This window comes from Chlorocebus sabaeus, chromosome X (assembly GCF_047675955.1).
Source record: "Chlorocebus sabaeus isolate Y175 chromosome X, mChlSab1.0.hap1, whole genome shotgun sequence".
Taxonomy (NCBI): Eukaryota; Metazoa; Chordata; class Mammalia; order Primates; family Cercopithecidae; genus Chlorocebus; species Chlorocebus sabaeus.
In genome coordinates, this window is record NC_132933.1 from 77,074,675 (window position 1) to 77,643,491 (window position 568,817).

The 568,817-nt window shown below is 38.8% G+C and overlaps 4 protein-coding genes, 1 long non-coding RNA gene and 4 pseudogenes across 13 annotated transcripts; 5 read left to right on the forward strand and 4 right to left on the reverse strand.

Moving 5' to 3' along the window:
• Positions 1-2,895: 2,895 nt before the first annotated feature.
• Positions 2,896-5,666, forward strand: MAGEE2 (MAGE family member E2). Its single transcript, XM_007992116.3, has one exon. The coding sequence runs from the start codon at positions 3,627-3,629 to the stop codon at positions 5,196-5,198; it is 1,572 nt and encodes a 523-aa protein (XP_007990307.2). The 5' UTR covers positions 2,896-3,626; the 3' UTR covers positions 5,199-5,666.
• A 40,445-nt stretch (positions 5,667-46,111) lies between these two features.
• LOC103232219 (E3 ubiquitin-protein ligase TTC3 pseudogene) lies at positions 46,112-56,928 on the forward strand (annotated as a pseudogene). The gene has a single exon (XR_012091945.1). The product of XR_012091945.1 is annotated as an E3 ubiquitin-protein ligase TTC3 pseudogene (transcript).
• A 93,352-nt stretch (positions 56,929-150,280) lies between these two features.
• On the reverse strand, positions 150,281-152,780 carry LOC103247449 (serine/threonine-protein kinase B-raf-like; annotated as a pseudogene).
• A 34,338-nt stretch (positions 152,781-187,118) lies between these two features.
• On the forward strand, positions 187,119-187,979 carry LOC103232217 (PEST proteolytic signal-containing nuclear protein pseudogene; annotated as a pseudogene).
• Positions 187,980-199,740: 11,761 nt separating this feature from the next.
• ZDHHC15 (zDHHC palmitoyltransferase 15) lies at positions 199,741-404,598 on the forward strand. 3 transcript variants are annotated; one of them, XM_037989509.2, is made up of 12 exons: positions 199,741-200,140; positions 228,209-228,235; positions 257,764-257,858; positions 276,490-276,610; positions 291,627-291,696; positions 293,163-293,195; positions 293,943-294,063; positions 298,341-298,473; positions 300,943-301,069; positions 304,760-304,863; positions 353,121-353,199; positions 403,438-404,598. In XM_037989509.2, exons 1-11 carry the CDS (start codon positions 200,005-200,007, stop codon positions 353,165-353,167), a joined length of 1,014 nt encoding a protein of 337 aa, XP_037845437.1. In that variant the 5' UTR covers positions 199,741-200,004; the 3' UTR covers positions 353,168-353,199; positions 403,438-404,598. The 3 variants fall into 3 exon arrangements, with proteins under 3 accessions (XP_037845437.1, XP_007990304.1, XP_072869660.1); XM_007992113.3 differs by lacking the exon at positions 403,438-404,598 and adding an exon at positions 366,243-370,733; XM_073013559.1 differs by lacking the exons at positions 228,209-228,235; positions 403,438-404,598 and adding an exon at positions 366,243-370,733.
• Positions 404,599-407,434: 2,836 nt separating this feature from the next.
• Positions 407,435-413,305, reverse strand: MOSPD1 (motile sperm domain containing 1). The gene has a single exon (XM_073013560.1). The coding sequence runs from the start codon at positions 408,123-408,125 to the stop codon at positions 407,484-407,486; it is 642 nt and encodes a 213-aa protein (XP_072869661.1). The 5' UTR covers positions 408,126-413,305; the 3' UTR covers positions 407,435-407,483.
• Positions 413,306-423,149: 9,844 nt separating this feature from the next.
• On the reverse strand, positions 423,150-454,131 carry UPRT (uracil phosphoribosyltransferase homolog). 6 transcript variants are annotated; one of them, XM_007992109.3, is made up of 7 exons: positions 453,550-454,131; positions 434,238-434,280; positions 431,341-431,410; positions 430,211-430,273; positions 427,846-428,007; positions 426,725-426,873; positions 423,150-424,345 (listed from the first exon to the last, which is right to left on the reverse strand). In XM_007992109.3, exons 1-6 carry the CDS (start codon positions 453,933-453,935, stop codon positions 426,752-426,754), a joined length of 846 nt encoding a protein of 281 aa, XP_007990300.1. In that variant the 5' UTR covers positions 453,936-454,131; the 3' UTR covers positions 423,150-424,345; positions 426,725-426,751. The 6 variants fall into 6 exon arrangements, with proteins under 6 accessions (XP_007990300.1, XP_007990299.1, XP_072869662.1 ...); XM_007992108.3 differs by having other exon boundaries at positions 426,775-426,873; positions 453,550-454,127; XM_073013561.1 differs by having other exon boundaries at positions 426,775-426,873; positions 453,792-453,930.
• Positions 454,132-498,596: 44,465 nt separating this feature from the next.
• On the forward strand, positions 498,597-508,463 carry LOC140710852 (uncharacterized). Its single transcript, XR_012091947.1, has 3 exons — positions 498,597-499,178; positions 505,920-506,021; positions 508,051-508,463. It is a non-coding gene; the product is annotated as an uncharacterized lncRNA (long non-coding RNA).
• A 4,014-nt stretch (positions 508,464-512,477) lies between these two features.
• Positions 512,478-515,122, reverse strand: LOC103232848 (selenide, water dikinase 1 pseudogene; annotated as a pseudogene).
• Positions 515,123-568,817: the final 53,695 nt, after the last annotated feature.

Genomic DNA, 568,817 nt, shown 5'->3' on the forward strand with positions numbered 1-568,817 from the left:
GTGCAAAAATCACAAGCATTCCTTTACACCAACCATAGACAAGCAAAGAGCCAAATCATAAATAAACACCCAATCACAATCGCTGTAAAGAGAATAAAATACCTAGAAATACCACTAACAAGGAATGTGAAGGACCTCTTTAGGGAGAACTACAAACCATTGCTCAAGGAAATAAGACAGGACATAAACAAATGGAAAAACATCCTATCGTCATGGATAGAAAGAATCAATATCATGAAAATGGCCATACTGCGTAAAGCAATTTATAGATTCAGTGCTATTCCCATCAAACTACCATTGATATACTTCACAGAATTAGAAAAAAACTACTTTAAATTTTATATGAAATCAAAGAAGACCCCATACAGCCAAGACAACACTAAGCAAAACCAACAAAGCTGGAGGCATCACGCTGTCGAACTTCAAACTGTACTACAAGGCTATGGTAACAAAAATAGCATGGTACAGGTACCAAGACAGACATATAGACCAATGGAACAGAACAGAGACCACGTATGTAACACCATACATCTACAACCATCTAATCTTTGACAAAGATGAAAAAAAAACAAGCAATGGGGAAATTATCTCCTATTCAATAAATGGGGCTGGGATAACTAGCTAGACATATGCAGAAAACTGAAACTGAACCCCTTCCTTACACCTTATACAAAAATTAACTGAAGATGGATTAAAGACTTAAATGTAAAACCCAAAACCACAAAAACCCTAGAAAAAACCTAGACAATACCATTCAGGACACAGGCATGGGCAAAGACTTCATGACAAAATTGCCAAAAGCAATTGCAACACAAGCCAAAATTGACAAATGGGATCTAATTGAACTGCACAGGGCTCTGCACAGGAAAAGCAACTATCATCAGAGTAAACAGGCAACCTACAGAATGGGAGAAAATTTTTGCAATCTACCCATCTGACAAACGTCTAATATCCAGAATTTACAAGGAACTTAAACAAATTTACAAGAAAAAAACAAGCAATCCCATCAAAAAGTGGGCAAAGGATATGAACAGACACTTCTCAAAAGAAGACATTTATGCGGCCAAAATGAATATGAACAGACACTTCTCAAAAGAAGACATTTATGCGGCCAAAATGAATACAAACAGCCACTTCTCAAAAGAAGACATTTATGTGACCAAAACATATATAAAAAAAAGCTCAACATCACTGATCATTAAAAAAATGCAAGTCAGTAAGACAATACCACAAGGAGATACCATATCTCACCACTCAAAATGATGATTATTAAAAACTCAAGAAACAATAGATGCTGGCGAGGCTGTGGAGAAATAGGAACACTTTTACACTGTTGGTGGGAATGTAAGTTAGTTCAACCATTATGGAAGACAGTTTGGTGATTTCTTAAGGATCTACAAACAGAAATACCATTTGATCCAGCAATCCCATTACTGGGTATATACCGAAAGGAATATAAATCTTTCCACTATAAATACACATGCACATGTATGTTTATTGCAGCACTATTTAGAATAACAAAGTCATGGAACCAACCCAAATGCCCACCAATGATAGACTGGATAAAGATAATGTGGTATGTATATACCATAAAATACTACACAGCCATAAAAAGGAACGAGATCATGTCTTTTGCAGGGACATGGATGAAGCTGAAAGCCATCATCTTCAGCAAACTAACACAGGGGCAGAAAACCAAACGCTGCATGATCTCATTCATAAGTGGGAATTAAACAATGAGAACATGTACATTCATTTGTGAAAACATTGATCTCTTTAGCCTAGTTTGACTAAATTCGTGGCCCTAAGCTACCTACTTCAGTACTGAAGAAAGCATCTGGGATGTAGACAATTTCAGAGGTGAGTAACCCCCACATGTGAAGACAGTGGCCTCTGAAAGAATTCCAGGGCATAAGATTACTGAATGTAATATTCCGTGGAATGTAACAGTATTCATTACCATCAAGAATTTAAGGAAGAATTTCAGTTGTAACTGCAGATGGCAACCCTATATAAATCTTTTCTCTTTCCAATGCCCCACTGAAAAATGCAACCATCATAGTCTTCAACTTGGTGACTGAAGTCTAGGATTACAGCTATGTTTTAGCCCAATTATTTTAGTAGAGCTCTCAGAAAATAAAGCAGCTGACTCACCTCTTCCTGGCTAAAGTGTTTGGATTATGCCTCCCCAAATACACATGTGTGCTGGCATGCATACACATACATAAATCCTCTGAATAAATAGCTTCTATTCTGATGCCGCCATTTCTGCCCTGTGGGGCCACAACAAACTTTGACATACTAAGTGAAGAATAGAAAATCCAGTCCTTACTGTCTAGCAACCTTCATCCTCATCTCCCACCCATTCTAGTGCACTCTGGCTCTAGTCACCCTGGAGAGTGGCTGTTACACAAACTTGTAACTACACTCCTCTAGGCCTTTCCTGTTGCTGTTACTTCAGGTTAGAATACTACTAAAACCCTTCCCATGTATTTATCACTTAGAGTTCAACTTCTTCTTGAGGCTTTATTGGAAACTGTCCACAATTTAACATACCCCAGACTAAGCTGTAATTCATTACTTACTTCTGCGTTTGTATCACATGTTAATTGACCCTCCATCAGAGCATCTATTTTATGAGTCATGTTTAATAAATAAGGTTAAAGATCAGATGATGTGAGAGAAAGTAATATGCTTGAGACTGACAGACCTGAGTGGTCTCTTTCTTTTATTGCTGCTTGACTTTGAACAGGTACATTTACCTCCATGAACCAGTTTTCTCATCTGTAAAATAAGGATCATTAAGAGTAGCTACCTAATAGCTAGCATTATATGAATTAGTACGAGGAAAGTGAAAGCACCAGAAACGGTGCCTGCACATAGTCAGTGCTCCATAAGTGCTATCTCTCATTATTATTACCATTGTTTGAACCTACCTCAGAATGTAAGCACCACACAAAAAGGGAAAAATCACTATGTTTGTACTCTGATATACAGCACTGTGCCTGGCATGTGGCATGTGGTCAGTAAATATCTGTTGAGTGAATGGATGCTTTAACGAGTCTGTAAAATAATTCTCATCGTTAGCGTCCTCCTCCCCCTCCTCCCTTCCTCCACCTTCTGCTCCTCCTCTTCCTCTCTGAATCCTCTACCACCTGATAGCATGGTGCTTTATGCCCCACAGAAAAACTTCAAGTGGAGGGAGCATCACTGAATGCTCCTCATCCCTTGACCCTTTTGCTGTATCTGTTGCTCCCTTTCTTGAATTCTCTTCTCTAACAAGTTCAAGTTCAGCAGCAACCACTTCAACCAGCCTAGCCTGCCCTTCAGAGGTGAGGGGGAGGGAATGAGAGGCAAGGCAAGGAAGACAGGGAATGGGGCGTGGCCACTACGATGCAAAGCCTGACTGCGCCTGCGTAGGCTGCGGCAAAATAACGCTCTGAGGCTTGCAGTCGTTGCTGGCCAGCGCTTGTGTAGAAAGATCGCTCTTCACACCAGATATCACTTTTGATCCTTCCAGTTCCAGGGTCTCGGGCTTCAGCTTTGTGCCGAGGCACCAACACTGCTATGGTTCTCTCCCCGAATGATCGCTGCTCTCACCCTTCCCGCTCCTGTCTCCTGGAACCATGTCTCTGGTAAGCCAGAATGCACGCCGCTGTAACGCAGAGATCACTGCAGATTACAGCGACGGCAGAGGTGAAATACAAGCTACTAACGCCTCCGGGCCCCCCACCCCCATGGTAGTCGTTGATGCCCCCCAGTGCCCTCAGGCACCAATCAACCCTCAGTGTGTCAACACTTCCCAGGCCGTTCAGGACACGAATGATCTGGAAGTCCTGATCGACGAGCAGTCCAGACGTTTGGGGGCGCTCAGGTTCCACGACCCTCTAGAAGACAGGTCGATTGCTTTGGTGAATTTCATGAGAATGAAAAGCCAGAAGGAGGGGTCTATTCAGCAGTCCGAGATGCTGGAGTTTCTCAGAGAGTACTCAGATCAGTTCCCTGAGATCCTCAGACGAGCCTCAGCTCACCTGGACCGGGTCTTTGGGTTGAACCTGAGAGTTATTGATCCACAGGCTGACACATACAATTTAGTCAGCAAACGGGGTTCCCAGATCACCGATAGGATAGTGGAGTCCCTGGACATGCCAAAAGCAAGTCTCCTGGCCCTAGTCCTAGGCCACATCCTCTTGAATGGGAACCGAGCAAGAGAGGCATCCATTTGGGACCTGCTGCTAAAAGTTGATATGTGGGATAAGCCTCAGAGGATCAATAACCTCTTTGGGAACACAAGGAACCTCCTCACCACTGACTTTGTGCGCATGCGATTCTTGGAGTACTGGCCGGTGTATGGCACTAATCCCCTTGGATTTGAGTTCCTGTGGGGCTCTAGAGCCCATAGGGAAATCACAAAGATGGAAGCCCTGAAGTTTGTGTCAGATGCCCATGATGAAGAACCCCAGAGCTGGCCAGAAGAATATAACAAGGCCCTGGAAGCTGACAAAACCAAAGAAAGAAGCCTGACTGCTGGCTTAGAGTTCTGGTCGGAGGACACTATGAATGATAAGGCAAATGATTTGGTCCAGTTGGCTATTAGTGTCTCTGAGGAGTTGCTGCCTATACATCAGGATGAGCTATTGGCTCACACTGGCAAAGAATTTGAGGATGTGTTCCCAAATATCCTCAATAGAGCTACTCTAATTCTTGATATGTTCTATGGGTTGTCTCTGATTGAGGTTGATACCAGTGAGCACATCTACCTCCTTGTCCAGCAACCAGAATCAGAGGAAGAGCAAGTGATGCTAGAGAGCCTGGGGAGACCCACTCAAGAATATGTAATGCCAATCCTAGGTTTGATATTCTTGATGGGCAACCGTGTCAAAGAGGCCAATGTCTGGAACTTGCTTCGAAGATTTAGTGTGGATGTAGGGAGAAAGCATGCCATCACCTGTAAGCTTATGAGACAGCGCTATCTGGAATGCAGGCCACTGTCCTACTCTAACCCAGTTGAATATGAGCTTCTATGGGGTCCTCGAGCTCACCATGAAACCACCAAAATGAAAGTCTTGGAGTACATGGCCAGGCTCTACAGAAAGCGACCACAGGACTGGCCAGAACAATATAGACAGGCTGTGGAAGATGAGGAGGCCAGAGCCAAATCTGAGGCAACTACCATGTTCTTCCTTGGTCCCATGTGAAGTCTAGGGAATATGTATCACTTCAGCTGAGTGGCATCCGTTAAAGATGCCTTGGTAAAATTGGCATTGGGGCTCTAAATTAGAATCCGGGGAGGGATTGGGTGGGAAGTACACATTGTGCTTACTGTCTGTGTTCCAATTCTAGTAGTATTTCCTTCCTTTTAATATACCCTTGAATTAGGTTAATGATCAATATTTACAAATGGAATTTTTCATTTGCCATCCCTGTCTTCTTTCAGTATTAAAGTTCAGATATCTCTGTAAAATGTATTGATAATATTTACATCTTTGAAATAATCAGTAAAATGGTCTGGTACAGGAGTTAAATAACAATAACACACACACACACACAAACACAAAACCACTGATCTGTGATTGCTTTCCCTTTGTGTCTACTGTCATATACATATATACAACTATATATATAATATATATAACTATATATAATATATATATAACTATATATAGTTATATACATATATACAACTCTCTCCATATATATATACATATAACTGTCATTTACCTGTATTTGCAATAAAAGCATAATGAATTAGACACCATGCTTATGCATTTATTTATTCTATAAGCATTTATTAAGCACCTGCCATGCTCTGAGAACAGTGCTGTGTGCTGAGAATATAAGAGTGAAGAAGACCCAGCTGGGCTCCAGGGCTTAAGGGGGAGGGCTCATGGAAGTAAACCAGCAATTATATTATGCTATGGAAAGTTGCATAATAGGCATAAGCTCAGAGTTCTATGAGAGTCCACAGGAATAACTCCTGATTTTAAGTGCTGGGAAGGATAGTGGGAAGGTGATGACATCTAAGAAAGTCTGGGGAAGGTGCAGAGGTGTCAAGCCTGGATGAGTGGGAAATTAGTCAGGAATAGTGGTGGGGAGGATGAAGTGGTATGGAGGGCTGGGGACAAGATGTGCTTAAGTGACATCTATTGTAAGATCTGAGGTTGGGGAGAGGAAGTGAAGGACTGCTAGTGAAGACAGAGGCAGTGTGTAAAGCACGTATGAAGAATTTGAAATAGCTCAGAAAGACAATGACTTTAAGGGAGGAGTAGGAGAAATAAGTCTGTGGCAGAGGTAACAAGGGCCCATATCCTCAGAGTGACTCTTGAGAGCCAACAATGGCCTTGCACCTTCAGTCAGACTGAACAATATACCTGGAGGAACTCTGCAGGGGATCCTCTGCCAATGCAGTTTATTTCAGCACCCAAGCTATTGAGTGTTTGCATTTAGGCTCTCTTCATTCTGATCCCCCTTACCGCTTCTAACCTGGCTCATAGCTCCCCATAAGCGTTCCCTAGAGTCAGCAGGTAACAATTTCTGAGAGGGAGCCCTGGTATAAGGATGAGTGTCATATGGAAAAACACTTATTACAGAGGGGGGGCTGCTGCCTACCGGTAGCGTAGGATCCATGTCTTCATTTCCTTGCACACGCAAGCTTTCTGCCTTTTTCATCCATCTAATCACCGGGGGCTACTCCCATCTGCTACCTCCTATCAGATGGGAGGGAGTTGGAAGACATTCCTCACATTTTCATCAGCCTCAGGAAGAGAACGACACAATCGTCTCGCTGGAGGAGTGGCAGGGAGAAGGAAGATATGCCCTTTTGTATCCAAAGTCTGGCCGGCTGAGATGCAGAAGCCTAATTAGAGCTGTCGGCTCGGGGATGCCACTGCGCAGGCGCACTCCACGGTTGCTAGGGCAATACAGCCCAGTCTCAGTGATCTTCCCATCAGTAGCATTCCAAAGTCTGAATGCTAAGGGCAGGGCTTCTAGTGACGAGAAAATGAGTAATTGGAGAGTCCGATCTGAAAGGGTTCTTGAAAATGGGGTGGGGTGGGGTTGTCAGGCGGGAGAGTATCCAACTCAAAATCTGGGACCTTGGAGCAGAGTCTTGCTTGTGTGCTAAACAGCAATTCTCTCATTCTTAACCTGTACATGCTTGTGAGACGGGAGAGGGGATGGAAGCAAGCACGTTAAGTTGCCAAGATTTTTTTACTCTGACTTTTTGGATTGGTGCAATTTCTGGGTTCACAAACATGTCAGCTCTTCTGGGGGGCTCCAGTAAAGAGAGACAGAAATCTGCCACGGGGAACGTGTAGCATCTGGACAACAATGATCAATGTAATGCTGCAAACTGTTTTAATACTAAATATGCGCCAGGCACTGTGCTGGGTTCTTCATGTTCTTAGATCTAATCTTTCCACCATTTCTCTAAGAAGCATTTTAATAGTCCCACTTAGCACTAAGGGAAACTGTGGCTTAAGTAATATGTCCAAGGTCACACAGCCAGTCAATGAGAGCTGGGCTTGGAGTCCAAGGAGTCCCACTCCAGGCCTGCCCAATGTTCCCCCTCAAATTTTCTGACTTTCGGGATATACAAAGAAAGGCTGCATGGTCAGAGTGGAGAGGCAAGATGATAGCACTCAGGAGAATGAAAGTGAAGCTGAAATTTCTCTAGGCTCTTCCTTGTTCCACCACTGGGGCTCCATGAGAGCTGTCTTGGTATAGAATATGCATTTCTGTCCAATCTCCTTACTCTGCCCTATGAGTCTTCTTCAGCTGAACCTCTTCAAGCCTCCAGCCTTATCTGCTTATCTCATTCAGAGAGTGTCAAATATCATCTTTTCTGGAGCTCCAGAAGTGTTAAGTAATTTTTTTTGGAATCCTGAACGAACAATGACCTGAAAGAACTTCTGACCTGCCCAGGGTTGCTCAGAGTGCAAGAACAGAAGTGGGAAATAGTCCTGTGTCACAGAGACCACATGCAGTTTCCCAGAAGTGACAAGAGTGAGACTTGCAGGGCACATGCCTATGGTGTAGGAAAAGGTATAGTCTCTCTGTGGCCACAGCCATTCCTTTGAAGACCAAGAGAGATTTGAGTACTCCCATCCTTCAGGCACCAATTTAGAATTAACACCCACTAAGAAATACTTAGGGGTAGAAATGAGTGTCTGGTAAACAAGACTTACAGAGGATGCTGTACAAATTACTACAATATAAGTCAGTCGCTATTAAGCCTTTAGAACACCAGACAAAATATCTTTTTTATCTTTGTGAACTCATTTGGAAGATGGAAAGGCCTGAGTTCATTTGCAGACTGTGGGCCATCAACATCCAACAAGTATTGAAGTTTTGGCCACATTGGGGCTTGCAGAATAGGTATTGGTTAGATATGGATTCATCATCCTGTATATATCCCATCCAGAGTCCTCTTTAACCTATGATTTGGATCATAGTATTGATCCTTCTTAGAGAGATAAGATGGAGAATATAATCACTTTCAGTTCCTGAGTCCCAGGAGTGCCCTCTTTCAGGGATGAGTGATTAGAAAAGCCTTGCCTGTACTTTCTCTCCATCCGCTTCTGTATACACACACAAGCCATCCAGAAATAAACATACAATCCAAGGAAAAGCTGAGCTAGATTTCAAGGAAATTCCCCCTGCTCCAAGGATTGCTGCCCCTAAATCCTCTAATACTGACAATATAGACAAACTCATAAGTGTCTTTCATGTTCAGACAAGACCACCACAGTCTCCTTCTTTCTTCCTAGAGGGGATCTCCAGACAGTAAGATTTCTCACTGAAGAACGTTTGTTTTCCATCTCAGTGAGTGCTCAACAATATCTTTAGGAATTCTCTGCAGGCAGGATTTGAAGCTAGTTGCCAAAAAAAAAAAAAATAGTTGCAAAAAAGTGTACCCTGAAATATTAATACCCTTGCTCTCTAGACACCATAGTAATAAACAAGCACCTGATAAGGATGGGACAATATATTTGGAATGGTTAAGAACTCTAGATCTGGACGGTACTTTTTCTGTCACTTACTAGCTGTGTGAACTTGGTAAAGTTACTCACATCTTTCTAGGCCACTTAATGCTGTTTTCAATAAATTGATAGAAAATCCCAGTCACACATCTACCATTTGATGATGTCGGAACTGTGACCCAAACCAGTTGTACCTTAGTCTAGTGATATTTCCATGCCATACAACTGCTTTTAAAAGTACTACTTGTCAACACCTGGGTAGCTGAAGTCAAACAACTCCTGGGTTGTTAGAATCACTAGTCTTTGTTTTCTTTAGAAAATACTTCAGGCAAATGTTAATCCCAGGTGGTTATGAATTAGTGAGGTTTAGGTGCATCAAGAATATATTATTTGTACACTCCAATATACAAGATATTTTTATGGAAGCTTATGGGTGGTCTATTTAAGCAGACCTCAGTGTCCTACAGGAAACCACCTGCTTAGTTGCCACTTAGGGCATCACTCAGTGAGGACGATTTCCTTTCTAAAGGGGAAGAGTTAGGGAGGGAGTTGGGAACTGAGGCCTAAGGTCCAAGCAGCCTCTCTCAAACTGCTCTTCTCTTGAGAGCATCTTCTTTGGCATGGGCTAGACAGGATAAAGTTTCTGTCCTCTAAGTGTTCACTTCTTTTGTAATATAGAAGGGAAGGAGGATAGAGAAAGGGAAGACACAAGAATAGCCACTGTTTCTAAAATTGACCTCTCTACTGAAGACTTGACCTGCTTAGGCCACAGTTCAGACAAATTTATTTTCCTGTAGAGTCTGCAGAAAAATGGTGCCCTGGCGAAGGACCCAGCCTGGATTGCCTCCTTCTGCAAGATAAAGAGGGCTGCTGTCCTGGAAGAAGGTATTTATCATTCCAGCTGGTAAAGGAGATCACCCTGAGATCCAACTGTGGGGGCCAGGTGTGGAGAGCTGGTTGCACACAAGATTGCTCCCCTTTCTCTGGAATGTGGGGGGTGGGGGTTGCAAAAGGCCTAGGAGGGAGGGACTAAGAAAAATAATCTTTGGCAGGTTGTTAACATCAACCATTTATATAATATTTCCTCACATAAATAGAGCCATGGACATCCTTATAGTTTCTAACAGGGGAGAACTGCAGAACTCCTAGAACTAACACTTTTGTCCAAACCCCTGTAGTAGTAAGAGATCTAACTAAACTCTTGCATGTTTCTCACAGCCTAAGGCTGGGTTCCTATAATTGACCCCAAACCCCACTAAAATGACTGCCTGAGAAAGTTCAGTGCTGCCAGGAAAATATACTGTTTGTTCTTGCCCAAATCTGATGATAAGACCCTGAACTCCCTTTTTTAAGAGCACATAGTAAAAAGGGCTTATTACGGTGAATATGTATCTCTTACAATTCAGAAGTGTCTCTCCCAAGGACCTGAGAGCCATTCCTTTGAAATGTAATCAAGAAAGATAGGAACTCTGTCTTCCAGTCTCTGTGGAAGGACAAATCCTAACTTTGATAACTGCTGACTAACAAACACAGCTGGCCTAAACACAGTGCATTTACACTGACCAATCTTTTGTAATTTTCACTTCTCTGACTCTACTCAGCCCCCAACATCACTCTCCCTTTAAAACGCCCAAACCACCTTTGCAAAAATTGGAATGGAGCTCAGCTTTTTTCAGCATTGTTAGTAGTTACTGAGTAAGATCTGTTTTCACTACTTTAAGTATCTTTGACACAGGGAGGATGAATAGCAGCCAGACATGTGCTGAATGAAGAGAATTCACTCTCCAGCTCTGAGAGGGAACAAACTAGCTAGTCCCTGAGGTGAGTGATAAAGCCAATTCCTCTTTTCTAGATAGCCTTTGTTGCCTACTCTACCCACAAGGAACCATACCCCGCTCAGCTCAGCCCTCAGGGAGTTCCACTTGAGGCTGTCCTGCTCCCTGGAACCCCTAAACACTGGAGAAGCCCAGAGATGTCTGGCCTATCTGAAGACCACTTACCCAGTTCAATTTAATAAGCAATTTTGAAACACTTGTTATATGCTGGCCTTATTGTATTAGACACTGGGGTACAGGGATGAATTAGATGTGACCCCTGTCTAATCTGTGTTCTAACTCAATACTCAGCCTTGAGTCTGTCAAAATATATGAGCAATCTATTAATGGTTTTATTTCAATGCATACCTGTTTCATTTTTAAATTTTCCAGTTGTTTCTTTTTTAAAATATACCTTTTTGTTATAGAAGATTCCTGTTCCTGTCTTACAAATTATAGTCCATTTTTCATCTCTTTCAATATTTAAATCAGATTTATCTTAAAGTTATTTTTACATTGATCTACTATTGCGCGTTTCATTAATTGTGAATTCTGCCATTTGTTGAGTCTGATTATTATGTAACACTTCAGACTATAAAACTACTACAAGAAAATATCACAGAAATTCTCCAAGACACTGGACTAGGCAAAGATTCGAGTAGTACCTCACAAGCACAGACAACCAAAGCAAAAATGAGATAATATCTAGTTAAAAGGCTTCCAAAAGTTAGAGGCAAGGTGGCTCACTCAATGCAGCCAAGAGAAATATCTGCCACCAAGAGACTAGGACATTGGGAAGACTGGCACACTCCAAGCAGAACTTTGGAGGGAAGACAATGATAACTGATGGAGGGAAGATGCAGATGCTGGGCTATAGAGAAAGGAAGCTGGGAACCCTGCAAGGGACTTCCATGCACTGGGAGTTTTTCCTGGCCACCAACCACTCCCAGGGAAAAGGTAAGTTGAGCAGGTGAAGAGCAACCCACCCACGCCATGGATCTCTGGAATTCTGGCAGCAGGAGACCCCATAATCTGCATGGACACTTGTACTGGCAGGCAGAGCTGCTTAGAGAAGTGGTAGAGGCAGAAGACCAGCCAGTGTGGAACCCAAAGGATTTGGTGTGAGTATCTTCAGTGGAGTACAGCCAGGGATGTCCATCCCCCAAGGTTCACCTTTACTCTCCTAGGAGACTTTAGCCTTAGGGAAACTGTTGGATCTGAACAGAGCAAGATGATCTTGCCTGTGAGTCAGGACTGGTCCAACCTGAGGAAACTCCTGTTTGCTGGTGCCTCAGGCTGGCTGCACATGCTTGCAGTGCAGCCTTGGATGCCCAGCTGGAGTGCCTCCTGGAGACACACATCACAGCTCCTGCACTGACAGACCATGCCTGACCTTTGCAGAGCTTCGGCAGAGCAGCTCCTACTGGTGCACACAAATCCACCCACACATTCCCCCCACTACGGCCTCCTCTGTGCCCCTCTGATAGCACAAATTTGCCCACGGCTACCCCTGACATTGCTTTGTCAGTGCATGTGCATGCTGGTCGACCTCAACTCCCTTCCCTGCCAGCATGCATTTATGTGTGCACCCCACAATGCCACTACTCTGGATGTGAGCACACCCTGCCCACTCCTGCTGCACTGCCATTGCTTGCATGAATGTGTGCATAGAGACCAGCAGCTCTGGCCTCCACCCTGTGTTGCCACTGCTGCTTGTGTGAATGCATGCATGGAGGGCACTAGCTTCATGTCTGCCAGTGTCATGCTTCCACACCAACACTGCCACGAACATGAATGCATGAATGGACATCAGCAGCCCCATCCCTGCTACATACTGTGCCACTACCACTGCTACTATAAATGCCCACATGGAAGCTGGCAACCCTGTGCCTTCCAGACCCCTTATCCAGCCAATGCTGTGATTCCACCACTGCTGGCATGTGGGAATTAGCATAGATTCCACTGCCACCACCAAATGAAGTGTTTGATTGGCACCACCCATTGGAGTGTTGTAACCAGCAGCCTTGGAATACATCAACCCCTCTAGTACAGCAGGTTCCTAATATCAAGAAGCCAAAGAACAAAGGTGGGGACCTAATACAAGCCCCCCAGGGTTAGTACATGAGGCCCAGGAGTCCTGAGGTGAGCCTTGGCCTCCTAAAATCTTTTTATTTTATTTTATTTTATTTTATTTTATTTATTTATTTATTTATTTTTTTATTACTATACTTTGAGTTCTAGGGTACATGTACATAACGTGCAGGTTTGTTACATATGTATACTTGTGCCATGTTGGTGTGCTGCACCCATCAACTCGTCAGCACCCATCAACTCGTCATTTACATCAGATATAACTCCCAGTGCAATCCCTCCCCACTCCCCCCTCCCTCCTCCCCATGATAGGCCCCAGTGTGTGATGTTCCCCTTCCCGAGTCCAAGTGATCTCATTGTTCAGTTCCCACCTATGAGTGAGAACATGCGGTGTTTGGTTTTCTGTTCTTGTGATAGTTTGCTAAGAATGATGGTTTCCAGCTGCATCCATGTCCCTACAAAGGACACAAACTCATCCTTTTTTATGGCTGCATAGTATTCCATGGTGTATATGTGCCACATTTTCTTAATCCAGTCTGTCACTGATGGACATTTGGGTTGATTCCAAGTCTTTGCTATTGTGAATAGTGCCGCAATAAACATACGTGTGCATGTGTCTTTATAGCAGCATGATTTATAATCCTTTGGGTATATACCCAGTAATGGGATGGCTGGGTCATATGGTACATCTAGTTCTAGATCCTTGAGGAATCGCCATACTGTTTTCCATAATGGTTGAACTAGTTTACAATCCCACCAACAGTGTAAAAGTGTTCCTATTTCTCCACATCCTCTCCAGCACCTGTTATTTCCTGACTTTTTAATGATTGCCATTCTAACTGGTGTGAGATGGTATCTCATTGTGGTTTTGATTTGCATTTCTCTGATGGCCAGTGATGATGAGCATTTTTTCATGTGTCTGTTGGCTGTATGAATGTCTTCTTTTGAGAAATGTCTGTTCATATCCTTTGCCCACTTTTTGATGGGGTTGTTTGTTTTTTTCTTGTCAATTTGTTTGAGTTCTTTGTAGGTTCTGGATATTAGCCCTTTGTCAGATGAGTAGATTGCAAAAATTTTCTCCCATTCTGTAGGTTGCCTGTTCACTCTGATGGTAGTTTCTTTTGCTGTGCAGAAGCTCTTTAGTTTAATGAGATCCCATTTGTCAATTTTGGCTTTTGCTGCCATTGCTTTTGGTGTTTTAGACATGAAGTCTTTGCCCATGCCTATGTCCTGAATGGTACTACCTAGGTTTTCCTCTAGGATTTTTATGGTATTAGGTCTAACATTTAAGTCTCTAATTCATCTTGAATTAATTTTTGTATAAGGAGTAAGGAAAGGATCCAGTTTCAGCTTTCTGCTTATGGCTAGCCAATTATCCCAGCACCATTTATTAAATAGGGAATCCTTTCCCCATTTCTTGTTTCTCTCAGGTTTGTCAAAGATCAGATGGCTGTAGATGTGTGGTATTATTTCTGAGGACTTTGTTCTGTTCCATTGGTCTATATCTCTGTTTTGGTACCAGTACCATGCTGTTTTGGTTACTGTAGCGTTGTAGTATAGTTTGAAGTCAGGTAGCGTGATGCCTCCAGCTTTGTTCTTTTGACTTAGGATTGTCTTGGAGATGCGGGCTCTTTTTTGGTTCCATATGAACTTTAAAGCAGTTTTTTCCAATTCTGTGAAGAAACTCATTGGTAGCTTGATGGGGATGGCATTGAATCTATAAATAGCCTTGGGCAGTATGGCCATTTTCACGATATTGATTCTTCCTATCCATGAGCATGGTATGTTCTTCCATTTGTTTGTGTCCTCTTTTATTTCACTGAGCAGTGGTTTGTAGTTCTCCTTGAAGAGGTCCTTTACATCCCTTGTAAGTTGGATTCCTAGGTATTTTATTCTCTTTGAAGCAATTGTGAATGGAAGTTCATTCATGATTTGGCTCTCTGTTTGTCTGTTACTGGTGTATAAGAATACTTGTGATTTTTGCACATTAATTTTGTATCCTGAGACTTTGCTGAAGTTGCTTATCAGCTTAAGGAGATTTTGGGCTGAGACAATGGGGTTTTCTAAATATACAACCATGTCGTCTGCAAACAGGGACAATTTGACTTCTTCTTTTCCTAACTGAATCCCCTTGATTTCTTTCTCTTGCCTGATTGCCCTAGCCAGAACTTCCAACACTATGTTGAATAGGAGTGGTGAGAGAGGGCATCCCTGTCTTGTGCCAGTTTTCAAAGGGAATTTTTTCAGCTTTTGCCCATTCAGTATGATATTGGCTGTGGGTTTGTCATAAATAGCTCTTATTGTTTTGAGGTACGTTCCACCAATACTGAATTAATTGAGAGTTTTTAGCATGAAGGGCTGTTGAATTTTGTCAAACGCCGTTTCTGCATCTATTGAGATAATGATGTGGTTCTTGTCTTTGGTTCTGTTTATATGCTGGATTATGTTTATTGATTTGCGAATGTTGAACCAGTCTTGCATCTCAGGGATGAAGCCCACTTGATCATGGTGGATAAGCTTTTTGATGTGCTGCTGAATCCGGTTTGCCAGTATTTTGTTGAGGACTTTTGCATCGATGTTCATCAGGGATATTGGTCTAAAATTCTCTTTTTTTGTTGTGTCTCTGCCAGGCTTTGGTATCAGGATGATGTTGGCCTCATAAAATGAGTTAGGGAGGATTCCCTCTTTTCCTATTGATTGGAATAGTTTCAGAAGGAATGGTACCAGCTTCTCCTTGTACCTCTGGTAGAATTCGGCTGTGAATCCATCTGGTCCTGGACTTTTTTTGGTTGGTAGGCTATTAATTATTGCCTCAATTTCAGAGCCTGCTATTGGTCTATTCAGGGATTCAACTTCTTCCTGGTTTAGTCTTGGAAGAGTATAAGTGTCCAGGAAGTTATCCGTTTCTTCTAGATTTTCCAGTTTATTTGCATAGAGGTGTTTATAGTATTCTCTGATGGTAGTTTTTATTTCTGTGGGGTCGGTGGTGATATCCCCTTTATCATTTTTTATTACATCTATTTGATTCTTCTCTCTTTTCTTCTTTATTAGTCTTGCTAGTGGTCTGTCAATTTTGTTGATCTTTTCAAAAAACCAACTCCTGGATTCATTGATTTTTTGGAGGGTTTTTTGTGTTTCTATCTCCTTCAGTTCTGCACTGATTTTAGTTATTTCTTGCCTTCTGCTAGCTTTCGAATGTGTTTGCTCTTGCTTCTCTAGTTCTTTTAACTGCGATGTTAGAGTGTCAATTTTAGATCTTTCCTGCTTTCTCTTGTGGGCATTTAGTGCTCTAAATTTCCCTCTACACACTGCTTTAAATGTGTCCCAGAGATTCTTTTATGTTGTATCTTTGTTCTCATTGGTTTCAAAGAACATCTTTATTTCTGCCTTCATTTCGTTATGTACCCAGTAGTCATTCAGGAGCAGGTTGTTCAGTTTCCATGGAGTTGAGAGGTTTTGATTGAGTTTCTCAGTCCTGAGTTCTAGTTTGATTGCACTGTGGTCTGAGAGACAGTTTGTTATAATTTCTGTTCTTGTACATTTGCTGAGGAGTGCTTTACTTCCAATTATGTGGTCAATTTTGGAGTAAGTGCGATGTGGTGCTGACAAGAATGTATATTCTGTTGATTTGGGGTGGAGAGTTCTATAGATGTCTATTAGGTCTGCTTGCTGCAGAGATGAGTTCAATTCCTGGATATCCTTGTTAACTTTCTGTCTTGTTGATCTGTCTAATGTTGACAGTGGAGTGTTGAAGTCTCCCATTATTATTGTATGGGAGTCTAAGTCTCTTTGTAAGTCTCTAAGGACTTGCTTTATGAATCTGGGTGCTTCTGTATTGGGTGCATATATATTTAGGATAGTTAGCTCTTCCTGTTGAATTGATCCCTTTACCATTATGTAATGGCCTTCTTTGTCTCTTTTGATCTTTGATGGTTTAAAGTCTGTTTTATCAGAGACTAGGATTGCAACCCCTGCTTTTTTTTTGTTCACCATTTGCTTGGTAAATCTTCCTCCATCCCTTTATTTTGAGCCTATGTATGTCTCTGCATGTGAGATGGGTCTCCTGAATACAGCAGACTGATGGGTCTTGACTCTTTATCCAGTTTGCCAGTCTGTGTCTTTTAATTGGAGCATTTAGTCCATTTACATTTAAGGTTAATATTGTTATGTGTGAACTTGATCCTGCCATTACGATATTAACTGGTTATTTTGCTCATTAGTTGATGCAGTTTCTTCCTAGCCTCGATGGTCTTTACATTTTGGCATGTTTTTGCAATGGCTGGTACCGGTTGTTCCTTTCTATGTTTAGTGCTTCCTTCAGGGTCTCTTGTAAGGCAGGCCTAGTGGTGACAAAATCTCTAAGCATTTGCTTATCTGTAAAGGATTTTATTTCTCCTTCACTTATGAAACTTGCTTTCGCTGGATATGAAATTCTGGGTTGAAAATTCTTTTCTTTAAGAATGTTGAATATTGGCCCCCACTCTCTTCTGGCTTGTAGAGTTTCTGCCAAGAGATCTGCTGTTATTCTGATGGGCTTCCCTTTGGGGGTAACCCGACCTTTCTCTCTGGCTGCCCTTAGGATTTTTTCCTTCATTTCAACTTTGGTGAATCTGGCAATTATGTGTCTTGGAGTTGCTCTTCTGGAGGAGTATCTTTGTGGTGTTCTCTATATTTCCTGGATTTGAATGTTGGCCTGCCCTACTAGGTTGGGGAAATTCTCCTGGATGATATCCTGAAGAGTGTTTTCCAACTTGGTTCCATTTTCCCCCTCACTTTCAGGCACCCCAATCAGACGTAGATTTGGTGTTTTTACATAATCCCATACTTCTTGCAGGCTTTGCTCATTTCTTTTTCTTCTTTTTTCTTTTGGTTTCTCTTCTCGCTTCATTTCATTAATTTGATCCTCAATCGCTGATACTCTTTCTTCCAGTTGATCGAGTCGGTTACTGAAGCTTGTGCATTTGTCATGTATTTCTCGTGTCATGGTTTTCATCTCTTTCATTTCGTTTATGACCTTCTCTGCATTAATTACTCTAGCCATCAATTCTTCCACTTTTTTTTCAAGATTTTTAGTTTCTTTGCGCTGGGTACGTAATTCCTCCTTTAGCTCTGAGAAGTTTGATGGACTGAAGCCTTCTTCTCTCATCTCGTCAAAGTCATTCTCCGTCCAGCTTTGATCCGTTGCTGGCGATGAGCTGCGCTCCTTTGCCAGGGGAGATGTGCTCTTATTTTTTGAATTTCCAGCTTTTCTGCCCTGCTTTTTCCCCATCTTTGTGGGTTTTATCTGCCTCTGGTCTTTGATGATGGTGATGTACCGATGGGGTTTTGGTGTAGGTGTCTGCTGTTTGATAGTTTTCCTTCTAACAGTCAGGACCCTCAGTTGTAGGTCTGTTGGAGATTGCTTGAGGTCCACTCCAGACCCTGTTTGCCTGGATATCAGCAGCAGAGGCTGCAGAAGATAGAATATTGCTGAACAGCGAGTGTACCTGTCTGATTCTTGCTTTGGAAGCTTCCTCTCAGGGGTGTACTCCACCCTGTGAGGTGTGGGGTGTCAGACTGCCCCTAGTGGGAGATGTCTCCCAGTTAGGCTACTCAGGGGTCAGGGACCCACTTGAGCAGGCAGTCTGTCCCTTCTCAGATCTCAACCTCCGTGTTGGGAGATCCACTGCTCTCTTCAAAGCTGTCAGACAGAGTCCTTTGCGTCTGCAGAGGTTTCTGCTGCATTTGGTATTGTTTACTGTGCCCTGTCCCCAGAGGTGGAGTCTACAGAGACAGGCAGGTTTCCTTGAGCTGCTGTGAGCTCCACCCAGTTCGAGCTTCCCAGCAGCTTTGTTTACCTACTTAAGCCTCAGCAATGGCGGGCGCCCCTCCCCGAGCCTCACTGCTGCCTTGCTGGTAGATCACAGACTGCTGTGCTAGCAATGAGGGATGCTCCGTGGGTATGGGACCCTCCCGGCGAGGTGTGGGATATAATCTCCTGGTGTGCCCGTTTCCTTAAAGCGCAGTATTGGGGTGGGAGTTACCCGATTTTTCAGGTGTTGTGTGCCTCAGTTCCCCTGGCTAGGAAAAGGGATTCCCTTCCCCCTTGCGCTTCCCAGGTGAGGTGATGCCTCGCCCTGCTTCAGCTCTTGCTGGTTGGGCAGCAGAAGCTGACCAGCACCGATTGTCCGGCACTCCCTAGTGAGATGAATCCAGTACCTCAGTTGAAAATGCAGAAATCACCGGTCTTCTGTGTCGCTGGCGCTGGAAGTTGGAGACTGGAGCTGTTCCTATTCGGCCATCTTGCTCCGCCCCTCCAGCCTCCTAAAATCTTCCAGAAACAAAGTCTGTTGACTGAATCTACCACAGCCAAACCCCTAAGGACATCAAAGAAGACAAAAAAATCTACCCAATGCTTTCCAAAGAAACAGGAACATCAATTACTGAAGAAACATCAGCCCACAAAAATGAGAAAAAAAGCAGATCAAGAAGTCTGGCAACTAAGAAAGCCATAGTGTCTTCTTCCCTTCAAAACACTGCACTAGTTCCCCAGGAATGGTTCTTAACCAGGATGAAATGGCAGAAATGACAGAAATAGAATTCAGAATAGGGATAGGAATGGAGATCCTTTAAATTCAGGATAAAGTCAAAACCCAATCCAAGGCTTCTAAAGAATACAATAAAATGGTAAAAGAGATGAAAGGCAATATGGCCACTTTTAGAAATAATCAAAGTGATATGATAAAACTTAAAAACCAACTTCAAAAATTTCACAATGCAATCATAGTATTAACAGCAGAATTGACCAAGATGAGGAAAGAACCTCAGGGCTCAAAGGCTGGCTCTCTGAAAAGAAAATAAAGAAAAAACAATAAAGAAGTATAAACAAGCCTCCATGAAATATGGGATTACCTAAAGAGACCGAAACTATGACCTATTGGTATCCCTGAAAGAAAGAAAAAGCTTGCACTTCCCCTTTGCCCATTGGATTCTGCTCAACAATATTCACATTTGGTCCAAATTAGTACAAAGTTCAGCCAGAAGCTTCTTTCACCCTGTGGCCCTTCCTTAATTTCAGTGGCTGTACCCCCAAGGAATCCTGTGAGATAAAGACAAGGATGAATTCCACAAGCTCAAGCTGGAAACCAGGAGTGCCTACAGGGCTCTTTCCACTACTTCTTCTACTTTTATATTTTGCTAAGCTTCCTAAATCCGTTTCAGCTCTAGGTAAGGTAAAATCTTTCTCCCAAGATTTATCACTTCTTTGGTTAAGTTAATTTCTAGGTATTTTAATTGTGGCTATTTTAAATAAGATTGCCTTTTCGATTTCTTTTTCAGATTGTTCACTGCTGGCATATAGAAATGCTACTGATTTTTGTATGTTGATTTTGTATCCTGCAATTTTGTTTACTAGTTCTAATAGATTTGGTGGAATCTTTACACTTTTCCAAATATAAGATTATATCAACTGCAAACAAACATACTTTGTCTTCTTCCTTTCCAATATAAATGCCCTTTACTTCTTTTTCTTGCCTGCTCTAGCTAGGACTTCCAGTACCATGTTGAATAGCAATGATGAAAGTGAGCATCATTGTCATGTCGTAGATCTTAGAAAAAAATAGCTGGCAGGTTTTCCCTACTCAGTATGATACTAGCTGTGTGTCTGTGACTTATGTCTTTTATTGTGTTGAGGTATGTTCTCTCTGTACCCAGTTTTTCAGGTTTTTTTTTTTTTTTTATCATAAAGGGATGTTCCATTTTATCAAATTTTTTCAGCATCAATTGAAATTTCATTCTGTTGACATGATATATCACAGTGATTGATTTGCATATGGTAAGCCATCCTTATATCCCTTGGATAAATCCAACAGGGTTATGATGAATAATTAATATGTCATTAAATTTGGTTTGCTAGTATGTAATTGAGAATCTTTGTGTCAATGTTCATCAAGAATACTAGCCTGTGGTTTTCTTTTTTTGATGTGTCTTTGTCTGGTTTTGGTATCAGGGTAATACCGTCCTTGTACTGTGAATTTGGAAGTATTCATCCTCCTATTTTTCAGAATAGTTTGAATAGGATTGGTATTAGTTCTTCTTTAAATGTCAAATTTCAGCAGCGAAGCTATTAGGCCCGGGACTTTCCTTTGCTGAGAGACACTGATTATGGCTTTGATCTCATTACTTGTTGTTGCTCTGATCATGTTTTGGATTTCTTCTAGGTTCAATCTTGGTAGGTTGTATTATCTAAAAATTTATCCACTTCTAGGTTTTCCAATTTATTGGCATACAGTTGCTCATAGTAGCCTCTAATGATCCTTTGAATTTCTGCAGTATCAGTTGTGATGTCCCCTTTTTCATTTCTCATATTATTCATTTGGGTTTTCTCTCCTTTTTTTAGGGTAAAGGTTTGAGAATTTTTTTATGTTTTCAAAAGACAAACTTTTCATTTTTGTTGATCTTTTGTATTGTTTTATTTGTTTCCATTTTATTTATTTCTGTTCTGATCTTTATTATTTCCTTTCTTCTACCAATTTTGAATTTGCTCTGCTCTTGCTTTTCTAGTTCTTTAAGATGGATCGTTTGGTTGCTTATTTGAAGTTTTTCTAATTTTCTGATGTAGGCACTTATAGCTACAATCTTCCCTCTTAATACTGCATATGTGGTATCCCATAGGTTTTGTTATGTTGTATTTGCATTATCATTTGTTTCAGTAATTTTTGATTTCCTTTTTAATTTCTTTATTGATCCACTGGACATTCAGAAACACATTTTTTAAATTTCCATGTATTTGCATAGTTTCCAAATTTCTCTAGTTATTGATTTCTAGTTTTGTTTCATCTCTGAAGTCAGAGATGATACTTGATATAAAATTTAATTTTATTTTTTTAAGACTTGTTTTTTAGCCTAACATACGATTTATCCTTGAAAATAATCCATGTGCTGAGGAGAAGAATGTGCATCTGCAGCCATTTGATAAAATGTTCTGTAAACATCTATTTGGTCCATTTGAGCTATAGTGCAGATTAAGCCTGATGTTTCCTTGTGGATTTTCTGTCTAGATCATTTGTCCAATGATGAAAGAGAAAGTTAAAGTCTCCTGTTCTTATTATATTGTAGTCAATCTCTGTATTTAGCTCTAATAATGTTTGCTTTATATATCTTGATTCTCCAGGGTTGAGTGCATATATATTTACAATATCCTTTTGCTGGCTCAACCCCTTTAACATTATGTAATGACACTCTTTATCTCTTTTTACAGTTTTTGTCTTGAAATCTATTTTGTGTGATATATGTATAGCTACTCCTGTTCTTTTTTGGTTTCCAATGATATGGAATATCTTTTTTTTCATCCTTTATATTCACTCTATGGGTGTCTTTATAGGTGAAGTTTGTTTCCTGTAGGCAACAGATTCTTAGGTCTCTCTTTTTTTTTTAATCCATGCACCTACTCTTTGCCTTTTGATTGAAGGGCTCAGTCCATTTACATTGAATGTTATTATTGATAAGGGAGGTCTTACTCCTGCAATTTTGATTTTTTTTCTGGTTGTTTTGTGATCCTCTCTTTTCTTTCCTTCCTTCTTGTCTTCTTTTAGAGGATAATTTTCCCCGGTGGTGTATTTCAATTTCTTGCTTTTGTGTGTGTGTGCATTGCTGTTAGCATAAGGCTTGCAAATACTGTCTTATAACTCAGTATTTTAAACTAATTACAACTTAAAACTGAGTGCATAAAGAAACTAACAAGCAAAAAGATAACTAATATCAACTACACTTTTTAATTTCATTCTTGGACTTCTTAAGTTTTTGTTCCTATTTATATCTTATTGAACTGTTTATGTCTTGAAAAGTTGTGGTGATTATTTTTTATTGCTTTAGTTTTAGTCTTTCTACTCAAGATATCAGTAATTTATACACCAATGATAGTGTTATAATATTCTTGCTTTTGTGTTTACTTGCTATTATCAGTGAGTTCTGTACCTTCACATGATTTGTTCTTGCTCATTAACATCCTTTTGTTTCAGACTGAAAAACTCCTTTTAGCCGTAGAATTGTAGGACAGTTCTGCTGTTGGTGAAATCCTTTAGCTATTTTTTTTTTTTTTTTGGTCTGGGAAACTCTTTAAATATTTTTACTAGATATATTATTCAATGATGCATGATTCTTTTTCCTTTAGCACTTGAAATATGTTATGTCATGTCATTCTCTCATGGCCTATAAAATTTCTGCTAAAAAATATGCTGCTTGATGTATTGGAGCTCCATTATATGTTATTTGTTTCTTTTCTCTTGTTTCTATGAAGATCCTTTGACCTTTGGGAGTTTGAGTATTAATTGCCTTGAGGTAGTCTTCTTTGGGTTAAATCTGCTTGTACTTCTATTTAAATATTGATATCTTTCTGTGGTTTGGGGAAGTCTTCTGTTATCATCATTTTGAATGAACTTTCTATCCCCATCTATTTCTCTACCTCCTGTTTAAGATCAATACCACGGGTTTACCCTTTTAAGGTTATTCTCTAGATCCTGTAGGTGTGCTTCATTCTTTTTTATTCTCTTTTCTTTTGTCTCCTCTGACTGTGTATTTTCAAATAACCTGTCTCCAGGCTCACCATTTCTTTCCTCTGATTGATCAGTTTTGCTGGTAAGAGAGAGTGATGCATTCTTCAGTACTGCAATGGTATTTTTCAGCTCCAGATTTTCTGCTTGATTCTTTTTACTTATTTCAATCTTTTTGTTAAGTTTATCTGATAGTATTTTGAATTCTTTCTCCGTGATATCTTGAATTTTGTTCATTTTCCTCAAAACAATTATTTTTCATTCTCTTTCAAAGAGGTCACATGTCTATCACTCTCTCTCTAAGATTGCTCCCTGGTGTCTTACTTAGTCTGTTTGGTAAGGCTATGTTTCCAGGATAGTCTTGATGTTTATGTATGTGGATATTCCATGATGTCTGGACATTGAAGAGTTGACTATTCATTTTAGTCTTTACAGTCTGGAATTGTTTGTACCCATTCTTCTTGGAAAGTCTTTCCAGGTATTTGAAAGGACTTGGGTTTTGTAATCTAAGTTTCTGGCCACTGCAGCCATATCTGCATTAGGAGGTACACCAAGCTCAGTAATGCCATGACTCTTGAAGAGTAGTAGATGTATCGCCTTGGTGGTCTTGGGTACAATCCAAAGGAATTCTCTGTATTACAAGGCAAAGGCTCTTGTTCTCTTTTCTTACTTTCTTCCAAATAAATGGAGTCTCAGTCTTGCAGAGCTGCTTGGAGCTTGGGGAGGAGGGACATTAGAAACCCTGTGGCCACCACCACTTGAACTGTGCTTGCTCAAACCTGAAGCCAGCAAGGTGCTGGTTCTCTCCTAAGGCTCATAGTAACTATGATCTACCTACCACTTATGTCTGCTCAAATCTCTAGAGCTGTATAATCAGCAGGTAGCAAAGCCAGCCAGGCATCTGTCCATCCCTACAAGTTGGCAAGTTCTCATTCTCAGGCAGGTCCAGAATTGTCATCCAGGAGCCAGATCCTGAAATCCCCAATCTTAGGAATCTACCTGGTACCCTGGTTTACTGTGGCTGAGGTGGCACCCAAGCCACAAGAGAAAGCCATTCCTACCCTTCCATCCCCTTTTCACGAGAAGTGGAGTTTCTCTCTCTGGCCATCACCATCCCAGGACAATGGTGAGTACTGCCTGGACTGGAACCCTCCCTTCCAGGAAGTGAGATACCCTCTGTACAAGGGAAGTTTCATAAATGCCTTCCACAAACCAGTGCCTGGTATGTGAAACCCCAATTGCCCTCTTGGTGCTCTACCTCATTGTGTCCAAGCTGGTATCCAAGCTGCAATACAAAGTCCCCTTTACTTTTTTCTCATATTTCCTCAAGCAGAAAGAGTCTTTTCTGCATAGCCACCAGAGCTGGGAATGTGCTGGGTCAAATCTGAAGCTATTACATCTCTGTGTTTAACCCAAGGCCCATGGAAAGTACTGTACTGCCTGGATATTGTTGCTGATTACTCAGGGCCCAGGGGATCTTTACTTGGAAGGTGATTAATCCTGTCTCCACATTGTTTTCTAAGCTACTGCTATCTTCTCATGGAGACATGTATTTACATTTTAAAGCTCTTCTATCATTTCTGCTTGTAACAGAAATGATATGTTTTAATGTTTTCATAATTTTGCAGTGTATCACTGTGATAAACATTATGAGAGTAAAAACTTTGTTCTCATAAACGACTATTGCCTTACAATAATTTCCACTAGACAATATCTTCAGGGTCAGAAGATATACAAAGTTTTAAGGTCATAGCAAATATTTCCTAGGGCAAACCCAGAGTGATGCATATAAATTTGCATTTGAATCAACAGGATTTGAAAAGACCAGTCAGCAAGCCAATAGCCAGTGTAAAGGAAGATGATAATCTTTTATTCTTTTTTTTTTTTTTTTTTTTTTTTGTATTTTAACTGCTTTATTGAGATATAATTCACATACTACATTACCGGCCTATTTAAAGTATATAATTCAATGGTTATCAGTGTACTTACAGACTGGTACAACCATCATCACAATCTTATTTAGAACATTTTAGTCATTACAGAAATAAAACCCATATCCATTAACAGTCACTCCCCATTCACTTCTTTCTTGAGATCTAGGCAACCATAAGTATACTTTCTGTAGCCATAAATTATTCTATTCTAGACATTTCATATAAAAGGAGACATGCATTATATTGTCTTTTGTGACTGACTTCTTTTTTTCTATATATTTATTTTTAATTTTTAAGTTGAGGAATACATATGCAGGCTTATTACCTAGATAAATTTGGGTCACGGGGGTTTGGTGTACAGATTATTTCATCATTCAGGTATTAAGCCTAGGATCCATTAGTTAGTTTTCCTGATCATCTCCCTCCTACCAACCTTCACCTTCTGATAGACCCTAGTGTGTATTGTTCCCCTCTATGTGTCCATGTGTTCTCATCATTTAGCTCTCACTTATAAGTGAGAACATATGGTACTTGGTTTTCTACTCCAGCATTAGTATACTGAGGATAATGACCTCCAACTCCATTCATGTCCTTGCAAAGGAAGTAATTTTGGGGTTTTTTTATGGCTGCATAGTATTCCATGGTATATATGTACCACATTTTCTTTATCCAGTCTATCACTGATGGTCATTTAGATTGATTCCATATCTTTACTATTGTGAATAGTGACTGCAATAATATATATGCATGCATGTGTCTTTATAATAGAATGATGTATGTCTCTTTGGGTATACACCCTGTAATGGGATTGCTGGATCAAGTAGTATTTCTGTCTTTAGGTCTTTGAGGAATAACCAAACTGTCATCCACAATGGTTGAATGAATGTACACTCTTAGCAAAAGTGTATCAGCATTCCCTTTTTTTGCACAACCTCACCAGCATTGATTATTTTTGACTTTTTAATAATAGACATTCTAACTGGTGTGACATGGTATCTCATTGTGGTTATGACTTGCATTAGTCTAATGATTAGTGATGTTGAGCTTTCCTTCATACAGTTTTTGTCCACATGTATGTCTTGTCTTGAAAACTGCCTGTTCATGTTCTTTGCCCACTTTTTAATGAGTTTGTTTTTTACTTGTAAATTTATTTAAGTTCCTTATAGATGCTGAATAGCAGACCTTTATCAGATGCATAGTTTGCAAACATTTTCTCCCATTCTTTAGGTTGTCTGTTTATTCTGCTGATAGTTTATTTTGCTGTGCAGAAGCTCATTCGTTTAATTAGTTCCCATTTGTCAATTTTTGCTTTGGTTGTAATTGATTTTGTCATTTTTGTCATGAATTATTTGCCCGTGCCTATGCCAGAAATGACATTGCCTATGTTGACTTTCAAGATTTTTCTTGTTTTCAGTTTTACATTTAAGTATTTTTAATACATCTTGAGTTAATTTTGTATATAATGTAAAGGAGTCCAGTTTCAATCATCTGCATCCACCTAGCCAGTTATCCCAGCATTATTTATTGAATAGGGAATCCTTTCCCCATTGCTTGTTTTTGTCAAGTTTGTCAAAGATCAGGTAGTTGTAGGGGTGTGGTCTTATTTTTGGATTCTCTATTCTGTTCCATTGGCCTATGTGTCTATTTTTGTGCCAGTACCATGCTGTTTTGGTTACTGTAACCCTGTAGACTAGTTTAAATTCAAGTGGTGTAATGCCTCAGGCTTTGTTCTGTCTGCTTAAAATTTCCTTAACCAGTTGTGCTCTTTTTCTTTCCATGTGATTTTTAAAATAGTTTTTTTTCTAGCTCTGTTCATGTGATTTTTTAAATAGTTTTTCTAGCTCTGTGAAGAATCTCAATGGCTTTAAAAAATAGGAATAGCAGTGAATCTATAAATTGCTTTGGTCAATATGGCCATTTTAGAGACAATGATTCTTCCTATCCATGAATGAATGAAATATTTTTCATTCATTTGTGTCATCTCTGATTTCTTTGAGCAGTGGTTTGTAGTTCTCCTTGCAGAGATCTTTCACCTCCCTAGTAAGCTGTATTGCTAGGTATTTTATTCTTTTTTGTGACAATAGTGACTGAAAGTTCATTCTTGATTTGGCTCTCAGCTTGACTCTTGTTGGTGTATAGGAATGTTAGTGATTTTTACACATTGATTTTGTATCCTGAGACTTTGCTGAAGTCATTTTTCAACTTAAGAAGCTTTTGGGCTGAGATGATAGAATTTTCTAGATATAGGATCATGTCATCTGCAAAAAGGGATAGTTTGACTTCCTCTCTTCCTATTTTGAATGTCCCTTATTTCTTTCTCTTGCCAGATTGCGCTGGCCAGGACTTCCAATATTATGTTGAATAGGAGTGGTGAGAAACAGCATCCTTGTCTTGTGCTGGCTTTCAAGGGGAATATTTCCAGCTTTTGCCCATTCAGTATGATATTGCCTGTGGGTTTGCAATAAATGGCTCTTATTATTTTGAGGTATGTTTTTTCAATACATAGTTTATTGAGAGTTTTTAACATGAAGAGACATTAAATTTTATTGAAAGCTTTTTCTGCATCTATTGAGCTAATCATGCGGTTTTTGTCTTTAGCTCTGTTTATGTGATGAATTGTATTTACTGATTTGCATATTTTGAACAAACCTAGAATCCCAGGGATAAAACCTACTTGATCATAGTGGATAAGCTTTTTGATGTGCTTCTGGATTCAGTGTACCAGTGTTTTGTTGGGAATTTTTGCACTGATGTTCATAAAAAATACTGTTCTGAAGTTTTCTTTTTTTGTTGTATCCCTTACAGGTTTTGGCATCAGGATGATGCTGAATATGAAGTTTTCAGACCAATAACATCAGTTAGGGAGGCCCCATAGCATGAGTTAGGGAGGAGTCCTTCCTTTTCCATTTTTTTGAATAGTTTCAGCAGGAATGGTACTAGCTCTTCTTTGTACACCTGGTAGAATTCAGCTGTGAATCTGTCTAGTCCTGAGCTTTTTTTGGTTTGTAGACTATTTATTACTGCCTCAATTTCAGGACTCATTATGGATTTGTTTAAGGACCCAATTTCTTCCTGGCTCAGTCTTGGGAGGGTGTATGTGCCCAGGAATTTATCCATTTCTTATAGATTTTCTGGTTTATGTGCATAGAGGAATTCATAATATTTTCTCATGGTTGTTTGCATTTCTGTGGTGCCAGTGGTAATATTCCCCTTATCATTTCTATTTATTTATTTATTTATTTATTTATTTATTTATTTATTGAGACGGAGTCTCGCTCTGTTGCCCAGGCTAGAGCACAGTGGTGCAATCTTGGCTGTCAGCTCCACCTCCCGGGTTCATGCCATTCTTATGTGAGTCTTCTCTCTTCTTTATTCATCTAGCTAGCAGTCTATCCATTTAATTAATTTTTTCAAAAAAAAAAAAAAAAAAAACAGCTCCTGGATTCTTTGATCTTCTGAAGGTTTTTTTTTTTTTTTTTTTAATGCCTATCTCCTTCAGTTCAGCTTTGATTTTGGTTATTTCTTATCTTCTGCTAGCTTTAAAATATGTTTTCTCTTGGTTCTTTAATTCTTTTAGTTGTGATGTTAGGTTGTTAACTAGAGATTCTTCTAACTTTTAACGTGGGCATTTAGTGCTGTAAATTTTCCTCTTAACCCTGCCTTAGCTGTGTCCCAGAGATTCTAGTATGTTTTCTTTTTGTTCCATTAGTGTCAAAAAACATATTGGTTTCTGCCTTAATTTCATTATTTACTCAAAAGTCATCTAGGAGCAGGTTATTCAATTTCCATGTCATTGTACAGTTCTGAGTAAATTTCTTAATCTTGATTTTGAATTTGATTGCATTGTGTTCTGAGAGACTGTTATGATTTGAATTCTTTTATGTTTGCTGAGGAGTGTTTTACTCCTGATTATGTGATTGATTTTAGAGTAGGTGCAATGTGGTGATGAGAATAATGTATACTCTTTTGGTTTGAGGTCAAAAGTTCTGGAGATAACTATCAGGTCCATTTGATCCAGTGCTGAGTTCAAGTCCTGAATATCATTGTTAATTTTCTGTCTCAAAGATCAAAGTAATATTGTCTGTGGGGTGCTAAAGTCTCCCACTGTTGTTGAATGGGAGCCTAAGACTCTTTGAAAGTCTCTACGTACTTGCTTTATGAAACTGGGTACTCCTGTGCTGAGTGCATATATATTTAGAATGGCTAGATCATCTTTGTCAAATAAACCCTTTACCATTATGTGATGCCCTTCTTTGTCTTCTTGGATCTTTGTTGTTTTAAATTCTGTTTTGTCAGAAACTAGGATTGCTTTTTTTGTTTTCCATTTGCTTGGTAGGTATTTCTCCATCCCTTTATTTTGAGCTGGGTGTGTCATTACACATGAGATGTCATTACACATGAGATGTCATTGAAGGTGACTTACCAATGGGCCTTGGCCCTTTATCCAGCTTGACACTCTGTGTCCTTTAGTTGGGGCATGTATCCCATTTGCATTTAACTTTAGTATTGATATGTCTTTTATCTTGTCATCATAATGCTGGCTGGTTATTGTGCAGACTTGTTTATGTGGTTGCTCTATACTGTCACTAGACTGTGTACTTCAGTGTGTTTTTGTAGTGGCTGGTAACAGTCTTTCCTTTGCATATTGGGTGCTTCCTTCAGGAGTTCTTGTAAGACAGATATGGTGGTAACAATTTCCCTCAGCATTTGCTTGTCTCAAAAAGATCTTATTTCTCCTTTGCTTATGAAGTTTAGATTGGCCAGATAGGAAATTCTCCATTGGAATTTCTTTTCTTTAAGAATGTTGAATATTGGCCCCAAATCTCTTCTGGCTTGTAGGGTTTTAACTGAGAAGTCCGCTTTTAGTCCAATGGGCTTCCCTTTGCAGGTGACCTGAGCTTTGTCTCTAGCTGCCTTTAACATTTTTCTCATTCATTTATTTTCTCATCTCATTCATTTTCTCATTTTTCTCATTCATTTTAACCTTGGAGAATCTGATGATTGTGTCTTGGGGATGAACTTCTTGTGGAATATCTTACTGGGGTTCTCAGTGTTTCCTAAATTTGTATGTTGGCCTTTCTAGCTACATTGGGGGCGTTCTCATGGATAATATCCTAAAATAAGTCTTCCAAGTTGGTTCCATTCTCCCCATCTCTTTCAGGTACACCAGTCTGTCGTAGATTCAGTCTCTTTACATAATTCCATATTTCTTGGAGGCTCTGTTCATTCTGCCAGTAATACATGTGACTGAATTATAAAATTCTCGTAGTGTGTTTTTATCTCTGTCAGGTCAGTTGTGTTCTTCTGTATACTGGCTATTTTATCTGTCTGCTCCTGCAATGTTTTATCATAATTTTTAGCTTTCTTGTAATGGGTTACAATGTACTCTTATAGCTCAATGAACTTCATTCCTATTCATAATCTGAAATCTGCTTCTGTCATTTCAGCCATCTCAGCCTCGCCTGTTGTGAACCCTTGCTGGACAGGTGACATGGTCATTTGTAGGAAAGAAGGCATTCTGGCTTTTTGAGTTTTTAGCATTCTTGCACTGATTCTTTCTCATAGTTGTGGGTTTATGTACCTACAATCTTTGAGGTTGCTGACCTTTGACTGGGTTTCTTTTCTTTTATTGATGAGCTTGAGGGTTTGATTGTGGTACAAGTTCGATTCAGCCAAATGGCTTAATTTCTGAAAGCTTTTAGGGGGCCAGTGCTCAGCTCCCAACCCCTGGCCTGCATATGCTAACTCTGGGGCCCTGACTTTGTTCTCTGGCTCCATGAGGTTTGTAGTCCAATGTGCTGTGGGGCCCAAGGTGCAGCAGCTGCAGCAAGAGTGCTAGCAAATACAGGGGTACCTGCCTTCCTGTAGGCATTTACCACAGTGGCAGAGGCTAGGCAGTTGTGGAGGTGGGGAGCAGAAAGCCCCTGCTGAAGATTGTGTGCACTGTTGCAGTGGAGGTGGTACTGGCTAGGGGAAGGTTGCTGGCCAGCACAGGTCTGGGTGCCTTCTTTGTTCCCTGCAAGCAGGAGTGATCACTCGGGCTGTGGGAGGATACCTTGTTCTCTGTGCGGCATTAGCACAGGGGCTAGGTGCTGCTGGGGGTGGGGCTTGCTGGCTCTGTGCCCACTAAGGCTTCATCTTCAATGGTGTTCGGTGGAGGTGGTGGGGGTATACTGTAATCTCGTGTGTTGGCAGAGCATGTGAAGCAAAACCTACTCGTGCAGACAGGTGCCATCAAAGGGATGTGGAGAGTTGCCATAGACTTGAGGAAACCTGCAGTATGAGGAGGGAATATGCAGGCTGCGCAGTGCCATAGGGGCCACATTTTTGTCACTCTCCACTCATCAGGCACAGTCTACTAGTGCAAAAAGTATGGTGTGTGTCCCCAGGGCATCCAAGATTGCCCTGTAAGCTGGAGCGACCAGGCTGAAACCCTGAAAGAGTCCAGCAGACCAAGGAGTGCTCAGGTTGGATCAGCCCCATCTGGTGTGCAAGACTACATGGCAGAGATCAGATCTGACCATTCCACTAGGTCTAAAGTCTCTTATGGGAGCAAGTTGAGGCAGGAGGGACGGCCGTCCCTGGCCATGCTCCACTACAGATGCTCCCACACTAAACCCTCTGGACTCCATGTCAGCTGGCTTTGCTTGTCTCCTGGGGGCTCCACCCTAGAGAAATGTGGGTCAGCAATTCTGCAGTGCAGTCATCCCAGGATGGAGAGTTTGTGCTGTGGGCCCAAGCCAGGGGTTCCTTGTCTGGTGATGAGCAGCAGGGGGTGTGTAGGACCCATTGGAGACAAACTGGCCTCCTCTTCTTGGGTCAACTGCAGCTTGTTGGAGGTGTGGATAAGGCACTTAGGTAGGGTCTTTGCTCCTTTGTTAGCCCAAGGGCAGCAAGGACAGGTCCACTGCAGAGGCAGTGGCAGAAAGACTTTCAGTTGCCCCTGGAAACTCTGTCCAGGGAGTTGTAAAGTTGCTACTGGCTCAGTATCTCTGGCAGGCGGATGCCCAGGCCTGGAAGACTTGCCTGGTGATGAGATATGGAAACAGACACCAATGTAACAGTCTAGGCATTTTTTTTTTTGTAGGATTGCTGTGGTATGCTGGATGCCCACTCCAGTTGCTAGTCACCTTGGAGTTTTTGGTACCTGGAGGTATTGCCACTGAAGGCTGCAAAACAGTAAAAATGGCAACTTGCCTCTCCCTCTGGGATCTCCATCCCAGGGAGGTATGGACCTGTTGCCAGCCTGAATGCATCTGAAGGAGCTGGCTGGAGACCCCAGTTGGTAGGTCTCTTCCAGTGCAGAGGAATAGGATCAGAGACCTGCTTTAAAAATCAGTCTTGCCATGTTGTCATACAGCAGCTGTGCTGTGCTGGGGGTCTGCTTTAGCCTCTGGTCACCTCAGAATCTCCAAGTCCAAAGGCTGAAACAGCTAAGTTGCCCAAAGAGCAAAGATGGAGGCCTGCCCCTCCCCTTGGGAGCTCCAACTGAGGAAGCCTTCAAATCTCTGTTGGCCAAAGAACACCCTCAAGGGTGGCTGGAGGTTCTGGTTGGGAGGTCCTGCCTAGTGAGGAGGAACAGGATTGGGAACTTGTTTTAAGAGCAGTCTAGCCATGTTTTTGTATAGCAGCTGTGCTGTGTTGGGTAATCCCTTTCTCCCCTGGTCAGCTTGGACTCTCCAAAACCTGAAGGCTGGAATGGTTGTCACACAAACAGCAAAGATGGCAGTTCACTTTCTCTCGGGAGCTCCATCCTAGGGAGGTTTCAAAACTATTTAGCCAGATAACAGTGGTGGGGGTGGCAGGAGACCCTAGTTGGGAGGTCCCACTCAGTGAGAAGGAATGGGATCAAGGACCCACTTAAAGAAGCAGACTAGTCACATTTTCGTAGAGCAGTTGTGCTGTACTTGGGAGTCCCTTCCACCCCGGGTTGGGTTGGACTCTCCAAAGCTCGAAAGTTGAAACAGCTAAGTTGCCCAAATAGCAAAGATGGAGGTTGGCCCCTGGCCCCTCTCCACAGGAGCTCTATCTCAGAGAGGTGTAACACTACTACCGGTGTCTGGCTGGAATTCCAAGCTACTGGGTCTTATCCTATGAGATGCCATGGAAGTGGGGCCTGTAGACTGTTGCTGCTTGGCCCTCTGGATTCAGCCTCTTTCCTAGGGCATGTACTGGGGTCTGTTCCTGCTTTGCTTAACTTGCAATTGCTTTTTTAGGGGAGCCCAGAAAGCCCAAATATCTAAGGCTCCTCGGTCTCTGCACATGCCTGTGCAGCTGCTCTGCATAAACTTCACCCCCTCTGTGTGTCAGACTGAAGACCCTGGTGGAGTGGGTTCACAAGGGGATCTCCTGACCCAAGGGCTGCAAAGATTTGTGAGAGAAGCATGGTTTCCCAGGGCCACACATTCACTCACTGCTTCCCTAGGTTGGGGACGTTCCTTGGTTCTGTGCTTCTCCCTGGTGGGTCATCATCTTACCTTGCTTTTCTCTGTTCTCTGTGGGTCAAGTTGTTTCCTTGATTAGTCCCAATGTGACTACCTTGATATTTCAGCTGAAGTTGTTGTATTTACTCACCCCTTCCATTCCATCCTGTGAGAGCCACACATACTAGCTACTTCTTGTCTGATACCTTTATCCTCTATTATTTGTTTGTTTGTGTATTTTTTCTTGGAACTCTTAGTTTATCCAAATCTTAAATATTATTTTAAATAAAATTTCTTATAAATAGTAATGAGAATAAATTTATTCTAAATTAGAATAAATATATTCTAATTTAGAATAAATATATTCTAATTTAGAATAAATATCAGAAAATGTGACCCTGTGTGATGGCTCACACCTGTAGGCTCAGCACTTTGGGAGGCTGAGGTGGTTATATCACCTGAGGTGAGAAGTTCAAGACAAGCCTGGCAAACATCGTGGCACCCTATCTCTACTAAAAAAAAAAACAAACAAATAATTAGACGGACGTGGTGGTGCATGCCTGTAATCCCAGCTACTGGGAGGCTGAGGCAGGAGAATTGCTTGAACATGGAGGGAGAGGTTGCAGTGAGCTGAGATCATGCCACTGCACTCCAGTCTGGGCAACAAGAGCAAAAAGTCAGTCTCAAGAAAAAAGAAAGAAAGAAAGAAAAAGAAAATGCAAGTAAACATGAGATGATAAATAGCAATGGTATATCCAACTGCTATTAATCATATTTTAAATATATATAATTACTCTTTTTTTCTCTAAACTTGAGGTGGAGCAGAGAATGAATATTGTAGAAACACACACATGCACACACACACACACACACACAAATTATAATATGAATGAATAATTCTGCAACATATACTGCAAATATTATTTGAGAAGACACTACAAATATATGGATGTAAGAACAAGGAGAATTTTAACTGATAATTTAGTTATTTGATACAGACCAAAGAAAAGTGGAATGGACATATCTGGAAACCAGAATAGTGATAAAATAAAAGATCTATTTCACAACGCACAGTAAATATGCAAAAAAAATTACACATGGGTTAGAAATAAATTTGGCTCTCAGCCAAAGGCTTCAGGACAGTTGTCTAAAGAGAAGTTGAGGCAAACTGAGTGCCAGGTAGATAAACTCAAGATAGGGTAGAAAATGGACTTTGAGAGTACACTTATGATTTGGCTCTCTGTCTGTTATTGGTGTATAGGAATGCTTGTGATTTTTGCACATTGATTTTGTATCCTGAGACTTTGTTGAAGTTGCTTATCAGCTTAAGGAGATTTTGGGCTGAGATGATGGGGTTTTCTAAATATACAATCATATCATCTGCAAATAGGGACAATTTGATTTCCTCTTTTTGTAATTGAATACCCTTTATTTCTTTCTCTTGCCTGATTGCCCTGGCCAGAACTTCCAACACTATGTTGAATAGGAGTGGTGAGAGAGGGCATCCCTGTCTTGTGCCAGTTTTCAAAGGGAATGTTTCCAGTTTTTGCCCATTCAGTATGATATTGGCTATGGGTTTGTCATAAATAGCTCTTATTATTTTGAGATATGTCTCATCAATACCTAGTTTATTGAGAGTTTTTAGTATGAAGGGCTGTTGAATTTTGTCAAAGGCCTTTTCTGCATCTATTGAGATAATCATGTGATTTTTGTCTTTGTTTCAGTTTATATGATGGATTACGTTTATTGATTTGCATATGTTGAACCAGCTTTGCATCCCAGGGATGAGGCCCACTTGATCATGGTGGATAAGCTTTTTGATGTGCTGCTGCATTCAGTTTGCCAGTATTTTATTGAGGATTTTTGCATCGATGTTCATCAGGGATATTGGTCTAAAATTCTCTCTCTCTCTCTCTCTCTCTCTTTTTTTTTTTTTTTTTTTTTTTTTTTTTTTTTTTTTTTTTTTGCTGTGTCTCTGCCAGGCTTTGGTATCAGGATGATGCTGGTCCCATAAAATGAGTTAGGGAGGATTCCCTCTTTTGATATTGATTAGAATAGTTTCAGAAGGAATGGTATCAGCTCCTCTTTGGACGTCTGGTAGAATTCGGCTGTGAATCTGTGTGGTCCTGGACTTTTTTTGGTTGGTAGGCTATTAATTATTGCCTCAATTTCAGAGCCTGTTATTGGTCTATTCAGGGATTCAACTGCTTCCTGGTTTAGTCTTGGGAGGGTGTATGTGTCCAGGAATTTATCCATTTCTTCTAGATTTTCTAGTTTATTTGCTTAGAGGTATTTATAGTATTCTCTGATGGTAGTTTGTATTTCTGTGGGATCGGCAGCCAACAGACACATGAAAAAATGCTCATCATCACTGGCCATCAGAGAAATGCAAATCAAAACCACAATAAGATACCATCTCACACCAGTTAGAATGGCGATCATTAAAAAGTCAGGAAACAACAGGTGCTGGAGAGGATGTGGAGAAATAGGAACACTTTTACACTGTTGGTGGGACTGTAAACTAGTTCAACCATTGTGGAAGGCAGTGTGGCGATTCCTCAAGGATCTAGAACTAGAAATACCATTTGACCCAGCCATCCCATTACTGGGTATATACCCAAAGGATTATCAATCATGCTGCTATAAAGACACATGCACACGTATGTTTATTGCGGCACTATTTACAATAGCAAAGACTTGGAACCGACCCACATGCCCATCAATGATAGACTGGATTAAGAAAATGTGGCACATATACACCATGGAATACTATGCAGCCATAAAAAAAGGATGAGTTCATGTCGTTTGTAGGGACATGGATGAAGCTGGAAACCATCATTCTGAGCAAACTACTGAAAGGACAGAAAACCAAACACAGCATGTTCTCACTCATATGTGGGAATTTAACAATGAGAACACTTGGACACCAAGTGGGGAACATCACACACCAAGACCTGTCATGGGGTGGGGAGAGGGGGGAGGGATAGCATTAGGAGATATACTTAATGTAAATGATGAGTTAATGGGTGCAGTACACCAACACGGCACGTGTATACATATGTAACAAACCTGCACATTGTGCATATGTACCCTAGAACTTAAAGTATAATAATAATTAAAAAAAAGAAAATGGATTTTGAATCTTGACACAGTTTATAAAACAGGAGTTCTGGGTCTGCACTGTCCTTAGCTTGTGAAATTCTCATAGCACTGTGCTGATCAGCAAAGGGCCCATAATTCTTCTTGGTTTCTGATTCTTAAGAAAGTGAAAAAATCAGGGATGGAAGCAAGACTTGGCACTGGACTATAAATTTGAAAGCATTCTATATATCAGGGAATTGAGGCAGCCTATGTTCTAGGATTGGAAATGTAGGGTACTTGACTGATTGAAGAGTAAGGGTTGATAGAATTATGTGTTAGGGATTTTAAAACTATCACTGTAAAGTGGTTGCAACTGGACTCAGTTCAAGGCTTCAGATGTCAAAAGAAAAACTGGAGGTAAGCTTGGATCATTAGACTGCAAAGCACTTTGCTGCTCAGGGATTGAGAATCAAAATTGCCCTTTGCTAAGGATATTGTCCTGAATATCAGAGTCCATTTTTCCAAAGCGTGGCTCTGATAATGCTGTGCACATGACTATCTCGTTCTATTTTATGAAATGCCCATATTTCCATTGTAAGGTACTGAAAGAAAAATGTGAAAAAGCAGTAAGAATACTTGAAAGATAGAAAGAGATTATGAACCTCCTGATGTGATCTCTTTTGAGGCGGCTATTCTCAATAGGCCCTGACCCAAATTCTCAGCCCCAAGATGAAGCTCAAAATTACCTAAAGAATTGATGAAAAGCAAACATTTTCTGTGGTCCCACCTTGACAACTGTGTTTTTTTTTTGTTTTGTTTTGTTTTGTTTTTGTTTGTTTGTTTTTACAAAGGGAAGGGAATAACTTTTATTGAGCTTCAGATGAATGTCAGTTCATTCCATACACATACATTATTGCTTCTTGCCCTAGAAGCAAATTATTGCTTTTGCATATTTGGGAAACAGAGACTTACTAAGCTTCTTAGGAGATGCAGTAATGAAATAAAACTTCCTTGCCCTTCCAGCTGGATTTTAGTCACTGGAAAGCTATTTTTTAACATATTAATCTTATAACTGGTCATTTACTGAACCTGTTTGTTGCAACTGTTTAGGGGAAGCTATAATGTGATGGGAGTCTGGACGTTTCTTTGTTTGGTATAGATATCAAAACTCAATTACTTGAAATGAAAGGCCACAAATAAATGTCTTCATGCAGACAGGGGTCTTCCAGGATCATTTGGGCTTGAGGATCCACAAATTAAAATTTGATGGGGAAGGAAGGAATGGAATATTTTTGTCCCCTCCTGAGTGTACTGCTACTTTTATTTTACTTTCAGAGCTCAGTATGACCATTATTATTATATCTCAACAGGTCACCAAAGGGGCAAAGTGCTAATCAGTTCATCCCTCAGTCTATTGTGCAGTGCCTGTTATGTAGAAAGTGCCTCATCAATTATGTGTTGAGTACACAAACAAACAAACAAACAAAAAATACATGTCAAGGAACAATGCAGTGTTGGATGGCATAGAGCCTGTGCTGGTGTTTGATGTGGGAAACAGTTTATGCACCAGAGATTGAGGACAGGATGGGCCATTGGTTAAAGTTCATAAGGCACTTCAAGATCATAGTGAGTCTGGGCTGTGTCTGGGAGTCAAGATCTGAGAGCATCTTCTTAAGTTATGACTGAGAGGTGCTCCATCTGGGATTTTGGTAAGACTTGTATACTGTATCCTGGAAATTCCAAAGCCCTCAATGAGGTGGTGAGAGTGCGTGAGAGGGTTGGGACTATGGGAGAAGCACCAGGCTTTATTGATTGTTGGTTGTAACTGGAACAGGCCCTGGCTAGGGGTAGAGAAGCATTCCATGCTCATTTCTTGCGATTTGAAGCAATTCTATGATAAGCCTTAAGGTTCAACAGGACCAGAGGCCAGAGGAATTTTACCTATTGGGAATAATGATTACTTTGGAACTTGACTTGGAGACACAAACATCATTAGAGCTTAGAGAGTTGAGGCAAACGGATTCTTGCCATTCAGATGTCAATTAATATTTTTAATTTGTAACTCTTTGAAACTGTGCTTCATCTCCTCACCAATAATATTTTTTAAATGAGTCACTAAGTATTTTTTGTTTGTTTTTAAAACAGCAATAGAAAATAAATTAAGAGAATAAAAGGAGCCTGAAGTAAATGCCTTTGAAAACCTGAATTAAACAAATGATTATCTAGGAAAATCTTAACACTGGAGAGTTAAAAATTCTCAGTAAACAAATTGCCTGGAATAATTTGTGGGATTTATTAAAGATCTAACTTCTCCTATCCACCAACATACCCCACTCCCTTCAAGGTTTTAGCATTTTTCAAACTGGAATCTGTTTATCTGTCATCACCTCTGCTGGAAACTGAACTCCTTCCAGAGAGAAGAAAGGAGTTTATGTAGTGAGAGAGGGGCAAGCTACAAGTTCAACTCGTTACCTTTAACCAGCACACTACTGCAGGTGAGTTATACAATTGTCTCACTGAATCAAGGCAGGTGTTGGGGGTCTTTCCCAACCAGAAAGTTGTTAGTGCAGGACCTGATGCTATATTTTGCTTGGATAAATTTCTTCAGCCACCTATGTGAAGGCCCAAGTGGTTTCCATTTTGACAACCACAATCCCATGTTACACACCTTCAACTGGCTAAATAAAAACTTATGTTGTGACTAATAGCTTCTAGCAGGGTGAATGTCCAAGGCTTTGCAAGACTGCTAGGGGGTTTCCTATCAAACAATGCTTTACTAGTTCCAAGAATGTTAGACCTGCATGAAACCTTTGGAGATCATATAGTATAATACTGTCTCCCCACAACCCTAGTTCTCTCATATTACAAGTGAGAAAACCAAGACTTCGGGGAGTGAAGTGAAATGCCTGAGGTCAAAGGGTATGAGAGTCGAAGCCTTAGGACTCAAACCAAGACTCCTCATTCCCATTCTATTGCTTTTTCCAGCCACAGCTTCTGACGCTAATAGTCTAGGTCCGCTGGTCAGTTACAACAGCATAGTGAGAAGAGGAGTGGGGATTGGGACCTTTGCCTTGAAAGCAATAAAAAAGTGGAGCTTAGAATATACAAGACAAGTTGTCTGGGCTGGTTTCAGCCTTTGTTGTAAAAAGACCTTCATACCACTGCCATCTCTGGTCTGACCCCACGTTTCTTTAACTGTATAGGTGGTAGAAAAACTCACATCATAGCATGATTTATCTTGAAGACAAGTTTCATTTGTTCTATAGTTTTAAAGATTTTGAAAATGAATGCCTGGGCAGTCAACCACAGTGCTCACCACTCCCTAATGTCTCATACCAGGCCAACCTGAAGAGTAAAGAGTGTGACTGTGTTGGCAGGCATCAGCTATATGTGTTCTTGTGCTTCCATGTATGTATATATCCTGATATTTGTGCATAAAACCTGCATCTAACACCATATTAGGCTCCCAAAATAGGCTCCCACAAACTTGCATATGGTTTTAGGAGAATGTTTCCCTCTACACATGTAATCATACAATTACCTGTGTGCAAGGTTATGAATAAAAAATGTCTGTATGTATCTGTAAGTGTGAAAGTTAGCTGCTGGTTGGTTTTTGGCAGACAATTGTCATGATTTCACTAAGGTTGTTCATGTAGGTAAGTGTTAAAGGTGGAACCCTCCAATGCATGGCTGTCTCTGCCTCTGGAGACCAGGCTCTTGAGCAGAGTGTCTCAACCAGTCAGATCTTTCCTCACCACACCACTCCCTTTGGACAATGTGTGCAATAAGACTTGCCCTGCCTCTGGATTTCAGGGGAGCACAACTGTCAGCACCGGGTCCATGGTAGTCCCTTTTCCTTCTCTGCTTGTTGTGTTCAGGAAACTGCAAGATTGCTAGTGTAGTTGGAGACTTGTGCAGGAAAGATACCATAACAGGAGATGAGATTAAAGAGTGAATGTGATATAATGTTTGGCAGGTCATAGGGTGTGTGCAACAGGAAACCACTGTAGGGTTCTAAGCAGAGAAGTGACATAATTTTGCATAAAAGTCCCATTCTGGTGCATCAAAGAGAGACTATAAGGGGGCAAGGCAGTAACAGAGGGTCCAGTTAAAAGCTATGATGATAACAGAGGTGAAAGAGGGTGGTACATTGTTACCAGTGTGATACATATGAAGGGGAATGAGAAGTGTGAGGGGTCCCAGTCCCTTTTGAAAGTAGAAATGACAGTATCCATGAATGTGGTATGAGAGTGAGAGGAATCCAAAGATGTTTCCAAAGGTTTTGGACTGAGCAAGGGAAAGGATAGAGTTGACATTTCCTGGGATGGAAAGAATTATGGGAGGAATGGATTTGAGGGAAAGGGAATTAGGGACTTAGTTCTGTATCATGAATTTGAATTTAAGATGACTTTCAGAGATCCAGGTGGTGATGTTGAGTAGGCATGAAACATGAGCCTGGAGTCCAGAGAGAGGACTGACCTTGAAACATTAATGTGTGATTCCTTTATTTGCAGGTAAAATCAAAACATAGGTAGAACTGTGTATGATTCTTAGAAAGTGAGCACAGGTTAAGATAACATTTCTGAGAAGCCAACTCTAGAGCACTGCAATGCAAAGAGTTCAAAGCAGTGAGGAGTAACTAGCCATGACTCTGAAAATAGCAGACACTGAAGCAGAAGCACAGTCAAGAGACAGAAATGTCCTGTAAATTAAGTGAGGAAAGTATTACAAGGAGGAGGAAGTGATCAATTGTGTCAAATTTTACTTTTCAGTCAAGTAAGACCAGAACTGAGAAATAATCACTAGGTTTAACAATATGCAGGTTAGTTGGGGACCTTGAGAAGAGCTATTTCCATGGAGTGGTGGGGATAAAAGTTTGACTAGGGTGGGTTAAAGAAAAAAATGGGATTAGCATAAGTGAACAAATCAAGACCACATAATGATTTTTGAGGAACTTTGGTGTACAGAGATGATGCAGTAGATGGAGTGGGTTGTATAGTTAAGGTAGGGTGTTTTGTTTCTTTCTCGTTGGTTTTGTTGTTGTTTTTGCAGGGGAGACTTTGTGGAATGTTTGTGTACTGATGGGAATCATCCAGTAGATAAAGGTAAATTGATGATGTGGCAAAGAGCACAGACAGCATTGCTGGGACCATGCACTGAACAGCCAAGAAGGGGTGTAACCTAGTGGCCAATGGTAGGGATGGGTTTTCATAGGAATGTAGAGAGTTTATGCATAGTGATGAAAGGGAAAGCAGAATATCGAGTTGCGATGCATGGAGGTGAGAAGTTTTTTAAGGCCATTGCTTTACTTTCATGTTCTCAGTGTCATCAGTTGAGACTGGGTGATATGGTTTGGCTGTGTCCTTACCCAAATCTCATCTTGAATTCCCACATGTTGTGGGAGTGACCTGATAGGAGGTAACTGAATCATGGGGGCAGGTCTTTCCTGTGCTGTTCTTCATGACAATGAATAAGTCTCACAAGATCTGATGGTTTTAAAAAGAGAAGTTTTCCTGCACAAGCTCTCTTCTCTTGTCTGCCACCACGTGAGATGTGCTTTTCATCTTCTGCTGTGATTGTGAGGCCTCCCCAGTCACATGAAACTGTAAGTTCATTAAATCTCTTTCTGTTGTAAATTGCCCAGTCTCAGGTATGTCTTTATCAGCAGCATGAGGACAGACTAATACAGTAAGTATTCCAGTAGTAAATGGAATTCTTCAAAGGATAAGGTGTGAACTGCAATGCCTAACATGGAGTGAGTAGACAGGGGAAGTGTATGAAGTTGTACTACCATATTCTTGACACTATTCTAGGCACAGGAGATGCAGTCATGGGAACACACATTTGGAGCATATATTCACTCATGGGTGTTAGTTTGATAACAAGGTGGGGTTGGAGGAAGTATCTGGTACCTGGTTCCCCTGACCGGCTTCAGGACAAAGGATACATATTCTGGTGAAACACAGGCCTTGGCCTCCAGATAAAACAAAACTCATTCTAACTACCCCTCACCTGGAGGCACAGGGATAGAGGATGGGGAGGGGATGGTGTTGGAACACTGAGGGGCCTAATGGTCTATTTCTCTGCAGCTGAGAGTTAAGGTATTTTGCTCCTAAGAGTCAGCCCCTCTCCAACAGATACTCCACTAACCTTTGCTGTCAAATGTCTGGCTCACCCTCCTACTCTGTCTGGCTTCTGGTTGCTATGGCAATGTGTCCAGGAACACTGCTCTCCCAGCGTAAATGAGTGTGAGCTTGCTAATATAGACAGGGGTGCATTATGGGACCAGGGGAAAATCTTTGAAGGCAAGAATAGCCTAATACACTTAGGTACTTCAGTGACTAACAGCTTCCAAAGCCCCTCCACCAGGTATTTACACCACCACTCCCAGAAGGCAGGCGAGGTAAATTGCAAACAGGGAGCCTTAGAGCACATAGCAGAGGCTTTCATTGGTGTCATTTCCCAGAAAAATCCAGTGTGTTAGGAAATCTTCACTTGCTCATGTTCCAAGGTAGTCTCAGTGTGCTCTCACTAGTAGTGCACTGTCTTACAGAACTGCTGAGCACCAAGCACTATGAGAACCTTAAGTATATGCCAGGTAATTTAATAGGAACTAGGGATACTCAGTGAAAATGACATGCTCACAGGTGTGGGTTTGTGGCCATGGCAGGGTTTAGCCTAAGGGAACAAGTTCTGATGTCAACCCAGACATTCATCTTTAATAGGTGACAGCCTTCCTCATTCTCACTCTAACTTTTTTCTTCCATGAAGCACACAGGGGCAAAGATAAAGGTAGGGCTGAGGTTTGTGTGAAGTTTGTTCTGAGGTGCTCATTTTCCCCTTCTCTCTAGCTGAGACCCTCTTTGTCTTAACTCCATCAGTCTTGCTTAGCCATGCAAGCTTCCAGACCCATAATCAGCTTTGAGTATCAGTGTCCAGATGTACAATAGCCTAGTCTGCCTGGTGGCTGGTTTCTATGGCAATCCTGCCAAGAGCTTTTCTCCCTAAATGAAATAAAAAGAGAGAATAAAAGAAGGGCAGGTGGCTGCCCATGTGGAGAATGGAAAAGAATTAAAATTTGAATATCCTAATTAGACTAACTGATAGACTTTTGAATTTAACAGGCCACAAATACAGGCCAAGGCAGCAGGGGAACTGACTGAGAAAAGAGAGTTTCAAACAAGAAAAAAAATTAAAAGGCCTGTTTTCATTCAAGAAACTTCTATGGAGAGTTGAAAGATAAGGAAATTAGGAGTAGGACTCAGGATGAACTCAGTAATTGGTACTACCTATTGAAAAATCCAGATTCAAATCCATCTACTTGGAGCATGTTGGCAGGGAGGTGTCCAGAATTACTTCCCTGGGAAGAGAATGGGCCTGGTGCCCCTCCCTCTGGTCTGGTGGCTGAGGGCACAAGCCAAGGTGTTGACACCCAGGTCCACAGCGCCCATGGCATCCAGGTCGGGGATAGTTTGAAGCACTCAGCTACTCTGTTGCCCACTTGTTTGCAGGTTAAGATCTGCCTCATTTTCCTTCTTTCAGCCTCTCTTCTCCAATTAACATTCTGGACTCTATAATCAGCTTAGGTGTCTAATGACTCCATCATAGCTTAAAAGGTCCTAGCTGCTGGTTGCTATGGTGATGCCGCCAGGAGCTCTGCTCACTAAGTTAAAATAAGAAAGAACCTGAGGTGGGTAGGGGACAGTGCATGGAGAGGGTCAAGATTGAAGTTGACAATAAGCTAATCACACTAATTGATAGCTTTTGCTAACTAAAATATCCATAAATACATGCCCCAGGACAAAGGTAGAGGGAGCTTACCTGGGAAAATAAAGTATCAAGCACAAAAGAAGAGGCTTTCACTATAGCCATTTCCAAGAAGCAATCCAGAGGCTAAGAAAAGGCTCTATCTGCTCAAGATCAGAGGATATGGGTCTTATGAACACACAAGCATGTTAGGGGATCAAGGTCCTCATTTGTGGCAGTCTAAGACTCCTCCATTGTCAGTCGTGGCTGCTTAGATGGGGAACTGAGGCTCAGAAGTGGAAAGGGACTAAAACTAAATCACATGCTAGGTTAGCAGCAGAGCTCTGAGTGGAGTTAAAGGCCCTGCATCACCATGTCAGAGCTCTCTCTATGACTCCAATCGGCCTCCAGATAGAGCCCAGGATGGTCAACCCCCTTTCCCCCATTTTATAGATGAAGAACTGAATTCCAGAAAAGGGAAGAAAACTGGCCAGGGTAACACAGTTTCTTCTGAAATGAGAACACAGCTCTCCTGGCTTTTAAAGTGGATCAGGTAAATGGCCAGTCAGTCAAGAATTAGGTCAGAGACAATGGAAATAGAAAAAGGAGCACCATACTTTACAGGAATTCTACACAATTTATAAGCCAGGGTAAAAAAAGATTCTCAGTGATTCTAAGTGATGGGAAGAAATGGGTGCCATTAAAAGAGAGAGAGGGGAAAAGGAACAAAGGAGAAAAAGGGACAGAAAAACTCCCCTGTATATGACTGTTATTTTCTTTGGAAAGAGTCCCTTCCTTGAGCAACAGGTGGAAATAAGATTCACAGGTTTTCCTCCCAGAATATCTTGCTACAGAACCTAGGGGAATGTGATGCTAATTTGCAGGTTTCTGAGCGGCCTCTCATCAGTGTATAGATTTAAAAAAAAAATAGTGCATCAGAGTGAAGAAATGACATCCCTAATATCAGACCCTGCGTTAGTGGTCAAAGCTGTTAGTGGATCCCAGCCCTTATGATGACCTTGACAGGGCTCTTCTAGCAGGAGTGTAGGCAGCAGGAAGAGCACTCTCTATGTGCCTGGCACTTCCATGCGGAGATTATGATTACACCTGGGAGTCAGGGGACATGATGAGAGAGAGGCATCCCCCATGCACTTTCCTGAAAGGACCTGGTTCCCCTTCCTCTGGCCTGTGGGCAAAGGATACATGGCTTCCACCAGTAAGACTTTAAAGTGACGCGGGAGAAAATAGTAACTGTGGTCAGTATTGACATAGAAAGAGTTAAAAGGAACCGCTCCCTCCCGCCGTTGGCTGACGTGGAGGGCCGGAGGTGGTTGCCGCGGCGACGGCGGCAAGGGCGGCGCGGCGGCAGCGCGGCGGCAACGGCGGCGGCAGGGGCGGCGGCGACGGCGGCAACGGCGGCTGCAGGGGCGGCGGCGGCGGCAACAGGGGCCCGCGGCGGCGGCAACAGGGGCGGCGGCGGCGGCGGCGGCGGCGGCCGCGGCGGCAGGGGCGGCGGACAACCGCATCCCAGGCTCGCGGGCGGCGGGCCCGGGTGAGTGCACACCCGGCGCGCGGCCGGGCTCCCGGATGTGTCACTTTGTCCCGCTGCAGCCAGATGCCTGGGGAGCGGGGCCTTCCACATCCCTCCGTGTGTGTGTGACTTGTGCATCATGGACAATTTTGCTGAGGGAGATTTCACTGTGGCAGATTATGCCTTGTTGGAAGATTGCCCTTATATGGACGATTGTGTCTTTGCTGCTGAATTTATGACCGATGATTATGTTCGTGTGACTCAGCTTTACTGTGATGGGGTGGGTATGCAATATAAAGATTATGCCCAAAGTGAGAGGAATTTAGAATTTGACATCTGCAGTATATGGTGTAGTAAACCAATTTCTGTCCTGCAAGAGTATTGTGATGCCATTAAAATAAACATTTTCTGGCCACTTCTGTTTCAACATCAAAACAGTTCTGTAATATCACGATTGCATCCCTGTGTGGACGCCAACAATTCACGTGCTTCCGAGATAAATTTGAAGAAATTACAACATCTTGAGTTGATGGAAGATATTGTGGATTTGGCAAAGAAAGTTGCTAATGATTCATTCCTTATTGGAGGCTTATTGAGAATTGGTTATAAAATAGAAAATAAAATATTGGTAATGGAAGAAGCTCTGAATTGGATAAAATATGCAGGTGATATAACAATTCTAACTAAATTAGGATCAATTGACAATTGTTGGCCTATGTTAAGTATTTTCTTTACTGAATACAAGTACCACATAACTAAAATTGTAGTGGAAGACTGCAATTTGCTTGAAGAACTTAAAACCCAAAGTTGTATGGATTGTGTAGAGCAAGGAGAACTAATGAAAATGAAAGGAAACGAAGAGTTTTCCAAAGAAAGATTTGATATAGCTATTATCTATTACACCAGAGCCATTGAATATAGACCTGAAAACCACCTTCTTTATGGTAACCGAGCTCTTTGTTTTCTTCGTACTGGACAGTTTAGAAATGCACTTGGTGATGGAAAGAGAGCCACTATTCTGAAGAATACTTGGCCAAAGGGTCATTATCGTTATTGTGATGCTCTTTCTATGCTGGGGGAATATAACTGGGCTCTGCAAGCAAACATAAAAGCTCAAAAACTCTGTAAAAATGACCCTGAGGGAATCAAGGATCTAATTCAGCAACATGTAAAGTTACAAAAACAAATAGAAGACCTACAAGGTCGAACAGCAAATAAGAATCCAAATAAAGCCTTTTATGAAAACAGGGCCTATACACCTAGGAGTCTGTCAGCACCTGTATTTAGTACTTCACTTAACTTTGTGGAGAAGGAAAGAGATTTCAGAAAATTTAATCACGAAATGGCCAATGGTGGTAATCAGAATCTAAAGGTGGTGGATGAGGCATTGAAGGTAGATGATTGTGACTGTCATCCTGAATTTTCACCACCATCAAGTCAGCCTCCAAAACATAAAGGAAAACAAAAATCTGGAAACAATGAATCAGAGAAGTACAGTTCTAGTTCACAATTGATTTTACCAGCAAATTTGAAGAACATCTTGGAGAAACAGTTTTCTAAATCTTCCAGAGCTGCACACCAGGATTTTGCTAATATAATGACAATGCTGAGAAGCTTAATTCAAGATGGCTATACAGCCTTATTGGAGCAGCGTTGCCGCAGTGCCGCACAGGCCTTTACAGAGTTGCTGAATGGTTTAGATCCTCAAAAAATAAAGCAATTGAACCTGGCCATGATTAACTATGTCTTGGTTGTCTATGGACTTGCCATTTCTCTCCTTGGAATAGGACAGCCTGAAGAACTATCTGAAGCTGAAAACCAGTTTAAGAGGATTATTGAACACTACCACAATGAGGGACTTGATTGCTTGGCCTACTGTGGAATTGGAAAAGTATATTTGAAAAAAAACAGATTTCTAGAAGCTCTCAATCACTTTGAGAAAGCAAGAACCTTGATTTATCGTCTTCCTGGAGTGTTAACTTGGCCCACAAGTAATGTGATTATTGAAGAGTCCCAGCCAGAAAAAATAAAGATGCTGTTAGAGAAATTTGTTGAAGAATGCAAGTTCCCTCCAGTGCCAGATGCCATTTGTTGCTATCAGAAGTGCTGTGGATATTCTAAGATCCAGATATATATAACTGATCCAGACTTTAAAGGTTTTATACGTATCAGCTGTTGCCAGTACTGTAAAATAGAATTTCACATGAATTGCTGGAAGAAGTTAAAAACTACAACCTTTAATGATAAAATTGACAAGGATTTTCTACAAGGAATATGTCTTACCCCTGACTGTGAAGGTGTTATTTCTAAGATTATCATCTTCAGCAGTGGTGGTCAAGTTAAATGTGAATTTGAACACAAGGTCATAAAAGAAAAGGTTCCTCCAAGACCTATTCTGAAACAGAAATGTTCTAGTCTAGAGAAACTAAGACTGAAAGAAGACAAAAAATTGAAGAGAAAGATCCAAAAAAAAGAAGCAAAAAAATTAGCACAAGAAAGAATGGAGGAGGACTTAAGAGAAAGTAATCTACCCAAAAACGAAGAGCAGAAAGAAACTGTAGACAATGTTCACTGCTGTCAGTTCCTTGATGACAGAATTCTACAGTGTATAAAGCAGTATGCTGACAAGATTAAATCCGGCATATGGAATACAGCCACACTTCTCAAAGAATTGCTTTCTTGGAAAGTTTTGAGCACAGAAGACTATACAACCTGTTTTTCAAGCAGAAATTTTCTAAATGAAGCAGTGGACTATGTTATTCATCATTTGATTCAAGAAAAGAGCAGAGTAAAGACAAGAATATTTCTGCATGTTTTGAGTGAGCTTAAAGAAGTGGAGCCCAAATTAGCCGCCTGGATCCAAAAACTTAATAGCTTTGGCTTAGATGCCACAGGACCTTTCTTTTCTCGGTATGGAGCATCTCTTAAACAGCTTGATTTTAGCATCATGACTTTCCTCTGGAATGAGAAATATGGTCACAAACTAGACTCTATAGAAGGAAAGCAACTTGATTATTTCTATGAGCCAACATCATTGAAGGAAGCCCGTTGTTTAATATGGCTGCTAGAAGAACACAGAGACAAGTTCCCAGCATTGCATAGTGCTTTAGATGAATTTTTTGATATAATGGACAGCCGCTGTACTGTGTTAAGGAAACAAGACAGTGGCGAAGCACAGTTTAGTTCTACCAAGGTGAAAAACAAAGGCAAGAAAAAGAAGCTAAAGGATTCAAAACCTATGTTAGTTGGGTCTGGAACAACTTCAGTAACTCCAAATAATGAGATCATCACTTCAAGTGAAGACCATAGCAATCAAAATTCAGACACTGCAGGCCCATTTGCAGTGCCTGACCATCTTCGGCAAGACGTAGAAGAATTTGAAGCTCTCTATGACCAACACAGTAATGAATATGTTGTCCACAATAAGAAGCTATGGGACTTTAACCCAAAACAAAAATATTCAACTCTATATGATTACTTCTCTCAGTTGTTGGAGGAACATGGTCCCTTGGACATGAGTAGCAAGATGTTCTCTGAAGAATATGAGTTTTTCCCAGAAGAAACTCGACCAATACTAGAAAAAGCAGGAGGTTTAAAATCTTTTCTCTTGGGATGTCCTCGTTTTGTTGTGATTGACAACTGCATTGCATTGAAGAAAGCTGCATTACGGCTCAAGAAAAAAAGAAAGAAGAAAAACATTAAAACAAAAGTAGAAGACATTTCAAAAGCAGGAGAGTATTTACAAGTTAAACTACCACTGAATTCAGCTGCTAGGGAATTTAAACCAGATGTAAAGCCTAAACCAGTGTCAGATTCATCTTCAGCACTACCTTCTGAAGATGTGAAGCCCAAACCTGCGTCTGCTAATTCTCCCAAGCCAGCTTGTGAAGATGTGAAGGCTAAACCACTATCTGGTAATTCTTCTAGGCAAGTTTCTGAGGATGGGGAAATCAAAGGGGTTTCTTCTAATTCTCCGAAACCAGGCTCTGAGGATGCAAATTACAAACAAGTCTCCTCTAATTCCCCTAAACCAGTTCTTGAGGATGTGAAACCAACTTATTGGGCTCAATCCCATTTGGTCACAGGATACTGTATGTATCTTCCTTTCCAGAGATTTGATATCACCCGGACACCACCAGCATACATAAATGTGTTACCAGGTTTGCCCCAGTACACCAGCATATATACACCCTTGGCCAGCCTTTCTCCTGAATATCAGCTACCAACATCAGTACCAGTGGTGCCGTCTTTTGTAGCCAATGACAGAGCAGATAAAAATGCTACTGCCTATTTTGAGGGTCATCATTTGAATGCTGAGAATGCTGCTGGTCACCGGATTGCCTCCGAAACACAGATCCTTGAGGACTCTTTGGTAACATCTGTAAAGTCACAGTGCAGCACAGGTGATGCTTATATGGTCCTAAGTGAGTCTGACAGAAATGATGGGCATTGTGGAAATTCTAACAACAAATGTGAAGTAATTCCAGAAAGCACCAGTGCAGTAACAAACATTCCACACGTGCAGATGGTTGCCGTACAGGTATCTTGGAACATAACACACCAAGAAGTCAATACTGAGCCATATAATCCTTTTAATGAACAACAAGGGGAAGTTTCACGGATTGAAAAGGAGTACCAAGTATTACAAGACCAACTTAAAGAAGCGTGTGAAAATTATGAGCAGATAAAACTTAAGGGCTTAGAAGAAACCAGGGACCTGGAAGAAAAGTTGAAAAGGCACTTAGAAGAAAACAAGATGTCAAAGATGGAATTAGATTGGTTCCTTCAAGATCTGGAAAGAGAAATTAAAAAATGGCAACAGGAAAAAAAAGAAATCCAAGGAAGACTAAAATCACTGAAGAAGAAAATTAAAAAGGTTTCAAATGCCAGTGCAATATGTACCCAGAAAAATGATGGAAAGGATAAGGAACATGAATTACATCTGGATCAGTCCCTTGAAATCAGAAACACACTTACAAACAAGAAAACGAAAATAGAAGAGTGTATAAAGAAAGGGAAAGAGGATTATGAAGAGAGTCATCAGAGAGCTGTGGCTGCAGAGCTATCCGTACTTGAAAACTGGAAGGAGAGTGAAGTGTATAAGCTACAGATCATGGAGTCACAAGCAGAATCCTATCTGAAGCAGCTGGAGCTGATTAGCCATGATCCTGCAGCATATCCTGACATGCAGTCTGATATATGTTCATGGGAATTGTTTCTTTCTCATGTTACAAAAGAAATTAAGAAAGCAAAGTCTCAGTTTGAAGAACAAATTAAGGCAATTAAAAATGGTTCCCGGCTCAGTGAACTTTCTAAAGTGCAGATTCCCAAGCTTTCATTTCCTGCCTGTAACATGGTTCATCCTGAGTTACTCTCTGAGTCTTCAGGCCACGATGACCAAGGGCTTATGACTTCTGCAAGCTATGTGACTGGAAACCTCGCAGCATTTCACAGGGATCCCAGTGTGTTCTCTGCCAGCGATTCCCCAGAGGAGGCTCCTTCTGCGCTGTTGCCAGGGCCACCCCCAAGTCAGCCTGAAGCCACTCAGCTGCCAGGGCCAAAAAGGGATGGCCAGGCAGCTCTGTCAGAGCAAAGCCCTGTGGCTGATCGGAAGCAGCCTGTTCCTCCAGGACATGCTGCACATTCAAGCCAGTCTCCAAAAAAGCCGTTCAATAGTATTATTGAGCACCTGTCAGTGGTATTCCCATGTTACGATAGCACTGAGCTTGCTGGTTTTATTAAAAACGTGCGAAGCAAAAACAAGAGCTCACTTTCAGGATTGAGTATTGATGAAATTGTCCAAAGAGTGACAGAACACATTCTAGATGAACAGAAAAAGAAAAAGCCAAACCCAGGAAAGGACAAGAGGACTTATGAGCCCAGTTCTGCTGCCCCCGTGACCAGGTCCTCCCAGGACCCACCCTCGGCGGTTATTGCACCATCACCCAAAACCAAGGGGCAGAAAGCAGAAGATGTCCCTGTGAGGGTTGCACCGGGTGCAAGTTCCTGTGAAATATGCCACGAGATGTTCAAATCAAAAAACGTGTGTGTGCTCAAATGTGGGCACAAGTATCACAAAGGGTGCTTTAAGCAGTGGCTTAAAGGGCAGAGCACTTGCCCAGCCTGCCAGAGTCATGATCTCCTGTCAGAAGAGTAGCCTGCACCTTCTGGAAGAGGCTGGCCCAGTGAGAAAGGGGAGCTGCCTTCCTGCTCCCCTAGGTAGTCACACTTCACTAAAGCGTCATCCACCAGCATGCTGAATTGGAAGAATGACAATTTCCTATCACTGGTGTAAAAAGCAAACATTTGAAGACCCTTTTTCATTGTGTGTCACAAAGCTAAATTCATGGAAATCGTTAATATCATTGATATTAAGTAATTTCCCCACTCCGAGTGAATACTTTGATGATGGCCAAGCAGTGGCTAATAAAATGCCAGCTACCACACTCGTGGGTCGCTGGGGCTGTGCAGGTCTCTTTGAGGTGGGTGGCTTCTTTTGGAAAGTACTGTGAGTGCCTCGAAGCAGTATTCTAGTGATAAGAATTCTTAACATGTTCAAGCGCCCCACGTTTGTTCCCCTTTTGTGTTTGAAAAACCTGTTCTAGTAGCTCCGCAAAAGAGATGATACTGACTTTTAAAATTTTTCACAAGAGTCTGTATTCCTGAAAATATGTCTGTATTTTTCCTCAAAGATTCTGCATTTTAAGAATGGGCATAAGCAAACTACATTTTAATAATTTATAATGTTAAAATATTGGCTGATTTAGACCAAAAGATTCAAATCTCCTCTTTGTGAAATCCCATCTGCATTTGATTTTTTATTATTTTGTGTTCCCCCCAATAGATTGTTTTAAGTGTTTACTTTTCGTCTTTTATAGATGTAATCTGATTTTCAAAAATCACTAATAGTTTTTAATTAGTATCAACTAAGACTTTTCCCCCTGGAATCGAGGCTGTATGTCCATCATCCCAGCCCCCAGTTGGAGCCTGCTCTTCGAACTCCGCTGCCCTCCTCAGCAGCTTCTGTCCTCTTTTGTGAGTCAGTCAGCAAGTGCTTGGGATCCACATCCAGCCGTGCTGAGCACACAACAGGCTGTGTGTGGAAACGGCCACCATCATTATCCTTCCCCACCCTCGCCCCACAAAAAGAGAAGCTGTGTCTTTAGACAGCCCTAAGGTGTCTGTGTAACAATCGTTCTGTGTTTGACATTTGTGTAAAGTAATGCATGCAATCTTGTATTGTGGCCTAAGAACAAAACTGTAACTGCATTTGAAACCATGAAAAAATTAGATATTGTTTTGTGACTTTTAGACAGTGGTAAATATAGAACCATGAATTCTGGACACATTCCATTTCTCTCCAACATGAAGGATCAAAAAATGCTTTTTGATGTGTTGTTTGTTGCACTGGAAACTTAGAGTCATGAGTTTATGAGCTGATTTGGTCACCTTCCTCTGCCTTTGTTCACCGTGAGTTCTGATGTCTTAGTGACTTAGTTCATAGAAACTCACGCCTTAGTTTGAAACAGATTCTCCACGGTGGTCCCCAAAACACTGTCTGCATATCCACAAGAACTGAGCGCTATGGGTGTTAACGTGCATAAAGATCAGTTTGCAGCAGCAAGTACAAAAGGAGAAGAGGAACATCTGTTGAATGAGTATGTTTTATATACAACTTCAGATACTTATGAACATGCCTTATATTTGTCCAACAACTGTCAGAATAAAGAACATTCTAAAACGAGAAAAAAAAAAAGAAAAAAGAAAGAAAGAAAAAGAAACAGTTAAAAGCAAAACGTAGTAAGTTACCAGAGGTGCCTTGTAAAGAACTTGACTGATGTGTGCAAAGGACCAGAAGGTTTACAATGATTACTTTAATAAAAATATTGGGAACATTTGAGGTTGGGAAAATCATGGAAACTGGTTCATACTGAGGAGACTTAGAGTCAGTCAGAAAAATGATGACCACAGAAAATAAGAGACATAATGCAGGAAGGACTCTGCAAGGATTAGCTGAATATAGATATCTGGAGGGGTGGGGATAGCTGGAAGAAGGCCCTATGTGGATAACTCCAAGAGGGTTGGGGATGTTAACAGAGAATGAAAAGAGTAAAAGAGAGAGGAGGAAGAAAAAGAGAGGAAGAAGGTAAAAGAGAGAGAGAGAAAAAAAGATTAAGACAAAGACACAAAGATGACAAAGAAGAAGAAATAAAGGATGAGGAGAAAGGAGGAGGAGATAGAGGTGAAGGAAGAAAGAGGAGAAATGAAGGGCAGGAAAGTAGACAGAACCTTGTCCATCACTGTGATACTTGTTTGAAAAATACCAGACACACAGTATGGTCTACTTCCACAGCAGCTAGAGCTAATCTACAGCTGTATATGTGTATGCACACACATGTGCACACTGCCATAGAAACGTGGTTGACAACCTGGATGTTACTTCTGTAGTTGAAAAAAGACACCTTCCCTCCATCCCTTGATCCCCACTCCTGCCACAGTTATAGCCTCTTTCTAGAAATCTTTCTAGGTTTCTGGCCTATCCTCCTCCTGGTGGGCAGTACTATTCCTTTTGTACACAAAGCAGAGCCATCCTGGAAAGGCAGTTCTGGAGAGTCCCATGAACAGGTGTGCAAACCAGGACCAGACAGATCTGGAAAAAGCAGACAGATAGAGGTTGGTGCAAGGGGTACAGGCAGGTAAGCAGGGATGGTCCACCAGACCAAAGGCAGGAGCTGCCTTCCCCTTTTTTACTTCAGCACAGCTCAATAGCCTCACTCTTGAAAACCAGCAACAAACTGTCCATTTCAGTCCTTTCTTTTGGGAAGTATGATATGAAAACAGTCAAGACCATGGCGACAGGAGATCCTCTTTCTCTCTAACTTGCAAATAGGGAAGAGATAGACATGGTCAGTATGAGGCAGGACAATATGTTTAAGTGAGAACTTATGAGGAACAGTCCCACGTTGCCTTTAAAATTCTGACACAAAGTTGTCCCATAGGCCTCTGTGTTTCAACATTATTGTCATCTGTGATAGTCTACTTTTCTCCCAAGGGCCTTCAGTTGTCTGTAAATCAGAGCTTAGGAGAACACTGGCTACCCTTAGAATTGTCAGTGAGGTTTTGGTGCACTGAGTGTGCATTCATAAAGGACGGTTTGCTCCCACAATCTGGACCTTAATCTCTTGATTCTGGTTCCTACGAAGGCATGGAGGAAACTCTCCTGCAGGCATTCCCAGTGGGGTATCTGCTCTATCTATTCCAAGAGTGAGGCCCATGGAAGGTTTTCTCTCATGCAGGGTGTAGAGTTGGAGGACCACACAGGGGCAGGAGTGAAGAGATCATCTTGTAAGAAAACAAGCTTCTCCCTTGTGACCTGGAGAAACTTTTGCAAATCAGTTTGCCATCTATTAATTTGCCATCACACTTCACATACAAAAGCATCTTCTGTGGGTTAATACAGCATCAGTGGGCATCGTTAGAGAGAAGCTGAGTGTGTGAGTAGCACTCATGAACCCAGGACTATCTCTGTATAGAACACAAGAAGCAATTTGTTAGCAAAACCTCTTGCAACATCTTGTAACAGAGAGCAATGATAGTGCAAGATGGAAAATCCAGGAAAAGCAGTTTCATGTGGTTCAGAGACAGAGATAAGCACAAAGAAAATTAACACAGAAGTAGCATTCAGCACATTTAAAGAAAAAAGATGAACTATGTGGCTCTAAGGTAATCAAACCTATATCATCTGAGAAGCTACTTGCCACTTAGTCACTTAGCAGCCTTCTTGGTTATCAAATCAACAGATCAAAAAAGATGAACTTCCAGTTACAAAATGGCAGCATAGAAGCTACCTGGCTTCATTCACGCTCCCTCCCTGAGAAAGCCTAAATCAAACATACAGTATTGAGATTGTCACCAGCAATATCTGAGAACTCAAATATGAAGATTAGGCAGTTCCAGGGGCACAGAGAAGTAAAAAAAAAATCCAAGTAGACAGTAAGAAAATTGGATTTCTATATCTGCAACACATCTACTACAATCTGCCCTGCACCAATGATGCAGAAAAATTTCCCCAGACTTATGTGTTCTACACTGGAATACCTGAGATCTAGGTGGACAACCAGCTTCTCCGCCATCTTGAGTTCTTGGCAGGAGACCCATCCCTGCCTTAACCCACAGGATGCATCACGAGTGCCCATAAAAAGAAATCTCCCTGAGGACAGCCAGGCACAAAGGGTGGAAGTGGGACATAATCACCCACAGCCCTGAGAACTCTGCTCTGTTATTCAGACAAAAAGGAAATCATTCAGAGTGGCTATTCAGCAGCACTATGCTGTAAGTGGTTCATTCCACAGGCCCGCTGGGCACAACCCCCAGCCAGCCTTCCCATACTATCAGGTTATCCCATTTAGAACCTCCACCACTGGGAATGAGCAGTGCTGGGCTCTGTTACTAAAGCTTAGACAAACCTGGGCTTAAGGCATCATCTAATGCCAAAAAGGAGGTAGCAACACAGTGGCGGGGTGGGGGAGGGGCAGGTGTACAGAGAAATAAATTGAAAAACTAAAACAAATCTCTAGCAAACAAATGCAATAAAAACCAAAACAAGCCAGACAGAGAAGGGCATAAATAACTAATCTATCAATGCAAAGAAATAAATGTACATTCACAGGAAACAAAAGAAAACAAGGAACCGTGACCTCCACAGTCAAAGCAAGGATCTGGTGACTGACCTTAATGTGAGCTCTCTGACCAAAAATTCAAAATAGCAGTTTGAAGGAAACTCGATGATCTTCAAGATAACACAGAAAAGCAATTCAGAAACTTATGAGAAAAATTTGACAAACAGATTGAAATCATTTTTTAAAAATCAAATAAATTGTGGAATTAAGGAATGCATTTTTGCTGACCTGAAAAATTCATTAGAGGTTCTTAACTGCAGAATGGATCATGCAGAGAAAGAAATCAGTGAGCTAAAACCTCCTATTTGAAAATACAGTCTGAGGGCAAAAAATGTAATTTAAAAAATGAAGGTGTGCTGCTGTCATAGAACGGAACAGAAAAAGTGAGTAAATACAGCACCTTTAACTGAAACATCCAGGTACATGCATTGGGACCAATCAAGGAAACAACTCTACTCAAGAAGAACAGAGAAACTTAAGGCAGGCCAATTGCCCACCTGGGAGTGACACACAGCCAGGAGAGCCTCCCCTGCACAGGGAAGCAGTAAGTGAGTGAGAAATCCTGGGAACCCACACTTCTTCCATGAATCTTTGCAATTTCTAGTTCAGGAGATTCCCTAATGAACCCACTCTGCCAGGGCCTACAGTCTGACATTCACAGCTATGTGGAATCTTGGCAGAGCAGCCACTCAGGCACATGCAGAGCCCCAGAAACCTCAGATACCCATGCTTCCCAGCAAAAGCAACTTAACTGTGGCATAGACCCCCATACATATATACCCTTAGAAAAGGGGTTGAATCCAGGGGACTGAGCAAAGATTGTCTGCAGGTCCTGTTTTCATGGCACCTCACTGGATAAAACCCATTGGCTCGGAACCCCAGTCAGCCACCACCCTGAGCTCACAAAGGGCACTATCATGGCTGGGCCAAAATGATTGCTGATGATAAGCCAGACGTAATGGTATGCAGGACCTACCATCACTGTTAGGTGGGACTACGCGCTGTAACTCTGCAGGGCCATCACCAGGAATCTTTCAGTCCACTATGTGCATTCGTCTGAGCCAGACAGACCTGCACCGGTGTTACACCTCCCTGAGACACATCTCCCAGGGTGAGGAGTGGGCAACCATCTTTGCTGCTTCACAGCCTTAGCTAGTACCTTAGGGTTCTAGGGAGTCTGAGTCAAATAGGGACTGGAGTGGTCCTCTGGCACAGCCACGCGGCTAAATAGAGAAGCAGTCAGACTGCTTATTCACATGGGTCTCAAATCCTGTTTCTCTTCACTGGGAAGAATCCCTGATTGAGGTCTCCAGTCATCCCTGCTGGTGTTTTGTGGCCATCAGCCGTTTTAAACCTCCCTGGAATGGAGCTCCCAGAAGGAGGAAGAGGCTGCCATCTTTTCTGTTTGACTACCTTAGCCATTCTTGCCTTCAGGATTTGGAGCATCTGAGACAACTGGGGGCTAGAGCAGATCCCCAGCACAGCACAGCTGCCCTATGAAAATGTGGCCAGTCTTCTTCTTGAAAGCAGGTCCCCAGTCCCATTCCTCCTCACTGGGTGGGACCTCCCAACCAGGATTCTAGCTACCCTGGAGATGTCTTCCAGCCAGCAGCAGTTCAAACTTCCTTGGGATAGAACTCCCAGAGGGAGGGGAATGCCGCCATCTTTGCTGTTTGGCAGCCTTAGCTGTTCTCCTCTCTCAGCTTTGAAAAGTCCAAGGTCACTGGGAGCTAATGCAAATCCCTAGCACAGCACAGCTGTTGTATGAAAATGTGGCCAGATTGCTTTTTAAAGTGGGTCCCCATCCTATTCCTCTTCACTGGGTGGGACCTCCCAACCACAGTCTCCAGCTACTCTCACCAGTGTTTTCCAGTCAGCAGCAGTTCCAAACCTTCCTAGGAAGAAGCTCCCAGGGAAAAGTTTGGGCCACCAACTTTGCTGTCTGGCAGTCTTAGCTGTTCTTGCCTGTGGGCCTTGGAGAGTCTGAAGTGACTAAGGGATTGAGTGGATCCCCAGCACAGCAGCTTTATGACAAAATGGCCAGAGTGCTTTTTGAAGTGGTTCCCTGATCCTGTTCCTCTTCCCTGGGTGGTTTCCTGAACAAGGTCTCCAGCTACCTCCTGCATGTGCATTCAGGCTGGCAACAGGGTCGTGCCTTACTGTGATGGAGCTCCCAGAGGAAGGAACAGGCTGCCATCTTTGCTGTTTGGCAGCCTTCATTGTTGCCACCTTCAGGTACTGGAAAATCCAAGGTGACTGGGGACTGGAGTGGACCCCCATTATACTGCAGCATTCCTGTGGAGAAGTGGACAGACACTCTGTTACAGGGTCCTGTATCTGCTCCTGTATCTTCACTCAACTGGTCCTCCTGGCCTGGGCTCCCAGCCAACTGCCACCAGAGCTATTGAGCCAGCAACCATTCTGCAACTTCCCAAGACAGAACTCCCAGGGGCTGTTTGCCATCTTTGTGATCTCACAACCCTCAACGTTGCTGCCTCCAGGCTCTGAAAATTCTTCAGGGACCAGAGGCTGGTCAAGACCCCCAGCATAGAGCATACAGCTCATGCTAAAAAGGCCAGACTCTTCTTTATGCAGGTCCTGATTCACACTTCTCCTTACTGGGAAGGGATGCTCAATCTGGGACTCCAGCATAACCACCTGGCCCCCACCTGATCATTTCAATCAGAGGCAGCCCAGAAGTAAAAGGAACAACCACATTCAGAGAGGAGAAAGAACAAAGGAAAGAACTCTGGCAACTCAAATGGTCAGAGTGTCTTATGTCCTCCAAACAACTACACTAGTTCACCAACAAAGGTTCTTAATCAGGCTGAGTTGACTGAAATGACAGAAATAAAATTCAAAATATGGATAGAAATGAAGATCATTGACATTCATGAGAATGGCAAAACCTAATCCAAGGAAACTAAGAATCACAATAAGAAGATACAGGAGCTGACAGATTAAATAGCGAGTATAAAAAAGAAACTGATCTGATAGAGCTCAAAAACACACTACAAAAATTGCACAATGTATTCATAATTATTAACAGCAGAATATACCAAGCTGAGGAAAGAATTTCAGAACCTGAAGACTGGCTTTTGGAAATACGACTGTCAGACAAAAATAAAGAAAAGGAATGAAAAGCAATGAATGAACCTCTGAAAAATATGTGATTACATAAAGATTCCAAATATTAAAATTATGGCATCGCAGAAAGGAATGGGTAAAAAGGAAACAACTTAGAAAACATTTCAAGATATCATCCATGAGAATTTCCCCAACTTTACTAGAGAGACCAATAGTAAAATCCAGGGAATACAGAGAACCCCTGCAAGATTTTATGCAAAAAGATCATCTCCAAGACACAGAGTCATCAAATTTTCCAAGCCTGAAATGAAAGAAGTAATGTTAAAGGCAGGTAGAAGTAAAAGCCAAGTCACTTACAAAGGGAACCTCATTAAGCTAATAGTGGACCTCTCAGCAGAAATTCTACAAGCCAGAAGAGATGGGGTGCCTATACTAATTCTTAAAGAAAAATGTTTCAACAAAGAATTTTATAACCAGTGAAACTAAGCTTCCTCAGCAAAGCAGAAATAATATTCTTTTAGATAAGCAAATGCTCAGAGAGTGTGTTACCACCAGCCCTGCCAGATGAGAGATCATGAAAGGAGCACTAAATATGAAAAGGAGACTATTACCAGTCAATACTAAAACACACTTAAGTACACCAACCAGTGACACTCTACAGGAACCACACAAATAAGTCAGCATAATAACCAGCTAAAAACACAATGACAGTATGTAAATGGGTTAAATGCCCCATTTAAGAGGCACAGAGTAGAAAGCTGTATAATAAAAGCAAGACTTAATGGTATGCTGTCTTCAAAACACCCATCTCACATGCAGTGACACTTATAGGCTCAAAATACAGGGATGGAGGAAAATCTACCAAGCAAATGGATAACAGAAAAAATCAGGGGTTGTAATCCAAATTTCCAAGCAGACTTTAAACCAACAAAGATCAAAAAAGACAAAAAAGGGCATTACATAATGATAAAATCTTCAATTTAACATGAAGACCTAACAATCCTGAATATATATACACCAAACACAGGAGCACCCAGATTGATAAGGCTAGTTCTCAGAGACCTAAAAAGAGACTTAGATTCCCACATAATAATAGAGGGAGACTTCAAAACTCCAGTGACAGTATTAGATCATCGAGGCAGAAAATTAACAAAGGTATTTAGGACCTCAGCTCAACATTGGACCACATGGATTTGATGAACCTCTATAGAACTCTCCACTCCCAAAACAAGAAAATATACATCTTCTTATTGCCACATAGCATATACTCTAAAATTGACCGCATTATTGGACATAAAACACCCCGCAGCAAAAGCAGAAGAACCAAAATCATACCAACCACTCTCTCTGACCACAGTGCAATAAAAATAGAAAAGAAAACAAAAAATCGCTCAGAACTATACAATTATATCAAAATTAACCTGCTCCTGAATGATTTGGGGGTAAATAATGAAATTAAGGCATAAACCAAGAAGTTGTTTAAAACTAATGAGAACAAAGATAGAACACACCAGAATCTCTGGGACACAAGTAATGAAGTGTAAGAGAAAAAAATATATAGCTCTAAATGCTCACTTCAAAAAGTTAGAAAGATCTCAAATTAATGACCAAACATCAGAACAACAACAACAACCAAAACCAAAACTAGAGAAGCAAGGGCAAACCAATCCTAAAGCTATCTGATGATAAGAAATAACCAAAATCAGAGCTAAATGAAAGAAAATCAAGACCCTCCAAATTTTCAAAAATCAATGAATGCAGGAGTTGATTTCTTGAAAAAAATAATGCGATAGACAGGCTTCCAGCTAGATTAATAAAACAGAAAAGAGAGAATTTCCAAATAAACACAACTAGAAATAACAAAGGGGATGTGACCACTGATCCTGTAGAAATAGAATTAATTATCAGAGACTACTAAGAACATCTCTGTGCACACAAAGTAGAAAACCTAGAAGATACGGATAAATTCCTGGATACATCCATGCTCCAAGCATGAGCCACGAAGAAATTGAATTCCTGATCAGACCAATAGTGGGATCTGAAATTGAATCAGTAAGAAATAGCCTACAAACCACAAAAAAGCCCAGGACCACATGGATTCACAGCCAAATTCTAAGATAACAAAAAAGAGCTGGTACATTTTCTACTGAATATATTCCCTCAAAAAATGAGGAGGAGGGACTACCCCCCAACTCATTGTATAAAGCCATCATCATCCTGATACCAAAACCGGGCAGAGAGACACATACGCAAAAACCTCAGGCCAATAGTATTGATGAACATTTATGTAAAAACCTTCAACAAAATACTTGCAAACAAAATCCAGCAACACATCAAAAAGCTAATCCACTATGAACAACCTGGGATTTAATCCTGGGATGCAAAGTTGGTTCCACATACACAAACCAATACATGTGATTCATCATATAAACAGAATGAAAGACAAAAACCATGTGATTATCTCAACAGATGCAGAAAAATATTTGGATAAAATTCAACATCCATTCGTGTTAAAAACTCTCAATAGCTAAGGTATTGAAGGAACATACCTCAAAATAATAAGAGCCATTTATGACAGATCCACCATGATTGTAAGTTTCCTGAGGCCTCTCCAGAAGTTGAGCAGATAATCAGCATAATGCTTCCCACACAGCCTGCAGAACCATTAGCCCATTAAATCTATATTCTTTATAAATTATCCAATCTCAGGCATTTCATTATAGCAATCCGAGAATGGACTAATACAGAAAATTGGTAATGAGGGGTGGGGCATTTCTATAAAGATACCTGGAAATGTTGAAGCAGCTTTGGAATTGGATAACAGGCAGAGTTTAAAAGAGTGTGGAATGCTCAGAAGAAGACAGGAAGATGAGGGAAAATTTGGAACTTTCTAGAGACTTGTTGAATGGCTGTGACCAAATGCTGATAGTGATATGGACAGTAAAAGCCAGGTAAGGGGCGGGGGGTCTCAGATGGAGATAAAAAACTTATTGGGAACTGTAGGAAAGGTAACTTTTGTTATGCATTACCAAAAAGGTTGGAGACATTGTGCTCCTGCCCTAGGAATCTGTGGAAATTTGAACTTGAGAGTGATGATTTAAGCTATCTGGTGAAAAAAAAAAATTCTTAGCAGCAAAGCATTCAAGGTGTGGCCTGGCTGCTTCTAATAACCTACGCTCATATATATGAGCAAATAAATGAACTGAACAAAAGTCCATTTTCAAGGGAAGAATTCAGGCTGGCTACAAAAACTTGCATAACTAAAAAGAAGGCAAATGCTAATAGCCAAGAAAAAGGAGAATGGGCCTTGAAGGAATTTCAGAGATGTTCATGGAAACCTCTCCTATTACAGGACAAAAGGCATAGGAAGGCAGAATGCTTTCATGGCCTGGCTCAGGGCCCCACCATCCTGCACAGCCTTGGGACACTGCTCCCTTTGTCCCAGCCATTCCAGCTCCAGCTATGGCTAAAAGGGCCCAAGATACAGCTCAAGAAACTGCTTCTGAGGGTGAAAGCAATAAGCCTTGGTGGTTTCCACATGGTCTTAAGCCTGCAGGTGCACAGAGTGTAAGAGTTGAGGCTTGGGAGCCTCCACCTAGATTTGAGAGGATGTATGAAAATGCCTGAATGTGCAGGCAGAAGCTTGCTGCAGGGGTAGAGCCCTCATGGAAAATCTCTACTAAGGCAGTGTGGGGAAGAAATGTGGGGTTGGTGCCCCCACACAGATTTTAACTGAGGTACTGCCTAATGTAGCTATGAGAATAGGGACACTATCCTCCAGAGCCCAGAATGGTGGACCCACCGAAAGTTTGTGTTGTGCACCTGGAAAAGCTGCAGGAACTCAATACCAGTTCATTAAAGCAGCCATAGAAGCTGTACCCTGCAAAGCCTCATGGGTGGAGTGCTCAAGACCTTGGGAGCCCACCTCTTCAACCACTCTACCCTGAATGTGGGACATGCAGTCAAAGGAGATTATCGTGGAGCTTTAAGATTTAATGACGGCCCTGCTGGGTTCTGTGGCTATAAATGTTATACCTTAAAATCCCCCTTACTTTTGGCCAATTTCTCCCTTTTGGAATGGGAGTGTTTACCCAAAGCCTGCACTCCCATTTTGTTTTGGGAGTAACTATCTTATTTTTTATCTTAGAGGCTCATAGGTAGAAGGTACTTGCCTTGTCTCGGATGTGACTTTGGACTGTGAACTTTTGAATTAATGCTGGAATGAGTTAAGACTGTGGGGGGACTATTGAAAAGGCATGACTGTATTTTAAAATTGAGAAGGACATAAGATTTGGGAGGGGCTAGGGGCAGAATAATATGGTTCGAATCTCTGTCCCTGTCCAAATCTTATGTCAAATTGTAAACCACACTGTTAGAGTTGTGGCCTTGGAGAAGGTGATTAGATCATGATGGTGGTTTCTAATGGTTTAGTACCATCTCTCTAGGGCTGTTCTCATTATAGAGTTCTCATGAGATGTGTTTGTTAAAAAATATGTAGCACCTTCCCCTTCTTCCTCCTGCTCCAGTTATGTAAGATGAGCTTGCTTCTACTTTGCCTTCCACCATAATTGTAAGTTTTAGGAGACTTTCCCAGAAGCTGAGGAAATAGCCAGCATCATTCCTTTTGAATAGCCTACAGAACTGTGAGCCAATTAAAACTCTTTTCTTTATACATTACACAATCTCAAGCATTTCTGTATAGCAATGTGACAATGAACTAATACAACAGCTAACCAGCAAGGTGAAAGATCTCTATAATGAGAAACACAAAACCCTGCTCAATTAAATCAAAGATAACATAAACAAATGAAAAAAATATCCTATGCTTATGGATAGGAAGAATAAATATCATTAAAATGGCCATACCACCTAAAGAAATTTACAGATTCAATACTACTCTTATAAAACTACAAATAGATTCTTTTTAGAACTAGAAAAAAACTATTTAAAAGTTAATATGAAAATGAAAAAAAGAGCCTCAACAGCCAAGGCAACCCTACGCAAAGAGAACAAACCTGGAGGCATCACATTACTCAATTTCAAACTATACTACAAGGCTACAATAATCAAAACAGCATAGTAGTGGTACAATAACAGACACATAGACCAATGGAACAAAATAGAAAGCCCAGAGGTAAGGCCACACATCTATGACTATCCTATGTTTGACATAGTTAATGAAAACAAGTAATTAGGAAGGGACTCCCTGGTCAATAAATGGTGCTGAAATAACTGGCTAGCCATATGCAGAAGATTCAGATTGGACCCCTTCCCTAAGCCATAAACAAAAATCCACTTAAGGTAGATTAAAAGCTTAAATGCAAAACACCCTGAAAGACAACCAAGGCATATGAACTGGCAAAAATTTGAACATATGAACTGGCATAAATTTTATAACCAAGGTGCTGAAAACAATTGAAACAAAAGCAAAAATTTACAAATGGGCTCTAATTAAACTTAAGAGCTTCTGAACAGCAAAATAAACTATCAACAGAGTAAACAGAAAAACTACAAAACAGGAGAAAAGTTTTGCAACTATGCATCTGACAAAGGCTTAATATTCAACATCTATAAGAAACTTAAAGTTACCAAAACAACCAAAAAATCACATTAAAAAGGGAGCAAGGGAAATAAAAAGACACTTTTCAAAAGAAGACATGCATTTGGTCAAAGAGCATATGAAAAAAGTTCAATATCATTGATTAGAGAAATGCAAATTAAAGCCACAATAAGATACCATCTCACACTGGTCAGAATGGCTATTGTTAGTGAGTCAAAAAAATTAACAGATGCTGGTTATGTTTCAGAGAAGACAGAACACTTAACCACTATTGGTCAGAGTGTAAAATAGCTCAACTGTTGTGGAAAACAGTGTGGTGATTCCTCAAACAGCTAAGAACAGAACTACCATTTGACTCAGCAATCCCATTACTGTTATATACTCAAAGAAATATAAACCGTTCTACCATAAAGACACATGCATGCAAATATTCACTGCACATTATTCACAATAGCAAAGACATTCAATCAACCTAAATGCCCATAAATGATAGATTAGATAAAGAGAATGTGGTAAATACAGACCATAAAATACTATGCAGCCATAAAAATGAATGAGATTATGTCTTTTATAGGAACATGAATGGAGCTGGAGGTCATTATCCTTAGCAAACCAATGCTAAGGAACAGAAAACCAAATACTATATGTTCTCATTTATAAGTGGGAGCTACATGATGAGAACACATGGACACAAAGAGGGGAACAAAAAACATTTGGGCCTTCGTGAGGGTGGAGGGTGAAGGATAAAGCAAGTGAGAAGAAATAACAGTTGGGTACCAGACATAGTATCTGTGTGTCAAAATAACTTGTACAGTAAGTCCCCATGATACAAGTTTACCTATATAACAAACCTGTACATGTACCCTGAACTTAAAATTAAAGTTAAATAAATCTAGAGAAGGCAGAAAAAGAACAATGCAAATGCACCAGAAAAGAGTACAAATATAGTAGATATTTATCACAATATATCAATAAAACTTTAAATGTGAGTGACCAAAATATACCAATTAAAAATGGAGATTGTCAAAGTGTCCCCACAAAAAGGCAACTACAGTCAGGTGCTATATAATAACTTTTTGGTTAATGATGTACCTCATATATGATGGTGATCTCATAAGATTATAATGGAGCTGAAATATTCCTATTGCCCAATGACATCACAGTCAGTTTAATGTTCTAGTGCAATTACTTTATTTTTATATAAATTTAATATAGCCTAAGTTAAAAATGTTTACAAAGTCTATAGTAGTGGACAGTAGTATACTAGGCATTCACTTTCTCTAACCTTTCACTTACTGACTTACCCAGAGAAACTTCCAGTACTACAAGTTTCATTCATGATATGTGCCTATATAGGTGTATCTTTTTCATCTTTTATACCATATTTTGCTGTACTTTTCTGTTTAGATACACAAATACTTATCATTGTGTTATAATTTTCTACAGTATTCAGTACATAGAAAACGTACATGTTTGTAGCTGAGAGGCAATAGGCTATGCCATACCTATAGTCTAGGTGTGTAATGGGCTATATCATCTAGGATTATATAGGTATGCTCTGATGTTCACACATCAATGAAATCACCTGACAATGCATTTTTCAAAAATGTATCCCCATCATTAAATGCCTCATGTTTATATATGTAGTCTCCAAGAAATTTAATTTAAAGATTCAGACAACTTAAAAGCAAAGATATAAAGAGACACACCATATAATACTAATCAAAAGAGAGCTGGAATAGCAATATTATTTTTATAGTAAGCAAATTTCAGAAATTATCAGGGATAAAGAAAAACATAACAGAATGACAAAGGGGACAATTCTCCAATAAGACATAACAATCATTAAAGTGTATGCAGCTAACAAGACAGTGTCAAACTACTTGAAGCTGAAACTAATAAAATTATATATTTCTATTCCAGTTGGAGATTTCAGTGACCCTCTGTCACTCACAGATAGATCACGTAGACAGAAAATCAGTAAGAGTACAGTTGACCTGAACTAAACCATCAATGATCTAACTTATCATCAATGTCAGTGATCTCATTGACATTTATAGAGTGTTTCATCCCTAACCACGGAAACAATACAAATTATTCTCAAGTTTACATGAAACATTTACCAACATAGACCACATAGGACATAAAAAATACCTTAATGAACATTTAAAAATAAATTAAACACCACGCACCTAAATTGCACATGCGTCAATTAAGAAGTCTCAAAGAAAGAGACGAGCCTAGCCTCCCAACCTACATCTTTCTCTCGTGCTGGATGCTTCCTGCCTTTGAACATTAGACACCAAGTTCTTCAGTCTTGGGCCTCAGACGGGTTTTCCTTGTCCCACAGCTTGCAGACAGCATACTGTGGGACCTTGTGATCATAAACATTTAAAAACTCAGATTCTGGGTGGCTGGCAATATGGCTGAATAGGAACAGCTCCAGTCTGTAGCTCCCAGTGATATCAACACAGAAGGCGGGTGATTTCTGCATTTACAACTGAGGTATCTGGCTCATCTCATTGGAAATGGTTAGACAGTGGGTGCAGCCCACGGAGGGTGAGTGGAAGCAGGCTGGGGGGTCACCTTACCTGGAAAGCACAAGGAGTCACGAAACTCCCTCCCCTAGCCAAGGAAAGCGGTGAGAGACTGTGCCTTGAGGAATGGTGCACTCTGGCCCAGATACTATGCTTTTCCCATTGTCTTTGCAACCCACAAGACCAAAAGATTCCCTCGGATGTCAACTCCACAAGGACTCTGAATTTCAGGCACAAAACTGGACGGCCATTTGGGCAGACACCAAGCTAGCTGCAGGAGATTTCTTTTCATACCTCAGTGGCGCCTGGAACACCAGCAAGACAGAACCATCCACCACAGAGCCAAGTAAGCTAAGACCCACTGGCTTAAAATTCTCACTGCCAGGACAGCAGTCTGAAGTCCACCTGGGATGATCGAGCTTGATAGGGAAAGAAGCATCCGACATTACTGAGGCTCCAGTAGGCAGTTTTACCCTCACAGTGTAAGCAAAGCAGGGGAACTTTGAACTGGGTGTAGCCCACTGCAGCTCAGCAAAGCTGCTGTAGCCCCCCTGCCGCTCTGGATTCCTCCCCTCTGGGCAAGGGATCACTGAAAAAAAGGCAGCAGTCCCAGTCAGGGGCTTATAGATAAGCCCCTGGTACAAAGCACTTGGGGAAAAAGGTGGCTGTGGGTGCAGATTCAGCAGACTTAAACATCCCTGCCTGCCAGCTCTGAAGAGAGCAGCAGACCTCCCAGAAGTGTTCGAGCTCTGCAAAAGGACATACTGTCTCCTCAAGTGTGTCCCTGAACCCCCTGCCTCCTGACTGAGAGACACCTCCAAGCAGGGGTTGAAAAACACCTCATACAGGACAGCTCCAGCTGGGATCTGGCGGGTACCCCTTTGGGACAAAGTTTCCAAAGGAAGGAAACAGGCAGCAATCTTTGCTGTTCTGCAGCCTCTGCTAGTGATACCCAGGCAAACATGGTCTGGAGTAGACCTCCAGCAAACTCCAGTAAACCTGAAGTAAAGGGGCCTGACTGTTAGAAGAAAAATTAACAAACAGAAAGGAATAGCATCAACATCAACAAAAAGGACTTCCACTCAGAAACCCCATCAGAAGGTCACCAGAATCAAAGACCAAAGATAGATAAATCCACAAAGATGAGGAAAAAACAGCACAAAAAGGTTGAAGATTCCAAAAACCAGAACACTTTTTCTCCTCCAAAGGATCACAACTCCTCGCCAGCCAGGGAACAAAACTGGGGGGGGGGGGGGGGAAATGAGTCTGACAAATTGACAGAAGTAGGCTTCAGAAGGTGGGTAATAACAAACTCCTCCAAGGTAAAGGAGCTTGTTCTAACCGAATGCAAGGAAGCTAAGAACCTTGGGAAAAGGTTAGAGGAATTGCTATCTAGAATAACCACTTTGAGATAAAAATAAATGACCTGATGGAGTTGAAAAACACAGCATGATAACTTTGTAAAGCATACACAAGTATCCATAGCTAAATTGATGAGGAGAAAGAAAGGATATCAGAGATTGAAGATCAACTTAATGAAATAAAGCGTGAAGACAAGATTAGAGAAAAAGGAATGAAAAGGAACACACAAAGCCTCCTTGAAATATAGGACTATGCGAAAAGACCAAACCTATGTTTGACTGGTGTACCTGAAAGTGACAAGGAGAATGGAACCAAGTTGGAAAACATTCTTCAGGATATTATCCAGGAAAATATCCCCAACCTAGCAAGACAGGACAACATTCAAATTCAAAAAATACAGAAAACTACACAAAGACACTCCTCGAGAAGAGCAACAAGAAGACACAAATAACCAGATTCACCAAGGTTGAAATGAAGAAAAAAATGTTAAGGGCAGCCAGAGAGAAAGGTCGGGTTACCCACAAAGGGAAGTCCATCAGACTAACAGTAGATTTCTCTGCAGAAACACTACAAGCCAGAAGAGAGTGAGGCCAATACTCAACATTTTGTTTTTTAAAAAAGAATTTTCAACCCAGAATTTCATATCCAGCTAAACTAAGCTTCATAAGTAAAAGAGAAATAAAATCCTTTACAGATGAGCAAATGCTGAGAGATTTTGTCAAAACCAGGCCTGCCTTACAAGAGCTCCTGAATGCAGCACTACACATGGAAAGGAACAACCGGTACCAGCCACTGTAAAAACATGCCAAATTGTAAAGACCATCGATGCCAGGAAGAAACAGCATCAACTAATGAGCAAAATAACCAGCTAACATCATAATGACAGGATCAAATTCACACACAACAATATTAACCTTAAATGTAAATGGGCTAAATGCTTCAATTAAAAGACAGACTGGCAAATTGGATAAAGAGTCAAAACCCAACACAGTGATGTATTCAGGAGACCCATGTCACGTGTAGAGACACACATAGGCTCATCCCTGGGATGCAAGGCTGGTTCAACATAGGCAAATCAATAAACATTACCCATCATATAAACAGAACCAAAGACATAAACCTCGTGATTATCCCAATAGATGCAGAAAAGGCCTTTGAAAAAGTTCAACAACCCTTCTTGCTAAAAACTCTCAATAAACTAGGTATTGATAGGACGTATGTCAAAATAATAAGAGCTATTTATGACAAACCTACAGCCAATATCATATTGAATGGGCAAAAATTGAAAGCATTCCCTTTGAAAACTGGCACAAGACAAGGATGCCCTCTCTCACCACTCCTATTCAACATAGTGTTGGAAGTTCTGGCCAGGGAAATCAGGCAGGAGAAAGAAATAAAGGGTATTCAATAAGGAAAAGAGAAACTCAAATTGTCCCTGTTTGCAGATGACATGATTGTATATTTAGAAAACCCCATCATCTCAGCCCCAAATCTCCTTAAGCTGATAAGAAACTTCAGCAAAGTTTAAGGATATAAAATCAATGTGCAAAAATCACAAGCATTCCTATACACCAATAACAGACAAACAGAGAGCCAAATCATGAGTGTACTCCCATTCATAATTGCTTCAAAGAGAATAAAATACTTAGGAATACAACTTACAAAGGGATGTGAAGGACCTCTACAAGGAGAACCTCAAACCACAGCTCAATGAAATAAAAGAGAACACAAACCAATGGAAGAACATTCCATGCTCATGGATAGGAAGAATCAATATCGTGAAAATGGTCATATTCCCCAAGGTAATTTATAGATTCAATGCCATTCCCATCAAGCTACCAATGACTTTCTTCACAGAACTGGAAAAAACTACTTTAAAGTTCACATGGAACCAAAAAATAGCCCTCATTGCCAAGACAATCCTAAAGAAAAAGAACAAAGCTGGAAGCATCATGCTACCTGACTTCAAACTATACCACAAGGCTACAGTAACCAAAACAGCATGGTACTGCTACCAAAACAGAGATATAGACCAATGGAACAGAACGGAGCCCACAGAAATAATACCACACATCTACAACCATCTGATCTTTGACAAACCTGAGAGAAACAAAAAATGGGGAAAGGATTCCCTATTTAATAAATGGTACTGGGAGAACAGGCTAGCCATATGTAGAAAGATGAACCTGGATCCCTTCCTTACACCTTCTACAAAAATTAATTCAAGATGGATGAAAGACTTAAATGCTAGACCTAAAACCATAAAAAAAACCTAGAAGAAAACCTAGGCAATACCATTCAGGACATAGGCATGGGCAAGGACTTCATGACTGAAACACCAAAAGCAATGGCAACAAAAGCCAAAATTGACAAATGGGATCTCATTAAACTAAAGAGCTTCTGCATGGCAAAAGAAACTACCATCAGAGTGAACAGGCAACCTACAGAATGGGAAAAAATTATTACAATCTACACATCTGACAAAGGGCTAATATCCAGAATTTACAAAGAACTTAAACAAATTTACAAGAAAAAATCAAACAACCCCATCCAAAAGTGGGCAAAGGATATGAACAGACACTTCTCAAAGGAAGACATGTATGCAGCCAACAGACACATGAAAAAAAGGTGATCATCACTGGCAATCAGAGAAATGCAAATCAAAACCATAATGAGATACCATCTCACACCAGTTAGAATGGCGATCATTAAAAAGTCAGGAAAAAACAGGTGCTGGAGAGAATGTGGAGAAATAGGAACGCTTTTACACTGTTGGTGGAACTAGTTCAACCATTGTGGAAGACAGTGTGGCGATTCCTCAAGGATCTAGAACTAGAAATACCATTTGACCCAGCCATCCCATTACTGGGTATATACCCAAAGGATTATAAATCATGCTACTATAAAAAATCAGGCACATACCATGTATGTTTATTGTGGTGCTATTCACAACAGCAAAGACTTGGAACCAACCCAAATGTCCATCAATGACAGATTGGATTAAGCAAATGTGGCACATATACATCATGGAATACTATGCAGTCATAAAAAAGGATGAGATCATGTCCTTTGTAGGGACATGGATGAAGCTGGAAACCATCATTCTCAGCAAACTATTGCAAGGACAGAAAACCAAACACTGCATGTTCTCACTTATAGGTGGGAACTGAATAATGAGAACACTTGGACACAGGGTGGGGAACATCACACACTGGGGCTTGTCGTGGGGTGGAGGGAGTGAGGAGGGATAGCATTAGGAGATATACCTAATGTAAATGACAAGTTAATGGGTGCAGCACACCAACATGGCACATGTATACATATGTAACAAACTGCACTTTGTGCACATGTACCCTAGAACTTAAAGTATAATAATGAAAAAATTATACTACAAGGCTACAGCAACCAAAAGAGCATGGTACTGCTACCAAAACAGATACATACACCAATGGAACACAACAGAGCCCTCAGAAATAGCACCACACATCTATACCCATTTGATCTTTGACAAACCTGACAAAAACAAGCAATGGGGAAAGGATTCCCTATTAAATAAATGGTGTTGGAAAAACTGGCTAGCCATATGCAGAAAACTGAAAATGAACCCCTTCGTTTCACCTTACACAAAAATTAACTCAATACAGATTATGGCATAAAACCATAAAAACCCTAGAAGGAAACCAAGGCAATTCCATTCAGGACATAGGTATGAGCAAAGACTTCTTGATTAAAACACCAAAAGCAATGGCAATAAAAGCCAAAATTGACAAATGGCATCTGATTAAACTAAAGAGCTTCTGCACAGCAAAAGAAACTATCATCAGAGTGAACAGACAAGCTACAGAATGGGCAAAAATTTTTGCAATCTATCAATCTGACAGAGGGCTAATACCCAGAATCTACAAAGAACTTAAACAAATTTATAAGAAAAAATAAACAACTCCATTAAAAAGTGGGCAAAGGATATGAACACACACTTCTCAAAAGAAGACATTTATGTATCCAACAAGTATATGAAAAAAAGCTCATCATCACTGGTCATTAGAGAAATGCAATCAAAACCACAATGAGATACCACCTCATGCCAGTTAAAATGGTGATCATTAAAAAGGCAGAAGCAGCAGAAACTGGAGTGGATGTGGAAAAATAGGAATGCTTTTACACTGCTGGTGGGAGTGTAAATTAGTTCAACCATTGTGGAAGACTGAGGCAATTCGTTAAGAATCTAAAACCAGATATACCATTTGACCCAGGAATCCCATTACTGGGCATATACCCAAAGGATTATAAATCATTCTACTATAAAGACACATGCACACATATGTTTAGTGTGGCACTGTTCACAATAGCAAAGACTTGGAAACAACCCAAATGCCCATCAATCATAGAACTGAGAAAGAAAATGTGGCACATATACACCATGGATCTCTATGCAGTCATAAAAAGGATGAGTTCATGCCTTTTGCAGGGATGTGGATGAAGCTGGAAACCATCATTCTGAGCACACTAACATAAGAACTGAAAACCAAACACCACATGTTCTCACTCACACATGGGAGTTAAACGATGAGAACACATGGACATGGGGAGGGGAACATAACACACTAGGGCCTGTTGGTGGGTGGAGGGTTAGGGGAGGGATAACATTAGGAGAAATACCTAATGTGGATGACGGGCTGACGGGTGCAGCAAACCAACATGGCACGTGTATTTCTATGTAACAAACCTGCACGTTCTGCACATGTATCCCAGAACTTAAAGTATAATACATAAATAAACAAACAAACAAATGAATAAATAAATAAATAAATAAATAACAAAGCAAACGAAAAATATTTTGGAACTGAATAAAAATACAACGTATTAAAATATGTGCGATTCAGCAATGAGTTTTTTAAAAAAATTGTAGCATTAGTGCATGTATTAGAAAAGAAAGTGGGATCTAAAATAAGTAATCTAAAAACAGTAGAGAAAAGAAGGTACTCTAAGCATGAAGCAAGCAGAAGAAAATTAGCCATCTCCATTAAGCTACCAATGAGCTTCTTCACAGAATTGGAAAAAACTGCTTTAAAGTTCATATGGAACCAAAAAAGAGCCCGCATCTCCAAGACAATCCTAAGTCAAAAGAACAAAGCTGGAGGCATCACGCTACCTGACTTCAAACTATACTACAACGCTACAGTAACCAAAACAGCATGGTACTGGTACCAAAACAGAGATATAGACCAATGGAACAGAACAGAGTCCTCAGAAATAATACCACACATCTACAGCCATCTGATCTTTGACAAACCTGAGAGAAACAAGAAATGGGGAAAGGATTCCCTACTTAATAAATGGTGCTGGGAAAATTGGCTAGCCATAAGTAGAAAGCTGAAACTGGATCCTTTCCTTACTCCTTATACGAAAATTAATTCAAGATGGATTAGAGACTTAAATGTTAGACCTAATACCATAAAAATCCTAGAGGAAAACCTAGGTAGTACCATTCAGGACATAGGCATGGGCAAAGACTTCATGTCTAAAACACCAAAAGCAACGGCAGCAAAAGCCAAAATTGACAAATGGGATCTCATTAAACTAAAGAGCTTCTGCACAGGAAAAGAAACTACCATCAGAGTGAACAGGCAACCTACAGAATGGGAGAACATTTTTGCAATCTACTCATCTGACAAAGGGCTAATATCCAGAACCTACAAAGAACTCAAACAAATTGACAAGAAAAAAACAAACAACCCCATCAGAAAGTGGGCAAAGGATATGAACAGACATTTCTCAAAAGAAGACATTCATACAGCCAACAGACACATGAAAAAATGCTCATCATCACTGGCCATCAGAGAAATGCAAATCAAAACCACAATGAGATACCATCTCACACCAGTTAGAATGGCGATCATTCAAAAGTCAGGAAACAACAGGTGCTGGAGAGGATGTGGAGAAATAGGAACACTTTTACACTGTTGGTGGGATTGTAAACTAGTTCAACCATTATGGAAAACAGTATGGCGATTCCTCAAGGATCTAGAACTAGATGTACCATATGACCCAGCCATCCCATTACTAGGTATATACCCAAAGGATTATAAATTATGCTGCTATAAAGACACATGCACGTATGTTTATTGCGGCACTATTCACAATAGCAAAGACTTGGAATCAACCCAAATGTCCATCAGTGACAGATTGGATTAAGAAAATGTGGCACATATACACCATGGAATACTATGCAGCCATAAAAAAGGATGAGTTTGTGTCCTTTGTAGGGACATGGATGCAGCTGGAAACCATCATTCTCAGCAAACTCTCACAAGAACAGAAAACCAAACACCGCATGTTCTCACTCATAGGCGGGAACTGAACAATGAGATCACTTGGACTCGGGAAGGGGAACATAACACACCGGGGCCTATCATGGGGAGGGGGGAGGGGGGAGGGATTGCATTGGGAGTTATACCTGATGTAAATGACGAGTTGATGGGTGCAGCACACCAACATGGCACAAGTATACATATGTAGCAAACCTGCACGTTGTGCACATGTACCCTACAACTTGAAGTTTAATAATAATAAATAAATTTAAAAAAATAAAAAAATAAAAAAAATAAAAAAAAAAAAAAAGAAAATTAACCATAAAAAGTAGGTGATAGGAGGGAAGATGGCAGGCAGGAGGCAAGACTAGCTTGCAGTTCCAGCTCAGACAGACAGAGCAGCTTGTGGAGAATCACATTGTATATTTTTGTTCCAGAACTATTGCAGGAATATATCAGGAAAGCTGAGAGACTCCACAGACCCTCTGAAGGAAACGGATTCCTCCTGTAGCACCCAGGAGACAGCCCAGATACTCACAGGCAGTGAGTGCCTGAGATGTGACAGTGGAAAAGGGGGATTATCTGCCCCTGAACACACACTCTCACTGGGAAACCTGAAGGTCTAGATAATGGGAGAAGGATTTGACCTTAACTGAACATGAGTCAATTTAGAGAGCCAAACAAAATACAAGGGTAGAGGAACCAGTGGGAAAACGCTAAGGGTTCTCTGGGTCCCTAGAAAAGCCATTTCTGACTTCTCTCACAGGGGTCCTTGGGGAGGGCTGCCAGATGAACTGGGAAAAGATCAACGGAAGAAGGAAACCTCCAGCTAAACTTTGTAACAATTCCAACTGAATGTGAAGTCTCCTGGCCAGAACATTGGGGAGGGCATGAATCCAGTGTTTATACTGGACAAGCAGGGAGGCATAAAAGCCCTACTTGCTTTTTCAGCTGAAAGGCTGGTAGCCTGGGAAAGCTCTCAGCTCTGCTCACCCACTGTTGGGAAACAAACTCAGTAATGTTGGGGGGATCACAGTAGAAATGAGACTGGCCTTTTGAGTTGTATGAGAGCTGTGTTAGGCCTGAAACTGCCAGCTTTTCCCTTCCCGGACAACCTGCATGACACGACAGAGGCAGGCATCATCCTCCTGGAAACATAACTCCACTGACCTTGGAACCACACCCTCATCCCCCAGAGCAGCTGCAACAAGCCCCATCCAAGGAGAATTTGAGCTCAGATATAGGTAAATCTGTGCCTACCTGTGGGTGGTCCTTCCCTACCCACCCTGGTAGCCGTAGGCAAAAGTCATATTCTCTTGGGAGTTCTAGGGCACCACCCACCATCTAATTCTCCTTACACTATCGCAAGTGATGCTCTTTTGAAAGTGGCATGTCCTAGCAGGAGGCCAACAGTATGCATTAAGCAACCAAAACTAAGGACCCTCACAGAGTCCATTTCACTCTCCTGCCACCTCCACCAGAGCAGGTGCTGTTATCCAAGGCTGAGAGGCCTGAAGATGGTTCACGTTACAAGATTCTGTGCAGACAACCACCAGTACCAATCTGGAGCCTGGTAGTGCTGCTGGGTGGCTAGATTCAGAAGAGAAATAACAATCACTACAGTTCAACTCTCACAAAGTCACATCCCTAGGAAAAAGGGGAAAGTACTTAATCAAGAAAACACCCCATGGGACAAAGAAATTGGATGAGATGAAGGGGTTTTCTAAATATACAATCATGTCATCTGCAAACAGGGAGAATTTGACTTCTTCTTTTCCTAACTGAATACCCTTGATTCCTTTATCTTGCCTGATTGCCCTAGCCAGAACTTCCAACACTATGTTGAATAGGAGTGGTGAGAGAGGGCATCCCTGTCTTGTGCCAGTTTTCAAAGGGAATACTTCCAGTATTTGCCCATTCAGTATGATATTGGCTGTGGGTTTGTCATAAACAACTCTTATTATTTTGAGATACGTTGCATAAATACCGAATTTATTGAGAGTTTTTAGCATGAAGGGCTGTTGAATTTTTTCAAAGGCCTTTTCTGCATCTATTGAGATAATCACGTGGTTTTTGTCTTTGGTTCTGTTTATATGCTGGATTACATTTATTGATTTACGTCTGTTGAACCAGCCTTGCATCCCAGGGATGAAGCCCACTTGATCATGGTGGATAAGCTTTTTGATGTGCTGCTGGATTCGGTTTGCCAGTATTTTATTGAGGACTTTTGCATCGATACTCATCAGGGATATTGGTCTAAAATTCTCCTTTTTTGTTGTGTCTCTGCCAGGCTTTGGTATCAGGATGATGTTGGCCTCATAAAATGAGTTAGGGAGGATTCCCTCTTTTTCTATTGATTGGAATAGTTTCAGAAGGAATGGTACCAGCTCCTCCTTGTACCTCTGGTAGAATTCAGCTGTGCATCCATCTGGTCCTGGACTGACCAATGGAACAGAATAGAGCCCTCAGAAATAATACCACACATCCACAGCCATCTGATCTTTGACAAATCTGACAAAAACAAGAAATGGGCAAAGCATTCCATATTTAATAAATGGTGCTGGGAAAATTGGCTAGCCATAAGTAGAAAGCTGAAACTGGATCCTTTCCCTGCTCCTTATATGAAAATTAATTCAAGATGGATTAGAGACTTAAACGTTAGATCTAATACCATAAAAAACCTAGAAGAAAACCTAGGGAATACCATTCAAGACATAGGCATGGGTAAGGACTTCATGTCTAAAACACCAAAAGCAATGGCAACAAAAGCCAAAATTGACAAATGGGATCTCATTAAACTAAAGAGCTTCTGCACAGCAAAAGAAACTACCATCAGAGTGAACAGGCAACCTACAGAATGGGAGAAAAGTTTTGCAATCTACTCATCTGACAAAGGGCTAATATCAAGAACCTACAAAGAACTCAAACAAATTGACAAGAAAAAAACAAACGACCCCATCAAAAAGTGGGCAAAGATATGAACAGACATTTCTCAAAAGAAGACATTCATACAGCCTACAGATACATGAAAAAATGCTCGTCATCACTGGCCATCAGAGAAATGCAAATCAAAACCACAATGAGATACCATCTCACACCAGTTAGAATGGCAATCATTAAAAAGTCAGGAAACAACAGGTGCTGGGGAGGATGTGGAGAAATAGGAACACTTTTACACTGTTGGTGGGATTGTAAACTAGTTCAACCATTATGGAAAACAGTATGGCGGATCCTCAAGGATCTAGAACTAGAAGTACCATATGACCCAGTCATCCCATTACTGGGTATATACCCAAAGGATTATAAGTCATGCTGCTATAAAGACACATGCACACGCATGTTCATTGTGGCACTATTCACAATAGCAAAGAGTTGGAATCAACCCAAAATTCCATCAGTGACAGACTAGATTAAGAAAATGTGGCACATATACACCATGGAATACTATGCAGCCATAAAAAAGGATGAGTTCGTGTCCTTTGTGGGGACATGGATGCAGATGGAAACCATCATTCTCAGCAAACTATCACAAGAATAGAAAATCAAACACCACATGTTCTCACTCATAGATGGGAACTGAACAATGAGATCACTTGGACTCAGGAAGGGGAACATCACACACCGGGGCCTATTATGGGGAGGGGGGAAGGAGGAGGGATGGCATTGGGAGTTATACCTGATGTAAATGACGAGTTGATGGGTGCTGACGAGTTGATGGGTGCAGCACAGCAACATGGCACAAGTATACATATGTAACAAACCTGCACGTTATGCATATGTACCCTAGAACTTAAAGTATAAAAAAAAAAAAAAAAGAAATGAAAAAAGCTTCTTGCAGGTGGCATGACTTCAATGGGGTTTCCGTTCTTCCCTATCATAGGATTTTTCTTTAAGGGCAATTTACTTAAGATTTGCTTATTGAGCCTCTTCAGCTTCTTCTGAATAACTGATTCATCCACCTAAGTCATTTGGAACACTGAATCTTTTCCCCAAAGTGTGGCTACCTCTCTTCCCCCAAGATCAGAGCTACCATTGACTGTTCTGTGACTGCTATTTATCCATTACGTAACTAACCCCTGAAAATCCTAAACACTAAGCTGTTATCATTTTGTTATATAATTGTTCCACTGAAAATATTAGACACTAAGCTGTTAAAAAAAAAAAAAAAAAAAAAAAAGAGCCAAGACCCATCAGTTTGCTGTATTCAGGAGACCCATCTCACATGCAGAGACATACATAGGCTCAAAATAAAGGGATGGAGGAAGATCTACCAAGCAAATGGAGAACAAAGAAAAGTAGGGGTTGCAGTCCTAGTCTCTGATAAAACAAACTTTAAACCATCAAAGATCAAAAGAGACAAAGAAGGCCATTACATAATGGTAAAGGGATCAATTCAACAGAAAGAGCTAACTATCCTAAATATATATGCGCCCAATACAGGAGCACCCAGATTCATAAAGCTAGTCCTTAGAGACTTACAAAGAGACTTAGACTCCTATACAATAATAATGGGAGACTTCAACATCCCACTGTCAACATTAGACAGATCAATGAGACTGAAAGTTAACAAGGATATCCAGGAATTGAACTCAACTCTGCACCAAGCAGACCTAATAGACATCTGCAGAACTCTCCACCCCAAATCAACAGAATATACATTCATCTCAGCACCACACCGCACTTATTCCAAAATTGACCACATAGTCGGAAGTAAAGCAATCCTCCGCAAACGTACAAGAACAGAAATTATAACAAACTGTGTCTCAGACCACAGTGCAATCAAACTAGAACTCAGGATTAAGAAACTCAATCAAAACCGTTCAACTACATGGAAACTGAACAACCTGCTCCTGAATGACTACTGGGTACATAATGAAATGAAGGCAGAAATAAAGATGTTCTTTGAAACCAATGAGAACAAAGATACAATATACCAGAATCTCTGGGACACATTTAAAGCAGTGTGTAGAGGGAAATTAATAGCACTAAATGCCCACAAGAGAAATCTTTTTTCAAATTCTATTTTAGGATTGAGGGTAGACATGCAGGTTTGTTACAAAGGTAAGTTGTGTGATGCTGAGGTTTGGGGTATGACTGAACCTATCACCCAAATAGTGAGCATAGTGCCCAATAGGTAGTTTTTCAGCCCTTGACTTCTTCCGTCTCTTCCTCCTCTAGTAGTCTCCATTGTCTGTTGCTCCCATGTTAATGCCCATGAGTACCCTATTGTTTAGCTCCCATTTGTAAGTAAGAACACGCAGTATTTGGTTTTCAAGGAAAAAACAAATATTTATAAATTATTATTTATACAATAAGTATAATTACTTATACTTTGGAATTAGTTTGCTTAGGATAATGGCCCCTGGCTGAATTCACGTTGTTGGAAACAACATGATTTCATGCTTTTTTCTTTGTTGCATAGTATTCCACGGTGTATTTGTACCACTTTGTTTTTATTCACTCCACCATTGATGGGCACCTTGGTTTATTGCATGTTTATGCTATTATGATTAGCACTGCAATGAACGTACAGGTGCATGTGTCCTTGTGGTAGAATGATCTATTTTCCTTTGGGTATATACCTAGCAATGAAATTGCTGGGTTAAACAGTAGTTCAACTCAGTTCTTTGAGAAATCTCCAAACTGCTCTCCACAGTGGCTGAACTAATTTACATTCACACCATCATTGCATATGTCCTCTTTTCTTCACAGCCTCCCCAACAGCTGTTATTTTTTGAAATTTTAATAAAAGCCATTCTGACTGGTGTGGTATCTCATTGTGGTTTTGATGTGCATTTCTCTGATGATTAGTGATGTGAGGCATTTTTTTCATGTTTCTTGACTGCTAGTATGCCTTGCTGACTCTTTCTGAGCAAACTTTGCCAATGTCTATTTCTGAAGAGTCTGGATGGTCAACTATACCAGATAGGGTTAAAAAGAAAAATATTTGAGAAATTAATATGATCATTATATGAAATGCTTTGCTGAACTTTATGTTTCATAAACTCCATCTGAGGACATCCTGGCTATCTGTCAACTGTAAGGAGCAGCTCCCATATGGCATTGATCACAGACCCCCATGCACTTGGTCTCAGCTCTGAGAAATCACCTGAGCATGTAGACAACTTTTCCCTGACAGTCTCCATTTGGAAGGATACAACTCCCATTAAGCACCTTAAATCACACACTTAAGAGCCTTGATCATGTAATCTTCAGCACACACCAGCAGAGGGTAGGTTTCATGATGCAGGCAATAGGTGCAGGGTTGCCCAAATAAAGATCCTGGTTTGAAAAATCCCAGAAACATTTTGTGGAAATCCCCTCTCAGTAGTAATTCATTTCAAACAGCAATTATAGCACATAGAAAGAGTGTTTTTTACCTTCTTCTCCTCCCCTTCCCCTCTCTTTGTTAATGGAATTACTATCCCCTTATTCAGTCAGAAAGTACCCTTACATACTCTCAAATACATGCCCTCAAATATATCCAAATTCCTGCCAAATCCTGTAGGTTCATACTACTACTGTGCTTCTATCTTAAAATCTGGTCCTTCTCATCGTTTCCTGCTAGCATGGCCTAGTTCATGTCAAATTTCTTCCCACCTATATTTGGATGTTTCTGCCTATATAGGTTAGGTGCTGGGATATTAACCTCCTCTGGTTTTACTGCATCCTTTCAGATTAAGTCCCATTAAACAAGCCACTAAAATTATCTCTTTAAAACCTTTGTGTGTTTGCCATCCGAATGTAACTCTGTGATGGCAAAATCATGTCTCTTTGATTATTGTGGTGCTCTAGAAACTTAGAAGAGCTCTTGGGGGCACAATAGACATTATGTATAGATGTAGAGGAAAGGGAGATAATAAGAAAGACTCCCTTTTGGTTCTTATTTTGCACAAGGGGTGAATGCAAATAACATTCATTGGAAGTGGATAAAATTAAAGACATCTCAGAGATGTTTGTCCTCACCACAGCCAAAGCCTAGGCTTTTGTAAACATGCATATTCTCTTTCCCTTCCTTCTTTTCTATTACTATCCAATTACAAAGATTTAGATTATTTGACCAACTGCTACTCACGCTGGTCATGACTGTATCAGTAATTCCTCATTAAGACATCTTGTATATCCTGTCCTTTGGCACTTTCTGCTTTTCCTGCTTTCTGGCTCCTTGTGGTGAGCAGACCTGTGTAGGGTTCATCTTATCACCATATTGCCACATCTGTCTGCTTTTCCACCTCTGGTACCCTTGTGGATAGATGAGAGAATGACATGAAGACAGGGTCTGCCAAACAATCCAATCTCTCTTTCTTATTTGCACTCCCACATCTTCACCCCATGATCAGAGTATTCTAATAATCTTCTCTCTAGTCCTCGGTTCCAGCTTCTCTCACCTCAATCCACCTTCAATAAGACTTATAAAGACTCCACTTAAAATACAAATCTGGTCATCTTACATTTCTCTATCACATAAACCATAGTTCACTCATGATAGCCAATCTCTTATGCTGGTGAGGTACACAATCTTCCTTCAGCAAACCTTGTTCTTTCATTTGGATCATTCATTTAGAAAGTATCAATGCCATGACTAATGCATTGGCCTGTCAAGGAGTCAGTTCTGGTTTTTCTCCCAGAACACATTTTCCGTCTAAGGTATGTTGCCAGTAATAATTATATAGAAGTTCTTAAAGTGGTAGTTTCCAAAATTTTATGGATATTTTAACGTGAAAACTTTAAAATCTTCTGACACTTGTATCACACTCCATGTATATTAAATCAGAATGTCTGTGGGTAAGAGCCAGGCATTAGTATATTCTGAAGATCAAGAGGTAATTCCAACAGGCAGCAAAATTTAAGAAGCACTGCCTTAAAAAGTAAATCACTGCTATGTCTCATAACAAAAACAGAAATATAGAAAAGTAGGGTATAGGTATTTAGACACTCTTAAGGAAGAATTGGCTCTGAAAATCAGAGTTACTGCCCTGGTAAAGCCGGAACGGATATCTCCATGCTCACTATCTCTGAAGCCAATCAGGGATAGATGACAGATTTCCAGATTTCACTGATTGGGTTTACAGCTAGTCCATATGCCCTGTTCATGCTCCCAGCAAGCCTGAAATTGCAGACAGTAAGTGGGAGGGAATTGGGGTTACTGATGAGTGCATATACAAATAGTATAACTTCAACAGTTTCTTTCCCTGAAGTATCTGCCGAGGCCAGCCCTTCTTTAATATTCACACCATCACTGCAATAGTTAAGGTCTTAAGCCCACTCTCTGGGTTGATTGCAACAGTTTCAGAGTTGATTTACTTATTTCCAAGCTCAGTCACACTCATCATTTCCCTACACTGATCTTGTCCTGATCTTATTCAGGAGAAGAGTCAAGGAGTCCAGAAAGAATTGTTTTTCTAGCAGAGAGAACACAATAGACCTGGACGTGACAGAGAGAATGTGGCTCATTTGGGGAAATATAAGGTGTTGAGTGTGTCTTAAAAAATGAGAAGAAAAAGTGGTGGGAAGCTGGAAATTGAACAGATTAGGAAGAGTCATCTCATCTTATTAAAGAGACTGGCAGGCAATGTGGTGATAACCTAAGCAGGGGAACTAACAATCTTATTTGAATCTCAGAAAGATCATAGTGGCATGCAGTAATTGCATTTAACATGTAGGCCCTCAGTGAAGGTGAAGCTTTGTGGAAAGAATGAAGGGACAGATGGATGATGGACAGATACTCCAATCTAAGCCCCAGTCATAGCTGTTGGAATTACATATTCAAGAAGTAGAGAGTCACGGTTCTATCCCCAGCTCTACGGCTTCCTATTGATGTGATGTTAGTCAAGTTGCCTAGCCTCACTGTGCCTGTTTCCTCATATTTAAAATGGAGATTATGTTACTATCTACCTCACAGTTTTATCAAGATAGTTAAATGATATAACACCTGGCAATATTATCACCTGGTACCTAGCAATACCTTAATAAATATTAGCTTTTGTTACTGTTTTCATTCAGCTTACTGAATTTTACAATAAAATGGTAATGAGGGCACCTATAAATAAATTACCCATGTTCTTTTAGATTTACACTAACGGAAATTATCTTCAGGACAGTGCTGGGTATGAATAGTACAGGAAAGGCCTACCTATAAACTGAAGGATAGAGCAGAGAAAAATGAGGAAAGACAAACCAAGCAGGATCCTTAAAGCCTCAAAAGCCTCCTGCCCAGTCTCCCTCACATTCCTGGGGAAATTTGAAAGCAGGGCCAGAAACTTCAGGTCTACAAGTCAGTAGTTCTTAATGTATGAGAGTGAACCTCCTCAGGCAGAACAAAGCAGACTGACATTCTTCTGATTACTCAGTCTTTACTCAAAATGCTTGTGGTATATAGCAGGGCCAAAAGTCAAAGGCCTCTTGAGTAATATTTTCTTTCCTTTGCTAAGAAATCCATTAAGTCCTCCAATTATTTTCAGCCTTCAAAATTTTTATTTAAAAAATTAACAATCTTTTTTCATATATAATTCTATGAATTTTAACATATGTATAGATTCACATAGCTACTGCCTCATTAGGATACAGTACTTTTCTACCACCTCCAAAATTCCTTTGTGTTATCCTTTTGTAGTCATATCTTTCCCCACACTTAATTTTTGGCTACCAGTAATCTGCCATCAGTCACTATAATTTTATCTTTGCAAGACTGTCATACAAAACCAAACATAGAGTATGTGACATTTTGAGACTGGAATTTTTTTAACTCAGCATAATGCCTTTTAGAATCATCCAACTTGTATCAATAGCTTATTCCAATTTGTTCCTGAATAGTATTTCATATTATGGGTGTAACAAAGTTTATCCATTCACCTATGGAAGGACATTTGAGTTGCTTGTACTCTTTGTTTATTATTAAAAGTGCTGCTATAAACAATGTACAGTTTATTGTATAAACTTAAGTTTTCATTTCTCTAAATAAAACACCTAGGAGTGGGACTGCTGAGTCATATGAAAAGGATATGTTCAATTTTTTAAAATCCAAATTATTTGCCTGAGTTGAAGCACCACTTTGCGTTCCCATCAGTAATTTATGAGAGTTCTAGTTTCTCTGCATCCTTGCATTGGTATTATCAATATTTTTTATTTTAGCCATTCTAATATCTGTGCAATCTTGTCTCATCATTGTTAGCACTCCCTCATATCTTTTGTTTATGTTCTAATTTGTTTCTTTTTCAATGTTGTGTTTTGAAAGTTCATTACATGTTTTAGATAGAAGCTCTTTGTTGGATACATGATTGACAAATATTTTCTTCAGGTCTGTCACTTGACTTTTTATTCTCTTTAACAAAGATTTTGCAAAGTAAGAGTTTTCATTTTAATAAAGTCAATTTTATTCTTATTTCTTTTATAGATCAGGCTTTTGGTGTCATATCTAAGACATTTTTGTCAGACCCCAGGTCCTGAAGATTTCCTCCTTTCTATTATTTTAAAAGTTTTATAGTATTATGTGTTACATTTAGATCTGTGATCCACTTTGACTTATTTTTATAAGGTATGAGGTGCATTATTATTATTATTTGTTTGCTTATGGATGTCCAGTTTTTCCAATACCATTTACTGAAGAGGCTATCTTTTCTCCATTCAATTGCCTTTCCACCTTTGTTAAAAATCAACTCATCAGGGGAGGGGCCAAGATGGCCAAATAGAAACATCTCCAGTCTGTAGCTCCCAACAAGACCAATGCAGAAGAGTGAGTGATTTCTGCATTTCCAACTGAAGTACCCAGTTCATCTCACTGGGACTGGTTAGGCAGTGGGAGCGACCCACAGAGAGTGAGTAGAAGCAGGGAGGGGCGTTACTTCACCTGGGAAGTGCAAAGAGCCAGGGGACCTTCCTCCCCCAGCCAAGGGAAGCAGTGAGGGACTGTGCTAACTGCCTGGGGTACTATGCTTTTCCCACGGATTTCCGCAGTCTGTGGATCAGTAGATTCCCTCATGTGCCTACAGCATCAGGGCCCTGGGTTTCAAGAACAAAACCGGGCAGCTATTTGGGCAGGCACCGAGCTGCAGGAATTTTATCATACTCCAGTAGCACCTGGAACTCCAGTGAGAAAGGAGAACCATCCACTCCCCTGGAAAGAAGGCTGAAGCCAGGGAGCCAAGCAGTCTCACTCAACGGGTTCCACTCCCACGGAGCCCAGCAAGCCAAGAAACACTGGCTTGAAATTCTCACTACCAGCATAGCACTCTGGAGTTGGCCTAGGATGATCGAGTTTGGTAAGGGGAGGGGTGACCACCATTCCCATAACTTTAGTAGACAGTTTTCCCTGAGAGCGCTAAGGAGACTGGGAGGTTTGGACTGGGCGAAATTCACCACAGCGCAGCAAAGCAGCTGTAGCCAGACTACTTCTCTAGATTCCTCCTCACTGGGGAGGGCATCTCTGCAGGAAATCCAGCAGCTCCCATCAGGGGCTAAAAGACAAAACTCTGTTCTCCCTGAGACAGAGCACATGGTGGGAGGGGCAGCTGCGGTAGCAGGTTCAGTGGACTTAATCTTTCCTGCCTGCCAGCTCTAAAGAGAGTGGCTGATCCTGACAAGCAGGATACTCCCAGCACAGGACACCGCTCTGCTAAGGGACAGACTGCCTCCTCAAGCAGGTCCCTGACCCCTGTGCCTCCTGACTGAGAGAGACCTCCCAACAGGGGTTAACAGACACTTCATACAGGAGAGCTCCAAGTGGCATCGGGCTGGTGCCCCTCTGGGACGAACCTTCCAGAGGAAGGAGCAGGCAGCAATCTGCTGTTCTGCAGCCTCCACTGCAGACCCAGGAAAACAGTGTCTGAAGGGGACCTCTAGCAAACTGCAGCACACCTGCAGAAGATAAGCCTGACTATTAGGGGGAAAAAAACCAAAACAACAATAACAACAACAACAACAAACCCAGAAAGCAACAACAACATCAACAGAAAAGAACCCCCCTCATACACACACACATAAACCCCATCCAAAGGTCACCAGCCTCAAAGATCAAAGACAGATAAACCACAAAGATAAGGAAAAGCCAGCATAAAAACACTGAAAACTCAGAATGCCTCTTCTCCTAATGGGTGCAACACCTCTCCAGCAATGGTGCAAAACTGGATAGAGAATGAAACAGATGAACTGAAAGAAGTAGGCTTCAGAAGGTGGGTAACAACAAACTGCTGAGCTAAAGGAGCATGTCCTAAGCCAATGCAAAGAAGCTAAGAACCTTGATAAAAGGTTACAGGAGCTGCTAATGAGAATAACCAATTTAGAGAGGAACATAAATGACCTGATAAAGTTGAAAAGCACAGCATGAGAACTTCATGAAGCATACACAAGTATCAATAGCCTAACTGATCAAGAGGGAGGAATGATATCGGAGTTTGAAGACTATCTAGCTAAATAAGGCATGCAGACAAGATTAGAGAAAAAAGAATGAAAAGAAATGAACATAAAAAGTCCAATAAATATTTGACTATGTAAAAAGACTGAACCTATGATTGACTAGAGTACCTGAAAGAGATAGGTAGAATGCAACCAAGCTGGAAAACACACTTAAGGACATTATCCAGAACTTCCCCAACATAGTGAGACAGGCCAACATTCAAATTTAGGAAATACAGAGAACACCACTAAGATACTCCAGAAGAAAATCAACCCCAAGACACATAATGATCAGATTCTCCAAGGTCAAAAAAAAAAAAAAAAAAAAAGGAAAAAATGTTAAGGCCAGCAAGAGAGAAAGGTCAGGTTACCTACAAAGGGAAACCCATCAGACTAACAGTGGATGTCTCAACAGAAACCCTACAAGCCAGAGGAGAGTAGGGACCAATATTCAATATTCTTAAATAAAAGAATTTTTAACCCAGAATTTTATATCCAGCCAAACTAAGCTTCATAAGCGAAAAATAAATAAAATCCTTTCCAGACAAGCAAATGCTAAAGAATTTTGTCACTACCAGGTCTGCCTTGCACGGGCTCCTGAAATAAGCACTAAATATAGAAAGGAAAAACCAGTACCAGTCACAACAAAAACACACCAAAATAGATAAAGACCAATGACACTATGAAAAAACAGCATCAACTAGTGTGCTAAATCACCAGCTAGCATCACGACAACAGGATCAAATTTACACATAACAATATTAACCTTAAACATAAAGAGGTTAAATGCCCCAATTAAAAAACACAGATTGGCAAATTAGATAAAGAGTAAACACCCATATGTGTGCTGTATTCAGGAGACACATTTCACTGCAAAGACACATATAGGCTCAAAATAAAGGGATGGAGAAAAATTTACCAAGCAAATGGAAAGTAAAAAAAAAAGCAGGGATTGCAAGCCCAGTCTCTGATAAAGCAGACTTTAAACAAAGAAAGATCAAAAATGATGAAGAAGGGCATTACATAATGGTAAAGGGATCAATGCAACAAGAAGAGCTAACTATCCCAAATATACATGCACCCAATACAGGAGAACCCACATTCATATAACAAGTTTTTAGAGACCCACAAAGAGGCATAGACTCCCATGCAATAATAATGGGAGACTTCAACACCCCACTGTTAAAGATCAATGAGACAGAAAATTAACAAGAATATTCAGGACTTGAACTCAGCTCTGGGTCAAGTGAACCTAATAGATAGCTAAGGAACTCTCCCTCAAAAATCAACAAAATATACACTCTTCTCAGTGCCACATGACACTTATTCTAAAATTGACCACATAATTGGAAGTAAAACATTCCAAAAATGCAAAATAACTGAAATTATAACAAACAGTCTCTCTGACAACAGTGCACTCAAATTAGAACTTAGGATTAAGAAACTCACACAAAACCATACAACTACATGGAAATCGAGCAACCTGCTCCTGAATAACTCCTGGTAAATATCAAAATTAAAGCAGAAATAAAGCAGTTATTTGAAACCAATGGGAACAAAGAAACAATGTACTAGAATCTCTGAAACACAGCTAAAGCAGTATTAAGAAGAAAATTTATAGCACTAAATGCCCCCATCAGAGAGCTGGAAAGATCTCAAATCAACACCCTAACATCACAATTAAAAGAACTCGAGAAGCAAGAGCAAACGAATCTAAAAGGTAGCGGAAGACCAGAAATAACTGAAATCGGAGCAGAACTGAAGGAGACAAATACATGAAAAAAACACTTAAAAAATGAATCCAGGAGGTTTTTGGAAAAAATTAACAAAATACACAGAATACTAGCTAGACTAATAAGGAAGGAAAGAGAGCACAATCAAACAGACCCAATAAAAAATGATAAAGGGGATATTACCACTGACCCCACATAAATACAAAATACCATCATTGAATACTATAAACACCTCTACACAAATAAACTAGAAAATCCAGAAGAAATAAATTCCTGGACACATACACCTCCCAAGACTAAATCAGAAAAAAAGTCAAATCCCTTGATAGTCCAATAACAAGTTCTAAAATTGAGGCAGTAATTAATAACCTACCAACCAAAAAAAGCCCAGAAGCAGATCGATTTACAGCCTAATTCTACCAGAGGTACAAAGAGGAGTTCCATTCCTTCTGAAATTATTCCAAACAATTGAAAGGAGAAATTCTTCAGTAACTCATTTTATGAGGCCAGCATTATCCTGATATGAAAACATGGCAGAGACAAAACAAAATGAAAACTTCAGGCCAATATCTCTAATAAACATCTATTTGAAAATCCTCAGTAAAATGCAGGCAAACCGAATCTAGCAGCAATCAAAAAGCTTATCCACCATGGTCAATTTGGCTTCATCCCTGGGATGCAAGGCTGGTTCAACATATGAAAATCAATAAACATAATTCATCACATAAACAGAACCAATGACAAAAACCACATGATTATCTCAATTGATGCAGAAAAGGCCTTCAATAAAATTCAACACCACTTCATGTTAAAAACTGTCAATAAACTAGGGATTGATGAAACATATCTCAAAATAATAAGAGCTATTTATGACAAACCCATAGCCAATATCATACTGAATGAGCAAAAGCTGGAAACACTCCCTTTGAAAACCAGCACAAGACAAGGATGCCCTCTCTCACCACTCCTATTCAACAAAGTATTGGAAGTTCGGGTCAGGGCCATCAGGCAAGAGAAATAAATAAGGTGTATTCAAATAGGAAAAGAGGAAGTCAAATTGTCTCTGTTTGCAGTTGACATGATTCTATACTTAGAAAACCCCATCATCTCAGCGCCAAAACTCCTTAAGCTGATGAGCAACTTCAGCAAAGTCTCAGCATACAAAACCAATGAGCAAAAAACACAAGCCTTCCTTTACACCAACAACAGACAAGCAGAGAGCCAAATCATTTATTAACTCCTGTTCCCAATAGCTACAAAAAGAATAAAATACCTAGGAATACAGCTTAAAAGAGACGTGAATGAACTCTTCAAGGAGAACTACAAATCACTGCTGAAGGAAATGAGAGGACACAAACAAAAATTCTATTCTCATGGATACGAAATCAATATCATGAAAATGGCCATACTACTCAAAGTAATTTATAGATACAATGCTATTTCCATCAAACTATCACTGATATTCTTCACAGAATTATAAAAACCTACTTTCAATTTCATACAGAAACAAAAAACAGCCTGGATAGCCAAGCCAATCCTAAGCAAAAAGAACAAAGCTGGACGCATTACACTACCTGACTTAAAACTATACTACAAGGCTACAGTAATCAAAACAGAATTGTGCTGGTACCAAAACAGACATGTAGACCAAAGGAACAGAACAGAGACCTCAGAAATAACACCAAACATCTACAACCATCTGATTTTTGACAAACCTTGAGAGAAGAGAAAAACCCTCTCATATTGTTTTATATTGCTTTATATTCAATGTCTGTCTTAAAAAAAAAAAGGAGCGAAACAAAAGGCAGGTAGCCTGGTGGCAAGAACCAGACTTGAACCAGGCCTGGGCCTGCCTGGCCTAACCCTAGTAGTTAAAATTCAACCCCTGACCTAGCCACTGATGATATCTATAGATTCCAGACATTGTGTGGAAGGACATTGTAAAACTTCCCGCTCTGTTCTGTTTCACTCTGACTACCAGTGCATGCAGCCTCTGTCACATAGCCCCTAGCTTGCCCAGTCACAACCCTCTCATGTGAAACCTTTAGCGTTGTGAGCCCTTAAAAGGGACAGAAATTGTGCACTCGGGAACTCGGATTTTAAGACGCTAGTCTGCTGATACTTCCAGCTGAATAAAGCCCCTCCTTCTACAACTTGGTGTCTGAGGGGTTTTGTCTGGGCTTGTCCTGCTACATTTCTTGGTTCCCTGACTGGGAAATGAGGTGATTAACCGATGGATGATCGAGGCAGTCCCTCAGGCGGCTTACACCTGCCCTGTGGAGCATCCCTGTGGGGGACTCTGGCCAGCTTGAGTGATGAGGATCCTGAGAGGGTTCCTGGGTAGGCCTCTGCCCCAGTGGAATGCCTCATCAGAGCGGTGCATGGCAGGCCCCTATGGAGGATCAATGCAGTGGCTGAACACCGGGAAGGAACTGGCACTTGGAGTCTGGACATCTAAAACTTGGTAAGACTGTTCTTTGGAACTTGCCCAATCCATGACTGCTTGATACTATGGTTTTGATTTTGACATGGCTTGGTTTTCTTGATACTCTGATTTTGGTTTTGATTTTGGTTTGGTGTAAACCGTAAAAGTGTGTGTGTGCCCTTTTTACCCCTTGTTTTGTGGTGTGCATGTGGTGTGAGCATGGTGTTTTTTTCTTGAGGAAGTATGGGGCTATTCTGTTAAAAAAAAAAAAAAAAAAAGATGATTTAACATTAACCACTGAAAATTCCCTTAACCCAACAGGTTTCCTAACGGGAAATCTAAATCTTAATTACCATACAAAGGCCTGACCAGACCTAGGAGGAATTCCCTTCAGGACAGGAGGATAGATGGTTCCTCCCAGGTAATTGAAGGAAAATAAAAAAGCCATCTATACCAATTCTAAGTTAACTTGGACTAAACAAGATCTTATTAATAGCAAAGGATAACTGAAATCTCAAACTTACAAGGTTTTCAACAAAAGTAATGTTTGCTAAAAGTTAACAGTGTAACATGTATTATAGTAACTTCCAATCTTGTGGCCTTAGTCTGGTCCACAGACATAAAGGAAGTTCTCTTTGGAAAACAATGGTTATCTTCGAAAAAAGGGAAAAAAAGGGAGGGCAAGATTTATGTAAAAAATAATGTTATATGGTAAATTCTTATCCTGAAATAAGTTAACTGGTTGTTTAAAGAAAAAAATGTTTGTAATAAGTCAGAAAGTTAAGGCATGTCAAAGAATTGCCTGTAAAAGACATGAAAAGTTATAAAAAATGTGTGTTAGAAAAAGAATTTATGCAAGAAATGTTGTATAATTTAAAAATAATTAGGCTTCCTGAATGTAAAACTATTGAAGAGACAGTTTATGTGCAAGGTGTATAAGAAAAGTAAAGTATACCTTTGGTAAAGAGATTATAAGAAGGCATAAGAATGTGGATTTTTACCTACATTAAAAGGTTAAAAAATTGTTTTAAAGGTTTAAGCAAGTTTTAAAACATTAATTGTGTGTAAATTGTGTGTGTAAGCATATTAGCTAAAGTTAAAGGGGTATCATCCAGTTTTTCTGTGAACTGGACATTAAAGTAAAAACACAATGGGTTTTTCTTAAAGCACTAACCTGCTCTTCAACAAAGATTATAAAAGTTTTAAAAAAGATCTATAAAAATCTTACCTTATGGTCCAACATTAAAAATTGAATAAATATGTCTACAATGTTAAAACTAAGTTTAACATTAATAACACATTAATATAAAGGTGAAATTTAGCTTATCTGGTACAAAAATCATACAAAAAGCATTATTAAATATAAAATGGTGTTTGGCTTTCTTTGGTTTAAAAACTAATAAAAACAGGTGCTAAAGGAAATTTCTCAGTAAGAAGGCACCAAAGATTATAAAGTCCACTGTTGATGTCCCCACATTTAAAACAAAATGTCAGTTTCTTAGAAATTACACACTTGGTTTATCTTCCACTTTCCTTTCCCTCAAAACTAAAAGTCCTGTAGCACAGGTACCACCCCTAGAATTTCCAGTAAACCAGTGCCAGCCTGAAGATCACCTTTTCATCAAAGGGAGGAAAGAAGAAAAACTCGAGCCAGACTAGGAAGAACCCTACCTTGTGCTGCTAACCACTGAGACTGTTGTTCGTACAGCCAAAAAGGGATGGACTCATCATGCCCGAGTCAAAGCGCCACCCCTTCCAGAGTCGTGGGCCATAGTCCCAGGGGAAAAGCCTACCAAACTAAAGCTAAGAAAAATTTAACTCTTTCATCTGTTCTATTACTTTCTTCTTTCATCACTCTATTGCTGACCATCTAGTTATTAACATAACCAAGTCAATTTTGCCTCAAAGTATGGCATTTAATGCTTGCCTTGTTATACCCTGTGGTGACTTGCCAAGTCAAAGACAGCTCTCTACATCAGAAAAGTACCCCTGTCCCTCCTGACTCTCCTCAGACTGGGCATTAGTAAATTAGGACCATTTAATCTGGGAAAATTTTGATAAAGACTCTAGGGTCAACTAGGAGTCTTGCCCCCCAATGTAGAGTTTTTATGCCGTAGTTGGTGCAACATTCTGTGGACCACTAAAGAGCAAGGATGGACTGCCCCAACCACTTTTTGTAATTTCCTAAAATCATACATTCATTTTACTAGAGGATCATAGAAGTTAAAAACTTAAAATAAACTTTGGCAATTAAGACAAGATACCAAGATGCAAATGCCTGGTTAGAGTGGATCAAATATTCCATCCGCACATTAAACAAAAGCAATTGTTATGCTTGTGCATATGGCAGGCCAGAGGCCCAGACTGTCCCCTTTACACTAAGGTGGTCCTCCAGTCAACCAGGTGTGGGCTGCATGGTAGCCCTTTTCCAGGATTCTACAGCCTGGAGTAATAAGTCGTGCCAAGCTATCTCTGCTATATCCCGAAGTCTGGCACCCTGCAGGTCAGCCCCCGAGGTCTATCCAGCTTCCGTCTCCCAACACTAAGTTCACTTCATGTCTCTCACAACAGTGAGGAAACTTAGCATTCCTTGGAGACTTGAAGGGATGCAGTGAGCTTAAGAATTTTCAAGAGCTTATGAATCAGTCAGCCCTTGTTCATCCCCGAATGGATGTGTGGTGGTATTGTAGTGGACCTTTACTGGGCACTCTGATGAATAACTGTAGTGGCACTTGTACTTTAGTCCAATTGGCTATCCCTTTCACCCTGGCATTTCAACAACCAGAGGGAAGAAAAATAAGACATCATAAAGCGAGAGAAGTCCCTTATGGGTCTTTCCACTCTCGCGTCTATTTAGATGCAATTGGAGTCCCACAGGGAATACCAGATCAATTTAAAGCTTGAAATCAAACAGCTGCAAGACTTGAGTCAATATTTTGGTGGGTGACAGTTAATAGAAATGTAGATTGGATAAACTACATCTATTACAACCAATGGCAATAAGCTTTTCATGAGTTAAAAGAAAAACTCATGTCAGCCCCAGTCCTGGGGCTACCTGACCTGACAAAACCCTTTCCACTCTATGTGTCAGAAAGATAAAAAATGGCCGTTGGAGTTTTAACCCAGCCTGTGGGGCCCTGGCCAGGGTCAGTGGCCTATTTCTCAAAACAACTAGATGGGGTTTCCAAAGGCTGGCCCCCATGTCTAAGGGCCCTGGCAGCAATGGTCCTGTTAGCACAAGAAGCAGATAAACTAACCCGTGGGCAAATCCTAAATATAAAGGACCCCCGTGCTGTGGTAACTTTGATAAATACCAAACGACATCACTGGTTAACAAATGCTAGATTAACCAAGTGCCAAAGCTTGCTATGTGAAAATTCCTGCATAACCATTGAAGGTTGCAACACCCTAAAGCCCACCACCTTGCTCCTGGTATCAGAGAGCCCAGTTGAACATAACTGTGTAGAGGTATTAGACTCAGTTTATTCTAGTGGGCCCAACCTCCGAGACCATCCTTGAATATCAGTAGACTGCGAGCTGTACATGGATGGGAGCAGCTTCGCCAACCCCTGCAAAGTGACTGAAGAAGACAACAAGCCCTGCTCCAGTCACAACCAGAAGCTGACTGGTCCATGCATGGCCGAAGCATGAGAAAACTCATCACAGGACTCATTTTCCTTAAAATTTGAACTTGTACAGTAAGGACTTCAACTGATCTTCCTCAGACTGAGAACTGTTCCCAATGTATACATGAAGTCACTGACATAGGATAAAAGGTTGCTACAGTCCTATTATTTTATGGTTATTATAAGTGTACTGGAACTCTAAAAAGAACTTGTTTGTATAATGTTATTCTATACAAGGTATGTAGCCCAGGAAATGATCAACCTGATGTGTGTTATGACCCATCTGAGCCTCCCATGACCACAGTTTTAAAAATAAGATTAATGACTGAGGACTGATGGGGGCTCATAAACTATATGAGTAAAGTGTTAGCCAAAACAGAAGAAAAAGTGGTGCCCAAACAAGTCACCTTAAAATTTGATGCTTGTGCTGTCATTAATAGTAATAAGTTAGGAATAAGATGTGGTTCTCTTAATTAAAAAAGAAGCTATATGGCAGAAAATAAGTACATTTTTGATGAATTAGGACTGTGTAAAAATGAACGTGGATACTGGTCTTGTATCATTCAGGCTACTTGGATAAAAAATGAAAAAAATCCTGTCCGCCTTCAGAAAAGGAAAGGTGGCCCGTCCTGTACCAGTGGTCAGTGTAACCCCTTAGAACTAGTAATAACCAACCTCCTTAATCCTCGCTAGGAAAAAAGAGAGCGTGTAACCCTAGGAATCAATGGGGCTGGAATGGATCCTCAAGTAAATATCGTGGTTTGAGGAGAAGTTTATCAACGCTCTCCTGAGCCAATATTTCAAACCTTCTATGATGAACTGAATGTGCCAGTACCAGAAATTCCAGGAAAAACAAGAAATTTGTTTTTGCAATTAGCCGAGAATGTAGCCCAGTATCTCAATGTCACTTCATTTTATATATGTGGAGAAACTGTAATAGAAGATCAATGGCCATGGGAAGCCCAATAATTAGTACCTACAGACCCAGTTCCTGATGAATTCCTGGCCCAAAAGAATCACCCTGATAATTTCTAGGTTTCAAAAGGCTCAATTATTGGACAATATTGCATAGCTAGGGAAGGAAAAGAATTCAGTCATCCTGTAGGACGACTTAGTTATCTGGGACACAAACTGTATAATAGTATAAGAAGAAAAAAAAAAAAAAAAACAGCCACCTAGTGGAGTTCAAACCACACTAAGAAAAATCCATTTAGTAAATTTCCAAAGTTGCAAACCGTGTGGACCCACCTGGAGTCCCACCGCAACTGGGCAGTCCCCACTGGATTATACTGGATATGTGGGCACAGAGCTTATGCCAAATTACCCAACCAGTGAGCAGGTAATTGTGTTATTGGCACTATTAAACCATCTTTCATCCCACTACCCATAAAGACAGGCAGGGCTTCCCTGCCTATGCTTCACACACACACACACACACACACACACACACACAAGCATAGCTATAAAAAAATTAGAAAAATAATGAATGGCCCCCCTGAGAGAATCATACAATATTATGGGCCTGCTACTAAGGCTCAAGATGGCTCATGGAGATACCGGACCCCCATTTACATGCTCAACCAAATCATATGGTTACAAGCTGTCATAGAAATAATCACTAATAAGACTGGCAGAGCCTTGACTATTCTGGCCTGGCAAGAAACTCAGATGAAAAATGCTATCTATCAAAATAGATTGGCTCGTGACTACTTGCTAGCAGCTAAAGGAGGGGTCTGTAGGAAATTTAACCTTACTAATTGCTGTCTACACATATATGATCAAGGACAGGTAGTTGAAGATATAGTAAAAGACATAACAAAACTGGCACATGTGCCTGTATAAGTGTGGCATGGATTTGACCCTGGGGCCATGTTTGAAATGTAGTTCCCAGCACTAGGAAGATTTAAAATTCTAATAATAAGAGTTATAATAATAATAGGAACCTGTTTACTGATCCCTTGTCTACTACCTATACTAATTCATGTAATAAAAAGCTTTATTGCTACCCTAGTTCACCAAAATGCTTCAGCACAAGTGTACTATATGAATCACTATCAACTATCTTACAGGAAGACATAAGTAGTGAAAATGAAAGTGAGAACTCCCACTAATAAAGTGAGTGAGAGTCTCAAAGGGGGGAAATGAGAGAAGAGAAAAACCCTTTCATATTGTTTTATATTGTTTTATACTCAATATCTGTCTTTTCTTAAAAAAAAAAAAAAAAAAAAAAAAGGAAGTAAAACAAAAGGCAGGCAGCCCGGTGCCAAGAACCGGACCCGAACCAGGCCTGGTCCTGCCTGAACTAAGCCTAGTAGTGAAAATTCAACCCCTGGCCTAGCCACTGATGTTATCTATAGATTCCAGACATTGTATGGAAGGACATTGTGAAACTTCCCACTCTGTTCTGTTTCACTCTGACTACAGGTGCATGCAGCCCCTGTCAAGTACCCCCTAGCTTGCTCAATCAATCATGACCCTCTCATGCGAAACCTTTAGCATTGTGAGCCCTTAAAAAGGACAGAAATTGTGCACTCAGGGAGCTCGGATTTTTAAGACGCGAGTCTGCCGATGCTTCCAGCTGAATAAAGCCCCTTCCTTCTACAACTTGGCGTCTGAAGGGTTTTGTCTGTAGCATGCTCTGCTACAACCTAACAAAAACTAGCATTCGGGAAATAATTCTCTCTTAAATAAATGGTGCTGAAAAAACTGGCTAGCCATATGCAGAAAACAGAAACTAGACCCCTTCCCTACAAAAATTAACTCAAGATGGATTAAAGACTTAAATGTAAAACAAAAAACCATAAAAATCTTACAAGAAACCTAGGTAATACCATTCAGGACATAGACATGGGCAAAGACGTCATGAGGAAAACACTAAAAGCAATTGCAACAAAATCCAAAATTAACAAATGGAATCTAACTGAACTAAATTGCTTCTTCACAGCAAAAGAAACTATCATCAGAGTGAACAGGTAACCTACAGAATGGGAGAAAAATTTTGCAATGTATCCATCTGACAGTGTGGTGATTCCTCAGGGATCTGGAACCAGAAATCCTATTTGACCCAGCAATCCCATTACTGGGTATATACCAAAAGGATTATAAATCATTCTACTATAAAGACACATGCACATGTATGTTTATTGCAGCACTATTTACAATAGCAAAGACATGCAACCAACCCAAATGGCCATCAATGACAGACTGAATAAAGAAAATATGGTACATATACAGCAGGGAATCCTATGCAGCCATAAAATAAAGAATGAGATCATGTGCTTTGCAGGGACATGGATGAAGCTGGAAGCCATCATCCTCGAGAAACTAACACAGGAACAGAAAACCAAACACCACATGTTCTCACTCATAAGTGGGAATTGAAGAATGAGAACACATGGAAATGGGGAGGGGAACATCACATTGCAGGGCCTGTTGAGTGGTGGGGGGCAAGGGGAGGGAGAGCATTAGGACAAATGCCTAATGCATGTAGGACTTAAAACCTAGATGACAGGTTGATTGGTGTAGCAAACCACCATGGAACATGTATACCTGTGTAACAAACCTGCACTTTCTGCACATGTATCCTGGAACTTAAAGTAAAAAACAAAACAAAACAAAATCAATTGATCATATGTGTTATGTCTATTTCCAGACTCTCTATTTTGTTCCATTAATCTATATGTCTATCCATTCACCGATATCATGAAGTCTTGAATAAGTAAGTCTTTAATTCAAGTGTTGTGATTCATCCAACTTTATTCTATTTTCCCCCAATTTTCCTGACTATTCTAGTTCCTTTGCCTCCCCATAAAAAAATTACAAACAGCTTTCTATATTTAAAAGGAATCCTAATGACATTTTAATGGCAATAATGTGAAATCTGTATATAAATCTACAAAAAATTGACATTTTTACTATGTTGGGTCTTCCAATCCATGAACATGGGTATGTTTCTCCATTTATTTAGGTCTTCTTTGATTTTTTTAATCAACATTTAATACTTCTAAGCATAAAAATTCTTTACATGTTTTATTAGATTTATACATATTTTGGTCTCTTTGAGCATATTTGAATGGTATTGTAATTTTAATTTCAGTTTCCAATTGTTTACTGCTCATATATAGAAATAAAGTTGATTGAGACCTTGTATCCCAAGTTACTAGGCCTACCCCTTATGCAACCTTATCTCAGCTGTTTTTATGACCTCCAACAACCCCTGGTTATCACTTGTGGTCCTCTACAAGGAATCTTCAGGATCAAAATAAATAGTTTGGGGGACTATCACCACCAAGCTGTCCTCTCAGCAGGCATACCTCCCACTATGTCTAAAAAAACTGGCATCCTATTTATAACTTAGTTTCCCATAAAACTTCCCCAACCTGCCCAAAGGAAAAAAAAATGTCCTGATAAGGCCATTTCTTACCTGACACAGCAGCTACCACGAGAGCCTAAGATTTGATCATTTATAGTTATTACGCCCCAGAGGCCTAAAGATTGAGCCATAGGCCTATCACTCAGTTCCCGAATCATCAATGAATACATTAGAGTACAGTCTGGCCATATAGACAGACACATAGGCAGCTAGGACTATCTAATAAATAGAGAAAATTAATAAGATCTAATATTTGATAGCACAACAGAGTATAAATAATAATTTAATTTTACACTTAAAATAACTAAAAGTATAACTGGATTGTTTATAACACAAAGAATAAATACTTGAGGTAATGGGAAGAAAATAAAATAGATAATTTCTCAGGGAAATGGTGAGAGGCATCATCAGGAAAATATAGAATAATCAGGCTATTTTAAAGTCCTTTAATTCCCCCCATAAACTAAGGAAAAATATACAGGAAATATCTTTAGCTCCCATACTCTATGTTGGTGAAGGCAGGAGTATATTGAATGTATCATGTCTCAGAAGTTCTGATTTTCCTCTTCTTACACTGCTTCTACATAAGGAAAAATGTCCTTAGAGACTCTGAGTCCGTGTATATATTAGTGAGGGAAAGGTTATGTAAAGGAAGGGCCTAGTCTTAAAACTACAAAAGAACCACTAAGGCAAACTGATACAAGGCAGGAACCTTTGGGGTCTAATAATCTCTCATTCAGTCTCCCCTAAAATTGGTGTGGTAATTTGTAGGAAGACAAGGTACACAGGTGACAATTGCTGTTTTGTGGCCTACTACATTTATTACCCTAGAAGATTGAACTTGTACAGGCTCCGCCCAACAATCTCAGCACCTAGGCAGCTAGAGGACAACAGACTTTGGGCCCAAATATAAAGTAGCTATCTTTACCCTCAAGGGTCAGTGTGTGCCTGCTCATGACTGGGCCCTCCAAACGTCACTCAGTATTCACAAAATGTCCAGTCTCCATCTTTTGCACCCTGACTCCCACATTATCATGGCAGAGCCAACCATGGACAGTGCCATAATATAGTTTGGATATTTGTCCCTGCCCAAATCTCAGGTTGAATTGCAATACCCCATCCTGGAGGTTAGGGCCTGGTGGGGGGTGTTTGGATCATAGGGATGGATCTCTCGTGACTTGGTGCTGTCTTGGTAATGATGAGTTCTCACAAGCTCTGGTCATTTAAAAGTGTCTGGCACCTTCCCCTCACTCACTATCTGTTGCTCCTGCATTCACTACATAATATGCAAGCTCCTGCTTAACCTAATGCCATGAGTAAAAACTCCGTGAGGCCTCCCCAGAAACCACGCGATGTCAATTCTATACTTCCTGTATAGCCTGCATAACTGTGAGCCAATTAAACCTCTTTTCTTTATAAATTACCCAGTCTTAGGTATTTCTTTATAGGAACACAAAAACAGAGAATTTTGTCGGGATCAAGGGACTAGATTGCAACTCTGGACACAGCATCATGGTGGAGGCTTGTATTGTGCATTTTAGCTCCAGGTCAACAAACGGGCAATCCTGAGAGGACCCACAGACCCTCTCAAGGAAGCGGACTGCTCCTGTAGGACCCAGGAGACACCCCAAATACGGTGAGTGCCCCCAATGTGGAAGTAGGAAAGGAGACCCTCCTCTCCCAAACACACATCACCACTGGAGAAGCTGAAGGTCTGTTTGCAAGAGAAGTTTCTGACTTTACCTGGAGCTGAGTCAAGTTAGAGTGCCAAACTGAGTGAAATACAGGGGTAGAGGAAGCAGCAGAAAGGCCCCAGGAGCTTGCGAGATCCCCAAGCAGTCCATTCCTGCCTGGCACCACAGGGATCCATTAGGAGGGTAGCCAGAGAAGCAGGGAGTAAAACTCTACAGGAAGAAGGAATTCTCTAGCTGAACTCTGTAACAATTTGAAAGGGTGAGAAGCCTCCTGGCCAGAACTCCGAGGCAGGGGGCAGAGGCACAGATCTGGCTTGCAGACTTCACAGGCAGTGGAAGAACTAAAGCCTTTTTCTTTTGCAATTGGGAGGCAGAAAGTATCCAGCAAGTTTTCAAGCCTGTCTTACCCTCTGCCTGGAAACAGATCAGGGCTGTTGTGGGCTGCACAGTGGGACTGAGAATGGCCCTCTGGTTTGCGTGGCAGCTGGGTGAGGCCTGTGACTGCTGATTTTCCTCCACTTCCCTGACAACCTGCATGACTCAGCAGAGGCAGCCACAATCCTCCTAGGTACACAATTCCTGTGACCTGGGAATCTCAACCCCATCCCCCACAGCAGCTTCAGCAAGGCCAGCCCAAGGAGACTCTGAGCTCAGACATGCCTAGCCCCACTCCTACCTAATGGTCTTTCCCTACGCACCCTGGTAGCAGAAGACAAAGGGTATATAAACTTGGGAGTTCTAGGGCCCCACCCACTTCTGGTTGCTCTCCACACTACTACAGCTGATGCCACCTGGAAAGCACTACCTCCTGGCAGGAGGCCAATCAGCACAATAATAGAGGATTAAACCACCAAAGCAAAGGACCCTCATGAAGTCCACTGCACCCACTGCCACCTTCACCAGAACAGGCACTGGTATCTACAGGTGAGAGACCCACAGACAGTTCACATCACAGGACTCTGTGCAGACCCCAGTACCAGTCTGGAGCTGGGTAGACTCACTGGGTGGCTAGATCCAGAAGAGAAACAACAATCACTGCAGTTCAGCTCACAGGAAGCCACATCCACAGAAATAGGGGGAGAGTACAACATCAAGGGAACACCCCGTGGGACAAAAAATCCTGAACAACAGCCTTCAGCCCTAGACTGTCAGGCCTCTGAGCTGAAGCTCAGCCATTGTAACCCCTGTGACCTGCACATATATGTCCAGATGGCCTGCAGGAGCCAAGAAGTCTGGGGCAACACAAAACTACAAAAGCAGCAAAACAGTCAGCTCCTGTACTAACTGATTGACCAACCTTACAACATTCCATTATGACTTGTTCCTGCCCTGCCCCAACTGATCGATTGACCTCATGACATTCTTCCTCTGGGCAATGAGTCTTACAATCTCTCCACCATGCACCTTGTGACTCCCTCCTCTGCTGACAATAGACAACCACCTTTAACTGTAACTTTCCACTGCTTATCCCAGTCCTATAAAACTGCCCCATCCCTATCTCCCTTTTCGGACTCCTTTTTCAGACTCAGCCCGCCTGCACCCAGGTGAAATAAACAGCTTTATTGCTCACACAAAGCCCGTTTGGTGGACTCTCTTCACATGGACGCACATGACATTTGGTGCCGAAGACCTGGGATGGGAGGACTCCTTCGGGAGACTGTTCCTGTCCTCGCCCTCACTCCGTCAGGAGATCCATCTAGGACCTCAGGTCCTCAGACCAACCAGCCCAAGGAACATCTCACCAATTTCAAATCGGGTAAATAGTCTTTTCACTCTCTTCTCCAGCCTCTCTTGCTACCCTTCAATCTCCCTCTCCTTCCAATTCCAGTTCTTTTTCCTCTCTAGTAGAGACAAAGGAGACACATCCTATCCGTGAACCCAAAACTCCAGTGCTGGTCACAGACTTGGGAAGACAGTCTTCCCTTGGTGCCTAATCACTGTGGGAACCCCTGCCTGATTGTTCACCCACATTTCAGAGGTGTCTGATCACCACGGGGGCACCTGCCTTGATTCTTCACCTTAGTGGCAAGTACCACCTCCCCTGGGTGGCAAGTACCAGCACCACCCCCACTCCATGTCTCTACTCTCTCTTTTCTCTGGGCTTGCCTCCTTCACTATGGGCAACCTTCCACCCTCAATTCCTCCTTCTTCTCCCTTAGCCTGTGTTCTTAAAAACCTAAAACCCCTTCAACTAACACCTGACCTAAAACCTAAATGTCTTAATTTTCTTCTGCAATACTGCTAGGCCCCAATACAAAATCAACAATGGTTCCAAATGTTCAGAAAATGGCACTTTTGATTTCTCCACCTTACAAGACCTGGATGATTTTTGTCAAAAAAATGGGCAAATGGTCTGAGGTGCCTAACATCCAGGCATTCTTTTACACGTTTGTCCCTCCCTAGTCTCTACTCCCAATGCAACTCATCCCAAATCTCTTCTTTCTCTCCTGTCTGTTCCTTCAAGCTCTGAGTCCTTTGAATCCTCCTTTTCTATGGACTCATCTGACCTCTCCCCTCCTCCCCAGGCTGCTCCTTGCCAGGCTGAGCCAGGTCCCAATTCTTCCTCAGCAGCCGCTCTCCCACTGTATAATCCTTCTATCACCTCCCCTCCTCACACCCAGTCCAGCTTACAGTTTCATTCTGCGACTAGCCCTCCCCCTATCTGCCCAACAATTTCCTCTTACAGAGGTGGCTGGAGCTGAAGGCACAGTCAAAGTTAATGCTCCTTTTTCTTTATCTGACTTCTCCCAAATCAGTTAGTGTTCAGGCTCTTTTTCATGAAATATAAAAATCCAGCCCAGTTCATGCCTGTTTGGCAACAACCCTTAAATGCTTTACTGCCCTAGACCCAGAGGGGCCACAGGGCCGCCTTATTCTCAATATGCATTTTATTACCCAATCTGTTCCTGAAATAAAGCTCCGAAAATCAGATTCTGGCCCTCAAACCCCACAACAGGACTTAATTAACCTCGTCTTCAAGGTGTACAATAATAGACAAGAGGCAGCCAAGTGGCAACATATTTCTGAGTTGTAATTACTTGCCTCCCTTGTATAAGAAACCCCAGCCACATCTCCAGCATGCAAGAACTTCAAAACACCTGAACTGCAGTGGCCAGGCATTCCTCCAGGACCTCCACCCCCAGGATCTTGCTTCAAGTGCTGGAAATTTGGCCACTGGGCCAAGGAATGCCCACATCCCAGGATTCCTCCTAAGCTGTGTCCCATTTGTGTGGGACCCCACTGGAAATTGGACTGTCCAACTCACCCAGGAGCCACTTCCAGAGCCCCTGGAACTCTGGCTCAAGGCTCTCTGACTGACTCCTTCCCAGATTTTCTTGGCTTAGAGGCTGAAGACTGACACTGCCTGATCGCCTTGGAAGCCTCCTGATCCATCACAGACAGTTTGGGTAACTCTTACAGTGGAGGGTAAGTTCATCCCCTTCTTAATAAGAAGGCTACCCATTTCACATTACCTTCTTTTCAAGGGCCTGTTTCCCTTGCCTCCATAACTGTTGTGGGTACTGAGAGCCAGGCTTCTAAACCTCTTAAAACTCCCCAACGTTGGTGTCAACTTGGACAATATTTTTTTATGCACTTCTTTTTAGTTATCCCCACCTGCCCAGCTCCCTTGTTAGGTCGAGACATCTTAAATTATCTGCTTCTCTGACTATTCTTAGGCTACAGCCACACCTCATTGCCACCCTTTTCCCCAGTTCAAAGCCTCCTTTGCATCTTCCTCTTGTATCCCCCCACTTAAACCCACAAATATGGGACACTTCTACTCTCTCCCTGGCAATCTATCACACACTTATTAAATCCTAATCACCCTTACCCTGCTCAATGCTAATACTCCATCCCACAGCAGGCTTTAAAAAGGTTAAAGCCTGTTATTATCCACCTGTTACAACATGGCTTCTCTTAAAGCCTACAAAATCTCCTTACAACGCTCCTATCCTAACTGTCCAAAAACCAGCCATTCATACAGGCTGGTACAGGATCTTTGCCTTATCAACCAAATTGTCTTGCCTATCCACCCTGTGGTACCAAGCCCATATGCTCTCCTATCCTCAATAGCTCCCCGCACAATCCATTATTATGTTCTGGATCTCAATTATGCTTCCTTTACTATTCCTTTGGACCCTTCATCCTAGCCTCTCTTTGCTTTTACCTGGACTGACCCTGACCCATCAGTCCCAGCAGCTTACCTGGGTTGTACTGCCACAAGACTTCCAGGACAGCCCTCATTACTTTAGCCAAGCTCTTTCTCATGATGTACTTTCTTTCCACCTCTCTGCTTCTCATCTTATTAAATATATTGATGACCTTCTGCTTTGTAGTCCCTCCTTTGAGTCTTCTCAACAAGATACCCTTCAGCATTTATTTTCCAAAGGATATCGGGTATCCCCTCCAAAGCTCAAATTTCTTCCACATCCGTTACCTACCTCGGCATAATTCTTCTTGAAAACATGCGTGCCCACCCTGCCAATCATGTCTGGCTGATCTCTCAAACCCCAACCCCTTCTACAAAGCAACAACTCCTTTCTTTCCTGGACATGGTTGGATACTTTCGCCTTTGGATACCTGGTTTTGCCATCCTAACAAAACCATTTATAAACTCACAAAGGAAAACCTAGCTGACCCCATAGATCCTAAATCCTTTCCCCACTCCTCTTTCCATTCCTTAAAAACAGCCCTAGAAGCTGCTCCCACACTAGCTCTCCCTAATTCATCCCAAACCTTTTTCATTACACACAGCCAAAGTGCAGGGCTGTGCAGTCTGAATTCTTACACAAGAGCCGGGACCGCGCCCTGTAGCCTTTCTGTCAAAACAACTTGACCTTATTCTTTTAGGCTGGCCTCCACATTTTTCCTGATACCACACCTGATCCCCATGCCTGTTATCTCTCTGATCCAACTGGCATTCACTCCATTTCCTCATATTTCCTTCTTTCCTGCTCCTCACCCTGATCACATTTTGTTTATTGATGGCAGCTCCACCAGCTCTAATCGCCATTCACCAGCAAAGGCAGGCTATGATATAGTAACTTATACACTTATCATTGAGGCTACCACTCTGCTCCACTCCACTACCTCTCAGCAAGCTGAACTCATGGCCTTAACTCGAGCCCTCACTCTTGTAAAAGGACTGCATGTCAATATTTATACTGGCTTTAAATATGCCTTCTGTGTCCTGCACCACCATGCTGTTATATGGGCTGAAAGAAGTTTCCTAGTGAGCAAGGGTCCTCCATCATTAATGCCTCTTTAATAAAAACTCTTTTCAAGGCTGCTTTACTTCCAAGGGAAGCTGGAGTCATTCACTGCAAAGGCTATCAAAGGGCCTCAGACTCCACTGCTCAAGGCAACAATTACGCTGATAAGACAGCTAAAGAAGAAGCAGTATTCCTACTTCTGTCCCTCACGGCCAGTTTCTCTCCTTCTCATCAGTCACTCCTACTTACTCTCCCACTGAAGTTTCTACCTATCAGTCCCTCCCCACTCAAGGCCAAAGGTTCTTAGAGGAATCATTCTTAGAGGAACCAAGGAAAATACCTCCTTCCAGCCTCACAGGCTCATTCCATTCTATCGTCCTTTCAAAACCTCTTCCATGTGGGTTACAAGCCACTAGCCCATCTCCTAGAACCTCTCATTTCCTTTAAGACATTTGCCCTGCATTTCACTGTATCCTTGGCTACCTTCCCCCTGTTGTTTGGACTCTCCTCCTAGCCCCTCCACTTGCTTGCTTATAACCAGCCCCATGAATAGCAGTGAAAGGTTACTCATAGACACTATGAGCTTTCTCATACACTATAAAAATTGAACCTCCCCCTCTACCCAGTTGCCCCATCAATCTCCATTACAACCTCTAACAGCTTCTGCTCTCGCTAAATCCCTAAGAGTCTAGGTGCAAAACACCTCTTTTGGTGCTTCCTCTCATCTTTTCACTTTATATTTCCAGTTTTGCCTTACAAAGGTCTTTCCTTACTCTGCAGCTCCTCTACCTACATGTGTCAACCTGCTAATTGGATAGGTACATGTACACTGGTTTTTCTTGTTCCAAAAATTCAATTTGCAAGTGGGACTGAACAATTTCCTGTCCCCCGCATGACACCAACCAGACAAAAAAGAGTTATTCCTCTAATCCCTCTACTTGTAGGGTTAGGATTTTCTGCTACCACTATTGCCCTTGGAGCTGGAATAGCAGGCATTTCAACTTCTATCACAGTCTTCCATAGCCTTTCTAATGACTTTTCTACCAGCATTACAGAAATATCACACACTTTATCAGTCCTTCAGGTCCAGGTTGACTCCTGAGCCGCAGTTGTCCTCCAAAGTCACTGAGGCCTTGAACTACTCACTGCTGAAAAGGAGGACTCTGTATATTTTTAAATGAAGAATGTTGGTTTTATCTAAAACAATCCAGCCTGGTATATGACAACATAAAAAAGCTTAAAGATAAGGCCCCAAAACTCAGCAGCCAGGCAAATAATTACACTGGACCCACCTGGACACTTTCTAACTGGGTGTCTTCGCTCCTCCCTATTCTTAGTCCCCTGGTACCTGTTTTTCTCCTTTTCTTATTTGGGCCTTTGTCTTCTGTTTAGTTTCTCAATTCATACAAAACCGCATTCAGATCATTACCAATCATCCTATATGACAAATGCTACTTTTAACAACCCAATGGTACCATCCTCTGCCCCAAGATCTCCCCACAGCCTAAATTCCTATTCCTTGTAACTCACTATAAGATTTTTTTAAGGTGTCCATGCAGTCCCTGGTCACACTTGAAGCAGACCTGAGCAACATCGCCCCTACGCCAATAATCCCCAGTAAAACGTATATTTTCTTCATCTTTTATTATAACTTTATATTATACAAATAAAAAGACAGAAATGTCAGGCCTCTGAGCTGAAGCTCAGCCATTGTAACCCCTGTGACCTGCACATATACATCCAGATGGCCTGCAGGAGCCAAGAAGTCTAGGGCAACACAAAACTACAAAAGAAGTAAAACAGCCAGCTCCTGTACTAACTGATTGACCAACCTTACAACATTCCATTATGACTCATTCCCATCCTGCCCCAACTGATCGATCGACCTCGTGACATTCTTCTGGGCAGTAAGTCTTATGATCTCCCCACCATGCACCTTGTGACTCTCTCCTCTGCTGACAATAGATAACCACCTTTAACTGTAACTTTCCACTGCTTACCCCAGTCCTATAAAACTGCCCCACCCCTATCTCTCTTTACTGACTCCTTTTTCGGACTCAGCTCTCCTGCACCCAGGTGAAATAAACAGTTTTATTGCTCACATAAAGCCTGTTTGGTGGACTCTTCTTCACATGGACGCGCATGACATAGACCTTCCCTCTGACAGGGCCTACCCAAATGAAAAGGAACAAAAAAACCAACTCTGGTAATATGACAAAACAAGGCTTGTTAACACCGCCCCCCCCCCCACACCAAATCACACTAGTTCACCAACAATGGATCCAAACTAAGAAGAAATCCTTGATTTACCTAAAAAACAACGCAGGAGGTTAGTTATTAAGCTAATCACAGAGGGATCAGAGAAAGGCAAAGCCCCATGCAAGGAAATTCAAAACATAATACAAGAAGTGAAGGGAGAAATATTCAAGGAAATAGATAGCTTAAAGAAAAAGCAATAAAAAATTCAGGAAATGTAGAATACACTTTTAGATATGTGAAATTCTCTGGAAAGTCTCAGCAATAGAATTGAACAAGTAGAAGAAAGAAATTCAGAGATCAACGACACTGTCTTTGAATTAACCCAATGCAACAAAGACAAGGATAAAAGAATAAGAAAATATGAACAAAGTCTCCAAGAAGTCTGGGATTATGTTAAATGACTAAACCTAAGAATAACTGGTGTACCTGAGAAAGAAGACAATTCTAAAACCTTGAAAAGCCTTTTTGGTGGAATAATCAAGGAAAACTTCTGTGGCCTTGTTAGAGACCTAGACATGCAAATACAAGAAGCCCAAAGAACACCTGGGAAATTCATTGCGAAAAGATCATCACCTAGGCATATTGTCATCGAGTTATCCACAGTTAAGACAAAGGAAAGAATCTTAAGGTCTGTGAGACAGAAGCACCAGGTAAACTATACAGGAAAGCCTATCAGATTAGCAGCAGATTTCTGAGCAAAAACCCCACAAGCCAGAAGGGATTGGGGCCCTATCTTCAGCCTCCTCAAACAAAACAATTATCAGTCAAGAATTTTGTACCCAGTGAAACTAAGCAGCATATATGAAGGACAGATACAGTCATTTTCAGATAAACAAATGCTGAGAGAATTTGCTATTACCAAACAATCACTACAGGAACTGCTAGAAGGAGCTCTAAATCTTGAAACAAATCCTGGAAACACATCAAAACAGAACGACTTTAAAGCGTAAATCACACAGGACCTATGAAATAAAAATACAAGTTAAAAAGCAAAAACAAACAAACAAAACAAAGTACACAGGGAACAAAGAGCATGACGAATGCAACAGTACCTCACATTTCATACTAACATTGAATGTAAATGGCCCAAATGCTCCACTTAGAAGATACAGTACCAGAGAATGGGTAAGAACTCACCGAACAACTATCTGCTGCCTTCAGGAGACTCACATAACACATAAGGACTCACAAAAATGCAAAGTAAAGGGGTGGAAAAAGGCATTTCATGCAAATGGACACCAAAAGTGAGCAGAGGAGCTATTCTTATATCAGACAAAACAAACTTTAAAGCAACAGCAGTTGAAAGAGACAAAGAGGGTAATTATATAATGGTAAAAGGCCTTGTCCAACAGAAAAAAATCACAAACCTGAATATATATGCACCTAACACTGGACCTCCCAAGTTTATAAAACAATTACTAATAGACCTAAGAAATGAGATAGACAGCAATACAATTACAGTGAGGGACTTCAATACTTCACTGACAGCACTAGACAGGTCATCAAGACAGAAAGTCAACAAAGAAACAATGGATTTAAACTATACCTTGTAACAAATGGACTTAACAGATATATACAGAACACTTTATCCAACAACTGCAGAATACACATTCAATTCAACAGTGCATGGAACTTTCTCCAATACAAACCATATAATAGGCCATAAAAGGAGCCTTGATAAATTTAAGCAAATTGAAATTATATCCAGCACTGTCTCACACTATAGTGGGATAAAACTGGAAATAAACTCCAACAGGAACCTTCAAAACCACACAAATACATACATATTAAATAACTTGCTCCTGAATGAGCACAAGTTCAAATAAAATCAAGATGGAAATTTAAAAAATTCTTCAAACTGAATGACAATAAGAACACAACCTATCAAAACCTCTGGGATACAGCTAAGGCTGTGTTAAGAGGAAAGTTCAGAGCCCTAAATGCCTGCAACAAAAAGTCTGAAAGAGCACAAAGAGACAATCTAAGGTCATACCTCAAGGAACTGGAAAAACAAGAATAAACGAAACCCAAACCCAGCAGAAGAAAGGACATAACCAAGATCAGAGCAGAACTAAATGATACTGAAACAAACGAACAAAAAAACCCCACAAAATATAAATGAAACAAAAAGCTGGTCTTTGAAAAGATAAATAAAATGGATAGACCATTAGCAAGACTAGCTAAGAAAAGAAGAGGGAAAAATGCAAATAACCTCACTAAGAAATGAAATAGAAGATATTAAAACTGACACCACTGAAATAGAAAACATCATTCAAGGCTACTAGGAACACCTTTATGCACATAAACTATAAAACCTAGAAGAGATGGATAAATTCCTGAAAAATACAATCCTCCTAGGGTAAATCAGGAAGAAATTGATACCCTGAACAGACCAATAACAAACAGCGAGATTGAAACGGTAGTTTAAAAATTACCAACAAAAAAACGTCCAGGACCAGACAGATTCACAGCAGAATTCTACAAGACACTCAAAGAAGAATTGGTGCCAATCCTTTTGACACTATTCCACAAGTCAGTAAAAGAGGGAACCCCCCCTAAGTAATTCTATGAAGCCAGCATCACCCTAATACCAAAATTAGGAAAGGACACAACTAATAAAGAAAAGTACAGACAGATGTCCTTAATGAACATAGATGCTAAAATTCTTAACAAAACACTAGCTAACCAAATCCAACAACATATCAAAAAGATAATCCACCATGATAAAGTGGGTTTCATAACAGGGATGATTTAACATATGCAAGTCAATAAATGTGATATACCACATAAACAAAATTAAAAACAAAAATCACATGATAATCTCAATAGATGCACAGAAAGCATTCAACAAAATCCAGCTTCCCTTTATGATTAAACCCTCAGAAAAATCAGCACGCAGGGGATATAACTTAATGTAATAAAAGCCATCTATGACAAACCCACAGCCAACATAATACTGAATGGGCAAAAGTTAAAAGCATTCCCTCTGAGAATGGGAACAACACAAGCATGCTCACTCTCACCACTCCTCTTCAACATAGTACTGGAAGTCCTAGCCAGAGTAATCAGACAAGAGCAATAAATAAAGGGCATCCAAATTGGTAAAGAGGAAGACAAACTGTCCGTCTGCTGATGATATGATTGTTTACCTGAAAACCCTAAGGACTCCTCCAGAAAGCTCCTAGAACTGACAAAATAATTCAGAAAAGTTTCCAGATACAAGATTAATGTACACAAATCAGTAGTTCTTCTATACACCAACAGTGACCAAGTAGAGAAGCAAATCAAGAACTCAACCCCTTTTACAATAGCTGCAAAAAAAAAAAAAAAAAAAAAAAAAAAAAAAAAAAAAAAAAAAAAAAAAAAAAACCACAACTCAGGAATACACCTAACCAAGGAGTTGAAAGACCTCTATAAGGAAAACTACAAAACACTGCTGAAAGAAATCATAGACAACGCAAACAAATGGAAACACATCCCATGCCCATGGATGGGTAGAATCAATGTTGTGAAAATGACCATACTGCCAAAAGCAATATACAAATTCAATGCAATCCCCATCAAAATAAAACCATTGTTCTTCACAGAGCTAGAAAAAACAATTCTGAAATTCATATGGAACCAGAAAATAGCCTGCATAGCCAAAGCAAGATTATGCAAAAAGAGCAAATCTGGAGGCGTCACACTACCTGGTTTCAAAGTATAATATAAGGCCATAGTTACCAAAACAGTGTGGCACTGGTATAAAAATAGGCACATAGACCAATGGAACAGAATAGAGAACAAAGAAATAAACCCAAATACTTACAGCCAACTGATGTTTGACAAAGGAAACAAAAATATAAAGTGGGAAAAAGACATCCTTTTCAACTAATGGTGCTGGGATAATTGGCTAGCCACATGTAGGAGAATGAAACTGAATCCTCATCTCTCACCTTATAAAAAAATCAACTCAAGATGGATTAAGAACTTAAACCTAAGACCTTAAGCTATAAATATTTTAGAAGATAACATTGGAAAAACCTTTCTAGGCATTGGCTTAGGGAAGGATTTCATGACCAGGAATCAAAAGCAAATGCAATAAAAACAAAGATAAATAGTTGGGACCTAATTAAACTAAAGAGCCTTTGCACAGCAAAAGAAACAGCAGAATAAACAAACAGCCCACAAAGTGGGAGGAAATCTTCACAATCTATACCTCTGACAAAGGCCCAATATCCAGAATCTACAATGAAGTCAAACAAATCAGCAAGAAAAAAAAAATCTCATCAAAAAGTGGGCTAAGGACATGAATAGATAATTCTCAAAAGAAGTTATACTAATGGCCAAAAAACATAAAAAATGCTCAACATCACTAAAGATCAGGGAAAAGGAAATCAAAACCACAATGTGATACCACTTTACTCCTGCAAGAATGGCCATAATCAAAAAATAAAAAAACAGTAGATGTTGGCATTGATGTAGTGGTCAAGGTACACTTCTATACTGCTGGTTGGAATGTCAACTAGTACAGCCACTATGGAAAACAGTGTGGAGATTCCTTATAGAACAAAAAGTAGAACTACCATTTGATCCAGCAATCACACTACTGGGTATCTACCCAGAGGAAAATAAGTCATTATTTGAAAAAGATACTTGCACATCCATATTTACAGCAGCACAATTCTCAATTGCAAAATCGTGGAAACAACCCAAATGCCCATCAATCAGCGAGTGGATAAATAAATTGTGGCATATATATATATATCTCTCTATATAGAGAGGGATATATATCTACTACTCAGCCATAAATAGGAATGAATTAGCAGCATTTGCAGTGACCTGGATGAGATTAGAGACTATAGTTCTAAGTGAAGTAAATCAGGAATAAAAAACCAAACATTGTATGTTCTCACTGATACATGGGAGCTAAGCTATGAGGATGCAAAGGCATAAGAATGATACCATGGATTTTGGGGACCTGGGGGAAGGGTGGGAAAGGTATGAGGGATAAAAGACTACAAATATGGTACAGTGTATACTGCTCCGGTGACTGGTGCACCAAAATCTCACAAATCACCACTAGAGAACTTACTCATGTAACCAAACACCACCTGTACCCCAATAACTTATAAAAAGAATTTAAAAATAAAAATAAAATAAAATAAAACAAAAAAACAAAAACAAAAAAAGACAAAAGAAAAAGAAACAGAACAAAAAAAACAGCCTAACACAGTCATGTAACAAAAAGAACACCTGTTTGGAAAAAATGTAGAAATTTTATGAAATAGGCTTCAAGTTCTACCAAGGAAAAAAGGAATATAGTAATACACAGTGTTGTTTCTCCCACAATTATCCCCCATCATTCCCTTTCTTGTTAATGGCACCACTACCTTTTAGCATTGACTGTGAAACCACTCTCCCCACCTCCATCCAGTAAGCCAATCATATAGATCATAAGTCTGTAATGTCTCACTGGCTAATACTTCCACATTATTATGTCTTACCTAGAATTTTAAAAAGCATTTCATCTACTTAGCACTTCTTACTCCCTCCAAGGCATCCTTTAAAATATATCATTCTCAAACTGACATTTTTAAACCACAGATCTAAGGTATAATGTATCTTTCACTCTCTTACCCACAATCCTTTGACCAAGAGATAAACCGGAAAATATCTCTGCTGAGCATACATTGGCCACAGGTTCTGATTCCCACCTATTCTTTCAAGCACAAAACACAGCTCCACACCATTCATGCTCCTTCCAGAATGACTATGACTTCCTCCCCTAAAAAGGGCCCCCAAGTCACAATGAACCCTCTGATTGGAAATTCTTATACTCCACTCAATTATCATGTGATTAATATGGCCTATCTTCTTTCCTACTATGACATCAGAGGTCATTTTCCTGAGCTTTAGTGCTTTTTGTGGCCTTTGCATAGATTCTTCCCTTGTGCCCCAGGTTCTGGCACTTAGAAGCTGGACATTTATCCCCGCAGTCTCTGAGTGATAAGAATGTAGGAGGCAGCAAATCCTGGGTGACAGGGGAAGCCGGATTAAGTATCACTAGGAATAAATGCAGAGGAAAAAGCAGATCACTGACTGGGAGGAGCTTTTGGTCTTCCTAGATATGTGAACACTCTTTTACAGACATAAGAATGAATATGATCTCTTTTCCTGGTACCTTACCCTCACTAAACTTTGTGGGGGGAAGTCTTCCTGTAGCAACATACACAGTTTTGGTCTTTTTACAGATATGTAAACAATCATTCTTTTACAAACATAAGAATGAATATGATCTCTTTTCCTGGCGCCTTACCCTCACTAAACTTGGTGGGGAGAAGTCCTCCCATTGCAACACACACAGAAGATGTAGTCTCCGTCCTACTCTCTTAGTATGACATTGAGGGTCTGGCTATAGAAAGAATGACAGTTTTGCCCCCAAGACCTTGCATATGGAAGAGCTGTATATGGTAATTTAACTTTTTTCTCCACTCCCTCCAGCATCTGTGACAACAAACAAGAGGACAGGTATATTAGACCACAAAGCTTCACAAATGAAAATGTTCGTACATGTCTGCACATCTGATATCCAACACCCCTCATAATGCACCTGTCTTTGGGTCCTGCCACACAACCAGGCCTGATTATAAACCACAGCCTGACCAGCAACACCAACGGCAGAGGCATGAACCCCAATTACGCTGCCAGGGCTATGCCACTCTATACACCAGCTCCACCACTGGGGTTTGTATGGTATGGAAGCATGGAAGCTCCAACACCCAACTTAAAGATTCCTCAATTTCCTTCAATGCCCAGACTGAAAATAAGCATTGTAGCCCCATCCAATCTTTATTTGAAATGGTTTCTGCACCTTGTCTTTTATACACAACCTTGAGCAGACCCAGCTGTTTCCTGAATACCACAATAGCCAGGATAAAGTCCTGAAACCTGACTCTGCATCTGTCTCAATTCAAAACAGGAAGATGTAACCAGGCCTGTACGTAATTGGCTTCTGCCCCTGAGATATGGTTTGGATAGATTTACCACCTAAATCTCATGTTCAGTTGTAATCTCCAATGTTGGAGGTGGGAAGGTGATTAGATCACGGGGGTAGATTTCTCATAATGGTTTAGCACCATCACCTTGGTGCTGTTCTCATGATAGTGAGTCAGTTCTCATGAGATCTAGTTGTTTAAAAGTGTGTAGCACCTCCTTTGCCCTCTCACTTTTGCTCCTGCTCCTACCATGTAAGACCTGCCTGCTTCTCCTTCCCCTTCCACCATGATCCTAAGTTTCCTGAGGTTTCCTCAGAAGCCAAGCAGATGCCAGCACCAAGCTTCCTGTACAGCCTGCAGAACTATAAGCCAAGTAAACCTCTATTCTTTATAAATTACCCAGTCTTAGGTATTTCTTTATAGTAATGTGAGAACGGCCTAAGACATCCTGTCAATCTGCACCTGGGCAGTGGCTTCATAATTCAAGGTACAGTATAGCAATTCTGACACTGGAGGCTGTGTTGCCTAACAAATAATCATAAGAGCCAGAATTATTCAGGAAATATCTGAGACTGGCATTTATCTCTAAGAGAGAATGGAAAGAAGATTTCCAATAAATATTACAGTTAGTGGCAAGGAGTGTTTCCCTCTTTCTCCTCTACATCCTGGTTTATTCCCTCTGTTGATGCCTCCAGATCTACTCCCAATCACTGGACACAGTCACACACAAACACATAATGCACAGCAATCCACTTCTACACAGTCTGACTGACGATATTTTCAACATATGCTGTATTTTTCTGAACATAAACCCATCATACACAGAAAAGCTACTGAAAGTTGAGAAATTGTAAGTTGAGTCATCATAAGTCAGGGACATCTGTCTATTTTACCTTTACGATGCTTCTTATGGCAAATCAAGAAGTCTCCTCATTTCTCTTCCCAGTTCCACTTTCTGGTTTTCTCAAAAATCCATTCTCAACATTGTAAAGAAATGGCTCATCAATCCATCAACACCTGACTAGAAACTTGTAATGAATTCGCAAAGAGGTGCATGGAGGAATGAAATGCATATACATATTTTAAATTAATCTTTACTGTTTAAACTATAGTTGTAACATGCAGTTGTAAGAAATAATTCAAAGATTACATAGAGATCCTGTGTACCCTTTATTCAGTTTCCCCCAATGGTAAAATTTTGCAAAACTACAGTACAATATCACAACCAGGATATTCACATTAATAGTGAGATGCAGAATATCCCATCGCCAGAAAGATACTGCCTATTGCTCTTTTATAGCAATACTTACTTTCTTCCTCCTCCCACCCCTTCCTTAACCCCTGGCAAGAACTAGTCTTTTCTCCATTGCCATAATTTTGTCATTTCAGGAATGTTATATAAATGGAATCACACATCGTGTAATCTTTGGAATTGTCTCATTTCGCTCAGCATAATTCTCTGAAGATTCCTCCAGGTTGCTGGTTGTTGTGTGTTCATTCCTTTTTAATCCATTGTATGGAATGGTTCAACAGTTTGAAGCCGACGTGATCGTGGTGGATAAGCCACGCTGGATGCTGCTGGATTCAGTTGGCCAGCATTTTATTGAGGATTTTCACATCAGTGTTCATCAGGGATATTGGCCTGAGATTTTCTGCTTGTTGTTGTTGTTGTGTCTCTGCCAGGTTTTGGTATCAGAATGATGCTGGCTTTATGAAATGAGCTAGGGAGGAGTCCCTCTTTTTCTATTGTTTGGAATAGTTTCAGAAGAAATGGTACCAGCTCCTCTTTGTATCTCTGGTAGAATTCGGCTGTGAATCCATCTGGTACTGTGCTTTTTTGGGCGGGTAGGCTATTAATTACTGCCTCAATTTCAGAATTTGTCATGGGTCTATTCAGGGATTCAACTTCTTCCTGGTTTAGTCTTGGCACAGTGTATGTGTCCAGGAATTTATCCATTTCTTCTAGATTTTCTAGTTTATTCACATAGAGGTGTTTATAATATTCTCTGATGGTAGTCTGTATTTCTGTGGGATCAGTGGTGATGTCCCCTTTATCATTTTTTTATTGTGGCTATTTGATGCTTCCCTCTTTTCTTCTTTATTAGTCTGGCTAGTGGTCTATCTATTTTGTCGATCTTTTAGAAAAAATCAGGTCCTGGATTCATTGATTTTGGAAGGGTTTTTCGTGTCTCTATATTCTTCAGTTCTGCTCTGATTTTAGTTATTCCTTGTCTTCTGCTAACTTTTGAATTTGTTTGCTCTTGCTTCTCTAGTTATTTTAACTGTGATGTCACGGTGTCAATTTTAGATCTTTCCCACTTTCACCTGTAGGGGGTTTAGTGTTGTAAATTGCCCCCTAAACACTGCTTTAGCTGTGTCCCAGAGACTCTGGTACGTTGTGTCTTTGTTCTCACTGATTTCAAAGAACTTATTTATTTCTGCCTTAATTTCGCTATTTAGCCAGTAGTCATTCAGGAGCAGGTTGTTCAGTTTCCATGTAGTTATGCAGTTTTGAATGAGTTTCTTAATCCTGAATTCTAATTTGATTGCACTATGGTCTGGGAGACTGTTGGTCATGATTCTCTTCTTTTTCATTTGTTGAGGAGTGTTTTACTTCCAATTATGTGGTCAATTTTAGAAAAAGTGCAATGGGTGCTGAGAAGAATGTACGTTCTGTTGATTGGGGTGGAGAGTTCTGTAGATGTCTATTAGGTCGGCTTGGTCCAGAGCTGACATCTCCATATGCACAATCAATATGCAAAAATCACAAGCATTCTTGTATACCAATAAAAGACAGAGAGCCAAATCATGAGTGAACTCCCATTCACAACTGCTACAAAGAGAATAAAATACCTAGAAGTACAACTTACAAGGGATGTAAAGGACCTCTTCAAGGAGAACTATAAACCACTGCCCAAGGAAGTGAGAGAGGACACAAACAAATGAAAAAACACTCAATGCTAACGGGTAGGAAGAAACAATATCGTGAAAATGGCCATACTGCCCAAAGTAATTTATAGATCCAATGCTATCCCCATCAAGATATCATTTGCTTTCTTCACAGAGTCAGAACAGAAACTACCTTAACTTTCATATGGAACCAAAAAACAGCCCGGATATTCAAGACAATCCTAAGCAAAAAGAACAAAGCTGGAGTCATCACACTACCTGACTTGAAACTATACTACAAAGCTACAGTAACCAAAAGAGCATGGTACTGCTACCAAAACAGATATACAGACCAATTAAACAGAACAGAGGCCTCAGAAATAATACCACACATGTACAACCATCTGATATTTGACAAACTTGACAAAAACAAGTAATGGGGAAAGGATTCCCTATTTAATAAATGGTGTTGGGAAAACTTGCTAGCCACATGCAGAAAACTGAAACTGGACCCCTTCCTTAAACTTTATACAAAAATTAACTCAAGTTGTATTAAAGACTTAAACATAAGACCTAAAACCATAAGAACCCTAGAAGAAAACTTAGGCAATACCATTCAGGATATAGGCATGGGCAAAGACTTCATGACTAAAACACCAAAAGCAATGGCAACAAAAGCCAAAATTGACAAATGGGATCTAATTAAAGAGCTTCTGCACAGCAAAAGAAACTATCATCAGAGTGAACAGGCAACCTACAGAATGGGAGAAAACTTTCACAATCTATCCATCTGACAAAGGGCTAACATTCAGAATGTACAAATAACTTAAACAAGTTTAAAAGAGAAAAACAACCTCATCAAAAAGTGGGCGAAGGATAGAAATAGACACTTCTCAAAACAAGACATTTATGTGGCCAAGAAACATATGAAAAAAAGCTCATCATCACTGATCATTAGAGAAATGCAAATCAAAACCACAATGAGATACCGTCTCATACCAGTTAGAATGGTGATCATTAAAAAATCAGGAAACAACAGATGCTGGAGAGGATGTGAAGAAATAGGAATGCTATTACACTGTTGGTGGGAGTGTAAATTACTTCAACCATTGTGGAATACAGTGTGGCGATTCCCCAAGGATCTAGAACTGGAAATACCATTTGACCCAGTAATCTCATTACTGGGTATATACCCAAAGGATTATAAATCATTCTACAGTAAAGACTCATGGACACGTATGTTTATTGCAGCACTATTCAGTATAGCAAATATTTGGAACCAACTCAAATGCCCATCAAGATAGACTGGATACAGAAAATGTGGCACATATACACCATGGAATACTATGCAGCCACAAAAAAGGATGAGTTCATGTCCTTTGCAGGGACATGGATGAAGCTGGAAACCATCATTCTCAGCAAACTAACACAGGAACAGAAAACCAAACACCACATGTTCTCAGCCATAAGTGGGAGTTGAACAATGAGAACACATTGATATAGGGAGGGAAACATCACACCCTGGGGCCTGTCAGGGTTAAGGGGCTAGGTGAGGGTAGCATTAGGAGAAATACCTAATGTAGATGACGGGCAGCAAACCACCATGGCACGTGTGTACCTGTGTAACAAACCTGTACCTTCTGCCCATGTATCCTAGAACTTAAAGTATAATAATAATTAAAAAACAACCTTTATGAGGTCTAATTGTTCATTTTTTTCCATTTACAAATTGTGCTATTGATGTCAATGCTTTCAAGATTTTTTCTCTGTCTTTCATTTTCAGAAGTTTGACTATGATGTATCTTGGTTTGTATTTTTTTGTTGTTTTGTCCTGTCTGGGGTTCACTCAGCTTCTTGAATCTCTAGGTTTATGTCTCTTGCCAAATTTGGAAAATTTCTCACTATTTATTTGAATACGTTTTCAGTCCTACCTTCTTTCTTCTTTCCTAGAAAAGACAGGAATATTACATAATATTCCTGATGACAAAAGTATTAGATCTCTTGCCACATCTCTACTGGTCTCTGAGGCTCTGGTCATTTTCTTTAGTCCATTTTCTCAGCCTTTTTCAAATTGGTTAACTTATATTTTTCTATCTTCTAGTTCGCCAAGTCTTTCCTTTGTCTGTTCTATTCTGTTATGGAGTCCATCCACTGAGCTTTTAATTAGGGTTATTATACCTTTCAATTCTAAAATTTGCATTTGTTTCTTCTTTATATTTTGTATGTATTTGCTGAGACTGTCTATTTTTATGTGTCTCGAGAGTATAATTGCTTATTTAAACATTTTTATCAAGTCAAAAACAACAGACGCTGGTGAGGTTTCAAGGAAAAAGGAATGTTGTTAAATTGTTAGTGGGAGTGAAAACTAGTTCATCCATTGTGGAAAAAAGTGTGGCAATTCCTCAAAGACATAAAGGCAGAGATGTCATTTGACCCAGCAATCCCATTACTGGGTATATGGCCAAAGAAATATAAATCATTCTATTATAAAGATGCATGCACACATACGTTCATTGTAGCACTATTCACAATAGCAAAGACATGGAATCAACCTAAATGCTTATCAATGATAGACTGGATAAAGAAAATGTGGCATGTATACACCATGGAATACTACACAGCCATAAAAGGGAATTAGATCATGTCTTTTGCAGGGACATGAATGAAGCTGGAAGTCATTATCCCCAGCAAATCAATGCAGGAACAGAAAACCAAATACTGCATGTTCTCACCTATAAAAGTGCAAGCTAAATTATAAGAACACGTGGACAAATTACGGGTGGGAGGACAACACACAATGGGGTCTGTTGGAGGGCAGAGTGTGGGAGGAAGGAGAGGATCAGGAAGACTAGCTAGTAGATGCTGGGCTTAATACCTGAGTGGCGGGATGATCTGTGCAGCAAACCACAATGGCACATGTTTACCTATGTAACAAACTTGCACATCCTGCACCTGTAGCCTTGAACTTAAAATAAAAGTTGGAAATTTTAAAAAATAATAATAAAAAAAAAACATTTTTATCATGTCTGTTTTAAAATTTTTGTCAGATAATTCTAAAAGCTCTCATTTCAGTGTTGGCAAGTATTGATTGCCTTTTCTTCATTCAGTTTGAGATCTTCCTGGTTCTTGGTATGATGAGTGATTACCAGTTAAAACCTGCACATTCTGGATATTATGTTATGAGGCTCTGAATCTTATTCAAATATTCAACTTTAGCTGGGTTCCTCTGATACCACACCAGTATAACAAAGGGGAGGGGCAGCACCTTGTTATTTTCTGGTGTGGGTAAAAGCCCAGGTTCTCCACTTGGCCTCTATTGATATCCGATGAGAGTGAATGGAAGTTACAGCTCCTCACTCGCCTCCCCTGATACTTCCCAGGTTGGGAGGCATACTTGTGCCTTGTTACTGTTACTAAACTTAATATCTATTAACACCTAGTAGGAGAATGGCTCATTAGCAATGGGCTATGGTGAAAAGCCCTGAACCTCCATTTGTCCTCTGACACCACCCTAGAAAGGAGAAGGAAGGGAAGGGGTGCCTCATTACTGCCTGCCAGCTGGAAGTGCCAGTCCAGGCTCCCCACGTGGTCTACATTAACACTGTGGAGTGGAGACTTTGTTACCTCATAACAGGGACTAAAGTCTCAGCTCCCCACTTGGTCTTCTCTAACACTATTTTGGCAGGGAGGAAGAGGGATGCCTCATTATGACAGGGTGCAGGTGTAAGTCCAGGCTCTACACACAGTGTCCACTGACACTGTGGTGGTGTGGAAGCAGATGTTACTCAATATTGCCTGGCCAGAATGAAAGTCCAATCTTCCTACTTGACCTTATCAGATACCACCCTGGCAGAGAAATGTATATGCCTTTTCACAGCATTCTGAGGTTGGAAGTACAGGCTCCCCACTTGGTCTTTTGTGACATTGATGGGTGGGGCCACAGTTTTGTCTGTGGGGTTTGTCTGGAGTAAAATGGTTATTGTCCAAAAGTTTCTGTCTTGCCAGCCTGTCCCTTCCCTGGTGACTTTGGCCAACTAGAGCAGAATTTTTGTAGGGTTTTATTTGGTCTGCATGCATTGGCATATCCACATTGCCAGTTTCTTCAGCTCCAAGTGCTGGATATTTGAGGCAAAACAGAAACTCAGCAAACTACCTACCATTTTTTCTTTGGATCCCAAGATCCCTAGCTGCTATGCCTTCTTCTTGCTACCTTTCAGAATCTTATATTTGTTTTATATATCATATCTAGGGTTTTAGTTGTTGCTGTTGTTGTGGGTTTTAGTTGTCGTTGTTACTGTTGTTGTTGCTGCTGCTGCTGTTGCTCTACTTAACAAGAAGAATAAAGTATGTCTGCTCCATCTTCCCAGAAGCAAAAGTCTTTTACATACATATCTAACCCTGTGAACACTTCTCACATGTGTGACTATCTGCCTTTTCCCCTCAAAAAAAAGTCCTAAAAATCTCAGGATATCACCTCCAACTTGAAATTATATTCACTTACATTTTTGTTATTCAAATCTGTGCTGAAATGTGAGCATTTCTATTACCTCCAGGTTGCAAATTAGTTTACTAATCCCTATGTTCTCACTGAAGCCTCTATTTTGATGAGTAAAACTGTCACCCTCTTCCTTTAGTTATGGTCACCTGGATATGTTGGCACCTGCTTCACACTGAACTTTAGAGCCCTGGAAGTTGAGTATATTCCCTCTTTCTCCCACTCCTCCTTCTCTAGATGTGGGCCTCCCTCTGTTAATGGCCCAAGATCATAATCAAAAACTAAATCTTATCTCTTCCTGAAGCACCTCACAAACAACGAACAGTCAGGTCCCAGAAATGACACCATAGTTAATACCCTCCAACAACTCCAACACAGTCTCACCTAGGTTCCCTGCCTCATTTTATTTCACCCTCCAATCTATCTAGGTAGAACGTTTAGCCAATGAGCTCATCATCCTTCCACTGTCCTGACCAGGGTAAGAGTCAGTTAGACATCAATGTCAGTCAGTTAAATCAGTTAGTCAAGATGTTAGACAGACATAAATAAGTTACGATTAAAAAATGCAAGCTCATCCACCTAAAGGAACATTCTATATGTATATGAGTGAACTATAGCACAACTTCCAGCATACCTGGTGCTTCAGTCTCCTGGCTGAAGCTATGCCTGGCTACTTCATTAATATAGGCCCTACACTTGTAAGGACCACACCTTTCTTCATGCTGTCAATTCCATCTGTAAGCAGTTTCCTCAACACAGCCCATAGAGCTCTGCAAAGACATAACACACAGCCTTAGAATATTCACTTTATGATAATTTGTGTTAAGTGCCATTATACCCTCTAGTGGAATAATTGAGTATAAAAATAAGATTATTTCAGACATTGGTAAAGTCATGAGAAGAAAATAACACAGGGAAGAATGATACAGAGTTATAGAGGGTGCGGGAGGGACCAGTTGAGGGGAATTTACTTCAAGAAAAAAGGTCAGAGAGGACCTCTCTGACAAATAAAAATCAGGAGGTAGAAGCAATAGCAAAGAGAAGATCTTTGGGAGGAACTTTCAGGGAAGAGTGAAGAGCAAATGAAAGACTTGGGGAGAGAGGCTTTCTTATGAATAAGTGGGTATGCTCACAGGGGAGTGTAACAAGTGGCCCTAGTGCTGTGACCTGAAGCGGCACTATGGTTGAGAAGGTTCGTTCACATAGACATTACTGTACCAGGCAAGGCTACTGAATTATTTGTCTCTAATTCAGGCAGGGGACAGTCTATATTAACTCTATCTCTAAAATAAGAGTCTAGTTTCCCTGATGACTGATTCACAGTCTTCATTCAACCCCCTACACTGCTGTCCCAGTTATTTTTTTCAATGACAAATCAACATCATTCAGCATTGTACCACAAACATACTTAAAAATTTTTAATCCCATTAACCACAGAATATACTGAAATCTCTGATGAACATTTGACTTTTTCCAGAAAATAGAACAGCATTATCCTACATGCTAGTTTCCAACATATCCCTCACACATTCTACTACTTGGCTATTGGCTCTTCTCAGAAAGATCCTGTACCTGGAAAAAACTTCTTCCCATATTTCACATGAATTCTTCAGTCCATGTTGAAATCCTTTACCCTGCATGAGGCATTCAGAAACACCATGAAGTCGAAATTTACATTATTCCAGACTTATTATTATTTTTCCTTTTTTATGAGCAGATAAAACTTTTAGTTTTTATCAGTAAGAGTAAATGAATAATATTACCCAGGAATACTCCCTTGGCAGGAGTTCAAAAACATAACATCTTACAATTTTAATTTAGAGCTTATCTTATAAACATTATCAGACCCTAGCTAGGCCTATAAAAATATTTGAATGAATGGTTTTACAAGGTAAATGTTTTAAAAAAATTATAAGCGTCACCATAATAAAAGTAAGAAACTTCACTTACCTTTTTTCATCTTAAATACTTACCATTTTTTCTTTCTGTCTAACTGTAACTTGGTACCCTTTGACCAATATCTTCCCATTTACCCTATCCCCACCCTCTGAGAACCACCATTCAACTTTCTGCTTCTATGAGTTCAATTATTTTAGATTGAACATATAAATGAGAACATGCAGTATTTGTCTTTCTGTGCCCAGCTTATTTCACTTAGCATAATGTCTTCCAGGTTCATCTATGTTGTGGCAAATGGTAGAATTTCCTTCTTTTTTAACGCTAAATATCAATAATCATTTTTTTCTGAAGCACTGATCTGACTTTTACTTCATTCCTGGGCCCAAACCTATTTGCTTCCTCTAAAGTACCTACAAAATCAGCCTGGAACCTGACCTGAGCATATTAGGACCAACAGGTTCTAGCTCCCGTCCACTTTTCAAAGCAAAACCTTTCCTAAAACACCTCATGATCCATCCGTTGTGGACTATTTGTTGTGTCCCTAAGAAAAGCCCTATAAGTTCTCAGATTAGCTCCTTCAACCTGATCTATTTGTCCCCCATTATTATATCATTCAAAGCTCTGCTCACATCTTACCACTGACATAAGAAATTTGTGACTTCCCTAAGCTGAAATTTTTATCACTCCCACTTCTGTCACTGAAGGCAGTAACTCTCATAAGGTTCTCATCATTAGCATTATTATATGACAGTCAGTTATATGCATATGGATTTTGAGACAACACACAGCAGGGACTGCATTATTTTCTCAACTGGGCACCCTACAGATACATACAAAAACTGCAACATACAAACTTTAAATTCAAAGCACATCTACTTAAGTGAGAAAACCGGAGATGAGAGATGTTAAAGAATTTGTTCGAAATCTCTTTGTGCTGGGTGGAACCAGATGGCCGAATAGGAACAGCTCCAGTCTCCAACTCCCAGTGCCAGTGACACAGAAGACCAGTGATTTCTGCATTTTCAACTGAGGTACTGGGTTCATCTCACTAGGGAGTGCCGGACACTCAGTGCTGGTCACCTGCTGCAGAGGGACCAGCGAGAGCTAAAGCAGGGCGAGGCATCGCCTCACCTGGGAAGCACAAGGGGAAAGGGAATCCCTTTTCCTAGCCAAGGGAACTGAGACACACAACACCTGGAAAATCAGGTAACTCCTACCCCAATACTGCGCTTTAGGCAAACAGGCACACCAGGAGATTATATCCCACACCTGGCCGGGAGGGTCCCACACCCACAGAGCCTCCCTCATTGCTAGCACAGCAGTCTGTGATCTAACCGCAAGGCAGCAGCGAGGCTGGGGGAGGGGCGCCCACCATTGCTGAGGCTTAAGTAGGTAAACAAAGCCACTGGGAAGCTTGAAGTGGGTGGAACTCACAGCAGCTCAAGGAAACCTGCCTGTCTCTGTAGACTCCACCTCTGGGGACAGGGCACAGATAAACAACAAAAGCAGCAGAAACCTCTGTATACGCAAATGACTCTGTCTGACAGCTTTGAAGAGAGCAGTGGATCTCCCAACACGGAGGTTGAGATCTGAGAAGGGACAGACTGCCTGCTCAAGTGGGTCCCTGACCCCTGAGTAGCCTAACTGGCAGACATCCCCCACTAGGGGCAGTCTGACACCCCACACCTCACAGGGTGGAGTACACCCCTGAGAGGAAGCTTCCAAAGCAAGAATCAGACAGGTACACTCGCTGTTCAGAAATATTCTATCTTCTGCAGCCTCTGCTGCTGATACCCAGGCAACAGGGTCTGGAGTGAACCTCAAGCAATCTCCAACAGACCTACAGCTGAGGGTCCTGACTGTTAGAAGGAAAACTATCAAACAGGAAGGACACCTACACCAAAACCCCATCAGTACGTCACCATCATCATCAAAGACCAGAGGCAGATAAAACCACAAAGATGGGGAAAAAGCAGGGCAGAAAAGCTGGAAATTCAAAAAATAAGAGCACATCTCCCCCGGCAAAGGAGCACAGCTCATCGCCAGCAACGGATCAAAGCTGGACGGAGAATGACTTCGACGAGATGAGAGAAGAAGGCTTCAGTCCATCAAACTTCTCAGAGCTAAAGGAGGAATTACGTACCCAGCGCAAAGAAACTAAAAATCTTGAAAAAAAAAAGTGGAAGAATTGATGGCTAGAGTAATTAATGCAGAGAAGGTCATAAACGAAATCAAAGAGATGAAAACCATGACACGAGAAATACGTGACAAATGCACACGCTTCAGTAACCGACTCGATCAACTGGAAGAAAGAGTATCAGCGATTAAGGATCAAATGAAGGAAATGAAGCGAGAAGAGAAACCAAAAGAAAAAAGAAGAAAAAGAAATGAACAAAGCCTGCAAGAAGTATGGGATTATGTAAAAAGACCACATCTACATCTGACTGGGGTGCCTGAAAGTGAGGGGGAAAATGGAACCAAGTTGGAAAACACTCTTCAGGATATCATCCATGAGAACTTCCCCAACCTAGTAGGGCAGGCCAACATTCAAATCCAGGAAATACAGAGAATGCCACAAAGATACTCCTCGAGAAGAGCAACTCCAAGACACATAATTGCCAGATTCACCAAAGTTGAAATGAAGGAAAAAATCTTAAGGGCAGCCAGAGAGAAAGGTCGGGTTACCCACAAAGGGAAGCCCATCAGACTAACAGCAGATCTCTCGGCAGAAACTCTACAAGCCAGAAGAGAGTGGGGGCCAATATTCAACATTCTTAAAGAAAAGAATTTTCAACCCAGAATTTCATATCCAGCAAAACTAAGTTTCATAAGTGAAGGAGAAAGAAAATCCTTTACAGATAAGCAAATGCTTAGAGATTTTGTCACCACCAGGCCTGCCCATCAAGAGACCCTGAAGGAAGCATTAAACATGGAAAGGAACAACCGGTACCAGCCATTGCAAAAACATGCCAAAATGTAAAGACCATCGAGGCTAGGAAGAAACTGCATCAACTAACGAGTAAAACAACCAGTTAATAACAAAATGGCAGGATCAAGTTCACACATAACAATATTAACCTTAAATGTAAATGGACTAAATGCTCCAGTTAAAAGACACAGACTGGAAAACTGGATAAAGAGTCAAGACCCATCAGTCTGCTGTATTCAGGAGACCCATCTCACACGCAGAGACATACATAGGCTCAAAATAAAGGGATGGAGGAAGATTTACCAAGCAAATGGAGAACAAAAAAAAGCAGGGGTTGCAATACTAGTCTCTGATAAAACAGATTTTAAACCATCAAAGATCAAAACAGAAAAAGAAGGCCATTACATAATGGTAAAGGGATCAATTCAACAGGAAGAGCTAACTATCCTAAATATATATGCACCCAATACAGGAGCACCCAGATTCATAAAGCAAGTTCTTAGAGACTTACAAAGAGTCTTAGACTCCCATACAATAATAATGGGAGACTTCACTGCACTGTCAAAATTAGACAGATCAACGAGACAGAAAGTTAACAAGGATATCCAGGAATTGAACTCATCTCTGCAGCAAGCAGACCTAATAGACATCTACAGAACTCTCCACCCCAAATCAACAGAATATACATTCTTCTCCGCACCGCATCGCACTTACTCCAAAATTGACCACATAATTGGAAGTAAAGCACTCCTCAGCAAATGTACAAGAACAGAAATTATAACAAACTGTCTCTCAGACCACAGTGCAATCAAACTAGATATCAGGACTAAGAAACTCAATCAAAACCGTTCAACTACATGGAAACTGAACAACCTGCTCCTGAATGACTACTGGGTACATAATGTAATGAAGGCAGAAATAAAGATGTTCTTTGAAACCAATGAGAACAAAGATACAACATACCAGAATCTCTGGGACACATTTAAAGCAGTGTGTAGACAGAAATTTATAGCACTAAATGCCCACAAGAGAAAGCTGGAAATCTCAAAAATTGACACTCTAACATCACAATTAAAAGAACTAGAGAAGCAAGAGCAAACACATTCGAAAGCTAGCAGAAGGCAAGAAATAACTAAGATCAGAGCAGAACTGAAGGAGATAGAGACACAAAAAACCCTCCAAAAAACCAATGAATCCAGGAGTTGGTTTTTTGAAAAGATCAACAAAATTGACAGACCACTAGCAAGACTAATAAAGAAGAAAAGAGAGAAGAATCAAATACACACAATAAAAAATGATAAAGGGGATATCACCACCAACCCCACAGAAATACAAACTACCATCAGAGAATACTATAAACACCTCTACGCAAATAAACTAGAAAACCTAGAAGAAATGGATAATATCCTGGACACTTACACTCTTCCAAGACTAAACCAGGAAGAACTTGAATCCCTGAATAGACCAATAGCAGGCTCTGAAATTGAGGCAATAATTAATAGCCTACCAACTAAAAAAACTCCAGGACCAGATGGATTCACAGCTGAATTCTACCAGAGGTATAAGGAGGAGCTGGTACCATTCCTTCTGAAACTATTCCAATCAATAGAAAAAGAGGGAATCCTCCCTAACTCATTTTATGAGGCCAACATCATCCTGATACCAAAGCCTGGCAGAGACACAACAAAAAAAGAGAATTTTAGACCAATATCCCTGATGAACATCGATGCAAAAATCCTCAATAAAATACTGGCAAACCGGATTCAGCAACACATCAAAAAGCTTATCCACCATGATCAAGTGGGCTTCATCCCTGGGATGCAAGGCTGGTTCAACATTTGCAAATCAATAAACGTATTCCAGCATATAAACAGAACCAAAGACAAGAACCACATGATTATCTCAATAGATGCAGAAAAGGCTTTTGAAAAAATTCAACAGCCCTTCATGCTAAAAACGCTCAATTAATTCCGTATTGATGGAAAGTACCTCAAAATAATAAGAGCTATTTATGACAAACCCACAGCCAATATCATACTGAATGGGCAAAAGCTGGAAAAATTCCCTTTGAAAACTGACACAAGACAGGGATGCCCTCTCTCACCACTCCTATTCAACATAGTGTTGGAAGTTCTGGCTAGGGCAATCAGGTAAGAGAAAGAAATCAAGGGGATTCAGTTAGGAAAAGAAGAAGTCAAATTGTCCCTCTTTGCAGATGACATGATTGTATATTTAGAAAACCCCATTGTCTCAGCCCAAAATCTCCTTAAGCTGATAAGCAACTTCAGCAAAGTCTCAGGATACAAAATTAATGTGCAAAAATCACAAGCATTCTTATACACCAGTAACAGACAAACAGAGAGCCAAATCATGAATGAACTTCCATTCACAATTGCTTCAAAGAGAATAAAATACCTAGGAATCCAACTTACAAGGGATGTAAGGACCTCTTCAAGGAGAACTACAAACCACTGCTCAGTGAAATAAAAGAGGACACAAACAAATGGAAGAACATACCATGCTCATGGATAGGAAGAATCAATATCGTGAAAATGGCCATACTGCCCAAGGTTATTTATAGATTCAATCCCATCCCCATCAAGCTACCAATGAGTTTCTTCACAGAATTGGAAAAAACTGCTTTAAAGTTCATATGGAACCAAAAAAGAGCCCGCATCTCCAAGACAATCCTAAGTCAAAAGAACAAAGCTGGAGGCATCACGCTACCTGACTTCAAACTATACTACAAGGCCACAGTAACCAAAACAGCATAGCACTGGTACCAAAACAGAGATATAGACCAATGGAACAGAACCGAGTCTTCAGAAATAATACCACACATCTACAGCCATCTGATCTTTGACAAACCTGACAAAAACAAGAAATGGGGAAAGGATTCCCTATTTAATAAATGGTGCTGGGAAAATCGGCTAGCCATAAGTAGAAAGCTGAAACTGGATCCTTTCCTTACTCCTTATTCGAAAATTAATTCAAGATGGATTAGGGACTTAAATGTTAGACCTAATACCATAAAAACCCTAGAGGGAAACCTAGGTAGTACCATTCAGGACATAGGCATGGGCAAAGACTTCATGTCTAAAATACCAAAAGCAATGGCAGCAAAAGCCAAAATTGACAAATGGGATCTCATTAAACTAAAGAGCTTCTGCACAGCAGAAGAAACTACCATCAGAGTGAACAGGCAACCTACAGAATGGGAGAACATTTTTGCAATCTACTCATCTGACAAAGGGCTAATATCCAGAACCTACAAAGAACTCAAACAAATTTACAAGAAAAAAACAAACAACCCCATCAGAAAGTGGGCAATGGTATGAACAGACATTTCTCAAAAGAAGACATTCATACAGCCAACAGACACATGAAAAAATGCTCATCATCACTGGCCATCAGAGAAATGCAAATCAAAACCACAATGAGATACCATCTCACACCAGTTAGAATGGCGATCATTAAAAAGTCAGGAAACAACAGGTGCTGGAGAGGATGTGGAGAAATAGGAACACTTTTACACTGTTGGTGGGATTGTAAACTAGTTCCACCATTATGGAAAACAGTATGGCGATTCCTCAAGGATCTAGAACTAGATGTACCATATGACCCAGCCATCCCATTACTGGGTATACACCCAAAGGATTATAAATCATGCTTCTATGAAGACACATGCACACGTATGTTTATTGCGGCACTATTCACAATAGCAAGGACTTGGAATCAACCCAAATGTCCATCAGTGACAGACTGGATTAAGAAAATGTGGCACATATACACCATGGAATACTATGCAGCCATAAAAAAGGATGAGTTTGTGTCCTTTGTAGGGACATGGATGCAGCTGGAAACCATCATTCTTAGCAAACTATCACAAGAACAGAAAACCAAACACCGCATGTTCTCGCTCATAGGTGGGAACTGAACAAAGAGCTCACTTGGACTCAGGAAGGGGAACATCACACACTGGGGCCTATCATGGGGAGGGGGGAGGGGGGAGTGGGGAGGGATTGCATTGGGAGTTATACCTGATGTAAATGATGAGTTGACTGGTGCTGACGAGTTGATGGGTGCAGCACAGCAACATGGCACAAGTATACATATGTAACAAACCTGCACGTTATGCACATGTACCCTAGAACTTAAAGTATAATAACAATAAAAAATAAATTAAAAAAAAAAACAATTTGTTCAAGGACACACAATTGTTTAGTGGTAGAAAGCAGACCAGGATCCAGGTCATCAGGCTCCAAGTACAGCAGTCTTTCCTTTTTATGTGTACACTGTTCATGATACCAGAGATATGGGATTCAAATAATATGAGTGCAAAGACGGCGAGAAAGGAGAAAACGACCTTTAGACTCATCTGTTTCCTTGGGACCTTGGTCTCACATGCAAATAAGGGGAGACAAGGAGAAGGCACACCCCTCCTACTACCTCTGGCAGCCAATTCAGGGCCTTTCTTTTAATCCATTATTATAGCCTTTGTGAATCAATTTCCAGGCCACCAGTTCCCCCTTCCCCCAACTCATCCAGTCTTTCCCTGGTTTTCTCAATGATTTTTCCATACAGGAAACAAACATAAGGAAAAATTTCAAAGGAACTTCCCATGTACTAAAGAATATACTAAACTTATCTTTGATAAATGTTCAAAACTTTTCAGGAAATAGAACATCACCACTGGTACTTCCCTAACACATCCAGCATCCTAACATTTCTCACATCTAGCTAATGGCTCTTCTCTAACCAGAGTCTGTGCTAGAAAGACCTTACCCCAGTCTTTCAGTATAAGCTCAAATCTTATACATTTCACACAATTAATATCTCTTATATCAATTAAACTTCCTACTAACTTGGTTCCCCACTATCTATCTGACTTAAATCTGTAGAAAATAATTCCCAGGCTTTACATACCATTTCCTTCACTCTTGACAAGCATTACAAAATCCGTATATTTTGTTTAACTTGCAGGATTTTTGTGTTTCTATGACCTTTGTATCAGCCAAATCACACAGCCAAGAACACAATCTCTCACCTCTGCTTGCCTGTGCAATGACTCTTCATGCTTTAGGTTTCAGATTGGATGTTATTTCCTTCCAGAAGCTGATACGGAAACACAAGTCCAGATCAGGTGGCCCTCTCATGAGTTTCCAGTGAACCCAGTGCAAATATTCCATTTTTATTGTATATCAGACCACACCGTGTTGTACTTTCCAACTTCCTGTGGTGCCAGCATTTTTAGTGTCTAGCATAGTGGTTGGATGGAGTAGGTTGGCTCTTACAGAGTAAATGAATAAATGAAAAAACTAATAAATGCGAGGGATATAGGTATGTCTGTAGACCACAATATACCTCCACACACCCTTCACTCCTATCTCTTCCAATTATTTGCAGATTCCCCCAGATCAAACCCTTCCATACCTATGACCTCACATTTCATCTGCATTAGGTCCATAATACATGAGACTATCTTCTCCAACTTATTTTTAAAATGTGTTGTCTGGGACTTCTCTGTCAGTAGCATGGCATCCCTTTATTGTACATATTCCACATAACTTACAGCATACAATACTCAAGGACCTGGGAGCATGACATAAGGATGGGTGTGGGGGTGAGAGTGCTGATCTAGGAAACAGTGGTGGACCACTGAGGCTTGAACACTAATAAGGCAGCAAGCCTCAGCAGAACTTCTAGATCATGTATTATCCTTGGGACCTTGTTTTATGAACTCTAGCTTACCTCAACAGTGTGTTGTGCTTTCAGTATAGAAGCTTGAAGAAGTTGGAGAAATTTGGAAACCGTTCTTATGGGAAATGGATAAGAGAACTCATCAGAAAAATGGAGGATGAATAGGCTAGGCTGGAGGCCTTACCTTTCCCACAGTGGGGAAAATGACAAAAGCTAAAAAGAGATGTAAAGGGAGTTTTCCCAGGTCACACACACCTTAGTGGTCTGATCAGGAGTAGAATCAGGAATAGAGCCATGATGCTGTAACTGGAGTCTTGGTTCATTTCACGTTGCTTCTTCACAGGAAAAAGTACCCAGCTGACTGTGGGCCAATGTGTGGGTTATGAAGGTGAAAGGACTACATAATTAAAGTCTTATTAGAGAATATGGATAACTTGTTGAAAAAGACCAGTAAGACAAGAATGTTTTGAGCTTAAAAGATCCCCAACTTGTCTTTACTTACTTTCTTATATACATTTGGAAAATCAAAAGCCACCAATCCTAACTTAATATATGTGGACTAGGATATTTAGAGTGAAAAAATCATAATAAGGCATCTTGACTATTTCCACCTCACTCAACTAGCTAGGCCTTAATGTATACACCAATCATACTCATGGTGCAAACCAGGAGAAGAAAAGTACCTCCTGGGATCATGAATTGCAGCACAGCAATTTGACCAAGTCTGCATGTTTATAAGTAAAGGAAAATGCACAAAGGTCTCTTTTGTTCAATGGTGTTTCTGATTATCATAAAGAAAGATCAGTGAAACAATCAGAAAAACGTCAGCTTTTGGACGCATTACAGAGCTCTCATGCTTCATAGTCCCTGGATTCTAGCTCTTGAATTCTAATCAATGGTGGTATGAGGAGGCCAAATTCGAACAGTAACATATCAGTGAAAGATGCCTGAAATGCCAGGCAAAGTACTGTGTTGGAGAAATGTACAAGGAAAAGCAGGTACCTGTCTTGGAAGAGCAATCATCCTAGTCTGAGAAACCAATCATTTATGGATAAAGACAAAAAACAACAATAGGGAGGAAAATCCAGCTTGACTTTGGTTCAGTGGACTCAACCCTGAGAAAGTCCTCCTTTCTTTAGTCTTATTTTACAAGAATTTGTAGATGTTTTAAATATTTGCATATGAAGGAAATTTGACTGTGAAAAATAAGGAAATTTGAAAAATACCCAATTCCAGAATGAAACACATGATGAAGTGACCTTTGTTTTAAATATTCAATGGTGTCTTGATGCCAACATACTCCTCTAATGAATCTGAAGTCCACTTCTGATTGAGTATGGTAAGCACCTTCTTTGCTCACATGGTCTTTGGCTTTCTCTATTTGAAGACCTACCCCACCTTATTGTGAACTGCAGAGACAGTATGGCCTAACTATAGAGATCCTGGCCAGAAGTCCTAGAGGAGGTTTTTGGAATATGCCTTAAGGTGTAGCAGGAGAGAGAGTGGCCCTTGAAAACAAATCTTGGGGCAAAAGCAAGGTGGGTTTCTTCCCACTTTCACCTCTTCTGCTCACCTTCATCCTCTCCACTCCAGTTTCTACTACTCTAGGAAACACATTCCACCTGTCAGTCTCTGAGGCTGAATACTAGCCATTACACCCACCCCACTTTTATCCAGTTCTACACTTTTGACCTCTAGAAGGCCACTCCACTCAGTCAACTCTTTACTTACATGTCCCATATCCTGGTGTGAGCCCTGATTGTATCTCACCTGAACTGCTAGGAGAGCTTCCCAAATGACATTCACATCAGCAATCTCTCTTCCCTGAATTCATCAGCAAGGTTTTATCATTCCCAGAGTAATCTGTCTAGTGTGCAATATAAACTCTATTTCATTCCATTGTCCCAACTATCATTCATTCACTTGTAACATACATATAATGTATATACATATATATACATACACACATACATACATGTATGTATATATACATATATGCACATATATAGTATATATACATATATATGAACATATATACATATATATGGGTGTGTGTGTGTATATATATATTTAGTGTCTACTATGAGCCAGGCCTCTTCTGAGCATTTGAGAAAACCAATACTTGTTTAACTTCTCCAACAGGAACCTGCAGGTTCAGCCCTAGGGAAAATTTCTACAGAGAAAACCCCTCAATTAAACAGACAGGGACATCAAGAGAGGGAGAGGGTCTGAACCCTGCTTGCTTTCTAGCCCAGAAGACACCTCAAGAGCATATGTTTCACCTACAACTGACTCTTGAAGCTCTAGCATCCATCTTCAATAGTATCTACAAAAAGTGTATCAAAACTTTACCTAGTCACCTACCATTTCTCTGTATAGAAACATAACTAACTACCATACACTGTTCTAAGATATTTATATATGTTAACTCATTTAATCATAACAAATTACCATTTTATCCCCATTTTATGGATGATTCTAAATCATATAAATATCACAGCTGGTAAGTAGTGACACTTGGATTCAAACCCAGGAAGTCTAGCTCCAAGGCTTGCTTGCCCAGTGATCCAAGAATCAAACTCAAGCCTCTAACATGAAGTTATCTTCCCTTATATTCAAATTATGGTCACTTCTCACCTCATCCTAAAGTCTCCACAGATGTCATGGGTTAGAATTAAATCCTCTCTCACTGAATAAGCTCTTTTCTTCATCCTCTCCCTCTTCTTTACTCTCCCATTATTGTGAACTCATGATTTCTCTGTATTCTCCCACAGGAACACTGGGAACTAGAAAAGATGTGTTCATGGATTTGAAGGTATTTCCAATGGATTTCAGGTATCTCAGAGCTCATCTGGCTCTACCCCCTTGATAAAGGTGAGAAAACCAGACATCGGACATATTAAGCAATATTCCCCAAGACATTAAGATACTTAATGGTAAGCTTCAACTCCTGTCTAGAAGAAGCTTTTCACAACTCCTGTTCTAGAATTCTTTCTAGTTTACATGTTGGTTCTAGATTACCCCAATGAATACAAGAACGTACCTACAGTCAACAATACTATATCGTAGACTTAAAAATGTATTACAACTATAGATCACATGTAAAAATAACATAAAATTAATAAAGTAAAAAAATGTCCATTAGTGATGGGGTTACCAGATTGAGAGGACTTAGATTCAGGAAAGAGGGAGAAGAAAGAAGGAAATAGTGAAAACAGGAAAAAAAAAAAAAAAAAGAAGTGGGGAGGGCAATCCCACTTGCTACTCACGTGTGTCCTAGAACTGTTACCTCTTTAGGAAATTTCCATGCAGGGACGAGAGCCATCAGCCTTTTGAGTAACAAGATGATAAAATCTGTGCATGAACACATTCAATCTGCAAGAAACATATTGACACAATTGTAACTAGTCATTATTTATTTAATTGTTCCATGACAAAATAATTAGAGACTGAAAGCAGAACAAAAGTAGACCTACCTCATTATACTCTTTTCATTTACACTTTGAATTTAATCCCCATGATGTGTAGCTCGTGGCTGCCTGCCATTCCTGGCTCCTTGAGGCTAGTGACAAAAGATAGGCCAGTCTATAACTTGAAAGGGCATAATGGAGGACTGTGCACTGAATTGACACACTCAGTGTGTGTTCAAGGTTGGGATTAAAGACTTTTGGTTGAGAATTACGGCTATCCCCTGGAAAAGTAAGGGCAGCCCTGGGGACTAAGACATCTAGGCTTCTACATGATAGGGGTGGTGCTTTGCACAACTGGGACTGGATCTTGACTTGGCATATTCTTGTGTTTTCACATCCTAACAAGGCTTCAACCAGAAGGCAGCTACCCAGCCTTGGAGGATAGGCAAAGGATGACAAAGACGGGCAGTTCATAAATTCAGTAGTTCCTGCCCCAGACCACCCATGAAAAGTAACCCTCAAAACTCATTAAGGTGTTATTCTTAGTCCATGGCATTGTAGATATGGCAAAGCTGGAGGCAGTTTCTTGAAAGAAGATACTATTTTTATATCTGACATTTATATGAATTAGCCTCATAAGGAAAAAAAAAAAAAAAAAAAAAAAAAGACACCAGGTCCACCCTCCACAGCCTCTCCTAATAAGCAGACTTTACCAGTGTATTTCTGGTGAAAGTGTACCTGGTCATCTATATCAATTTTGGCAAAGAAGGAAAAACTGTCTCAGCAATGTGATCTTTGCAATTGTGTTTCTTTAGCCCTCCTCAAGAAATCTTGTCTATCAGATTGTGATGCTGCCATATAGACACTAGGGGCACTGTTGCCTAAGAAATACAGGTCCTGGAAGACCAGCCCTAGGGAAAATTTCTGCAGAGAAAACTCTTTCTGCAGAAAGAAACGTAGCGGTCATTTCAAACAGAAATAACAGAAATGGGAGGGTATTTCTTCTGTTTTTTGGTACTATGTTCCTCCCTCTGCCTTCTCATTTTCTCAGAATTGGAAATCCTCCCTTCTCAACATACACATGTATACACACACACACACACATACACACACTTCAGTCAAATCCTGGAAACCCTATCTTCACTGGCACCTCTAGATGCTAATCCCTTTTATCTACTTGCTCTCAGTGCTCGCTAATTCTTTTTTACCCTGTTTTGATTTCTCTGGTCCCTGATCTAGATTTCTTCTTCTCAGTGCTTCCAAATGTCTCTATCTAAAATGCAAATTTAATCTCTTAGCATTTCCCTGCGCAGAACCCTCCAATAATACAGGATGCTCCATCTCATACACCAAGGGCTAGCAAAATACTTCTGCAAAGGGCCAAATAGTAGGTATCTTAGCCTCTGTGGGCCATATGGTCTCTATTGCAACTACTCAGTTCTGCTGTCATCACACAAAAACAGCCACAGACAATACATAAGTGAATGGACATGGCTGTGTTCCAATAAAATTTTATTTATAAAAACTGGTAATGGGCTAGATTTGACCAGCTGTCTGTAGTTTTCTTGACTTACTTTAACATGCATAGCCTCCCTTCAGTGAAACTTGCTCCCTCTTCCTGGTTTTTGACATTTGTCTAGCACGAAGACAAGACATCCTCATTCAACATACCCATGAACTAACTCATATAGAAAGCCTGTTCTGTTTATCCTAGCAGTCCATCAGCCCCACTCACTTTCTGACTCTGAAATATGCAAGCATAGAGTTTCATATCAGGATAAACTAGTAGGAAGACTCGCCAAGCACCACCTAAAATACTTACAATAGAGGCAGGGATGTGAGGACTACTAAGAAAAGATTTCCTACCAAGTGACTGTGAGGGGAGTGTTAATGAGACAGTAGTATTTAATCATAGGCAAAATAACAATAATAGTAGGTAACACAGAAAGAAGAAATGATTGAAGGGAAGTAGTCAAGGCAGAGAAAGCTACTAGTAGTTTTTCTCTTTCTACTCACCTTCTTTCAAGGATCTTTGGCTTCTTATGAGGTGTCACAGCATAATATTCAAGAGCCTTGGACACGAAGTCAGGCTACCTAAGTTTTCAATATTGGTTCAATCACCTACTTTCTATATGAATCTTGGGCAAGTCTGTGTCTTAGTTACTACATCTCCAAACAGAATAATGGTATAATCTCTGAGAGTTTTTAACATGATTAAACAAACAGTGCACAGAAAGCACTTAAAACAGGGCCTAGCACATGGTAAGCAGTCAGTAAGTGTCGGCTATTATTACTGTGAGAATCTGGGGACAGAGCCAGCACTCACAGAACAGTTAGGTGGTGATGAGTCTGCAGACTTTGGCATGGCTAGTTGTGTCCCAGGGTCTGCATTCCAGAACTTCCATTCTGACACAAGACAGTGTTGCCTACCAAATGTATAGTCAAAGTCCCGCTGTTCTAGAATTTTATAAAGTTGGGCTCTTAGCCACAACACAGGAAGGAAGGAGCCTTTTAAATAAAGAACTTACTAACAAAGCATTTTTTTCCTGCCAATCAAATCAGTGATGATTTATCATAACGTGTAACAAATCTAGATCTCACCAAACCTTTTCTCTTCTTGCTCTCCTTTTCCTATTTTTAGATGTTTATTATCTCTCATACAGAATATCTCCAGTTTTCTGTTTCACTTCTTTCCATCTATTGTCCACTTTTCTCAAAGTGATATTTGTATAAATCAGATCCCAATAGACTTTTCACTGCTCAACTTAAATGTTCATTTCCTCACCACTACTTGATGAATAAATCCCCAACTCCTCTGCTGAATACTTAAGGTTCACTATATTAGCTCAATTCCACTATTTTGAGTGGTTTGCATCCATACTTAATTAACTACATGGTCAGTATTTTTATATTAAATTTATTTTAAATTCAGTTTTTATAATAAAGCAAAATGATATTTTTGGTCTACAGTTCCATGAATTTTTACACAGGCATAGTTTCGTATAACACTATCATAATCATGATAAAGAACAGCTACAGTATGCAGAATACTCCCTGATGCTATTACTTTGTAGTCACATACTATCACTACCCTTAACTCCTGAGACCCACTAATATGTTTTTTGACACTTTAATTTTGTCTTTTTGAGAATGATTTATAAATGGAATAGTATTCTATGCAACACTTTGAGACTGGCTTTTTTTCATTTAGTATAATGCCTTTGAGAATTGTCCAACTTGTATCTATGTATAGCTTATTCCTATCTGATTCTGAATAAGATTCCATGGTATAAATTTACTGTAATTTGTTTATTCATTTACTGGTTAAAGGCATCTGGATTTTTCCTACTTTTTAGCTGTTATGAATAAAGCCACTATAACATTTGTGTACAAAGTTTTGTGTGGATATATGTTTTCTTTTTTTTTTCTTGGTTAGAAAAAATAATGTTTTTATTTGGAGAATATATAAAAGAAAACCCAAGAACAAATACAATTAAACCTAAAAGGGAAACATTTAATTCTACTGCTTCCTATTTCTCCAGATCCATGTTAGCTACACATATCACCTGTTACATTTTTTAATGTCCTTTCACTAACATTTCTGGTAGGCTTAAATTGGAAGGGAGAGTAGAATTACTCTGTGATAATCTGGAGGCATGCATTACGGCTACAGGATGGGACAATGAGTTTCCGAGCAGCTCTACAGAGCTTAGCCATGTCCCACTGCAAAGGAGACTGACAAAGAAAGGAAAGGCATCAGATGCAGATGATGGGAGCCAAGGCAGGATGGCACTGAGAAGAAAAAGAGTGAAAAATGAAAGGAAGGGAACAGTGAGGTAGGTATGCTGGGAAATTATAGAAAGAGCTCTATCAATAAAGCCTGCGCCTCAAAATGGCCAAACTTTTGGAGTATTCCACAGATACAATTTTTTTTTCTTTTTCTTTTATTATTATACTTTAAGTTCTAGGGTACATGTGCACAACGTGCAGGTTTGTTACATATGTATACGTGTGCCATGTTGGTGTGCTGCACAAATTAACTCGTCATTTACATTAGGTATATCTCCTAATGCTATCGCTCCCCCTCCCCCTCCCCCTCCCCACAATAGGACCGGGTGTGTGATGTTCCCCTTCCTGTGTCCAAGTGATCTCATTGTTCATTTCCCACCTATAAGTGAGAACATGCAGTATTTGGTTTTCTGTTTTTGCTATAGTTTGCTGAGAATGATGGTTTCCAGTTTCATCCATGTTCCTACAAAGGACACGAACTCATCCTGTTTTATGGCTGCACAGTATTACATGGTGTATATGTGCCACATTTTCTTAATCCAGTCTGTCACTGATGGACATCTGGGTTGATTCCAAGTCTTTGCAATTGTGAATAGTGCCGCAATAAACATACATGTGCATGTGTCTTTATAGCAGCATGACTTATAATCCTTTGGGTATATCCCCAGTAATGGGATGACTGGGTCAAATGGTATTTCTAGTTCTAGATCCTTGAGGAATCACCACACTGTTTTCCACAACAGTTGAACTAGTTTACAGTCCCACCAACAGCGCAAAAGCTTTCCTATTTCCCCACATCCTCTCCAGCACCTGTTGCTTCCTGATTTTTTAATGATTGCCATTCTAACTGGTGTGAGATGGTATCTCATTGCGGTTTTGATTTGCATTTCTCTGATGGCCAGTGATGATGAGCATTTTTTCATGTGTCTGTTGGCTGCATAAATGTCTTCTTTTGAGAAGTGTCTGTTCATATCCTTTGCCCACTTTTTGATGGGGTTGTTTTTTTCTTGTCAATTTGTTTGAGTTCTTTGTAGGTTCTGGATATTAGCCCTTTGTCAGATGAGTAGATTGCAAAACTTTTCTCCCATTCTGTAGGTTGCCTGTTCACTCTGATGGTAGTTTCTTTTGCTGTGCAGAAGCTTTTTAGTTTAATTAGATCACATCTGTCAATTTTGGCTTTTGTTGCTGTTGCTTTTGGTGTTTTAGACATGAAGTCCTTGCCCATGCCTATGACCTGAATGCTATTACCTAGGTTTTCTTCTAGGGTTTTTATGGTTTTAGGTCTAACATTTAAGTCTCTAATCCATCTTGAATTAATTTTCATATAAGGAATAAGGAAAGGATCCACTTTCAGCTTTCTACTTATGGTTAGCCAATTTTCCCAGCACCATTTATTAAATAGGGAATCCTTTCCCCATTTCTTGTTTTTGTTAAGTTTATCAAAGATCAGATGGCTGTGATGTGTGGTATTATTTCTGAGGGCTCTGTTCTGTTCCATTGGTCTATATCTCTGTTTTGGTACCAGTACCATGCTATTTTGGTTACTGTAGCCTTGTAGTATAGTTTGAAGTCAGGTAGTGTGATGCCTCCAGTTTTGTTCTTTTGGCTTAGGATTGTCTTGGAGACGCGGGCTCTTTTTTGGTTCCATATGAACTTTAAAGAAGTTTTTTTCCAATTCTGTGAAGAAAGTCATTGGTAGCTTAATGGGCATGGCAATGAATCTATAAATTACCTTGGACACTATGGCCATTTTCACAATATTGATTCTTCCTATCCATGAGCATGGTATGTTCTTCCATTTGTTTGTGTCCTTTATTTCACTGAGCAGTGGTTTGTAAGTTCTCCTTGAAGAGGTCCTTTACATCCCTTGTAAACTGGATTCCTAGGTATTTTATTCTCTTTGAAGCTATTGTGAATGTGAGTTCGCTCATGATTTGGCTCTCTGTTTGTTTCCTACTGTTGTATAAGAATGCTTGTGAATTTTGCACATTGATTTTGTATCCTGAGACTTTGCTGAAGTTGCTTATCAGCTTAAGAAGATTTGGGGCTGAGACAATTGGGTTTTCTAAATATACAATCATGTCATCTGCAAACAGGGAGAATTTGACTTCTTCTTTTCCTAACTGAATACCCTTGATTTCTTTCTCTTACCTGATTGCCCTAGCCAGAACTTCCAACACTATGTTGAATAGGAGTGGTGAGAGAGGGCATCCCTGTCTTGTGCCAGTTTTCAAAGGGAATGTTTCCAGTTTTTGCCCATTCAGTATGATATTGGCTGTGGGTTTGTCATAAATAGCTCTTATTATTATGAGATACGTTCCATCAATACCGAATTTATTGAGAGTTTTTAGCATGAAGGGCTGTTGAATTTTGTCAAAGGCCTTTTCTGCATCCATTGAGATAATGATGTGGTTTTTGTCGTTGGTTCTGTTTATATGCTGGATTATGTTTATTGATTTGCGAATGTTGAACCAGCCTTGCATCCCAGGGATGAAGCCCACTTGATCATGGTGGATAAGCTTTTTGATGTGCTGCTAGATTCGGTTTGCCAGTATTTTATTGAGGATTTTTGCATCGATGTTCATCAGGTATATTGGTCTAAAATTATCTTTTTTTTGTTGTATCTCTGCCAGGCTTTGGTATCAGGATGATGTTGGCCTCATAAAATGAGTTAGGGAGGAGTCCCTCTTTTTCTATTGATTGGAATAGTTTCAGAAAGAATGGTACCAACTTCTCCTTGTACCTCTGGTAGAATTCAGCTGAGAAACCATCTGGTCCTGGACTTTTTTTGGTTGGTAGGATATTAATTATTGCCTCAATTTCAGAGCCTACTATTGGTCTACTCAGGGATTCAACTTCTTCCTGGTTTAGTCTTGGGAGAGTGTAAGTTATCCCTTAAGGATAATTTCCTTATTAAGGATTCTCTTAATAAGGAAATTTTCCCTTTCTTCTAGGTTTTCTAGTTTATTTGCGTAGAGGTGTTTATAATATTCTCTGATGGTAGTTTGTATTTCTATGTGGTCGGTGGTGATATCCCCTTTATCATTTTTTATTGCATCTGTTTGATTATTCTCTCTTTTCTTCTTTATTAGTCTTGATAGTGGTCTGTCAATTTTGTTGATCTTTTCAAAAATCCAGCTCCTGGATTCATTGATTTTTTGAAGGGTTGTTTTGTGTCTCTATCTCCTTCAGTTCTGCTCTGATCTTAGTTATTTCTTGCCTTCTGCTACCTTTTGAATGTGTTTGCACTTGCTTCTCTAGTTCTTTTAATTGTGATGTTAGCATATCCATTTTAGATCTTTCCTGCTTTCTCTTGTGGGCATTTAGTGCTCTAAATTTCCCTCTACACACTGCTTTAAGTGTGTCCCAGAGATTCTGGTATGTTGTATCTTTGTTCTCATTGGTTTCAAAGAACATCTTTATTTCTGCCTTCATTTCGTTATGTACCCAGTAGTCATTCGGGAGCAGGTTGTTCAGTTTCCATGTAGTTGAGCGGTTTTGATTGAGTTTCTTAGTGCTGAGTACCAGTTTGATTGCACTGTGATCTGAGAGACAGTTTGTTATAATTTCTGTTCTTTTCCATTTGCTGAGGAGTGCTTTACTTCCAACTATGTGGTCAATTTTGGAATAACTGCTATGTGGTGCTGAGAAGAATGTATATTCTCTTGCTTTGTGGTGGAGAGTTCTGTAGATGTCTATTAGGTCCGCTTGGTCCAGAGTTGAGTTCAATTCCTGGATATCTTTGTTAACTTTCTGTCTCCTTCATCTGTCTAATGTTGACAGTGGGGTGTTAAAGTCTCCCATTAGTATTGTATGGGAGTCTTAGTCTCTTTGTAAGTCTCTAAGGACTTGCTTTATGAATCTGGGTGCTCCTGTACTGGGTGCATATATATTAAGGATAGTTAGCTCTTCCTGATGAATCAATCCCTCTACCATTATGTAATGGCCTTCTTTGTGTCTTTTGATCTTTGATGGTTTAAAGTCTGTTTTATCAGAGACTAGGATTGCAACCCCTGCTTTTTTTTTGTTCTCCATTTGCTTGGTAGATCTTCCTCCCTCCCTTTATTTTGAGCCTATGTGTGTCTCTGCGTGTGAGATGGGTCTCCTGAATATAGCAAACTGATGGGTCTTGACTCTTTATCCATTTTGCCAGTCTGTGTCTTTTAATTGGAGCATTTAGTCCATTTACATTTAATGTTAATATTATTATGTGTGAACTTGACCCTGTCATTATTATATTAGCTGGTCATTTTGCTCATTAGTTGATGCAGTTTCTTCCTAGCATCGATGGACTTTACTTTTTGCATGTTTTTGTAATGGCTGGTATCTATTGTTCCTTTGCAAGTTTAGTGCTTCCTTCACAATCTCTTGATGGGCAGGCCTGGTGGTGACAAAATCTCTAAACATTTGCTTGTCTGTAAAGGATTTTATTTCTCCTTCACTGATGAAACTTAGTTTGGCTGGATATGAAATTCTGGGTTTAAAATTCTTTTCTTTAAGAATGTTGATTATTGGCCCCCACTCTCTTCTGGCTTGTAGAGTTTCTGCCGAGAGATCTGCTGTTAGTCTGACGGGCTTCCCTTTGTGGGTAACCCGACCTTTCTCTCTGGCTGCCCTTAAGATTTTTTCCTTCATTTCAACTTTGGTGAATGTGACAATTATGTGTCTTGGAGTTCCTCTTCTAGAGGAGTATCTTTGTGTTGTTCTCTGTATTTCTGAATTTGAATGTTGGCCTGCCTTACTAGGTTGGGGAATTTCTCCTGGATCACGTCCTGCAGAGTGTTTTTCAACTTGGTTCCATTTTCCCCATCACTTTCAGGCACACCAATCAGACGTAGATCTGGTCTTTTCACATAATCCCATATTTCTTGAAGGCTTTGTTCATTTCTTTTTACTCTTTTTGCTCTATACTTCTCTTCTCATTTCATTTCATTCATTTGATCTTCAATCTCTGATACTCTTTCTTCCAGTTGATTGAGTTGGTTACTGAAGCTTGTGCATTTGTCACGTAGTTCTCGTGTTATGGTTTTCATCTCTATCAGTTCTTTTAAGGTCTTCTCTGCATTGATTATTGTAGTTATCCACTCATCCATTCTTTTTTCAAGTTTTTTCGTTTCTTTGCACTGGTTACATAGTTCCTCCTTTAGCTCTGAGAAGTTTGATCTACTGAAGCCTTCTTCTCTCAACTTGTCAAAGTCATCCTCCGTCCAGCTTTGTTCCGTTGCTGGCAATGAGCTGCATTCCTTTGGAGGGGGAGATGCGCTCTGATTTTTTGAATTTCCAGCTTTTCTGCCTTGCTTTTTCCCCATCTTTGTGGTTTTATCTGCCTCTGGTCTTTGATGATGGTGACGTACTGATGGGGTTTTGGTGTGGGTGTCCTTTCTGTTTGTTAGTTTTCCTTCTAACAGTCAGGACGCTCAGCTGTAGGTCTGTTGGAGATTGCTTGAGGTCCACTCCAGACCCTGTTTGCCTGGGTGTCAGCAGCAGAGGCTGCAGAAGATAGAATATTGATGAACAGCGAGTGCTGCTGTCTGATTCTTGCTCTGGAAGCTTCGTCTCAGGGGTGTACCCCGCCGTGTGAGGTGTGAGTTGTCTGTCTGCTACTAATGGGGGATGTCTCGCAGTTAGGCTACTCAGGGGTCAGCGACCCACTTGAGCAGGCAGTCTGTCCGTTCTCAGATCTCAACCTCCATGCTGGGAGATCCACTGCTCTCTTCAAAGCTGTCAGACAGCTGTCTGACTCCTTGATCTGTGGTGGGCTCCACCCAGTTCGAGCTTCCCAGTGGCTTTGTTTACCTACTTAAGCCTCAGCAATGGCGGGCGCCCCTCCCCCAGCCTCGCTGCTTCCTTGCAGTTACATCTCAGACTGCTGTGCTAGCAATGAGGGAGGCTCCATGGGTGTGGGACCCTCCAGGCCAGGTGTGGGATATAATCTCCTGGTATGCCATTTGCTAAGACCCTTGGTAAAGCACAGTATTAGGATGGGAGTTACCGATTTTCCAGGTGTTGTGTGTCTCACTTTCCTTTGGCTAGGAAAAGGAATTCCCTTCCCCCTTGCACTTCGCAGGTGAGGCGATGCCTTGCCCTGCTTCAGCTCTCGCTGGTCGGGCTGCACCCATGGACCAGCACCAACTGTCTGACATGCCCCAGTGAGATGAACCCAGTACCTCAGTTGAAAATGCAGAAATCACCCATCCTCGGTGTCGCTCACACTGGGAGCTGGAGACTGGAGCTGTTCCTGTTCGGCCATCCTGGGCGCGCCCCCCACCCCCCGCCCAGTCAATTTTTTTTTTTTTTTTTTTTTTTTGAGACGGAGTCTCGCTCTGTCGCCCAGGCTGGAGTGCAGTGGCGCAATCTCGGCTCACTGCAAGCTCCGCCTCCCGGGTTCACGCCATTCTCCTGCCTCAGCCTCCCGAGTAGCTGGGACTACAGGCGCCTGCCACTGCGCCTGGCTAATTTTTTCTATTTTTTTTTTAGTAGAGACGGGGTTTCACCATGATCTCGATCTCCTGACCTTGTGATCCGCCCGCCTCGGCCTCCCAAAGTGCTGGGATTACAGGCGTGAGCCACCGCGCCCGGCCGTCAATTTTTTTCAAACTCTGGTACTTACATGCTTGCTAGTCTTCTATTTTGAATGAGTAAAGCCCTATGTAACAATTACTAATAACCATATATTTAATGCCACTTAAGGCTTTAAAAATCATATGCTTTGATATTTTCCAATAGTTTCATTTCTTTATTCCTTTCTTAGTCTCATTTTTTAAAATATGAGAAATGCTCCTTTTCATTTTCTTAACTAAACTGAAAGTCATGAAACAATTCTGAAGTAATAATGGCATTACTTATCTTAAGTTACCCAAATGAGGGGCTAACGGTTTGCTGTAATTATTATTGAGTGATTTTCTTGGATGACATCTAACTATTCAAATAAAGAAAATGTTTCAAAGATTTATTTGTGGGTACTTAAAAACTAAATTATCATTAAAGTCTTCTCAATTTTCTTCTTTATTGACTGCAAAGAAGCATTTATACAGATGTCTGTTCACTGGAAGAATCTCGAACTATTGGCTACATTTAAAAATCATGACAAAACCAAATTGAGTAAGTGAAGATATAGTTAAGAGGCTGACAATGAAGTAGAGATGGCCAAATCTTTGATAGGACCACATGCTGTTGCTTTCTACTTTTTATTCCCTGAATCACAGTTAAGAATGCACTGACCATCACATTACAGTCATTTTCTACACAACAAAGTGTAAGTATTAGAGAACACTAACAAATACTTCATACTATGGAATGCAAAAAGGAGAATAGCATTCATTCATCGTAAGTAGAATCTTGCTGGGCAAAGAATATAAGGAGAACAGAAATTTCATGAGACACAATGATAAGGTGATTGCTAAAATATGCATAATAAGAGGTAAGAATAATTCAATAACAACTTTAAAATATCTGTTAACTGGTGTTTGGAAACCAGAGTAATCTCAAAGAAAAACACACCTAAAAGTTCTCACAGAATTCTGTGAAGATTTTTTGCAGGGGAGGAATTGGGTGTGAAGCGGGCAATGCATTTGCAATGAAATTTGACTTCTACATGAGCAAGACATCCTTAATGTATTTTTTTTTTTTCCGAGACCGAGTCTTGCTCTGTCGTCCAGGCTGGAGTGCAGTGGCACAGTCTCGGCTCACTGTAAGCTCCACCTCCTGGGTTCACGCCATTCTCCTGCCTCAGCTTCCCAAGTAGCTGGGACTACAGGCACCCACCACCACGCCCAGCTAATTTTTTGTATTTTTAGTAGAGACGGGGTTTCACTGTGTTAGCCAGGATGGTCTTGATCTCCTGACCTCGTGATCCGCCTGCCTCAGCCTCCCAAAGTGCTGGGATTACAGGCATGAGCCACCGCGCCCGGCCCTTAATGTATTTTTTAAAAAGTTATTTAAAAGGAACTCCAATTTATAACATTTTCCCACTAAAAATCCAAAGTTAAGTCATTTTACTCATGTCAAGCATGCCACTCCTCAGCAATATTTTTGGTCACCTACACTCACAATTTATAAAAAGAAATTTAGTTTATTGCCTCAAGGAAATAAAGGATATCCACATTTTCCAAATTGTAAAAAGAAATCATTATAGAAAAAGTGTTAAGGGCTAGACGTAGTGGCTCACGCCTGTAATCTCAGCACTTTGGGAGGCCAAGGCAGGCAGATCATGAGGTCAGGAGATCGAGACCATCCTGGCTAACACAGTGAAAACCCATCTCTACTAAAAATATAGAAACAAAATTAGCTGGGTGTGGTGGCAGGCGCCTGTAGTCCCAGCTACTCTGGAGGCTGAGGTGGGAGAATCCATGAACCTGGGAGGCAGAGCTTGCAGTGAGCTGAGATTGCACCACTGCACTCTAGCCTGGGCAACAGAGCGAGACTCTGTTTCAAAAAAAAAAAAAAAAATTATTAAATTCTAGTGACTTCCTAAATCAGATCTATTCAGTTTGCTTTATATAACCCAGGTTAACTTACTGCCAACTTCCCACCTGCAAACACAGGCACAGGTATGGTCTTCTGGAGTCCCTAGTGGACAAGTGATAGCTAGTGACAAAAGCTGCATGAGAAAACGGAAGTTTAATACTTAAAATAACCAAGTGAATGAAACAAACCCAGAACAGAAAGTAAAGGAGGCACTGCCAAATTTTAGCAATGTCTATGTATTTTAACCCTTGGATGTTCAAAATCCAATGTTAAGTATAAATACTAGTTTGGGGAAAAATTATATCTAGTCTTTAACCACACAAGTTTTCTTTGGTTCACCTTAAAAAAAGAACATTTTATTCAATTTAACATATAAGCAAACATATGTTCATTTATTTTCCTTTTGTTTCTACTCTCCTGCACTCTCTCACTTACTTGTTTCAATAGACAAGAAATGCACTATATCCCCCCACCTGGATGGGTGTTTTTGCCGAAGAACAAGCATATAGACTAAAATCCTCTGTTTGGAAATCAGCCCAATTCAAGGAGAGTTCTGATGCACTGCGGTGAATTTTTGGCAATGAACGGGTCAGCAGCTCAATAGAGGCGAGAATTTGGGGAAAGAGTGGTTTCTCATCTCTTTTTTTTTTAAGGCACTCTGCCATTAATCTGTTCATGGCTTTTGGACAGTTACTCTGTACCTTACTGAGATCTGGAGATAGGTATCCTCATCCCACCATAATTATTATCTGGTCCCTGTTGTTGATGTTTGAATAAGGTAACTGTCCAGTCATCAGTTCATATAGAACAATCCCAAATGCATATACATGTGTATCTTGCATTCTGATGACTTCTGGTGCCATCCACAAAAAGGATCCAGACAACTGTTCAAACTGATGGGACCCACTCCATCGAGATTTCACTGTGGCTAGACCAAAATCACCCATTTTCACTGTGAGGTCTTCATGAAGAAACATATTATTACTCTTGAGGTCTCTATGGATGATTGACTTGGCGTGTCGGTAATCCACGCCATGTGCAGTCTGTCGTGCAATATCTGTAAGTTTGATCATCTCAAATTTGGTCTCAATGATACGGAGATGGTAATACAAGCTGGAGCCTTCACACCACTGGGTAACAACAGCCAGTTGTGGTTTTGTTGAATAGCCCATGAAGAGTAGGATACTCACGTTATGTTTTCCTGAGCACTCCTCCTTCATTTTTGAAGGCTTGTAACTGCTGAAGTGTAGGTGCTGTCACATTCAACATTTTCACTGCCACATCACCATGCCACTTTCCCTTGTAGCCTGTTCCAACTGATCTAGATCCAATTCTTTGTCCCACTGTAATCTGCCCATCAGGAATCTCCCAATCATCGTTCCAGTCCTGTCTACCAAGCATTTTCATTTGATTCCTGTCTTCTGAGGATGAAGATGACTTCCTTTCTCACTGAGGTCCTGGAGATTTCTATAAGGCTTTCATGTTAGTGAGTGACCCAGGCAGGGGGTGTGGCAGACAAACCTGTGGTTGATCCTCCATCACCACGAAATGCTTGGTCTCTAATCAAGTCATCAATATCGACAGGTTCTACTGTGCTTATATACATATTGGGAGCTGATGAGGACCGGTTTCGCCCAAATTGATTTCGATGATCTTCATCTGCTGGTCGGAAGGGCTGTGGAAATGGAATGGATTTTAAAGGAGACAGATTGGCGAGAATTTGGGGCCCAGTAGAGTCTCAGCAGGGTGCGAAAGGGGATGATCCAGATGTAAGGGCAGTCTCTGCTAAGGAGGCCTCTTCCTCTTCCTGTGGTATTGAATGGCGTTCAAAGAACTTGGAGAAAAACAACAAATCAAGTTGGTCATAATTAACACATATCAGGGGAACCTCTGTACTACAATGCTGGTGAAATTTATAACCACATGTTTGACAGTAGAAACCCTGGAAAAGCAGCTTTTGACAAAAGTCACAAAATGCTAAGGTGAAAAATGTTTTTCGTATAAAGTTGGGTGTTGTAAGTGGAACATTCTCCAACACTTCCACATTCAATTCTTCTCCAGTAAGCCAGGAAATACCAGTGTCCTAGCCAACTGGTTTCTTCTCTCCATCCTGAATTATGTAAACAGCACAGCACTCTGGGATTAGACCTCTCATCATCAGTGCTTTCTTTAGACTGTCTCCGACTGTAACTCCACACCTTCTAGACACCACTGTCCTCTTTGTTGGGCAGGAAGACTCTAACAATAGGTTTTTGTGGTGACTTGGGGTTGCTCCAGGCCACATCTGTGGAATTTTGAAAAACTGAAAGAGATAAAGGTAGCACTGAAAGGCTAGAAGAGGAAGAAGATTTAACACTGTCCATTGATGCAGAGCTAGAAACAGAAAAATCAGTTCCGTTCCCCAGAGATTCCAATAACTGTTGTTCTCTTTGTTGGAGTGTATCTAGCTTGCTGGTGTATTCCTCATAGGCCTGCAGATATATTGATGGTGGATTATGCTCCCCACCAAATTTGTCTAATAGGGCCTCTATATGTTCCTGTGTCAACTTAATCGATTATTTGTTTGATATTCCACACTTTGTGCTATTTGTCTTACTGGTTCTTTCTTTTCTTCACTTCTTCGGGATTAATTTTTATTAATTATTTGTTCTCTTCTGTTGGTTTATAAGTTAAAAGTGTGGTTTCTACATTTTTGGAGGATAACTTCCTCGGGAATGTCAGAGTCTGCAGCCAAAGAGGCCGCGGCGCCGGCGCCGGCCTCAGGCTCCATGTCCCCATTGAACAGAGCCTCCCCGGGCCCCGCACCACTGCCATCGCCACCGCCATCGCCACCGCTCAGCGCCGCCATCTTATCATGTTTTCATTTATCTGGGATAAATGCCCCCAAATTCAGTTACTGTGTCATGTGGTAATTGCATGGTTAGTTTTTAAAGAAACTTTCAAGCTGTCAAGGACAAGGCAGGTGAAGGTAGTCAAGGGCAAACCAATAATACCAATAATAATAATAATAATGATAAGGTAGACTCACTCCAAAAGGGTGAATACTAAGGATGCTAGACAAGGTCTTAAGAGTGGCAAAGTTACAAGACAAAACAAAAGTTTTATAGCTTTTTTCTTAAGCTAATCAGCAGTGCAGCTTAAGAAGAGTGAAGTTAAACAGAATGGTGAAACTCCTTTACTACTCCTCCCCATGCGCTGACTACCAAAGCAAGATGACTTGCTATCTCAGTAACTATGATTCCACCTTTACTTATTAGCATTAAGGATGGCCTAATAGATTGCAACAGAGATATTAGGTTCTTCATTTTGTAGGGCTGGCGCTATAGAGAAAAATAAATAGCAAAGAGTCTTAGAAACAAATACTTCCCCAAATATCCCAGAATAGGCTATCCAGCTATACTACCTACCTCAATTTTCCCAGAACTGGTAGAGCTCCAGGAGAACATGGCTTGAAACATGCCCCTAAATAGTAGGTTTTAAGGGCCTATACTACATTTAAATCATTCTATGATAAGTATTTGAGCCATTTACAATTACAAAAGTTAGAAAAAGTGAGTTTAAGTGGATAAAGTGCCAAAGCAGGAAGTCAATGGAGTGTAATGGTTAAGGATGTGGATACTGACAGACTATGGCTGATATTCCTAATATACAAAGAACTCTTAAAAATTGAGTGAATAAAACCAAAAACCCAATAGAAGAATGGGGAAAATATATAAACAGACAATTCATACAAAAGGTATAAAAACTATCCTCAAACATATGAAAAGATGTTCAAACTCAGAATTAGAGAAATGCAAAGTAAAAATACACTGAGATACAATTTCTCACCTATCAGACTGGCAAAAAAAAATGACAACATATTCTGTTGGTGAAGCTGCGAGGAAACAGGCACTCTCATACGTTCATGGTGAGAAAGCAAACTGCTGCAACACTTCTGGTGGCAAATCTGCAATACTTAATAAATCTACACATGTTCTTACTTTTTTTTTTTAAAAGTAACACCTTTATTGAAATAAAATTTACCTACTATACAATTCACCCATTTAAAGTATACAATTTAATGATTTTTCATAAATTCACAGAGTTGTATAACCATCACCACAATCAGTTTTACATAATTTTCATCACCTCTAAAATAAATTGCATTCACAGTAGCAGTCGCTCCTCATTTCCCCTCACAACTCTCCCCACCCCTATCACTGGGGTGCAGAGAGCAACCACTAATACCTACCTTCTGTCTCTAAATAGCAGAGAGGCATATGGGAAGATATAAGACTGAACATTCGCCGCAATCATAGGGAGAATACTAGACTTGCACAGGTTATAAAATTGAGGATTCAAGCTATATTTACCTAAATTCCCAGGGAAAGGGAAGTTCTAAGTGACATCTCTGTTAAAAGTGAATGACACTCTTGATTTCAGACCAGGTACACCACTCTCCCTTCTAGGTCAACCTCGAGAAATTTGCTTTCAAGAATAAAAGAAAAGCTCTTGAACTATGCCTGTTGAGCCGTGGCATCCACATGATTCCAGAAAGAATATCAGAAGTTCTATACCAAGAAGCGCTCCAGATAATCAAGGAAGTTTAGCAGCTCTGGAGTTGCTAGATTAATGACTACTCCATTAAATTACTTTTCCAACAAAAGGAAAGAGTTATACAGAAAACAGTTATGCACTTCAGGAGCTAAAAACTATTTCTCTCATAATATTGGCCTATGAATATCCAACCATTTACCCTGGCAAATTATTTCTCTACTACTAATTTTCAAAAAAGGTTGGTCATGGCTAAAGGCAGCTACCCAATGTGAGAAAAGAAAGTTGATGATCAAGGCCATTATTGAGACATGGATATACCACATTGAAAAATACCAAAATTTCATGGAGGTCTAATGTAGCTATCACAACTTACAGCATCAGAGGCCAGAAAAACTCAGTCTACACCAAGTAATGTAGACTTTCTTTTATAGATAACTTTCCTTTTTCCTATTTTCCTGAAGTTAAAACAGGCCCCAAATCTTAGGAAGTAGCAGAGGAATACGATTCTGAAAGATTATCTGGCCTGAGAACATTCTGATTATCAATTTCAGCTATAGCACAGTAGATAAATGGTGTGCAATAAAGATTTAATTTAGCAGGCCTGAGACTGCTATTCTTAGAAGGGCCTAGTTATAAGGTTGGCCCTTGGTTGACATCTTCAGCCTTGGTTCTGGAGTATTCTCAGTCAACAGATAACTTATTAGGGAGGCACACTGTAGATTATATGTGCAAGCTATATTGATTTATGCTGAACACCTACTTTCCTGCTGGGAATCCGGCATTTTGGCATGTGCCAGGCAGGGAGTGCTTGTGTGATTAGTCCCCAGTAAAAATCTTGGGTGCTGAGTCTCTAGTGGGCTTCCATGGTAGAAATCATTTCACACATGTTGCTGCATTTTCATTGCTGGGCCAAGCATGTGCTCTGTGTCACCCCTCATTAGAGAAGGAGAGCATGCAAGGCTTGCACAGAGATTTCTGCAGACTTCAACTGTGTCTTTTTCCTTTATAATCTAATTGTGTATCCTTATTGCATCACTAGAATAACTCTTAACCGTCCACAAAATTATGTGCAGGCAAGATGATGGAATAGAAAGCTCCACCAATCATCCCCACCACAAGGACACCAAGTTAACAACTATCTATACAGAAGAAAAAAATACCTTCGTAAGAACCAAAAATCAGATGAGCACTCATAGTACCTGGATTTAACTTCATATTGTTGAAAAAGAAGCACTGAAGAGATAAAAGTCCTGAACTGCTGATGCCACCCCTCTTCCACTCTGGCAGCCACAGAGCGGTGCAGAGAGCTTCTCTAGGCACTGAGGGAGAAGGAACACAGCAGTTATGACACAATGAACTCAGTGCTACCCAGTTAGAGCAGAAAGGAAAACCAGACCAAACTCAGCTGATGCCCACTTATGAAGGGAGCATTTAAACCAGATCTTGCCAGAGGAAAATTATGAATCCTAGAAGTCCAAAATTGAGTGCCTGCAAACCTCACCACTAAAGATTAGAGTATCCTGTGTCTCCAAGTAAACTTGAAAAGCAGTCTAGGACATAAGAACTGCAACTCTTAGGTGAGTTCTAGTGCTAAATTAGGCCTGGAGACAGTGAACTGAGTGAGCGCATGACATACTAAGACATCAGCTGGGGCAGCCAAGGGAATATTGCCATCACCCCTCCATAACCTCAGGCTGCACAGCTCATGGCTTCAAAAGAGACCCCTTTCTTCCACTTGAGGAGAAGAGAGAGAAGAGTAGGGAGAACTTTATCTTACATCTAAGTTACCAGCTAAGCCACAGCAGGATAGGGCACTGGTCAGAGTCCTAAGGCCCCCATTCCAGGCCCTAGATCCCAGACAACATTTCTAGACACACCCTGGGCCAGAAGACAACCTGCTGCCTTGAAGGAAAGGACCCAGTCCTGACAGCATTTATCATATGCCAACTGAAGAGCCCTTTGACCCTAAATAATGAGCAGTGACACCCGCCTTGGGTGAGTGGTTGAGACTTGTTCACTTCAGGTGAGACTCATAGCACGTGACCAGCTGTAGTGGCTACAGGGCAAAACTCCATCTGCTTGAGAAAAGCAGAGAAAAAAGGAAAGGGGACTTTGTCTTTCACATTAGGTACCAGCATGGCCACAGAGGGGTAGAACAATTCCAGGACTTGAATCTTGGATGGCATTTCTGGACCTGCCCTGGGCCAAAGGAGAGAATACTGTCCTGAAGGGTGAGTCCCAGGCCAGGGAGCATTCACAACAAGCTGACTTAAGAGGCTTTGGGCATTAAGGGAATATAAGCAATAGTCTGGTAGTACTCTTTGTGGCCTGGCGTGGCAGTAGCTAGGAAATGAGGTTCCTTTGCCTTTGAAAAGGGGAGGGAAGAGTTTTTAAAAATGTGTTTTGTGGTTTGACTGCCAGCGCAGTCACAAAGCAATAGAACACTTGGTAGACTTCAAAGGAATTTGACTCTAGTCCGTAAATTCCAAACAGCACTTCTGGACCCACCAGGGAATTGGGGGACCTTGCCTCCCTGAAAGGAAGGACACAGTCTAGACTGGCTTTGCCACTTGATGACTGTAGAGTCCCAGGACCTTGAGTGAGCACAGGAAGTAGCCAGAGAGTGGTCACAGCAGGCCTTAGGTTAGACCCAGCACTGGGCTGGCTTCAGGTCTGATCCAGCACAGCCATAGTGGTCGTGGCCACAGGGTTGCTTGTGTCACCCATTCCCAGCTTTAGGTGGCTTATAATAGAAAGAGAGATTCTTTGTTTGGAAGAAAGTAAGGGAAGAGAACAAGTCTCTACCTGGTAATTCAGAGAATTCTTCCCCATCTTGTCCAAGACCATGAAGAGGATACCTCTATAAGTCTGTGAAAACCACAATATTACTATATTTGTGGTGTTCCCTAGAGCAGAAGCAGCTTAGATCATGATACCCAAGTCCTTTCAAATACCTGGAAAACCTTCCCAAGAAGGGCGGCTACAAATAAGCCCAGAGTGAAGGCTACGATAAATACCTAACCTTTCAATGCCCAGACAAAAAAGAACACCTACTAGCATCAATATCAACCAGCAAAATATGACTTTATCAAATGAAGCAAGTAAGAGATCAGGATGAATCCTGGAGAAACAGAGATATATGACTTTTCAGACAAAAAATTCAAAATAGCTGTGTTGAGAAAAATCAAATAAAAAAGCATTTTGAGGTTAGATAATAACCTCAAAAGGACAAACTAAGAGTTATTGGCCTGAAAGAGGAAGTAGAGAAAAAGATAGAAATAGAAAGTTTATTCAAAGGCATAACAACAGAGGATTTTCCAAAACCAGAGAAAGATATCAATATCCAAGTACAAGAAGGTTGAAGAACACCAAGCAGATTTAACCCAAAGAAAACTACCTCAAGACATTTAATAATCAAGCTCCCAAAGGTCAAGGAAAAAGAAAGGATCCTAAAAGCAGAAAGAGAAAAGAAACAAATAACATACAATGGCGCTCCAATACATCGGGCAGCAGACTTTTCAGTGGAAACCTTATGGGCCAGGACAGAGTAGCATGACATATTTAAAGTGCTGAAGGAAAAAAAACTTTTACCCTAGAAAGGTATAGCCAGCAAAAATATACTTCAAATATAAAGGAGAAATAAAGACTTTCCCAGACAAACAAAAGCTGAGGAATTTCATCAATACCAGACCTGTCCTATAAGAAATGTTAAGAGGAGTATTTCAACCAGAAATAAAAAGACAATAATGAGCAATAATCATCTGAAAGTACAAAACTCACTGGTAGTAGTAAGTACACAGAAGAACACAGAATATTATAACACTGTAACTGTGGTGTGTAAACTACTCTTATTCTAAGTAGACAGACTAAATAATGAACCAATCAAAAATAATGACTACAACAAATTTTCAAGACATAGCCAATACAATAAGATATAAATAGAAACAACAAAATATTAAAAAGTGAGGGGATGAAGTTCAACCATAAGGTTTCTACTTTTTTTCTTTTGCTCATTTGTTTGTTTATGCTAACAGTGTTAAGTTATCAGGTTAAAATAATCGGTTACAAAATAGTATTTGCAAGACTCATGGTAATCTCAAACCTAAAAACATACAATGGAGACATAAAACATAAAAAGCAAGAAGCAAAATCATATCACCAGAGAAGATTCCCTTCACTAAAGGAAGACACAAAGGAAAGAAGGAAGAAAGAGAAGACCACAAAACTACTGGAAAACAAATAACAATATGGTGAGAATAAGTTTTACTTACCAATAATAACATTGAATGAAAATGGACTAAATTCTCCAATCAAAAGACACAGACCAGCTAAATAAATAAAAAGACCCACTGATGTGTTGCCTTCAAGAAACACACTTCACCTATAAAGACACATATAGCCTGAAAATAAAGGCAGAGGAAAAATGTATTCCATGTCAATGGAAACAAACAAAACAAACAAAAAGCAGGAGTAGCTATACTTATGTCAGCCAAAATAGATTTCAAGACAAAAGCTTTAAGAAGAGACAAAGAAGGTCACTACATAATGATAAAGGGGTCAATTAAGCAAGAGGACATAATGAATATAAATATATGTGCACCCAACACTGGAACACTCAGATATATAAAGCAATTATTACTAGAGCTATAGAGAAAGATAAGACTTGGTACAATAATAGCTGAAGACTTCACCATCCCATTTTCAGCATCGGACAAAGCTTCTAGACAGAAAAATCAACAAAGAAATATCAGACTTCATCTGCATTATAGACCAAATGGTTCTGATAGATAATTACAGAACATTTCATCTAATAACTACAGACTAAACATTCTTTTCCTCAGCACATGGATCATTCTCAAGGATAGACCATATGTTAAGTCACAACTCATAATATATTCAAAAACATTGAAATAATATCAAGCAGCTTCTCTGAAGAGAGTGGAATAAAACTAGAAATAAATAACAAGAGGAATTTTGGAAATGATACAAATATATGGAAATTAAACAACATGCTCCTAAATGACAAGTGGGTCAATGGAGAAATTAAGAAAAAAAATGAATAATTTCTTGAAACAAATAATAATGGAAACACAACATATCAAAACTTATGGGACACAACAAAAGCAGTACCCAGAAGGAAATTTATAGCTATAAGTGCCTACATCAAAACAGAGAAAAAACTTCAAACAAAAAATTTAATGATGTGTCTTAAAGAACTAGAAAAGAAAGAGCAAACCAAACTCAAAACTAATAAAAAAGGGAAATAACAAAGATTAGAGCAGAAATAAATGAAATTGAAATAAAACAATACAAAAGGTCAATGAAACAAAAAGTGGCTGTTTTTGAAAAGTTGAACAAAATTGACAAAGTTTTACCTAGACTAAGAAAAAAAGAGAGGAATTCAAGTAAATTAAATCACAAATGAAAAAGGAGACATTACAACTGATACTGCAGAAATTCAAAAGATTGTTAGAAATTCAAAAGATTGTTAGTGGTTACTAGGAGTAACTATATGCCAATAAATTGGAAAATCTAGAAGAAATAGACAAATTCCTAGATACATACAAGCTACCAAATATTTAAAGAAGAACTAATACCAATTCTACTCAAACTATTCCAAAAAACAGAGGAGGAAATACATCCAAACTCATTCTATAAGGCCAGTAGTATGCTGATACCCAAACCAGACAAAGACATTAAAAAAAGAAAAAAACTACTGGACAATATCTCTGATAAATATTGATGCAAAAATTCTCAAAAAATACCATCAAACTGAATTCAACAATACAGTAGAAAGATCATTCCTCATGACCAAGTGAGATTTATCCCTAGGATGCAAAGATGGTTCAATACACACAAATGAATAAATATGGTATATCATATCAACATAATAAAGGATAAAAATTATATGAGCACTTCAATTTATGCTGAAAAGTTGATAAAATTAAACATCAACTCAGGAAAAAAACCCTTAAAAAACTGTACAGAAGGAGCACACCTCAACACAATAAAAGCCACGTATGACAGACACACAGCTAGTATCATACTTATCCTAGCTAGAACAATCAGACAAAAGAAAGATATAAAGAGCATCCACATTAGAAAGAAAGAAGTCAAATTATCCTTGTTTGCTGATGGCATAATCTTATATTTGGAAAATCCTAACACTCCGCAAGAAAACTATTATAACTGAAAAACAAATTCAGTAAAGTTTCAGGATATAAAATCAACATACTAAAATCGGTAGCATTTCTATATGCCAACAGTGAATGATCTGAAAAAAGAAATTTAAAAAGGAAGCCCATTAACAATAGCTACACATGAAATTAAATACTCAGAAATTAACCAAAGAAGTGTAAGATTACTATAATGAAAACTATAAAACACTGATGAAGGAAATTAAAGAGGACACAAAAATATTGAGATATTCAATGTTCATGTATTGGAAAAATCCATATTTTTAAAATGTCCATACTACCCAAAGCAATCTACAGATTCAATGCAATCCTTATCAAACTACCAATTACATTCTTCACAGCAATATAAAAAAATTCTAAAACTTATATGGAATAACAAAAGATCCAGAATAGCCAAAGCTATCCAAAGAAAAATGAAGAAAATCGAAGAAATCATATTATCTGACTCAAATTATACTACACAACTATAGTAACCCAAATAGCATGGTACTGGCATAAAAACAGACATGTAGACAAATGGAACAGAATAGAGAACCCAGGCACAAATCTACCAACCCACCGTTGAGGTCATTTTTGACAAAGTTACCAAGAACATACACTGGGGGAAAGACAATCTTTTTGATAAATGGTGCTAAGAAAACTAGATACCCATATGACAAAAAATAAATTTAGACCCCTATCTCCTGCCATATACAAAAATCAAATCAAAATAGATTAAATACTTAAATCTAAGATCTCAAACTATGAAGCTACTACAAGGACACATTGAAGAAGATCTCCAGGACATTGGTCTGGGCAAAGTCTTCTTAAGCAATACCCCACAAGCACAGGCAACCAAGGCAAACATGGACAAAAGTTTCTTCACAGTAAAGCATATGATCAACAGAGTGAATAGACAACCCACAGAATGGGAGAAAATATTTGCAAACTTCCCCTCTGACAAGGGATTTATAACCAGAATATGTAAGGAGCTCAAACAAATCTACAGGAAAAAATCTAATAATCCCATCAAAAAATGGACAAAATATTTGGATAGACCTTTCTCAAAAGAAGACATACAAATGGCAAGTACGCATATGAAAAGGTACTCAACATCATTGATCATTAGAGCAATGCAAATCAAAACTAAATGTGATACCATCACATCCCACTTAAAATGAATTGTATCTAAAGACAGGCAATAACAAATGCTGGTGAGGATGTGGAGAAACAGAAAGTCTCATATAGTGTTGGTGAGACTGTGTATCAGCACAACCGCTATGGAGAACAATTTGGAGGTTCCTCAGAAAATTAAAAATTGAGCTACCATAAAATCCAGCAATCCCACTGCTGGGTATATACCCAAAGAAAGGAAATCAGTATATCAAAGAGATATCTGCACTTTTTGTTGCAGCACTTTTTACATTAGCTAAGACTTAGAAGCAACCCATGTGTCCACCACCAGATGAATGGATAGATAATATACACAATGGAGTACTATTCAGCCATAAAAAAGAATGAGATCCAATCATTTGCAACATAGATAGAACTGGAGATTACTATGTAAAGTGAAATAAGCTAGGCACAGAAAGACAAATGTCACATGTTTTCACTTATTTGTGAGATCTAAAAATCAAATCAATTGAACTCATAGATATAAAGAAGAGAAGGATGGTTACTAGAGGCTGGGAAGGGAATGGGGGCTGAGGAGGAGATGGGGATGGTTAAAGGGTACAAAAAATATACAATAAATAAGATCTACTATATATAGCACAATATAAGTCTTGTATATTTTTAAATAACTTAAAGGATGTAATTGGATTGTTTGTAATTCAAAGGGCAAATGCTTGAGCAAATGGATAGCCCATTCTCCATGATGTGTTTATTTCACATTGCATGCTGACTCATAAATCTAAGCTACATATACTAACAGGTATTTTAGTAATCACCTCAGACCTCTCACACCACCTCTAAAAGCATATCCTCATTCTCACATTCTTTTCCAGTACACCAACTACCCACCCCAGTTGCTGCTGCCATTGATTCCAAGTTGTCTGCATTTATTCTTGCTCTCATCTTTTAATCTCCCTGGTTCTGGATGTCCGGCTTTGTCTCAGCTTCAAATTCCTGTGTCTAGCCTTCTTAAACTTGGAGTAACATTCAGTCAGTCTCCCCTCCTCCTTAACCATCATTTTTCCTACCATTGTTTCTTTCTTTCTTTCTTTTTTTGTTTTTTTAAGACAGAGTCTCGCTCTGTCGCCCAGGCTGGAGTGCAGCGGCATGATCTCGGCTAACTGCAAGCTGCACCTCCAGGGTTCACACCATTCTCCTGCCTCAGCCTCCCGAGTAGCTGGGACTACAGGCACCCACCACCACACCTGGCTAATTTTTTTGTATTTTTAGTAGAGACGGGGTTTCACCGTGTTAGCCAGGATGGTCTCTATCTTCTGACCTCGTGATTCGCCCGCCTCAGCCTCCCAAAGTGCTGGGATTACAGGTGTAAGCCACCGCGCCTGGCTTTCCTATATTGTTTCAACTCATTTTGTTCTCTGGTTTGGTTACCCCAAGGTGACTTGGATGAAAACTCTCTGCTTCTACCTTGGGCCCAGTGAGACTTCCACCTCCAGCCTCACCAATATCCATCCATTTTCCTACAGAGAATGGAAGAGGCTTTGACCCTCTAGTCCTGATGTTTATAGTTGTGCTCTTTGGCATTTGAATCTTGTCTTTCTCCTAGACCAGGGTTGGCAAACTAACCATCAAAAATCTGATAGTAAAAAAAAAAAAAAAAATAGACTTTGGAAATCCAGCCCCTAGTTCCACAGGTAAAAATGTTAGAATCATCACTCTGTCCTAAGAACAAGTAAAAAGCAAAACAAATTGAGGTTAAAAAGAGTATAACTAATATTCTAAGAAAGCAGATAAAGCGGAATCATGTAAAATGCTCAATCAAAACCACAAAAGTGAAAGGAAAAATAGAAACATAAAACAGGGGCAACAAACACAAAACAGTAACAAATATGGTATATATTAATCTGAATATATCAATAATAACTTTGAATGCCAATAGTCTAAATATTCCAATTAAAAGATTAAAAAATTGTCAGATTAGATCAAAAAGCAAAACCCAACCTGTTTATTCTCTAAATAAATGCACTTTAAATATAAACACACAAATAGATTAAAAGTAAATGAATAGAGAATAATACACTACTACTCTCATACTAATCAAAGTAAAATGAAAGTAGCTATATTTTTTCCCCACAGAGCAGACTTCAAAGTACGACAAATTATCAGGGATAATAAAAGGCATTAAATAATAATAAAACTGTCAATTCTCCAAGAAGATAAAGCAGTCCTTAATGTGCATGTACCTAACAAAAATGTGTCCAAATATGTGAAGCAAAAACTGATAGAACTACAAAGAGAAATAGATGAATCTACTATTACAGTTGGAGATTTCGACATTGCTCTATCAATAATAGACAGAACCAGGAGTGATGTCAGCAAGAAGGCAGAGTAGGAGGTGCTGGCCCTCAACCTCTAATAAAAACAATAATGTAAATATCCATAGACAAAAATGGCTCCGGGAGTGCTCCTGAGTACAATAACAAATCTGTAGCACAGCAGTGGAACACAAAAACTAAGGATGGCCACATAGAAAAGGGTAGGTAGGTTTGTCAAAGATCAGATGGTTGTAGATGTATGGTATTATTTCTGAGGGCTCTGTTCTGTTCCATTGGTCTATATCTCTGTTTTGGTACGAGTACCATGCTGTTTTGGTTACTGTAGCCTTTGTAGTATAGTTTGAAGTCAGGTAGCGTGATGCCTCCAGCTTTGTTCTTTTGGCTTAGGACTGTCTTGGCAATGTGGGCTCTTTTGTGGTTCCATATGAACTTTAAAATAGTTTTTTCCAATTCTGTGAAGAAAGTCATTGGTAGCTTAATGGGGATGGCATTGAATCTATAAATTACCTTGGACAGTATGACCATTTTCATGATATTGATTCTTCCTATCCATGAACCAACCCAAATGTCCATCAATGACAGAATGGATTAAGAAAATGTGGCACATCAGGGGAACTGAGACACACAACACCTGGAAAATCGGGTAACTCCCACCCCAATACTGTGCTTTAAGCAAACAGGCACACCAGGAGATCATATCCCACACCTGGCCCGGAGGGTACCACACCCACGGAGCCTCCCTCATTGCTAGCACAGCAGTCTGTGATCTACTGGCAACGCAGCAGCGAGGCTGGGGGAGGGGCACCCGCCATTGCTGAGGCTTAAGTAGGTAAACAAAGCTGCTGGGAAGCTCGAACTGGGTGGAGCTCACAGCAGCTCAAGGAAACCTGCCTGTCTCTGTAGACTCCACCTCTGGGGACAGGGCACAGTAAACAATAACAAACGCAGCAGAAAGCTCTGCAGATGCAAACGACTCTGTCTGACAGCTTTGAAGAGAGCAGTGGATCTCCCAACACGGAGGTTGAGATCTGAGAAGGGACAGACTCCCTGCTCAAGTGGGTCCCTGACCCCGGAGTAGCCTAACTGGGAGACATCCCCCACTAGGGGCAGTCTGACACCCCACACCTCACAGGGTGGAGTACACCCCTGAGAGGAAGCTTCCAAAGCAAGAATCAGACAGGTACACTCGCTGTTCAGAAATATTCTATCTTCTGCAGCCTCTGCTGCTGATACCCAGGCAAACAGGGTCTGGAGTGGACCTCAAGCAATCTCCAACAGACCTACAGCTGAGGGTCCTGACTGTTAGAAGGAAAACTATCAAACAGGAAGGACACCTACAGCAAAACCCCATCAGTACATCACCATCATCAAAGACCAGAGGCAGATAAAACCACAAAGATGGGGAAAAAGCAGGGCAGAAAAGCTGGAAATTCAAAAAATAAGAGCGCATCTCCCCCGGCAAAGGAGCGAAGCTCATCGCCAGCAATGGATCAAAGCTGGACGGAGAATGACTTCGACGAGATGAGAGAAGAAGGCTTCAGTCCATCAAATTTCTCAGAGCTAAAGGAGGAATTACGTACCCAGCACAAAGAAACTAAAAATCTTGAAAAAAAAGTGGAAGAATTGATGGCTAGAGTAATTAATGTAGAGAAGCTCATAAACGAAATGAAAGAGACGAAAACCATGACACGAGAAATACGTGACAAATGCACAAGCTTCAGTAACCGACTCGATCAACTGGAAGAAAGAATGTCAGCGATTCAGGATCAAATGAATGAAATGAAGCGAGAAGAGAAACCAAAAGAAAAAAAGAAGAAAAAGAAATGAACAAAGCCTGCAAGAAGTATGGGATTATGTAAAAAGACCAAATCTACGTCTGATTGGGGTGCCTGAAAGTGAGGGGGAAAATGGAACCAAGTTGGAAAACACTCTTCAGGATATCATCCAGGAGAACTTCCCCAACCTAGTAGGGCAGGCCAACATTCAAATCCAGGAAATACAGAGAACGCCACAAAGATACTCCTCCAGAAGAGCAACTCCAAGACACATAATTGCCAGATTCACCAAAGTTGAAATGAAGGAAAAAATCTTAAGGGCAGCCAGAGAGAAAGGTCGGGTTACCCACAAAGGGAAGCCCATCAGACTAACAGCAGATCTCTCGGCAGAAACTCTTCAAGCCAGAAGAGAGTGGGGGCCAATATTCAACATTCTTAAAGAAAAGAATTTTAAACCCAGAATTTTATATCCAGCCAATGTAAGTTTCAGAAGTGAAGGAGAAATAAAATCCTTTACAGATAAGCAAATGCTTAGAGATTTTGTCACCACTAGGCCTGCCTTACAAGAGACCCTGAAGGAAGCACTAAACATGGAAAGGAACAACCGGTACCAGCCATTGCAAAAACATGCCAAAATGTAAAGACTATCAAGGCTAGGAAGAAACTGCATCAACTAACGAGCAAAATAACCAGTTAATATCATAATGGCAGGATCAAGTTCACACATAACAATCTTAACCTTAAATGTAAATGGACTAAATGCTCCAATTAAAAGACACAGACTGGCAAGCTGGATAAAGAGTCAAGACCCATCAGTCTGCTGTATTCAGGAGACCCATCTCACACGTAGAGACATACATAGGCTCAAAATAAAGGGATGGAGGAAGATTTACCAAGCAAATGGAGAACAAAAAAAAGCAGGGGTTGCAATCCTAGTCTCTGATAAAACAGACTTTAAACCATCAAACATCAAAACAGACAAAGAAGGCCATTACATAATGGTAAAGGGATCAATTCAACAGGAAGAGCTAACTATCCTAAATATATATGCACCCAATACAGGAGCACCCAGATTCATAAAGCAAGTCCTTAGAGACTTACAAAGAGACTTAGACTCCCATACAATAATGATGGGAGACTTCAACACTCCACTGTCAACATTAGACAGATCAACGAGACAGAAAGTTAACAAGGATATCCAGGAATTGAACTCATCTCTGCAGCAAGCAGACCTAATAGACATCTATAGAACTCTCCACCCCAAATCAACAGAATATACATTCTTCTCAGCACCACATTGTACTTACTCCAAAATTGACCACGTAATTGGAAGTAAAGCACTCTTGAGCAAATGGAAAAGAACAGAAATTATAACAAACTGTCTCTCAGACCACAGTGCAAACAAACTAGAACTCAGGACTAAGAAACTCAATCAAAACCGCTCAACTACATGGAAACTGAACAACCTGCTCCTGAATGACTACTGGGTACACAACGAAATGAAGGCAGAAATAAAGATGTTCTTTGAAACCAATGAGAACAAAGATACAACATAGAAGAATCTCTGGGACACATTTAAAGCAGTGTGTAGAGGGAAATTTATAGCACTAAATGCCCACAAGAGGAAGCAGGAAAAATCTAAAATTGACACTCTAACATCGCAATTAAAAGAACTAGAAAAGCAAGAGCAAACACATTCGAAAGCTAGCAGAAGGCAAGAAATAACTAAGATCAGAGCAGAACTGAAGGAGATAGAGACACAAAAAACCCTCCAAAAAATCAATGAATCCAGGAGTTGGTTTTTTGAAAAGATCAACAAAATTGACAGACCACTAGCAAGACTAATAAAGAAGAAAAGAGAGAAGAATCAAATTGATGCAATTAAAAATGATAAAGGGGATATCACCACCGACCCCACAGAAATACAAACTACCATCAGAGAATACTATAAACACCTCTACGCAAATAAACTGGAAAATCTAGAAGAAATGGATAATTTCCTGGACACTTACACTCTTCCAAGACTAAACCAGGAAGAACTTGAATCACTGAATAGACCAATAGCAGGCTCTGAAATTGAGGCAATAATTAATAGCCTACCAACTAAAAAAACTCCAGGACCAGATGGATTCACAGCTGAATTCTACCAGAGGTACAAGGAGGAGTTGGTACCATTCCTTGTGAAACTATTCCAATCAATAGAAAAAGAGGGAATCCTCCCTAACTCATTTTATGAGGCCAACATCATCCTGATACCAAAGCCTGGCAGAGACACAACAAAAAAAGAGAATTTTAGACCAATATCCCTGATGAACATCGATGCAAAAATCCTCAATAAAATACTGGCAAACCGGATTCAGCAACACATCAAAAAGCTTATCCACCATGATCAAGTGGGCTTCATCCCTGGGATGCAAGGTTGGTTCAACATTCGCAAATCAATAAACATAATCCAGCATATAAACAGAACCAAAGACAAGAACCACATGATTATCTCAATAGATGCAGAAAAGGCTTTTGACAAAATTCAACAGCCCTTCATGCTAAAAACACTCAATAAATTTGGTATTGATGGAACGCACCTCAAAATAATAAGAGCTATTTATGACAAACCCACAGCCAATATCATACTGAATGGGCAAAAACTGGAAAAATTCCCTTTGAAAACTGGCACAAGACAGGGATGCCCTCTCTCACCACTCCTATTCAACATAGTGTTGGAAGTTCTGGCTAGGGCAATCAGGTAAGAGAAAGAAATCAAGGGGATTCAGTTAGGAAAAGAAGAAGTCAAATTGCCCCTGTTTGCAGATGACATGATTGTTTATTTAGAAAACCCCATTGTCTCAGCCCAAAATCTCCTTAAGCTGATAAGCAACTTCAGCAAAGTCTCAGGATACAAAATTAATGTGCAAAAATCACAAGCATTCTTATACACCAGTAACAGGCAAACAGAGAGCCAAATCAGGAATGAACTTCCATTCACAATTGCTTCAAAGAGAATAAAATACCTAGGAATCCAACTTACAAGGGATGTAAAGGACCTCTTCAAGGAGAACTACAAACCACTGCTCAGTGAAATAAAAGAGGACACAAACAAATGGAAGAACATACCATGCTCATGGATAAGAAGAATCAATATCGTGAAAATGGCCATACTGCCCAAGGTAATTTATAGATTCAATGCCATTCGCATCAAGCTACCAATGAGCTTCTTCACAGAATTGGAAAAAACTGCTTTAAAGTTCATATGGAACCAAAAAAGAGCCCGCATCTCCAAGGCAATCCTAAGTCAAAAGAACAAAGCTGGAGGCATCACGCTACCTGACTTCAAACTACACTACAAGGCCACAGTAACCAAAACAGCATGGTACTGGTACCAAAACAGAGATATAGACCAATGGAACAGAACAGAGTCCTCAGAAATAATATCACACATCTACAGCCATCTGATCTTTGACAAACCTGAGAGAAACAAGAAATGGGGAAAGGATTCCCTATTTAATAAATGGTGCTGGGATAATTGGCTAGCCATAAGCAGAAAGCTGAAACTGGATCCTTTCCTTACTCCTTATACGAAAATTAATTCAAGATGGATTAGAGACTTAAATGTTAGACCTAATACCATAAAAATCCTAGAGGAAAACCTAGGTAGTACCATTCAGGACATAGGCATGGGCAAAGACTTCATGTCTAAAACACCAAAAGCAACGGCAGCAAAAGCCAAAATTGACAAATGGGATCTCATTAAACTAAAGAGCTTCTGCACAGCAAAAGAAACTACCATCAGAGTGAACACGCAACCTACAGAATGGGAGAAAATTTTTGCAATCTACTCATCTGACAAAGGGCTAATATCCAGAACCTACAAAGAACTCAAACAAATTGACAAGAAAAAAACAAACAACCCCATCAAAAAGTGGGCAAAGGATATGAACAGACATTTCTCAAAAGAAGACATTCATACAGGCAACAGACATATGAAAAAATGCTCATCATCACTGGCCATCAGAGAAATGCAAATCAAAACCACAATGAGATACCATCTCACACCAGTTAGAATGGCGATCATTAAAAATTCAGGAAACAACAGGTGCTGGAGAGGATGTGGAGAAATAGGAACACTTTTACACTGTTGGTGGGATTGTAAACTAGTTCAACCATTATGGAAAACAGTATGGCGATTCCTCAAGGACCTAGAACTAGATGTACCATATGACCCAGCCATCCCATTACTGGGTATATACCCAAAGGATTATAAATTATGCTGCTATAAAGACACATGCACACGTATGTTTATCGCAGCACTATTCACAATAGCAAAGACTTGGAATCAACCCAAATGTCCATCAGTGACAGATTGGATTAAGAAAATGTGGCACATATACACCATGGAATACTATGCAGCCATAAAAAAGGATGAGTTTGTGTCCTTTGTAGGGACATGGATGCAGCTGGAAACCATCATTCTTAGCAAACTATCACAAGAACAGAAAACCAAACACCGCATGTTCTCACTCAGAGGTGGGAACTGAACAATGAGATCACTTGGACTCGGGAAGGGGAACATCACACACTGGGGCCTATCATGGGGAGGGGGGAGGGGGGAGGGATTGCATTGGGAGTTATACCTGATGTAAATGACGAGTTGATGGGTGCAGCACACCAACATGGCACAAGTATACATATGTAACAAACCTGCACGTTATGCACATGTACCCTACAACTTAAAGTATAATAATAATAAATAAATTTAAAAAAAAAAAGAAAATGTGGCACATATACACCATGGAATACTATGCAGCCATAAAAAAGGATGAGTTCATGTCCTTTGTAGGGACATGGATGCAGCTGGAAACCATCATTCTCAGCAAACTATCGCAAGAACAGAAAACCAAACACCACATGTTCTCACTCATATGTAGGAACTGAACATTGAGAACAACTGGACACAGGATGGGGAACATCACACACCGGGGTCTGTTGTGGGGTGGGGGGAGGGGGGAGGGGTAGCATTAGGAGATATACCTAATGTAAATGATGAGTTAATGGGTGCAGCACACCAACATGGCACACGTATACATATGGAACAAACCTGAACATTGCGCACACGTACCCTAGAACTTAAAGTATAATAAAAAAAAAAAAAAAAAGAAAAGGGAAAAAAAGAATTTTATCCTTGTTCTCCCATACCCCAGGCTAGCATAGCTCAGTACAAAGAGTAATCACCTCAACCATAAGGTCTCCCAGAGGGGAAATGAGAGCAGGAGAACCTCAGCAGCCCTTGCCACTACCAAGGACCTCTGCAGCATTCACTGCCAAGGACTCCTACAGTCTTTGCCAATGCAGACCCCACCATCCAGAGTTGCTTGGACTCCACACCCTGCACACTCCTAGAGCTGGAGCTGATGTGCACTCTTCTAGAGCCAGCAACACGACACCTGTCCCCAAGCCTGGGTTCCACTACATGCACCCACACCCATACCTCCGACCTGTTGCCTGTGTACACTCCTGCACCTGGTACCCCTGCACACCCCCATAATTGATGTCCCCATGCAAACCCAGACCTGGTTCTGAAACTGGCACTGATATGCACCCTACCCAGCCCGTACCCTCATACCCACTTGCAGGAGAAAATCTTTCCCTATAGAATCTAGTCTGTAAAGTGATGAAGAAGTGACTTCTTCAAATGTACAGATCACAATGCAAGGCTACAAGGAATATGAAAAATCAGAAAAACATGATCCTCCGCCACCAAAGGAACATAATAAATTTCCAGTAAACAACTCAAAAGAAATGGAGATCTATGAAATGGCCAAAAATAATTCATAAAATACGCACTACAAATTCACAAAAGTCATAGAGTGGCTGAATGAATTTTAAAAGTTAAGACCCAGTGACATGCTATATATGAGATTCACTTTAGTCTTAAGGACACATATAATGAAAGTAAAGGGATAGGAAAATATATTCCATGTAAATACTAACTAAAAGAAAGTAGGGGTAGCTACACTTAATCAGACAAAATAGGCTTCAGTTCAAAACACTTTCTGTCTAGAGTCAAAAAGGTCACTATAAAATGATGAGGATCAACTTGACATGAAGATACAGCAATTATAACTACAGCTGGACCTCTCTATCTATTAATCAAAAATATTCTTAAAAATAAAAGAATAACAGCAACAAAAATGATAGAAATTAAAAATACATTATAACTATTTACATTGTATTCGATATTGTAAGTACACTTACATTGTATTAGATATTATAAGTAATGTAGAGATGATTTAAAGTGTACAGGACATGTGCATAGATTATATACAAATCCTATGCCATTTTATTTAAGGGATTTGAGCATCTGTGGATTTTGGTATCTGCAGGGGTCCTGGAACCAATGCCTTATAGATAATGAGAGATGACTGTATATACACACCCAACATCAGGACAACTAAATATATAAAGCAAATATTGACAGATTTGAAGGGAGAAATAGCAATATAATAATAGTAGGATATTTTTATACCTCACTTTCTTTTTTATTAATGTTATTTTTAGTTGAAAAATCATAATTATATACATTTATAAGGCAAAATGTGTTTGATATAGGTATAAAATATGGAATGAGTATATTAAGCTAAGTAACATATCCATAACCTTGCTTACTTATCCTTTTTGTGGTGAGACATTTCAAATTTACTCTCCTTACTTTAGTAATATTAAAATATACAATATTATTGACTATAGGCACCCTCCTATGCAATAGATCTCAAAACATATTCCTTCTATCTGAAACTTTGTACCCTTTGACCAACAACTCCTCATTCTCCCCCCTTACTCCATTCTCCATCCCTGGAAGACTCTGGTAACCATCATTCTACTCTTTACTTCAATAATTCCAACTTTTTTAGATTACACATGTAAGTGAGGTCCTGTGGTATATGTCTTTCTGTGCCTGGCTTATTTCACTTAGCTTAATGTCCTTCAGGTTTATCCACATTGTCACAAATGACAGAATTTCCTTCTTTTTAAAGGCTGAATAGTATTCCATTACGTATATATACCACATTTTCTTTAGCCATTCATTCACTGATGGACATCTAGGTTTATTCCTTATCATAGTTATTGTGCAAAATGCTGCAATAAACATGGAAGTTCAAATATCCTCTCAAAATACTGATTAAAATTCCTTTAGATATATACTCAGAAGTGAAATGCTCAACTTTCAATAATGGCTAGAATATCCAGACAGAAAATTGATAAAGACACAGCTGAGTTGAACAAAACGGTAGACCAGATGGACCTAACAGACATGTACAGAACTTTTCACCTAATAGCAAATAAACATTCTTCTCAAGTACACACAAAACCTTCTCCAGGATAGATCATGTTAGGCCAAAATACAAATCTTAACAAATTTAAGAAAAATAAAATCATTCCAAGTATCTTTTCTGACCACAATGAAACAAAACTAGAAATCAGTAACAGCAAGAAAATAGATAAATTCACAAATACGTGAAAACCAAACAACACACTCTTGAACAACCACTGGGTCGAGGAAGAAATTCAAAGAAAATTATTAAAATATCTCAAGGCAAAAGTGAAAACACAACATATCAAAACATGAGATGAAGCAAAAAATGTACTAAGAAGTAACAGCAACAGGTGGCCATATTAAAAAGTAAAATCTCAAACAATCTAACTTTACTTATCAAAGAACCAAAAAAAGAACAGACTAAGCCCAAAGTTAGCAGAAGGAAGGAAACAATAAAGACTAGAGCAAAAATAAGTCAAATCGAAAATAGCTCCTCTTTCATTTATAATTTTATTTATTTTCATTTTCTCTTTTCACAAAAAAAAGGACCATAAGAAAAAATTATATTCCAACAACTGGAAAACCTTCAAGAAATTAATAAATTTCAAGAAACACACAACCTACCACACCAAATTACAAAGAAATTTAAAAATCTCAACAGGCCAATAACAAGTAAGTAGATAAAATCAGTAATCAAAAATATCCCAACAAAAAATAACCCAGAACCACATGGCATCAATGGTGAATTCGACGAAACATTCAAAGAGAATTAGTGTCAATCCTTATCAAATTCTTCCATAAATTGAAGAGAAAGGAACATTTATAAACTCATTTCACAAAGCCAGTATTACCCTGATACCAAAACCAGATAAAGACATTATGAGAAAAGAAAATTACAGGCTAATATCCCTGAAGAACACATATGAAATGATGCTCAACAATTCAACACCACATTAAAAAATTATACAACATGATTACGTGAGATTTATCCCTGGAATGCAAGAATGGTTCATCATACATAAATCAATATGTGTGATACACCACATGAATAGTTTAAGAATAAACACCATATAATCATCTCAATAGATGTAGGAAAACATTAGAAAAATAATGACATCCACTCATGATAAAAAATACATAACAAATTAGGTATAGAAGGAATGTACTTCAACATAATAAAGGCTATACATAAAAAACCTACAGCTAACATCATACTCAAGGGTGAAAAGCTGAAAGCTCTTTCTTTAATAGCAGGAACAAGACAAATATCCCACTCCTGCCACTTCTATTCAACACAGTATTAAAAGTTCTAATCAGAACAACTAGGGAAAAAAAATAAATTACATCCAACTCAGAAAGGAAGAAGTAAAATTGTCTATTTGCAGACTACATGATCTTATATGTAGAAACCCCTGAAGACTGCAGTAAAACACTATTGAAAGTAACAAATGAATTCAGTAATGTTGCGGGACACAAAATCAACATCCAAAAATCAGTCACATGCCTATGCACTAAAAATGAACTATGATAAAAGAAATTAATAAAGGAATCCCATTTACAATAGCATCAAAAAAATAAATACTTAGGAAAAACCTAACCAAGGAGGGAAAAAATCATAAAATGAAAACTACAAAACAATCAAGAAATTAAAGCAGACACAAATAAATCACAAGATATTCCATATCCATGAAATGGAAGAATTAATACTGTTAAACTGTCCATACCACCTTAAGATATTTACAGATTCAATGTGATCCCTATCAAAATTTCAATGGCATTTTTCACAGAAAGAGAAAAACCAATCTTAGACTTCATATGAAACTACAAAAGACTCTGAATAGCCAAAATGATCTTGAAAAAGAATATCAAATCTGGCTTCACACTTGTTGAGTTCGAATTTCAAATTATATTACAAATCTATAGTAATAAAAACAGTATGATATTGCCATAAAAACAGACACAAAGAACAATGGGAAAACATAGGGAGCACAGAAATAAACCCATAAATACACAACCAACTGGTCTTCCACAAGATTGCCAAGAATACAAAATGTTCAAAGGATAGTCTCAATACACTGTGTTAGAAAAACTGAATATATTGCTTCTCAGCCTTTTGGCTAAGATCAAGTACAGGAAAACTAGATTATCTACATGCAAAATAATTAGATTGAACACTTATCTTACACCATTCACCAAAACCAATTCAAGATGGATTAAAGACTTAAACACAACAAATGAAACCATAAAATTCTGGGGAAAGCTCCATGACATTGGTCTTCACAATAATTTCTTGGATAGGACTCCAAAAGCAGTGAGAATAAAAAATAAAATAAACAAGTGGGATTACATCAACCTAAAAAGCTTCTGCACTACAAAGGAAATAACACAATGAAAAGGCAACTTACAGAATGGGAGAAATTATTTGGAAACTATACATCCGGTAAAGGGTTAATATCCAAAATACATAAGGAATTCACACAACTCAAAAACAAATAAGGAAAACCAGATTAAAAATGGGCAAAGAACTTGAATAGACATTTTTCCAAAGAAGACACACAAATGGGCAACAGGTATATGAAAAGGTGGTCAACATCATCAGTCATAACATAAACGCAAATCAAATATTCATGAGACATCACCTCATACCTGTTACAATAAATATTACCAAAAAGTCAAAATATAATAAGTGTTGGTGAGGATATGGAAAAAATGAAACATTTATACATTGTTGATAAAAATGTAAATTGGTATAGCCATTACGGAAAACAGCATAGAGGCTCCTCAAATAAATAAAAATAGAACTATCATTTGACCCAGCAATCCCTCTTCTGGGTACATACTCGAAGTTAAATCAGCACCTCGAAGAGATATCTGCATTCCTATGCTCACTGCAACATTATTCACAACAGTTAAGATATGAAAACAATATACATGCCCATAACAGATGAATGGATTTAAAAAATGTAGGGTGTGTATGTGTGTTTGTGTGTGTGTGTATACATATATATGTATTGTGTGTGTGAGTGTATGTGTGTATAGTAGAAATATGCTCAGCCTTATAAAGAAGAAAATTCTGCCATTTCCAACAACATGGATGAACCCGTACAGCATGCTAAGTGAAATAAGCCAGGGTCAAAACAACAAATATTGCATAATCACTTATATGTTGAATCTAAAAATAGTCAAACTCATAGAAGCAAAAAGTAGAATGGTGATTTCCAGGGGGCTTGGTGGGGTCGGGGTGGGGGTGGGGGGTAGCAGGCGTGGAGTGGGAAATGGGGAAATGGTCAAAGTGTACACAGTTTTATTTATCTGAAATGAATAAGTTTTGGAGATCTAACGTACAGCATTGTTAACAATACTATACTGTATACTATTTTTTCATTCAAATTGAACTTTATTAAAATACGTGCCAGTTTTCCTCTCTCCTAGTTCCACTGATGAGCTAGACTAGAACTATATAACTTTGAACCAAGTTTCCAAAGATAGTAAAGCTAAGAACAGCAAACTAATAAGGACAAATAGGTCATTTTTGGTAATGACTCACAAATTAAACTTTCAAAACATGTGCATAGCTTTATCTACTTAGATCTAACCTTTTCATGGAGCTTCGGCAAAATTAGAGTGTGCAAAATGCATTTCTAAAACATAATGCAAGCAAAGCTTTCACATTTACACTAGCAGGAAATACACAGAGAAACTAACAAGTCACATTAGGGAGAATTCAGATCTTTTTTTAATGACAAGAATTGCACAGTTTATTATTTTGAGAAAATTGTTGTAGACATAAATATTTAAAATATTCTAAGCAAGGTGCTTTTAATAACAAAAATTTTAAAGTTAGACAGAGCTGATAACTTGGATCATAGCTCACAAAGAATTCCAAATTAAAGTGGACTCCATTTTCTCCCTACATTCTGCAAACAATGCTTTGTATAACACTTCTTTAAAACACTAAAGGAAAAAAAAATAAATAAATAAAACACTAAAGGAGGCAACAAGCTGAAACTTTTTTCAAAGCACACAAGAAATGGTGTCATCACATTACTTGAAGAAGGTGCTGGGGGAAAAAGAAAAGGGAGTGAAGAATTCTTTTACTATTTCCCACTACAGAACAGCCACTAACAGACTAAGAACAAAAAATATACAACAAAAACAGTAAATCACTTCCCCAGCTTATAAAATAGTTCCAGTGTGACAAGATCTATAAATAGAGAACATCAGTTGGACAATGGAATGAGCATTTCATACTGCATAAAAATTAGTGAGGTGGTAAGAACCATCAACTATCTCAGGCATTACTACATGGCCTTTCAAATTTTTTTTTAATGTACGTGCAAGGCACATTGATACAAAAATAGCTCTCTGGCCAACAAATACATTAAATAAGAAAATTAAAATTTTGACTTTGCAATATTGGCAACATCAAAATATAACCAGATAGCTTGGACCCACACATCTTTCTCATATTCCTTCACCTCATTTGGTGTTTCCCACCCATTATTTTGGGTTCAATCACCTTCAAGTTTCGGTATGTGCTTGAGAAATGATTTTTCTTTTTATCATGTAGCATTCTTACTAAAGTTTTCCTTTGCTAAGTAAAAATATATAAGAGAAACAGAATAGTTGGAGTTATTTTTTCAATAATTTAATTTTTAAAATATTTTTATTATACTCTTAAGTTTTGGGATACATGTGCAGAATGTGCAGGTTTTTTACATAGGTATACATGTGCCATGGCAGTTTGTTGCACCCATCAACACATCATCTACATTAGATATTTCTCCTAATGCTATCCCTCCCCTAGCCCCCCACACCCTTGACAGGCACTGGTGTGTGATGTTCCCCTCCCTGTGTCCATGTGTTCTCATTGTTCAACTCCCACTTATGAGTGAGAACATGCAGTGTTTGGTTTTCTGTTCTTGTGTTAGTTTGCTGAGAATGATGGTTTCCAGCTGCATCCATGTCCCTGCAAAAGAGATGAACTCATCTTTTTTATGGCTGCATAGTATTCCATGGTGTGTATGTGCCACATTTTCTTTATCCAGTCTATCATTGATGGACATTTGGGTTTGTTCCAAGTCTTTGCTACTGTGAATAGTGCCACAATAAACATATGTGTGCATGTGTCTTTATAGTAGCATGATTTATAAACCTTTGGGTATATACCCAGTAATGGGATTGCTGGGTCAAATGGTATTTCTGGTTCTAGATCCTTGAGGAATTGCCACACTGTCTTCCACAATGATTGAACTAATTTACACTCCCACCAACGGTGTAAAAGTGTTCCTATTTCTCCACATTCTCTCAAGCATCTGATGTTTCCTGGCTTTTTAATAATCACCATTCTAACTGGCGTGAGATAGTATCTCATTGTGGTTTTGATCTGCATTTCTCTAATGACCAGTGATGATGAGCTTTTTTTCATATGTTTCTTGGCTGCATAAATGTCTTCTTTTGAGAAGTGTCTGTTCATATCCTTTGCCCATTTTTTGATGGGGTTGTTTGTGGTTTTCTCATAAATTTGTTTAAGTTCTTTGTAGATCCTGAATATCAGCCTTTTGTCACATGGACAGATTACAAAATTTTCTTCCATTCTATAGGTTGCCTGTGCGCTCTGATGACAGTTTCTTTCACTGTGCAGAAGCTCTTTAATCAGATCCCATTTGTCAGCTTTGGCTTTAGTCATTGCTTTTGGTGTTTTAGTCATGAAGTCTTCGCCCATGCCTATGTCCTGAATGGTATTGCCTAGGTTTTCTTCTAGGGTTCTTATGGTTGTAGGTCATACATTTTAGTCTTTAATCCATCTTGAGTTAATTTTTGAAAAAGGTGTAAGGAAGAGGTCCAGTTTCAGTTTTCTGCACATGGCTAGCCAGTTTTCCCAAGACCATAGGGAATCATTTCCCCATTGCTTGTTTTTGTCAAGTCTGTCAAAGATCAGATGGCTGTAGATGTGTGGCATTATTTCTGAGGCCTCTCTTCTGTTCCATTGGTCTATATATCTGCTTTTGGTAGCAGTACCATGATGTTTTGGTTACTGTAGCCTTGTAGTATAGTTTGAAGTCAGGTAGTGTGATGCCTCCAGCTTTGTTCTTCTTGCTTAGAATTGTCTTAGCTATACGGGCTCTTTTTTAGTTCCATATGAAATTTAAAGTAGTTGTGGTTTTTTGGGTTTTTCTTGTTGTTGTAATTCTGTGAAGACAGTCAATGGTAGCTTGATGGGGATAGCACTGAACCTATAAATTACTTTGGACAGTATGGCCATTTTCATGATATTGATTCTTCCTATTCATGAGCATGGAATGTTTTTCCATTTGTTTGTGTCCTTTCTTGTTTATTTCCTTGATCAGTGGTTTGTATTTCTCCTTGAGGAGGTCTTTCACATCCCTTGTAAGTTGTATTCCTAGGTATTTTATTGTCTTTGTAGCAATTGTGAATGGGAGCTCACTCATGATTTGGCTCTCCATTTGTCTGTTATTGGTGTATAGGAATGCTTGTGATTTTTGCACATTGATTTTGTATCCTGAGACTTTGCTGAAGTTGCTTATCAGTTGAAGGAGATTTGCGGTGAGACGATGGGGTTTTATAAATATACAGTCATGTCATCTTCAAACAGAGACTATCTGACTTCCTCTCTTCCTATTTGAATACCCTTCATTTCTTTGTCTTGCCTAACTGCCCTGGCCAGAACTTCTAATACTACGTTGAATAGGAGTGGTGAGAGAGGGTATTCTTGTCTTGTGCTGGTTTTCAAAGGGAATGCTTCCAGCTTTTGCCCATTCATTATGATATTGGCTGTGTGTTTGTCATAATTAGCTCTTTTTATTTTGAGATACACTCCATCAATATCGAATTTATTGAGAGTTTTTAGCATGAAGGGGTATTGAATGTTATGGAAGGCCTTTTCTGCATCTACTGAGATAATCTTGTGGTTTTTGTCTTTGGTTCTGTTTATGTGATGGATTACATTTATGGATTTGCATATGTTGAACCAGCCTTGCATCCCAGACATGAAGCTGACTTCATTGTGGTGGATAAGCTTTTTGATGTGCTGCTGGATTCGGTTTGCCAGTATTTTATTGAAGAGTTTCACATTGATGTTCATCAAGGATACTGGCCTGAAATTTTCTTTTTTGTTGTGTCTCTGCCAGGTTTTGATTGATGTGATTTATACTAAATGTGATTGGTTCAGGGCAGCATTATTTCTCCTCTATATACAAACAAAATATAAGTCCCCAGCATACATAGATTAATGTTTTCTAAAAGTTCAGCAACAAATCAATGACACTATGTCATTTACGCCATTCTTCCCAACTCCCCTTGCTGAGGCAGAGAGAGGGAGTAATAGAAACAAAGCTAAGATTTAAACTATTTTCAGTAGTAGAAGACATTTAAGGCCAAAAAGTGTACTATTAACAGAATTCTCGTGTTTCTAAGTTATTGTCCTTCATAGGCCAATACCAGCTAATAATTAGTTAGTTGTACTGATTCCTTCCCAAAGAGAATTTTATAATTCACTCACTCTTGTTAGTGGCTGTGCTACAGTAAAGGCATCAAAGCAAGCTATGGTATATGTATGGTATATAGTAATGTAAAAAGTGCATCACATTCTTAATTCTCAGTTTCTCATAGCAGCAGCAGGATTAATCTAAGACAGAAAACAGCTGTATTTTCATTCTTAAAATGCAACAATATCTAGTGAAATGTATTCAAGATCATGAAAGGATCCACCTCTATGAAGCATAAATGAAAACAGACTAAAGATAATAGACAAACAGGGGTAAACTAAAGGCATTCATTCATATTTACATATTAAAACCCTTTTGTTAACATCAAATCTTTACATCTAGTAATAGAAGCACTTTAAGAATAAAGCAGACATTACTACAGCAGTATCCATTTTCAGAGCCTTTGATTAGCACCTGAGGAAAAAAGGGTATATGGAAAGCTATGTAATTTGCCTCAAGTTAGCTTGTTGGTCTGAAGAGTACAACTTTGATATGCACAGAAAGGAAAACTAAATCGGAAAATAAATGTTTGTACCTGTTTTTTTTTTTTTTTTTTTTTTTTGGTCTTTTATTTATTTATTTTTTTAACACCTATTATGCCATGAATTCATAGGGAATTTGTACCTGTTTTAATACGGCTGTAGAAAAGGGATACTGGCCAGGCGCAGTGGCTTACATCTGTAATCCCAGCACTTTGGGAGGCTGAGGTATGTAGATTGCCGGAAGTCAGGAGTTCAGTAACAGTCTGGCCAACATGGTGAAACCCCATTTCTACTAAAAATACAAAAACATTAGCCGAGCGTGATGGTGTGTGCCTGTAATCCCAGCTACTCAGGAGGCTGAGGCAGGAGAACTGCTTGAACCAGGGAGGTGGAGGTTGCAGTGAGCTGAGATTGTGCCACTGCACTCCAGCCTAGGTGACAGAGCAAGACTCCACCTCAAAAGAAAAAAAAGAAAAGAAAAACATGTTCACACAAAATGTACATAGCCAAAAAGTAGAAACAACCCACATGTCTACCAACTACAACAAAATGTAGTATATCCATACAATTAAATATTATTTAGCCATGAAAAAGAATGAACTACATGGATAACCCTCAAAAAACCCTGTCAGCCCCCACTTGGCTTTGCCCTTCCACCTGCCCTGGTAGTTTAACACAAAACACAGAACTTTTGGGAGCTCTATGGCCCTGCTCATTGCCTGAGACACCAGATTACCTTCCCTGAGTAATATAAGGCAGGCACAATTCCCACCGCTACCACTGCAGCTGGTGCTCTCTTACAAGCACCACATCCTGGCTGGAGGCCAACCAACATGGTTATGTAGCAACAAGCTGTGAACTTTTTTTTCCAAGAAGCAACACAGGAACTTAACAGGAAAACAGAAAGAAACCACAGATCCTTTGAAAGAAGCAGCGGGCTGCATCCTACACCATGAGCCAGGCAAAAAGCTGTTAAGTCCTCAGAGTGCAATAAGGGGAGAGACTGTCTCCAGGATATACTCTCCACTAGGGAACCTGGCAAGCAGCCCACAGTGGAAGGCCTTAACCCTATCCAGTGCTGGAGCTGTGAGCGGTGAGAGTACATGAAGAGGAGCAGCATCAACATGTACTTTGCATGCACTGCCAGACTCCAGCAAGAATGGAGGGAAGCCATTCCTGATCCTACCTCATAGGGGACCTTGTAGAAGTCAGCTGGATAACTCAGGTGGCAGTCCCAGGTTGATAGAAGCTCCCAATTGAGATTCATAATATAATCTCAAGTGGGGACAATCCCACTTCGCCAGAACTGAGGGGTAAGGAGGAAGAGTGCTATAGCCACATGTGCAAGTGTGGAGTGGGTGGGCCCTGGCCTGAAAGCCATGGTTTCTGTCTTGAGGGAGAAGACTTATGGCCTGGGAGCAGTTTTGAGTTCTGAGTGTAGACTGCCTAGAATCTATCTCGCCGCTTCTAGTGGAACAGTGTGGTGTGTGAGACATGCCTTGCCAATTGTGTCGGAGCTGGGTGGGGCTTACTGCTGCCTGCTACTCCCTTCCCTAAATGCAGATTCTTCCATGCAGTGGAGGCAGCTGTACTCCTCCATGGAACATTACATCAGTGACCAGATAACTGCCATCTGATCCCCACTGGGGCTGCTGCTTACACCTGCACATGGGGAGTCAGAGTGCAGACTTGCCTGACTCAGCCCGCATGTGGCTTTGCCCTTCCATCTGCCCTGGTAGCTTAACACAAAACACAGAAACTTTTGGGAGCTCTATGACCCTGCTCACTGCCTGAGACACCAGATTACCTTCCCTGGGTAATATAAGGCAGGCACAATTCCCAACGCCACCACTGCAGCTGGTGCTCTCTTACAAGCACCACCTCCTGGCCGGAGGCCAATCAATATGGTCCAATACAGAATACGTAAGCAAAGTAACACGGTGCCCAGGAACAAGAAAACTTGTGCAAGACCTCAGCTATCACCATTGCCTGCAGCACCCTGGTTAACCAGGATGTCTTGAGTCTGTCCACATGACTAGTTCATTACTGCTACAACTGACACTTGAGAAAGCCAACACACTAAGGCTATTTATAACCAAGGAAATCTAACTGATGGCGGTGGCAGGAGAGTGAGAGTTGGTGCTGATACCTGCTGCTAGGAGACTTGAGGAAATGTCACATCACTGGATCCCTTACAGACATGCCCCAGCACCATCCTGGAGTGCGGCAGTTCCACGAGGTGGCTGGGCCCAGAAGAGCAGCATGATTCACAGTAGGTTGTCCCTCAGGGACTCTTACTCCTAGGGGAGGGGAGAGTGTACCACATCAAGAAAGTACCCTGTGGGACAAAAGAATCCAGACAGCAGGCTTTGAGTTCCAGAACTTTCTGCTTGTGAAAAGTTTCTTTTGTAGACATTCCTCAGCATCAGCCAAAAGTCAGGCAGCCCCGCTGGGTGTTTAGACCCAGGAGGGCAATCACAATTACTGCAGTCTGGCTCTCAGGAAGTCCTTTCCCAGGTGAAGGGGAAGAGTACCACATCAAAGATCACCCCATGGGACAAAAAAATCTGAACAGCATCCCTTGAGTTCCAGATTTTTCAACCAAAACAGTCTACACAAATGAGAAGAGACCAGAAAAGTAATTCTGGTAATATGACAAAACCAGTTTCTATAACAACACCAAGAGATCACACTAGCTCTCCAGCAATGGATCCCAACCAAGGGAAAATAAAATCTGAATTGCCAAAGAATTCAGAAGGATGATTATTAAGCTACTCAAGAAGGCACCAGAGAAAAGTGAAAAACAACTTAAAGAATTTTTTAAAAATACAGGATATGGATAAAAAAGCCTCCAGAGAAACGGCTATCATAAAGACAAGATAATCACAACTTCTGGAAATGAAAGACACACTTAGAGAAATGCAAAATACACTGAAAATGTTAAAAAATAGAATTAAACAAATAGAAGAAAGAACTTCATAGCTCAAATAAAAGGTGTCTGAATTAACCCAACCTATCAAAGACAAAGAAAAAAATTAAAAATGAATAAAACCTCCAAGAAATTTGGAATTATGTTAAATGATCAAACATAAGAACCACTGTTCTTCCTGAGAAAGAAAAGAAATCTAAAAGTTTGGAAAACTTATTTTAGGGAATAATCAAGGAAAACTTCCCTCGTCGTGCTAGAGATCTAGACATCCAAATATAAGAAGCCCAAAGAACACCTGGAAAATTCATTGCAAAAATATTATCACCTAGGAACATAGTCATCAGGTTATCTAAAGTCAAGATGAAGGAAAGCATATTAAGAGCGGTGAGACAAACGCATCAGGTAACCTATAAAAGAAAATCTGTCAGATTAACTACAGATTTGTCAGCAGAAACCCTAGAAGCCAGAAAGGATTGGGTCCTATCTCTAGCTTTCTTAAACAAAGTAATTATCAGCCAAGAATTTTGTATCCAGCAAAACTAAGTTTCATAAGTGAAGGTGGTATGGTTGGGCTCTGTGTCTCCACTCAAATCTCATGTTGAATTTTAATCCCCATATGTCAGGGGAAGGACCAGGTGGGAGGTTATTAAATCATGAAGGTAGATTTCCCCCATGATGTTCTTGTGATAGTGGGTGAGTTCTCACAAGATCTGATGGTTTAAAAGTGTGGCACATCCCCGCCTCGTCTCTCTCTCTCATTCTGTCATGTAATATACACATTGTTTACCCTTTACCTTATGCCATGATTGTTAAGATTTCTGAGGCCTCCCCAGGCATGCAGAACTGTGAATCAATTAAAAGTATTTTCTTTACAAATTACCCAGTCTCAGGTAGTTCATTATAGCAGTGTGAAAATTGACTGATGCAGGAATTCTGTACCAGAAGAGTGGAGCACTGCTATAAAGATACATGAAAATGCGGAGGTGACTTGGTAACTGGGTAATAGGCAGAGGTTGAAACAGTTTGAAAAGCTCAGATGAATACAGGAAGATGTGGGAAAGTTTGGAACTTCCTAGAGACGTGTTGAATGGTTGTGACCAAAATACTGATAGTGATATGAACAATGAAATCCAGGCTGAGGTGGTCTCAGATAAAGATAAAAACTCACTGGAAATTTAAGCAAAGGTCACTCTTGTTATGAAAAGAGACTGGTGGCATTGTGCCCCTTCCCCAAATATCTGTGGAACTTTGAACTTGAAAGAGGTTATTTAGAGTATCTGGAGTAAAAAATTTCTAAGCAACAAAGCATTCAAAATATTGCCCTGCTGCTCCTAACAGTGTACAGTCATATGCATTTACAAAGAGATGGTCTGAAATAGGAACTTACGTTTAAAAGGAAAGTAGAATGTAAAAGTTTAAAAATTTTCCAGCCTGACCTTGTGGTAGAAAAGAAAAACCCATTTTCTAGAAAGAAACTCTAGCCAGCTGCAGAAATTTGCATAAGTAAAGGGAAGCTGAATGTTAATAGCCAAGACAATGGGGAAAATGTCTCCAGGGTCAGTCGCTCAAGGCAGACCCTCCCATCACAGGCCACAGACCTGGAGATCTAGGAGGCAGAAATGGGTTAGTGGGCCAGGCCTAGTGTCCAGCTTCTATGGGCAGCCTTGGGACATGGTACTCTGCATCCTAGCAGCTCCAGCTCCAACTGTGACTAAAAGAGGCCAAAATACAGCTAGGGCCATCACTTCAGGGGGTGCATGATCATGGGAATGAATTTCCCCCATGCTGTTCTTTTGATAGTGAGTTATCACACCGTCTGATGGTTTTAAAGTGTGGCACTTTCCCCATTTCCTTCTCTCTCCTGCCACCATGTAAGACATGCCTTGCTTCTGCTTCATCTTCTGCTGTAGTTGTAAGTTTCATAAGGATCCCATAGCCATGTGAAATTGTGAGTCAATTAAACCACTTTTCTTTATAAATTACCCCGTCTCCGGTAGTCCTTTATAGCAGTGTGTAAACATACTAATACAGAAGAGAAAAAGTCTTTCTCAGACAAACAAATGTTTAGAGAATTTGCCACTACCAAGCCAGCACTACAAGAAATGCTAAACAGAGTTCTAAATCTTGAAACAAAACCTTGAAATACACCAAAACAGAACCTCCTTAAAGCATAAATCTCACAGGGCCTATAAACCATAACACGAGGAAAAAAAGATATTCAGGCAACAAGTAGCACGATAAATAGAATGGTACCTCACATCTCAATACTAATGTTAAATGTAAGTTGCCTGAATGCTTCACTTAGAAGATAAAGAATGGCATAATGCATAAAATTTCACCAACCAAGTATCTGCTATCTTCAAGAATCTCACCTAACACATATGGCCTCACATAAACATAAGGTAAAGGGGTGGAAAGAGATATTCAATGCAAATGAAAACCAAAAGCAAGCAGGAGTAGCTATTCTTATATCAGACAAAACAGACTTTAAAGTCTCAACAATTTAAAAAGACAAAGAGAGACATTATATAATGACGAAAGAATTAGCCAACAGGAAAATATCACAATATATATGCATCTAACACTGGAGCTCCCAAATTTATAAAATAATTTTAAAAAACAATAAAACAATTACTACTAGGCCTAAGAAATGAGACAGATGGCAACACAGTAATAGTGGGAAACATACTCCACTGACAGCACTAGACAGGTCATCAAGACAGAAAGTCAAATAAGAAACAATTAACTTAAACTATACCCTTAGAACAAATCAACTTAACAGATGTTTACAGAACATTCTACCCAACAACTGCAGAATATATAATCTTTTTATCAGAACATGGAACATTTTCCAAGATAGACCATAGGATAGGCAACAAAAAAGTTTCAATAAATTTAAGAGTATCAAAATTATATCAGTACTCTTGCTGACCACAGTGGAAAAAAATTGGAAGCCAATACAAAAAGGAATACTCAAAACTATACAAATATGTGGAAATTAAATAATCTACTCCTGAATAATCTTTGGGTCAACAATAAAATCAAGATAGAAATTTAAAAATCCTTTGAATGGAATAATAGTGACACAACCTATCAAAATATCTGAGATACAGCAAAAGTGGTGCTAAGGGGAAACTTCATAGCATTAAACGCCTACATCAAAAACTCTGAAAGAGCCTGGCTTGGCTGCAGGGTAGGCCATAGCAGGGAAAATGGCAGATAGGAAGGTGGGAGAGGAGAAGGCTGAAAAGTTGCAGTGAGCTGGAGCCATTGGAAGACCTGAGGAAGTGAAAAAACCTGTGAAAACTAAGGCTGTTTATTCCAGTAATGGAGGGAAAAGTTCTGGTCACAGCACTGAGAATCCATCAGCTGAAAAAGAAGCTGCAGTCCTCCCAACAAAGCCTACAAAGATCAAGTTTAGATCTGCCACAGGTAGTCAGATGACAAAGAAAGCATCAGCCATATCCATCAAACTTGGACTAAGTAAGCCTAAAGAACCTGTTCCAACTCTTGCTTCAAAAATTCTTTTGGTAGCAGCAGGTTTTAATGAAAATGAAGGTAGTCAACCTGAGGCAATGCCTCCAGAAGCAAAGATGAGGATAAAAAAAATTGGAAGAAATACATTAACATCAGCTGGACCAAACTCCTTCAATAAAAGCAGCATGTGTTTTCTGTTAACCAGAAGCTATGAGAGCAAAATAGAAAACCTCATCTTGGTGTAATGCTCATGACCATGACTATTAAATATTCTGTTTTGAAACTGCAGTGTGGGGTGGGTATAAAGTTAAATGAAACAGTTTCCTTCTTAAAGAATGGTATAAGACTATCTTTGGAGCTGCTTTTCTTTTTCTTTTTCATTTTTTAAAAGATTCAGTGACACACTAATAAATCAGAGTTTGAAATTAGTGATAATTTATGTTTTCTATACGGATTTCAATAAATTTGCTAATATTGTAGTTTCATGTGATTAGTTTCCACAGGTTACAGATGACAACAAAATCAGAAATGATACCTTTTTAAGAATTGCATTTTTTAGACACAACTATTAGCACATTAAGAGAAAAGCAGAAAATTACTGTCGATTTGTAACTACAAGCAGTTACCCTCTTGACTACCTTATTACCTAAACTGTCTGGCTCCCAAGAACAGCCTTATAGAGACAGGGAGTATAGTACTGGCAGGAATAATGCTACTTAACTATTGACTGAAAGTAAATTTAGATAAAATAAAGCTTTTTTTCCTTATGGGTATTTGTTTTAAGTCATCATAAACTAGGTATTGCATTGCTGTCAGTGGATACAGATGCTTAGCTCTTAAAAACCTTTTTAAATATTTATGTAAACTAGGGTTGGGCGTGGTGCGTCACACCTGTAATCCCAACACTTTGGGAAGCCAAGGTGGGCAGATCACTTGAGGTCAGGAGTTCGAGACCAGCCTGGCCAACGTGGAAACCTAGTCTACTAAAAATATAAAAATTATCTGCGCATAGTGGTGCACACCTGTGGTCCAGCTACTCAGGAGGCTGAGCTGGAGAATCACTAGAACCCGGGAGGCAAAGGTTGCAGTAAGCTGAGATTGGGCCACTGCACTCCAGTGTGTGTGTGTGTGTATGTATATGTGTGTGTGTGTGTGTGTGTGTGTGTGTGTGTGTGTGTGTGTGTGTGTATATATATATAAAATAAATATTTATATAAACTGTTGAATATTTGAAATAGCCCACTTCACCTTAATGGGTCTTGTCTATCTTCATTAGTATTCAAAGAACAACCATTTGCTATCAAAGTAAATCAGTATTTTGAATGTGCTTTTCTTAGTTTTAATTAGCTAGTTCCTGTATGCATTTCTACCAGAAACTGAGGCAAATCCTAAGAAAACTATTTCTTTTAAAATACAAACCACCACCAAAACTTTAAATGTACATATTGCTTAAGTATTAGGCTGTTTTTATTTTTTAAATGGTATAAACACCAAAAAAATTTAACATTGTATGAAGATAGAAAACAAGAAGATGCACTTTCTGTAACTTTGTCTAAGGATTTAAATTATTAACTTGTGAAATTCAGTTTCAATTAAACTTAACTACAGGCTTTCTTACTAGTAAAATTGTATGGTTTATTTTAAATGCACACATTTTGATCACTTCTAGAAGATAACTTTGGAAAAATTCTTCTAGACATTGGCCTATGCAGAGTTCATAACCAAGAACACAAAAGCAAGTGCAACAAAAACAAAAATAAATAGGTTGGACTTAAACTAAAAAGCTTCTTCACAGAAGAAATAATCAGTAGAGTAAACAGAAAACCCACAAAGTGGGAAAAAATACTTGTAAACTATGTATCTGACAAGGAACTAATATCCAGAATCTACAAGGAACTCAAACAAATAAGCAAGAAAAAATAAATAATCCCATCAAAAAGTGGGCTAAGGACATGAATAGATAATTCTCAAAAGAAGATATACAAATGGCCAACAAACATAAGAAAAAAAATGTTCAAAATCACTAATTATCAGAGAAATGCAAATCAAAAACACAATGAGATACCACCTCACTCCTGCAAGAATGGCCATAATTTTAAAATAAAAAAAAAAAGATGCTGGCATGAATATGGTGAAAAGGGAAAACTTTTACGCTGCTGGTGGTAATGTAAACTAGTACAACCACTATGGAAAACAATATGGAGATTTCTTAAAGAACAGAAAGTAGATCTACCATTTGATCCAGCAATCCCACTACTGGAGTATCTACCCAGAGAACAAGGAGTCATATGAAAAAAACACTTGCACACACATATTTATAGTAGCACAACTCACAGTTGCAAAATTATGAATCCAGTCTAAATGCCCATCAACCCACGAGTGGATAAAGAAAATGTGATAATATGTATATATATACACATATATACACCGTGGAATACTTCTCAGCCCTAAGAAAATGAAATAATTGCATTCACAGCAACCTGGATGGAGTTAGAGACCATTATTCTGCATGAAGTAACTCAAGAATGGAAACCCAAATATTTTATATTCTCACTTATAAGTGGGAGCTAAGCTATGAGGATGCAAAAAGATAAGAATAATATATTGGACTCTGGGTACTCAAGGGGAAGGCTGGGAGGTGGGTGAAGAATAAAAGACTACACAATGGGTGCAGTGTACACTGCTTGGTGATGGGTACACCAAAATCTCAGAAATCACGACTAAAGAACATATGCATGTAAACAAACACCACCTGTTCCCCAAAAACTATTGAAATAAAAAATACTCTAAATAATCTTTAAAAAGTACAATATATAATTAAATGTTTCATTATATGCATTATCAAAACTAGGCTGGTCTATTTATAGAGAAATTGAGTATCTCACTAACTTACTATTTTGACTTGAAGATAGATGTTGCCAAACAACGAATTATTATTGTTATTGCCATTATTGTATAAATAATATAACGGCTCTATCATATGCTGAATTATCACTAAAATGGAAATAAAGAGCCAAATAAAGAAAAAAGAAAGAAAAAGAAATACTGGCCAGGTGTGGTGGGTCACACCTATAATCCCAGCACTTTGGGAGGCCAAGGCAGGTGGGTCACCTGAGGACAGAAGTTCAAGACCAGCCTGGCCAATATGACAAAACCCCATCTCTATTAAAAATACAAAAATTAGCTGGGCATGGTGGTGGGCACCTGTAATTCCAGCTACTCAGGAGGCTGAGGCAGGAGAACCGCTTGAACCCAGGAGGTGGAGGTTGCAGTGAGCCGAGATTACACCACTGCACTCCAGTCTGGGTGACAGAGTGAGATTTGGTCCCCCTGCTCCAAAAAAAAAAAAAAAAAAGGAAATGCTAAAAGTTCTAACGAGTAAGAGAAAAGGTCAATATGCACCAGAAGAGAACCTCCTGAATGCATAAAATTCACAGGGCTTATGAAAGAATAACACAATGAAGAAAACAATGTAACTAAGTAACAATCAACAAGATGACTCGAATAGTACCTCACATCTCAATATTAATGTTGAATATACATGATCTAAATGCTCCTCTTAAAAGATACAGATTGGTAGAATGGATTTTAAAAATCACAAATTGATCTCTACTAAAAATACAAAAGTTAGCTGGGCATGGGAGGCTGAGGTTGGAGAATCGCTTGAACCCGGGAGGCGGAGGTTGCAGTGATCCGACATCGCACCACTGCACTCCAGCCTGGCGACAGAGTGAGACTCCATCTTAAAAGAAAAAAAAAAAAAAAAGAAATCATAAACTGATGCTGTCTTCAAGACACACACCTAACATGTAAGGATATTTATAGACTCAAGGTAAAGGGGTGGAAAATGATATTTCATGCAAAAGACAACCAAAAGTGAGCAGTAATTCCTATTATTATATCAGATAAAGCACATTTTAAAGCAGCAACAGTAATAATAATAATAAAAGAATCAATCCAACAAGAAAATATTACAATCCTAAATATGTATGCACCTACCTCTGGAGCTCCCAGATTCACAAAACTATTACTACTAGACTTGGGGAAATCAGTAGACAGCAACACAATAACAGTGAGTGACTTTAAGACTCCACTGACAGCACTAGAGAGATGATCATGGCAGAAATTCAACAAAGAAACACTGAATTTAAACTGTACACTAGAACAAACGAACTACACAGATATCTACAGAACATTCTATCAATAACTGCAGAATATACCTTCTTCTCATCAGCTGCTCACGGAACATTCTCCAAGACTGAGCATACAACAGGACACAAAATAAGTCTCAACAAATTCTTAAAAATCAAAATCACTTGGAGTATCTTCTCAAACCACAGTGGAATAAAACTAGAAATCAATTACCAAGGGAACCCTGAAAACTATACAAATACATGAAAATTGAACAATCTGCTCCTGAATAATTTTGGGGGTAATAAAATCAAGATGTAAATTTTAAAATTATTTGAAATTAATGATAACAGTGATGCAACTTATCACAACTCCTGAAATAAAGCAGAAGCCATGCTAAGAAAAAAGTTTACAGCACTAAATGCCTACATTGAAATGTCTGAAATCTCACAAATAGACAAACTAACAACACATCTCAAGGAACTAGAGAAAGAAGAACAAACCAAACCCAAAGCTAGCAGAAGAAAAAAAAATGACAAAGATCAGAGCAGAACTAAATGAAATTAAAACTAAAAAATAAAAAACACAATACCAAAGATCAATGAAACAGAAAACTGTTTTTTCAAAAGACAACATCAATAGACTATTAGGTACATTAACCCAGAAACAAAGAGAAAAGATTCAAATAAGCTTAATTGAAAATGAAAGTGAAGACTTACAACCAATAGCACAGAAGTATAAAAATCCATTTGAGATTACTATGAACTCTATGTACTCAAACTAGAATATCTACAGAAAATCAATAGATTCCTGGAAACATACAACCCTCCTAGCTTGAATCAGAAATAGAAATCCTGAACACACCAATAGCAAGCAGTGGTGATATTGAATCAGTAATACAAAATTTGCCAAAAATAAGCCCAAAGCCAGATGGATTCACATACAAATTCTACCCAACATTTGAAGAACTGGGTGTTACTGAAACTGTTTCAAAAGACTGAGAAAGAGCAAATATTCCCTAATTCATTCTATGAAGCCTGTATATCCCAAATACCAAAGCCAAGAAGGGACACGATAAGAAGAAAACAACAGACCCATATCCCTGACAAACACAGATGCAAAAATACTCAACAAAATACTAGCTAACCAAATTCCACATTAAAAAGTTAATTAACCGTGATCAAGTGAGTTTTGTCCCACGGATGCAGGGATGGTTCAACACATGCAAGTCAATAGATTCAGAAAAAGCATTTGATAAATTCTATCATCCCTTTATGATAAAAACCCTCAACAAACTAGGCATAGAAGGGATGTACCTCAAGATAATAAAAGCCATATATAAAAACCCCACAGCCAGCACTATACTGAATGAGGAAAAATTGAAATAATTCCCTGACAACAGGAATGCGACAAGGATGCCCACATTCAACACTTTTATTCAACATAGTACTGGAAATACTAGCCAGAACAATCAGATAAGAGAAAGAAATAAAGGGCACCCAAATTGGAAAACAGGAAGTCAAACTATCTCTGTTTGCTGATATGATTGTGTACCAAGAAAATGATTGTATACCAAGAAAACCCCAAAGACTCCTCCAAAAAATCTCCTAGGTTTGATAAATGAATTCAGTAAAGTCTCAGGTTATAAAGTCAATATACATAAATCAGTAGCACTGCTATACACCAACGACGACTAAGCACAGAATCAAATCAATAACTCACTTCATTTTGCAACAGATGGAAAAAAATAAAATGAAATACCTAGGAGTATTAACCAAGGAGGCGAAAAAAATAATAGATGACACAAACAAATGGAAATATATCCCATGCTCATGTGGTGAAGAAGAAACAGTTACACACTGCTGGTAAGAATGTAAATTAGTAAAACTTTTCATGGAAAGGAGTATGTAGATTTTTCAAATAACTAAAAGTAGATCTACCATTTCATCCAGCAATTCCACTACTAGATATGTACCCAAAGGAAAAGAAGCCATTATATCAAAAAGAAATCTGTACATGTATGTTTATTGCAGCACAATTCATAATTGTGAAGACATGAAACCAACCTAAGTGCCCATCAACTGATGAGTGAATAATTAAAATGTTATATATATATATATATATATATATACACACACACATATATATACACACACACACACACACACCAAGGAATACTACTCAACCATAAAAAAGAATGAAATAATGTAATCTTCAGCAACTTGGATGAAACTGGAGGTCAATATTCTAAGTGAAGTAACTCAGGAATGAAAAACCAAACACTGTATGTTCTCACTTATAAGTGGGAACTAAGCTATGGGTATGCAAGGACATACAGAATGGTTTAATGGACACTGGAAACCCAGAAGAGGGGAGAGTTGGAGGATGATTAAGGACAAAAAACTACATATTGGGTACAATGCACAGTATTTGGGTGACAGGTGCACTAAAATCTCAGACTTCCTCACTATATAATTCGTCCATGTAACCCAAAATCACTTGTACCCCTATTGCTATTGAAAATTTTAAAAAGAACCAAAAAATAAAATTAAAAATTAAGAAAAAGAAATAAACAATTTGAATAGGCCTATATCTATTAATGATATTGAATCAATAACTAATAACCTTCCAAAACAGACATCACCAGGCCCTGATGGGTTCGCTGGTGAATTCCACAAAACATTTAAGGAAGGAATTTTATCAATCCTGTATAATTTCTTTCAAATTATAGAAGCAGAGGAAATACTTCCTACCAAATTCTATCAGGCCAGCATCACCCTAATACCAAAAACCAGGCAAAGACACTAGAAGAGGAGAAAACTACAGATCAATATCTCTAATGAACATAGATGCAAAAATTCTCAACAAAATACTAGCAAATCAAACCCAATGTATAAAAATAAGTATACACCTCAATCAAGTGAGATTTATTCCAAGTATGCAAGGCCAGTACAACATTAGAATATCAATTAATGTAATCCATACCATCAACAGGTTGCAGAAGAAAAATCACATGATCATATCATTAGATGCAAATAAAACATCTGACAAAATCCAACATCTATTCATAATTTTTTTAAAATCTTAGAAAACTGGGAAATGAGGGAAACTTCCTTAACTTAATAAGAATATCTGTTTTAAAATCCCTGTAACTAACATCATGTTTAATGGTAAGAAAATAGAATCTTTCCCATTAAAATCAGGAACAGGGCAAGGATGTCCGTGAGCAAGGATGACCCTCTTGGCATCCTTTTCAATATCATACTGGACGTCCTAGCTAATGCAATGAGACAAGAAAATGAAACAAAAGGAATACTAATTGGGAAGGATGAAACAACATTGTTTTTGTTCATCGATTACATGATTGTTTATGCAGAAAATCTGAAAGAATCAATGAAAAAGCTGGAACTAATAAGCAATTATAGCAAAGTTGAAGGACACAAGGTTAATATACAAAAGTCAATCACTTTTCTATAAAGCAGCAATGAACAAGAGGAATTTGAAATTATTAACACAATTCCATTTACATTGGCATGAAATACTTAAGTAGAAATCCCATTTACATTAGCATGAAATACTTAAGTGGAAATCTAACAAAATATGTACAAGATTTATATGACGAAAACTACAAAATTCTGATGAAATCAACGAAGAACTACATAAATGGAAAGGTGTTCCATATTTATGGATAGGAAGACCCAATATTATCATGATGTCAGTTCTTCCCAATCTATAGATTCAATGCAATCCCAATCAAAATCCCAGCAAATTACTTTGTGGATATCAACAAACTCATTCTACAGTTTTTATGGAGAGGCAAAATATCCAGAACACCACAATATTAAAAAAGAACAATGTTAGAGGACTGACACTACCCAATTTCAAGACTTACTATAAAGCAACAATAATCAAGACACTGTGATATTGATGAAATAACAGACAAACAGATCAGTGGAAAAAATAGAAAACCCGGAAATAGAAACAGACCTACATAAATAAAATCTCCTGATCTTTAACAAAGGGGTAAATGCAATACAATGGAGAAAATATCTTGTTTTATTCCTTTTTTTTTTTTTAAAGACAGAGTCTTGCTCTATGGCCCAGGCTGGAATGCAGTGATGCAATATTGGCTCACTGCAACCTCCACCTCCTGGGTTCAAGTGATTCTCCTGCCTCAGCCTCCTGAGTAGCTGGCATTACAGGCGCATGCCATCATGCCCATCTAATTTTTGTATTTTTAGTAGAGAGAGGGTTTCACCATGTTGGCCAGGCTTGTCTCAAACTCCTGACCTCAGGTGATCCAACGGCCTTGGCCTCCTAAAGTGCTAGGAAAGATCATCATTTTTACAAATGGTTCTGGAACAACTGGACATCCACACGCAAAAAAATAAATCTAGACACAGACGTTAAACTCTTCATAAAAATTAACTCAAAATGGATCACAGACTTAAATACAAAACACAAAACCCTATAACTCCCAGAATGTAACATATGTGAAAATTCAGATAACCTTGGGTTTGGTGATGGCTGATGGAACAGCAAAGACACAATCCATGAAAGAAAGAATTAATAAGCTGGTCTTCATTAAAATAAAAAATTGCTCTGCTAAAGACACTATCAAGAGAATAAACAGGCCACACACTGAAAGAAAATATTTGCAAAAGACACATGATAAAGAGCTGTAATCTAAAATACACAAAAATTCTTTAAAATTAAACAATAAGAAAGCAAGCATCTCAAAAAAAGGGCTAAAGACCTGAATAGACACCTCACCAAAGAGGATATATAGATGGCAAATAAACATATGAAAAGATGCTCCACACTATATGTCATCAGGGATGTGCAAATTAAAACAATGAAATACCACTACAGACTTTTCCAATGGCCAAAATCCAGAACACTAACCTCACCAAATTCTAGCAAGGATATAGAGCAACAGGAACTCTCAGTCATTTCTGCTGGAAACACAAAATGGTACAGCTACTATTGAAGACACTTTGGCAGTTTCTTACAAAACTAAATATACTTTTACCACATGATCCAACAATTTCAGTCCTTGGTATTTACCCAAATTAGGTGAAAACCCATGTCCACACAAAAACTTGCACATGGATGTTTATAGCAGCTTTATTCATAACGACCAAAACTTGGAAGCAACCAAGATGTCTTTCAGTAGGTAAGTGTATAAATAAACTGTGGTACATCTAGAAAATGGAATATTATTCAATACTAATAAGAAATGAGTTATCAAGCCATGAAAAGACATGGAGGAATCTTAAATGCGTATTACTAAGTGACAGAAGCCAATCTGCAAAGGTTACATACTGTATCATTCCAACTATATGACATTCTGGAAGAAGCAAACTATGGAAACAGTAAAAAAAAAATCAACAGTTTCCAAGAGTTGTGGAGAGGGAGAGATGAACAGGTAGAACACAGAGGAGTTTTAGGGCAGCAAAAATATTCTATATGATACTGTAATGGTGGATACAAGATATTATATATTTGTCCAAACCCACAGACTATACAACACCAAGGGTGAATGCTAATAGAATCTATGGACTTTGGATGAAAAATATGTGTTGATGCTGATTCATAGATTGTAACAAATGTACCACTCTGGCGGGGGATGTTGATAATGGGGGCTATGCATGTGGTGGTAGGGGTTATATGGGAAATCTTTGAACCTTCCTTTCAATTTTGCTGTTAATCTAACATTGGTCTAACAAATAAAGTCTTTAAAAATAAATTTAAATAAATGTACGCTTTGCATGCTATATGATCTATGTCACAACTACTCCAACTCAGAATTGTACAAAACAGCCATAGACTCTGGGTAAACAAATTGACATGAATGTGTTCCAATAAAACTTTATTCTGACTTTTAAAAAGCCAGTGGGCCATATTTGCCCCATAAGCATAATTTGCCAATCCTTGATATATACACTTGAACATGGTTTGTCTCTCTGGTTCTTGACCCTCCATGCTCCTTTGGGTATGAGCTATCCCTGTCATAAGCCCCCCACCCCAGACCATTTGATTAGTGATCAGGCTTAGAAGAGGAAGATTTAGGCAAAACTAATCATGTCAAAACATGAAAGTTATCAACTTCCCCCACCAAATCTGCTCTTTTCATAATAGACCCTATCATGGTGATTGGCAACACTGTTCATTCAGGCATTGAAGTTAGAAATCTGGTTGTTAGCTTTAACTTATCTCACTCTTCACCTCACTCTTCACCAAGTTGATAAATTCTGTTGATTTCCCCCAACACTATTACATCTTTCCCCTCCTTTCCTCCCCTCATAGCCTGGCTTAGGCCTAGGCTCTTACCATCTCTTGGTTAGACTACTGTAATATCTTCCAGCAAAAGCGCAGTCCCCCAAGTACGTTGTGCTGTTTCGCATACGTTTGCCCTACATATTTCCTTTTGCCTGGAATCCCCTCCTCCTTTAAATCCTACTCCCATCTCTTATCTTCTTGGTGAACTCCTAGTCATTATTCAAAACCCAACTGGGACTTTCCCTTTCACACTTAATGATTGCCTCCTCAAGGCTACTTGGTTTAAACAGTATACCCTCGACAATCCCAAGATATATGTTCCGCGAGCCCCAAATTAATGAACATTAGAAAATTTAAGTATACATGTCAGAACCTTAGGGCTCAAATAATTAACTGGGCTACTAAATATTGTAACTAAAATGAATTCTGCATTCCATTGCATCATGAATTTAGTAACATCAACCATAAAATCAGCTTAATCTGAAAAGAAACAATAAAGCTTTTATCACTTCAGGTAATTTACTGCATATATAACCATAAATAAAGAACAGAGAGCAACCTTGTAGAGACACTTGCTCCCACACAGTACTCACACAGAATGTGAATCACACATGCATCTCACCAAAATCACAAATGTCTTCATGTAAAAGACCTTTGGAAAAAACAGTGAGGGTCAAATCCATAAATGCCAAGAGCCTGCTGTACTTCTATTATTGTACTTGTGTCAATGAACAACTACGGCCCCAAAGAGAACATGAGCTTCTTGGGGTCAGGCCACTATTTTGTCATTCTTTTTGTACCAAAGTTGATCTAACAGGAAGCAACCACTCCAAAAACATTTGATGAATTAAATTATCTTCTAGTTGAGCTTCCTACTTCCAGGCCATCTTCCTTTCCAAAATCCTGCCAGTTATTTCACAAAAACATATTCCTGATGTCACTCCATTTTCCCCAAAACTTGGATGGCTCTTCATAATCTGCGTTACATGATTATGTCCCCAAGCCATGCTAGGACATATAAGAGCCTTCACACCACGGCCTCATATTCCCAGTCTCATTCGTAGCCTCTCTTCTTCACACACACTCTTCAAGCCACACTAGCTGCTCCTGGAACATTTTTGGACTTTCATTACTCTATGACTTTTAAATGCTGTTTTCTCTGTCTAAAAGGTCCTCCTCCTCTCATCTGCCTGGAAAACCTGAATTTATTAATATAGCTCAGCTTAAATATCACTACCTATGTAGCTTTCCATGACCCCTCTCAGAATCACTGTCTCCCTCATTTGTTTTTTTATACCAATGTGTTTGTTCTAAAAACATACTAAGCTGATTCTGTGGGTAGGGCAAAGGGAAGGAGGGAGGGCCCTGTCAAAGGACTTACCCAAGCAGCGACTGCGGCACTACGTGTTAAGCATATTGTTCAAGCAGCAGTGGGAGGATGGAGCTGGATGGCCTTCATGTTATGAGATGCTATGGCTCGCATCTTTCACACTGCGTGTGTGTGTGTGTGTGTGTGTGTGTGTGTGTAACTGTGTGGGGGGCAGCAGGAGGAGAGAAAGAGAACGAAGGGGGAGAGAGAGACAGAGACAGAAACAAAGAGGGCGGACGCAGTGCAGTAAGAGCAGATGGGCGGACCCAAATTTCTTCTGCTTCACGATTTTGCGGAGGTCCAGCCCTGCATCCAGCCTTGAAACACGGGGTGGGGAGGAGGCGGAAAGGGGAGGGACTGCACTACCTCTGAGCGTGCTAGCCGCGACTGCCTGACGGATCACCCTTCCGCTCCAACATCGCTAGTTCCTCAACGCCGTGACTCAAGCCTATTGTGCCAGGCGGGGCGCACTCAGCAGCGCAGCCCCACAGGTGGCGACGGCTCGGCGAGAGGGTTCCCGCCAGGCTAGGCAGTGGAGTGCCGCACAGCGCGCCTTCCCGCCTCGCAACCGCCACCCTAGCGGTTCCGACCCGGCGCCAGCAGGCCTGCTTGGTCGATCTTCGAGCCAAAGATGCGGCGAGGCTGGAAGATGGCTCTGTCTGGGGGGCTGCGGTGCTGCCGCCGGGTACTGTCCTGGGTGCCAGTGCTCGTTATTGTCCTCGTCGTGCTCTGGTCCTACTATGCCTACGTCTTTGAACTCTGCCTGGGTAAGTGGGGCTGGGCACCTAAGGTGGGGAAATTATGCTCCAGTATAATCGTTTGCCCTACGTTCACTCTGGTGTCCCTTGTGTTCTCAAGCCCTCTCTCTGCGGTTTTCCTTTCTCTCCCTGGAGAGCTCCTTGTCCCCAGCCTCTGGCTTCCCACAATATTTCCTGCGCGCTCCCACCAGGGTCACACCGTGTCTCCATCGTCTCCCACCTAGGGTTTTTTTATTTCTTTGCCCTACCCACAATAATGTCCTGGCTCTTCCCACGAGGGCCCCCTTTTCTCATACAGGGCAACCACCTGCACCTATACTCTCCTTCTGGGAGCCCCTACTCTACCAAGTTGAGGAAATAACATACCCCGTGTCTTCAAACTGTTTACTCACACTAGGAATCCCACCAGTGCATCCAACTAGGAGCCCCACCATTTTCCCTCCTACTAGAATCCTACTAGGATTTCCTACTAGGGATTTCCTACTGAGAATCCCAGAATATTTCCTCTCTTACTAGCTCTCCTTTTTCACACACTGGAATCTATCGTTTTCCCGTGATCCTCTCACACTGGCTGAAGTGCTTCATATCTTTGTCCACTTGTGACCCCACAGTGCACCCTATTCTACTCCATTAAGATCTTCCCTTTTCACGCAGTGGTATGCCCTCCATTCTCTTTCCCTGTGGGTTCCCCCCATTTAATGATTTTCTTTAATGGGGTTGGTATTCTATAATACATCCTCTCCTCTCACACTAGAGTCCCTGATTATATTATACTGGAGTTCCCTGCAGTCTCCTACCTTCTTGCTTTGAGGAGCATTCAACTCCTTCCCATTAGGAGCCCCACATTATTTTCTGACAGCTTATATTGGTGACCCTGCTATTGTCACATGATGATAGTGCCTTCTTCCGTGTCTTTTCCCACTAGAGTCACCTCTTTTACCCTCCCACAAGGGTTTCCATAATTTATCTCCTATTCCATCAAAGGGCTGCTACTTTTCTAACCATTATTCCTCGTTATCTTTTTTGGGAAACCCACTCCCCACCTCCCACAGTGTTCTTTCACTTTTAGCCCCACATTCTGCCATCCTCTTCCTTTGAGGTTTCTTATTATTATTTCTTCTTACTTCTCATTGGATTGCATTTGTCCTATCTTCTCAAACTGGGGAAACCCCATTCTTTCTTACTGGGTTTCTAATATTTTCTACTTCTCCCAATGGGCATATCATTTCTCATTCCCTCTCATTAGACTACCCCTTTTTAAATTCTATGATCTTTTTTTTTACCCTGTCCTGTCACACTAAGGAGCACTCTATACCCTCCTTATTTGCAGAATGGTTCTCACACTATAGCTTGTGCATTCAAACTCAGAATTCTACAATATTTCCCGACACAAACCCCAAGTCTCTCCCCTGTATTATTCCCACTTTCCACTTTAATTCCCCACGTTCCCCATTCTTATTATTATTGGCCTTGCAATGCTCTCATCAACTCACACTGGCATTTTCATATTATATCCTGTCTTGTTACAATAGGGTCCCTGCTTTTCTCACAGTAAAATCTCCCCTTGTCCCTGTCTTCTCATGTTGAAGAATCCCTGTCTCCTCTCAAAAGAGATTCCACTAATACTTGTCACTCTTACCACTTTGACACTATAATTCCATCGCCAGCACCCTTAAACTTGTGGCCTACAATGTTCCCTATTCATCTAGTTTGGGGCTCCAATATGTTTATACTCCTCTCACAGTAGGACTCCTGCCCCATTGGACATCCCCTCACTCCCAAGTCCTTCTGAGACTTCTATATTTTTTCATACCAAACTCTTCTCTCACCTTAAAAATGATGGTAAGGATGCTGCTTTTTTGAACTCTGGGACCTGACTCCATTTGTAATTTTCTTCTATTACATATTTACAAAGCAATAGTCTACCCCAGGTAGACTGGGACAAACTAGGGAGGCAGGAGATGATCCTCTTTTCCAATATAGAACTTTCTATATTCTAATTCTATAACTTTCTATATTCTAATTCTAATTGCCTCTCTGAATCACAATTTGAATTTTTCTTACCTCTTTCTTAGAGATATTATGGAAAATGCAGAGAGAGCTCTTAAAAATAAATTTCATTAGTTGCCTTCATAGATACAAGTTAGCCTAGTTTTCTTTTGTATCTCAATCCAGTATTGGGATGCATTAAGTAGACTATGCAATGACTGGGAAGCTTTTCTATTCTCAGACCTTACTACTTTGGCTTTTTGTATGATTGATTGAAGGGTCAAGAGTTCAGCACCCTTTGATGAGTTGATGGGTGCAGCACACCAACATGGCACAAGTATACATATGTAACAAACCTACATATTATGCACATGTACCCTAGAACTTAAAGTATAATAATAATTTTTTAAAAAAAAGAGTTCAGCACCCTTATTATGGTACGGACAATGCTCCTAGGATCAATGCCATATTGTAAGCAACTTATTTTGGAGATTTTCAGTATTGACTCATATGAGCTTCATCAAGATATATTTTAAAAATTCATGATGATAATGACTAAGACTTATATAGTGCATACTCTGTGCCAGAAAATGTTCTAAGTTCTGTAGATAAACTATATATTAATTCATTTAATCATCACAATAACTATATGAGGCAGGTACCATTACTGTTTCCATTGTATAGATGTGTAAACTGAGGCACAGATGAGCAAACCAAGGTAAAGACCAAGTTACTGCAAATAATTGGCCTTCTATAAATTCTTCTTTAGTCATGTAATATTAACAGCTGAAAGGCAGTGTAGGACTTATTTGGTTTGTTTTAGTTAACATACTTGCACCACACTGCTACATACCAAGTACTATTTCTAGGTGACTACACACACAGATATATAATCTTTGTAACAACTTTCCAATGTATATACTATCATTGCTTGTTTGTAAACTGGGGAACAGACAGAATAAATAGCTTACCTAAGGTCACAGAGCTAGTAAATGGCCAAACTTAAAACCCAGGCAATATGTTGCCACAGTCTCCTCTACTAATACAGAGGTAAAAACTTGTGACATACAAGCCAGATGTAGCCTTCAGATATATTTTGCCTGACCTGCACAGTGTTTTCTTAACATTTTGCATCAGTTCCCATTATTTAAAAGTCAGGAGAATAAGGCAGCTTTGAGTTTGAACTCTGGTGAACCAGTCCACCCTGCCATCATCAATTTAACAATCTTGTAACAAATTAGCAACCTGGGTTTCAGAAAGGTTAAATCAAATTTTCCTAAGGCCACACATTTAGTAATAGTGGAGAGTTGGAAATCCAGGCTGCCTGATACCTAGGCCATACCTTTTCCAATACAAGCAAATTAACAAGTATGCATTTCAGTAAGACTCAAAAAGTAACATTAAAGACCTAACTTCTTTCCAGGGATAAAACCTGATGTCTTTCTCCCTAACATTACATTAGAGCTGAAACCAAAAGTGATGTTTTCGTCCTATAATTCTTAGAGTTTGAATTCTGCCATTACTAGCCAGGAGACCTCGGGCAAGTACCTTCACTCTCTCAACCTCAGTTGTCTCACGTGTACCTTGCTTCTACAGTTGTTCATCCATATGACAAATGGTTGCTTAGCACTCAATATATGCCAGGTATTACTGCTGTGAGGCTTAAATAACATGGTGCCTGAAAAGCATGCATCACAGTTCACAACACGTTATAAGAGCTCATTAGATAGTAACTTGTGATTACTAAAGATATAAAGGATTCTTCCTAACCCAGGAAAATAAGAAGCTTAGCTTTTTAGAGAGGAAGGAAAGTAACAGTATCCATTTTATTGGGGTGAAATGTATATAACATAGAATTAACCATTTTTAAGTGTTCACCTCAGTGCCACTTAGCACTCACAATGTTGTGCAGCCATCACCTCTATGTAGTTCCAAATGTTTCTGTTATCCCATAAAGAAACCTCCTAGGCATTAAGCAGTCACTCCCTGTTCCCTCTTCCCCCAAGTCCTAGCCAATTATTAATCTGCATTCTGTCTCTATGGATTTACCTATTATGGATATTCCATATAAATAGAATCATAAAATATGTGTTCTTTTGTGTCTGACTTCTTCCAATTAACAAAATGTTTTTGAAATTGATCCACATTGTATTATGTGACAGTAATTTATCCCTTTTAATGGCTGAATAATAGTCTATTGTGTGTATATATGTATATATATATACCAGTTTGTTATCCATTCATTCATTAATGGACATTTGGGCTATTTCCACCTTTTTGTCTCTTCTGAATAGTGCTGTTACAAACATTCATGTACAAGTATTTGTTTGAATATCTGTCTTCAGTTCTTTTGAATGTATATACCAGGGAGATGGATGGGGATAATTGGACTGTATGGTAATTCTATGTTTAACTTTCTGAGGAACCTCCAAACTGTCTTCCACAGTGGCTGCACCATTTTACATTCCCATCACAGAATGATATCACAGAAGGGTTCCAATTTGTCCACATTCTCACCAAGACTTGTTATTTTCAGTTTTATTTTTATTATAGCCATCTTACTGGGTATGAAGGGGTATCTCATTGTGGATTTGATTTGTATTTCCGTAATGACTAAAAGTATTGAGAATCTTTTCATGTACTTGTTTGCCATCCATATATCTTCTTTGGGAAAATGTCTATTCAAGCCATTGTCCATTTTTTAATTGGGATTTTTAAATTGAGTTGTCTTTTTGTTGTTGAATTTTAATATTTTTTGCATGTTCTGAATACTTGATCCTTATTGGATAAATTATTTGCAAACATTTTCTCCCATACCTGATAGTATCATTTTATACACAAAGATTTTAATTCTAATAAAATTCAATTTATCTATTTTTTCTTTCGTTACCTATGCTTTTGATGTCATATTTAAGAATCCATTACCAAATGCAAGACCATAAAGATTTACCCCTGTGGGTTATTTTTTGTTTGTTTGTTTTCGGTTTTTTGGGTTTTTTTTTCTTTTTATACAGGACCTCACTATGTTGCCTGGGCTGATCTCAAACTCCTGGGCTCAAGCGATCCTCCCACTTTAGCCTTTCAAATAGCTGGGACTATAAGCATGTGCCCTGTGTTTTCTTATAAGAATTTTATGGAACTAGAAGTACCATATGACCCAGCCATCCCATTACTGGGTATATACCCAAAGGATTATAAATCATACATGCACATGTATGTTCATTGTGGCACTGTTCACAGTAGCAAAGATTTGGAATCAACCCAAATGTCCATCAGTGACAGACTGGATTAAGAAAATGTGGCACATATACACCATGGAATACTATGCAGCCATAAAAAGGATGAGTTTGTGTCCTTTGTAGGGACGTGGATGCAGCTGGAAACCATCATTCTCAGCAAACTCTCACAAGAACAGAAAACCAAACACCGCATGTTCTCACTCATAGGTGGGAACTGAACAATGAGATCACCTGGACTCGGGAAAGGGAACATCACACACCGGGGCCTATCACGGGGAGGGGGGAGGGGGGAGGGATTGCATTGGGAGTTATACCTGATGTAAATGATGAGTTGATGGGTGCTGACAAGTTGATGGGTGCAGCACACCAACATGGCACAAGTATATATATGTAACAAACCTGCACGTTATGCACATGTACCCTAGAACTTAAAGTATAATAATAAAAAATTTTAAAAAAGAAAAACTTAGATGTCATTAGGTAAAATACACTTACAGTTTTAAATAGCATGATGTGTCACATACTAATACCCTATAGAACTTGAACCTTCATTATGAATAATATTTATAATAAATATAGAAATGATATCACAAGATTTCTCTCTCCAAAATAGGTGAATGTGGTGTGTGTGCATGTGTGTGTGTATGCCTACTATAAGTTATAACAAGTTCATTCAGGTTTTATAAATAAAGCAATAATGTGCATTAAAAACAAAAAGAATTGCATGCTTTTAGCTCTCACTTTTAGGTATTTTAGCCATTCTGAGTTAATTTTTTGTATCTGGTGTAAGATAGGAGTCCAGCTTTTTGTTGTTGTTGTTGAATATGGATAACTAGTTATCCTAGCACTGCTTGTAGAAGAGGCTATTCTTTCCTCTACTGGGTATGATCATAAAAACTCAATTGACTGTAGATTTATGCATCTAATTCTGTACTCTCAATTCTGTTTCATTGATTTATTTGTCTGTCCTTCTGCCAGCACCATATACTGTACCTTTGTAATAAATTTTGAAATCAAGAAGTGAGTTCTCCAGTTTTTTTTTTTTTTTTTTTAATTATTTGTTAGCTGGGTGTGGTAGCTCAAGGCTGTAATCCCATAATTTTGGGAGGCCAAGGCAGGAGGATTACTTGAGCCCAGAAGTTTGAGACCAGCCTGGCCAACACAGTGACACTCCATCTCTACAAAAAATAAAAAATGTAGCTGAGCATGGTGCCATGTGCCTGTGGTCCCAGCTCCTCAAGAGGCTGAGGTGGGACGATTGCTTGAGCCCAGGAAGTCAAGGCTACAGTGAGCTGCAGTTGTGCCACTGCACTCCAGCCTCAGTGACCAAGCAAGACTCTATCTCAACAAATAAAATTGTTTTTTCTTTTGAGGCTCCCTTGCAATTTTGTATGAATTTTCGGTTCAGCTTTTCCACTTAGGCAAGAATAGAAGTTGTTTTTTATTTTTATATAGGAATTGCACTGAATCTGTATATTGTTTTGGAGAGAATTGCCACCTTAACAATATCAAGTCTTCCGATCTATAAACATGGGATGCTTTTCCATTTATTTCAGTCTTTAATTACTTTTCAGTAGTGTTTTATGGTTTTAAGTGTATTCGTCTTGAGACTCCTTTCTAAAATTTATTCTTAAATTTTTATTTCTTTTTTATATTATTATAAATGGAATCGTTTTCTTAATTTCATCTTCTGATTGTTCATTGCTAGTGTTTAGAAATAAAACTGATTTGATGTGTTGATCTTGTATTTTGCAACTTTGCTGAATTTGTTCATTAGCACTAAGATTTTTTTCTGAATTCTTTAGAAGTATCTATACATAAGATTATGTAAACTACCAATAAAGATAATTTCATTTCTTCTTTCCATCTTGAATGCCTTGTATTTATTTTTCTTGCCTAACTGCACTGGTTTGAACTTCCAGTTCAATGTTGAATGGAAGTGGTAAAATAGGAATCCTGGTCTTCTTCCTGATCTTAGGAGGGAAATTTTCAGTCTTTCACCATTGAGTATACTGTTAGCTATGGGTATTCCATAAATGCCTTTTATCAAGTTGAGGAAGTTCCCTTCTATTACTAATTTCTTGAGCATTTTTTTAATTCCAGTATGCAGAATATTGTCAAATGCTTTTCCAGCATCGATTGAGATAATCATATGGGTTTTTCCCCTCATTCTGTTAATATAACATGTCACATGATTGATTTTTGTATGGTGAACTGCCCTTACATTTCTTGGATAAATCCCACTTGATAGTGATGTGTAATCCTGTAACATGTTGCCAAATTCCATTTCCTAGTATTTGCTTAGGACTTTTGCATTTATATTTATAAGCCATATTTGTATTTTCTTTTCTTTACTTTTGATGTCTTTATCCAGCTTGGCTATCAAAATAATGCTGACCTCATAAAATGAGTTAGAAAGTGTTACCTTCTCTTATATGTTTTGCAAGAGTTTGAGAAGGAGTAATGGTAATTTTTTTTTAATGTTTTATAGAGCTTACCAGTGAAGCTACCCGGTTTTGGCTTTTCTTTGTTGGGAGGTTGTTTTGTTTTGTTTTGTTTTGTTTTTTTAACTGATTCAATCTTTTTACTTGTTAAAGGTCTGTTCCAATTTATGTTTCAATTTATGTTCCTTTCTTGAATACTATTATGATAAGAACACAATATAATATCTACCTTTTTTTTTTTTCTTTTCTGAGATGGAGTCTCCCTCTGATGCCCAGACTGGAGTGCAGTGGCGTGATCTTGGCTCACTGCAACCTCTGCCTCTGAGGTTCAAGCGATTCTCCTGCCTCAGCCTCCTGAATAGCTGGGACTACAGACACATGCCACCATGCCCTGCTAATTTTTTTTTTTTTTTTTTTTTTGTATTTTTAGTAAAGATGGGGTTTCACCGTGTCAGCCAGGATAGTCTCCACCTCCTGACATTGTGATCTGCCCACTTCGGCCTCCCAAAGTGCTGGGATTACAGGCATAAGCCATCGTGCCTGGCCTAATGTTTGTTAGAATTTACCAGTGAAACTACCCGATTTTGGCTTTTCTTTGCTGGGAGGTTTTTTATTACTGATTCAATCTTTTTACTTGTTAAAGGTCTGTTCCAATTTATGTTTCGTTTTATTTTACTTTCTTGAATATTATTATGATAAGAACACAATATAATATCTACCTTAATGAAATTTTAAGTGCACGTTATTGTTAACTATAGATATAATGTTATACAGCAGACTGTTAGAGTTTGACCATCTTGCTTAACTGAAACTTTATGCCCATTGATTAGTAATGCCTCATTGCCCTCTCCCCCAAGCCTTTGGCAGCTTCTTGAGTCAGTTTGGATACTTTGTATATTTTTAGAAATTTGTCCATATCATCCAGGTTATCTAATTTTTGGCAGACAATTGTTCCTAGTATTCTATTATATTCCTTTCTATTTTAACAATTGTGCCTAGTATTCTATTATATTTCTTTCTATTTCAGCAAGTTCTGCCGTAATGTCTCTACTTTAATTTCTGGTTTTGGTAATTTGAGTCCTCTCTCTCTCTCTCTCTCTCTCTCTCTTTTTGTTTAGTCTAGTTAAAGATGTGTCAATTTTGTCGAAATTTTAAAACTTCTCCAACTCTTGGTTTCATTGATTCTATTGTTTTTGTGTTTACCATGTTCAGTTTTCTCCATTATAATCGTTATCATATCCTTTATTTTACTAGTTTTGAATTTAGTTCTTCTGTTTTAGTTCGTTAAGGTACAAAGTTAGGTCATTAATTTGCGATTATTGTTCTTTTTAAATGTAGGCATTTACAGCCATAAATATCACTCTTTCACTACATTCTATAAGACTTGGTGTGTTGTGTTTTTGTTTTCATTTATCTCAAAGTATTTTCTAATTAATTTCACTTGTAGTTTATTCTTTGACCCATTGATTATTTAAGAGTGTATTGCTTTGTTCTCACTAAAGTAGGGGAAGGGGAATGAAGAGAGGTTAAATAATCAGTACAAAAATACAGTTGGATAGAAGAAATAAGACCTAGTGTTTGACAGATCAGTAAAATGATTCCACTATAGCATAATCTATCATATATTTCAAAATAGCCAATAAAGAATAATTTCAATGTTTCCCGCATGAAGCAAGATAGATGTTAAAATGATGAATATCCTCATTACCTTAATTTGAGTATTACATATTTTATGAATGTATCAAAATATTACAGGTACACTGAGAATATGTACATCTATAATATGCCAGTTAAAAAGTATATATTGCTTAATTTTCCTATACATTTGAATTTTATAGTTTTCATTGTGCTACTGATTTCTAGTTTCATTCCACTGTGGTCAGAAAAATACTTTGTATGATTCCATTATTTTATGTTTATCAAAACTAGTTTTGTGGCCTAGCATATGATCTATACTGGATAATGTTCCGTGTGTACTTGAGAAGAATGTGTATTCTACTGTTGTTGGGTTAAGTGTTCCACATATGTCTGTTAGGTCTAGTTGGTTTATAGTATTGCTTGAGTCCTCTCTTCACATTGATCTGTGTCTAGTTTTCCTAGTTGAGAGTGGGTATTGAAGTCTCCAACTATTAATGTAATACTGTCTACATCTCCCTTCAATTCTGTCAATGTTTACTTCCTATACATATACATTCTGTTGTTAAGTGTATATATGTTTATAATTGTTACATCTTCCTGATAGATTAACCCCTTTATCAATACATAATATTCTTTTTTTTTTTTTGCTTTTAAAAATATTTATTATTTAAATTAAACCCTTAATACTAAAGATATATTGTAAATGTTTTTTCTGAGGCATTTTTCCACATGGGCTGGATTGAAAAAGACTTCATGCCAGTCTATTGATGTTTATTTAGAGGAAAACTTTTTTCTTTTTAGTTAACATTTCTGGATAGGCATAGATATTCTTTGTTTCTGAAAGGACGTTTGAAATATGTTCAAAATCAGGAGGTTTTTTTTTAAAAAAAAAAACACTCATTCCTGATTTAATATGCAAGAATATATCAAAGTCAATGCCTAATTTTACAGAAGGAGCGGTTTCCATGGAGGTTTGGTTGTCGATGTTTAACTATTGTTTACTGTCTTTAGGTAGTCATAAACATGATTTATGGTCATTAGCATTGGAAGGATGGCTTATTTATAATCAGACAGAAGTTAAAGTGACTGGGTAAAGTTGGTTTGGCGATGGTGACTATCTATACATTGGTTGTATAAACCTCTATTCTAGCTTCTTCAGCTGCTTGAATTTGAGAGGCTTTGGTAATTGGAAGCAATGAACATTTTTATTCTGCTTTCAAACATCACACTACTCCATGAAGGGATTGCTTCTCAAGCACACTATTAACAGTAGATGTTGCAGATTCTTTAATTACTTACGTGGTTTAAGTGAAATCAGAGGTCTAGAGGGATCACATCCTCTAGGGATAGGTTCTCTTTTTTTTTTAATTAATTAATTTATTATTATTATTATACTTTAAGTTCTAGGGTACATGTGCATAACGTGCAGGTTTGTTACATATGTATAATTGTCCCATGTTGGTGTGCTGCACCCATCAACTTGTCAGCACCCATCAACTCGTCATTTACATCGGGTATAACTCCCAATGCAATCCCTCCCCACTCCCCCCTCCCCATGATAGGCCCCGGTGTGTGATGTCCCCCTTCCCGAGTCCAAGTGATCACATTGTTCAGTTCCCACCTATGAGTGAGAACATGCGGTGTTTAGTTTTCTGTTCTTGTGATAGTTTTGCTAAGAGTGATGGTTTCCAGCTGCATCCATGTCCCTACAAAGGACACAAACTCATCCTTTTTTATGGCTGCATAGTATTCCATGGTGTATATGTGCCACATTTTCTTAATCCAGTCTGTCACTGATGGACATTTGGGTTGATTCCAAGTCTTTGCTATTGTGAATAGTGCCACAATAAACATACGTGTGCATGTGTCTTTATAGCAGCATGATTTATAATCCTTTGGGTATATCCCCAGTAATGGGATGGCTGGGTCACATGGTACATCTAGTTCTAGACCCTTGAGGAATCGCCATACTGTTTTCCATAATGGTTGAACTAGTTTACAATCCCACCAACAGTGTAAAAGTGTTCCTATTTCTCCACATCCTCTCCAGCACCTGTTGTTTCCTGACTTTTTAATGATTGCCATTCTAACTGGTGTGAGATGGTATCTCATTGTGGTTTTGATTTGCATTTCTCTGATGGCCAGTGATGATGAGCATTTTTTCATGTGTCTGTTGGCTGTATGAATGCCTTCTTTTGAGAAATGTCTGTTCATATCCTTTGCCCACTTTTAGATGGGGTTGTTTGTTTTTTTCTTGTCAATTTGTTTGAGTTCTTTGTAGGTTCTGGATATTAGCCCTTTGTCAGATGAGTAGATTGCAAAAATTTTCTCCCATTCTGTAGGTTTCCCGTTCACTCTGATGGTAGTTTCTTTTGCTGTGCAGAAGCTCTTTAGTTTAATGAGATCCCATTTGTCAATTTTGGCTTTTGCTGCCGTTGCTTATGGTGTTTTAGACATGAAGTCTTTGCCCATGCCTATGTCCTGAATGGTATTACCTAGGTTTTCCTCTAGGGTTTTTATGGTATTAGGTCTAACATTTAAGTCTCTAGTCCATTTTGAATTAATTTTCGTATAAGGAGTAAGGAAAGGATCCAGTTTCAGCTTTCTACTTATGGCTAGCCAATTTTCCCAGCACCATTTATTAAATAGGGAATCCTTTCCCCATTTCTGGTTTCTCTCAGGTTTGTCAAAGATCAGATGGCTGTAGATGTGTGGTATTATTTCTGAGGACTCTGTTCTGTTCCATTGGTCTATATCTCTGTTTTGGTACCAGTACCATGCTGTTTTGGTTACTGTGGCCTGTAGTATACTTTGAAGTCAGGTAGCGTGATGCTTCCAGCTTTGTTCTTTTGACTTAGGATTGTCTTGGAGATGCGGGCTCTTTTTTGGTTCCATATGAACTTTAAAGCAGTTTTTTCCAATTCTGTGAAGAAACTCATTGGTAGCTTGATGGGGATGGCATTGAATCTATAAATAACCTTGGGCAGTATGGCCATTTTCACGATACTGATTCTTCCTATCCATGAGCATGGTATGTTCTTCCATTTGTTTGTGTCCTCTTTTATTTCACTGAGCAGTGGTTTGTAGTTCTCCTTGAAGAGGTCGTTTACATCCCTTGTAAGTTGGTTTCCTAGGTATTTTATTCTCTTTGAAGCAATTGTGAATGGAAGTTCATTCATGATTTGGCTCTCTGTTTGTCTGTTACTGGTGTATAAGAATGCTTGTGATTTTTGCACATTAATTTTGTATCCTGAGACTTTGCTGAAGTTGCTTATCAGCTTAGGGAGATTTTGGGCTGAGACAATGGGGTTTTCTAAATATACAATCATGTCATCTGCAAAGAGGGACAATTTGACTTCTTCTTTTCCTAACTGAATCCCCTTGATTTCTTTCTCTTGCCTGATTGCCCTAGCCAGAACTTCCAACACTATGTTGAATAGGAGTGGTGAGAGAGGGCATCCCTGTCTTGTGCCAGTTTTCAAAGGGAATTTTTCCAGTTTTTGCCCATTCAGTATGATATTGGCTGTGGGTTTGTCATAAATAGCTCTTATTATTTTGAGGTATGTTCCATCAATACCGAATTTATTGAGCGTTTTTAGCATGAAGGGCTGTTGAATTTTGTCAAAAGCCTTTTCTGCATCTATTCAGATAATCATTTGGTTCTTGTCTTTGGTTGTTTATATGCTGGATTACGTTTATTGATTTGTGAATGTTGAACCAGCCTTGCATCCCAGGGATGAAGCCCACTTGATCATGGTGGATAAGCTTTTGGATGTGCTGCTGAATCCGGTTTGCCAGTATTTTATTGAGGATTTTTGCATCGCTGTTCATCAGGGATATTGGCCTAAAATTCTCTTTTTTTGTTGTGTCTCTGCCAGGCTTTGGTATCAGGATTATGTTGGCCTCATAAAATGAGTTAGGGAGGATTCCCTCTTTTTCTATTGATTGGAATAGTTTCACAAGGAATGGTACCAGCTCCTCCTTGTACCTCTGGTAGAATTCAGCTGTGAGTCCATCTGGTCCTGGATATTTTTTGGTAGGTAGGCTATTAATTATTGCCTCAATTTCAGAGCCTGCTATTGGTCTATTCAGGGATTCAAGTTCTTCCTGGTTTAGTCTTGGAAGAGTGTAAGTGTCCAGGAAATTATCCATTTCTTCTAGATTTTCTAGTTTATTTGCATAGAGGTGTTTATAGTATTCTCTGATGGTAGTTTGTATTTCTGTGGGGTCGGTGGTGATATCCCCTTTATCATTTTTTATTGTGTGTATTTGATTCTTCTCTCTTTTCTTCTTTATTAGTCTTGCTAGTGGTCTGTCAATTTTGTTGATCTTTTCAAAAAACCAGCTCCTGGATTGATTGATTTTTTGGAGGGTTTTTTGTGTCTCTATCTCCTTCAGTTCTGCTCTGATCTTAGTTATTTCTTGCCTTCTGCTAGCTTTCGAATGTGTTTGCTCTTGCTTCTCTAGTTCTTTTAATTGTGATGTTAGAGTGTCAATTTTAGATCTTTCCTGCTTTCTCTTGTGGGCATTTAGTGCTGTAAATTTCCCTCTACACACTGCTATAAATGTGTCCCAGAGATTCTGGTATGTTGTATCTTTGTTCTCATTGGTTTCAAAGAACATCTTTATTTCTGCCTTCATTTCGTTATGTACCCAGTAGTCATTCAGGAGCAGGTTGTTTGGTTTCCATGTAGTTGAGCGGTTTTGATTGAGTTTCTTAGTCCTGAGTTCTAGTTTGATTGCACTGTGGTCTGAGAGACAGTTTGTTATAATTTCTGTTCTTGTACATTTGCTGAGGAGTGCTTTACTTCCAATTATGTGGTCAATTTTGGAATAAGTGCGATGTGGTGCTGAGAAGAATGTATATTCTTTTGATTTGGGGTGTAGAGTTCTATAGATGTCTATTAGGTCTGCTTGCTGCAGAGATGAGTTCAATTCCTGGATATCCTTGTTAACTTTCTGTCTCGTTGATCTGTCTAATGTTGACAGTGGAGTGTTGAAGTCTCCCACTATTATTGTATGGGAGTCTAAGTCTCTTTGTAAGTCTCTAAGGACTTGCTTTATGAATCTGGGTTCTCCTGTATTGGGTGCATATATATTTAGGATAGTTAGCTCTTCCTGTTGAATTGATCCCTTTACCATTATGTAATGGCCTTCTTTGTCTCTTTTGATCTTTGATGGCTTAAAGTGTGTTTTATCAGAGACTAGTATTGCAACCCCTGCTTTTTTTTGTTCTCCATTTGCTTGGTAAATCTTCCTCCATCCCTTTATTTTGAGCCTATGTATGTCTCTGCATGTGAGATGGGTCTCCTGAATACAGCAGACTGATGGGTCTTGACTCTTTATCCAGTTTTCCAGTCTGTGTCTTTTAATTGGAGCATTTAGTCCATTTACATTTAAGGTTAATATTGTTATGTGTGAACTTTGATCCTGCCATTATGATATTCACTGGTTATTTTGCTCGTTAGTTGATGCAGTTTCTTCCTAGCCTCGATGGTCTTTACATTTTGGCATGTTTTTGCAATGGCTGGTACCGGTTGTTCCTTTCCATGTTTAATGCTTCCTTCAGGGTCTCTTGTAAGGCAGGCCTAGTGGTGACAAAATCTCTAAGCATTTGCTTATCTGTAAAGGATTTTATTTTTCCTTCACTTATGAAACTTCGTTTGGCTGGATATGAAATTCTGGGTTGAAAATTCTTTTTTTTAAGAATGTTGAATAGTGGCCCCTACTCTCTTCTGGCTTGTAGAGTTTCTGGTGAGAGATCTGCTGTTAGTCTGATGGGCTCCCTTTGTGGGTAACCCGACCTTTCTCTCTGGCTGCCCTTAAATTTTTTTCCTTCATTTCAACTTTGGTGAATCTGGCAATTATGTGTCTTGAAGTTGCTCTTCTCGAGGAGTATCTTTGTGGTGTTCTCTGTATTTCCTGGATTTGAATGTTGGCCTGCCCTACTAGGTTGGGGAAGTTCTCCTGGATGATATCCTGAAGAGTGTTTTCCAACTTGGTTCCTTTTTCCCCCTCACTTTCAGGCACCCCAATCAGGCGTAGATTTGGTCTTTTTACATAATCCCATACTTCTTGCAGGCTTTGTTCATTTCTTTTTCTTCTTTTTTCTTTTGGTTTCTCTTCTCGCTTCATTTCGTTCGTTTGATCCTCAATCGCTGATACTCTTTCTTCCCGTTGATCGAGTCGGTTACTGAAGCTTGTGCATTTGTCACGTATTTCTCGTGTCATGGTTTTCATCTCTTTCATTTCGTTTATGACCTTCTCTGCATTAATTACTCTAGCCATCAATTCTTCCACTTTTTTTTCAAGATTTTTAGTTTCTTTGTGCTGGGTACGTAATTCCTCCTTTAGCTCTGAGAGGTTTGATGGACTGCCGCCTTCTTCTCTCATCTCGTCAAAGTCATTCTCCGTCCAGCTTTTATCCGTTGCTGGCGATGAGCTGCGCTCCTTTGCCGGGGGAGATGCGCTCTTATTTTTTGAATTTACAGCTTTTCTGCCCTGCTTTTTCCCCATCTTTGTGGTTTTATCTGCCTCTGGTCTTTGATGATGGTGATGTACTGATGGGGTTTTGGTGTAGGTGTCCTTCCTGTTAGATAGTTTTCCTTCTAACAGTCAGGGCCCTCAGCTGTAGGTCTGTTGGAGATTGCTTGAGGTCCACTCCAGACCCTGTTTGCCTGGGTATCAGCAGCAGAGGCTGCAGAAGATAGAATATTTCTGAACAGCGAGTGTACCTGTCTGATTCTTGCTTCAGAAGCTTCCTCTCAGGGGTGTACTCCACCCTGTGAGGTGTGGGGTGTCAGACTGCCCCTAGTGGGGTATGTCTCCCAGTTAGGCTACTCAGGGGTCAGGGACCCACTTGAGCAGGCAGTCTGTCCCTTCTCAGATCTCAACCTCCGTGTTGGGAGATCCACTGCTCTCTTCAGAGCTGTCAGAGAGAGTCGTTTGGGTCTGCAGAAGTTTCTGCTGCTTTTGTTGTTGTTTAGCTATGCCCTGTCCCCAGAGGTGGAGTCTCCAGAGACAGGCAGGTTTCCTTGAGCTGCTGTGAGCTCCACCCAGTTCCAGCTTCCCAGCTGCGTTGTTTACCTACTTAAGCCTCAGCAATGGCGGGCGCCCCTCCCCCAGCCTCGCTGCTGCCTTGCGGTTAGATCACAGACTGCTCTGCTCCAATGAGGGAGGCTCCATGGGCGTGGGACCCTCCCGGCCAGGTGTGGGATATAATCTCCTGGAGTGCCCATTTGTTTTAAGTGCAGTATTGGGGTGGGAGTTACCCGATTTTCCAGGTGTTGTGTGTCTCAGTTCCCCTGGCTAGGAAAAGGGATTCCCTTCCCCCTTGCGCTTCCCAGGTGAGGCGATGCCTCGCCCTGCTTCATCTATCGCTGGTCGGGCTGCAGCAGCTGACCAGCAGCAGTTGTCCGTCACTCCCTAGTGAGATGAACCCAGTACCTCAGTTGAAAATGCAGAAATCACCAGTCTTCTGTGTCGCTCGCGCTGGGAGTTGGAGACTGGAGCTGTTCCTATTCAGCCATCTTGCTCTGCCCAATACATAATATTCTTTATTTCCTCTTTATTATCAATTTTTGTCTTAAAGTCTATTTTGTGTAAAAGTGGAGTAGCAACCCTAGCTCTCTTTTAGTTATTATTTGCATGGATGTATTTTTCTATCCATTCACTTTCAATCTATATATGTGTTTGGATCTAAGGTGATTCCGTCGTAAATAGCATATAGTTTGGTCATTTTTTAAATCCATTCTGACAATTTCTCCCTTTTCCTGGAGAATTTAGGCCATTTACATTTAAAGTAATTAATGATAAAGGACTTCTGCCATGTTGGCAATTTTTTTTCTGTATGTCTTATACCTTATTTTATGTTTCTGTTCCTTCCTTACTGCCTTAAAATTTTTAATAGATTTTATATATAGATCAATTTTAAGTTCACATCAACATTGAGCCGAAAGTAGAGTTTCCATAGAAATTTCCCCACCTCCTCTAACACCCCCCCACAGCCTCCCTGACTATCTATATTCTACATCAGAATGGTACACTTGTTATAATCTAGGAATCTCCATTGACACATCATTTTCACCCCAAATCCATAGTTTACATTAACATTCACTTTCGGTGTTCTACATTCTACAGGTTTTGACAAACATATAATTATATATATCTACCATTATGGTATCATATAAAGTATTTTCATTACCTAAAAATCCTCCATGCTCTACCCATTCATTTCTTCCTTTCACCTAACTCCTGGAAACCATTGACATTTTTACTATCTCCATAGTTTTACCTTGTCTAGAATGTCATATATTTGGAAGCATATAGTATGTAGCCTTTGCAAATTGACTTCTTTTACTTCATAATATGCATTTAAGATTCTTCCATTTCTTTTCATGGCTTGATAGCTCATTTCTTTTTAGTGCTAAATAATATTCCATTATGTGGATATATCATAGGTTATTTCTCCATTCACCTACTGAAGGACATCTTGGTTGTTTCCAAGTTTTGGAAATTATGAATAAAGCTGCTTTAAACATCTCTGTGTAAGTTTCTGTGTGAACATAAGTTTTCAGCTCCTTTGACTAAATACCAAGGAGTGTGATTGCTGAATTGTAGGGTAAGGGTATGTTTAATTTTATAAGAAACCACTAAAGTATCTTCCAAAGTAGCTGAACCATTTTACATTTCTGCCAGCAATGAATGAGAGTTCCTGTTGCTCTACATCCACGCCAGCATTTGGTGTGATTAGCATTCTGGAGTTTCACCATTCTAATAGGTGTGTGGTGGTATCTGATTGTTGTTTTACTGCCTTATATTTTAATTAATTTTTTATAGTGTACCCATTTTGATTTTCTCTCGTTTCTTTTTCAGTATATTTTTTAGTTTTTTCCTAGTGGTTACCTTAGGTATTACAATTAACACATTAACTTTTCAATAATGAAGTCTGAATTAATACCAACTTGGGTTTCTTTTAACTTTTATTTTAGGTTTTATGAAACATATGTAGGTTTATTATATAGGTAGACTCGTGTCATGGGGGTTGTTATATGGATTATTTTGTCACCCAGGTATTATGCCTAGTACCCAATTATTTTCTCTGCTCCTCTCCCTTTTCCTACCCTTCACCTTCAAATAGACCCCAGTGTCTGTTGTTTCCTTCTTTGTGTTGAAGAGTTCTCGTCATTTATAAGTGAGAACATGTAATATTTGGTTTTCTGTTCCTACATTAGTTTGCTAGGATAATGGCCTCCAGCTCCATCTATGTTCCCACAAAAGACAGAATCCCATTCTTTTCTATGGCTGCATAATATTCCATGGTGTATATGTACCACATTTTCTTTAATGCATCAGCCTCTGATGGGCATTTAGATTGATTCCATGTCTTTGCTATTCTGAATACTGCTGCAGTGAACATTTGCCTGCATGTGTCTTTATGGTAAAATGATTTATATGCCTTTGGGTATATGCCCAATAATGGGATTGCTGGGTCAAATGGTATTTCCGTTTTTATGTCTTTGTGGAATCACCACACTGTATTCCACAATTGTTGAGCTAATTTACCCTCCTACCAGCAGTGTACAAGTGTACCCTTTTCTCCACAACCTCACAAGCATCTGTTATTTTTTAACTTTCTAATAGCCATTCTGAGATAGTATCTTATTATGGTTTTGATTTGCATTTCTATAATGATCAGGGATATAGAGCTTTTATTCATATGTATGTTGGCCACATGTATGGCTTCTTTTGAAAAGTGTTCATGTCCTTTGCCCACATTTTAATGGGGTTGTTTGATGTTGTCTTATAAGTTTGTTTAAGTTCCTTATAGCTGCTGGATATTAGACTTTTTTCAGGTGCATAGTTTGCAAAAATTTTCTTCCATTCTGTAGGTTGTCTCCCATTGTGTAGGTTGATAGTTTCTTTTGCTGTACAGAAGCTCTTAAGTTTAATTAGATCTCATTCATCAATTTTTGCTTTTGTTGTGATTGCTTCTGGCATGTTTGTCATGAACTCTTTCGCCTGTTCCTTTGTGCAGCATGGTATTGCCTATGTTGTGTTCCATGGTTTTTATAGTTTTGGGTTTTACATTTAAGTCTTTAATCAATCTCGAGTTGATTTTTGTATATGGTGTAATGAAGGGGTCCAGTTTCAATCTTCTGCATATGGCTAGTCAATTATCCCAGCAACATTTATTGACTAGAGAGTCCTTTCCCCATGGCTTGCTTTTGTCAGCTTTGTCAAAGATCAGATGGGCATAGGTGTGCAGCCTTATTTCTGGGTTCTCTATTCTGTTCCTTTGGTTTTTATGTCTGTCTTTGTACCAGTACCATGCTTTTTTGGTTACTGTAGCCCTATAGTATAATTTGAAGTCAGGTAACGTGATGCATCCAGCTTTGCCCTTTTTGCTTAGGATTGCCCTGGCTATTCAGGCTCTTTTTTGCTTCCATATGAATTTTAAAATAGTTTTGTTTTGTAGTTCTATAAAGAATGTCATTGATAGTTTGACAGAAATAGCATTGAATTTCTAAGTTGCTTTGGGAAATGTGGCCATTTTAATGATATTGATTCTTCCTGTCCATGAGTATGGGATGTTTTTCCATTTGTTTGTGTGATCTCTGATTTCTCTGAGCAGTGTATTGTAATTCTCTTTGTAGAGATCTTTCACTTCTTTGTTTAGCTGTATTCGAACGTATTTTATTCTTTATGTGGCAATTGTGAAGGGAATTACTTTCCTGATTTGGCTTTTGGCTTGTCTATTATTGAATACCAACTTTTTTTAAATTATACTTTAACTTTTAGGGTACATGTGCACAACGTGCAGGTTTGTTATGTATGTATACATGTGCCATGTTGGTGTGCTGCACCCATTAACTCTTCACTTACCTTAGGTATTTCTCCTAATGCTATCCCTCCCCCTCCCTCCACCCCATGACAGGCCCCAGTGTGTGATGTTCCCCACCCTGTGTCCAAGTGTTCTCATTGTTCAATTCCTACCAATGAGTGAGAACATGCACTGTTAGGTTTTCTGTCCTTGTGATAGTTTGCTCAGAATGATGGTTTCCAGCTTCATCCATGTCCCTACAAAGGACGTGAACGCATCCCTTTTTTTTTATGACTGCATAGTATTCCATGGTGTATATGTGCCACATTTTCTTAATCCAGTCTGTCGTTGATGGACATTTGGGTTGGTTCCAAGTTTTTGCTATTGTGAATAGTGCCACGATAAACATACATGTGCATGTGTCTTTATATTAACATGATTTATAATCCTTTGGGTATATACTCAGTAATGGGATTGCTGGGTCAAATGGTATTTCTGGTTCTAGATCCTTGAGGAATCACCACACTATCTTCCACAATGGTTGAGCTAGTTTACACTCCCACCAACAGTTCCTATTTCTCCACATCCTTTCAGCATGTTTTTTCCTGACTTTTTAATGATCGCCATTCTAACTGGTGTGAGATGGTATCTCATTGTGGTTTTGATTTGCATTTCTCTGATGGCCAGTGATGATGAGAATTTTTTCATGTGTCTGTTGGTTGCATAAACGTCTTCTTTGAGAAGTATCTGTTCATATCCTTTGCTCACTTTTTGATGGGGTTGTTTGATTTTTTTCCTGTAAATTTGTTTAAGTTATTTGTAGATTCTGGATATCAGCCCTTTGTCAGATTGGTAGATTGCAAACATTTTCTCCCATTCTGTAGGTTGCCTGTTCACTCTGATGGTAGTTTCTTTTGCTGTGCAGAAACTCTTTGGTTTAATTAGATCCTATTTGTCTGTTTTGGCTTTTGTTGCCATTGCTTTTGGTGTTTTAGTCATGAACTCCTTGTCCATGACTATGTCCTGAATGGTATTGCCTAGGTTTTCTTCTAGGGTTTTTATGGTTTTAGGTCTAACATTTAAGTCTTTAATCCATCTTGAATTAATTTTTGTACAAGGTGTAAGGAAAGGATCCAGTTTCAGCTTTCTACATATGGCTAGCCAGTTTTCCCAGCACCATTTATTAAATAGGGAATCCTTTCCCCATTTCTTGTTTTTATCAGGTTTGCCAAAGATCAGATGGTTACAGATGTGTGACCTCTGAGGCCTCTGTTCTGTTCCATTGTTCTATATCTCTGTTTTTGTAACAGTACCATGCTGTTTTGGCTACTGTAGCCTTGCAGTATAGTTTGAAGTCAGGTAGCATGATGCCTCCAGCTTTGTTCTTTTGGCTTAGGATTGTCTTGGCAATGTGGACTTTTTTTTTGGTTTCATTTGAACATTAAAGAAGTTTTTTTCCAATTATGTGAAGAAAGTCATTGGTAACTTGATGGGGATGGCATTGAATCTATAAATTACCGTGGTCAGTATAGCCGTTTTCACAATATTGATTCTTCCTATCCATGAGCATGGGATGTTCTTCCATTGTTTTGTGTCCTCTTTTATTTTGTTGAGCAGTGGTTTGTAATTGTCCTTGAAGAGGTCCTTCATGTCCCTTGTAAGTTGGATTCCTAGGTATTTTATTCTCTTTGAAGCAATTGTGAATGGGAGTTCACTCATGATTTGGCTCTCTGTTTGTCTATTATTAGTGTATAGAAATGCTAGTGATTTTTGCACATTAATTTTGTATCCTGAGACTTTGCTGAAGTTGCTTATCAGCTTAAGGAGATTTTGGGCTGAGACAATGGGGTTTTCTAAATATACAATCATGTCATCTGCAAAGAGGGACAATTTGACTTCTTCTTTTCCTAACTGAATCCCCTTGATTTCTTTCTCTTGCCTGATTGCCCTAGCCAGAACTTCCAACACTATGTTGAATAGGAGTGGTGAGAGAGGGCATCCCTGTCTTGTGCCAGTTTTCAAAGGGAATTTTTCCAGTTTTTGCCCATTCAGTATGATATTGGCTGTGGGTTTGTCATAAATAGCTCTTATTATTTTGAGATACTTTCCATCAATACCTAGTTTATTGAGAGTTTTTAGCATGAAGGACTGCTGAATTTTGTCAAAGGCCTTTTCTGCATCTATTGAGATAATCATGTGGTTTTTGTCTTTGGATCTGTTTATATGCTGGATTACATTTATTGTTTTGCATTTGTTGAACCATCCTTGCATCCCAGGGATGAAGCTAAGTCGATCTTGGTGGATAAGCTTTTTGATGTGCTGCTGGATTCGGTTTGCCAGTATTTTATTGAGGATTTTTGCATCGATGTTCATCAGGGATATTGCTCTAAAATTCTCTTTTTTTGTTGTGTCTCTGCCAGGCTTTGGTATCAGGATGATGCTAGCCTCATGAAATGAGTTAGGGAGGATTCCCTCTTTTTCTATTGATTGGAATAGTTTCAGAAGGAATGGTACCAGCTCCTCTTTGTACCTTTGGTAGAATTCAGCTGTGAATCCATCTGGTCCTGGAGTTTTTTTAGTTGGTAGGCTATTAATTATTGCCTCAATTTCAGAGCCTGTTATTGGTCTATTCACGGATTCAACTTCTTCCTGGTTTAGTCTTGGGAGGGTGTATGTGTCCAGGAATTTATCCATTTCTTCTAGATTTTCTAGTTTATTTGTGTAGAAGTGTTTATAGTATTCTCTGATGGTAGTTTGTATTTCTGTGGGATCAGTGGTGATATTCCCTTTATCATTTTTTCATTGTGTCTATTTGATTCTTCTCTCTTTTCTTATTTGTTAGTGTTGCTGCCGCCTTGCAGTTAGATCTCGGACTGCTGTGCTAGTAGTGAGCAAGGCTCCACGGGTGTGGGACCCACTGAGCCAGGCACGGGATATAATCTCCTGGTGTTCCATTTGTTAAGACCATTGGAAAAGCGCAGTATTACGGTGGGAGTGTCCCGATTTTCCAGATACCATCTGTCATGACTTCCTTTGGCTAGGAAAGGGAATTCCCGGACCCCTTGTGCTTCCTGGGTGAGGCAATGCCCTGCCCTGCTTTGGCTCACATTCCTTGGGCCGCACCCACTGTCCAACCAGTCCCAATGAGATGAACCCAGTACCTCAGTTGGAAATGCAGAAGTCACCCATCTGCGTTGCTCACGCTGGGGTCTGTAGACTAGAGCTGTTCCTATTTGGCCATCTTGGAACAATCCTGTTGAATACCAACTTAATTTAATAGTATACAAAAGCCATCCCTTTACAGTTCTAGGGTACATGTGCATAACGTGCAGGTTTGTTACATATGTATCCTTGTGCCATGTTGCTGTGCTGCACCAATCAACTCGTCAGCACCTCAAATTACATCTTTATACGTTGTATACTCCTTAACATAGATTGATCATTGTTGTTTTATGCATTTTTGCATATTTTGGATAGTAAAAAGAGTTTTTAAAAAAACCTAAAACACAGTTTTACTTGCTTTTGTAGCTACCTATGTAGTTACCTTTGCCAGTGTTCCCATTTTTTTGTATAGCTTGGGTTATAATGAGTGCCCTTTCAGTTTTTCTAGAGAATGCCCTTTGGTATTTCTTGAAGGGCAGTTCTACTAGTGATCAGCTCCCTCAGTTTTTGTTTATCTGGCAACATCTTGTTTTTGCTTTCATTCTTTGGAGTATAGTGTTGCTGGACATAGAATTCTGGATATATGTTGACAGATGTTTTTCTTTTTCTTTCAGCAATTTAAATATGACATTTCACTGCCTTCTAGCCTCTGTGGGTTCTTAAGAGAAATCAGCTGTTCGTCTTACTGTTTTTTTTGTATATAAAAAGTCACTTTCCCTGCTTTCAAAGTTTTCTCTCTGTTTTTTGGCAATTTGACTATAATATGTCTGATTGTGGATATCTTTTAGTTTATTCTATGTGGAGTTCATTGCACTTCTTGGATGTTTAGATTCATATTTTTTACCAAATGTATGAAGTTTTTTAGCCATCATTTTTTCAAATACTCTTTCTGTTTTTCCTCTCTTTACTCTCACTTTGGAAGCCCCGTTATGTGTATATTAGTATGTTAGGATATAGGCTGATATTAGAGTGTAGGCTCTATCATTGTGTATAGTAGAGTGTAGGCAGCTGTCCTCACTGTCTCTGCTGATCTGGGATGTGGAGGATGGTAGGCAGCCAATTTAAAATGTCACAGTATCTCTTATGACAAAGCATTGGTTCTTTTCTTCACCAAGTCTTCCTCTCTGGTTATTGTAACAATTTTACTAGATTCCAGAGTTCTGCAAAAGTTTATTCTGACAGTTTTTGCCAGCTCATTAGTTGCTTTTGAGGAGGGATATAAGTCTGGAGTACTCTCAGTTTTGGTGCCCAATAGTATCCATTCTGAGACTGAAAAATGAAATATCTATAATAAAATTCTACTCAAAAGGTAGAAATTCTTCAAAGAGAGAAGAAATAGAAACTGATTAGGCAGAAAAAAAACCAGAAGAAACCATTTTCTAGAAACCAAGTTTCTGTAGAAGTAAAAGTATCCATTCAAGCCTATAGGAATCATGGGTTTAGCACATCTAAAATAGTTTTATGTCATTCATATTGACAAACAGTTAAATGTATCACACCTGACTAGTAACTTGTTGTAACAAACTCCTAATGTAACTCCAATGGTTTTAAAACCTAACTCAGGTTTTAAACCGGCTGAGGTTTTCAAATACAAATTTCTGCACCTCCACCCAAAGACTTGCTATGCTATGTGAAGAGAGCCCATCTATATTTTTATTATGCTTCCTAAGTAAGTATTACGATCATCCAGGTTTGAGAAGAACTGCCTTAAAAGTGAATGAGTGGCTGGTGTGAGTAACTTTTTCAAAGTAGTAAATAAAGACTAACTGATTAGCTTACTTTCAACAGAAAACACTCAGAAATGTGTCTCAGTTCCCTGTTTCAAATTCTTCCCTCTCCTAACGTAGAATCTAAGAAACATCTAAGAGAAAAAGTGGGGGGAATCAAAGTTATTCATTTTGACACTGAATAAATTATTTTAAAACCATCATATATAACTCTGGGAACCATAACATTTTTAAAAAGTCAGACTTGTTTTGTCCTAAACTTATTGTAAAATGTAACCTGACTAAACAATTTATTTTTGTAGAAAAATGATAATACATTGCTAACAATAATTAAGTACTTATGTGCAAAGCACCCAAGTGCTTTACACGTATTTTATTACTTAATCCTTGTAACAATCTGATAACATAAACAATTTTATCTTCGTTTTACAGATGAGGAAACTGAGGCACACGTGATTAATTAACTTGACCAAGGTCACAGAATAAGTGTCAAGAGCCAAAATATGAATACATGCCAAAGTATATGCTGTACATCATTATAATAAACTCCCTTCCCAAACATGTCATTGATTAAAAAAGAACTTCATGTTGTAAGTGAGCACTCATCTCACTGGATATTTCCAAACTTCATACTCTCCTTTCACAAGTCCCTTTTGAACTCCACTAATTCTGTAGCCACTAGCCACATGCAGCTATTAAACACTTGAAATGTGTCATCTGGATTCAGATGTTCTGGAAGCATAGAATATACACCAGCATTCCCAAACTTAGTGAAAAAAAGAATATAAACTATCACAAAAATTTTTATGTAGATAACATGTTGAAATGAAAATATTTTGATATATCAGTAAAATACATTTTTTTTTAAATTAAGTTCACTTGGCATTCTTTAACTTTTTAAAAAATGTTCCTACTAGAAAATTTAAACTACCTGGCTCACATCATTTCTATTGGATGGCACTGCTATAGAGTTTCTTCAGTGTCCTTTCTACAATTGTTGACCATTTCCATCTAGCCCCAAATTAGGCTTTTTCTATTTGTGTACTTCTGTGAACCCTACAATATGCATCTATTTAAAGGAAATTATAAACTATGCTTTGGTTTTAACACCAGTTGTCTGTGATGAAAAACTATTCCATATACACCCCTCTTCCTTAACTTTTCTCCATACCTACTTGCAAAGAATCAGTAAATAATGAAAGAAAAAAGGAGAGACAGTGCAAAAAGCTATTTGATGATAACTCCAATCATTTAACCCCTAGTAGTGAATGAAACTTAAAGAAACAGAGCAGGTGTGTAATTACAGTATCACCACATCACTCTAAAATCTGCATGCCTAGTTGCCCATAGAATGACTAAATGTACACTTACCCATGAGATTTGTGATAAAAGATTCATTTTGTAAAAGTTTGTTGTGACTCTTGTAACATTTTCATTTTAAATATGACTGAAATATTCTAGCCTTTTTCTTTAATAGTGCAAAAGGCATTATTAGAAAAAATACAGGAAAGGCAGAAGTACCAAGATAAGTGCCACATCTTTTAGAATAGATGCCCTTTTGTCCTCAAAAGTATGTAATTTCCAAAAGGGAAGTTTGCAAAACAATATATTTTTCCCTTAGACTTACTTCCTACACAATTTCAGAGGTAATAAAGACTTTACAAGTCAATTGCACTGCCAAACTAGTGTCTGAATGTCCTCTACAACATTTCTGAGTGTATGTAATGGGAAACACTTTTTCCCAAGGCTGCTAGCCATTGTCATTGTCATTATCGTTGTCATTATTTTTTCTAATACTGAGCTAAAATGTGTTAACCTGCAGCTTTAAGCTATTGGTTCTATTTCTGCCCTCTGCTCTTGGATCATATAAACCAATCCCTTTTGTACTTAAAAGTTCTGCAGTTATTTACAGAGAGCTGTTCCCCATCTGGAAAATTCACCAGTTGCCACTCCTTTTGTATACACATGTCTCATCTCACTATCTACAAGTACTAAGTAATCTTCCCTCACCCACAGTACTTTAGTAAGTAGCCAACAAATGGGAGTTAGGACCTCCACTTCTTGTTTAGTGTTCAGCCAGGGATAGGAAACATACCAAACAGCAATTTATCAGCTACTCCTTATTAATATTGGTCTCCAAGCAACTCTGCTTTCTCTCTCACTTCATTTTAAAGTTTTTTAAAAAGAAATGTTACTAGCTTGATTCAGGGCCTAGTGGAACCAATGCAGTCATGCAGCATGTATGTACAAAATCATGAAGTCCCAGGTTGACTGATCAATGCTTCTTTTCCACTTCAGTTTGTATTGGGAAAGTAGAGTATGTGCCTCTTTTAAGCACTCTTAACCAGTATTGATTGTTTAACTGGAAAACAACAACAACGAGGAGTTGATATCAATCTTCAGGCGGACTCATTAGAAAAAAGAAAAACATTGTCTGGTCAGATTTTTAACACAGATGAAATGTAACTGTAGTAACAAATCCATTCAAGTAATCATTAAAAGGAGATTTTTAAAGACTCAATAAAATAGACCTATATGTGAAGAAAAAAAGAAAGTATGACTAATGAAAGGCCTGAAGAAATAGCTCCTAGAATCTAGTCTCATTCTCTGTTTGGACTTTTTCCCTATTTTTCTGATCCTTAACTGTTGATCATTTTGTATGAAAACCATCTTTTGTTTGTTCAAAGAAATCACGTTTACATAGGCCTTTTATTGCTGGATCTCTACTTGGCTTATTAGAGCCCAATGGAGAAAGAAACATTGAAAATCATCTTGGTTAAACAGCTTCTCATGATTGAAAGCCTTGCTGAAGGTTTAAGACAAAGGAAGATAGCAAAGGATGGAATGTAATCACCCTTGCCTTCCCTCATCTTTGGCTAGTGGTTTCCTAAAGTACTATTATATAAATTACTCAAATGATGCTGTGGAAAATGAATTAGACAAGACTTTTTAAATATAACTAATTTCTCTCTCTCTCTCTCTCTCTCTCTCATCCATCTCTCTCTCTCTCTGTCTCTCTCTCTCTCTCTTTCTCTCTCTCTCCTCTCTCTTCACAGTGACTGTTTTGAGCCCAGCAGAAAAAGGTAAGAGGATGTTGTAAATTGTATTGATCAGGACTGTGTCCTTATTTTCATCTGAAAGTAAATAACATAAAAGCCTATACACAGCAATTTTCCCAGGAATACACTTAGGTGAGGAGAAAGTTTAGAATGATGATTTTCAGGAAGCTTACCCAGAGATAGAGAAGAACATTTTCGGTGTCCCCTTTGGCTGTAGGACAAAAATTGGAAATTATCAGGATTTATGACAGAGAAGGACACAGGTAAGCACTCTGACATAGTGACCCTAGGCTGTCTGTGTTCAACACTGTTGTCCTAGGTATGTTGCCTTTCTGCCCAATCCATCTCCTCTTTAAGGCATGGAGTAAAGGCCCCAGAAGAGACTTTAAAGGGTAACTCCTTCACTATCACAGTTCCAGTATATTTATTGTGCTCTTCTCTGCTCCTCACCACCATCTTGGCTTGACCTGCAAAATATACTACCTTTCTAAAGAGATTGTGGCATTTTCCATTTTAAAAGGTGTAAGCTAATCATTAATCTTAATAAACCTTTAGCTTTACATGATTTTATCAGTAATAACTGTGAGTGTTTATGTAGCCACTTTATATAGCCAGTTTTAATTCTCACTTCAGGGAAATTAATTGTTATAATTCGTTAACCTACCTAGCATTCATATTATGCTGTTTTTTTTTTAAATTTATTTATTATTATTATACTTTAAGTTGCAGGGTACATGTGCACAACGTGCAGGTTTGTTACATATGTATACTTGTGCCATGTTGGTGTGCTGCACCCATCAACTCGTCATTTACATCAGGTATAACTCCCAGTGCAATCCCTCCCCCCTCCCCCCTCCCCATGATAGGCCCCGGTGTGTGATGTTCCCCTTCCCGAGTCCAAGTGATCTCATTGTTCAGTTCCCACCTATGAGTGAGAACATGCGGTGTTTGGTTTTCTGTTCTTGTGATAGTTTGCTAAGAATGCTGGTTTCCAGCTGCATCCATGTCCCTACAAAGGACACAAACTCATCCTTTTTTATGGCTGCATAGTATTCCATGGTGTATATGTGCCACATTTTCTTAATCCATATGCTGTTTTAAAGCTCCAATTTGCTGTTATTCATCCAACAATGGCATTGGCTACAGAGGCAAGAGAGCAGAGTGGTTGGAAGACAGTAGACCATAGTATACAAAAGTGTGAGTTCTGTAGCTAGACTGTCTGAATTCAAATCCTGGCTCTGCTATTTCCTAGTAAATTATTTTACCGCTTTGTGCTCATTTTATTCATGTATAGAATAAAAATAATACTACCTATTACACAGAATTGTGAAAATATAATGAGTAAATGTATGTAGAGCACTTAGAACAGTGGTAAACAGAACATACTGGTGATTCAGTACATGTTTCCTACTATTATTACAACATTAGAGCAAGTCTTGAGTTGCCTCTTATTCTTATGCATGGCCCTTAAGGTCAGAGATCATCTTCTGAATAAAATATTTAATAATTATATACAAATATTTTCCACAATACATTTTCAAGACAAATTGAGTGGAGGCTTAGATGATACTGTACCATAATAGGAATAATGGCATAAGCCAGTGAGACTTGACCAGAAACAGATTCATAGTCTAATGACTATCTGGGGTCCCTTCTAACCCTGTGGATCTGTGACAGATCTGGGATGATCTGGAGCTTAGAGTCTAGGGATGGGGTGATGATTAAGAGATGAATTTAGGAATGAGATGAACATTAGACATGATCCATCAGACGATTCACATATAATCAAGAATAATGCATTGCCCACAGTTGCTCATCTTGAAATTATATTTTCACAATTCTGTGTAATAGGTTTCAAATTATACTGCACTATTAAAGTAAAATACAATGCAGTATATGACTGCTGGTAGGAACATTATTTGGCATTGGCAAAGAAAACAAAAAGCAGTGAAATTAAAGCCTCAAATAACATAATCTTTCAGTCTCCAAAGCTTGAGAAAACCATAGTCAAACATACTGCAAAAGTTTTCCCATTTCTTATCTACTTAATAATTCCTGTACTGGGTTGTAGAGTGTCTCCCTAAAATTCACATCCACCTGGAACTCGTAAATGTGACCTTATTTGGAAAGAGGGTCTTTTCAGATGTAATCAAGTTAAGATAAGGCCATACTGGATTCAAGTGAGCCCTAATACAGTAATTGGTATCGTTATATGAAGAGGGAAATTTGCATACACAGACACATACAGAGAGAGGACAGCCATATGAAAATGGAGACAGAGGCTGGAGTTATGCTGCCACAAGCCAAATAATACTATGGATTGCCAGCAACCTCCAGAAACTAGGAAGAGGCAAAGAAGGATACTCCCCTGGGCATTTCAGCAAACGTATGGCCCTGCCTACACCTTGATTTCAGACTTCTAGCTTCCAGAACTCTGAGAGAATAAATTTCTGTTATTTTAAGCCACCCAGCTTGTGGTCATTTATTACCACAGCCCTAGGAAACTAATACAATTCCTGATAAATTTCACTCTCTAATGCACTGTTAAAAAGCATCGTATCAGTAGCAAATAACCAGACTTTGGTGTTAGATCTACCTTGGCTCAAGTATTGACTTTGCCACTTACTGTATATGTGATCTTGGGGAACTTCCCTAAATTTCACTTTCTTCCTCTGTGACCTTTCATGGTTATTTTGAGGACTAATGAGATTATGTGTGTAAATCTCTTGGTATAGTGCCTGACACATGATAAATACAAAATAATAGTTAATAGTATTATGATGATTATTATTATTGTTATTAACATTGGAGAGGATCTGGAAGATCTTTCTTCTAAGAAGCATAACATATTTCAGGATTATAATTCCTTATGACTACTTTTGTGAATAGATTGTCAAAATCCATACATTTGTATTTTATAGGGAGAACAATTGAGAACCAAAGAAGTAAAATATATTGACCTAGTTATGCTGATTCTCCTGCACAGAAAGGACTAAACTTCAGGTCATCTGAATCACAGTCCTGAATATTATTTTTATGTGTGTGTGTGTGTATATATATACACACACATCTATATATATAATCTGCCTTGGTTTCGCAGGATTCAGATATTCTTTTTTTGCTTTTTTAATTTTTGTGGATAGATAGTAGGTGTATATATTTAGGGGGTACATGAGATATTTTGATATGGGCATACAATGTGTAATAATCACATCAGGGTAAATGGGATATCCATCACTTTCAAAGATTTATTATTTCTTTGTATTATAAATATTCCAGTTATACCATTTATTTTTAAATATATAATAAAATATTGTTGACTGTTGTCACCCTGTTGTGCCATCAAATACTAGATCTTTTTAAAATATGTGAGTTCATATGTTTTCCCATAGATCATACTTTTAAAAACATGATAATAATGTATTTATTTTGCTTTCATAAGTATATTGCATAGATGATTTCATTCAGCATCGTACTATCCATATTTTGAAGATCATGACTGGGAAATCTTCCCTCCTCTACCCTTGAAGTAAAAATCTGGGATGATCTGGAGCTTAGGGATTTAGTAGAGTCCAGGGATGAGGTGATGATTAAGAGATAAATTTAGGAATGAGATGAACTTTAGGCATGATCCATCAGACGATGCACATACAATCAAGAGTAATGCATTGCCCACAGTTGCTGTTCTGTAAAAAGGTCCATTAATCATTTTAAACAAAAGTTCAACTCATCTAATAATTAATTTGCATTTTAAATGTTTTGCATACTAAATTTTCTGATTTCATTCATAAAATGGTTGTCATTATTTACCTTTTCAGAAATAGATGTAATTTCTAAATAACAGAACTGTTATGGGTCAACTTGTGTCCCCTCAAAATTCATCTGTTTAAGCCCTTACTTTTAGAACTTCAGAATGTGACTATTTGTATAAGGCCTTTAAAGAGGTAGTTAAGTTAAAATGAGGTCAACTAGGGTGGGCCATAATCCAGTCTGATGTCCTTATAGGGAAAGGAAATCTGGATACACATAGGTACAGAAGGAAGACCATGTGAAGACACAGGGAGAAGATGACTATCTATATGCCAAGAAGAGAGGCCTTCAAAGTGGCCAGTCCTGCTGACACTTTTATCTTGAACTTCTAGCCTCCAGAATTGTGAGACAATAAATTTCTGCCGTTTAGAGACCCAGTCTGTGTCACTTTATTATGGCAGCCCTAGCAAACTGATATAAGAATATTAGGTTTCCATTTGAAAATCCAAAGTGTAGAAATATCGCTTCTAACAAAAGTAAAAATTGACAAATGGGATCTAATTAAACTGAAGAGCTTCTGCACAGCAAAAGAAACTATCGACAGAGTAAACAACCTACAGAATGGGAGACAACCTACAGAATGGAAGAAAATTTTTGCAAACTATTCACTTGAAAAAAGTCTAATATCCACCAGCTATAAAGAACTTAAATTTACAGGAGAACATCAAATAAACCCATTAAAAAGTGGGCAAAGGGCATGAACAGACAATTTCAAAAGAAGACATACATGTGGCCAACAAATGTGAATAAAAGCTCAATATCACTGATCATTACAGAAATACAAATCAAAACCACCATGAGATACCATCTCAGAATGGCTACTATTAAAAAGTCAAAAAATAATAGATGCTGGTGAGATTGTGGAGAAAAGGGAACACTTACACACTGTTGGTGGGAGTGTAAATTAGTTCAACAACTGTGGAAGACAGCGTGGTGATTCCTCAAAGACCTAAAAACAGAAATACCATTCGACCCAGCAATCCCATTACTGGGTGTATATTCCCCGAGTAATATAAATCATTTTACCATAAAGACACATGCAGGCAAGTGATCATTGCAGCATTATTCACAATAGCAAAGATGTGGAATCAACCTAAATGCCCATCAGTGACAGATTGGATAAATAAAATCTGGTACATACACACCATGAAGTACTGTGCAGCCATAGAAAAGAATGAGATCATGTCTTTCGTGGCAGCATGGATGGGGCTGGAGGCTATTATCTTTACCAAACTAACACAGGAACAGAAAACCAAATACTGCATGTTCTCACTTATAAGTGGGAGCTAAACGATGAGAGCTCATGAACCATGAAGAAGAGAACAACAGACACTGGGGTCTACTTGAGGATGGAGGGTGGCAGGAGGCAGAGGAACAGAAAAAAATAACTATTGGGTACTAAGATTAATAATACCTGGGTGACAAAATAATCTATACAACAAACCCCAGTGGCACAAGTTTACCTATATAAGAAACCTTCACATGTGCCCCTGAGCCTAAAATAAAAGTTTAAAAATAAAAGAAAGATCTGCTTTGTGTCAGATTCTCAATTATGCTAACCTTAATTTATTGGTAATATATTAAACATCAGGAAGGTGTGAGGGCACTGAGAGTAAAATGTCTGGGCTACAGTATGATCTTTTAGACTCACCTTCAGAATGTATAGGAAATCTTCAGGTTGGTTTTTATTACGTATCTCAGCGCTCTCAATAATATTTTATATTTATTATTGTAAAATTACTTTATAATTAAAGTTTAGAGATCAGATAAAAGCCTCCCTTAGATGCTAACCCACTTCTAAAAGGCGTTTAAATATTGATATTTTTGTTACAAAAATATTTATTGAAAAGTCAAACAATATAGAAATCTAGAAAATGAAAATTTCCAATTATCTTTACACTGCCTCCTCTATCACTATTCATAGACAACTGCTATATTTAATTTTATTTGTATTTGAGATCTTTTTCTTTGCATTCACATAGAAACATATAAGTATAAATGTGTATATTTATATAGACTTGGTTGTTTATTTTAATTGAGTGATGTTGTGCCTATTTTTTCAAAACTATATTTTTTACTTAAGAATATATCATAAATGTATTTCCATGTTACTATATACAAATATATTTCATTTTTAAATGATCTCAGAGTATTTCATAGTATGGGTATACTAGATTTATTTAATCATATATTGTTATTATTATTCCAGTAGTTTTGGGGGAACAGGTGGTGTTTGGTTACATAGATAAGTACTTTAGCTGTGATTTTTGAGATTTTGGTGCACTCATCACCCAAACTGTACACTGAACCCAGTGCGTAGCCTTTTATCCCTCACCCCACTCCCATCCTTCCCCTAAATCCCCGGAGTCCATTCTTAATGCATTTGCATCTTCATAACTTAGCTCCCACTTATAACTGAAAACATATGATGTTTGGTTTTCTATTTCTGAGACACTTCACTTAGAATAATGGTCTCCAACTCCATCCAGATTGCTCAAAATGCCATTCTTTTATTTTAATGTCTAAGTATTATTCCATGGTATGTATACACCACATTTTCTTTATCCACTCATTGGCTGATGAGCATTTAGGCTGGTTTCATATTTTTGCAATTGTGAATTGTGCTGCTATAAACATACATGTGCAAGTGTCTTTTTCATATAATGACTTATTTTATTCTTTTATTTTAAACCAAAGATACATAGTAGTGGGATTGCTGAGTCAAATGGTAGATCTTTCAGTTCTTTAGGGAATCTCCGTAATGTTTTCCATAGTGGTTGTAATAGTTTACCTTCCCATTAGCAGTGTAAAAGTGTTCCCTTTTTACCACATTCATGCCATTTATTGTTTTTTGATTTTTAAATTATGGCCATTTTTGCAGGAATAAGGTGATATCTTATTGTGTTTTGACTTCCATTTCCCTGATCATTAGTAATGTTGAGCATTTTTTCATGTTTGTTGGTCATTTGTATATCTTCTTTTTAAAATTGTCTATTCATGTCTTTAGCTCACTTTTTTTTTTTTTTTTTTTTTTTTTTTTTTTTTTTTTTTTTTTTTTTGAGATGGAGTCTCGCTCTGTTGCCCACGCTGGAGTGCAGTGGCACGATCTCGGCTCACTGCAAGCTCCGCCTCCCGGGTTCACGCCATTCTCCTGCCTCAGCCTCCCGAGTAGCTGGGACTACAGGCGCCCGCCGCCTCGCCCACTAGTTTTTTTGTATTTTTTAGTAGAGATGGGGTTTCACCGTGTTAGCCAGGATGGTCTTGATCTCCTGACCTCGTGATCCGCCCGTCTCCGCCTCCCAAAGTGCTGGGATTACAGGCTTGAGCCACCGCGCCCGGCCTTTAGCTCACTTTTTAATGGGATTATTTGTTTTTTCTTGCTGATTTGTTTGAGTTCCTTGTAGATTCTGGATATTAGTCCCTTATCAGATGCATAGTTTAAGAACATTTTTCCCATTCTTTGGATTTTCTGTTTACTTCGCTGAATATTTATTTTGCTGTGCAGAAGAATTTTAGTTTCAGTCCAATCTATTTATCTCTGTTTTTGTTGTGTTTGCTTTTGGGTTCTGGGTCATGAGCTCTTTGCCTAAATCAAAGTCTAGAAGAGTTTTTCCCATGTTGTTTTCTGGAATTTTTATGATTTCAGGTCTTAGTTTAAGTCTTTGATCCATCTTGAATTGATTTTTGTATACAGTGAGAGATGAGGCTTCACTTTCATTCTTCTACATGTGGCTTGCCAACTATCCCAGCACCATTTGTTTAATCGGGTGTCCTTTCCCCATTTTGTGTTTTGTTTTCTTCGTCAAAGATCAGTTGACTGTCAGTATTTGGCTTTATTTCTGGGTTCTCTATTCTGTTCCATTGGTCTGTGTGCCTGTTTTTATACAAGTGCCATGCTGTTTTGTTGACTGTAGCCTGGTAGTATACTTTGAAGTTGGGTAATGTGATACCTCCAGATTTCTTCTCTTTGCTTAGTCTTTCTTTGGCTATGCGGGCTCTTTTTTGGTTTCATACGAATTTCAGGATTTTTTTTTTCTAGCTCTGTGAAGAATAATGATGATATTTTGATGGGAATTGCATTGAATCTGTAGATTGCTTTTGTCAGTATGGTCATTTTCACAATATTGATTCTACCCATCCGTCAGCATGGGATGTGTTTCTACTTGTTTGTGTCATCTATGACTTCTTTTTTATATGACTTCTTTCAGCAGTGTTATGTAGTTTTCCTTGTAGAGGTCTTTCACCTCCTTGGTTAGGTATATTCCTAACTTCTTGGTTTTTTCAGCTGTTGTAAAAGGAGTTGAGTTCTTGACTTGATTCTCACCCTGGGCTTTGTTGGTGTATAGCAGTGCTACTGATTTATATAAATTGATTTTGTATGCAGACACTACTGCATTCATTGATCAGATCTGGAGCTTTTAGGATGAGTCTTTAGGGTTTTCTAGGTATACGATCATATCGTCGGTGAACAGCAACAGTTTGAATTTCTCTATCGATTTGGATTTTTTATTTTCTCTTTACCGATTTCTTTCTCTTGTCTGATCGCTCTAGCTAGGACTTCCTATTCTATGTTGATTATAAGTGGTAAAAGTGGGCGGCCGGGCACGGTGGCTCACGCCTGTAATCCCAACACTTTGGCAGGCCGAGGCTGCCAGATTACCTGAGGTCAGGAGTTTGAGACCAGCCTGACCAACATGGAGAAACCCTGTCTCTACAAAAAACACAAAATTATCCTGGCGTGGTGGTGCATGCCTGTGTTCACAGTTACCTGGGAGGCTGAGGCAGAAGAATCGCTTGAACCTGGGAGGCAGAGGTTGCAGTGAGCTGAGACCATGCCATTGTACTCCAGCCTGGGCAACAAGAGCAAAACACTGTCTCAAAAAAAAAAAAAAAAAAAAAAAAAAAGAAGGTGGGCATCCTTGTCTTGTTCTAGTTCTCAGGAGGAATGCTTTCAGTTTTTCCCCATTCAGTATAATATTGGCTGTGGGTTTGTCATAGATGGCTTTCATTGCCATAATGTATGTCCCTTCTATACTGATTTTGCTGAGGGTTTTAATCATAAAGGGATGCTGGATTTCATCAGATGCTTTTTCTGTGTCTATTGAGATAATCATATGATTCTTGTTTTTAATTCTATTTATATGGTGTATCACATTTATTGATTTGTGTAACCTGCACGTTGTGCACATGTACCCTACAACTTGAAGTTTAATAATAATAAATAAATTTAAAAAAAAAAAAAAAAAAAAACCAACCCTTCATCCCTGGTAGGAAACCACTTGATCATGGTGAATTATCTTTTTGATATGCTGTTGGATTCTGTTAGTATTTTGTTGAGGATTTTTGCATCTCTATTCATCAGGGATATTGGTTTGTAGTTTTCTTTTTTTGTTATGTCCTTTCCTGGTTTTGGTATTAGGACAATACTGGCTTTATAGAATGATTTAGGGAGGATTCCCTCTGTCTCTGTCTTTTTGAATAGTTTCAGTAGGAGTGGTACCAATTCTTCTTTGAATCTCTGATAGAATTCAGCTGTGAATTTATCTGGTCCTGGATTTCTTTTTGTTAGCATTTTTTGTATTACTCTTTCTATCTTGCTACTTGTTATTGGTATGTTCAGAGATTCTATTTCTTCCTGGTTTAATCTAGGAAGCTTGAATATTTCTAGGAATTTATCCATCTTCTCTAGGTTTTCTAGTTTGTGGTTATGAAGGTATTCATAGTAGCCTTCAATGATCTTTTGTATTTTTGTGCTATCATTTGTAATATTTCCTATTTTGTTTCTAATTGAGCTTATTTGTACTTCTCTCTTTTTATATTGGTTAATCTCGCTAATGGTCTATTGATTTTGTTTATCTTTCAGATATCCAGCTTTTTGTTTCATTTCTCTTTTGTATTTTTTGTTTCAATTTTATTTAGTTCTGCTCTGATCTTTGTTACTTTTTTTTCTTCCACTTGGTTTGGTTTGATTTGGTTTGTTCTTGTTTTTCTAGTTTCTTGAGGTGTGAGCTTAGATTGTTTGTTTGCACTCTTCAAACTTTTTGGTGTAGGTGCTTAATGTTACAAACTTTCCTCTTAGCACTGCTTTTGCTGTATCCCAGAAATTTCGATATGTTGTGTCACTATTATTATTCAGTCCAAAGAATTTTTTCCTTTCCATCTTGATTTTATTGTTGATCCAAAGATCACTCAGGAGCAGATTATTTAATTTCCATGTATTTGTATAGTTTTGAAGGTTCCTTTTGGAGTTAAGTTCCAATTTGATTCCACTATTGTCTGTGAGAGTACTTGATATAATTTCAATTTTCTTGAATTTATTGAGACTTTTTTGTGTCCTATCATATGATCTATCTTGCAAAATGTTCCATGTGCTGATGAAAAGAATGTATATTCTGCAGTAGTTCAGTAGAATATTCTGTAAATATCTGTTAATTCCATTTGTTGTAGGGTATATAGTTTAAATCCATTGTTTCTTTGTTGACTTTCTGTCTTGGTGACCAGTCTAGTGCTGTCAGTTGAGTATTGAAGTCCCTCACTATTGCTGTGTTGCCATCTATCTTGTTTCTTAGGTCTAATAGTTATTGTTTCATAAATTTGGGAGCACAAGTGTTAGGTGCATATATATTTAGGATTGCTATATTTTCCTGTTGCCCTAAATTTTTCACCATTATACAATGTCTCTCTTTGTCTTTTTTAAACTGTTGCTCCTTTAAAGTCTGTTTTGTCTGATACAAGAATAGCTACTCTGGTTCACTTTTAGTTTCCATTTGCATTGAATATCTTTTTCCACACCTTTACCTTAAGTTTATGTGAGTCCCTATGTCTTAGGTGAGTCTCTTGAAAACAGGAGATACTTGGTTGGTAGATTTTTATCCATTCTGCCATTCTGTGTCTTCTAAATAGATTATTTAGGCCATTTACATTCAACTTTAGTATTGAGATGTGAAGTAATGTTCTATTCATTATACTAGTTGTTACCTGAATACCTTGTTTTTCTTTTTCATTACTTTTTTTTTTTTTTTAAATATGTCCTGTGGGATTTATACTTTAAGGAAATTTTATTTTGGTGTATTTTGAGGTTTTGTTTCAAGATATAGAGCTCCTTTTAACATTTCTTGTAGAGCTGTCTTGGTAATGGCAAATTCTCTCAGCATTTGTTTTTGTGAAAAAGCCTTTATTTCTCCTTCATTTATGAAGCTTAGTTTTGCCAGATACAAAATTCTTGACAGACAATTATTTTGTTTAAGGTGGCCAAGGATAGGACCCCAATCCCTTCTGGCTTGCAGGGTTTCTGCTGAGAAATCTGCTGTTAATCTGCTAGGTTTTTCTTTATAGGTTACCTGGTGCTCCTGCCTCACAGCTCTTAAGATTCTTTCCTTCATCTTGATTTTAGGTAACCTAATGACTATATGCCTAGGTGATGATCTTTTTGCAATGAATTGCCCATGTGTTCTTGGCTTCTTGTATTCGGATGTCTAGATCAGTAGAAAGACCAGATCAGGGAAGTTTTTCTCGATAATTCTCTCAAATAAGTTGTCCAAACTTTTAGATTTTCTTTTCTCAGGAACAACAGTTATTCTTATGTTTGGACATTTGACGTAACTCAAACTTTTTGAAGGCTTTGTTCATTTTTTAATTTTTTTTCTATGTCTTTGTCAGATTGGTTTAATTTGAAAGCCTTCTCTTCGAGCTCTGAAGTTTTTTCTTCTCTTTGTTCAATTCTATTGTTGAAACTTTCCAGTGTATTTTGTAATTCTTTAAGTGTATCTTTCATTTCGAGAAGTTGTGTTTGTCTTTTATGATCTCTATTTCACTCTGGACTTTTTCATCTATATTTTGTATTGTTTTTTAATTTCTTTAAGCTGGTTTTCACCTTTCTCTGGTGCCTCCTTGAGTAGCTTAATAATCAACCTTCTGAATTCTTTATGTGCAGTTCAGAGAGTTCTTCTTGGTTTGGATCAATTGCTGGAGAGCTAGTGTGATCTTTTGGTGATATTATAGAACCTAGTTTTGTCATATTACCAGAATCGTTTTTCTGGTTCCTTCTTATTTGGGTAGACTGTTTCAGTGGAAAGATTTGGAACTCAAGTGCTGATCTTCAGATTCTTTGGTCCCACAGAGTGTTCCCTTGATGTGGTGCTCTCCTTCTTTCTCTGGGGATACAGCTTCCTGAGAATCAGACTGCAGTGATTCTTATTGTTCTTCCGAGTCTAGCCTCCCATTGGAGCTACCAGGCTCCAGGCTGTTTCTGGGTAATGTCTGCAAAGAGTCCTGTGACTTGATCCATCTTCAGGTCTCCCAGTCATGGATTCCAGCACCTGTTCCACTGGAGGTGGCAGGGGAGTGAAGTGGACTCTGTAGAAGTCCTTGCTCATAGTTTTGTTTAGTGTGCTGTTTTTTTCAAATGCTGGTTATGCTAGCAGTGAAGTTGTCACGTGGACAGACTCAGGACCTCTAGTTAGCCACGGTGTTGTAGGACATGGAATTAGCTCTTGTTTTTTCCTCTTTGGAGCAGGGTTGTTCTGTTATGAGTTGCTGTAATGGTTTGAGTTGGCTGGCCACCAGCAGGTGGTGCTTTGAAGAGAGTGCCTTCTGCTGTCGTAGAAGGGTATATAATCTTGCCCTACATTGACTAGGATGGGTACTCATGTTTTTCAGGTGATGGGTGGTGCCATTGGTTTCCCAGGAGTTTGTCTTTTGTCTTTGGCAACCAGGACAGTTAAAGAAAAACCATCATGTGAGGGCAAGGTTAAGTGAGTCTGAGCTCAAACTCTCCTTGGGTGGGGCTTGCTGCAGCCACTGTGGGAGATGGTGGAGGGACGGTGATTCTCAGGCAATGGAGTTACGTTCCCAGGGGAATTATGGCTGTCTGCTGCATCAAATAAGTTGCCAGAGAAGTGGGGGAAAGCCAGCAGGGACAGGCCTCACCCAGCTTCCATGCAGCCAGCAAGGCCAATCTCATTCCTGCTTTGCCCCACCTCCCAACTGCACATCTATATCCAGGCAGCTGGTGAGCAGGGCTGAGATCTTGCCCCAGGCTACAAGCCTCCCCAGTGAGAAAATATGCAGGGCTCAGGTCTTACCCCTCCTTGCCTGCCTGCCCACCTGGCCAGCTATGGCTTCTGTGCTCATATCTGAGCTTCCTGATCACTCCCCCATGCCAGGTTTCTGCTCAAGAAAATTCATGCTCAGTTGAAATTATTACAGAGTTCAGCTAGAAGTTTTTTCATTCTGTGGCCTCTCCACAATTCTTGCTGGTTGCCTTCCCTTCCCCAGGGACCTCTGTGAGATAAAGCCAGGAATGGCTTCCCTGGGCTGGAGCTGCGGACCATGAGTGCCTATAGGGCCCTTCCCACTGCTTCTTCTACTTTTATATTTTGCTTGGCTCCCTAAATCCATTTCAGCTCTAGGTAAGGTTAAATCCTTCTCTGGTGGTCTGGATTTTCAGGTTTCCCAGTGGGGATGTATGTTTGGAGGTTGACTTTTCTCTCTGTCATACTTTGGGAACTCAGTTTTTCAGCTGTCTCATGGCATTTGCAGCAGCAAACTGCTTCTTTCAAAGGGTCTGTGATTTTTTTTGGTTTTCCTGGTATGTTCTTGCAGTGGTTCTTGGAGCAAAAGTTTACAATGTGAGTCTCCAGATGCTGTTTTGTCTGTCCAAGTAGGAGCTGCACATTAGTTTTGTCTCCTATCTGCCAATTTTCTATTTAACCATTAATGATCAACTTAAAACTGAAGCTTATTTTTTTTTCTTGATTATGAAAGTACTTGAACTTCTTAAAATGCAAATAATACAGAAATTGATAACTTAGGGTAAGTTCTTAGTAGTCACTACGGAGTTACAGATGGAGTGAGGTTTGGTAATGTCTATTGTATGCATCATATTTTAATTTTTTAAGTGAATTTTTCTCTTTACTTTTTGACAAGTCACTTTTGATATAGCTACATCTAAATGTACCATTTCAAAGCTCTGCCTGTCCTATGCTTCAACAAGTCTCTCTCCAGTGGGCTGGGCTGGACCTCCCATCCTCCTTTGCCTTTCCCAACATACCTTGCAGTCTCCACTTGTATCAGGTTGCTGATGGGTGGAGCATATATTGAGCCAAAATGATTATATATATGTGTGTGTGTGTGTGTGTGTGTAAACATCAGCCACAGTGCAGCCAATGGTAGGTTTTAGAGTTATGATTTTGCTTCCCACCATAGCTGTATACCTATCAACACGGTTTTCAATCCTATAGCCTGTAAGTCCTAACACATTTGAGTATGATTATTGAGGAAAATAAAAATATTAGACTGGGAAGTCAACTTAGATAAATATGTATCATCTTTTTTGCCAAATGTCAAAAAATCTAAGATGAAAAGACACCAAAGGTAAAGACCTATTTTTAGATCTTTGTTTTTGTCAGATTTATTGAGATACAATTTATATGCAGTATCACCCTTTTTGAGTATACAGGTTGATAAGTTTTGACAGTAGTAAACAGGAGTGTAAAAACCACCACTATGGCCAGGCACGGTGGCTCACGCCTGTAATCCCAGGACTTTGGGAGGTCGAGACAGGCGGATCACCAGGTCAGGAGATCGAGACCATCCTGGTTAACACGGTGAAACCCCGTCTCTACTAAAAGACAAAAAAAAATTAGCCAGGCGTGGTGGCAGGCGCCTATAGTCCCAGCTACTCAGGAGGCTGAGGCAGGAGAATGGCGTGAACCCGGGAGGCGGAGCTTGCATTGAGCTGATACTGCGCCACTGCACTCCAGCGTGGGCAACAGAGCGAGACTCTGTCTCAAAAAAAAAAAAAAAAAAAAAAACCCACTATACAGTTATAGATTATTTATATTACCCCAAATGATTCCCTTTACCCCATTCGCAAGAAATCCTCTCACTCTCCACCCCTGGCAACTGCTGGTGTTTTCTGTCCCTTTAGTTTTACCTTTTCCATAGTTATATAAATTGAATCATACAGTATGGAGCCTTTTGTATTAGGCTTTCTTCACTTAGCATCCTATATTTTTAAGATTCATCTGTCAGTGTATGTATGAAGTACCTTATTTTTATTGCTGAGTAGTATTTCATATTCATATAAGAATATATATGTACAAGCCTTTGTGGAGATACATATTTTTGTTTCTCTTGAGTAAATACCTAGCTGTGAGATTCTTGGGTCATATGGTAAGTGGATGATTAACCTTATAAGAAACTGCCAAAGTATTTTCCAAAGCAGTTCTACCATTTTGCTTTCCTATAATTGATATATGAGAGTTCTTGTTATTCTACATCCTCGTTATCATTTAGTGTTGTAAGTTTGTTTTTGTTGTTGGTGGTGATAGTTTCTTATATTCTATTCCATAAGGTATGAAATGGAGTCTCCTTGTCGTTTTTAATTTGCACTTCTGTAATGACTAATCTTTTCATGTGTTTGTTTGCCATCTGTATATCTTCCAATGTGAAGTGTCTGTTTAGTCTTTTGCCCTCTTTTATTGAGCTGTTTGTCTTATTATTGAGCTATAACAGATCTTTAAATGCCTGGGTATAAGTCTCTTTGTTTTTAAGCAAATCTGATTCCTCCCCGTGGAGCAAAATTACAATCAATAGGAGGGAGTTGTGAGGAGATATATTAATACTTGATATGAGGAAAATGTGTCTAACAATTGGAGTTTTCCAACAATAGAATAGGCCGTTCCAGGAGCTAAGTTCCTCCATTAATGCAGGTGTTCACAAAAGCTGAGTAAACAATTATTAGGGATAATGTACAGCAGATTGATGCATCTTCTTAATACATTAGATCAAATAGTATCTAAGTTTTCTTCCAACTCTGAAAATGTATGAAATTAACATAAATTAAGTCAACATAATATTAATGAGATAGAGGAATTATTGGTTACATCAACAAAAGGTAATACATTCTGAGGGAACCACGTTGTGATTGGTAGAATCCCTTCCACTTCCTTAGCCAGCAGAGAACTAGTTTACAATCCCTACCCACCATATAGGCAATAGAGAGTCTGCTTTGTGTGTGTGTGTGTGTGTGTGTGTGTGTGTGTGTGTGGTCTTCTATGAATATCCCTGACAATTTGAATGCATTGGGCAGTACTTAATCCAAATTATACAGGCAGAATAATGATATTTCAACTACCCATTTTAAACCAGGAAAGAAGCCAAAGATTATTCCCCAAGGCATATTGGCCTGTATACTTTCTTATCCCCAAGATCAGTGAATCAATGGAACTTGTGGGTAGGCATTTTCAACAAGAGGACTAGAAATAAACTATTCTATTTTTTTAATTTAGTTTTTATTTTTTTAGAGACAGGGTCTCACTATATCACCCAGACTGGAGTGCAGTGGTGCCATCATAGCTCACTGCAGCCTCAAATTTCTGGGCTCAAGTGATCTTCCCACCTCTCCCTCCCAAGTAACTGGAACTGCAAGCATGTGCCACCATGCCCAGGTAATTTTTTTGTAGTGATAGGGTCTTACATTTCTGCCTGGGCCAATCCTCCCACGTCAGCCTCCCAAAGGGCTGGGATTACATGCATGAACCACCATGCCTGGCCCATTTTTTCTCTTGTTTAACAAAACCATGGTTCATCTGCCCCCAAAATCTGTGTAATTTTTATCACCATGTCTCAGAAAACAAATCACTAAGATTGAAGAGAAAGTGAGAGGAAGAAAACAGGTTTATTAAGTCCTTAGAGTATGTCAGATACTTTCACACATTTAAGCCAATTAATTACCACAACTTTGACAAGCAGGTATTTTATTCATATACACACACACACACACACACGTATACATACATGTGATCATATAGATACACATATGATTATCAGCAAGGTTAACCAGCTTCTCAAGGACATATAGTTACTAAGGGAAAATCCAGAGTTCAAAACCTAGTCATCTGATTCCAAACCTACTGGATTTTGCACAACACCTCAATGCCCAAAACAGACCCAAAAGGAGAGACCTCGTCAGCATAGAACAAACAAAATCTGAAAGGGACTATCATTAAAGTTTATAAACGTAAGTTTGTGTATGTTGTTAGCTTGATGTCATTCACCAAATTCCAATACATGAGTGCTAGAAAGCTCTTTGAAACTTAACAATGCTGTTTAAGACAACTAACATGAAGCCCTGCTTTGCATATTGGCTGGCAAACTTCTGAGACTCATTACTCCCAAAGAATTGGTATAGACTGATAATCTAACCAGCTTCATAGAAGGTTTATGTAAATTGATGAGTGGTAGATGCCTAATGGATAATTAGAAGAAATTAGGATGCCTGGAAGACAACCCTAACTTTTGAAGTGGATATCAATGAGGAAAACTAAGACCTTTCAAAACATAATATCATGTATTAACACCAGAATTTGATCCCAGCATTAGAGATATTCCCAGTGGGTAGCCAACTAAACATTGGACACAACTCTTGAGAAAATCTTGAAATCTAGAGGGTAGCTAAATCATGGAAACAACTCTTTTTAAGAAATAATTTCACCTTTTTTTGTAGATTCAGGGGGTACATGTGCAGGTTTGTTAGCTGGGTATTTTGCATGATGGTGAGGTTTGGAGTACAATTGATCCCATCACCCAAATAGTAAGCATAGTATACAATAGGTAGTTTTTCAACCCTTGCTCCCCACCCCCCAACACAGTAGTCTCCGTCGTCTGTTGGGAACCAACTCTTGAGCAATTCTTGTACTGTCATGAAGAATGAGATCCTTGGGCACACCTTATAGGCCTCTTACACCATTATCTTCATTCCTTCAAATACCTGAAAAACAAGGTCTAGCTTTTTGTTAGAGTTTGTAAAGCAGAGAATGTAAAGTAAAGCAATGAACTCAAATATTAGAATTAACATTTTATTGCTAAGTGTTATGCTCAGAAAGAGATGTCACCGTCTGGCTGACAAACTTCCCCCTGATCTGCAGCATCTTAATAACCTTTATGGGTGGCTTTGATGCAAACTGAAATTTGAGAATCACTGCTCTAGGGAAAAGCACTCTGGACTAGGACTGAAGAAACTTGGATTCTGGTTCCATTGCTTCCATAACTTTGCTGGGTAATTCTGATTAAATCACTTGCACCTCTGGGCCTCAGTTACTTCTCTGCAAAATCAGTGTTGAACCAAATGATCTCTCTCTTACTCTAAAATATTGATATAGTTCCTATTTTACCAGTTTATACAATAACCTCGACTTAGTCATTTAACCTCAAAATCCTTCATTTTCTACCCATTTATTTAAAAGTACCCATAATTTCTGTGAAACCTTGTAATGTAGGAATGGGAGCGAGCTGTTTCCAAGTCCATGATTGAACCAGTTGGTGTGTAGTAGTACCTGGAACAAGTTAAAGTCCCACGCTTTCCATCTCAATCATTGGAATTAAAAATATAGTTAATGTGTTAAGATACTGCCAAGTGTAAGAATTTAGTTCTCAATCACTCAGGTGATCCAAATTCGTTAACTACATTACCCTTGAAGTGTATCATGAGAGGGTAAACGTCAAATTGTTTTCTCCTGATCTCTTTAAAAATCGAATATTTCACACTCCCATACTGAAGGAACATGGGTTGACATAACTTAGTCATGTAATCTTCCCCATACAAACCTCATAAAATCCAAGAAACAAAACAATTGCAAAAGATAACACATTTAAAAAAAAAAGAAAAAAACATTTAAAGGCATTGCCTAAGAGAAAAACGTATGATAGCACTTTACAAAGGCTCGATTAGAGACACTCTCAGCGGGTAGCCAGCTAAACACTGGACACAGCTCTTGAAAAAAATCTTGAAATCTAGAGAGCAATGGAAGAGGCACTCTCACTTATTGATGATGAGAAAAAAAATTAAATACAAATATTCTTAATGGCAATTAGGCAGTATCTACCAAAAGACATCCCTTTTGACCTTGCAGTTCCACTTCATATAATTGATCCTATAGATATTTTTTGTGCCTGTGCTGATGACATATATAAAAATTATTCATTGAAGCATTATTTGTATTAGCAAGAGAAGGGGAAAAAATAAATTTTCCTCAGAGACAGCCTGGTTAAATAAATTACGGTAATTTATAGTAAGTGAAAAATAAGTAAAGTACAAAACAGTGTGTATAGAATACTGCTACTTGTGGAAAAACACACTATTTGGGTGATTTTTTATGTATAAAATCATAAAGGATACACAACAAAGTCATGGCTTTGTGATGTTGGTTGCTTCCAGTGAGGAGAACTGGGTGGCTGGGGGACAGGTATAGGAAGACTTTTCACTGTATACTCTTCTATACTTTCAGATTTTAAACCTTGTAAATATATTACCTTTAAAAAGAGATACAATTAACAATGTTAAAATATTACAAATCTTTCATGTTTCTGGTGTACATATATTTGTATAAACATATACAAATAAGAGGATCTGGAATGATACATACCAAACACCAAAGAGGTGTTGTGCCTTGGAATGGGGAGGTGAGAAGTTAGATGTATATGTGGGGTGGACATTTACCTTTTACTTTATATTGCTTGAATTTTAAAATGAGATTTCATAACTACAAAAATCAAGCACATATAAAAGGTCTTGCCCTGTATGGCTGGGAGCACTGGGCCAGGAGAATAGGGTCTCTCTTTTTTTTTTTTTTTTTTTCAATTCGGTTATAAATGTATGAGAGGCTCAGTCCTATTAAGTTAGTCTTGAGTCACATTATTCCCTTGAGTTTTTCTGATGGGTTGAAGTACATACACATCTCCTAAGACCATACCATTTAAGGACTCAGAGTCTTGTAGTCTTTTTTTTTTTTTTTTTTTTTTTTTATGTCACTAAAGAATGTCTTCTTTTTATTTTTTATTTTTTCATTATATTTTAAGTTCTAGGGTACATGTGCACAACGTGCAGGTTTGTTACATATGTATACTTGTGCCATGTTGGTGTGCTGCACCCATCAACTCGTCAGCACCCATCAACTCATCATTTGCACCAGGCATAACTGTCAATGCCATCCCTCCCCTCTCCCCACTCCCCATAATAGGCCCCGGTGTGTGATGTTCCCCTTCCCATGTCCAAGTGATCTCATTGTTCAATTCCCACCTATGAGTGAGAACATGCGGTGTTTGGTTTTCTTTCTTTTTTTGTTTTTTAGTATCTTTGTTTTTTTGATTTTTTTTTCTTTCTTTTTTTAATTATTATACTTTAAGTTCTAGGATACATGTGCACAATGTGCAGGTTTGTTACATATGTATACTTGTGCCATGCTGGTGTACTGCACCCATAAACTCGTCACCATCCATCAACTCGTCATTTACATCAGGTATAACTCCCAATGCCATACCACCCCCCACCCCCCTCCCCATATGGGCCCTGGTATGTGATGTTCACCTTCCCGAGTCCAGCTGATCTCATTGTTCAATTCCCACCAATGAGTGAGAACATGCGGTGTTTGGTTTTCTGTTCTTGTGATAGTTTGCTGAGAATGCTGGTTTCCAGCTGCATCCATGTCCCTACAAAGGACACGAACTCACCCTTTTTCATGGCTGCATAGTATTCCATGGTGTATATGTGCCTCATTTTCTTAATCCAGTCTGTCACTGATGGACATTTGGGTTGATTCCAAGTCTTTGCTATTGTGAATAGTGCCGCAATAAACATACGTGTGCATGTGTCTTTATAGCAGCATGATTTATAATCCTTTGGCTATATACCCAGTAAACGGATGGCTGGGTCATATGGTATTTCTAGTTCTAGATCCTTGAGGAATCGTCATACTGTTTTCCACAATAGTTCAACTAGTTTACAATCCCACCAACAGTGTAAAAGTGTTCCTATTTCTCCACATCCTCTCCAGCACCTGTTGTTTCCTGAATTTTTAATGATCGCCATTCTAACTGGTGTGAGATGGTATGTCATTGTGGTTTTGATTTGCATTTCTCTGATGGCCAGTGATGATGAGCATTTTTTCATGTGTCTGTTGGCTGTATGTATGGCTTCTTTAGAGAAATATCTGTTCATACTCTTTGCTCACTTTTTGATGGGGTTGTTTGCTTTTTTCTTGTAAATTTGTTTGAGTTCTTTCTAGGTTCTGGATATTAGCCCTTTGTCAGATGAGCAGACTGCAAAAATTTTCTCCCATTCTCTGATGGTAGTTTCTTTTGCTGTGCAGAAGCTCCTTAGTTTAATTAGATCCCATTTGTCAATTTTGGCCTTTGTTGCCATTGCTTTTGGTGTTTTAGATATGAAGTCCTTGCTCATGCCTATGTCCTGAATGGTATTACCTAGGTTTTCTTCTGGGATTTTTATGGTATTAGGTCTAACGTTTAAGTCTCTAATCCATCTTGAATTAATTTTTGTATAAGGAGTAAGGAAAGGATCCAGTTTCAGCTTTCTATTTATGGCTAGCCAATTTTCCCAGTACCATTTATTAAATAAGAAATCCTTTCCCCATTTCTTGTTTTTGTCAGGTTTGTCAAAGATCAGATGGCTGTAGATGTGTGGTATTATTTATGAGGGCTCTGTTCTGTTCCTTTGGTCTATATCTCTGTTTTGGTAAGTGGGCTTCATCGCTGGGATGCAAGGCTGGTTCAACATACACAAATCAATAAACGTAATCCAGCATATAAACAGAACCAAAGACAAAAACCACAGGATTATCTCAATAGATGCAGAAAAGGCCTTTGACAAAATGCAACAGCCCTTCCTGCTAAAAACTCTCAATAAATTGAGTATTGATGGAACGTATCTCAAAATAATAAGAGCTATTTATGACAAACCCACAGCCAGTATCATACTGAATAGGCAAAAACAGGAAGCATTCCCCTTGAAAACTGGCACAAGACAGGGATGCCCTCTCTCACCACTCCTATTCAACATAGTGTTGGAAGTTCTGGCTAGGGCAATTAGGCAAGAGAAAGAAATAAAGGATATTCATTAGGAAAAGAAGAAGTCAAATCGTCCCTGTTTGCAGATGACATGATTGTATACTTAGAAAACCCCATCGTCTCAGCTCAAAATCTCCTTAAGCTGTTAAAAAACCTCAGCAAAGTCTCAGGATACAAAATTATTGTGCAAAATCACAAGCATTCTTATACACCAGTGACAGACAAACAGAGAGCCAATTCATGAATGAACTTCCATTCACAATTGCTTCAGAGAGAATAAAATACCTAGGAATCCAACTTACAAGGGATGTAAAGGACCTCCTCAAGGAGAACTACAAACCGCTGCTCAGTGAAATAAAAGGGGACGCAAACAAATGGAAGAACATCCCATGCTCATGGATAGGAAGAATCAATATCGTGAAAATGGCCATATTGCCCAAGGTAATTTATAGATTCAATGCCATCCCCATCAAGCTACCAATGAGTTTCTTCACAGAATTGGAAAAAACTGCTTTAAAGTTCATATGGAACCAAAAAGAGACCACGTTGCCAATAAAATCCTAAGTCAAAATAACAAAGCTGGAGTCATCACGCGACCTGACTTCAAACTATACTACAAGGCTACAGTAACCAAAACAGCATGGTGCCGGTGTTTAATTTTCTGTTCTTGCGAGAGTTTGCTGAGAATGATGGTTTCCAGCTGCATCCATGTACCTACAAAGGACACAAACTCATCCTTTTTTCTGGCTGCATAGTATTCCATGGTGTATATGTGCCACATTTTCTTTTTTTTTTGAGACGGAGTCTCGCTCTGTCGCCCAGGCTGGAGTGCAGTGGCCGGATCTCAGCTCACTGCAAGCTCCGCCTCCCGGGTTTACGCCATTCTCCTGCCTCAGCCTCCCGAGTAGCTGGGACTACAGGCGCCCACCACCTCGCCCAGCTAGTTTTTTGTATTTCTTTTAGTAGAGATGGGGTTTCACCATGTTAGCCAGGATGGTCTCGATCTCCTGACCTCGTGATCCACCCATCTCGGCCTCCCAAAGTGCTGGGATTACAGGCTTGAGCCACTGCGCCCGGCCGTGCCACATTTTCTTAATCCAGTCTGTCACTGATAGATATTTGGGTTGATTCCAAGTCTTTGCTATTGTGAATAGTGCCGCAATATACATACGTGTGCATGTGTCTTTATAGCAGCATGACTTATAATCCTTTGGGTATATACCCAGTAATGGGATGGCTGGGTCATATGTTATTTCTAATTTTAGATCCTTCAGGAATCGTCATACTGTTTTCCACAATGGATGAACCAGTTTACAATGCCACCAACAGTATAAAAGTGTTCCTATTTCTCCACATCCTCTCCAGCACCTGTTGTTTCCTGACTTTTTAATGATCGCCGTTCTAACTGGTGTGAGATGGTATCTCATTGTGGTTTTGATTTGCATTTCTCTGATGGCCGGTGATGATGAGCATTTTTTCATGTGTCTGTTGGCTGTATGAATGTCTTCTTTTGAGAAATGTCTGTTCATATCCTTTGACCACTTTTTGATGGGGTTGTTTGCTTTTTTCTCATAAATTTCTTTGAGTTATTTGTCGGTTCTGGATATTAGCCCTTTGTCAGATGAGTAGATTGCAAAAATTTTCTCCCATTCTGTAGGTTGCCTGTTCACTCTGATGGTAGTTTCTTTTGCTGTGCAGAAGTTCTTTAGTTTAATAAGATCCCATTTGTCAGTTTTGGCTTTTGTTGCCATTGCTTTTGGTGTTTTAGACATGAAGTCCTTGCCCATGCCTATGTCCTGAATGGTATTACCTAGGTTTTCTTCTAGGGTTGTTATGGTTTTAGGTCTAACATTTGAGTCTCTAGTCCATCTTGAATTAATTTTCGTATAAGGAGTAAGGAAAGGATCCAGTTTCAGCTTTCTACTTATGGCTAGCCAATTTTCCCGGCACCATTCATTAAATAGGGAATCCTTTCCCCATTTCTTGTTTTTGTCAGGTTTGTCAAAGATCAGATGGCTGTAGATGTGTGGTATTATTTCTGAGGGCTCTGTTCTGTTCCATTGGTCTATATCTCTGTTTTGGTACCAGTACCATGCTGTTTTGGTTACTGTAGCCTTGTAGTATAGTTTGAAGTCAGGTAGCGTGATGCCTCCAGCTTTGTTCTTTTGACTTAGGATTTTATTGCCAATGCGGTCTCTTTTTTGGTTCCATATGAACTTTAAAGCAGTTTTTTCCAATTCTGTGAAGAAAGTCATTGGTAACTTGATGAGGATGGCATTGAATCTATAAATTTCCTTGGGCAGTATGGCCATTTTTTCAATATTGATTCTTCCTATCCATGAGCATGGTATGTTCTTCCATTTGTTTGTGTCCTCTTTTATTTCACTGAGCAGTGGTTTGTAGTTCTCCTTGAAGAGGTCCTTTACATCCCTTGTAAGTTAGATTCCTAGGTATTTTATTCTCTTTGAAGCAATTGTGAATGGAAGTTCATTCATGAATTGGCTCTCTGTTTATCTGTCATTGGTGCATACGAATGCTTGTGATTTTTGCGCATTGATTTTCTATCCTGAGACTTTGCTGAAGTTGCTTATCAGCTTAAGGAGATTTTGGGCTGAGACGATGGGGTTTTCTAAATATACAATCATGTCATCTGCAAACAGGGATGATTTGACTTCTTCTTTTCCTTATTGAATATCCTTTATTTCTTTCCCCTGCCTGATTGCCCTGGCCAGAACTTCCAACACTATGTTGAATAGGAGTGGTGAGAGAGGGCATCCCTGTCTTGTGCCAGTTTTCAAAGGGAATGCTTCCGGTTTTTGCCCGTTCAGTATGATATTGGCTGTCAGTTTGTCATAAATAGCTCTTATTATTTTGAGATATTTTCCATCAATACCTAGTTCATTGAGAGTTTTTAGCATGAAGGACTGCTGAATTTTGTCAACGACCTTTTCTGCATCTATTGAGATAATCATGTGGTTTTTGTCTTTGGATCTGTTTATATGCCGGATTACATTTATTGTTTTTCATTTGTTGAACCATCCTTGCATCCCAGGGATGAAGCTAAGTCGATCTTGGTGGATAAGCTTCTTGATGTGCTGCTGGATTCGGTTTGCCAGTATTTTATTGAGGATTTTGGCATCGATGTTCATCAGGGATATTGGTCTAAAATTCTCTTTTTTTGTTGTGTCTCTGCCAGGCTTTGGTATCAGGATGATGTTGGCCTCATGAAATGAGTTAGGGAGGATTCCCTCTTTTTCTATTGATTGGAATAGTTTCAGAAGGAATGGTACCAGCTCCTCCTTGTACCTCTGATAGAACTCGGCTGTGAATCCATCTGGTCCTGGACTTTTTTTGTTTGATAGGCTATTAATTGTTGCCTCAATTTCAGAGCCTGCTATTGGTCTATTCAGGGATTCAGTTTCTTCCTGCTTTAGTCTTGGGAGAGTTTAAGTGTCCAAGAAATCATCCATTTCTTCTAGGTTTTCTAGTTTATTTGTGTAGAAGTATTTATGGTATTCTCTGATGGTAGTATGTATTTCTGTGGGGTTGGTGGTGATATCCCCTTTGTCATTTTTTATTGCGTCTATTTGATTATTCTCTCTTTTCTTCTTTATTAGTCTTGCTAGCGGTCTATCGATTTTGTTGATCTTTTCAAAAAACCAGCTCCTGGATTGATTGATTTTTTGGAGGGTTTTTTGTGTCTCTATCTCCTTCAGTTCTGCTCTGATCTTAGTTATTTCTTGCCTTCTGCTAGCTTTTGAATGTGTTTGCTCTTGCTTCTCTAGTTCTTTTAATTGTGATGTTAGGGTGTTAATTTTAGATCTTTCCAGCTTTCTCTTATGGACATTTAGTGCTATAAATTTCCCTCTATACACTGCTTTAAATATGCCCCAGAGATTCTGTCATGTTGTATCTTTGTTCTCATTGGTTTCAAAGAACATCATTATTTCTGCCTTCATTACGTTATGTACCCAGTAGTCTTTCAAGAGTAGGTTGTTCAGTTTCCATGTAGTTGAGTGGTTTTGATTGATTTTCTTTGTCCTGAGTTCTAGTTTGATTGCACTGTGGTCTGAGAGAGAGTTTGTTATAATTTCTGTTCTTGTACATTTACTGAGGAGTGCTTTACTTCCACCTATTTGGTCAATTTTGGAATAAGTGTGATGTGGTGCTGAGAAGAATGTATATTCTCTTGCTTTGGGGTAGAGAGTCCTGTAGATATCTATTAGTTCTGCTTGGTGCAGAGTTCAGTTCAATTCCTGGATATCCTTGTTAACTTTCTCTCTCATTGATCTGTCTAATGTTGACAGTGGGGTGTTGAAGTCTCTCATTATTATTGTATGGGAGTGTAAGTCTCTTTGTAAGTCTCTAAGGACTTGCTTTATGAATCTGGGTGCTCCTGTATTGAGTGCATATATATTTAGGATAGTTAGCTCTTCCTGTTGAATTGATCCCTTTACCATTATGTAATACCTTCTTTGTCTCTTTTGATCTTTGATGGTTTAAAGTGTGTTTTATCAGAGACTAGGATTGCAACCCCTGCTTTTTTTTGTTCTCCATTTGCTTGGTAGATCTTCCTCCTTCCCTTTATTTTGAGCCTATGTGTGTCTCTGCAGGTTAGATGGGTCTCCTGAATACAGCAAACTGATATTTGTTGACTCTTTATCCAATTTGTCAGTCTGTGTCTTTTAATTGCATCATTTAATCCATTTACATTTAAGGTTAATATTGATATGTGTGAACTTGATCCTGTCATTGTGATATTAGCTGGTTATTTTGCTCGTTAGTTGATGCAATTTCTTCCTAGCATGGATGGTCTTTACATTTTGGCATGTTTTTGCAATGGCTGGTACCGGTTGTTCCTTTCCATGTTTAGTGCTTCCTTCAGGATCTCTTGTAGGGCAGGCGGTGGTGACAAAATCTCTAAGCATTTGTTTGTCTGTAAAGGATTTTATTTCTCCTTCACTGATGAAACTTAGTTTTGCTTGATACGAAATTCTGGCTTGAAAATTCTTTTCTTTAAGAATGTTTAATATAGGCCCTCACTCTCTTCTGGCTTGTAGAGTTTCTGCCGAGAGATCTGCTGTTAGTCTGATGGGCTTCCCTTTGTGGGTAACCCGACCTTTCTCTCTGGCTACCCTTAACATTTTTTCCTTCATTTCAACTTTGGTGAATCTGATAATAATGTATCTTGAGTTGCTCTTCTCGAGGAGTATCTTTGTGGCATTCTTTGTATATCCTGAGTTTGAATGTTGGCCTGCCTTACTAGGTCAGGGAAGTTCTCCTGGATGATATCCTGAAGAGTGTTTTCCAACTTAGTTCCATTTTCCCCCTCACTTCTAGGCATACCAATCAGATGTAGATTTGGTCTTTTCACATAATCCCATATTTCTTGGAGGCTTTGTTCCTTTCTTTTTCCTTTTTTTTTCTCTAGACTTCTCTTCTCACTTCATTTCATTCATTTGATCTTCAATCATTGATACTCTTTCTTCCAGTTGATCAAATCGGTTATTGAAGCTTGTGTGTTTGTCATATATCTCTTGTGTCATGGTTTTTATCTCTGTCAGTTCGTTTATGGCCTTCTCTGCGTTGATTATTCTAATTATCCATTCTTCCATTCTTTTTTCAAGATTTTTAGTTTTTTGCTCTGGGTACGTAGTTCCTCCTTTAGCTCTGAGAATTTTGATGGACTGAAGCCTTCTCCTCTCAAGTCGTCAAAGTCATTCTCCGTCCAGCTTTGATCCATTGCTGGTGATGAGCTGTGTTCCTTTGGAGGGGGAGATGTGCTCTTATTTTTTGAATTTCCAGCTTTTATGCCCTGCTTTTTCCCCATCTTTGTGGTTTTATCTGCCTTTGGTCTTTGATGATGGTGACGTACTGATGGGATTTTGGTGTGGATGTCCTTTCTGTTTGTTAGTTTTCCTTCTAACAGTCAGGATGCTCAGCTGTAGGTCTGTTGGAGATTGCTTGAGGTCCACTCCAGACCCTGTTTGCCTGGGTATCAGCAGCAGAGGCTGCAGAAGATAGAATATTGCTGAACAGCGAGTGTTGCTGTCTGATTCTTGCTCTGGAAGCTTCGTCTTAGGGGTGTACCCCGACGTGTGAGGTGTGAGTTGTCGGTGTGCACCTAGTAGGGGATGTCTCACAGTTAGGCTACTCAAGGGTCAGCGACCCACTTGAGCAGGCAGTTTGTCCATTCTCAGATCTCAACCTCAGTGCCGGGAGATCCACTGTTCTCTTCAAAGCTGTCAGACTGCTGTCAGACTCCACCCAGAGGTGGAGTCTACAGAGACAGGCCGGCCTCTTTGTGCTGTGGTGAGCTCCACCCAGTTCGAGCTTCCTGGAGGCTTTGTTTACCTCCTTAAGCCTCAGCAATGGCGGGCACCCCTCCCCCAGCCACGCTGCTGCCTTGCCCTTAGATCTCAGACTGCTGTGCTAGTAATGAAGGAGGCTCCATGGGTGTGGGACCCTCCAGGCCAGGTGTGGGATATAATCTCCTGGTGTGCCATTTGCTAAGACCCTTGGTAAAGCGCAATATTAGGGTGGGAGTTTCCCGATTTTCCAGGTGTTGTGTGTCTCAGTTTCCCTTGACTAGGAAAAGGGATTCCCTTCCCCCTTGTACTTCCCAGGTGTGGCGATGCCTCGCCCTGCTTCAGCTCTTGCTGGTCAGGCTGCACCAGCTGACCAGCACCGATTGTCTGGCACTCCCCAGTGAGATGAACCCAGTACCTCAGTTGAAAATGCAGAAATCACCCGTCTTCTGTGTCGCTCACGCTGAGAGCTGGAGGCTGGAGCTGTTCCTATTTGGCCATCTTGCTCTCACCCGTCTGTCTTGTAGTCTTATAACCACCTCTGTGGAGAATACCAGAATATCCCATATGAGAAGAGCTATCTAAAAGGCAAAGAGTATGAAAAGAAAGGTAATAGAAAGCCACTTTTATAACTGTCTCAAAAGTACAACCCACACTTCAAAAGTATATAATCTTCAATGGAATACTATTCAGCCATAAGAAAGAATGAAATCCTGTCTTTTGCAGCAAGATGGATGGAACTGGAGGCCATTATCTTAAGTGAAACAACTCAGAAACAGAAAGACAAATACCTCATGTTCTCACTCATAAGTGGAAGCTAAATAATGTGTACATATGGAAATAGACTGTGGAATGATAGAAAATAGAGACTGGTATGGGTGAGGGGGTGGGAGATGGGTGGATGATGAGAATCTACTTAGTAGGTACTATGTACATTATTCAGGTGATAGATACTCTTGAAAGCCCTAACTACACCACTGTGCAACCTATATTCATGTAACGAAATTTTACTTGTACTCTGAATTTATACAAAAATTTTTACAAGAAAAAAAGTGTTTAGTCTTTAACACCTGGGTACATTATAGACTACCTGTGTGACTTTGGTTAATCAACTGCCTCTCGTAATTAATCGACTATCCCGATCTTATTACCTATCTTACAAATTTATTGAGAAAATAAAATGAAATAATATACGTGAAAGCATATTGTAAAGTCTAAAATGCTGTGTAAATTGTGTCATTATCACCTTTCAGTACTCAAAGTAGCAAAGATAATGACAATTGGCTGAAGTAGTTTTCCCTACATTGTCATAAAGGACATTCCCCCTTTACTTCAAGAATCACATGGCAACTTTTAAGGTATTCAACTTGCAGAAAGTCTTTGTGTCAAGTTTTTCATTATGGCTTGTTCCTGTCACTGTATGGGAAAATAGAATTAACCCATCATAATAATACCAGAGAATACATGTTAATAGGAAAACAAAATAAAAATTTGTGATGGAGCTTTGTGTTTTTGAACCCTTAGAAATGGATAAAAAGATAGTATAAACACTGATTTTTTTTATTTCAGTTATTTACCTCATATTCTACCATGCCATCTTTGTGTTCTTTACCTGGACCTACTGGAAGTCTATCTTTACACTCCCACAGCAGCCAAACCAGAAGGTAAGAATATTGGTTACTTCTTAAAGGATAAAAACAGAGAAAAGTAGAAATGACAATAAAGCAAGAAGAGACAAAAATCTTAAAGAACTCCTAGTGATAAAGGTGAATTGAGGGTAGGATAGGCTATTGAAGGAGTTTGTAAAATCACCAGCTCTGGATATCTTTAATACTAGGAAGCCAACTGGGTGCTGTGGCTCACACCTGTATTCCCAACATTTTGGGAGACTGAGGCAGGAGAATCACTTGAAGCCAGGAGTTTGAGACCTCAGCAAAAAAGTGAGACCTTGTCAATACACAGAATTTTTTAATTAGCTGGGCATGGTGGAGCACACCTGTGTTCCCAGCTACTCAGGAGGCTGAGGCAGAGGATTACTTAAACCCAGGAGTTTGAGGCTGCAGTGACCTGTGATGGTGCCACTAGACTCCAGTCTGAGTGAGAGTAAGACCCTGTCTCAAATTTTAAAAAGAGTAGGAAACCACTACCTGCACTGGTGAGATAATTAGAAAACAAAGACCCACTTGGACTCTGAGGCCTCATCTAATTCAATTCTATGAAACTATTATTTTAGTGATTATTTTATTTATATAGTGCTGCTGTTTCATTCCAGTGAGACTCTGAAATACAAATGAGAAAAAAGCACAATAGTTAAATCAATCATTTTCAGACTGTGTTACCTTAAATACAAGTGTTTCATGCAATATTTGTAAGTGTTCATGAAATAATTTGTGATTATGTTAGGTATTTGTAATGTGTAACTACTCTAAATTAAGGTAGGTTCCAAAGTAGAAAAAGAACAATAGGGGAAACTTTCCAGCCTCTGAACATTAGGAAAAATATTGTCTCCTTAGTGAAACCAAAATGGTGCACAAGAAAAATAAAGTTAACTACAGAGAAAGGCAATAATGTAGGAATTGAGGAATGTAAGAGATATGAGATATGAAGAAAATAAAGAGGAAAATGATAGAAGTTATTCATAATAAGTAACTGCTTGAAACATAAATGGATTAAACTATTCAATTAAACGGTTGAGATTGACAGAATGGATAAAAAATTGTGATTTACCTTTATACTGTTTACAAAATCTAACTTTAGAACCAGAGACATAAATAGGTTGAAAATGTAAAGCTAGAAAAAGATATTCCTAGTAAATAGTAATCAAAACAGAGCAAGGGTGGTTATATTAATATCATACAACCAAGACTTTTTTAGTAAAAAAAAGGTTTCAAGAGACAAAGAAGGACATTATATATTTACAAAGGAGTCAATTTATCAAGAATATGTGACAGTTATAAAATATATGCATGTAATAAGAGAGCCCCAAATTATAAGACGAAAAAACCAACAGAAGTAAAGAAAAAAAATATACAATAACAGTTACATAGTAATAGTTGGAGACTTCAGTACTCCACTTTCATTAATGGACAGAATAACTAAACAGAAGGTCAATAAGGAAATGGAGAATTTGAACAACACCACACGAGCTACGTATAACACACCTGTATAAATCACTCCACCCAAAAAGAGCAAAATGTACTTTCTTCCTAAGTGTACATGGAACATTTTCCAGTATAGACTATGTTAGGCCATAATACAAGACTCAATAAATATAAAAGACTGAAATCATACAAAATATCTTTCTCTGACTGTGATGGAATGAAACCAGAAATCAATAACACAAAGAAAGCTACAATTTCATAAATATGTGGAAATTAAACACATGCTTAACAAATGAATCAAATAAGAAAGCATAAGGGAAATTAGAAAATATTTTGAGATGAATGAAAACAAGAAAAAAACTTACTAGAAATTAGGGGATGCAATAAAGCAGTGCTCAGAGAAAAATTTATAGCTGTAAAGACCTACATTTAAAAAGGATAAAACTTTCAAAATGGTCTGACTTTACAACTTAAAAAAAAATAGCAATCTAAAACCAAAGTAATCAGAAGGAAATAATGAAGATTAGAACAGAAGTAAACAAAATAAGGAATAGAAAATAATATAGAGACCCCAAAAAACCAGAAGTGAGACTCTAAAAAGGTTAACAAAATTGTCAAACCTTTATTTAGCTAGACTGAAAAGGAAAGGAGGGAAGAGAAGGGAAAAGAGGAGAGAAGGGAAGGAAGGGGAGGAAGAGGAGGAGAGGAGAAGGGAGGGAAGGGAGGAGAAAGGAAGATAAAAAGAGTACAGGCACAAATTACTTATATTAGAAAGGAAGGGAGGGAGGGAAGAAAGGAAAGAAGGAACAATGGAAGGGAAGGAGGGAGGAAACAAAGAAGACATAAGTTACTAATATCAAAAGTGAAAGTGGAGGTGTTACTACCAACTTTAAATAAATTGAATTATAAGAAAATAATATGAAGAATTATGTGCCCCAAAATTTGATAACCTAGATGAAATGGAAAAACTTTTAGAAAGACACAAACTGCCAAAACTGACTCAAGAAGAAATAAAAAATCTGAATAGATTTTTAACAAGTAAAGATATAGAATTAATAATCAAAAACCTGCCACCAAGGAAAACCCAAGGACCAGAAGGCTTCACAGATGAATTCTATCAAATATTTAAGGAATAGTTAACATCAATCCTTCCCAAATTTCTTTAAAAAAAATAAGAAATGCTTCCTCTGGCCAGTGCAAATAGGCAAGAAAATCAAATAAAAGGCATTGAAATTGAACAGGAAGAAGTAAAGTTATCTCTATTTGTAGGTGTGATCTTACATATAGAAAACTGTAAATATTCTACATGTAAAAAACTATTATAAATAATAAATGAATTCAGCAAAGTTGCAGGATACAAAATCACCACATCACACAAAACCAATTATGTTTTGATATGCTAACAATGAACAATCTGAAAGGAAACTAAAAAATCAATTTTATTTATAACAGCCCCAAAAATAATAAAATACTTAGGAATAAACTTAATCAAAAAGGTGAAAGACTTCTAAAGTGAAAACTAAAAAATGTCACTGAAGGAAATTAGACATGAATAAAGGGAAAGGCATCCTGTATTCATGAATTGGAAGAGTTAATATTGTTAAAATGTAAACACTACCCAAATCATTCTATAGATTTAATGCAATTTATATCAAAATCCCAATGATTTTTTTGCAGAAATAAAATAATCATTTTCTAAAATTTATATGGAATATCAAGAGATCCCACATACCCAAAACTGTCTTGAAAAAGAACAGAGTTGTAGCTTCACATTTACTTATTTCAGAATTTACTACAAAGCTACAGTAATAAAAACTGTGGTACGGGCATAAGGCCAGATATGTAGACCAGTGAAATAGGATAAAGAGCCCAACAACAAACACTCGCATATTTGGTCAGAAATCTTCAACAACCATGCTGAAAGCATTCTAATGGAGAATGCACAGTCTTCAACAAGTGGTGTTGGGATAACTGGATGTCCATATCCAAAAGAATTATGTAGAACCCTTACCTCACACCATATACAAAAATTAACTCAAAATAGATCCAAGATCTAAACTTAAGAGCTAAGATTATAAAACTTAGGAAAAAAACACAGAGGAATATTTTTATAACATTGGTTTGGCAATTTCTTGGATATGACACCAACACTGTAAAAAAGTAAACATACATAAATTGGACTACATCATAATTAAACATTTTCATATGTCAAAGGATACATTTAAAAGAGTGAAAGGCAGCCTACAGAATAGCAGAAAATATGTCATATTTTAGATTAAGAGTTAATATACAGAATATTTAAAAACTACAACTAAACAAAAAACTCATTTTTTTAAATAAATTCAACTTTTATTTTAGTTTCAAGGGTTATATGTGCAGATCAGTTTTTAAATGGGTAAAGAACTTGACAGTTCTCCAAAGAAGATATCTCAATGATCAGGAATAGTTTAGTCAGGGTTCTCTAGATGGACCAAACTAATAGTATATAATATATATATAATACATATATAATATACATATATAAAGGGGATTATATATACACACACATATATGGGAGTATATAAAAGTATAAGTATAATAGAAGTACATATATAAAGGGGAGTTTATTAAGTATTAATTCACACAATCACAAGATCCCACAATAAGCCATCAGCAAGCTGAGGAGCAAGGAAAGCCAGTCTGAGTCCCAAAACTGAAGAACTTGGAGTCCAATATTCGAGGGTATGAAATTCCAGCACAGGAGAAAGATGTAGGCTTGGAGTGTAGGCCAGTCTAGTCTTCACATTTTTCTGCCTGCTTTATGTTTACTGGCAGCTGATTTGATGGTGCCCACCCAGATTAAGGGTGGGTCTGCCTTCCCAAGCCTGCTGACTCTAATGTTAATCTCCTATGGCAGCACCCTTACAGACACACCCAGGATCAATACTTTGCATCCTTCAATCCAATCAAGTTGACACTCAGTATTAACCATCACAAGTCCACCCCTTGTCAAGTTGAAACCATACACATCTCCTGAGATCATACATAATCTTCAAATAAAGACAACAATAAGGTCACAATTATGCCTGACATGATACAACTATCCTTCATGCAACCCGAAATGCACCAATACCCAAACCAAATGCTATTACATAAAGCTAACAGTACTTAAATGCTGATATGAAGTCAATAAATCTTATGTCACATGATAAAGGAAAAAGGAAATAGAAGGAAGATATTTTCTTAGTACAAGTGTATACATGCACAAATATGTTATTAAGAAAAGGAGGAGGAAATATGACAATTATAGTTCTTGTTTCTGCAACTGGTCATGTGGTTGTAGCTGGAATTGATGACCACCTTCTTCTACTCCTGTATTACATGCACACTCTTTCTTACCTCTGTTGTGGAGTAGTAAACTGATTTCATCTTGATAGTCTGGGTCAGTCACCACAGGGAACAGTATAGCTCCATTCTTAGCTTGTTGATTTAAAGGTAAGAGGAGCCCAAAGTGTCCAGGCAATCTTAACTTCCAGTTTAATGGAGTCATTGTTGTGTCTCCTGGTGGCAGTGTTCCTCCATCTGGAACAAAGACCTCTTGGCAAGCAGAACGTAATATTGTGGGAACAGGAAGCAAAAATTTTGCTAGTGGATCACTAGGGGTGATAGTGAGTGGTGCCACTTCCACTTCCACCACTTGATTTCTGGACACATGAATCCTGCCTATGCAAGAAAGAGTACCATATATTGAACACTGATTCAAAGCATACATGGCCTTCTGGAGAACTGTGCCCCAGCTCTGCAAAGTATTGTCACCTAGTCGACATTGTAATTGTGATTTCAAAAGGCCATTCCACCGTTCTATCAATCCGACTGCTTCAGAATGATAGGGAACATGGGAATTCCATGAGCATGAGCCCACTGCCTCTTTAGCCGTAAAGTGAGTGTGTTGGTCAGAGGCAGTGCTGTGTGGATTACCATGATGGTGGATAAGGAATTCCATGAGTCCATGGATTATAGTATTGACAGAAGCATTGTGTGCAGGATAGGCAAACCTATATTCAGAGTAAATATTTATTCCAGTGAGGAAAAACCTCTGCCTGTTCCTGATAAATGAAGTCCAATATAATCAACCTGCCACCAGGTAGCTGACTGATCACCCCGAGGAATGGTGCCAGTTTGAATGCTGAGTATTGGTCTCTGCTGCTGGCAAAATTGGGCACTCAGCAGTGGCCATAGCCAAGTCGACCTTGGTGAGTGGAGGTCCATGTCACTGAGCCCATGCATAACCTCCATCATTGCCACCACAGCCACTTTTTTCATGGGCCCATTGGGCGATGACAGGGGTGGCTGGCGAAAGAGTCTGAGTGATGTCCACAGAATAGGTCACCCTATCCACTTGATTATTAAAATCCTCCTCTGCTGAAGTCACCCGTTGGTGACCACTCACATGGAATACAAATAGCTTCACAGTTTATGACCACTCAGAGAGGTCCATCCACATACCTCTTCCTCAAATTTCTTTGTCACCAATTTTCCAATCATGCTTCTTCCAAATCCCTGACCATCCAGCCAAACCATTGGCTAGAGCCCATGAATCAGTATATAATTGCACATCTGGCCATTTTTTCCTCCATGCAAAGTACACAACCAGCTGTGCTGCTCAAAGTTCTGCCCCTTGGGAAGATTTCTTTACACTGCTGTCCTTCCGGGATGTCCTAGGAAGGGGCTGTAGTGCTGCAGCTGTCCACTTTTGGGAGGTGCCTGCATTTCATATAGAACCATCTGTGAACCAGGCCCTAGTAATCTCTTCCTCTGTCAACTGATCATAGTGAACCCCCCATGAGGCCATCAGTGCAGGCTGGGGGAGAGAAGGCAAGATGGCAGGAATGAAGACCATGGGCATTTGAGCTACCTTCTCATGTAACTTGTGCCTTCAGGACCTGCTCAAGCATGATCATGTATATACCACTTCATTTGATGATAGAATACTGATGTGCACAACCCACTTTATGGCTAGATGGGTCACAGAGTGCCCAGTTCATGATAGACAGTTCGGGTCACATGGTGACTTTATCACCCATAGTCAGTCGTTCAGTTTCCACCAAGGCCCAGTAACAGGCCAAGAGCTGTCTCTCAAAAGGAGAGTAGTTATTTGCAGAAGATGGCAGAGCCTTGCTCCAAAATCCTAGAGGCCTCTGCTGTGACTCACCTGTAGGAGCCTGCTAAAGGTTCCAAACAGCATCCCTGTCTGCCACTGACACTTCAAGCACCATTGGATCTGCTGGGTCATATAACCCAAGTGGCAGACCAGCTTGCACAGCAGCCTGGACCTGTTGCAGAGTCTTTTCCTGTTCTGGACCCAACTCAAAACTGGCAGCCTTTTGGGTCACTTGATAAATGGGCCAAAGAAACACGCTCAAATGAGGAATGTGTTGCATCCAAAATCCAAATAGGCCCACTAGGCATTGTGCTGATTTCTTGGTTGTAGGAGGGGCCAAATGCAGCAACTTATCCTTCACCTCAGAAGGAATATTTTGACGGCCTCACACCACTGGACCTGTAGAAATTTTACTGAGGTAGAAGGTCCCTGAATTTTAGTCGGATTTATTTCCCATCCTCTGGCATGCAAATGTCTCAGCAATGAGTCCAGTGTATTTGCTACTTCTTGCACACTGGATCCAATCAGCATAATGTCATCAATGTAATGGACCAGTGTGATATCTTGCAGAAGCGAAAAACGATCAAGGTCTCTCTGAATAAGATAATGACACAAAGACAGAGTTGATATACTCCTAAGGTAGGACAATAAAGGTATGTTACTGACCTTGCCAGCTGAAGGCAAATTGCGTCTGGTGGGCCTTATGGACAGGAATGGAGAAAAAGGCATTTACCAAGTCAATGGCTACATACCAGGTACCAGGAGATGTGTTAATTTGCTCAAGCAATGAAACCACATCTGTTACAGCAGCTGCAGTTGGAGTCACCACTTGGTGAAGCTTACGATAATCCACTGTAATTCTCCAAAATCTATCTGTCTTCTATGCAGGCCAAATTGGAGAGTTGAACGAGGATGTAGTGGGAATCGCCACCACTGCATCTTTCAAGTCCTTGATGGTGACACTAATCACAGTCCCTCCAGGGATGCAATCTTGTTTTTGACTTACTATTTTCCTAGGTAGAGGCAACTCTAGTGGCTTCCATTTGGCCTTCCCCACCATAATAACCCTCACCCTACCAATCAGGGAGCCATTGTGGGGGTTCTGCCAGCTGCTAAGTATGTCTATGTCAATTATGCATTCTGGCACTGGGGAAATGACCACAAGATGAGTCCAGGGACCCACTGACACTGGACACTGTAAATCGGACCTGAGCTAAAACTCCATTAATTACCTGACCTCTATAAGCCCCTACTTTAACTGGAGGACCATAATGACATTTTTGCTTGCCTGGAATCATCAGCTCAGAGCCAGTGTCCAGTAGTCCCCAAAATGTCTGATCATTTCCCTTTCCCTAATGCAGCTACCCTGGTAAAAGGCCACATGTTTCTTTGGGGAAGGACGGGAGAAAGATTATGTGTTCCTTGGTTCTCCACATATGGTCAAAGGTATTATGTATAGAGTCACTAAACTCCTCCCCTCTCACAAGCCGTGAAACTTCAGGAGTTTGTTAAGTATTAACTCACACATTCACAAGGACCCACAATAGGCCATCTGCAAGCTGAGGAGCAAGGAAAGCCAGTCCGAGTCCCAAAACTGAAGAACTTGGAGTCCGATGTTCGAGGACAGGAAGGGTCCAGCATGGTAGAAAGATGTAGCCTTGGAGGCTAGGCAGTCTAGTCTTTTCACGTTTTTCTGCCTGCTTTATATTCGCTGGTAGCTGATTAGATGGTGCGCACTCAGATTAAGGGTGGGTCTGCCTTCCCCATCCCACTGAGTGAAATGTTAATCTCCTTTGGAAGCACCTTTGCAGACACACCCAGGATCCTTTGCATCCTTCAATCCAATCAAGTTGATACTCAGTATTAACCATCAGGGAAGCACATGAAAAGATGCTGAATATCATTAATCATTAGATTAATGCAAATCAAAACAATGAGATACCACCTCACACCCTTTATTAAAACCTTTATTAAAAGGCTTACTATAAAAAAAAAAAAAAACCACTGGAAAACAGCAAGTGTTGGTGAAGATGTAAAGAAATTGGAACATTTGAGGGCTGTTGGTGGGAATGGTAAAATGGTGTAACTGCTATGGAAAACAGTATGATGGTTCCTCAAATAGTTAAAAATAGCACCACCACAGGGTCTAGCAATTCCACTTTTGGGTTTATACCCAAAAGAGTTGACAGCAAGGTCTCAAATAGATGGCTGTATACCTATGTTTATAGCACTATTCACAATAGCCAAAAGGTGGAAGCAACCCAAATGAATTGGTAAGTAAAGTCATGTATATACATACAATGGAATATTATTCAGCTTTTGAAAGAGAAGGGAATTCTGACACATGCTATTACATGGATGAAACTTCAGGACATCATACTAAGTGAAATAAACCAGTAACAAAAGGCAAATATGTATGATTCTACTTGTATGAGGTACCTAAAGTAGTTGAATTCACAGAGAAAAAGTAGAATGGTCTTTGCTAGGACTGGGAGGAGAGGGAAATGTGGAGTTGTTTAATGAGTATAGAATTTCAGTTTGGGAAGATGAATAAAGTTCTGGAGATGGATGGTAGTGACGGTTGAACAATAATGTGAATGTACTTAATGCTACTGAACTATATACTTTAAAATGGTTAAATTTCTTGTTACGCATATGTATCACGTTATTTTTTAAAGGACCAAATAATTAAATGTAAGACCTAAACTTACAAAACTCTTTGAATAAAACTTAGGGGAAACTCTTTATTATCTTGGATTTGGCAATGAATTATTTGATATGACACCAAAAGCACAAGCAATAAAAGAAAAAATGGATAAATTTGACTTCATCAAAGTTAGAAAAATCCTTTTGTACATCAAACAACACTATCAAGAAAGTGAGATGATCATCCAAAGAATGGGAGAAAATATTTGCAAGTCATGTATCTGATGTGTCAAGTGTTTAGAATATATCAAGAATTTCTACAAATAAACAACAAGAAAACAAACAACCCAATTTAAAACTGGTGAAAGGATTTGAATAGACATATCTCCAAAGAATATATACAAATAGCCAAAAAGCACACGAAAAGATGCTTGACATCATTAGTTATTAGAGAAATGCAAACAAGACCGTGATAGATACCCACTAGGATAGCCAAATTAAATAAATGAATGAATGAAAAATAATAACTCTTGGTGAGGATGTGAAGAAATCAGAATCTTCATACATTGCTTCTAGGAATGTAAAATGGTATGACTGATGTGAAAACAGCTGTGCAAATTTTCATGAAGTTAAATATATAATTACCATGTGACCTAGAAATCCCACTCCTAGATATATACCCGAAATAATTGAAAACAAGTGTTCAAATAAGTACTTATACATGACTGTTCATAGCAGCACTATTCACTATTGCCAAAAGGTAGAAACAGTCCAAATTTTCATCAGTGAATAAATGGATAATGAAGGTGTCGTGTGTCCATACACTGGCTGGAATTTTATTCAGCCATGAAAAGGAATGTAGTACTGATACATGGTACAACACGGATGAACCTTGAAAACATTATGCCAGGGCTGGGCGTGTGGCTCATCCTGTAATCCCAGCACTTTGGGAGGCCAAGGCAGGCGGATCACCTGAGGTAGGGAGTTCAAGACTAGCCTGACCAACATGGAGAAACCCCATCTCTACTAAAAGTACAAAATTAGCTGGGCATGGTGGTGCATGCCTGTCATCCCAGTTACTTGGGAGTCTGAGGCAGGAGAGTTGCTTGAACCCAGGAGGCAGAGGTTGCTCTGGCTGCCCTGAATATTTTCTTTATTTCAACCTTAGAGAGTCTGATGATTATGTGCCTTGGAATTGATCTTCTCATGGAGTATCTTACTGGAGTTCTCTGCATTTCCTGAATTTGAATGTTGGCCTGTCTTGCTAGACTGGGGAAGTTTTCCTGGATGATATCCTGAAATATATTTTCCAACTTGGTTCCATTCACGCCATCTCTTTCAGGTACCCCAATCAGTTGTAGGTTTGCTCTCTTTACATGATTCCATATTTCTCAGATTTTATTCATTAATTTTACTCTTTATTCTCTATTCTTGTCTGTCTTGTTTCAGAAAGATAGTCTTCAAGCTCTGAGATTCCTTCCTCTGCTTTATTTATTCTGCTATTCATACTTATGATTGCATTGTAAAGTTGTCATATTGTGTTTTCTAGCTCCATCAGGTCCGTTATATTCCTCCCTAAACTGGCTATTCTGGCTATCAGCTCCTGTATTATTTTCTCATGATTCTTAGCCTCTTTGCATTGGGTTACAACATACTCCTTCTAGTTCAGTGAAGTTTGCTATTACCTACCTTCTGAAGCCTACTTCTGTCAATTCAGCCATCTTAACCACAACCCAGTTCTGTGCCCTTGCTCTAGAGGTGTTGCCTTCATTTGAGAGGGGTAGAGACACTCTGGCGTTTTGTTTTCAGCATTTTTGTGTTGATTATTTCTCATATTTGTGAGCTTATCTACCTTTGATCTTTGAGGTTGATGACCTTTGAATGAGTTTTTTGTGGGGTCTTTTCTGTTGATGTTGTTGTTTTCTGTTTGTTTTTCTTTTAACAGTCGGGCCACTCTCCTATAGGGCTGCTGTGGTTTGCTGCAGGTCTGCTCCAGACCCTACTTGCCTCATTTTTTTTTTTTTTTTTTTCATACCTGGATGTATCACCAGTGAAGACTGTGAAACAGCAAAGATGGCAGCCTTCTCCTTTCTCTGGAAGCTCCATCCCAGGCGGGTACTGACCTGTTTCTGGCCCAAATGCACCTATAGGAGGTATCTCGAGACCCCTGTTGGGAAGTTTCACCCAATCAGGAAGAATGAAATCAGGAACCCACTTAAAGAAGCAGTCTGGCTGCTTTTTGGTAGAGCAGGTTTGCTCTACTGGAGGGAATCCACTCTTGTCCAGAAAATTTGAAGTCTGCAAAGCCAGCAGACTGGAATGGCTGAATCAACTGCACCACAGAGATGACAGCCACCCCTCCCCATGGGAGCTCTATCCCAGAGAAAGTTCAGAACCCTGTCCCTATAACCCTAGGTGGAGTGGCTGAAGACCCCACAGGGAGGTCCTACCCAGTGAGGAGAAATGGGTCCGGGTCCCACTTAAAGAAGCAGTGTGGCCAGGCATGGTGGCTCATGCCTGTAATCCCATCACTTTGGGAGGTCGAGGCGGGTGGATCACCTTAGGTCGGGAGTTCGAGACCAGCCTGACCAACATGGAGAAACCCCGTCTCTACTAAAAATACAAAATTAGCCAGGCATCATGGCCCATGCCTGTAATCCCAGCTACTTGGAAGGCTGAGGCAGGAAAATCACTTGAACCTGGGAGGCAGAGGTTGCAGTGAGCCGAGATTGTGTCATTGCACTCCAGCCTAGGCAACAAGAGTGAAACTTCATCTCAAAAAAAAAAAAAAAAAGAAAGAAAGAAAGAAAAACAAAACAAAACAAAACAAAAAAAGAAGCAGTCTGGCCACAATCTGCCAAAGCAGCTGTCCTGCATTGTGTTGTATATATTTAGCGTAAATAGATAAGTCCAACATTTTCCAAACTGACCGTTCCTCATCAGGACAATTTTCACTCTCTAAAACCAGCAGGCTGAAATGGCTGAGTTCACTGAACTGCAGAGATGGTGGCTCCTCCACCTCCCAGGAGCTCTGTCCCAGGGAGAAATCAGAGCTCTCTCTGTATAACCTTGGCTGGAGTGGCTGAAGTCCCCACAGAGAGGCTTCACCCAGTGAGGAGGAATGGATTGGGGTCCTGCTTAAAGAAGCAGCCTGGCCACAACCTGGCAAAGTAGGTATGCTTCATTGTGGGGGGTCCTTACTCCTCCGGACCATTTGCACTCTCCAAAGCTGGCAGGCTGGAATGGCTGAGCCGACTGAACCACAGAGATGGCAGCCACCCCTCCCCACAGGAACTTTATCCCATCTCAGGCAGACTTCAGCCTGTTGCAGTTGGCTGGCTAGAATTACAAGCCAGTGTGTCTTAGATTGTATAGTGCCATGGAAGTGTGGCCTGCAGAATGACACTGCTTGGCTGCCTGGATTTAGCCCTCTTCTTAGGTATATGTACAAATGGATCTCCCACCTTGCTGGGGATACTGGGGCTGGAGTATGTAAAACTCCCGGGTCTCTGTGTGTGGCTGAGCAGCTGCTCTGCCATGACTCCACACAGCTTTGAGTATCGGACCCAAGGCCCTGGTGGCATGGGATCACCAGAGGATCTCCTTATCGGTGGGTTGCAGTGATCTGTGGGAGAAGCATGATTTCCTGAGCAGCGTGGCACAATCATTCACCAATTCCCTTGTCTTGGGGTGGGGCTTTTTTTGTTTTGTTTTGTTTTTTGGCTCTGTACCACTCCTGGGAGGGCTGTTTCCCCACCCTGCTTTTCTTCATTCTCTATGAGTCTAGTTGTTTGCCTAATCAGTCCCAATGCACAAACCTGTATATTTTAATTGAAGGTGCTGAACTCACTCACTACTTTCATTCCTCTCCGCGAGTGCCACGGACTGCTGCTTCTAATCAGCCATCTAGGTCCCTCCCATACTACCTACTGACCTTTGAATGGGAAAAATAGTTGTGTGAATTTGTTCAGTTCATTGGAGAATCTTTAGCACCCTAGGCTAAGGATTAATTGCCTATAATGCACCACATTCATTGTAATTGCCAAAAATGCCCCTACATATTTCCACATACCCCACGCAGGGTACTTAATTCTCACTCTACCTGAGAATGACAGTACCATAAAAATGCACCACTAGGTGTGGTTCTGAAAACAGAGTGTTTGATTTTATATGTTTCCAATTTTTTAAGTTAGATATATTTAAGTTATCTCAAATATTTTATTATTTGTTCTGCTATTTTATAGAAGTATAACATACAGACTCTACTCCCAGAATTAAGTTTTAAAGAGAATAATTTGATGAATGTGTCCCCATATATTATACCTATGTAATCACTATCCAGATTAAAATTTTAAACATTTCTAGTACCTCATAAATCTTCATGCCTCTTTTCAAATCAGCCTCCTCTGGGAGGTAACTACTACTCTAACTTCTATCACCGTAGATTGGTTTTGCCTGTTTTTGAAGTCCATAAAAAAGGAATCATAGTTGGTGCTATTCTATGTATACCTTTCACTCAACACAGTGTTTTTCAAATTTATCCATGTTGATGCAGTTTTTAGTAGATTCCTTTGATTGCTGTTAGTTATTCCCTTTTATCACACTTGATTTAACCATTCAGCCATTGAAGTATGCTTGTTTCCATTTTTGTGTGTTATGAATAAAGCTCCAGTGATCATTCTTCTATATGTCTTTTGGCCTATAAATATAGTTGTTCCTCAGTATCCACAGGGGATTGGTTTCAGGACCTCCCATAGATACAAAAATTGCAGATGCTCAGATTCCTTATATAAAATGGCATAGTATTTGCATATAACCCATTCACAGCCTCTTACATACTTTAAATCATCTCTAGATTACTTATACCTGAATGGTATTACCTAGGTTTTCTTCAAGTGTTTTTATAGTTTTCAGTCTAACATTTAAGTCTCTAATCCATCTTGAATTAATTTTTGTATAAGGTGTAAGGAAGGGATCCAGTTTCAGCTTTCTACATATGGCTAGCCAGTTTTCCCAACACCGTTTATTAAATAGGAAATACTTTTCCCATTTCTTGTTTTTGTCAGGTTTGTCAAAGATCAGATGGTTATAGATGTGTGGTGTTATTTCGGAGGCCCCTGTTCTGTTCCATTGGTCTATATCTCTGTTTTGGTACCAGTACCATGCTGTTTTGGTTACTGTAGCCTTATAGTATAATTTGAAGTCAGGTAGCGTGATGCCTCCAGCTTTGTTCTTCTGGCTTAGGATTGTCTTGGCAATGTGGGCTCTTTCTTGGTTCCATATGAACTTTAAAGTAGTTTTTTCCAATTCTGTGAAAGTCATTGGTAGCTTGTTGGGGGTGGCATTGAATCTATAAATTACTTGGGCAATATGGCCGTTTTCATGATATTGATTCTTCCTATCCCTGAACATGGAATGTTCTTCCATTGGTTTGTGTCCTATTTTATTTTGTTGAGCAGTGATTTGCAGTTCTCCTTGAAGAGGTCCTTCATGTCCCATGTAAGTTATATTCCTAGGTATTTTTTGATTTTTATTTTTGTATTATTATACTTTAAGTTCTATGGTACATCTGCACAACGTGTAGGTTTGTTATATTTATATATACGTGTACCTTGTTGGTGTGCTGCATCCATTAACTCATCCCAAATTAAAACCACAAAGAGATACCATCTCACACCAGTTAGAATGACAATCATAAAAAGTCAGGAAACAACAGGTACTGGAGAGGATGTGGAGAAATAGGAATACTTTTACACTGTTGGTGGGACTGTAAACTAGTTCAACCATTGTGGAAGACAGTGTGGCGATTCCTCAAGGATCTAGAACTAGAAATACCATTTGACCCAGCCATCCCATTACTGGGCATATACCTAAAGGATTATAAATCATGCTACTGTAAAGACATATGCACATGTATGTTTATTGCAGCACCATTCACAATAGCAAAGACTTGGAACCAACCCAAATGTCCATCAATGGTAGACTGGATTAAGATTCCTAGGTATTTTATTCTCTTTGTAGCGATTGTGAATGGGAGTTCACTCATGATTTGGCTCTCTGTCTGTTATTGGTGTATAAGAATGCTTGTGATTTGCACATTGATTTTGTATCCTAAGACTTTGTTGAAGTTGCTTATCAACTTAAATGGAGATTTTTGGGCTGAGACGATGGGGTTTTCTAAATATACAATCATGTCATCTGAAAACAGGGACAATTTGACTTCCTCTTTTCCTAATTGAATACCATTTATTTCTTTCTCTTGCCTGATTGCCTTAGCCTGAACTTCCAATACGATGTTGAATAGGATTGGTGAGAGAGGGCATCCCTGTCTTGTGCCAGTTTTCAAAGGGATTGCTTCTAGTTTTTGCCCATTGACTGTGATACTGGCTGTGGGTTTGTCATAAATAGCTCTTATTATTTTGAGATATGTTCCATCAATACCTAGTTTATTGAGTGTTTTTAGCATGAAGGACTGTTGAATTTTGTTGAAGGCCTTTTGTGCATCTATTGAGATAATCATGTGGTTTTTGTCTTTGGTTCTGTTTATATGATGGATTATGTTTATTCATTTGCATTTGCCAGCCCTACATCCCAGGAATGTAGCCAACTTGATCTTGGTGGATAAGCTTTTTGATGTGCTGCTGGATTTGGTTTGCCAGTATTTTATTGAGGATTTTCACATCGATGTTCATCAGGGATATTGGTCTAAAATTCTCTTTTTTTGTTGTGTCACTGCCAGCCTTTGGTATCACGATGATGCTGGCCTCATAGAATGAGTTAGGGAGGATTCCCTCTTTTTCTATTGATTGGAATAGTTTCAGAAGGAATGGTATCAGCTCCCCTTTGTACCTCTGGTAGAATTTGGCTGTGAATCTGTCTGGTCCTGGACTGTTTTTGGTTGGTAGGCTATTAATTATTGCCTCAATTTCAGAGCCTGTTATTGGTCTATTCAGAGATTCAGCTTCTTCTTGGTTTGGTCTTGGGAGGATGTATATGTCCAGGAATTTATCCATTTCTTCTAGATTTTCTAGTTTATTTTTGTAGAGGTGTTTATAGTATATTCTGATGGTAGTTTGTATTTCTGTGGGATCGGTGGTGATATCCCCTTTATCATTTTTTATTGTGTCTCTTTTCTTCTTTATTAGTCTTGCTAGCATTCTAGCAGTCTATCACTTTTGTTAATCTTTTCAAAAAAACCGGATCCTGGATTCATTGATTTTTTGGAAGGGTTTTTTGTGTCTCTGTCTCCTTCAGTTCTGCTCTTATCTTAGTTATTTCTTGACTTCTGCTAGCTTTTGAATTTGTTTGCTCTTGTTTCTCTAGTTCTTTCAATTGTGATGTCAGGGTGTCGATTTTAGATCTTTCCTTCTTTCTCTTGTGGGCATTTTAGTGCTCTAAATTTCCCTGTACACACTGCTTTATATGTGTCCCAGAGATTCTGGTACGTTGTGTCTTTGTTCTCATTGGCTTCAAATAACATCTTTATTTCTGCCTTCATTTCGTTATTTACCCAGTAGTCATTCAAGAGTAGGTTGTTTAGTTTCCATGCAGTTGTGCGGTTTTGAGTGAGTTTCTTAATCCTTAGTTCTAATATGATTGCACTGTGGTCGGAGAGACAGTTTGTTATGATTTCTGTTCTTTTACGTTTGAGGAGTGCTTTACTTCCAACTATGTGGTCAATTTTGGAATAAGTGCAATGTGCTGCTGAGAAGAGTATATATTCTGTTGATTTGGGGTGGAGAGTTCTGTAGATGTCTATTAGGTCTGCTAGGTGCAGAGCTCAGTTCAAGTCCTGGATATCCTTGTTAACCTTCTGTCTCATTGATCTGTCTAATGTTGACAGTGGGGTATTAAAGTCTCCCATTATTATTGTGTGGAGTCTTAGTCTCTTTTTAGGTCTCTCAGGACTTGCTTTATGAATCTGGGTGTTCCTGTATTGGGTGTATATATATATTTAGGATAGTTGGCTCTTTTTGTTGAATTGATCCCTTTACCATTTTGTAATGGGCTTCATTGTCTCTTTTGATCTTTGTTGGTTAAAAAAAAAACAGATAAAGTCTGCTTTATCAGAGACTAGGATTGCAACCCCTCCTTTTTTGTTGTTTTTGTTTTTGTTTTTTTGTTTTTTTGTTTTTTTGTTTTTTTGCTTTCCATGTGCTTGGTAGATCTTCCTCCATCCCTTTATTTTGAGCCTATATGTGTCTTTGCACGTGAGATGGGTCTCCTGAATACAGCACACTGATGGGTCTTGACTTTTTATCCAGTTTGCCAGTCTTTGTCTTTTAATTGGGACATTTAGCCCTTTTATATTTAAGGTTAATATTGTTATGTGTGAATTTGATCCTGTCATTATGATGTTACTTGGTTATTTTGCCTATTAGTTGATGGAGTTTATAATTTGGCATGTTTTTGCAGTGGCTGGTACCAGTTGTTCCTTTCCATGTTTAGTGCTTCCTTCAGGAGCTCTTGTAAGGCAGGCCTAGTGGTGACAAAATCTCCAGCAGCAACGTCAAATATTTTTAAACAATTCAAGAATTAGACTTCTAAAGGAGATTTTTATTTACCTATTATTATCCGGCACTTCTGCACCAATATTATGAAGTAGATATTATTTCTTCTATTTTACAGACAAACAAACAGATTGAGAATGTCTGATTTTGCAAAGTGATTTTCGATTAAGTGATAGACATGAGACTTAAACCCAGAAATTCTGACCCCATATCCTTTTTTTCGACTCAGTCTACCCTTTGGCACAGATAGAATAAATGCTTTCAGGTTCATATTACTTTTGAAGATCATTGGTATATATTTTGCAAGATTAGCAAAATATGGCACTATTGCAGCAACAAGCTCCATACCAGACTAAAAAAGTATTCAATAGTGAGAATATCTAAATTTCCACCTATTTACGTGATTAGAATATGCAGACAATGTTACAAGCAATCTCATCCAGCTTCTCCAAGGGTGTTATCAGTGTCATCTATGAAAACTCTTGCAACTTGATAAGCATGGTTAATTATCAACAGGGCCCTGGCAAAAATATGTTACACATCTGTATGCAACATCATATTATGAATCAATGGAAAGGAACAAGTATTGAAATCAGATGAATTGAGTTTGAAGTCCAACATTGCCACTTGTTAGTTGATTGAGTGCAACTTTAGGCAAGTTACTTAATCTCTCTGTATTATTTTCTTTATAAAACAATACACATATCTCATGCTTTTGATGATTGAGATAAAAGCCAGATTATTGAAATAATTATACAGAGAACATTTTAAGACAAAGTGGTACCTGAGCTTCAAGGGTAGGTAACAAATAATTTCATTAAAGTAGTTATTGTTGTTGGTTTTAATCTTTTCTATTAACCTTAGATAATAAAGTCTTACCTTTCACTCCTGCTTCCAGTTCCACTTGTCCTACACAGACAAGGAGCGCTATGAAAATGAAGAGAGACCTGAGGTCCAGAAGCAGATGCTTGTTGATATGGCCAAAAAGCTACCGGTTTACACAAGAACTGGAAGTGGAGGTCAGTTCATTCAAAGGCAGCTAGAGAGGCAGCTCAGCAAGTATCTCAGAAAGGCTAAGTCATATATGTTCTCAAACTAGCCCCTTTTTTATCCTCCCATCTTCTGAAAACCACTATGGAGATTTTTCTCTACATTTTATTTTTTAAAAATTTTAAACACATATCAAAGCTGGAATAATTGTATAGCAAACACCTGTATACCCCAAACTGGATTCTACTGCTAACATTTTTCTGTGTTGCTTTGTCACGTATCTGTCCACATATGCATATTTCTATCTTTCGTCAAGCCATCTTATTTTTCTGATGCATTTCAAAGTAAATAGCTGACATCAGTAAGATATCTACCTAAATATTTTATTCTGTTTTGGTAAAATGTACATACAAACACATGTATAATCTCAAGTGTACAATTCCATGTGTTTTGAAAACTGTACACATCGGTGTAACTAAACCCCCAATAAAACTGCCATCACCTCAGAAAGTTCTGTCATGCCTTATTTCCAGTCAATCCCACCCCACCCTACTCCCCACGGACAACCACTATTCTGATAGCTTTTCACTATAAATTAGTTTTGTCTGCTCTCAAATTTTATTTAATTGGAATCACAGAGTATATACTCTTGCATCTGGCTTCTTGTTATTCAACATAATGTTTGTAAGATTCATCCATCTTTTTTGTGTATTTTTTTATTGCTGAGTAGCATTACATTGTATGAATGTATCAAAGTTTATCCATTCACTAGTTGATGCATATTTGGGTTGTTTCTAGTGTTTAGTTATTATGAGTCAATCTGCTATGAATTTTACTGTATAAGGATCTGTGCAAAGACATATCTTCTTTTTTCTTTAGTAAATATCCATAACAGAATTTTACTCTTAGGTTTCATCTGCATGACTAAAACAGTACTTGCTGAACTAATTCTCCACCTTTTAAATTTTGAAAACCTACTGAGTTATGGGGAATATGTTAAAAAGTTTGAAAACCATAGTTCTTCTGATATGTTATCCTAATGTTTCTAATAAGGATAATTTTATTTCACATTTCAAGGCTTTAGAAAGTTTACTCTCAGACACATATTCATTTGTTCATCATTTATTCAGCAAATATTTATTCAGATATATGGCAATTGGGGAAATTTTACTATGTTCTTGGTATTATATGATATTAAGGACTTGCTGTTAATTTTGTTAGAGCAATAATATAGTGGTTATGATTTTTAAAAATCTTCATGCATATGGAAATATTTATGGTTTGAAGTGACACAGTGTTTGGGATTTGTTTAAAATGATCAAGTAAAAAGCCAGTTGAAGAGATAGGTGAAACAAAAATGACACAGTGTTGATAATTGTTGAATCTGGGTAATGGTACTTACCATGGTACCTTTGCTACTGACTATTCACTGGAACCTTGAGGTATTTGCAGCTCCCGGGATAGGCAATAATAGGAAAGGCTTCTCTGAGGAAATACCATTTGAAGACTTAAATGATAAGGATTTAGCCATGTGTATTAGTCAGCGTTCTCCAGATAAATAGAGCCAATAGAATTATGTGTGTGTGTGTGTGTGTGTGTGTGTGTGTGTGTGTGTGTGTGTGGTGTGTGTGTATACATATATACAGAGAGAGAGAGAGAGAGATTATGAGGAATCAGCAAATGATTATGGAACCTGAGAAGTCCCATGGTTTGCCATCTGCAAGCTAGAGAATCAGGGAAGCTGGTAATGTAATTATAGTCTGAATTAAATGGTTTGAGAACCAGTAGTGCTGATGGTGTAAGCCCCAATCTCATGGCAGAAAACTGATGTCCCAGCTCATGCAGTCAGGCAAGAAGAGTAAATTCTCTCATCCTCTACATTTTTGTTCTGTTCAGGTCCTCAAAGGATTGGATGAGGCCCACCTGCATTGGAGAAGACAGTCTGCTTTGCACAGTCTAGATTTGAATGCTAATCTCACCCAGAAACACCTTCACAGAGACACCTAGAAATCATATTTAACCAAATATCTAGGTACCCCATGACCCAGTAAAGTTGACACACAAAATTAACTATCACAAGTCCAGCCCTTGTCAACTTGGCACCCATACACATCTCCTTAAACCATACTCTCCACTTAAAGAAAATAACAAGGTTACAGTTTTACCTAACATGATACGAGTATCATGCATTCAACTGAAAACACACTAACCCCTTCCACAGAAGAACAGGTATTCTTAAGTGAGTTTACTTTTCTCCTTGCTATTTTGTTAAAAACGATTTAAATACTATGATATAAAATTAACAATACTTAAATACTATGATGTAAAGTCTATACACCTTATATTACATGATAAGGGAATAAGAGAAGGAAGGAAACAAAGATATTTGAGATACACACATACAATTGTATTCATAACAAAATAAGAAGGAAACACCCATAACATTAACAGACCTTGTTTCCGTAACTGGTCACATGGTCATAGCTGGTATTTATAGCTACTTTCTCCCACCATCCATTCTGTACTCCCTTTGCCTTTAGCAAACACCTCAGCTGGTACTGGTTTTTTAACTGATGTGGTGACCCAAATCTTCAGTTCTGAAGAGTCTGGGTCATTAATAGTCCTGCCTGAATTGGATTGTTGTGGTTTTCCATTGACCTAATCACTAGGCATGGTAACACTAAGAGACGCCCTAAGGCACTTCCTGTATTCTTAACATACTCTTTATTTCCTCCATTGCAGAGTAGTAATAGTCCAATTTACACTTAATAGTCTAAAAGTCTATTATACCAGTTTACACTCCCATTTCCACCCCTTGATTTCCACCCAGGACTCAAGGGGTGGAAATGGAAGTGGCAGCACTCACCATTACCCTTAGTTACCCACTAACAAAATTGCACTATGAAATCTAATATACACTTCGTAATCTGGATCAGTTATCCCAGCCAACATTGCACCTGCCTCTTGTCCTACTGATTCAGAGATATGAGGATTCCAAAGTGACTGGATGGCAGTCTTAACTTCCAGTTCAGTGGAATCATTGTTGTGTCTCCTAGTGGAAGCATTCCTCTCTCTGGGACTAACACCTCTAGGCTAGCAAAGCACAAGGTTGCAGGAACAGGAAGAAAACATTTTGTTAGTGGGTCACTTAGGGTAATAGTGAGTGGTACCACTCCCATTTCCACCCCTTCATTTCTGGACCTGTGAATCCTAACAGAGAATCAGCATCATCTATTGGACACTGATTCAGAGCATATACAGCTTTGGGGAAAACCTTGCCCCAGTCCTGAAAGGTATTGACACCTAACTGGCACTGTAACTGACACTTCAAAAGACCATGTCACCACTCTGTCACGCCAGCTGCTTCAGGATGATGGGGAACATGGTAACACCAGTAAATTCCACAAGCATGGGCCTATTGCAGCACTTCTCTTGCTGTGAAACGAGTTCCTTGATCAGGCATAATGCTGTGTGGAATATCATGATGGTGGATAAGGCATTTTGTAAGTCCATGGATGGTACTTTTGGTGGAAGCGTAGCATGCAGGGAAGACAAATCTATATCCAAAGTGTCTATTCCAGTAAGGACAAAACGCTGCCTCTTCCATCATAGAAGCACTCCAATGTAATCAACCTGATACCAGGTTGATGGCTCATCACCCCACAGAAGGTGCTATATCAGGTGCTGAGTGTTGGTCTCTGCTGTTAGCAGATTGGGTAGTCAGGAATGGCAGTAGGCAGGTCAGCCTTGGTGAGTGAGAGTCCATATTGCTGAGCCATGTAACCTCCATCCCTGCCACCATGGCCACTTTGTTCATGAGCCCATTGGGCAGTAACTGGAGTGGGTGGGAAAAGAGGCTGACTGGTAATCAAAAACAGGTCATTCTGTCTGTTTGATTATTAAAATCCTTCTCTGCTATAGTGCTATTTTCTGAATGTTTGTGTGCCCTTGTCCCCAAGGGGATATTAGGAGGTGAAATCTTTGGGGAGGTGGTTAAGCGGTAGAACCCTCATGAATGGGATTAGTGTCCTTACAATAAGGCACCAGAGAGCTGCTTTGCCCCTTTCACCGTGAGAGGGCACAGCAAGAAAGCACTGTCTATAAAAGAGGCCCGCACCAGCACTAAAGCTCTTGGTACCTTGATCTTGGAACTCCAAGCCTCGAGAACCATGAGAATAAATTTGTTGTTTAGAAGCTACCCAGTCCATGGTATTTTGTTAGAGCAGCCCCAAATGGAGTTAAGACATGTGATCAAACATGAGTGAGCATTCACACAAGACACAAATATCTTCACACTTTTTTTTCCATTCAGAGAGGTCTTTCCACACACTTCTTTTCCAAATTTCCTTGTCACGGGGGCTCTCTTTACAAATGTATTTCTCACAGTGTTAGTGAAAGGTACATTTTCTATTCCTTCCCAGTGTGAGTGAGCAGAACTATTCTAACCTTCCATTCTCCTTAAGCCTTTAAATCCTCCCCTCAACATTAAACCAAGGCAGGTCCAGCATTTCCAATTTACTCACTGTGGGCCACCTTTTCATCATGTTTTAGCAAACCAACCAACCAAATTGTTAGAATGTTTTCCAACTCCCTGAGCTGCAACATTAAAATCAGAATCTCTGCTTAGTAGGCCCCTATCAATAAATTTGACCAGATTCAACTTTATGTTTTTTCCAACATTAGTATTTGTTTCCACATGTGTTCCCTAGATTTCTAGCTGTATAAATTGGAAAATTTGGGCAGTTCTTTTGGAGTGTAGTACATGTCTTTGTGGGTCACACTTTGTACCTTACCTTTAGGGATCTGTTAGGGCTTGATTCCTATTATAGGTCTTAGAAGCAAAGACGGTGGGTCCAGAGGAGAATCAACATTGTCCTGTATAGTGGCCTGAGTTTCCTCAAGCAATGCAGTGTTGATCCCTTTAGACAGGATTGGAGAGGCCAATACCACGGGCAGTTGTAAGCTGCTTCCACTGGTTGCAGGGAGGCCCCCTCTCCTGGCAAAGAAGATGCATTGGAATTTAGGCACTCAGTATCCCTGGCTTCATAAGGGTCTTCCCACACATCCCCATCCTAACTTACAGGATCCAATTCTTTCCAAATCAGTGCCCTCATTTTAACAGTAGATACCCTGCAAGACTGGGAGTTCAACTATCATTGTAATTCAGCTATTTACAGATGAAATTTTGTGGTTTTCAGCAATCTCAGTCCTGTGGCTACATGCAAGAAGCATCTCCTTTAGGAGATACATAGAAGCTTTCAGGTCATTTATCCAGCACTTTGGCTGGGAATTCCTGAACTGATCTTTTTCTTTTCGCACTTTTTTCAATCATGTTAGAAGCTACAAGCCAACCTCATTTTATTCATTAGTTTTTCAAAAATGTTAAAAATTATCATATATAGTCACCCAGCTACTTGCTTCTCATAAATAGTTGATTAAGAGCATCTATTGAAGATACTTTGCATATTTCCATTGCCAGATCATGCCACAGATTACCAGTGCTCTCTTTATTACTTGATACAGTGTCACTCTTTATTACTTGATATAGTGTCATTAGCATCATCAAAACTAATAAGATTGAAGAGCCAATTCCAGAAACTTCAGAACCAATTCAGAAAACTCATTCCTAAAATTCTGTTTCTTTGGAATCACTATCAGTAGGGTTCTCTATAGAAAAATAACAATAATTTATATTTATGTATATAAATTATTATTATTTACATTGAGGAATTAGCTCACATAATTATGGAGGCTGAGAAGTCCCACTGTCTGCCATCAGCAAGCTGGAGACCCAGGAAAGGTGGTGGTGTAGTTCTACTTTGAGCCCAAAGTGTAAGCACTAGGAGAAACAATGGTATAAGTTCTACTCCAAGTCCAAAGGCCTCCTGAGAACCTGAGAGCCAAAAGTGTAAGTTTCAGTTTGAGTCCGAAGTTCTGAGAACCAGGAAACCTGATCACATAAGTCCCAGTCTAAGGACAGACTGATGTCTTATCTCATGCAGTCAGGCAGAGAGAACAAATTCTCCCTTCCTCTGAATTTTTATCCTATTCAGGTCCTCAAAGGATTGGATGAAGCCTACCCACATTGGGGAAGACAATCTGCTTTACTCAGTCTACTGATTCAAATGCTAATCTCACCCAGAAACACTCTCACAAAGACACTTAGAAATAATGTTTAACCAAATATCTGGGCACCCTATGACTCAGTCAAGTTGACACATAAAATTAACCATCAGAATTAAAACCAGACAAAAAAAATCACAGATAGGAGACAGGACCAACTTGCAGCTCTCACTTGGATGGACAAAACAACATGTGGAGACTCACACCATGAACTTTTGCTCTAAGAACTACCACAGGAACATACCAGGAAAGCAGAAAGAATTCACAGATTCTTTGAAAGAAGCATCTTGCCACTGCAAACTCCATGAGACAGCCAAAACCTGTGAGTGCCCAAAGTGTGAGAGGGGGAAAGTCCACCTCTGAACATGCATCCTCACTGGGGAATCTGAAAATTCTGATCATGGGAAAAGGATTTAACCTTAGAGCTGAAACAAATTTAGAGAGCCAAGAGAAATATAAAAGTAGAGGAAGCAGTGGGAAGAACCCTGTAGGCACTCAGTCTTCAGGGAAGCCCAGGCTAGCCTTTTCCTTGTCACTAGGGCTCTCTTTATTTCAAGGGTACCTTGGGGAAGGGCCACAGGGAGAAGGAAACTGCTGAACTTTGTTATAATTTCAACTGAGCATGAATTTTCTTGGACATAATCCAGGGAGGTGAACGGGAAGTACAGATATGAGCACAGAAGTTGTGGCAGGCAAGGAGGGGCAAGGCCTGAAAGCCCTGCTTGCTTTCTCCCTGGGGACGCTTGTAGCAAGGCAAGATGTCAGCCCTGCAAACCGGCTTCCTGGATATAGACTAGGTGCTGTTGGTGGGGCTCAGTGAGAGTGAGACTGGCCTTGCTGGCTGCATGGGAGTTGGGGGAGGTCTGTCACTGCTGGCTTTTCTCCACTTCCCTGGTGACCTATATGATGTAGCAGAGGCAGCCGTAATCCTCCTGGGAACATAACTCCATTAGCCTGAGAACCACAGCCCCATTTCCACAGCAACCACAGCAAGCCCCACACAAGGAGAGTCTGAGCTCAGACATGCCTAACCTGCCCTGATGGCCTTTCTCTACATGCCATGGTAGCTGAAGATAAAATCTCCTGGGAGCTCTATGTCCCTGCCCATTACCTGAGAAACCAGAATACTTATCCAGGTGACCCTAGGGAAAGATTGAATCCCCACTATACTACCACAGCTGATGCTCCCTTGAAAGCCCCACCTCCTGGCTGGAGGCCAACCAACTCAAGCTGTTACAACAACACATAAAAGAACAACCCTGCTCCAAGAAAGGAGAAAACAACAGTTAATTCCACTGCCTGGGACATCCTGGCTAACCAGAGGTCCTGAGTTTGTCCACGTAATAGCTTCACTGTTAGCACAAATGGCATTTGAGAAAACCAGGGCCATAAAAAAACTACAATCAAGGATCCTCACAGAATCCACTTCAACTCCCCTCCTGCCTCCACTGGAGCAGGTGCTGGTATCCATGAGTGAGAGAACTGAAGACGGATCATATCACCGGACTCTTTGCAGACACTCTCCAGTACCAGCACAGAGTCTGGTAGCTCTGCTGGGTGGCTAGACCCAGAAGAGCAAATAACAATCACTGCAGTCTGGTGCTCAGGAAACCCCATCCTTAGAAAAATGGGGAGAACACCACATCAAGGGATCACCCAGTGGAAGAAAAGAATCTGAACAGCAGCCCTTGAGCCACAGAATGTTCCTCTGACATAGTCTACCCAAATGAGAAGGAACGAGAAAAACAATTCTGATAATATGATAAAGCAGGGTTCTTTAACATCCCCCAAAGACCACACTAGGTCACAAGCAATGGATCTAAACCAAGAAGAACCCTGTGAATTGCCCAGAAAAGAATTTAGAAGGTCAATTATTAAGCTGTTCAAGGAGGGACCAGAGAAAGATGAAAAATAACTTAAAGACATTTGTAAAATATTACAGAATATGGATGAAAATATCTCCAGAGAAATAGACAGCATAAATAAAAAACATCCACAGTTTCTGGAAATAAAACACACTTAGAGAAATACAAAAGAAACTGGAAAGTTACAACAATATAATTGAAGAAGTAGAAGAAAGAACATCAGAGCTCAAAGAAAAGGCTTTTGAATTAACCCAATCTGACAAAGACAAAGAAAAAAGATTCAAAAACAATGAACAAAGCATCCAAGAAGTTGTGTGATTATGTTAAATAATTATGTTATTCTGAAACCTAAGAGTAATTCGTGTTCCTGAGGAAGAAGAGAGATCTAAGTGTTTGGAAAACTTATTTGGGGGAAAAACCGAGGAAAATGTCCCTGGTCTTGCTAGAGATATAGACATCCAAATACAAGAAGCTCAAAGAACACCCAGGAAATTCATAGCAAAAAGATCATCATATAGGCACACAGTCATTAGGTTGTCTAAAGTCAAGACAAAGGAGAGAATCTTAAGAGCTGTGAGGCAAAAGCATCAGGTAACCTATGAAGGAAAAACTATCAGACTAACATCAGATTTGTCAGCAGAAACCCTGCAAGCTAGAAGGGATTGGGTCCTGTCTTTTGCCTCTTTGAAGAAAATAATTACCAGCCAAGAATTTTGTATCCAGCAAAAGAAAGCTTCATAAATGAGGGAAAGATAAAGTCTTTTTTAGACAAACAAATGCTGAGAGAATTTGCCACCACCAAGGCAGAGCTACAAGAAATGTTAAAAGGAGTTCAATATCATGAAACAAAGCCTTAAACTACAGCAAAATAGAACTTTCTTAAAGCATAAATCTCACAGGGCTTATAAAACAAAAACACAATGAAAAAAAGGCATTCATGCAACAGCTAGCATGAAGAATAGAATGATACCTCACATCTCAATATTAATGTTGAATGTAAATGGCCTAAATCCTCCACTTAAAATATACAGAATGGCAGAATGAATAAAAATCTACCAACCAAGTATCTGCTGTCTCAACTCACCTAACACATAAGGACTGACATAAACTTAAGGTAAAGGGGTGAAAAAAGATATCCAATGCAAATGGACACCAAAAATATTCAGGGTTAGCTATTCTTATAACAGAAACAAACAAACTTTAAAACAACAACAGTTTAAAAAGACAAAGAGGGAAATTATATAATGATAAAAGGACAGTTAAACAGGAAAATATCACAATCCTAAATATATATGCCATATATATATATATATATATATATGCCTAAATATATATGCCTAATACTGGAGCCCACAAATGTATAAAACAATTACTATTAGACTTGATAAATGAAATAGAGGGCAACACAATAATAGTGGGGGACATCACTGCTCCACTGACAACACTAGACAGGCCATCAAGACAGAAAGTCAACAAAGAAATAGCAAAGAATCAATAGACTTAAACTATACAATAGAACAAATAGACTTAACAGATATTTACAGAACATTCTACCCAACTTAACAGATATTTACAGAACATTCTACCCAACTACTGCAGAATATACATTCTATTCATAAGCACATGAAACATTATTCAAGATAGACCATATGATAGGCCACAAAACAAGTCTCAGAAAATTTAAGAAAATCAAAATTATATCAAGTACTTTCTCAGACCACAGTGGAATACAATTGGAAATCAACTTTAATAGGAACCTTCAAAACCATGCAAATACATAGAATTTAAATAATCTACTCATGAATTATTGTTGAGTCAACAGTGAAATCAAGATGGAAATTTTAAAAATTCTTTGAACTGAATGATAATAGTAACACACCTTATCAAAGCCTCTGGGATACAGCAAAAGTGGTGCTGAGAGGAAAGTTCATAGCATTAAGTGCCTACATCAAAAAGTCTGAAAGAGCACAAATGGACAATCTAAGCTTACACCTCAAGGAACTAGAGGAACAAGAACAGACCAAACCCAAACCCAGCAGAAGAAAAGAAATAACAAAAATCAGAGCAGAACTAAATGAAACTGAAACAAAAAATAAGAATACAAAAGATAAATGAAACGAAAAGCTTGTTCTTTGAAAGATACAGTTGATAGACAATTAGTGAGATAAACCAAGAAAAGAAGAGAAGATCCAAATAAGCTCAATTTGAAACAAAAAGGGAGATATTACAACCCATAACAGAAATACAAAAGATCATTCAAGGCTACTAAGGATACCTTCATGGGCACAAACTTGAAAACTTAGAGGAGATTGATAAATTCCTGGAAATATACAACTCTCCTAGATTAAACCAGAAATAAATGGGAACTCTGAAGAGACCAGTAACAAGCAGCAAGATTAAAATGGTAATTAAAAAATTGCCAACAAAAAACTCCAGGGCCAGATGGATTCACAGCTGAATTCTGTCAGACATTCAAAGAAGAAATGGTACCACTCCTACTGAAACTATTCCAAAAGGCAGAGAAAGAGGGAATCCTCCCTAAATTATTCTATGAAGCCAATATTACCCTAATACCAAAAACGAGGAAAGAACATAGCTAAAAAAGAAAACTACAGACCAATATCCCTGATGAATATAGATGCAAAAATCCTCAACAAAATATTAGCTAACCGAATTCAACAGCATATCAAAAACATAATCCATCATGATCAAGTGGGTTTCATACCATGGATTCAGGGTTGATTTAACATAGGCAAGTCAATAAATGTGATACACCACATAAACATAAGTAAAAACAAAAATCACATGATCATCTCAATAGACGCAGAAAAAGCATTTGACAAAATCCTGCATCGCTTTATGATTAAAATCCTCAGCGAAATCAGCATAGAAGGGAAATAAGGTAATAAAAGCCATCTATGACAAACCCACAGCCAAATTATACTGAATGGGGAAAAGTTGAAAGCATTGCTCCTAAGAATTGGAACAAGACGAAGATGCCCATTTTCACCACTTCTATTCAACATAGTACTGGAAGTCCTAGTCAGAGTGATCAGACAAGAGAAAGAAATAAAGGACATCCAAATGAATAAAGAGGAAGTCAAACTGTTGCTGTTTGCTGATAATGTGATCATATACTTAGAAAACCCTAAAGACTCTTCCAAAAAGCTCCTGGATCTGATCAATGAATTCAGTAAAGTTTCAGGTTAGAACATTAATGTATACAAATCAGTAGCAGTGCTATACACCAACAGCAACCAAGCTGAGAATTAAATCAAGAACTCCACTACTTTTACTATAGTGGAAAACAAACAAACAAACAAACAAACAAACAAAACTTAGAAATATACCTAACCAAGGACGTGAAAGACCTCTACAAGGAAAACTACAAAACACTGCTGAAAGAAATCATAGACAACAGAAATAAATGGAAACATATCCCATGCCCATGAATGGGTATAATCAATATTGTGAAAATGACCATGCTGCCAAAAGCAATAGACAAATTCAATGCAATTCCCATCAAAATACCATCATCATTCTTCACAGCACTGGAAAAAAACAATTCTAAAATTCATGTAAAACCATAAAAGCCCGCATTAGCCAAAGCAAGAGTAAGCAAAATGAACAAATCTGGAGGCATCACATTACCTGACTTCAAACTATACTACAAGGCTATAGTCACCAAAGCAGCATGGTACAGGTATAAAAATAGGCACACAGACCAATGGAACAGAATAGAGAACCCAGAAATAAGCCCAAATACTTACAGCTAACTGATTTTTGATAAACAAAAACATAAAGTGTGGAAAGACACCCTATTCAACAAATGGTGCTGGGATAATTGGCAAGCCACATGTAGAAGAATGAAACTGGATCCTCATTTATCACTGTATACAAAAATCAACTGAACTCAAGTTGGATCAAAGACTTAAATCTAAGACCTGAAACCATAAACATTCTAGAAGATAACATTGGAAAACTTTGCTAGATATTGGCCTATGCAAATAGTTCATGACCAAGAACCCAAAGGCAAATGCAACACAAACAAAGATAAATTGATGGGACTTAATTAAACTAAAAAGCTTCTGCACAGGAAAAGAAATAATCAGCAGAGTAAACAGACAACCCAAGGGCTGGGAAAAAATATCCACAAACTATGCATGTGACAAGGGACGAATATCCAGAATCTACAAGGAACTCAAATCAGCAAGAAAAAAACAATCCCATCAAAAAGTGGGCTAAGGACCTGAATAAACAATTCTCAAAAGAAGATATACAAATGGCCAACAAACATGTGAAAAAATTCTCAACATCACTAATTTTCAGGGAAATGCAAGTCAAAACCACCATGCAATACCACCTTATTCCTTCAAGAATGGCCATAATTTAAAAATCAAAGCATAATAAACATTGGCTTTGGTGTGGTGAAAAGGGAACACTTTTACACTCCTGGTGGGAATATAAACTACTACAACCACTATGGAAAACAGTATGGAGATTCCTTAAAGAACTAAAAGTAGATCTATCATTTGGTCCTGCAATCCCACTCTTGGATATTTACCCAGAGCAAAAGAAGTCATTATATGAAAAAGACACTTGCATAGGCATGTTCATTGCAACACAGTTTGCAATCACAAATTATACAAATATGGAACCAGCCCAAATGGCCACCAATCAGTGAGTGAAGAAAGAAAATGTTATATATATATATATATATAGCCATAAAAATATACTGTGTATATATATAAAATATATAATATACAGTATATTATATATTATATATTATAATTATATATTTTATATATATACACTACTCGGCCATAAAAAGGGAACAAAATAATGGCATTCTCAGCAACCTGGATGGAGTTGGAGACCATTATTCTACGTAAAGTAACTCAGGAGTGGAAAACATAATATATGTTTTCACTTATGAGTGAGAGTTAAGCTATGAGGATGCAGAAGCCTAAGAATGATATAATTGACTCTGGGGACTCAGGGGAAAAGGTAGCGGGTGGCAAAGGATAACAGACTACACATTGGGTACAGTGTATACTGCTCAGATGATGGGTGCACCAAAATCTCAGAAATCACCACTAAACAACTTATCCATGTAACCAAACACCACCTGTTCCCCAAAAACCTATTGAAGTTTTAAAAAATAAAATTGAATTAACCATCACACCAGCAGAGGGATGATTATCCCAGGCAAAAGGAACTGCAAGCACAAAAAGCCCTGAAGCAGGAGCAAGCTTGATTACAAGAGCAGATAGGCAGCCAGTTTCACTGGAACATAGTGTGGGGAGAGTTTTGCAAGATACATTTGAAGAGATAGGAAGAGGTTAGATGATACAGGACATGGTAAGGAGTTTGGATTTTATTCTGAAGGTGTTGGAAATCCATTGAGAGTTTTAAGTGGAGAGCGATAAGATCTGATTTACATTTTGTTTTCTTTTTTTTTTAGAAACAGTATCTTGCTCTATCACCCAGGCTGGAGTACAGTGATTCACTGTACTCCATGGATTACTGCAGCCTCGAACTCCTGGGCTCTAGTAATCCTACTGCCTCGGCCTCTCAAGTAGCTGAGGCCGCAAGTGCGTACCACCATGCCTGGCTAATTTATTTTATTTTATTTTTTGTAGAGACAGGATCTTACTATGTTGCCCAGGCTGTTCTGGAACTCCTGATCTCAAGCAATAGTTGTGCCTTAGTCTCTCAAAGTGCTGGGATTATAGACATGAGCCACTACACCAGATCTGATGTAGATTTTGACAGATCACCCAGCTACTCTGTATAGTAGGTCTTGTGAGGGGCGAGTATGAAAGCAGAGTGATAAATTACACAGCTACTGCAGTCAACTAGCTAAGAGACAATGTGGCTTAAATGAGGATGGGGCATTGACAGTATATTTTAAAATATGCAAAAAGACCCAGATATGCATGTTCTTCTCCCTCCCTCTTTGACTCAATTACGCCCACAACTTCAGTCACTCACATACTTTCATTAGTAGAAGTGAACATAAATCTCTGCTGAATTAACTGTCTATTGTGTTGAATCAGTAATATGTGTATAATGTACACTTTAGATGAAATTATTATATTAGTTCAAATTATTCATCATTTTAGTTTTTATACTTAATAATCACATTAAACACAGTCATATCCTGTCAATGAACATCTAGAAAATGAGAGGGAAAGTAAAATACCTTTCATCTAAAGGGAAGGGAAGGGAAGGGAGGGGAAGGGAGGGGAGGGGAGGGGAGGGGAAGGGAGGGGAACAGAAGGGAAGGGAAGGGAGGAAGGGAGGGGAGGGGAGGGGAAGGGAAGGGAAGGGAAGGGAGAAGGGAAGAAGGAAAGGAAGGAAGGAAGGGAGGGAGGGAGGGAGGGAGGGAGGAAGGGAGGGAGGGAAGGAATGATTTTTAATATCAGACTTACAGAGTTAAAAGAATCCTAAAATAAGAAGTCATCAAAACTGTACAGGTCACAGCCCTGCCAGCAACTTGCTGTGTGATCCTGGGCAAATCAGTTGATATGGCCCAGATCTTTACTTCCTTTATCTGTGAAATGATCAATTAAACTAATTGTTCTAGAATGTCTCTTCTGTTCCCCAAATTATTATTCTAGAAACCACTCTCTTTACCATGCTTTAGGAGTGTTATCCACCACATACAATCCAATCTCTGGAGACAGGAGATAAATTATGAATCCTTATTTTCAGATCAGAAAGTTGGGGGTAAATAGAAGCTAAATGATTTTTCAAGATCCCTCAAGCATTTGGTAGTATAGTTTGTTTTATAATGAAAGATCTTATGACAGATATCCAGATAAGAAACTTTTCCCCTTCCTTTCAGCTCCCAAAAGTGCTTTCAAAATTGGATCCAACAAGGAAAAGAATATATACCCCAATTCTCTTATGCAATCTGCCTTTTGCTTGGTAACTTGAGATGAGTTTGACTATCTATAATCAGTGCATAACAAGTCATTCAGATAAGCTAGTAAGATATAAGGTCTTGTATTGAACCCTAACAAGTGCTTACCACCTTTTTTTTTTTATATAGCTGTACGATTCTGTGACCGGTGTAATCTGATCAAGCCAGACCGCTGCCACCACTGCTCTGTCTGTGCTATGTAAGTGACGGCCATATTTCTCCTGAGCTGGGCTTGGCCACTGATGGTTGCCTAGACAACAAAATGACTGATCCTAACATGTAACCCTACCTAGATAAGAGCATTTCCTTTCAATCATAATGAGCATATGCCAAAACCCCTCACAGGGATGATTATGATTCAAGCTACTCTAAAGATAAGTAAGAGAAGTAAGACCACATTTTAAAAATAAACATTTTATTTGTGGACAATTTTAGACTTACAGATTTTTTGTGAAGATAGTTCTTATATGTCTCACACCCAGTTTCCCTTGTTGTTAACATCTTATATTTGTATGGTACATTTGTTACAATTAATGAACTAACACTGATACATTATTTTTAACTGAAGTCTACATTTAGATTTCCTCAGTTTTTCCATAATGTCCTTTATCTCTTTCAGGATCCCATCCAAGATACCACATTACATTTAATAGTAATGTCTCATCTCCTTAACTTCTCTTGGCTGTGACAGTTTCCCAGACTTGTTTTTGATAACCTTAACAGTTTTTAGGATTAATGGTCAAGTAGTTGTAGAGTGTCCCTTGATTCAGATTTATTTGATGCTTTCCTCATCATTGTTAGACTCGGGTAATATGATTTGGGGAGGAAGATCATAGAGTAAGGTGCCATTCTCATTACATCATATTAAGGGTACCTATAAACATGACTTATCACTGAAATGTTAATTTTGATCATCTGGCTGAGGTAGTTTGTCAGGTTTCACCACTGTAAAGTTGTTCTTCCTTTCTGTGCTTTACTCTTTGAAAGGAAGTCACTATGCACAGCCAACACTAAAGGAATGGGAAGCTATGCCCTCCATCCTTGAAGGTGGAGTATCTACACAAATTATTTCAAGTTATTTTGCTTGGGACATTTATCTCTTCTCTTCATTTATTTATCTATTCAATCACTTATTTATATCAGTATGAAAGCATAAATATTCATTTTATATTTTGCGTTATAACCCAGTACTACTTTTTTGTTGCCCAAATTGTTCCAGCTTCATAAACCCCATTTTTATGTTGATACATGTAATCTTCGTGCCTTTTCTCTTAAGTACTTATTCCACCCATATTTTTCTTACCCTTGATTCAGATAGAGGCTATAGCCATACATTTTCTTCTGTATTTTTATTAAACTAAGTATTAAATAAAATGATAGGAGATATAGTGAACCTGTATTAATAATCTGGAGCTTCCAATCCCTTTGAAAGGTTGGACTTACAAGCATGTAACTTGCTGCTGGCATGATCCCATAAAGTGTTGTTGTGATTACCTCATCCTAGGAATAACTGAGGGCCACAGTTTTGGAGTCACTATAGTGGAAATCTGAGAATGGGTGTATTGGAACCATGTAAAAATACTGGTGAAACCTTGAGTTTAATTATGAGGTGTTGCTTCATTTCTATAGCCTCACTTATCACACTGTATTTTGTCCCCTTCGTAGGTGTGTGTTAAAAATGGATCATCACTGCCCTTGGTATGTCTGTTTGGTTCATTTCTTTTCTCTAAAAGGGTCAAAGTTGCTCAATTATATGCACTTTTCTAAGCACAGTTGTCACATGCCTGTTTCTGCTGCCATAATTCACTGGGTTTTATATTTCTGTAGGGGACAGGGGATGGGTAACATTTAAAATGAAGAAAAAATATAACACCAAAGGTATGGTGGTGAATTCCTGGAGTTACAAAGCTAATGGTCTCCTATTCATTACTTTAGCAATTGAGCATAGTAATGAAATACAGCACAAACATTTCTCCTTTTAACACTACATAATTCAGTTCTGTTTCTAGCTGGCTTGATGTTTGAAATATTCTAGAATGTTAAATTCAGCAATTTCCCAAGTTTTGTATATCAGACCCAGCAGGCCAGCCTGAAATCACCTAACTACAAAAAGAACATGCCACAACTGTACCAAATGTAGCTGCTAAAACCGTAATACATTTTTAGCAACCAGGATCCAGGTTTGCTTGGATGTGCCAGGAACTAGTCCAGAGGTATTAGGTAGGCCAGGTGTTGCTGTGCCTGTAAATGAAAGAAGAAACAAGTGAGACATGAACTTGTTTTTTCCAGTCTGTTCTTATTAAGGGACTTCTATCTCTATTGAGTTTTTACACGACACATAATGAAGCAGCAGAACTAGCATTATTCCATTGCCTAGTTCACTTATGTATCACTGTGCTCTCAATCAAGAGGTCCTGATTTCAAATTAGTTTTTCTTTTTTTTAGGGTTAATAACTGCATTGGATTTTCCAACTACAAATTCTTCCTTCAATTCTTAGCTTACTCTGTTCTCTACTGCCTGTACATTGCTACAACAGTCTTCAGCTATTTCATCAAATACTGGAGAGTAAGTTAAAAAGTATCCTGAAGGGTCCCCCTAGAACAAATGCACACCCACTCCAACTTGTGACATTGCTCACCCTCTATCTTTTTACATTTTAAAATAGCTAATACTGTTGAAGTAAATGGAAGAGAAGGCACTAAAAACAGGTTTTCCATATTGAATACTCTGAGATTTAGGAAGCTGTTATTTAAAGATTCTAGCAAAGCAAGTTTCCGTCATACATGAGAATCTTGCTAAGGCCTTCAGGAACCTAATCTCTTGACTCCTACTGATTCTTTACAATGTATTTCTCCAGCTGAGTTTTAAAAATCCACTTCTTACCAGTTATAGATTTGAAAAATGTTGAAACTAATTTTAAATCCCTAGTTTCCTAAGAAAAAGGCTAACAAATCACTCCCCTGTTGTTAGAAAATACTTCCTAATTCCCTATTCAAAGAAGAGTTGCAGAATTCCTACTGTACAGAAAGATATACTGACTAATCTTCACATAACGGGGAGGGGTTTTTTTGTTTTGTTTTTTAACTTTGTTTGACAAACACTAGGTTAGCAATTAGGAGAATGGAGATCGAATACTGGATCTCTTACCTGCTTCACTGGCTCATTGCCAAGATCAAATGAAACAGATGTTGAAAGTGCTTTACCTTTCAAAATGTGATTCAAATAATTATACTGAAATATCAAAAAAGTTATTTCATCCACTTGAAGATATAAATTATATCCAACTACTTCCAAAACAGAAAAACAGACTTAAGGCAGATTTTTTTATTTACAAATGTGTACAAGGTCTAGCAGAAGTATAGTGAAATATGTTCTTTTTAAATGTCATACTAGTGGACCCCAGGAGATATCCCTTCCCCACAACTCCAGTACAATTACTAAGACATCCATGATGAAGACTGTCCAAACTGAACCTGAATATCAAAAGGCAGATGTGGAGAGAGCTACTAGTTATTAGGGATTGCACAAGAGACTATATAACATGAATATCTCACCTCAAATGGAGACATAAAGCCATAGAGAAAGAACATGAATTCAGTGACCAGAATATAGATTATAATAAACTGAAGAAAAAAAGGAGAAGGATAAGGCAATAGGAACCTAAATAGCCAAGAATATTTAAATTATTAATCAGTGCATTGATCCCTAGTAATATAGAAAAGATAGTGTAGAAAGTTATAGTGACGTGTGTTTTCCATTTCCCTTTCAACTTGCTGAATCAGTTCAGATACTTAATAACTTTAGGAATAAGGAATTATATAATAGATGTCATAATCATCAACTCAGGGATACAAACAAAACTTTATGCAGAAGTAAAACTTTTTCATAAATTTTCTATAAATATAAAATGCTTCGTCATCTCTTCCTTTGTCCATTTCCACAGCACAGGATTGTAGTAAAGTTACAATAATTTTAAAATATATTATGAAATCCACATACTGAGCTACTACCCTGAATGTAAAGAAAATCTGGTTTGTCCTATCAGCAGGGAAAGTGTTGGCCTTGGTCTTCACTACAGACCTTTCTTGGTGCTTAACACAGTAGGCTACTGTTTAGGAACCACTTTTTACCCTCGTAACAAAATAAACAATATTGCATTTCACACATTTTGCCTTTAGCCCACCTAGTCAACCAATAATCAAATATCACAATGCCAGCCAGGTGTCATGTGCTTTTTTCATTCTTGAATTAATCATCAGAAATGTGCCAGTATTCACAAGTAATACCAAAAGTGAACATAACCTTGTTCTCTTTATATTCCCTCATGTTTTTTTCTCCACAGTAGGCTAGCTCATGCCTCACAGATCAGAGGCAAGGAAATGTGTCCTGGCTTGCCCTAAAATGAAAAGGGCATTGACAGTTCAGAGAAATGCTTCTTTGCAGTCTCTTTAGCCAGATAACACTTTAATGTAGTTTAGGGATGGCTTTCTCAGTTTAAATTGAATATCCCCTTAAAATAAAAAGTAAACACTGCCATGTATTTTGAAAGCCATGTATCAAGGAGACAAGCTGTGCTCCTATCAATAGCAACCTTCATTTGTATGGTACTTTACAGTTTTCGAAGCACTTTTATACCCCTTATCTCATCTGATCCTTACCACAACCCTGTGAAGTAGGCAGAGCATGAATTATCAGTCTTATTCAAAGATGATAAAAACTGAGGCTCATAGTAGTTTAGTGACTTGTCTATCATCACCCAGCTTGTAAATTTCAAAGTTAGGACTTTCACCTAAGTCTGACCCTAAGCCCCGTGAACTTACACACTGTACCATGTCCTACTGCCCATTATGGCTCTGCTGTGGAGAGCTCTAGCTCCATGGGAATAAGAATTCAGAAGACCAATAGATTATTTATCTCCTCTCTATATTGAACAATAGCTACTTTGATAAGAGATTGATCTTTTCCTTATGCAAAAAATAGTAATACATTCCTCACATATTGGGCCATGGATCTCCTCACAGAACTATGAATTATTTTAGAATCAGGAAAATAGCATTATTCTGCCAGTATTCATCTGATCTCTCTCTGATGGCTATTACTTTGAGTGATTTAGCTTGGTTATCTCCTGAGAAGGTATTTTTGAACATAGGGCTATCACCCTCTTCTAACAAAAAAAAAATTTTAAGAACTCTATCAAGGGACAACACAGTAGATATGCTTTGGCAGACAGAAAAATGTTCTTTAAGAGTAATTGGGCGGGGTGAGGGAATAGACTTCAGCTCAGCCAGACAGACTGTGGACTGACTTTGTATCAGTCCCTCTTGTCTAGCCATTTTCTACTATCCATTTATATGTGAAAAAATAAGAAGTAAAATAAATGTGAGCTTTAAAATATTTTTAAAACATTCTTTAAAAACTAAAGATTGTGAAAGCAAAAACACAGTCAAGGCAAAACCCACTGCAAAGCAATATATGGAGTTTTTTCTGTAAAGTTCAAAATAAAACAAAAACCAATCTAATTCAGTTTAGGTGCTTAGGCCAAGAATTTGTAGAGGGATCATTTCAAAAAAGAGAGTTTCAGGTAAATATTCTTGAAGGTTGAAGTTCTTGAGGTAGCTCTTTGCTGGGCTGCTCTGTCCCTATGCAATTTTCACTTGGACCCCCACTCAGCTGGCAGCATCTGACTGGCTGAAGATAACGGGAAGCATCCTTATCTTCATCCTTCAGTATACAACCTGGAAGATTCCCAATATTTCCATACATAAAAATGAATAAAAATATTATCTCAGAGAAGAAAAAAATCTGTACTATCTGAACTTGCCAAGTGTTGCCAAGCCTTAACTTTCTCCTTCCAAATTGGAGTAGAACTAGATCACTCAGAAGTTAAGGTACACTTAAGAATCACATTTAACTTTATTACTAGAGAGAAATCGGAAATATTTCAAAGTGATTCATCACACTGAAACAATAATTATCACAGGGAAGGAGGAAATAAATAATAGTCATTCCCCCAACTCTTCACACCAAAATTGAAAATGTTTTCTAAGATTCTCTTCAGATAATAAATGTTACATGCTGCGCATGTTACAGAACTTTATAACATTCATTCTGGTCTAGGCTGCATGTCGGAAAAAAAGGCTGGTGCCACATGGAAAATAAGATGTCCTAGATAACTATAAAAATCTTTAGCCACCTACTTTTACAGTTGCCTGTAAAAATTCTGCTTGATTTTTACTGTCTAAACAGCTGTTTCACAGGAGGTAATATATCAGCACATTCTACCTCAGCTATAAAAAAACAACCATACAAAATCTATAACAACTTTAAAATCAGGTTATGACTTATGGGTAGGACATTTTAAAATTCTACCTATATGTTTTAACTTCTTACATACGTCACCATGACATTTTCAACATACACATGCCCAAGGAAACATGATATATAAAGAATTCCAGAATAACTTACCCTGAGACAAGAGGATAAGGCATATGAGTTCAAGATCTGAAAGTAAATTGACTACAAGCTCTGAGAGGTTGCATACTAATTATGGCCCGAGAATAACCTTTTCACATTACCCTTTTATAATTGGTATCTAATATACTCTATTTTACACTGAACCGCACTTAAGCAAGGATCCATTTTAGGCTTTGTAGGCTGAGAGCACACTCACAGGTATCATCATTAACAGAAAGAACCATATTATAAAAATTTTACAGAATCTATTTTTTAAATTATAGCTAGACACTTTATACATGTGAAAAACTACTAACCTATATATTTTTAAAAACTAGCAATCCCCTTTTCCACTTTAATCTTTTGCTTGTTTATTATTTCTTTTCTAGGGGGAATTACCCAGTGTTCGCTCTAAGTTCCATGTCCTTTTTCTTCTCTTTGTGGCCTGCATGTTTTTTGTCAGCCTTGTGATTCTCTTTGGTTACCATTGTTGGCTTGTCAGCAGAAACAAAACCACCTTAGGTAAGACTTAATATTAAGATTAGGAAAAAACATATTAATGTGTATCAGAGGGACCTGTGGATTGTACCCCAAGTAAAACTTCCAGTGAAGCATTTTAGCTGCATGATATCCCTCTACCCCCAAACTGAGACAGATGAAAATACATTTTACCGAAATAGAAAGGCATAGTGAATGAAGCTTATAGGCTAATTATGAGAATATTTTTTAATGAAACCCCACACAGAAACAAAAATGGCCATTGTTCTTTATAGTGCATACTGGGTAATAGCTCCCAAGGTTAATAGCTCAGAAGATTTCTAAAAGGTGTTCACATGAGGAAATTAAAGAAAGAATCAGTACAGAAGGGGATGTCAGAAGGGAGAAGTAAAGGTTGATAAAGACAGTAGGATCTAATTTATTATGCACATCTAAAACCAGAGCCCTGAGAAGAAATCCAAACCAACCACAACAAGATTCCAAAAGTCTTGAGAAACAAACAAAAAAAAATCAGTAAATATCTGTAATCATCAAGGGGCTGTTTAGGTACTGTGGGAATGAGATAAACACATTGAACAAATGATTCTCTAGAAAATAAGTAAAATAAATGAACATATTTTCTGTCAGTTAGTCTATAGGCTGTTATTTGGAAAACTATATTTCTGATGGATTCCAGTACATTTTATTTCATCTATGATGAAATAAGTATTTACATTGTGTACAAATCAGTACATGAGGAGTGAGGGCAAAGTGTTCAAGTTTTGAATGTTGAATGTTTAGCTAGGATAGATTTGAGAAAAGTTTAGTGCAAAAGCTACTACACATTGGGAATTTATTTGCTAATAATGCTAACAGCTAAGAAAGTATTTGCAATCTATTGGCCGTGCATGATGGCTCACTCCTGTAATCCCAGTACTTTGGGAGGCCAAGGCAGGAGAATCACTTGAGCTGAGGAGTTTGAGACCAGCCTGGGCAACAAAACGAAACCCCATCTCTACAAATAAAAATAAAAATAATTAGCTGGGCGACTATTCACAATAGCAAAGCCATGGAATCAGCCTAAAGGTCCATCAATGGCAAACTAGATGAAGAAAATGTGGTACATATACACCATGGAATGCTACACAGCCATAACAAAGAATGAGATCCTGTCCTTTGCAGCAACACAAATGAAGCTTGAAGCCATTATCCTAAGTGAACTAACTCAGGAACAGAAAATCAAATACTTCATGTTCTCACTTACAAGTGGGAGCTAAAGACTGAGTATACATAAACACATAGAATGGAACAACAGACACTGGGGCCTATTTGAGGGAGGAGTATGGGAGGAGGGAAGGGTTCAGAAAAATAAAAATTCACTCGGGTACTATGCTTAGTACCTGGGTGACAAACACCAAACCCTCAAGTCACAAATTTACCTATATAACAAACTTGTACATTTACCCTGAACCTAAAATAATAGTTACAATATTTTTAAAATAATCATCATTAGCTGGGTGTGGTGGCTTGTGCCTGTGGCTGCAGCTTCTCCGTAAGCTGAGATGAGAAGATTGATTGACCCTGGCCAGGAGTTTAAAGCTGCAGTGAGCTAAGATTGTGCCACTGCACTCTAGCCTGGGTGACAGAGCAAGATCCTGTATCTATTAAAAAAAATAAAGTATTTGCACCCATTTTCTTAACCAAATATATATGTAGCCCCTAGTTGCTAGGATGGTAGATTAGCACATTTGGCTTAGAGACCAGCTACAAAGTGGAAAACCACTAAAAGCTTCATGATAACAGAGTCTGAAAACAAAGAACAAATGAGAAACAGTCAGATGCAGCCGGAGTCCAACAGTGAAATCATTTACTTAATGGGATAAATGTGTGTCTAAAAATAATGTTCTCTAACATGGTCCCATCCCTTACAGTCTTTGAAGTGATTATGGCTCACCAATTGACATTTTATCTGAAGTAAAACTCAGTTTCTTACATTGCAGGCTTCAGCATGAACACTTTCATTTTTGAAATGTTTCAAAACCAAATAAATGTTATTACCATCTCTTTATGTCATTATTTTCTTCCCAGCTCTAAAGACGGTAGCCATTTGGTTGTTGTTGCCACTTAGATTCAAATAAAGTGTTGTTAAATCTGTTCCTATACTCTAAATTCAGCAATACAAAATACATACTACCCCCATGGCTGCTTAATTATTTTTACCACCATGTGTTTCCCCTGTCTTTTAAAAAGAGAGTTCTAATTCTTTATATGCAGTAACAAGCTTAGTTTCTGTTAAGTGATTAAACTGGTTTTTACTAAGTAATTTAGCAATATCTAAAAATTGCTAATCAATATTAGCAATTAAAAATTGCTAAGCAATATCTGTGCTACCATAGCAAAAAGATATGATAGAACCAAGTCACATACATGGAGAAATGTAAATCATGACTATGCTGAAATATGTTTCTTTATTGTTTTCTTCCTCTTTTCTTCAACTCTTCTGCCCTGCCTTAGAGGCCTTCTGCACTCCAGTGTTTACAAGTGGCCCAGAGAAAAATGGGTTCAACCTTGGCTTCATCAAGAATATCCAGCAGGTGTTTGGAGATAAGAAGAAGTTCTGGTTAATACCTATTGGTTCCAGGTGAGTAAATATTACCACTAGAAGAAGTTAGTACTGGACCATCCCTTAAACCAGCAAATTCAATTTTGATTGTAGTATGCAGCAGGTATCAGTCCAATGTGAAACTCTATTCCCCAAGTTCTTCATTTCTAGGTTAGTAAAGACAAATAAAGAGGTGAGGGTCTGATAAAATAGATATTCTCATGCTTTCTTTGTGGCAGTATGCAGTGGCACTACCAATCTTTTATAACCGAATTTGGTAATATCTATCAAAAAACATAAGAATCTACATGTCCAACATCCCAGTAATTCCATTTCTGGGAATTGAATCTACCCTAAAGACAGAGACAAACTATGCACAAAAATGTCCATCACAGCATTATTTGTAGTCAATAATTAGGAAACAACCTAAATATTCAAAAATATGGGAATGGATAAATAAATGTGTGTGTATATGTGTGTATGTATGTGTGTGTGTGTGTGTGTGTATATATATATATATATATATATATATACTGGATGGAATACTACACAATCAAAAGTAATGGTTATAAAGACTATGTCACAAAAGGGAAAGTGCTTACTATATTTTAAGTGGAAAATGAAAAATCCAGTACACTGTGATTAAAAACATAAGTATATATGGAAGAAAAACAGCAGAAGAGAAATATACCAAAAAATGTTTTAAAAGGTACTATATTTTAAGTGAAAAATGAAAAATTCGATACACTGTGATTAAAAACCTAAATATATATAGAAGAAAAACAGCAGAAGAGAAATATACCAAAAAATGTTAAAAATGGTAAGGGCAATAGTCTTAGAAATTATTTATCTCTTCTCCATTTTACATATTTTGTGGTTAATACTAATTTTATGAATAAAACATATAAAAAGCAAGAACAAAGATTAATTTGAGGTTATAGGTAATTCTTTTTTTATTATACTTTAAGTTCTAGGGTACATGTGCAGAACATGCAGGTTTGTTACATAGGTATGCACGTGCCATGGTGGTATGCTGCACCCATTAACCCATCATCTACGTTAAGTATTTCTCCTAATGCTATCCCTCCCCTAGCCCCCCAACCCCCGACAGGCCCCGGTGTGTGATGTTCCCCTATCTATGTCCAAGTGTTCTCATTGATCAACTCCCACTTATGAGTGACAACATGCTGTGTTTGGTTTTCTGTCCTTGTGTTAGTCTGCTGAGAATGATGGTTTCCAGCTTCATCCATGTCCCTGCAAAGGACATGAACTCATTTTTTTGTGGTTACATAGTATTCCATAGTGTATATGTGCCACATTTTCTTTATCCAGTCTATCATTGGTGGGCATTTGGGTTGCTTCCAAGTCTTTGCTATTGTGAACAGTGCCGTAATAAACATATGTGTGCATGTGTCTTTATGGTAGAATGATTTCTAATCCTTTGGGTATATACCCAGTAATGGGATTGCTGGGTCAAATGGTATTCTCATTCTAGATCCTTGAGGAATTGCCACACTGTCTTCCACAATGGTTGAACTAATTTACACTCCCACCAACAGTGTAAAAGTGTTCCCATTTCTCCACATCCTCACCAGCATCGGTTGTTTCCTGACTTTTTAATGATCGCCATTCTAACTGGCATGAGATTGTATCTCATTGTGGTTTTGATTTGCATTTCTCTAATGACCAGTGATAATGAGCTTTTTATAATATGTTTGTTGGCCACATAAATGTCTTCTCTTGAGAAGTGTCTGTTCATATCCTTTGCCCACTTTTTGATGGAGTTGTTTGGTTTTTTCTTGTAAATATGTTTAAGTTATTTATAGATTCTGGATATTAGCCCTTTGTCAGATGGATAGATTGCAAAAATTTTCTCCCATTCTATGGGTTGCCTGTTCACTCTGATGATAGTTTCCTTTGCTGTGCAGAAACTCTTTAGTATAATCAGATCCCATTTGCCAATTTTGGCTTTTGTTGCCATTGCTTTTGATGTTTTGTTCATGAAGTCTCTGCCCATGTCTATGTCCTGAATGGTATTGCCTAGGTTTTCTTCTAAGATTTTTATGGTTTTATGTCTTATATTTAAGTCTTTAATCCATCTTGAGTTAATTTTTGTATAAGGTGTAATGAAGGGATCCAGTTTCAGCTTTCCACATATGGCTAGCCAGTTTTCCCAACACCATTTGTTAAATAGGAAATCCTTTCCCCATTGCTTGTTTTTGTCAGGTTTGTCAAAGATAAGGTGGTTGTAGATGTGTGACATTATTTCTGAGGGCTCTGTTCTGTTCCATTGGTCTATATATCTGTCTTGGTATCAGTATCATGCTATTTTTGTTACTGTCGCCTTGTAGTACAGTTTAATTTGAGGTTATAGGTAATTCTTAGAACTGCAACCATTATGCAGGGAAAGTAGTGGGTGAGAAATAAACAGTCAAGCTTGTGTTCTGTGAATGACTTTGTGAACCAGATTGAAGCACCATCAACTAAACTAATTCTGGAGCAGAGCTTGCTTTTAGCCTTCTTGTAGCCCCCTTTCGGTCCCCTCCTTAGACAGGGATACATTCATGTTCACTTAGTTGAGGAAACTTTATTGGGGGTAGGGTGGTAATTATGGAAAAATTTCTGCTTGATTGATTGCCTTGATACTTCCTGTGTAGCAGTTAGTATTTTACAGACTCATTTATTTCAGAGATGTGGTGTATCCAACTAACCTGTCTATAAATCACAAGGCAAAACTATGTCAGTGGGTAATATTGATTAATAACTGTTACCAGGTATTACCTACACCCTATTCACATACTCACATACACAAATATACACACATCATCACCACATCAAACGGAGGTGTAAAATGAGTCTTCTCTGGAATAAAGAACAAAACCAAAAATCAAGGCCCATTCATTTATAATCAGTATACTTACATTCTCTTTAGAGTGCTATCGATAAAATCTGTCAACTTTCAATTTACCATATACGTGAACAGGAGAAAAGGCATAGATAACATCAAAAGTCATTCAGACTCAAAGGTGGAATGCATTCAGATACCTAAACTGAAATGTTCAAACTGTAACCTCTTCTAGCTGGGGCCAGCTCAGTTCCCTCCAATGCATCCCATCTGTTAGTGGACAGAAATTAACCAGGGAGTTGACCCTAGCTTACCACAGGTAGCCACAAAGCGAGACCCCACATGTGGATAATTGCCCCCAAAATCTGCAGTCTAGAGATGGCTCACTCTGGCTCTTTCCCCTAGTTCCTAATAACCTTTCTGCCATGCAAACCAAATAAATAACAGTGCATTCAGGCATTATCTTTCACCAGTTCACACAAGCTTATCTCCACTGTATTCAATGTTTCAGAGACTGGTCATCTTTCTTGAAAACTTAGAATCAAAGCAGTAAGATAATGGGATATAAATTTGTGTCATCATCATTAAGTGATATGTATGAAGCTTGCTGTGTGTGCATATTGCCATACTGGGCATTTTGGGAACCAAACTACAGAGTTGCTTACAAACAAGAAGTTAACACTGATGCAGACACACAAATAAGATATGGAAATCGAGAGCAATATAGCAACTAAATGATGCTATTGTAAGAGTCCATTCCGCCACGGCTTTAGACAATAAGACTAAATATGCCTAACAACCTCCCTCTTGTTTTTAAGAGGATTATAACCTTCACAAAAGTCTATGTCAGCTGCAATAACTCACTGCCTTTCTTTTCCCACCAGCCCTGGTGATGGACACTCCTTCCCTATGAGGTCTATGAATGAGTCACAGAACCCACTGCTAGCAAATGAAGAACCCTGGGAAGACAATGAGGATGACAACCAAGGTAAGTTGGGTCAAAGACTATGAAGTCCACGTTAATACAACCAATGTAATGTGGTGAGTAAATAGTGTCCAGAAAGATTTTATAAGCATGTCAACCTCATAAGTGTCCTCTGGATGGAGGAGAGCAAGTATGGCCAGATTTGTTTAGTAACCATGGGAAATTTAGATCAGATTAGATTGCAGCTTGGGAGATTCCTTACCAGCTTTGTGATTCCGTGATTTATATCACCAGTCAGATATACATCTGGATATATATGGATTTCTAAGCAATCCTGCTGGGTAGTCACTTGTAGTGCTTTGCTTGAATGTGGAGTTCAATTTAATCAATGGGCAACAATTGACCTTTCTCCATCCTCCTTCATTCACATTGGTTAAATTTTCTTTAAAATCGTATGCTCAGTCTCTTTTTAGAATGGTTTAAATACACTAAAAACTAAAAGATAGTAATGGGAGAAGCCTACACATGCATGTAGTCTACTTTTCTAAAAGGAAGAGGGGCAAAGGAAAATAAGTTCCAACTTTCTACTACCAGGTCACTGGGTCATCCTAAGGCATTTTGTAAAGAATTAAAAGTTGAGTTCTCATGTAATGTATCCCCATTGCCAGCCCTATTCCTTGTCTCCACCTGTTGCTGTGCCTACTTTTGTGCCTCCAACATTTACTTATGTTGCTAATACCAACCATTAGAGAGTCGTTTTGGCTACTGTTCCCAATAATGCAGTAGCTGGCAGCAATTTTGAGTAGGAACTTATAGTAGCTATCACAAACTGTATCTGGGGTGAAGGAGGCTAAATGAGGACATGGAAAAGCATTGAAGTGGGAGCAGCAGTGGAGAGCAAGTCTTTCAAATTTTTTACCCAGTTGGATTATCCAGGCCCTGATTACCAGGAAATCTAGTTTTAGAGAAAAGCATGTTACTAGGTCCAAGGAATACAAAATAGCCACAAATCCATAGATTTAAAAAAAAAAAAAAAAAAAAAAAAAAAACACACACACACAGTTATTGCCCATCCCAAAGAACTTACAACAAGGGCAACTCCCTTACTTCCTCCTGCTGACTGTTGGAAAATTGACTATATTTTGACCTATCTTCCTTCAGTCTTCAGTCTTTCTGAACTGACTTTTACTTACAGCAGTCACAAGTTATAACAACTCTTATTTTGGTATTAAACCCAAACTCTAATAGAAGCCAAATACTTATCAGGTCTTTACCTGGTTTGAAATAATTCACAATGGAAAAAGCTATTCATATCTGACCTTTGTGTTGGCAAGTGGAATACTTTAAATGTAGATATAGCACCACATCATAAAGAGGTTATGTTTTGAAGCAGTCTCCAATTCCAGACCTTTTCAAAAATATTCAGCCATTAAAAAATTAGTATGTTATTTTATAGTTTACAAAGTGCTTTCCTATACTTTTTCTTCATATCCTTTGACCTGCACAACTTTCAGGTTAGATAAGCAGTGTTATTAATAGCATCCCCATTTTATAATTAAGAAACTAAAATTGAGAGATGTTAATCTCACATGTCAAGGTATCTTGATTCCAAATCCTAGGTTTTTTCCACTACAATGCTATATCTCTCTTTTGGACAAGTACCTATGAGACACAGTGCTGTAATTGCATGCCATTTAGTTATCTGAAGCGTTCAGCTGCTTCTTACATAATCATAAAATCATAAACTGTAAGGTGCCTTTAGCTTTAGCAAGACCACTATGCCATCTTAGATAGCTGAGGGGTTTTTTAAAGTTCATTGAAAGAGACACCACAATCCTCCTTTGTAACCCATTCTAGTATCTAATGCAAGTTCTCATGCTGTATTCTTTGTTAAGTTGGTTCTATGTTATCTTCAGTTGTTCCCATTTTCTGTGCATAACTGTCAGATACAAACAGTTCTTACACTTTTAACAACTTAGATTCCTAGGAAAGATGCTGTAAGTTGAAATTACATGTGTGTATTGAACTTAATTTCTTTTAGGAATCAAGTGGAATTTTTATTCCTAGCCCAAAATACAACATTTCATTTAGCATAAATGTACTCGTACAGCCGGGTGCTGTAGCTCATGCTTGTAATCCCAGCACTTTGGGAGGCTGAGGCGGGCGGATCACCTGAGGTCAGAAGTTCAAGACCAGCCTGGCCAACATGGCAAAGCCCCATCTCTACTAAAAAAGTACAAAAACAATTAGCCAGGTGTGGTGACACACACCTGTAATCCTAGCTACTTGGGAGGCTGACACAGGAGAATCACTTGAACCCGGGAGACGGAGGTTATAGTGAGCTGAGATCGTGCCACTGCACTCCAGCGTGGGCAACAGAGTGAGACTCCGTCTCAAAAGAAAAAAAAACATGTACTTGTACATTGCATAATGTAAAACAAACATTTGGCCAGGCACAGTGGCTCACGCCTGTAATCCCAGCACTTTGGGAGGCCGAGGCAGGCGGATCACGAGGTCAGGAGATCAAGACCATCCTGGCTAACATGGTGAAACCCCATCTCTACTAAAAATACAAAAAAAAAAAAAAAAAAAAAAATAGCTAGATGTGGTGGCGGACACCTGTAGTCCCAGCTACTCGGGAGGCTGAGGCAGGAGAATGGCATGAACCCAGGAGGCAGAACTTGGCATTGAGCCGAGATCGCACCACTGCACTACAGCCTGTGTGACAGAGCAAGACTGTGTGACAGAGCGAGACTGTGTCTCAAAAAAAAAAAAAAGATAAAATATGCTAACAATAACCTGTTAGGTACAAATGTAATATCACAGTCAGGAACTACATAAAGCCTTTGTGATCTTTGAAATCCCGGCCTTATATTAGCACAGCAAATTATAAGGTAAAGAAACACCTTTATGAAATCAAGGGATTTAAATAGGCTTCTCTGATGTCATTTTTGAAAATAAAAGGTTTAATGAATGCACAAATATATAGAAAGTGCTTAAATACCCAGTGTATAGATCCATGTAGTCTTCTGAGGAGATTTAACAGGCATCATTTTAAAGACTTTTGAGTCTTGGGGCTATATTTTAGCTTCCTGAGGAAATGATCCAAAGATATCTGTTATATTACTGCTTTTGCTCATTATAAATTTTCCTGTAGCTTACATAATAAAAATTAAAGATTACAGTATAATTCTTTCTGCTGTATTCAAATTGGGATCCATTTTCTTAAAATTGGATAGGTGGCATCTATGGCTCTACCTAAGTATCATGAAAAATAAGTTGGGTATGATGGTCAGGGTGATTCTTAAATGAAAACTGCTGTGGGTCAGAGCTTGCCTATATGTGAAACCCATAAAGAACTTCTTCAGCTTTCTTGGGGTCAGGGGCTGGGAGTAATCCTAGTTCCTTAATATTTCTTGTACAACTGATTTCTCAACTTTTTACATCTTTATGGCTCTGGTGCCTTTTTGAATGTTCTGTGTTTCTTTTTTTTTCCCCCTTGAGATAGAGTCTCACTCTGTCATCCAGGCTGAAGTGCAGTGGTGCGATCTCGGCTCACTGCAACCTCCGCCTCCCGAGTTCAAGTGATTCTCCTGCCTCAGCCTCCCAAGCATCTGAGACAACAGGTGCGCGCCACCATGCCTGGCTAATTTTTGTATTTTTAGTAGAGTTGGGGTTTTGCCATGCTGGCCAGGCTGGTCTTGAACTCGTATGTTTCTTTATTGTTTCAGTAGTAACAAAGGCTCTGCCATTTTCTAAGTGTCACTCCTTTCAAATTAGTTGCTGAACTCTTTGATTGTGGTCATTTATTTGAGATGCAGTATCCCTGGAAATCTGCAGGAGATAGCCACAGTTAATATTCTCTATGCAGTGAAGTTAACAGAGATGTCGACAAAGACTCCAGCAGCAGAGCAATGTTTTTTTCTATTTGCAAAGGAATAACTCTAGTTTTTAAATATGTATACTTTTATTTGTTTTCTTTCATTGTAAAAATTTAAGATGTACGACATGATGTTTTGAAATACAAATACATAGTGAAATGATTACAAGTAAGCAATTTAACAAGTACATCATCTAACATAGTTACCTTTTTTATGTGATAAGAGTACTTATAATCTATGCTCTTAGAAAATTTCCAGTATACAATACAATATTATTAACTATAGCCCCCATGCTATACTTTAAATTTCTAGATTTGTTCATCCTGTGTAACTACTTAATTTGTACACTTTGGCCTACATTTCCCCCAACCCTGCCTGCTTCTGATAACCACTGTTGTATTCTCTGGCTCTCTCTTTGTCTGAGAATCCACATATAAGAGAGATCATGCAGGATTTTTCTTTCTGTGTCTGGCTTATACCACTTAACATTATCCTCCAGGTTCATCCATGTTGTTGTAAATGGAAGGATGGCCTTCTTTTTAAAAACCGAATAATAGCCGGGCATGGTGGCTTACGCCTATAATCCCAGCACTTGGGAAGCCAAGGTAGGTGGATCACGAGGTCAGGAGATCGAGACCATCCTGGCTAACATGGTGAAACCCCGTCTCTACTAAAAATACAAAAAATTAGCCAGGCGTGATGGCATGCGCCTGTAATCCCAGCTACTCGAAAGGTTGAGGCAGGAGAATTGCTTGAACCTGAGAAGTGGAGGTTGCAGTAAGCCAGGATCTCACCACTGCACTCCAGGCAGGGCAACAGAGTGATACTGTGTCTCAAAAAAAAAAAAAAAAAAAAAAAAAAAAAAAAAAAAATCAAGTGTATATCTATCCCGCAATTTTCTTTATACATTCATCCATCCACAGAGACATCCGTTGTTTCCATAGCTTAGTCACAGTGAATAATGCTGCAGTAAACATGGGAGTGCAGATATCTCTATGAGGTACTGATTTTATTTTATTAGATATATACACAGAAGGGGGATTGCCAGATCATATAGTAGTATTTTTCAATTTTTGAAGAACCTCCATACTGTTTTCTGTAATGGCAATACCAATTCATATCCCCTCAACAATGGATAAGGATTCCCTTTTCTCCACATCCTCACTAACATTAGTTATCTTCTGACTTTTTGAGAATGACCATCCTAACTGGTGGAAGGTAATATCTCATGGTGGTTTTGATCTGCATTTCCATGAAGATTAGTGATGTTGAGCATCCTTTCACACACCTGTTGGCCATTTGAATGTCTTCTTTTGAGAAATGTCTATTCAGGTCCTTCACCTGTTGTTTAATCTGTGTATTTGGGGGGTTTTTTATTTTATTTTTTATTTATTTATTTATTTTTGCTATTGAGTTGGATGAGTTCTTCATATATTTTGGATATGAACCCCTTATCAGATATATAATTTGCAAATATTTTGTCTCATTCTGTAAATTGCATTTTCATTTTTTTAAGATTTCAAAATTCCAGTTTCTTGTTTCTTTTTTTAAAATTTTGGATGTATCACTATGAGGAAACCATACTTATTTTACTTAAAATTATTATCACAAATAATCTAGGAACTCAAAATTACACTGTGGTTTTAAAAATATTTTTATAATAGATGTACTTATTTGAGGGGTACATGTGATATTTTTATACATTCATAATGTGTAAAGATTAAATCAGGGTAATTGGAATATCTATCACTTCAAATATTTATCTTTTATTTAGACTAGGAACATTCAAATTATTCTCTTCTAGCTATATTGAAATGTACAGGCTGGGCGCAGTGGCTCGCACCTGTAATCCCAGCACTTTGGGAGGCCGAGGCAGGCAGATCACGAGGTCAGGAGATCAAGACCATCCTGGTTAACACGGAGAAAACCCGTCTCTACTAAAAATACAAAAAATTAGCCGGGCATGGCGGTAGGCACCTGTAGTCCCAGCTACTCGGGAGGTTGAGGCAGGAGAATGGCATGAACCCAGGAGGCGGAGCTTGCAGTGAGCCTAGATCGTGCCACTGCACTCCAGCCCGGGCAGCAGAGCCAGACTCCGTCTCAATAAAAAAGAAAAGAAAGAAAAGAAATGTACAATAGATTATTGTTAACTATAGGCAACCTACTGATCTATCAAACACAAGGTCTTATTTCTCCTATCGAATTGTATACTTACACCCGTTAATCAACTTCTCTTTATTCTCCTCTCCTCCCTAATCTTCCTGGCCTCTGGTAACAACCAATCTACTCTCTGTCTTTGTGAGATCCACTTTTGTAGCTCCTACATGTGAGTAAGAATATGCAATATTTGTCTTTGTGTGCTTGGCTTATTTCCTTAATGTAATGACCTCCGGTTCCATCCATGTTGCTGCAAATGACAGGATTTTAACATTTTTATGGATGAATAATATTCCATCGTGTACATATACCACATTTTCTTTATTCATTTGTCCACTGAAGAACATTTAAGTTGATTCTAGTATTTTGGCTCTTATAAATAATGCTGCAGTAAACATAGGAGTGCACATACGTCTTTGACACACTGATTTCCTTTCTTTTGGATATATACTCAGTACTGGAATTGATGGATCCTGCGGTAGTTCTATTTTTAGTTTCTATTGGAACCTCCGCACTGTTTTCCATAGTGACTGTACTAATTTACATTTACACCAACAGTGTGCAAGGGTTCCCCTTTCATGTGCTTGGTAGCATCCATTATTCACTGTCTTATTTTAACAAGGATTACACGGTATCTCACAATGGTTTGATTTTCATTTCCCTGAAGATTGGTGATGTCGAGCATTTTTCATATACCTGTTGGCCATTTGTATGTCTTCTTGTGAGAAACATCTATTCAGATATTTTGCCCATTCTAGAATCAGATTACTTGGCTTTTTTTTTTTTTTTTTTTTTTTTTTTTTTTTTTTTTTTTTTTTGCTATTAAGTTATTTGAGCTCCTTATATATTCTGGTTATAAATCCTTTGTCAGATGGATAGTTTGCAAATACTTTCTCCATTCTATGTGTTGTCTCTTCACTTTGTTGGTGTTTTCTTTGCTGTGCAGAAGCTTTTTACTTTTATGTAATCCCATTTGTCTATTTTTGCTTTGGTTGCCTGTGCTTTTAACATCTTGTCCTAGAGCATTTCCCCCAAGTTTTCTTCTAGTCCTTTCATAATTTCAGGCTTTAGATTTAAGTCTTCAATCCATTTTGATTTGACTTTTGTATATGGAGAGAGATATGGATCTAGTTTCATTCTTCTGTATATGGTTGTCCAGTTTTCACAGCACCATTAGCTGAAGAGACTGTTCTTTCTACATTGTATGTTCTTGGCACCTTTGTCAAAAATGAGTTGGCTGTAAATGTGTAAACTTAGACCTGGTTTCTCTGTTCTCTTCATTGGTCTATGTCTGTTTTTATCCCAATACCATGCACCATGCTGATTTACTTAACATTGCTTTGTAGTTTTTTTAATTTTTATTTTATTTATTTTTTTTTTTTTTTTTTGAGGCAAGGGCTTCCTTGGTTGCCTGGGCTGGAGTGCAGTGGCACAATCTCAGCTCACTGCAATCTCCACCTCACAGATTCAAGCAATTCTCCTGCCTCAGCCTCCTGAGTAGCTGGGATTACAGTCATACACAACGCCTGTCTAATTTTTGTTTTTTAGTGGAGACAGGGTCTTGCCATGTTGGCCAGGCTGGTCTCAAACTCCTGGCCTCAACTGATCTGCCCACCTCAGCCTCCCAAAATGCTGGGATTACAGGCCACAGTGCCTGACCACTTTGTAGTATATTTTGAAACCAGGTAGTGTGGTGCCTCCAGTTTTGTTCTTTTTGTTCAGGATTGCTTTGGCTATTTGGGGTCTTTTTTGTTGTTGTTCCACATACATTTTAGGATTATCTTTTCCATTTCAGTGAAGAATGCCATTGGTATTTTGATAGGGATTGCATTGAATCTGTAGATTGCTTTGGGTAGAATGGACATTTTAACTATATTGATTCTTCTAGTCAATGCACATGAAATATTTTTCCATTTTTCCCTTATATCCTCTTTAATTTTTTTCATCAATGTTTTATAGTTTTCCTTCTATAGATCTTTCACTTCTTAAATTAATTCCTAGGTATTTTATATACTTTGTAGCTATTTGAAATAGAATTGCTTTCTTGATTTCTTTCTTAAGATTTTTGCTGTTGGTGTGCATAAATTCTACTGATTTTCGTAGTTTGATTTTGTATCTTGCAACTTTACTAAATTCATGTATTAGTTCTAACAGTTTTTTGGTAGAGTTGTTAGGGTTTCCTAAATATAATATCAGGTCATCTGCAACCAAAGATGACTTGGCTTCTTCCTTTCCAATTTGGATCCCCTTTATTTATTTTTCTTATCTGATTGCTTTGGCAAGGATTTCTAGTATTATGTTGCATAAAAGTGGTGAAAGTGGGCCTCCTCATCTTGTTCCGGATCTTAGAGGATCAGCTTTCAATTTTTCCCATTCAGTATTATGTTAGCTGTGGGTTTGTCATATATAGCCTGTGTTAATTTGAGATATATTCCTTTTATACCCAGTTTGTTAAGGGTTTTTATCATAAAGAGAAGTTGTATTCTATCAAACGCTTCTTCAGCAGCTATTGAAATAATCTTGTGCTTTTTTTTCTTGGTTCTGTTAATGTGATGCATCAGATTTATTGATTTGTGTTTGTTGAACCATCCTTGCATCCCTAGGATGAATCTCATTTGACTGTAGTGATTAATCTTTTAAATTTGTGATTGAGTTCAGTTTGCTTGTATTTTGTTGAGGATCTTAACATTTTGTGTTCATCAGTGATATTGGCCTGAGTTTTCTTTTATCATTGTGTCCTTGTCTGGTTTGGGTATCAGGGTAATGCTGGCCTTGTAGAGTTTAGGAGTATTCCCACCTCTTCAATTTTTGTGAAAGGTTAAGTAGAATTGTTATTAGTTCTTCCTTAAACGTTTGGTAGAATTCAGCAGTGACGCCATCAGGTCCCAGACTTTTTTGTTTGTTTGTTTGTTTTCTGATGGGAGACTTTTTTTTTAGACTCTCAATCTCATTACTCCTTATTGGTTTATTCAGCATTCTGTTTCTTCATGGTTCAACCTTGGTAGGTTGTATGTGTCAAGGAATTTATCCATTTCTTCAAGGTTTTCCTATTTTTTGGTATATAGTTTTTCATTATAATCTCTAATGATTCTTTATATTTCTGTGGCATCAGTTGTAATATCCCATTTTTCACTTCTGATTCTATTTATTTGGGTCTTCTCTCTTTTTTCATTGGTTAATCTTGCTAACATTTTGTCAATTTTATCTTCAAAAATCCAACTTTTTGTTTCATTGATCTTCTATATTGCTTTGGAAAATATTGATTTTATTTTGTTTCTGATCTGGTATTTATTATTTCTTTCATTCTACTAATTTGGTGTTTGGTTCATTCTTGCTTTTCTAGTTCCTTAAGGTGCATGGTTAGGTTCTTTTTTCAAGTCTTTCTCCTTTTTTGGTGTAGGCATTTATATAAACTTCCCTTTTAGTACTGCTTTGGTGTATCCTATAGATTTTAGTATGTTGTACTACCATTTTCATTTGTTTCAAGAATTTTTAAAATTTCTTTCTTAATTTTCTTCATTGACTCATTGGCCCAGGGGCATGTTTTTTAATTTCTATGTGTTTGTGCAGGTTCTAGGGTTCATCTTATTTATTTCTAGTTTTATCCATTGTGGTCAGAAAAAATACTTTTTAAAAATCAGGACAGAAAATGAATCTCAAGAAAACATAGTTGACATGATTTCTACTTTTTAGAATTTGGTGATGCTAGTTTTGTGGCCTAAGATCTGGCCTATTCTAGAGAATGCTCTATGTGCTGAAGAAAAGAATGTATATTCTGTAGCAATTTTATGAAATGTTCTATAAATGTTACTTGGGCCTATTAGGTCTAGTGTGTAGTTTAACTCTGATATCTTTGTTGATTTTCTGTCTGGATGATATTCCCTTTACTGAAAATGGGGTGTTAAACTGCCTTACTGTTATTTTATTGCAGTCTATCTCTTCCTTTAGATTTATTGATGTTTGTTCTATATACTTCAGTACTCCTGTGTTGAGTGCATTGATATTTACAATTGTTATATCATCTTGCTGAATTGACCCTTTATCATTATATAGTGACCTTCTGTGTCTCTTTTTATATCTTGTATTTGTAATTCATTTTATCAGATATAAATAAGTTACTCCTGATCTTTTTTGGTTTCCAGTTGCATGGAATATCATTTTCCATTTATGTACTTATGTGTGCCTTTATAGGTGAAATAGGTTTCTTGTAGGCAACATAGTTAGGTCTTGTTTCTTATTTTTATTTTTTATTTTAGGTTTGGTGGTACACGTGGAGGTTTCTTATATAGGTAAACTCATGTCATGGGGATTTATTGTACGTATTATTACATCGCCCAGGTATTAGGCTTAGTACCTAATAGTTATCTTTTCTGCTCCTCTCACCCTCTGCCCTCAAGTAGACACCAGTGTCTGCTTTTTCCTTCTTTTTGTTCATAAATTCTCATCATTTAGCTCCCACTTATAAGTGAGAACATGCAATATTTGGTTTTCTGTTCCTCAGTTAGTTTGCTAAGCATGATAACCTCCAGCTCAATCCATGTTCCCACAAAAGACATGATCTTATTCTTTTCTATGACTTAATAATATTCCATGGTATATGGGTGCCACATTTTCTTTATCCAATCTGTCATTTATGGGCATTTAGGTTAATTCCATATCTTTGCTATTGTGAACAGTCCTGTAGTGAACATTTGTGTACATGTAGCTTTATAGTAGAATGTTTTATATTCCTCTGGGTATATACCCAGTAACGGGATTGCTGTGTCAAATGGCAGTTCTGCTTTTAGATCTTTGAGGAATTGCTATAGTGCTTTCCACAATGGTTGAACTAATTTACACCCCCACCAGCAGTGTATAAGGGTTCCCTTTTCTCTGTAACCTCACCAGCATCTGTTATTTTTTGACTTTATTATAATACCCATTCTGACTGGTATGAGATGGTATCTCATTGTGGTTTTCATTTGCATTTCTCTAATGATGAGTGATATTGAGCTTTTTTTTTATTTTTTTTTTTTTTTTTGAGACGGAGTCTCGCTCTGTCACCCAGGCTGGAGTGCAGTGGCCGGATCTCGGCTCACTGCAAGCTCCGCCTCCTGGGTTTACGCCATTCTCCTGCCTCAGCCTCCCGAGTAGATGGGACTACAGGTGCCCGCCACCTCGCCCGGCTAGTTTTTTTGTATTTTTTAGTAGAGACGGGGTTTCACCGTGTTAACCAGGATGGTCTCGATCTCCTGACCTCGTGATCCGCCCGTCTCGGCCTCCCAAAGTGCTGGGATTACAGGCTTGAGCCACCGCGCCCGGCCGATATTGAGCTTTTTTATATGTTTGTTTGCTGCATGTATGTCTTCTTTTGAGAAGTGTCTGCTCATATCCTTTGCCTACTTTTTAATGGGGTTGTTTGTTTCTGTCTTGTAAATTTACTTAAGTTCCTTATAGATGATGGATATTAGACCTTTGTCAGATGCACGGTTTGCAAGTATTTTCCTCCATTTTGTAGGTTGTCTGTTTACTCTGTTGATATTCTCCTTTGCTGGGCAGAAGGTCTTAGATTTAATTAGATCCCATTTGTCAATTTTTGCTATTGTGATTGCTTTCAGTGTCTTTGTCATGAACTCTTTACCCATTCCTGTGTCCAGGATAACATTGCTTAGGTTGTCTTCCTGGGTTTTAATAGTTTTGGGTTTTACACTTAAGTCTTTAATCCATCTTGAATTGATTTTCGTATATGGTATAAGGAAGGGGTCCAGCTTTTATCATCTGAATATGGTGAGCCAGTTATCCCAGCACCATGTATTGAATAGGGAGTCTTTTCCCCATTGTTTATTTTTGTCAGCTTTGTCAAAGATCACATGGTCATAGATGTGTAGCCTTATTTCTGGGCTCTCTATTGTGTTCCATTGGTCAATGTACCTATTTTTGATTATGCTGTTTTGGTCACTGTATCCTTGTAGTATAGTTTCAAGTCGGCTAACATGATTCCTCCAGCTTTATTCTTTTGGCTTTGGATTGCCTTGGCTATTCAGGCTCTTTTTTGCTTCCATACGAATTTTCAAATATTTTTCTAGTTATATGAAAAATGACATTGGTAATTTGATGGGAATAGCATGGAATCTGTATATTGCTTCAGGCAGTGTAGCCATTTTAATGATATTGATTCTACTTGTCCATCGGCATGGTATATTTTTCCATTTGTTTGTGTCTTCTCTAATTTCTTTGAGCAGTAGTTTATAATTCTCATTGTAGAGATCTTTCACCTCCCTGTTTAGGTGTATTTCTAAATATTTTACTTTTTTTTAATTTTTTTTTTGACAAGCATGTTATGCACATGTACCCTAGAACTTAAAGTATAATAATAATAAAAAGAAAGTAATATTTTACTTTTTTGTGGCAATTGTGAATGGGAATTCATTCCTGATTTGGCTCTTAGTTTGACTGTTATTGGCATATAGGAATCCTAGTGATTTTTGTACATTGATTTTATGTCCTACAACTTTGCTAAAGTTGTTTATCACCTGAAGGAGCTTTTGGGCCAAGACTGTGGGGTTTTCTAGATAGAGAATCATATCGTCTGCAAACAGATATAGTTTGACTTCCTCTTTTCCTATTTGGAGGCCACTTGTTTATCTCTCTTTCCTGGTTGCTCTGGCTAGGACTTCCCATACTATGTTGAATACAAGGGGTGAGAGAGGACAAACTTGTCTTGTGCCGGTTTTCAAGGAGAATACTTCCTGCTTTTGTCCATTCAGTATAATATTGGCTGTGGGTTTGTCATAGATGGCTCTTATTCTTTTGAGGTATGTTACTTCAATACCTAGTTTATTGAGAGGTTTTAACATGAAGGGATGTTGAATTTTATCAAAAGCTTTTCTTCAATCTATTGAGATAATCCCATGATTTTTGTCTTTAGTTCTATTTATGTGATGAATCACATTTATTCATTTTCATATGTTGAAACAACTTTGCATTCCGGGAATGAAATCTACCTGATCATGGTGGATTGGCTTGGTGATATGCTGCTGGATTCAGTTTGCAAATATTTTACTGAGGATTTCTGCAACGATGTTCATCAAGGATATAGACCTGAACGTGATTTGTTGTTGTGGCTGTTGTTGTGTCTCTGCCATGTTGTCGTATCAAGATAATGCTGGTCTCTGAGTTGCAGAGGAGTCCTTCCTCCTCAATTTTCTGGAATAGTCTCAGTAGGAATGGTACCAGCTCTTCTTTGTAATCTCGTAGAATTTGGCTTTGAATCTATCAGGTCATAGGCATTTTCAGTTAGTAGACTGTTTATTACTGATTCAATTTCGGAGCTCATTCTTGGTCTTTTCAAGGAGTCCATTTCTTCTTTGTTCTGCCTCAGGAGGGTGTATGTGTCCAGGAATTTATCTCTTTTAGGTTCTCTAGTTTGTGTGCATACAGGTGTTCATAGTAGTTTCTGATGGTTTTTACTTCTGTGGGGACAGTAGTAACATTCTCTTTGTCATTTCTAATTGTGTTTATTGGATCTTCTCCCTTTTCTTCTTAATTAGTCTAGCTAGTGGCCTATCCATTTTTTTAATTTTTCAAAAAAAAAAAAACAAAAAAAACAACTCCTGGATTTGTTGATCTTTTGAATGGTTTTTCTTTTTTTTTTTTTTTATTTATTTATTATTATTAAACTTCAAGTTGTAGGGTACATGTGCACAACGTGCAGGTATGCTACATATGTATACTTGTGCCATGTTGGTGTGCTGCACCCATCAACTCGTCATTTACATCAGGTATAACTCCCAATGCAATCCCTCCCCCCTCCCCCCTCCCCATGATAGGCCCCGGTGTGTGATGTTCCCCTTCCCGAGTCCAAGTGATCTCATTGTTCAGTTCCCACCTACGAGTGAGAACATGCGGTGTTTGGTTTTCTGTTCTTGTGATAGTTTGCTAAGAATGATGGTTTCCAGCTGCATCCATGTCCCTACAAAGGACACAAACTCATCCTTTTTTATGGCTGCATAGTATTCCATGGTGTATATGTGCCACATTTTCTTAATCCAATCTGTCACTGATGGACATTTGGGTTGATTCCAAGTCTTTGCTATTGTGAATAGTGCTGCAATAAACATACGTGTGCATGTGTCCTTATAGCAGCATAATTTGTAATCCTTTGGGTATATACCCAGTAATGGGATGGCTGGGTCATATGGTACATCTAGTTCTAGATCCTTGAGGAATCGCCATACTGTTTTCCATAATGGTTGAACTAGTTTACAATCCCACCAACAGTGTAAAAGTGTTCCTATTTCTCCACATCCTCTCCAACACCTGTTGTTTCCTGACTTTTGAATGATCGCCATTCTAACTGGTGTGAGATGGTATCTCATTGTGGTTTTGATTTGCATTTCTCTGATGGCCAGTGATGATGAGCATTTTTTCATGTGTCTGTTGGCTGTATGAATGTCTTCTTTTGAGAAATGTCTGTTCATATCCTTTGCCCACTTTTTGATGGGGTTGTTTGTATTTTTCTTGTCAATTTGTTTGAGTTCTTTGTAGGTTCTGGATATTAGCCCTTTGTCAGATGAGTAGATTGCAAAAATTTTCTCCCATTCTGTAGGTTGCCTGCTCACTCTGATGGTAGTTTCTTTTGCTGTGCAGAAGCTCTTTAGTTTGATGAGATCCCATTTGTCAATTTTGGCTTTTGTTGCCGTTGCTTTTGGTGTTTTAGACATGAAGTCTTTGCCCATGCCTATGTCCTGAATGGTACTACCTAGGTTTTCCTCTAGGATTTTTATGGTATTAGGTCTAACATTTAAGTCTCTAATCCATCTTCAATTAATTTTCGTATAAGGAGTAAGGAAAGGATCCAGTTTCAGCTTTCTACTTATGGCTAGTCAGTTTTCCCAGCACCATTGATTAAATAGGGAATCCTTTCCCCATTTCTTGTTTCTCTCAGGTTTGTCAAAGATCAGATGGCTGTAGATGTGTGGTATTATTTCTGAGGACTCTGTTGTGTTCCATTGGTCTATATCTCTGTTTTGGTACCAGTACCATGCTGTTTTGGTTACTGTAGCCTTGTAGTATAGTTTGAAGTCAGGTAGCGTGATGCCTCCAGCTTTGTTCTTTTGACTTAGGATTGTCTTGGAGATGCGGGCTCTTTTTTGGTTCCATATGAACTTTAAAGCAGTTTTTTCCAATTCTGTGAAGAAGCTCATTGGTAGCTTGATGGGGATGGCATTGAATCTATAAATTACCTTGGGCAGTATGGCCATTTTCACGATATTGATTCTTCCTATCCATGAGCATGGTATGTTCTTCCATTTGTTTGTGTCCTCTTTGATTTCACTGAGCAGTGGTTTGTAGTTCTCCTTGAAGAGGTCCTTTACATCCCTTGTAAGTTGGATTCCTACGTATTTTATTCTCTTTGAAGCAATTGTAAATGGAAGTTCATTCCTGATTTGGCTCTCTGTTTGACTGTCACTGGTGTATAAGAATGCCTGTCATTTTTGCACATTAATTTTGTATCCTGAGACTTTGCTGAAGTTGCTGATCAGCTTAAGGAGATTTTGGGCTGAGACAATGGGGTTTTCTAAATATACAATCATGTCGTCTGAAAACAGGGACAGTTTGACTTCTTCTTTTCCTAACTGAATCCCCTTGATTTCTTTCTCTTGCCTGATTGCCCTAGCCAGAACTTCCAACACTATGTTGAATAGGAGTGGTGAGAGAGGGCATCCCTGTCTTGTGCCAGTTTTCAAAGGGAATTTTTCCAGTTTTTGCCCATTCAGTATGATATTGGCTGTGGGTTTGTCATAAATAGCTCTTATGATTTTGAGGTACGTTCCATCAATACCGAATTTATTGAGCGTTTTTAGCATGAAGGGCTGTTGAATTTTGTCAAAAGCCTTTTCTGCATCTATTGAGATAATGATGTGGTTCCTTGTCTTTGGTTCTGTTTATATGCTGGATTATGTTTATTGATTTGCGAATGTTGAACCAGCCTTGCATCCCAGGGATGAAGCCCACTTGATCATGGTGGATAAGCTTTTTGATGTGCTGCTGAATCCGGTTTGCCAGTATTTTATTGAGGATTTTTGCATCGATGTTCATCAGGGATATTGGTCTAAAATTCTTTTTTTGTTGTGTCTCTGCCAGGCTTTGGTATCAGGATGATGTTGGCCTCATAAAATGAGTTAGGGAGGATTCCCTCTTTTTCTATTGATTGGAATAGTTTCAGAAGGAATGGTACCAGCTCCTCCTTGTACCTCTGGTAGAATTCAGCTGTGAATCCATCTGGTCCTGGACTTTTTTTGGTTGGTAGGCTATTAATTATTGCCTCAATTTCAGAGCCTACTATTGGTCTATTCAGGGATTCAACTTCTTCCTGGTTTAGTCTTGGAAGAGTGTAAGTGTCCAGGAAATTATCCATTTCTTCTAGATTTTCCAGTTTATTTGCGTAGAGGTGTTTATAGTATTCTCTGATGGTAGTTTGTATTTCTGTGGGGTCGGTGGTGATATCCCCTTTATCATTTTTAATTGCGTCGATTTGATTCTTCTCTCTTTTCTTCTTTATTAGTCTTGCTAGTGGTCTGTCAATTTTGTTGATCTTTTCAAAAAACCAACTCCTGGATTCATTGATTTTTTGGAGGGTTTTTTGTGTCTCTATCTCCTTCAGTTCTACTCTGATCTTAGTTATTTCTTGCCTTCTGCTAGCTTTCGAATGTGTTTGCTCTTGCTTCTCTAGTTCTTTTAATTGCGATGTTAGAGTGTCAATTTTAGATCTTTCCTGCTTTCTCTTGTGGGCATTTAGTGCTCTAAATTTCCCTCTACACACTGCTTTAAATGTGTCCCAGAGATTCTTGTATGTTGTATCTTTGTTCTCATTGGTTTCAAAGAACATCTTTATTTCTGCCTTCATTTCGTTGTGTACCCAGTAGTCATTCAGGAGCAGGTTGTTCAGTTTCCATGTAGTTGAGCGGTTTTGATTGAGTTTCTTAGTCCTGAGTTCTAATTTGATTGCACTGTGGTCTGAGAGACAGTTTGTTATAATTTCTATTCTTGTACATTTGCTGAGGAGTGCTTTACTTCCGATTACGTGGTCAATTTTGGAGTAAGTACGATGTGGTGCTGAGAAGAATGTATATTCTGTTGATTTGGGGTGGAGAGTTCTATAGATGTCTATTAGGTCTGCTTGCTGCAGAGATGAGTTCAATTCCTGGATATCCTTGTTAACTTTCTGTCTCGTTGATCTGTCTAATGTTGACAGTGGAGTGTTGAAGTCTCCCATTATTATTGTATGGGAGCCTAAGTCTCTTTGTAAGTCTCTAAGGACTTGTTTTATGAATCTGGGTGCTCCTGTATTGGGTGCATATATATTTAGGATAGTTAGCTCTTCCTGTTGAATTGATCCCTTTACCATTATGTAATGGCCTTCTTTGTCTCTTTTGATCTTTGATGGTTTAAAGTCTGTTTTATCAGAGACTAGTATTGCAACCCCCGCTTTTTTGTGTTCTCCATTTGCTTGGTAAATCTTCCTCCATCCCTTTATTTTGAGCCTATGTATGTCTCTGCATGTGAGATGGGTCTCCTGAATACAGCAGACTGATGGGTCTTGACTCTTTATCCAGTTTTCCAGTCTGTGTCTTTTAATTGGAGCATTTAGTCCATTTACATTTAAGGTTAAGATTGTTATGTGTGAACTTGATCCTGCCATTATGATATTAACTGGTTATTTTGCTCGTTAGTTGATGCAGTTTCTTCCTAGCCTTGATGGTCTTTACATTTTGGCATGTTTTTGCAATGGCTGGTACCGGTTGTTCCTTTCCATGTTTAGTGCTTCCTTCAGGGTCTCTTGTAAGGCAGGCCTAGTGGTGACAAAATCTCTAAGCATTTGCTTATCTGTAAAGGATTTTATTTCTCCTTCACTTATGAAACTTAGTTTGGCTGGATATGAAATTCTGGGTTTAAAATTCTTTTCTTTAAGAATGTTGAATATTGGCCCCCACTCTCTTCTGGCTTGAAGAGTTTCTGCCGAGAGATCTGCTGTTAGTCTGATGGGCTTCCCTTTGTGGGTAACCCGACGTTTCTCTCTGGCTGCCCTTAAGATTTTTTCCTTCATTTCTACTTTGGTGAATCTGGCAATTATGTGTCTTGGAGTTGCTCTTCTCGAGGAGTATCTTTGTGGCGTTCTCTGTATTTCCTGGATTTGAATGTTGGCCTGCCCTACTAGGTTGGGGAAGTTCTCCTGGATGATATCCTGAAGAGTGTTTTCCAACTTGGTTCCATTTTCCCCCTCACTTTCAGGCACCCCAATCAGACGTAGATTTGGTCTTTTTACATAATCCCATACTTCTTGCAGGCTTTGTTCATTTCTTTTTCTTCTTTTTTCTTTTGGTTTCTCTTCTCGCTTCATTTCATTCATTTGATCCTCCATCGCTGACATTCTTTCTTCCAGTTGATCGAGACGGTTACTGAAGCTTGTGCATTTCTCACGTATTTCTCGTGCCATGGTTTTCATCTCTTTCATTTCGTTTGTGAGCTTCTCTGCATTAATTACTCTAGCCATCAATTCTTCCACTTTTTTTTCAAGATTTTTGGTTTCTTTGCACTGGGTACGTAATTACTCCTTTAGCTCTGAGAAATTTGATGGACTGAAGCCTTCTTCTCTCATCTCGTCGAAGTCATTCTCCGTCCAGCTTTGATCCGTTGCTGGCGATGAGCTGCGCTCCTTTGCCGGGGGAGATGCGCTCTTATTTTTTGAATTTCCAGCTTTTCTGCCCTGCTTTTTCCCCATCTTTGTGGTTTTATCTGCCTCTGGTCTTTGATGATGGTGATGTACTGATGGGGTTTTGGTGTAGGTGTCCTTCCTGTTTGATAGCTTTCCTTCTAACAGTCAGGATCCTCAGCTGTAGGTTGTAGCTGTAGGAGATTGCTTGAGGTCCACTCCAGACCCTGTTTGCCTGGGTATCAGCAGCAGAGGCTGCAGAAGATAGAATATTTCTGAACAGCGAGTGTACCTGTCTGATTCTTGCTTTGGAATCTTCCTCTCAGGGGTGTACTCCACCCTGTGAGGTGTGGGGTGTCAGACTGCCCCTAGTAGGGGATGTCTCCCAGTTAGGCTACTCAGGGGTCAGGGACCCACTTGAGCAGGCAGTCTGTCCCTTCTCAGATCTCAACCTCCGTGTTGGGAGATCCACTGCTCTCTTCAAAGCTGTCAGACAGAGTCGTTTGCGTCTGCAGAGCTGCTGCGTTTGTTATTATTTACTGTGCCCTGTCCCCAGAGGTGGAGTCTACAGAGACAGGCAGGTTTCCTTGAGCTGCTGTGAGCTCCACCCAGTTCGAGCTTCCCAGCAGCTTTGTTTACCTACTTAAGCCTCAGCAATGGCGGGCGCCCCTCCCCCAGCCTCGCTGCTGCCTTGCCGGTAGATCACAGACTGCTGTGCTAGCAATGAGCGAGGCTCCGTGGGTGTGGGACACTCCCGGCCAGGTGTGGGATATGATCTCCTGGTGTGCCTGTCTGCTTAAAGCACAGTATTGGGGTGGGAGTTACCCGATTTTCCCGGTGTTGTGTGTCTCAGTTCCCCTGGCTTGGAAAAGGGATTCCCTTCCCCCTTGTGCTTTCCAGGTGAGGCAATGCCTCGCCCTGCTTCAGCTCTCGCTGGTCGGGCTGCAGCAGCTGACCAGCACCGATCGTCTGGCACTCCCCAGTGAGATGAACCCAGTACCTCAGTTGAAAATGCAGAAATCGCCGGTCTTCTGTGTCGCCCGCGCTGGGAGTTGGAGACTGGAGCTGTTCCTATTCGGCCATCTTGCTCCGCCCCCCTTTTGAATGGTTTTTCATGTCTCGATTTCCTTCAGTTCAGCTCTGATTTTTGTTATCTAGTATTTGGGGTTTATTTTTTCCTGCTTCTCTAATTCTTTCAGTTGTTATGTTAGGTTGTTAATTTGAGATCTTTCTAACTTTTTGATGTGGGCATTAAGTGCTATGAATTTCCCTCTTAATATCACCCTAGCTGTGTCCCAGAGATTCTGGTATGTTGTATCTTTGATCTCATTATTTTCATTATTTTACTTAATTTCTGCCTTAATTTCATTATTTTCCTAAAAGTCATTCAGGAGTATGTTGTTTAATTTCTATGTAATTTTATAGTTTTGAGCAATTTTTATTGTGTTTACTTCTATTTTTATGGCACTGTGGTTCCAGAGTGTGTTTTGTAAGATTTTCATTCTTTTACTTTTGTTGAGGATTCCTTTGTGTCCAACTATGTGCCTGATTTTAGAGTACGTGTCATGTGGCAATGAGAAGTATTTATATTCTGTTGTTTTGGGGTGGAGACTTCTGTACAGCTCTCTCAGATCCATTTGGTGCAATGCTGAGTTTAGGTCTTAAATATTTTTGTTAATTTTCTGCCTCAGTTATCTGTCTAATACTGTCCGTGGCATGTGGAAGTCTCCCACTATTATTGTGCAGGACTCTGTGTCTCATTGTACATCTCTAAGAACTTGCTTTATGAATCTGGGTACTCCTGTGTTGGGTGCATATATATTTAGGATACTTAGGTGTTCTTGTTGAATCGAAACCTTTACCATTATGTAATGCCCTTCCTTGTCTTTTTTTTATATATATATATTTGTTGGTTTGCAGTCTGTTGTCTGAAATTAGGATTGCAACCCCTGCTTTTTTCTGTTTTCCATTAGCTTGTTAGATTTTTCTCCATCCCTTTATTTTGAGCCTATAAGTGTAATTACATGTGTGATGGGTCTCTTGAAGACAGCATACCATTGGATCTTGCTTTTTCATTCAGCTTGCCACTCTGTGCCTTTTAAGTGGGGCATTTAGCTCATTTACATTCAAAGTTAGTATTGATATGTGTGAATTTGATCCTATCATTGTACTATTAGCTGGTTATTATGTTGGTTTATTTGTGTGCTTGCTTTACAGTGACACTGGTCAGTGTGTTTAAATGTGTTTTTCTATTAGCTGGTAGCAGTCATTCCTTTCTATATTTAGTGCTCCTTTCAAGATCTCTTCTGAGACAGGTCTGGTGGTAGTGAAGTTCTTCAACATTTGTTTATCTGAAAAGGATCCTATTTCTCTTTCACTTAGGAAGCTTAGTTTGGCTGGATATGAAATTCTTGGTTGAAATTTTTTTCTTTAAAAATGTTTAATATAGGCCCCCAGTCTTTTCTGGCTCATAGGGTTTCAGCTGAGAGTTCCATTGTTAGCCTGATGGGGATCCCTTTGAAGGTGACCTGCCCTTTCTCTCTAGCTACCTTTAACATTCTTTCTTTCATTTCTACCTTGGAAAATCTGATGATTATGTGCCTTAGAAAGCATCTTCTTGTGTAGAATCTTGCAGGGGTCCTCTGTATTTCTTGCTTTTGACTATTGACCTCTCTAGCAAGTTTGGGGAAGTTTTCATGGACAATATCCTGAAATATATTTTTCAAGTTATTTGCTTTCTCCCCCTTCCTTTCAGGGATGCCAATGATTTGTAGCTTTGGCCACTTTACATAATCTCATACTTCTTAGAGGTTTTGTCCATTCCCCTTTATTCTTTTTTCTTTATTTTTCTCTGATTGTCTTATTTCAGAGAACCAGTCTTCAAGTTCTGAGATTATTTCCTCAGCTTGGTTTATTCTGCTGTTAGTACTTATGATTGCATTGTGAAATTCTTATATTGTGTTATTCCATTCTGTCAGACACGTTAGGTTCTTTTTTATACTGGCTATTTTATCCTTCAGCTCCTGTATCACTTTATTGTGATTCTTATCTTCCTTGGATTGGGTTTTACCATCCTCCTGGATCTTGATGATTTTTGTTCCTATCCGTATTCCGAATTCTACGTCTGTCATTGCAGCCAGTTCAGCCTGGTTAAACACTCTTTTGGGAGAAGTTGTACAGTCATTTGGAGAACATATGACACCTGGACCATTTGAGTTACCAGAGTTCTTGCATTGGTTCTTTCTCATCTCTGTGTGTGGGTGTTTCTTTAACTGCAGCGTAGCTTGAGTACAGTCAATATATTTCTTTTCTGGATGTTTTCACTGAGCTGAGGCTTTGTGTAGTGTCTTTATTTGAAGCTGATTTACTGTCTCTAGTTTCAGAGGGGGGTTGTTTAGTGATGAATTTTTGGTGTTTAAGTTTTGGGGTATGAACCAACAGGTGACACTCAGGCTTACTGGTCATTTGGTAGAGTCTTGCTCAGTTGTGTGGCTCTCCTATTTTTTCTCACAGTTGCAGCCATATTTCCTCTCAGTGCTCTGAAAGTGAAGGTTCCTCTTCCCCTTGAGTGCTGGCTGTAGTTCATGACTTGACATAGTTGGGCTGCCCACTGGAACTCGGATGATCTTAGTGCTTATGTTCCTTCCCCATTGTAGAGGCAGCAGAGGAAGAGATCTTAGGAGTGGTTGTGGCCAAGGGTCGTTTACTTGACTCCTGGGGCCTTTACCCCAGAGAGATATAGGTCAGCAATTGCTCAGTGCAGTCAGCCCAAGGTGGAGGGTTTATGCCCGAACCAGGGGTTCCCTGTCTGGTAATGAGTCATGGGTGGTGTTTAGGACCTGTGGGAGATGGACTGGCCTCCTCTCCTTGGGTCAACTACAGCTTGTTGGAGGTATGGATAAGACACTTAGGGTCTTTGCTCCTTTGTTACTCCAAAGGTAGCAAGAGTAGTTCCACTGCAGAGGCAGTGGCCAAGAGGCTTTGCTTTCAGTTGCCCTTAAGAGGCTTTGTCCAGGGAGTTGCTGAGTTGGTACTAGCTTAGTAGTTCTGGTGGGGCGTGGCTGGAGGACCAGGCCTGGAGGACCTACCCATTGAGGAGATATGAAAATGAGCATCCACATAACAGGCTGGCCACTTTTTCATAGGGCTCCTGTGGTATGCTTGGGGCCTACTCCAGACCCTAGTCACCTCAGATTTTCCAGAACCTGGAGGTGTCACTGGTGAAGGCTATGAAACATCAAACATGGCAACTTGTCCCTATTTCAGGGAACTTTGTCCCAGGGAGCTACAGACCTGTTGCTGGCCCAAAGGCACCTGTAGGAAGTGGTCGGAGACCACAGTTGGGAGGTCCCACCCAGTCAAGACAAACAGGATTGGGAACTGCTTTAAAAAGCAGTCTGATCCTGTTTTGGTAGAGCAGCTGTGTTGTGCTGGGGGTCCACTTCAGCCCTTGGTCACCTCACACTCTGAAGCCCAAAGGCTGAAATGGGTAAGATGCCCAAAGAGCAATTATGGCAGCCCACCCCTTCCTGTGGGAGTGCTGTCCCAGGGGGAGTTCAGATCTCTGTTGACTGGAGAGCGTGGGTGGGGATAGCTGGAGGCCCCAGTTGGGAGGTCTCGCCCAGTTAGGAGGAATAAGATCAGGACCCACTTATAAAAGCAGTTTGGTCACATTTTGGTAAAGCAGCTGTGCTTTGCTGGTGGGTCCACTTCAGACCCTGGTCACCTCAGACACCCCAAAGCCCAAAGGCTGGAATGGCTAAGTCATCCAAAGAGCAAAAATGGTGGTCCACCCCCCGCTGGGAATACCTTTCGTGGGGGAATTCAGATCTCTGTCAGTTGGAGTTATTGGGTGGTGGTGGCTGGAGGCCCTGGTTGGAAGGACCTGACCAGCAAGGAAGAACAGGATCAGGCACCGACTTAAAGCAGCAGTCTGGATTTGTTTTGGTAGAGGAGCTAGGCTGTGCTGGGGTATCCCTTTTGCCCCGGGTCATCTAGACTCTCAAAGCCTGAAGACTGGAACGGCTAAGGCACCTGAAAAGCAAAGATGGTGGCTCGCCCCTCCCCCCAGGAACTCCTTTTTAGGGAGGTTCAATGCTGCTACTGCTAGCTGACTGGAATTCCAAGCCAGTGGGTCTTATCTTGTGAGGTGCCATGGAAGTGAGGCCTGTGGGCTGTTACTGCTCAGCCCCCTGGATTCAGCTTCTTTCCTAGGGGTATGTACAGGAGTCTAACCTCCCACTTTGTGGGAGTTGCAGCTACTTTTGCCAAAAAGTCCAAGTTTCTAAGGCTCTAGTGTCTCCACACATGCCTGAGCGGCTGCTCTGCCAAGACTCCATGTTACTCTTTTTGTCAGACTGAAGACTGAAGGCCCTGGTGTGGTGGGTTCACAACCTTACCTGATGGTTGCAAAGATCTGTGGGAGAAGCATGGCTTCCCTGGGTGGAGGAGGATTCACCTGCCTCCGTGTTGCTCCCAGATGGGCCGTTGTCCTCTTGCTTTTCTTTGTTCTCTGTGGGTCAAGTTGTTTCCTAGATTAATCCCAATGTGAGTACCTGAATATTTCGGTTGAAGGTCTTGTATTTATTTGCCCCTTCTGTTCCTCTTTGTGAAAGCCACACAGCCTAGCTGCTTCTAGCTGAGCATCTTGGCCACTACGCCCCAGGTTGTGTCTTTATTCATTCAGCCTCTATATGCCTTTTAAAACAAGTTTTTTATTTTTAATTTTTCTGGGTACATAGTAGGTATACATATTTATGGGGTATGTGAGATATCTTAATACAGGTATACAATGTGTAATAATCAAATGAGGATAAATTGAATATCCATAACTTCAAGCATTTATCCTTTATTTCTGTTGTAAACAATCCAGTTATACTTTTAGTTATTTTAAAATACTAAATCTTGTTTATTCTAACAATTTTTTTTTTGAGATGGAGTCTTGCTCTGTTGCCCAGGCTATAGTGCAGTGGTGTGATCTCAGCTCACTGCAACCTCCCCCTCCTGGATTCAAGTGATTCTCATGCCTCAGCCTTCTGAGTAGCTGGGATTACATGCACCACCATGCCTGACTAATTTTTGTATTTTTAGTAGTGATGGGGTTTCACCATGTTGGCCAGGCTGGTCTCGAGCTCCTGACCTCAGGTGATCCACCCGCCTTGGCCTCCCAAAAGCTGGGATTGCAGGTGTGAGCCACTGCACCCGGACAATATTTTTATAAGCGTTAACCATCCCAACTCTCCCCCACCCCCAAACACCATTCCCAGCCTCTGGTAACTATCATTATACCCTCTATCTCCATCAATTCAATTGTTTTAATTTTTAGCTCCCCAAAATAATTGGGAACATGTGACTTTTATCTTTCTGTGCCTGGCTTATTTCACTTAACATAATGACCTCCAGTTCCATCCATGTTGTTGCAAATAAAAGGATTTCATTCTTTTTTATGGCTCAGTAGTACTCCATTGTATATATGTACTACTTTTTTATCTATTGGTCTGCTGATGGACACTTAGGTTGCTTTTAAATCTTGGCTATTGTGAGTTGTGCTCCATTAAACATAGGAATGCAGATATCTCTTAAATATACTGATTTTCTTTCTCTTGGGTATATAACTAGGAGTAGAATTGCTGGATCATATGTTAGTTCTATTTTTACTTTTCTGAGGAACCTCCAAACTGTACTCCATAGTGGTTTTACTAAAACATACATTTGCACCAATACTGTTCAAGGGTTTCCTTTTCTCTACATCCTCACCAGCATTTGTTATTGCCTGACTTTTGGATAAAAGCCACTTTAACTGGGGTGAGATTTTGTCTCATTATAGTTTCAATTTTCATTCATCTGATGATCAATGATGTTGAGCACCTTTCCATGTACCCGTTTCCCATTTGCATGTCTTCATTTCAGAAATGTCTATTCACATCTTTTGCCCGTTTTTAATCAGATTATTAGATTTTTTCCTATAGAGTTGTTTGAACTCTTTATATATTCTGGTTATTAATCCCTTCTCAGATGGGTAGTTTGCAAATATTTTCTCCTATTCTGTGGTTTATCTTTTCACTTTGTTTTTTCCCAGTGAATATTCTTGGCATTTTTGTTGACAATAAGTTCACTCTTTGTTCTCTATTCTGTTCCATTGGTCTATATGTCTCTTTTTATGCTAGTCTCATTCTGCTTTGCAGTCAGGTAATGTGATTCCTACAGTTTTGTTTATTTTGCTCAGAATAGCTTTGGCTATTCTGGGTCTTTTGTGGTTCCATAGAAATTTTAGGATTATTTTTCCTATTTCTATGAAGGATGTCATGGGTATATTAAGAGGGATTGCATTTAATGTGTAGATTGCTTTGGGTAGTATGGACATTTTAACAATATTAATTCTTCCAAATCATGAACATGGAATATCTTTCTTTTTTTTTTTTTTTTTTTTTTCTGCTTCCTATCCAATTTCTTTCAATGTTTCACAGCTTTTCTTGTAGATATTTTTCACTTCTTTGGTTAAGCTAATTTATGGGTATTTATGTTATTTTAACTTATTGTGAAGGGGATTGCTTTCTTGATTTCATTTTATGTTGTTCACTGTTAGCATACAGAAATGCTACTAATTTTTGCATGTTGATTTTGTATTCTGCAACTTGACCGAATTTGTTTATCAGATCTAATGGTTTTTTGTGGAATCTTTATGTTTTTTCAAATATAAGATTTTATCATCTGAAAACAAGGATAACTTCACTTTTTCCATTCCAATAAGGATGTGTTTATTTCCTTCTCTTCTCTGACTGTTACAGCTAGGACTTCTAGTACTATGTTGAATCACAGTGGTGAACGTGGGCAGAAATTTTTCACTTCCCTTCCTAATTTTTTTATTGATCTGCTGGTAATTCAGGAGCATATTATTTAATTTCCATGGGTCTGTATACTTTCCAAACTTCCTCGTTATTGATTTCTAATTTTATTCCACTGTGGTCATAGAAGGGATTTGATATTATTTCACTTGTTAAATTTTTTTAACGTCATCTAACATATGGTCTGTTCTTCAGAATGATCCATGTGCCAAAGAGAAGAATATGTATTCTGCAGCTGTTGGATGAAATGTTCTGTAAATATTTTTAGGTTTATTTCTTCTGTGGTGCATATTGTCTGATGTTACTTTGTTGATTTTCTGTCTGGGTGATCTGTTCAATGTTGAAGGTGGGGTACTGAAGTCTCCAGCTATTATTGTATTGGAGTCTGTCTCTGTTAAGCTCTAATAATATTTGCTTTATACCTCTGGGTGTTCCAGTGTTGAGTGAATGTATATTTAGAATTGTTATATTCTCCTGCTGAATTGACCCCTTTATCATGATATAATCACCTTCCTTGTGTCTTCTTATAGTTTTTGTCTTGAAATGTATTTTCTATGATATTTTTGTAGCTACATATGCTCTGTTTTTGTTTTCACTTGCATGGAATATCTTTTTCCATCCCTTTATTTTCAGTCTATTTTTGTCTTTATAGATGAAAGGTGTTTCTTGTAGGTAACAGATCACTGGGTCTTGTTTTTTTGGTTGTTGTTGTTGTTGTTGTTTTCATCCATTCAGCCACTTTTTCTCTTTTGATTGGAGTTTACTCCATTTACATTCAATTTTATTATTGAAAAGAGCTTGCTCCTACCATTCTTTTACTTGTTTTCTGGTTGTTTCATGGTTTTTTGTTTTGTTTTTGTTTTTGTTTTTTGTCCTTCCTGTCTTCTTTTAAGTAAAGGTGATTTTCTCTTGTGGTATGTTTTAATTTCTCGCTTTTTACTTTTTGTGTATCTGTAATATGTTTTTTGATTTGCAGCAACCGTATGATGGTTAATACAGAGTGTCAACTTGATTGCTTGAGTGGGTTGAAGGATACAAAGTATTGATCCTTGGTGTGTCTGTGATGGTGTTGCCAAAGGAAGTTGACATTTGAGAATCAGTGGGATGGGAACAGCAGACCCATTCTTACTTTGGGTGGGCACAATCTAATCAGCTGCCAGCATGGCTAGAATATAGGCAGGCAAAAAAATGTGAAAAGATAGACTGTCCTAGCCTCCCAGCCTACATCTTTCTCCCAGGCTGGATGCTTTGTGCCCTCAAACATCAGACTCCAAGTTGTTCAGTTTTGGAACTCGGACTGGCTCTCCTTGCCCCTCAGCCTGCAGACAGCCTATTATGGGACCTTGTGGTGATATGAGTTAATACTTAATAAACTTATATATATATATATATACACACACTTAATAAACTAATTAAGAGTTAATACTCTTACACTTACTCTAAACTAATTAAGAGTTAATACTTAATAAACTAATATATATATATTTTATATATATATATATGTGTATATATATATATATATATATATATATATATATATATATATCCCATTAGTTCTACAGATTTTGGTACCAGGAGTGGTTCTAGAAGAACAGAATATTAAGGATGGAGTTCTTTTGTTGGTTTGGGGGTTTCTGGAATTGGCTGCTTAGTATGATTAGACACAAAAATGTTAAGGACTCTACTTCTAATAGTATGGAGAACACTGATGGTCCTTGGCATGAACTGTTTAGAGAGTTAGCAAAATAAATACGCTTGACACTCCTGATTTATTCCTTGTGAGAGGCAAGGAGTTTAGTGACTCTATACGTAATACCTTTGACCTTATGTGGAGAACCAAGGAATATAATGAAGTTGGTTGGCTGCTCCTAAATTCAGTGGAAAAACTGGTGAAAGAAAATGATGAACTCAAGGATTCTGTCTCCTGGCATCAGAAGCAGATAGAGTCTCAAATCTGCTAAGATTGCCCTGAGTGAGAGTCTTATTTCAGAGGGAGGAATGCTGCCACCAGGAGACACAACAAGGATTCCATTAAATACGAAGTTATGATTACCACCTGGACATTTTGGGCTCCTCCTGCCTTTAAGTCAACAGGCCAAGAACGGAGTTACAGTATTGGCTGGGGTGATTGACCTAGACTACCAAGATGAAATCAGTCTACTACTGCACAATGGATGTAAGGAGGAGTATGCATGGAATACAGGAGATCCATTAGGGCGTCTGTTAGTATTACCATGCCCTGTGATTATGGTCAATGGGAAACTACAACACAATTCAGGCAGGACTACAAATGACCCAGACCCTTCAGGAATGAAGGTTTGGGTCACTCTATCAGGAAAAAAAAAAAAAAAAAAAAAAAAAAACACAACCTGTTGAAGTGCTTGCTGAAGGCAAAGGGAATACAGAATGGGTAGTAAAAGAAGGTAGTCATCAATACCAGCTACAACCATGTTACCAGCTGCAGAAACAAAGACTATAATTGTCATCAGTATTTCCTACTTCTTTTGTTTAAAAAAAATATATGTTTGTGCATATATACACTTGTACTAAGAAAATATCTTCATTTTATTTCCTTTCTCCTTTATCATGTAACATAAGATTTATTGACTTCACATCAACATTTAAGTATTGTTAACTTTATGTAATAGTATTTGGGTTGAAAACTGGTACAGTTCCAGTTGTACAAAGGATAGTTGTATTATGTTAGGTGTAACTATGACCTTATTATCATCTGTATTTTAATATTATGTATGATCTCAGGAGATGTATATGGGTTCAAGATGACAAAAGTTGGACTTGTGATGGTTAATACTGGTCAACTTGATTGGATTGAAGAATACAAAGTATTGATCCTGGGTGTGTCTGTGAGGGTGTTGTCAAAGGAGATTAACATTTGAGAAGGGGGCGGAGCAAGATGGCCGAATAGGAACAGCTCCAGTCTCCAACTCCCAGCGCGAGCGACACAGAAGACCAGTGATTTCTGCATTTTCAACTGAGGTACTGGGTTCATCTCACTAGGGAGTGCCGGACACTCAGTGCTGGTCAGCTACTGCAGCCCGACCAGCGAGAGCTGAAGCAGGGCGAGGCATCGCCTCACCTGGAAAGCGCAAGGGGGAAGGGAATCCCTTTTCCTAGCCAGGGGAACTGAGACACACAACACCTAGAAAATCGGGTAACTCCCACCCCAATACTGCGCTTTAAGCAAACAGGCATACCAGGAGATTATATCCCACACCTGGCCGGGAGTGTCCCATGCCCACGGAGCCTCCCTCATTGCTAGCACAGCAGTCTGTGATCTAACCACAAGGCAGCAGCGAGGCTGGGGGAGGGGTGCCCGCCATTGCTGAGGCTTAAGTAGGTAAACAAAGCTGCTGGGAAGCTCGAACTGGGTGGAGCTCACAGCAGCTCAAGGAAACCTGCCTGTCTCTGTAGACTCCACCTCTGGGGACAGGGCACAGATAAACAAAAGCAGCAGAAACCTCTGCAGACGCAAAGGACTCTGTCTGACAGCTTTGAAGAGAGCAGTGGATCTCCCAACACGGAGGTTGAGATCTGAGAAGGGACAGACTGCCTGCTCAAGTGGGTCCCTGACCCCTGAGTAGCCTAACTGGGAGACATCCCCTACTAGGGGCAGTCTGACACCCCACACCTCACAGGGTGGAGTACACCCCTGAGAGGAAGCTTGCAAAGCAAGAATCAGACAGGTACACTCGCTGTTCAGAAATATTCTATCTTCTGCAGCCTCTGCTGCTGACACCCAGGCAAACAGGGTCTGGAGTGGACCTCAAGCAATCTCCAACAGACCTACAGCTGAGGGTCCTGACTGTTAGAAGGAAAACTATCAAACAGGAAGGACACCTACACCAAAACCCCATCAGTACGTCACCATCATCAAAGACCAGAGGCAGACAAAACCACAAAGATGGGGAAAAACCAGGGCAGAAAAGCTGGAAACTCAAAAAATAAGAGCGCATCTCCCCCAGCAAAGGAGCGCAGCTCATCGCCAGCAACGGATCAAAGCTGGACGGAGAATGACTTTGACAAGATGAGAGAAGAAGGCTTCAGTCGATCAAACTTCTCAGAGCTAAAGGAGAAATTACGTACCCAGCACAAAGAAACTAAAAATCTTGAAAAAAAAGTGGAGGAATTGATGGCTAGAGTAATTAATGCAGAGAAGGTCATAAACGAAATGAAAGAGATGAAAACCATGACACGAGAAATACGTGACAAATGCACAAGCTTCAGTAACCAACTCAATCAACTGGAAGAAAGAGTATCAGCGATTGAGGATCAAATGAATGAAATGAAGCGAGAAGAGAAACTAAAAGAAAAAAGAAGAAAAAGAAATGAACAAAGCCTGCAAGAAGTATGGGATTATGTAAAAAGACCAAATCTACGTCTGATTGGGGTGCATGAAAGTGAGGGGGAAAATGGAACCAAGTTGGAAAACACTCTTCAGGATATCATCCAGGAGAACTTCCCCAACCTAGTAGGGCAGGCCAACATTCAAATCCAGGAAATACAGAGAATGCCACAAAGATACTCCTCGAGAAGAGCAACTCCAAGACACATAATTGCCAGATTCACCAAAGTAGAAATGAAGGAAAAAATCTTAAGGGCAGCCAGAGAGAAAGGTCGGGTTACCCACAAAGGGAAGCCCATCACACTAACAGCAGATCTCTCGGCAGAAACTCTACAAACCAGAAGAGAGTGGGGGCCAATATTCAACATTCTTAAAGAAAAGAATTTTAAACCCAGAATTTCATATCCAGCCAAACTAAGTTTCATAAGTGAAGGAGAAATAAAATCCTTTACAGAGAAGCAAATGCTTAGAGATTTTGTCACCACTAGGCCTGCCTTACAAGAGACCCTGAAGGAAGCACTAAACATGGAAAGGAACAACCGGTACCAGCCATTGCAAAAACATGCCAAAATGTGAAGACCGTCGAGGCTAGGAAGAAACTTCATCAACTAACAAGCAAAATAACCAGTTAATATCATAATGGCAGGATCAAGTTGACACATAACAATCTTAACCTTAAATGTAAATGGACTAAATGGTACAATTAAAAGACACAGACTGGCAAACTGGATAAAGAGTCAAGACCCATCAGTCTGCTGTATTCAGGAGACGCATCTCACATGCAGAGACATACATAAGCTCAAAATAAAGGGATGGAGGAAGATTTACCAATCAAATGGAGAACAAAAAAAAGCAGGGGTTGCAATACTACTAGTCTCTGATAAAACAGACTTTAAACCATCAAAGATCAAAAGAGACAAAGAAGGCCATTACATAATAGTAAAGGGATCAATTCAACAAGAAGAGCTAACTATCCTAAATATATATGCACCCAATACAGGAGCACCCAGATTCATAAAGCAAGTCCTTAGAGACTTACAAAGAGACTTAGACTCCCATACAATAATAATGGGAGACTTCAACACTCCACTGTCAACATTAGACAGATCAACGAGACAGAAAGTTAACAAGGATATCCAGGAATTGAACTCATCTCTGCAGCAAGTAGACCTAATCGACATCTATAGAACTCTCCACCCCAAATCAACAGAATATACATTCTTCTCAGCACCACATCGCACTTATTCCAAAATTGACCACATAATTGGAAGTAAAGCACTCCTCAGCAAATGTACAAGAACAGAAATTATAACAAACTGTCTCTCAGATCACAGTGCAATCAAACTAGAACTCAGGACTAAGAAACTCAATCACAACCGCTCAACTACATGGAAACTGAACAACCTGCTCCTGAATGACTACTGGGTACATAACGAAATGAAGGCAGAAATAAAGATGTTCTTTGAAACCAATGAGAACAAAGATACAACATACAAGAATGTCTGGGACACATTTAAAGCAGTGTGTAGAGGGAAATTTATAGCACTAAATGCCCACAAGAGAAAGCAGGAAAGATCTAAAATTGACACTCTAACATCACAATTAAAAGAACTAGAGAAGCAAGAGCAAACACATTCGAAAGCTAGCAGAAGGCAAGAAATAACGAAGATCAGAGCAGAACTGAAGGAGATAGAGACACAAAAAACCCTCCAAAAAATCAATGAATCCAGGAGTTGGTTTTTTGAAAAGATCAACAAAATTGACAGACCGCTAGCAAGACTAATAAAGAAGAAAAGAGAGAAGAATCAAATAGACGCAATAAAAAATGATAAAGGGGATATCATCACCGACCCCACGAAAATACAAGCTACCATCAGAGAATACTATAAACACCTCTACGCAAATAAACTAGAAAATCGAAAAGAAATGGATAATTTCCTGGACACTTACACTCTTCCAAGACTAAACCAGGAAGAAGTTGAATCCCTGAATAGACCAATAGCAGGCTCTGAAATTGAGGCAATAATTAATAGCCTACCAACCAAAAAAAGTCCAGGACCAGATGGATTCACAGCTGAATTCTACCAGAGGTACAAAGAGGAGCTGGTACCATTCCTTCTGAAACTATTCCAATCAATAGAAAAAGAGGGAATCCTCCCTAACTCATTTTATGAGGCCAACATCATCCTGATACCAAAGCCTGGCAGAGACACAACCAAAAAAGAGAATTTTAGACCATTATCCCTGATGAACATCGATGCAAAAATCCTCAATAAAATAATGGCAAACCGGATTCAGCAGCACATCAAAAAGCTTATCCACCATGATCAAGTGGGCTTCATCCCTGGGATGCAAGGCTGGTTCAACATTCGCAAATCAATAAACATAATCCAGCATATAAACAGAACCAAAGACAAGAACCACATCATTATCTCAATAGATGCAGAAAAGGCTTTTGACAACATTCAACAGCCCTTCATTCTAAAAACACTCAATAAATTCGGTATTGATGGAACGTACCTCAAAATCATAAGAGCTATTTATGACAAACCCACAGCCAATATCATACTGAATGGGCAAAAACTGGAAAAATTCCCTTTGAAAACTGGCACAAGACAGGGATGCCCTCTCTCACCACTCCTATTCAACATAGTGTTGGAAGTTCTGGCTAGGGCAATCAGGCAAGAGAAAGAAATCAAGGGTATTCAGTTAGGAAAAGAAGAAGTCAAATTGTCCCTGTTTGCAGATGACATGATTGTATTTTTAGAAAACCCCATTGTCTCAGCCCAAAATCTCCTTAAGCTGGTAAGCAACTTCAGCAGAGTCTCAGGATACAAAATTAATGAGCAAAAATAACAAGCATTCTTATACACCAGTAACGGACAAACAGAGAGCCAAATCATGAATGAACTTCCATTCACAATGGCTTCAAAGAGAATAAAATACCTAGGAATCCAACTTACAAGGGATGTAAAGGACCTCTTCAAGGAGAACTACAAACCACTGCTCAGTGAAATAAAAGAGGACACAAACAAATGGAAGACCATACCATGCTCATGGATAGGAAGAATCAATATTGTGAAAATGGCCATACTGCCCAAGGTAATTTATAGATTCAATGCCATCCCCATTAAGCTACCAATGACTTTCTTCTCAGAATTGGAAAAAAACTTCTTTAAAGTTCATATGGAACCAAAAAAGAGCCCGCGTCTCCAAGACAATCCTAAGCCAAAAGAACAAAGCTGGAAGCATCACACTACCTGACTTCAAACTATACTACAAGGCTACAGTAACCAAAACAGCATGGTACTGGTACCAGAACAGAGATATAGACCAATGGAACAGAACAGAGTCCTCAGAAATAATACCACACACCTACAGTCATCTGATCTTTGACTAACCTGAGAGAAACCAGAAATGGGGAAAGGATTCCCTATTTAATAAATGGTGCTGGGAAAATTGGCTAGCCATAAGTAGAAAGCTGAAACTGGATCCTTTCCTTACTCCTTATACGAAAATTAATTCAAGATGGACTAGAGACTGAAATGTTAGACCTAATACCATAAAAACCCTAGAGGAAAACTTAGGTAGTACCATTCAGGACATAGGCGTGGGCAAAGACTTCATGTCTAAAACACCAAAAGCAACAGCAGCAAAAGCCCAAATTGACAAATGGGATCTAATTAAACTAAAGAGCTTCTGCACAGCAAAAGAAACTACCATCAGAGTGAACAGGCAACCTACAGAATGGGAGAAAATTTTTGCAATCTACTCATCTGACAAAGGGCTAATATCCAGAACCTACAAAGAACTCAAACAAATTGACAAGAAAAAAACAAACAACCTCATCAAAAAGTGGGCAAAGGATATGAACAGACATTTCTCAAAAGAAGACATTTATACAGCCAACAGACACATGAAAAAATGCTCATCATCACTGGCCATCAGAGAAATGCAAATCAAAACCACAATGAGATACCATCTCACACCAGTTAGAATGGCGATCATTCAAAAGTCAGGAAACAACAGGTGCTGGAGAGGATGTGGAGAAATAGGAACACTTTTACACTGTTGGTGGGATAGTAAACTAGTTCAACCATTATGGAAAACAGTATGGCAATTCCTCAAGGGTCTAGAACTATATGTACCATATGACCCAGCCATCCCATTACTGGGTATATACCCAAAGGATTATGAATCATGCTGCTATAAAGACACATGCACACGTATGTTTATTGCGGCACTATTCTCAATAGCAAAGACTTGGAATCAACCCAAATGTCCATCAGTGACAGACTGGATTAAGAAAATGTGGCACATATACACCATGGAATACTATGCAGCCATAAAAAAGGATGAGTTTGTGTCCTTTGTAGGGACATGGATGCAGCTGGAAACCATCATTCTTAGCAAACTATCACAAGAACAGAAAACCAAGCACCGCATGTTCTCACTCATAGGTGGGAACTGAACAATGAGATCACTTGGACTCGGGAAGGGGAACATCACACACAGGGGCCTATCATGGGGAGTGGGGAGGGGGGAGGGATTGCATTGGGAGTTATACCTGATGTAAATGACGAATTGATGGGTGCTGACGAGTTGATGGGTGCAGCACAGCAACATGGCACAAGTATACATATGTAACAAACCTGCACGATATGCACATGTATCCTAGAACTTAAAGTATAATAATAATAATAATAATAATAAAAATTTGAGTCAGTGGGCTGGGAAAGAAAGACCCACCCTTAACTTGGGTGGGCACAATCTAATCAGCTGCTAGTGTGGCTAGAATTTAAGCAGACAGAAAAATGTGAAAAGAGAGACTGGCCTAGCCTCCCAGCCTACATCTTTCTCGCATGCTGGATGCTTTCTGTCCTTGAATGTCGGACTGCAAATTCTTCAGTTTTGGAACTCGGACTGGCTCTCCTTGCTCCTCAGCCTGCAGACAGCCTATTTTGAGACCTTGCGATCATGCGAGTTAATTCTTAATAAATTCCCCTATAGCTATATTCCGTTATTTCTGTCCCTCTAGAGAAGCCTGACTAATACAAACTGTTAGGCTTGCAATAATATAACCCATTATTTTAAACTGATGACAACACTAATTGCATAAACAAACAAAGATAAAACTAATAAAAACTACAACTGAACTTCATCCTCATGCTTTTAATTTTTGTTACATCTATTTGTATCTTATTGTACTGTCTACGCCTTCCAAAGTTGTTATACTTATTTTTGATCAGTTCATCTTTTAGTCTTTCTACTCAAGATATGAGTAGTTTACATGTTACACCTACAGTGTTACAATATTCTGTGTTTTCTGTGTGCTATTACCAGTGAGTTTTGTACCTTCAAATTATTTATTTTTGCTCATTAACATTCTTTCACATCAAAGAACTCCTTTTAGCATTTCTTATAGGACACTTCTGCTGTTGATGTAATTCTTCAGTTTTTGTTTTTCTGGGAAAGTGTTTATTTCTCCTACATGTTTGAAGAATATTTTTTGCTATATATACTATTCTAGGGTAAAAAGGGATTTTATTCCTTCAACACTTTAAATATGTCATGCCAGTCTCTCCTGACCTGTGAGGTTTCCACTGAAAACTCTGCTGCCAGATATATTGGAGTGCCATTGTATGTTATTTGTTTCTTGCTGCTTTTAGGATCCTTTCTTTATTTTTCACCTTTGGAATTTTTATTATCAAATGTCTCAATGTAGTCTTATTTGGCTTAAATCTGTTTGGTCTTCTATCACCTTCTCATAATTGAATATTAATGTCATTCTCTAGGTTTGGGAAGTTCTGTCATTATTCATTTGAATAAACTTTCTACCCCTATCTTTCTCTCTACCTCCTCTTTAAGGCCAATAACTCTTAGATTTGCCAGTTTTAGGCTATTTTCTAGATCTTGTGAGTGTGTTTCTTTTTTCTTTATTCTTTTCTTTTGTCTCTTCTCTGTGTGTATTTTCAAGTAGCCTGTCCTCAAGCTCACTAATTCTTTCTTCTGTTTAGTCAGTTCTGCTGTTAAGAAACCCTTTTTCATTCATCAGTATTCAATTTAATTTTTCACCTCAAGAATTTCTGCTTGATTCTTTTTAATTATTTCCATCCCATTTTAAAATTTATCTGGTAAGATTCTGAATTCCTTCTCTGTGTTATCTTGATTTTCATTGAGCTTCCTCAAAACAGCTATTTTGAGTTCTCCTGTCTGAAAGGTCTACTATCTCGGTCTCTCTGAGATTAGTCATTATGCTTAATTTACTTTGTTTGGTGAGGGCATCTTTTCCTGGATGGTCTTGATACTGTGGCTGTTCATCAGTGTCTAGGCATTGAAGAGTTAGATATTTATTGTCATCTTCACAGTCTGTGCCTGTTTATGCTTGTCCTCCCTGGGAAGGCTTTCCAAATATTCACAGAGACTTGGGTGTTGTGATCTAAGTCTTTGATCATTGCATTATATGTACATTTGGTGGCTCCTCAAGCCCAATAATGCTGTGGCTCTTGCATACTCATATAAATACCATCTTGGTGGTCTTGGATAAGATCCTGAAGAATTCCATGGACAGAGGCTCTCGTTCTCTTCCCTTACTTTCCCCCAAACAAATAATGTCTCTCTCTGTGCTGAGCTGCCTGGAGCTAGGAGAGGGTAACACAAGTGCCCCTGTGGCCACCACCACTAGGGCTGTGCTGGGTAAGTCCTGAAGCCTGTACAGCACTGATTCTCACCCAAGGCCCATCGTAACTACTGCCTATATTCTCTCAAGGCCCTAGGGCTCTACAATCAGCCGGTTGCAAAGCCAGCCAGATTTCTGTTCTTCCTTCCTGGGTGGTGAATTCCCCCAGGTTCCAGCCAGTTCCAGGGATGCCATCTGGGAGTCAGCACTTGGATTCAGAAATCTTAGGTATCAACCTGGTGCTCTGTTCCAATGTGGCTGAGCAGGCACCAAAGCCAGAAGACAAAGTCCTTTTCACTATTCCCTCCCCTTTCCACAAATACACAGTTATCTCCCTGTGGCCACTACTGCCCCAGGCCCACAGCACCTACTGCCTGGCTACTGGAAATGTTCACTCAAGGCCCAAGGGCTCTTCAGTAAGGGTATGGTGAATCCTGCCCGATCTGGTACTCACCCTTCAGGACAGTGGGCTCCACTCTGGCCCTGGGTAGGTACAGAAATGCCATCCAAGAGTCAAGGCCTAGAATTGGGGAACCCCCACTTGGTGCTCTTCCTCACTGTGGCCAAGCCAGTACCTAACCTGCAAGGCAAAGTCTCCTTTATCTTCCCTTTGCTTTTATCAAGCAAAATGAGTCGCTGCTCATAGTCACCATAGCTGTGCATATGTTGGGTGACACCTGAAGGTAGCATATCTCTGAATCTCACCCAAAGCCCATGGTAAGTACTGCCTGATTACCACTAGTGACTATTTGAGGCCCAAGGGCTCTTTAGTTAGCAGGTGATAAATCCTGCAGGACTGGCTCTTTCACTTCAAGAGAGCATGTTCCCTTCTGGCACAGGGTGTGTCTAGTAATGTCACCCATGAGCTAGGACCTAAAATTGAGGCCTCAGGACTCTTCCTGGTAACCTAACCTACTGTGGCTAAGTTGGTATCCAAGTTACAAGACAAAGTCCTCTATTCTCCCTTCTCCCCTCCCCAAGCAAAAGGAAGGAGTCTCACTTAGAGCTGCAAGCTGCACTGCTTGACGTTGTGGGAGGGGTTACACACGCACTCCCTTGACCACCCTGGCTGGTATCTCACTAGGTCATGTGTACCCCACATTCACTGGCTCTGAGCCCAACAAAGCTCCAGGATTTGCTCAGGAATTGCAGTCCTTTTGCCCTAGACTGCCTTTCAAGTTTATTTAAGACCCCAGAGACTTAGCTTGCAGTAGCAGTGCTTTCTACAACTCAGGTTCTGACCACTGGGATTGGCATTTCTTACCTGATTAGGGCTTGTCTAAATGCTTCCTCTGTGGGCACCAGCTGAGTTCTGCCCAGTGTTGCTTTCTGCTGTGATAGGGCAGCACTGAGTTCCAACACAAACTGCCACAATCACTGCACTCTCCCTCTCCCAAGTTCACAGTCTCTCTCCATACCATGCAACCACTGCTAGGAGATGGGAGAGGGGTAGTGTAGGCAATTCAAGACTGTCTTCCCTACCCTCTTCAGTGCCTCTTTGCTTAAAATGATGTTGAAACCAGGTACTGTGATCTCTCACATGATTTTTGGTTCTTATGACGGTGCTTTTTGTGTAAGTAGTTGCTCAATTTGGTGTTGCTGTGGGGAGGATGATTGGTGGAGGCATCTATTCAGCCATCTCGCTCCACCCAGTCTCTTCTATGCCTTTTAATTGGAGAATTGAACCCATTTACATTCAATGTTGTTATTGGCAAGTAAGGACTTTCTACTGCCCTTTTTTGCTTGTTTTCTGGTTGTTTTGTAGCTCCTCTCTTCCCTTCTTTCTTTCTTCCTTGGTAGCTATGTTATTTTCTCTGGCATTAAGTTTTAATTGCTTTTTATTTTTAGTGAATCTGTTATAGGTTTTTGCATTCTGGCTGCCATGAGGCTTACCAAAAAATATGTCATAGATGTAACAAGTTATTTTAAAGAGAGGACAGCTTATCTTAAATCACAAAGAAAATAATAGAAACAAAGAAAAAAATTCTACAATTTAACTTCATCTCCTCTACGTTTTGATTTTAATCATCTCTACTTATGTATTTTTATACTATCTATCTTTTAACGGGTTTCTTCAGTGATTATTGTTTTTGATAGATTTGTATTCTGGGTTGGATACTAGAGTTTTGAGTTGATTACACAATTATAGTAGTAGAGTACTCTGGGTTTGTCTATGTACTTAATTTTACAAGTGGATTGTATACCTTCAAATGTTTTCTTTTCACATGCTTTCAAATTGAAGAGCTCCTTTACCATTTCTTGTAAGATTGGTCTGGTGATGGTTAATTCTCTCAACTTTTGTTTGTCTGGTAAAGACTTTTATCTCTGCTTTATTTTTGAAGGCTAACTTTGCTGGATACAGTATTCTTGGATGACAGCTTCCTGCTCCCTGCCCCCCAGTAGTTTGAAAATGTCATCCTACTCCCTCCTAACCTGTATGGTTTCCATTGAGAAGACTGTTGCCAAATAAATTGAAGCTCCTTTATATGTCATTCACATCTTTTCTCTTGCTATATTTAGGATCTTCTCTTTGACCTTGACCTTTGAGAGTTTGACTATTATATGCCTTGGGGTAGTTTGAGTATTATGTGCCTTTGGGGTAGACGATTTTGGTTGAATCTGTTTGGTGTGCTCTGACCTTCCTATACCTGGATATTTATCTTTCTCAAGTTTTGGAAAGTTTTTGTTATTATTTCTTGAATTATGCTTTTGATTCCCTTGCTCTTGCTCAACTCCCTCTTGTACACAAATAATTCTTACATTTGATGTTTTGAGGCAGTTTTCTGTAGCTTGTAGGTGATCTCTTTTCCTTTTCATTCTTTTTCTCTCCTTTATTTTCAAAAAACTTTTCTTTGTGCTCACTGATTCTTTCTTCTGCTCCATTTTGTTAATGAGAGCCTCTAATGATTTTTTTCAGATTAGCAAATGTATTTCTCAGTTTCATGATTTCTATCTGATTTTCTTCTATTTAAATTTTTATTAACTTTTTCTGATAAATTTCTGAATTGCTTCTCTGTGTTATCTTGGAAATCACTGAGTTTCCATAACGTTGCCATTTTGAATTGCTGATCAGAGGGCTCAAATATTGCCGCTCATTAGGGTCAGTCACTGGTTCCTTGCTTTGTGCATTTGGGAAGGTTATGGTTCCCTGTTCAGTATTACTTCTTGTGGATGCACGTCTGTGTTTTTGCATTGAAGAATTATTTATTCCAGTCTTCTCTGTCTGACTTGTTTTGGTTTTTATTCATTATGTTTGCTTAGAGATTCTTTGTAATTTACCTGTTGGATTTCAGGTTTTTTTCCCCATTAGGTCACTGTCTTCTTTTCAGTAGTAGATGGTGCCTTAAGCTCTGTTTTTCCTAGGCTTTAGTAAACAGTGGGAGCTCTGCCCATCCCAAATGTGGAAACTTCCAAAGCGGAACTGTCAAATTTAATTATATGATCTCTATCCATTAGGCGTAGTTCCTTTATTTCCTAGTAAGGAAGGTAAAGTCAGTTTCTCTCCTCACTGAGCTCTTCTGTCAGCCTGGTTGAAAATCCAGTAGAGAGCTCCAGGTCATAGTCAAGCCCCGGGTACATGATAATTATGCATAGCTTATTCCAGTTACTCTCTATCAGTATACTAACCATGACAAGAAAAAATAATTTTAAAAGAATCCAGCTGGCCAGGTGCAGTGGCTTATGCCTGTAATCCCAGCACTGTGGGAAACTGAGGCTGGCAGACTGCTTGAGCCCAGGAGTTTGAGACCAGCCTGAGCAACATGGTGAAACCTCTTCTCTATGAAAAAAATACAAAATTAACTGGGTGTCGTGGTGTGCATCTGTAGTCCCAACTACTCAGGAGGCTGAGAGGTGGGAGGATCGTTTGAGCCCAGGAGGTCAAGGCTGGAGTAAACTGACCACATAACTGCACTCCAGCCTGGGCTACAGAGTGAGACCCTGTCTCAAAAAAAAAATCGAGCAATAAAAGAACTGAACTTTTCTTAACTAAACAGCGGCTTTTACCTTGAGATAATGTGACTATAAATTGCCTCTTTATTTTGATAATTTTTATAGAATATATCCTAGAAGGGATATTTTTATCAAGTAAAGGTATAATACAAAAACAAACATTTTCTTGAGTGTGCTAATACAACCTTCCAGGGTTAATGATAATCAGGACTCGGGGGAATTAATCCCCTTCCTGTGAAATGCTGGACACTTGTCCTGAAAAAATACTGACATCAGACTCAAGTGTATTAAATGTTTTATATATTATAGCCTATTTCCTCTTTCTTTCTTTCTTTATTTGGATAAAAATTTCTTTGTATGACACCCATTAATGCTGCTCACAGTAGAAGAAATTTCTGATTTATTTTCAATCTGGTACTTTCTGCTGCCATGACAAATAACCTGTTAGAAAGAATAACAGAAGAAATAAACTAATATTTATTGAGAGAATATTAAGGTTATGAGATTGGACCCAGAAGGGGTGTTCAGGCAATACAATATATTGTCTCAGCTCAAGGGTCTTTTATTTATTTGGGGAGATAAGATACATACATAAAAAGTTCCCTAACAGAACACAATACAGGATACATTATTTGCCAAATGATTAAAACCATAAAATTTGTGCTATAAGAATTCAAAGGAAAGGTGATTTGCTATGGGCCAGGGTGGTCAGAAAAGGCTTTACATAGGTAGAATTTGGACCTTGAAGATTAGATAAGATCTAGATTGGTGGCAAGGAATGAAGAGGTCAAAGGTAAAAGGAAAGTCACAGGTTGTAATGCACAACACCCCAAGCTAAGTGAGGGGGACATGAAGAAAGTAGCCTGACTCCAGTAGAAATTTTGGGCAGTAAGGGAATAGATGAGAACTCATTAAAATAAGAGAACTCATCATCTTTATTTCAGTATTCTCTGCACCTCTTTCAAAACAGGGTTACATATAGAAAATGATTATTAGATTAATTCAGCAGGTAAATTGACATCACGTTGGGTGGGACTTTAGACACAAGACTAATAAATTTATTCTGTGAGTGATGGGGAACTACTGAAGGTTTTTGAGCTGGGGCATGATGTGAAGAAAATGTTTCAGGAAGATGAGGAAGTGATTCTCCTATCAAAACACACTTTCATCCTATGCCAGAGATTGCTGTAATCCCCGGGCCTTCTGAGAGGATTGGTGAGAGCCCTTCTCCTCATCAGAATTCAGACTCTCCAAGTACATCCTGTATACAAGAGCTCTGGTTCAGAGACGAGAGGCCTTTCACATCAAGAATTTTGTTGTTTAGAAGCATCTGTGGGTGCTGTGCAATCACCTCCCAGTCAGAGACAATGATTAAATCTTGCTTGAAGAAAAAAAGTTACTTTATCACTTATTTCTTCAGACCTAAACAGATCTGTACGATTATTCCTAGGAATTTCAAAACTGCCACAGGACTTTGAGACAGAGTCATAAGTTAAATTAATGCCTTCTGTCTCAAAGAATGTACTTCTTCAAGGGTACCAAATTGCCCTTATGTATTTCCATGCATATTGACGATAGGTAGTGCCAATGATGGAAGAGTCTTTAGTCTTAGTCAATTATTTACCAGCTTTCTATATAGGAATTCAAGATACCTTGGTCTATACTAACATCTTAACAATATAGTCTTCACATGAGTTGTATACTTTTGATTACATATTTGGGATGATTAGATAAGTGGATGTTTTCCAAAAGTTTTTTTCTCTTTTATTCCCTCATATGAGGAATGAAGAGGCATTACCATTCTGGGGTAGGATGGCTGTCTGGTTGACCAAGAATATCATAGGAAAAAGGAGAGAGAATAGGGAAAAACCAACATTTCTAGCTGGACACGGTGGCTTATGCCTGTAATCCCAACACGTTGGGAGGCCGAGGCAGGCAGATCACGAGGTCAGGAGATCAAGACCATCCTGGCTAACACGATGAAACCCCATCTCTACTAAAAATACAAAAAAAAAAAAATTAGCTGGGTATGGTGGCAGATGCCTGTAGTCCCAGCTACTCGGGAGGCTGAGTCAGGAGAATGGTGTGAACTTGGGAGGTGGAGCTTGCAGTGATCTGTGATCGCAACACTGTACTCCAGCCTGGGTGACAGAGCGAGACTTCGTCAAAAATAAATAAATAAATAAACTAACATTTCTGAAATTTAGGGTAGTGGGGGTGATAAAATACATACATGAAAAGCTGCCTAACAAAAAACAATACAGGATATGTTGTTGGTCAAATGAATAGAACTATAAAGTTTGTGCTATCAAAATTCAAAGGATACGATGATTTCCCGTGGGTTGGTTTGGTCAGAAAAGGCTTCACAGAGAAGGTAGAATTTGGGCCTTGAAGACTAGCTAAGATCTGGATTGTCAGTGAGGAGTGCAGAAGCAGAAGGTATAAGGAGAGTCACAGGTTGTAGTGGACAAGACCCCAAGATAAGTGAAGAGGACATGAAGAAAGTAGCCTGGCTCCAGTAAAGAGTTTGGGGACTATATGGGAACTCACTGGAGTCAGAGACATCATCATCTTTATTTCAGTACTCTCTGCAACTCTTGGAAAATAAGATTGCATATAGAAAATGATTGTTAGATTATTTCAAAGTGTGCAACTAACATTTGTTGAATACCAATTATGTGCCAGGTGATTTACAGGGTTTGTAACATTTAATAGGTATAACCACTTTGTGAGTTATAAACATTAAATAACCCCATTTTATAGATGACAAAACTTAAGCTCAAAGAAACCCAAAGTCACACAGCTAGCAAGCAACAGATCCTGGCTCAAAAGTCTAAACTCTTAACAACTATACCACCCAGTATCTCTCCTTTGTTCCTATTTACCTTTCAGTTTATAGATCTTTTATGGACCACTTGAAAGACAATTATTTTAGTTCCTGTACCTCTCACCAGAAAGAGAAGGTGGAAAAATATGGATAGAGCTCTAGCATGGGAAGCATCTCCCACCTCTGCCACTAAGTTCAATGCATGACTTTTGGAATGCCTCTTCTCTTTGGACCTGTTTAAATTCCATGATCTTTAAGCTATCTTCAGCTATAATATCACATTTTGATACCACCTTACACTGATGGGACAGATGTCAAGCTGACTAACCTCAACTTGATATCTTTCACCAAATGGCTCCAACCTCAACCTGATATCTTTCACCAAATGGCTCCTTTCGTTTTTCAGAAGGAATGCTATTATAAACTAGAGGCCACTGTAAACATGCATAATTTATATATCTTCCACATTCTGGAACCAAATTTCTTTCTTCATGTATTCTCTCCATATACACTTACTTGTTCCCTCTTAACACATCTACCCTAGCATTTTGGCCACATGCCCATAAACAACCTGTTCATATACTTGTCATTTGCCTTTGCATGAGAGTAGGAAGCCTAGGCCTCATTTCTGAAAACATCAAATGCAATACACTGGGTTATAGAAGGGTACTCCTTTGGGTAGCGAGGCATTTTCCAAATGACTTTTTCCCCATGTTTCTAGATAAGAATGTATCCATACTCTCAGCTCTTGGAAAATTTACTTCATGCAGTAATATCATGGATGTTCATTTTACTCCTTTACCTTTGTTGTCAAACCCTAAGCTCTAAATTGGTATGTGTTCCTGAAATAAGGCAAGTCTCTAATCAATTAGTTCAATTCATAAAGCATTTCCTGAGGGTACACATCAAACAAGGTCCTGTGGAGGGACATAAAGATAAATAAAGGGTGGCCTCTGTCCTCAAGGAGTTTGCAATTGCAGGGAAAGATAATCTAACACAAGACTTGGTGTGCTCATTGCCATAAAAATGATGCTACTAATTACATACCTAATATAGGCTTAGCTCTGCATTAAGCAATGTGTGATATGTGTGGAAATTGTGTAATTGTTAGTGATGCTTAAACCTGAGTATATCAGTAAAGGAGGGAAGTGGGCTATTCTGGTGAGAGTTTCAAGGATGAGTCAGGACTTAAGCTAGATGTTATTGGAATGAGAAACATCAGGATAGATGCTGGGAAGAAGGAATTAACATTCCAGGAAAGTGGGCTGTTCTGGTGAGAGTTCTGAGGATGAGGCAGGACTTAAGCTAGGTGTTATTGGGATGGGAAACATCAGGATAGATGCTAGGAAGAAGGAATTAGCATTCCAGGTAAGAGTTACAACATGAATGTGGTAAGAACACTGAAGCATAGAGTGGACATTGTGGTTGTGGGCTATAGTCTTAGAGAGGTAAGATACGGCCAGATGATAGAGAGTTTTGTAGACTTGATACATTAGAAAATAGCTTTTAAGTTTATGATCTTGAGTGGCATATTGATATAAGGAAGGATTAATTTTAGAAAGATTACTTGGGTGCTAGTATGCAGGACGGATTGGAATTTGGAGAGACAAGAACTGGAAAGAACAGCAAAAAACTGTGCATGTGTTGCAATGGATTCATGAGTGGTAGTAACACTACAAATTGAGAGGAATGATCAAAGCCAAGAGACATTTTAAGTATCTGGAAATAGTCCCACTGACTAGAGAGATCTGGGAGTCATTTTTATAGAAATGGCAGTTAAATCCATGGAGGTAAAGAGGAGTCAGCAAAGAGAGAATAAAACTAAGGAAAGAAGATAAAATGTAAAACTAGTAATCACCTAAGCAGTGTTGACATGCATCCACATGGACGAGGAAATAAATGGGGATGAGAAAGCCAGAGGGTCAAGAATAGAACATTAGACAATGCTCATGGTTTGGGGTAGAGTATCCCAAAAATACTATGAATGAAAGAGTATTGCCCCTATTTTATAGATGAAAAAGCTGAGGCTGGGGAGGTAATGTGACTTATATAAAGTCATAAAGCAGTGGTGACTCAACCTAAGTTTTCCCAGACTCCATTCTGTCATTATCTCTGCTTTTCCCAATCTCTGAGAACCAATGGCTAGAAAGAAGTGTACATATACTGCCAAAGTCACTTCACACAGTATCAAGGGTTTATTTGACAACCTAGAGTTTTAAATTAAAGGAGGTCTAGGAAAAGATAGGAAGAGAGCCAGAGCTTAACCAGCATACACTAAGACTAAAATAACATCATTCTTGGTTCAAGTAGACATATATTGAGTAAGTGAAATCACTACTACATAGGCAGCAAGGGCAGGTGTAGTTGGGGGAAGCAGTATAGGTGCAGATGGTAGGAGGTGAATGTGAATTGACTCCCTAAATTCTGTGTTTGTCTTCTATTACCCAGAGCCTGATTATTTTAGGTATCTTCCTTTTTTAATTTAGTCCTCACCCGGTGAGCTACCTTTGCAGCCTTAGCTTTATGTTACCCTAGGAGTAAAACCACAAAGTTGATAATTGGGTTTTCAGCTCAAGCCTCAGTGTCTACAAGAGCAGGATTTTAATTCAAATAATTGCTTGGAGGAAAAATTTTCTATGCCAAATAAGAGTGTAAGTTGCAGTAGGAAAAGGTAAAATCATCCTAAAAGCAGAATCCAAACAGCCAACTTTTGGAAAAGTTCATCACCAAACCACACCTAAAAATTCTGAAATAGCCAACCATCAGCAAGGAGTGAACATGAAAGAATTAGCATCACTTCTTTGGAACAGCAAGGCAAGGAAATTTATTGCACTTTCGGAATTGTCTTTCACCATTTTTCAGTTGCCTTCTTAGTAGAAATGTTGGGTAGGCGAGATGAGATATATTCTTAAGCACTTGCAACTTATTTTTGTCTTTATTTAATAAACATAAAGTTATTTTCTGTATATCTTTCACTGACGACCTAGGCCAATACATTTGCTTTCTGCCCAGACTTAAGGTGAAGAATACCTTAAGGCTAGGATTCCAGACAAGACAGAATGTTGGGCCTACCATGAGGTCATGATTCCAAAGAGACATTCTCAGAGCCACTTTCATTTTTCCAGTTTTCCTGGAAGAAAGCAACCTGGTATCTGGAATCCGCCTGTTTAACTCAGTGGCATGAGAGCTTGCAGCCTTCTGTGGCAAGGCCACACTGACTGGCTGGCCTCTATCTTTGGGAATCTAGATTTCACACTTAAGAAAGCACTCTGAATGGCACATAAAAGACACTGTACTGTGCAGAAACTGTAGGGGATGGCTACTGTCAACTTTTTTATTCTCAAAACGCCAAGTATATTATTATGCTGTGAGTATGAGAAAAGTGATTACCTATACATTCAGCAAGCTGATTCAGAGTGTGCTCTCCCAAAAGGTTGGAGGTCAGAAACAAAAACATTTGTACCATAAATGATGTTGCTTGTTAATCCCAAAGCCTCTTATTTTCTAGATACTCATTCCTTTTTTAGAAACACACCATCACCTGAAGTACTGTAATAGCTATCTCAATTTTGTCCAGTGGAATAACAGCAAAACAGGGTAATTTTGTGGGTAGCAAGATGCAAAACATTCCATTAAAGTCAGATTATGTTGAGCTGTCATCATGGCTATTTAAGTCAAATACCAGCCAGTATTATAGATCAGATAATGCTGATAAATAATCTTAGTTAATAGTATAGCAGGCTGACTATTCTTAGAATGTGAATGTCTGGTTACAAATGCTTCTTTGTTACACATCAGTCTTTAGAGGTTTGCAGATATCTGTTGCCTGCAGAGACTGGACAAGAAGGAAAACTGCCAGTGAATAAATACCCGCCCATATAAGGCATGGGGACATTTGATCATCTTCACGTTTCACCCTTGCAGATTATCCAGAAGGCTCATCATCTCTTGCTGTGGAAACGGAAACATAGCAGTTTTCACATTTCCTGCATCTCTCAGACAGGTCAGTATTCTGAGGGAGACACATACAGTGGCACCTGGACTGCTAAGAAGAAGGCTTGGGAGAAAAACTAGAAAAGAAATAAGTTCTTATCCTGGGTGAAAAAGATTTTAAATTCTTCACTCTTGTAATGCATGCATAAGCAGAAGTTCTGTACATAATTTCCCTTGGCAGTGTACTGAAAAAAAAAAGATGCCCTTATTCCCTGCAAACTCACACTTATGTCACTTGTGCTAAAAAAAACCTCCAGGGATCCAGACACCCAAACATTCCATTAAGGTTATTTACTCTCATACTGTGAATTATAAGCCTCCTCCTGTTTCATTCCAGGTCTCTGAAATGGTGCAGATTACAAATAGCTTTCTTTTGCCTGACTGCATTATGTCAGTTAATAACCTACTCATACCCACTAAGGACAAAAAAGCATCCTTCCTACACTCTAACCCTCCTAAAATGCTATGAGTTTGTTAAGCAGTGGCAGACAGCTTTACACATGGGATTCTCTTTGGCCTGCTGAAAAGCTCAACGACCTTCTTTTTGCAACACTCGCAGGTATAAACCCAGTGTAATTAAATATTAAAAGAATGTTAGTAATAGAAATAACATGGAGCTTATAGCTCTGATCTGATGAAACTTGTAATCCTATTCTCATGAAAAAAGCTAGCAATTATTCAGAAGCTTATCAATCTGTTCATGGGTTCTTAGGTCTTCAGTTCTTTCCCTTACAGAAATTCTACTGTATACAAGTGTAGATATTGTATAAAACTTTGTATATGCCAGACACTTTGGTGTGTACTTGATATACATGATCTTATTTAATCCTCACATCAACTGTAAGATGAATGTTACTATTCTCATTTTACTTATGAGAAAACTGATGTGCAGAGAGGTTAAATCACTTATCCAACCTAAGTGGCCAACCTAGGGTTGTAACTCAGGTCTATCTGACATCAAAGCATGCTGTTTCCACCATGGCACTACATTTCAAAATCTGAGTTATTTGTGATGTGTCTTTATTTATTATCAAAGATTAAAAGAGGAGAGAACTAAGTCTGTTTCCTTTTCCAAAGCCCTGATGAAATGTTTGATGTTTAGGTAAGACAACTTGTATGATAGTAATATAAATAATAAATAAAATAATAAATACTAAAATAAAATAGACAGATTAGCACCACAGATAATCCAACTTGAATGTCTATCAGTAGAAGAATGCATTAATTATTTAGACATATATAATGTATTAATGCATTCTTCTACTGATAGACATTCAGGTTGTTTTCAGTTTGGATCTTAATGTTCTTTTGAAGTTTTTTAAATAAAAAAGGATTAAAGATAAAATGAATCCCATGTGTTTAAAACTTAGAATAAATGCTGTTTTTTTCATTTTGCCTCAAAATTTTATGTATAAAAAATTGCCATAATTTTACCCCAAAAATGCACTTGTTCTAGATTATATTTTCTTCAAAATGAAAAGACAAACTTGAAAAATATTTGCAACCTATACAACACACAAAATTTAGTATGCTTAATTTACAAAGCTCTTGCAAATCAGTAAACAAAAGAAAAACACAACAGTTAGAAAATGGACAAAACAACAAAAGCAATCAATGAGGATAGAACTCTCTATTCAATTAATGATGCTGGGATAACTGGCTAGCCATATGCAGAAGACTGAAACTGGACTCTTACTTTTCTCCATATGCAAACATTAACTCAAGATGGATTAAAGACTTAAATGTAAGACTTCAAACTATAAAAATCCTAGAAGCAACCCTAGGAAATACCCTTCTCAACATTGGCCTTGGCAAAGAATTTTTGGCTAAGTCTCCAAAGGCAATTGCAACAGAAACAAAAAATTAACAAATGGGACCTAATTAAACTAAAGAGCTTCTGCATAGCAAAAGAAATTATCAGTAGCAAAAACAATCTACAGAATGGGAGAAAATATTTGCAAAGATGTATCTGATAAAAGTTTAATATCCAGAATCTATAGGGAATTTAACAAGCAAACAAGCAAAAAAAAAAAAAAAAAAAAACCATTAAAAATGAGCAAAGGACATGATGAACAGATGTTTCTCAAATGAAGACATACAAGCAGCCAACAAACATATGAAAAAAAATGCTCATCATCACTAATCGTCAGAGAACTGCAAATCCAAACCACAATGAGGTACTACCTCACATCAGTCAGAATGGCCATTATTAAAAAGTCAAAAAATAACAGATGCTGGTGAAGCTCCAGAGAAAAGGGTATGCTTATAAACTGTTGATGGGGATGTAAATTCGTCCAGCCACTGTAGAAAGCAGTTTCAAGATTTCTCAAAAACACTTAAAACAGAACTGCCATGCCACCCAGCAATCCCACTACTGGGTATATACTGAAGGAAAACAAATCCTTCTAACAAAAAGACTTATGTACATATATGTTCATCACAGTGCTATTCACAGCAGCGAAGATATGCAATCAACCTAAGTGTCCATCAACAGAGGAATGGACAAAAAAATGTAGTACATATACACTATGGCTATTACACAGCCATAAAAAATAATGAAATCTTACCCTTTTCAGCAACATGGATGCAGCTGGAGGCCATAATCCTAAGAAAATTAACAGAGAAACAGGAAACCAAATAATGCCTGTTCTCACTCATAAGTGGGAGCTAAACATTGAGTACACATGGAAACAAAGATGGCAACAATAGACACTGAGGACTACTAGTTGGGGGAGGACAGAAGGGGGTGGGTTGGAAAACTACCTATTGGGTACTATGCTCACTACCTAGGTGATGGGATCTATACCCCAAACCTCAGCATCACACAATATACCCATCTAATGAACCTGCACATGTACCCCCTGAATCTAAAATAAAAGATGAAATTATTTTAAAATTTTGGAAAAAGAAAATGGGCAAAGGATGCAATTAACAAAATAGAAATTAAAATGAAAAATAAACATTAAACTTGTTCAACTTCACTGTAAAGAAATGCAAATTAAAATAACCTAAAATACTATTTTTTGTCTATTAAGTCAGCCAATTTTTACAAATTACACTACCTATTGTAGGCAAGGACATGCTGAAACAGATGTTCTTATACATTGCTGATGTAAGTTAAAATTCATAGATCATTTTTTGAGTGCAACTTGGAAAAATCTATAAAAACATTAAAATCTCATACTTTTTTAATTCAAAGAAACATACTTTAATTTTATTGTTCTGCATTTTTTGTGCCTTTATACTACAAAAAAACTATATACTTTTATAATATACAATCTGGTGTGTTTTGAAATACGTTTACATCTGTGAAACCATCGCTACAATCAAAATAATGAACATATCCATCTCTCCCAAAAGTTTTCTTCTGAGCTTTTATAAATAACCCCTGCCCCATCACCAGGCAACCACTGATTTATTTCGTTACTATCAGTTTTCATTTTCTAGAATTTTAAACAAGTAGAATTGTACAAATGTATTTTTTTTGTTTTGTCTGGCTTCTTCCAGTCAGCATAATTGAGATTCACCTTTGTTGCTGTGTGTAAGAATAATTCATTTCTTTTTATTGATGAGTAGTATTCCACTGGAGATACACACACACACACACACACACACACACACACACACTAAAATTTACTTTTCCATCTATTAATGGATATCAGAGGTGTTTCTAGTTTTTTGCTCATACACATCAAGCTGCTATAAACATTTGTGACCAAGACTTTGTGTAAACCTGTGCTTGGGTAAATACCAAGGAGTGGGATGGCCAAGTCATATGGTAAGCATAGAATTTTTTTTTTTTTTTAATGAACCATTTTTCGGTCCTGTACCTGTGTGTGGTAGATGCTCACTCTCTCATACTTTCTAGATGGCTTTATCAGATTAAGGAAGTTCCATGTTTTTTAAACTATACTTTAAGTTCTGGGATACATGTGCAGAACGTGCAGGTTTGATACATAAGTATACATGTGCCATGGTGGTTTGCTGAACCCATCAACCTGTGATCTATCTACATTAGGTATTTCTCCTAAGACTATCCCTCCCCCAGCCCCCCAACCCCTGACAGGCCCCAGTGTGTGATGTTCCCCTCCCTGTGTCCATGTGTTCTCATTGTTCAGCTCCCACTTATGAGTGAGAGCATGTGGTGGTTGGTTTTCTGTTCCTGTGTTAGTTTGCTGAGAATGATGGTTTCCAGCTTCATCCATGTCCCTGCAAAGGACATGAACACATCCTTTTTATGGCTGCATAGTATTCTATGGTGTATATGTGCCACATTTTCTTTATCCAGTCTATCATTGATGGGCATTTGGGTTGGTTCCAAGTCTTTGTTATTGTGAACAGTGCTACAATAAACATATGTGTGCATGTGTCTTTATAGTAGAATGATTTATAATCCTTTGGGTATATATCCAGTAATGGGATTGCTGGGTCAAATGGTATTTCTGGTTCTAGATCCTTTAGGAATCACCACTCTGTCAAAATAGTTTCCAAAGTGGTTGTGTATTTTACATTTCCACTAGCATGGAATGAGAGTTCTAGTTGGCCCACATCCTTGAAAACACTTGATATTATCAAACTTTTAAATTTTAGCCCTTCTATTGGGCTTATAATTATATCTCATTGAGATTTTGATTTGTATTTTCCTAAAAATTAATGATGTTTGGCACCTTTTTCTGTCATAGTTTGCCATCTGTATATCTTATTTAATAAAGCACCTGTTCAAATAGTTTGCCCATTAAAAAAATTGGGTTGTTTTTATATTATTAAATTGTAAGAGTTCTCTTATTTATTTTTTATTTTTTTCATGAAAGTAAGATTTTTATTTCATAAGATTTTTCACTGGGTGCAGTGGCTCACGTCTGTAATCCCAACACTTTGGGAGGCCGAGGCGGCCGGATCACCTGAGGTTGGGAGTTCAAGACCAGCCTGACCAACATGGAGAAACCTCATCTCTACTAAAAATTCAAAATTAGCCAGGTGTGGTGGCATATACCTGTAATCCCAGCTACCCAGGAGGCTGAGGCAGGAGAATTGCTTGAACCCAGGAGGCAGGGGTTGTGGTGAGCCGAGATCGCGCCATTGCACTACAGCCTGGGCAACAAGAGCGAAACTCCATCTCTAAATAAATAAATAAATAAATAATTTTTAAAAGATACTTCTCAGGATTCTTTTTCAAATATAACCTTTTTTATTATTATTATTTCGGTAGGTTTTTGGGGAACAGGTGGTGTTTGGTTACATGAATAAGTTCTTTAGTGGTGATTTCTGAGATTTTGGTGCACCCATCACCTGAGTAGTGTACACCATACCCAATGTGTAGTCTTTTGTCTCTTGCTGCCCCATCCTTTCCCCCAAGTCCCAAAACTTCAACGTATCAGTCTTATGCCTTTGCATCCTCATAGCTTAGGTCCCACATATGAGAACACACAATGCTTGGGTTTCCGTTCCTGAGTTACTTCACTTAGAATAATAGTCTCCAATTCCATCCAGGTTGTTGTGAATACCATTATTTCATTCCTTTTTATGGCTGAGTGGTATTCCACATATTTCATATATATATATACACACACACACAGCACATTTCTTTATCCATTCGTTCATTAATGGGCATTTGGGCTGGTTCCATATTTTTGCAATTGCGAATTCTGCTGCTATAAACATGTGTGCAAGTATCTTTTTTGTATAATGACTTCTTTTTGTCTGGGTAGATACCTAATGGGATTGCTGGATCAAACAGTAGATCTACTTTTAGTTCTTTAAGGAATTTCCACACTGTTTTCCATAGTGGTTGTACTAGTGTACATTCCCGTCAACAACATAAAAAGTGTTCCCATTTCACCGCATCCATGTCAACATCTTTTTTTTTTTTTTTAATTTCGTGATTATGACAATTCTTCCAGGAGTGAGGTGGTATCACTTTGTGGTTTGATTTGCATTTCCCTGATAATTAGTGATGTTGAGAATTTTTCCATATGCTTGTTGGCCATTTGTATATCTTCTTTTGAGAATTGTCTATTAATGTTCTTAGCCCATTTTTTGATGGGATTGTTTGTTTTATTCTCGATGATTTGTTTGAGTTCTTTGTAGATTCTGGACATTAGTCCTTTGTTGGATGTATAGATTGTGAAGATTTTCTACCACTCTGTGGATTGTCTGTTAACTCTGCTGCTGTTTTTTTTAATTATTATTATTATTATTATTATTGTTATTATTATTGCTGTGCAAGAGCTTTTTAGTTTAATTAAATCCCATCTACTTATCTGTGGTTTTGTTGCATTTCCTTTTGGGTTATTGGTCATGAAGTCTTTGCTTAAGCCGCTATCTATAAGGGGTTTTCTGATGTTGTCTTCTATAATCTTTATGATCTAAGGTCTTACATTTAAGTCTTTAATTCATCTTCAGTTGATTTTTGTATAAAGTAAGAGATGAGGATCAAGTTTCATTCTTCTACATGTGGCTTGCCAAGTGTCCCAGGACCATTTGTTAAATAGGGTGTCCTTTTCCCACTTTATGTTTTTGTTAGCTTTATTGAAGATCAGTTGGCTGTTAAGTGTTTGGCTTTATTTCTGGGTTCTCTATTCTGTTCCATTGGCCTATGTACCTGTTTTTATACCAGTACCATGCTGTTTGGTGACTATGGCCTTATAGTATAGTTTGAAGTTGGGTAATGTGATGCCTCCAGATTTGTTCTTTTTGCTTAGTCTTGCCTTGACTGTGCAGGCTCTTTTTCTGGTTCCATATTAATTTTAGGATTGTTTTTGTAGTGCTGTGAAGAATGATAGTGGTATTTTTATGGGAATTACATAAAATTTGTAGATTGCTTTTGGCAGTATGGTCATTTTCACAAGATTGATTCTATCCATCCATGAGAATGGGATGTGTTTCCATTAGGTTTTGTCATCTATGATATCTTTCAGCAGTGTTTTGTAGTTTTCCTTGTAGAGGTCATTCACCTCCTTGGTTAGATATATTCCTAAGTTTGTTTGTTTGTTTGTTTGTTTGTTTGTTTGTTTGTTTCATTTGGGTTTTTTCTGCAGCTATTGTGAAAGGGCTTGAGTTTTTTATTTGATTCTCAGCTTAGTTGCTATTGGTGTATAGCAGAGATAGTGATCATGTACATTAATTTTGTATCCTGAAACTTTACTGAATTTATTTTTTGTTGTTATTGTTGTTTTGTTTTTGTTTTTGTTTTGTTGTTGTTGTTGCAGTGGCAAGATTTATTAAAGCAAAAGTAAAGTGAAAGCAAAGGTAAAACTTCCACGCGGTGGAAGGGAACCTGGAAGGGATGCTGTTTCTGGCTTGGGTGTCTTATGCTTATATCCCCTTATGACTCCTCCCCTTTTCTTTTTTCAACTTTATAGGATTAGCTTATTTTCTATCCATTTGTGGGTTGGTGAGCCTGACTGGTTGAAAACATCAAGTTGCAGCTAGAGTTTAAACTCCCTATATGATTGGTTGATGCTTCAATCCCTAACTTGCAGCTGTGACTCATTTTAGCTTAGGGGTAAATCCCCTTTGATTGGTTGAAGTTTTAATCCCTTACTTTGCTGAATTTATTTACCAGTTCTAGGAGCTTTTTGGATGAGTATTTAAGGTTGTCTAGGTATATGGTCATATCGACAGCAAACAGTGACAGTTTGACTTCCTCTTTACCAATTTGGATGCCCCTTCTTTCTTTCTCTTGTCTGATTGCTCTAGCTAGGACTTCCAGCACTATGTTGAATAAAAGCTCATACATTTTTATCTGGTAACTACTCCATTTTAGGAATGCATTTTAATGAAGTCTGCACATCTGTTTATCATCAATATATTATAAGAATAGAAAATATTAAAAGTACATATCGAGTAATAGAGAAATGGTGAAATAAATTGCTACTTCATCATGATAAAATATTATGCGACTGTTATAAATAATTATTTTGGCTGGGTACAGTAGCTCATATCTGTAATCCCAGCACTTTGCAAGGCCATGACAGGAGGATCATTTGAGCCTAAAAGTTTGAGACCAGCCTAGGCAACATAGTAAGACCCTGTCTCTACAAAAATTAGAAAAAAATAGCTGCACATGTTGGCACAGACGTGTGGTCCCTGCAACTCAAGAGGCTGAGGCAAGAAGATTACTTCAACCTGGGAGGTAGAGGCTGCAGTGAGCTGTGATTGCACCAATGCACTCCAGCCTAGGCAACAGAGTGAGACCCTGTCTCAAAAAAATAATAATAATAATGGCTATGATGATGATGATGATGATGATGATGATGATGATGATGATGAAAAATTACTAGGGTTATTTGAAAAACCTGTATGAGTGCAGTTTAAATTTAAAAGTGTATTTATTATGTTTATTGAGATACAATTCACATACCATATAATTCGACCACTTAAACTGTACAATTCAGTGGTTTTTAGTATATTCACAGAGTTTTACAACCATCACCACACCACAATCAATTTTAGAACATTTTCATTACCCCAAAAAGAAACCCCATATACATTAGCAGTCACTCCCCATTTCTTTCACTCCCATTCCTAGGCAATTGCTAATCTACTTTCTGTCTCTATAGATTTGTCTATTCTGGAATTTCATATAAATTGAATCATACAATATATGGTCTGACGAGAAAATATTTGCAAATTAAATATCTGATAAGATATTTGTGTGGAGAATATAAAAAGAATTCTTACAATTCGATAATAAAAAGAAAAACAATGCATGTTTATATATTGGCAAAGGATCTGAATAGACATTTTTCCAAAGAAGATACACAAATGATTAATAAACACATGAAAAGATGCTCAACATCATTAGCCATTAGGAAAATGCAAATCAAAGCCACAATGTGATACCATTAACATCCACTAGGATGGCTATAATCCAAAAGACAGATAACATGTGTTGGCAAGGATGTGGAGAAATAAGAACCCTGATACATTGCTGTTGGGAATGTGAAAGGTGCAATCACTTTGGAAAACAGTTTGGCAATCCCTCAAAATGTTAACATAATTACCATATGACACAGCAATTCTACTCCTATGTATGTAACCAAGGAAAATGAAAACATATATCCACCCAAAAACTTGTACTTAAATGTTCATACCATTATTCATAATAGCCAAAAGTGGAAGCAACCCAAATGTCCATGTATTGATGAATAGATAAAGAAAATGTAGTATATCGATATAATGCAATACTATTTGGCAACAAAAAAGATGCATGTTACAACATGGATGAACCTTGAAAACATTAAAATTGAACTCATGGAGATAGAAAGTAGAAAGATGGTTACCAGAGGCTGGGAAAGGTAGTAGGGGGCTGGGAGGGAGGTGGCGATGGTTAATGGGTACAAACAAAAGTTAGAAAGAATGAATAAGGCCTACTATCTGATAGCACAACAGAGTGACTAAAGTCAATAATAACTTCATTATGCATTTTTAAATAACTGAAAGGAGTTATAATTGGATTATTTGTAACTCAAAGGATAAATGTTTGAGGAGATGGCTACTCCATTTTCTATGATGCATTTATTTCACATTGTATGCCTGTATCAAAACATTCTCATGTACCCCATATATACACCTACTATGTACCCAAAAAACTAAAAATTAAAAAAAAACTAAAAATAAAATCAGAAAACTAAAAATAAATAAATAAATCATTCTGTAAAGCTATAGTAGTCAAGACAGTGTGGCGTTCACTGTTATTCACCACAGTACTAGAAGGCCTAGCTGGAAGAGTCAGACAAGAAAAAGAAATAAAGGGCATCCAAACTAGAAAGGAAGAAGTCAAATTATCACTGCTTGCAGATGATACAATCTTACATGTGGAAAAACCTAAAGACTCCACCGAAAAACAATTACATAAACACATTCAGTAAAGTTGCAGGATACAAAATCAACATATAAAAACCAGTAGCATTTTTATATGGCAACAATGAACAATCTGAAAAAGAAAATAAGAAAGTAATTCTACTTACAATAGCTACAAATAAAATTAATACCTAGGAATTAACCAAAGAAGTGATAGATCTCTACAATGAAAACTATAAAACACTGATGCAAGAAAATGAAAAGTAAACACAAACTATGGAAAGATACTCCATGTTCATGGATTGGAAGAATCAATATGTTAAAACGTCCATATTACCCAAAGCAACCTGCATATTTAATGCAATCTCTATCAAAATACAAATGACCTTCTTCACAGAAATAGAAAAAGAATCTTAAAATATATATATAACCACAAAAAGAAACAGAATAGCCAAAGCTATTTTGAGCAAAGAGAACAAAACTGGAGGAATCACATTACCTGACTTCAGATTACACTACAGAGCTGTAGTAACCAAAATAGTATGGTACTGTAATGGAACAGAATAGAGAACCTAGAAAAAAATCCATACATCTACAGTGAACTGATTTTTGACAAATATTTCACAAACATGCATTGAGAAAACTGGGTATCCATGTGCAGAAGAATGAAACTAGACCCCTATCTTCACCATATGCAAATATCAGATAAAAATCGATTAAAGACAAGTCTAAGACCTCAAACTATGACACTACTACAAGAAAACACTGGGGAAACCCCAGGACATTGGACTGGGCAAAAATTTGTTAAGTAATGTCCTACAAGCACAGGCAGCCAAAGCAAAAATAGACAAATGGGATTATATCAAGCTACAAAACTTCTGCACAGCAAAGAAAACAATCAAGAAAGTGAAGAGACATCCCACAGAATGGGAGAAAATATTTGCAAACTACCCATCCAACAACATATTAATAAGCAGAATATATAAGGAGCTCAAACAATTAAATAGGAAAAAATCTCATAATCCAATTAAAAATGAGCAAAAGATCTGAATAGGCATTTCTAAAAAGAGGACATATGAATGGCAAACAGATATAGGAAAAGGTGCTCAACATCATTGATAATCAGAGAAATACAAATCAAAACTATGAGGAGATATCTCACCCCAGTTAACGTGGCTTTTATCTAAAAGTCAGGCAATGACAAATGCTGGCGAGGATAAAAAAGAAAAGAAGTAGGAAAGGACATAAACAGACACTTGTCCAAAGAAGACATACAAACGGCTAACAAACATATGAAAAAATGCTTAACATTTTTAATCATAAGAGAAATGCAAATCAAAACCACAGTGAGATGCCATCACACACCAGTCAGAATAGCTACTATTAAAAAGTCAAAAAATAACAGATATTGGCGAGGTTGCAGAGAAAAGCAAACCTTCCTACACTGTTGATGGGAATGTAAATAATACAACCACTATGGAGTACAGTTTGGAGGTTCCTCAGAAAACTAAAAATAGAGCTACCATATGATCCAGCAATTCTACTCCTAGGTATATACCCAAAGGAAAGGAAGTCAATATATTGAAGAGATACCTGCATTCCCATGTTTATTGCAGCATGATTCACAATAGCCAAGATTTGAAAGCAACCTAAGTGTCCATCAACAGATGAGTGGATAAAGAAAATGTGGTAGATATATACAAAGGAGTACTACTGAGCCATAAAACAGAATGAGATCCTGTCATTTGCAACATGGGTAGAACTGAAGGTCATGTTAAGTGAAATAAGCCAGGCATAGAAAGACAAACGTCACATGTTCCCACTTATTTGTGGGAGCTAAAAATTAAAACAATTGAACTCATGGAGTTAGAGAGTAGAATGATGATTACCAGAGGCTGGGAAGGGTAGTGGAGGGGTGAGTGCTGGAAGGGAATTGGGGATTGTTAATGGGTACAAAAAAAAAAAAACAGAAAGAATGAATAAGACCTAATATTTGCTAGGGCAATAGGGTAACTATAGTCAAAAATAATTTAATTGTACATTTTAAAATAACTATAAAAGTATAACTGGATTGTTGGTAACACAAAGGATAAATGCTTGAGATGATGGATACCTCATATACCAAAATGTGATGATTATGCATTGCATGCATGTATCAAATCATCTCATGTAATACATAATACCTACTATGTACCCATAAAATTAAAAATAAATTTAATAAGACACATTATCCAATTTTCCATAATTATAAGGTTGTGAATAATATCACTAAACATAAATCTTTCTCCTCATTTATAATCATTTCCATAGGATAGAATCCTGGAAGCAAAATTACTGGTATGAATTTTTTAAAGGGTCAATGGATAAGGCCAAATCATTTTCCAGAAAGCTTAAAGAAATAGCTACTTGAGGGCCTACTATATGCCAGATATTGTTTCAGGCAGATTATACCATTTTACAGATGAGCAAACTAAGATCCATTGACATTATTTTTCTAGAGTTATAGAGATAAGAGGCAAAGCTAGAATTCAGATTCATACTTGCCCAATTTCAATGCTCTTGTTATTTCCATGTGGATTTCAAAAATAGTATTTTTGAAGTATCAAATTATATATTTACTAAAGAAAATGTGGAAAATGCAAGTAGAAAGTAGAGAAATGAAAATAAATTACCCATGAATCCACCACTTTCAATAGGTCAGTGTAGTTCCTCAGTCTCTTATTACAAATATAATTTTGGGGGTTAAAAATATAGCATTGTAGGCCAGGCTTGGTGGCTCACGCCTGTAATCCCAACACTTTGGGAGGCTGAGGTGGGTGGATCACGAGGTCAGGAGATCCAGACCATCCTGGCTCAGACGGTGAAACCCCGTCTCTACTAAAAATACAAAAAATTAGCCGGGCATGGTGGCGGGCGCCTGTCATCCTAGCTACTCAGGAGGCTGAGGCAGGAGAATGGTGCGAACCTGGGAGGCGGAGCTTGCAGTGAGCCGAGATCGCACCACTGCACTCCAGCCTGGGCGACAGAGCAAGACTCCATCTCAAAATAAATAAATAAATAAATAAATAAATATATAGCATTGTATATATAATTTTATATACTGCCTTTTTCACTTAACATTTTTCAGTGCTGATCTATACTCTTCATAAATGTAATTTTAATGGTTGCATATTATTGTCAAGTGGGTGTTACCACATGAATATTTACAGTTGTTCAGCTCATCTGTGAATTTCTTCTCTTCATTCCCAGGACTCACCATCTCTGCCTCCCATGAGGCTTACAGAGTTCAATGTTGGAAATCATTGTAATCTTCAAAATAAGTCACCGTGTTGGATTCAAAGCTTCAAAATTTGAAAGAATTCCATCAAATACTTGCTGTGTAAATGTTTCTGGACTTCATATTATTTAATTTACTGACTGAAATCCAATTTAGAATTTGGCAGCAGTTAATTCAAGCCAATTTTTTTGTTTCTTCATTTCCCCTCCCCCAATCCATGAAAGCCTAAATGTAAAATATATCTTTTCATTCATCTTATCAGGTAAAAGGAAATTCAGAAAATTTCCTTGGGGTCTTTAATTCCCCCACAAAGATTATTAATCACATATATAGGGCCTTTTTGGTGTTGAAGGGAATCGGACTACATTTGCTGTTTGTGTGCATGTGCATTTGTGAACATGTACAGCATATCTATACAAAATTCTGCTATGGTGTGAAAATCAAGGCTAAAAACCTGAAGCCTTTGTTTAATTATGCTTTTCCTCTAAATAGCAACTTAAATATTTGCTGGACTTTGAACCATCGCTATATCAAGTATCTAAAATTTGGAAGGGTGATTCAGTACACTGTGACCAAGGTCCTCAAATTGGAACTTGAACAACACTGTAAAACCTGTTCTGTCACAAATGTTCCTGAAAGCACCACAGCTACTCAAGAAGATCAAAATCAGGACATAAACTTTATTAAACATAATAATCAGTGTTTTAAAGACTTTTTTGTCAGGGTGCGGTAAAATTCTCCAATTACTTTTATTCATTTATCTGCTACCTAGTTTTATTTTAGCCTTTATGAATTATTTTTATGATGAAAGAAAATCTATAAGCCTAAGTTATGGCCCATAGGTTTTGTTAAGGATTTTCAGAGTGACTTTTCAGGTTTAATTTCACTGCCTTTCATAAGGGTAAAGTTTCACAGCTGACATTAGCCTGAGGATTAGCACTAAAGAGCTGTGTTTTCATATCAGGGGCTATTGTACAGACAGTGATAACCAAATAGTAATATGCCAATTCTTTCTTCTTTTTTTAGCTTCAGTAGTAGCTAAACCATTAATACAGTTTGCATCAATTTACCCATTTATTTATAATCAGCCTTTCTTTTAGTCCTAGTGCCTGAATCAATGAGTGAGAATACTAGTACTGCTTCTTTGCAATAATAATATCTTAAGAGTATTGATGTCTTTCATTTTTTTCATTCAGCAGTCTAGTGCCCAGCTGCTGACAATAAAAGCTCCAACTCTTATAGAGATCAGTGGAAGTTAGAAGCATCTTACAGGTATCAAGGAATTGAGCTTCTAGAGGGATGGTTTGGCTTACTAATTTATCATCCCTGAAATCTTTTCGAGTAAAAAAGAGTTGCCTGCCACAATTTAGTGTTGGGGTTGCAGTGGAGCTGAGAAAGTGAACAATCCAGCTACTTAAAGCAACAACAAAACCTGTTCATCTGGACCCCTAGGTAATTTTGAACAAGGTGAGACTTTTGTCATAAATTAAATAGATTGTGGTCAGCATTACATTTGAGAGAATACTAGACACGATTACACTTATTAGGACTGTTTCTTAAACTCAGAAGCTAAAAAGCAGCCTAGATAACTGTGCACACACTGGGTTTCATGATGAAGTCTTCTTATATATTCAGATGGAAAAATAATTTCCCCTTACACTCTTTCTCAAAATACTCTCTTGTTTGAGTTTTTCTTGAAAGCTTATTTGGCCATCCCCATGGTTTTATGACAGACAAGCCTTGTCTTCTATTCATATAGATATGCACCTTTTCTACATGTATGGCCTTTACTTACTACACAGTGAGTAGGCCTCAAAGTAATCTTCCTCTTTCCCATCAATCATCTGCCAAGCATTCAGGCAGAGCAGCTGTTAACTATGATTCAAAGTCAGAAAAACATCAAGAACTTCTTTGATGCATAGGGTGTATCAGCACTCAGCTCCCACAGAAGTCAACTCACAAAATATAGTATCAGTTAACTATAAGGAAGTTCTGGAGAGGTAAAGCTCAGGAAAGCTATAATGCAAAGCTGATTGTTTAATGTCTTACAGATTTACACTGTCTTTAAAAGGCCAAATAAGGCTGGTCGCGGTGGCTTACGCCTGTAATCCCAACACTTTGGGAGGCCGAGGTGGCCAGATCACCTGAGGTCGGGAGTTCAAGACCAGCCTGACCAACATGGAGAAACCCCGTCTCTACTAAAAATACAATAATTAGCCAGGAATGGTGGTGCATGATTGTAATCCCAGCTACTCGGGAGGCTGAGGTAGGAGAATTGCTTGAACCTGGGAGGCGGAGGTTGTGGTGAGCTGAGATTGTGCCATTGCACTCCAGCCTGGGCAATAAGAGTGAAATTCTGTCTAAAAAAAAAAAAGCGAAATAAATCAGCGTTTTATCAGGGGGCTCAGAGATAAAAAGAAACCCTATTCCTATTGTAGCATTTTGGTCTCATTGGTTTATAGACTCTGATAATATCTCCATCCATGGATCATTTGAGTGATGACTAATGTACCTAGGTACCCAACTGGTTGATTATTAATCAAGAATACAGAGTTCTGTTTAATAATTAGCACACCCTGATTGGCTTCTTTGCTTGGTTTTCCTTGGATCCCTGTCCAGTAACCTCTGTGGAATCTCATTCCCTAATCATTGATACTCATTTTCTCCATTTGCAAAATGAAGATACTCATTGTTAGGATCATTGAAGAGTGCTATGTAACTTTCTAGTGCTCTTACATGTCTTTAATTATAGGACTGGAATGAAAAGTTTAACCATACAGTATTTCTAAGCAAAATAGTGTACTCCATTCTTTTATCCGTGCTCTCATTGCTGATTTGTTCTTGCAGAACTTAGAACACTTTGTTAATGTTCTTCCATTCACTCCAATAGGGTCCTCAGAAAGAGACAGAATTAAAAAAAAAATGTTCCCCATGGTATAGCTGGAAATATTAAGGGGAAAAGAGTTTAAGTGGTCCCCAATGGAACACAGCTGTCTTATGCAGGGCTCACAGTTACCATGTACAGTACACTGTTAAAGTAACTTGGCTTCCCAGGACTGCTATTATCATGGAGCAGTTAGAATTTTGAGAGTATTTACAACAGGATCGCATTCTGAAAGAGTCACATTTTGTCAAAAATCTGAAAAGTATGCAATTTGTACAACTCTTACTTTCTGTGTGATAAGAATGTAATATGTGCCTCTTTCCCCTATTGGCCCCATGTGACACATATTTTTCACACTATGTGGCATCAACCAGTGCCATTACCTCCTGTGGCAACATAGAGCCCAATCTCAAGGCAGACATTGCCAAGGTAAAGAATGCGCTCCATGTTTATGCCAAATTGCACAAAGTATAGACATTGAGGTTAATAGAGATTTAAGCACAATCCTAGCAAGTACGTTTTAAGAATATTGAATATTATACATTATTGTTAACATGAACCTAAAATTTAGCAGGGCCCAAATTCATAGGAATGTAACAGTCATTGAAAGCCTATTCTTTTCACCTCTCATCACACATATCTACATACATGTATGCACATGTACACACACACACACACACACACACACACATTTTCTCCAAAGCAGACTGCCTGGTCATCAGGAGCAAATACTTTAATTTAAAGGAATGATTCTCTGTTTTCTCCTTTTAGAAAAAGAGTCTAAGAATCACAGCATATGAAGAACATTCAATTTATACATTCCAGAACCTCTGCTCTCAGAGTAGCTAAGAGAATCGGTACAAAAGATGTTCTATGCAGAAGCACAGAGGGCATCTAACAAGATAGTCAGGCCCTTGGAAAAGATCCATATTCTTAGAAAATTAATGAATTCCATCTCGTTAGGAATTGGTTGATGAGGTATCGTACATCTGCATTTCTTTAACCATAGCTGTAATGTACCATATTAAATTGTAGCCTTTTGCATGTGGGATTGTATAATATAATAATGAATGGGTGGCTCCTAGTAGCATGCAACCCATGACTGTTTACGTCCCCAGAAGGGCTAGGTCTGTGTCCTGCACAGTATTCAAAACCATTACATGTGTTATTTGTAGGAGGATGGTACACAGCCATCAGCAGAATGAGTTAAAACCAACAATGAATTCAATATATCAGGAAATAGATTCTTAGTAGGGAATGGCATTAAAGAGAAAAAAATACAATTAGATAAGATGCATTCAATGAATAATTAGTTTCACTCTGCTGGCTTAATCAGTGAAAGAACAGAGAAGGAAAGCTGGCAGTGGGTCTTGGTAATATATGAACTATATTGGAGTGCCAGAAAAGACCTCAGTAGTTAAGCCCAAGTTGCCAATTTGCTACAATTATTTTTCCCACCAATCTGCTCAAAATGACTGTATATAGTATTCTTAAAACCATGTGTCTTGGTGCAGAAATATTGACAAACGCTGGCCAGCTTTATCTCCCTATATCCTTTATTAAAAGTATATGCATATAATTGTTGGGTTTTTTCCTAAATTGTGGCTTTGTTAAACAATGTTGGCAAACCCTAAAGTTTCAGACTACTCTAAGGAAGTTTCTATACATCTAATTTCATAGGGGTATAGTGCCATTTATTCACTCAGGTTGATTGGTATGTGTGGGATGTTGACTCCTCTGTAACATCTCACCTTCTGAGCAGCCCCTTCCATGCGTTCAATTTTTCTGTCTTTTTTTTTTTTTTTTTTTTTTAGACAGTCTCCCTCTGTCACCCAGGCTGGAGTGCAGTGGTGCAATCTCGGCTCACTGCAAGCTCCGCCTCCCAGGTTCACGCCATTCTCCTGCCTCAGCCCCCCAAGTAGCTGGTACTACAAGCACTCGCCACCACACCTGGCTAATTTTTGTATTTTTAGTAGAGACAGGGTTTCACCATGTTAGCCAGGATAGTCTCGATCTCCTGACTTCGTGATCCGCCCACCTCAACCTCCCAAAGTGCTGGGATTACAGACGTGAGCCACCATGCCTAGCCAGTATTTCTGTCTTATGTTCCTACATGAATATGAATTGGGAAATTAGCTGCAATGGCTTTTAGATAGAAAGTTGACCAGTCTAGTGACAATCACATTCAGTCGTCTCTATTCAGCCTCTCACATCTTTTGCCTTTCACTCTACCATTGCCTTGAAAGGAAAAAGAAAGAACTTTTCTTATGTGCCTAAGGGTGAAGTGAACTCTGGATTGCTTTTTCTTACACTGAAGTCTATGTGTACTATTCTCCAGATGCATGTCACCTGAAAAAAGACACATAGAGGGTAGCAACAGACACTGGGACCTATCAGAGGGTGAAGGGTGGGAGGAGGGAGAGGACCAGAAAAAGTAACTAATGGGTACTAGGCTTAATACCTGGGTGATGAAATAATCTGTACAACGAACTCCCATGACACAAGTTTACCTATATAACAAACCTGCATATGTACCTCTGAACTTAAAATAAAAGTTAAAATAAGCATAAACAAAACACACTAAAAAAGAAACACAGTAGCCCACTTACTCCTAAATCATACATTACCCTCAGAGAAATATTTGAGGAGACCCTCATTAAGGTAAACCCCAAATAAGGTTTCCCTCAATTGATGCACCATTTGCAGGAAAAGTCCTTTTTCAGACAGAATGGAGAACGCCCCCAATTAGCCAACCATGAAGGCAGAAGTCATTGAAAATGCAGGGCATTGGAAGCTGAAGTTTGGAACAGTCATTGCTGACTTTCTGATTAATTAATAATGGAGAACTTGAATCACTGAAAAGAGGCCCAACCCATAGAGGTCAGGCTTAACACAAAACCAGAAAAAAAATCTTTTATTCCAGCTAAACTTATTTTTTTTTAAAGTAATTACTTTGTCCTAGGTAAAGACCTCAAATATCTGTGTAGAAAATCCCATGTCATCTATTCCAGTGAATCAGTTACAAACAGCTCATATTACATACAGTGTTACTGGAAAGGGGTCCGGAACCAGACCCCAAAAGAGGGTTCTTGGATCTCATGCAAGAAAGAATTTGAGGTGAATCCATAAAGTGAAAGCAAGTTTATTAGAGAAGTAAAGAAACAAAAGAATGACTACTCCATATCCAGAGCAGCCCTGAGGGCTGCTGGCTGGCCACTTTTATGGTCATTTCCTGATTATATGCTACAGGAGGGGTGGATTATCCATGAGTTTTCCAGAAAAGGGGTGGGCAATTCCAGGAACTGAGGATTCCTCCCATTTTTAGGCCATATACTGTAACTTCCTCACATTGCCATGGTATTTGTAAACTGTAATGATGCTGGTGGGAGTGTCTTTTATAGTGCTAAGGCATTATAATTAGCATATAGTGAGCAGTGAGGATAACCAGGTCATTTTCATTACCATCTTGGTTTTGGTGGGATTTGCCTGGCTTCCTTACCACATGCTATTTTATCAGCCAGGTCTTTGTGACCTATATCTTGTGCTGACCTCCTACTCATCCTGTGACTTAGAATTTCTAACCACCTGGGAATGCAGCCCAGTAGGTTTCAGACTCATTTTACCCAGCCCCTATTCAAGATGGAGTCACTCTGATTCAAATGCCTCTGACATATTTTTCCCCTCCTTTTTATAAGAGAACATTTAATCCTAAGGTTTGTAGAGGGACGAAGATCCATCTTCTGTAACTTTTTCTGGCTGAATAGGGGTGATGATATTCCTGCCTATTAGGGTCTCCTGTAGTTGGGGTAGAGAGGAGCTCAGTCAGAAAGTGTCAGCATGGTGAGGGCCATTTATAACTCTGACAAAAGGTGATATCTGGAATATTAAAAAGTGTTCCATTTAAATGAAACATTTAGTAAGCTTATCCTGTATTCCTACAAAAGGGTACAACAGCAATATATTCCATAACAGTAAAGCAAAATAAGTAATACTATCTCAAGTAAATTAAATAAGAAGGTTTTCCATGAACTGGGCAACTGTTGGAACCAAGCTGATATGGGGTTGCCAACTGATTCCAGTGTGCCCAGAATTAGAATATAGATCCTGATTTTTGACTACCCATCCCTCTTGTTTCTTCTGTGCAGCAGTCAGAGATTATGGATTAGTTCACAGGAATAAGCAGGGTTAGTCTAAATTGCAGGAAAAAAAAAACCTCAAAAACAACCAATGAGACTAGAATCTAATAACAGGTCTACCATAGTTCTTGAAACATAATTGTTCTCTCTCCAGTTTCCCATTTTTACTAAAGACAAATTATAATAGGACCAATTCATTTACAAAAATAAGCCTTAGTCTTATAATTGGCCTGAATATTTGTATAAAGTGCAGCAAGAATAATTTTTTTTCCATATAGGCATTTTAAATTGGCTTTGTTGAAACTCTGTTTCATAAGGAATCTCACATACGAATTTTTTTAAGCTGAACCCAGCCATGGGTTTGTACCCTCAAAGACCAATGAGTTGAGTAAATTCCTCTCCTCTTGAGGTCCCAAGATAACTTGAACCTGCTAAGCCTATCAGAAAGTGACATTCTTTACTTACCACAGGTTAGAAACCCTCAACAGGGACTTTGCAGAAAAGGCATGAGACCAATTTTCCCAAGGGGCTTTTATTGGATCTACAAGTTAAGTTTGATTCCTTAAAAAGAAGCATGCCATTCCAGTCAAAGCCTTGGTAAAACCAGATTCTCCAATTGTGTCCTGCTGCAAAAGAAAACATTCCTATTGCACTTATGCAAATAACTATATTTCTATAAATTAAGAATACTCACAAATAGTTTCCAAATTCTAGAGAAATTAAGTAGAGAGAAACAAATATGCTCCAAATTTTGTTCACCAGAGTATATTTCATTCAATTGTTAAAAGGTGTAAAGAGCTCAGAAAAACTTTCCTTGACTCTGAAAAACAAAACAAACGATCAGCAACATTTTAAGCGAAAAGTTTAAAAATATTGCTTCAGACTTTTAGTTTAGTCCATGCAGTTAACTCCTGTTCTACTTGATATTCATGAACATTTCAGCTGTCCATGAGAGTCTTGAAAGTTTTTTCAGGATTACCATAACTTATGATAACCTGGGATTCCATTTTGTTATTTAGCCAAATTGATAACTTAAAAATTTTTTAAAAGCAAAAACCTTTACTTGTGAAGATGGAAGACTTAGCTTTCCAAACAACCTCTCTCTTTTTTATTCCCTTCTTTTTCCTGCAGTTTATTCAAAAGGCAAACAAAAATTTTTATTATCCTTTAATATTATATAAAAATGTTGTTCAAGAGAGAAATCCAGATTTCACCTTTTGCATTAGTGTACTATTAAGGTAAACCCCAATTTTCAATAATACCTGATAGACAAATCTACACAATTTTAATGTTTGACCATAAGGTTAAGATTTTCATTAACCTTTTATAATGCTTTACAAATTTTTGTTAAAAAAAAGATCAGTCCTCTAAGCAAAACGTGTTATGCTTTTATTCCAATGTTCAATTTATGGAAGACCTAAACAATTCCCTTTTAATTTTAGCCAGTATGTTCACACACAATTTCTTTCACAAAATTAATTTTTCACAAACCTTCCACAACTTGCTCAAACCTTCAGCTTTATCCTATCTAACTTAAAATAATCCTTTAACCCTTTAGGCAGAAAAATCCACATTCCCATGCCTTTTTATAATCTTTTACCAAAAACGTATTTCACTATCCTTACACACCATGCATGTAAAATGTTTTATTTCCCAACAATTACTAAAGTCATGTAAACTGAAGGCATAACGATTTTTATTTTTCTGATAAAATATTTAAGCTCTTTTTTAAGAAACCAACTAGTCAATGCTCTTTCATATTACACACACATCACATATAAATATACAGACACACAGAAGGTTCAATAGTTGTAAGGGTTTTCATTCTCCCATTTCTTAATTAGATTACTAGCTTCTGGGTGGAGCCCTTGGAGGAGCAGGGCCAGGAAAGCATTACAGTTTCTACAACCTAATAAGCAGGCACAGCTGGAAGGCAAAAACAAATTCCAAAAATTAAGGGTCCCATTTTTATACTGGATACTGGATCCCCAAAAGAGAAGTGCTACAGAAAAAGACAGTGCAATGATTTTACCATGTATTTTTTTGCAAAGCAATCCAAAGCCAATTAGCCTATTCTTTGATTAGCCCGTCCCCTATGGGAGGCTTATCTCTCAGTGGGCAGGAGAACATCTCCATACCTTCTGGGTGGCCAAGAGCATACTACTTTGATCCAAAAGTGCAAGGAGCTGAGTATCCCCCTATAACTTTCATTAGTTATCTCCAAAACTATATTTCCTACCTAGTTATTACACATCAAAGTTCTGTCATAATGTAAAGTAACTTCTGATACCCCCAAAAGTAAAAAATGTCAGATAATGCAATGCAAAATAGAACAGAGCCTTAGATTTTGAGAGGGATCTATTTGCTTTTAATTCCTGGGGTTGCATGATGAAAACAGAGGGTTTTCCCAAAATGGGGACTGTGGCACCTCCTCTGTTTTTCCCAAGGAGTCCCAGGCTATTAGAACTTGAATAAGGAGACTTTTAGATATAGCACTTTTAAAAAAAAGTTTTAAAAATTTCTTATTACCCAACTTTTGCCATGCCAAACAGCCAATATTTCCGGCTTTTGAACTGTACCAAAGGTAACCTCCCAGGTGCTCAGAGAAAGGAACATTCAAAATGGTCCGTGGAGGGGAAGAGAATCAACAAATGGTAAAGGTTACAGAGATAGCAAATGAGAAAGGACTCATTCCCTAAGCCAGGATTGAACCCTGAACCCAGGCCACCATTGTGAAAAGACAAAGCCTTAGCTACTAAGCTACAAAGCTACAGGATTGGGCAGTTTCCATTGCCCTTCCCAGAAGGAGCCTAGAGCAGCCAATTTTGAGCTTGCAATGGTTGTTAACTGCTCAAGATAATTTTTAGAGCTAGCTATGACATGCATCCCAAAATTTCTGTCTGCTGGATGGCAGAGACCAAGAGAAAGTACCACCATGTGGCTACAAGGTCAAGCTCCCAAAGACATAAAACAAGACTAAAGGGAAACTTCATCCAGTTTTTCCCCAACAGGGACCTGCGGCAAAGTTGGTAACTGACCAGTTTGCTGGGCTGTCTTGAACAGTAGGCTTATGGAGGCCTAAACCCGTGTTCTATCCTAAGGTATTCCTCTTTATGACAGAGTGATACAGAAAGACAAATTTATAGCACAAAGTACACAAGATTCGCTACAGCAGCCACTCCACTTAGTATCCAATGTCAAACTGGCAAAGCTCAAATTTGCCTCCGGATTGGCCCTGTCATCTTTAATCCAACAAACAACCGGGAGTTAACATACGGTCTTTGGGCAAGATGGTCACCCTGATTAACAGAAAATATAGGAAAGGGAAAGGCGAGAAAGACAGAGAAAAAAGCATTGCCTGTGGCAGAGTGGGAAAGGTGAAGAGCTCAGGGAGGCCAGAGAAAGACCCACCCACTGCAGTGACATGCAATCAAAAGTTCAGGTGGCCACTTGTCAGTGGCAAAGGGATCTTTTCCAGCAGTCCCATCAGCTCTCAAGTTTCCCCTTTTGGGATGATAAAAGCTTCCCATGTCCCAAGATCCTGTACATGCCTAACCCTGTCACCTATAGCCATTAGCAAAGAGTGCAAGAGAGATTAATCCAAAGAGAATAGTGGTTAACATTCCATAATGCCAAATCCATTTTTAGTTGAGAGGGACTTTCCTGAGCAGGATCTCTAACCCCCTAAATCTTAGGAAGGACTCTAAACTTTATAAGTTTGGCCTTGAACATAAGTTAGTTTAAGCATGCTTGCCTTTTTCATAAGAGGATCCTTTAACCCATTCCATCTTAGGAGAGAGTATAACTCCCCTAAGTTGGGCCTCTAACCCAATCACACCCTTTACCCAGGTAAAATGCACCCCACTTACCCAAAGTCACCAATTGGTGTTGCAGTTTATTTCCTTTGGGTCGGGGGTCTCCTCAGTATCATCCTTTCATGGTTACGAGGAAGATGTTACTGTAAAGGGGCCCCAATCCAGACCCCAAGAGAGGGGTCTTGGATCTCACACAAATAAAAATTCAAGGTGAATCCATAAAGTTAAAGCAAGTTTATTAGAGAAGTAAAGAAACAAAAGAATGGCTACTCCATAGGCAGAAAAGACCCAAGAGCTGCTGACTGGCCACTTTTGTGGTCATTTCCTGATTACGTGCTAAACAAGGGGTGAATTATTCATCAGCTTTCCAGGAAAGGAGTAGGCAATTCCCAGGACTGAGGGTTCCTCCCCTTTTTAAACCATATAAGGTAACTTCCTTGTGTTGCCATGGCATTTGTAACCTGTCAAGGCACTGGTGGGAGTGTCTTTTAGCATGCTAATCATTATAATTAGCATATAATGAGAATGACCAGGTCCCTTTCATTGCCATCTTAGTTTTGGTGGAATTTGGCCAGCTTCTTTACCACATTTTGTTTTGTCAGTAAGGTCTCTGTGACCTGTATCTTGTGCTGACGTCCTCCTCATCCTGTGACATGCCTGACCACCTGGGAATGCAACCCAGTAGGTCTCAGTCTCATTTTACCCAGCCCCTATTCAAGATGGAGTCGCTCTGGTTCAAATGCCTCTGACAAAAGGACAACTGATATCTTTCTAGATTTAAAAAAGGCATAAAAGAGGAAACTTCTGTACAAGAATCTTATTTAAGTAAAGGTTACTGAGGATATTTAAGGCATAAATATCTAAAAGGAAACTTTATAGATATAAATAAAACTATATGTATAATGTTTTATACAGGAATGTGCAAATATATTCACATGCATTTTCTTTATGTTATAAGCAACATTTTTCAAATCTAATGTTCTCACTATGTCCAGTGATATTGAACAATTTGTCAGTTTGTCTTTTAATATTACAATATTCATTTTTGCACAGTAGCAAAATATGTCAGTGTTTAGACTTCCAAATCTAGAGGGGTAAAACAATTGTGACATCAAAAAGTACATTTTAAGCAAACATTTTTAAAAGAAAGAATCTGAATGTTTATGGTTTTGAAAAAAATATTCTCATAAACTTTAACTGAAGTACTCATATCAATTTTGCACATTAGCACAGTCTCAGACCCACATCCTGACAGTGTTGGCAAACTCTAAAATAAATCTGGATATAGCATATAAGAAGTTCAATGAAAATAAAACACAAATCACTACAAAGGCAAAGCAAAAGTTTTGTTATTGGAACATTAAAGAATGTAGTAATAATTAGTCAAAAATTATGATTAGGTTATACTTACCAATCCACTGTCATGCTATACATAAATTACCCTGGACAATTAGAAAGCACTTATTAGAATAATGTGGTTCAGACAGACCCAATAAAAATGCAAATCTGAAGTTAACTCTGAATCACAAAAAGTCTGTGTGTGTGTGGCCGGCTACCACATTCTGCATATTGAAGGTCCTGTAAAATATAAAAGATCAAAGGGGAATACTGGGGAAATGAGGCAAGATGAGATAGGAAACACTGACATTTTTAACCCACTTTCCACTTGATTGTGATTTCCCCTAAACTTTGAGGACTTCTATTTTCTACTTACGTATTTTCAATCTATAAAAATTATAGTTTTGTTGAGAGCGAAATTAATTTACCTCTTCTATGTCTCCCTTATCAGCTGAATAATAACCAAGAGACAACTTCAGACATGCATTTCTACCATTGCCTCACTGATTATCTTAACAGAACCACCTGGAGCACCTATTACTGAACATTATTTTTAAATACTTTCATTTGTCATGAACTTATAAGGTTTCTACTCTTTATTCACTTGTAAGTTTTGGACAACCTCAGTTCAGCCAAAGTAATCAGAAACAAGTTTGCATCTATGTGGCTATTTATAAGGGGTGTAGACACTACAGTCCCAGTTTCTAAATTGAAAACTATATAATATGGAGTCTCTCTCATGTTGCACAATCTAGATTTTAAGTCTACTTCTTCATAGTAATTGTCACTGCCATAAGCTATCATCTTTGTTAACACTGTTAACAAGAAAGAAAGGGAAGACAGTAGAAAGGGAGAGAAGGGAGAGTGCCTGAACTCATTTGAGGTTGCCTAAAACATTATTTTGGTCATGCACCCCTTTCAGAATCTGAAAAAAGCTATGGACACTCTCCACATAAAAATACAAGCATACGCAGGCACACATACACACACGCACATGTGCACACACAATTTTACAGTTTCAGAGTGTTTTAAATGACTCTGAAATTACATAAGTTAGTTGAGAATTCCTACCTTAAATTGTGTCCCATCTTTATAGAATCATCAAATCAAATAAGTACACTCGAATGTTACCCTGGGCTACACGGTGAAACTGGGCTACAAGTTACCAATTAATACAAAGTCTATTACTGAGTTTATTTTATTTTCATAATTTGTTATTTCCACAATCTTCCACTCCATTACTTGAGGCTTTGGAGCAGTTAGATGTGAGCAGCAGTATTGTCGTTGCTAAGGATATCAGAGAGATGGGCTATGTACACAACAGGTACTATATAAAATCCTCTCTTCAGACAACAAGGGGCCAAATGTTTTTCATCACATTAAAGGAGCCTTAAGATGATAGATGTTAGCATATTTAGCTCATGTCAGTGTTATTTTTAGTAACACTGACATTGTTTTTTTTTAAATGTCAGAAATGGGTTTTCAAAGAAAATTTTATATTATAAGCATTATATTCAGTTTTACTCTGAAACCCTCTGTTATTTATTGGATCTTGGAAGGTGCATGATGAAAGTTTTAATAGCTCTTTTAATTGTGTGTTAATTAATACTACATGGCAGTGGCTCTCCAAAGTGGGGAACCTAAAGAACCACCCAAAAGCAGTATGGGAAACAACCTCTGGACCTCATACAGTGCCAGAAACAGTTCATTTTACCCTCCACCAGAGGGTGAAAACCTGGTAATACATGGACAATGGGCTAGAAAATTCACAAGGGTTTTATGTAGTGAGTAGTAGGGAAATTTTATGCCTAAGCTAAAGAGTGTTCTGGACCTGCCCAGAAAAGCTTAGAAGCAAACCTTATAAGGATCAAATTGTTCACAAGTAACTTCACTACATCTCAGAATGAAACTCAATATTAATGATAACAAACATATCTAGCACCCAACATGACAAATTTCACACTATCTGGCATACAATAAAAAATTGCCAGGCATTCGAAGGAGCAGTAAAATACAACCGATGAAGAAGAGAAAAGTAAATCAGTAAAACCAGACCCAGAAGTAATAGGGACAATGGAATTTGTAGAAAAAGTATTAAAACAGTTATTATATCAATTTTCAATACGTTCAAAAAGGTAGAAGAAAATATAAATATGTTAAGGAGAAAGATGAAGGATTTAAAAAAATGACAGAGGTGAAAAAGCATGCCAGATGGTATTAACAGATGATTAGACACTGCAGGAAAATAATTTAGTGCTTCATCACATAGCAAGTTTAGATAGTTTAGAAACTACCTAAAATGAAACAGAAAAAAAGACCAATAGAACCGATAATCAGTGAACTCTGGCACATCCTCAAGCTATTTAATATAAGTGTAATTGTAGTCCTCAAGAAAAGGGGGCAGAAAAATATTTTGAAGAAATAATGGCCAAAGGAGATTAGTTCTAGAATGGTGGTGTAAGGAATTCCACAGATACTCCCCCCCAGCAAAAGCATCATAACTGGTAAAACAATATTTTTAAATAAATATTTTAAGTCTCTGAAAATTGTCTTAAGAGCACATAGCAAATGAAACAATGATTCAAGAAAATCTATCAAATCTCACTATGAACAGTAAGACTCTAGCACTTGAAACACAGCCTGCTCCCTCCATTTTCCCTCCACTCCACCAGCTCAGCCTGATCCAAGCTCTACTCCAAGTGGGTGCAGCCAAAAACACAGACTACTCCCTACTTCTTACCAGTGAAGACTTCAGTATCTGCCCTGGAGTGGCAGGCCACCAACATTTTTAACCCCTCTCTAGTTCCACATGACAGAAGCTCTATCCTAGGCAGGAGCGACTTAGAACTTTGAGATTTTTCATTCACCAGCCCACAACCATAGGGGAGAGTTCTACCCAAGGCAAGACAGGCTAAGAATACCAGTGCCCCAAAAACTTTCATGACAACACTCAAAATATTTGGAGTAGAAGGAGACTTCCTAAACATAAAGTACATTTATAAAAAACTCACAACTAACCTCATACTTAATGAAAGACTGACAGTTTTTCCCGCAAGATTAGGCACAGGATTCCCGATTTTGCCACTGCTTTTCAACACTATACTGGAAATTCTAGCCATAGAAATTAGACAAAAAAGAAATAAAAGTCATCCAAATTACGAAGGAAGAAGTGATAGTATCACAGATAGTGCAGTGAAACTATTCACAGATGATGTGTTCCTGTATAAAGAAAATCCAAAGGAATCCACAAGAAAGCACCTAGAGCCATAAGTGTGGGCTAAGGCCTGTAATCCCAGCACTTTGGGAGGCCAATGCAGAAAGATCACTTGAGGCTAGTTCAAGACCAGCTTGGGAAACATAGCAAGACCTCATCTCCACAAAAAAAAAAAAAAAAAAAAAAAAAAAAAAAAAAAAAAAAAAAAAAAAAAAAATTTAATTAGCTGGGCATGCTGGTGTGTGGCTAAAGTCCCAGCTACTTGGGAGGCTTAGACAGGAGCATCACATAAACACCCAGGAGTTCAAGGCTATGATCATACCACTGCACTCCAGCCTGGGTGACAGAGTAAGACTGTATCTCAAAAAATAAAAATAAAAAAGAAAGAAATAATAGCTAATAAATAAATTTAGCAAAGCTATAGAGTATAAGATAAATACACAGGAAATTAAGAAAGTATTTTATTTACAATAAAGAATACCTAGAAATAAATTTAACTAATGAAGTAAAAGACTTACACACTGAAAACTACAAAACCTTCTTGAAAGAAATTAAAGAAAACCTAAATAAACAGAGATATCTGGTGCTCATGGATGGAAATATTTAATAGTGTTAGGATGTCAATATTACCCAAAGTGATTTACAGATTCAACATGATTTCAATATTCCAATAGCATTTTTGCATTTATGAAAAAAGCTGATCTTCAAATTCATATGAAACTGCAAGGGGCCCTAAATAGCCAAAGTAATCTTGAAGAAGCAGAACAAATTAAGATTCACATTTCTCAATATCAAACCCTACTACTAAACTACAGTGATTAAAACAGTGTGCTACTAGCATAAGGACAGACACATAGACAATGCAACAGAAATAAGAAGCCTGAAATAAACACATATATCTATGGCCAAATAATTTTTTACTAGGGTGCCATGTTCAATCAATGGGAAAAAAGTATCTTCAATAGATAGTGCTGGTACAACTGGCTTTAATGACAGACGTAGATTTCAGACGATGGATAGGAATGAAGTTCATTGGCAAAAGGAGCATGTTGTAACCCAATGAAACAAAACTAAAAATCATGATAAACATTGCAGGAGCTGACAGACAAAATAGGCAGTATAGAAAACAAAAAGCCATCCTGGTATAGTTGAAAAACACTACAAGAATTTCATAATGTGCTCACAGTGTTAATTGCATAATAGACCAATAGAAGGAAAGAATCTCAGAGCTTGAAGACTGCCTTTCTGAAGTAAATACTCCTCAGCAAATACAAAAGAACAGAACTCATAACAGTCTGTCAGACCACAGTGCAATCAAATTAAAACTCAGGATTAAGAAACTCACTCAAAGCAGCACAACTACAAGGAAACTGACCAAACTGCTCCTGAATGACTACTGGGTACATAACAAAATTAAGGCAGAAATAAATAAGTTATTTGAAACCAATGAGAACAAAGACACAATGTACCAGAATCTCTGGGACACAGCTAAAGCAGTGTTTAGAGGGAAACATATAGCACTAAATGCCCACAGCAGAAAGCAAAAAAGATCTAAAATCGACACCCTAACATCACAATTAAAAGAACTAGAGAGGGAAGAGAAAACAAATTCAAAAGCTAGCAGAAGACAAGAAATAACTAAGATCAGAGCAGAACTGAAGGAGATAGAGACATGAAAAACCCTTCAAAATCAATTAATTCAGGAGCTGGATTTTTGAAAAGGTTAACAAAATAGATAGACCGCTAGGCAGACTAATACAGAAGAAAAGAGAGAAGAATAAAATAGACCAAAAAAGGATAAACAGGATATAAGCACTGATCCCACAGAAATACAAACTACCAACACAGAATACTATAAGCCCCTCTACACAAATAAACTAGAAAATCTAGAAGAAATGGAAAAATTCCTGGACACATACACCCTCCCAAGACTAAACCAGGAAGAAGTCGAATCCCTGAATAGACCAATAACAGGTTCTGAAATTGAGGCAGTAATTAAGAACCTACCAACCAAAAAAAGCCCAGGACCAGATGAATTAACAGCCAAATTCTACCAAAGGTATAAAGAGGAGCTGGTACTATTCCTTCTGAAACTATTCCAAACAATAGAAAAAGACGGACTCCTCCCTAACTCATTTTATGAGGCTAGCATCATCCTGATACCAAAGCCTGGCAGAGACATAAAAAAAAAAAAAAAAGAAAAGAAAATTTCAGGCCAATATCTGTGAAGGACATCAGTGCCTGGCAGAGACATAAAAAAAAAAAAAGAAAGAAAGAAAATTTCAGGCCAATATCTGTGAAGGACATCAGTGCAACAATCCTCACTCAATAAAATACTGGCAAACCGAATCCAGCAGCACATCAAAAAGCTTATCCACCATGATCAAGTTGGCATCATCCCTGGGATGCAAGGCTGGTTCAACATATGCAAATCAATAAATGTATTCCATCACATAAACAGAACCAATGACAAAAACCACATGATTATCTCAATAGATGGAGAAAAAGCTTTCAGTAAAATTCAACACCTTTTCATGCTAAAAACTCTCAATAAAGTAGCTACTGATGGAACGTATCTCAAAATAATAAGAGCTATTTATGACAAAGCTACGGCCAGTATCATAGTGAATGGGCAAAAGCTGGAAGCATTCATTCTGAAAAGTGGTACCAGCCAAGGATGCCCTCTCTCACCACTCCTATACAACATAGTATTGGAAGTTCTGGCCAGGGCAGTCAGGCAAGAGAAAGAAATAAAGGTATTCAAACAGGAAAAGAGAAAGTCAAATTTTCTCTGTTTGCAGATGACATGATTGTATATTTAGAAAGCCCCATCATCTCAACCCAAAATCTCCTTAAGCAGATAAGCAACTTCAGGAAAGTCTCAGAACACAAAATCAGTGTGCAAAAATCACAAGCATTTCTATACACCAATAACAGACAGCCAAATCAGAGTGAACACCCATTCACAATTGCTACAAACAGAATACCTAGAAATACAACTTACAAGGGATGTGAAGGATCTCTTCAAGGAGAACTACAAACCACTGCTTAAGGAAATAAGAGAGGACACAAACGAATGGAAAAACATTCCATGCTCATGGAAAGGAAGAATCAATATTGTGAAAATGGTCATATAGCCCAAAGTAATTTATAGATTCAATGTTATCCCCATCAAGCTACCATTGACTTTCTTCACAGAATTAGAAATAACTACTTTAAATTTCATATGGAACCAAAAAAGAGCCCATATAGCCAAGACAATCCTATGAAAAAGAACAAAGCTGGAGGCAACATGCTACCTGACTTCAAACTATACTACAAGGCTACAGTAACCAAAACAGCATGGTACTGGTACCAAAATAGATATATACATCAATGGAACAGAACAGGGACTTCAGAAATGACACCACACATCTACAACCATCGGATCTTTAACAAACCTGACAAAAACAAGCAAAGGGGAAAGGATTCCCTATTTAACAAATGGTGTTGGGGATAGTGGCTAGCCATATGCAGAAAACTGAAACTGAACCCCTTCTTTACACCTTATACAAAAGTTAAGATGGATTAAAGACTTAAATATAAGACATAAAACCATAAAAACCCTAGAAGAAACCTAGGCAATACCATTCAGGACATAGGCATGGGCAAGGACTTCATTTCTAAAACACCAAAAGCAATGGCAACAAAAGCCAAAATTGACAAATGGGATCTAATTAAACTAAAGCACTTCTGCACACCTAAAGAAACTATCATCAGAGTGAACAGGCAACCTACAGAATGGGAGAAAATTTTTGCAATCTATCCATCTGACAAAGGGCTAATATCCAGAATCTACAAAGAACTAAACCAAACTTACAAGAAAAAACAACCCCATCAAAAAGTGGGCAAAGGATATGAACAGACACTTCTCAAAAGAAGACATTTATGGCACCACCAAACACATGAAAAGAAGCTCATCATCACTGGTCATTACAGAAATGCAAATCAAAACCACAATGAGATACCATCTCACACCAGTTAGAATGGCAATCATTAAAAAGTCAGGAAACAACAGATGCTGGAGAGGATGTGGAGAAATAGGAATGCTTTTACACTGTTGATGGGAGTGTGAATTAGTTCAACCATTGTGGAACACAGTGTGGTGATTCCTCAAGGATCTAGAACCCGAAATACCATTTGACCCAGCAATCCCATTACTGGGTATACATCTAAAGGATTATAAATCATTCTACTATAAAGACACATACACACATATGTTTATTGCAGCACTGTTCACAATAGCAAAGACTTGGAACCAACCCAAATACCCCTTAATCATACACTGGATGAAGAAAATGTGGCATATATACACCATGGAATACTATGTAGCCATCAAAAAGGATGAGTTCATATCCTTTGCAGGGACACAGATGAAATTGGAAACCATCATTCTCAGCAAACTAACACAGGAACCAAAAATCAAACACCACATGTTCTCACTCATAATTGGGAGTTGAACAATGAGAACACATTGACACAGGGAGGGGAACATCACACACCAGGGCCTGTCGGGGGGTGGGAGGCTAGGGGAGGGATAGCATTGGGAGAAATACTTAATGTAGATGATGGGTTGATGGGTGCAGCAAACCACCATGGCACGTATATGCCTATGTAACAAACCTGCACGTTCTGTACATGTATCCCAGAACTTAAAGTATAATAAAAAATAAAATAAAAAAAAGAGAGAGAGAATTATGGGAGTTACAAGATGAGATTTGGGTGGGGACACAGAGCCAAACCATATCATTCTGCCCATGGCCCCTCCCAAATCTCATGTCTTCACATTCCAAAACCAATCTTGCCTTCCTGACAGTCCCCCAAAGTCTTCAGTCATTTCAACATTAACACATATGTCCACAAAGTCTCATCTGAGAGAAGGTATGTCCCTTCTGGCCATGAGCCTGTAATGTCAAAAGCAAGTTAGTTACCCCATAGATACAATAGGGGTACAGCCATTGGGTAAATACAGCCACTCCAAATTGGAGAAATTAGCCAAAACAAAGGGGCTACAAGCCCCATGCAAAGTCCAAAATCCAGCAGGGCAGTCAAATCTTAAAGCTCCAAAATGATATCCTTTGACTCAGTGTCTTGCATCTGGGTCACACTGATGCAAGAGGTGGGTTGCCATGGTCTTGGGCAGTTCTGCCCCTGTGGCTTTCAGAGTATAGCTGCCCTCCTGGCTGCTTTCACGGGCCAGCGTTGAGTGTCTGTGGCTTTTCCAGGTTCAAGGATGCAAGCTGTTGGTGAATCTGCCATTCTGGGGTCTGGAGGACGGTGCCCTCTTCTCACAGCTCCACTATGTGGTGCCCCAGCTGGGACTCTGCATGGGGGCTCCAACCCCACGTTTCCCTTCTGAACTGCCCTAGCAGAGATTCTCCATGAGGGCCCCACCCCTGCAGCAAACTTTTGTCTGGGCATCCAGGCATTTTCATACATCCTCTGAAATATAGGCAAAGGTTTCCAAACCTCAATTCTTGACTTCTGTGTACCTGCAGGCTCAACACCACGTGGAAGCTTCCAAGGCTTGGGGCTTCCACCCTCTGAAGCAACAGCCCAAACTGTACCTTGGCCCCTTTTAGTCACAGCTGGAGTGGCTGGGATTCAGGGTACCAAGTCCCTATACTGCACACAGCAGAGGGACCCTCGGCCTGGCCCATGAAACCATTTTTTCCTCCTAAACCTCCAGGCCTGTGATGGGAGGGGCTACTGCAAAGATCTCTGACATGCCCTGGATACATTTTCCCCATTGTCTTGGAGATTAACATTTGGCTCCTTGTTACTTACGCAAATTTCTGAAGCCAGCTTGAATTTCTTCTCAGAAATTGGGGATTTTCTTTTCTATCACATTGTTAGGCTGCAAATTTTCTGAACTGTTATGCTCTGTTTCCTATTTAAAAGTGAATGCCTATAACAGCACCCAGGTTACCTCTTGAATGCTTTGCTGCTTAGAAATTTCTTCCACCAGATACCCTAAATCATCTCTTTCAAGTTCAAAACTCCATAAATCTCTAGGGCAGGGGCAAAATGCTGCCAGTCTCTTTGCTAAAACATAACAAGGGTCACCTTTGCTCCAGTTCCCAACAAGTTCTTCATCTCCATCTGAGACCATCTCAGCCTGGATTTCATTGTCCATATCATTATCAGCATTTTGTCAAAGCCATTCAACTAGTCTCTAGTGACTTCAAAACTTTCCCACATTTTCCTGTCTTCTTCTGAGCCCTCCAAACTGTTACAACCTCTGTGTCCTACCCCCTCTAAAGTCACTTCCACATTTTCGGGTATCTTCAGCAATGCCCCACTCTACTAGTACCAATTTACTGTATCAGTCTGTTTTCATGCTGCTGATAAAGGCATACCTGAGACTGGGAAGAAAAAGAGGTTTAATAGACTTACAGTTCCACATGGCTGGAGAGGCCTCACAATCATAGTGGAAGGCAAGGAGGAGCAAGTCATGTCTTACACAAATGAGGGCAGGTAAAAAAAAGAACTTGTGCAGGGAAACTTCTGTTTATAAAACCATCACATCTCATGAGACTTATTCACTACCACGAGAACAGCATGAGAAAGACCCATGTGGTTCAATTATCTCCCACTGGGTCCCTCCCACAACATGTGGGAATTATGGGAACTACAAGATAAGATTTGTGTGGGGACACAGCGCCAAACCATACCAAACTCCCACACAGTAATAATGAGAGAATTTAACCCACTGAAAATATTAGACATATCATTAAGAGAAAATTAACAAAGATATTCAGGACCTGAACTCAGCACTGCATCACTGCATCAAATGGACCTGGTGTGTGTGTGTGTGTGTGTGTGTGTGTGTGTATACACACATACAGAATGCTCCAGCCAAAAGCAACAGAATATACATTTGAGTCAATGCCACATGTCACTTACTGTAAAACTGGTCACATTATCAGAAGCAAAACACTCCCCAGCAAATGCAAAAGATGTGAAATGTATGTGGTATCTCAAACCACAGAGCAATCAAATTTTATATTGAGACTAAGAAATTCACCCAAAACCATACAATTACATGGAAATTAAATAGCCTGCTCCTGAGTGACTTTTAGGTAAATAATGAAATTAAGGCACAAATCAAGAAGTTCTCTGAAACTAATAAGAACAAAGATACTACATACCCGAAACTTTGGGACACAGATAAGGGAGTGTTAAGAGGGAAATTTACAGCACTAAATGTCTATATCAAAAATCTAGAAAGATGTCAAATTAACAACCTAACTTCACAGCTGAACTAGAGAAGCAAGAACAAATTGACCCTGAAGCTAGCAGAAGACAAAAATTAACCAAAATCAGAGCCGAACTGAAGGAGATAGCGACATGAAAAAAACCTTCAAAAGATCAGCAACGCCAGGAATTGGTTTTCTGAAAAAAATAATAAAATAGATAGACACTGAGCTAGACTAATAAAAAAGAAAAGAGAAGATTCAAATAAACACAATCAGAAATGAAAAGGGGAATATTACCACTGACCCCACAGAAATACAAACAACCATCAGAAAATATTATTAATACCTCTATGCACACAAACTAGCAAACCTAGAAGAGACAAATAAATTTCTGGACACATACACCCTCTCAAGATTGAACCAACAAAAAATTAAATCCCTGATCAAACCAATATCAAATTCTAAAACTGAGGCAGTAATAGCATACCAACAGGAAAAAACAAAATAAAGTCCAGAACCAGATACATTCACAGCTGAATTATACCAGATGTACAAAGAAGAGCTGGTACTATTCCTACCGAAACTATACCAAAGAATTGAGGAGGACGGACTCCTCCCTAACTCATTCTATAAGGTCAGCATCATTCTGAAAACAAAATCTGGCAGACAAAAAAAAAAAAAAAAATTCAGGCCAACATACTAGAACATCAAAGCAAAAATCCTCAATAAAATATTGGCAAACCAAATCCAGCAGCACATCAAAAAGTTTATCCACCACAATCAAGTAGGCTTCATCCCTGGGATGCAAGTTTCGTTCAACATACACAAATCAATAAATGTAATTTATCTCATAAACAGCACTAATGACAAAAACCACATTATTATCTTAATAGATGTATAAAAGGCCTTCAATAAAATTCAACATCCCTTCATGTTAAAAACTCAATAAACTAGGTATTGATGGAACATACCTCAAAATAATAAGAGCCATATATGACAAACCCAGAGGCAATATCATACTAAACGAGTAAAAGCTGGAAGCATTCGCCTTGAAAACAGGCAAAAGACAACAATGCCCTTTCTCTGCTTTTACACCGTTGGTGGGAGTGTAAATTAATTCAACCATTGTGGAAGACAGTGTGGTGATTCCTCAAAAATCTAGAACCAGAAATACCATTTGACCCAGCAATCCCATTACTGGGTATATACCCAAAGGATTATAAATCATTCTACTACAAAGACACATGCACATGTATGTTTACTGCAGCACAATTTACAATAGCAAAGACTTGGAACCAAAACAAATGCCCATCAATGATAGACTGGAAAAAGAAAACGTGGAACATATACACCATGGAATACTATGCAGCCATTGAAAAGGAATGAGCTTATGTCCTTTGCAGGGACATGGATGAAGCTGGAAGCCATCATTCTCATCTAACTAACACAGGAACAAAAAACCAAACACCACATGTTCTCACTCATAGGTGGAAGTTGAACAATGAGAACACACAGACACAGGGAGTGACACATCACACACCGGGGCCTGTCAGGGGTTGGGGGACAAGTGGAGGGAGAGCATTAGCACAAATACCTAATGCATGTGGGGCTTAAAACCTAGATGATGGGTTGATAGGTACAGCAAACCACCATGGCACATGTATACCTATGTATCAAACCTGCATGTTCTGCACATGTATCCTAGAACTTAAAGTAGAATTTTTACAAAATACCCTTTCTCATCAATCCCATTTAACATACTATTAGAACACAGAAGCAGAGCATAGAAAGTTCTGGCCAGGACAGTCAAGCAACAGAAAGAAATAAAAGGCATGCAAATACAAATAGAGGAAGTCAAACTATCTCTGTTTGGAGATGACGTGATCCTATATCTAGAAAACCCCAAAGCCTCAGCCCAAAAGCTTCTCGAGCTGATAAACAACTTCAGCAAAGTCTCAGGATACAAAATCAATGTACAAGAATCACTAGCATACCAACAACAGTAAAGCCAAGAGCCAAATCAGGAACAAACTGTCATTCACAATTGCCACAAAAAGAATAAAATACCTAGGAATACAGCTTATGAGAGAGGTAAAATATCTCTACAAGGAGAACTACAGACCACTGCTCCAAGAAATCAGAGATAACACAAACAAATGGAAAATCATTTCATGTTCATGGACAGGAAGAATCAATACCATTAAAATGGCCATGCTGCCCAAAGCAATTTACAGACTCAATGTTATTAAACTACCTATTAAACTACCATTGGCATTCTAAACAGAACTAGAGGAAACTATTTTAAAATTCATATCAAACCAACAAGGAGCCAGAATAGCAAAGGCAATCCAAAGCAAAAAAGAACAAAGCTGGAGGCATCATGCTACTCAAACCTAAACTCTACTACAGGGCTACAATAACCAAAATAGCATGGTATTGGTACAAAAACAGACACATAGACCAAAGAAACAGAATACAGAAGCTGGAAATAAGACTGTACACCCAAAACTATCTGACCTTCGAGAAACTTGACAAAAGCAAGCAATAGGGAAAGAATTCCTTATTCAATAAATGGTGCTGAGATAACAGACTAGACATAGGCAGAAGATTGAAACTAGACCCCTTCCTTACACCGTATACAAAATTAGCTTAAGACGGATTAAAGACTTAAATGTAAAACCCAAAACTATAAAAACCGGGAAGACAACCTAGGCAATACAATTCAGGACATACACCCAGGCAAAGATTTCATGATGAAAATGTCAAAAGCAATTGCAACAAAAGCAAAGATAGAAAAATGAAATCTAATCAAACTAAAGAGCTTCTGCACAGCAAAAGAAACTATCAGCAGAGTAAACAGAAAACCTACAGAATGGGAGAAAATTTTTTGAAACTATGCATTTAACAAAAGCCTAATATCCAGTGTCTATAAGAACTTAAACAAATTTACAAGGAAAAAAACAACTCCATTAAAAAGTGGGCAAAGGACATGAACAGACACTTTTCAAAAGAAGACATACATCCAACCAACAATTATATGAAAAAAAGCTCAACATCACTGATCATTAGAGAAATGCAAAGCAAAACCACAATGAGATACCATCTCACACCAGTCAGAATGGCTGTTATTAAAATATCAGAATATAACAAATGCTGGGGAGGTTATGGAATAAAAGGAATGCTTACACACCATTGGTGGGAATGTAAATTATTTCAGCAATTGTGGAAGACCATGTGGTGATTCCTCAAAGACCTAAAGACAAAAATACCATTCAACCTAGCAATCCCATTACTGGGTATATACCCAAAGGAATATAAATCATTCTATTATAAAGACACATGCACATGTATGTTCATTGCAGCACTATTCACAATAGCAAAGAAATGGAATCAACCTAACTGCCCATCAATAACAGAATAAATAAAGAAAATGTGGTACATATGCACCATGGAATACTATGTAGCCATAAGAAATAATGAGATCATATCCTTTGCAGAGATGTGGATGGAACTAAAGGCCATTATCCTTAGCAAACTAACACAGGAGTAGAAAACCAAATAACTCATGTTCTCACTTTTAAGTGGGAGCTAAATGATGAGAATACATGGACACGTAGAGGGGAACAACAAACACTGGGGCCTTTCAGAAGGTGGAGGGTGGGAAGAAGGAGAGGATTAGGATAAATAACTAATGGGTACTAGGCTTAATACGTGGGTGATGAAATAATCTGTACAACAAACTTCTATGACATAAGTTTACCTAAGTAACAAACCTACACTTGTACCCTGAACTTAAAATAAAAGTTAAAAAAAGTACATATATACAATGCACTACTATTAAGCCATGAAAATCAATGAGATCTAGTCATTTGCAACAACATGTATGGAACTGGAGGTCATTATGTCAAATTAAATGAGCCAGGCACAGAAAGACAAACTTTGTATGTTCTCACTTATTTCTGGGATCTAAAATCAATAGAGTTGTACCATGGAGATAGGGAGTAAAAGGTCAGTTACTAGAGGCTGGGAAAGGGAGTGGGGCTGGTGAGGGGATTTGATGATGTTTAATGGGTGTAAAATTGTAGTCAGAAAGAATGAATAAGACCTACTATTTGATAGCACGACAAGGTGACTACAGTCAATAATTACTTTAGTGTACATTCTTAAATATCTAAAAGAGTATAACTGGATTGTTTGTAACACAAAAGATAAATGGTTAAGGGGGTGGATACCCCATTCTCCATGATGTGATTATTATGCATCACACACCTATATCAAAACACCTCATGTACCCCATAAACGTATATACCTACTATGTACTCACAAAAATTACAAATTAAAATTTTGTATAAAAAATATGATATAGCTGGTCGGTCATAAACACAGGTAAAACCACTTGGGTATGCCACTGGCATGTGAAGTAAGGCAGTCTTGTGAGACTGAGCACTTAACCTGTGAGATCTGACATTATCTCCAGGTTGATAGTGTTAGAATTGAATTGAACTGATGTGTGTGCTGGTATATGCTGGATAACTGATTGCTTGGTGTGTGGAGAGAAATTCCTACACATCTGGTATCATAAATGTTGTGTTAAGTGTGTGAGAGTAGAAAAAATACTGGCTTTTCCTATCTCTAATAGAATATTTAGCAGATTCTGGTAAGTTGAGATGTACAGGGAGAGTCTAAAGTAACCCATAAGAAACTAATAAAAATGTAGTAAAAATAGAATAATTAAATTGTAACATTATAAAATATTCACTTAATGCAAAAGAAAGTAGAAAAAAGGGAACAGAGGAACAAGAAAGGCGCAACATATGCAGAAAAGAAAAAGCAAAATTGCAGACACAAATCCAACTATATTAACAATATTAAATGTAAATAGATTAAGCAATCCAATCAAAAGTCAGAGATTGCACGAATGGATGAAATAATATCCAACTGTATCTTATCTAAGGAGAGATACTTTAGGTTCAAAGATAAAAGTGGATAGAAAGTATAACGATGGAAAAAGGTATATCATACAAAGATAAACCATAAGAAAACTGGAGAGACTATACTATTATAAGCCAAAGTAGTTTAAACAAAATGTGTTAATAGAGATAAAGAGGTATATTTTATAATGATACTCAATGGTGAGAGTCTGAATTGTTTTTCCTAAGACCTGTAACAGTACAAGACTGTTTGCTTTCACCAATTTTATTAAACATTGTAATGGATGTTCTAGCTACAGCAATTAGAAAAGAAATAGAAAGCATCCAAATTGGAAAGGAAGAAGTAAAACTATCTCTATATGCTAATGACATGATATTATATGTGGAAAATCCTAAAGAATACACACATCTAAAAAAAATAGTTAAAGCTAATAAATGAATTCAGCAAAGTTGCAGGATACACAATTAACACACAAAACCTCTGTACATCTATATTAGCAATAAGCAATACAAAATGAAGAAAACAATTCCATTTACAATAGCATCAAAAAGAAGAAAATATTTAGGAATAAATTTAACAAAGGAGGTGCAAGGCTTGTACACTGAAAACTACAAAACATTATTGAAATAAGTTAAAGAAGACCTAAATAAAAAGGCATTCCATGTTTATAGACTGAAAGACTTACTATTAAGATGTCAATACTACCCAAAATGACTTACAGATTCAATGCAATCCCTATCAAATTCCAAATGACCCATTTCGTAGAAATTGAAACGTTAATCCTAAAATTAATAACAAATTTCAAGGCCCAAATAGCCAAAACAATCCTGATAAAGAAAAACAAAGTAGGAGGACTCGTAGCCCCTGATTTAAAAACTTACTACAAAACTACAGCAATCAAAACTGGCATAACAATAGAGACATAGAGCAATAAAATAGAATTGAGAATCCAGCAATAAACCCTTACATTTGTGGACAACTGATTCTTGTCAAGGATGCCAAGACAATTTAATGGAGAATGAATGGTCTTTTCAACAACTGGTGCTGGAACAACCAAATAACCACAGGCAAAAGAGTAAAGTCACTGTCTTTCCTCATATCATACATGAAAATTAAATGAAATTGATGAAATATTACATGATTCCATTTATACCAAATGTTCAGAATAGCCAAATCCATAAAGATAGCAGATTAGTAGGTTAAGAGTAATTTACATTGGTATACTCTGCCTGCCCTCACTCCAAGAATGGTTCAAAATAAGTTGTACCCTGTAGTGCAGTTCACAGAAATAGGAATCATTGTGAATTACACTCATACCTGCCATGAGAAAGAGATGGTACATAACAGTAAACAATGGAACATTTCAGTAAAATCATGACAATATGAATAGTTTTGTCCTCATATGTTATGGGCTGAATTGTGTCCCTGCCCAAAATTCCTGTGTTGAAGCCCTAACTCCCAGTACCTCAGGATGTTACTATATTTGGAGATAGGGCCTTTAAAGAGTCAATTTAGTAAAAATGAGGCCTTTAGGATGGGCCCTAACCCAATCTGACTGGTGTCCTTATATGAAGAGAACATTTGGATACACAAAGAGAAACCAGAGTCACATACACAGAGGAAAGATCCTGTAAGGACAAGCAAGAAGGTGGGTACCTGAAGCCAAAGAGAGATGTCAGAAGACACTAAGCCTGTCAACACCTTAATATTGGACTTCTAGCCTCCAGAACTGTGAGAAAATAAATTTCTGCTGTTAAAGCCACCCAGTCTGTGTTAAAGCCATCAGTTACCATCTTACTTGGAACCTGGAAATAAAGGAATCCTGGTCCCTTGTGATGACACCTGTCCCTAAGAACATGTGCTAAGTGGCCAAGAGCCAATTATGTTGGGTAAGGTATAATAACTCTTACTGACTTGTGGAATGAAACAGAACTGTATTACTACCATTGCATGATACGGTATAACATTAGCATTGCTGGTAAGATTACATTACCTTATGTTAATAGGTCATATAATACAAATAATGGTAATTTTATATATTGTGAAATTTAATTAAAGCCTCCTCAGGATGTAATATCAGTGAAAAATTATTGGCTTGAGGAGGAACTAGATCTAGTTAACCACCAGCTAATTAATATGCTAAATAACTCTAGGTAAGTTTATCATAAAGCATAAATATCATTAGACCAAGGGAAGAAGCAATCAAATTACTACAAAAATATGAAGAAAATATGAAGATGTATACAATGGCTTTATGGGTGGATTAATTGCTTCTTCAGGTCTGTATCTTGCACCAGCTCCTCCAAATGTTGGACATTCTCATGCTAACATTATTAATATATCTATTATAAAATACAATAGTTTTCCTTTAAGAGAGTCTGAGCCTAGGGCCAGGAAGGTAGACTGTACAGGAAACAGTTGACTCAGCAGGTCTGAGTTGCTCAAACTTGTATATTTTCAGAAGGGTCTATTGTCATGAATGGTCCTTGTCCAGCTACTGGGCATTGAGATCTTGGAATGTTCTAACTAATAAGGTTATTTTGCATACTTGGAACTTTTACCCACAGTGTACAAATTTGTCTATATATCTGTGAGGGCCACTGCTTGTGCAGCATGTGGAAGACAGAGTATAGACCAGCCTGACATAGCCCACACCTGCCTTTACCCCTCCACCCTCACTGGTAGCTTGACACAAAACACAGAAACTTTTAGGAGCTCTATGGTCCCACCATTGCCTGAGACACCAAAGTACCTCCCCTGGGTAATATAAAGCAAGCACAAATCCCACCTCTACCACCACAGCTGGTGCTCTCTTGCAAGCGCCATCTCTTGGCTGGAGGCCAACCAATACAGTCCACTACAACATCTCCACATAGAATAACCATGTCTAGAAAGGAAAAAACTTGTGTGTGACCTCAGTTATCACCACTGCCTGCAGCACCCCGGCTAACCAGGAGGTCCTGAGTCTGTCTACATGATCAGATCATTACTACTGCAACTGGCATTACAGAAAGCCGTCATACTAAGGCTATTTATAACCGAGGAATCTCAAAGAGTCGACATCACTCCCCTGCTGCCCCCATCAGTGCTGGTGTTGATACCCACTGCTGGGAGACTTGAAGACAGGCCATATCACTGGATCCCTTGCAGACATTCCCCAGCACCAGCCTGGAATGTGCCAGCTCCAATGGGCAGCTAAACCTAGAGAAGCAGCAGCATTCAGAGTAGTCTGGCTCTCAGGGACTCCTACTCCTAGGGGAAGTGGCAGTGTACCACATCAAGGGAGCTCGCTTGTAGAACAACAACAACAAAAAAAAATCCAGATGGAAGGCCTTGCATTCCAGAAATTTCTACTTTTGGGAAGTTTCCTTCAGCAGAGGCACAGGTATGGTGCCGGGCTCAGCAGGGAAAGTCTGTGGCTCTACCTTAACAGGCAGGCAGCCCTGGTGCTTGTGAAGGGTCTTGGAGAAGGGGACTTCTTTTCCCACTCATCCACCATTGAAGACAAAGCCTGGGCTTCCATCATGGGAGCTCAGCATGGGTGCATCTGTAGACAGCTTTTCTGGAACACTTCAAGGTGACTGTATCCCCACAGAAATAGTGCCCTCCAGGTTCGGGCTTACATGAGAAGTAGAGTCACAATACTTCTCTACTTGGAATATCAATATTCTTGTAGATAAAAACAGGTACCTTTCTGATCTGAATAGCTGAAACACTGAGTCAGGAGTGTGACTGGCAATGGGATTGCTTTGTGGCTGGCCTGGCAGGGGAGCTGACATGGCTCCCACCCTTCCCCCGATAAGACCTTAGTGCATTACACTGAGAGCTCCTCCAGCCACTGTTTTCAAGGCTGGGACCTCTTCCTACCATGAGGTATTCTATTTATCCACCTGTTTTAGCCACAGCCAGTTTCTATCTGAGGACGCCCCCTCTACTGACCTAAAGCATAAACTATTCAACCCCATAAATAAAATACAGAAGAAAAATAAATACATAAAAAAGTACAGGCTACAGGGGAAAGAGACAAGTTTCAAAAGATACCTCTGCCACTCCAACCCCACAGGAAACAGTGAACTTACTCATATAACAAGCACATTGCTACTAAAACAAGCATCTGGGAAAGTTAACATACAAAGACTCTATATAACCAAGGAACTCATACAGTCTTCAGCCTTGAAAGCACCAAGAACTGAATAGGCTACAATAAACTGTAATCATTAAACTCAAATCCTTAAGGGAGGAAAGAAATTTTTAAAACACAGCTGAATAAAAAATCAATTCAAGAATAATCAGAAGAAATAGTCTAGCCAAATGAGAAGAAACCAAAAAAGTAATTTTAGCAATGTGACAAAATAGAGTTCTATAACATCCTAAAAAATTCACACTAACTCTCCAAGAATGGATACAAACCAAGAAGAAATCATTGAAAAAACAGATAAAAAATCCAAAAGGTTGATTGTTAAGCTACTCAAGGAGATACAAAAGAAATGTAAAAAACAATATGAAGAAATGTTAAAAAAAATTCAGAATATGAATGAAAAATTTTCTAAAAGACGGATATTTTAAAGAAAAAACAATCAGAACTTTTGCAAATGAATGACACATTTAGGGAATTACAAAATGTAGTGGAAAGTTTTAAGAATACATCAGACCTGGTAGAAGAATGAATTTCAGAGTTCAAAGACAAGGCTTTTGAATTAACTCAATCAGACAGTTTTTTTAAATATCAAAATAAATGAACAAAGTCTCCAAAAAACATGGGATTGTGTAAAAGGGCCAAACCTAAAAAGGAATGGTGTTCCTGAGGGAGAAGAGAAAGCAAAAAGTTTGGAAAACTTATTTTAGGGAATAACTGAGGAAAAGCTCTTTGATAGAGATTTAGATATCCAAACACAAGAAACCTGAGAGAAATCCTGAGAGATTCATTGCAAAAAGGATATCACCAAAGCCAATAGTCATTAGGCTTTCTAAACTCAAAGAGAAGTGAGATAAAAGCATCAGGTAACCTAAGAAGGAAAACCATCAGACTAACAGCAGGCTTCTAAGCAGAAACTTTATAAGCCAGAAGGGATTGGGGTCCTATCTTTAGCCTCCTTAAACAGAATGACTATCAGCCAAGAATTTTGTATCCAGCAAAACTAAGTCTCATAAATGGAAGATAAACAGTCTTTTTCTGACAAACAAATGCTGAGAGAATTTATGACTAGCAGACCAGCTCTACAAGAAATGCTAAAATTAGCTCTAAATCTTGAAACAGAAGGTCAATATGCAACAAAATAGAACCTCTTGAAAGCATAAAACTCACAGGGCCTATGAAACAATAACACAATGAAGAAAACGAAATATAGGTATCAACTAATATGATGAATAGAACAGCACCTCACACTCCAACATTAACCTTGAATATAAATGGCCTAAATGCTCCACTTAAAAGATACAGATTGGCAGAATAGAGTTTAAAAATCACAAACCAAATGTATGCTATCTTCAAGAGACTTGCCTAATATGTAAGGACTCATGTAGACTCAAGGTACAAGGGATAGAATATATACTCAATGCAAATGGAAACCAAAAGAAAGCAGGAGTACCTATTTTTATATCAGAAAAACCAAATTTTAAAGCAACAACAATAAAAAAAATACAAAGAAAGTCATCATAAAATGATAAAGGGATTGATCCCACAAAAAAAAAATTACAATCCTAAATATACATGCACCTAACTCTGGAGCTCCCAGATTCATAAAACAATTACTACTAGTCCTAAGAAAAGACATAGACAGCAACACAATAATAGTGGGGAACTTCAGCACTCCACTGACAGCACTGGACAGATCATCAAGGCAGAAAGTCAACAAAGAAACACTGAATTTAAGCTGTACTCCAGAACAAACAGACCTAACAGATATTTACAGAACTTCTACCCAAGAACAAAAGAATATACTTTCTCTTCATCAGCACATAAAACATTGTCCAAATAGAGCATATAATAGGCCACAAGTCTCAAAAAATTTTTAATAAATTGAAATCATACCCAGTAACTTTTCAGGCCACAGTGGAATAAAACATAATAATGACAAAACTTATTAAAATCCCTGAGTTACAGCAAAAGCAGTGCTAAGAGGAAAGTCTATAGCACTAAATGCCTACATTAAAAAGTCTGAAACATCACAAATTGACAACCTAAGGTCACACCTCAAGGAACTAGAAAAACAAGAACAAACCAAACTAAAAGCCAGCAGAAGAAAAGAAATAACAAAGATCAGAACACAACTAAATGACACTGAAACAAAAATAAAATGATCTCAAAAAGATCAATGAAACAAAGACATGATTCTTTGGAAAGATTAAAAAAAATTGATAGAGCATTAGGTAAATTAACCAAGAAAAGAAGAGAGAAGATACAAATAAGCTCAATTAGAAATGAAAATGGAGACATCAAAACTGACACCACAGAAATACAAAAGATCATCTGAAACTACTGTGAACACCTGTACGCATACAACTAGAAAATCTAGAGGAAATGAATAAATTCCTTGAAACATATGGCCTTCCTAAATTAAATCAGGAAGAAATATATACCCTGAACAGACCAATAACAAGCAGCAAGACTGAATCAGTAAGTTAAAAATTGCCAAAAATAAAGCCCAGTTCCAGATGATTCACAGCTGAATTATACCAGACATTGAAAGAATAATTGGTACCAATCCTACTGAAACTATTACAAAAGATTAACAGGGAAATTTCCCTAACTCATTTGATGAAACCAGTATCACCCTGATATGAAAAACATTAAAGGACATAAAAACAAACAAAAAAAAAATGACAGACCAATATCCCTGATGAACACAGATGCAAACAACCTCACAAAAATACTAGCAAACCAAATCTAACAGCACCCCAAAAAAGATAATAAACCATGATAAAGTGGGTTTCATCCTAGGGATGCAGGAATGGTTTAACACAAGTCAGTCAATAAATGTGATACATCACATAAACAGAATTAAAACAAAAACCATATGATCATCTCAACAGGTTCAGAGAAAGCATTCAATAAAATCCAGCATACCTTTATGATAAAAATCCTTAACAAACTAAGCATAGAAGGGACATACCTCAAAATAATAAAAGCCATATATGACAAACCTACAGACCTTATCATAGTGAATCAGGAAAAGTTGAAAGCATTCCCGCTGAGACTGGAAGAAGTCAAGGATGGCCACTTTTACTACCTCTATTTAACATAATACTGGAATTCATTGCCAGAGCAATCAGGCAAGAGAAAGAAATAAAGGGTATTCAAATTGGAAAAGAAGGAGTCAAAATATTGCTGTTTGCCAAAGATAGGATTTTGTACCTAGAAATCCCTAAAGACTCCTCCAAAATACAACTATATTTGATAAACAAACTCAGTAAAGTCTCAAGTTACAAAATCAGTGTACACAAATCAGTAGCCCTGCTATAACCAATGACCAAGTTGAGAAGGAAATCAGGAACTCAATCCCTGTTACAATAGCTAAATAAATAAATTAATAAATAATAAATAAATAAACTAGGAATATACTTAACCAATGAGGTAAAATATCTCTACAATGACATCTACAAAAGTACTAAAAGAAATCGTAGATGTCACAAATGAAAACACATCCCATGCTCATCGATTGAAAGAATTAATATTGTGAAAATGAGAATACAGCCCAAAGCAATCTACAGATTCAATGTAATTCCTATCAAAATCCCAACATTATTTTTTAAAGATTTAAAAAGTTAATCCTAAAATTCATAGGGAACCACAAAAGAGTACAAATAGCCAAAGCAATTCTAAGCAAAAATAGCCAATCTGCAGTCATCACATTACCTAACTTCAAATTATACTACAAGACTATAGTTACTAAAACATCATAGTACTGGCATAAAAGTAGATACAGAAATGAAACAGAATAGAGAACCCAGAAATAAAGCCAAACACCTACAACCTACAGATCTCCAACAAAGCATACAAAAACATAAATTGAGAAAAAGACACTATTTAATAAATTGTGCTGGGTTAACTGGATATCCACATGTAGAAGAATGACACTGGATCCCTATATCTCACCTTATATAAAAATCAACTCAAGATGGATCAAATACTTAAATCTAAGATGTGAAAACATTAAAATTCCAGGAGAAAACCTATGAAAAACTCTTCTGGACATTGGCCCAGGCAAAGAATTTATGAATATGTGCCGAGACTAGCTTGGTCGGGGAGACCCTAACCCAGTGGCACTAGAGGAATTAAAGACACACACAGAGAAATATAGAGTGTGGAGTGGGAAATCAGGGGTCCTTATGGGAAATAAAGAATGGGCCGAGGTAAAGGGATGGGCTCTGGCTAATTATCTGCAGCATGAACATGTCCTTAAGGCACAAATTACTCATGCTTTTGTTTGTGGTTTAAGAATGCCTTAAGTAGTTTTCTGCCATGGGTGGGCCAGGTGTTCCTTGCCCTCATTCCGGTAAACCCACAACCTTCCAGCGTGGGTGTCAAGGCCATCAAGAGCATGTCACAGTGCTGCAGAGATTTTGTTTATGGCTAGTTTTGGGACCAGTTTATGGGCAGATTTTGGGGCCTGTTCCCAACGTGTCCCCTTTCTTTGTTTTGCAAAGTGATAAAAGCAAAGGCAGCTTTCTCATGGTGAGCTACTTCTCCCAGGAATCAGGATCTGCATCTGCAGACTATATAAAAACAAACAACACAAATTAAAAGCACAATTATCATTGAAATCACAGAGCTTCTAAGTGTTGTTATCCATTTTAATGGGTTAGTAGCTGCCAATCTGTCTGCAGCTACTTCAAGCACTCCAGTTCCTGGCATTAAGGTCAGGTGTGCCTGGGATGCTTTAAATATTTGTTGTTTGTTGTTGGGTTTTTTTTTTTTTTTTTTTTTTTGGCAATATCCAAAGACAAGTTTGCAGAGTGTCCTTCTAGATGCTTTTTTATTCTTTCCCAAATTTTGATTTTATTAAAAGCTATTAATAGTTTCCACAGATTCTTATGTTTAGCTCTTACAATGGGCTATATCATTTGAGGTTGAGGTGCCACTATACCGCCATGGTTCTAGATAATAGGAACTCTTGCTGTACTTTGTACCATTTGTACCATCTGACCATTTTGTTCAGACCAGCTGAACACAGTGTGGCTGTGACACACAGACTGAGAAATGCAATTCAAGCTAAACACCCCCTTAGGGGACCGATCAATAATGATTCCATAGGAATCATTGCGCAGCATCTCTGCCTGTTCTGCAATGCAATCTTCCTAAACAAGTATGTTCATTTTTTCTGGCCAAGTTCAAATTTGTTTACAAATAGGCTTTTGAGGGCGGTATGCCTCAATTATAGGAGCAGATTTATTACGGTAAATATTGAGACCAGAAAGCATGTGTAACTGTGTCATAGAGTAATCACATCCAGGCATTATTGCCAGCCAAGATTGATAAATATGCCCAATATGTATAATTGATCTCTGTGTCAGCCCTTGTTGAAGGAATACTCATGGCAGTGGTGATATGATATGCTATCATAGCTACCATTAAATTACTCATTGTGACTGGTTGTCCCACTTTCCTCAGGTTTTCTTCCACCATCTCTGACAGCTTCTTGATCTGTCCCAAGGTGGATGGCTGTGTTCGACGGGTGTTGTTCATGACAGTTGGGGTCCTCATCAGCGTCAGTCTCGACATGACTGCAACCGGGAGGTTCTCAGGATCCTCTTGGAATCTCTTCCTTGGCATCTGGCTCATGATAAGCTTTCAGGTTTCTTGATGGTATCCAAATCGGCTGTTGATTTTGGCCTGGAGAAACACAAGCATAACCTCTACCCCAAGTTATTATTTTACCTATTTCCCAACTTTTTGTTATTGGATCTCTCTACTAAACCAGTTGTTCTGCTTTTGTCTTTGCAGCTGGTTTCTGTAGATGCTGTTCAGCTGCTGATAACATCTGGCCTTTAGGGAGGCTCAAAAAATTTAAAGCTAACAATGTTAGATTCAATTATATATGGGCTGTCCTGTAATCCCTGTTTCTCCCCCTTGTTTGTTTTTGTCATCAGTTGTTCATCTGTATGAAATCATAACTGAGCATTGTAATAAATCTCTTCCCCATAAATCTATAGGTACAGAAGTTATAATTAGCTGAATAGTCCCAGGTTGTTCATCGGGCCCTTCACAAGGCAAAATATAACTACTTGGATATACTTCAGGGGCTTTACCAACTCCAACTATGTTAAATTGAGTGGGTTGATGAACTGGCCATGTGGACGGCCAGTGCTGTAGAGAAATAATTGAAATGTCTGCTCCTGTATTTACCAAACCTTTAAATTTCTTTCCCTGAATAGTTATTTCACAGGTAGGACATTTATCAGTAATTTGATTCACCCAATAAGCTGCTCTGCCTTGTTTATTTGTGCTTCCAAATCCTCCTGTTCATTTAATTTCACTTCTCCCCATTTCCACATACGGCACAATCAGGAGCTGTGCTATATGCTCCCCTGGCTCTGCTTTCCAGGGAACAGAAGTAGATATACAATCTGAATTTCCCCATTGTAATCTGAATCAATGACTCCTGTTTGTATTTGTACCCCTTTTAAATTTAAACTAGACCTTCCTAGAAGTAATCCCATCGTCCCTGCTAGCAAAGGTCCACAGACCCCTGTTGGAACTTTTTGTGGGAGTCCCAGGAAGAACGCTCACAGCTTTTTTTGCAGCATAAATCTACTGCGGCACTACTGGCTGTGGCAGGGGACAGACATTGTACAGGGGTGAGGGAATGGCCTGAGCCAGAAATGTCCCAGTTTGGAATGGGGTCTGGGATGGGCCCCTCATGGCGTTTCCCAGTTTTAAAAGGAAAAGGCTCAAATGTAAGTATATTTCCCTGTTGATCTGGGTGGTATATTCTAACAGGGAACTGCCAAGCCTCTAAATCACCCCTCATCTAGTTTGCTGAATTCCTGCCTGAATAGAACTGAGAGTGGTTGCTCAAGGCGCTGCTTGAACAGTCACTGGGGAAACTATTTTCACCCAGTATCCTCCAGAAAAGAAAGGTCTGCAGGGCCAGACCACTCTTTTTCTTCAAAATAAGGAGGGGTTGGAGAAGGGTAAGGATGAACCTCTCCCTCCTTTGCCGCTTTAGCTGGCAAACAAACCTGCTCTGTCACCTCTTCTGCTACTCGTTATACTTTCCTTCCTCCTCATCATTAGTGTGAAAAGGTTCCAAGGTGGAACGAACCAGAGTCCACACTTGTCCCATTGTTACCCTGGTGCTTCCAAGCTCCCCTATTTCTATAGATTATAGATTAACTAAAAGTATTCCTTATGGGAAATAAAGGGATGGGCCGAGGTAAAGGGATGGGCTCTGGCTAGTTATCTGCAGCATGAACATGTCCTTAATTAAGGTACAGATTGCTCATGCTATTGTTTGTGGTTTAAGAATGCCTTAAGTGGTTTTCTGCCCTAGGTGGGCCAGGTGTTCCTTGCCCTCATTCCAGTAAACTGACAACCTTCCAGCGTGGGTGTCAAGGCCATCACGAGCATGTCACAGTGCTGCAGAGATTTTGCTTATGGCCAGTTTGGGGGCCAGTTTATGGCCAGATTTTGCAGCCTGTTCCCAACAAATATGGCCTCAAAAGAAAATGCAACAAAAACAAAAATAAATAAATGGGACCTAATTAAACTAAAGTTTCTGCACAGCAAAAGAAATAGAGTACACAGACAATGAACAGAATGAAAGAAAATATTTGCAAACTATGCATCCAACAAAGGTCCAATATCCAGAATATACAAGGAACTCAAACAAATCAACAAAAAAAAAGTCCCATCAAAAAGTGGGCATATGACATGAATAGACATTTTTCAAAAGAAGATATACAAATGGCGAACAAACAAGAAAAAATACTCAACATCACTAATCATCAGGAAAAAGCAAATTAAAACCACAATCTGATACCACCTTACCCCTACAGGAAAGGCCATTATTAAAACGTCAAAAAAATAACAGATGTGGATGTGGATGTGGTGAAGAGGGAATGCTTAAACACTGCCGGTCACAATGTAAATTAGTACAACCTCTATGGAAAATAGTATGGAGATTTCTTTTTTTTTTTTCTTTTCAGGTCTCCATTTCTGTTTATTTTTTAAAGTAATTTCTGTTCTTTACAATGTGTTATTATACACACATACATACACGTATGTGCACTTGCGCACACGTGCACACACAGGACTTGAGATGGATAAATAAGAATAGCCTCCACACATAATTTTTACAAAGTTCAAAGTAGATTACATTTATGTGCTTTTCATTCATTACACAATGTACAGACATGATCCGTTTAATGACTTAGGCTCCTCACATGGTTAAGCAGTGAGGATTTCCTATGGAAGACTAGACATAGAAGTTTTTAGAAGCGGAGACTATTTTCTGCAAAAACCAACCTCAGGCATACATTTGTGTTTGTAGCAGTGCATAAATTCATTCTGTAAAAAGATCTGAAAGATGATTTTCAAGAGACTCTTAATGCATTGTGCTTTCAGGTAAAAATCCTTAGACAAAAGATCAGTTACTAAGACAGTAACAGTTAAAACTGCATATATGTGTTAGAGATCAGAAAAGGCTATAAAGAAATGTAAATAGTTGTGCTTAGGGGATTTTTTTTGGCAACGTTGTCTTAATAATAAATAAAAACTTAAAAAAGAGTCTCAGTGACTGATATAAAATCGACACAGCTATGAAGAGTTTCCTACACTTGGCTTAGAGTTTAAAGGTGAAAAATCATCTCCACATAAATCACCTGGTATCTGGTAATCCCAGTCTGGGCAAGTCAGGCGGGGAAGGGGCTTGGAAGAAAAGATAAAGTGATTTTTCCTTCCTGTTAACACAAAGCATTAACCAGAGGTAAAGCCAGGGTGAACCAACTAATTAAACAGATGCCTACCTTCCTTTAGAACTCTTAGACCAAAGAGAGAGGTCACCCTACTTCCATTAGGTTTTTTAAAAAAACCCCTATGATTCTTGGTGTCTGGACCACAACCCATTCTGTAATTCACAAGATTAATATGTCCTGTCTTCTGTGAGACCCTAGGATAAGCATGATCCCTTAGTACTTTATGCTTTGTTCCCCTCTACACATTAATGGTAAAACACTTACTTTTAGAAACACCATGGCAACCGCTTATAATGATAGAGGGTAAGGTATGATTAACATAATAACGCTGATGTTTGTAGCTAGGGAATAAATGTCATTTTAGTTTTAGGCCGGTCAGTTTGTTCTTTTAGTCCTGTAACTTCAAAGCATACATGACCCCTAGCAATCAAAGTGAACTGGAAAAAAAAGGTGAGCAAATAACAAATGTTTTAAAGTCTCTTGCACAACAGGTATAGGTATAAAAAGAATTTCTTCAAATAATTTCCTAGGTGTCACTCAGAAGCATCCTTGCTGTCTATAAAATAATGTTCTGCAGTCCTTCAAATTAAATTATAATTTAAAATATATATTATACATTTGCAATTACTTGAAATCATTCAATAGTTTGTAGCATGTTAATGGAGTGAAATAGAGATAAAAGGCAGTCCACATTCATATTTTCAAGATAGATTTACTTCAGAAGTCAACTGAAATTCTTGCTCATGTTCTAAGTATGGCCATTGTGATAAGACCTAAGATATAAGCAGCCACTAATTTTTGATTCACACTTAAGTGGAGGTAGAGAGGCACCAGCGATTCCACATCCCCCATTGTAGGCAGCATCAGGGCTGCAATGCACACCACTCCCAGGAAGACAGTTAGTAAACTAGGTCCTGAGGAGACAGCTCTGTTTTCTGGTTGAAACGACTGCTCAAAAAATAAACTTCCAGTTAAATGTTCCTTTATTCTTTTTTCCTCTTCTTCCTTTTGTTGTTCTTTTGCTGATGGGAGAAGAGTAGCAACAACCTCTTTTCTTCCCAAAGCCTTCCTCTGGCTTTGCTTAGAAACTTGAAGCCGGAATTTGTCTATTACACCATAGTGACAGGATTGAACATCTCTATGACGAATCACAATATCCACACAACACTGAGGCTTTACTGCACCTGCAGCATCAACGACAACATACTTATTTGGAGTAGTACACAAAACTTTGAACTTTGAGGCAAACTCATAGGGATTGTACAGTGTCAACACTTGCTTATGTGTTGACTGATCATATGCATAAAATATGAGCTCCGTGGGGAACACGAAAACAGGAAGATTTCCTTCCACTAACTCTGGCTGTCTTTTTTGTTGATGCATTGGCACTGAATCCCCCTTGCTGCAGTTTCTGTTTTTACAGTCTCAAATCTATTTTGGACTTTTCTTAGATTCAGTTAAAAACTCCAAAGCATTTTGGCAATCTCGGCAACACCGGCTTCCTCGGAAAAAAGCCGAGATTTCTTAAAGAACTAAAAGTAGTAGATCTACCATTCAGTGAAGTGATCCCACTACTGCGTATCTACCCAAAGAAAAAGAATTAATTATATCAAAAATACACTTGTATGCATATGTTTATTGTAGCAAAATTCACAACTGCAAAACTATGGAACCAACCTGAATGTCCATCCACCAATGAGTGGATCAAGAAAATGTAGTAGGCTAGGTGCAGTGGCTCATATCTGTAATCCCAGAACTTTTGAAGGGCAAGGTGGGAGGATCACTTGAGTCCAGGAGTTCAAGACTACCCTAGGCAACATAGTGAGACCTCATTTCTACTAAAATTCCAAAAAAAAAAAAAAAAAAAAAAAAAAATTGGCCAGGTGTGAGGCGCATGCTACTCTGGGGGCTGAGGCAGGATGATCATTTTACGGGGGATAGTGGCTGCAGTGAGGCCTGATCATGCCACAGCACTCCAGCCTGGGCAAGAGTGAGACCCTGTCTCAAAAAAAAAAAAATGTGTTACATATACAACACCATGGAATACTACTCAGCCATAAAAAAGAATGAAATAATGTCTGTTGCAGCAACTTGAATGGAGCCAGAGGCCATTATTCTAAGTGAAATAACTCAGGAATAGAAAACCCAAAACTGTATGTTCTCAGTTATAAGTGGGAGCTAAACTATGTGTATGCAAAGGCATACACAGTGGAATAATGGACTTTGGAGACTGAGAAGGGGAAAGGTGGAAGGGGAGTAAGGGATTTTAAAAAACTACATATTCAGTACAATGTACACTACTCGAATGATGGGTTACTAAAATCTCAGACTTCAACACTATACAATTTATCCATGTAACCAGCAATGACTTGTACACCAAAATATATTCAAACTAAAAAAAAATTTTTTTTTTAAATAGTCTGTAAAATAATGTGACTTATGGGGAACACCTGTTTTCTTTCTGGTGGTCTGTTTTGGTAACTGGAGTCAACCATGCAGGCACTGCGTGCCTATGTGACCAAACCCCACTAAAAAAACTTGAATATTAGGCTAAAATGAGCTCTCAGGTAGACCACACTTCACACGTGTTCCTACAAATTGTAGATAGAGGAATTAAATGAATCCTATACAATTCCACTGCAAACTACTCTTGGAAGTTTGCACCTGCCTGGTTTCCTCCAGACTGTGCCACATGTGCCTATTCCCTGTGCTGATATTGCCTTGCATCTTTTTGCTGTAATAAGCTATAGCCATGAATATAATGACTTCTGGGTACTATGAGTCCTAGAGTTGGTCTTGAGGATCTCCAAAACAGGTACAACAGAAAATAATCTAAATAACATAAAACAAGGCAGTAATGGAAATAAAAGACATATAGAAAACAAATAGCAAAATGGCAGATGTAAATCCTACATAGTCAGTAATTATATTAAGTACAAATGGAAGAATAACAGCAGATTTCTCATCAAAGAAATCCAATAAAGACAGTGAAGAAACATTTTTAAAGTACTGAAAGAAAAAATGCTGCCAACCTAGGATTCTATAACAGTGAAATGTCTTTCAAAAGTATAGGTGAACTTTTGCAACTTTTCAGACACACAAAAGCTGAAATAATTCATTACTGAGAGATGTGCACTACAAGAAATAGGAAGTCCTTCAGGTATAAGAAAAATAATACCTAATGGAAATCTAAATCTACACAAACAGAAAACACCAAAAGTGGTAAATATGTAGGTAAATAAAAAAGAGCTTTTGCGATCTAGCAAAATGACTCAATAGGAACAGCTCTGGTCTGCAGCTCCCAGTGAGTACAACACAGAAGGTGGGTGATTTCTGCATTTCCAACTGAGGTATCTGGTTCATTGCATTGGGACTGGTTAGACAGTGGGTACAGCCCACGGAGGGCAAGCAGAGGCAGGGTGGAGCGTTGCCTCACCTGGGAAGTGCAAGGGGCCACGAACCTTCCCTTAAGGGAAGCCATGAGGAATTGTGCTATCTGGTCCAGATACTACACTTTTCTCACGGTTTTTGCAACCCGCAAACAAGGAGATTCCCTCGTGTGCCCACACCACCGGGGCCCTGGGTTGTAACCACAAAACTGGACAGCTGTTTGGGAAGACACCAAGCTAGCTGCAGGAGTTTTATTTCATACCCCAGTGGCACCTGGAAGCCCAGGGAGACAGAACCATTCACTCCCCTGGAAAGAGGGCTGAAGTCAGGGAGCCACGTGGTCTTGCTTAGCAGGTCCCACCCCCATGAAGCCCAGTAAGCTAAGACCCACAGACTTAAAATTCTCACTGCCAGCAGGGCAGTCTGAACTCAACCTGGAGCACTCGAGCTTGGTGAGGAGAAGGGTGTTAATCATTACTGAGGCTTGAATAGGCTGCTTTCCCTCATAGTGTAAACGAAGCTGCCAGGAAGTTCGGAATGGGTGGAAGCCACCACAGCGCGGCAAACTCACTGTGGCCAAACTGCCTCTCTAGATTCCTCCTCACTGGGCAAAGCATGTGTAAAAGAAAAGCAGCAGCCCCAGTCAGGGGCTTATAGATAAAATTCCCATCTCCCTGGCACAGAGCACCTAGGGGAAGGGGCGGCTGTTGGCACAGCTTCGACAGACTAAATGCTCCTGCCTGCCAGCTCTGAACAGAATAGCAGATCTCCCAGCACAGTGCTCGAGCTCTGCAAAGGGATAGACTGCCCCTCAAGTGGGCCCCTGACCTTCATGTCTCCTGACTGGGAGATACCTCCCAGCAGGGGTCTACAGACACCTCACACAGGAACGCTCTGACTGGCATCTGGCAGGTGCCCCACTGGGATGAAGCTTCCAGAAAAAAAAAAGCAGGCAACAATCTTTGCTGTTCTGCAGCCTCTGCTGGTGATACCCAGGCAAACAGGGTCTGGAATTGACCTCCAGTAAACTCCAGCAGACCTGCAGAAGAGAGGTGTGATGGTTAGAAGGAAAAATAACAAAGTAAGCAATAACATAAACATCAAAAAAAGGACACCCACGCAAAAACCTCATCCAAAGGTCATCAGTATCAAAGATCAAAGGTACATACATCCAACAAGATGAGAAAAAACAGCACAAAACTGCTGAAAATTCCAAAAACTGGAATGCCTCTTCTCCTCCAAAGGATCACAACTCCATGCGCAAGGGCACAAAACTGGATGGAGAATGAGTTTGATGAATTGACAGAAGTAGACTTGAGAAGGTTGATAATAACAAACTATTGCAGCTAAAGGAGGATGTTCTAACCCAATGCAAGGAAGCTAAGAACCTTGATAAAAAGTTACAGGAACTGCTACTAGAGTAACTAGTTTAGAGAAAAACATAAATGATCTGATGGAGCTGAAAAACACAGTACGAAAACTTCGTGAAGCATACACAAGTATCAATAGCCAAATCGATCAAGCGAAAGAAAGGATATCAAAGATTGAAGATCAACTTAATGAAATAAAGCGTGAAGACAAGATTAGAGAAAAAAAAAAATAATGAAAAGGAACAAACAAAGCCTCAAAGAAATATGGGACTATGTGAAAAGACCAAACCTATGATTGACTGGTGTACCTGAAAATGAGGGGGAGAATGGAACCAAGTTGGAAAACACACTTCATGATAATATCCAGGAGAATGATCCAAACCTAGCAAGACAGGCCAACATTCAAATTCAGGAAATACAGATAACACAACTAAGACACTCTTCGAGAAAGTGCAACCCCAAAACATAATCGTCAGATGCACCAAGGTAGAAATGAAGGAAAAAATGTTAAGGGCAACCAGTTAGAAAGGTCAGATTACCCACAAAGGGAAGGCCATCAGACTTATAATGGATGTCTCTGCAGAAACCCTACAAGCCAGAAGAGGGTGGGGGCCAATATTCAACATTCTTAAAGAAAAGAATTTCAACCCAGAATTTCATATCCAGCCAAACTAAGCTTCACAAGCAAAAGAGAAATAATATCCTTTCCAGACAAGCAAATGCTGAGGGATTTTGTCACCACCAGGCCTGCTTTACAAGAGATCCCAAAGGAAATACTAAATATAGAAAGGAAAAACTGGTACCAGCCACTGCAAAAACATACCAAAATACAAAAAAAAAAATGACACTATGAAGAAACTGCATCAAGTAATGTGCAAAATAACCAGCTAGCATCATGATGACAGGATCAAATTCACATATAACAATATTGACCTTAAATGTAAATGGGTTAAATGCCCCAAATGAAAGACACAGACAGGCAAATTGGATAAACAGTCAAGACTCATTGGTGTGCTGTATTCAGGACACCCATCTCACATGCAGAGACACACACAGATTCAAAATAAAGGGATACAGGAATATTTATGAAGCAAATGGAAAGCAAAAAAAAATTAAAAAGCAGGGGGGGGTTACAAACCTAGTCTCTGATAAAACAGACTTTAAACCAACACAGATCAAAAAAGACAAAGAAGGACATAACCTAATGGTAAAGAGATCAATGCAACAAGAAGAGTTAACTATTCTAAATGTATATGCTCCCAATACAGGAGCACCCAGATTCATAAAGCAAGTTCTTTGAGACCTACAAAGAGACCTAGACTCCCACACAATAATAGTGGGAGACTTTAACACACCACTGTCAATATTAGACAGATCACGAGACAGAAAATTAACAAGGATATTCAGGACTTGAACTCAGCTGGGCACCAAGCAGACCTAATAGACATCTACAGAACTCTCCACCCCCAAATCAACAGAATAAACATTCTTCTCAGCACCACATAGCACTTATTCTAAAATTGACCACATAATTGGAAGTAAAACACTCCTCAGCAAATGCAAAAGAACAAAAATCATAAAAACCAGCCTCTCCAGACCACAGTGCAATCAAATAAGAATTCAGGATTAAGAAGATCACTCAACAGCACTTTGGGAGGCCGAGGCGGGCGGATCATGAAGTCAGGAGATCGTGTCCATCCTGGCTAACAAGGTGAAACCCCGTCCCTACCAAACATACAAAAAAATTAACCAGTCATGGTGGCAGGCACCTGTAGTCCCAACTACTCTACTCGGGAGGCTGAGGCACGAGAATGGCATGAACTGGGAGGCGGAGCTTGCAGTGAGCCAAGATCACACCACTGTACTCCAGTCTGGGCAACAGAGCGAGACTCCATCTCAAAAAAAAAAAAAAAAAAAAAAAAACACTCAAAACCACACAAGTACATAGAAACGGAACAACCTGATCCTAAATGGCTACTGGGAAAATAACGAAATTAAGGCAGAAATAAATAAGTTCTTTGAAACCAATGAGAACAAAGACACAACGTACCAGAATCTCTGGGATACAGTTAAAGCAGTGTTTAGAGGGAAATATATAGCAGGGAATGCCCACAGGAGAAAGCAGAAAAGACCTACAATCGACACCCTAACATCACAATAAAAAGACCTAGAGAAGCAGTAGCAAACTAATTCAAAACCTAGCAAAAGACAAGAAATAACTAAGATCAGAGCAGAACTGAAGAAGATGGACACACAAAAAACTGTTCAAAAAAATCAATGTATCCAGGAGCTGGTTTTTAAAAGAACTAGAGGAGCAAGAGCAAACACATTCAAAAGCTAGCAGAAGGCAAGAAATAACCAAGATCAGAGAAGAACTGAAGGAGATAGAGACACAAAAAACTCTTCAAAAACTCAATGCATCCAGGAACTGGGTTTTGAAAAGATCAACAAAATTGATAGACTGCTAGTAAGACTAATAAAGGAGAAAAGAGAGAAGAATCAAATAGACACAATAAAAAATGATAAAGGGGATATCACCACCAATCCCATAGAAATACAAACTACCATCAGAGAATACTATAAACACCTCTACGCAAATAAACTAGAAAATCTACAAGAAATGGATAAATTCCCAGACATATACAGACTCCCAAGACTAAACCAGGAAGAAGTGGAATCCCTGAATAGACCAATAATAGGCTCTGAAATTGACGCAACAATTAATAGCCTACCAACCAAAAAAAGTCCAGGACTAGACAGATTAATAGCCGAATTCTAACAGAGGTACAAGGAAAAGCTGGTACCATTCCTTCTGAAACTATTCCAATCAATAGAAAAAGAGGGAATCCTCCCTAACTCATTTTATGAGGCCAACATCATCCTGATACCAAAGCCTGGCAGAGACACAACAAAAAAAGAGAATTTTAGACCAATATCCCTGATGAACATCGATGCAAAAATCCTCAATAAAATACTGGCAAACTGAATCCAGCAGCACATCAAAAAGTTTATCCACCATGATCAAGTGGGCTTCATCCCTGGGATGCAAGGCTGGTTCAACATTCGCAAATCAATAAACGTAATCCAGCATATAAACAGAACCAAAGACAAAAACCATATGATTATCTCAATAGATGCAGAAAAGGCCTTTGACAAAATTCAACAGCCCTTCATGCTAAAAACTCTCAATAAATTCGGTATTGATGGAACGTATCTCAAAATAATAAGAGCCATTTATGACAAACCCACAGCCAATATCATACTGAATGGGAAAAAACTAGAAGCATTCCCTTTGAAAACTGGCACAAGACAGGGATGCCCTCTCTCACCACTCCTATTCAACATAGTGTTAGAAGTTCTGGCCAGGGCAATCAGGCAGGAGAAAGAAATAAAGGGTATTCAATTAGGAAAAGAGGAAGTCAAATTGTCCCCCTTTGCAGATGACATGATTGTATATTTAGAAAACCCCATCATCTCAGCCCCAAATCTCCTTAAGCCGATAAGCAACTTCAGCAAATTTTAAGGATACAAAATCAATGTGCAAAAATCACAAGCATTCCTATACACCAATAACAAACAGAGAGCCAAATCATGAATGAACTCCCATTCACTATTGCTTCAAATAGAATAAAATACCTAGGAATCCAACTTGCAAGGGATGTGAAGGACCTCTTCAAGGAGAACCTCAAACCACTGCTCAGTGAAATAAAAGAGGACACAAACAAATGGAAGAAAATTCCATGCTCATGGATAGGAAGAATCAATATCGTGAAAATGGCCATACTGCCCAAGGTAATTTATAGATTCAATGCCATCCCCATCAAGCTACCAATGACTTTCTTCACAGAATTGGAAAAAACTACTTCAAAGTTCATATGGAACCAAAAAAGAGCCCACATTGTCAAGACAATACTTAGCCAAAAGAACAAAGCTGGAGGCATGACGCTTCCTGACTTCAAACTATACTGCAAGGCTACAGTAACCAAAACAGCATGGCACTGGTACCAAAACAGAGATATAGACCAATGGAACAGAACAGAGTCCTCAGAAATAATACCACACATCTACAACCATCAAATCTTTGACAAACCTGACAAAAACAAGAAATAGGGAAAAGATTCCCTATTTAATAAATGGTGCTGGGAAAATTGGCTAGCCATATGTAGAAAGTTGAAACTGGATCCCTTCCTTACACATTATATAAAAATTACTTCAAGATGGATTAGAGACTTAAATGTTAGACCTAAAACAATAAAAACCCTAGAATAAAACCTAGGCAATACCATTCAGGACATAGGCATGGGCAAGGACTTTATGTCTAAAACACCAAAAGCAATGGCAACAACAGCCAAAATTGACAAATGGAATCTAATTAAACTAAAGAGCTTCTGTACAGCAAAAGAAACTACCATCAGAGTGAACAGGCAACCTACAGAATGGGAGAAAATTTTTGCAATCTACTCATCTGACAAAGGGCTAACATCCAGAATCTACAAAGATCTCAAACAAACTTACAAGAAAAAAACAATCCCATCAAAAAGTGGGCAAAGTATATGAACAGACGATTCTCAAAAGAAGACATTTATGCAGCCAACAGACACATGAAAAAATGCTCATCATCACTCGCCATCAGAGAAATGCAAATCAAAACCACAATGAGATACCATCTCACACCAGTTAGAATGGTGATCATTAAAAAGTCAGGAAACAACAGGTACTGGAGAGAATATGGAGAAACAGGAACACTTTTACACATTAGTGGGACTGTAAACTAGTTCAAGCATTGTGGAAGATAGTGTGGCGACTCCTCAAGGATCTAGAACTAGAAATACCATTTGACCCAGCCATCCCATTACTGGGTATATACCCAAAGGATTATAAATCATGCTGCTATAAAGACACATGCACATGTATGTTTATTGCGGCACTATTCACAATAGCAAAGACTTGGAACCAACCCAAATATCCATCAATGATAGACTGGATTAAGAAAATGTGGCACATATACACCATGGAATACTCTGCAGCCATAAAAAAGGATGAGTTCATGTCCTTTGTAGGGACATGGATGAAGCTGGAAACCATCATTTTCAGCAAACTATCGTAAGGACAAAAAACCAACCACCACATGTTCTCATTCATAGGTGGGAATTGAACAATGAGAACACTTACACACAGGAAGGGGAACATCACACACTGGGGCCTGTCGTGGGGTAGTGGGGAGTGTGGAGAGATAGCATTAGGAGATATACCTAATGTAAATAACGAGGTAATGTGTGCAGCACACCAACACGGCACATGTATACATATGTAACAAACCTGCACATTGTGCATATGTACCCTAGAACTTAAAGTATAATAATTAAAAAAAAAAAAACTGCTAGCCAGACTAATAAAGAAGAAAAGAGAGAAGAATCAAATAGACGCAATAAAAAAATGACAAAGGGGATATCACCAGTGACACCACAGAAACACACACTACCATCAGAGAACACTATAAACATCTCTACACAAATAAACTAGAAAAATCTAGAAAAAATGGAAAAATTCCTGGACATATACACACTCCAAAGACTAAACCAGGAAGAAGTCTAATCCCTGAATATACCAATAACAAGTTCTGAAATTGAGTCAGTAATTAATAGCCTACCAACGAAAAAAAAAGCCTAGAACCAGATGGATTCACAGCCGAATTCTACTAGAAGTACAAAGAAGAGCTGCTACTATTCCTTCTCAAACTATTCCAAACAATAGAAAAAGAGGGACTCCTCCCTAACTCATTTTATGAGGCCAGCATCATCCTGATAGCAAAGCCTGGCAGAGACACAACAAAAAAAGAAAATTTCAGGTGAATTATCCCTGAAAAACATCGATGCAAAACTCCTCAATAAAATACTGGCAAACCAAACCCAGTAGCACATCGAGAAGCTTATATACACCACGATCAAGTTGGCATAATCCCTGGGATGCAAGGCTGGTTCAACATATGCAAATCAATAAACGTAATACATCACACAAAACCAAGGACAAAAACCACATGATTATTTCAATAGATGCAGAAAAGGACTTCGATAAAATTCAACACCCTTTCATGTTAAAAACACTCAATAAACTAGGTATTGATAGAACATATCTCAAAATAATAAAAGCTATTTATGACAAACCCACAGCCAGTATCATACTAAATGGGCAAAAGCTGGAAGGATTCTCTTTGAAAACTGGCGCAGGACAAGGATGCCCTATCTCACCACTCCTATTCAACATCGTATTGGAAGTTCTGGCCAGGGCAATCAGGCAAGAAAAAGAAATAAAGGGTATTCAAATAGGAACACAGGAAGTCAAATTGTTTCTGTTTGCAGATGACATGATTGTGTATTTAGAAAATCCCATCGTCTCAGCCCAAAAACTCCTTAACCTGATAAGCAACTTCAGCAAAGTCTCAGGATACAAAATCAATGTATAAAAATCACAAGCATTCTTGTACACCAATAACAGACAAACAGAGAGCCAAATCATGAGTGAACTCCCATTCACTATTGCTACAAAGAGAATAAAATACCTAGGAATATAACTTAATGGGACGTAGAGGACTTCCTCAAGGAGAACTACAAACCACTGCTCATGGAAATAAGAGAGGACACAAACAAATGGAAGAACATTCCATGCTCATGGATAGGAAGAATCAATATCATGAAAATGGCCATACTACCCAAAGTAATTTATAGATTCAATGCTCTCCCCATCGAGCTACCATTGACTTTCTTCACAGAATTAGAAAAAACTAAATTTCATGTGAACCAAAAAAGAGCCTGTATAGCCAAGACAATCCTAACCAAAAAGAACAAAGCTGGAAGCATCACCTTACCTGACTTCAAACTATTCTACAAGGCTACAGTAACCAAAACAGCATGGTACTGGTAGCAAAACAGACATATAGACCAATGGAACAGAACAGAGACTTCAGAAATAATACCACACATCTACAACCATCAGATCTTTGACAAACCTGACAAAAATAAGCAATGGGGAATGGATTCCCTATTTAATAAATGGTGTTAGGAAAACTGGCTAGCCATATGCAGAAAACTGAAACTGGACCCGTTCCTTACACCTTATATAAAAATTAACTCAAGATGGATCAAAGACTAAAATGTAAGACCTAAAACTATAAAAACCCTAGAAGAAAACCTAGGTAATACCATTCAGGACATAGGCATGGGCAAGGACTTCATGACTAAAACACCAAAAGCAATGGCAACAAAAGCCAAAATTGGCAAATGGGATCTAATTCAACTAAAGAGCTTCTGCACAGCAAAAAAAAAAAAAAAAAAAAAAAAAACTATCATTAGAGTGAACAGGCTATCTTTCGAATGGGCAAAAATTTTTGCAATCTATCTATCTGTCAAATGTCTAATATCCAGAATCTACAAGGAACTTAAACAAATTTACAAGAAAAAAAATGGCCCCATGAAAAAGTGGGCAAAGGATATTAACAGACACTTCTCAAAACAAGACATTTATGCAGCCAGCAAACATTGGAAAAAAGGCTCATCATCACTGGTCATTACAGAAATGCAAATCAAAACCACAATGTGATACCATCTCACACCAATTAGAATGGCAATCATTAAAAAGTCAGGAAACAACAAATGCTGGAGAGGATGTGGAGAAACAGGAACGCTTTTACACTGTTGGTGGGAGTATAAATTAGTTCAACCATTGTGAAAGACAGTGTGGTGATTCCTCAAGGATCTAGAACCAGAAATACCATTTGACCCAGCAATCCCATTACTGGGTATATACCCAAAGGATTATAAATCATTCTACTATAAAGACACATGCACACGTATGTTTATTACAGCACTATTTACAATAGCAAAGACTTGGAACCAACCCAAATGCCCATCAATGATAGACTGGATAAAGAAAATGTGGCACATATATACCATGGAATACTATGCGGCCATAAAAAAGAATGAGTTCGTGTCCTTTGCAGGGACATGGATGAAGCTAGAAGCCATCATTCTCAGTAAACTGACACAGGAATAGAAAAACAGACACCACATGTTATCACTCATAAGTGGGAGTTAAACGATGAGAACACATGGACATAGGGAGGGTAACATCACACACTGGGCCTGTTGGGGCATGGGGAGCAAGGGGAAGGATAGTTTTAGGACAAATGCCTAATACATGTGGGGCTTAAAACCTAGATGACAGGTTGATGGGTGCAGCAATCCACCATGGCACATGTATACCTATGTAATAAATCTGCACGTTCTGCACATGTATCCTAGAACTTAAAGTATATTTTGAAAAATATAAAATGAAAAGACCTTTTTTCTTATTTCTTTTTATTATATCAGTTTAAAAGTATTGAAAACAAACAAAATCCCACAATGTATTATAAGGTTTAACACGTGTAGAAGTAAAACATATGACAATAATAGGAAAAAGACTTAAGTGGAGGAATAGAAGTACATTAAGTTCTTATCTTACACTTGAAGTGGGCTATGATAAATTAAAGTTATATACTATAAACCCTAAAGGAACCACTAAAAGAACAAAGCATTGTATCTAATATAATCCAAAGAGATAAAATGGAATAATAAATAATAATGCAAAAGAAGGTAGAAAAAGAGGAAAAAGTGAATAAAGAACAAATAGAATGCAAATAGCAAGATGGTAGATTTTAAACCAATCATATCAATAATCAAATTAAATAAAAATGGTCTAAACATCCTGATTAGAAGGCAGAGACCATCAAATTGGAAAAAACAAAAACAAAAACAAGACCCAACTCTAGGTTACCTATAAGAAACCCAGATTAAATATAAAAACAATTCAGGTGTGGTGGCACATGCTTGTCATCCCAAGCTACTCAGGAAATAGGAGTTGAAGTCCAACATGGGCAATATTGCAAGACTCTGTCTCTAGAAATAAAATTTTGAAATGTTTAATTTGAAAAATCTATAAAAACACAAATAGGGCTGGGTGTGATGGCTCAAACATGTAATCTCATGGCTTTGGGAGGCTAAGGTGGGAGGATCCCTTGATGCCAGGAGTTCAAGAACAGCCTGGGCAACATAGAAAGACCCCATCTCCACAAAAAATTAAAAATTAGCCAGGTGTAGTGATGCATGCCTGTAGTCCTGGCAACTTGGGAGGCTGGGGCAGGAGGATCACTTTAGCCTAGGAGTTCAAGGTTACAGTGAGCTATGATCATGACATTGCATTCTGGCCAGGGTGATGGAATGAGACCATGTCTGAAAAAAGCCCCACACATAAGTTAAAAGTAAAAGGATGAGGCCAGGCATGGTGGCTCACACCTGTAATGCCAGCACTTCGAAAAGTTGAGGTGGACAGATCACTTGAGGTCAGGAGTTCGAGTCCAGCCTGGCCAACATGGTGAAACCTCATCTCTACTAAGAATACACAAAGTAGCCAGGCATGGTGGTACATGTCTGTAGTCCCAACTACTTGGGAGGCTGAGGCAGGAGCATCACTTGAACCCAGGAGGCAGAGGTTGCAGTGAGCCAAGATCACACCATTGCACTCCAGCGTGGGTGACAGAGTGAATGAGACTCCATTTCAAAAAAAGAAAAAGAAAAGTAAAAGGATGAAAAAAGATATGCCATGTTAATATTATTCAAAAGAAAGCCAGAATATTTATATTAACATCAGCCAAAGCAGATTTCGGAAGAATAATAACAGGGATAAAAGGGAATATTTCATGATAAAGAGTCAACTTATCAAGAGAACATAACAATCCTAAAAGTTTACACTCGTAACAACAAAGCTTCAAAATACATAAAGCAAAAACTGATAGAACTGAAAGGAGAAACAAACAAATATAAATTTTAGTCAGAGATTTCATCAATGCACTCCCAACAATTGATAGAATAAGTAGACAGAAAATAGTAAAGTTGCCTCAGAAGGAACAGACAAAAAAAACAGAAAATCAGTAAAGTAGAAGACTTGAACAACACTATCAACCAACTTAACCTAATTGACATAGAACACTCTATCCAAAAACGGCAGGATAAAACATAGTTTTCAAGCACGCATGGAAGATTTACCAAAAGAGACTATATTCTGGGCCATAAAACAAGTCTCCATAAATTTAAAAGGATTCAAATAATAAGAAGTATATTCTGTCACCACAATGGGATTAAATTAGGAAGCAGTAACAGAAAGAAATCTGGAAAATCCCATATTTGGAAATTAAATGACATGTTTCTAAATAACCCTGGGTCAAAGAAGAAATGAAAAGAAAAATGAGCAATTATTTTTATATAAATGAAAATGAAACATACTATATCAAAATTTGTGAGGTACAGCTAAATCAATATTTATGGGAAAACTTGTAACATTAAATGCTTCTATTATAAAAGAAATATCTTAAATCAAAATGTGGTCTCCAAAACAATATTAGCATCTCATGGGAACTTGTTAGAAATGCAAATCCTTGGACCCAAACTGAGACCTACAGAATCAGAAACTCTAAGGGTGGAGCCCAGCAATCTGTGGCCCTCTAGGTGATTCTGATGCACATTCAGGTTTTGAGAACCACTGCATATACTATTGGAGTGTTGTTTTTATTGTGCTAGGGTGTGTTCTTCAGTAAGGAATATACACAGTTTATACTGCTCTGAAGTTCATATCACTTAAAAACAATCTTGTTTTGAATAGTCTGTTAATCTTGTGTTAAATTTAGAATACTTAAAAATGTCCCATGCTCAAAGAGTCCTGCAAGTGATTAACCCTACAAATAATGCCTCATTTGCTAAAAAGACACAAACTTCAAAAGCCATAGGTATAATTTTCTTGAAATCTAGAAAGGGATAGAAGACAAACATCAGGGGGGACTATGACCTCATTGAATACTTCCTACTATTCATTCTAGGCTCTTCATGTGGGAACCAAATGTAGTCAACTAAATATCAATCAAGGAACAAAGACATGTTAAATCTAAATGGCTGGTAATACAAAAATAATTTGCTTAAAATATGGTTTTATATCTACACTTGAATGTAAATTTGCCTGCTGTTTTGGAAAGTCACCTCAAATGAAATACTGAAGCCCTAAAATAAGCACTAATTTAGAAGCATTAACTCCTATAGTGGTAGGTGTCATCTTTTCAACTAGTTTGATGCACCAATCTCAAGCATATCTGTTCTCCATCTAAATTTGCTGGTTCACATCTGTGCTGGGAGAGGGAGATATAAATTCTGGCTTTAACGGGCTTTAGTTATAACTTCTGTTAGTCAGGAGTAAACAAAATCCACACTGTATCAAGACAGTTAACTGACGAGTATAGATGAGAATTTCAATAACAACTTGAAAGCAACATTTGCCATGGAAGAACTGTAATATGAGTAATCTATTAATCTCAATTTATTACATGACAGTCTTCAAAAATAAAGGGAAAAACATACTGAAGTTCTTCTAGTATTCTAGTCTCCAAAGGAAAAATATAATCCAGTCTACACTAGGCTTCCTTCCTCTCCCCAATCTTTGCTGATTTCATCAGCTTTGGTTTTCTAAGACATTTCCTTCTGCTCTTTTCTGTGCTCTTGAACAGAGGCCCACAACAGCTGCCTATGGGGCCATGGGAGTATAATTAATCAAGTAATCAGCTAGCCAACACTGTTAAAATGTTTTAATATCAATATAAAATGAGATCAGAGTTTTACAAGCAGATTTCAGAACACCAACATTGATTTCCAAAATGGTTTCTCTCCTTTCAGAAGCCTAAAGATGAACATATACAAAACTTAGGCGTTTTTATAAAAAGCATGGTTTTTTTTTTCTATTTTAATACATCTACAGTTGACAAACATGCAAAATAACTAATTTCCAAATCAAAGGTCTCTAGCAGAAACATCCAAATTAAAAATGAAGCATTTAAATTTACTTACTGGCCATGAAATCCAGCAAGAAACCACCCTTTCTCCCACACTTCAGAAAAACCACCAATTCCTTCCTAGAGGACTGATGGCATTAATAGTACTTGGCTCTCCCATGTCAGCTTCCAGACATCCCCGATTCAATCTTGTAAATTAATATTACAGTTCCAATTACTGAAAATGCCCCACCATCTTCTTCACTGCATTACAGCTTAGCAAGGCACCTACCAACAATGCAGTTTGGGAAATGAGCCATGAAGAACATAATGGCCTGATAGTTAACCATACATCCTAGGTCTGCCAACTGAATGAGGACATTAATGGGAATGTAAAATTCCAGGAGACATTCTTTTATTCTCCTCTCCAAGTTACTAGCATGTCCAGTATCAGAAAGAAAACAGTACAGGAATGTGGCAATAGCCACATATATGAAGCCTTACTAGAGCTAAAACCAAACTAAACAAAATGCAAACTACAGTGGGACAAAGAACTGACTCTCATTTGAGTTTTATTTGTGGCTTCAAGCAACCTCCAAACTAAGAGGCTCATAAATTACGAAATAATTTTAATGCACTGAGGATTCAGTAATTTGCATTAGAATATTATTAAAATTTATGTTTTGTAAGAGTTGCATGTACTTCATTATTGAATTTGGTACCAACAGTAAACAAATAACTAAATGAGATATAACCTCAAATATACGCACTTCCAAAACTAAAAAGCATTTTAACACATTCTTCTCTGCCTCTCAATTGAATCAGTAAAACAAATAGAAAATCAAAACATGATTGTAGTATTACACAAGATGATTATTTTACTTAAATAACTTAGTCTGTTCCAAAGTATTTCTGTCCAAAATGTGTAGGTGCAACAGGATGAACTTCAGTAGTTAAAATTGTGATCTCTGGAAACTCCTGAATGATTGATTTGGCACCTTCAAAAAAAAAAAAAAGTTATTATGGTAGGATGTTTTGGTAACACCAATTGTAATTCAGGAATTTTGTAGTTATTGCCACTAGGTCTAAAATTGACAGAAGACAGAAAGCAATGATCTTTGAATACCTAATCAGACTTGGTTAATCTCTTCCTTTTTATAAAGTCTGAAAAGCTTTGACAGTAGTCAAGACTATGCCTCCTCCATCTCACTAATACATTCTTAGAATTATTATTTTATACTCAAGTTGAAAAATATAGTTATTCAGTTACAGAAATTTCCCCCTGAAGAGTATTTTTTATTTTGTTTTATTTTAAAGGTGACTGTAATAGAGTGAATACGGTCCTTTTTAAAACGAAGATCACAGGCCAGGCACAGTGGCTCAAACCTGTAATCCCAGAGCTTTAGGAGGCTGAGGCAGAAGTATCACTCAAGGCCAGGAGTTTGAGACCAGCCTGGGCCACACGGCAACACCCCATCTCTATTAAAAAAAAAAAAAAAATTAAAAAGGATCACACATAAGATAATGGTTTCCCAACTGAAACACTATGAAATATGTGCAGTGTTTCATAGCGTGCTTGTTTTTCACAGAAAAAGCTGATGTGTCAGAGCACACCAGCTTTTTAGAAGTTAGGACTCTAGCTTATCGAGAGAGGAACAGGTAGGGAAAGAAAACAAGGACTAGGATGTTCAGTGTAGAGTGATTTGGCATAAGAAAAAATGTGAAAGTATGTAAATAACTTACAATAAGGAAATGGTTAAATAAATAACATATTCAAAGGATATAATATATAACTGTTAAATCATGTTTTTGGAAAATATTGAATGGCATCAAAAAATGCACATGGTAAATGTAAAAATGTAAAAAATGTATAAATAACAGCATTAGAATCACATAAAATGTTATCAGCAAGCTTAGAGATGACCAATACAAATTATGACTATTTTAATTACCCTGTCAAACTAAAAATCCATAGCAAATCCTGCCACAGAATACAATTTTTCAGCTATAAATGTCAAAGAATAGTACATCATTCTCATGTATACTATTAGAACTAAAAAGAGTGCTTTTCCATTCCCAAAGGCAAAAATTTTAATAATTATTGGATTCTCTCAATTTTTTCAATGCCACCTATGTTATATATATAAATGATAATTAAGCAAATCACCTTTTGTTACCACCACCATTTGAACTACAAGTAATACTTGGTTATGAAACAGCAAAGTAATCAAACAGGCCATAATCCCTATCAATAACCTACTGAAACCAGCTTTCCCAACTAGATATACTGTAGCCTCTTCAGAAATGGCTAAGACTTAGAAATTTTGGAAATGAGAAAACACCTGACTAGAGAAACCATACATTGCCCTTTTTAAAAATTATGAAGCAAATACAAATTCATTGTAGAATACTTGAAAAATACCAATTTAAAGCTTAAAAATGAAATGAAAAGCACTTAGAATCCCACCAACCTAAGATAACCACTATTAACATTGTGTATGCATTTTGAAACCAAAATTGAAACAACATTGTCTGTCTAGCCTCTCATGCTAAGGAAAGATTTATTAGGTTCCATATTAAATCCAACTCTGATTTTTGTAATTAAAATAGTCATAATTTGTACTAGTCATCTCCAAGCTTGGTGATAATACTTTACCCTATTCTAATGTTGTTATTTTTATACTGCTTTTTTACATTTACCATGTACATTTTTGGATGCCATTCAATATTTTCCAAAAACATGATCTAACAGTTACATAATAGTATATCCTTTGAATATATATTATTTATTTAACCATTTCCTTATTGTGAGTCATTTGTATACTTTCACATTTTTTCTTATACCAAATAACTCTACAATAAACATCCTAGAAGCTAAATTTCTACATGCACCTATAATTATTTTCTTAAAATATATTCTCAATTGTTCTATAATGTATGGCAAAAAACACTAGGATCTTAAGTTAGGTATACCTCCTTCAGGAAATGGAGAACACACAGTTCTCTCTGCTCTTTGAGCAGAAGTCTAACTTTAAAAACTTCCGCTCTTCACTTCACACTGCAAAGATTACTTCAGTAAGACTACAGGGCTAGCTAGAACCTTATATTTCTTGCTGTTTGTGAGCAGTTCTCAGGCCTCAGGGAAACAGGAACCTTTCAGTCATTTGCAGGCCAAACCAGGAAAACAACTGCAATTCTTTTAAATGGCGTTAGTTCATACTTCTCCATTTGCATTTGAACATTAGAATGGTATAAAATGTTATCAGTAAGCTTAGAAATGACAAACACAAGTTATAATTACCAAAATTAGATTCAGATTTAATGTGAAAGCAGATAAACTTTTCCTCCAGATTAGAAGCTAGAAAACGCATACTTACCCACCTCAGGTCTATCTGGAGCCCTAGTTACTGCCTCATGCTGAACTCACCATGAGGAGTGGAGAACAGACTGAGTAGGATGATAACACTGGGTTGAACTCCATGTTCTATAAGAACCTTTACAGCTTCAATTACAGTATTTCCAGTGCCTGAAATCAAAAGATAACCAAATGCATTAGCAACCTGAACATTAATTTTAAAAAGTCTTTTTTTTTTTTTTTTTTTTTTTTTTGAGACTGGGATTCACTCTGTCACTCAGGCTGGAATGCAGTGGCATGATCTTGGCCCACTGCAGCCTTGACCTCCCAGGTTCAAGCCATCCTCCCACCTCAGCCTCCCAAGTAGCTGGGACTATAGGCACATGCCACCACACCCAGCTACTTTTCTATTTATTGCAGAAATGGGGTCTGCATATGTTGCCCCGGCTGGTCATAAACTCCCGGGCTCAAGCGATCCTTCCACCTCGACCTCCCAAAGTGCTGGGATTATAGGTGTGAGCCACAGCACCCGGCCACAAAATGTCTTTGAAGCAAGGGCAATATAGCAATCTAACATAAGAAACCACTTCATTTGAAGGTACTTGTTCTTTATCCGTACTATTTTCAATAATGAACATGACATATACACTTTTGAGTTATCAAATACCAAGCCCTAAATTCATTTAGCATATGAGCTATCAAATTTAACATATTCCCTCTCACCTCCCTTAAAGACCATGCCAAGTGTGGTCTGAGTAAGCTTAAGAAAGAGAACAGAAGAGCAGGAAAAAATATTACCTCCAGAGAGAATAAATTATTGAGGAAAATCACTGCTGTACTCATTAGGCTAAAGAGGAGATATGTTTCAATATATTTTCTGAATTCCATATATTTTGCCTCATTAAATCATTTGTTTCAATGTGTTCAAGACAGAAGCTTGTTGGGGCTAATAAGGTCTGACTACTGTATATTCTCTTATTATGCAATAAAACCTCTCCAGTGAACTGCCCGGGGCAGTTTTCCCAACTGAGAAAAACACATTTAGAAACTATTTTTGCCTTTTATATAAGGGTACCTAGGAGGCAGGCACTAAGTTGAATTTAAACCCTAACCAAAGGTTACAAATAAACGGAAGCCACTCACTGAGAATTGGATACATCAGAAGGACTTTTCTCCGGTAAATGTCTGGGGGGAATTTGGCATAGTATACTTTAGCTCTTTGTGTCTCCTCATCACTCTGTATCAGGATCTTTCCAATTCGTATGGATCGACAGCAGTCTCGTAAACCTTGTTCCATTGCCTCACCTTGAAGAAGAAAAAAGAAAGAAAAAATATTAGGGGAAACAGAGAGAAAGTCCAAGAAAAGTTCAAAGTATAGTTTGTCACTGTTATTAACACAAAAAGGAAGGAAGAGGAAAATAATTATTCTGAAGCTGACAGCTTTTATTTCTGATATGCTCATATTTCATACTTAGTGGAGGTTAATGAAACCAGATTAAGGGCTGGTTAATGAAACTAGAATAAGCTAATTTTATTGCTGGTTTACAAGTTTTAGAGCTGTCGTGCTTCCGTGATTACAGGAAGTAAAGCATTTTGTTGAGCAGCTCCCTGAGCTTTTTAAATATCAGGAATATTTTTATCTCTATTATTTTAAAGAGGCCTTTAAACCACCTAAATTTGTGACTTTTGCCTGAGAAAATGCAAAAGATTTCTGGAAGAATAAAGGCTGTAGATCAAAAAGTCTCCTTTTAGGTCAAGGTAGCATCAGGGGACATCACTTAGCTCAACAATGACTTCTCAACAGCAAAGATATTGCTGCAAGCAGTGAAAAAGTTGTATATCGTTCCCCCTCTCCCAGGTAACAATAACTAGCACTACCACCGTTGGTTTCTGAACACAGAGCTATTTTTGACTCTGAATTCCTTTAAGGGGGTGTTTGCCAAAGGCAGTCATTCTCGTGCCATCTTCAAGATTTTAGGCCATATCAGAATTCTACCAATACTAGCATTTACTTAACATTTTTCTTAAATTTATTGTTTTCATTTAAATTTATTTTAAGAGGAAACTATATCACTAGGGTAAATATAAAACAAGTATCTCTCTAATATATATGAAAATCAACAAATGGCTATTAAGGTTATAAACAATGCTGTACATCACCACAAGTCATCTGGTATATACTAAGGGTGCAAGGACCATGCTTGTGTCTTTAGGGAAGAAGCTGAACTGAAACAGAAGAAACTGCACCTTAAAAGTCCATTGTCTTTACCAGTTTTTAAAAGTTGAACATCATTGTCCTGAAATGTCCTGAAATGCTATCAATGCTTAAGAGCTACCTCCTAGAAAAAAGGAGTTCCTAGTTTACTTGAGGCATTTAATTGTTCACAAACAGAACTTCATAACCAAAAGAGAAAAGTGAATGCTTATATGTTAAAAATTAAACTATATGTATTCAGTGCAAACAAGTGGAGCTTCTACCACTTATGCAAAAAAATATAAATCTTATGCAAAACAATTAAGTTTGCTGAATGGAAAAAACCCCACATAACAGGTATAGGTTCTAATCACAGGCAAGTGATTTTGCTATACAAAGGTTGGTTTAGAAGGGTAATCAGTTGAACTCAAATACAAATACAACATTCATAAGACCAGCAAACGGAAATACCTAGAATTAATGACAGTCAAGCACTTTTGCCTATGCGGTCACATAGTCATCACATATAAAGTTTAAAAGGATTAGGCCGGGTGTGGTGGCTCATGCCCATAATCCCAGCACTTTGGGAGGCTGAGGCAGGAGCATCACTGGAGGCCAGGAATTTTAGACCAGCCTGGGCAACATAGCAAGACCTCATCTCTACAAAAAAAAAAAAAAAAAAAATTGCTTTTCAATTTGCTAGGTATAGTGGCACGTGCCTGTAGTCCTAACTGCTCAGGAGGCTGAGGTGGGAGGATTACTTGAACTCAGGAATTTGAGGTTACAGTGAACTATGATCACGCCACCATACTCCAGCCTGGACAACAGAATGAGACCCTGTCTCTAAAAAAAAAAAAAAAAAAAAAAAAAAAAAAAAAAAAAAAAAAAATTAAAAATATCAAACAAATTATTTAGCCCAACAACAGAAATAAAAACAAAAGAAATATTTTCTCGTCAGGTACTCAAAGTTCTCCAGGCCCGAATTTATACCATATTCCCTCAGTCTTCAAACTGCCCTATTCTCCCCAAGATAGCATCATCCATCCTCCTATCCTCCCATCCTCCCCTGAATCTCTTTGAAAGGTGACTTGCCCATGGGAGCACTCTGTTAGGGAATACGCTCTAGTTAAAATTAGCCAAACCTAGCCTCACACAGGCCATGACTCCACAGCACCATAAGGATAGGTAACACAGGGGGTGAGATTTAACTAAAGGTAGGCTGCAATTATGACAGACAAGCCTGCCTCTCTTCTGAAAAACAGCAACCATTTCTATGCATACAAAGAGACAAAAATCACACACATGTGAACCTACCGCTTCTCATTATGCTGACCCCACAATTTCCCTTCTCAAATTTCACTCCTTCATACTTGTACCCTGTTAGGAAATAAAACCAAATAATTTATCTTTCATCACTGGAGTAACCTACTTATTCTATAAAGCGTCTGTGGTTTAAAGTAGATGGGCACAAAGCAACCCTTGTTCAGACACACTGTATAATGCCTGAGATTCCCTGTGGAAGTAATGAGATGAGTCGTGACTTTTCAGTTACTTCTTAATTCTTCATAAGAAACCTGTGGGGATAATTGGGAGAGGCAGACTTCATTGAATGGGAATAGGACTTATTATAATATGATATTCACATACACATTCCTCAAACTGAATTCAAAGGAGAATCACTGCACTCCGAGAATGCTATATACCCCATCAATTCAAACTGGGACCCCACTGTGAGCCACAGCAGAAAGCCTCCTCATTCCATTCTTCTTTATGAGCCTCCATTCTTCCTTAAAAGCAGAAGAAAGTGGCTGAAGTAGTTATTAAGACATGCTCAACTCTTGGTCTCATCCTGAATTTGTGTCAATTATGATGCAACAAGCTCAGTCCCCAATTTTCATAAAGTCAACCCTTTGAATAGAACAGTTTTACATTATTTACTAAAGAACCAAATCATAATTTCAAATCCCTGAAACAGGGATCTTTGGCTACTTTCTATTAAAGGATAGAACAAAGCATCTTCTCCAATTCTTATCATTTTTAGTTTTCTTTTTTTACTTTCTATCCTTTTTAACCATGTAATTTCAGTGCCAAAACAGACTTGCCCATTTGTGCTCACCAGCAGCTTTCCCATAGAGATGAAGATAAGCTGCCAGCAATTCTTAACTATGGTCCCACTGGGCTGTCATCAGAGGCAACACCTGCATGCTGAAGAGTATTTGTTAACCTTTAACTTGAATTGACAAGCAAACCATTAACAAAAAGTCATCTACACAGATTTCTTTCCTAAATGCCTGAGAATTTTTTTTTTAAGATTTTAAAAGAATAGCTCCACCTAGGCTCCTCATTTTGCATATTTATTTTACTTAGACTGCTTTACTTCCATCTTTCCCTATTCTAGCTCGGAATTTTTATGAGGAAAATTTGAGAATAACAGCCCTAGTTACCTGTTGGAGTGGTCACCATGCATTCCTTATATGGCAGCTGATTCAATCCCTCTTCCACAACAAGTCTGATCTAGAGAGTCAAAGGAAAAAGAAGTTGAGAACCTGCTGGGAATCTCCTGTTAGCTGTTAGCTTCAGGAGCTGAACAGTAGGCAGAGTCATGAACACACTAGGCAAAGGTTTCACTTATGGAGGCAGGAAGGGGCCCCCTATCATGTGTTAGATACGGGGATAGATCCAAATGCCATGCTACTCGCTGCTAGGTATCCAGCCTCAGATAGGCACATGATTGCCACCAAAAGGCTCCAATATGCCTTCTGATTCTCACTCTGTCAGTCCAGACTGTGAAGGACACAAAACTCCAGCAAGTGACAACAGTCATGGCAGGCACTCTTGGAAGTAATATACTTCTTATTATTCTGGAAATAGTGCCCACTGGGAATTTCTCTGCTTTATTCAGTACCTTGGAAACCGTTAAGTCAGATGATTTTTAACAAAGGCCCACCATAATGTAAATAAAGCCTGAAACTTCTTTAGAGGAAATAAATGAGTGCATTAGCTGAACCAATTTACTGAGCTTGAAGGAGGATCTAGTAAAATGCACTGGGGCTTCTCAGCTAAAGAAAAGGCTCATGTCAATCGTAATGTGTGGTACAAAGGAAAGCATCACTCAAAACTACTAGAAGAGCCTCCAAAAACAAGATATGGTAATCCCATGAACAACCAGAGCCAACTACAATAAAGGTAATGCTGAGTCTGCAATGCACATTTTATTCAATCAATATTACATTACTGATTGAGAATCTGCAACAGCAGGGAGAAGCACCAGGCCCCCATGCTCTGTTATCACAACATATAATAACACCCTGCTGCCATTAAAACAATCAATTCTAAATAAGCCAGGATTTTGTCAGCCTGTAGCATGAGACAGAGGGCCCAGGCACCTCATGAATACTGCATATGTGTGCATACTCACCTCCAGTCACCATCTTCTGTGGATATTTTTTTTTATGAGCAAATTACAAGGGTAAAAGAGGATTCTTTTCTTTGAAGAGCCTAGATCTTTTCCTCCTAGTAACAGTCCTCGCATGAGTCTTACCTCCTATCCCCATCCCCTCCAACACTGGGACAGAAATTAGTGTGCCCAACTCTTACAGGAGAGCATAAAATCAGAAGAGCAACTAAAATATAAAGAACCCAAGGATCTGAGGGCCAAGGAAGCGAACCCTGACAAATTCAGGATAAAATTAATATATATAAAATAATATATATTAATGACATGTGCTGCAGGAGATAGTGTACTAGAAATCCTCAAGAAGATAAACTTAAATAGCTCCAGTCTCTACCACAACCACAACAGAGCCTTTCTCACCCCATATCAGGACCTTCAAAGCCACCTGTAGAGAACAGAGAGGGGTCCAACTCATCATCCCCTCAGGCGAATTATGCCATAGGTCCTTACTATCTCATTGGGCTAAGATTATGCTTGTCCTTTCAGGGAAGCATCTTACAATAACCATGAACTTAACTCCTACTTTCTATAGAAAAAGAACATAAGAACAGCAAAAGAAAGAGGAACCATTTTCTACCAGTAAACACCAAAACAGCAGCCATTAAGATACAAGTTATTCGAGCCAGTTCTTTTGGTTTGATAAAAGCATAAAAAACAGAATGACCTAACTATTGCTCCAGGAATGTCATCCACATTTATCTTGTTACTATCCAAGGGTTTTTACTGCCACTGAAAACTCAAGTAACTTTAAATAAAATTGGTCTCTGAACCAAGAATATTTATGACCAAAAGCAGAACAGGAGTTGTCTATGCTCTTTTGGAATAAATTCCTCAGGCAAAACCTAAATGAAAAGTTTCATGCCTTTTTTTCACATTCCTTTTAATCATCTACCTTAATCTGATTATAACTTTGGGGCTAAGAAGCCATGTTCATTCCTTTCTTTCCCAAACTAAATTTGTACTTAGTTTGTAAATCTAGTATTTAGATCATAAACACCATGAGATTAGGGACCATGCCTACCTTCTTCACTATTGTATCTCATCTATCTGGACACAGTCTAGCACAATGCCTGATTCACACAAGTTTAGTGAAATACATTCATGAAATATACACTAAACTTCATTAATATACACTAAATATAAATATACATTAGACTATATATAAATATAAATATACACTAAACTTTCCTGAATGTAATGTATTTTCTACTGTGGATTAAAACTAATATCCACAGCAGAAAACATGTCAACCTCACTCCAAGCACTGAGCATGCTTAGATATTAACACAAGAAGAAAACACAGTGCTTACCCTGAAGACAAACCACTTTGGACTAAGATCCTCTCAGATCACACTAGATAAACAGAATTGGGCTTGGTCAATCCTTAATAGGAAGTGCCTGAGGAAAGCATAGACAGTCAAATGTACTATTCACATGTGAAGGCTAGTACAGGAAAGAAGAGGCAAAATAAGCCTCCTCCCGCTGCTGCCGTAAACTACAAGAAATATATTTTTGTACATTCGCTGGATACCACAAGTGTAACTATTAGGTCTCCTTACATTTTTGGTTTTCTTTTAATGTACTTCACTGCCCTAAGAGGAGGCACTTAAGAATTGCTGAGACTCAAGTTACCAAGATCCATTTGAGAGGTAGTGATATCTCAGAAATACAGGGAATTAGTTCATGGGCAATGCTTTGTGGTGAAGAGTATTGAAGTAGACCTTTAATGCAACAGTGAAACAATACTTCATTAGCCTAGCAAGATGATGGTTACTTAGTACAATCTCTTTCAGCCCCAGAATGCTCTAGAGCAAAAATACCCCTTGGTCTACCATGATTATATCACTAGGCAAAATAATGAAATGAAAATGAAAAGCCCGCACCTACCAAACGATCCGCAGAAAACATGAAGTCCCCTCTACTGGCTGTCCTAAAAAAAAGATAATACAAGTTTTAGTCTAAATTAGAGCTTTAAGGCAAAATGTTATTTAATACGTACAGTAACACTGATATTAAGACCTATAACATACTAAAAGCTTAAATGTTTACATGTACAGACTATTATCGAGGCTAGATACTTTTTACTAGGATACAGGCATCTAAATGAGATGATTTGATCAATAATGAAAATGCTTATTTGATATCAACATTAGAGACTGGAACTGAAAAGATCATGCAGTCCCCCGCTGAGCTGCCCAAGTACATATTAGTCAACCAGGAGATGAACAAGTTACCCCTGGAGGGTGAGAACAAGCCCAGAGCTAAAGTTGAGAGGAAACTTTGCAGTAAGAAAAGCACTTTCTCCCCATTTTCCCCCTCAATTCACCTTGATCTAAAACCCATATTACCAAGATAAGTAACCCATCTACTTTGTAATCTTTTCTGGAACTAGAATGGTACGAATAAATAAATCCTCTACTTTTGCCACTGCTTTCAAAAACATATAACCTAATTTCTGAGAACTCATTCTCAAATAATTGATAATTTGTTCCTTTTGACTGTTTTTTCAAATGAGTACTTCATTCCCTAGATCTTTCTGCCATTTTCCTGTCCATTTCCTCTGGTCAATATCCTAAGGTAACCAAGTAATAATAATCCAGGGCTACCTCTACCCACAAGCTGTTAACGAGCCAAAAAGGGAATGTTAAACAACTTATGTTATTTCTGTACATAAAAATGTAGTATTGTTCCTCATCCTTCTTCCATATAAGTTAAATGATCTGACTGAATGGATTGATTTACAGCTTATGTACTTAAAAATCCCCATCTGCCTATCTATGGACTACCTAAAGTATTCTCCAAAACAGCATCAAAATGATATATGCAAACACATATTATCTCAGTATATCATTAATTTCCACTCTTTTTCCTCAAGCTGCATTTGATTTCTCTGAGATGGAAAAAGCAATGAAATAGCCCTGACACAAATGGCATTAGGTTTCTTAGAGTAACCATAGTTCTATCATACTACAGATACTAGCTCTCTAAAATATAAACCACAATTGAGCAACAGCAAGAATATAGGTCTGTGTTGTTTATGTACAAAAATTCCTTCAACTCAGAAAACTCTATCCACACATACCTACACACACACAGAGCCCCTTTAAAACAGGCTCAATTTCATGAACTGTGGTTTTCAAATAAGACTATCCAATTACACCAGCACCTTTCATTTATATAATTAAACTTCGCTACAGTGAACTACAAAAAATACTGAAACCTACTGCTCTGTTTGCTAGGTCTATACAAACTTACCTAGGCAGCCAGAACATAGTTTTTCAATAAGAAGTCTGGATTTGACTTTAAGACATATGCAGTGTTATATATTATGGGAGACACCGGAAATGTCGGTTTTAATTTCTGAACAGTTAGATATCACTTTAATACAGAGAAACAGTATATTAGGTTAAGTGATCAGAGTTGCCCAAATCTGTTATTTTACTTTGGAAACAAACATTTTACTACCTTTCACACCCTCCCCCACAAAAAAATCAGCCTCAGCTAACTTTTGCATAAAAAGCACCTACTTTCTCTACATTCCAAAAAAGGTACACACTATGAGAACTTAATATGAGCTGTTATCTCTTGACAGCTATTTGACCTCCAGTAAAATCATTTACCACTCCAAGTAACTCTACAAGCTGTAATTACTTACCTATTTCCTGCTGTATAGACAGACTTCAGATCCATACTATTCATTTTAAATCCATTTAGAAATTAAAGTATATCTAGAATACAATAAGTTGACCTCCTTTTTTAAAAAAAATCCACAATGGCCTTCAATATCATATTTAAATCTTTAACATTGTTAAGACTAGAGTTTCATAAAGCAGGTATTTACTTGTTGTATCAATGAAGCTGCATGTATTCTCTGAGGCTCTATTTTAGACACAACGCTAGGCTGAAATATTTGTTAATAGGGATGTTTTAATATGAACCAGACTCCAGACCTTCTTCATTCCACACACTTCATTTTAAATCATAAATGTAATCTCTCCTACTGGAAATAAAGCTTTGAAAGACACATTAATCATCTTCTATCTGATAATAGTCCCAAATAAAGTCTAATGTAAAATTACCACAATGTAAAAAACACACAGACACATATCCCTGGAATATTTTTAAATATATCTAAATAACCAAATATCAAATATTTAAACAGATAATGATATTCAGGCACTTGTAATCCAAAGTATAGATATCTAATTAATGTTAAGCTGAGCATATTTTAAATTGTACAAACCCCAACCAGGTTTAACAATGCAGATTTAATCATATCTGAGAACCCACTTTTCTTGACACCGCCTCACACAAACAAATGTGTCACACACCTGTAGCAACAAGACAAATGCCAAAGGCAGTCATTTTAAAAAGTGATCTTCACACTGAAACAACAAAAGAATGAGATTCATACTGGAAGCTAAATCCTTATTTTTTAATTTACTTTTTTTCAACTTTTATTTTACATTCAGGGGGTACATGTGTAGGTTTTTTACCTGGGTGTATTGCATGATGCTGAGGTTTGGGTACAAATGATCCTATCACCCAGGTACTTAGCATAGTACACAACAGTTAGTTTCCCAATTCTTGTTCCCCTCCATCCTTCCCCCTAAAATTTAGTAGTCCCCAGTGTCTACTGTTGCCATCTTCATGAGTACCCAGTGTTTCGCTCCCATTTATAAGTAAGAACATGCAGTATTTGATTATCTGTTCCTGCATTCATCTGCTTAGGATAATGGCCTCCAGCTGCATCCATGTCACTGCAAAGGACATGATTTCATTCTTTTCTATGGCTGCATAGGATTCCATCATATATATTTACCACACTTTTTCTATCCAATCCACTGTTGATGGGCACCTACATTGATTCCATGTCTTTGCTATTGTAAATACTGTTGTGATGAACATACAAGTGCATGTGTTTTTTTGGTAGAACAATTTGTTTTCATTTGAATATATACCCAGTAATGGGATTCTTGGGTCGAATGGTTTCTAATAATTTCAGAAATCTTGAAACAGCTTTCCACACTGGCTGAACTAATTTACATTCTCACCAACAATGTATAAGCATCTCCTTTTCTCCACATCCTTGCAAAGATCTGTTGTTTTTTGACTTTTTAATAATTACCATTCTAATGGGTGTGAGATGGTATTTCATTGTGGTTTTGATTTGCATTTATCTGATTAGTGATGATGAGCATTTTTTCATATGTTTGTTGCTGCTTGTATGTCTTCTTTAGAAAAGTGTTTGTTTATGTCTTTTGCACCTTTTTAAGGGGGTTCTTTGTTTTTTGCTTGTTCAATGTGTTTAAGTTCCTTATAGATTTCTGGATATTACACCTTTGTCAGATGCACAGTTTGTGAATATTTTCTTCCATTGTGTAGGCTGTCTGTTTACTCTGTTGATAGTTTCTTTTGCTGTGCAGAAGCTCTTTAGTTTAATTAGGTCTCACTTGTCAATTTTTGTTTTTGCTGCAATTGCTTTTGAGGACTTTGTCATAAATTCCCAAGGCCAATGGTAAGAAGGGTAATTCCTAGGTTTTCTTCTATGATTCTTGTAGTTTGAGGTCTTACATGTAAATATTTAATCCATCTTAAGTTTTCTACACAGTGAAAAGTGGGGGTCCAGTTTCATTCTTCCGCATATAGATAGCCAGCCATCCCCAAACCATTTATTGAATAGGTAGTCCTTTCCCTATTCCTTATTTTTGTTGGTTTTGTCGAAGATTAAATAGCTGTAAGTCTGTGGCTTTATTTCTGGGTTCTCTATTCTGTTCCATCAGTCTGTGTGTCTGTTTTTTCACCAGTACCATGCTGTTTTGGTTACTGTGGCCTTGTAGTATAGTTTGAAGTCAGATAATGAAGTCAGATAGTGTGATGTTCTCTTTGCTTAGGATTGCTTTGGCTATTCTGGCTCTTTTAGGGCTCCATATGATTTTTAGAATAGTTTTTTTTCCAATTCTGAGAAAAATAATGTTGGTAGTTTGAGAGGAATAGTATTGAATCTATAGATTGCTTTGGGCAGTGTGTCCATTTTACCAAAACTGATTCTTCCAATCCATGCTCATGAAATGTTTTTCCACCTGTTTGTGTCATCTATGATTTATTTTAGCTGTATTTTATAGATCTCCTTGTAGAGATCTTCACCCCCTTGGTTAGATGTATTCCTAGGTATTTTTTTGCAGCTATTGTAAATGGAACTTTTTTTCATTTATTTACTTTATAGATATGGGGTCTCACTATATTGCCCAGGCTGGTCTTGAACTCCTCAGCTCAAGTGATCCTCCCGCTTTGGCCTCCCAGTGTGCTTGAATTGCTGGCATGAGCCATCATGCCCAGCCCTGTAAATATGATGTGTTCTTGATTTGGCTCTCAGCTTGAATATCATTGGTGTATATAAATGCTACTGATTTTGGTACATTGATTTTGTATTCTATTACTGAAGTCATTTATCAGTTCCAGGAGCCTTTTAGTGGAATCTACATGGTTTTCTATGTATAGAATCATATTTTCCATGAAGAGATAGTTTGATGACTTCTTTTCCTATTTGGTTGCCTTTTATTTATTTCTCTTGCCTGATTGCTCTTGGTAGCACTTCCAGTACCATGTTGAATAGGAGTGGTGAGAGTGAGTATCCTTGTCTTGTTCCAGTTTTCAAGGGAAATGCTTCCAGTTTTTGCCCATTCAGTACAGTGTTGGCTATGGGTTTGTCATAGATATATGGCTCTTATTACTTTCAGATATTTTCCTTTGATAACTAAGAAATGATTTTTTTGAGGGGTTTTATGATAAATGGAGGGTACACTTTATCAAAAGCTTTTTCTGCAGCTGTTGAGATGATCATATATTTTAAAATTCTTTTTATGTGTTGAATCACATTTAGTGATTTGTATATGTTGAATTATCCTTGCATCCCAGTAATGGCACCTACTTGATCATGGCAAATTAACTTTTTGATATGCTGTTGAATTTGTTTTGCTAGTATTTTGTTGAGGACTTTTGCATCTATGTTCATCGTAAGTGGCTTGTAGTTTTCTTTTTTCATTGAGTCTTTGCCAGGTTTTGTTATCAGGGTGATGCTGGATTCGTCAGATTCACAGAATGAGTTAGGGAGGAGTCCTTCCTCCTTGATTTTTTGGAATCGTTTCAGTAGAACTGGTATAAGCTCTTCTTGCATGTCTGGTAGAATTCAATTGTGAATCTATCTGGTCCAGGTCTTCTTTAGGTTGGTAGGTTTTTTATTACTTATTCAATTTTGGAACGTTGGTCTGTTCAGGGTTTCAATTTCTTCTTAATTCAATTTTGGGAGAATGTTTGTTTCCAGGAACATATCCATTTCCTCTAGATCTTCTAGTTTTTGCATCTAGAGTTGTTCATCATAGTCTCTGAGGATCTTTTGTATTTACATGGGATTATTTGTAATGTCACCTTTGCCTTTTCAGATTGTGATTATTTGGATCTTCTCTCTTTTTATCCTTTATCAATCTAGCTAGTGGTCTATTGATTTTGTTTATCCTTTCAAAGAAGTAACTTTTGATTTTGTTGATCCTCTTTATGTTTTTGGGTATCAATTTCATTCACTTCCACTCTGACTTTAATTATTTTCTTCTGATAGCTTTAGGGTTAGTTTTTTCTTGTTTTTCTAGTTGCTCTAGGTGTGACATTACATTGTTAATGAGATCTTTTTAACTTTTTGAGGTGTTTAGCACTATAAACTCCTCTTAATCCTGCTTTTGCTACATCCCAGAGATTTTAGTATGTTGTGTCTCTGTTTTATTTCAAAGAATTTTGTGCAAATCCTCAATTTAATGTGGACTTGTTAAACCTGACTCTTTCCTAAATGTTAAGTGAGACTGTCTATAAAGCACTTTAAAATTTCTTGGGACTCTAGAAATTGTGTATATTTAAAAATATGTACATCTCATAGTAGACCCAAACCAACATGAAACCTTTTCCCCTCTTCTTACTAGGCTTCACTACTACTAGTACTATTACTATTACTACAACTTCTAAATGGAGGGATTCTCTAGCATGTTGGAGGACATTCTCCCCTGGGACAACTTCAATTCTCACAGCAGATATTGACATTTTATCACTCATTCTGTTTCTTCTCTCTATTCAGAATACACTTAACAACCCTCATCTTTTTTTACAAAATCAATTTAACAACTACATATACATACGTGTGTGTGTGTGTGTGTGTATATATATATATATATATATATCCTAAAATCACAATGACTTAAGTATATAACTCTTCTAAAAAAAGGTCCATAAACTACAGGAGGTACCTAATGTTATACACATGTTACTACTTTATTTTCCAGAGGTCACCATTTATTAAAAGCTTCCTTGGTGCCCAGTAGTAACCACTTTTGGTGTATTATCTCATCTAATCCTCATGCAATTTAAGAAGTAGATTTTATTATCACCACCACTTTAGCAATGAGAACAGTGAGGCTTCCAAAAGTAAAGTCAGGTTCTTTACAGCCTGGAGCTCTCCAATTCCAAGTCTCTGAGAAAAGCAATGACTTATATTTTGCCCTAATAAGGAAATGCTTACTACCAAAAGGTTGCCAATTTTTTAGATATCCTTTTAGGATACTTCTCTCCCTGTGAATCAGATTGACATGTATATACAATGCAAACAACAAAACAATGAGTCTGGGAGGCAAATAAAATATCATTAAAATATTCCTTCTGAAGAGGGAAAAGTTCTTATAACATGGCTTGTAAAATATGTACTAAGGTTACCACATACAAGAATACATCCTTTCCAAAAATGACTAAAGCAAAATCTTGTGACTTATCACCTAAAAACAACTTAATTTAAATAAAATGCTAGTAGCACTGAATTAGTTGTCATTTCAAAGGTTTAAATGTATCACTCTCTCTGGGAGGATTATATACAAAGTTTGTTTGTAGTGTATGGGGCAAGGGGCAGGTTGGGTGTTGTAGCTGGGCATAGGTTTGCCAGATTAAGCAAATCAAAATCAGGACCCACCCCTACAAGTAAATTTGTATTTCAGAAATCTCATGAAATATTTAGGACATACTTAACATTAAAAAATCATGCATTATTTATTGGAATTCAGATTTAACTAAGCATCCTGTACTTTGACAGGCAATCTAAGTTGAGGAGGAAGAATTAAATGGACTCAAACTCAGCTCTAATGTGCTTTTTTTGGTTTTGAGCAACAAGTCAAAGGAAAGTACAACAAAAAAGCTTTTCTGGCAGGTTTTAACCAAAGGAATGTTTCATTTAAAGTTAATGTTTAGTGAAAACATGACCTTTACATCCATAACTACTTTATTATTATGAGATCACTAAAATATAGTCCCAAAGTCTGTCATAGTATACAGATGATTTATGAATGTTTTTCCTTCTCCTTCCTTTACCTTCACAAAAACAAACCCCCAATGAAGAATTTGGAGCAAACTTAACCAAAAGCAAAATGTTTTTTAAAAAAACAGTATGATGTTACTTTTTTTTTTTTTTTTGCCAGGTGCAAGTCACCAAGGCCACAGCACTTTAGCACCTTCCTAATAAACTCATAAAATAGAGTGTCAATAACTATTTACCTGCACCTCAAAGCTGTGTTCAATGTGAACATTCAAAATAGGACAGAGGAGAGGACCCACAGGCCCTCTTAAGGAAGCAGACTGCTCCTGCAGGACCTGGGAGACACCCCAAATACTGTGAGTGCCCCAACTATGGAAGAGAGAAAGGGAGACCCTCCTCTCCCAAACACACAGCCCTACTGAAGAATCTGAAGGTCTGTTTGCGGGAGAAATTTATGACCTTACCTGGAGCTGAGTCAATTTAGATTGCCAAGTGAAATACAGGGGTAGAGGAAGCAGCAGAAAGGCCCTGGAAGCTTGCTGGGTCCCCAAGCAGCCCATTCCTGCCTGACAAAATAGGAATCCATCAGGAGTGAGGTCAGAGGAGCAGGGGGTAAATCTCCACAGGGAGAAGGAAATCTCTAGCTGAACTTTGTAACAATTTCAATGGGGTGAGAAGCCTCCTGGCCAGAACTCGGGGAGGGCACAAATCCAGTGAGCTGACTCCACAGGCAGGGGAAGAAGTTTTTCTTTCTCAACTTAGAGGCAGGTAGCCTGGGCAATTTTTCAAGCCAGTCATGCCCGCCGCCTGAAAACAGACTTGGGGCTGTTGGAGGGGGCACGGTGGGAGTGAGACCGGCACTTTAGTTTACATGGGAGCTGGGTGAGGCCTGTGACTCCTGGCTTTCCCCCGCTTCCCTGACAACCTGCAGGACTCAGCAGAGGTAGCCATAATCCTCCTAGGCACACAACTCCAGTGACCTGGGCATCTCAACCCCATCCCCAACAGCAGCCACAGCAAGACCAGCCCGAGGAGAGTCTGAGCTCAGACACACCTAGCCCTGCCCCCACCTGATGTTCCTTCCCTACCCACCTGGTAGAAGAAGACAAAGGGCATATAATCTTAGGATTTCTAGGGCCCCACCCACCACCAGTCCCTCTCCACACTACTATAGGTGATGCTCCCTGGAAAGTGCCACCTCCTGGTAAGAGGCCAACCAGCAAAAAAATAGAACATGAAACCACCAAAGCTAAAAACCATAATGGAGTCCACTGCACCCCCCTGCCACCTCCACTGGAACAGGCACTGGTATCCATGGCTGACAGACCCATAGATGGTTCACATCACAGAACTCCCATGCAGACAACACCCAGTACCAGTCCAGAGCTGGGTAGACTCTCTGGGTGGCTGGGCCCAGAAGAGAGACAACAATCACAGCAGTTTGGCTCACAGGAAGCCACATTCATAGGAAAAGGAGGAGAGTACTAATCAAGGGAACACCTCATGGGACAAAAGAATCTGAACAACAGCCTTTGGCCCTAAACCTTCCCTCTGACAGAGCATACCCAAATGAGAAGGAATCAGAAAACAAACCCTGGCAATATGACATAAGAAGACTCTTTAACAGCCCCCAAAAATCACACTAGTTCACCAGCAATGGATGCAAACCAAGAAGAAATCCCTGATTTGCCTGAAGAAGAATCCAGGAGGTTAGTTATTAAGCTAATCAGGGAGGCACCAGAGAAAGGCAAAGCCCAATGCAAGGAAATCCAAAAACAATACAACAAGTGAATGGAGAAATATTCAAGGGAACAGCGCAAAGAAAAAACAATCAAAACTTCAGGAAACTTTAAACACACTTTTAGATATGGGAAATGCTCTGGAAAGTCTCAGCAACTGAATTGAACAAGTAGAAGACAGAAATTGACAGCTTGAAGACAAGGTCTTTGAATTAACTCAATCCAACAAAGACGAAGAAAAAAGAGTAAGAAAATATGAACAAAGCCTCCAAGAATTCTAGGATCATGTTAAACAACTAAACCTAAGAATCATCAGTGTTCCTGAGGGAGAAGAGAATTCTAAAAGCTTGGAAAACACATTTGGGGGAATAATTGACAAAAATTTCCCCAGCCTTGCTAGAGACATAGACATCCAAATACAAGAAGCACAAAGAACGCCTGGAAAATTCATCACAAAAAGGTCATTGCCTAGGCACATTGTCATCAGGCTATCCAAAGTTAAGATGAAGGAAAAAATCTTAAGAGCTGTGAGACAAAAACACCAAGTAACCTATGAAAACCTATCAAATTAACAGCAAATTTGTCAGCAGAAACCCTACAAGCTGGAAGCTTTCTATCTTCAGCCTCCTCAAACAAACAAACAAACAAACAAACAAATCAGCCAAGAATTTTTTGTGCAGCAAAACTAAGCATCAAACATGAAGGAAAGATACAGACTTTTTCAGGCAAACGCTGAGAGAATTCACCATTATCAAGCCACCACTACAAAAACTGCTAAAAGGAGCTCTAAATCTTGAAACAAATCCTGGAGACACATCAAAACAGAACCTCTTTAAAGCATAAATCACTCAGGACCTATACAACAAAAATACAAGTAAAAGGCAAAAACTAAAAACAAAACAAAACAAACAAACAAACAAAACAAAGTACAAAGACAGCAAAGAGCATGATCAATGCAACAGAACCTCATATTTCAATACTAACATTGAATGTAAATGACCTACACGCTCCACTTAAAAGATACAAAATTGAAGAATGGATAGGAACTAACCAACCAATTATCTGCTGCCTTCAGGAGACTCACCTAACACATGAGGATTCACACACACATAAGGTAAAGAAGTGGAAAGAGACATTTCATGCAAATGGACACCAAAAGCGAGCTGGAGTAGCTGTTCTTATATCAGACAAAACAAACTTGAAAGCAACAGCACTTAACAAAGACAAAGAGGGACATTATATAACGGTAAAAAGTCTTGTCCAGTGGAAAACTATCACAATCCTAAACATATGTACACCTAACACTGGACCTCCCAAATTTATAAAATAATTACTAACAGACCTAAGAAATGAGTTAGACAGCAACATAATAATAGTGGGGGACTTCAATACTCCACTGACAGCACTAGACAGGTCATCAAGACAGAAGGTCAACAGAGAAACAATGGATTTAAACTATACTTTGGAACAAATTGACTTAACAAATATATACAGAACATTTCATCCAACAACTGCAGAATACATATTCTATTCAACAGTGCATGGAACTTTCTCCAAGATAGACCATATGAAAGGCCATAAAACAAGCCTGAATACATTTAAGAAAACTGAAACTATATCAAGTACTCTGTCAGACCACAGTGGAATAAAACTGGAAATTAACTCCAAAAGCAACCTTCAAAATCATGCAAATACATAAAATTGAATAACCTGTTCCTGAATGATCATTGGGTCAAAAACAAAATCAAGATGGAAATTTAAAAGTTCTTCAAACTGAATGACAATAACGACACAACCTCCCAAAACCTCTGGGATACAGCAAAGGCAGTGCTAAGAGGGAATTTCACAGCCCTAAACACCTACATCAAAAAGACTGAAAGAACACAAACTGACATTCTAAGATCACACCTCAAGGAACTAGAGAAACAAGAACAAACCAAACCCAAATCCAGCAGAAGAAAGGAAGTAATCAAGATCAGAGCAGAACTAAGTGAAACTGAAGCAATAGATATATATATATGATAAATGAAACAAAAAGCTGGTTCTTTGAAAAAGATAAATTAAATTAATAGACCATTAGCAAGATTAACAAAGAAGAGAGAAAATCCAAATGACCTCACTAAGAAATGAAACATGATATAATACAGTTGACACCAGAGAAATACAAATGATCATTCAAGGCTACTATGAACACCCTTACACACATAAATTAGAAAACCCAGAAGAGATGGATAAATTCCTGAAAAAAATACAACCCTCCTAGCTTAAATCAGGAAGAATTTGATACCCTGAACAGACCAATAACAACCAGCAAGACTGAAATGGTAATTTAAAAATTACCAACAAAAAAAAGGTCCAGGATCAGACAGATTAACAGCAGACTTCTACAAGACATTCAAAGAAGAATCGATAACATTCCTTTTGACACTATTCCACAAGACAAAGAAAGAGAGAACACTCCCTAATTCATTCTATGAAGCCAGCATCACCCTAATACCAAAACCAGGGAAGGATATGACCAAAAAAGAAAACTACAGACCAACATCCTTGATGAACATAGATGCTAAAATCCTTAACAAAATACTAGCTAACCAATACCAACACCACATCAAAAAGATAATCCACCATGATCAAGTGGGTTTCATACCAGGAATGCAGGGATGGTTTAACGTACACAAGTCAATAAATTTAACACACGACATAAACAGAATTAAAAGCAAACATCACACAATCATCTCAATAGATGCAGAAAAAGCATTCAACAAAATGCAGCATCCCTCCACGATTAAAACTCTCAGCAAAATCAGCATACAAAGGACACAACTTAATGTAATAAAAGCCATCTATGACAAACCCACAGACAACATAATACTGGATGGGGAAAAGTTCAAAGCATTCCCTCTAAGAACTAGAACAAGACAAGGATGCTCACCCTCACCATTCCTCTTCAACATAGTACTGGAGGTCCTAGCCAGAGAAGTAAGAAAAGAGAAAGAAATAAGGGGCATCCAAATCAATAAAGTGGAAGTCAAACTGTCACTGTTTGCTGATGTGATCTTTTACCTTGAAAACCCTAAAGACTCCTCCAGAAAGCTCCTAGAACTGATAAAAGAATTCAGCAGTTTCTTGATATAAGATTAATGTACATAAAACAGTAGCTCTTCCATACACAAACAGTACCCAAGTTGAGAATCAAATCAAGAACTCAACCCTCTACAAGAGCTGCCAAAAAAAATAAATAAAAATAAAATCTTTAGGAATTGACCTAACTAAGGAGTTGAAAGACCTCTACAAGTAAAACTTCAAAACACTGCTGAAAGAAATAATAGATGACACAAATGAATGGAAATACATCCCATGCTCATGGATGGGTAGAATCAATATTGTGAAAATGATCATATTGCCAAAAGCAATCGACAAATTCAATGCAATCCCCATCAAAATACCACCATCATTCTTCACAGAACTAGAAAAAAAAATTCCAAAATTCATATGGAACCAAAATAGACCCCACATAGCCAAAGCAAGACTAAGCAGAAAGAACAAACCTGGAAGTGTCACACTACCTGATTTCAAACTATACTATAAGGCAACAGTCATGAATACAGCATGGTACTACTATTAAAATAGGTATAAAGACCAATGGAACAGAATAGAGAACCCAGAAATAAACCCAAATACTTATAGCCAACTGATCTTCAACAAAGCAAGCAAAAATACAAAGTGGGGAAAGGACACCCTTTTAAACTAATGGTGCTGAGATAATTGGCTAACCACATTTAGGAGAATGAAACTGGATCCTCATCTCTCACCTTATACAAAAATCAACTCAGGATGGATTAGGGACTGAAATCTAAGACCTGAAACTATAAAAATTCTAGAAGATAACATTGGAAAAACCCTTATAGAAATTGGCTTAGCCAAAGATTTCATGACCAGGAACACAAAAGCAAATGCAATAAAAACAAAGATAAATAGCTGGGACTTAATTAAAGAGCTTTTGCATAGCAAAAGGAACAGTCAGCAGAGTAAACAGAAAACCCATACAGTGGGAGAAAATCTTCACACTATACATCTGACAAAGGACTAATATCCAGAATCTACAAGGAACTCAAACAAATCAGCAAGAAAAAAAAAAAAATCCCATCAAAAAGTGGGCTGAAGACATGAATAGACAATTCTTAAAAGAAGATATACAAATGGCCAACAAACATATTAAAAAATGCTCAACATTACTAATTATCAGAGAGATGCAAATTAAAACCACAATGCAATACCACCATACTCCTGCAAGAATGGCCATAATCTAATGTAAATGATGAGTTAATGGGTGCAGCACACCAACATGGCACATGTATACATGTGTAACAAACCTGCACGTTGTGCACATGTACCCTAGAACTTAAAGTATAAAAAATAATAATAATTTTTAAAAAAGAATGGCCATAATCAAAAAATAGTAGATGTTGGCATGGATGTGGTGAGCAGGGAACACTTCTACACAGATGATGGGAATGTCAACTAATGGAAACAGTGTGGAGATTCCTTAAAGAAATAAAAGTAAAACTACCATTTGATCAGCAGTCCCACTACTGGGTATCTACCCAGAGGAAAAGAAGTCATTATACGAAAAAGATAGTTGCACACATGTTTATATCAGCACAATTTGCAATTGCAAAAACGTGGAACCAACCCAAATGCCCATCAGTCAATGAGTGGATAAAGAAACTGTAGTATATATATACGATGGAATACTAGTCAGCCATTAAAAAAATGAATTAACATCATTTGCAGTGACCTGGATGAGATTAGAGACAATTATTCTAAGTGATGTAACTCATGAATGGAAAACGAAACATCATATGTTCTCACTAGTATGTGGCAGCTAAGCTATGAGGATGCAAAGGCATAAGAATAATACAGTGGACTTTAGGAACTTGGGAGGAAAGGGTGGGAGGGGGTCAAGGGATAAAATATTACAAATATGATGCAGTGTATACTGCTTGGGTGATGAGTGCACCAAAATCTCACAAATCACCACTAAAGAACTTACTCATGTAACCAAATACCACCTGTACCCCAATAACTTATGGAAAAAAATAAATAAGTGAAACCTGAAAGCTTTAAAAAAAAAGTTGAAATTATTGCAAAAAAAGGAGACAGAAAAATGAGAGAAACTATTTGATCTGATTACAATTGCTACATTAATTATCCTTTGTGTCACGGACTGTGCCAGGTCAGACCCCCTTTCTGCCTCCTTGGAGTCCAGTCTAGTTAGGTATACCAGGATATTCCCAGTAAATATTATAACAGAGATCTGTATAGCTTAGTAGTGACTTCCTCCCTCCTGCTCCAAAAGTCAGAGGAGTCATATGGGAAACACATAAAAACCGAAAATATGTCCATGTTTTAAACAATTTGCACGTCACAGTATTTTTCTGTGGTGGGCATTTTGGTTTTGTGCAAGTTGGAAGGAAATGTTGGGAGATTCCTCCAGTGTTGATGTAATGCTCGGCCAGCCTCTCTAGGCTAGCTCTGTTTAGTGTGTGGAATTCCTGGATCACCCTATCTATAGCCCAAATCAGCAAGCTAGCAAATCAGCACACAAGGGAGACTGGCCATTCTCCCAAGGACAATGCCCCCGTCTAAACACAGCACAATTACCTGTGGTCAGGTTTCACTCAAGACTATACAAACAACTGCTAAGGATGGGAGTCAGGAACTTGTATTTAAAAAGAGAGAGAGAGAGAGAGAGAGAGAGAGAGAGAGACTCCACAGGCAATTCTGATGCACACAGCTTTGGTTAAGGACAACACATTACTTAGTCACATAACTCAAATCACATCAGATTGCACTCATATTAGGGTTACACAGGATGTTCATTCACCCTAAGGATAATTTTCTCCTCTCCAGGTGACTAAAGAGAGTTACAAAGCTGAATGTGCTCCTTTCTTTGTCCTATGTCACATACTGACACACTCTAACATTGCTAAACTTTTATCCAAGCAGCTTGCTGAGGCCATGCCAAAGCCCCACCTAGGACAAATATACAGGAAGCATTCAAGAGCTCACACAACATCTTTAATGTTTCAGGAAACAAAAATAAAAAATAAAAAACTGGACAGGGAGGCTGATCTTTTAAATACACTGCATTGCCTTAAATATGAGGTCATGAACTATATTCACAGGAAAAGTGCATTACTCAGATTTTGCTGGGTTTAGTATATAAAGGAGGCAAAAGACAAGGATGTGTGGTTTAATCCATTGCAACAACAACAAAACGACATAAATGAAGGAATATTTTCTTATCCCAAGTTCACCAGCAACCCACATATGTATGGCTGAGCAAATAATCTACTCACTCAGTGTTTACTGCACTTTGAAAGAGAGAAATTTATTTCCTTGAAATTCAATAATACAACCAACATGTTATGTTTCAAATATTGCACATTTCAAAACTTAAAAAGACATTTTAAATCAATACAGACAATGTTCTCAATCTTGCCTGTTTCACATATATATACAACAACATGCAGTCCTGCTGGGTCAATCCCGATTTCCCCATCCAAAGTCAATTCACAAAGCAATCCCTTCACTAGATAGATGCTAAGGACCAGAAACAATAAAAGAAAAAATATGTACTCCAGTGGCTTCTATTATCAGACAGCTCCACAGTACACATTTATGCTGTCACATCAAAATAGAGAAGAGAATAAGCCCGAAAGAGAACAGGTTATAATGACTGAAGGCACCTTCCATAACTAGACCTATGTAAATATAGCTCCTCTTACCATAGGCACCTTAAACCAGCATCCTAGAGGGGCTAAAACAGGTCTTGTGTGAGAGGATGACAATTTTTTAAAGATAAAGAAAGGGAATATAAAGCCTCTAATTTGGTTAACAAAAACAAAACTAAAAACAATGTCCCCAGCCTAAATAAGCATCAATACATTACCAAAAATTGTCATGGGTCTTTCCATACTATATCAAAACAAGATAAAAATTATCTATGATATCCCAATATTGATTTTCAAAATAAAAACATGAATTCCACAGAGTTAAATTCCTTTTACTGTCTTCTGACAAATCAAGAAGACAGCACTTATGAATGCAATTAGAAGCATACACAAATCCAAACATGAGGCTTGAAATTCCTTAAATGTGAACAGCTCTTCACAGTTTATAATGAATGTTCATGAACAGTATATTGCCTTAACCTCCCAGGGACTCCATGTGATATTTACCAACATCTTCATTTTACAGATGATAAAGGTGAAGCACAGAGATGCTAAACATATTACTTAAATCACTCCTCTGGATCCTGCCATCTCCTTCCAAACTCAGAGGAAAAAAAAAAAAAAGGATTCCACTTACACCCAGGTTTACTACATAACCCAGGTTTTTCTGACTAATGAAGTATAATCGGGTATTTATTTTGTCATATGTGAATGCTAAATGCCATTCCCTCTCCAAGCTCTATACAATGGAACTTAACCTTTACATTATCGTGACACTTTATGAAATCTAATAAAAGCTAAGGAATCCTCACCCTCTAAAAAAAGGCACACATGTGAATGTTCGTAGCAGCATTATTCGTAATAGCCAAAGAGTGGTAAACCACCCAAATGTTCATCAACTGATGGATAAACAAATTGTGGTATATTCACACAATGGAGTATCATTTAACCATAAAAAGGAATGATCCCACACGGATGAACTTTGAAAACATGCTAAATGAAATGAGTCACAAAATGACCACATATTGTATGATATGAAATGTCCAGAATAGACATTCTTTTATATATAATGTGCAGAATGGGCAAACCATTAGAAATAGAAAGCAGATTAATGATTGTCTAGGGCTTTGGGTGGGTTGGGTGAAAATGGGGAGTGATTGTTTAATGGGCATGGGCTTTCTTGCTGGGGTGATGACAAATGTTCTAAAACTGTGGTGATGAATGCACAGCTGTGAACATACTTAAAACCACTGAATTACACACTTTAAATTCTTGAACTGTATGGTCTGTGAATTATGTCTCAATAAAGATGTTATTTAAAAACAACTATTACAAATCCTCATATGAGTAAAATTTTCCAGATAATTTATGAGGGTTTGTTAAAGCCCTGAACCCCATCTACAGGTATGAGGGAGTCCAAGACCCAAGCTTAGTAACTCCTGCTCTACACAGACAAGAATCATCATCTATTTTTCTTTGTTGTACATGTAAGATTTATTTTGGCTGCCCCTACCCTACCACAACTACACCAAACCTATGCCTCCTATTTTTTAAGATCACTATTTTGTCTATTAGATAACATAACCACAGTAATTTTCCGTATTGATTCATTAAAAAGAGTAAAATCATATAGTTTCATAAATATAATTTTAAAAGCTACAAAAAAAACCCTCTAGCCATTGAGCATCTATTATTTGCAAGGCATGGCTGGCATTCAAAAATTTAAAAGATTTCTGCCCTCAAGTCTCAGATGTCATAGGCAGGATAAGATCTATACAAAAATAACGATATATGAAATAGAAGGTGAATCTTGCATTAAAAAGACAAGGGAAGATAAGACAGGAATAATGATTAAAGGGAAGCTTCTTGGCAGAGGTGGACATTTATTTAATGCTGTGTTTCACCTGGAAGAATAAGTATCCTGAACGTGCATAAAGGAGACACAGGGAATTCCAGATGAGAGCAGAAACAGATATGCTTCAGAATTGTTCCTGGGAATTATGAAGAAGGGCCTTAATCCCAAGGTAAGGGGACCAGGCATGGTGGCTCACACCTGTAATCCCAGCACTTTAGGAGGCCCAGGCAAGAGCATCACTTGAGGCCAGGAGTTCAAGACCATCGTGAACAATATAGCAAGACCTACATCTCTACAAAAAAATAAAAAATTAGCTGGGGGCAGTGACATGGCCTATAGTCCCAGCTACTCAGGAGGCTGAGGCAGGAGGATCACTTGAGCCCAGAAGTATGAGGGTACAGTGACCTCTGATCTCACCACTGCACTCCAGCCTGGGTGAACGGAGAGAGATCCTGTCTCAAAAATATCAATCAAGCTAAGGATCCTGGACTTTATTTGGTAGGCTCTGAGAAACCAAAGAAGGTTGCTGAGTAGGGCAATTACTGAATCAAAGATGTATGCTATGAAGATTGATTGTATAGTAATGTATGGGTGCATGTGGAAGAAAGGAAAAACTGCAAGCAGAGAAACAGTATTATTACAATAATGTAAGAAAACGTTTCTAGAGTCTGGTTTTGGGAGTGGCATCTGTCATTCAGTAGCCATTTTTAAAAGATCAAGGCATGCCCTCCCCACCCCTGCCACTGAAAAAGGCGTGTTTTGACATGCTGCTGATTTACAGTGCTGCCAATAAAGAAAATAGCTATAGTTCATCATGGTACATATTTCCCTAGTGAAAACCCATTTACAACGTAGGTTTAGCAATTTCAAAATAACATTTTAACATAAAGTTCTGGTTACATTGGTTTGTGGGATTAGGAGGGGCCAAAGGCTCCTTTAGGCTCCCTTTGATCCATTAACTATGTTCTGTGAGTTTACAGTGAAAAATCTTGATAACAGTTGGACGATAAGCTTTCATGTGACCAAGTAAACCTGAACTCCAAGACTAAAAGACCTTGTTTGCAGTAGCAAATACTAAAGGGTCAGGGCCTGAATAGAATTTCTTCGAAATTGCTTTAAATTTCTATTTATGAGCCTGAGGTGATTGGTGGTAGTGCATAACCTATAGTAACCCTTTCTGGGTTAGAGGTTTACCATGTGGACAAGCACTGGGCACATAGTATAGGGGAGTTTACCTGCCTGGAATGGCCAAGGAGTTGTCTTCCCTGGGAGAGGAAGAGCCCAGAGGCTACCTAAAGTCTTCCTCCCCACCCAAAGTGATGTTAAACACCGGAACTTGGAAAGAGAAGGTTGGCGTTCGAGTCACACCACACACACACACACACACACCCCAAATAAAAGGTCTTACCCAATCTCCAAAGTTTGCCAAGGCCAAGAACACTATCTCTTAGCCCTTTTACTTCCAATCCCCGCCCACAGCCTGCAAGACCCTCCACTTCCCTTTCCCCTTCCGCTCTCAGCTTACTTGTCCCGGATGATGGTCTGCAGCTCCCGGATCTGATCATTCATAGGCAGCAGCTTAAGCTGCGCCCCGATCTGCCGGGAGAGTTCGCAGTCCCCTAGGAAGGAGTTGCCAGCTGGTGCGTCATAGCTGCTACTGTCACCACTACCACTGTTGCTCTCTGAGTTGAGGCTGGAGCCGACGCAGGCCCCAGCGTCCAGCTCGGCAGGCAGGCTACAATGGGTGTGCCCCGTGAGGAGAGTCACCTTGGCCCTGGAGGCTCTGTTTCCCCCTGCATGGTCCAGGATCGGATCGCCAGGTCGCAGCTGCTCGGGACTTGGGGTTGAGGCAGAGTTTACTTGCTGGTTGTGACAGGGCATTGAGTCCGGACACTGTAACTCCGTGGCCATACACCGGGCCCCGGGCTATCCCCGCTGCTACGGAACACTAAAGATAAAGAGGAACAGGTAGAAAGGACAGATGCTCACGAGCTCTCTCGGTTGCTCCCGCCTCTTCAGAACATCTAACCCTGGCTGTCCTTTCACCCCTAGGCCGCTGTTGGTTTCCTTTAGCACACTTTGGCTCACTCCCGCCCACATCAGACGTACTGCCTGCCTAAACACCCTATTGGCTTCACTCCCCGCCACTCTGAGGCGCCACCGCTTGTTAACCCTTTGAGTCACCCTTGCTACGTGGGTTTCCGCAGGTAGCTAAGCCCCCGCAGCGAGGCCAGGGATGCCAGCTTGAAGTGTCTTCCAGGAGCCCCTGAGGCCTCTGCATTCAGAACTTTGGGTGATTGGTAGAGCCAGGAAAAACTGGGGGTGGCAAGTGATGCTACACAGTTACACACATAAAGCCCATGTTTTCAGACTTTGTGACCCAGCAGAGAAATTAAACCTCAGTAACCGCATCTTCAGTTAGCTTGTCTGCGTAACTGAAGGAAGAAGTAAAAAATGCCTAGCAGACTGCTGAAGAGCCTGTCCTCTACTAGACAGTTCTAGAAACTGCAGCTTCCCAAGTATGCTTGACCGCCAAAGCTTTTCTTATCTTTATTGGTTGGGCCCTACAGTGTACACGTTGCCATGGGGATTCAGGCTGCATTTCAGATCCACTATCACTTTGAATCTTTTAAGTACTTGGAAAGACGCTTATTTTTAAGTGTGTGGACTCACTATAACGGCCTGAGGTCAGAGTGTCTAGGGCAGTACTTTTTAAACATCGGTATGTACCACTGTAATTGTAGAGCTTGTTAAAATGCAGGTTATGGCTCATTTTTGAGATTCTGATTCTGTAGATCCGAGATGGGACACAAGAATCTTTTTTTTTTTTTAACTTTTATTTTAAGTTCAGGGACATATGTGCAGGTTTGTTACATAGGTAAACTCATGTCATGGGGGTCTCTTGTAAAGATTATTTCATCGCCCAGGTATTAAGCCTAGTACCCACTACTTATCTTTCCCAATCCTCTCCCTCCTCACACCATGCACTCTGCAGTAGGCTCCAGTGTGTGTTGTTCCCCACTATGTGTCCATGTGTTCTCATCATTTAGCTCCCACTTATAAGTAAAAACATGCAGCATTTGGTTTTCTCTTCCTGTGTTAGTTTGCTAAGGATAATAGGCTCCAGCTCCATCCGTGTCCCTGCAAAGGACATGATCTCATCCTTTTTTATGGTTGGATAGTATTCCATGGTGTATATGTACCACATTTTCTTTATCCATTCTATCATTGATGGGTAGTTAGGTTGATTCCATGTCTTTGTTATTGTAAATAGTGCTGGAGTTAACATATGCCTACATTTGTCTTTAATAATACAATAATTTATGTTCCTTTGGGTATATACCCAGTAATGGGATTGCTGAGATGAATGGTATTTCTGTCTTTCCTTTTCTTAACATGCCTATACAGATTTTTTATAATTTTTTTTATTTCCATAGGTTATTGGGGAACAGGTGCTGTTTGGTTAGATAAGTAAGTTCTGTAATGGTGATTTGAGAGATTTTGTTGCATCCATCACTTAAGCAGTATACACTGCACCCTATTTGTAGTCTTTTGTCTCTCAAACCCTTCCCACCCTTTTCCTCCAAGACCCCAAAGTTCATTGTATCATTCATATGCCTTTGTATCCATCATAACTAAGCTCCCACTTAGGAGAACATACAATGCTTGGTTTTCCATTCCTGAGTTACTTAACTTAGAATAACAGTCTCCAATCTCATCCAGATTGCTGCAAAAGTCATTAATTCATTCCTTTTTATGGCTGAGTAGTATTCCATCTGATATATATATATATATAAAAATCACAGATATTATATATCACAGATATATTTATATATCATAGATAGATAGATAGATAGATAGATAGATAGATAGATAGATATCACAGATATTTATATATCACAGCTGCTTTATCCACTTGTTGATTGATGGGCATTTGGGTTGGTTCCATGTTTTTGCAATTGTAAATTGCGCTACTATAAACATGCACGTGCAACTATCTTTTTCATATAATGACCTCTTTTCCTCTGGGTAGATACCCAATAGTGGGATTGCTGATCAAATGGTAGTTTTACTTTTAGTTCTTTAAGGAATCTCCACAATGTTTCCATTAGTTGACATTCCCACCAGCAGAGTAGCAGTGTTCCCTGTTCAACACATCCATGCCAACATCTACTATTTTTTTTATTTTTTGATTATGGCCATTCTTGCAAGAGTAAGGTGGTATTATGGTTTTAATTTGCATCTCTCTGATAATTAGTGATGTTGAGCATTTTTTAAATATGTTTGTTGACCGTTTGTATATCTTCTTTTAAGAACTGTCTATTCATGTCCTTAGCCCACTTTTTGATGGGATTGTTTGTTTTTGTCTTTCTGATTTGAGTTCCTTGTACATTCTGTATATTCATCCTTTGTCAGATGTATAGATTGTGAAGATTTTCTCCCACCGTATGGGTTATCTGTTTACTCTGCTGACAGTTCCTTTTGCTGTGCAAAAGTTCTTTAGTTTAATTAAGTCCCAGCTATTTATCTTCGTTTTTATTGCATTTGCTTTTGTGTTCCTGGTCATGAAATCTTTGGCTAAGCCAATTTCTATAAGGGTTTTTCCAATGTTATCTTCTAGAATTTTTATAGTTTTAGGTCTTAGATTTCAGTCCTTAATCCATCCATACTGAGTTGATTTTTGTATAAGGTGAGAGATGAAGATCCAGTTTCATTCTCCTACATGTGGTTAGCCAATTATTTCAGCACCATTAGTTTAAAAGGGTGTCCTTTCCCCACTTTATATTTTTGCTTACTTTGTTGAAGATCAGTTGGCTGTATTTGGATTTCTGATTTTGTGTTTTGTTCCATTGGTCTATGGGTGTATTTTAATAGCAGTACCATGCTGTATTCGTGACTATTGCCTTATGGTATAGTTTGAAACCAGGTAATGTGATGCCTCCAGATTTATTCTTTTTGGCTATATTGGCTGTTTTGCTTCAATATGACTTTTAGAATTGTTTTTTCTAATTCTGTGAAGAATGATATTAGTATTTTCATGGGAATTGCATTGAATGTGTAGATTGCTTTCCTTGTAGAGGTCTTTCACCTTCTGGGTTAGGTATATTCCTAAGGATTTTTTTTTTTTCACATAAAGTGTTTATTTTTACCTTATTATACTTTAAGTTCTGGGGTATTTATGAAAAACGTCCAGATTTGTTACATTGGTATACACGTGCCATGGAGGTTTGCTGCACCCATCAACCTGTCACCTACATTAGGTATTTTGGGGGCCTCTCCAGCCCCCCAACCCCGACCGGCCACATTGTGTGATGTTATCCTCCGTGTATCCATGTGTTCTCATTGTTCAACTCCCACTTATGAGTGAGAATATGCAGTGTTTGGTTTTCAGTTCTTGTGTTAGTTTGCTGAAAATGATGGTTCCCAGCTTCATCCATGTCCCTGCAAAGGACATACACTCATCCTTTTTTTACAGCTGCATGGTATTCCATGGTATCTATGTGCCACATTTTCTTTATCCAGTCTAAAATTGATGGGCACTTGGGTTGGTTCCAAGTCTTTGCTATTGTGAATAGTGATGCAATAAACATATGTGTGCATGTGGCTTTATAGTAGAATAATTTATAATCATTAGGGTATATACCCAGTAATGGGATTGCGGGGTCAAATGGTATTTCTGGTTCTAGATCCTTGAATCACCACACTGTCTTCCACAATGATTGAACTAATTTACACTCCCACCAACAGCATAAAAGTGTTGCTATTTCTCCACATCCTCTCCCGCATCTGTTGTTTCCTGACTTTTTAATGATCACCATTCTAATTGGCGTGGGATGGTTATCTTATTGTGGTTTCGATTTGAATTTCTCTAATGACCAGTGATGATGCCTTTTCTTCATATGTTTGTTGGCTTCATAAATGTTTTCTTTTGAGAAGTGTCTGTTCATATCCTTCACCCACTTTTTGATGGGGCTGTTTGTTTCTTTCTTGTAAATTTATTTAAGTTTTTATAGATTCTGGATATTAGCCCTTTGTCAGATGGATAGATTGCAAAAATTTTCTACCATTCTGTAGGTTGCCTGTTCACCCTTATGATAGTTTCTTTTGCTGTGCAGAAGCTCTGTTTTATAATTAGATCCCATTTGTCAATTTTGGCTTTTGCTGCCATTGCTTTTGGTGTTTTAGTCATGAAGCACTTGCCCATGCCTATGTCCTGAATGGTATTGCCTAGGTTTTCTTTTAGGGTTTTTATGGTTTTAGGTCTTATGTTTAAGTCTTTAATCCATCTTGAGTTGCTTTTTGTATAAAGTGTTAGGAAGAGGTCCAGTTTCAGTTTTCTGCATATGGCTAGCCTGTTTTCCCAACACCATTTAATAAATAGGAAATCACTTTCCCATTGCTTGTTTTTGTCAGATTTGTCAAAGATCAGATGGTTGTAGATGTGTGGTGTTATTTCTGAGGCCTCTGTTCTGTTACATTGGACTGTATATCTGTTTTGGTACCAATACCATGCTGGTTTAGCTACTGTAACCTTCTAGTAGACTTTGAAGTCAGGTAGCGTGATGTCTCCAGCATTGTTCTTTTTGCTTAGGATTGTCTTGACTATGTGTACTATTTTTGGTTCCATATGAAATGTAAAGTAGATTTTCCAATTCTGTGAAGAAAGTCAATGGTAGCTTGATGGGGATAGCATTGAATCTATAAATTCATTTGGGCAGTATGGCCATTTTCACAATATTGATTCTTCCTATCCATAAGCATGGAATGTTTTTCCATTTGTTTGTGTTCTCTCTTATTTCCTTGAGCAGGGGTTTGTAGTTCTCCTTGAAGAGGTCCTTCACACTGCTTGTAAGTTTCATTCCTAGGTATTTTGTTCTCTTTCTAGCAATTGTGAATAGGAGTTCACTCATGATTTGGTTCTCTGTTTGTTATTGGTGTATAGGAATTCTAGTGATTGTTGCACACTGATTTTGTAACCTGAGACTTTGCTGAAGTTGCTTCTCAGCTTAAGGAGATTTTGGGCTGAGATGATGGGGTTTTCTAAGTGTACAATCATGTCATCTTTAAAAAGAGACAATTTGACTTCCCCTGTTCCTATTTGAATACCCTATATTTCTGTCTCTTGCCTGATTGCCCTGGCCAGAACTTCCAATATTATGTTGAATAGGAGTGGTGAGTGAGGGCATGCTTGCCTTATGCTGCTTTTCAAAGTGAATGATTCCAGCATTTGCCCATTCAGTATGATATTGGTTGTGGGTTTGTCATAACTAGCTCTTATTATATTGAGATACGTTCCATCAATACCTAGTTTATTGAGAGTTTTTAGCATGAAGGGCTGTTGAATTTTGTCAAAGGCCTTCCCTGCATCTGTTGAGATAATCATGTGGTTTTTGTCATTGGTTCTGTTTATCTGATGGATTACATTTATTGATTTGCATATGTTGAACCAGCCTTGCATCCTAGGGATGAAGCCAACTTGATTGTGCTGGATAAGCTTTTTGATGTGCTGCAGGATTTGGATTGCTAGTATTTTCTTGAGGATTTTCACATTGATGTTCATCAGGGGTATTGGCCTGAAATTTTCTGTGTTTGTTGTGTCTCTGCCAAGTTTTGGTATCAGGAGGATGCTGGCATCATACAATGAATTAGGGAGGAGTCCCTCTTTTTCTGTTGTTTGGAATGGTTTCAGAAGGAATGGTACCAGCTCCTCCTTGTACCTCTGGTAGATATTGGCTGTGAATTCGTCTGTCCTGGACATTTTTGGTTGGTAGGCTATTAATTACTGCCTCAATGTCAGAATTTGTTGTTGGTCTATTCAGGGATTCGACTTCTTTCTGGGTTAGACTTGGGAAGGTGTATGTGTCCAGGAATTTATTCATTTCTTCTAGATTTTCTAGTTTATTTGGGTAGAGGTGTTTATAGTTTTCACTGATAGTCGTTTGTATTTCTGTGGGATCAGTTGTGATATCCCCTTTATCATTTTTTATTGTGTCTATTTTATTCATCTCTCTTTTCTTCTTTATTAGTCTGACTAGTGGTCTGTTTTGTTGATCTTTTCAAAAACCAGCTCCTGGATTCATTGATTTTTTGAAGGGTTTTTTGTGTCTCTATCTCCTTCAGTTCTGCTTTAGTCTTAGTTATTTCTTGTCTTCTGCTAGCTTTTGAATTTGTTTGCTCTTGCTTCTCTAGTTCTTTTAATTGTGATGTTAGGGTGTCGATTTTGGATCTTTCCTGCTTTCTCCTGTGGGCATTTACTGCTACAAATTGCCCTCTAAACCCTGCTTTAAATGTGTCCTACAGATTCAGCTATGTTGTGTCTTTGTACTCATTGGTTACAAAGACCATCTTTATTCCTGCCTTAATTTCGTTATTTAGGAGCAGGTTGTTCAGTTTCCATGTAGTTGTGTGGTTTTGAGTGAGCTTCTTAGTCCTGAGTTCTAATTTGATTGCACTGTGGTCTGAGAGGCTGTTTGTTCTGATTTCTGTTCTTATACATTTGCTGAGGAATGTTTTACTTCCAATTATGTGGTCAATTTCAGAATAAGTGTGATGAGGTGCAGAGAAGAATGTATATTCTGTTGATTTCAGGTGGAGAGTTCTGTAGATGTATATTAGGTTTGCTTCATCCAGAGCTGAGTTCAAGTCCTGAATATCCCTGTTAATTTTCTGTCTTGTTGATCTGTCAAATATTGACAGTGGCATGTTAAAGTCTCCCACTATTATTGTGTGGGAATCTAAGTCTCTTTGTAGGTCTTTTGGAACTTGCTTTATGAATCTGGTGCTCCTGTATTGGGTGCATATATATTTAGGATAGTTAGCTCTTCTTGTTGCCTTCATTCCTTTACCATTATGTAATGCCCTTCTCTGTCTCTTTTGATCTTTGTTAGTTTAAAGTCTGTTTTATCAGAGACTAAGATTGCAACCCCTGCAGTTTTGTTTGTTTGTTTGTTTTGCTTTCCATTTGCTTAGTAAATATTCCTCTCTTTATTTTGAGCCTATGTGTGTCTTAGCACATGAGATGGGTCTCCTGAATACAGCACACTGATGGGTCTTGAATCTTCATCCAATTTGCCGGTCTGTGTCTTTTAATTGGGTATTTAGCCCATTTACATTTAAGTTTAATATTGTTATGTATAAATTTGGTCCTGTCATTATGATGCTATCTGGTTATTTTGCCCATTAGTTGATGTAGTTTTTTCACAGTGTTGATGGTCTTTACAATTTGCTATGTTTTTGCAGTGGCTGGCACTGGTTGTTCTTTCCATGCTTAGTACTTCCTTCAGGAGCTTTTGTAAGGCAGGTCTGGTGGTGACAAAATCCATCAGCATTTGCTTGTCTGTAAAGGATTTTATTTCTCCTTCTCTTATGAGGCTTAGTTTGGCTGGATATGAAATTCTGAGTTGAAAATTCTTTTCTTTAAGAATGTTGAATATTGGCCCCCAGTCTCTTCTGGCTTGTAGTGTTTCTGCTGAGAGATCAGCTGTTAGTCTGATGGGCTTCTTTTTGAGGATAACCTGACCTTTCTCTCTGGCTGTCCTTAACATTTTTTCCTTCATTTCAACTTTGGTGAATCTGAATATTATGTGTCTTAGGGTTGCTCTTCTTGAGGCGTATCTTTCTGGTGTTCTCTATATTTCCTGAATTTGAATAGTTCTGTTTATGTGATGGATTATGTTTATTGATTTGCATAGGTTGAACCAGCCTTGCATCCCAGGAATAAAGCCCACCTGATCGTGGTGAGTAAGCTTTTTGATGTGCTGCTGGATTCAGTTTGCCAGTATTTTACTGAGGATTTTCGCATCAATGTTCATCAGGGATATTGGTCTAAAATTCTCTTTGTTGTTGTTGTTGTTGTTGTTGTTGTTGTGTCTTGGCCAGGCTTTGGTATCAGGATGATGTTGGCCTCATAAAGTGAGTTAGGGAGAATTCCCTCTTTTTCTATTGATTGGAATAGTTTCAGAAGGATTGGTACCAGCTCCTCTTTGTATCTCTGGTAGAATTTGGCTGTGATCGTTCTGGTCCTGGACATTTTTTGGTTGGCAGGCTATTAATTATCGCCTCAATTTCAGAGCCTGTTATTGGTCTATTCAGACATTCAACTTCTTCCTGGTTTAGTCTTGGGAGGGTGTATGTGTCCAGGAATTTACCCATTTCTTCTAGACTTTCTAGTTTATTTGGGTAGAAGTGTTTATAGTATTCTCTAATGGTAGTTTGTATTTCTGTGGGATCTTTGGTGATATCCCCTTTATCATTTTTTATTGTGTCTATTTTATTCATCTCTCTTTTCTACTTTATTAGCCTTGCTAGCAGTCAGTCAATTTTGTTGATCTTTTCAAAAAACAGCTCCTGGATTCATTGATTCTTTGAGGGGTTTTTTGTGTCTCTATCTCTTTCAGTTCTGCTCTGATCTTAGTTATTTCTTGCCTTCTGCTAGCTTTTGAATTTGTTTGCTCTTGTTTCTCTAGTTCTTTTAATTGTGATGTTAGGGTGTTGATTTCAGATATTTCCTGCTTTCTCTTGTGGGCATTTAGTGCTATAAATTTTCCTCTACACACTGCTTTAAATGTGTTCCAGAGATTCTGGTACGTTGTGTCTTTGTTCTCATTGGTTTCAAAGAACATCTTTATTTCTGCCTTCATTTCGTTATGTACCCAGTAGTCATTCAGGAGCAAGTTATTTAGTTTCCATGTAGTTGTGCGGTTTTGAGTGAGTTTCTTAATCCTGAGTTCTAATTTGATTGCGCTGTGGTCTGAGAGACAGTTTGTTGTGATTTCTGTTCTTATACATTTGCTGAGGAGTGCTTTACTTCCAACTATTTGGTCAATTTTAGAATAAGTGTGATGTGATGCTGAGAAGAATGTATATTCTATTATTTGGGATGGAGAGTTCTGTAGGTGTCTATTAGGTCTGCTTGGTGCAGAGTTGAGTTCAATTCCTGCATATCCTCATTGACCTTCTGTCTCGTTGATTTGTCTAATATTGACAGTAGGGTGTTAAAGTCGCCCACTATTATTGTGTGGGAGTGTAAGTCTCTTTGTAAGTCTCTAAGGACTTGCTTTATGAATCTGGGTGCTCCTGTATTGGGTGCATATATATTTAAAATAGTAAACTCTTCTTGTTGAATTGATCCCCTTACCATTATGTAATGGCCTTGTCTCTTTTGATCTTTGTTGGTTTAAAGTCTGTTTCATCAGAGACTGGGATTGCAACCCCTGCTTTTTTTTTCTTTCCATTTGCTTGGTAGATCTTCCTCCATCCCTTTATTTTGAGCCTATGTGTGTCTTTGCACAAGAGATGGGTCTCCTGAATACAGCACAGTGATGAGTCTTGACTCTTTTATCCAATTTGCCAGTCTGTGTCTTTTAGTTGGGGCATTTAGCCCATTTACATTTAAGGTTAATATTGCTTTGTGTGAATCTGATCCTGTCATTATGATGTTAGCTTGTTATTTTGCCCATTAATTGATGCAGTTTCTTCCTAGCATCGATTGTCTTTGCAATTTGGCATGTTTTTGCAGTGGCTGGTACCAGTTGTTTCTTTTCATGTATAGTGCTTCCTTCAGGAGCTCTTGTGAGGCAGGTCTGGTAGTGCCAAAAATCTCTCAGCATTTGCTGGTCTGTAAAGGATTTTATTTCTCCTTCACTTATGAAGCTTAGTTTGGCTGGATATGAAATTCTGGGTTGAAAATTCTTTTCTTTAAGAATGTTGAATACTGGCCCCCATTCTCTTCTGGCTAGTAGGGTTTCTGCAGAGAGATCCACTGTTAGTCTGATGGGCTTCCCTTTGTGGGTAACACAACCTTTCTCTCTGGCTGTCCTTAACATTTTTTCCGTCATTTCAACCTTGGTGAATCTGACCCTTATGTGTTTGGGGGTTGCTCTTCTGGAGGAGTATCTTTGTGGTGTTGTCTGTATTTCCTGAATTTGAATTTTGGCCTGTCTTGCTATGTTGGGGAAGTTCTCCTGGATAACATCCCGAAGAGTGTTTTCCAACTTGGTTCCATTCTCCCCATCACTTTCAGGTACACCAATTAAACGTAGATTTGGTCTTTTCACATAGTGCTATATTTCTCAGAGGCTTTGTTTGTTCCTTTTCATTCTTTCTCCTCTGATCTTCTTTTCTCACTTTATTTCATTAAGTTGATCTTCAATCTCTGATATCCTTTCTTCTGCTTGATCGATTCAGCTATTGATACTTGTGTATGCTTCACAAAGTTCTCATTCTGTGTTTTTCAGCTCCATCTGGTCATTTCTGTTCCTCTCTAAACTGGTTATTCTAGTTAGCAATTCTTTTAACCATTAGCTTCCTTGCATTGGGTTAGAACATGCTCCTTTAGCTTGGAGGAGTTTGTTATTACCCACCTTCTGATGCCTACTTCTGTCAATTCAGCAAACTCATTCTCCATCCAGTTTTGTTCCCTTGCTGGCGAGAAGTTGTGATCCTTTGGAGGAGAAGAGTCATTCTGGTTTTTGGAATTTTCAGGCTTTTTGCGCTGGTTTCTCCCCGTCTTCATGGATTTATCTCTTTTTGGTCTTTGATGTTGGTGACCTTCACATGGGGTCTCTGAGTGGACGTCCTCTTTTTTGATGTTGATGCTATCCCTTTCTGTCAGTTAGTTTTCCTTCTAACAGTCAGGTCCCTCGGCTGCAGGTCTGCTGGAATTTGCTGGAGGTCCACTCCAGACCCTGTTTGCCTGGGTATCATCAGCAGAGGCTGCAGAACAGCAAATATTGCTTCCTGTTCCTTCTTCTGGAAGCTTCATCCCAGTGGGGCACCTGCCAGATGCCAGCCAGAGCTCTCCTGTATGAGGTGTCTGTTGGCCCCTACTGGGATGTGTCTCCCAGTCAGGATACATGGGGGTCAGGGACCCATTTGAGGGGGCAGTCTGTCCCTTAGCAGAGCTCAAACGCTGTGCCATAAGATCCGCTGCTCTCTTCAGAATCGTCAGTCAGGGACATTTATTTCGCTGAAGTTATGCCCACAGTTGCCCCTTCCCCCAGGTGCTCTGTCCCAGGAAGATGGGGGTTTTATCTATAAGCCCCTGACTCGGGTTGCTGTCTTTCTTTCAGAGATACCCTGCCCAGAGAGGAGAAATCTAGAGAGGCAGTCTGGCCACAGTGGCCTTGCTGAGCTGCAGTTGGCTCCACCCAGTTCAAAATTCCCAGTGACTTTGTTTACACTGTGAGAGTAAAACTGCCTACTCATGCCTCGGCAATGGCAGATGCCCCTCCCCAAACCAAGCTCAAGCATCCCAGGTCAACCTCAGACTGCTGTACTGGCAGCAAGTATTTCAAGCCAGTGGATCTTAGCTTGCTGGGCTCCATGGGGGTGGGACCCGCCAAGCCAGAGCAGTTGGCTCCCGGGCTTCAGCCCTCTTTCCAGGGGAGTGAATGGTCCTATATTGCTAGTGTTCCATGCACCACTGGGGTATGGGAAAAAAAAAAAAAAAAAAAAAAAAAAAAAAAAAACACGTGCAGCTATCTCGGTGTCTGCCCAAATCGCCACCCCATTTTGTGCTTGAAACCCAGGGCCCTGGTGGCATAGGCTCCATAGGGAATCTCCAGGTCTGCCGGTTGTGAAGACTGTGGGACAGAGTGCAACATTCCTCGAGGCACAGTTCCTCATGTCCTTCGGTAGGGGAGATAATTCTCTGACCCATTTTGCTTCCCGGGTGAGGTGACGCCTCACCCTGCTTCAGCACGCCCTCTGTGGGCCACACCCACTGTCCAACCAGTCCCAGTGAGAGGAACCGGGTACCTCAGTTGGAAATGCAGAAATCACCCTTCTTCTGCATCAATTTCATTGGGAGCTGCAGACTGGAGCTGCTCCTATTTGACCATCGTGCCAGCAAATCCCTCAGATTTTCCTTAAGGGATTGTAAAAGGGTTGAGTTCTTGATTTGATTCTCAGCTTAGTCACTGTTGGTGTATGTAAGAGCTACTGATTTGCGTACATTAATCTTGTATCAAGAAACTTTGTTGAATTCTTTTTTTTCATTTATTTTTTTATTTTTATTTTTTATTATACTTTAAGTTCTAGGGTACATGTACATAACGTGCAGGTTTGTTACATATGTATACTTGTGCCATGTTGGTGTGCTGCACCCATCAACTCATCAGCACCCATCAACTCGTCATTTACATCAGGTATAACTCCCAATGCAATCCCTCCCCCCTCCCCACTCCCCCCTCCCCGTGATAGGCCCCGGTGTGTGATGTTCCCCTTCCCGAGTCCAAGTGATCTCATTGTTCAGTTCCCACCTATGAGTGAGAACATGTGGTGTTTGGTTTTCTGTTCTTGTGACAGTTTGCTGAGAATGATGGTTTCCAGCTGCATCCATGTCCCTACAAAGGACACAAACTCATCCTTTTTTATGGCTGCATAGTATTCCATGGTGTATATGTGCCACATTTTCTTAATCCAGTCTGTCACTGATGGACATTTGGGTTGATTCCAAGTCTTTGCTATTGTGAATAGTGCCACAATAAACATGCGTGTGCATGTGTCTTTAGAGCAGCATGATTTATAATCCTTTGGATATATCCCCAGTAATGGGATGGCTGGGTCATATGGTACTTCTAGTTCTAGATCCTTGAGGAATCGCCATACTGTTTTCCATAATGGTTGAACTAGTTTACAATCCCACCAACAGTGTAAAAGTGTTCCCATTTCTACACATCCTCTCCAGCACCTGTTGTTTCCTGACTTTTTAATGATCGCCATTCTAACTGGTGTGAGATGGTATCTCATTGTGGTTTTGATTTGCATTTCTCTGATGGCCATTGATGATGAGCATTTTTTCATGTGTCTGTTGGCTGTATGAATCTCCTCTTTTGAGAAATGTCTGTTCATATACTTTGCCCACTTTTTGATGGGGTTGTTTGTTTTTTTCTTGTCAATTTGTTTGAGTTCTTTGTAGGTTCTGGATATTAGTCCTTTGTCTGATGAGTAGATTGCAAAAATTTTCTCCCATTCTGTAGGTTGCCTGTTCACTCTGATGGTAGTTTCTTTTGCTGTGCAGAAGCTCTTTAGTTTAATTAGATCTCATTTGTCAATTTTGGCTTTTGTTGCCATTACTTTTGGTGTTTTAGACATGAAGTCTTTGCCCATGCCTATGTCCTGAATGGTATTCCCTAGGTTTTCTTCTAGGGTTTTTATGGTGATAGGTCTAACATTTAAGTCTCTAATCCATCTTGAATTAATTTTCGTATAAGGAATAAGGAAAGGATCCAGTTTCAGCTTTCTACTTATGGCTAGCCAACTTTCTCAGCACCATTTATTAAATAGGGAATCCTTTCCCCATTTCTTGTTTTTCTGAGGTTTATCAAAGATCAGATGGCTGTAGATGTGTGGTATTATTTCTGAGGACTCTGTTCTGTTCCATTGGTCTATATCTCTGTTTTGGTACCAGTACCATGCTGTTTTGGTTACTGTAGCCTTGCAGTATAGTTTGAAGTCAGGTAGCGTGATGCCTCCAGCTTTGTTCTTTTGACTTAGGATTGTCTTGGCAATGCAGGCTCTTTTTTGGTTCCATATGAACTTTAAAGCAGTTTTTTCCAATTATGTGAAGAAACTCATTGGTAGCTTGATGGGGTTGGCATTGAATTTATAAATTACCTTGGGCAGTATGGCCATTTTCACGATATTGATTCTTCCTATCCATGAGCATGGTATGTTCTTCCATTTGTTTATGTCCTCTTTTATTTCACTGAGCAGTGGTTTGTACTTCTCCTTGAAGAGGTCCTTCACATCCCTTGTAAGTTGGATTCCTAGGTATTTTATTCTCTTTGAAGCAATTGTGAATGGAAGTTCATTCATGATTTGGCTCTCTGTTTGTCTGTTACTGGTGTATAAGAATGCCTGTGATTTTTGCACATTTATTTTGTATCCTGAGACTTTGCTGAAGTTTCTTATCAGCTTAAGGAGATTTTGGGCTGTGACAATGGGGTTTTCTAAATATACAATCATGTCATCTGCAAACACGGACAATTTGACTTCTTTTCCTAACTGTATACCCTTTATTTCTTTCTCTTGCCTGATGCCCTAGCCAGAAGTTCCAACACTATGTTGAATAGGAGTGGTAGGAGAGGGCATCCCTGTCTTGCATCAGTTTTCAAAGGGAATTTTTCCAGTTTTTGCCCATTCAGTATGATATTGGGTGTGGGTTTGTCATAAATAGCTCTTATTATTTTGAGATACGTTCCATCAATACCGAATTTATTGAGAGTTTTTAGCATGAAGGGCTGTTGAATTTTGTCAAAGGCCTTTTCTGCCTCTATTGAGACAATCATGTGGTTTTTGTCTTTGGTTCTGTTTATATGCTGGATTACGTTTATTGATTTGTGTATGTTGAACCAGCCTTGCATCCCAGGAATGAAGCCCACTTGATCATGGTGGATAAGCTTTTTGATGTGTTGCTGGATCCGGTTTGCCAGTATTTTGTTGAGGATTTTTGCATCGATGTTCATCAGGGATATTGGTCTAAAATTCTCTTTTTTTTGCTGTATCTCTGTCAGACTTTGGTATCAGGATGATGTTGGCCTCATAAAATGAGTTAGGGAGGATTCCCTCTTTTTCTATTGATTGGAATAGTTTCAGAAGGAATGGTACCAGCTCCTCTTTGTACCTCTGGTAGAATTCAGCTGTGAATCCATCTGGTCCTGGACTTCTTTTGGTTGGTAGGCTATTAATTATTGCCTCAATTTCAGAGCCTGCTATTGGTCTATTCAGGGATTCAATTTCATCCTGGTTTAGTCTTAGGAGAGTGTAAGTGTCCAGGAAATTATCCATTTCTTCTAGATTTTCTAGTTTATTTGCATAGAGGTGTTTATAGTATTCTCTGATGGTAGTTTGTATTTCTGTGGGGTCGGTGGTGATATCCGCTTTATCATTTTTTATTGCGTCTATTTGATTCTTCTCTCTTTTCTTCTTTATTAGTCTTGCTAGCAGTCTATCAATTTTGTTGATCTCTTCAAAAAACCAACTCCTGGATTCATTGATTTTTTGGAGGGTTTTTTGTGTCTCTATCTCCTTCAGTTCTGCTCTGATCTTAGTTATTTCTTGCCTTCTGCTAGCTTTTGAATGTGTTTGCTCTTGCTTCTCTAGTTCTTTTAATTGTGATGTTAGAGTGTCAGTTTTAGATCTTTCCAGCCATCTCTTGTGGGCATTTAGTGCTATAAATTTCCCTCTACACATTGCTTTAAATGTGTCCGAGACATTCTGGTATGTTGTATCTTTGTTCTCATTGGTTTCAAAGAACATCTTTATTTCTGCCTTCATTTCGTTATGTACCCAGTAGTCATTCAGGAGCAGGTTATTCAGTTTCCATGTAGTTGAGCAGTTTTGATTGAGTTTCTTAGTCCTGAGTTCTAGTTTGATTGCACTGTGGTCTGAGAGACAGTTTGTTATAATTTCTGTTCTTGTACATTTGCTGAGGAGTGCTTTACTTCCAATTATGTGGTCAATTTTGGAATAAGTGTGATGTGGTACTGAGAAGAATATATATTCTGTTGATTTGGGGTGGAGAGTTCTGTAGATGTCTATTAGGTCTGCTTGCTGCAGAGATGAGTTCAATTCCTGCATATCCTTGTTAAATTTCTGCCTCGTTGATCTGTCTAATGTTGACAGTGGGGTATTGAAGTCTCCCATTATTATTGTATGGGAGTCTAAGTCTCTTTGTAAGTCTCTAAGGACTTGCTTTATGAATCTGGGTGCTCCTGTATTGGGTGCATATATATTTAGGATAGTTACCTCTTCTTGTTGAATTGATCCCTTTACCATTATGTAATGGCCTTCTTTGTGTCTTTTGATCTTTGATGGTTTAAAGTCTGTTTTATCAGAGACTAGTATTGAAACCCCTGCTTTTTTTTTTTTTTTTTTTCCATTTGCTTGGTAGATCTTCCTCCATCCCTTTATTTTGAGCCTATGTATGTCTCTGCATGTAGATGGGTCTCCTGAATACAGGAGACTGATGGGTCTTGACTCTTTATCCAGTTTGCCAGTCTGTGTCTTTTAATTGGGGTATTTAGTCCATTTACATTTAAGGTTAAATATTGTTATGTGTGAACTTGATCCTGCCATTATGATATTAACTGGTTATTTTCCTCGTTAGTTGATGCAGTTTCTTCGTACCCTCGATGGTCTTTACATTTTGGCATATTTTTGCAATGGCTGGTACCGGTTGTTCCTTTCCATGTTTAGTGCTTCTTCAGGGTCTCTTCTAAGGCAGGCCTAGTGGTGACAAAATCTCTAAGCATTTGCTTATCTCTAAAGGATTTTATTTCTCCTTCACTTATGAAACTTAGTTTGGCTGGATATGAAATTCTGGGTTTAAAATTCTTTTCTTTAAGAATGTTGAATATTGGCCCCCACTCTCTTCTGGCTTGAAGAGTTTCTGCCGAGAGATCTGCTGTTAGTCTGATGGGCTTCCCTTTGTGCGTAACCCGACCTTTCTCTCTGACTGCCCTTAAGATTTTTTCCTTCATTTCAACTTTGGTGAATCTGGCAATTACGTGTCTTGGAGTTGCTCTTCTCGAGGAGTATCTTTGTGGCGTTCTCTGTATTTACTGAATTTGAATGTTGGCCTGCCCTACTATGTTGGGGAAGTTCTCCTGGATGATATCCTGAAGAGTGTTTTCCAACTTGGTTCCATTTTCCCCCTCACTTTCAGGCACCCCAATCAGACGTAGATTTGGTCTTTTTACATAATCCCATACTTCTTGCAGGCTTTGTTCATTTCTTTTTCTTCTTTTTTCTTTAGATTTCTCTTCTCGCTTCATTTCATTCATTTGATCCTCAATCGCTGATACTCTTTCTTCCAGTTGATCCAGTCGGTTACTGAAGCTTGTGCATTTGTCACGTATTTCTCGTGTCATGGTTTTCATCTCTGTCAGTTCATTTATGGCCTTCTCTGCATTAATTATTCTGGTTATCAATTCTTCCACTCTTTTTTCAAGATTTTTAGTTTCTTTGCGCTGGGTACGTAATTCCTCCTTTAGCTCTGAGAAGTTTGGTGGGCTGAAGCCTTCTTCTCTCATCTCGTCAAAGTCATTCTCCGTCCAACTTTGATCCGTTGGTAGCGATGAGCTGCGTTCCTTTGGAGGGGGAGATGCGCTCTTATTTTTTGAATTTCCAGCTTTTCTGCCCTGCTTTTTCCCCATCTTTGTGGTTTTATCTGCCTCTGGTCTTTGATGATGGTGACGTACTGATGGGGTTTTGGTGTGGGTGTCCTTCCTGTTTGTTAGTTTTCCTTCGAACAGTCAGGACCCTCAGCTGTAGGTCTGTTGGAGATGGCTTGAGGTCCACTCCAGACCCTGTTTGCCTGGGTGTCAGCAGTAGAGGCTGCAGAAGATAGAATACTGCTGAACAGCGAGTGTACCTGTCTGATTCTTGCTTTGGAAGCTTCCTCTCAGGGGTGTACTCCACCATGTGAGGTGTGGGGTGTTGCTCTGCCCCTAGTGGAGGATGTCTCCCAGTTAGGCTACTCAAAGGTCAGGGACCCACTTGAGCAGGCAGTCTGTCCGTTCTCAGATCTCAACCTCCGTGTTGGGAGATCCACCGCTCTCTTCAAAGCTGTCAGACAGAGTTGCTTCCATCTGCAGAGGTTTCTGCTGCTTTTTTTTGTTGTTTTGTTGTTGTTGTTGTTTAGCTGTGCCCTGTCCCCAGAAGTGGAGTCTACAGAGACTGTCAGGCCTCCTTGAGCTGCTGTGAGCTCCACCCAGTTCGATCTTTCTAGGGCTTTGTTTACCTACTTAAGCCTCAGCAATGGCGGGTGCCCCTCCCCCAGCCTCGCTGCTGCCTTGTGGTTAGATCACAGACTGCTGTGCCAGCAATGAGGAAGGCTCCACGGGCATGGGACCCTCCCGGCCAGGTGTGGGATATAATCTCCTGGTGTGCCCGTTTGCTTAAAGCGCAGTATTGCGGTGGGAGTTACCCAATTTTCCAGGTGTTGTGTGTCTCTCTTCCCCTGGCTAGGAAAAGGGATTCCCTTCCCCCTTGCGCTTCCCAGGTGAGGGGATGCCTCGCCCTACTTCAACTCTCGCTGGTTGGGCTGCAACAGCTGACCAGCACCGATTTTCCGGCACTCCCCAGTGAGATGAACCCAGTACCTCAGTTGATAATGCAGAAATCACCTGTCTTCTGTGTCGCTGGCGCTGGGAGCTGGAGACTGGAGCTGTTCCTATTTGGCCATCTTGCTCCGCCCCCTGTTGAATTCTTTTATCAGTTCTAGGAGCTTTCTGGAGGAAGCTTTAGGGTTTTCTAGGTAAACAATCATATCATCAACTGTGATAGTTTGACTTTCTCTTTATCAGTTTGGATGCCTTTATTTCTCTTGTCTGATTGCTCTGGCTAGGACTTTTAGTACTATCTTGAAGGGGAGTAGTGAGAGTGGGCATTGTTGTCTTGTTCCAGTTCTCAGAGAGAATGCTTTCAACTTTCCCCCATTCAGTATTATGTTGGCTGTGGGTTTGTCATAGATGGCTTTTATTACTTTGAGGTACATCCCCTTTATGCCAATTTTGGTGAGAGTTCCAATCATGAAGAGAGGCTGGATTTTGTTGAATGCTTTTTCTGCATCTATTGAGATGATCATGTGATTTTTGTTTTTGATTCTGTTTATGTGGTGTATCACATTTATCTACTTGCATATGTTAAACCATCCCTACGTCCCTGGTGTGAAACCCACTTCATCATGTTGGATCATCTTTTTGATATGTTTTTGGATTTGGTTAGTTAATATTTTGTTAAGGATTTTAGCATCTATGTATTTCAGGGATACTGTCTGTAGTCTTCTTCTTTGCTTATGTTCTTTCTTGGCTTGGACATTAGAGTGATACTGCCTTCATAGAATCATTTAGGGAAGGTTCCCTCTTTCTCTATCTTGTGGAATAGTGTCAGTAGGGTTGGTCGCAATTCTTCTCTGAATGTCTGGTAGAATTCTGCCATGAATCCTTCTTGTCCTGAACTTTCTTTTTGTTGGTAATTGTTAAATTACCATTTCAATCTCACTGCTTTTATTGTTCTATTCAGGGTATCTAATTCTTCCTGATTCAAGCCGGGATGATTATTTCTTTCCAGGAATTTATCCATCTCTTCTAGGTTTTCTAGTTTTTGCAAATAAAAGTGTTCATAGTATCCTTGAATGATCTTTTATATTTCTGTGATGTCAGTTGTAGTATCTCCCATTTCATTTCTTAGTGAGGTTATTTGGATTTTCTCTTTTTTTTTTTCTAGACTAATCTTGCTAATTATCTATCTTGTCAAAGTACCAGCTTTTTGTTTCATTCATCTTTTGTATTGTTGTTGTTGTTGTTGTTTCAATTTCATTTAGATCTGCTCTGATCTTGGTTATTTCCTTTCTTCTGCTGGGTTTGGGTTTGGTTGGTTCTTGTTTCTCTAGTTCCTTGAGGTGTGCCCTTAGATTGTCTGTTTGTGCTCTTTTAGTCTTTTTGATGTAGGTGTTTATGGCTGTGAACTTTCCTCTTAGCACCAGCTTTGTTGTACACAGAGGATTTGATAGGTTTTGTCACTATTGTCATTCAGTTTGAAGAATTTTTTAATTTCCATCTTGATTTCATTTTTGACCCAATGATCATTCAGGAACAGATTATTTAATTTTCATGTAATTGCATGGTTTTGAAGGTTACTTTTGGAGTTGATATCCAGTTTTATTCCACTGTGGTCTGACAGAGTGCTTGATATAACTTCAATTTTCTTAAATGTATTGAGGCGCCTTTTGTGGCTTATCATATGCTCTACCTTGGAGAAAATTCCATGCACTGTTGAATAGAATATATTTTCTGTGGTTGTTGGATGGAATGTTCTGAATATATCTGTTAAGTCCATTTTTTCCAGGATACTGTTTAAATCCATTGTTTATTTGTTGACTTTCTGTCTTGATCACCTGTCTAGTGCTGTCAGTGGAGTACTGAAGTCCCCCACTATTATTGTGTTCCTGTCTAACTCATTTCTTAGGACCATTAGTAATTGTTTTATAAATTTCAGAGCTCCAGTGTTAGGTGCATATATGTTTAGGATTGTGATAGTTTCCTGTTGGACAAGGCCTTTTATCATTATATAATGTCCCTCTTTGTCTTTGTTAACTGCTGTTGCTTTCAAGTTTCTTTTGTCTGATATAAGAATAGCTACTCCAGCTCACTTTTGGTGTCTATTTGCATGAAATGTCTCTTTCCATCCCTTTACCTTAATTTTATGTGAGTCCTTGTGTGTTAGGTGAGTCTCTTGAAGGCAGCAGATAGTTCGTTGGTGAGTTCTAATCCATTCTGTGGTTCTGTATCTTCTAATTGGAGCATTTAGGTCACTCCCATTCAATGTTAGTATTGAGATGTGGGGTAGCATTCCATTAATTGTGCTATCTGTTGCCTATGTATTTTTGGTTTTTGGTTTTTGTTTAATTGTATTTTTCTTTTATAGGTCATGTGAGATTTATGCTTTAAAGAGGTTCTGTGTTCATGTGTTTCCAGGATTTGTTTCAAGATTTGGAGCTCCTTGTAGCAGTTCTTGTAGTGGTGGCTTGGTAATGGTGAATTCTCACAGTATTTATTTATCTGAAAAAGACTGTATCTTTTTTTTGTATATAAAGCTTAGTTTCACTGCATGCAAAATTCTTGGCTGATAGTTTTTTTGTTTGAGGAGGTTGAAGATAGGGTCCCAATCCCTTCTAGCTTATAGGGTTTCTGCTGAGAAATCTGCTGTTAATCTGACAGGTTTTCCTTTATAGGTTACCTGGTGCTTTTGTCTCATATCTCTTAAGATTCTTTCCTTCATCTTAACTTTATATAACCTGATGAAAACATGCCTAGGCAATGATCTTTTTGAGGCGAATTTCCCAGGTGTTCTTTGTGCTTCTTGTATTTGGATGTCTAAGTCTCTAGCAAGGCTGGGGAAGTTTTCTTCAATTATTCCCCCAAATATGTTTTCCAAACTTTCTGATTTCTCTTCTTCAAGAATGCCAATTACTCTTAGGTTTGGTTATTTAACATAGTGCCTGACTTCTTGGAGGCTTTGTCTATGTTTTCTTAACTTCTTTTTTTTTGTCTTTGTTGGATTGCATTAATTCAAAGACCTTATCTTCGAGCTCTGGATTTCTTTCTTCTACTTGTTCGATTCTCTTGCTGAGACTTTCCAAATCATTTTTGCATTTTATAAGCGTGTTCATTGTTTCCTGAAGTTTTGATTGTTTTTATTTATGCTATCTATTTCATTGACTATTTCTTCCTTCACTTCTTGTATCATTTTTTAAATTTACTTACATGAGCTTCATCTTTCTCTGGTGCCCTCCTGATTAGATTAATAACTAACCTCCTGAAATATTTTCTAGGCAAATCAGGGATTTCTTATTGGTTTGGATCCATTGCTAGTGAGCCTCCCAGGTGTGAAAGCAAGTATGGCTTTCCTTTTTCCCCTATTTGTGGATTCTGCACACCAGATTCACACCCTCCCCCGAATTCTGGCTAGGAGACTTCTCAATGAGTTCAAGTTCAGCTGGATATTTCTTTCTCCCATTGCCTTTTTCCCAGTGCCTCTAGCTGCCCTCCTGAAGGACTCCTGTGAGGTCAGGCAGAGAGTGGTTGCTAGGTTACCCAGGGAGCTCACAGGGCTTTTTCTGCTGCTTCCTCTACCCCTGTATTTTGCTCAGCTCTTTAAATTGACTCAACTCCAGGTAAGGTCAGAATTTTCTTCCCTAACCTAGACCTTCAGTCTCCCCAGTGGGGGTTTGTGTTTGGGGACGGACAATCTCCCTTTTCCACTTTCACAGTTTTGGCACTCAGAGTATTTGCATTGTCTCTCAGGTCTTGCAGGAGCAATCTGCTTCCTTCAGAGGGTCTGTGGGTCCCCTTGAGTTTCTTGATTTATTCCTCTAGTCGTCCTGGGGCAAAATTTATGATGTGAGCCTCCACACACTGATCTGTCCATCGGAGTCAGCACTGCAATCTACTCCTGCCTCCCATCTGCCATGATCTTCTAAAGAGATTTTTTGGTTTTTCTGTTTTTATTTCTTTGAGGAATCACCACACTGTCTTCCACAATGGCTGAACTAATTTACACTTCCACTCACAGTGTATAAGCATTCAATTTTCTCCACAACCTAGTCAGCATCTGTTATTTTTTGACTTTTTAATAATAGCCATTCTTACTGGTTTGAGATGCTATCTCATTGTGGTTTTCATGTGCATTTCTCTAATGACCAGTGATGTTGAACATTTTTTCATATAATTGTTGGTTGCCTGTATGTCCTCTTTTGAAAAGTGTCTGTTCATGTCCTTTTCCCACTTTTTAATGGGGTTGTTTGTTTTTATTCTTAACAAGCCACCCCGCCATTCTGATTTTTAAAAATCCTACACTTTGACAAAGAGTGACTTACAGGCTCCCTTTTAAAAGAGCTATAACTTGAAAATTAGAGACCAGCTAATTCTGCTAAAAAATTGAGTGACATTTGACAAGTTTCTTCCCCTCTCTGTACTTCACTTTCCCTGTCTATAAAGTGACATGCTCATTCTCAATCAAGGTGATTATCTTAAAAATAAATAAATAATTAATTTAAAATATAAAATGAGATTCATTTAGTATTTGACACTTAAATTTTCTTCCAATGTTGACATTCTCTATTTTGCCTTCTGAAAAGCAAATTCTTTTTTCTGTATTAAGCTTAAATTTTATTTATTTATTTTTAACTATTCTTTTGGGTTCAATGGTACATGTGCAGATTTGTTATTCAGGTAAATTCCATGTCACATGTGTTGTTATACAGATTATTTCATCACCCAGGTGATACACATAGTACCTAATAGGTAGCTTTTGATCCTCACCCTTCTCCCTTCCTCCACCCACAAGTAGGCCCCCGTGTCTGTTGTTCTCCTCTTCGTGTCCATGTGTACTCAGTGTTTAGCTCCCACTTATAAGTGAGAACGTGTAGTATTTGGGATTTTGTTCCTGTATTAGTTTGCTAAGGGTAATGACCTCCAGCTCCATCCGTGTTGCTGCAAAGCACATGATCTCATTCCTTTTTATGGCTGCATAGTATTCCATGGTATATATGTACCACTTTTTCTTTATCCAGTCTACTGCTGATGGACATTTAGGTTGATTCCATGTCTTTTCTATTGTGAATAGTGCTGCAGTGAACATAAATGTGCGTGTGTGTTTATGGTAGAATGTTTTATGTTTCTTTGGGTATGTACCCAGTAATGGGATTTCTGGGTCAAATGGTAATTTTTCTTTGACTTATTCAGGAAATCACCAAACTGCTTTCCACAATGACTGAACTAATTTACATTTCCACCAGCAGTGTGTTCTCTTTTCTCCTCAACCTCTCCAGCATCTATCTGTTTTTCTTTTTATCTTTTTTTTTTTTTTTTTTTTTTGTAATAGCCATTCTGACTAGTGCGACATGGTATCTCATTATGGTTTTCATTTGCATTTTTCTAATGATTAGTGATGTTAAGAATTTTGTATATGCTTGTTGGCCATGTGTATGTCTTCCTTTGAAAAGTGTCTGCTCATGTCCTTTGCCCACATTTTAATGGAGTTGTTTGCTTTTTGCTTGTTGATTTGTTCAGTTTTTTTAATAGATTCTGGATATTAGACTTTTGTTGGCTGTAAAGTTTGCAAATACTTTCTCCCATTCTGTAAGTTGTCTGTTTACTCTGTTGATAGTTTCTTTTGCTGTGCAGAAGCTCTTCAGTTTAATTAGATCCCATTTGTCAGTTTTTGTTTTTACTGAAATTGCTTTTGGTATCTTCATCATGAAATCTTTGCCAGGTCCTATGTCCAGAATGGTATTTCCTCGTTATCTTTCAGGGTTATTGTTTTGTTTTGTTTTGTTTTGTTTTGTTTTGTTTTGTTTTTGTTTTTCTATGGTTGTAGGTTTTACATTTAGGTCTTTAAACCTTTTTGAGTTGATTTTTGTATATGGTATAAGGAAGGGGCCCAGTTTTAATCTTCTGTATATGACTAGCCAGGTATCTCTGCACCACTTATTGAAGAGGGAGTCTTTTCTCTATTGCTTGTTGTTGTCAAGTTTGTCAAAAATCAGATGATTATAGGTGTGTGGAATTATTTCTGGGCTCTCTCTTCTGTTCCATTGGTATATGTGTCTGTTTTTGTACCAGAATAGTGCTATTTTGGTTACTGTAGCCTTTTAATATAGTTTGAAGTCAAGTAATGTGATACCTTTGTTCTTTTTGCTTAAGATTGCCTTGGGTACTCTGGCTCTTTTTCAGTTCCATATGAAACTTAAAATAGTTTATTCTATTTCTGTAAAGAATGTAATTGGTAGTTTGATAGGAATAGCATTGAATCTGTACGTTGCTTTGGGCAGTATGCCAAAAAACCAATTCTTAAAATTCTTTTTCCATACAGGAATCTTACCAACACATTCAGAGATTCAAAGAAGTATGAGTAACAGGTATCAGGAATATCCGAGTTATTGGTGGGATTTGAGCCTTGGTCTGGCTCTCTGTTTTCCATTGTTTTGTTTGTTTGTTGTTTTGATATTGGTATCAGTGGTATTTTTCTCCCTTTATTTTTCTGCTTTGTGTCTGATTTTCCAGGTCACTACACTGTTAACTATAATTACAATGTAGAGAATTTAAATTGGATTGGATGATAAGAATTGCAACCTAGAATTGTAATATCACTCACTTTTGAAAACCTGTGCATCTTTTCTTTTTTTTTATTTTATTTTTTATTTTTTTTATTATTATTATACTTTAAGTTCTAGGGTACATGTGCATAACGTGCAGGTTTGTTACATATGTATACTTGTGCCGTGTTGCTGTGCTGCACCCATCAACTCGTCAGCACCCATCAACTCGTCATTTACATCAGGTATAACTACCAATGCAATCCCTCCCCGCTCCCCCCTCCCCATGATAGGCCCCGGTGTGTGATGTTCCCCTTCCCAAGTCCAAGTGATCTCATTGTTCAGTTCCCACCTATGAGTGAGAACATGCGGTGTTTGGTTTTCTGTTCTTGCGATAGTTTGCTAAGAATGATGGTTTCCAGCTGCATCCATGTCCCTACAAAGGACACAAACTCATCCTTTTTTATGGCTGCATAGTATTCCATGGTGTATATGCGCCACATTTTCTTAATCCAGTCTGTCACTGATGGACATTTGGGTTGATACCAAGTCTTTGCTATTGTGAATAGTGCTGCAATAAACATACGTGTGCATGTGTCTTTTTTTTTTTTTTTTTAATTTATTCTTATACACCAGTGACAGTCAAACAGAGAGCCAAATCAGGAATGAACTTCCATTCACAATTGCTTCAAAGAGAATAAAATACCTAGGAATCCAACTTACAAGGGATGTAAAGGACCTCTTCAAGGAGAACTACAAACCACTGCTCAGTGAAATAAAAGAGGACACAAACAAATGGAAGAACATACCATGCTCATGGATAGGAAGAATCAATATCGTGAAAATGGCCATACTGCCCAAGGTAATTTATAGATTCAATGCCATCCCCATCAAGCTACCAATGAGCTTCTTCACAGAATTGGAAAAAACTGCTTTAAAGTTCATATGGAACCAAAAAAGAGCCCGCATCTCCAAGACAATCCTAAGTCAAAAGAACAAAGCTGGAGACATCACGCTACCTGACTTCAAACTATACTACAAGGCTACAGTAACCAAAACAGCATGGTACTGGTACCAAAACAGAGATATAGACCAATGGAACAGAACAGAGTCCTCAGAAATAATACCACACATCTACAGCCATCTGATCTTTGACAAACCTGAGAGAAACAAGAAATGGGGAAAGGATTCCCTATTTAATAAATGGTGCTGGGAAAATTGGCTAGCCATAAGTAGAAAGCTGAAACTGGATCCTTTCCTTACTCCTTATACGAAAATTAATTCAAGATGGATTAGAGACTTAAATGTTAGACCTAATACCATAAAAATCCTAGTGCATGTGTCTTTATAGCAGCATGATTTATAATCCTTTGGGTATATACGCAGTAATGGGATGGCTGGGTCATATGGTACATCTAGTTCTAGATCCTTGAGGAATCGCCATACTGTTTTCCATAATGGTTGAACTAGTTTACAATCCCACCAACAGTGTAAAAGTGTTCCTATTTCTCCACATCCTCTGCAGCACCTGTTGTTTCCTGACTTTTTAATGATCGCCATTCTAACTGGTGTGAGATGGTATCTCATTGTGGTTTTGATGTGCATTTCTCTGATGGCCAGTGATGATGAGCATTTTTTCATGTGTCTGTTGGCTGTATGAATGTCTTCTTTTGAGAACTGTCTGACTGTCTGTTCATATCCTTTGCCCACTTTTTGATGGGGTTGTTTGTTTTCTTCTTGTCAATTTGTTTGAGTTCTTTGTAGGTTCTGGATATTAGCCCTTTGTCAGATGAGTAGATTGCAAAAATTTTCTCCCATTCTGTAGGTTGCCTGTTCACTCTGATGGTAGTTTCTTTTGCTGTGCAGAAGCTCTTTAGTTTAATGAGATCCCATTTGTCAATTTTGGCTTTTGCTGCCGTTGCTTTTGGTGTTTTAGACATGAAGTCTTTGCCCATGCCTATGTCCTGAATGGTACTACCTAGGTTTTCCTCTAGGGTTTTTATGGTATTAGGTCTAACATTTAAGTCTCTAATCCATCTTGAATTAATTTTCGTATAAGGAGTAAGGAAAGGATCCAGTTTCAGCTTTCTACATCTTTTCACCTAGCACTTAATGCAAATTAAAGGGTCTCTCGGTTGAAAAGCGGCATCAACTAACTTGAAATGGGCAGGAACAATTGAATGACTACTTTGCCAATGAGTACTCTAAGGAAAAACACTGAAACAAAGTATTGTATTATTAGCAGTAATTGAAATGCAGTAATGAATTTTAAATATTACTGCAGGGCATTCCAGGATGAAAACTGCACTACAGTTTTGTCCAGTGTCTCATTAGGCAAGTAGCCTTATTCTCAATGTCACAGAATATGAATTAGAATAGTACAATTGCCTTTCTGCCTTGTGTTTTCACTCTCATAGAAAACATTTATGCATACATTTATCTATATTAACTAATAAGCATTCGGTCTATTCATCCAGCCAGTTTAATTATTTAAGACTCTATTAAAGCAAAATTCACTAATGACTAATCATAACACCTTAAATTTGGTGTTTTATAATTTACAAAAAAGTTTCATCTATGTTCTCTTAATTCTCCAAAAAACTTGAGGATTGCCAATCCTTATTTACAGACAATATTTATGTAATTCTCTTTCCTTAAGTGACTTGTTCATGGTTCAACATCCAAAAGGAACAGACCCAAGACAGGAACCCTAGTCTTTTCACTCTAAATCCAGTCTTCTTTATATACTCCCACAGATTCATGAAATAATTTAGTTTAAAAATACTAGTCAAGCCCTTACTATTTGCCAGGCATGTTGCTAGATGCTAGAACAGACACAAGAAAAAATAAGAGAAGATCTTGAACTTTTCCATGGTTATAGAGGTCATGGATAGCATGGTTTTTGAAAACAAAAGGATAATGTTAGGCAGCATGGAAACCTTCACCATAGATACTAACAGCAGAATTGACAAATTTGAGTTTAACACTCTTGCTTCCCACATTTTAATGAAGGCACAAAACCAAATAAAGAAAAAAAAATGAGAAATTTCTCATGAAATAATTAAGATGACTATAAACTTCATTTTAGGTTTTAAGCTGTAAACTTGAGATGATCCCTAAAAATCACTGAAAACAGCAAACCATTTGCATGTACTAATAGGAATCATTCTCATCTATCTATACAGTACCTTTAAAAAACACTTTTATATAGGTTATCTCATTTGACATTGTGGAGTAATTAGGCCCACAATTATTATTCCTGTTTTACAGGTGAGAAAATTTGACTTAGGTGCCTAACCTGAAGTCACATCATAAAGAGTTGAGTTGGGAGAAGACAAAAGAGAATTAATATTAAACCCTATTTTCTATGCAGTATCCTTTATCTCACTTAAACCTTCCAATAACCCTAGGAGGTAGGACCTATTGTTATCTCCATTTTAGAGATAAGAAAACAGATCTATTGAGATTAAGTAACTTGATAATGACATACAAGAAGTAAGTGCAGGAGCAAAAAATGGAAACTAAGTTTGATCACGTCGATATGACTTTCTAGAACACAGGTCCTCAAATTAGTCCAGGTTACATTCTTCTACTGTATATCACAATTTATGTTTCTACTAGATAGTATTTCACATGCAATACTAGATTTAGCCTATGAACCAAAAATTGCACTATATAGCTGAGAAAGGGAAGTCTGATATGATTTTCTATTAATACTTAGTCCTCTGATGAAAAATTTGGCAGTATCTTTTTGCACTAAGCTCCCAGAATCCCTTAATTGAAGTTGACTTTGGTGATGCTTAACCCACCGCACTGTAATTTTAAATTTCTTTTATTATTATTATTATTATTATTATTATTATTATACTTTAACTTCTAGGGTACATGTGCACAACGTGCAGGTTTGTTACATATGTATACTTGTGCCATGTTGGTGTGCTGCACACATTAACTCATCATTTACATTAGGTATATCTCCTAATGCTATCCCTCCTCCCGTCCCCCTCCCCACAATAGGCCCCGGTGTGTGATGTTCCCCTTCCTGTGTCCAAGTGATCTCACTGTTCAATTCCCACCTATGAGTGAGAACATGCGGTGTTTGGTTTTCTGTTCTTGCGATAGTTTGCTGAGAATGATGGTTTCCAGCTGCATCCATGTCCCTACAAAGGACACAAACTCATCCCTTTTTATGCTGAATAGTATTCCATGGTGTATATGTGCCACATTTTCTTAATCCAGTTTGTCACTGATGGACATTTGGGTTGATTCCAAGTGTGTGCTATTGTGAATAGTGCTGCAATAAACATATGTGTGTATGTGTCTTTATAACAGCGTGATTTATAATCCTTAGGGTATATACCCAGTAATGGGATGGCTGGTAAAATGGTATTTACAGTTCTAGATCTTTGAGGAATTGCCACAGTTTTCCATAATGGTTGAACTAGTTTATGGTACCATCAACAGTGTAAAAGTGTTCCTATTTCTCCACATCCTCTCCAGCACCTGTTGTTTCCTGATTTTTTAATGATTGCCATTCTAACTGGTGTGAGATGGTATCTCATTGTGGTTTTGATGTGCATTTCTCTGATGGCCAGTGGTGATGAGCATTTTTTCATGTGTCTGTTGGCTGTATGAATATCTTCTTTTGAGAAATGTCTGTTCATATCCTTTGCCCACCTTTTGATGGGGTTGTTTGTTTTTTTCTTGTCAATTTGTTTGAGTTCTTTGTAGGTTCTGGATATTAGCCCTTTGTCAGATGAGTAGATTGCAAAAATTTTCTCCCATTCTGTAGGTTGCCTGTTCACTCTGATGGTAGTTTCTTTTGCTGTGCAGAAGCTCTTTAGTTTAATTAGATCCCATTTGTCAATTTTGGCTTTTGTTGCCATTACTTTTGGTGTTTTAGACATGAAGTCCTTGCCCATACCTATGTCCTGAATGGTATTACCTAGGTTTTCTTCTAGGGTTGTTATGGTTTTAGGTCTAACATTTAAGTCTCTAATCCATCTTGATTAATTTTCCTACAAGGAGTAAGGAAAGGATCCAGATTCAGCTTTCTACTTATAACTAGCCAATTTTCCCAGCACCATTTATTAAATAGGGAATCCTTTCCCCATTTCTTGTTTTTGTCAGGTTTGTCAAAGATCAGATGGCTGTAGATGTGTGGTATTATTTCTGAGGGCTCTGTTCTGTTCCATTGGTCCATATCTCTATTTTGGTACCAGTACCATGCTGTTTTGGTTACTGTAGCCTTGTAGTATAGTTTGAAGTCAGGTAGCATGATGCCTCCAGCTTTGTTCTTTTGGCTTAGGATTGTCTTGGCAATGCGGGGTCTTTTTTGGTTCCATATGAACTTTCAAGCAGTTTTTTCCAATTCTGTGAAGAAACTCATTGGTAGCTTGATGGGGTTGGCATTGAATCTATAAATTACCTTGGGCAGTATGGAAATTTTCACAATATTGATTCTTCCTATCCATGAGCATGGTATGTTCTTCCATTTGTTTGCATCCTCTTTTATTTCACTGAGCCTTGGTTTGTAGTTCTCATTGAAGAGGTCCTTTACATCCCTTGTGACTTGGATTCCTAGGTATTTTATTCTCTTTGAAGCTATTGTGAATGGAAGTTCGCTCATGATGTGGCTCTCTGTTTGTCTGTTACTGGTGTATAAGAATGCTTGTGATTTTTGCACATTTTGTATCCTGAGACATTGCTTAAGTTGCTAATCAGCTTAAGGAGATTTTAAGCTGAGATGATGGGGTTTTCTAAATATACAATCATGTCATCTGCAAACAGGGACAATTTGACTTCTTCTTTTCCTAACTGAATCCCCTTGATTTCTTTCTCTTGCCTGATTGCCCTAGCCAGAACTTCCAACACTATGTTGAATAGGAGTGGTGAGAGAGGGCATCCCTGTCTTGTGCCAGTTTTCAAAGGGAATGCTTCTAGTTTTTGCCCAGTCAGTATGATATTGGCTATGGGTTTGTCATAAGTAACTCATTATTTTGAGATACGTTCTATCAGTACTGAATTTATTGAGAGTTTTTAGCATGAAGGGCTGTTGAATTTTGTCAAAGGCCTTTTCTGCATCTATTGAAATAATCATGTGGTTTTTGTCTTTGGTTGTGTTTATATGCTGGATTATGTTTATTAATTTGCATATGTTGAACCAGCATTGCATCCCAGGAATGAAGCCCACTTGATCATGGTGGATAAGGTTTTGATGTGCTGCTGGATTTGGTTTGTCAGTGCTTTACTGAGGATATTTGCATCGATGTTCATCAGGGATATTGGTCTGAAATTCTCTTTTTTTGTTGTGTCTCTGCCAGGCTTTGGTATCAGGATGATGTTGGCCTCATAAAATGAGTTAGGGAGGATTCCCTCTTTTTCTATTGATTGGAATAGTTTCAGAAGGAATGGTACCAGCTCCTCCTTGTACCTCTGGTAGAATTCGGCAGTGAATCCGTCTGGTGCTGGACTTTTTTTTGGTTGGTAGGCTGTTAATTATTGCCTCAATTTCAGAGCCTGCTATTTGTCTATTCAGGGATTTAATTTCTTCCTGGTTTAGTCTTGGGAGAGTGTAAGTGTCCATGAAATCATCCATTTCTTCTAGGTTTTCTGGTTTATTTGCGTAGAGGTGTTTATAGTATTCTCTGATGGTAGTTTGTATTTCTGTGGGGTCGGTGGTGATGTCCCCTTTATCATTTTTTATTGCATCTATTTGATTCTTCTCTCTTTTCTTCTTTATTAGTCTTGCTAGTGGTCCATCAATTTTATTGATCTTTTCAAAAAACCAGCTCATGGATTCATTGATGTTTTGGAAGGTTTTTTTGTGTCTCTATCTCCTTCAGTTCTGCTCCGATCTTAATTATTTCTTGCCTTCTGCTAGCTTTTGAATGTGTTTGCTCTTGCTTCTCTAGTTCTTTTAATTGTGATGTTAGAGTGTCAATTTAAATGTTTCCAGCTTTCTCTTGTGGGCATTTAGTGCTATAAATTTCCGTCTACACACTGCTTTAAATGTGTCCCAGAGATTTTGGTATGTTGTATCTTTGTTCTCATTGGTTTCAAAGAACATCTTTATTTCTGCCTTCATTTCGTTATGTACCCAGTAGTCATTCGGGAGCAGGTTGTTCAGTTTCCATGTAGTTGAGAGGTTTTGATTGAGTTTCTTAGTCCTGAGTTCTAGTTTGATTGCACTGTGGTCTGAGAGACAGTTTGTTATAATTTCTGTTCTTGTACATTTGCTGAGGAGTGCTTTACTTCCAACTATGTGGTCAATTTTGGAATAAGTGTGATGTGGTGCTGAGAAGAATGTATATTCTGTTGATTTGGGGTGGAGAGTTCTGTAGATGTCTATTAGGTCTGCTTGGTGCAGAGTTGAGTTCAATTCCTGCATATCCTTGTTAAATTTCTGTCTCGTTGGTCTGTCTAATGTTAACAGTGGGGTGTTGAAGTCTCTCATTATTATTGTATGGGAGTCTAAGTCTCTTTGTAAGTCTCTAAGGACTTGCTTTATGAATCTGGGTGCTCCTGTATTGGGTGCATATATATTTAGGATAGTTAGCTCTTCCTGATGAATTGATCCCTTTACCATTATGTAATGGCCTTCTTTGTCTCTTTTGATCTTTGATGGTTTAAAGTCTGTTTTATCAGAGACTAGGATTGCAACCCTTGCTTTTTTTTGTTTTCCATTTGCTTAGTAGATCTTCCTCCATCCCTTTATTTTGAGCCTAAGTGTGTCTCTGCATGGGAGATGGGTCTCCTGAATACAGCAAACTGATGGGTCTTGACTCTTTATCCAGTTTGCCACTCTGTGTCTTTTAATTGGACCATTTAATCCATTTACATTTATGGTTAATATTGTTATGTGTGAACTTGATCCTGTCATTATGATATTAGCTGGTTATTTTGCTCATTAGTTGATGCAGTTTCTTCCTAGCTTCGATGGTCTTTACATTTTGGCATGTTTTTGCAATGGCTGGTACTTGTTGTTCCTTTCCATGTTAAGTGCTTCATTCAGGATCTCTTGTAGGGCAGGCCTGGTGGTGACAACATCTCTAAGCATTTGCTTGTCTATAAAGGATTTTATTTCTCCTTCACTGATGAAACTTAGTTTGGCTGGATATGAAATTCTGGATTGAAAATTCTTTTCTTTAAGAATGTTGAATATTGGCCCCCACTCTCTTCTGGCTTGTAGAATTTCTGTGGAGAGATCTGCTGTTAGTCTGATGGACTTCCCTTTGTGGGTAACCTGACCTTTCTCTCTGGCTGCCCTTAACATTTTTTCTCTCATTTCAACTTTGGTGTATCTGACAATTATGTGTCTTGGAGTTGCTCTTCTTGAGGAGTATCTGTGTGGCGTTCTCTGTATTTCCTGAATTTGAATGTTGGCCTGCCGTACTAGGTTGGGGAAGTTCTGCTGGATGATATTCTGCAGAGTGTTTTCCAACTTGGTTCCATTTTCTCTGTCACTTTCAGGCACACCAATCAGACGTAGATTTGGTCTTTTCACATAATCCCATACTTCTTGGAGGCTTTGTTCGTTTCTTTTTGCTCTTTTTTCTCTACACTTCTCTTCTTGCTTCATTTCATTCATTTCATCTTCAATCGCTGATACTCTTTCTTCCAGTTGATCCAGTCAGTTACTGAAGTTTGTGCATTTGTCACGTAGTTCTCGTGTTATGGTTTTCATCTCTATCTGTTCTTTTAAGGTCTTCTCTGCATTGATTATTCTAGTTATCCATTCATCCATTCTTTTTTCAAGGTTTTTAGTTTCTTTGCGCTGGTTACGTCGTTCCTCCTTTAGCTTTGAGAAGTTTGATGGACTGAAGCCTTCTTCTCTCAACTCGTCAAAGTTATTCTCCATCCAGCTTTGTTCCATTGCTGGAGATGAGCTGCGTTCCTTGGAGGGGGAGATGCACTCTGATTTTTTGAATTTCTAGCTTTTCTGACTGCTTTGTCCCCATCATTGTGGTTTTATCTGCCTTTGGTCTTTGATGATGGTGACGTACTGATGAGGTTTTGGTGTGGGTGTCCTTTTTGTTTGTTAGTTTTCCTTCTAACAGTCAGGACCCTCAGCTATAGGTCTGTTGGAATTTGCTTGAGGTTCACTCCAGACCCTGTTTTCCTGGGTATCAGCAGCGGAGGCTGCAGAAGATAGAATATTGCTGAACAGAGAGTGTTGCTGTCTGATTCTTGCCCTGGAAGCTTCATCTCAGGGGTGTACCCAGCCGTGTGAGGTGTGAGGTGTCAGTCTGCACCTAGTTGGGGATGTCTCCCAGTTAGGCTACTCGGGGTCAGGGACCCACTTGAGCAGGCAGTCTGTCTATTCTCAGATCTCAACCTCCTTTCTGGGAGAACCACTGCTGTCTTCAAAGGCTGGGAGCTGGAGGCTGGAGCTGTTCCTATTTGGCCATCTTGTGCACCCCCCCCCACGGAAACCCTAAATTTCTTATGAACAAAAATCTATTAACTAAAAGGATAGCCAGTGTTCTGAACAAATACTATTGATTCACATTTATTCCAAATGATTATTTGTATCACTTGCATATGTCTATCTTACCTTATTTCTTACATATCAAAATGTCTGTTGGGTATATTGGGTACATTTTCTTTTTTGTTGTTTTGCTTTTTATTATTATTTCATTTGTTTTTGGGGAACAGGTGGTGTTTAGTTACATGGATTAATTCTTTAGATGTGATTTCTAAGATTTTGGTGTACCCATCACCCGAGCAGTGTGCACTGCACCCAGTGTGTAGTCTTGTATCCGTCAACCCCCTCCCACCCTTCCCCTCAAGTCCCCAGAGTCCATTATGTCATTCTTATGCCTTTGCATCCTCATAACATAGTTCCCAATTATAAGTGAGAATATACAATGTTTGGATTTCCATTCCTGAGTTACTTCACTTAGAATAATGGTCTCCAACTCCATCTAGGTTGCTGTGAATGCCATTGATACATTCCTTTTTATGGCTGAGAACTATTTCATGATACATGCACACATTTTCTTTATCCACTCATTGGTTGATGGGCATGTAGGCTGGTTTCATATTTTTGCAATTGTAAATTGTGCTGCTATAAACACGCCTGTGTAAGTGTCTTTTTCATATAATGAGTTCCTTTTTCTGGGTAGATACCCAATAGTGTGATTACAGGATCAAATGGTAGATCTACTTTTAGTTCTTTAGGGAATCTCCATACTGTTTTCCATACTGGTTATACTAGTTTACATTCCCAACAGCACTGTAAAAGTGTTCCCTTTTTGCCATATCCATGCCAATATGTATTATTTATTTATTTTTAATTATGGCCATTCTTACAGGAGTAAGGTGGTATTGCATTGTGGTTTTGATTTGCATTTCCCTGATCATTAGTGATGTTGAGCATTTTTTTCCTGTTTGCTGGACATTTGTATATCTTCTTTGGGGAACTGTCTATTCATGTTCTTAGCCCACTTTTTGATGGGGTTGTTCATTTTATTCTTGCTGATTTGTTTTAGTTGCTTGGAGATTCTGGATATTAGTCCTTTGTTGGATGCATAGCTTGTGAGGATTTTCTCCCACTCTGTGGGTTGTCTGTTAACTCCACTGATTTTTTTTTTTTTCTGTGCAGAAACTTTTTACTTTAATTAAGTTCCATCTATCTTTATTTTTGTTCTATTTGCTTTTGGGTTCTTGTTCATAAACTTTTTGCCTAGGCCAATATTTAGAAGAGTTTTTCTGATGTTATCTTCTACAACTTTTATGGCATCAGGTCTTAGGTTTAAGTTTTTGATCTATGTTGAGTTCATTTTTGTATTAGGTGAGAGATGAAAATTCAGTTTCATTCTTCTAGTTTTGGATTGCCAATTATGCCAGCACCATTTGTTGAATAGGGTGTCCTTTCCCCACTTTACTTTTTGTTTGCTTTGTTAAATATGAGTTGACTGTTAAGTATTTGGCTTTCTTTCTGGGTTCTCTATTCTGCTGCATTGGTCTATGTGCCTATTTTCAAACCAGTACCATGTTGTTTTGACAACTACAGCCTTGTAGTATACTTTGAAGTCAAGTAACGTGATACCTCCAGATTTGTTCTTTCTGTTTAGTCTTGCTTTGGCTATGTAGGCTCTTTCTTTGTTCCATATAAATTTTAGAATTGTTGTTTCTAGCTCTGTGAAGAATGATGGTGGCATTTTGATGGGAATTGCATTGAATTTATAGCTTGCTTTCAACAGTATGCCCCCCCCCATCCATGAGCATGGGACGTGTTTTTATTTGTTTGTATCATCAATAATTTATTTCAGCAGTGTTTTTTCTTGTAGAGATATTTTACCTCTTTGGTTAGGTATATTCCTAAGGGCTTTGTTTTTGTTTTTTGCAGCTGTTGTAAAAGGGGTTGAGTTCCTGATTTGATCCTCAGCTTGGGCACTGCTGGTGTATAGCAGTGCTACTGATTTGGGTACACTAAGTTTGTATCCTGGAACATTACTGAATTCAGTTATCGGGTCTCTGAGCTTTTTGGATGAGTCTTCAGGGCTTTCAGGTATTTGATCATGTCATCAGCAAACAGCAATAGTTTGATTTTTTCATTACCAATGTGGATGCCCTTTATTTCTTTCGCTTGTCTGACTGCTCTGGCTAGGACTTCTGGTACTATGTCGAATAGAATTGGAGAAAGTAGGCATCTTTGTCTTGTTTCAGTTCTCAAGGGAAATGCTTTGAACTTTTCCCCATTTAGTATAATGTTGTCTGTGGATTTGTCATAGATAGCTTCTATTACCTTAAGGCATGTCCCTTTTATGCCAGTTTTGCTGAGAGTTTTAATCATAAAGGGATGCTAAATTTTGTCAAATGATTTTCTGCATCTATTGAGATGATATGATTTTTGCTTTTACTTATGTTTATGTAGTGTATCTCATTTATTGACTTGCATGTGTTAAACTAACTCTGCATCCCTGGTATGAAACCCACTTAATCATGGTGTGTTATCTTTTTGATATGCTGTTGAATTCATTTAGCTAGTATTTTGTCAAGGATATTTACATCTATGTTCATCAGGATATTCGTCTGTAGTATTCTTTTTTTGTTATGTCCTTTCCTGGTTTTGGTATTAGGGTGATAATGGCTTCATAAAATGATTTAGGGAGGATTCCCTCTTTCTCTATCCTTTGGAATAATTATAATAGGATTGATACCAATTTTTCTTTGAAGGCTTGTTAGAATTCAGCTGTGAATGCATGTGGTCCTGGACTTTTTGTTGTTGGCAAATTTTTTTTATTACTGTTTCATTCTTCCTACTTGTTATTGGTATATTCAAAGGTTTTATTTCCTCATAGTTTAATCTAGGGGGGTTGTATATTTCAAGCAATTTATCCCTCTTCTCTAGGTTTTCTGGTTTTCGCACATGAAGTTGTTCATAGCAACTTTGAATGATCCTTTGTACTTCTGTGCTATTGTTTGTAATATCTCTCATTTTATTTCTAATTGAGCTCATTAGGGTCTTCTTCCTTCTTTTCTGGTTAATCTTGCTAATGGGCTATCACTTTTGTTTATCTTTCAAAAGAACCATCTTTTTGTTTCATTTGTCTTTTGTATTTTTTTGTTTCAATATCATTTAGTTCTGCTCTGATCTTTGTTATTTCTCTTCTTCTGCTGGGTTTGGGTTTGATTTTTTCTTGTTTCTCTAGTTCACTGATGTGTGAGCTTAGTTGTCTGTCTGTGCTCTTTCAGACTTTTTGATGTAGGCATTTAATACTATGAACTTTTGTTTCAGCACTGCTTTTGCTGTATCCCAGAGGTTTTGACTGGCTGTGTCACTATTATTGTTCAGTTCAAAGAACTTTTTAATTTGCTTCTTGATTTCATTGTTGACCAAAGGATTGTTCAGATGATTTTTAAATTTTTATGTATTTGTATACTTTTGAGTGTTCCTATCGAAGTTGATTTCTAATTTTATTCCACTGTGGTCTGCAAGAGTACTCGATATCATTTTGATTTTCTTAAATTTATTGAGTCACTTTTTGTGGCCTATCATATGGTCTATCTTGGAGAATGTTCCATGTGCTGATGAAAAGAATGTATATTCTGCAGTTGTTGGGTAGAATGTTCTGTATATATCTGTTAAGTCCATTTCTTCTAAGGGTATAGTTTAAGTCCATTGTTTCTTTGTTGACTTTCTGTCTTGATGACCTGTCTAGTGCTATCAGTAGAGTACTGAAGTTTCCCACTGTTGCCATTTATTTCATTTCTTAGGTCTGATAGTAATTGTTTTATAAATTTGGGAGCTCCAGTGTTAGATGCATATGTATTTATGATTGTGATATTTTCCTGTTGGTCTAATCCTTTTGTCATTGTATAATGCCCCTCTTTATCTGTTTAAACTGTTGTTGCTTTAATATCTGTTTTGTCTGATATAAGAATAGCTACTCCTGCTTGCTTTTGGTGTCTATTTGTATGGAATATCTTTTTCCACCCCTTTACCTTAAGTTTATGTGAGTTCTTATGTGAGAGGTGAGTCTGTTCAAGACAGCAGATACTTGATTGGTGGATTTTTATCCATTCTGCCATTCTGCATCTTTTGAGTAGAGCATTTAGGCCATTTGTATTCAATGTTACTATTGAGATGTGAGGTACTATTCTATTCATCATGCTAGTTGTTACCCAAATACCTTGTTTTTCTTATTGTATTATTGTTTTATAGGTTCTGTGAGATTAATGCTTTAAGAATGTTCTATTTTGGTGTATTTCAAGGTTTTATTTCAGGATCTAGGATTCCTTCTAGCATTTCTTTTAGTGCTGGCTTGGTTGTGGCAAATTCTCTCAGCATTTGTGTGTCTGAGAAAGACTTCACCTCTCTTTCATTTATGAAACTTAGTTTCACTGGATACAAAATGACTGATAATTTGTTTAAGGAGGTTATCAATAGGACCTGAATCCCTTCTGGCTTGCAGGGTTTCTGCTGAGAAATCTGCAGTTAATCTTACAGGTTTTTCTTCATATGTTACCTGATCCTTTTGCCTCATAGCTCTTAAGATTATTTTCTTTGTCTTGACTTTAGATAACCTGATAACTATGTTCCTAGGTGATGATCTTTTTGCAATGAATTTCCTGGGTGCTCTCTGAGTTTCTTATATTTGGATGCCTATATCTCTAGCAAGACCAGGGAAGTTTTTCCTGATTATTCTCTCAAATAAGTTTTCCAAACTTTTAGATTTCTCTTCCTCAGGAACAACAGTTATTCTTATGTTTGCTCATCTAACATAATCCCAAATTTCTTGGAGGCTTTGTTCATTTTTAAATTCTTTTTCCTTTGCCTTTGTTGGATTGCATTAATTCAAAAGCCTTTTCTTCGAGTGTGGAAGTTCTTTCTTCTATGTGTTTTATTTTATTGTTGAAAGTTTCCAATGTATTTTGCATTTCTCTAAGTGCACTTTCATTTCCAGAAGCTGTGATTGTCTTTTCTTTATGATATCTATTACTCTGGAGACTTTTTCATCTATATTTTGTTATTTTCTAAAATTTTCTTTAAGTTGTTTTTCACCTTTGGTGCCTCCTTGAGTAGCTTAATAATCAACCTTCTGAATTCTATATCTGCAATTCAGAGAGTTCTTCTTCGTTGGGATCCACTGCTGGAGAGCTAGTGTGATCTTTTGGGGGTTTTATAGATCCTTGTTTTGTCATATTACCAGAATTACTTTTCTGGTTTCTTCTAATTTGGGTAGACTGTTTCAGTGGAACGTTCTGGAACTCGAGGGCTGCCGTTCAGATTCTTTTGTCCAATGGGGTGATTCATTGATGTGGTTCTCTCCCTCTTCCTCTAGGGATAGGGCTTCCTAAGAGTCAGACTGCACTGATTGTTATTGCCTTCTTTGGTCTAGCCACCCAGTGGGGCTACTGGGATTTAGGCTGGTGGTGGAGTATGTCTGCAAAGAGTCCTGGGATGTGATTCATCTTCAGGTCTCCCAGCCATAGATACTAGCACTTGCTCCAGTGGAAGTGGCAGGGGGTGAAGTGAACTCTGTGGGAGTCCCTGGTTGTAGTTTTGTTTAGTGCACTGGTTTCCACAAATGCTGGTTATGCTAGCAGTGAAGTTGTCATGTGGACAGACTCAGGATCTCTGACTAACCAGGGTGTTGCAAGTGGTAAAATTAGCTGGTGTTTTCTCCTTCTTTGGAGCAGGATTGTTCTGTTATGAGTTGATGTAATGGCTTGGTTGGCATCCAGCTAACAGGTGATGCTTTCAAGACAGCACCAGCTGCAGTGGTAGAAGGGGGATATAATCTTGCCCTATGTTGGCCAGGATGAGTACTAGGGTTTTTTAGGTGATGGGTGGGGCCATAGAGCTCCCAACAGCTTAGGTCTTTTGTCTTAGGTTACCAGGGCAGGTAGAGAAAAATCATCAGGTTGGGGCAGGGTTAGGCAGGTCTGAGATCAGACTCTCCTTGGGTGGAGCTTGCTGTGGCCACTTTGAGTGCTGGGGGTGGGAGAGTTCTCAGGCCAAAGGAGTTATGTTCCCAGGGGCATTATGGTTGCCTCTGCTGTGTCATACGGGTCACCAGAAAAGTGAGGGAAAGCCAGCAGTGACAGACCTCACCTAGCTCTCATGCAGCCAGCAAGGCCAATCTCACTCCCACTGTGCCCCACCAATGGCAGAGTTTATATCTAGGCAGCTGGAGAGCAGGGCTGTGATCTTGCCCCAGACCACAAGCCTCCTTGCTGAGAAAGCAAGCAGGGCTTTCAGGCTTCACCTCCCCACCTGCCTGCAACTTCAGCTGTGGCTTCTGCACTCGTATCTGCACTTCCTGTAGACTTCTCCCTAACCCTGTATTCTTCTCAGGAAAGTTTGTGCTCAGTCAAAATTATTACAGAAGTTCAGCTAGGACCTTCTGTCACCCTGTGGCCCATCCCCCATTCTGCTGACTGCCTTCCCTTCCCCCATGACCTCTGTGAGATACCAGGAATGGTCTCCCTAGGGCTCAAGCTGAAGATTGGGAGTGCCTACAAGGCTCTTCACACTGCTTCTTCTACTTTTATATTTCACTCACCTCCCTAAATCTGTTTCAGCCCTAGGTAAGGTTAAATCCTTCTCCCATGATCTGGATTTTCAGGTTCCCCAGTGGGGATGGGTGTTCAGAGGCTGACTTTTTCCCCTCTCAAACTTTGGGAACTCCGTTTTTCAGCTGTCTCACCACCGTTTGCAACGGCAAGCTGCTTCTTTCAAAGGGTCTGTGAATTCTTTCAGTTTTCCTGGTATATTCCTGTGGTAGTTCTTGGAACAAGAGTTGGGTATATTTTTAAATGTATATCTCATCTTCTTTACTGTTTACTTTCCTGGCTTTCAAAATTTTTTCTTTAATGCCTGATCCTGTTATTGTTTGTTTATTTGCTTTTATCCAGGTTTACTGAGGCATAATTGACAAATAAAGTTATATCTATTCAAGGTATGCACGATGATTTGACATACATATCCAATATGATATGATTACCACAATAAACCTAATTAATACATCCATCACTGCATATAGTTACCATTTTGTTTGGGTGTGGTGAGAACACTTAAGGTCTACTCAATTCACAAATTTCAAGTCTACAGTGCAGTATTATTAACTATAGTCAACCATATGGTACGTTAGACCCTCAGAACGTATTCATTTCAGAACTGAAAGTTTGCACCCTTTTACAAACATGTCTCCAATCCGCCTTCCTATGCAGCCTCTGGCAACCAACATTCTACTCTCAGTTTCTATGGGTTTGACTTTTTTGGATTCCACAAAGAAGTGATATGACACAGTATCTTTCTTTCCGTGTCTGGCTTATTTCATTTAGCATAATGTTCTCCAGATTAATCCATTTTCATGAATGGCAGGATTTCAAAATTTTAAAATCATTTTCAAATACATATTGCCAACTTTTTGAAGTTAGTTTACTTGTAAGTACAAAGCCTTTCCTGTAGATCCTAAACAGTCCCTGGCAAGGTATGTTGGGCAGGACAGGCAGCTCTTGTATAAAAGAGTATACCTTAGAGGAGAGGGATAGCATTAGGAGATGTATCTAATGTAAATGACGAGTTAATGGGTGCTGCACACCAACATGGCACATGTATACATATGTAACAAACCTGCACGTTGTGCACATGTACCCTGAAACTTAAAGTAAAAATAAATAAATAAATAAATAAAAATAAAAGAGTATACCTTGTATAAAAGGTATATAAAAAACAGAACCCGTTAAATTAATATATTAAAAACTAAGCTGTTGTTGTTCGCAGCTTATGGCTACTTCTTCCTGCCTATAGACCTCAATTATCAACAACAGCTATATTTCACCCTCCAAGTTAGTCTTCTGGAGGATATATAAAAAAGAAGAAAAATCAATATTTCAAAACCAAAGAGAAAGAGAATGCAATTCTGCTGAACACTGCTATAGGCATAATAATGCAAAGAGTAAGGCAAGGAAGGAGTGAAATAAACCATTTGATGATGCTGGTGTGGGGAAGTCGGGGAGGGCCAAATCTAAAGGAAGGGAAGTGTGATGGATACTGTACAACCCTCATCCTCCATGAAGAACTCAGGCACTCATGTCTAGCTGACTGGAATGTTATCTGCCAAGGTGTAACTAGACAATTCCTTCCCAGGAATTGTCCTAGGCTGAGGGATCTGCCCTATTCAACATTATGCATCCTTTTCTTCAGGTGCAGACTACATCCATTGACAGGCCCATGTGAAAATACAAAGACCTAGAGCACTTGCCTCAATTTGAAACATCTCTGAAGTGCTGTCTCAATCTCAGGACTCCTCATGAAGTTGGACGGGTCCTCTGTTGCAACTTCTCTCTCTCTTCTTAGTCCTGCTTCTTTTAGTCCCTCTCAGATATTGTTCTCAAGAACACTCCCCAATAAACTTCCTGCACAAACATCTCTACCACAGAGTCTGTTTCCAGAGGTACCCAGCTTATAACAGATAAAAAACTTAATTCCAAATAACCCTACTATCAATGTGCCTTGTGAATTTGATGCTTTAAACTATTTTTTTAAAAAATCAAAAGAAAAGAGGCAGTGCTGAAGTTGACTAAACTCTTACTTTGCAAATTGCAGTATCAGACCTACTTATCAGGGAATTTCATTGACAAGATTAATTAAATGAGTCCTGGCTTTGCTTTGTTAAAATGAAGTTAGAAGCCTGAACTAACATGTACCTGCCTGCGAAAGTCTAAACACATATCCCTTAATTATTGCTGAGATGAAATTCTCTTTGTAAGCATACGCACTATGTATTATATTGCATTTGGCTTCTGTTAAGTATTCCTGCTGATTTTAGGGGTTCTCTTCAGTTGGGGTACCCCATGAAAAAGAATTCAATGTCTCCTGTTTGAAACAGCATCAGACTATGTGGCAAGAAGCAAGGATTTCGATTTCTTCCATTCGCTATATTTAGGAACTTTGGCAACTTCCCCTCTCTAGGCCTCAGGTTCTTCATTCATCGAATGTGGAAATAGGGTTCCAGGGTTCCATATAGATCTCTTTATTATCTTATTATGATATTTGTACAATGGCATGTCTGTGGAAGATTCCTGAGTGGGATACTGAAGTTCTGAGCAAAGTAATAACTGAGGTTGAACTTTGACTTTGACTCCAGACCCACAACACATATATTCCAAACACTACCCCTGCCACCCTCATCCACTTCCCTTTAATCTCATGTATATTGGCATACGAAGTCATGTAACTAAACAGTTGGTAAAATGTGGAGGAGATTAGATAACCACCAGTTTGTTTATATCTGTTTAGTGGGAGTCTATGCCCATGGCCGTTGGGAAGCATTGCCATGGCCCAAGTCAAGTGATTTACATATCAAATACCTAAAGACTTGACTGGATGATAGAGTGGAAAAGGCAGTGTTGGGCACTGAGGTACACCTGAGCTCATATACATGCCCAAAGCTTGTTTGTGCCCAATTTGCCATGAGAATAAAGAGGTCTTAAGCCTTCTGTTTCTATTCCCTATTCTTCCATACCAGAAGTGCCCTTAGGCTTCTTCCCTCTGTTGAAACTAGCTCGTTCATTCATTCAGCAAGTATTTATTGAGAACCAATTTTGTGCCAGACACTGTTCTCAGATGTTGAGTGGTGAACAAAAGAGAAAATTATCCCAGCCCTCATGGAGGTTACAGTCAATTGGCAGGGAAACAGACAATATACAAAATAAATAAGTGAAATATGCATTACATTAAATTATGGCAAGCAGGGAAAGGGAATAGAGAGTGACGGCAGAGAGAGTACATTAATTTTAAATGTAGAGGTCAGAATAAGCCCCACTGAAAAGATGTCATAAGAACAAAGACCTGAAGGAGATACAAATGCAATCTCAGGAAAGTATTCTTGGCAGAGGGAATAACACGTGCAAAGGTTCTGAGATAAATGTGAGATTTGTGTTTTAATTAGCAGAGTGACTAGGATGGAGCTGAGTGGTTGAAGGAAAACAGTAATAGCAGATAAGATCATATAGTAAACTGGGTATGGAGTGGAAAGATATTGTGGAGTCTTTTAGGACATTGTGAGAACATAACTTTCTGTGTGATGAGAAGACATCAAATGGTTTTAATGAGAGGAGTAACATGATATGGTTTAGGTTTTAACAGAATCACTCTGGCATGTTAGGAGACAGAAGGGGAGACACATCTTGAGGGTAGGCACAAGTTTACAATAGTTAATAAGCTATTGCAGTAATCCACAGGAGAGATAATAGTGGCTTGAGCTGGCTACAGGGGGTGAGAAGTGGTCAAATCTTGATATATTTTAAAGATAGATCTTTTAAATTTTGCTGGCAGATTGCATGTGGGATAAGGAGGGGAAAAGAGTTAAGAATAATACCAAGGTTTCTGTCCAAAGCAACAGGAAGATAAAAATTTGTATATACTATAAAAAGGAAAAACATTCTATTTACTGAGATAGAGAAGACTATGGAGAAAGCAGGCTTTAGGGTGAGTTATAGATCAAGAGTTCAATTTTAGACATATTAAATTTGAGATGCCTATTAGATATCTGAGTGGAGATGTTAACTAGGAAGCCGCATACAGTATTTGACTCAAGTTTAGGGGGATAGGTCCTTGGAGAAGATGTAAATTTGAGAGCAATCAGTGTATAGTTTATATTTAAAGCCTTGGGACTGGATGGAATAAAAAGAGTGGATATACAGAAAAATAGAAGAGGTTGAAAGACCTCTGAGGGATTGACTTCTGGAATCCCTCAAGTGGTTAGCTCTGCTAACTCACTTTCCAGAAAAACTGGTGAAAATTATTTAAAAAACAAAACACTTAAAGCCTCTGGAAATGGTCCTAAGGTCAAACGGTAAGTGAAGAAATATCTGCTCAAGTCTGTGGCATATGAATCAAGCCTGCTCTCTCTTTCCTCCTCCCAGATCAGCAAGATAGAAACTTCACTCCAGGCTACAGCAGCCAAGAATATAGGACTCCCTCTCCCCCATCTGGAAGCATTCTTCTCGGGAGGAGTAAAACCACATTTCTCATTCTGCACCCAGCTGCTGGTTGCTGAGGCTATTTTCCAGGTAACTGTGGTCAAGAGGTAGGAGCTCTCTTCTTATGCCCATTCCCCACATAGGGTGTGTGTGTGGTGGGTGTGTGTGTGTGTGTGTGTGGTTTTTGGTTTTGGTTTTGTAGAGACAGAGTCTCATTATGTTGACCAAGCTGGTCTCAAACTCCTGGCCTTGAGCAATCCTTCTACATCAGCCTTCCAAATTGCTGGGATTATGGGCATGAGTCTCTCTACACGTGGCCTCAACCCCCACTTGTGAAATGAAGGCTCTAACTTGAGTATGACATGCTGAGAATATTGGGGACCCAATAGCCCTTTCCTTGATTTTTAAGGCAGTCATTCCACATCAGGAGAGGTAAGCTGAGAAGATCTCAAACTACTTAAACCCCTCCACTGAGTGTTCTGCTCCTAGAGTGAAAGTGTTACTCAGAAGCTTGCCATTGTTCTCACCTCCAGCTACAGAACCTTGCTTAGAGATTTTGCCTGAGTGTGGGGAGAGTGAGGGAAAGAAGCAGGCTATCAAACAGGTAGTTCCCACTCTCTTCCCCAAGAAGCTTAATTCATTTGCAACGAGTGTAGAGGCATTTAAACCTAAGAGCCCTCTCAAAAACAGTGAAAGTTGTGGTGAAAGGGAATCAAGAGGATATTCATTCCTCTAATGAAAATATAGCCTGGAATATAGGCCAGTAAGTATGCAGGAGAAAACCAGGGAATAAAACACATAGGAGGGGCCTGCCTGGGTTCAGAATAAGTACTACCTCAGGAACTATTCCTTAGAAGGAGATACAAATTGATTAGATTAGTTCATAGTTGAATTTCTGCTCCAAGACACTGTAAAATAGGAGCTAAATGGCTGGGTGTGATCAGGGAAAACATGGAAGATAACTATACCAATACCACTATGATTCCAGGGTAACCGTGGAATACTCAAAACTTTGCCCTCCTGAGGAGCAACATCAGAGACCTAACAGTGTGAGTGGTAAGGAGGAGGGAAGAGAGATAGAGGTCACTGAAATAATTTATTCTAAAAAAATAAAGAAGGAAATAATAACAAGTTGTGGGAGCAGTACTAATATTTGCTACAATATGTTCTGAAATGTCCAGTTTCCAACAAAAAATTTTGAGGCATGCAGAGAAACAGGAGAGTATGACACATACACTGGGGGTGGGGGGAAACAGGCAACAGAAGTTGCCTGTGAGAGTGACTAGAAACTGGATTTAACAGGAAAAGTTTGCAAATTAGCCATTATAATATATTCAAAGAACTAAAGTAAAGCTTGATTAGAGGCATAAAGGAGATATAATGACAGTGTCACATCCAATAGAGAATGTCAATAAAGAGAATTTTTTTAAACAACCAAATGAGAATTCTGGAATTGAAAAGTACAATAACTGATATATAAAAAAATCACTGTAGGACCTCAACAGTAGGTTTGGATTTGCAGAAAAAAGAAATAATGAACTTAGAGAACTATTGATAGAGGTTATGCATGCAGAGATTAAAAAAAAATGAACAAAAATAGGAGGGAAAGCAAGATGACTGAATAGAAGCCTCCACTGATCTTCCACTCCATAGGAACACCAAATTTAACAATGATTCACACACAAAAAAACCTTCCTGAGAACCAAAAATCAAATGAGTGATCACAGTACCTGGTTTTAACTTCATATCACTGAAAGTGGTACTGAAGAGGGTAGGAAATACAGTCTTGAATTGCTGACACCACCCCTCCTCCATCCCCAAGCAGTGACCACGTGGTACAGAGAGATAATCTGTGCATTTGGGAGAAGGAAACTGCAGTGATTGTGGGATTTTGCATTAAAACTTACTGCTGCCCTGTCAGTGGAAAGCAACATGGGGCAGAACTCAGGTGACGCCCACAGAGGGAGCATTTACAGACATTCTAGCCAGAGTGGAATCACCCATCTCTCCAGTAAGAACTTGAGTTTCAGCAAGCTTCACCACTGTGGGCTAAAGTGCTCTGGGGTCCTGAATAAACATAAAAAGTAGTTAAGGCCACAAGGACTGCAAGTCTAGGAAAGTTCTAGTGCAATGCTGAGCTTGAAGCCAGTAAACTTGGGGGGCACATGACCTAGTGTGACACCGAGGGACACTTAAAAAGTGCCTGTGCCACCCCTCCCCCAACACCAGACAGCCAGCCTAATGTGAAGCTCCAAAAAGACTACTTCCTTCTGCTTGAGGAAAGAAGAGGGAAGAGCAAAGTGAATTTTGCCTTGTAAGTTGGCCACTAGCTCAGCCACAGCAGGATAGGGCAGCTGACAGAGTCATGAGGACCCCATTCCAAGCGCTAGCTCCTGCATAACATTTTGAGACACACCTTGGGCCAAAAGGAAACCCAGTGCCTTGAAGGGAAGGACCCAGTCCTGAAAAGATTCATCAACTGTTGACTAAGGAGCCCTTGAACCCTAAATAATCACCAGCAATAGCCAGGTACTATTTGCCATGGACCTCTGGCAAAACTCCAAAAATGTGCTGGTTTCAGATGTGACCCAGAACATTCCTACATGTGGTAGCTATGGGAGACACTTCTGCTTGAGAATAGCAGAGGAAAGAGTAAAGGGGATTTTGTCTTGTAGGTTAGGTACCAGCTCAGCCACAGTGGGAAAGAATACCAAGTGGGCTCTTGCAGTCACTGATTCCAGACCTTGGCTCTTAGATGGCATTTCTGGACCTGCATTGGGCCAGAGGTAAGCCCACTGCCCCAAAGGGTGGCAGAATTTTCCACAAGCTGATTAAAGAGCCCTTGGGCCTTAAGTGAATACCAGTGGTAGCCTGGCAGTGTTCCCCATGGGCCTGTGGGGTGGTGGCCATGGGAAGAGAATCCTCTGCCTATGAAAATGGGAGGAAAAAGAAGGAAGGACTTTGTCTTGTGGTTAGGGTGTCAGCTCAGGTACAGTAGATAGAGCACATGGCAGATTTGTAAGGTTTCTGACTCTAGGTCCTAGCTCCTGGATGGCATCTCTGGACATACCCAGGGCCCAGGGGAACTTGCCACCAGAAGGGAAGAACAGAAGCCTGGCTGGCTTTGTCACCTGCTGATTGGAGAGCCCTAGAGCCTTGAGCATACATAGGCAGTGGCCAGGTACTGGTTACAGTGGGTCCTTGATGAGACTCAATGGTGTGCTGGCTTCAGTTCTCATCTGGTACAGTCCTAGTGTGATGGCCACAGCAGTACTTGTGTCACTCCTGCTCCTCCCCTAGCTCCAGGCAGCTTAGCACAGGCGGAGAGACTTCATTTGTTTGGGAGAAAATAAAGGAAAGAATAAGAGTCTCTGCCTGGTAAACCAGAAAATTGTTGCAGACTTTATCCAAGACAACAAAAGCAGTACTTCTGAGTCTGCAAGAACCACAGCACTGCTAGACTTGGAATGCCCTCTAATGCAGATATAGAAGCAGTGACCAAAAACTTTGATCACAACAACTAAGTACTTACAAATACCTGAAAAGCCTTCTCAAGAAGGACAGGTACAAAGAAGCCCAGACTGCAAAACTACAATAAATACCTAACCACTCAGTGCCCAGAAACTGTTCATCAAACATCCACAAGCATCAAGACTATTCAGGAAAACATGACCTCACCAAATGAATTAAATAAGGTACCAGGCATCAATCCCAGAGAGACAAATAAACGTGGTCTTTCAGAAAGAGAGTTCAAAATAGCTGTTTTGAGGAAGCTCAAATAAATTCAAGATAACACAGAGAAGGGAATCAGAATCCCTATCTGATACATTTAACAAAGAGATTGAAATAATTTAAAAGAAGCAAGCAGAAATTGTGGTGTTGCAAAAAGCAGTTGACATATACTGAAGAATGCATCAGAATTGATTAACCAGAAGGAAGAATTAGTGAACTTGAAGACAGGCTATAGGAAAATACACAGTCAGAGGAGACAAAAGAAAAAAGAATATAAAACAATGAAGCATCCCTATGAGATCTAGAAAATAGCCTCAAAGGGGCAAATATAATAGTTATTGGCCTTAAACAGGAGGTAGAGAAACAGATATGGGTAGAAAGTTTATTCAAAGGGATAACAGAGAATGTCCCAAACCCGCAGAAATATATCAATATTTATGTACAAGAAGGTTATAGAACACCAAGCAGATTTAACCCAAAGAATACTACCTTGAGGCATTTAATAGTCAAACTCCCAAAGGTCAAAAATAAACAAAGAATGCTAGAAGCTGCAAGAGAAAAGAAAAAGAAAAACAAACAAAAAATAGACAATGCAGCATCTGGCAGCAGGTGTTCCAAAGGAAACCTTACAGGTAGGGAGAGAGTGGCATAACCTATTTAAAGTGCTAAAAGAAGAAACATGCTTACACTAGAATAGTATATCCCATAAAAATATCTTTTAAACGTAAAAGAAAAATGCTTTCCCAGACAAATGAAAACTGAGGCATTTCATCAACACCAGACCTGTCCTATAAGAAATGTTAAAGGGAGTTACTTAATCATAAACAAAATGATGTTAATGAGCAACAAGAAATCATCTGAAAGTATGAAACTCACTGATAATAGTGAGTATGGAGAAAAGCATATAATATAACATTGTAGTTGTGTTGTGCAAACTATTTCTATCTTAAGTAGAAGGACTAAAAGATGAACAGATCAAAAATAACTACAAAAAACTTTTTAAGACATAGACAGTAAAATAAGATATAAATAGAAAAAACAAAAAGTTAAAAAGCAGAGAGATGAAGTTAACATGTAGAGTTTATATTAGTTTTTTCATTGCTTCTTAATTTTTTATGCAATCAGTATTAAGTTGTAATCCATTTAAAATAATGGGTTATACAATAGTATTTGCAAGCATCATGGCACCCTCATATCAAAAAATGTACAATCGATCAAAAAACGTAAAAAGCAAGAAATTAAAACATACCACCAAAGAAAATCACCTCCACTAAAAGGATTACAGGAAGGAAGGAAAGAAGGAAGAGAAGATCACAAAACAACCAGAAAACAATAAATAAATGGCAAGAGTAAGTCCTTATTTATCAATAATAACATTGAATGTAAATGGACTAAATCAAATGAGAAAGAGTGGCTGAATGGATTAAAAATCAAGATGCATTGATCTGTTGCCTACAAGAGACACATTTCACCTATAATGACACACATAGACTGAAAATAAAAGGATGGAAAATGATATTTTATACTAATAGAAACCAAAAAAGAACAAGTGTAGTTATATCAGAAAAAATAGATTTCAAACAAAAGGTATAAGAAGAGACAAAGAAGGTCACTGTATAATGATAAAGAGATCATTTCAGCAAGAATATATAACATGGTAAATATATATGCACTCAATACTGGTGCACCCACATATATAAAGCACATATTGTTAGAGCTAAAGAGAGAGACCCCAAAACAATGATCGTTGGAGACTTCAGCACTCCACTTTCAGCATTAGAAAGATCATCCAGGCTGAAAATCAACAAAGAAATATCAGACTTGATATTCACTATAGAACAAATGGATCTAATTGATATTTATGGAACATTTCATCCAATGACCGCAGAATACACATTATTTATGTTATATTATAGTGTACATTAAGTCTGGTGTTTTTTGTTGATTTTTTATCTGGAAGATCTGTCCAATGCTGAAAGTGGGGTGTTGAATTCTCCAGCTATTATTGTATTGGGGTCTGTATTTCTCTTTAACTCTAATAATAATGGCTTTATATATCTGGGTGCTCAAGTGTTGGGTGCATATATTTACAATTCTTATATCCTCTCGCTGAACTGGCCCCCATCTGTTTTTTGCTTTTTTGCTCATTAAAATATTGTGTCATTGGAAAGAGGAAGAATGTATTGAATTCCAGTGGTATCATTGTTTAGTCTTATATTTATTTATTTATTATATTTATTATAGTTTGGAGTAAAGCATTCCATAGTTTAGGATTACAACAAAAACTCTTGATGAAACCCACCTATTATCTCTCTGTTACTGAAACCACACAAAAGAGTTTTGTTGTCTGCATCTGAGAATGATAGCATCAAGATCCTTGCATATGTGGAACTACCTTCTGTTTTTGCATTTAGCCTAATACAGTATTGAATTAACACCTCTTTACTTTCTTATATTTCATACTGGGGAAATTTAAATCCACATGCTGTGTCCATGGCATGAAGCCTTGCCTTTCAATTACTTTGTCTTTCCGAGATCTGTATGGACTACTTATTGATCATGAATTAAATTGAACTCCATTCAGAGGCAAATGAAATGGGCTGTTAGGCAGAGAATTCAATTAGAAGGCAGAAGACCTGTCGAAAACTTGAAGGCCTTAACACCTTGTGCCACAATATCCAAGTGTTTTATCATAAACTCCTTCCATTTTTGTAACAACACTCTTTTTGTGCTGCTCAATACCTTAACCAAAATTAACTTTTCCTCCCTGTCGACACCACTCATGACTACAACAGTGTCCCTAAAATGCTCCACTGACTCATGAACCAGGTCTTCTCAGACCAAGGCTACCATCTCCTAATTCTTTTTTTGAAAATACTTATTTCTTCTCCTCTAGGTTAAAGTTTGCTTAACAGTATATTATTCTCCAGCTAGATGGTCAAACAGAATGTGCCAACATGTATATCCAAACTAGTCATCCAGTGTTTCTCAAAACCTTAAAAAATGAATGCTATCCTTTCGAGGGCACAGCTTTCATTCAAAACCAAAAATACTCCTGTGTGGTACAGAATATACTATTTCATGTAATTAATGCTTTTATCTTCTATGTTTTCTAGCTGCTACCACCAGCACCACAACCTACAAGTAGACTCAGGAAATTATCTAGCCATTCTTGCTTTGTTCCTGATCTTAGAGGGAAAAGTTCTTATTTCTCACCAGTAAGTATGATATTAGCTGTGCATTTTGTTTATATATTCTTATGAAGTTGAAGAAGTTCCCTTCTATTCTGAATTTGCTGAGATTTGTTTTCATGGGAGTTGAATTTTGTCAAATATTTTTTTCTGTGCTTATTGAATATGATTATGTAATTTTTCTTCTTTAGCTTATTGATGTGATTTATTACATTAATTGATTTTCAAATGTTAAACTAACTTTGCATGCCTGGGAAAATTACCACTTGATTGTGGTATATAGTTATTTTTCTGTAGTGTTAGATTTGATATGTTAATGTTTTATTGAGAATTTTTGCATTTATGCTCAGAAATATTGGTCTATAGTTTTATTTTCTTGTAATGTCTTTGATTTTGTTCTTACAGTAATGCTGGCTTTATAATATGAATTAGAAATTATCTCTGCTTTTATCTTCTGAAAAATATTACAAATAATTGGTATTATTTCTTCCTTAAATGTTTGTAGAATTCCCCAGTGAACGTAACTGGACCTGGTACTTTTGGTTTGGGGAGGTTATTGATATTTATTTAATATATTTTAAAATTATTTTTATTATTTCTTTAAATTTCAACTTTTATTTTAGATACAGGGAGCACATGTGCAGGTTTGTCACATGGTTATATTGCATGATGCTGAGGTTTATGGTATGGATCCTGTCACCCAGGTAGTGAGCATAGTAGCCAATAGGTAATTTTAATGTCTGTAATGGATATAGGGCTAGTCAAATTATATATTTATTTTGCATGACTTTTGTTAGATTGTGCCTTTTAAGAAATGGGTCATCCAGGTTATCAAATAATGAATATAGAGTTGTACATAATATTTCTTTCTTACCCTTTTAATGTCCATGGGATCTTTAGTGATGTCCCCTCTTTCATTTCTGATATTATTAATTTGTGTCTTCTCACTTTCTTTCTTAGCCTGGCTACAGGCTTATCAATTTTATTGATCTTTTCAAAGAACCAGCATTTGGTTTTGCTGATTCTCTTTATTAATTTCCTGTTTTCAATGTCATTGATTTCTGATCTGATCTGTATTATTTCTTTTCTTCTGCTAACTTTGGATTCAATTTGCTTCCTTTTTTTTCTAGTTTCTTTTTTTTTTTTAATTTATTTATTATTATTATACTTTAAGTTGTAGGGTACATGTGCATAACGTGCAGGTTTGTTACATATGTATACTTGTGCCATGTTGGTGTGCTGCACCCATCAACTCGTCAGCACCCATCAACTCGTCATTTACATCAGGTATAACTCCCAGTGCAATCCCTCCCCCCTTCCCCCTCCCCATGATAGGCCCCGGTGTGTGATGTTCCCCTTCCCGAGTCCAAGTGATCTCATTGTTCAGTTCCCACCTATGAGTGAGAACATGCGGTGTTTGGTTTTCTGTTCTTGTGATAGTTTGCTAAGAATGATGGTTTCCAGCTGCATTCTAGTTTCTTAAGGTGTAAGCTTAGATTATTGATTTTGTTTGTTTTTTCTTTTTTCATATGTGCCTTCAGTGCTATAAATTTCCCTCTCAGCACTGCTTTCACTGCATGCCACAAATTTGGATAAGCTGTCATTTCATTTTCAATTAGCTCAAAATATTTTTAAGTTTCTATTAAGATTTCTTCTTCTAAAAAAAAGATATCTTCTCTAAACAAAACCATGTTATTTGTAGATAAGTATACATCCATGACACTATCAGCACAATTGATGAATTGATGCCATAAAACTACCTGTCACTTTCAAAAGTTTTCTCCTGTCTTCTTATTTATTCGTGTGTGTGTGTGTGTGTGTGTGTGTGTGTGTGTGTGTGTGTTGAGAACACTTAATATAAGATCTACCTTCTTAGCAAATTTTTTTGAGACAAAGCCTTACTCTTTCACCCAGGCTTGAGGGCAGTGGCACAATCATGGCTCACGCAGCCTTGAACTCCTGGGCTCAATCAATCCTCCCATCTCAGTCTCCTGAGGAGCTGGAACTATAAGTGCACACTGCCACACTGAGCTAATTTATTTTTTATTTTTTGTAGAACCAAGGTCTTGCTGTTTCCCAGGCTGGTCTCAAACTGCTGGATTCAAGTGATCCTCCTGCTTCAGCCTCTCAAAGTGTTGAAATTACAGGCATGAGCCACCACACCTAGCTAAAATTTTAAGTATACAATACAGTATTATTAGCCATAGGCTCTATGCTGTACAATATATCCCTAGGACTTATTCAACTTATATAATTGAAAATTGTATTCTTTGTCTAATAACTTTGATTCCGCCTCATCGTGTTCCCTTCAACAACCATTCCTCTCTCTGCTTCTATGAGTTTGACTATTTTAGATTCATCACACAGGTGGTATTATGCAGTATTTGTCCTTGTGAAGGTGTTTGGCTAATTTCACTTAGACTATTATCCTCCACACTCATCCATATGTCACAAATGTCAGGATTTCCTTCTTTCATAAGGCTGAATAATATTTCATTGTATGTGTATATTACATTTTCTTTATCCATTCATCTATCAATAAACATTTACATTGAGTCTCTTTGGCTTGTGCATTATTCAGAAGTCTGTTGTTTGACTGCCAAGTATTTTGGGATTTTCCAGCTATCTTTCTGTTATTAACTTCTCATTTAATTCCACTGTGGTTTGAGAGCAGACATTGTATGATTCATATCCATACAAATTTGTTAAGGTGTTTTGTGGCCCAGAATGTCATCAGTCTTGGCGAATGTTTTGTGTTAGCTTGAGAACAATGTATAATCTACTGTTGTTTGATGAAGTACCTTTTAATTGGTGTTAATTAAATCTATTTGATTAATGGTGCTGTTGATTTTCTCTAGGTCCTTATTAATTTTCTGCCTGTTAAATCTGTCCATTACTGAAAAAGACATGTTAAAGTCTCCAATTATAATAGTGAATGTATCTATCCCCTTTTACAGTTTTATCATTTTTTGCCTCGTATATTTTGATCCTTTTGTTAGGTACCTACACATTAAGGATTGTTAGCCCTGTTGTATAATTCGCCCTCATCATTATGTAGTAAACCTCTTTATCCTGATACTTTTTTTTTTTTTTTTTGCTCTGAAGTCTGCTTTGTCTGAAATTAATACAGCTACTACCACTTTATTTGTATTAGTATCAACATGGCATATCATTCTCCATCCATTTTCCTTTTTTTATATATGTGTGTTTATATTTAAAGTGGATTCCTTATAGAAACTATATGTCTGGGCATTGCTTCTTGACTCCCTCTGACAATTTCTGTCTTTTAATTGGGTTATTTAGACCACTGACATTTAAAGTGATTATTTGTAAAGGTCTAAACTTTACTTTGCTTACTAAAACTCATAGATTTTGTTGCCAAAAATAGGATTTTTAAAGCCTGAGAGAGAGAAAGTAATCATTTTTTATAAATCTGTTATAGACCAGTCTCAAGAGACACATTTATATCAGTGTTTAACAGAAGTTCAAGATTCAGACCAAAATGCACGCATATATAACCCCTTACTTGACTCTTGCAATAAATTCAGGTGCTAAAAGACCATTTAATGTTTATAAAATCCATTATTTAACTACAGTACTTTGGCTCTATCATGTATGTTACTGGCATGTTTGAGTTATTAAGTCAGACTGCATTCAAAATAGCACACGGCTGCAATTCAGTATGAGGAGACTGCCTATAAAACACCTGCTTAATCCCATTTACTCTTTAGAACCAGAGACTTTCTGACTGCACTTTACAATGAATGTGCCCAGAATCTTGATTTCCTATATGTCTAAATTCTGCAATGTCTATATTTCAAATATAAACCTAGCCAACTACTTTTTATTTTATTTTATTTTATTTTAAGGTCAAAGGATACATGTGCAGGATGTGCAGGTTTGTTACATAGGTAAATGTGTGCCATGGTAGTTTGCTGCACCTAACAAGCCATCACCTAAGTATTAAGCCCTGCATACATTCACTATTTATCCTGATGTTCTCCCTACCCCCACACCCCCAATAGGCCCCAGTGAGTGTTGTTCCCCTTCCTGTGTCCATGTGTTCTTATTGTTCAGCTCCCACATATGAATGAGAATATGCAGTGTTTGGTTTTCTGTTCCTGGGTTAGTTTGCTGAGGATAATGGCTTCCAGCTTCATCCATGTCTCTGCAAAGGACATGATCTCATTCCTTTTTATGGCTACATAGTATTCCATGGTGTATACGTACCACATTTTCTTTATCCAGTCTATCATTGATGGGCATTTGGGTTGATTCCATGTCTTCACTATTGTGAATAGTGCTGCAGTGAACATACACATGCATGTATCTTTATAATAGAATGATTTATATTCCTTTGGGTATATACCCAGTAATGGGATTGCTGGATCAAATAATATTTCTGGTTCTAGATCCTTGAGGAATCACCAAACTGTCTTCTACAATGGTTAAACTAATTTACATTCCCACTGACAGTGTAAAAGCATTTCTATTTCTCCACAGCCTCACCAGCATCTGTTGTTTTTGACTTTTTTTTTCTTTTTTTTATTATTTTTTTATTTTTTATTTTTTATTTATTTTTATTTATTATTATTATTATTATACTTTAAGTTCTAGGGTACATGTGCATAACGTGCAGGTTTGTTACATATGTATACTTGTGCCATGTTGGTGTGCTGCACCCATCAACTCGTCAGCACCCATCAACTCGTCATTTACATCAGGTATAACCTCCCAATGCCATCCCTCCCCGCTCCCCCCCTCCCCATGATAGGCCCCAGTATGTGATATTTCCCTTCCCGAGTCCAAGTGATCTCATTGTTCAGTTCCCACCTATGAGTGAGAACATGCGGTGTTTGGTTTTCTGTTCTTGTGATAGTTTGCTAAGAATGATGGTTTCCAGCTGCATCCATGTCCCTACAAAGGACACAAACTCATCCTTTTTTATGGCTGCATAGTATTCCATGGTGTATATGTGCCACATTTTCTTAATCTAGTCTGTCACTGATGGACATTTGGGTTGATTCCAAGTCTTTGCTATTGTGAATAGTGCTGCAATAAACATACGTGTGCATGTGTCTTTATAGCAGCATGATTTATAATCCTTTGGGTATATACCCAGTAATGGGATGGCTGGGTCATATGGTACATCTAGTTCTAGATCCTTGAGGAATCGCCATACTGTTTTCCATAATGGTTGAACTAGTTTACAATCCCACCAACAGTGTAAAAGTGTTCCTATTTCTCCACATCCTCTCCAGCACCTGTTGTTTCCTGACTTTTACGTCACCATCGTCAGACTTTTTTTTTTTTCGATCTGGATGCCTTTTATTTTATTTTTTCTTGCCTATTGAACTAAAAACCTGTAGTACAATGATGAGTAGAAGTGGTAAGAGCAGATATACTTGACTTGTTCATGAGTTTAGAAGAAAAGCTTTCAGTCTTTTATGATTATTAAGTATGACATTAGCTATAAGATTTTCATAGATGTCCTTTATCAGGTTGAGAAAGTTTCCGCCTACTTTTTTTTTTTTTTAAGACAGTCAAATCACCTTTTATTCTTAAGAAGTGTCACTGAATTCAGTTAACACCTTATCAAGTGCTAATAAAACCTTTCTTTGAAGATGTAAATGATTAAGCCCTAGTCCTTGTTCAGTGATTTTTGAATCTTAGAAGTTCTGAATCAAGATAATTTGTAAATTTTTTTTTCATGGTCTTTTTTTTAAAATTATTATTATACTTTAAGTTCTAGGGTACACATGCATAATGTGCAGGTTTGTTATATATGTATACTTGTGCGATGTTGGTGTGCTGCACCCATCAACTCGTCAGCACCCATCAACTCGTCATTTACATCAGGTATAACTCCCAGTGCAATCCCTCCCACCTCCCCCCTCCGCATGATAGGCCCTGGTGTGTGATGTTCCCCTTCCCAAGTCCAAGTGATCTCATTGTTCAATTCCCACCTATGAGTGAGAACATGTGGTGTTTGGTTTTCTGTTCTTGCGATAGTTTGCTGAGAATGATGGTTTCCAGCTGCATCCATGTCCCTACAAAGGACACAAACTCATCCTTTTTTATGGCTGCATAGTATTTCATGGTGTATATGTGCCACATTTTCTTTTTTTTTTTTTCAGAGGTTTCCAACACATTTTATTTTGCAGACCACTGGTTTGCAGCTTTTGAGGACCAACATCTGTATATCAATTCCTATAAAATGTCCAATCAATTTCAGTTCCGTAGCAGGCTCTTCCAAACTGCACAGCATGCCTATGGCTGGAGGTCCAGTTACACATGCATAAAGGCTGCCCTGCCCGCTGGTTCCCGGAGGAGGTCGCGTCCGAGTTAAAGCCTCTTCCAAGAGCTTGATCTTCCCAGGGGTCATTTCCTTTGGCAAGAAGTCAGTTTACATGTGCAGCTTTGATGCCTGTGAGCAGGAAGCACCAGAAACATGCAGGATGTGCTGCTTTTTCTCTCATGAAGGTGGGCACTTGAGGATCCAGTGCCCTTGTGCTTAATGACAGGAATCCCTCCTCATTGCTCAGTAGGTTAAAATATAAGGAAGCCTCCACTTTACGAAACACAGATAACACCTTTTTAGATTGCCTGTTTATTCTAGAACTACAAAATTTAATTCAAGAAAATATAGGTCCCATGAAAGACTTAAAAGTTTTATAAAACTAAAATCTAGTTTTTCCCGATAAATTATACTTTAGGCAAAACCCTCCCAATGCTTCTAAAATAATACTAAAAGGGGCATCTGATTATACAAGAGCAATTTAAAAAATTAAATATTTATTTGAATAACAAGTTTAAGTTCGAGCTGTAATGTTGGCAAAGCAGGTTTTTAACACAGATCACAAAAAGCGTACACAAAAAAGTACTGGCGCAAAGGACAAAATAATGCTAAGAATTAGGCTAAACAGCTGCTGATTTTAAGAAAACAAAAGGCCTGAAATCACTATACAAAATATAAAATGTATTAAACACTACCATCCACAGAACAGTCTTTATTATTGATTATATTTAAAAATTATTTGCGTAATTATATATTGAATTGTAAATGAGTATTATACATGAACCTCCATTCGGAAGGCAATTCCTTGTAGCACTATAGAACATCTAATTACATTGCAAAAAGTATTCTTTTTTTGCTATCGATAAAACAGTTAATGATATTACTGTAAATATCAGGAAGGCTACAAAAAAAGAAGTAAGATTTCTTTTTTGTCTTCAAAGGGTTTTCCATGCAGTGAAGAAGCACTTGCCGGGTTGAAATGAATGCACTACCGGAGAATGTTCTGGGTCCAAGATGCTCTTGAGAGACAAGACTAGGCTTTTCAAATCAAACACTCAAAGGAATCATGCAACCCTCCTATGACTGGGATATGACTGGGATACTGTCATGTGCAACTTACCAATGCTGGCTCTCCAGAAAACCATTCAAGACGCTTAAAAAAAAAATCAGACTTATATGATAAATATACATAAAATGAAGACACCAACTGCTATTTGACATGACTACTGGTAATGTCTGTGCTATATGAAAGCACCTTTAAAAAGAGCCTATGCGGCAAGAGATAAGTGTCTAAAGATTCAAAATGAATCAACAGTATTGGATAACAATATAATTCTCAACTCAGAAGCTGCCTCAAGATTAGGTGCATCTTCAGTTAATGTAACAGGAAAAAAAGGCAATGGATTTTATTTATTAATTGTATCCACTTACAAACAGACCTAAGGTCACCCCGATGTGTAGACACAATGAGATTTTTGTTGTTTATAGTCTTTAATTGAAGTGATAAGGGAAATAGATCTATTTAAAATCAAAACCAAACAGCTATTTCTGTTTAGATTAAGAGGTGGCCCCAGGTGTGGGATTCACATTTTGAGTGGCCACTTGTGGTGCGACCTCGATGATCCGGGATTTGTCTATGATTCTGGCTGTGTGGTTGCCTTTCTCTACAATCCCAATAATCCATGCTTGGTGGCCTTCACCATATTTGGGGGACTTTATCTCTGCACAGAACCGAGCTGCTTGCTCACGTGGTAAACAGATCAGAAGGCCGCCTGAGGTCTCCGGGCAGGTCCCGTGCATGAGGCCGAACATGTTTCCGCAGGCCTTATGCACCGCAGCCATCTTGGCCAGCACCGGGAGGTTGTGAATTACAAATGACACCTCGTTCCTCTGCTGCTTGGCCAGGTTCTGTGCGTGGCCCAAAATCCCTGTGATGGCTGTGGCCGCGTGGGCATTGAACGTGTGCATGAGTCCTGCAGCTGTCCTGTTGAGCCTCGCCATGTTCATCATTGCCTCCTGGTAGGCCAGCTCTACGTCTTCTTGGGTGACCACTAGTTTGATCTTATTCCATTTCTCAGGAATATCCAGCCACTGGTGCACAGCCACTGCCACCTGTGTCCCCAGGGGTTTTGTCAACACCAGCACATCCCCTGGTACTGCATTGTCCGGCATGATAAATTCACTGGGCTGACAGACAGTGGTAGCAACTCCTCCCAGGACAATCCAGGGGTTTAGTACTGTTTGGCCGCCCGTTACAGACGTTCCTGCTTCCTCAGCTGCATCTTTAAAATCTTGGATAATCAGAGGCATCACTTTATCCCTTTCCCTGTCAGTCATTTTATTACTGACTCCAAGGAGCATCAGCATATTGTCACATTCCGTGACCCCCATTGCGTAGAGGTCACTGAGGACATTGGCACATGCTATCCTGCCCATCATGTAAGGGTCGTCTACGATCGGGTAAATGTAATCTGTGGTTTGAACCAAGGAAAGCCCACCGTGCCTCAAAGGAATGACACAAGTATCCATTCCAATGCCAAGCCTTGGCATAACGGCTCCCAGAAACTGCTCATCTTCTTGGAAGTGGTTCTCTTGTAAAGATTCCAGCAATTTTTGCAGGACATCTTGGGGCACTTTGCAGCCTGTGCCCTTCAGTTCAGTGAATCTGGTTAGCCGGAAGCTTTTGTCCAATTCGTAACTTTCCGGGTTAAAGGACTCCCGCGTAGACATGGTTCTTGGGCCCCGCTCTCCTCACAGCTCAGCCCCTCCCCTCCCTCTGTGGGTTGGCTGGGTTCTTTATGGATCCACCAGCTCACTTTGCGCCCTCCGCCTCCTCCCGAAAACGGGCAGCGGGCTGCTCCCACAATGCACTGGGTGCGGCCGGCTCCCTTAAGCGTCGCCTGAATGAAAATGCTGCGCCCGGCGGCGGCGGCGGCGGCGGCTGCGGCTAGGACCCGGGCCCGAGCCTGAGCGCCGCGGGAGCTCGCCTGGCTCCGGGCGGCCCTGCGGGAGCCGGCCGCCGGGCTCCCGCCGGCTGGGCGCGCGGGGCTTGCCACATTTTCTTAATCCAGTCTGTCACTGATGGACATTTGGGTTGATTCCAAGTCTTTGCTATTGTGAATAGTGCCGCAATAAACATACATGTGCATGTGTCTTTAGAGCAGCATGATTTATAATCCTTTGGGTATACACCGAGTAATGGGATGGCTGGGTCATATGGTACTTCTAGTTCTAGATCCTTGAGGAATCGCCATACTGTTTTCCATAATGGTTGAACTAGTTTACAATCCCACCAACAGTGTAAAAGTGTTCCTATTTCTCCACATCCTCTCCAGCACCTGTTGTTTCCTGACTTTTTAATGATTGCCATTCTAACTGGTGTGAGATGGTATCTCATTGTGGTTTTGATTTGCATTTCTCTGATGGCCAGTGATGATGAGCATTTTTTCATGTGTCTGTTGGCTATATGCATGTCTTCTTTTGAGAAATGTCTGCTCATATCCTTTGCCCACTTTTTGATGGGGTTGTTTTTTTCTTTTTTTTTTTTTAATTTATTTATTATTATTATTCTTTAAGTTGTAGGGTACATGTGCATAACGTGCAGGTTTGTTACATATGTATACTTGTGCCATGTTGGTGTGCTGCACCCATCAACTCGTCATTTACATCAGGTATAACTCCCAATGCAATCCCTCCCCCCTCCCCCCTCCCCATGATAGGCCCCGGTGTGTGCTGTTCCCCTTCCCGAGGTTTTTTCTTGTCAATTTGTTTGAGTTCTTTGTAGGTTCTGGATATTAGCCCTTTGTCAGATGAGTAGATTACAAATATTTTCTCCCATTCTGTAGGTTGCCTGTTCACTCTGATGGTAGTTTCTTTTGCTGTGCAGAAGCTCTTTAGTTTAATTAGATCCCATTTTTCAATTTTGGCTTTTGTTCCCATTACTTTTGGTGTTTTAGACATGAAGTCTTTGCCCATGCCTATGTCCTGAATGGTATTCCCTAGGTTTTCTTCTAGGGTTTTTATGGTATTAGGTCTAACATTTAAGTCTCTAATCCATCTTGAATTAATTTTCGTATAAGGAGTAAGGAAAGGATCCAGTTTCAGCTTTCTACTTATGGCTAGCCAACTTTCCCAGCACCATTTATTAAATAGGGAATCCTTTCCCCATTTCTTGTTTTTCTCAGGTTTGTCAAAGATCAGATGGCTGTAGATATGTGGTATTATTTCTGAGGACTTTGTTCTGTTCCATTGGTCTATATCTCTGTTTTGGTACCAGTACCATGCTGTTTTGGTTACTGTAGCCTTGCAGTATAGTTTGAAGTCAGGTAGCGTGATGCCTCCAGCTTTGTTCTTCTGACATAGGATTGTCTTGAGATGCGGGGTCTTTTTTGGTTCCATATGAACTTTAAAGCAGTTTTCTCCAATTCTGTGAAGAAACTCATTGGTAGCTTAATGGGGATGGCATTGAATTTATAAATTACCTTGGGCAGTATGGCCATTTTCACGATATTGATTCTTCCTATCCATGAGCATGGTATGTTCTTCCATTTGTTTGTGTCCTCTTTTATTTCACTGAGCAGTGGTTTGTAGTTCTCCTTGAAGAGGGCATTTACATCCCTTGTAAGTTGGATTCCTAGGTATTTTATTCTCTTTGAAGCAATTGTGAATGGAAGTTCATTCATGATTTGGCTCTCTGTTTGTCTGTTACTGGTGTATAAGAATGCTTGTGATTTTTGCACATTGATTTTGTATCCTGAGACTCTGCTGAAGTTGCTTATCAGCTTAAGGAGATTTGGGGCTGAGATGATGGGGTTTTCTAGATATACAATCATGTCATCTGCAAACAGGGACAATTTGACTTCATCTTTTCCTAACTGAATACCCTTTATTTCTTTCTCTTGCCCGATTGCCCTAGCCAGAACCTCCAACACTATGTTGAATAGGAGTGGTGAGAGAGGGCATCCCTGTCTTGTGCCAGTTTTCAAGGGAATTTTTCCAATTTTTGCCCATTCAGTATGATATTGGGTGTGGGTTTGTCATAAATAGCTCTTATTATTTTGAGATACATTCCATCAGTACCGAATTTATTGAGAGTTTTTAGCATGAAGGGCTGTTGAATTTTGTCACAGGCCTTTTCTGCATCTAAGGAGATAATCATGTGGTTTTTGTCTTTGGTTCTGTTTATATGCTGGATTATGTTTATTGATTTGTGTATGTTGAACCAGCCTTGCATCCCAGGGATAAAGCCCACTTGATCATGGTGGATAAGCTTTTTGATGTGCTGCTGGATCCGGTTTGCCAGTATTTTATTCAGGATTTTTGCATCAATGTTCATCAGGGATATTGGTCTAAAATTCTCTTTTTTTGTTGTGTCTCTGCCAGGCTTTGGTATCAGGATGATGTTGGCCTCATAAAATGAGTTAGGGAGGATTCCCTCTTTTTCTATTGATTGGAATAGTTTCAGTAGGAATGGTACCAGCTCCTCCTTGTACCTCTGGTAGAATTCAGCTGTGAATCCATCTGGTCCTGGACTTTTTTTGGTTGGTAGGATATTAATTATTGCCTCAATTTCAAAGCCTACTATTGGTCTATTCAGGGATTTAGCGTCTTCCTGGTTTAGTCTTGGGAGAGTGTAAGTGTCCAGGAAATTATCCATTTCTTCTAGATTTTCTAGTTTATTTGCATAGAGGTGTTTATAGTATTCTCTGATGGTAGTTTGTATTTTGTGGGGTCGGTGGTGATATCCCCTTTATCATTTTTTATTGCATCTATTTGATTCTTCTCTCTTTTCTTCTTTATTAGTCTTGCTAGCGGTCTATCAATTTTGTTGATCTTTTCAAAAAACCAGCTCCTGGATTCATTGATTTTTTGGAGGGTTTTTTGTGTCCCTATCTCCTTCAGTTCTGCTCTGATCTTAATTATTTCTTGCCTTCTGCTAGCTTTTGAATGTGTTTGCTCTGGCTTTTCTAGTTCTTTTAATTGTAATGATAGAGTGTCAATTTTAGATCTTTCCAGCTTTCTCTTGTGGGCATTTAGTGCTCTAAATCTCCCTCTACACACTGCTTTAAATGTGTCCCAGACATTCTGGTATGTTGTATCTTTGTTCTCATTGGTTTCAAAGAACATCTTTATTTCTGCCTTCATTTCGTTACATACCCAGTAGTCATTCAGGAGCAGGTTATTCAGTTTCCATGTAGTTGAGCAGTTTTGATTGAGTTTCTTATTCCTGAGTTCTAGTTGATTGCACTGTGATCTGAGAGACAGTTTGTTATAATTTCTGTTCTTGTACATTTGCTGAGGAGTGCTTTACTTACAACTATGTGGTCAATTTTGGAATAAGTGTGATGTGGTGCTGAGAAGAATGTATATTCTGTTGATTTGGGGTGGAGAGTTCTGTAGATGTCTATTAGGTTGCTTGCTGCAGAGATGAGTTCAATTCCTGGATATGCTTGTTAACTTTCTGTCTCGTTGATCTGTCTAATGTTAACAGTGGGATGTTGAAGTCTCCCATTATTATTGTATGGGAGCCTAAGTCTCTTTGTAAGTCTCTAAGGACTTGCTTTATGAAACTGGGTGCTCCTGTATTGGGTGCATATATATTTAGGATAGTTAGCTCTTCCTGATGAATTGATCCCTTTACCATTATGTAATGGCCTTCTTTGTCTCTTTTGATCTTTGATGGTTTAAAGTCTGTTTTATCAGAGACTAGTATTGAAACCCCTGCTTTTTTTTGTTCTCCATTTGCTTGGTAGATCTTCCTCCATCTCTTTATTTTGAGCCTATGTATGTGTCTGCATGTGAGATGGGTCTCCTGAATACAGCAGACTGATGGGTCTTGACTCTTTATCCAGTTTGCCAGTCTGTGTCTTTTAAGTGGAGCATTTAGTCCATTTACATTTAAGGTTAATATTGTTATGTGTGAACTTGATCCTGCCATTATGATATTAACTGGTTATTTTCCTCGTTAGATGATGCAGTTTCTTCCTAGCCTCGATGGTCTTTACATTTTGGCATGTTTTTTCAATGGCTGGTACCGGTTGTTCCTTTCCATGTTTAGTGCTTCCTTCAGGGTCTCTTGTAAGGCAGGCCTGGTGGTGACAAAATCTCTAAGCATTTGCTTATCTCTAAAGGATTTTATTTCTCCTTCACTGATGAAACTTAGTATGGCTGGATATGAAATTCTGGGTTTAAAATTCTTTTCTTTAAGAATGTTGAATATTGGCCCCCACTCTCTTTTGGCTTGTAGAGTTTCTGCCGAGAGATCTGCTGTTAGTCTGATGGGCTTCCCTTTGTGGGTAACCCGACCTTTCTCTCTGGCTGCCCTTAAGATTTTTTCCTTCATTTCAACTTTGGTGAATCTGGCAATTATGTGTCTTGGGGTTGCTCTTCTCGAGGAGTATCTTTGTGGCGTTCTCTGTATTTCCTGAATTTGAATGTTGGCCTGCCCTACTATGTTGGGGAAGTTCTCCTGGATGATATCCTGAAAAGTGTTTTCCAACTTGGTTCCATTTTCCCCCTCCCTTTCAGGCACCCCAATCAGACGTAGATTTGGTCTTTTTACATAACCCCATACTTCTTGCAGGCTTTGTTCATTTCTTTTTCTTCTTTTTTCTTTAGATTTCTCTTCTCACTTCATTTCATTCATTTGATCCTCAATCGCTGATACTCTTTCTTCCAGTTGATCGAGTTGGTTATTACTGAAGCTTGTGCATTTGTCACGTATTTCTCATGTCATGGTTTTCATCTCTGTCAGTTCGTTTATGGCCTTCTCTGCATTAATTATTCTAGTTATCAATTCTTCCACTCTTTTTTCAAGATTTTTAGTTTCTTTGCACTGGGTACGTAATTCCTCCTTTTGCTCTGAGAAGTTTGATGGACTGAAGCCTTCTTCTGTCATCTCGTCAAAGTCATTCTCCGTCCAGCTTTGATCCGTTGCTGGCGATGAGCTGCGTTCCTTTGCAGGGGGAGATGCGTTCTTATTTTTTGAATTTCCAGCTTTTCTGCCCTGCTTTTTCCCCATCTTTGTGGTTTTATCTGCCTCTGGTCTTTGATGATGGTGACGTACTGATGGGGTTTTGGTGTGGGTGTCCTTCCTGTTTGTTAGTTTTCCTTCGAACAGTCAGGACCCTCAGCTGTAGGTCTGTTGGAGATTGCTTGAGGTCCACTCCAGACCCTGTTTGCCTGGGTATCAGCAGCAGAGGCTGCAGAAGATAGAATATTGCTGAACAGCGAGTGTACCTCTCTGATTCTTTCTTTGGAAGCTCCCTCTCAGGGGTGTACTTCACTGTGTGAAGTGTGGGGTGTCAGTCTGCCCCTAGTGGGGGATGTCTCCCAGTTAGGCTACTCAGGGGTCATGGACCCACTTGAGCAGGCAGTCTGTCCGTTCTCAGATCTCAACCTCCGTGTTGGGAGATCCACTGCTCTCTTCAAAGCTGTCAGACAGAGTCGTTTGTGTCTGCAGAGGTTTCTGCCGCATTTGTTGTTGTTGTTGTTGTTGTTTAGCTGTGCCCTGTCCGCAGAGGTGGAGTCTACAGAGACAGGCAGTCCTCCTTGTGCTGCTGTGAGCTCCACCCAGTTCGAGCTTCCCAGCAGCTTTGTTTACCTACTTAAGCCTCAGCAATGGCGGGCACACCTCCCCCACCCTCGCTGCTGCCTTGCCGGTAGGTTGCAGACTGCTGTGCTAGCAATGAGGGAGGCTCCGTGGGTGTGGGACCCTCCTGTGCAGGTGTGGGATATAATCTCCTGGTGTGCCCATTTGCTAAGATCCTTGGTAAAGCGCAGTATTGTGGTGGGAGTTACCTGATTTTCCAGGTGTTGTGTGTCTCAGTTCCCCTGGCTAGGAAAAGGGATTCCCTTCCCCCTTGGGCTTCCCAGGTGAGGCAATGCCTCGCCCTGCTTCAGCTCTCGCTGGTCGGGCTGCAGCAGCTGACCAACACGGATTGTCCCACACTCCCTAGTGAGATGAACCCAGTGCCTCCGTTGAAAATGCGGAAATCACCTGTCTTCTGTGTCGCTCATGCTGGGAGCTGGGGACTGGAGCTGTTCCTATTCGGCCATCTTGCTCCGCCCCCTCCCCACATTTTCTTAATCCAGTCTGTCACTGATGGACATTTGGGTTGATTCCAAGTCTTTGCTATTATGAATAGTGCCGCAATAAACATACATGTGCATGTGTCTTTAGAGCAGCATGACTTATAATCCTTTGGATATATCCCCAGTAGTGGGATGGCTGGGTCAAATGGTATTTCTAGTTCTAGATCCTTGAGGAATCGCCACACTGTTTTCCACAATGGTTGAACTAGTTTACAGTCCCATCAACAGTGTAAAAGTGTTCCTATTTCTCCACATCCTCTCCAGCACCTGTTGTTTCCTGATTTTTTAATGATTGCCATTCTAACTGGTGTGAGATGGTATCTCATTGTGGTTTTGATTTGCATTTCTCTGATGGCGAGTGATGATGAGCATTTTTTCATATGTCTGTTGGCTGTAAGGAATGTCTTCTTTTGAGAAGTGTCTGTTCATATCCTTTGCCCACTTTTTGATGGGGTTGTTTGTTTTTTTCATGTAAATTTGTTTGAGTTCTTTATCGGTTCTGGATATTAGCCCTTTGTCAGATGAGTAGATTGCAAAAATTTTTTCCCATTCTGTAGGTTGCCTGTTCACTCTGATGGTAGTTTCTTTTGCTGTGCAGAAGCTCTTTAGTTTAATTAGATCTCATTGTCAATTTTGGCTTTTGTTGCCATTGCCTTTGGTGTTTTAGAAATGAGGTCCTTGACCATGCCTGTGTCCTGAATGGTATTAACTAGGTTTTCTTCTAGGGTTTTTATGGTATTAGGTCTAACATTTAAGTCTCTAATCCATCTTGAATTAATTTTCGTATAAGGAGTAAGGAAAAGATCCAGCTTCAGCTTTCTACTTATGACTAGCCAATTTTCCCAGCACCATTTATTAAATAGGAAATCCTTTCCCCATTTCTTGTTTTTGTCAGATTTGTCAAAGATCAGATGGCTGTAGATGTGTGGTATTATTTCTGAGGGCTCTGTTCTGTTCCATTGGTCTATATCTCTGTTTTGGTACCAGTACCATGCTGTTTTGGTTACTGTAGCCTTGTAGTATAGTTTGAAGTCAGGTTGTGTGATGCCTCCAGGTTTGCTCTTTTGGCTTAGGATTGTCTTGGCAATGCGGGGTCTTTTTTGGTTCCATATGAACTTTAAAGCAGTTTTTCCAATTCTGTGAAGAAACTCATTGGTAGCTTAATGGGGATGGCATTGAATTTATAAATTACCTTGGGCACTATGGCCATTTTCACGATATTGATTCTTCCTATCCATGAGCACGATATGTTCTTCTGTTTTTTTGTGTCCTCTTTTATTTCACTGAGCAGTGGTTTGTAGTTCTCCTTGAAGAGGTCCTTTCCATCCCTTGTAAGTTGGATTCCTAGGTATTTTATTCTCTTTGAAGCAATTGTGAATGGAAGTTCATTCATGATTTGGCTCTCTGTTTGTCTGTTACTGGTGTATAAGAATGCTTGTGATTTTTGCACATTGATTTTGTCTTCTGAGACTTTGCTGAAGTTGCTTATCAGCTTAAGGAGATTTTGGGCTGAGACGATCGGGTTTTCTAGATATACAATCATGCCATCTGCAAACAGGGAGAATTTGACTTCATCTTTTCCTAACTGAATACCCTTTATTTCTTTCTCATGGCTGATTGCGCTGGCCAGAACTTCTGACGCTATGTTGAATAAGAGTGGTGAGAGAGGGCATCCCTGTCTTGTGCCAGTTTTCAAGGGGAATGCTTCCAGTTTTTGCCCATTCAGTATGATACTGGCTGTGGCTTTGTCATAAATAGCTCTTATTATTTTGAGATACGTTCCATCAATACCGAATTTATTGAGAGTTTTTAGCATGAAGGGCTGTTGAATTTTGTCAAAGGCCTTTTCTGCATCTATTGAGATAATCATGTGGTTTTTGTCTTTGGTTCTGTTTATATGCTGGATTACGTTTATTGATTTGTGTATGTTGAAACAGTCTTGCATCCCAGGGATGAAGCCCACTTGATCATGGTTGATAAGTTTTTTGATGTGCTGCTGGATCCGGTTTGCCAGTATTTTATTCAGGATTTTTGCATCAATGTTCATCAGGGATATTGGTCTAAAATTCTTTTTTTTGTTGTGTCTCTGCCAGGCTTTAGTATCAGGATGATGTTGGCCTCATAAAATGAGTTAGGGAGGATTCCCTCTTTTTCTATTGATTGGAATAGTTTCAGAAGGAATGGTACCAGCTCCTCCTTGTACCTCTGGTAGAATTCAGCTGTGAATCCATCTGGTCCTGGACTTTTTATGGTAGGTAGGCTATTAATTATTGCCTCAATTTCAGAGCCTGCTATTGGTCTATTCAGGAATTCAGCTTCTTCCTGGTTTAGTCTTGTGAGAGTGTAAGTGTCCAGGAAACTATCCATTTCTTCTAGGCTTTCTAGTTTATTTACATAGAGGTGTTTACAGTATTCTCTGATGGTAATTTGTATTTCTATGGGATCGGTGGTGATATCCCGTTTATCATTTTTTATTGTGTCTCTTTGATTCTTCTCTCTTTTCTTCTTTATTAGTCTGGCTAGCTGTTTATCAATTTTGTAGATCTTTACAGAAAACCAACTCCTGGATTCACTGATTTTTTGGAGGGTTGTTTTATGTCTCTATCTTCTTCAATTCTGCTGTGATCGTAGTTATTTTTTGCCTTCTGCTAGCTTTTGGATGTGTTTGCTCTTGCTTCTCTAGTTCTTTTAATTGTGATGTTAGGGCGTCAATTTTAGATCTTTCCTGCTTTCTCTTATGGGTATTTAGTGCTATAAATTTCCCTCCACACACTGCTTTAAATGTGTCCCAGAGATTCTGGTATGTTGTATCTTTGTTCTCATTGGTTTCAAAGAACATCTTTATTTCTCCCTTTATTTCGTTATGTACCCAGTAGTCATTCAGCAGCAGGTTGTTCAGTTTCCATGTTGAGCGGTTTTGATTAAATTTCTTAGTCCTGAGTTCTAGTTTGATTGCACTGTGGTCTGAGAGACAGTTTGTTATAATTTCTGTTTTCTTACATTTGCTGAGGAATGCTTTACTTCCCACTATGTGGTCAATTTTGGAATAAGTGAGATGTGGTGCTGAGAAGAATGTATATTCTGTTGATTTGGGGTGGAGAGTTCTGTAGGTGTCTATTAGGTCCACTTGGTGCAGAGATGGGTTCAATTCCTGGATATGCTTGTTAACTTTCTGCCTCGTTGATCTGTCTAATATTGACAGTGGGGTGTTAAAGTCTCCCACTAGTATTGTATGGGAGTCTAAGTCTCTTTGTAAGTCTCTAAGGACTTGCTTTATGAATCTGGGTGCTCCTGTATTGGTCGCATATATATTTAGGATAGTTAGCTCTTCCTGATGAATTGATCCCTTTACCATTATGTAATGGCCTTCTTTGTGTCTTTTGATCTTCGATGGTTTAAAGTCTTTTTTATCAGAGACTAGGATTGCAACCCTTGCTTTTTTTTGTTCTCCATTTGCTTGGTATGTCTTCCTCCATCCCTTTGCTTGGAGCCTATATGTATCTGCATGTGAGATGGGTCTCCTGAATACAGCAAACTGATGGTTCCTGACTCTTTATCCAATTTGCCACTCTGTTTCTTTTAATTGGACCATTTAGTCCATTTACATTTAAGGTTAATATTGTTATATGTGAACTTGCTCCTGTCATTATGATATTAGCTGGTTATTTTGCTCGCTAGTTGATGCAGTTTCTTCCTAGCATCAATGGACTTTACATTTTGACATGTTATTGCATTGACTGGTACCTGTTGTTTCTTTCCATGTTTAGTGCTTCCTTCAGGATCTCTTGTAGGGCAGGTCTAGTGGTGACAAAATCTCTAAGCATTTGCTTATTTGTAAAGGATTTTATTTCTCCTTCACTGATGAAACTTAGTTTGGCTGGATATGAAATTTTGGGTTGAAAATTCTTTTCTTTAAAAATGTAGAATATTGGCCCCCACTCTCTTCTGGCTTGGAGAGGTTCTGCTGAGAGATCTGCTGTTAGTCTGATGGGCTTCCCTTTGTGGGTAACCCAACCTTTCTCTCTGGCTGCCCTGAACATTTTTTCCTTCATTTCAACTTTGGTGAATCTGACAATTATGTGTTTTGGAGTTGCTCTTCTCAAGGAGTATCTTTCTGGCATTCTCTGTATTTCCTGAATTTGAATGTTGGCCTACCTTACTAGGTTGGGGAAGTTCTCCTGGATGATATTATGCAGAGTGTTTTCCAACTTGGTTCCATTTTCCCCATCACTTTCAGGCACACCAATCAGACATAGATTTGGTCTTTTCACATAATCCCATATTTCTTGGAGGCTTTGTTCATTTCTTTTTACTCTTTTTTCTCTACACTTCTCTTCTCACTGCATTTCATTCATTTGATCTTCAATCGCTGATACTCTTTCTTCCAGTTGATCCAGTCGGTTACTGAAGGGTGTGCTTTTCTGCACTGCTTTGTCCCCATCATTGTGGTTTTATCTGCCTTTGGTCTTTGATGATGGTGACGTACTGATGGGGTTTTGGTGTGGGTGTCCTTTCTGTTTGTTAGTTTTCCTTCTAACAGTCAGGACCCTCAGTTGTAGGTCTGTTGGAGTTTGCTTGAGGTCCACTCCAGACCCTGTTTGCCTGGGTATCAGCAGCAGAGGCTGCAGAAGATAGAATATTGCTGAACAGCGAGTGTTGCTGTCTGATTCTTGCTCTGGAAGCTTCATCTCAGGGGTGTACCCCGCCATGTGAGGTGTGAGGTGTCGGTCTGCCCCTACTGGGGGATGTCTCCCAGTTAGGCTACTCAGGGGTCAGGGACCCACTTGAGCAGGCAGTCTGTCCGTTCTCAGATCTCAGCCTCTGTGCAGGGAGATCCACTGCTCTCTTCAAAGCTGTCAGACAGGGGCATTTACCTCTGCTGAGTTTTCTGGTGCCTTTTGTTTAGGTATGCCCTGTCCCCAGAGGAAGAGTCTGCAGAGGCAGGCTGGCCTCCTTGATCTGTTGTGGGCTCCACCCAATTCGAGCTTCCTGGTGGCTTTGTTTACCTACTTAAGCTTCAGCAATGGCAGGCACCCCTCCCCCATCCTTGCTGCCACCTTGCAGTTATATCTCAGACTGCTGTGCCAGCAATGAGGGAGGCTCTGTGGGCATGGGACCCTCTCGGCCAGGTGTGGGATATAATCTCCTGGTGTGCCATTTGCTAAAACGCTTGGTAAAGCGCAGTATTAGGGTGAGAGTTACCCAATTTTCCAGGTGTTCTGTGTCTCAATTTCCTTTGGCTAGAAAAAGGAATTCCCTTCCCCCTTGTGCTTCCCAGGTGAGGTGATGCATTGCCCTGCTTCAGCTCTCACTGGTTGGGCTGCACCCACGGACCAGCGCCAACTGTCTGACATGCCCCTGTGAGATGAACCCGGTACCTCAGTTGAAAATGCAGAAATCACCCATCTTCTGTGTCGCTCACACTGGGAACTGGAGGCTGGAGCTGTTCCTATTCGGCCATTTTGGGCGTGCCCCCCTCTTGTTGTCATTCTTTTAGCAGATGATCCAGTTATGTTCATAACACAATTCCTTCTTCCATTTGGTAAGCATGCATCTAATCTCAGTTCAATTTTCAAAGTTTTTTCTGTACTACTTTGGTTCTGCCTCATGCATGAATCACCCAGGGGTTTGTCTGAGACTTGGGTCATGGCTTAGAACTCTTCCATTTTTAAAGTTTTGCTACACCGCTTTTGGTCTGTCCCAAGTCTATCCTTTTCAGCAGTAAGCCCAATATTGTGCAAGTCCATATATAGAATTAAAGGATCTTCTTTTCTTGTTTTCCCCTGCTCAAAATTCTTCCCAACTCTTTCTGGCCAATAGAGTCCTTTGCACCACTTCCTTTGACCAGAAATATGGGACTTTTATTGGGATTTTAGCTGTCCACACCACTAGTTTGCCATGCACCTCCTTGACTTGTTTGTTCTTGTTTTCTTTTCAGAGTCCTTGGGTAGTTGTTTTCTGCATTTATCTAAAATTTTTCATTTTATTTGGGTGTAGAAATAGGTTGTTAGTGGTTTTACCTTGCCATGCTAGATGAGGAATTCTTGAATAACCTTTTAAGCCAATTAACCTCTCTTAGACTTAGTTTCCTTATTGTAGAATGTGAGTAATAATTCTTGTTCTATCTATTTCACAGCATTGTTGGGAAAGTACTATGAGATAATATACATGAAAGAATTATTCCATATTAACCTTTCTCTGGCTGGCACTATGCCCATTCACTATGACTCCCACATAATAGGGAAATCTTCTGAAAAAAAAATAGTTTAACTTCTTATTTGGAATGATTTTAGACTTACAGAAAAGTTGCAAAAACAGTACAGTGAGCTCATATATATCCCTCACCAGTTTCATCTAGTGTTAATAGTTTACACAACCAGAATACAATGATCAAAACCAGAAAATTAACAGTAATTTCATGCTATTAATCAAATTACAGAAGTTTTTCTAATTTCACCACTTTTTCTTTGAATGTGCTTTTTCTGATCTAGTATCCAATTCAAGGCCCCACATCAGCAATAATCCCTCAGTCTTTGGTCTCTAATGACCATGATATTTTTGATGATTACTTTATTATTCTGTATAATGTCTCTCAATTTGAATACATATGATATTTTCTACTGATTAGGTCAAGGTTATAGATTTTTGGCAATAATACCACAGAAGCGGCATTGTACATCATATCACATCATATCCACATGAAATTGGCATAAATTACTATTGGAGATGTTAACCTTGATTGGTTGATAAAAGTGGTGTCTACCAGGTTTCTCCATTGAAAGTCTCCTAATTTTCTGTTTATAATTAATAAATATATTTTAGCAGATATCTTGAGAATATGCAAATGTCCTGTTCCTTCTCAAATATTCACCTGCTAATTTTAGCATGTATCAATGGGTCTTATCTACAGCAACTATTACTGTGCTGTTTGCCTAATTGTGATTTTCTATTTCTCTCATTCCTTCTACATGTATTAATTGTAATTCTTCCCTAAATAAGAGCTTTCCTTTCTTCCCATTGATTTGTTATTAAATTATCTATTTGCATCAGTACAGATTTATGCATATTTATTTTATGAGTTATAATTCAATACTATCATTATTTATTTTGTTGCTCAAATGGTTCTAGTGTTGGCCATAAGAACTTTTACAGGTTGGCTCCTTGTCCTTTCAATATGCCTCCATCTTATTTTAAACAAGTCCTTATTTTCTTGCACCACAAAATGTGCCAGGATAATCTTATACTTTTTCTGCCCCAATTCTGGAATCAACTTCTTCTCCAAGGAACCTGGCTCCTTTTTGTGGAGGTCATTCCAGTTTTATTAATTTTTCTTTTAATGTTCTTTTTCTGTTCCAGTATCCCTTCCAAGGTCCTACATTGTACTAGTTGTTGTTGTTTATAAGCCAAGATTTTGGTTCTAGTTGTGTTTGTTGCTCCTAGAATTTTATTACTCTAGGCCCTTTCAGTGGACAGAGGTAGGAAATATACACACAAATACACATTCACACATACCTATATTTATTTCTACATTTGTTTATCTCTCTATCTAATCTATTTTTAAAAACCTGAGTTCACACTGATACCTCTGATTGTAGTCCAACACTCTTGGTTTATTATAACCTTTCCTCTACCTATATTGTAACTTCTTCCTCTGACTGTGAAAAATCTATTATTATCTACGGTAGGTATATTTTTTCTCTCTTAGTATACACATAAAATATTCTCAAAAATTAATAAAACCCCTGTAAGGAATAAGTTTACATAGTAGAGTATGGTATTTGTGTATAATTGCTTTTGTCTTTAAGCTTACTGTGTCCAGTCAAACTACTGTTTTCCAAAATTACTGTACTGGTTTCCTAGAACTGCTGTAACAAAGTACCCAAAACTGGGTGGCCTCTTGGTTAGGGAATCTAGAAGTCCAAAATTAAGGTGCTGGCAAAGTTGGTTTCTTCTGAGGGCTGTATGAAGTAGAATGCCTTCTATGTCTCTCTCCTAGCTTCTAATGGTTTGCTGGCAATCTTTGTTTTATAAATGCATCACTCCAATCTCTGCTTTCATCTTCACATGACATTCTTCCATTATGTATGTTTTTTCTGCCTTCTGTGCATGTCTGTTCCTGTGTCCAAATTCTTCCTTTTCATAAGGGCATAAGTCATATTGGATTAGGGCCCACCCTAATGGCCTCATTTCAACTTGACTATCCCTATTTCCAAATAAAGTCACATTCTGAAATACGAGGTGTTGGCACTTCAACATATATTTTTTTGGGAGACGCACTTCAACCCATAATACTTGCATTAGTTCCTTTCTTCCCCATCTGCTTCAGTTATATTGTAGTTGTACTGGGCATTCTTAATACAGTCAGATATGTTATTTACTGTTTGTATTCCATTTTGGGTCCTCCCCCTACTCTCACCCTTAGTATGACTGATTTTAACTATTTACTTATTTTGGAAGTATGTGAAACATTACTATGGTACTAAGAGTTAACGTTATGTAAAAAGACATATTGAAACAAGGGTCCCTCCTCTCTCATCCTTTACTACCTTATTCCCATTTTCATATTCTGTGACCCATTTCACAACAATCCCATGGAAGTAGCCTCTTTAGTTCCTGGTTTATCCTTCCTATATTTATTTTGCACAAATGAGCAAATACAGGCTGATTTTCTCATATTTCCTTTTCTTTCATAAAGGTTAATATACTAAAGATATTCTTTGATACATCACCTTTTTCACTTAATAGTATGTCCTAAAACCATCCCAGATCATTTCACAGTTTCTTCATTCATTTTTACACCTACATAGCGCTTGTGACAGGCAAACTCCAAGGTTGTTCCATAATCTGTGCCTCTTAATGTTCACGTCCTTGTGTAATTCCCTGCCCTTGAGTATGGGCATGGCTTGTGACTTGTCTCTATTCAGTAGGATATGGCAAAGGAGGCCAGCACAGTGGCTCATGCCAGTAATCCCAGCCCTTTGGGAGGCCAAAGCTGGTGGACTGCTTGAACTGAGAAATTCAAGACCACCCTGGGCAATATGGCAAAACCCCATCTCTACTAAAAAATACAAGTGAGCTGGGCATGGTGGCATGTGCATGTAGTCCTAGCTACTAAGGAGGCTGAGACTAGAGGATCAGTGGAGCCCAGGAGGTGGAGGTTGCAGTGAGCTGAGATCATGCCACTGCACTCCAGCCTGGCAACAGGGCAAGACCCTGTATCAAAGGAGGAGGAGGAGGAGGAGGAGGAGGAGGAGGAGGGAGGGAGGGTAGAGGGGGAGGGGGGGAGGGGGAGGAGGAGGACAAAGGTGATGGGATGTCAATTCCATGATTATATTGCATAACACTGCTACTTCCATCTTGCAAGCAGACTCTCTACATTGAATCTCTCCCTTGCTAGCATTGATGAAGGCAGCCAACACATGGAGAGTTTCACATGGCCGGGAACTATGGGAAGCCTCTAGTTCCTGAGGACAGATTCCAGCTGACAGCCAGCAAGTAGCTGAGGCCCTTGGTCTAACAATACTCAAGGAATTGAACCCAGCAAACAATGATACTAGTTTAAAAGATGATCCCTCTTTAGTAGAGCCTCAGATGACTTCCAGTGTTGGTCAATACTGGATTGCAGTCTTACCCAGTTAAGATGTATCAGGATTCCTGACCCCTAGGAACTTAGAAATAATAAATATGTGTTTTTTAAAGCCACTCAGTTTGTGATCATTTGTTACACAGCAATATATTACTAATACAGCAATTCATTGTTCAGATGTACCATAGTTTATTTGACTGCTATTCTATGTGTAAGCATTTAGGTTATTTCCAATATTCTGCAATTGCCAACAATGTTGCAATGAATAACCCGTGCATATATGCTTTCATGTGGTTGGAGATAGATCTTCAAAGTCAATCCCTAGAAGTAGAGTTTCTGGGTAAAAATGTAAATGCAGAATTTGCTGGCAAGATGGTCAAATAGGAATGGCTCCGGTCTGCAGCTCCCAGCGAGATTGACACAGAAGGCAGGTGATTTCTGCATTTCCAACTGAGATACCCAGTCCATCTCACTGGGACTGGTTGGACAATGGGTGCAGCCCACAAAGGGCAAGCCGAAGCAGGGTGGGGCATCACCTTACCCAGGAAGTGCAAGGGGTTGGGGGATTTCCCTCTCCTAGCAAAGAGGAGCCATGAGAGACTGTACCTAGAGGAATGGTGCACTCCAGCCCAGATACTGCACTTTTCCCATAGTCTTCACAACCAACAGACCAGGAGATTCCCTCTGGTACGTACACCACCAGGGCCCTGGGTTTCAAGCACAAAACTGGGTTGCCATTTGGGCAGACACTGAGCCAACTGCAGGAGTTTTGTTTTGTTTTGTTTTGTATTGTTTTGTTTTCCATACCCACTGGTACCTGCAAGGCCAGCAAGACAGAACTGTTCCCTTCCCTGGAAAGGGGGCTGAAGCCAGGGAGCCAAGTTGTCTGGCTCAGCAGGCCCCACCCCAACGGAGCCCAGCAAGCTAAGATCCACTGGCTTGAAAATCCGACTGCTGGCACAGCAGTCTGAGTTCGACCTGGGACGCTCAAGCTTGGTTGAGGGAGAGATGTCTGCCATTACTGAGGCTTGAGTGCACAGTTTTCCCCTCACAGTGTAAACAAAGCCACCAGGATGTTCAAACTGGATGGAGCCCACCACAGCTCAGCAAGGCTGCTGCGGTCAGACTGCCTGTCTAGATTCCTCCTCTCTGGGCAGGCATCTCTGAAAAAAGGGCAGCAGCCCCGGTCAGGGACTTATAGATGAAATTCCCATCTTCCTGGGACAGAGCACCTGGGGGAAGGGGCGGCTGTGGGTGCAGCTTCAGCAGACTTAAACATCCCTGCATGAGGGCTCTGAAGAGAGCAGCGGATCTCCCAGTGTAGCGTTCAAGCTCTGATAAGAGACAGACTACCTGTCAAGTGGGTCCCTGACCCCCGAGTATCCTGACTGGGAGACACATTCCAGTAGGAAGCGACAGTCATCTCATACAGGAGAGCTCTGGCTAGCATCTGGCAGGTGCCCCTCTGGGATGAAGCTTCCAGACAAAGAAACAGGCAGCAACCTTTGCTGTTCTACAGCCTCCGCTGGTGATACCCAGGCAAATAGATTCTGGAGTGGACCTCCAGCAAACTCCAGCAGACCTGCAGCAGAGGGGACTGACTGTTAAAAGGAAAACTAACAAATAGAAAGGAATAGTATGAACATCCAGAAAAACAAAATGTCCACTCAGAGACCCCCATTCGAAGGTCAGCAATGTGAAAGACCAATGGTAGATAAATCCATGAAGATGGGGAGAATCCAGTGCAAAAAGGCTGAAAATTCCAAAACCAGAACACCTCTTCTCCTCCAAATGATCACAATTCCTCACCAGCAAGGGAACAAAACTGGACAGAGAATGAGTTTGACGAATTGACAGAAGCAGGCTTCAGAAGGTGGGAAATAACAAACTCCTCTGAGCTAAGGGAGTATGTTCTAAGCCAATGCAAGGAAACTAAGAACCTTGAAAAAAAGGTTAGATGAATTTCTAACTAGCATAACCAGTTTAGAGAAGAACATAAATGACCTGATGGCACTGAAAAACACAGCATGAGAACTTCTTGAAGTATACGCAACTATCAATAGCTGAATCAATCAAGCAGAAGAAAGGATATCAGAGATTAAAGATCAACTCAATGAAATAAAGCGAGAAGTCAAGATTAGAGAAAGAAACTAACAAAGCCTCCAAGAAATATGGGACTATATGAAAAGACCAAATCTATGTTTGATTGGTGTACCTGAAAGTGATGCTAAGAATGGAACCAAGTTGGAAAACACTCTGCAGGATATCATCCAGGAGAACTTCCCCAACCTAGTAAGACAGGCCAACATTCAAATTCAGGAAGTACAGAGAACAGCACAAAGATATTCCTCGAGAAGAGCAACCCCAAGACACATTATCGTCAGATTCACCAAGGTTGAAATGAAGGAAAAAATGTTAAGGACAGCCAGAGAGAAAGGTCGAGGTACCCACAAAGTGAAGCCCATCAGACTAACAGCAGATCTCTCGGCAGAAACCCTACAAGCCAGAAGAGAGTGGGGCCAAAATTCAACATTCTTAAAGAAAAGAATTTTCAACCCAGAATTTCATATCCAGCCAAACTAAGCTTCATAAGCAAAGGAGAAATAAAATCCTTTATAGACAGGCAAATACTGAGAGATTTTGTCACCACCAGGCCTGCCTTAAAAGATCTCCTGAAAGACGCATTAAACATGGAAAGGAACAACCACTGTGAAAACATTCAAATTGTAAAGACCATTGATGCTATGAAGAAACTGCATCAACTAGCAGGCAAAATAACTAGCTAACATCAAAATGACAAGATCAAATTCACACATAACAATAGTGACCTTAAATGTAAATGGGCTAAATGCCCGAATTAAAAACACAGACTGGCAAATTGCATAAAGAGTCAAGACCCATTGGTGTGCTGTATTCAGGAAACCCATCTCATGTGCAAAGACACACATAGGCTCAAAATAAAGGAATGGAGGAATATTTACCAAACAAATGGAAAGCAACAACAACAAAAAAAAGCAGGGGTTGCAATCCTAGTCTCTGATAAAACAGACTTTAAACCAACAAAGATCAAAAGAGACAAAAGAGGGATTTACATAATGGTAAACGGATCAACACAACAAGAAAAGCTAACTATCCTAAATATATATGCATCCAATACAGGACCACCCAGATTCATACAGCAAGTTCTTAGAGACCCATAAAGAAACTTAGACTCCTACATGATAATAGTGAGAGACTTTAACACCCCACTGTCAATATTAGACTGATTAATGAGACAAAATTAAAAAGGATATCCAGGACTTGAACTCAGCTCTGGACCAAGCAGACCTAATAGACATCTACAGAACTCTCCACCCCAAATCAACAGAATATACATTCTTCTCAGCACCACATCACACTTACTCTAAAAATGACCAAATAATTGGAAGTAAATGACTCCTCAGCAAATGCAAAAAAACCAGAAATCATAACAAACAGTCTCTCAGACCACAGTGCAATCAAATTAGAACGCAGAATTAAGAAATTCACTCAAAACTGCACAACTACATGGAAACTGAACAACCTTCTCCTGAATGACTACTGGGTAAATAATGAAATTAAGGCAGAAATAAATGAGTTCTTTGAAACCAATGAGAACAAAGACACAACGTACCAGAATCTCTGGGACACATTTAAAGCAATATGTAGAGGGAAATTTATAGCACTAAATACCCACAAGAGAAAGCAGGAAAGATGTGAAATTGACACCCTAATATCACAATTTTAAAAACTAGAGAAGCAAGAGCAAACAAATTCAAAAGCTAGCAGAAGAAAAGAAATAACTAAGATAAGAGCAGAACTGAAGGAGATAGAGACATGAAAAACCCTTCAAAAAAATCAATGAATCCAGGAGCTGGTTTTCTGAAAAGATAAACAAAACAGACAGACTGCTAGCCAGACTAATAAAGAAGAAAAAAGAGTAGAATCAAAGAGATGCAACATAAAATGATAAAGGGGATATCACCACCAATCCCACAGAAATACAAACTATCAGAGAATACTATAAACACCTCTACACAAATAATTAGAAAATCTAGAAGAGATAGATAAATTCCTGGACACATACACCCTCTGAAGACTAAACCAGGAAGAAGTCAAATCCCTGAACAGACCAATAAAAAGTTCTGAAATTGAGGCAGTAATTAACAGCCTCCAAACAAAAAAAAGTCTAGACCAGATAGATTCACACCCGAATTCTACTAGAGGTACAAAGAGGACTGGTACCATTCCTTCTGAAACTATTCCAACAATAAAAAGAGAGGGACTCCTCCCTAACTAATTTTATGAGGCCAGCATCATCTTGATACCAAAACCTGACAGAGACACAACAAAAAAAGAAAATTTCAGGCCAATATCCCTGATGAACCTTGATGTGAAAATCGTCAGTATCTGAAAATAATAAGAGCTATTTATGACAAACCTACAACCAATATCATACTGAATGGCCAAATGCTGGAAGCATTCCCTTTGAAAACCAGCACAAGAAAGGATGCCCTCTCTCACTACTCCTACTCAACATAGTATTGGACGTTCTGGCCAGGGCAATCAGGCAAGAGAAAGAAATAAAGGGTATTCAAATAGGAACAGAGGAAGTCAAATTGTTGTCTCTGTTTGCAGATGGCATGATTGTATATTTTGAAAGCCCCATCATCTTAGCCCAAAATCTCCTTAAGCTAATAAGCAACTTCAGCAAAATCTCAGGATACAAAATCAATGTGCAAAAATCACAAGCATTCCTATACACCAATAACAGACAAATGGAGAGCCAAATCATGAGTGAACTCCCATTCACAATTGCTACTAAGAGAATAAAATACCTAGGAATACAACTTACAAAGGATGTGAAGAACCTCTTCAAGGAGAAGTACAAACCACTGCTCAATGAAATAAGAGAGGACACAAACAAATGGAAAAACATTCCATGCTCATGGATAGGAAGAATCAATATCGTGAAAATGGCCATAATTCCCAAAATAATTGATAGATTCAATGCTATGCCCATCAAGATACCATTGATTTTCTTTACAGATTTGGAAAAAAACTACTTTAAATTTCAAATGGAACCAAAAAATAGCCTGCATAGTCAAGACAATCCTAGGCAAAAAGAACAAAGCTGGAGGCATCACACTACCTGACTTCAAACTCTACTACAAGGCTACAGTAACCAAAACAGCAATGGTACTTGTACCAAAACAGAGATATAGACCAATGAAACAGAACAGAGGCCTCAGAAATAATGCCACACATTTACAACCATCTGATCTTTGACAAACCTGACAAAAACAAGCAATGGGGAAAGGATTCCCTATTGAATAAATGGTGTTGGGAAAACCGGCTAGCCATATTCTGAAAACTGAAACTGGATCCCTTCCTTACACCATGTACAAAAATTAACTCAAGATGGATTAAAGACTTAAACGTAAGACCTAAAACCATAAAAACCCTACAAGAAAACCTAGGCAATACCATTCAGGTCATAGGCATGGGCAAAGACTTCATGACTAAAACACCAAAAGAAATGGCAACAGAAGCCAAAATTTACAAATGGGATCTAACTAAACTTAAGAGCCTCTGCATAGCAAATGAAACTATCATTAGAGTGAACAGGGAACCTACACAATGGAAGACAATTTTTGCAATCTATCCATCTGACAAAGGGCCAATATCCAGAATCTATAAATAAACAAATTTACAAGAATAAAGCAAACAACCCCATCAAAAAGTGGGCAAAGGATAGGAACAGACACTTCTCAAAAGAAGACATTTATGCAGTCAACAAACACACGAAAAAAAGTGCATCCTTTCCCAAAGATCTTTATTGAGACGGGCAATTGGAATGTTTGCATCTTCGTAAAAATGGAGACTATGTCCTATGTCCGTGTTATTACAGAAGAGCTTGAAAACCTTTATGTATGTGCCTAGTAAGGACACTAACCTGCTTGGTTAAAAGCTCTAATAAAAAGTTGTGTTATTAAAAAAATAGAAAAGAAAAAAAGCTCATCATCACTAGTCATTAGAAAAATGCAAATCAAAACCACAATGAGATACCATCTCACACCAGTTAGAATGGCGATCATTAAAAAGTCAGGAAACAACAGATGCTGGAGAGAATGTGGAAAAATAAGAATGCTTTTACACTGTTGGTGGGAGTGTGAATTACTTCAGTCATTATGGAAGACAGTGTGACAATTCCTCAAGCATCTAGAACTAGAAATAGCATTTGACCCAGCAATCCCATTACTGAGTATATACCCAAAGGATTATAAATCATTCTACTATAAAGACACCTACACACGTATGTTTATTGCAGCACTGTTCACAATAGCAAAGACTTGGAACCAACCCAAATTCCCATCAATGATAGACTGGATAAAAAAAAATGTGGCACATATACACCATGGAATACTATGTAGCCATAAATAAAGGATGAGTTTATGTGTTTTGCAGGGACATGGATGAAGTTGGAAACCACCATTCTCAGCAAACTAACACAAGAACAGAAAACCAAACACCACATGTTCTCACTCATAAATAGAAGTTGAACAATGAGAACACATGGACACGGGTCAGGGGGGTGCATCACACACTGGGGCCTGTCAGGCGGTGGGGGGCTGGGGGAGGGATAGCCTCAGAAGAAATACCTAATGTAGATGACCGGTTGATGGGTGCAGCAGACCACTATGGCACATGTATACCTATGTAACAAACCTGCATGATCTGCACATGTACCCCAAAACTTAAAGAAAAAGAAAGAATGGTAAATGCATGTGTAGTTTCATATTTTCAGATTTCTCTCTAGAAAAGTTGTGCCAATTTGAACTTCTACCAGTAATGTATCAGAGTACCTGTTTCCCCACAACATTACAAACAGAATATATTGTCGTATTTTTTAATTTTGCCAGATTAATGGGTGAAAATTGTATCTCAGTGTTGTTGAAATTTGCATTTTTCTAATTATGGGTGATTTTAACATTTTTTCCAATGTTTGAGGGCCATTTTAATTTTTTTGGAGATGGATAAATTGTATTTTGGGAAATCAGAGAGCAAGTCTATTTAATTTATCAGGATTTCCAGAGCTCAGGATGAGGTTTAGGAATTATATTTAAGATATTAAGAGTTTTGAATAAGCTCATTGAGTGAAAGGTCTATGTGAATCAGTTGGTTAGCTCCTTAACTCTAAAACTCTATCTGAGGACCCTGGTTGTTGTTCACATTGAAATGGTATGAGAAGAATCCAGGAAGCATGCTGGCTAGAAGTAGCACACTAGTGTAAGGAGCAAGGGTTTGGGAATTAATAGATCTTTGCTTGATTCCTAGATCTGCCCCTTACTAGGAAAGTGAGCTTAGTGAATTTATTGAACCTCTCTGAGGTTTAGTTTCTTCACCTGTAAAAAAAAATGGAAATAACAAAAGTCCTTTTCTGCTGATTGTTGTGTGAGGTAAGTATGATACTATATATGTTTAGTTCCTAGCATATGGAAGACTTTTCACAAATGTAAGTTTTGTCTCTTCCTTTCCTTTTGTCACACCCCTCTCACTAATCAGGGAGAAAATAGTAAGAATAAAAATCACAGAAATAAGTAGTAAAATAAGACCCATATTCTGGGCTTTTGGAAACTATCTGAAGAATTAACCCAAAAATTTAAAGTTAAACATAGAAATAATGTTCTTGGTTGGTCCTTCCCTTTTCTCACTGCTTCTCCAAACTTTCTTCTATCTAAATTTCTTCAACACTTACAACCTATGCCACAAACTCAATCGTCTAATCATTTTTACACATTTGCTCAATAAGAACTGATTGAGTACCTACTACTTAGCTTGGATCATTATCATAGTTACATTCTACACAATGTCACAACATGAAAGGATTTTAGCTATGACCTAGTCCAACCTCATACTTTTACAAATTAGAGGAACTAATCACAGAGAGAGTAAGTTATTTCCATAGCAAGTTATATTCCATAGCAAGTTAGTAGCAAGATCATGATTAGAATCCAAGTTTTCTGATACTTGAGTCAATGCTAATCTCACAATTTGTGGTGGCTTTTCTGATTATTTTTATATGGTCTACAAGTTAACCCAAGAACCTTTATGAGAAGAGCAAAACAATCTAAAATTAGTAAGTAGATAACAGCAGGCTGGCTGCCCAGGGCAACGTACCGCTGATGGATGGTGAGATTTTGACAGATGGATCTTTCAATCTCTTTCCAAATTCCAGCTAGTTGATAAATGAATCACTCATTTGCCACCACCCTGACAGAATAGCTGCAGTTTCCTCTGTCCTCCCTGCACTCAGGACAGCCTCATTAGAGAGTAAAGGGAACACTTAGAGATTTGGGCCTGTGCCTTATCATCTTAACTTGCCTGCAGGTCAGAGGCCAACATAATACATTCTGGTAAAGGAGAGTTCTCTGATGTGCAGGTTTGTTTTGTTTTGTTTTGTTTAATATAACCAAACTGTATCTTGAGGCCTGTACTTGTTGTGAGAAGAGGCAAGGAAGAATGGACAGTGGTAAATTTCTAGTCACCAAATTCAATTTAATTCAATTCAAAGGAGCATCCTCAATGTTCCAGGCACTATGATACCTCCAGGAATGTAGCAGTCAATACAACACTATTTCTGTCTTCAAGAAATTTGCAGTTTATTTAAGTTCACAGTCATAAACACAAATAATTATGATACAAGCAATTTTGAAATAGGTGCTATAAAAGAAGTCCAAGTAGTCTGCTAAAGGAGCAGAAAGAGAGGAACAAATTACTTTCTAGTGAAGCAAATAGGATTAACTTTATTAAAAAGCTGATATTTTAGTTGGGTTCTAAAGGGTAAGGATTTTAGTGACTAGAGAACAAATCCAAAGACATTACAGGCTTACAAATTGCAGGAGACAAAGGTCAGAAGATGTGAAATGGACTGACCTAGCACCAAATAGAAATTATAGGAGTTTAGGATAAGTGGAGGATTTTGTGGATGATGACTTGGGCAAGGCCAGATCATGGAACACTTGAAAAGCATGTTAAATATTTGGATTTAAATCCATAGGCAGATTGGTTTTTTGTTTGTTTGTGTTGTTTGTGAAACAGGGTCTCACTATGTCACCCAGGCTGGAGTGTAGCAGAATGATCATAGCTCACTGTAGCCTTGACCTCCCAGGCTCAAGAAATCCTCCCCGCTCAGTGCCTGCTGAGTGGCTAGAACTACAGGCATTAGCCACCACACCTGGCTAACTTTTTTGTTTTTTATCTATTGTAGAGACAGGAACTCACTGTTTTCTAAGCTGGGCTGTAGCAATCCGCCCTCCTCAGCCTCCCAAAGTGCTGCGATTACACGCATGAGTCAATGTTCCTGGCCTATATGCAGAGTTTTGGAAGAAAAAAAAAAAGAATGATGTGACTCAAACTCTGTTTGAAAAGAAATTTTTTTTTTTTTTTTTTTTTTTTTTTTTTTTTTTTTTTTTGAGACAGGGTCTCACTCTGTTGCCAAGGCTGGGGTGCAGTGATGCAATCTTGGCTCACTGCAATCTCCGGCTCTTGGGCTCATGTGATTCTCGTGCCTCAGCCTCCTGAGTAGCTGGGACTACAGTCTCCACCACCATGCCTAGCTAATTTTTGTATTTTTTGGTAGAGACCAGGTTTCACCATGTTGGCCATGCTGGTCTCAAACTCCTGACCTCAAGTGTTCCTCTTGTCTTGGCCTCCCAAAGTCCTGGGATTACAGGCAAGAGCCACCATGCCCAGCCAAAAAAGAATAATTCTGATAGCAATATGTAGCTTATAGCACAGGACAACAAGACTAGAAGTAGGAAGAAGCTATTACAAAAGTCCAGATGAGAGATAATGATTATCTGGCCTAGGACAATAGCAGTGGAGATGGAAGAAAGGAACCAGATCATAAAGATACAACGGAAGTAAAATGAATGCAATAGGAAAGTTAGTGTTGCTGGTAAGGGAAAAGAAGAAAACAAGGAATTTCATCTGAGTGACTAGTTGAACCACCATTAGTAAAAGTAGGAAATAAAGAGCAGAAATAAGTTTGGGAGGTAGAAAGATACGAACAGACACTTCTCAAAAGAAGACATTTATATAGCCAACAAACATATGACAAAAAGCTCATCATCACTGGTCATTAGAGAAATGCAAATCAAAACAACAGATGCTGGGGAGGATGTGGAGAAATAGGAACGCTTTTACCCTGTTGGTGACAGGTTGAAGGGTGCAGCAAACCACTATGGCATGTGTATACCTATGTAACAAACCTGCACGTTCTGCCCATGTATCTAAGAACTTAAAGTATAATAATAAAAAAGATTAAGAAAAAGAATTGCAGACCCCAAGAGCCCACTTGGTGCTGTACGCCCCTGTGGCTGAGCTGGTATCTGCAGTGCAAGACAAAGTCCCATTTATTTTCCCTCTGTTTTTCTCAACCAGAAGGAGTCTTTCCCTGTAGTCACCACAGCTGGGAATGTGCTGAGTCTCCCCTGCAGCAAGCAAGTCTCAGAGTCTCACCGAAGGCCCACAGTGTACTATCTGAGTATTGCTGCTGGTTATTCAGTGACCAAGGGCTCTTTAGTCAACAGGTGATGAGTCCTGCCAGGACTGGGTCTTTCCCTTCAAAGCGTCATGTTCCCTTCTGTCCCATGATATATCTAGATATATCCAGGAGCTAGGGCCTCGAATGGGGGCCTCATGTCTCTGACCGATGGCTTATCCTACTTGGATATCTAAGATGCAAGACAAAGTCATCTTTACTCTTCCTTCTCTCCTCAAGTGGAAAGAAGGGGTCTCTTTTGGAGCCACAAGCTGTGCAGCCTGGGGTTTGTGGACAGCTGGTGCAAGCACTTTCTTAGCCTCCCTGGCTTGTGTATCAGTATGTTGCATGTCCCCCGTGTCCTCTGGCTATAAGCCTAGCTCTGCACTAGGACTTGCCTAGGAGTTGCAGTCTTTGTGGCATAGACTGCCTTTCAAGTTTATTTAGAGCCCCAGAGCACTTTAGCCCATGGTGGTGAGGTTTGCTGTAAATCAAGTTCTGATCATTGGGATGTGTGATTCCCCTCAAGGCAGGGCTGGTCTATATTCCTCTGTGGACAGGTGTTGGCTGAGTTTAGCCCTATTTTGCTTTCTGCTGTGATAGGACAGCACTAGGTTCAATACAATCTCACAATCACTGCGCTCTCCTCCCAAGTACAGAGATTCTCTCTTTGTGCCACACAGCTGCTGCTGGGGGATGGGATTGGGGTGGCACTGGTGATTCCAGACTGCCTTTCCTACACTCTTCAATAATATAAACTTAAAACCAGGTACTGGCTACTCACCTATCTGCATATGTGATAGAACATATGTGCATATGTTCTGCATTTTTATCATTTCTTCAGGTTTATCTTCTAGTTTATCAATTTTTCTCTATCAAACTGCTACCAGTTCTAACAAAATTGTAAAGCTTTTTATTATGAAAAATTTTAAATGTATACAAAGTAAACAAAATAGTAAAATGGATGCCCATAAACTTATCACCCAGCTACAACTTTGATACTTCTGCCATTCTTGTTTTATCTATACTGACTCCCTGCCCCACCCTCAATTTGATTATTATTTTCATAGATATTTTAAAGTAAAATGTACCTGCATTGAATTATACTAATCTAAATTATATACTTTTGGCAAATACCATGCAACTTATACCCCTATTAAGCTATTTGACATTTTCATATATCCAGAAATCCTCCTTATGCTACTTTCCAGTCTCTCACTGGCAGCTCTAGAACTCCATATAAAATGGTATAATACAGTATGTCTAGCTTCTTTCACTCAACATAATGTCTGGGAGATGTATCCATATTGTTTAAATATCAGGAATTCAGTCCCTTCTATAACTGGGTAGTATTTTATTATGTGAATATACCACAATTTTTTATGCGGTTTATGCATTCTCCTGTTTATGAATATTTGATGTGTTTCCAATTTGGAGCTATTATGAATGAAGCTGCTGTAAGCAGTCTTCTAAAACTTTAAGTGGACATATTTTTTGTTGTCATTTATTTTGGATGAATACCTAGGAGTGTAATTGCTGCATCAAAGTAGGTTTATGCTTGCCTTTATAAGAAACTGCCAAAATTCACTTCAAAGTTCTTGAACCATCTAACATTCCAATCAGAAATGTATGAAGGTTTTGGTGGCTCCAACTCCTTTCCAGTACTTGGTATTTTTAGTCTTTTCAATTTTAGCCAGTCTAGTGTATATTAATTCATATCTCATCATGATTTTCATTTGCTTTTCTCTGAAGACTAATGATTTTGATCACTTTTTCATGTCTTATTGGGCTTCTATAAAGCATCTGTTAAGTTTCTTGTCCATTTATTATTGGAGGGTATTTCCCATTTATTATGTAGTTTTAGAAGTGTTTATATAGGATACAGGTCTTATGTCAGATACATGTTTTAATTATTGCAGTTTTATTTCTAGGAGTTTTTTGGATTACTTTTGGAAACATCTTGAATATGTCTTATAGTCCCTAGCTCTTTATTCATATTTCAATTGTTTTATTTTTAAACATTGTAAATATTATCATTTCAAATTGTGTGTTTGATAATTCTAATATCTAAAATCTTCAAGAATATGATTCTGTTGCCTGTATTTTCTGCTAACTTGTATTCCTGTTGCCTTGTGTACTTAAATGTTTTGTAACTTTTAACTGTGAATTCATAATTCTTGGAGCTTAATCTGTGTTGATTCTTTAAGTCATAGGATGAAGCGGGTTTCTCCAGAGAAATTTGTGTTTGCCACCGCAAACCAAAATTCTTGGTTTCAGGTACTTTAAATGATTAAGTATTGTAAATTTGGAGGTGGTTACTGGCTTTTGCTTAGGAAGTCTTAAGGAGGATTTTTTTTTCTTTTTCACCTTGTGCCAATATTTCAGACAATTTCCCCTGTTCAGTGAGTGGGGAGCGAGGTGGGTGTATTTCTAATTCACTGTTCTTGAAGGTATAGCCAGTGGAATCTCAAATCTGCAATGGGTCACTTCACTTTTTCTCTCATCCCCTCACATCCCAACGGATTGCGAAAAACAAAGCCTGATATACTAGAGACAGCAAATTCCCTCATTGCAAAAGCTGGATCAGTATTTTACTTTCCTCCCTTAGTTTCATTCATCACTTTATTATTATTTTTTTTTCTTTTTTTTTGAGAAAGAGTCTCACTTTGTCATCCAGGATGGAGTGCAGTGGCACGATCTCAGCTCAATGCAACCTCCGCCTCCCAGGTTCAAGTGATTCTTGTGCCTCAGCCTCCTGAGTAGCTGGGATTATAGGCATGCGCCACTATGCCCAGCTAATTTTTGTATTTTTAGTAGAAACAAGGCTTTGCCATGTTGGCCAGGCTGGTCTTGAACTCCTGGCCTCAAGTGATCCACCTGCCTTGGCCTTCCAAAGTGCTGGGATTACAGGAGTGAGCCACCAACTCGGCCTCTTTCTATTATTATTTCTTAATATATTTTGAACTCACTGATGCATCTATCCATTATTATTCGTTTTCAACAGGAAAGTCTGTCAAGATATCTAAACAGTCCTAGACCACTGTACTGCTAGAAACAGGGATATAACAGTTGAGCTTTTGATCAGTAATTCGTCTCAGACTTCTCATTTGTAATACTCAGATAATTAAATTTACTCATTATCAAAACATGTATTAAAAACCTATTAAAAACTCATTTAACTGGGTGTGGTAGCATGTGCCTGTAGTCCCAGGTACTCAGGAAGCTGAGGCAGGAGGATCACTTGAGCCCAGGAGTTCAAAGCTGCAGTGAGCTATGATTGCACCACTGCACTCCAGCCCAGGCAACAGAGTAAGACTCTGTTTCTTTAAAAAAAAGTTTTTAATAACAAAATTTCAAAAACTCATGTTCGTGGATTGGAAGTATTAACATTGTTAAGCTGGTAATATTCCACAGATTGATCTACAGACTTAATACAGTTCTTATCAAAATTCTAACAACTTTTTTTTTTCAGTACGGAAAAGCTGATCCTAAAATATACATGGAATTGCAAGGGACACAGAATAGCCAAAACAATCTTGAAAAAGAACAAAGTTGGAGGACTCATACATCCTAATTTTATTTTATTTTTAAATTTTTTCCATTACTCCAAAGTTAGTTTTAAAACTTGATAAAGATAGCCAACTAGACTCAGCCAGGAGGAACATCTAGCACCAAGTGACTAGGACACTGGGAGGACTGGTGCACTCCTAGCAGATCTTCAGAGGAAGGCACTGAAAGTGGGCGGAGGGAAGACACAGATGCTGGGCTGAAAGGGGAAGAAGCTAGGAACCTTGAATGGGGCTACTGCACACCAGGACTCATTCCTGGTCCCCAGTGACTCCTGGGGAAGGGGTGAATTGAGCAGGCAAGGAGCAACTTTTTCTCGCCATAGGCCTCTGGATTACTGGCAGCAGGAGAACCCACGACCTTCATGGACACTTGAGCTGGCAGTGAGAACTGCTTAGAGAAGTGGCAGGGGCAGAACTCTGGCTGGTGCAGAGCTCTGAGGGTTTGGTGAGAGAGCATCTATGAGGAGCACAGCCAGGGATGCCCATCCCCCAGACCTTACATTGCTCCCCTAGGAGACTTTAGCCCTATTAGAACTGTTGGACCTGAACAGTGCAGGGCAGTCTTGCCCATGAGATGGTGCCAGTTCAACCTGAGCACCCCTTGGTCTGCTGGCCTCTCCAGGGGCCCCAGCCTGGCCACACCTGCTTGCAGTGGATCCTTGGATGCCCAGGTGGGGTGACTCTTAGAGGCCCACATCATAGTTCCTGCACTGGCAAACTGTACGTGACTGGTGAAGAGCTCCAGCAGAGTGGCCCCCATGGGCACATACCAGCTCACCCATGCCATCACCCCACCACACCCTCCCCCATGCCACTTTACCTACACACACTTGCCCACAGCCACCCCCTACATTGCTTAGCTGGTGTCTGTGTATGGGGGGGTGAAATTTGCCCCCTCCTTCGCCACCAGCATGCATGTGCACACGCACCCTGTCATGCCCCTGCTGCCACTGTGAGTGCACCGTACCCCCTGCCATGCTGCCATTGCCATCAGAGTGTCCAAGGGCATGGAAACTGCCAGCCACACACCCACCAGCTCCCCACCCCCATACTGACACTGCTGCTTGCACAAAACAGTGTCCCCACCCGTGCACTGTGCGGCTACTGCTGCCGGCATGAATGTGCACAAGGAGGACTCTGGTCACACACCTGCCAACACCTTGGCTCTACACAAAGTTTTGTTGGTGAGAAACTATGCATGGAGACCAGAAGACCCACCCCTACTCTGAGCAGGCACTGTCACCCATGTAAACACATGCTCAGAGGGCACTCATAGTCCCATGCCTACCAGCATGCCAATGCCATACTAACACCACCACCAGTGCAAATGTGCATAGAGACTCCAGTGGGACATCATGCCCCCTTATAAAATACTTCGACCACCACCCCTGAAAACACCTTTATGGAGGATGGCACCCCTGAACCCACCAGGACTTGACACAGCTGAGGAGCATGCACCCTGCTGTGCTGCCTCTGTTGTTGGCATGTGCAAATGAGGACAGATCCAGGTACCACCACCCTACAAAGCACTTTGGCTGACGTCACCCATCAGAGTGTTGTCACCAACATTCTGGGAACACTTTGGCCTCTCTAGTGCAGCAGGTTCCAAACCTCAAGGTGCCAGAGAAAAAAGGCAGGGGCATGATACCCACTCCCAAGATTTGGAGCATGAAATTCAGGAATCCTGAGCTGAGTCTTTGGCCCTGAAAATCTTTCAGAAATGAAGCCAGCTGACAGAACCCACCTTATACCACAGCCAAACTCCCAAGGACATCAAATAGGATAAAAGAAAAAAAAAAAAAAAAACCAAAGCACAGCAACTTCTAAGATTAAAGGAGCATTAGCCCACAAAGCTGAGAAAGAATCAGCACAAGAACTCTGGCAACTCAAAAAGCCAGAGTGTCTTCTTACCTCCAAATGATCATACTACTTCCCCAGAAATAGTTCTTAACCAGGCAGAGATGGCTGAAATTACAGAAATAGAATTCAGAATATGGATAGTAACAAAGATAATTGACATACAGGAGAAAATCAAAACCCAATCCAAAGAGTCTAGGGATTATAATAAAATGATACAGAAGCTGATAGATGAAATGGCAATTATAAGAACCTAAAAGATATGATAGAGTTGAAAAACACACTACAAGAACTTCATGATGCAATTGCAATTATTAACAGAAGAATTGACCAAGTTGAGAAAAGAATCTCAGGGTTTGGAGACTGGCTCTCTGAAGTAACTGAGTCACAGAAAAATAAAGAAAAAACAATAACAAAGAATGAACAAAACCTCCAAGAATAATAAAATAATGTAAAGAGACCCAATCTGTGACTCACTGGCATACCTGAGAGGGAGAGAAACTAAGGAACTTGGAAAACATATTTTAGGATATCATCCATGAGCCTCACTAGAGAGGCCAAAATTTAAATTCAGGAAATGCAGAGAACCCCTGCAAAATACTACACAGGAAGACCATCCTCAAGACACATAGTCATCAGATTCTCAAAGGCCAAAATGAAAGAAAACAATGTTAAAGGTAGCTAGAGAAAAGGGACAGGTAACCTACAAAGGGAAGCCCATCAGGCCAACAGCAGGCCTGTCTGCAGAAACCCTACAGAGACAGAAGAGATTGGTGATCTATATTCAGCATTCTTAAAGTAAAGAATTTTCAATGAAGAATTTCATATCTGGCCAAACTAAGCTTCATAAGTGAAAGAAAAATAAGACCCTTTTCAGACAAGCAAATACTAAGGGAATTTATTACTACCAGTCCTGCCTTAAAAGAGGTCATGAAGGAGTGCTAAACATGGAAACGAAAGGCCATTACCAACAACTACAAAAACATACTTAAGTACATAGACCAGGAAAAATATAAAGCAACCACACAAAAAAGTCTGCATAATAACCAGCTAACAATATGATTACAGAATCAAATTCACAGATATCAATATTAGTACTAACCTTGAATGTAAATGGGCTGAATGCACCAACTAAAAGGCAGAGTGGCAAGTTGGATAATGAAGCAAAACACAATGGTATGCTGTATTCAAGAGACCCATCTCACGTGCAATGATGCCCATAGGCTCAGAGTAAAGGAATGGAGAAAAATCTACCAAGCAAACAGAAAACAGAAGAAAGCAGGGGTTGCTATTCTAATTTCAGAGAAAACAGATTTTAAAGTAACAAAGATCAAAAAAGACAAGGAAGGGTATTACAGAATGGTTAAGAGTTCAATTGAACAAGAAGAGTTAACTATCCTAAATATATACACACCCAATACAGGAGTACCCAGATTCATAAAGTAAGTCCTTAGAGACCTACAAAGAGATTTAGATTACCACACAATAATAGTGGGAGACTTTAACACCCCATTGACAGTGTGAGACATATTATCAAGGCAGAAAACTAACAAAGACATTCAGGACCTTAACTCAACGCTTGGACAAATAGACCTAACAGCCATGTACAAAACTCTCCACCCAAAAACAACAGAATATACATTCTTCTCATCTGCACGTGCCACATACTCTGAAATAGACAGTACAATTGGTAATAAAACAATCCTCAGCAAATTAAAAAAAAATCTGAAATCATATCAACCACACTCTTGGACCACAGTGCAATAAATATAGAAATCAATGCTAAGAAAATCAGTCAACACCAGACAATTACATAGAATTTAAACAACCTGCTCCTGAATGACTACTGGGTAAATAATGAAATTAAGGCAGAAATCAAGAAGTTCTTTGAAACCGATGAGAAAAATACAACATACCAGAATCTCTGGGTTGCAAACAAAGCAGTGTTAAGAAAGAAGGTTATAGCACTAAATGCCCACATCAAAAAGAAAGATCTCAAGTTAACAACCTAACATCACAACTACAGGACCTAGATAAACAAGAGCAAACCAATCTCAAAGCTAGCAGAAAACAAGAAATAACCAAAATCATATCTAAACTGAAAGAAATTGAGGTGTTTAAAGCCATACAAAATATCAATGAATCCAGGAGCTGGTTATTTGAAAGAACTAATATAATACATAGACTGCTAGCCAGACTAATAATAAAAGAGAGATGATCCAAATAAACATAATCAGAAATGAGGAGAACATTATCTGACCCCACAAATATACAAAAAAGAAACACAGAGACTATTATGAACACCTCTATGCACAGAAGTAGAAAACCTGAAAGAAATAGACATATTCCTATACACATAAGCCTCCCAAGATTTAACCAGGAAGTAATTAAAACCCTGAACTGACCAATAATGAGTCTTGATATTGAGTCGATAATAAAAACCCTACAAACCAGAAACAGCCCAAGACCAGCAGAATTCACAGCTGAATTCTAGCAGATATATAAAGAAGAGCTGGTACCATTCCAACTAAAACTATTCCAAAGAATTGAGGAACAGGGACTCCTCCCTAACTCATTCTATGATGCCAGTATCATCCTCATACCAAAACTTGGCAGAGACACACCAAATAAAAGAAAACTTCAGAAACCAATATTCCTGATAAACATAAATGAAAAAATCCTCAAAGAATGACTAGCAAACTGAATCCAGCAGCATATCAAAAAGCTAATCCACCATGATCAAGTAGGCTTTATCCCCAGGATGCAGGGTTTGTTCAACACATGCAAATCCATAAATGGGATTCATCACATAAACAGAACTAAAAACAAACAAACAAAACATGATCATCTCAATAGATGCAGAAAAGACTTTTTGATAAAATTCAAAGTCCCTTCATGTTACAAACCCTCAACAAACTAGGCATTGAAGGAATAATAAGAGCCATCTATGACTAACCCACAGCCAGCATCATACTGAATGAGCAAATGCTGTAAGAATTCCCTTTGAAAACCAGAACAAGACAAGAATGCCCTCTCTCACCACTCCTATTCACCACTTCCATAGTACTGGAAGTCCTCACCAGAGCAATCAGGCAAGAGAAAAAAATAAAAGGCATTCAAATAGGAAGAAAGGAATTCAAACTATCCCTGTTTGCGGATGATATATTACTATATCTAGAAAACCCCATAATCCCTCCCCAGTTGATCTGATATACAACTTCACCAAAGTTTCATGACACAAAGTAAATATACAAAAATCAGTAGCATTCCTATACACCAACAACATCCAAGCTGAGAGCCAAATCAACAATGCAATTCTATTCACAATAGCAACAAAAAGTATAAAATACCTCAGAATACGGCTAACCAAGGAGGTGAAAGACCTCTACAACAATAATTACAAACCACTGCTCAAGGAAAGAAGAGAGGATACAAACAAATGGAAAAACATTCCATGCTCATGGATAGGAAGAATCAATACTGACAAAATGGTCATACTGCCCAAAGCAATTTACAGATTCAAAGCTATTACTATCAAACTACCAATAACATTCATTACAGAATTAGAAAAAACTATTTTAAAATTAATATGGAAGCAAAAAAATAGCCTTAATAGTCAATCCTAAACAAAAAGAACAAAGCTGGAAGCACCACATTACCCAATTTCAAACTATACTACAAGGTATGGTAACCAAAACAACATGGCGCTGGTAATAAAACAGACACGTACAGCAATGAAGCAGAATAGAAAGATCAGAAATAATGCTGCACACCTACATCAATCTGATCTTTGACAAAATCAGCAAAAACAAGCAATAGGGAAAGGACTCCCTATTCAATAAATAGTGCTAAGACAACTGGCTAGCATATGCAGAAGATTGAAACTGAACCCCTTTCTTAAACCGTATACAAAAAAGGATGGATTGAAGACATAAATGTAAAACCCCAAACTATAAAAACCCTGGAAGACAATCTAGGCACTACCATTCAGGACATAGGCATGAGCAAAGACTTCATGATGAAGACGCCAAAGGCAATTGTGACAAAAGCAAAAGTTGACAAATGGGATTGAAGTAAACCAAAGAGCTTCTGCACAGCAAAAGAAACTATCAAGAGAGTAAGCAGACAACCTACAGAATGGGAGAAAATATTTGCAAACTGTATCCAACAAAGGTCTAATATCCAGAATCTATAAGAAATGTAAACAAATTACCAGGCCAAAAAAAAAAAAAAAGAGAGAGAGAGAGAGAGAAAAGGGGGAAGATGGAAGATAGGAAGCAGGACTAGCTCGCAGCTCCAGCTTACATGGACAGAGCAGAGTGTGGAGACTCATATCATGAACTTTTGCTCCAGAACTACTGCACGAATATATCAGAAAAGCAGAGAGAATCTACAGACCCTCTGAAAGAAGTACATCGCTCCTGCAGAATCTGGGAGAAAGCCCAAATACTGTGAGAGCCCAAGCTGTGACAGTGGGAAAGAGGGATCGTCTACCCTCAAATACACACCTTCACTGGGGAACCTGAAGGTTTAGATCATGGGAGAATAACTTTGAGCTTACCTGGAGCTGAGTCAATTTAGAGAGCTGAGCAAAACACAGGCGTAGTAGAGGAAGCAGTGGGAAAAGCCCTGTGGGCTTTCTGGGTCCCCAGGGAAGCCATTTCTGACTTGTCTCACAGAGGTTCTTGGGGAGGGCTGCCAGAGGAACTGGGAAAAGACCACAGGGAGAAGGAAACCTCCAGCTGAACTTTGTAACAATTACAACTGAATGTGAAGTCTCCTGGCCAGAACTCAGGGAAGGGCATGAATCCGGTGTGCGGACTCAACAGGTTGGGAGGCGTGAAAGCCCTGCTTGCTTTCTCAGCTGGGAGGCTGGTAGCCTGGGCAAGTTCTCAGCCCTGCTCACCCACTGCCTGGAAACAAACTTGATGCTGTTGGGGAGAGCATGGTGGGAGTAAGACCGATCTTTTGGGTTGTGTGGGAGCTGGGTGAGGCCTGTAACTGCCAGCTTTCCCTGACTTCCCTGATGACTTGGATGACACAGCAGAGACAGCCATAATCCTCCTGGGAACATAACTCCATTGATTTGGGAACCACACCCCTATCCCCCACAGCAGCCTCAGCAAGCTTGGCCCAAAGAGAGTCTGAGCTCAGACATGCCTAACCCTGCCCCCACCCATCCTGGTCTTTCCCTACCCATCCTGGTAGCTGAAGACAAAGGGCATATTCTATAGGGAGTTATAGAGCTCCACCAATCACCTGATCCTCCTTATACTACCATAGCTGATGCTCTCTTGAAAGCCTGCCATGTCCTGGCAGGAGGCCAACCAGCATAAAAATAGTGCATTAAACAACCAAAACTAAGGACCCTCACAGAGTCCATTTCACTCCCCTGTCACCTCCACCAGAGCAGGTGCTGGTATCCATGGCTGAGAGACCTGAAGACAGTTCACATCACAGGACTCTGTGCAGACAACCCCCAGTACCAACCTGGAGCCTGGGAGCCTTGCTGGGTGGCTAGAGCCAAAAGAGAAATAACAATCATTACAGTGCGGCTCTCAGGAAGCCACATCCCTAGGAAACTGGGAAGAGTACTACATCAAGAGAACACCCCATGGGACAAAAGAATCTGAAAAGCAGCCTTGAGACCCAGACCTTCCCTATGACATAGCCTTCCCAAATAAGAAGAAACCAGAAAAATAATTCTGGTAACATTAAAAAAAAAGGTTCTTTAACACCCCCCAAAAATCACACTAGCTCACCAGCAATGGATCCAAACCAAAAAGAAATCTCGGATTTACCTGAAAAAGAATGCGGAAGGTCGAGTATTAAGTTAATCAAGAAGGCACCAGAGAAAGGTAAAGTCCAGTTTAAGGAAATGAAAAACTGATACAAGATATGAGGGGAGAAATATTCAGTGAAATAGATAGCATAAATAAAAAACAATTACAACTTCAGGAAATAAAGGACACACTTAGCAAAATGCAAAATGTACTGGAAAGTCTTAGCAATAGAATCGAACAAGCAAAAGAAAGAACTTCAGAGCTCAAAGACAAGGCTTTTGATTTAACCAAATCCAATAAAGACAAAGAAAAAAGAATTTAAAAAAATGAACAAAGCCTCCAAGAAGGTTGGGATTATGTTAAATGACCAGACCCAAGAATAATTAGTGTTCCTGAAGAAGAAGAGAAATCTAAAAGTCTGAAAAATGTATTTGGAGGAATAATTGAGGAAAACTTCCCTGACCTTGCTAGAGACCTAGACGTTCAAATACAAAAGTTCAAAGAACACCTGGGAAATTAATCACAAAAAGATCATTGCCTAGGTACATCATCATCAGGTTATCTAAAGTCAAGACAAAGGAAAGAATCTTAAGAGCTCTGAGGCAAAACCACCAGGGAACTTATAAAGAAAACCTTTCAGATTAACAGCAGGTTTCTCAGCAGAAACCCTACAAGTTAGAAGGGATTGTGGTCCTATTGTTAACTTCCTTAAACAATTTATCAGCTAAGAATTTTGTACACAGCAAAACTAAGCATCATAAATGAAGGAGAGATAGCCTCTTTCAGACAAACAAATACTGAGAGAATTTGCCACTACCAAGCCAGCACTAAAAGAAATACTAAAAGGAATCCTAGATCTTGAAACAAAACCAAAAGAGGACCTCCTTAAAGCATAAATCTCACAGGACCTATAAAACAATAACACAATAAATAAAACAAGGTATTCAGGTAACAACTAGCATAATGAATGAAATAGTATCTCAAATCTCAATACTAACATTAAATGTAAATGGCCTAAATGCTCTACTTAAAAGATTACAGAATTGCAGAATGGGTAAGAATTAATCAACCAAGTATCTGCCATCTTCAAGAGACTCACCCAACACATGAGGACTCACATAAACTTAAGGTAAAGGGGTGGAAAAAGAGATTCCATGCAAATGGACACCAAAAGTGAGCTGGAGTAGCTATCCTTACATCAGACAAAAAGAACTTTGAAGCAACAGCAGTTAAAAAAGACAGTCCAGGCGTGGTGGCTCATGCCTGTAATCCTGCACTTTGGGAGGCCAAAGCGGGTGGATCACTTGAGGTCAGGAGTTGGAGACCAGCCTGGCCAACATGGCAAAACCTCGTCTCTACTAAAAATGCAAAAATTAGCTGGGCATGGAGGCGTGCACCTGTAGTCCCAGCTACTAGGGAGGCTGAGGCAGGAGAGTCACTTGAACCCGGGAGGCAGAGGTTTTGGTGAGCCCAGATTGCACCACTGCACTCCAGCCTGGGTGATAGTTGAGACTCCATTTCACAGAGTGACATATAATGATAAAAGGCCTTGTCCAACAAGAAACTATCACAATCCTAAGTATATACGCACCTAACAGTGGAGCTCCCAAATTTATAAAACAATTACTACTAGACCTAAGAAATTAGACAGCAACATGATAATAGCGTGAGACTTCAATACTCCACTGGCAGCACTAGACAGGTCATCAAGACAGAAAGTCAACAAAGAAACAATGGACTTAAACTATACCCTGGAACAAATGGACTTAACAGATATTTACAGAACATTCTATCCAACAACCACAGAATATACATTCTATTCATCAGTACATGGAACTTTCTCCAAGATAGAACACATGATAGGCCACAAAAAAACTCTTAATAAATTTAAGAAAATCAAAATTATATCAGGTACTCTCTCAGCCACAGTGGAATAAAATTTGAAATCAGCTCCAAAAGGAACCCTCAAAACCATGCAAATATATGGAAATTAAATAGCCTGCTCATAAATGATCGAGTCAACAATGAAATCAAGATGGAAATTAAAATCAAAACCACAGTGCAGTAACACTTTACTCCCGCAAGAATGGCCATAATTAAAAAATCAAAAAATAATAGGTGTTGGTGTGGATGCAGTGAAAAAGGAACACTTCTACACTGCTGGTGGGAATGTCAACTAATGGAAAACAGTGTGGAGATTCCTTAAAGAACTAAAAGTAGAACTACCATTTGATCCAGCAATCTTACTCCTGGGTATCTACCCAGAGGAAAGGAAGTCATTATCTGAAAAAGACATTTGCACATACATGTTTATAGCAGCAAAATTTACAATTGCAAAATATGGAACCCACCCAGATGGCCATCAATCAACTGGTGAATAAAGAAACTGTGGTATATATACACTATGGAATACTACTCAGCCATAAAACGGAAGGAATTATTGGCATTTACAGCAACCTGGATGGGATTGGAGACTATTAGTCTAAGTGAAGTAACTCAGGAATGGAAAACCAAACATCATATGTTGTCATTCATAAGCGGGAGCTAAGCTATAAGGATAAAAAGGCATAAGAATGACACAATGGACTTTGGGGACTCAGGGGAAAAGGGTGGGAAGGGGGTGAGGGATAAAAGGCTACAAACTGTGTTCAGTGTATACTGCTCGGGTGACGAGTAAACCAAAATATTACAAATCACCACTAAAGAACTTACTCATGGCCAGGCACAGTGACTCATGCCTGTAATCCCAGCACTTTGGGAGGCTGAAGTAGGTAGATCACCTGAGGTCGGGAGTTCGAGACCAGCCTGACCAACATGGAGAAACCCCGTCTCCACTAAAAATACAAAATTGGCCAGGCGTGGTGGCGCATGCTTGTAATCCCAACTACTTGGGAGGCTGAGGCAGGAGAATCACTTGAACCCGGGAGGCAGAGGTTGTGGTGAGCCAAGATTGCGCCATTGCACTCCAGCCTGGGGAACAAAGAGCAAAACTCCATCTCAAAAAAAAAAAAAAGAAAAAGAAAACTTACTCATATAACCAAATACCACCTGTTCCCCAAAACCTATGGAAATTTAAAAAATAACTAAAAAGGACAAAATTTTTAAAATAATCTAGCCCCCACCCCCAAAAAAGAAAACAGAACATTTAATGATGGTTAATATCAAAATTATTTTGGGTCCAATGAGAGATGGGGTGCTCAAGCTTTTTACAACCCTATTTTAAAAGCAAAGAAAATATTCAGTTTATTTGTTTGTAAAACAAGTATTTGATACAAGTTTAATGGGGTGAATAAATCTCAAATATGTACAAATAAGTGGGGAAAGTACAGAGATGGACAGGTCAATGTAGGCATCAATTTACTGCAGGTACTTCTCATTCTCAAAGTAAATCTGCAATTCATTTTAGAAAAAGTGTGATAGGAAAGGAACAGAATGGAGGTAAATGAAAAAATATACTATGTAGCATACCTAAAGAATCAAAGATTTATCTTATTTTCTCATCTATCCACGATATTTGCTAATTATTTCATTTATTACAGAGACAAGCTAAAAAACAGACAGCAATGCCTGTAAGCTGACCGAGCCCATAGCTTTTAATTGAGGGGGACAGGGGGAGGGCAACATCTCACTGTATTTAATACACAAAACAGAAATCCAAAACACTTACCAATTTGTACTTGTTTGGGCTGGCTAAGGGAAACAAATGCTGATGTGTCATCAGTCCAGGATATGTGAATGTTGCCTGTAATCACAAATTAAAACTAAAGTGAACATTAAAAAAAAAAAAAGCAAAAACCAAAAAACCCTACTAAAATGTGTGAAAAGGAGATGAACAGACACTTTTCAAAAGAAAATATGCACGTGGCCAACAAGCATATGAAAAAATGCTAAACATTGCATAGTAATGTTTGGAAACTATTTTTGAAATTATAAGATTAAATGCATATGCAGAGTAAAACATAGCATTTAAAAACTACACAAAAATCAATTCACTATGTCCTTCAATGATTTAATTCAAATATTGCTTGAACCCCCATTATGGGTCTAATATGATAGCTACTTAAAGATGACAAAGAGACACATATGATCCAGGCCCATGAATAATTTAAAGAGCAGTTCTGAAGTCATACAATTCATGCTTTACATACAACTTTAGGATATCTGGTGTGGGGAAAGATTTTTGTATTACATACAACCAACAGGAAGCTTATCTGAGAATATATAAATGTGCTTGCAAATAAAAAAGAACATGAAAATGAGCAAGAGGCTTGAACAAGCATTTCACAAAAGAGGATACCCCAATTACTGATACAATTTTTTTACAGTGCTAAATTTCATAGGGAAAGTGCAAATCACAAAAAGAAAATACAAATTGAAAGTATAGAAATACCACTGCACATTAGCAGAATGCCAAAACTGAAAAGGATGTACAATATCAAGTATTGTTGAAGATGCATGACTCAGAGTATAGACTATATTATAGTGAATAGACTACTCCCAAGTCTATTCACAAAAGAAATGCATGCACATGTACACCCAAGGGACGTATATAAGAATATTTATAGCAGCATTATTCATGATGACCCCAAACTGGAAACAACCCAAATGTCCAACAGGCAAGTGGATAAATACACATAGCATATTCATGCAATGGAATACTACATGGTAATAAAAATAAATTATACAGCTATATGTCACAACATGGATCACAAACAGAAGGTTGAATAAAAACATCAGATGTAGAAAATAACTATATGATTCCATTAAATAAAATTTAAAAGAAGGCAAGTCTAACCAAAGTAAGGATGTCTTTAGTTTTCTTTTGTGTAGAAGGGAAGATTTATTACTGGGGGCTCCTGGGAATTTGTTAATGCTCTATTTCTTCACCTGGTTGGTAGCTGCTTGGATGTGCTCAGATTTTAAAGAATTCATAGAATTGTTCATTTACCTTTTAAATATTTTTATTTACATTATTCACAATAAAAATGGTAAAAAAAAAATGGAAAGAAGGCTATTTGGTGAGCAGAGGATCTGAGCAGATGAATTTGAATGGTCTTAAGGATTGGGGGCATGAAGCTATTATATAGTCTCATGAACCCACCTTCATTATGGAGTTAGCTCCATGGAGGAGGCTGCCATACTTTGTCGGACTTTCTCTTCTCCAGAAAGTGTTAGAGACAACATGCTCAACGCTATCCCTACTGAGTGGAAACTGACATTTCTATTTTTATCTGTTATTACAGTATCATTCTTCTCAAATGCAATTTCTTTTCAGAATAGGTTGGTAATTGGTAAATAGGGAGGAGACAGGGGAAGTGTTTAAAATATGGAAAGAGGGTTGAAAGACATGGTTTAAAAATCATGTTGATTTTAGTTATCATATAACATGAGTACAAAAGAGGAATAAAATGATAACAAGCCCCTTATGGACAAAATTATTGTAAGACTAAACTAGAATGATCAATCATCACATTTTGTCATAGGATATTCTAGTATTGACAGTCCTGCATCATATTTAAATCCTAAACTTAAAATATCTTTTATTGATTATGTGCTAGGTTAATGAATTTCCCCTGATATTGCTAATAATCTGAATGAGCTAGAGAATAAGTTATATTTCAGAAACTTTCCATGATATGTGAATTCTTCATCATTTTTATGTTAAATTTGTTATTTAGTCAGGTGCAGTGGCTCATGCCTATAATCCTAGCAATTTGGGAGGCCGAGGCAGGAGGATTATTTGAGCTCAGGAGTTAAAGAACACCCTGGGCAACATAGTGAGACCTCACCTCTATTTTTTAAAAAAGAAAAAATGTATTATCTTAAAAAAAAAGAAAACAGTATTTAAAAAATCATTAAACTTTAAAAAATTGACCAATCATCTGTTTCACCTTTCAATTTTTCTCCATATGAATGTGCTTGACATAACTCATACTTTTTGTGAATTTAGCCTTTCTCTTTGGTATTATACTGCAAGCATTTAAACATGTCATTGACATGCCTATCAATCTTTTCTTGTGTTATTTCATCTGCTGCTTCAAACATTGGAGAATTGTAATCCCTGTGGATTCTTCTTAGTTTCAATTAAATAAAATGTCTCTTCCAGTCCCCAATCTCTTACCCTTTCCTTGACCTTTACTTTAAACATTGCTTGTTATACATAGACCCCAAAGGCAGATCTTACTTTTAATCCTGAAGCCCTTGTTTATCTTTTACATATAAAAGGATCAGATGAGGGGAAAAGATACTCAATTTATGAGGGTTTATAAGTAAAGGTTAAACAAACTGGGCTTGTTTAGCTTTGAAACTGGATTAGTTTATTGATGTTGGGGAGAAGAATTGAGGAATTTTAAAGAAAAGACTTCAAGTAGATGAAAGAATAGATGGCATTGAGCAACTGTTCTCCACTTCCGTTGAGAATGAAAGGAAATGGACATACTAGGGGGAGAAGGCTTTCGTCTTGGAAATATAGAAATGATACCCAGCTACTGAGATTAATATATTGGGAGACAAGACAACCAAAAAAAAAAAAAAAAAAAAAAAAGGATTAAGTTGATCTTGCCTTGGTTGCAAAGTTATATACTACATAATAACAATTTAAAAATTTGTATAGCATTTTGAAGTTTACAAAACAATTTATCATAATTACTTCATTTGAACCTCACAGCAACCTTGTGAAGGAGATATTATATTCACTTAGGGAGAGTATTATATTTACTTAAATCCACTTAAGGATGAGGAAACTGAGTTTGAATTGCCAAACATCAAAGAAGCTGGCAAGTAATACAACATGATTTTTTTTAAAACCGTTTTATTAGATATAATTCAAATGCCATATAATTCACCTATAAAGTGTATGATTCAATAGTTTTTAGTATATTCATAGAGTTTTGCAGCCATCACCACAATCAACTTTAGAACATATTTTTATCACTTCAAAAAGAAACCTCATACACATTAGCAGGTATTCCAATTCCCCAGCACTAGGCAATCACTAACATTCTATCTTTATAGATTTGCTTATTGTGGCCATTTCATATAAATGGAATCATATAATATATGGTATTTTTAATTTTTTTCACTGAGCATAATGTTTTCAAGGTCCATCCATGTTGTAGCATGTATCGACACTTCCTTCCTTTGTATGGCTCAAAAATATTTCTGTCTTAGTCTGTGATGTTATTACAGAGTTTCTGATAAGGGGTAATTTATAAAGAACAGAGATTTATTTTTTAGAGTTCTGGAGGCTGGGAAGTCCAAGGTTGAGGGCTCTGCATCTGACAAGGGCCTTCTTTCTGCATCACCCTATGGTGGAAGGCAGAAGGTGAAAGGGCAAGAAAGCATGCATGTGCATGTGAGAGATCAAACTCACACCCTCAAGCTCTTTATTTATTTATTTATTTAGAGACGGAGACTTGCTCTGTCACCCAGGCTGGAATGAAGTGGCACGATCTTGGCTCACTGCAACTTCTGCCTCCTGAGTTCAAGCGATTCTCCTGCCTCAGCCTCTTGAGGAGCTGGGATTACAAGCATGTGCCACCATGCCCAGCTAATTGTTGTATTTTTAGTAGAGATGGGGTTTCACCATGTTGGCCAGGCTGGTCTTGAACTCCTGACCTCAAGTGATCCACTGGCCTAAACCTCCCAAAGGGCTGTGATTACAGGAGTGAACCACTGCACCCAGCCCTCAAGCCCTTTAGTAATCAACATTAATTCATTCATGAGAGTGTAGCCCTCGTGACCTAAATATCACTCATCAGGCCTCAACTAATAGGAATTAGGCTGAATTGGGGATTAAGTTTCTAAAACATGCTTTTTAGGGGGTATACTTAAGCCATAGCAATTTTATTGTATGGATATACCACATTTTGTTCTTTCAGTTACCAATTGATGAACATTCAAATTGTTTCTACTTTTTGGCTATTCTAAACAATGCTGCTGTAAACATTCATGTTCAGGTTTTTGTGTAGACATATTTTCATTTACAACTTGATCTTCAACCCCAGTTTTTTGTCATAGGCAGAATTCTAAGATGGCCACTATCATTTCCACCCTCTAGTATATATACCCTACATAATCCCCTCCACTTGAGTGTGGGCAGAACTTGTGAATATGGATGGGATATCACTCCACTGATTTGATTATGTTACATGGCAAAGATGAGGGAATTTGTTGATGTAATTAAGGCACTGAATCAGTTGACTTTAAGTTAATCAAAAAAGAGATTATCTTGGGTGGGTCTTTTCTAGTCAGGCAAGCCCTTTAAAAGAGGGTCCCGTCCTTTCTTGAAAGAAAGATTCAAAACCAAAGAGATTCTCTTTCTGGCCGTGGAGAAGCAACCAATCACGTTAATTACCTATAAAAGGGGTCACATGGCAAGGATCTGAGGATCCCTCTAGAAACAGAGTAGTCCTCAGCCAACAGCTAGCAAGAAAACAAGGATTTCAGTCCTACAATTGTAAGGAAGTGAATTTTGAGGCAATCAGTGAGTTTGAGAGAGGGACCCCCAAGTCTCAGATGAGATTGCAGCCCTGGCTGATATCTTGATTTTTATCTTGGTGAGATCTGGAGCAGAGAATGCAACTCATCTGTATCTACGCTACTGACCCACAGAAATAGTGAGATAATAAACGTATGTTGTTTTTAGGCGCAAAGTTTATGGTAATTTGTTATGCAGCAACATGAAATCAGTACAACATCATACTGATGCTTTTGCAATCATACCATTCAGTACTGCCTCCACGTACCTGAGTTTCCTTCCTTCTCTGTAATTATTAATACTACCATACTTATTGCAGTTACCTGGGTAACAACAGATCTTTAAAAAAAAATCTGATTCTGCCAGAGAGGCTCCCTCAAACATAAAGTAAATAATGATTCAGGTTAGTAAGAAATCACAGAGTCATGGGTTTTATAGCCAGAGGGATCTTACTGATATTACATTAATAGACAGATATGAACCCTCATCAGGCTCAGCCTATTAAAAATTGATGTCACACTCAACCCTATCGACCCCTTTGTAACCCGTCTCATTAAAATAATTTTCCAGATAACTCTCTAATTTTTCTCATTCTCATTCTGTCACCCCACTTCAATGTCTTTTAGAATATCTTGAAATTGCAACTTGGAGAGTTTAAGATGAAAACTTTGAAGTGAGCTCTGAGAGCTTAAAAACATCATACTGAGTTTTTAATCTATAGCTTTATCATGGGTCTACATGCCAGTAACACAGATACAAAGACATGTTTTCACAGTTCACTGGATCCTTCACACTAGAGTAAAACCGTGGAGCTTTAAAACAGCAAGCAAGTTAGCTCTTCAAGAGACTTGAAATTAGGATATACCTGCCGGGCATGGTGGCTCACGCCTGTAATCCCAGCACTCTGGGAGGCTGAGGTGGGTGGATCACCTGAGGTCAGGAGTTCGAGACCAGCCTGACCAACATGGTAAGACCCCCCCCCCCTTCCCCGTGTCTACTAAAAATACAAAAAAAAAAAAAAAAAAAAAGAAAGAAAGAAAGAAATTAGGGTATACCTAGAAATATTTCTAAGGGATAAACTTGATGACTCTTGGAGCAATGGTATACATAGTGTTCAAAAGGAGATGATTCTTATTGTGCCATCTACATGGGGTCCCGCAGTCCTACAAAATTCCCACAAGATTATTCTTTGTCGAGATAAAGTTGGGTCACTGCTTTATAATACATAGGATTGCCCACAATATTATAGTGAAAACAGATTTGGCATGCCCCCTAAATTCTACAAGTGACTTTGACACATACAAGAAAAGGCAGCATAGTTTAGGTTGGCAGCATAGACTTTAAAGTAAGGTTTAGGTTTGAGTTTTGACTCCGCTGTTTACTAGGTAAGCAATCTTGAGAAAGTTCTTTAATGTCTCTACGTCTCAGGTTACATCAGCAGAAAAACATGATGATTATAATATTAGCTACCTCATACAATATTTGAGAGGATTATATGATCATGTATGTAAAGCAGTAGCTACTCCGTTACAGATGAAGCACTCGATAATTAATAGCTGTGATTATTACATATGAGGATTAAGATATTATTTTGCATGATATGCAAAGAAACCAGCTCCTTTACAAATTTGTAAAAGATTTTTCCCCGTGGAGGTTAAGCATTAAAGTTGACTAAAATCTCTATATTTTTATTAAGTTAAAAAATAACTAAAACTTTGCATTAATTTTTAAAATTTAATTTTTATACAAACGACTATTATTAAAACCCTCCCTGGCATGGTGATAAGGAGCATGGGTTCTGGAATCAGACCTTCTGGATTTGAATATCATCTCTACCACTTCCAAACTACTTGGGCAAGCCCAGAGCTTCCTTTTCATCATTTGTAAGGTGGAGATTATAACAGAAACCAATCTTTATGTGCATTGAGTGGATTAAATTCGATGAGACAACTTAAAGCACCCAGTGCAGTGCAGCGCAGTGCTTAAAACAGAATAAATGCCCAATAAATATTCCCTTTAAAAAAGGGGACAAAAAGTGATAAACATAACTTTAAAACAACTACTTATTTTGTGCAATGTTCTCCTAAAATCTCAATAGTAATAAACATGTGTGTGCGTGTGTTTATATATACATACACATAAATGGATATATATATTTGTTTCTGCTTTATTCAACATTATTTCATATATACTTTCCCATATACCATATCAATGCAAGTCCATACATATACTTTTAAAATAATAGCTGTTGAGGTATTTCATTTAACTGCTTTTGGAATATTTGGAATTATTTTCAAAAGTTGCACTGGTCATGGTGGCTCATGCCTGTAAATCCCAGCCACTGGGGAGGCTGAGGCAAGAGGATCACTTGAGGCTTGGAGTTTGAGACCAGCCTGGGCAACATAGAGAAATCCCATCTTTAAAACATTTTTAGGCCAGGCACAATGGCTCATGCTTGTAATACCAGCACTTTGGGAGGCCAAGGCAGGTGGGTCACAAGGTCAGGAGTTCAAGACCAGCCTGGCCAATATGGTGAAATCCCTTCTCTACTAAAAGTACAAAAAAAAAAAAAAAAAAATTAGCTGGGTGTGATGGCACACACCTGTAGTCCCAGCTGCTTGGGAGGCTGAGGCAGGAGAATTGGTTGAACCCAGGAGGTGGAGGTTGCAGTGAGCCGAGATGGTGCCACTGCATTCTAGCCTGGGCAACAGAGCAAGACTCTGTCTCAAAAAAAAATTTTTTTTAAATATATGTTGGCCACAGTTGTATGCACCTTAGTCCCAGCTACTTGGGAGGCTGAAGTGGGAGGATCCCTTGAGTCCAGGAGCTTGAGGCTGCAGTAAGCTGTGATTGCAACACTGCACTCCAGCCGGAGTGACAAGAGCAAGACTCTGTCTCTAAAAAATAAATAAACAAATAAAACAACAGAAAAAGTTGCTATTATTAATAACACTGATATAAACATCTTTATGCAATGCACCTTATTTTGGGGGAAGGGGAATTTTGGGCTGTATTTTTTAAAGTGTAAATACCAAGTTAAGAGGTATACAATAGAGACAAGAGGGCTAACTAACAAAATGTAAGAGACACCAACCTACAGGCTCCAAACACAGACAAGTTGGTTAAAAGTAGCAACAAAAATCCCCACAGTTTTTAAAAAAATGCGTAGTTGAGCTTGAAAGCAAACAAAGGAAATGTCTAGAGGTTAGAAACAAAGAGGAAAATCACAGCCAGAACAGAGTAAAGAGTTGAAGCCCAGTGGTCCATAGATAAATCAGATGTAAGACAAAGTCTGGGGTACTTTTTTTTCTTTTATAAATTAAGGTAATAAAGTAAAATCACTATTTTAGTGTATAGTTTTGCAAGTTTTAAAAATGCATACAGTAGTGTAACAACCACCACAATCAAGATAAAGAACAGTTAAATCATTCTTCCATGCTCCTATGTAGTCAAATCCTTTTCCACTCCCATGTGGCTTGGGTTTTCATGCCCTACTAAAATGGGTAGGAGGCCACAGATCCAGTTTGTAGATAGTGAGCTGGATTTGAGCTTCCTGCAAAAAGGAGTACTAGAAAAACTCTGATTCTTGGCCTAGGAACGTGGTCCTGAAAGCAATACATCTGTTCTCAGTTGTGGATCCTTCACGAAAAATCTGCACTGTGCATGGGTGCAGGATCCATACACATACTACATATATGGCATGGAAAATCAAAGCTCAAAAAAAACCAAAAGACTAAAAACTGATCTCAAACTGGTAAATTCTGTAGGAATACTCCAGAAGCAAACACAAAACTGTCCTGTAGTGACATTTCCACAACCCAATGTATGTGCAGAATTCTTAGGAAAGAGATTATAACAACAACAACAAAATCTCTTAAAGAAGAGATTATAACAAAAAATCACAAAGCACACAAGGATTCTCACTACCAAAATAATAATAATAATAATAATAATAATAATAATGTAATGACAGGAAAATTTATTTCCACAGAAATTTAATTCAGTAATCTATCAACCTAAAACTTGATACTCAGCTGAACTATTATGCAAAATGAGGATGAAATAAATGTATTTTCAGGAACTTCAAGACTCAGTTACTATGTACAGAACTTCAGTGAAAGAATCACTAAAGGATACATTCTGGCAAGACAAATTATAACCAGAAGTAAGAAGTATAATGTCATTAAGCATGTTGAGCCTACTATTTTTAAAGAGTTTTTCACTTATGTTCATAACCAAGATTGACCTATAATATTCTTGTACGATCCTTGTCCATGTATTAAGTTTATACTAGCCTCATAAAATACGTAGGTCATCCCGATAATCATGGTGGATTAATGAAACCTATTTATCGCCTCTTCCTTACAGACTCCACCAAAATAACATAAAAGAACAAAACAGAAATAAATCCACAAGGATAAAGAGACTAGGATTAGAGAAGGGCAATGCGGGGAGGGATCTTCAACTAAGTCATTATTTTTAAGATCTAAGGCAGGCCAAGCACAGCGGCTCACGCCTGTAATCCCAGCACTTTGGGAGGCTGAGGCGGGCGGATCACGAGGTGAGGAGATCGAGACAATCCTGGCTAACACAGTGAAACCCCGTCTCTACTAAAAATACAAAAAATTAGCTGGGCATGGTGGCATGCACCTGTAGTCCCAGCTACTCGGGAGGCTGAGGCAGGAGAATCGCTTGAACCCAGGAGGCGGAGGTTGCAGTGAGCCGAGATTGTGCCACTGCACTCCAGCCTGAGCAACAGAGCAAGATTCCGCCTCAAAAATAAATAAATAAATAAATAAATAAATCTAAGGCAAATATCGTAAAATGTTAAGCTATGACTAAGCTGGGTTGTAGGTACATGGTGATTACATTTTTCTTTGTAATTTTCAGTTATGATTCAATATTTCCAAATGTTAAAAGTACATGGAAAATAAAGAAGTTAGTTTCAGAAAGTGATAGGTGCTCTAAAGGTGCCTCTAAAACTTGAATGTGCATATGAACAACCTGAGGCATTCTAATTAAAATTCGGATTTTGAATCTTTAAGTCTGGCATCGGGCCTGAGATTCTGCATTTCATTTTTTATTGCTATGTAATAGTTGCACATATTGTTGAAGTACATGTGATATTTTGATACATGCATATGATAGCATAAACAACATATACAACAAGGTAATAATCAAATAAAGAAATATTTAGTTTTTCTTTATGTTGGGAATGTTCTTTCTTCCAAATGTGGTGTACATACACAATAAAATATTGTTCAGCCATAAAACAACGAAATCCTGTCACTTGCAGCAACACTGATGGAACTGAAGGTTATCATGCTAAGCGAAATAAGCCAGGTACAAAAAGACAAGTACACATGTTCTCACTCATATGTGGGAGCAAAAAAAGTAGATCTCATGAAGGTAGAGGGTAGAATAGTGGTTATCAGAAGGTAAGAAGGGCAGAAGGGAGGGACAATGAAGAGGTTGGTTAATGGGCACAAAAATGTAGTTAGAAGGAGTAAGATTTAGTGTTCTATAGTACAGTAGGGCAGGTGACTATAGTTAACAATAATTTATTGTATAGTTCAAAATAGCTAAAAAAGATTCTGCAGTTCTAACAACCTCTCAAGTAATGCCAATGCTAGTGGTCCGTGGATCACATTGAAATAGCAAGATTTTAGGGTAAATAACACAAGGCAATGGTGATACAGAGTGGTGGGGACAGGGAGTGGCCTCTTTAGATAAGGTTCTCTTGGAAAGCTTCTCTAAGCAGGTGACATTTGTTTTGAGACCTGAATGATAAGAAAAAGTCATTTAAAAATCTACAGGAAAGATATTCCTGGTAGAGGGGAAAGCAAGTGGAAAAGTCCTGAGGTGAGAATAAGTTCTGGCATTTTTTAGAAACAGAAGACCACTGTGGCCTTCTTAAATTGCTCAAGTGTTTCTTCCACAGTTCAGGTGTTATTAAGTGAAAAGAGCACTATGTTTGGAGTCATAAAACCTAGATTTGGTCTCCATCCCATTAGCTCTGTGGCCTCTGACCTAGTCACAACTTTTCTTAGCCTCAGTTTCCTCATAAATATGGTAATATTAGTAAATAATACCTATCTTCCACGGTTGATGTGAGGACTAAATGAAATAAGGTATGACAAACCAGATTGTAAGTTACAAAATACTATACACATTTAAGTATAATTATTGCATACATAAAGTGCTATCATGTGATCTGCGGTTGTAGCAGATATTTATAGCAGCTTTTACTGTGTATACCTCTGTCTCTTTAATTTATGTCAGACAGTTATGTGTCAAGTTATTACAGGCTGAGTTGGCCTTTTTGTTGCTGCTCTTCCCCAGCAGTGTGCAACTCTTATTATGCTTCACGTTCTATTTCTGGGTGCCCTGGAAATTTTCTTTGGCTTATCTGGCAAACAAATATTTGCCTCACTTTAGCTCATCATAGAGTAACTACTTGGGTATTCCAATGTTATTCACACTTTTTGATCAAAAGAGTTGGCTTACAATGAGCACTACTGTTGGAAAAAAAAAATTTGGCTCCATTCAAAGAGTTCATAACTGGGTGGTAAGATTCAGTGGCAATATTCAGCCCTAAGAGAAATCATTAGTAGAGTCTAGAGTTTCTCTATGTATACTGTAGCTATCTAACACGGAATAGATGCTGAATAAATATTTGTTGATGACAATATAGTCATTAATAAGAGGCCATTACTGATCTACCGTCAACAATACAAGCAGCAGCTAGAAACATCCAATTCGTCACTAAGTCCTGCCAATTCCGTCTCTTAATTGCCCTGCAATCGATCTACTGCCACTGCTACTGCTAGGTTGAGGCCTTTATTTTATGACTGAACTATTGCATTAACTTCATGACTTCAATATGAACTCCATCCATTCCAACCATCTCACTTAAGCCTGAGTAGCTTAGTGGACATATAAATCTGATTATGTTACTCTCCTGATTAAAACTCTTCACTTCACTCTTCACTGGCTATAGGATAAAGTATTAACTTCTTAGAATGAAATAGAAAGCCCTTTACCTTCAGGTCTCTGTTCACTCAGGTTAATCTCCTACTACTTTCCCAAACTCCATAGACTCCTGAACCTGAAAATGTTTTCTTAGGCCTTCTTGCTTTTAACATGTCTTCTTTACATGTAATTCCAGTCAACCTCTTCAACTCGAGTTCTACTTTTCTTTAAATAACTAGCTCAAGCATCCCCTCGAATGAATTCCAGAACAAAAAAGCTAACTGCATGAGTTACAAATTTCTGTTTTTCCTTATCAGACTTACTAGTCCAAAGTACCTCTTCATAAAAAGTCCATTATTTGTCTCTTTTGTGTGAAAAGTTGGAGAATGCAGCAACGAATATAAAATTGCAAGTGCATTATTGTCTCCAGGGTTTCAGGTAACATTTACAACTGGAAATGCAGTTTCCTAGATAACTGTAAACATATTTTGACATTTTATTTGATAATAGTGGTGACAAAAGAATATAAGCCTGTCTTTAAATATGGATTTCTCTCCATACATTTCACTTTACCACCCTTCAGTCAACCTAAGTGATTTTTCAAGAATTAGGGACGCTGCAA

Bases quoted from the DNA above. Each gene is read 5' to 3' on its own strand.
- MAGEE2 (XM_007992116.3), top strand. From the start codon at position 3,627: ATGTCTCTGGTAAGCCAGAATGCACGCCGCTGTAACGCAGAGATCACT.
- ZDHHC15 (XM_037989509.2), top strand. From the start codon at position 200,005: ATGCGGCGAGGCTGGAAGATGGCTCTGTCTGGGGGGCTGCGGTGCTGC. The intron at 200,141-228,208 runs GTAAGTGGGGCT...CTCTCTTCACAG, and splicing joins CGTCTTTGAACTCTGCCTGG to TGACTGTTTTGAGCCCAGCA. The intron at 228,236-257,763 runs GTAAGAGGATGT...TTTTTATTTCAG, and splicing joins TTTGAGCCCAGCAGAAAAAG to TTATTTACCTCATATTCTAC.
- MOSPD1 (XM_073013560.1), bottom strand. From the start codon at position 408,125: ATGCATCAACAAAAAAGACAGCCAGAGTTAGTGGAAGGAAATCTTCCT.
- UPRT (XM_007992108.3), bottom strand. From the start codon at position 453,935: ATGGCCACGGAGTTACAGTGTCCGGACTCAATGCCCTGTCACAACCAG. The intron at 430,274-431,340 runs GTAACTAGGGCT...ATTTCCTAACAG, and splicing joins CATGGTGACCACTCCAACAG to GGTACAAGTATGAAGGAGTG. The intron at 426,874-427,845 runs GTGAGTGGCTTC...TTTTGATTTCAG, and splicing joins TCTGATGTATCCAATTCTCA to GCACTGGAAATACTGTAATT.